Source organism: Prionailurus viverrinus, chromosome D1 (assembly GCF_022837055.1).
Source record: "Prionailurus viverrinus isolate Anna chromosome D1, UM_Priviv_1.0, whole genome shotgun sequence".
Taxonomy (NCBI): Eukaryota; Metazoa; Chordata; class Mammalia; order Carnivora; family Felidae; genus Prionailurus; species Prionailurus viverrinus.
Window position 1 is genome coordinate 59,705,351 of NC_062570.1, and position 512,030 is coordinate 60,217,380.

The 512,030-nt window shown below is 44.4% G+C and overlaps 19 protein-coding genes, 1 long non-coding RNA gene, 1 other non-coding gene and 2 pseudogenes across 72 annotated transcripts; 9 read left to right on the forward strand and 14 right to left on the reverse strand.

Moving 5' to 3' along the window:
* The first annotated feature begins 6,227 nt into the window (after nucleotides 1-6,227).
* PHOX2A (paired like homeobox 2A) lies at nucleotides 6,228-10,165 on the forward strand. Its single transcript, XM_047823837.1, has 3 exons — nucleotides 6,228-6,444; nucleotides 8,615-8,802; nucleotides 9,716-10,165. Exons 1-3 carry the CDS (start codon nucleotides 6,228-6,230, stop codon nucleotides 10,163-10,165), a joined length of 855 nt encoding a protein of 284 aa, XP_047679793.1.
* A 632-nt stretch (nucleotides 10,166-10,797) lies between these two features.
* INPPL1 (inositol polyphosphate phosphatase like 1) lies at nucleotides 10,798-26,107 on the reverse strand. Of its 2 annotated transcripts, XM_047879118.1 has the most exons (29): nucleotides 26,008-26,107; nucleotides 24,733-25,150; nucleotides 21,860-21,923; nucleotides 21,628-21,778; nucleotides 21,274-21,394; nucleotides 20,881-21,021; nucleotides 20,545-20,638; nucleotides 20,348-20,437; nucleotides 20,067-20,165; nucleotides 19,803-19,953; nucleotides 19,609-19,715; nucleotides 19,209-19,311; nucleotides 18,928-19,124; nucleotides 18,489-18,606; nucleotides 17,550-17,646; nucleotides 17,125-17,263; nucleotides 16,905-17,004; nucleotides 16,716-16,804; nucleotides 16,336-16,417; nucleotides 16,122-16,211; nucleotides 15,455-15,568; nucleotides 15,228-15,316; nucleotides 14,658-14,745; nucleotides 14,403-14,558; nucleotides 14,097-14,175; nucleotides 13,864-14,004; nucleotides 12,104-12,776; nucleotides 11,724-11,857; nucleotides 10,798-11,619 (listed from the first exon to the last, which is right to left on the reverse strand). In XM_047879118.1, exons 2-29 carry the CDS (start codon nucleotides 24,927-24,929, stop codon nucleotides 11,529-11,531), a joined length of 3,795 nt encoding a protein of 1,264 aa, XP_047735074.1. In that variant the 5' UTR covers nucleotides 24,930-25,150; nucleotides 26,008-26,107; the 3' UTR covers nucleotides 10,798-11,528. The 2 variants fall into 2 exon arrangements, with proteins under 2 accessions (XP_047735074.1, XP_047735075.1); XM_047879119.1 differs by lacking the exons at nucleotides 11,724-11,857; nucleotides 26,008-26,107.
* A 342-nt stretch (nucleotides 26,108-26,449) lies between these two features.
* On the forward strand, nucleotides 26,450-75,449 carry LOC125177098 (uncharacterized). 3 transcript variants are annotated; one of them, XR_007156506.1, is made up of 6 exons: nucleotides 26,450-26,535; nucleotides 30,501-30,653; nucleotides 34,726-34,853; nucleotides 58,933-59,036; nucleotides 64,833-64,999; nucleotides 74,647-75,449. It is a non-coding gene; the product is annotated as an uncharacterized LOC125177098 (long non-coding RNA). The 3 variants fall into 3 exon arrangements; XR_007156507.1 differs by lacking the exon at nucleotides 26,450-26,535 and adding an exon at nucleotides 26,542-27,070; XR_007156505.1 differs by lacking the exon at nucleotides 26,450-26,535 and having other exon boundaries at nucleotides 30,255-30,653.
* Nucleotides 27,826-33,093, reverse strand: FOLR2 (folate receptor beta). The gene is made up of 5 exons (XM_047879140.1): nucleotides 32,941-33,093; nucleotides 31,380-31,544; nucleotides 28,872-29,060; nucleotides 28,618-28,753; nucleotides 27,826-28,481 (listed from the first exon to the last, which is right to left on the reverse strand). Exons 2-5 carry the CDS (start codon nucleotides 31,530-31,532, stop codon nucleotides 28,195-28,197), a joined length of 765 nt encoding a protein of 254 aa, XP_047735096.1. The 5' UTR covers nucleotides 31,533-31,544; nucleotides 32,941-33,093; the 3' UTR covers nucleotides 27,826-28,194.
* LOC125177091 (protein FAM133B-like) lies at nucleotides 37,539-64,267 on the reverse strand (annotated as a pseudogene).
* LOC125177090 (folate receptor beta-like) lies at nucleotides 56,366-65,076 on the reverse strand. 3 transcript variants are annotated; one of them, XM_047879142.1, is made up of 6 exons: nucleotides 64,845-65,076; nucleotides 61,407-61,500; nucleotides 59,186-59,346; nucleotides 57,243-57,431; nucleotides 56,959-57,094; nucleotides 56,366-56,816 (listed from the first exon to the last, which is right to left on the reverse strand). In XM_047879142.1, the coding sequence occupies exons 3-6, from the start codon at nucleotides 59,336-59,338 to the stop codon at nucleotides 56,530-56,532; spliced, it is 765 nt and encodes a 254-aa protein (XP_047735098.1). In that variant the 5' UTR covers nucleotides 59,339-59,346; nucleotides 61,407-61,500; nucleotides 64,845-65,076; the 3' UTR covers nucleotides 56,366-56,529. The 3 variants fall into 3 exon arrangements, with proteins under 3 accessions (XP_047735098.1, XP_047735097.1, XP_047735099.1); XM_047879141.1 differs by lacking the exon at nucleotides 64,845-65,076 and having other exon boundaries at nucleotides 59,186-59,358; nucleotides 61,407-62,291; XM_047879143.1 differs by lacking the exons at nucleotides 61,407-61,500; nucleotides 64,845-65,076 and having other exon boundaries at nucleotides 57,243-57,351; nucleotides 59,186-59,235.
* LOC125177088 (folate receptor gamma-like) lies at nucleotides 66,305-71,009 on the reverse strand. The gene is made up of 5 exons (XM_047879139.1): nucleotides 70,884-71,009; nucleotides 70,480-70,653; nucleotides 67,815-68,003; nucleotides 67,561-67,696; nucleotides 66,305-67,424 (listed from the first exon to the last, which is right to left on the reverse strand). The coding sequence occupies exons 2-5, from the start codon at nucleotides 70,645-70,647 to the stop codon at nucleotides 67,138-67,140; spliced, it is 780 nt and encodes a 259-aa protein (XP_047735095.1). The 5' UTR covers nucleotides 70,648-70,653; nucleotides 70,884-71,009; the 3' UTR covers nucleotides 66,305-67,137.
* A 14,964-nt stretch (nucleotides 75,450-90,413) lies between the features above and the next one.
* Nucleotides 90,414-93,599, forward strand: ANAPC15 (anaphase promoting complex subunit 15). 5 transcript variants are annotated; one of them, XM_047879156.1, is made up of 5 exons: nucleotides 90,414-90,562; nucleotides 91,954-92,083; nucleotides 92,597-92,656; nucleotides 92,981-93,118; nucleotides 93,270-93,599. In XM_047879156.1, exons 1-5 carry the CDS (start codon nucleotides 90,471-90,473, stop codon nucleotides 93,315-93,317), a joined length of 468 nt encoding a protein of 155 aa, XP_047735112.1. In that variant the 5' UTR covers nucleotides 90,414-90,470; the 3' UTR covers nucleotides 93,318-93,599. The 5 variants fall into 5 exon arrangements, with proteins under 5 accessions (XP_047735112.1, XP_047735114.1, XP_047735111.1 ...); XM_047879158.1 differs by having other exon boundaries at nucleotides 90,448-90,562; nucleotides 91,959-92,083; XM_047879155.1 differs by lacking the exon at nucleotides 90,414-90,562 and adding an exon at nucleotides 90,826-91,099 and having other exon boundaries at nucleotides 91,959-92,083.
* Nucleotides 93,600-93,645: 46 nt separating this feature from the next.
* TOMT (transmembrane O-methyltransferase) lies at nucleotides 93,646-98,036 on the reverse strand. Of its 2 annotated transcripts, XM_047879138.1 has the most exons (4): nucleotides 97,351-98,036; nucleotides 96,316-96,590; nucleotides 95,027-95,223; nucleotides 93,646-94,572 (listed from the first exon to the last, which is right to left on the reverse strand). In XM_047879138.1, the coding sequence occupies exons 2-4, from the start codon at nucleotides 96,572-96,574 to the stop codon at nucleotides 94,252-94,254; spliced, it is 777 nt and encodes a 258-aa protein (XP_047735094.1). In that variant the 5' UTR covers nucleotides 96,575-96,590; nucleotides 97,351-98,036; the 3' UTR covers nucleotides 93,646-94,251. The 2 variants fall into 2 exon arrangements, with proteins under 2 accessions (XP_047735094.1, XP_047735093.1); XM_047879137.1 differs by lacking the exon at nucleotides 97,351-98,036 and having other exon boundaries at nucleotides 96,316-96,899.
* An 809-nt stretch (nucleotides 98,037-98,845) lies between these two features.
* On the forward strand, nucleotides 98,846-104,722 carry LAMTOR1 (late endosomal/lysosomal adaptor, MAPK and MTOR activator 1). The gene is made up of 5 exons (XM_047879154.1): nucleotides 98,846-99,029; nucleotides 102,787-102,932; nucleotides 103,183-103,260; nucleotides 103,618-103,744; nucleotides 104,094-104,722. Exons 1-5 carry the CDS (start codon nucleotides 98,988-98,990, stop codon nucleotides 104,184-104,186), a joined length of 486 nt encoding a protein of 161 aa, XP_047735110.1. The 5' UTR covers nucleotides 98,846-98,987; the 3' UTR covers nucleotides 104,187-104,722.
* Nucleotides 104,723-105,091: 369 nt separating this feature from the next.
* LRRC51 (leucine rich repeat containing 51) lies at nucleotides 105,092-119,729 on the reverse strand. Of its 7 annotated transcripts, none has more exons than XM_047879148.1 (7): nucleotides 119,518-119,626; nucleotides 112,666-112,748; nucleotides 111,868-112,005; nucleotides 107,039-107,244; nucleotides 105,954-106,102; nucleotides 105,513-105,686; nucleotides 105,092-105,273 (listed from the first exon to the last, which is right to left on the reverse strand). In XM_047879148.1, exons 3-6 carry the CDS (start codon nucleotides 111,947-111,949, stop codon nucleotides 105,545-105,547), a joined length of 579 nt encoding a protein of 192 aa, XP_047735104.1. In that variant the 5' UTR covers nucleotides 111,950-112,005; nucleotides 112,666-112,748; nucleotides 119,518-119,626; the 3' UTR covers nucleotides 105,092-105,273; nucleotides 105,513-105,544. The 7 variants fall into 7 exon arrangements, with proteins under 7 accessions (XP_047735104.1, XP_047735101.1, XP_047735106.1 ...); XM_047879145.1 differs by lacking the exon at nucleotides 105,092-105,273 and adding an exon at nucleotides 115,433-115,478 and having other exon boundaries at nucleotides 105,475-105,686; nucleotides 119,518-119,632; XM_047879150.1 differs by lacking the exon at nucleotides 105,092-105,273 and adding an exon at nucleotides 115,433-115,478 and having other exon boundaries at nucleotides 105,475-105,686; nucleotides 112,666-112,728; nucleotides 119,518-119,618.
* Nucleotides 119,730-119,857: 128 nt separating this feature from the next.
* NUMA1 (nuclear mitotic apparatus protein 1) lies at nucleotides 119,858-203,495 on the forward strand. Of its 9 annotated transcripts, none has more exons than XM_047879111.1 (26): nucleotides 119,858-119,959; nucleotides 158,071-158,144; nucleotides 164,571-164,656; nucleotides 170,408-170,487; nucleotides 171,581-171,663; nucleotides 172,230-172,310; nucleotides 174,329-174,416; nucleotides 175,982-176,102; nucleotides 176,629-176,786; nucleotides 177,074-177,191; nucleotides 177,296-177,413; nucleotides 177,762-177,902; nucleotides 179,379-179,501; nucleotides 179,653-183,051; nucleotides 183,472-183,513; nucleotides 184,991-185,059; nucleotides 186,432-186,542; nucleotides 186,648-186,866; nucleotides 186,982-187,139; nucleotides 188,504-188,750; nucleotides 189,602-189,830; nucleotides 190,367-190,503; nucleotides 190,863-191,039; nucleotides 191,219-191,332; nucleotides 191,422-191,643; nucleotides 191,990-192,709. In XM_047879111.1, the coding sequence occupies exons 2-26, from the start codon at nucleotides 158,103-158,105 to the stop codon at nucleotides 191,999-192,001; spliced, it is 6,375 nt and encodes a 2,124-aa protein (XP_047735067.1). In that variant the 5' UTR covers nucleotides 119,858-119,959; nucleotides 158,071-158,102; the 3' UTR covers nucleotides 192,002-192,709. The 9 variants fall into 9 exon arrangements, with proteins under 9 accessions (XP_047735067.1, XP_047735065.1, XP_047735068.1 ...); XM_047879109.1 differs by lacking the exon at nucleotides 119,858-119,959 and adding an exon at nucleotides 129,678-129,909; XM_047879112.1 differs by lacking the exon at nucleotides 119,858-119,959 and adding an exon at nucleotides 151,396-151,530.
* LOC125176327 (60S ribosomal protein L39-like) lies at nucleotides 158,626-160,020 on the reverse strand (annotated as a pseudogene).
* IL18BP (interleukin 18 binding protein) lies at nucleotides 192,994-197,141 on the reverse strand. 3 transcript variants are annotated; one of them, XM_047879153.1, is made up of 6 exons: nucleotides 196,823-197,141; nucleotides 195,024-195,117; nucleotides 194,495-194,692; nucleotides 193,723-193,846; nucleotides 193,485-193,632; nucleotides 192,994-193,278 (listed from the first exon to the last, which is right to left on the reverse strand). In XM_047879153.1, exons 2-6 carry the CDS (start codon nucleotides 195,043-195,045, stop codon nucleotides 193,195-193,197), a joined length of 576 nt encoding a protein of 191 aa, XP_047735109.1. In that variant the 5' UTR covers nucleotides 195,046-195,117; nucleotides 196,823-197,141; the 3' UTR covers nucleotides 192,994-193,194. The 3 variants fall into 3 exon arrangements, with proteins under 3 accessions (XP_047735109.1, XP_047735108.1, XP_047735107.1); XM_047879152.1 differs by having other exon boundaries at nucleotides 195,809-197,141; XM_047879151.1 differs by having other exon boundaries at nucleotides 195,463-197,141.
* On the reverse strand, nucleotides 197,296-279,384 carry RNF121 (ring finger protein 121). Of its 3 annotated transcripts, none has more exons than XM_047879135.1 (9): nucleotides 279,320-279,384; nucleotides 249,976-250,013; nucleotides 246,716-246,857; nucleotides 216,954-217,108; nucleotides 214,137-214,244; nucleotides 210,625-210,745; nucleotides 201,123-201,256; nucleotides 200,396-200,497; nucleotides 197,296-198,659 (listed from the first exon to the last, which is right to left on the reverse strand). In XM_047879135.1, the coding sequence occupies exons 2-9, from the start codon at nucleotides 250,005-250,007 to the stop codon at nucleotides 198,539-198,541; spliced, it is 915 nt and encodes a 304-aa protein (XP_047735091.1). In that variant the 5' UTR covers nucleotides 250,008-250,013; nucleotides 279,320-279,384; the 3' UTR covers nucleotides 197,296-198,538. The 3 variants fall into 3 exon arrangements, with proteins under 3 accessions (XP_047735091.1, XP_047735089.1, XP_047735090.1); XM_047879133.1 differs by lacking the exon at nucleotides 279,320-279,384 and adding an exon at nucleotides 278,756-278,844; XM_047879134.1 differs by lacking the exon at nucleotides 279,320-279,384 and adding an exon at nucleotides 278,756-278,833 and having other exon boundaries at nucleotides 197,296-198,679.
* On the forward strand, nucleotides 261,335-261,439 carry LOC125147264 (U6 spliceosomal RNA). Its single transcript, XR_007145095.1, has one exon. It is a non-coding gene; the product is annotated as a U6 spliceosomal RNA (small nuclear RNA).
* XNDC1N (XRCC1 N-terminal domain containing 1, N-terminal like) lies at nucleotides 279,172-317,546 on the forward strand. 5 transcript variants are annotated; one of them, XM_047879132.1, is made up of 25 exons: nucleotides 279,275-279,541; nucleotides 280,214-280,387; nucleotides 282,397-282,538; nucleotides 283,458-283,613; nucleotides 285,687-285,865; nucleotides 289,986-290,068; nucleotides 290,313-290,485; nucleotides 292,873-292,945; nucleotides 294,524-294,651; nucleotides 295,303-295,411; nucleotides 295,489-295,493; nucleotides 295,938-295,964; nucleotides 296,300-296,316; nucleotides 298,394-299,113; nucleotides 301,448-301,660; nucleotides 302,611-302,775; nucleotides 303,795-303,969; nucleotides 306,745-306,945; nucleotides 307,030-307,192; nucleotides 308,202-308,294; nucleotides 312,463-312,655; nucleotides 313,196-313,323; nucleotides 313,446-313,524; nucleotides 316,009-316,138; nucleotides 317,021-317,546. In XM_047879132.1, exons 2-25 carry the CDS (start codon nucleotides 280,343-280,345, stop codon nucleotides 317,398-317,400), a joined length of 3,777 nt encoding a protein of 1,258 aa, XP_047735088.1. In that variant the 5' UTR covers nucleotides 279,275-279,541; nucleotides 280,214-280,342; the 3' UTR covers nucleotides 317,401-317,546. The 5 variants fall into 5 exon arrangements, with proteins under 5 accessions (XP_047735084.1, XP_047735088.1, XP_047735085.1 ...); XM_047879128.1 differs by lacking the exons at nucleotides 298,394-299,113; nucleotides 301,448-301,660; nucleotides 302,611-302,775; ... (7 more) ...; nucleotides 316,009-316,138; nucleotides 317,021-317,546 and adding an exon at nucleotides 279,172-279,256 and having other exon boundaries at nucleotides 279,397-279,541; nucleotides 295,303-297,340; XM_047879129.1 differs by lacking the exons at nucleotides 298,394-299,113; nucleotides 301,448-301,660; nucleotides 302,611-302,775; ... (7 more) ...; nucleotides 316,009-316,138; nucleotides 317,021-317,546 and having other exon boundaries at nucleotides 279,275-279,555; nucleotides 295,303-297,340.
* Nucleotides 316,009-335,078, forward strand: ART1 (ADP-ribosyltransferase 1). Of its 2 annotated transcripts, XR_007156504.1 has the most exons (6): nucleotides 316,009-316,138; nucleotides 329,652-329,769; nucleotides 330,059-330,839; nucleotides 331,958-331,999; nucleotides 333,575-333,763; nucleotides 335,051-335,078. XR_007156504.1 is itself a non-coding variant. In XM_047879136.1 (5 exons), exons 2-5 carry the CDS (start codon nucleotides 329,707-329,709, stop codon nucleotides 333,652-333,654), a joined length of 966 nt encoding a protein of 321 aa, XP_047735092.1. In that variant the 5' UTR covers nucleotides 316,009-316,138; nucleotides 329,652-329,706; the 3' UTR covers nucleotides 333,655-334,272. The 2 variants fall into 2 exon arrangements, 1 of the variants encoding a protein (XP_047735092.1); XM_047879136.1 differs by lacking the exon at nucleotides 335,051-335,078 and having other exon boundaries at nucleotides 333,575-334,272.
* Nucleotides 318,171-329,775, reverse strand: ART5 (ADP-ribosyltransferase 5). Of its 5 annotated transcripts, none has more exons than XM_047879125.1 (6): nucleotides 329,700-329,775; nucleotides 324,686-324,784; nucleotides 320,982-321,177; nucleotides 319,292-320,021; nucleotides 318,655-318,687; nucleotides 318,171-318,570 (listed from the first exon to the last, which is right to left on the reverse strand). In XM_047879125.1, the coding sequence occupies exons 2-6, from the start codon at nucleotides 324,772-324,774 to the stop codon at nucleotides 318,461-318,463; spliced, it is 1,158 nt and encodes a 385-aa protein (XP_047735081.1). In that variant the 5' UTR covers nucleotides 324,775-324,784; nucleotides 329,700-329,775; the 3' UTR covers nucleotides 318,171-318,460. The 5 variants fall into 5 exon arrangements, with proteins under 5 accessions (XP_047735081.1, XP_047735078.1, XP_047735077.1 ...); XM_047879122.1 differs by having other exon boundaries at nucleotides 318,171-318,567; nucleotides 324,686-324,789; nucleotides 329,700-329,764; XM_047879121.1 differs by having other exon boundaries at nucleotides 324,686-324,789; nucleotides 329,700-329,764.
* On the reverse strand, nucleotides 335,046-340,019 carry CHRNA10 (cholinergic receptor nicotinic alpha 10 subunit). The gene is made up of 6 exons (XM_047879120.1): nucleotides 339,988-340,019; nucleotides 339,435-339,619; nucleotides 338,002-338,147; nucleotides 337,413-337,567; nucleotides 336,178-336,710; nucleotides 335,046-335,519 (listed from the first exon to the last, which is right to left on the reverse strand). The coding sequence occupies exons 1-6, from the start codon at nucleotides 340,011-340,013 to the stop codon at nucleotides 335,062-335,064; spliced, it is 1,503 nt and encodes a 500-aa protein (XP_047735076.1). The 5' UTR covers nucleotides 340,014-340,019; the 3' UTR covers nucleotides 335,046-335,061.
* An 8,580-nt stretch (nucleotides 340,020-348,599) lies between these two features.
* On the reverse strand, nucleotides 348,600-468,332 carry NUP98 (nucleoporin 98 and 96 precursor). 7 transcript variants are annotated; one of them, XM_047824239.1, is made up of 33 exons: nucleotides 467,978-468,332; nucleotides 453,310-453,413; nucleotides 448,847-448,948; nucleotides 448,559-448,735; nucleotides 446,856-446,995; nucleotides 445,452-445,559; nucleotides 443,902-443,962; nucleotides 442,137-442,300; nucleotides 438,692-438,829; nucleotides 437,127-437,265; nucleotides 431,059-431,151; nucleotides 425,012-425,152; nucleotides 418,529-418,662; nucleotides 415,624-415,811; nucleotides 404,085-404,201; nucleotides 402,547-402,845; nucleotides 399,334-399,447; nucleotides 398,374-398,512; nucleotides 391,603-391,780; nucleotides 390,564-390,728; nucleotides 383,541-383,723; nucleotides 382,718-382,874; nucleotides 380,922-381,351; nucleotides 378,932-379,158; nucleotides 376,662-376,928; nucleotides 371,680-371,837; nucleotides 370,612-370,755; nucleotides 368,317-368,459; nucleotides 362,603-362,824; nucleotides 360,166-360,407; nucleotides 354,920-355,074; nucleotides 350,067-350,178; nucleotides 348,600-349,975 (listed from the first exon to the last, which is right to left on the reverse strand). In XM_047824239.1, the coding sequence occupies exons 2-33, from the start codon at nucleotides 453,383-453,385 to the stop codon at nucleotides 349,758-349,760; spliced, it is 5,331 nt and encodes a 1,776-aa protein (XP_047680195.1). In that variant the 5' UTR covers nucleotides 453,386-453,413; nucleotides 467,978-468,332; the 3' UTR covers nucleotides 348,600-349,757. The 7 variants fall into 7 exon arrangements, with proteins under 7 accessions (XP_047680195.1, XP_047680194.1, XP_047680193.1 ...); XM_047824238.1 differs by having other exon boundaries at nucleotides 437,202-437,265; nucleotides 443,782-443,962; XM_047824237.1 differs by having other exon boundaries at nucleotides 437,178-437,265; nucleotides 443,782-443,962.
* A 104-nt stretch (nucleotides 468,333-468,436) lies between these two features.
* Nucleotides 468,437-490,117, forward strand: PGAP2 (post-GPI attachment to proteins 2). Of its 9 annotated transcripts, XM_047824245.1 has the most exons (8): nucleotides 468,437-468,581; nucleotides 477,612-477,632; nucleotides 480,519-480,693; nucleotides 484,672-484,840; nucleotides 488,476-488,728; nucleotides 488,871-488,977; nucleotides 489,594-489,702; nucleotides 489,909-490,117. In XM_047824245.1, exons 3-8 carry the CDS (start codon nucleotides 480,560-480,562, stop codon nucleotides 490,037-490,039), a joined length of 903 nt encoding a protein of 300 aa, XP_047680201.1. In that variant the 5' UTR covers nucleotides 468,437-468,581; nucleotides 477,612-477,632; nucleotides 480,519-480,559; the 3' UTR covers nucleotides 490,040-490,117. The 9 variants fall into 9 exon arrangements, 7 of the variants coding, with proteins under 7 accessions (XP_047680201.1, XP_047680202.1, XP_047680204.1 ...); XM_047824246.1 differs by lacking the exon at nucleotides 484,672-484,840 and having other exon boundaries at nucleotides 468,452-468,581; XM_047824248.1 differs by lacking the exon at nucleotides 484,672-484,840 and having other exon boundaries at nucleotides 468,452-468,581; nucleotides 488,871-488,965.
* Nucleotides 490,118-491,585: 1,468 nt separating this feature from the next.
* On the reverse strand, nucleotides 491,586-503,147 carry RHOG (ras homolog family member G). The gene is made up of 2 exons (XM_047823838.1): nucleotides 503,027-503,147; nucleotides 491,586-492,826 (listed from the first exon to the last, which is right to left on the reverse strand). Exon 2 carries the CDS (start codon nucleotides 492,756-492,758, stop codon nucleotides 492,183-492,185), a length of 576 nt encoding a protein of 191 aa, XP_047679794.1. The 5' UTR covers nucleotides 492,759-492,826; nucleotides 503,027-503,147; the 3' UTR covers nucleotides 491,586-492,182.
* Between the last annotated feature and the right edge of the window lie 8,883 nt (nucleotides 503,148-512,030).

Genomic DNA, 512,030 nt, shown 5'->3' on the forward strand with positions numbered 1-512,030 from the left:
CTGCCCCTCCCCCATTCATGCTCTGTCTCTCTCCCAAAAATAAATAAAAACGTTGAAAAAAATTAAAAAAAAAAAGAGTCCACTCACCTCACCATCTATGTACCATTCTCTTGTCCAGACAACTAAAACATTCTAAGGAGAACTTCCCCATAGATAAGAACCCATGTACCCCATCAGACTAGGAGATTCTTAAAGAAAGCATCCAGGGTTAATTTATTCTCATGTGTCTAGTACCCCATGAAATGCTATCATGGATCAGACCCTAAAAATATTTGTAGAATTGGGTTAAGATCTTTCCTCATTCTTCAGAGATCCTTGATGGTTGAACATTTGGGGACCTGGAAAGAAGAGGCCTAATGCTAGAAGCTAAAAACTAATGCTAAAAGCTAAATAGGTGGGGTGCCTGGGTGGCTCAGTCGGTTGAGTGTCTGACTTCGACTCAGGTCATGATCTTGCACTCTGTGAGTTCGAGCCCCGCGTTGGGCTCTGTGCTGACAGCTCGGAGCCTGGAGCCTGCTTCAGATTCTGTGTCTCCCTCTCTCTCTGTCCCTTCCCCACTCATGCTTTGTCTTTCTCTCTCTCTCTCTCTCTCTCAAAAATAAATAAACATTAAAATTAAAAAACAAAACAAAACAAAAAAGTAGAAATTGGTAGTATACTGGGTAGCCTAAGGTACTAGTGGGAAGAAAAGAATGGTCAACAAGGTTGTCCCCTTAATAGATGAACAAGAGACTATAGGTTCTAATAGACATGTTGGGAGGATACACAGTTAGTGTGTTTGCTTCCAACACTCCCTGGAGCAGAGAGTCACAGCAGGAGAGAATAGGGATTTGGAAAAAGGATGCTTGTGGATTTTGTTACCCAATACATTCTTCTTTATGTTTAATCTACTTCAAGTTGGATTTCTGTCACTTCCAAAGGATGCTTCATAGATAAATGGGTGGGGAGGAGTTCTAAGGTCCTCATGCAGGACCTGACAGTGTGTTAACTTTTCACTGATAGATAAACTCTCTTCCTTTTTAGAAGTTAGACATGGATGTCTGATCAAGCTTTGCTTCCAGTCATGATTGGACAATGATGACACTGAGGACGTTGCTTCAGAGGGCAAGAAGATAAATTTCCATGGTAGGGAAGAGCCACTGCTCCATGTTCTTTCCATAGGAGAGAAGGACTGGTGAGGGGTACCCTGGATTAATAAGTCAGCTTGGCAGCCACATTCTGAGCCTAGGCAAGCCTGACCTCAGAGGCTACTCATAGAAGTTGGAATAAGGTGGTGGTACCTGGGAATTCCCAGGCTATCATTCTCCAAGTGACCACAGGCAAAAAAAGTTCTCCAGAACATGGGTCCTTCCTCATCCATTTTCAGGGCTCTTCCGCTATCCAGGGTCACAGAGTAAGTTAGTTGTCAGAGCAGAAGAAAAAAAGTCTCTCCCTACATTCCTTTTTCATGCTGCTCCCTCTGTGGGGGATTCCTCCCATCCTGACACACTTCACTGTGTGGAAGTGACTCTACAAGACCACTCCTTGGACCTCTGTCTCTTCATCTGTAAAAATTAAGAGGTCAGTCTGGGTAACTGCTGAGCCCTGATTTCTTCTGAAATCTTAAGGATAGAGGTGATGCTATGGTGCAATGATAGGAGTTTTTGTCCAGATTATATACCCAGGTATGAGGTGTAACAAGCCAGAGAAGCCTGACCAGAGTGTGGTCTGGGTCTCTGAGTCACACAGGGCTGAATCAGTTGGTGAGAGGGAGAAGGAAGTGTGCATATGGACAGTGGTGGTGGCAACAGCAGCGGTGGTGGTAGCTAACTTACTTAATGTGTACTATGTGCTAGGTACTATTCAAACATTTTATATATTTTAATTCACCTAATCATTAAAATCAACCAGTTTATGCAGCCACTCTGGAAAACAGTGTGGAGGTTCCTCAAAAAATTAAAAATAGATCTACCTTATGACCCAGCAATAGCACTGCTAGGAATTTACCCAAGGGATACAGGAGTGCTGATGCAGAGGGGCACTTGTACCCCAATGTTTATAGCAGCACTTTCAACAATAGCCAAATTATGGAAAGAGCCTAAATGTCCATCAACTGATGAATGCATGAAGAAATTGTGGTTTATATACACAATGGAATACTACGTGGCAATGAGAATGAAATATGGCCTTTTGTAGCAACGTGGATGGAACTGGAGAGTGTTATGCTAAGTGAAATAAGTCAGGCAGAGAAAGACAGATACCATGTTTTCACTCTTATGTGGATCCTGAGAAACTTAACAGAAGACCATGGGGGAAGGGAAGGGAAAAAAAAGTTAGGGAGGGAGGCAAACCATAAGAGACTGTTAAAAACAGAATAAACTGAGGGTTGATGGGGGTGGGAGGGAGGGGAAAGTGGCTGATGGGCATTGAGGAGGGCACCTGTTGGGATGAGCACTGGGTGTTGTATGGAAATCAATTTGACAATAAATTTCATATTAAAAAAAATCAACCAGTTTACAGGTGAGAAAACTGAGGTATAGAGAGGTTGAATGACTTACCTTAAGTCATAAGCTTGTAAGTGGCAGAGCTAAAACCAGCTATCAGGCTCCAGAATCTGTCATTACTCATGGAAGTGAAGACATTATGCTCAGCAAGAAGGCATCACAGCAAGACTGCTGCAACACTATTTTGTGCTAGAGCATCTTTTTTATTCCCCCAGGAATGCATGCATATGTGGGAGGGAGTTTTAGTCAGGACAAGCTCCCCACATCAGCTCTCAACCACTAGCCTCTTGAGCGTGAGGTCTTTGCAGAGTCCAGCCCACTCTGTTTCTTTCTTCTTTTATGAAGAGTTCTCTGGAAGCCCCCTTTCCTGCCCCCATATCACTTACACACCACCACCACCACCACCACCACCACCACCACCACACCACGCAGCCTAGCCTCCAAAGTCCCCTTATTTCCACCATCTGGAAGACCTGAATCCAGTAGTCGACAGGATTCAAAGCATTTGCGGGGGCAGGGGGGGGGGGGGAGGCTATGTCTGTTTCTTTGCCAATCAGCAGGATGCAAATGGCTGCCTGCTGAGAAAAGAACCTCCAAGTCCACAGCCCTGAGTCATGGGAAGGTCAGCTTCTGCCCTGCTAACTGTGCAACATGCACATTACAATAAAATTTCTAATCACCACTGCGATATTTGATTACCTATAAAGGTGTCAAGCACTCAGAGATTATATTGGTCAGAACTTTTGACTGCAGGTATCAGAAGCCCAACTTAAAGTAGGTGTAGACAGAGAGGAGACTTTATTGGCTCAATGACCAAACCCAAGCTGTAGAAATGATAGGGATGGATCATGGTCTCTGAGAAAACTGGAACCAGAAGCTCTTTGCCTCTCCTCAGATCTCTATTTGTCCCTGCCTACAAGCTTCAATTGTTCCTTTGCTTCAGCTTTGTCATTGGAGAAGGGATCAGGCACCCTGCAAATTCCTCAGATGAGGGAGAACTTTCTTGCAGGCAGAAGGGTGGCTCAGCAGAAGGAAGTTTCCTGTCCCTGCGGAATGAGGGTATGAAAAGGGGAGGATGATCCCTTTCCAGTGAGTGGAGAGTAAGAATCAGGGGATGAGGATTCCTTCCCCAGAAATAAGGGCGGGATTCCCCAACACAAAGATTCCAGCTTAGCTTTCATTAACTCAACAGGCAGACATGAGAAGACCTGTGATGTACAGAATCATGAGCTCGACAGTGGTAGAACTGGGAGGTAACAGTTCTGTCCTGAGACGTTGCACTTTATTGTGAATATTGGTGACATGAGTAACCAAAAGAGAGGGAGGTACTATGGGACACTCAACATAGTCTAGGAGTATCACAGAGGGCTTCCAGGAAACAATAATGTCCAAGTTGAGACCAGATGGATAAACAAGAACCCACCAGGTTTGGGTGTTTTGGGGAGGTAAGGGGGAGTTGGATGGGGGAGGGGGTAGTGGAATGAACATTCCAGCTAGAGAGAACAGTATGAACTAAAAGATCAATGTGTGAGGGCTTCAAAGAAAGCCAAGGTGAGGTAGAGGTAGAGGTAGGCTGGAGCACTGGTACAGAGGACACTGTGACCAGAATGAGGGCTTGGATTTGATCATGAGGGCAATGGAGAGCCATAATAGGTCTAAGGAGAGCACCTCTGATTTCTCAATTCTGAGATCCCTTGGGCTTCCTGTGGAGGATGTGTCACAGGTGAGCAGTACGCTTCACACACCAGTGGGGAGGACTTTTGAAGCAATTTTGCTGCTAGTTTTAGAAGTTTATATCTAAAAACTAATTAGACAAAACACTTCAAAAAAAAAAAAAACAAAACCCTGTGGCATGGAGCAGTTACAAAAATTGGAGATAGGTGGTCCTTTGTGAAGCAAAGAACTGGTGGCCAGGGAAGTGGGTGACCTGAGGGTAGTCACGTTCCCCACTAAGTTGGTAAATTGGGAGAAGATATTCCCAGAGTCCTTCTCTCATCCTGCAAGGACTTTGGTAATAAGGTGCCAACCTCCCCTGGCCTTCTTCTGGGTCTTCAGTCCCCCATCTGTAGGACCTACCAAGATTTGGGTGGAGGAGGCTGAGGGCTGGGTGAGGAGGCTGTCCAATCCACCTCAGGTAAGCTGCCAAGGCAAAAAGCTTTTCTCTTCTGTTCTAGAAGGGAGTCTGTGTTGGTTTTCCCACAGTGTGAAGGTCTGTGTCTGAATCTGCTGAGGGCTAGGTCTGTGACCAGCTCCAGAAAGAGTCTAAGTGGTTTTCCTGGTGAAGAAAAGGGGGGGGGGGGTTAAGAGGCTTAGGGAAAGTGTGGGGGTCACTCAGTTACTCCTGATCCTGACATTCATCGCAAACACAGTCTGTGCGGAAGGTGCTGAGGACCAGTGAGTCACACTGTGTGGAGGCACACAGGGAAGACTGAGCTGGGGAACTAGAGGAGGGGAGAGGCAGGCTGGCCTGAAGGTACAGGGCACGGTTTTGTGGCCAAATCAGGATAGAGGGCTATCGGCTGCAGCAACCCTCCCCCTCAGCAGCCTCCTGTGGCCCCTCCACCGGAATCCTACCACCCCCTGGGTGATCCCGATGTGGGTCTCAGCTCTCCAAAGGCTCTTTCTCTCAGCCTCTGTTCCTCCTCTCCCTGTCTCTGGCCATGTCTCTCTGAGACTATCTCTCCGTGTGTGTGTTTCACTGTCCCTGCCCTGTTTTGTCTCCTCTCTCTCCTGATCTCCATCTCAATCCCTGATTCCGTCCACATCTCATGCGGGTGCCTTCTCTGTCTCCTCATTCTCTTTCTCCATTCCCTCTCTGTCTCTTTCTTATCTTTGTCTGTTCTGTTTCTGCCTCATCCACATCTCCATCCCTGCTTTTCTCTTGTATGCACTTCAGCTCTGTCTCCATCTCTGCCCCTGTGCACCTCCTTGGCCCCATCTCCAATCTCTTTCTGGTCCATGTCTCATCCTTGTCTCCATCTGTGTACTTGTATCGCTCTTGTCCCTTTCTCCATCACGTTTCTGTCCCTTTCTCTCCCTGGGTCCTCTCTTCATCCACGTCCCTATTCCAGGCTCCGTCTCTTCCTTGTCCGTGTCTCCATCCCCCTCCTGGGCTGCTTCCGTGGTCCCCGCCGGGATGGGGACCTCGCTGGGGGCGGGGCCGAGGGGCTGGATCAGAATAACTCGGTTATCGGGACGAATTAAATTAACTTCTTCACATGAGCGCCGCCAGGCCTATTTCCCCTCCCTTCTGCTGGGCCGCAGGTGGGGAGGCCGAGGAAAGGGGTTGGGACCCTCCAGCCTGGCACTATGCGTAGCGAGCGAAGGTCTGGTCCAGATTGGGGCCCGATGGGGACTCTAGGGATCGGTCCCCGCGCCACCCCTCCCTGCACCTCGGGAGCCCAAGGAGGGTGGCGGGGACCCTTTGGGGTGGGGGTCTGGTGTGGCTGGGGGTGGGGCCTGGGAGGCCCAGGCCCCGCCCCACAGAGCTCGCCCCGCCCCGCCCCCTCCGCGGGGTCCTGAGCGTTAAAAGGCGCGCGGGCCCGGTCTGGCTGCACTTGCATTGCACCCGGGCGGAGGGTGGCCGCGACGGGGCGGGCGGACTCGCGGGCGCTCAGAGCCGGCCTCGGGTCCTCGGCGCCAGGCGCTCGAACCCTTATCCCGACCCCCACCCGGCCCGGGACCCGGACCCCAACCCCAACCCGACCCGGCCCGGTCCGGACCCCGACCCCGACCCCCGGGCCGATGGACTACTCCTACCTCAATTCGTACGACTCGTGCGTGGCGGCCATGGAGGCGTCCGCCTACGGCGATTTCGGCGCCTGCAGCCAGCCCGGCGGCTTCCAGTACAGCCCCCTGCGACCCGCCTTCCCTGCGGCTGGTCCGCCCTGCCCCGCGCTCGGCTCTTCCAACTGCGCGCTTGGCGCTCTACGCGACCACCAGCCCGCGCCCTACTCGGCAGGTGAGCCCAGCCCCGGCCCAACCCTCCCTCCAAATCCTGCGGAAACCCCAGCCCCTGGTCTATGTGGCAGGTGACTGCGACTGTCCCCCACAGCTGCCACCATCCTTGTCCTCCAACACCCCGCGGGAACCCCAGCCTCCCTGTAAGATGGGGTTCCCCTAGACAGAGTTGAGCCCCACCCTCTCATCCTTCCCCTTCCTCTTTCTCACTGCCAGATCCCTATCCTGTGCTCTTTAGGTCAGGGAAATAGATCCCTGGTGCAGCCCCAGACCCCTCACCAGGTCCACTTGTCCCCATCTGCAAAGACTTACCACCAAACCTCTCCATCCCCGTATCCTTAGAAGATGCTCCCGGCTCAATCCAATCAGATCCCATCTTTATCCCCACCCCACTTCATGTCTGACCCCCAGCAAGGGCTCCTGCAGCAGCTGAGCTGCCCACATGGAAACCTTCCTAGAGCCCCAGCATCATCAAGCCCCTCCTGCTTGGTTTTGAACCCATCCTGCCTGTGCCCTGACCCTCTTGCACCACTGAATCCCATTCTGTTGCCGGAAGAAAAGAGTTAAGCCACTTTCGTTCCCCCTGGGGCCTCTCCCAGCTAGAGTCCTGCAGAACCCAGAGGCAGCCCCCACCACTTCCAAGCCTCTTGATTCAAGTGCCCATCTGAACCCTCAACCTCATGGAGCCTCTCAGCCATCCCCATCTCATGGTTAGAGTCCAAGCTGCCCCACCCAATGTCCTTATCTCCTTCCTTCCTGGGAACACCACTGGGACCCAAGTAGAAGATTGGGGCCTGAAGGGTGGGGAGGGATGGTGCGATAGGAACCTAGATTTGGAGAAATGAAAACCAGCAAGATGGAGGCAAACACTGGAACAAGGATGGGGAGATTGGGTAGTCTGGGCCAGATGAGGACGGGGATTGGGGAGATACAGTCAGGAAATGGGGATATGGGCCCCAGAGAGATGGAGTTCTGAGATGGGGAGATGAGGACAGATACAGAAAAGTGTGAGCAAAGATGGGAAGATTGGGGACCATGGGAGAAATGGGGACCCAGGGCTGGGGAGATAGAGATAAGAACTAGGTGATGGGGACAGGAATTATGGGAGATGGGGACCAAGGAAGACTGGCAACAGAGATGAGGAAGATGGGATAGGAATGGGGTGTTAGAGACAAGGATTAGGGGGGAGATAGAGAACTAGGGACATAGGACAAAGATGAAGGATATTAGGGACCCCTAAAGGATATGGACACCTAAGCAGGGCTTGGAGACAGGGATGAGGAGACAGTGTCAGCAACACTGGCTGTGGGGCAATGGGGATTGAGATGGGGTAAATGGGAGACAAGGATGGGAAGAGAATGAGGGAGGGGGATAGGGCTGGCTGTGGGGGAGTTGGGACACAGAGGTGCCTGGGAGGAATGAGAAGGGCAAGAAGAAGGTGAAGGAACCTGGGTGGGGAGAAATACGGACTCTTCTCCATGGCCACAAAGAGAAGAATGGTTCAGAAGGGGAAAGCTGAAGAGAGATGCGGATGGAGAGAGATGAGGAAGAGGAGAGGGGGACCAACATCTGGAGGAAAATGAGGCATGAGAGGGGGCTGAGAAAATGAAGCCTAGGAGAAGAGAAATGGCAGGGTAGAGGGGGCCAAGTCCCTACATGGCAGAAAGTACACAGGCAGGGCTGAAAGTAGACCCAGGCCAGGGAGTCTCAGTCGCCCAGCCAGGTCCAGAACTGGTACTGGGAAGACTCACGATACTGATAAGACGTGACAGCCAAGGTTAAGGTGGACATGGCACAGCCTGAAACCAAACGGGCAGACTGACCAAGGCAGAAACACCCAAGCGGAGGTCGGAGGAGCAAGTGGACTGGAGGGAGGTTAGGGAACAAGGCGGTGGGTGAGGACAGGTCAGCGGTCTTGACCTGAGGATCAGGTCCCGGTTCCTTTTCCTCTGCTCTTGGGCCCCATGTCTACCTGCGCCCTGTCCGCCTTCATTCCTGCCAGCTCCACTGAACGGTAGGGAAGACGCTCAATTGGAGACTGAAAGGAGGAAGCCGAGGGGCCAGGGAAGGGGCAGGGACCGCGAGCGATCTCAGGGGCAGGACACAGCCGGCTGAGCTCTGCCCCTCACACCTTCACCCTCTTTGCTCCCCCTTCCTGCACACACCCCTAGTGCCCTACAAGTTCTTCCCGGAGCCGTCGGGCCTGCATGAGAAGCGCAAGCAGCGGCGCATCCGCACCACGTTCACGAGCGCGCAGCTCAAAGAGCTGGAGCGCGTCTTCGCAGAAACTCACTACCCCGACATTTACACGCGCGAGGAGCTGGCGCTCAAGATCGACCTCACGGAGGCTCGCGTGCAGGTGCGTGTTTTGCGTGTGTAAACGGGAGTGTGCGCGTGTCAGGGGGTGGGAAGACAGTGCCCGACACCTGGGGGCCACGGGACAGAGTGGCAGGCAGGTGCAGCCTGGGGGCGGAGAGCTGGGACCAGGAGCTAGGGCGCGGTCTGGGGGTGGTTGGGAAGGAGAGGATGGGCAGCTGCGGTAGGCGAGGGGGCCAGGACTCGGCAGACCTGAGGCCCTAGGGAGATCTGACGTGTTCAGCCCCCCAGATTTCCCCCTCAGTCTCCCTAGCAGGGACAGGCGTGCGGAATCCTGGAAGGAGGCCGAGTGGGTAGAGCGGGAGCCCGGGGAGGCTTCAGTGCCAAGTGAGGCAGACGAATACGGGAAAGCCAGTGAGCGCCTCCACGTCCCCTCCCCAGGTCTGCAGCTGTGAAATCCCCGAGCCGGGAAATCCCGGGCTCTGGGCAGGCACAGGGCCCAGGAGAGCCAGGCCAGGGTAGATTCTGTTGTCTATCTCAGAAATCCAGTACAGAGGTTGAGCTGGTCCGCCCTTACTGGAGACCCTGAACAAAAGGTTTCCCCTGTGCCCCAACCCGTTCTCAACCGCCGTTGGACACCCCAGGTGGAAATTCCTGGAGCTTCGTGTAGGAAGGACTTCGGGGCAGGGCTTTGGGTGATGAGGGGAGCGAAGGCGGAGTCCCCGAGACCAAGAACACTGGGTCCGCGGGTGAGCAGATCCCAAGGGGGAAGACCTGGAAGGAAAGGGCAAGTGGAGGAGAAGAGGTGAACAGAGAGGTGAGGAGGGCAACGGGTCAAGTGGAGGGCCGAGGGGCCAACGCTCAGAAAGCTGGCAATAATCCTGATCCAGTCCCTTCTGGACTGAGGGCTCACCCGCGCCTTGCGGCCTCGGCCTGACCGGCCCCTGTGCCCGCAGGTCTGGTTCCAGAACCGCCGGGCCAAGTTCCGCAAACAGGAGCGTGCCGCCAGCGCCAAGGGTGCGGCGGGCGCGGGGGGCGCCAAAAAGGGCGAGGCGCGCTGCTCGTCCGAGGACGACGACTCCAAGGAGTCCACGTGCAGCCCTACGCCCGACAGCACCGCGTCGCTGCCGCCGCCGCCCGCCCCCGGCCTGGCCAGCCCGCGTCTGAGCCCCAGCCCGCTGCCTGCCGCCCTGGGCTCCGGGCCCGGCCCTGGCCCCGGGCCACAGCCGCTCAAGGGCCCCTTGTGGGCCGGCGTGGCGGGCGGCGGGGGCGGCGGGCCGGGCGCGGGCGCGGCGGAGCTGCTTAAGGCCTGGCAGCCGGCGGAACCCGGGCCGGGGCCCTTCTCGGGGGTTCTGTCCTCCTTCCACCGGAAGCCTGGGCCGGCCCTGAAGACCAATCTCTTCTAGCCGCCGGACTCTGGAGGCTCCGGGCCTGCCCCCCAGAGACGTCCTTGCCCCTCCAGGACCTGACAGAGTCCCTCCCCATTCGGGCACCCGCCTGAAGTGCCCATCCGTCCCTACCCCTACCATGTCTGACCCGTAGGTGTGCCCTCCCCAGCTTTGGAGAGAGATCAAGTCAGAGACACTCTCCTCCTCACCTACCCTACCCAGCAGAGCGGGGTACTTTTCACTGGGGCCGCCCCCCCTCCCCTCCCCACTTCCAGCTTGGTTTTCTTTGGAACCGGGATGAAATGACAGCGCTGGAATGTGAGGGTCCTCAAGTTCAGTAACAGCCTAGCTCTGCAGCTGGCTGGGTCACTTAGCCACCAGCCTGCTGCCCTAGCCCCTGGGCCAACCCACACTGACCCCACCCGTTCTGGTCGTCGTTGGGATAATGAGCCGCCTGAAGGGTCCCACTGCCAATTTGTCCCCTCCCATTCCCAGCCGGTCTGGCGCAGAGGTTAGGCCGGTTCAGAGCAGAGGGGCTGGCTGCCAGGGCATCGGGACAGAGGGGTTACCTCTTTCCTGATTTTTTTTTTTTTTTTTGGTTGTTGTTCTTTTCCTTTGAAAAACTTGTAATTTATTGAGGTGAGTTTTGCTCAATCCAAATAAAACTTAATTTATTGAGAACATCACGCTGGCAACCCTTCTGAGTACTCAGGATGGGGCTAGGCTGCCTGCAAGAGACGGCCCCCCTTGCAACCAGTGAGGAACCCACTGCTGCCACGCATCCGCACCCCATGGTGGTATAGACCAGGAGACAGTGAGAACTAAGCAAACTAGCACTTTATGGCCCCAGATTCTTCTCCCCACCCCCAACCGGCCCCAATAATATTAAAGTGCCTGCCCTCCCTAAACCCACGCAGAAAAGCTTAAATAAACCCCAGCCCGGTCCTTGGGCTATTCCTTCATTTCCGGACGGACACCCCCAGAGTTGGGGCTGGGAGAGGTCCTAGCTGAGAACCCCCCACTGTGGTTCAAGGCCAGATAGAGGGCAGCAGAAACCGCGGTGAAGTGGGGGCCCAGACGTACCCAAATGGACCCTACAGGCACCCCCGGGACTGGGAGTAGGGGTCCAGAAAGGGAGGTCAGCACCAGAATAACCGAAGTCCTTGGTAATTACGGCAACTGACTCTGCTGTAAAAGGTGAAGGGCAGGATGTCCTAATTAGGGCATTCCAACATGATTGGGCAGTGGGGAACGCAGATCCCCAATAAATAGGCAGAGAGGTACTGCCCCACCCCTCATAATTTACAACTTTGGGGCTAAGGCTGGGCCTTAGTAGGGGCGGGGAGGGGCGCTGAGTTCGCAGATTCGCAGTGCCACCGCTTCACTTGCTGAGCTGCAGGGTGTCCAGAAGGAGGCGCTTGTGAGCCGGGTCCTGCACCCCGGCCTCCTCCAGGTCCTCCTCGGTGATGTCGCTGTAGGGGTAAGATAGGCTGGGAGATCCGCGAAGTGGTCTTGAGGGCCCGTAGCTCCGCCCCAGGGGTCAGACCCACCCATCCGCCTCCAGCCCCGCCCCCACCTGAGAAACTCCAGGTCGTCCCAGCCATTGTGCACCAGGCCCTCCTCATAGCGCTCCAAACCGATGGCCCGCAGCCAGGCGCCCATGCCCGCCTCGCCCAGCCCGCTGGCCCGCCCGCCCTGCGGGCACGGAGCCTGAAGGAATAGGGCACGTCAGGGGGAGCACCGAGGGTACCCACACAGAGAAGCACCTGCAGACAGCCACTTTCTACCACGTGCTCTCGGGAAGGAGGCAAGAACTAGGGCTGATTCAAGTATTCCCCTCCCCTCCCCCAAACTCTCCAGTGCCCAGCTCAGGGCAGAGGGGACACTACTGAGTGCTGAATGGTGAAGAAGATACCACCTCAGGTACACACAGACAGCCACCCCTCGTCCACACACCTCCTCTGCCAAGTCCTCCTGGATGCTCTCTCTGATGCGAGGTGGAGGGAAGCTGAGAGGCCGACCATAGTCTGAGGGCAGTCCTCGGGGTGGCTGCAGCTCCAGGGGGCCTGGCAGAAGCACTGAGCGGCCAGGCCCAGCAGGAGCATAGTCCACCTCACTCAGCGTCTTGGCCATCTGCAGCACTGAGCAGGAACGATCGTCCCCACTGGCTACCTCCCCCAGGAAAGTGCTGGTAGGTGAGGGGCCTGGGGGTAGTGGGGGTCTTGGATGGGCCTTGGGAGGTGGTGGGCCACGGGCCTCACCCCCACTGCGGCCCCTGACCACTGGCCCTGTCAAAGGGTCCAGGCTGGGGGGCAGGAAGATGGCCGAGTCTGGCAGTGGTGGTGGTGGAAAGTCTGGAGGGGGCAGTGTGCCCCCAGACTCCTCATCTGATGAGCTCCCCTCTCCCACACGGGGGGGCCGGTGGCGCCCAAGCTGTGGAGCAGGCACTGTGATGGCCACTTTGTTCTTGGTGGCAGGTGGGACAGGGGTCCTGGCAGGCGAGGGTGGCTCCGGGGGCAGCAGCTGGTGTGGGACCCCTTCAAGGACGTAGTAGGCAGGGTTATTGAAGCTGTTCTTGGGTGGGGGGGCCGCCACCCCGTCCGGCTCTGGAGCCCCCTCTGCCTTCAACCTGCATTTGGGAGCAGGATAATTAAGTCAGGACCCAGAGACCAAAGTGAAGGCAATGGGTGCAGTGGAAGGAGAACTGGACTGGGAGTCAGGAGATAAGGGTCCCTGGTCCTAGAATTGCATGAGACCTTGAGCACATTGCTTTCCCTCTCTGGCCCTCTGGTCTTCATCTCTAAAATCGAGTAGACATGGCAGTTGAACAGATAATCCCTAAACTTCCTAGCCTTACTTGCTAAAATTCTCAGAGCGTAAATCAGTGAAAACAGGTGCCAGAAGTCAGGGCAATGAAGGCCAATGAATGATCAGCCAGAGTTTGAAAGCCTCTGGAGGCATCTGAGGCCAATCTACTGAGGAATCTTACCCAGGGATTCAGGTTAGTTTTACTCAAGCCTGAGGATAAAACCAAGGCGACTGATAACAGGTGAAGATGAGTGAAAAAGCACCAAAACGTACCTAACAGCTTTTATTGAAGTTCAATCGACAGTTGGATATAATTAGAAAGTAAGCCTCACTTTGCAAGAGTATGAGCCACAGAATACTAGTTCCCCAGGGTATTAATAGTTACTGTGTGGAAAAGAAGTTTCCTAGCACATTAAGTTTGGGAAACTATATTCAACAGAGTTGAAAAACAGTTTCCTTCCTGTCCACATGCTCAGAGCTTTTGCGAACACTAGTGTGCACTGGACTATCTAAGAAAAGAATCTAGCAAGAACCGTTTCCCAAACCCATTTCCAATAGGGCACCTTGTAGGACTGTGGTCCCATAGTATGCACCGAGGGAAATCCCAGACTGAAGCCAAACAGAAAGCTCAAGCTAAATCTGTTTACATGGAAGGAACTATTGCAAAAACAACTTCTAATTCTATTTTTTAAGGCAGAATGGGGAGGAAAGGCTCACTGTGCTCCTTTGGATTCAGAGAGCCACGCCGAAGAGGGGACTGGCTGGCCAGAGTGGCCACAGGTGTAGAGCCCCAGCACTCCCAGCCATGGGGCATCAGAACACTCAAGCAGCAAATGATCCCCAGGCTGGCTGTGAGAACCAAACATAGCAATAGTTAAAGTGGGGGGATAACAGGTTCCTTCTCTCACCTGGAGGTCAAGGGCTCCTCCCGGGGAGCGGCTCGAGGTGGGGCTGGGGGCCTCCCAGTTGGTGGTGGTTTCTCTGGTTCTTCGAATAACCTGGACAGTGGGCAGGAGGCCTCTGCAGGGGCTGGCTTGCGGTTCCCTGACCTGCCGGGGGTGTATAGGGAGGATATGCGGTAGAGGGTACCCAAAGCCCCCGGGTACCCCTTCACGGGACACCCAACACAACCCCAGCTCACCTGGGATCCTGGCTGCCTCGAGACACAGAGGGGGCTTTGCTCTTTGCTCCTGCCTCGTCCTTATCAATGCTGATCCACTCTGGGGGAGGAAGAGAAAAGAGACTCAGAGAGGACCTGGGGTCCTGGACCCTAGATACCCACTGGGCCTACCAGCCTCAGGGCAGGCCCACTCCCAACCATGGCTGCAGAACTTCCAAATATTCCAGGGATTCTAACATGCTCTCCCCACACCCCCAGTTCTCCTTTCCTAGACCTGCCCACACCACCCCATCTCATGCCCCATATCCCTCCCAGTGGAGCCCCCACCGTAGAGTCGCTCACGGGTGCCCAGGCGCTCTGTGGGCACCCGCACCTTCATGGAGCCACGGATGTTGCCTGTCTCCTCGCCACGGTGGGACAGGAAGGTCAGGAACTGCTGTGCTGTGCTGCCAATCATGGACTTGAGTGCAACCACACACTCCCCTGAAGGGCAGATGGGGTAGACCAGCAGATTGCCAAACCTTTCTAGGTCTCTGTTTGGCTTTCTGTGCCCCTTGGCACCCCTCACCCCTCACCCCTCACCATAGGATTCGTAGCCATCCATGGATTTGACAGTGAGCAGGAGGTGCTGGTCCTGCAGGTACTCGATGTCAGCCAGAATTGGCTTGAGCTAAGGAGCAGAGAGACCCAGTGAGGAACAAAGCCCCAACCATCCCCTCCTACCCGACACCACTCATCCCTACCCTTAGGCTCGTCCATGCTCACTCCCACTCATCTACTAGGGAAAAATCCCAAATCCTTAACACAGAGGACACAGCCCCACATGGGCCCTTCATAACATTTAACAGCATCGTAATTAATTTTCTGCATCCTCAATGGCTAACACAGGACCTGACATTTAGCAAAAACTCGAAAAGTTTTTGTGAACAAATAAATGAACCTATAACTTGGTCCCACACCCCTCAAATAAAGCAAATGCCCTCATCCTCATTCATGCCCAGCCCCCACCACACACATGCACATACACACGCATGCACGCACACACATGTGCACGCACACCCATGTGCACGCACATGGACGTACATGGACATGCTCCACTGCACCTCTCCCTGTGCCCTCACCTACAAGCCCAGGCCCTGACAAAAGCCTCACCGTGGGCAGCTGGCGTGAAGACCACTGCACCTTGAGGAAGTTGATGTTGTCACTGCTCTGGGCATCATTCTCAAAGCTCTTCTTGTACTCTGGGGTGAGGGTGGGGAATACCAGACTGAGTGCCACCTCCCGGCTTCCCTTCCCCCTATCCAAGGGGGCTGACTGTCTGGGCACCTCTGGCTCCCCATCCCTCTCAGGCCACACCCAGCCCGGGGCCCCCCTCTGACCCTCCAGGCAGGTGGAATAGAATTCAATGAAGAACTTGGTGCGGCTGGCTGTCTTCACAATGGCCTCAATGCTCTCAAACTCAATGTAGGCCTGGTCTGAAGTCTTTGAGAGACCTGAGGGGTAAAGGGAAGAAGGCAGTCAGGAGGGCTGAGAGGGTGACAGGAGGAACAGGACAGAGACTGAGCCCTGGAAAGAAATCAGGGGTCATGGCAGAGCACTAAGGGAGGCCCCAGGAAGGAAGGCCAGGAGGGGCCTCCCCAATCCCCAGCAACCAATGGGGAAACCCCAAAGCCCAGACCACGGACCAGGGCAAACAGACAACCCAAGGATGAGAGACCATCTAAGAAAGGGCTGGAGGATGAGAATGGCTGCAGGGATGGCCTGCCAACAATCCCCCACACTACCAGGCACACTAAGCGGTACACATGTGGTTCCAGGCAAATACAGATACACATGCACGTTTACACTCACACACATACACACATTCATGGACATGTACTTCTCATGATGCCCCAGGCACAGACACCCTCACACAGCACACGTTCAGAAACATTACCGCATGTCCGTGTATACACCCAAACACACGCACAGATATATTCAAACCTATGCACATCCCCAGGCCACCACCGGTGCCTATCCACCCACAAGCACATCCAGAATAGTCACCTTTCTTAGAGATGAACTGAGAGGTAACTCCAACCTCAAATGTCCCAAACACAGGGGAGTGGTCGCTGGTGACGATGTCATCAGTGCAACCTGGGATAGGAATGGGAGCTCAGGGGCAAGCTCTTTATTCTCCGTTCCCACTTTCCAAAGCTAGGGCAGTGTCAGGATAGTGACCACCCAGGACTGCCCATCACCCTGTCCAGGAAACTCTGACCATAGGAATTGCAGATGATGTGGGTCTCAGGGTAGGATTTCCAGAGAATCCGGTCACACCATGAAGGCACATTGGTCCGGACCTGGGACAGGAGATGGCAGCATGGTCAGGTTCAATAGCTGGGGTTGCTCAGCATGAGCCCCACCCAGAGCTGCAGAGCTGATGAGGCCCTATACTCCCACCACACCAGGCCCCCGTGCCTACCTCCCTTCTTGGGTCCTTGTAACACTCAGGATCACCCCTAAGGCCTCAGAGGAACCACAGAAGCTGGAATAGTAACTGCCCAGACCCTTGACCAGACATGTACCCTTGATTCACTGCAGGCCAGGGGAGTCTCCCAAGCACTCCGCCCCCAAACCTGCCTCGTTCCCTTCACTCACCCCAGTTGGCTTCTGCTTGTGCCAGGCATATGTGTCCCGGGAACCCCGCTCATAGCGGTAGGTGGGTGGGAAGGAGATCTCCTCCTCACCTAGGAAAGGCAGGGAACAAGTATGGGTCAGGGCCCTGAAGACCCAGAAGTATCGTAAAGGCCCCATCCCTTAGAGACCTCCTGACAGGCCCACACTCACTGAATCGAAGAAAGACCTTGTGTTTCTCACGCTCCAAGTTGAGCTGGTCCACTCTGAGCAGGGGCTCAAACTCCTTCCTGCTGATGTAGTTCAGGATCTCCTGTGGTGAGGATACAAAGACTGAAAACTCCCTCTTGAGCCACAGCCAGAGTCAGAGGTAGGATCCCAACTGGCCCCCCAGCCCAGCTCCCCTAGCAGTCACCACTGGCCCTGTTTGCACCTGGATATCCATGTCCAGGCGGTAGTTGAGGTCCCCAAACCAGAAGAGGTGAGTGAAACGCAGAGAGATGTCAAAGGCACTGAGCTGTCGGTCACCTAGTGAGAGCAGCCGCAGGATGTCCAGGTAGTTCTGGTTCCGCCTATGGTGGGGGTGGGGGGAGGCCTCCAGGGTCACGAGCCAGGGACTGGCAGAAAGGTAAGTCTCTGGGGTCAGGTACGGGGTAGGGCTCAGGGTGCCTGGGGACAGAGGATATAGCTGGGAACAAGATCAAGGTCAGGAACAGACAGCAGTCTCGGGTTTGGACAAGGGAGAAGGGGCTCTCTGGGGACAGGGAGGTAGGGGTCATGGACTGGGATATGGGAAAGGGAATAGGTCTCAGGTGAATAGGGAATGAGGGTAAAGACTTGGGGAGGTGCCCCCCTCACCGGGCAGTTTTCTCATTTCCCGAGGTAAGGTGGCAATTCACAAAGCCAAATGAGGTGCCATTAAACATGAAGGAGACACCCACAGCCCCCTTGTTTCCTGTCAGGGCAAGCAAGAAAAGAAGGCCTGTGTCACATCTAGAGGGCTCCCAAGTCTCCCCTCTGCCCCTCGAAGCAGCAGTGGGAAGGTTCTCCCAACTCCCCCCCACAGAGGCTTATGAGGCAGGCAGGCCCCTGAACACATCCCCTCCTTCCCTGGAGGTGCCACACAGATCACACGCGGTCCATCTGGATGGCTCGAGTTTCTCTGCATGTGTGAACAAGGCCCCTGGAGATCACAGGGGATCCCAAAGGTGACGCTGAAAGGACTTGCAGATTCTGAGCAGACTCTATGCTGAGGGACCACTGGACCACAAACTAAGAGACCTGGGCACTCTGCCAGCTCCTCCACGTACTAGTCGTGTGACCTTGGACAGGTCACTCAGCGACTCTGGGCCTGAGTGTTTTTTGGGTCTTTTTGAGTTTTATCATCTATGAAATAGAGAGATAAATACCTCTATTATCCTGGCCCTGCCTTCCTAGTGATGCTGGAAGAGATTTAGAATATGAATATGCTTTACAAAGGGCTCTCTATAGGGGTGCCGGGTGGCTCAGTGGGTTGAGCCTCTGACTCTTGATTTCAGCTCAGGTCATGATCTCACATTTCATGAGTTTGAGCCCCACATCAGGCTCCATGCTGACAGCACAGAGCCTGCTTGGGGTTCTCTCTCTGCCCTGCCCCCTTCCCTCCTGCTAACTGTCTCTCTCAAAATAAACACACTTTAAAAAAAATGGGGGGAGGGCTCTCTATATAAGAAAGCTGGGAACAACCAAAAGGAGGAGACTGTGAGCTGGAGAGGAAGCAGGAGGCATGGACAGAGGGACCCTGCCCACCCTGCTCACCCAGGGTGTTGGCGATGCCAGTCTTCACGCTGGATGTACTGACGTGGCTGATTCGGTTCTCGTGCTCTGGCTTGACCAGCACAGCCACCTTGATGTTCCACAGTGACTGCATGGCAATCTGGGTAGAGGGTTTGGGGTCACTCCGGCCCTGGACCGGGGCCACTGTCCGCATTCCCCTCCCACCCCCACCTACACTACAGACTGTTCCGTCAGTCATAGGATAGGAAGGTCTCCACTACCCCTTTTTCCTGAGGTGCCAGAGAGAAACACAGCACGTTCCCATAGCATGAAGGACTCGGGTTAGACCTCCTAAAGGATATGCCCAGGGACCAAGGGAAAAAGCCAGTCAAGTTGTACTCCCCAGGGTCACCCATGAGGTGAAGCAGGATAGTTTGGGGTGGTGTGTGAGGAGGGGGACTGGACAAGATGACCCCCTCACCGGGCGGTAATCCAGATCTGTGAGCTCCTTGAGGCCCCCGCGTAGTAGGTCCAGCCATTCGCGGTCGCCCACCGAGTTCTCCTGGGTCCCAAAGACATAGATGTCATGGGGTATGGTCACTGTGACTTCATCCAGGGTTTTCCCTAGACCCTTCGATGTGAACCAAGATGTCACGTTTTTCGGAGGTGGTACGCTTCCTGGAGGCGAAGGGGATGGGGGTGGTCAGGCCCTTGACCTGGGGCTATTCCTCTCTCCCATCCCAGCCCCAACCTGGGCCTGACCCATATTCCAGGTGCCTATGAAGACAGAGATCATGTCGGGCTCATCTTGCTTCGAGTGCTTGTTCTTCATGAGCTGCAGCAGCTGGCAGAAGGCCTCCCGCTTCTGGGGGGACAGCAACTAGTTAGGGGAGGTCCCTGGTAGGTGGTAGGTCCCATGAGGTCATGCCTGTGAGTCCACTGCATATCCACTACTCAAGTAGACAACAGGTGCTCAATAAACGCTCACTGAATGACCATTTGACTCTGCCCTCAGGCCACCCATTTTCAGTACACATACTCTCTACCCTGTCAGACCCACTCCTGCCAAGAGGGATGACCGGCCTACATCACGTGTTCCCTCTCTTCCCATCCCACAGGGGACCCCTGCAGCCCCCAGGGCCTAGCCCAACATGCCACTCACCCGGGCACTGACAAAGATGAAGTCCTTGCGCTGCGTCCGATCCTTCTCCTTCTCAAACACAACTCCCAGCTTGTTCTGGACACGCTGGGACTTAATGAGCTGGCGGACTAGGGGATGGAGGATGGTTACACTGGCCTGTGCACCAAGGCCTGGAGGCCACCCTGCCCACCACCCCAGGTTGCGCCCTGGCTCACTGCGGTCGTGTGTGAAGGTCGTCCAGTCCTCCTGTGAGTCCCGCTGTCTCCGCAGCAGCACCAGCCTCCCACCCTCCACATCCACGCTCAGCGTGAACTTCTGTGACTTCCCAATCTTGGTCAGGTCACCCAGGGTCACATCCAGCTTCACCTGCAGGTCAGGAGGTGTGTAGGCTGCTGAAAAGACCTCAGGGCAGGTGACACCCCCTTCATCTCCAGCTGCTCTTTGGCCCATGAGGCCCCACCTGTCACCCCTCCATGTACCTCAAAGGCCTGCACGGGGATGGTCTTGGCCTTACGTATGGATGGCTGCAGCGGCGCCGGCGGGGCTGTGGAGCTCATGTCCTGCAGGGCCTTCAGGGCCTGGAGTGGGGAAGGGCAGGGAAGGGCGGGCAAGGTCAGGGGACATGCTGAAAGCTGGGGCCAGGGGGGACACAGTTGATGTGGGATCAATGCTAAACTGTAGATTCAGGGTTGAGATCAGTTAGGCCAACGCAAATACTCAGAGACTGCTAGGTCAGGTCAGAGGTCAAGGTTAAGGCTACCTTTTTCTGGATGCCTGACAGAAAATCCTTTAACACGGACAGCTTCAGCACCAGGCTCTCTAGTTCCTGCTCCCCAGTCTGTGGTGGATTCTGCACAGAGAAAGAATAAGGTTTGTAACATGCGGCCACCGTGCAGGAGGTCCCCCACCCAACCCGGAACATGAACCCCTTCCCCACAGGTCTCCTCACAATCCCACCTGCTGCTGCAAAAGGCGGGTCACCATGGGAGAGCTCTGCTGGTCAAACACCTTGGACAGGATCTCCAGGCCCGACAGGACCTTGTCCACCTCACTAGGGGAGACAGTAGGTCAGAACTCCCTACCCCGACCCAAGTATGGGGAAGGGGGGCTGAGTGTGCAGCTTCAGCCTCTACGATGAGGATACGAGGGTTCAGGTGAGGACAAGTCAGGAGGCAACAGCTGGCTCCCTGTTCAGGGCCAGAGATCAGAGGTCAGAGCATTTGTGCAGCAAGGGGGCAGGCAAGGACAGGTCAGAGGAGAGGCTGCATGCATGGTGTTGGGTGTCCCAGGTACCTGTGCAGCCTCCGGCAGGAGGTGGCCAGGGTGCGGGTAAGATGGGGCAGGTTGCTGGCTCCACCTCGCACAGCCTCCAGGTCCAGTCCATAGCTACCCTTCAGGTACTCATGCGAGACAGTACTCAGCCCATTGGGAGCACTTCAGGGAGGGGTTAAAAAGTCAGTGAAGAATCTGCTGACCCTGTCCCAGCACTGCCACCCTATCCCTAGAGGAGATAGTACTGGTAGCAATTGGAGCACCATGGATCAGGGAGTCTACCTCTGGGGCTGAGATGGGATGAAGGTCCCTGGGGGAGGAGTGGGGGCTGGGAAGGTCTCTCTACCTTTGATGAGGACAAGTTCTCAGAGGAGAAAGGGAATTCCTGTTCGGCGTAGGGGGTTGCGGTCTTACCTCTCAGCAGCTGGAGTTGTGGGAGTCTCAGGGGCTGCTGGGGGGCTGCCAGGCCCCATGGGGGCAGAAATACTGGTGGAGCCAGAGCGCGGGGGCAGCGGGGGCTTCTCATCCTCCCCATCTGTGGACAGGAGTCAGTGGGGTAGCTGTTTGGGCCTCCCCATTCTCATTGAAGTATGGGGGGATGCTGTGGCTATCAGAGACTTCCACGGAGGTGGGGTAAAGGGCTCTGGCATCATGGTTAGGGGCAGGGGGCTTTAGGGCAGGCAGGTTGAGAAGATGCGATGGGAAGAAGCAGGTGGTATCTGGGGAAGGGACAGAGAAGACATATGCACATGGCACAGCAGGCAGCACCTGAGGCATCACGGTCGTCCGGTGGGTCTGGCTCTCGCTCCCGCTCCACAGGGAGCAGCAGGGCACACACAAGGCCCTGGTTGGGCTGGGCATACAGGCCGATGAGCTCACCCAGGGTCTGGAAGCGGCGCACGGGCACGCCCTGCGAGGTCTGCGAGCAAGCAAGGGTGGGAGAAAAATCAGCCAGTCACAGGCTGGAATCAAGGTCAGGGGTCGGGGTCCAAGCTCCTACCTGCACGGCCAGGAAGTCTTCCCCATCAGGTAGAATTCTGTATGTATGCACATGCTTCTGATACCTGATGACAAAGCAGGGGTCAGAATCTGTCACCCCCAAGCTGGGGTCTAAGCCCCAAGGTACCCTCTCCTCCTGCCACCAGGCTCAGCCCCCAGCCCACTCAGGTTAGTTTTCCTAAAATCCTTTACTCAGTCCACACAGGGTTAATGATGAGGCCAGTCTACTTCTAGCCTGCTAGTGTTGCCAACAAGAGCAGGAACGACCAGCAGCATACCCCCCGACCACCCCAGCCAGACCTACATAGGCTCCACACCCACCACAGGGCCCGGGAAGCAACAGGCAGCTCTTTTGTGGCCTCCACAGCTGTCTAAACAGCCCCTCGGGCTGTGGTACCAGCTCTGGCCCCCCGCCAGAGTAAGAGTCCTCAGAAGCTTGGTAACCTCTGTTTGCATGCATAGGCGATGTGCTAACACACGTGTGTCCCTGCTGTCTGTGTTTACGTTGGTGTCTGTCTCTACTGGAGCTGGCTGTGTCAGGGGCCATTTTTGCTAGGGAGTATGTGGGTATCCCAGCTTCTGTCCCCCTTCCCCAGATACCAGGAAATTGGGATGACCCAAGGGGTCCCCTGTGGCAGACCCAGGCTTGTAAGAGCCCCAAACTGAGGAGGGGCAAGAGGGGTACTGACAGGTGGCAGCAACAGCTGAGCAGGTGACAGCTGAGCCAGGCCTGGGCAGCACAGGCCACACTCAATGGGGGCAAAGACTCTCTCTTGCAGCCATACCTCAGGTAGGCTTGCTCAACGGTGCCAGCCGGGTCCATGTGTGTGCTGGGCAGGAGGGGAGCACTGGCACCAGAGGACCGAATGCCTGTTTGAGGAGACCCTACACCTTGGCCACAGTCCATCCCCCACCTCAAGTAAGCCCCCTTTGGGCACTCTCCTGGATGCTGACGGGGCAACATTCTGTGCGGGTGTCTTTGTGCACTGGTTTGTGGACTGTGGGTCTGTATTTATAACATTAGCATCCCATGAACTGAGCCCTGTCTGCATGACAGGCTGGGTACTCAACACCCCACAGATGTGATCTCATTTAATCCTCACATTTTGGTACAGATATGAGCACCAACCCCATTCTCCAGAAGAGGAAATAGGCTCAAAGAGGAAAAGTGATTTGCCTCGCTTTTAAGTAAAAGGCAGAGCTGGGACTTAAAGCCAGGGCAGAGCCCAGTGCCTTGTATCCCGACCTGCCGGTCAGATTGCCTGTGCCTGTTGGAGCAGGGGTGTGTCCGGAAATGTTACCCACCTACAGGTAAGCAAGTATGTTTCTCATCACCTACCCCCAGGCTTCTATCCCATTTCTGACCCCTCCCCCCATCCCCAGGCTGTAGAGATGCAAGGAGGAGCCAGAGTCAGCTGGCAAAGCCAAAGCCCCTGACACAGATAGACCCTCACTCCACCCATCTCCTCCCCTGGCAGTGGAGTCTGGGCTCTCCCCTCCTGGGACAATAATGTTCCTCCCCTAGACACAGGCCCAGCTGTCCCCCTCCCACTCAACAGCTGACCCAGCACCTGCCTCCCTCCCCTCTCTAATTAGGGGATATGCCTCAGAGGGGGTTGGGAGGCAGGACTCCATGATATTTATCTGCGGAAGCTGTCCCTTGTTAGTCTCTCCTACTGGATGTCAGACTTGGTGCATAAGCTGAGATTTAGGGGACCCCCTCCTCTTCGTCTTCAGGTCCACTGCCCAGGCCGGGGTTTCTCAACGCCAACACTACTAAAATTTTGGACTGCATAGTTCTTTGTTGTGAGGGACTATCCTGTGCATTTTAGGATGTGTGGTGGCATCACTGGCTTTTACCCACTAGATGCCAGTAGCACTATATCCCACTTGTGACGACCAAAAATGTCTCCAAACATCGCCAAGTGTCCCTGAGGGGTAAAATCAACCCCAACTGAGAACCATTGGCCTATGCCCATGTACCCCCAAAGAAGTGAGGAGAACAGAGGGGTAAGGGACAGAACGACAGGGGGTTGGGAGGGTTCACGAGGCTGAGGAATATTACCAGATCCTAACAAGGCCCACAGGAGCCCACCTAGTATCAGACCACGGGGCGCAGGAGACAGCTCAGGGAGAAGGCTCCAAACATACCAAACGCACCCGGCACCACTGCCACATACAGCTGATGGGTACAGGCACAGGATGAGATCCGTTCGGGGAGCTGCCAAGTCTGGCTCCACATTCAGCACCCATAGCTCAGGGCTAGGGCAGCCAGGATGCCCAGGACTGGGGCCCAGAGCCAGGGCACATGAACGCGCCCATTGATTCATGAAATAATGACACGGCCCCATACAGCCTCACATCCCCTTTTCTCAACACCACTCTGCTCCACCAGCCCCAGACATCTACCGCCAGGCAGGTCCCAATTTCAGTCCTGGCAGCACAGGAAGCTGCTGGGCATCCTCACATATCCATCAGTCTCTCTGGCCCCAACTCCCTCTATGCCTACAGCTCTTAACACCCAATCCCTGTATAAACAGAACTGCATATAACACCGGAACACACATCCACACATCCTCACTCCCGCCCCTCCTGCCTGGAGGGTGCCTGAGGGGGTCTGCCAGAGACTCCCTGCATTTTCCCCTATTACAGCCACCCTGTTTAACAGGACCCCACATACTCTGCCCTCCCTGCCCCAGAAAGTGTCCCCAGACACAGCAGGAAGGAAGTGCCCCCTGCATCCTTCCTCAGTCCCGGCTTAAAGCCAAAGCTCCCACTGTGGAGGGCGCAGACGTCCCACTGTCCCAGGCCCTCCGCGCACATGCAAGGAACCTGGGCCGTGCCCCCGCCCGCCAGGAGCCCCAGCCCACTCACAGGACACAGAGCGCGAAAGCTCCCGCCACGCTCTCGCTGTCTCGGACCAGGAAGCTGCCATCGCGGCCTGCCCGGGCCAGCAGCTCCTCGGCGGCAGCTCGGCTCAGGTCGCGGTGGTACCAGGCGGGGGCCGGGCTGCCCAGCGCGCCCCCGGGCCCCGCACCCCCCGGGCCCGGCGCCCCGCAAGCCGAAGCCATGGCGCGTGCAGGGCTCAGCGCCTCCCGCGCCCACCGCCCCGCGCCATCCGCCCCAGGACGCTCGGGGCTGAGGCTGGGGGCGGGCCCGGGCCCGGGCCCGGGCCCTGAGGATCCGCGGACCGGACCGGGCTGGATGTCTGGGGCTCCGCGCTCTGCCGCGCAGGCCGCCTTGTTCGCCGCGCCGCCGCCGCCGCCGCCGCCGCCTGCAGCGCCGGCCTCAACTTGAAGAGAAAGAAAAGTTTGTTCAGAGGCGGCGGGGGAGGGGCAGGAGCGCAGCGCTGAGCCGGCGGCCGGCCCCCTCCCCCTCCGCTCGGCCCACGGCCCGGCCCGCCCCTACCCCCACCATCTTCCCCGCGGGGATGATGGCCCCCACATTCCCGCAGGATTCCCCAAACCCACAATGATCCTGCCCTGCCATCACCACCCCTTAGAGATCCAGCCCCCAACCCTCCCCCCAACGAAGGTCAAGTTCCCCCACCCTGCTTCTGGACACTTTGGATCCCGGCCCCCTCTCCGGAAAATAAGCCGTCTCTAGTAATCGCAATGATATGACCCCCAATTCCCATAATCGTCTAATTCCACCCCAAATCCTTTCCATTCAGCTCCCCTTGCAGCCTCAAAGGGTCGAGTTCCCAAAACCCGCGAGGGATCCAAGATGAACCTCTTCCCATCCTTATCCTCGTTATCCGAGCGGCCTGGACCTTCAACTCCCATGAAATCTAGGCCCCTCTTAGACCTGAACCCTCAAACTCCACTGGGGCCAGCCCCCGACAAACCCCGCGGGCGTAAATCCCCCCTCCCCCCATTGAGACCTGGTCTCCCATACACCCTCAGACAAGGTCCAGTGTCCTCGAATCCCCGGGCACAGTCCCTGGCAGCCCCTCGCAGCCGGGGCAGAGCCCTTCCCCCCTCCCTGCCAAGTTCCCTGGCACCATCCCCCATACACGCAGGCCGGGGCCTTGAGGGGTTCAGCAGTCCGAGATCAGCACCCCCAACTGCCCTCTGGAAGAAAGTTCCCTCAAACCCCTGGTCTCCCGACTTCTCCCCAGAACCGCAGCCGCCGCGCGCAGACCCCCACCTCCTGGGCCGCTCCGATGCCCCCTTCCCGGGGGAAGCGGCCCTTGACTCTCAACGGCCACTTAAGATGGCCATCCTCAGCCGCCGCACCCCCCCTCGCCTTCCGCCCCGCCCGCCGCTCCGCCCCCGCGGCTCTCCGCGGAGCCGGGGGTAGCACCCGCGCCCCGCCTACCCCGGCCCCCCGATCCTGGAGCCGCTGACCCGCCGAGTGACCTCGGGCCAGTCACGGCACCTCTCCGCGCCTCGCCTTCCCGCTCTGCAAAGTGGGGGCAATGTTATTTGGCCGACTCAATGGGACTGCTTGTAAAGCTCTCGGCACGGGGCCTGGCATCCAGTAGGCGCTCCAGAACAGCGGCTATTTTTATTATTAATTAAGGAGTAACGAAGGTGACAGCTGTGTAAACTGTAAAGCGCTGCGCCTGAACGAACGGGTATTATTAGCACCCGCCCCCGCCCCAACTACTCCCTCCAAGACAACAAACTTGAGCCTTTGTGGGCGGGACGCCGAACCGGGAGCTCCCCTTATCGGGTACGTTCAGACAGCCCCGCTCAGACGCCCGCCCTTGGCGGGAGGGTGGGGGGAACACGGTCGCCGGAAAGGGGGCGGGGCCCATGGAGGGTCTGGCCCGCCCCTTCCCCCCAAAAAAGACCTAGCCGGTGGCAGCGTCTCCCGGGAGTCCGCTTCCTGCCCCGCCCCTCCGCCCCTTGGCTCCTTAAAGGCGCAGGCCTCCATCCTGGCTCCCACTGCTGCCAACTCCTGAGCCACCGTCGGCCGATCCCCTTTAACCTGGGAGAGAACTTTCACTTTGCTCAATTGAACCTGTGCCTGGGTCAGTCCCTACAAGCTCCTTCCTCTATTTCCAATAAGCATTGGTTTAACCCAGCTGGACCAAAGCTTGGGATACGGAATGGGCTCTGTGGGGGCTTTCCCGACTAGGTAAATATAGTGACTAAGAGACACCCCCCCACACCCAACAGTGTCTCTAGACCCCTCCAGGAACCCCATAAGTCATCCTCCAAACTGCCCGACTTCTCCCGTCACTCAGCTCTAGAAATGAGGGAAGGTGAGTCTGCCATGAAGGGGACACCCTGGTGCGGTGGGGAGGGAAGAGACCTGGACTAGGAAACTTCATACCTGGGTTCTAGTCCTAACTTGATCACCCACCTGCCTGGTGTCTCAGAGAGGTACCTGTGCCTTTTTGGAGATGACTGTGAGGGGGATGTAGAGACAAAGACTTCCCCAGGGGAAAAAGGCAAGAGGGAGACCCAGAGATCTACTCAGGCCTAGTTCCTGGGGGATGTGTAGAGACAGAACAGGCGTATCTAGCAATCGCCAGAGGAGAGGCCAGGCTTCTGCCCCTGGGAAGCCCCAAGACTTTCCAACCTTTTCCCATCCTCCTGGCTGCAGCAGGGCTAAACCAATTCTAGACTCTTGAACATTTCATCTTTCAGGAACCTCCCACACTGCCCTCCCCATTCTTCTGTCTTCCTCCTCTGAGGGTTCCTAGTCTCAACTCTGTCCCTTCAATCCACATCACGTGAGAATTTTTTTCACCCCCACTGGGAATCCAGAGCCTTCCCTGGACTTCCATCCCCAGCAGAGCTGACCACAAAGCCAGGCAGACAGGACCTGAGAGGAAGTGGGGATATTTGGGGACCAATACAAGTAACACAGTCCTGGACCTGTCTCTCATTTTTGGCTACAAGAGAACAGAATCCCCGAGGACTATTAAGGGCGCAGACGCTGGGCTCACATGCTTTCTGGCAACATCTCCTTTGTACTTCACAACTCTGAGGGAAAGAAGGATTATTATGCCCATTTTACTGAGGAAAAAACTAAGCTTTAATGTAGACAAGCAACTGCTTCACTTTCCATAGTCAGTAGCAGAGCTAGGATTCAAACCCAAGTCTCATTTCTCTCATCTGAAGGAATACAAAAGCTATGGAAGCTGTCCTCTACTTACTGAAACCAAAACCATTCATCAGACACGGATAGGTCTGTCTCTTTGTTTGAACTGACTGTCAGAGAAAGCCCAAGGCCCATCATGGAAGCAGGAACCGGATGGTAGAAGGATGGATAATGAGTGGAGGCATGCTTAGCACTCCCTCATTTGTGAGAGCTATGCTGAGCCAAGCTTGGTCATCAAAACTGGGGACATGCAGGGAACATGCCTGAGGAGGGCTGGACTCAGCTGAGGAGCCAGAGGTGCAGCATAGGGACCAGGCTGAGCAGGAGAAGCCCAATCCCATGAGACATGGCCCCCGCACTCATGGCCAAGGCATAGAACCTGGCCACCTCCTCGTTGGGGTTGCCCTGGGCCGGGTCGAACCACATCTGGATGCAGCGGCCGCTCCCTCGGTTGTAGTTGCTGAGCTTGTAGGAGTGGCTCCAGATGCCCTCACACAGGGCTGCGGGCGTGGGAAAGTAGGTCTCAAATGTGCGGCAGGCGGCTCCGGCCGGACACTTGTTCGATCCTGCATGGGGAGAGAGGGTGGACACAGACATTCAGCCCCTGGGCCCAGAGCCCATTTCTGGCCACCCCCCTGGAGATCCGCACCCAACCCCAGATCCTCGGACCCCGCCTCCATCTCCGCACCCCCAGGCCCTCACCTGAGCTCCAGTCCCAGCCCTTGTGCCAGTTGTTCTTGCAGGTGTAGGAGGTGCGGCAGTCCTCCCACCATTGCTGACAGTCCTCCTTGCACAGGGGCACGTCCAGGAAGCGTTCCTTGCGCCAGCTCTGGTTCACCTGGGGGAGGGGGGCGGGAGGGCTCCTCTCAGCCAGGGGTGCTGGCAGCCACCGCCTTGACCACCTTGACCGAGCAGGATGGCAGCCCGCTGGGCTGGGGTGAGGGAGAGGCCCGTACCTCCTGGATCCAGGGCCCCAGATTGGGTGAGCACTCGTACAGACAGTTGTCCTGAATGAAGTGGCGCTTGCAGGCAGGCTCTATCTTGCCGCAGTGGTCCAGGTTAAAGTTATACAAGAGGGAGGGGTCCTTGTGCAGCTCCTGGCTGGTGTTGTGTGAGCAGCAGGCGTTCTTCCTCCAGGGAGTGCACTGGGTGGAGAAGACACTGGAACACATGCCTCCCCCACCAAAACCTTCAGCCTCTCCCTATTTGGTGCTTGGTCTCCTGCCTCAGGTGGGTTGTCCTAGGAAAGTTTACTGTGAAGACCCCTCTGTCCTTGGCCTCCAGGAGCTCCCATCTTGGGGGAGACTTAGTTACAACAGTGTAATCAGGGGTTGTGGGAGCCGGAGAGAAACCCTGTCTTGGGAGGACAATAGCTATCGTTTAAGCAGCCCTTCATATTTTATAGGGAGTTCTTTGATTTATTTATTCATTAAAAAATAATTACTGAGTACCTATTTCTATGCCAGTTACTGTTCTAGATGCTGAGAATATGGTAGAAAGCAAAACAGAAATATGTGTTCATGGAACTTACATCCTGATCAATGGACACAGACAGTAAGAAACTAAAAGAGAAAAAATATAGTGTCAGGATATGATCAATTACATGGAGAAAATTACAGCAGGGAATAGGGATGTGGAGTATGGGGTGATTGTTGAAATTTTAAAGAAGGTGGTTGTGAAAAGCCTCACTGGAAAGTGGCATTTTGAGCAAAGGAGGAAGGGAATGACCTATGCAGTAATGTATGTTGAATAACTTTCTTCTTTGTCAGTATTAAGTTCTGTGTCCCCAGCGGCGAGGCCAGTGCCAGACATGTGGCAGGCCCGTAAAAATATTTGCTGAAAAAAATAAATGAAAGACCTATTTATGATTTCCTAAATCTAAACTCCATCTTACATATAGATGCATCATATTTTAGTAAGCTTTAATAGAGACTGGCTTTTTCAGGACTGTAAGTACTATGAAAAGGAAGGCCGTGCTATGTGTTTTGTTTTACTGGAATTATTCACTATTTTAGAAAATTATGTCATCAATGGCAACACTGCATAGAGTATCTTATAGCATTTGAGTTGTCAACAGAATATACCTGTATCCATCTTCATTTGTAGCGGCCCCATTCCTAGTGATTTGGTGAATAAAAGCAAACATTGGGGCACCTGGGTGGCTCAGTTGGCTAAGCTCCCAACTTGGGTTCAGGTCATGATCTCACAGTTCATGAGTTTGAGCCCACGTCGGGCTCTGTGCTGACAGCTCAAAGCCTGGAGCCTGCTTCAGATTCCGTGTCTCCCTCTCTCTCTCTGCGCCTTCCCCTCTTGCATTCTCTCTCTCTCTCTCTCTCTCTCTCTCTCTCTCTCTCTCTCTCTCTCAAAAATAAAGATTAAAGAAAATAAAGCAGTAACTTAAAAAGCAAACATGCCATTTGATAGTGATTTCTAACATAGTCATATCAGAGAATTGACGTATGGAAATATATTTTATTATAAATTGCTTTCTTTGTGCTTCTCTTTTGTATTACAGATAGAGTCATGTTGATATTTTTTAAGTTAAATGTACAAATAGGTCCTATTGGCTTTGAATTTTATTTCAGAAAAAAAGGAGACATGGAGTCTCAATAGAGTTGAAACCAACTGGCATCCGCTTGTATAGAGTGAGTGAATGTGCAGCATTCGTGCCCCTGGGTCACAGCCGTAAGAGCCCTTGTCCTCTACTCTGACGCTTCATGGACTGGCACGTGATGAAGGTAGTGAGAACCATCCTCCCCGACAGTCTCTTACCCTCTGACATGCTGGGAGTGCCCACCCTCTGACATGCTGGGAGTGTCCTACCCCCACACCACAGGGGCTTCTTATGTCCAGATCTTCTGTGTGTCCTCTGCTTCTCCGGGCCCATTTCCTCATTTGGGTTCTATGGGGGGGAACATGATCTCCTACATTGAACGGCTACTGGGAATGTGAAATCACGTGCAGAAAACTCAACGCGCTGGGGCGCCTGGGTGGCGCAGTCGGTTAAGCGTCAGACTTCAGCCAGGTCACAATCTCGCGGTCCGTGAGTTCGAGCCCCGCGTAGGGCTCTGGGCTGATGGCTCAGAGCCTGGAGCCTGTTTCCGATTCTGTGTCTCCCTCTTTCTCTCTGCCCCTCCCCCGTTCATGCTCTGTCTCTCTCTGTCCCAAAAATAAATAAACGTTGGAAAAAAAAAAAAAATTAAAAAAAAAAAAAGAAAACTCAACGCGTAGTAAGTGCTCAACAAGTGATCATATCATATCACTGCTGACATTATCCTCTGAGGAGGCCACCCCTAAATCACCTCAACCAATACCCCCCACCCCACCCTACCTTCATCTTCTCCCACAGCAGTAACTCAGGATGTGGGGCTATCTGATCAGTCCGCCCTTCCCCCACCACCCTGACTTCCTCTTCCCCAATAGAACCAACCCCCTCCCCAACTCGAGCCATACTGCGGCCATACCTGGTCATGCAACTTGTCCTCGGGGCCTGGCTTTGTCTTGTGGTGCTTGGCATCCATGCAGACGTTGAGCAGGTCTACCCTGTTCCGGGCACTGCACATGGAGGCTGTCCAGGCCAGCAGCAGCAGCAGAAGTGGTGTCAGTCTCCAGGCCATGTCTTTGTGTCCCTGTAGATGGAGCTGTGGTTAGGGAGGCTGAGGCCTGAAGGGAGAGAGCCTCATGCGGCGTCCCCCTTGACCCCCTGCATCAGTCTCCCCATCTCCACAGTGGAGGATGGGGTCAGATCCTGTTCCTTTAGTGCTGGGGTCCTGAGGCTCCCTGAAGCTGAAGTAGAGAAGGTTGGCAAAGGGGGCTCCCCATTCCAGGCTTGGCGGGCTCAGAGGAGATCTGGGGTTAGTGGACTGGCTCTGGGGGAGTCTTCCTAAATTGGAGGAGATGTTTTTGTGCCCTCATCTTCTCTCAACTTTACCCAAGAAAAGTAATTAAATAGTTCAGGTCCATGCCCTCCTGCCCTGAAAGGGGCCAGGGACACCCATTGCCCTTATGCTGTGTCCAGCAAGTGCTCCAGCTGGGTTCCCGTGCCAGCTTAGGGACCCTGTTAGCCTGGGGAAGGCAGTGGCCCAGCTCTGCTGAGTTCTCCCGATCACCATGAGGGTCAAGGGATGTAGCACATGGGGTGGTATTTGGTTAAATAATACAGAAATAGAAAGAGCGGTGGTTTCTAACTTTTGCTTCCTCAGACTTTTTCCTTCCTTGTTTTCTGAAAACCATTTCCTCCCTCCACCCCATCATGACTTTGGCCTCCTCAGCTCTTGCTAGGCTAATGCACTTACCCCTGCAGATCCCCCTTCCTTACCCTTCAGAAAACAAGTGCAGAGACCCCTGGGCCCGAGGGACAACATAAAAGTACCTCATGTTGGAACAGCCAAATAGACGAGCACTTAGAGTCATAGGAGTCACCCAGCAAAAGTGACAGCCCGCTTCTCTGTTCCTGACTGACCCTCACCCCCCACTCCCATCTATTAAAGATCTATTCCTGGGGCGCCTGGGCGGCTCAGTCGGTTAAACTTCCGACTCTTGGTTTTGGCTCGGGTCATGGTCTCACGGTTGGAAGGTTCAAGTCCTGCATCAGGCTCTGTACTGACAGCCTGCTTGCAATTCTCTTTCTTCTCTCTCTCTCTCTGCACCGCCCTCCCATGTCTTTCTCACTCTCAAAATAAATAAATAAACTTAAGGGGGAAAAAAAGATCTGTTCTTTGGGCTCTGTCACTGAAGTACCGGAAGGGATAATGGAGACTCCTTCCTCTCTCTCACCATCCCTACATGCAGCTCATCATCACAAAGCCCTGGTCAAGGGTCCTTCCAAAGATCTTTCTGGAATTCACTTCCCTTGGCTCTACGTTTGGGGTCAGGTCTTCCCTCCTCCAATTTCTTCCCCTTAAAGTCACCTTCCCCGCAGGAGCCCGAGTGATCTTTCTAAAGAAAGATCTGCCCCTCCCCTACACAGAAACCCGCCAAGTCTCCCCAGTGTCCCTGTCACCCTTCCCTCTTAGGGCATCTTGCCTGAGCCTCCTCTGCGGCTGGGAGCACACACAGCTGTGTCTGAATTGGCCTCTTCTCAGGCTGGCAATGGCTCCAGGCCCTTTGACTTTCACCAGTGGTCTCTGACCTCGGTGCAAGACAGACTGTAAGAACTCTGGTTAGCACAGTGTAATTTCCTCATTCGGCTCTTCTGGTCTTTCCTCTCTTCCAGGCCCCACCCATTCAAGGCTCCATTAGTCTCTCAGTGTATTCATTCCTGTTTCCATTCAACTCTTTGTTAATTTATTCATCACAGGATTCACACATCCAAGATTCATCAAAACCTAGAGAAGCTCATCTCTAAGGGGGATCTGAACTTTTGAGGTAACCCACGTGGTTGTTAGGATGAAGCGGGTTTGTTGGGTGTGAGGTGCAGTAGGGAAAAACCCAGGCCTTAGGGTCAGGCCATGGGTCCCAATGGTAGCACCGTACCTCACACAACCTTGGAAAATATCACTGAGCCTTTCTGAGCTTTCGTTTACTCTCCAGGAAATTGGTGAGAATTATATATGGAAAAGCCTGGCACAAAATGAGTGGGCTTAAATGATAGCTCTCAGGTTACTTTTTGAGTAGGTAGCCAGGTAGACATAGGTAGAGGTTGAAGTATAGAAGTCAAGGGTCACAAAGAAAAATGGTCTCAAATCTGGTAAATGATCATATCTCACCACCTAGCATTTCTATGAACATAATTGAACATGGGGTGCCTGGGTGGCTCAGTCAGTTAAGTGTCTGACTTCAGCTCAGGTCACGATTTCATGGTCCATGAGTTTGAGCCCCGCGTCGGGCTCTGTGCTGACAGCTCAGAGCCTGGAGCCTGCTTTGGAGTCTATGTCTCCTTCTCTCTCTGACCCTCCCCCCATTCATGCTGTCTCTCTGTCTCAAAAATAAATAAACATTAAACAAAATTTTTAAAAAAATAATTAAACATTTTTTGATAGCCTTAAAAAAATGTGGTAGGGGCACCTGGGTGGCTCAGTAGGTTAAGTGTCCAACTCTAGATTCAGCTCAGGTCATGATCTCATGGTTCATAGTTCGAGCTCCACATCGGGCTCTGCACTGGCAGTGTGGAGCCTGCTCGGAATTCTCTCTCTCCCTTTCTGTGCCCCTCTCTAGCCTGCGCTTGCTCTCTTTCTTTCAAAGTAAATAAACTTTTTTAAAAAATGTGGTAAACATTATGTAAAACTTAACATCTTAATTATTTTTAAGTGTACAGTTCAGTAATTTTAAGTGTATTTATGTTGTGCAATCAATCTCCAGAAACTTTGCGTCTTGTAAAACTGAAACCCTATTCTCATTAAGCAACAATATCCCATTTCCTCCTCTCCCCAGTCCCTGGTAGCCATCATTCAACTTTCTGTTTTTATGAATTGACTACTTTAGATATTTCATATAAATGGGAATCATATAGTATTTGTCTTTTTGTCACTGGCTTATTTCTCATAGCATAATGTCCTCAAGGTTAATCCATATGTCAAAATTTCATTTCTTTTTTTTTCTTTTTTTTTTTTAACGTTTTGTTTATTTTTGAGACAGAGGGAGATAGAGCATGAACAGGGGAGGGTCAGCGAGAGGGAGACACAGAATCCGAAACAGGCTCCAGGCCCGATGCGGGGCTCGAACTCACGGACCGCGAGATCATGACCTGAGCCGAAGTCGGCCGCTTAACCGACCGAGCCACCCAGGCGCCCCTCATTTCTTTTTAATAACTGAATAGTAATTCATTATATGTATATGCTACATTTTGTTTCTCCATTCATCCCTTTATAGATCCTGGGATTCGTCCACCTCTTGGTATTATGAAGAATGCTATTACGAACATGGATGCACAAATATCTTTTGAGGCCCTTGCTTTCAATTCTTTCATATATCCAGATATGGACGAGCTGGATCATATGGTAATTCTACCTTTAATTTTTAAGGAACTGCCATAATATTTGCTGTAATAGTTGCACAGTTTTCCATTCCTACCAACAGTGTACAGGGTTCTAATTCCACCACATCCTCACCAACACTTGTTACTTCCTGTTGGCTTTTTGTTTTTTTAATAAAAGCCATCCTAGTGGGCGTGTGAGGTGGTATCTCATTGTGGTTTGGATTTGCATTTCCCTGGTGATGAGTGATGTTGAGCATCTTTTCATAGGCTTATTGATCATTTGTATATCTCCTTTGGAAGATATACAAATGTCTGTCCAAGTTGTTTGCCCACTTTTAAATTGTATTCTATGTCTTCAAAAAATTTTTTTTAACGTGGGGCGTCTGGGTGGCTCAGTCGGTTAAGCATTTGACTTCAGCTCAGGTTATTATCTCAAGGTTCATGAGATCGAGCCCCTCATTGGGCTCTGTGCTGATGGCTCAGAGCCTGGAGCCTGTTTCAGATTCTGTGTCTCCCTCTCTCTGCCCCTCCCCTGCTCATGCCCTGTCTGTCTCTCTCTCAAAAATAAACATTAAAAATTTTTAAAAAAAATTTTTATTAAAAAAAAATTTTTTAATGTTTATTTTTGACAGAGAGAGAGACCTAGCATGAGCGGGGGAGGGGCAGAGAGAGAGGGAGAACAGAATCTGAAGCAGGCTCCAGACTCTAAGCCGTCAGCACAGTGCCCGGATGCAGGGCTTGAACTCACAAGCCGTGAGATCATGACCTGAGCTGAAGTCAGACATTTAATCGACTGAGCCACCCAGATACCCCATTTGTATTACATGTCTTTTTATTGTTGTAGGAGTTCTCTATATATTCTGGACTGACCCTTTGTCAGATATATGATTTGCAAATCTTTTCTCCCATTCTGTAGGTTGCCTTTTCATTCTGTTAACTCTCCTTGGATGCCTGGTTTCCCATTTTGATGCAGTCTAATTTATCTGTTTTTTTCTTTTATTGCCTGTGCTTTTGCTGTCATATCCAAGAAATCATTGCCTAATGCAATGCCGTGAAGCTCTTCCCCTGTTTTGTTTTGTTTTTTTAAAGGAGTTCTATAATTTTTAAAGGACACCTGGGTGGCTTAGTCTGTTAAGTGTCCGACTTTGGCTCAAGTCATGATCTCGTGGTTTGTGACTTTGAGCCCCACATCGGGCTCTGCACTGGTGATGTGGAGCCTGCTTGGGATTCTCTCTCTTCCTCTCTTTCTCTGCCCCTTCCCCAATTGTGCTCTCTCTCTCTCTCTCTCAAAATAAAGAAATAAACTCTAAAAAATTAAAAAAAAATAAACAAGTTCTATAGTTTTAGCTTTTACATTTAGGTCTATGATCCATTGTGAGTTTAATTTTTATATAAGGTATAAAATGAGAGTGTCCAACTTTATTATTTTGCATGTGAATATCCAGTTGTATCCCAGCACCACGTATTGAAAAGGCTATTCTTTCCCCCACTGAATTGTCTTGGCACAATTCAAGTTGTCAAAAATGTGGACTCTCAGTTCTGTTTCATTGACCTACATATCTATATTTATGCTACTATCACATTGTCTTTATTATTATAGCTTTGTAGGAGGTTTTGTACTCAAAAAGTGTGAGTCCTCTAATTTTGTTCATTTTCACGAGTGTTTTGGCTGTTATGGGTTTCTTCTATGTCCATAGGGATTTTAGGATTAGATTGTCAATTTCTCCAAAAAAGCCAGCTGGCATTTAGAGAAGGATTGAATTGAACCTGTAGATCAGTTTGGGGACTAATGCCCTCTTAACAATAGTAAGTCTCCTGATTGAACGTGGGCTTTCTTTCCATTTATTTAGGTTTTACATTTCTTTCAACAATGTTTTATAGTTTTCAGTATATAAGCCTTTTACTCTGTTAAGTTCACTTCTATGTATTTTATTCTTTTTTATGCTATTGTGAATGGAATGAATGGAATGATATTCTTTTTTTTTTTTAATTTTATTTATTTAAACAACCTCTTCACCCATTGTGGGGCTAAGAACTCATGACCCCAAGATTAAGAGTCACATGCTTTTCCAGGGTGCCTGCGTGACTCAGTTGGTTAAGCATCCTACTCTTGATTTCAGCTCAGGTCATGATCTCATGGTTGGTGAGATGGAACCCTGCACTGGGCTCTGTGCTGGAAGTGAATAGCCAGCTTGGGGTTCTCTCTCTGCCCCTCCCCCACTGGCTCAAGCTCCGCCCCCCCTTCTCTCAATATAAATAAACATTTAAAAAAAGAAAAAGAGTCACATGCTTTTCCAACTGAGCCAGCCAGGTGCCCCTGGAATTATAGTCTTTTTTTTAAAGTTTATTTATTTATTTTGAGAGAGACCAAGCAGGAGAGGGGCAGAGAGAGGAAGAGAGAGAATCCCAAGCAGGCTCCTCGCTGTCAGAGTGAAGCCCAACATGCGACTCAAACTGACAAACCATGAGACCATGACCTCAGCTAAAACCAAGGGTCAGACGCTCAACTGACTGAGCCATTTAGGCGCCCTTTTTTGCTTTGTTTTGTTTTTAATGTTTATTTATTTTGAAAGAGAGAGCAAACAGGAGCAGGGGAGGGGTAGAGAGAGGGAGAGACAGAATCCCAAGCAGGCTCTGTGCTGTCAGCACAGAGCTGGACTTGGGGCTCAAACTCAGGAACTGTGAGATATGACCTGAGCTAAGATTAAGAGTCAGATGCTTAACTGACTGAACCACCCAGGCCCCCTCTCCCCCTGGAATTATTTTCTTAAATTTATTTCTTTTTAATAAATTCTTTATTTAAAAAAAAATGTTTAGATTTATTTTTGAGAGAGACAGCGCAAGCCTGCTTGGAATTCCCTCTCTGCCCCTCCCCCCCCCCCCATAAGTAAATAAACATTTTATTTTATTTTTTTTTTCAACGTTTATTTATTTTTGGGACAGAGAGAGACAGAGCATGAATGGGGGAGAGGCAGAGAGAGAGGGAGACACAGAATCGGAAACAGGGTCCAGGCTCCGAGCCATCAGCCCAGAGCCTGACGCGGGGCTCGAACTCACGGACCGTGAGATCGTGACCTGGCTGAAGTCGGACGCTTAACCGACTGCGCCACCCAGGCACCCAGAAAATAAACATTTTAAAAAAGAAAAGAGTCCTATGCTTTTCCAGCTGAGCCAGCCAGATGCCCCTGGAATTATACTCTTTTTTTTCTTTTAAGTTTGTTTATTTATTTTGAAAGAGAGAGCAAGCAGGGGAGGGGCAGAGAGAGAAGGGGAGAGAGAGAGAATCCCAAGCTGATTAGTATAGAGACTGATGGTCTCTATACCAATATAGAAACTGACTGGTATAGAGACTGATGTGGGGCTCGAATCCACAAACTGTGAGATCATGACCTAAGTTGAAGTTGGACACTTACCTAGCTGAGCCACCCAGGTGCTCCTTAAGTTCATTTTTATATTTTCATTGCAGGTATCTAGAAATACAATTGATTTTTGTGTTTTTATCTGCTATCCTACAAACTTTCTAGACTCGCTTATTAGTAATAATATTTTGTGGATTCCTTAGGATTTTCTATGTACAATGACATCTGTGAATAGAAAGTTTTACTTCTTCCTAGAGAAACATTTCCTAGATGGCATCCCTTTTATGCCCAGGCTTGTACTTGAGTTTCTCCCTGCAGCCTCTAGGCAGCTTTTTAAGCTGTGGACCAAATGGAAATGATAAAGCTTTTTGCAGCAAAAAAAGGAAGGAAGGAAGGAAGGAAGGAAGGAAGGAAGGAAGGAAGGAAGGAGAAATAGTTTTGCTTCTTGCTTTCAAATCTGTATGCCTTTATTCCTTTTTATTGACTAACAGGCTTAGCTACAACTTTTTTTTTATTAATCTCTACACCAAAGTGGGGTTCAAACTCACCACCCCAAGATCAAGAGTCGTGTGCTCCACTGACTAAGCCAGCTAAGTACCCATAGCTACAACTTTTGTACAAGTTGAATAGACATGATGAGCATGGATATACTTCCTTATTCCTGATATTAGTGGGAAAGCCTTTTGATGTTGACTGTGATGTTATCTGTGCCTTTTTCATAGATGACCTTTGTCAGGTTGTGTGAATTCTCTTCTATTCCTAGTTTGTTCAGTATTGGGTTTTGTTTTGTTTTAAATCATGAAAGTATTTTGGATTCTGCCAAATTATATTTCGACTGAGATGATCATGTGGGTTTTGTCTTCTATTCTAGTAATATGATATTTTGAATCAATTAATTTTTGGATGTTAAACCAACTTGCATTCTGGGATTAATCCTATTTGGTCATGATGTGTAATCCTTTTTATATGTGGCAGGATTCAGTTCTGGGTTGTTTTTGGTTTTTTGTATATATATATATATATATTTTTTTTTTTTTTGAGAGACCACGCAAACAGGGGAGAGGGGCAGAAGAGAGAGAGAATCTTAAGCAGGCTCCATGCTGAGCATGGAGCTCAATCTCATACCCTGCGATCATGACCTGAGCCAAAATCAAGGATCAGATACTTGGGGCGCCTGGATGGCTCAGTTGGTTAAGTGTTGACTTTGACTCAGGTCATGATCTTGGGTTCAAGAGTTTGAGCCCCACATGGGGCTCTCTGCTGTCAGCACAGAGCCCCCTTCGGATCTTCTATCCTGTCCCCCGGCCCCAGTCTCTCTGCCCCTCCCCCGCTAATGCTCACTCTCTCACTCTCTCAAAAATAAAATAAACATTAAACGAAAAAAAAATTTTTTTAAAGTCAGATTCTTAACTGGCTGAGCCATCCAGGCTCCCCTGGCTGGATTCAGTTTGCTAGTATTTCATTGAGAATATTTATGTCTTTATCCATAGTGAATATTGGTCTGTAGTTTTCTTGCAATGTCTTTGTGTGATTTTGTATCAGAGTAATATTGATCTCACAGAATGAGTTGAGATGTATTACCTCTTCTTTTTTGAAAGAATTTCTTTTTTTGTTAAAGTTTATTTATTTTAGTAATGTCTACACCCAACGTAGGGCTTGAACCCCAAGATCAAGAGTCACATTCTATTCCAACTAAGCCAGTCGGTGCCTCCAAAGAGTTTCTGAAGGATTGGTAGTAATTATTCTTTAAACATTTGGTAGAGTGCACCACTGAGGTGTGTGAGCCTGAACTTTTATTTGTGGGAGGTTTTAAAATTATGAATTCGATCCCTTTCCTTGTTATAGGTATATTTAGATGTTTTACTTCTTCTTATGTCATCTTTGGTAGTTTGTATCTTTCTAGGAATTTGGCCATTTCATTTATGGTATCTAATTTATTGGCATACAATTGTTCATAGTATTCTTTTACAATGCTTTTTATTTCTGTATTAGTGTCGTCTCCTCTTTTATTCCTGATATTAGTAATTTGACTCTTCTTTCCTTTTTTTCTTGATCAGTCTAAATAAAGGTTTTTGTTGATATTCTCAAAGAAACAACTTTTGGGGGCACCTGACTGGCTCAGTCAGTAGAGCATGTGACTCTTAATCTTGGGGTCATGAGTTTGAGCCCCATGTTAAGTGTAGAGCTTACTTAAAAATTAATTAATTAATTAATTTAAAAAAACAAAACAAAGAACCAACTTTCATTTTCATGGTTTTTCTCTATTGTTTTTCTATGCTCTATTCCATTTATTTTTGCTTTACTCTTAATTTTTTTCCTTCTCACTTTGAGTATATTTTGCTCTTTTTCTATTTTTTAAGGTATAAGGTTAGGTTTTGATTTAAAATCTTTCTTTTTGGTGTGCCTTTGTGGCTCAGTCAGTGGAGTGTCTGATTCTTGGTTTTGGCTCATGTCATGATCTCACGGTTCATGGGATTGAGTCCCATGTCAGGCTGCATATTGATACCATGGAGCCTGCTTGGGATTCTGTCTCCCTCTCTCTCTGCCCCCTCCCGTGTGTGCACACATGTGTGTCTGTCTCTCTCTCAAAATGAATAAACTTTAAAAGATAAATTAAAATGCCTTTCTTTGCCTCTTAACAATTTTTGTCTTAAATTCTATTTGTCTGATACTATTATAGCCACTCTAGATATCCTTTAGTTATTTTTTGCATAATGTATCTTTTTCCATCCTTTTAGGTTCAGCCTTTTTTGTGTCTATGAATCTGAAGCGTGAGTCATGCAAAGAGTGGATAGTTGGGGTGCCTGGGTGGCTCAGTCCACTAAGTGTCCGACTTTAGGTCAGGTCATGATCTCACAGTTTGTGAGTTCAAGCTGTCTGCTGTCAGCACAGAGCCTGCTTTGGATTCTCTCTCTCTCTCTCTCTCTCTCTCTCTGCCCCTCTCATGAGCTCTTTCTCTCTCAAAAATAAATAAACGTTAAAAAAAAGAGTGTATAGTTGTACAATGATTTTTTTATCTGCCAATCTTTGCATTTTTATTGGAGAATTCAATCTATTTATATATAATGTAATTACTAATAACAGGTTTTACACCTGCAATTTTGTTTTATATATGTATTTTGGTTTTTTTGTTCCTCTATTTCTCCTTTACTCCCTTCTTCTGTGTTTAATAGATATTTTTAAATGTACCCTTTTAATTACTTTGTTGTTTCTTTTATTATATTTTTATAATTTTTTTCTTAATAGTTGCTCTGGGGTTGCAATTAACATCATAATTTATAACAATCTAGTTTAGATTAATACTGAGTTTCAATAATGTTCAAAATTTTACTCCAATATAGTTTCATTCCTTCTCATACTCCTTTGCTGTATTATTATATAAATTACATTTTTATACACTATGACCATATCAGTACCATTTTAGGGGCACCTGGATGACTCAGTTGGTTGAGCATCAGACTTCAGCTCAAGTCATGATCTCATGGTTTGTGAGTTTGAGTCCCACATCTGGCTGTCAGCGCAGAGCCCACTTCAGATCCTCTGTCCCCGTCTTTCTCTGCCTCTCCCCTGCTTGTGCGCTCTCTCGCTCTCTCTCTCAATAAAAAAAATATATGTATATACCATTTTATAGTTATTGCTTCATGAAGCTATCTTTTCCCATTAGATAGGATAAGAAAAGAGTTACAACATAAAAACATTTATACCGTATTTTCTATTTCTTTATGTAGTAACTTTTACTGGTGCTCTTTATTTCTTCATGTGGATTCAACTCACTGTCTGGTGTTCTTTCATTTCAGCCTAAAGGGCAATCATTAGTATTTCTTGTAGGGAAAGTCTGCTAGTGACAAATTCTCTCAACTTTGGTGTATTTGGGTATGTCTTCATTTCTCCTTTGAAGAATAATTTTTTTGGTTATAAAATTCTGGGCTGACAGTCTTTTTCTTTCATTACTTTGAATATTTCATCCCATTGCCTCCTGGACTTCATAGTTTCTAAATGAGACATTAACAGTTGATCTTATTGAGGATCCTTTATAAATGATGAGTCGCTTTTCTATTGTTGCTTTCAAGATTCTCTCTTTATAGTCCAATAGTTTGACTCTGATGTGTTCAAGTGTGAATTTCTTTGAGTTTCTCTTACTTGGAGGTCACTGAACTTAGACGTGTAGATTAATTTTTTTATTTAAAATCTGAGTGGTTTTGGTCTTGATTTCTCCAATTCTTTATGCTCTTATTCTCTTTCTACTCCTTCTAGGACTCCCATTGTGCATATTCTGGTATGCTTGATGGTATTCCCACATGTCCCTGTGTTCTGTTCATTTTTCTTCATCCTGTTTGTTTTTAAGAATGGGCAATTTCTGGGGCGCCTGGGTACCTCAGTCCATTAAGTGTCTGACTCTTGATTTTGGTTCAGGTCATGATCTCACTGTTCGTGGGTTCAAGCCCCACATCAGGCTCTGCGCTGACAGTATGGAACCTGCTTAGGATTCTCTCCCTCCCTCTCTCTCTGTCCTTCCCCCACTCATGTGCTCATGCATGCTCTCTCTCTCTCTCTCTCTGTGTCTCAAAATAAATAAGTAAACTTAAAAAAAATGGACAATTTCTATTTCCAAGTCTGTAGATTCTTTCTTCTACCCCTTCAAATCTACTGCTGAGTACCTACAGTAAGAAACTGTTTTAAATTCAGACTTTACTTTTCCTTAAAAAAGGAGCTTATGGTTCACAACAAAATCAAGGAGAAGGTATAGGGATCTCCCATATACCCCCTGCCTCCAGGCATGCATATCTTCCTCCATTATAACATCCCCAACCAGAATAGTACGTTCGTTACAACTGATAAACCTACATTAATGCATCTTAATTACCTGAAGTGCATAGTTTAGATTACAGTACCCTTTTGGTGTTGTACATTCTTTGGGTTTGGACAAATATATCATAGCACGTGTCATTATTATACAGATTATTTTCATTGCCCTAAAAATACCCTCTTCTCTGGGGCACCTGGCTGACTCAGTAGAGCATGTGACTTTTGGGATTGTAAATTTGAGCCCCACGTCAGATGTACAGATTACTTCAAAAAAATAAAGTCTTAAAAAAAAAACAAACCTCTCTGCTCTGCCTATTTATCCCTCCTTCTCCCCAGCCCCCAACAACCACTGATCTTTATAATGTCTCCTAGTTTGCACCTTTTCCAGAATGTCATGTAGTTGGAATTATATAGTCTGTAGCCTTTTCATGTTGGCTTCTTTCACTTAGTAATATGCATTCAAGGTTCCTCCATGTCTTTTCATGGCTTGATTATTCATTTCTTTTTAGTGCTGAATAATATTCCGTTGTCTGGATGTACCACAGTTCATTTATCCACTCACCTACTGAAGGACATCTTGGTTGCTTCAACATTTGGCAATTATGAATAAAGCTGCTATAAAAATCTATGTACAGATTTCTATGTGGACATAAGTTTTCAACTCCTTTGGGGAAATGCTGGATTATATGATAAGAATACGTGTAATTTTGTTAAGAAACCACCAGTCTTTCAAGGTGGCTGTATCATTTTGCACTTTCACCAGCAACGAATGAGAGTTCCTATTGCTCCACATCCTCACCAGCATTTGGTGTTGTCAGTGTTTCAGATTATGGCCATTCTGTTAGGTGTATAGTGGTATTTCACTGTTGTTCTTGCTTTAATTTTTTTTTAATGTTGAGTTATTTTTGAGAGAGACAGAGAGTAGAGGAAGGATAGAGAGAGGGAGACACAGAATCTGAAGCAGGCTCCAGGCTCTGAACTGTCAGCACAGAGCCCGATGCAGGGCTTAAACGCACGAGGGGCGAGATCATGACCTGAGCCGAAGTCGGAGGCTTAACCAATTGAGCCACCCAGGCGCCCCTCACTATTGTTTTAATTTGCATTTCCCTGAAGATATATATGTGGAGCATCTTTGCATATGTTTATTTGCCATCTGTGTATCTTCTTTGCTGAGGTGTCGGCTAATTAAGGTATTCGGCTTATTTTTAATCAGGTTGTTTATTTTCTTATTGTAGAGCTTTAAGAGTTCTTTCTATTTTAGAAAACAGTCCTTTATTAGGTATGTGTTTTGCAAATATTTTGTCCCAGTCTGTGGCTTGTCTTCTCATTCTCTTAGTATCTTTTACGTATCAGAAAATTTTAAAAATTTTGATGCTTATTTATTTTTGAGAGAGAAAGAGAGAGAGTATGCACACACACACGTGAGCAAGCAGGGGAGGGGCAGAAAGAGAGGGAGACGCAGAATCTGAAGCAGGCTGTCAGCTGTCAGCACAGAGCCTGATGCAGGGCTCGAACCACAAGATCATGACCTGAACTGAAGTTGGAGGCATAAGGGACTGAGACACCCCGGCACCCCAGAAAATTTTAATTTTAATTAAGACTAGCTTGTCAGTTCTTTCTTCCATGGATCATGCCTTTGGTTGTGTATCTTTTTTTTTTTTTAATGTTTATTTTTGAGAGAGAGAAAGAGTGAGCGGGGGAGGGGCAAAGGGAGAGGGACAGAGGATCCAAAGTGAACTCTGTGCTGACAGCAATGAGCTCCCCCTCGGCTGGAGCTCACAAACTATGAGGTCATGACCTGAGCCGAAGTCCTATGCTCAACTGATGGATCTACCCAGACTCTCCTGATTTTGTATCTTACAAGTCATCACCAGGGGCACCTGGGTGGCTCAGCTGGTTAAGCATCCACCTCTTGATCTCAGCTCCGATCTTGATCTCAGGGTCATGAGTTCAAGCCCCGCGTCAGGCTCTGTGCTGACAGCTCAGAACGTGGAGCCTGCTTCGGATTCTGTGTCTCCCCCTCTCTCTGCCCCTCCCCCACTTGTGCTCTGACTCTCTCTCAAAAAATAAAATGAAATAAACATTAAAAAAAAAGTCATCAGAAAACCCAGGTCACCTAGATTTTCTTATACATCATCTCCTAGGAGTTTTATAGTTTTGTATCTGTGATCTATTCAAGTCTGTGATCCATTTTCAATTACTTTTTGTGCCTTCACAAAAAGTGTGACGTGTATCCAGATTTATCATTTTGTATGTGATGTCCAGTTGTCCTGGCAACATTTGTTGAAAAGATTCTCTTTGCTCCATTTTATTGCCACTGTCCCTTTGTCAAAGAGCAGTTGATTATACTTATGTGAGTGTATCTGTGGACTCTCTGTGTCATTAATCCGTTTGTTTATTCTTTTGCCAATACCACATTGTCTTTTTTGTGTGTGTTTATTTTCTGAGAGAGAGAGAGAAAGCTAGTGAGGGAGGGTCAGAGAGAGAGGGAGACAGTGGATCCAAAGCATCCTCCTCAATGATAGCAGAGAGCCCGATGCAGGGCTCAACTCATGAGCCCTGAGATCACAACCTGGACTGAAGTGGGATGCTTGCCGCTTAACCGACTGAGCCACCCAGGTGCCGCCCACATTGTCTCGATTACTGTAGCTTTGCAGTTAAGTTTTGAAGTCAGGTATTGTCATTTATCCAACTTTGTTCTTCTCAATATTGTGCTGGCTGTTCTGGGTCTTTTGCATCTCCACATAATCTGTAGGCTCAGTTTGTCAATATCTACCAAGTAACTTGCTGGGATTTTGATTGGGATGACATTGGATCTATAGATCAAGTTGGGAACAACTGACATCTTGACGATATTGAGTCTTCCTTACATGAAATATCTCTCCTTTATTTAATTCCTTGATTTCATTCATCAATTTCATAGTTTCCTCACATAGATTTTATACATAGTTTGTTAGATTTATACCTATGTATTTCATTTTTTTCCAGATGCTATTATGAATGATATATATTTTTTAATTTCAAATTCCACTTGTTCATTGCTAGTATGTGGGAAGGCAGTTGACCTCCACATATTAACTTTATATCCTTCAATCTTGCTATAATCACTTATTAGTGCCAGAAATTTTTTGTCATTTCTTCAGATTTTCTTTTTTCTTTTAATTTTTTTAAATGTCTATTTATTTTTGAGAGACAGAGAGAGACAGAGGGTAAGTGGGGAAGGAACAGAGAGAGAGGGAGACACAGAATCCAAAGCAGCCTCCAGGCTCTGAGCTGTCAGCACAGAGCCTGATGTGGGGCTTCAACTCACAAACCATGAGATCATGGCCCGAGCAGAAGTCAGATGTTTGACCAGCTGAGTCACCCAAGTGCCCCAGATTTTCTTTATAGATGAATATGTCATCTATGAACAAGGACACTTTATTTCTTCCTTTCCAATCTGTACCTTTTATTTCCTTTCTCATCCTGATCATCCTGATGCATTAGCTAGAACTTTCAGTACAATGCTGAGAAGTGAAAGGGACCTCCTTACCTTGTACCTGATCTTAATAGGAAAGCTTCAAGTTTCTCACCATTGAGTATGTTAGCTCTACCTCCAACTCTTGATTGGGTTGGGTTGGGGAACCAAGGGTTCCTAGCATCGTGGGATCAAACCCCATATTGGGCTCTGTGCTGAGCACGGAGCCTGTTTAAATTCTCTCTCTCCCTCTCTCTCTCTCTCTCTCCCCCTTGCCTATCTCCCCCACTTGTGCTCGCACTCTCTCTCAAAAAAAAAGTATGTTAGCTCTAGGTTTTTTGGTAGATATTCCTTATCAAGTTGAGCAGTTTCTAGTAAATATTTCATTTCAGTTATTGTACTGTTCTACCCTAATTTCTATTTCAGTTTTTAAATAATTTTTATTTCTTTTTTTAATTTATTTTTATTTTTTAAGTAGGCTCCATGCCCAGTGTGGGGCTTGAACACATGATCCTGAGATCAAGAGTCACATGCTTTACTGACTGGAGCCGGCCAGGCATCCCAATAATTTTTATTTCTTTATTGACGTTCTCTATTTAGTGAGACATCATTTTCATATTTCCTTGAATTCTTTAGACATAGTTTCCTCTTTTTTTAAAAAAAAAAAAGTAGGCTCTACACTCAACACGAGGCTTGAACTCATGATCCTGAGGTTAAGAGTGTCACACTTTGCCTACTGAGCCAGCCAGCCACCCTACTTCTTGCTTATAATAGCTGGTTTAAAGTCTTCGTCTAATAAGTCCAGTGTCTGGGTTTCCTCAGGGACCGTTTCTTCTGAGTGCTTTTTCCCCCCTGTGTATGACTCACACTTTCCTGTTTCTTTGCATGTCTCATATTTTTTGTTGAAAATTGGGTAATTTTTAAAAAAGATTTTATTTTTAATCTCTACATTCCATGTGGGGCTTGAACTCACAACCCCAAGATCAAGAATTGCACACTCCACCAACTGAGCCAACTAAGTCCTCAAACATTGGGTGTTTTAATTAATGTAAGATGGCAACTCTGGAAATCAGATCTCCCCAACCATGGCTTGAGTTGTTGCTGCTTATTTGTTTATCAACTTTCATGGGCTAATTCTGTAGAGTCTTATTTTCTTTGTCATATGCGGTCGCTGAAGTTTCTGCCTGGTTTGCTTAGTGGTCAGTTAATGATTGGACAGAAATTTCATTAAATTCCTTGAAGCAGTACGTTCCCTACTTTTTACCAAGGGTTCAGGCAAGCCTTCAACACTCTGGCAGTTTACTCTGCCTTATTCCTCACTTCCTGCATGAGCAGGACCTCAAGCTCACCAGAGTTGATGGAGAGATTGGAACTTCCTCAGGTATTTCCTGGATGTGCTCACAGTTCTGTAAACATTTGCAGATTTCTAGATCCCGAGGTAATCAGAGATTTCATAGCCCTCCATCAACATTTCATTCCCCAATATTCCTCTTAAGTTTTTTAGCCAGCCTCTTGTTTGCTTCAGCTGGTGTTTCTGCCTCCGGCAGCTGGGACCTCAGACAATTTGCTGCTAATTGTTTAGACAAACAAAATAGAGTTTCTTGCTGTGAGAGTTCTGAATCAGGTCAAATAAAGACTAGTGCTATGAATGGGACTCTTCAAGGGAGCTTACAGATAGATCAAACGGTGACAGTTCTCTAGGGATGGGGCTGTTTGGGGAGTTCCACACCCATGCTGCCCCCTCTAGTGGCTGCTAGGCCAGTGTTTTTCAAAGCTAGTGTAGTTGTGAGGCTGCGGATTTGTGGAGCTCCTGTGGAGTTGGGGAGAGGAAGATGGGGAAGAAGCCGGTCAAAATTCACTGTTCCTACTGACATTCGACCATTTTTCTTAAACAAATTCTCCTTCGGTTTTTGAAAGCCTTGGTTTCCAGACTCCTAAAAACTTGATTTTGACAATTTTTACCAGTGTTATTGCTTTTATGGAGAAGCAGGTTTTCAGATGTCCTTACTCTGCCATTCCAGAAGTGCTTCTTCAGACCACTTGTACTTTAAGAAGTATCAATGTTTAGATGCTATGGTCACTCATAAGAAAAATGGTCTTTGAGGGGCACCTGTGTGGCTCAGTCGGGTTAAGTGTCTGACTCTTGATCTCAGCTCAGGTTTTGATCTCTGGATAGTAAGTTCAAGCCCCATGTTGGGCTCCACACTGGGAGTGGAGCCTACTTAAAAAAAAGAAAAAGCAAAATGGTCTTTGAGTATACAGTCTATACTTAACATGAGGAAATAAAAGTTATTTTGGTGTGTTTTCTCCTTATAGGACAGCTTAAGTCCTTGCATAATGTGAAAGTGAACTTTCACTTCTTAGAAAGCATGTTAAGTTTTCACGACTCACATTATCCATCCCCTTGGGTCAAGATAGAACAGAAAACATTAGGATTCCTCGCTTCTGGAGAAGTTAACATTTTTAATGTTCTAAAATATAAAATTATAAAATATAATTTTCTTATTAATAACACGACCGAGGCTGAGGTTATTTCCTGACAACACTTTTTTTTTCTGTTTCCCTTATGCACGATCAGCCCCTAAATTCAGAATAACAAAATTATCAAGGCATCTTTTACACCAAAATCATCTTGATGCTTCCCTGGAAGCTGTTAGAATACACAAAAAATTTGCTTTCTCACTGCCTGGCACTCAGAAGGAAAGGCTACAAGGAGGGATGCTAAAAATAATTCGGTATGGTCGGTATGCTCCATGTTTTTAAAATTAGCTATCAGTATTCTAAAGAGCTGCCTTGGGGCACCTGGGTGACTCAGTCAGTTGAGCACCACCTCTTACTTTCCACTCCGGTCATGATCTCACGGTTTGTACGATTGAGCCCCCACTTGGGGCTCTGTGCTGACAGCGTGGAGCCTGCTTGGGATTTTCTCTCTCCCTCTTTCTCTCTGCCCCTCTCTGCTCACATGCTCACTCGCTCTCTCCCTCTCAAAACAAACAAACAAACAAACAAACAAACAAACAAACAAAATCTGCCTTGTTTATCATGTCCATAATGTAGAGAAAGATGTCAAAGCCAAGAGAGGAGCTCATCCTTTCCAGATGACTTTTCCACAGGGTGAAGTTTGTGGCTGTGAATGGTCAGTGACTGCGAACTTTCCCAAATTGGTAAAAACATACTCATGTTCACATGCAAGGGCTTGCATGATGCCTATCAACAAATTTATTTCCAAGATCATTTTATGCCTTTGTTTAAAATAACTTTTTATTATCGATAGTAAGTTTGGTGTACATCTTACACAATAGACTGTAAGGCCCTCAAGATTTCTAAATATATCCACTGCCCATATCACCCAGAGCTCAAGGCAAGTAAGGAAGGACAAATAGAATCATCAAAAATAAGTTGGTTGCAAAGGTAACTCTCCTTCCCCAGATCCTAATATTTCCTCTTCAGAGTAGCCATCAACTGAGACTTCATGAAATGCAGCAGTCACCAGTAGCTTCATGCTCTGTTGTCTTTCTCCTCGATGAAGCTTCTCTCTTTCACTCTGATATTGGACATCAGTAGGTCTCTAGATCATTCGGTCCTGCCAACAAGGAGGTTCTGTTCTCTCCTTTTGTTTTCCCAAAGATTCTGCCATACTTGACAGGAGAACAGACTCATGGGTCTGACATCACCACCATAGCTGACCCTTGGACAGTGCAACCCATTGGAGCTGTGAGGCTTGAGGTTTCCAGAAAAATTTCGGTCCTAAAACAGAAGACTTCTATGGAGGGAGAAGCTAACCCACAGACGAGAAGCAGGAATATTTTTAAAGGAATTAGTGAAATTGAGAAGGCAAGATGGTTGTGGCTATTGTGTTGGTATTTTTGGTAATGTGCTTCATGATCTTTTTTTTCATTAGTCATATGATGTAGCCTTTTTTCTCTCCTGGCTCTGGTTTCTAACCCTCAATTTAATAGACCATACTTGTGCCAACTGGAATAAACCCTTTCTCTAAAAAAAACCCTTGGTCAATGGGCCACACTCCTAAATATCTCTACTGGTACCGTCCATACCACACCAAGCACAGAGTCCCTCCTTGATTGCTGCATTTTCCCAACCAGTCTCTCAAAGTTTTGTTGTTTTTTATTTTAAAGAGCAGGTGGGGCTTCTGGGTGGCTCAGTCGGTTAAGCGTCTGACTTCGGCTCAGGTCATGATCTCACAGCTCATGAATTCCAGCCCTGCATTGGGCTCTGTGCTGACAGCTCAGAGCCTAGAGCCTGCTTCGTATTCTGTGTCTCCCTCTCTCTCTGCCCCTCACCTGCTCGTGCTCTCTCTCTCTCTCTCAAAAATAAATAAACATTAAAAATTTTTAAATAAAAATAAAGAGCACATGAATGGGGGAGAGGGGCAGAGGGAGAGAGAGAGAATCTAACGTGGGGCTCCATCCCACAACCCTGTGATCATGACCTGAGCCCAAATCAAGAATCAGACACACAACCAACTGAGCCACTGAAGCACCTCATCTCTCAAAGTTTATGATGGGATCGAGTTTGGCTCAGATGATAGATTTTTGTGGAGCCAGATTCTGAATTCTTCAGAATCTGTCACCTCATGAACACACCCCACAGAAATTTAGAATCATTTAAGATTCTCTATATGCTACCATTGCAGGGGAGAGTATCATATAGGTAATCATTCACTCTTTTACAGATCATAAAATTTACTTATTTAAAGTTTACAAATATTTTTCCAGGTGGTACAACCTCACCATAAATGGGTTTTAGAAAATTTTCATGCCCCCTCATGTCCATTTAGAATTAATCTTGGTTCCCAAATCCCAGCCCTAGGCAACCACTAATCTACTTTGTCTCTATAAATTTGCCTTTTCTGGAATTTTCATACAAATGGAGTTTCACTTAACATAGTGTTTTTAAGGTTCATCCATGACATTAGCATGTGTCAGTAGTTTGTTACTTTTTATTGCTGAATAATATTCCATTGTATGGGTAAAATATATTTTGTCTATACATTGGTTGATAGACATTTAGGTTATTTTAAGTCTTGACCTATTCTGAATAATGCTTCTTTTTTTTAATGCTTATTTATTTATTTTGAGAGAGATAGAGCATGAGCAGGGGAGGGGCAGAGAGAAAGGGACACAGAGAATCCCAAGCAGGCTCCACACTATCAGCACAGAGCGTAATGCAGGGCCCAAACACATAAACTGTGAGATCATGACCCTGCCCAGATCAAGAGTCGGACGCTGGACTGACTGAGCCACCCAGGCACTCCGCTGAATAATGCTTCTATGAACATTCACATACAAGTGTTTATGTGGTTGTATATTTTCATTTCTCTTGGGTAGATGCTTCGAAGTGGAATTGCTGAGTTGTAAGGCAGTCTTACATGTAACTGTTTTTGAAACTGCCACACAGTTCTCCAAAAGACAGCACCATTTTACCTCTCTTTCAACAATGTATCAGAGTTCCAATTTCTCCACATCCTTGCCAACATTTGTTATTGCCTTTTTTACTATAAACATTCTAGTGGGTATGAAATGGTATCTTATTGTGGTTTTAATTTGCATTTTTCTAATGACTAATGAATGGTATCAAGCATCTTTTCCCTTTTCACTTTTCTTATTAGCCATTTGTGTAACTTCTTTAATGAAATGTCTGTTCATTCTATTGCCCATTATTTGATTGAGTTGTTTGTTTTCTAACTATTGAGTGGTAAGCATTATTTATATATTATGGATACAAATCCTTTATCAGATATGTGTTTTCCAGATATTTCCTCCAGTCTGTAACTTGTCTTTTAATTTTCTTGAAAAAATTGTTAATGTTTATTTATTCTTGAGAGACAGAGAGAGACAGAGCATGAGTGGGGGAGGGGCAGAGAGACGGAGACACAGAATCCGAAGCAGGTTCCAGGCTCTGAGCTGTCAGCACAGAGCCCAATGTGGGGCTCAAACTCACAAGCCGTGAGATCATGACTCTCAACTGACTGAGCCACCCAGGAGCCCCAGTTTTCTAAATGATATATTTTGAAGTGCAGAGGTCTTGGAATTTTGATGATATCCAGTTTATCAGTTTTTTCAGTCATACAGTTTTTTTCAGTCATAGACTGCTTTTGGTCCAAAAGAACACAGTCCATCTTAAAAAGAAAGAAAGATGGGAATGCAAGCTGGTGCAGCCACTCTGGAAAACAATATGGAGGTTCCTCAAAAAACTAAAAATAGAACTACCCTACAACCCAGCAATTGCACTACTAGGTATTTATCCAAGGGGTACAGGAGTGCTGTTTTGAAGGGGCACATGCACCCCAATGTTTACAGCAGCACTATCAACAATAGACAAAGTATGGAAAGAGCCCAAATGTCCATCGATGGATGAATGGATAAAGAAGATGTGGTGTGTGTGTGTGTGTGTGTGTGTGTGTGTATGTATATATATATATATATACACACATATACATACATATATATATATATATATATATATATATACACACATACATACACACACACACACACACACACACACACACACACACACAATGGAGTATTACTCAGCAATCCAAAAGAATGAAATCTTGCCATTTGCAACTACGTGGATGGAACTGGAGGGTATTATGCTAAGTGAAATTAGTCAGTCAGAGAAAGACACAAATCATATGACTTCACTCCTAAGAGGACTTTAAGAGACAAAACAGATGAACATAAGGGAAGGGAAACACAAATAATATAAAAACAGAGAGGGGGACAAAACATAAGAGACTCTGAAACATGGAGAACAAACTGAGGGTTACTGGAGGGGTTGTGGGAGAGGGGATGGGCTAAATGGGTAAGGGGCATTAAGGAATCTACTCCTGAAATCATTGTTGCACTATATGCTAACTAATTTGGATGTAAATTTAAAAAAATAAAAAATAAAACAAGTTAAAATAAAAAGAAAGAAAGAAAGAAAGGAAGAAATACACTGTCCATCTTAGAATAGGTAGAAGCTTTTTTTTTTAAGATTTTTTTTCTTTAAGTAGTCTCTACACCCAACGTAGGGCCAGAACTGATGACCCTGAGATCAAGAGTTGCATGCTCCACTGACTGAGCCAGCCAGGCGGCCCAGTAGAAGTTTGGTTTTTTTTTCAATGTTTTATTTTTGAGACAGAGAGAGACAGAGCATGAGCAGGGGAGGGGCAGAGAGAGAGGGAGACACAGAATCCGAAGCAGGGTCCAGGCTCCGAGCTGTCAGCACAGAGCCCGATGCGGGGCTCGAACTCACGGAGTGTGAGATCATGACCTGAGCTGAAGTCGGACACTCAACCAACTGAGCCACCCAGGCACCCCTAGAAGTTTTAATCTAAGAAATCTTTGCCTAACGCAACGTCTGTTAACTATTCTCTTGTTTTCTTCTAGAAATTTTGTTTTAGCTGTCACACTTAAAAAGACTTTTTTTTTAACATTGATTTATTTTTGAGAGACAGAGAGAGAGTGCAAGTGAGGGAGGGGCAGACAGAGAGGGAGACAGAATCTGAAGCAGGCTCCTGGCTCTAAACTGTCAGCCCAGAGCCCAACATGGAGCTCTGACTCATGAAGGGCAAGATCATAACCTGAGCTGAAGTTGCACACTTAACCACTAAGCCACCCAGGTGCCCCTTGGCTGTCACATTTAAGTCTATGATCTTTTTGAGTTAATTTTCTGTATATGGTATGACTTGAAGGTCATACCATAAGTTCACCTTTTTGTGTGTGGATAATCAGTTGTCCCAACACATTTGTTGAACAGACTATCCTTTCCCCCCAATGAATTGCCTTAGCACCTTTGTCAAATATCAGTTAAATATAAATATAAGGATTTATTTCTGGACTCTCAGTTCTGATCCATTAATCTCTATGTCAATCCTTATGCCAGTACCACTGCTGAGGAGATCTTAATATGGAAAATTATTAATACATTCTGCAAGCTAATGACTCCTCAGAACTTGAGAATGGCAACTCCAGAAAGTGGGACTCAGACAAGTATTCTTATACATGGTTCAGAAACAGCACAATAAGCTTTTAATAAGGCATGTTGGCTTGAGGTGATATTTCACTCATTCTTTTTTTTTTTTTAAGATTTATTTATTTTTAAGAGAGAGCTCAAGCAGGAAAGGGACAGAGAGAGAGGGGGACAGAAGAGCTGAAACAGTCTCCACACTAACACCAGTGAGCCCAATGCGGGGCTTGAACTCATGAGTGGTGAGATCACAACCTGAGCCTAAGTCAGATGCTCAACCAACTGAGCCACCCAGGTGCCCCAAATTTCACTCATTCTAACACATCTATAAGTAAGTTGCATTTGTAAATAGTATCATTGGTTCCATATTAAATGTAATACATCAGTTGGCCTTGTTTGCAAGACTATCTAGGATGGTGGCCAGTGGAACGCTCCATTTTTCATGTTGATGTAGTTCTTTGCATAGGGTTCAAAGGGCTGGTTCTCTTTCTTACCTGAATCAAGCTGAAAAATTAAATTTGTAACCACAACCATGCCAGAAACATAAACTGACCATAACATTACAAGTTGGTAGGTCTTTTGACAAACATTCTGCTCCCCTTCTCCTTCCAAGAACTTGTTAGCATTGTATTTTCCTCACCTCCTGGAAGTTAGTCATGGCAATGACTTGATGTGGCCATCAAAATTAGTGATGGGTGGAAGTTTTGTAAGCCTGTAGAGAATTCACCAAGCTTCCTATTCCTGTCTCATGGAAGTGTATGATGAGATGGAGCCTCCCTCAACCTTGGGAATCCCTGAGTGCCATGCAGAAATCCCCCCCACCCCAACCCTGCTTAACCCACATTAAACTCTGTGGCTTGAATAAGAAATGTTAGTTGTGCCAGGGAGATATTTGAGATGTTACTGTAACATAGCCTAGCTTATTATTTTTTTAACCTAGCTTATTATAACTGCTACAAGCTATGCTTAATGTGAAAACACTGCCTAAAAGTCTGTCAAATTGTTGGTTTGGAACCTCATCTAGGAGCTAGGTTTGGGTTCCATTCCTGGCTCTGCTAGACCAGCTCAAGCGCACAAGTCTGGTTAAGCATGAGGTCCATTATCCCTTCAAGATACACATATTTACCCAGTCTGCAGGGGAAAGAATTTATTCTCAAGAATCAGATTGCCTGAGTTGGAATCTCAGCTTTTATGCAGGGGACAGTTTTAGCCATATTTCTTACTTTATGTGGCCATTTCCACATATGTACAAGGCACACAACAGTCTATATACCCTATAGGAATAAATGTAAAGCATTTAGGATAGTGCCTGGTAGATAGTGCTTTGTGGGTGTTAGCTGTTGGTGAGGAATGGCTCTTGCTGAACCTCTTCATCTCTACCCAGCCATACATCCAGAACATGCCAGGCACACCCATTCCTCTCTCTTCTATTGGAGAGCTGAGCTCGGAGCAGAATAGTCAACCTGGGGCAGGGGGGGGGGGGGGGGGCGGGATATAGGTCCAATTCAAATTCTAAAATTCTGAGCCTTGGGGCACCTGGGTGGCTCAGTCGGCTGAGCGTCCTACTTTGGCTCAGGTCATGATCTCGAGGTGCATGAGTTCGAGCCCCGCGTTGGGCTCTGTGCTGACGGCTCAGAGCCTGGAGCCTGCTTCAGATTCTGTGTCTCCCTATCTCTGCCCCTCCCCCACCCATGCGCGCGCTCTCTCTGTGAAAAATAAATAAACTTTAAAAAATAAAATAAAAATAAAATAAAATAAAATTCTGGGCCTGGCTCTAGATGAGAGCTGTAACAAAAAATGAAATTGAGAGCTATGAATATGTCCTAGGTTATAAGCGCAGTTAAACATCTAGAAAGTTCATAGTAAGTTTCAGAACGTGGAACTGACCAAGTCTAACTGGCTTCAATCAGCGGGAACCTGAAAGCAAAAGTCACATTCCCATTTCACACCCAAAGAATTCACTTAATACATGTTGGGTGTCTGGTTTATTCAAACGTGGGGCAGAGCCCCGCCCCCATCCAAGGAACAGGAAGTGAATAGCTGGGAGCTATGGGGCTGAACAGGGCAGGGCTGTGCAGATATCACAAGGTAAAAGGAGCTCAGCTGAGCAACCAGAGTTGCAGCATGGGGACCAGGCTGAGCAGGAGAAGCCCAATCCCATGGGGCATGGCTCCCGCACTCATGGCCAAGGCATAGAACCTGGCCACCTCCTCGTTGGGGTTGCCCTGGGCCGGGTCGAACCACATCTGGATGCAGCGGCCGCTCCCTCGGCTGTAGTTGCTGAGTTTGTAGGAGTGGCTCCAGATGCCCTCACACAGGGCTGCGGGCGTGGGGAAATAGAAATGGAAGTGGTGGCAGGCAGCTCCCACTGGGCACCGGTTATGCCCTGTAGGGGAGATGGAAGACCTTCAGCCACTGGGCCCAGAACTAACTTTGTTTCCACCAATCTCACAGCCCCAATATGCCAGCTCCACACCCCACACCTCTGCCTCCAGATCTCTCCCTCCCTGACCTGCCCAGGCCCTCACCTGAGCTCCAGTTCCAGCCCTTGTGCCAGTTGCTCTTGCAGGTGTAGGACGTGCGACAGTCCTCCCACCATTGCTGACAGTCCTCCTTGCACAGGGGCACGTTCAGGATGCGTTCTTTGCGCCAGCTCTGGTTCACCTGGGAGAGGTGAGTGGAGAAAAAGGGCTGAGGTTCAAGATTCTGGGCAGCTCTGCCCTGAAGAGAGAGCTGGAGAGGCAGCCCGAGGAGTTGTCTGGGAGGCTTAGCTCCTCTGCAAAGTTGGGGGTCCAGGGGAGGACACTCATACCTGCTGGATCCAGGGCCCCAGGTTGGGGGAGCACTCATAGAGGCAGGTGTCCTGGATGAAGTGCTGTTTGCAGGCGGGTGCCATCTGTCCACAGTGGTCCCAGTTGAATCTGTACAGGTAGGAAATGTCCTTATGGGCTTCCCGGCTGGTGTTGGCAAAGCAGCAGGAATTCTTCTTCCAGGGGCTGCACTGGGTGGGGGAGACACAGGCACTAACTCCCATGCCTGGCACAGCCACAGTATTCCCATGCGGAACCTCTCCCCCTTTAGTCTTTTTTAAATTATTTATTTATTTATTTATTTATTTATTTATTTATTTATTTAATGTTTAGTTATTTACTTGGGGGTGGGAGAGCGAAAGAGAGAGAGAGAAAATCCCAAGCAGGCTCTGTGCTGTCAGTACAGAGACTGACATTGGGCTTGATCCCATGAACTATGAGATCATAACCTGAGCTGAAATCAAGAGTCCCACACTTGACTCACTGAGCTACCAAGACTCCTCCCTCTTTTATCCCCTAACACAGTCAGTCTTTCAGAGAAATACTTGCCACTGGGGGACCCTCTTTGGGGGAAGTGCAGCCATTATAAAATTCAATAATCCAAATCTCTATTGAGCTCCTACTTACTCTAACCCAGAAGGTAGAGGTACAGACATAACAATGAAAACTCATCGACTGCTTTGGAAAGAGATTAGGCAGGGGAGAGGGATGGGGAAGGGCAGTTTTCTAGACTTGTCAGACAAGCCTCATTTAGAAGGTGGCAAAGACCCAGAGGTGAGGAGGCAAGCTAAATAAATTGGAACCTCAGAATAGATCTAATTACATAAATACTCAAAACAGTGAATGAATGAAAACCCATAGTTTAGAATTCAGTTTAAAAGCAAAATATTAAAATGTGCTCTTCAGGGGCGCCTGGGTGGTTTAGTTGCTTAAGTGACTGACTGACTTTGGCTCAGGTCAGGATCTCACGGTTTGTGAGTTCGAGCCCTGCATGGGGCTCTGTGCTGGCAGCACAGAACCTGCTTTGGATTCTGTGTCTCCCCCTCTCTCTGCCCCTCCTCTGCTCATGCTCTATCTCTGTCTCTCTCAAAAATAAATAAGATAAACATTGTTTTAAAAAGCTTAAAAAACCACAATAAAAACAAAAAAACGTGCACTTTAAAAGAAGTTAAAATCAAGGCTGCTCAAAGTATGCAAGTTACACCGTCACTTAGCTGCAGGCTCAGTGATTCTGAGCAAGCACTAACTGGGGACTATGATCATTATCTGCTACTGAGGTCAAAATGAACATTTACATATTGGAATGCATTTTACAAGTGACTTCCCTCTTGTGTTTTCTTTACAGTTATGCATCATATTGCTTTTTTTAATGCTTAGATAGGTCCAGGATATTAAAGGGGTTGTGACAAAATAATTTTCATAGAAAAGAGACCTCTGGTCCAACAAAAAGGTCAAGTGCCCCAGTGGAAATGATTGCTAGATGCATGAATCAATGTGCCTCACACCCAGCCTCAAGACTGTGAGAAATCTACTTTTCTCGAGCTGTTTGGGGCTGGAGGGAAAGAAACCACAATGTGTTGTGTGCATTTGCTGCTCTCAGATTCTTGGGTCAGTTTCCGTCTAAACTCTGAAATCAAAATCAGCCCCATGGGTCTGATGTGCCTGACGGTTCTCTCCTGTGTCATTTCCCAGGCTCCTCTCTGGACGTGCTTCCTGATCTGTGTAACGCGGAAACCCAACAACCAAGGAGCTGAGGTGCTGGCATTGTACTGGCGACACTGGGCACACAGTATGTGGTAAGCCAGTAGTTGCCCGCATTAGTGCAAACTCAAAGTCTCTCAGGTGGCCTTCCTGCCTCCACCATGGAAAGGGTTTGATGCTTCTATCTCTCGCTGCCCTCTTCCTGAGTCAGCACCTCCCCACCTCGGATCGACCCTCCGCCCACCTGCTCATGCAGCTCGTCTTCTGGGCTTGGCTTTTCCTTGTGGTGCTTGGCATCCATACAGACATTGAGAAGCTCAGTCCTGGGCCGGGCTGCCCACACTGCGGCCACCCCCGCCAGAAGGAGCAGCAACTCTGTTGTCACCAGCTGGGCCATGTCAGTGTCTGAAGGAAGACCTGTGGTCAGTGGCACCAAGGAAAGCAGAGGTGGGGCCTCCAGGTGTGTGGGAATAGCCCCAGGTGGGTGGAGCCTCCAAGAAGCCTGGGCCCCGTCATGCCCCACCCCTACCCCTATCTTCATAGACTCAGGGAGAGGAGGGATCAGACACCGCCCTCTGGGACAGTCCTTGCTAGTGTCATTAGTGATTTCTCCAGGTGGACAGGAGGATCAAATGATGAAACTAAGGGATGGAGTTTGGGCAAAATGAAGAAATAGCCGGGAGATTGCCATAGGTCCACAGTCTTGTTTGAAATCCTTGGAGGCAAGTGTTTCAGAATTTCAAGTATTTAGGATTTTGTAAGAGGTAATACAATCCACCTGCACGCAACAGTCAAGCATACATTCTGTGCTGAAATAGCTACACTGGTGGGAGAAATAAAAACTATAATAACCTCACATTAATTTTCAGGTCAGATTTTGACACCAAATGACTTCGTGCAAACTTTGACAATAACCTCAGTTTTGGAGCTCCAGATAAGCCGCAGACCTAAGTTTAAAACAAGACAACAAAACCCAGCCCCAGTTCCAGCCCTTCCCAGCCTCATCATTTGGCCTCTCCCGGAGATACTGCGCCTCGGGGAATGTCCCAGGGCAGAGAGGGCTGTGGGCAGCCAGCTGGACAGCCTCCGGGGCCTTGGGGAGGTTCCTGCCCCCGACCACAGAGCTGGCCTCCCTTTGGCCTTCATAGCACCTGAATCCTCTGAATTCAGACACTGAACCTTGGGAGGGAACTGACCGTTCCTTCACCCCACCGGTCACCAGGCGCCTGGGCTCTCCTAAAGTTTGGCATTCGTTTCCCATGGCTCCCAAAGCGCACACGCCCCTCTGCTCAAAGTTGCCTTGTCTCCACACTGCCTTGCCCTCCCCGCCCTGTCCTGTGGAGCTCAGGCAGCTTCCTTGGCCTCCTGGAAGGGACCTGAGCTGGGTGGCCTCCAGGCTGACTGCCTGGCAGGGCTTGGGAAACCTGGAATTGAATTCCCACCTCCCCTCTCCTCCTCACCCCTCACCTTCCCACAATCCAATATTCTGCTGCTCTATTTACTCCAGTGTTTATTCATTCTCTCACTTGGTAATTCATTCATTCCAGGACCCAATCATCCTTCTAATGACCCAGTCACTCACTGATTGGGTCACAAGACAAATCAGTACTCTCGGGAGCACCAGGTGACTCTTTGGATCAGGTTCTTTGGGGAAACACGGTCTAGCAGTTTAGAGCACAGTTCTCAGCCCTAACACACCACCTCTGGCTTGACCTTGGGGGAAAATAACTCAAATTATCTTGAGCTTTAGCGTCCTCATCTGAGCACTAAATGTAGGGGAGAAAACCCTAACAAATGAGAGTCAGCTGGGCACGGATTGTGTCATCAGTTGGCTCAGGCTGAGGGATGTGCCTCACCTACCATAATAGAGACCCCCCAAGATTGATACAGGCCCCTCGATTCCAGAGCTCTTTCAGCTTTGTCCCTTGCACCTTCGCTGTGCTGAGGCTTTCATGGGGGCCGCTGATGGGGAGTACTAGGGAGGCCTGGGTGGAGGCTGAGAAGGCCCTTCCCCAGGCTTGGTGGGCCCCACCTGGTCGGTCAGTAGTTTTTCTTGCTGTGGTGGTTGCTCTCTAGAGTCAGAGCTCTCTTCTCCCTGCAACCTATGCACTCTGCAAGTTGCTCTCCACATTCCTAGTCTCAGCTTCAGATACTGGTGCAGCTATGCCCCCACCAACCACCACCACCCTGAACACACACAACCCAGGGCCCCAGACGTGAAGCGCCGCTAAGCACCCAGCACTGTGCTGAAAGGTAAAAGTCCGCTGGTTCTAGTTCGGTGGTGGACACCAGCTTGCGGTTTTAACCTTGGGCAGAACCTGCTCTGCTCTGGGCCCTTAGCTTCCACTTCTGGATTCTCTAGGATTTAGGCAAAGTGGATCCTCTCGGTGCAGCAAATTCTTTAGCACATGCTGAGAGCACAGCGGGGTGTGTTGCCTCTACTAAAGGGGTGGGGAGTGGCATACCTGGGAGAGGAAGTGGTTCTGGTCTGGCTCAGGCCTCTGCTCCTCTCTACAGTCCCCCTTGCCTTACTCCGGGGCACAGCCGCGGTTTAGTGGCCTAGGAGACGGGCAGTAGGTCAGGCAGCAGGGAATGTGGCCCAGGAGTGGAGCCGGGATCGGGCGAAGGCCACTCAGCAGTTAATTCTTTTTTTTTTTTTTTTTTTTTAAGTAAAATAGCTATTTATTCAGCCTCTTGTCATGCCAAAATGTTTTGTGCATATACCACTCTAATTAGCACACCCTCTGTTACAGGCAAAATTGTACATCAAATTATATGTCATGTTACCTGATTATATAAAAATGTAAAGTGAAAATGATTTTTCAATTCCTTTTAACGTTACTAGTAAACAATTCAGCAGTAGATATGAGGCACAAACTCTTAGTAAAATATGACACAGGAAGAGCAATAATGTAATTCTCACTTAACTTGTCACAATTTGTTATGAATATACAAAGACAAGTTTCTAAAGTGTTATATTTACTAAGATTCTGGCAATAGCTTTATGTAACAAGACACAGCATACCAGGCCTGCCACTCAACTTGTTTATGGTAAGACTCAGCTTCAGTATGAAGCTGTTAAAAAAAAGAAAAAATTAGAAGTCTGCTTTTTTGTTTTACATGCTAAGTATCTTGGCAAGTATGCCATTAACCACAGTATGGAATTTAAGAGCAGGAATAAGGGGTTAATAAAAGCTAAACACGGCAGCCTAAACAAAATTCATACAAAAATAAAATAACTATCATGGGTCACATAAAATTTTCCTGACTGGTTAAAACTAACAGTGTAAAACATGCGTTTTAGAATCTTTAGCTATCAAGTTCAAAAAGTACCAGTGGCTATTTGAAATGATTCCTCTCCAGAGCCAAAGTGTAGTCAAAGTTAATTCAAATGTTATAACACATTCTAATGCTAAAAAACATTCAGTATTATTGAAGTGGAGGTAAATCCCAGAACTTTTGGGGCTTTGTTGTGCTGCAAAAGGCTGTTACTCTGGTTCACTTAAAGCAGCAAATGACAAGAGTCTAAGGATGTCTAAGGGCAAGACTGCTGTACCAGCTCTGACCTCCCCATGAAGCATGGCTACTGTGTCCACAAAAACAGGATATGTGAGGATAAAAGGCACGCTATTCTTCTAGCTAAAGAGATAGCAAACCACCCCCCCGCCAAACCTAAAAGCTCCTTCCCCAGGTAAATAAAAGTATATAAGGGGAAAAATTAAAATACACTTATCTACTGAATAAGAATTTTGAAATATCAGTGTAATCCCTATTTCCAAAATGTTAACTAGAGTCATCTGGTCATTTCTAATTACATCTTAAATGATATATCCAGATTTGATTTCTGTTGATGTATCATTAGACACTTCGAGTCAAAAATAGTAATTTTATCCCCAAATCTTAACCACTAGCACAACTGCAATGTATTATCTCCCAGAGTTGTTAAGCACTGGAAGAGAAAAAACTGATGTTCAAGCAGCAGGCAGCAATTATGGCCCTTTCACACGGAGGCATCCGAGTGGCTACTGAATAGTCCAGTAATAATTCTAAAAACAAGAAAATTCATGCATGTTAGTAATTATGTCATAATTTTCGCCGTTGAAATTTCCTTAGACATTGCACTTTCTTTATAAAGGAATCCTGATTTTTCTTAATATTATGACAAGTCGGGACTTGAACTAGCAGCCTTCTTTTTCTTCTTTTTACTGTGTTTCTCATGCTTCTTTTTCTTTTTTGTTTTTTCTTTTCCTCGTTCTTCACTGCTTTTCTTCTTTTTTGCTCATACTTCTTCAACATAATCTGATTCTGATAAGGACTCAGACGATAAAGGTTTATCTTCAGGACGCATCTTTCTTTTTTGCTGAGTCCTTTAATGCCCTTGTCTTTCTCAGTTGCCTCCTTTGACTTCTTTTTCTTTTTTTAAACTATCCTTACTGTCCCATTCAGTTTCTGACATGGAGCTTTCAGAAGATTTATGCGAACGATTCTTCTTTCTCTTTTTTCTTTTTCCTTGTTTTTTATCCTCATCTTCAGAATCCAAAGAACTGCTGGAAGAAGCAGAGCTTGATGAAGAAGATGAATACCTACCAGATTTCTTTTTTTTTTTTCTTTCTCTGTTTTTTTTGGATGAGCTCTCACTTCCACTTACTAATTTCTCCCTGTGTTTTTCCAGTTCTTTCTTCCAATTCTCATTTTCTCTTCAAATTCAGCCAATGCCTTGGAGCCTTTCTTTTTCTTCTCTGGTTGTTCTTTCACTTCTTCCCAGGTAGGCCTTGGTCGATTCAGATAATTTTGGATCATTGGGCCTGAAGACTGGATTGGACCCCTGGATCTGGCCATTGCTATTGGGTTCATAGAGGCCACTCGATTTTCCTGCTGCCCCATGGTGCGGGACTAAGCACACAGTCAGGCACAGAGGAAGATCAAGCCAGAGAGGTGGCCGAGGTGGGCCCACCGCAGGTCCTTCGGCCTACTCAGCAGTTAATTCTTGCACGTCAATTATTGTGGACACTAGCCAGCTTCCACAGGAGGTGGGTGGATTAATAGTGCCGGCCTAGGGCCAGTCCCCAGCCCCACTGACCCCATTTTCTCCCCCAGACTCAGGTCTGATAAAACCTTGCAGCCTGAGTTGCCGAGTCCTTTAAAACAATCTGATCCACTTGCAGCCCCCTGTCCTTGTGATACAGAAGAGAATGAGACCCAGAGAATCAGGATAGAACCAACTGCAGGGCAAGGGCTGGAGTGCAAGCTTCCAAGCTCCCAGCCAGCTGTAGAGAGCACAGAACTCTCCAGTCCCCAACTTATAGATCCAGCAACTCCTCCAAACTCATCAGCCTCAGGCATTGCTCATCTCCAGCTGCACAATCAGATGTTCAGATGCCCAGAACCCCAGGCCCCAGCCCTCCTCTCTCCACTCCCCTGCCCCCCACATCTACCCATACAGGTGCCCCATCTATGGCATCATCAGAGTCTGGTCTCATGTAGACCCCTCCCACCTCTCTCACCCTAGCCAAGGACACAAGCCTTCCTTTTATCATGGTGGTACCACTTTTGGGGAAAGGGAAGAGTAGAGGAGCAAATTTGGGCACGAGAAAATACCAAGCTTTGTTTTGTCACAGTGCCTGTGTGCGACCCAGGGAGAAGTAGTTACAGAGACGAAAGCCTAGAGGAAGGGTCTAGGTTGGATGCAGATGTGGGAGCCATCAACCTATGGATGGCAATAGAAGTTTAAGGAAGATGGAGCCTCAATACCCTGGGGAAGGCCATAGGTCTGGGCCCATGGAACAGGGAGGGGGTGGGATTGCTGGGGGAGCAGCCAAGCCCTAAAGGGTCTGCAAAGAAATGGACTCCCAGGAGACCCCAGCTCATGCCCTGCTTTCCCTCTCCCTCAGAGTGATCCTTACTTGAATCCTGTGACAAGCAGGGAGGGTTCAGCCCTCTGAAGACCTTGGCAGATAAGGCACCATTGGACCCTTCAGACCTCTCTTCTGGCTTTATAGGACCAGACTGCCTTCTCCTGATTGGGGAAGAATGACCAGAGATCTAGGAATGTCTTAAGGTGGGAGCTCTTTCAGATTGGACTTGTCCCTGCCCGCACCCTCCACCCCTGCCCTGGGGGCTGATCATTAACTGGGCTTTGTGGCCCCTCCACCAGGAGAGTAAGGCCCTGGGCCCTGATGGCTTCAGAAGTAACCAGCCACTGGGAGGTGATTTGGGGGTGGGGTTATGACCTGTGGGGAGTCCCTGCCCTTGTTGAGCCTCAAGTCTGGTTCTGAATCTGAGATCTGGGTGCTGGGGCGGGGGGTGAAGCAGCCACCTAGGAGCAGATCCTGAGAGAGTTATCTGCCTGGACCGGAAGCTTAATATCAGCAAGGTGAGCTATCCGCATCCTTGTAGAACCCAATCTGTAGGCTGCCCTGTGACCAGACAAAGATAACAGGAAGGTGTTTGGCCTACAAAGGGAGAGGCCCTGGGCTGCAGGGAGTGGGGGTAGGAGAAACTGGAGCTTTACCTGAGTGCCAGCCCATCAGCTGTGGAAACTCTGGTTCCCAGGCAGCAAGGTGAGGCTAGGATTCAGATCTGAGTCCCATTCCAAACCAGATCCTTTCACAAAGAATGAAAGAGAAGCTTTGTGAGAGGCACTCAGGGCATCAGCCTAAGGCTTGCAAATCCAATGTTTCTCCTCTGGCCTCAATTCCTGCCCTTGCTGTCTTAACTTCTATTTCAGCCATCTAGAAATTTTTGCTTGTGCTTTGGTCCCACCAAGTTTTTGTACTTGCTGAACCATAACCATGGAATACTGGTCCGCCCTCCGTTTTCTGCTTGGCAAACATTACTCCTCTGGAAGCCTCCTCTAACCTCCCTGGGCTTCCATAGGCTACTTGTGAGGGCTTGTGTTGTCAGGGACAGCAGATGATAAACACAGTAGGTAGGTGTTTGTACAAAGGGACTGGAGCGATGTGATAAGAAAGTGCCTGGATGACTTCTTTTGGTTGAGTGGTCAGAAGTCCTGTTAGTGGGGAATTGTAGGTTGAAATCTGAGAGGCTATTAGGAGCCAGCCCACAGAGGACAAAGGAACGTTCCAGGAACACAGAAAGAGAATTGCCTGAGGAAGGCCCAAAGCGAAAAGTGTGAATGGTATGGAAGGGGAATAGTTTGACAGAGTGAGCTCTAAGTTGGGGCGGATGGCAGGGCTTTCTATGCCATTGAAGCTTAGTTTTTCCAACAGATACCATGGAAAAGCCTTAAAGCTCTGGTAAGGGGCTGTCATGTAGTAAGATATTTTTTGTGTTTGTTTTACTTTTTTTCCTTTTTTTTTAAATCTTTATTTATGGGAGAGAGAGAGACAGATTGCAACCTGGGGAGGGGCAGAGAGAGGAGAAGCAAGCTCTAGGCTCTGAGCTGTCAGCACAGACCCTGACGGTGTGACTTGAACCCATGAACTGTGGGATCAAGACCTGAGCCAAGTCAGACGCTTAACTGCCTGAGCCACCCAAGCACCCGAATGCATATGCTTCTTGACCCAGCAATCCCTTTTCTGAAATTCAAGTATAGCATTCTACCATGCATAAGATGATTCAGTGTAGCATTATTTGTCCTTTTAAGAAAGGGAAGCAATGCCATTGCTCTTCATTGGCATTCCCTACCCACTACCACCACCAATAGCTCCACCCTAGTCCACATCTAGAAAGGGAAGGAAGGGGCAAGAAACTTTTATTTCCCACCAGGAGCCTGATGACTCATCTGCCAGTCTCTGCCCACCTCTTCCACCAATGCCCTCATCATGCCCTGTGATGTAGGAGTGATGAACTTGGGGGAGGGAACTTGAGGGGGAAGCCTGGTGTAGAAGTAAGAACCTCAGACCTAGGGGTCAGCTTCCACCCCTACTTACTGGTGAACTTCAAGCCAGTCCCAGTCCCTCTTTGGGCCTCTCAATAGGAATGATAAAGCAATGAGGCATGTTGCCCCCCAAACGACTCATCTCCAAATTATTATCGAGACACAAGATATACCTGGATCTGTCTATTAAAATAGGCTGTCAGAGGAACCCCATATGACCCATCCTGGATCAAGAAGCATAATTACTAGGGCATTGGGAGGCCCCTTTATCTGAGATTGCTGAGCTGGGCTGAGGCTGGGTCACCTAGGCTGGGTGCAGTCAAGGAAGATGTCCAGATGTCAGCAGTGGGAGGGACTCAGCTGAGGAGCCAGAGGTGCAGCATAGGGACCAGGCTGAGCAGGAGAAGCCCAATCTCATGGGACATGGCCCCCGCACTCATGGCCAAGGCATAGAACCTGGCCACCTCCTCGTTGGGGTTGCCCTGGGCCGGGTCGAACCACATCTGGATGCAGCGGCCGCTCCCTCGGTTGTAGTTGCTGAGCTTGTAGGAGTGGCTCCAGATGCCCTCACACAGGGCTGCGGGCGTGGGAAAGTAGGTCTCAAATGTGCAGCAGGCGGCTCCGGCCGGACACTTGTTCGATCCTGCATGGGGAGAGAGGGTGGACACAGACATTCAGCCCCTGGGCCCAGAGCCCATTTCTGGCCACCCCCCTGGAGATCCGCACCCAACCCCAGATCCTCGGACCCCGCCTCCATCTCCGCACCCCCAGGCCCTCACCTGAGCTCCAGTCCCAGCCCTTGTGCCAGTTGTTCTTGCAGGTGTAGGAGGTGCGGCAGTCCTCCCACCATTGCTGACAGTCCTCCTTGCACAGGGGCACGTCCAGGAAGCGTTCCTTGCGCCAGCTCTGGTTCACCTGGGGGAGGGGGGCGGGAGGGCTCCTCTCAGCCAGGGGTGCTGGCAGCCACCGCCTTGACCACCTTGACCGAGCAGGATGGCAGCCCGCTGGGCTGGGGTGAGGGAGAGGCCCGTACCTCCTGGATCCAGGGCCCCAGATTGGGTGAGCACTCGTACAGACAGTTGTCCTGAATGAAGTGGCGCTTGCAGGCAGGCTCTATCTTGCCGCAGTGGTCCAGGTTAAAGTTATACAAGAGGGAGGGGTCCTTGTGCAGCTCCTGGCTGGTGTTGTGTGAGCAGCAGGCGTTCTTCCTCCAGGGAGTGCACTGGGTGGAGAAGACACTGGAACACATGCCTCCCCCACCACAGCTGTCTCCTCCATATTCTGGCTCCTTGGCCCCAGGTAGGGCATCCAGAGGAATACTTGCTGGGGAGGGTGCCTCTATGCCTGGCCCTTGGGGTAGTTATAACAGAACTTTTAACAGAGAGTAAAACAGAGGATGTGGGAGGTATGGGAACCACTGTCTGGGGGAGCAATTATTTTTACAGCTCTAAACAGTTTACAAAGTTATTTCACATGATTCAGGTTATTTATATTACTCATTCCACATCCAGCCCATATTAACTGAATGCTTACCTTCAATCAGGCGTTGTGCTAGGTGCTGAGAATATAGCAGTGAACAAAACAGATCAAATCTCTACCTTTATGGAGCTTATAGTTTTAGTCCCGGGCAGAGGGAAGATACAGATCATTGTAGGCACAGAAAACAACAAGTGCAAAGTCCCTGAGGCTTTGGCACTTTATGCCTTCAACGGTCTAGTGAAAACATCATTACTTCAACTTTGACAGAGTTTACCCTGGGAAATGGTAGGATCAAGATTTTAACTCAGGACAGGGGTGGGGTTGAAAAGCCTGGCTCCAAGCTGTGGTAAGGGTGGAGATGACGGGGGATGATCTGCTGTCATCTGGTCTGGAATCCCAGTCTAGTGGACTTCAGATAGGTCCAGAAAGCAGTGGGGAACAGAGGGGCAATGTCTTGCACATGAACCCCAGTGTGGACCTGACTCAACGCGGGAGGCAATCCCAGAGAGGTAAATTCAAGACAGCTAAGATAGAGGAAGTGGTGAAGGTGTCTGAAGAAATCGTTCTAAGCTGGTCCTCCAGAGCTGAGTGATTATGAGCCGATTGCTTAAAATCTCTGAGATGACCTCTAGCACCCAGGGCCAAGTGACAGGGGAGATGTGACAGGTCTGGGCACTCAGGAGAAACTCAGGAAAACCCATGAGGGTAGAACCAAACCTACCCTTCTCCAGCAACCCAGCCCACCCCCAGCACGGCTGACACAGAACATGCTTCCAGGCCTCCCTAACTTCATGCACACTCCTCCTCTGATGCCCCAACTCATGGGTTGCCCTGCAAGAACCCATGCACCTCATCCCTGACCTGCCCACCACAGTCAGTGGTTTCTGCCTCCACAAGATTAATTATATAATGAAAATCACTTGCTGGCCTACAGCAGGGGCTCAACATAGATAAGCACTCTCAGTGCAGCCCCTGTCTCTCAGAATTACAGAATCATCTGTCTCCCACAAAAGTCTGTGTGCCATTTCTTGGAGAAGAAGAAGTGCTCCAGAGGGTTCTTCAAAGCACCCTCTAGAACTTAAAAGGTTCTGAAAATGAAGTGGTGGATACAGACTTCCAGTTTTGGAAGATAAAAAGCTCTGGAGATGGGTGGCGGTGATGGTCCCAAGACAATGTGCATGGATTTAATACCCCTGAACTGGATACTTAGACATGCTTAAAATGGCATATTTTATGTTACTCATATTTTAGCGCATGCACACATGCACAAAGCAAATGATACATCGGAAATGACTCAGAAGTCATGGGGCTCTGGGCTTCCCGCCCTTCACTTCCAGCCCCTGGGTCAGTCTATGCCTTCTTTCCCTGGAAACATCCCCGGCCCTCTAGCAACGTGAGATTTTGTGGGGAACAGAGGAGGAGACCAGGAAGAGTGAAATACTGACATCTCTCACGATCCTGGAGTTCAACCTCAGGCTCGGGTTCCCTGAGTGGCTTCAGGGGCTTTACCTATAAAAGGAGGGCCCTCACCTCCCCTTCTCTGTGGGCAGCAGCATCCTTGGCTCTTGCCTCACTACACTTGCCACGGCTTGTGCTGTAACCCTGCCACCCGTGTACATGCTGTTCTCTGCTAGGCTGCCCTTTCCTGCTTTGTCTTCCTGGAAATCTCTTACTCATCCTCCAAGGCCAAGGCTGATGGCACCTTTCCTGGGAAGTGTTCCCAGCGTTATCTGATTTGTCACTGTCTCTTCAGGACTTAATAGGGGTGGAGGACCTGGACTGTTCATATGTGTTTGCCGCATTGTGACCTTAAGGGACCTGTCTCCCCTGTACCTCGTCTTTGAGCTGCGTAGGCTGGCACATAGTTAATGCTGGGAAGGGCACTGCCCGACTCTGTCCTAAGCCCTGCTAAAGACTAGCCTCTCAATTCCCACATGTACCTGTGCCCTCTCTGGGCCTCATTTCCCATTTCCTTATCTGAATGAGTAGAGACCATCCACCTACCAATTAGGCCCTTTGGGCATATTCACTGACAAGGTGTGAGGAAAGCACTTGGCCCATAGTGGGTGCCAGAAAATGGTCCCCTCACTACAGTAAATCTGGTGGCCTCCTGGGGATCGCCTCAGCTACCCTCTTGACTCCATTGCTCCCCAAAACTGATCTTCCCATTTCCCAACTTCTTCCATTCTCCCCAACCCTTGACCCCACTCCATCCTCACCTGGTCATGCAGCTTGTCCTCAGGGCCCGGCTTTGTCTTGTGCTGCTTGGCATCCATGCAGACACTGAGCAGGTCTCTCCTGGCCCCTGGAGTCCTGGACTGGGCACCCCACGCAGTAGCCACCGAAACCAGAAGCAGCAACTGTGTCATCTGCCAGGCCATGTTCATCCATTCCTGCCAGAAAGCCACAGTCAGAGGTGGACACAGCCTGAGAGAGAGGCAGCAGCCATGAGACTCTCCACCGAGTTTCTTGTCTGCCTGCCAAGCCCAGATCTCTGCCCTCCTCACCCAGCTTATCCCCTAGGGCACCTGAGTCAAACAACAAGGCAGATGTAGAGGTCTAGGCCAGAAGGCAAGACCCAAGGGCATTCTTCCAAGGGCCCTCCAATGCTAGCTTGCTCTACCTTGGTGGCAGCCACCACCCTTCTCTGGATATATCCTTCTGTATTTCACTGGTGGTGTTTCATCCACAGTCTGAGAGTCCTGCCAGCTCGGCAAGTCTTCTCAGATCTGTACAACGGGAACCACAGGAAGTGGTCTGCTGATGAGGGTGGGGAGTGAGAGGAAGAAGTACCTGTCAGCTTCAGCCCATCCCCCACCAGTCCAAGGTAGCCTAGTTTCAGGCCCCCGGAGACTGCCAGTGGGCAGACAGGGATGCTGACCTAGGGCCAGCTGAAGGCCACTGAGCCATTCAGTTACCGCTTATGGTCCTGGACCCGGTGACACGGGAGTTGGGAGATGCTAGGGGTGCAATGTGGAGAGCCAAAGAGGGTGCAGGCCCGGAGAGTCAGAGCCCGGTTTCTCACACCTCAGCAACCCCTCCCCACCACACAAGGGTCTTGGGAAGTTACCCTGGTGGAGCCAGGCGTAGAACCAGGGGAAGGCCAAGAGTAAGGCACTTGAAGGAGGGAACGGAGCCAGAGCAGTGGGTGGTGGGAGTTACCAGAGGAAAATTCAGCAGACACACGAGACCCCAGGAGAACTGGGAAAGCCTTCACCTTTCCTCCCCTCTCCCTCCCCACTTTCCCTCAAAGCCTGAACTTGCCTCTGCCCTCAGCCCACCTGGGAGGTACAGTGTCTCCCTCCTCCTCTCCACTCCCTCTTATAAACCTACCTGGACTGCTTCTCCAGTGTCTCAGGCGGGGTGGTCAGGCTCTGTCTAGGAAACAGCTCAACTGTTTTTCAGTGAGAGGCCAGGTAAATAAATTATGGTCCACCCAATGGGATCTAACCTGGTATAAAAGATTGAGAAATCTTGGTGTACAAATATGGGAAAACCTCCAAGTATATTGTTAAGTGAAAGAAGGAGGGTGCAGAAAGGTGTTGGTAGAATGCAATCTTTTGTGTAAACAAGGAAGAGGGAGAATGTATGTGCTTGAGTAAGAAAATTCTGGAAATGTAGAAGAAAAATTTTTAAATAGTTGCTTGGTGGGATGACACAGGATTAGGAATGAGACTTTCTTCTATTTTTTTAAAAATTTTTAAAGTTTATTAATTTTTTAGTAATCTCTACCCAACAGGGGGTCAAACTCCCAACCCCAAGATCAAGAGTCGCATGCTCTTCTGACCAAGCCAGCCAGGTGCACTGAGACTTTCTTCTATAAATCTTTCTATGCTGTTTTGATTCTTTGAACCATATGAGTATATACCTTATTTAAATATAACATATATGTTTGTATGTATATGAATATAAATATATAAAATATTGAATGGAAAGATAAAATACAGAATGATGCATCTGATTTGATACCATTATGTACATTTCAGTAAGAAGGATATTTATAGAATAATGCTATGTATTAGTTATGGATACTATAGATATGTTTGCAGAAATGTGAACATGAGGCTACCATTAGTCCTAGGTCCTTGGGTATACTACCATAGAAATTCTGTGCGTTTATGCCATGTGCAGTTGACCCCTTGAACAACATGGATTTGAACTGCACAGGTCTACTTAGACACAGATTTTCTTTGGATAAACAGTACAGTACTATAAATGCATTTTCTTAATGACATTTTTTCTCTAGCTTACTTTATTGTATGAATATGGCATACAATACACATAACATACAAAGTATGTGTTAATTGTTTATGTTACTGGTAAGGCTTCCAGTCAACAGTAGGCTATTACTAGTTAGGTTCTGGGGGAGTCAAAAGTCACATGCAGATTTCTTTTTTCTTTCTTTCTTTCTTTCTTTCTTTCTTTCTTCTTTCTTCTTTCTTCTTTCTTTTTTTTAATTTTAATGTTTATTTTTGAAAGAGAGCATGAGCGGGGAAGGGAGAGAAAGAGAGGGAGACACAGAATCTGAAGCAGGCTCCAGGCTCCGAGCTGTCAGCACAGAGCCTGATGCGGGGCTCGAACTCACTGACCGTGAGATCATGACCTGAGCCGAAGTCGGAAGCTCAAGGACTGAGAGCCACCCAGGCGCCCCTGGAGCACGTGACTCTTGATCCTGGTGTTGTAAGTTCAAGCCCCACGCTGGGTGTAGAGATTACTCAAAAATAAAATCTTTAAAAAACAAAAAGTAAAGGAAGAAAAGTTCATTTTTTCAAGTCAGAGATGCTTGTCCCTTAGTCTATTTCTCAAACATTATTTCAGATAGTAAAATTGCTGCTAGCAAGAAGATAGATGGTATTGCCCCTGTTTTTTTCTTTTTTTTTTAATAACGTATATTGATGTTTTCCCATTATGATTTTGGGAAAACCTCCAAATCTTGTCCTCACGTACCCAACTAGTGGAATACCTCTCCTGGGGCAAGGTCTGTGGTTTCAGTCTGTTCTCAGCACATGGTCCTGCCGTGGGTATGTCTGGGATGACAAGGTCAGAGTCTGGTTATGAGATGCTCACCTTGCCCCATGTGCCCACTCCGGGCGCCATCACTGCTGAGTACCAGACCATGGTCAGCAGCACTATTGAACCAGCCTGCAAACCAGCCTGCGATCTTCACTGTGCTGCTGGTCTTGGTACCTTCATTCCCTAAACTGGGACATGTATCTGTTTTCCTTCTCTTAGGAGAGGTTTGAAGGTGTAAATGAAACTAAACATGTGTTACATAATCACATCAGTCATCATACATTGAGAACTACTCTACCCCAGTTAGAATAATGGATGCTTTACTTACCTTGTTGTGCCTGTAACTCCCACAACCCACTGCAATATTAACTCTATTACTCCCAACATACAGATGAGGAAACTCAGGCCTTGGGAGTTAGGTGACTTCCCAGACAGCTAAAGAGTAGAAGAGTCAGGATAACCCAAGCTGATTTAGCTACAAAGCCCATGCTTTTTTCACTGTAATGCTATCTCCAGATACATGGTCTCATTTTGTTGCCTTGTCTCTAGGAAATTTAGCTGAGAAACCACATTCTATGTTTACTTTTGAGAACAGCCTTCAGAGCTTCTCTCCCTAGAAACCTCTTTGTACAATATTTTTTCCAGTTCTACAAAGTTTTGTCAATGTAAATAAAAGAAATATAATATTTTAGAAAGAAGAGTATCATGTTACCCCATTCCAACTAGAGGTAAGTTTAGATTTTTCATTAGAAGTTCTTCCTAGCCATGTTATCAAGCAGGTATACAAATCACAAACGATGCAGAAAGGGAAAACGTAAGATTTCCGTTGCTTTTTTGAAAAAAGCTAAGCAAAGACATAAATAAATATATAAAGGCGGTCATGCCTGGACCAATGCTGTGGTCCAAGAAACAAAGGTTATGATTAATCTAATCCTGTGCAATGGAGGGGAAAAAGCCCTTTCCCATGAGGAGGGGTTAGAGAAGAGTACAAATTCTTTGACTGTTGACAAGTGAGGTCTGTGACCCTTCCCCTCGAACGTGGACAGGCTCTGTGACCGCTCTGACCACTAAAATGTGATAAAGCTGATGTTTTGCCAGTTTCTAGCCCCAGGCCTTAGGGATTATTAAGGACTGAATGTTTGTGTCTCTCCCACAGTCGTATGTTGATCCCTTACCTGCCCCCCACTATGTGATGATATTGGGAGGCAGGACCTCTGGGAAGTGATTAGGCTTAGATGGGATTAGTGCCCTTATAAGAGTTATTTAGAGAGCTTGCTTTTTCTTTCTGCTCTCTACCCTGTTTGTGGTATTCTGTTACAGCAGCCCAAACCGATCGAGGCAGGGACTAGCAGCTTCTATTTCCTATCTCTTAGATCCCTGAGCCACCGTGTGAGGAGACTGACTACCTACTGGAGGGGCCACACTGAGAAGCCCCTGGACTACATGGAAAAGAGGGGTCTAGGAAGGATGGCCTTCCAGCAACCCCTGCCCAAGGGCCAAGCACATGAGTAAAACCATCTTGGATGTTCAAGACCAGCTCAGACATAAGCTGAACACTACCAAGTGACCCTAGCCACTGCCACGTGGAGCAGAAGGGTTATCCATCTGAGTCTTGCCCAAATTCCTGACTCATAAAAATCTTGAAATTTAATAAGATAGCTATTAAGTCACTACATCCATTTGATTTTTTAACTTCGCATTTTGGAATAATCTTTGACTTACAAAAAAATTGCAAAAGTAGTAAAGAGAGTTCCCATATACTTTTCATCCATGTTCCCTGAATGTTGGCCTCTTACATAACCAAACACATTTTGGCCAGAAAATCAGAGGAGCATTGGCCCTTTCTGAGTGTATCATATCAAGGGGTATGTGATGTGCAATATGTCCTATTGCTAGCAATAGTTTGGTTAAGGTGGTTTCTCTCCATATAGTTATTAGTTTTCCCTTTGTGAGTAATCAGTATTTTGTGGGAAAATACTTTGACACTATGCTTATATCCTCATCACACTGTCCTCCCATCCCATCTTGCCTGCAACAATAAGCCACAAAGCTAGGAGATGGGTGCAGCAATAGAAAACTGATAATACTGTGACAGTTAGTGTTGCCTTTTCCAGGCTCTGAGAAATAATTTGGGTTATCGTCTTTTTTTCTGTTTATTTATTTTTGAGAGAGAGACAGACAGACAGAGCATGAGTGGGGGAGGGGCAGAGAGAGACACACAGAATCTGAAACAGACTCCAGGCTCTGAGCTGTCAGCACAGAGCCTGACATGGGGCTCGAACTCTGGAATGGTGAGATCATGATCTAGGCCACGGTCGGATGCTTAACCGACTGAGCCACCCAGGCGCCCCTGGCTTATCATCTTAATACAGCCAAATAACAGTTAATTCTACAGAATTAGCAAACTATTTCCACAGGCTTCCTCATCACTGCAAGGGATGATCAGATTATTTAATTATTGAAGAGTTTTAATCCGAGGAGTGACACGATTCAATCGGCAGTTTTGAAAGATCTCCTTGCTGAGGTGGGCAGAAGAGATTGGGTGTGGGCAGGTGGGTGTATCAGATAGACCTCAGGAGTCCAGGCCTGGGATGATGGTGCCTTGGACCAGCAAGGTGGCAGTAGGGCACCTGGGTGGCTCAGTTGGCTAAGTGTCCGGCTCTTGATTTTGGCTCAGGTCATGATCTCACAGGTCATGAGTTCAAGCCCTGAATTGGGCTGTGTGCTGACAGTACAGAGCCTGCTTGGGATTCTCTCTCTCCCTCTCTCTGCCCCTCCCCTGCTCTCTCTCTTTCTCTCAAAATAAATAAACATTAAAAAAGTTAATCAGTTCAAGATTCACTGAGTGTCTACTATGTGCTAGGCTGCTCTAGGTGCTAGGGCTACAGCAGTGAACAAGACAAAGTCCTTGCTGTCATGGAGCTAACATTCCAGTGAGGGAGGGGAGATGAGAGAAAACAAATGAAGAGATACATGGTGATGGTGCTCTGGAGAAATAAAGCAGGGTAAGGGAATAGAGAATGATAGAAGGGGCTGTTTTATTTTATTAAAGTTTATTTATTTTGAACCGTTAGATTATGACCTGAGCTGAAGTCAAAAGTCGGCTGCTTAACTGACTGAGCCACCCAGGTGCCCAGCAGGGGTTATTTTATATAGGAAAGATCTACAAGGTGATATCTGGGCAGAGGCCATAGTGAAGTAAGGAAAGTTTCTGTATGGATATGGAGGAGTATCTTGTACCAGTCCCAGCTTATCAAGAAGCAATGTTGTGGTTGGACTGGCCTTGACCCTTGTGCTTCCTGTTATGAATGTAAGATGCCTTTCAGCAATAACCATCAGGAAACTTTGAAAAAAATGAAGATTTATTACTCACAGAACCTGGAAATTACACAGCATACCTGCGGCCACACAACGAGGTCGTGGGTAGAGACAGCACACAGGCCTGGGGTTCCACTTTTATTGGAGTCATGGGTGGGGGCCTAGGGTCTCACGGTTTCACTCTTTATTGGTGAACTTAAAACATGAAAGCAGGGGGCACCTGCTGGCTCGGTCAGTAGAGCATGTGACTCTTAATCTCAGGCTTGTGGGTTCAAGCCCCATGTTGGGCATGGAGCCTACTTGAAATAAATAAATTAAATAAATAAGAGTGAGAATTTATAGTGTGAGAAGAGAAAAAACAAGATCTCCAAAACAAAAGAGCATCTGTTAGCGGGGAGGTGACCTGGCTCTTTAGCCCATGTGGCTGGCAATGTGTTTATTGAAGAAGACTGTCCTTGATATGGATGTCTCAGTAGTCAAAGCTTAAGTCAGGCATTTGGGCTGCAAAAAAGAACAACCCACTGTCAAGGTTTACATTATAATCTTCCCTGTGATGCTGAGGTATCAGAGGCAATGGTGAAGAGATTAATGGTGGCGGGGTAGCCCACATGCTAAAAGTCAGGGGTAGGGCACCTTGTAACCCAGAAATTGCACATAAATAGGATTATAATAGTAAATGCTATAATAATTATACAGACAATATTCTGAAATCCAGTCCACAGCCGTCGTCTCAAACTTGAAAGGTCCAGCCATGAAAACAGGTTAGTGATCGCAAGAGTTTAGCCATCTGTTCAAAGATTTGGGTGATGTTGTAGAATATTTTTTTTATTAATATTTATTTTGAGAGAGAGAGAGAGAGCACAAGCAGGGGAGGGACAGAGAGAGAGAGGGAGAGAGAGATCCCAAGCAGGCTCCATGCTGTAGGCACAGAGCCCAACTCAGGACTCCATCTTATGACTGTGAGATCATGACCTGAGCCAAAATCGAGTTGGATGCTTAACCCACTGAGCCACCCAGGAGCGCCCATATGTAATTAATTCTTGATCTTGATGTTTCGTTACAGTCTTATGAATCCAGCTTTTCATAAGAGTTCTGTAAATTCTTACTGAGTTCAATGGTATGATCTGAAAGTTATCAGAAAGCTGTACTTGTCAGAGTCCTTTCCATGAATCTCCTTGAAGATGAAGCACTTTTGCAAGAGACTCAGAGTAAAACAGTAACTTCCTGTAAATGAAAAAAGACTTAAAATGCCCATAGTTAAGGGGTGTCTGGGTGGCTCAGTAGGTTACGTGTTCAACTTCAGCTCAGGTCATGATCTCTCAGTTTGTGAGTTTGAGCCCCGCATCAGGCTCTGCTGTCAGCTCAGAGACCACTTCATATCCTCTGCCCCCTCTCTCTCTGCCCTTTTCCCACTCACACTCTTTCTCTCCCTCTCTCTCTCTTCTAAAAATAAACATTAAAAAATGCCCATAGTTAAAAGTCTGATGAGAGTTCTGTTTAGTGAAATTGATGAGGAAATTTGGTTATTTCTGTGATATGCAAACATGTTAAGATGGTAACTGGAATTATGACTGATAATGTTACATATTGGACTTTTAGGAATTTCATATAATTTCTGGAACACTAATATTAGTAACATATATCCATACAAGGATATCCATGAAGAAAGTTTAGCATTATTTCTTACTTGACATGTTTCCATGTAATTTAACACATCAAATAAGCCCAATTTGCTTAATGTCTTTTTCTATTTTTTTTAAGTTTATTTATTTTAAGACAGAGAGAGAGAGAGAGAGAGAGAGAGAAAACAAACATAAGTGGGGGAGGGGCAGGGAGAGGGAGAGACAGAATCCCAAGCAGACTCCTCACCATCAGTGCAGAGCCCGAGATGGGGCTCGAACTCATGAACCATGAGATCATGACCTGAGCTGAGATCAAGAGTCAGACACTTAACCAACTGAGCTACCCAGACTCCCCTATTTTTTTTATTTGTTTGTTTTTTTATTTTTTATTTACTTATTTTTTTTTTTTTTTGAGAGAGAGAGAGAGCACAAGCAGAGGAAAGGGGCAGAGGGAGAGAGAGAATCTTAAGCAGACTCTACGCTCAGCACAGAGCCCAAAGCAGGGCTTGGCTCTACCTCACGACCCTGAGATAATGACCTGAGCCAAAATCAAGAGTGAGACAATCTACTGAGCCATCCAGGCACCCCTCTTTTTTTTTTATGTTTGTTTTTTTAATGTTTATTTATTTATTTTGAGAGAGAGAACACACACACGTGCACATGCACACTCACATGAGTGGGGAAAAGGGCAGAGAATCTCAAGCAGCCTTCACACTGTAGGGCAGAGCCCAATGCAGGGCTCAAACCCATGAACCATGACACTATGATCTAAACCAAGATCAAGAGTCAGACGCTTAAACAACTGAGCTACCCTCGTGTCCCTTAATGTCATTTTTTATACAGAGAGAGAACAAATCTTTTGAGATGTTCCAGGTGCCCTTTAGAAAATCCCAAATGTATTTCCAAATTAAAAAAAAAAAAACAGAACTTCATTTAGAATTTGATTTGGGAGGCACCTGGGTGGCTCAGTTGGTTAAGCATCCAACTCTTTTTTTTTTTTTTTTTTTTTTTTAAATTTTTTTTCGACGTTTTTATTTATTTTTGGGACAGAGAGAGACAGAGCATGAACGGGGGAGGGGCAGAGAGAGAGGGAGACACAGAATCGGAAACAGGCTCCAGGCTCCGAGCCATCAGCCCAGAGCCCGATGCGGGGCTCGAACTCACGGACCGCGAGATCGTGACCTGGCTGAAGTCGGACGCTTAACCGACTGCGCCACCCAGGCGCCCCTAAGCATCCAACTCTTGATCTTGGCTTAGGTCATGATCTCACAGATCGTGAGACTGAGCCCTGTATACAGCTCTGCGCTGACAATGTGGAGTCTGCTTGAGATTCTCTCTCTCCCCCTCTCTCTCTCTTTCTCTGCCCCGCCCCTGCTTATGCTCTCTCTCTCTTAAAATAAATAAATAAAACTTAAAAAAATGATTTGGGAAAGTTTGATTTTTGTCATTTATTTTCCTCTTTCCCATTATGAAATAACCAGTTTTTTTTTTTTTTTTTTAGGGCAAATTTTTCTTTTTCCTTAACAAAAATGCATCTTCATACTTCATACCTTCTCTTAGCCAAAAACATATCCTACTTTCCTTGCATACAGAGTTGTTTCCTTTATTAGTTCTAGTAGCTTTAATTACATATATTAATTAGAATTCTTAACCCTTAGAAACCTTAATTTCTAGTAACAACTAAAAGGCAAGGAGTTGTGAACTTTTACATCAGCATTCATTAGATTGGCAAATTTATGAATATATTTAACAATTTCTAGTAACACACATTTCCCCATAATACAATTTTTCCATGTGACCCAAGACATGTTTACTAACAGACCCAGATGTCTTTAAGTTCTTCTATACTGAAAGTTCAAAAGCAGGTAAATTTAGACTTGTTTAACAATTAATGTTTCTGGGTGGCTCAGTTGGTTAAGCGCTGGACTCTTGATTTCAGTTCAGGTCATGATCTCATGGTTCATGAGTTCAAGCCCCATATCATGTTCTGTGCTGACAGTGCAGAGCCTGCTTGGGATTCTATCTCTCCCTTTCTCTGCCCCTCCCCTGCTTACACTCTCTAAATAAATAAATAAATAAATAAATCTAAATAAATAAATAAATAATAAACAAACAAATAAACAAACAAAACTTAAAAAAATAATTGTTTCAGTATTTCATCTTGTTTAGAAATAATATAGACATTCAATGAGTTCCCATCATTTAATTTAACTTAGCAAAAAAAAATTTTTTTTTTTTAGTTTATTTACTTATTTTGAGAGAGAAAGAGCGAAAGCACACATGCACACGAGCTGGGGAGGGGCAAAGAGAGAGAATCCCAAGCAGGCTCCTAGCTGTCTGCGCAGGGCCCAATGTGGGACTTGAACTCACAAACCTTGAGATCATGACCTGAACCGAAATCAAGAGTTGGATACTTAACCAACTGACCCAGTCAGGCACCCCTCTTTTTTTTTTTTTTTTTAACTTAGCAAAATTATAACAATGAAAGTTACCAAAGATTTGGGAAACTGTTTGGTTTTTTTTTTAAGATTTTATTTTTTTAAAGTAATCTCCACACCCAACATGGGGCTCAAACCCACAACCCTGAGATCAAGAGTTGCATGCTTGGGGCGCCTGGGTGGCTCAGTCAGTTAAGCATCTGACTTCAGCTCAGGTCATGATCTCGTGGTTCGTGAGTTGGAGCCCCATGTCAGGCTCTGTGCTGACAGCTCAGAACCTGGAGCCTGCTTTGGATTCTGTGTCTCCCTCTCTCTGTGCCCCTCCCCAGCTTACTCTCTCTCTCAAAAATAAGACATTAAAAAAAAATGAAGAGTTGCATGCTCCATTGACTGAACCAGCCAGGTGCCTCATGAAACTGGACATGCTATAAGATATAATTACTGATGAAAGTTTCACCTAAAAACTCTTGCCCCACTTACATCTATCTAAATCACTGCTCCTAACAATTATGTTTAGGATACCCAAAAACACTTCATTAGACACTAGACAAAGTCAGCCATCATCCCAAGCTACTGTTCTTCCTGACAAAATTTATATTAGAGATAACATGAATTTGACTAATAAACCCAGGTAGAATAAAAGTTGTATGTCTGCATTATAGTTAATGTTGATAACTCTGAAGACATACCAATTTCAATTAAATTTAAACTAAATTTATTTACCAAAGATTATCCCAGATCATGTGAACTTAAAAAACATTTGGGTTAGTTTCTGTATCTCTGAGTTTTAGGAATATTTAATTCATAAGTGCTCATTTTTAAAAAAAAAATTTAACATTTACTCATCTTTGAGAGACAGAGAGAAAGCATGAGTGGGGAAGGGGCAGAGGGAGGGAGACACAGAATCCAAAGCAGGCCTCTGGCTCTGAGCTGTCAGCACAAAGCCTGATGTGGGGTTCGAACTCACCAACTGCGAGATCATGACCTGAGCCGAAGTTGGACGCTCAACCCACTGAGCCACCCAGGCGCCCCTTTAAGTGCTCATTTTTAAGCCAATTAAATGGAACTCTTATCAATTAATTTTGGCAATACCATCTGGAGGTAGAGAGAGAGAAAAAAAAAACCCACATGTACAGAACATATATCCACAGACATACATAAACATACAGAAATACACAGAGACACTATTGCAAAATTTTAGCCATGAATCAAGCACATAATATAAAAGTCACTAGTTTATAAAAAAGTTGAATCCCAGTTGGCAGATGGAACAAGTTAAGGTGTTTTGCTCCAATGGCTAAAGCTTTTTACTAATAGTTGTGAAGGCTTTTAAGATTTGTACTTGTCCTTGACAAGTAGACTTAAGTTACATCCTGGGGTGTTTACACTTCAAAGACACGGTGAGATTTACATTTTCAAGGGACCAAGAAAGAATGTAAGTTTTCTCCTTGGGGTTTTAGTGCCTTTTTGATGGTTTTGCTGGTACCTGGAAAATATAGTGGCACTGACCTTTAATTAGAGGAGCACCCCGTAAAAATTATTCTGTGGACTTGAGGTCAAATTGGGCCTATTCAGAAATGGAAATGAAGAGGGAGTCATTTGGGTCATTGTAGTCATGAAAAGGATAAACCCATTGGACCATGCTCATTTTGTGCAGCAGGAGATGGGCTTCACCTTAGTCTTTCCATTCACTGTGAGCCTTAGCAGTGATCACTGTGATGGAAAGATGGCATGGAGCTAGGCAGTAAATATCCAAGGGAGGAGAGAAGTATGAGTATGAGGGGACTCTAGGGGCCTTTGCCCCATTTCCCTCTTCCTCTTTCTTGGAGGCCTTGATAACCATATCAGCTTTCCCTTTGGTGGCAGGGATGCCTCCAGAAGTGTGCTTCTAGTTCTGCCCCATTCAGGGGAAAGCTGAGGGGTTCAGGATCTGTGATATCTTAGAGGAAACAAGCACATAGCCTGGATGGATCTTTTAAAAAGTTATGGATTTTACGGTCTTCAGAGATACTGGCCAGTTGGTGCATTTTGGCAGCCATGAGTAACAATTCAGAGCCCATTCCAAACCAACAAGAAAACTTGCAATAGCCTGTTTGTTCCTCTCTTTCCTTCCTGCTGCATAAAATCTCTAAGAAATGTTTGAATTACAGTTAAGGTACGGTTGTGGTCTCAGTTTCTACTTTTTGTTTTTATCCTGTTACCTTAATCTTAGGTGTTGTTACCAAAAATTTTGGATGACATCACTGTAAGCCCTCTTGCTAGGTGGCTGCTTTCCTTTCCAGAGTGTACCAAAAGACCTCTCTGGATTGGGGTCTGCCTCCACTAGCGCAATATACATAGGATCTTTGGGAAAAGCTCCTAGGCCTCTGAGTGTAATACCAGAGTCTTGCATTTTGGTTTACATGGCATTGACTAACACCCAGGAAGTGTCCGTGGGGTTTTGCATATATCAAGGAGATGGTGTACCTCCTCAGGGTTCTCAAGAGGCTCTGGCACCAGATGTTCAGGACATGTATATCTGTCCATCATTTTTTTTAGTAACATCTGACCAGGGATCGGTACTATCCTATTGGGTCAGGGGATGAAGAGTGGAAGTAGTGAGTGAAGTGGTGTCACAGAGACTGTAGGCCTCTGTTGTATTTTCCCTCTGGTGGTGCCATTGGTTTCCACTTGCAAAGCTATTTCAGTCTTCTGGATTAGGACATGTAGTCCAAGCATAACTCACTGACTCAGTGGTTGCAGGTGGAAGTCTCCTGTCCTCTTTTCCTTGTGTCTTTAGCCCAGAGCCTCTCCTTGGGCAGTGACAATACCCTTGTCATCCAGTCTACCTTCCTTAGCTCTTCTTGGCCATGAGGAATGGAGGACCCTCTCACACAGTAATAGTCAATTAAGGCCTTTATAATTAGGAGTCTGATTATCTCATTAGACCCTGTGGGCTTGATCACGATGCTCTGGGGAGATCATTGGATTGTTATGATAGCTGTGACTCTTTGGGTTACACGCCACAGACAACATACCACAGGGCCAGTATGTGAAAGCACATAGCAGTGTGACAGACCCCCAGCAAGTGGTGCTTCTTTCTGAGATGATGTTACCCATCTGAGTTAGGTGGTTAATAAGCAAGTTACAGGTAAAAAAAAGCATTCCCTCCCCCCCCTAAGGTAACTGCAAGGACCATCATGCAGTCCTGCCAGCCACACTGATGTGGAAACAAAGGCAAACGAAAAATTAAATTTCCTTACTGCCTACAGCTCACTGACAAGTCCTTGGGACAAGCAGAGTGACATTCCTCTAGGAGCTCAGCTGCTTCGATGATGACACTTTGCTAAGGGCAAAAGGCAACCTTAGCTTAACATTATCCCAACCTCTAGGATCCTGTAAGTCTACCTGAACATATAAAAATTGCTTTGGAAACTTCCTTTACCCCCTCCCCCCCCCCCAAAGATATATGTTGGCAATCATCCTCCAAGCATAGGGCCCACTGAAATACATCTGAAGAGTCTCATGATAAAGGTTTTACTAGGCAGTAATAAATGCCTTTTCCTAACAACAGCTGGCCCCTTCAAGGTCCTGGAAACCTTGCTTCCGAAATTCCTTAGAAGACCTATGCTATCCCTAACCACCTCCCAACCTGAGGGTGTATAATCAATCACCTGTCACGACCCCAGGGCAGCTCTTTCTGCCCATGGGTCCTGCCCCATGCTTTAATAAAATCACCTTTTTGCACCAAAGATGTCTCAAGAATTCTTTCTTGGCCAATGGTTCTGGATGCACCCCCTGCCCCCCCCCCCCCCCCCCCCGCCCCAACTCTAAAACCGCATCAACACCAATTGTTCTGTGTTGGTCTCAGCCTACTGGTAAGCAGTGCTGTGGTTGGACTGGCCCTTGTGATTCTTTTTTTAAGATGCCCTTGAGCAGTAATCATCAGGAAACTTTGGAGGAAAGGTTTATTACTTACAGAACCTGGAAATTACACAGCATACTTGTGGCCACACAGCAAGGTCACCACAGAAAGAGCATATGGGCCTGGGGTTCTGGGGTTTTGCTTTTATTGGGGTCGATGGTTGGGGCCTTGGGTTTTGAGGGCTCAGTTTTTTTTGTTTTTTGGGTTTTTTTGAGGGAGAGAGACAGAGCCCGAGTGGGGAAGGGGTAGAAAGAAAAGGAGACACAGAATCTGAAGCAGGTTCCAGGCTCTGAGCTGTCAGCACAGACCCCGACTCGGGGCTTGCACTCATGAACCGCGAGATCATGACCTGAGCTGAAGTCAGATGCTTAACTTACTGAGCCACTTAATTGCCCCTGAGGGCCCAGTCTTTTTGGGGAATTTAAAACTCAAGAGTGAGAATTTAAAGTGGGGGAAGAGAACAAACAAGTGGCCCAAAGTGGTCAGTTATCAAAGTCAGCAAAATCCCTAAAACAAAGCAGCCTTGGTGGAGGAGAGGTGGCCTGTTTATTAGAAATGGCTGTCAGTTGGACCAAAGCTTAAGTCAGGCACTTGTATTACAAAAAACAAAAGAAACCAACTGTCAGAGGTTACATTGCAAGAGGGATGTGTTCCAGACAGAGGGAACAGTAAGCCCAAAGGCTCTGAAGCAAAAATGCACTCTAAACATTTCAGGAACAAATAGGAGGGAGATATTGTATTCACATCACTCAGCTCTTGCCCTTCCTGGATCCTGGAGAATTCTCTGCACAGAGCCATGGATTTTCCACTCTAGCCTATGGGCTTTGGACTTATTTCTGACTCTTGAGAAATCCCTATCCTACCTCCTACTTTCAGCCCAGGGCTGGCTTGAATAAAACACAATGAAGGAGCAAGTAGTATCTCAGGACAGAAGGGCCAGGGCCAGGAAGTATCTTCTAGGGACTCACATAGATCTGGAGACATGTTTGGGATATTATGTTAGAGAAAACAGAAGCTGGGATATGAAGTGGAATCTGCCTGGGTCCCCAGCAAGTCACAATTGGGTCAAGGTAAGGCCCAGGATTCCTGGCTCCCATTCTGTCCACTCAATCTCAGGGCCATCAAAGCCTTTCCCATCTGAGTTCCCCTAACATTCTTTCTCATCTCTCTTTCTCTATCCTCAGATACCTGGTTCTGCCCAAAGGGATTTTCACTGTTCTTTAAACACATCATCATCTCCTTTCAACTCCATACCCTTAAAGGTAATAATGCCTCTTTGTACAGCTCCTTCTCTCACTTGTCTACCAGGTAAACTCCTATTCATCCCTCAAGGCCCTCTCAAATGTTTCCTTCCCTGGAACAAAAGTCTAAACTCAGTTTCTCCAGAACCCATTCATCTCTCCTTTCTCTGTACTCTCATAACACTCCTGCATACATTGATTTTAACATTTACTATGCTCTCCTATAATTGTCTATAGTTGACTTAGTCCTCACTGCACTATATTTTTCTCTACGAGAGGGATTATTTCTGCTTCATTGCTCTATCCATAGGGCCTAGCATGGTGTCTGGCTTTTGCATGGTACTCAATAAATGTTGACCAAACAGTGGAACAAAGGAAGGAATATGAAGCAAATTTCTTAACCTCTCAGAGTCTTAGTTTTATTATCTTTGAAATGAAAGCAAGTTAAGCACCTGGCAAGGTTAAATGATGGATAATGAATGTAAAACAAATGTCACCATCATTGACTGAGTTACCCAAGCCAAAAATAGGGAATCACACAAATTTTCCATTTCTCCCACTCCCTCTTCCTCTACCTGGAACTAACCAGTCACCATGGCTTGTTGAACCTGGCTAAAGACCTTGGTAAGAAACTCTAGCTTACAGGGGAATTTCCACTAGGCCAGAGCTGTCAGGAACCATGAGAGGCAAAAGGTGCTGGCAGTAGGGATCCTGTAAGGAAAAGAAGCAGGAGGAGAGACTCATGGGGATATAGGCCACAGGAAAAGCAGAGAAAGGATCGAGGAGATGGGAGACGTCAGGCTTTGTCCTGGGGACATAGAAACCACTTAAGTCTGTGCTCTCAGGAGTTCCTGGTCTGCTTGGGAAACAACTAGAAACACAATTTGTACAGAACTAGGTTGTAGTAGATGTGAGAAGGGAGATGATTATTATTTTCAGAAATACCAAACAAAAGCTGTGCTGTCTAGCAATAGGTTTACAACTTATTGGAAATATGTACAAACTGCCTCCTGCCCCCGCCTCACCCCAAACACACACAATGGAGTCCCAAAGCCTTAGATACTTCATTTCCTCGTTCTTCTTCCCCTCTCTGTTTTGCAGGCTTATTTTCCTGGGCTTTGCAATGAGCATGTGCCAAAGAACAAAGGGAGGAGAGACTGAAAGTCTCTGCATCACTTTAGGGAATGTACATTTGTTCCAATCAGATTACCTTTTGCCTTACATGGGCATAGGTAATGCCCGGGTAAGACTGTAACCTCTGTAGTACTTAGCCAGTGAGGAACCAGGGGAGGGACTTGTGTGCTAGGAAACAAATTGTCTGCGGTAAATGCCCAGAGCATGCCTGTTTGTCAGACACCCACTTGCAAGAACATTGATTAAAACCTCGTTTCACGGGGAACCCTCTTGCACTGTTGGTGGGAATGCAAATTGGTGCAGCCACTCTGGAAAGCAGTGTGGAGGTTCCTCAGAAAATTAAAAATAGACCTACCCTATGACCCAGCAATAGCACTGCTAGGAATTTACCCAAGGGATACAGGAGTACTGATGCATAGGGGCACTTGCACCCCAATGTTTATAGCAGCACTCTCAACAATAGCCAAATTGTGGAAAGAGCCTAAATGTCCATCAACTGATGAATGGATAAAGAAATTGTGGTTTATCTACACAATGGAATACTACGTGGCAATGAGAAAGAATGAAATATGGCCTTTTGTAGGAACGTGGATGGAACTGGAGAGTGTGATGCTAAGTGAAATAAGCCATACAGAGAAAGACAGATACCATATGGTTTCACTCTTATGTGGATCTTGAGAAACTTAACAGAAACCCATGGGGGAGGGGAAGGAAAAAAAAAAAGAGGTTAGAGTGGGAGAGAGACAAAGCATAAGAGACTGTTAAAAACTGAGAACAAACTGAGGGTTGATGGGGGGTGGGAGGGAGGGGAGGGTGGGTGATGGGTATTAAGGAGGGCACCTTTTGGGATGAGCACTGGGTGTTGTATGGAAACCAATTTGACAATAAATTTCATATATTAAACAAAGAAACAAACAAACAACCTCATTTCACTGTGCTCTGAGTCTCTGCATCCCTCCTTTGGTTGGGTTGATGGGCTTATTTCTAAAGGTGGAGCATGACCTCCTTCCTGATACCCCTTCTTTACTTGACTTACAGGATATCTCCCAGCTTGCCTGCCTGCCTTCTTCTTCTTCTTCTTCTTCTTCTTCTTATTATTATTATTATTTTGGCCCTCCTTCTCAGTCTGGTTTGCGGCTTCTCCTAGTTTCCTCAAATCCTGAATGTTGAAGGAAAGTATTTTCCATCTACAGTCACTCCTTTGATGATCTTATTTAGTCTCATGGCTTTAGATGCCATCTGTGTGCTGTTAACTCCCAAATTGATATATCCAGTCTAGATGTCTCCCCTGACCCTCAGACCTCCTGTCCCTTCCTCCTTCTGGCCTCTCACCATCTGTACATTAATGGGCATTTCAAACTCCACACACCCAAAAATGAACTCCAGATAGTTGCCTCCCCAAAACAGCACCTCCTTTGTCTTTCGCATCTCAAGAAATGGCAACACTGGTCTTCCAGTTGTTTAGTCCAAACATCTTGGCTCCTTTCTGCCTCTGATATTCTACATCCAATCTCTCAGCAAGCTCTCTTGTCCCTACCCTCTAAATATATTCATATTTCAACCACTTCTCATCCCCCACCTCTGGATTATTATAATTGGCTCCCAATTGGTCTCCCTGCATCTACCACTCTCCCTCCTAAATCTATTCTTCATAGAACAGCCAGAGTAACTCTGTTAAAATGTAAATCAGATCATGTGGATCTTCTGCTCAAAACCCTTCACAGGATTCTCAAGATGGAGTAAAAGCTAAAATCGTTACTGTGACTTGCAAGGCTGTACTATCTGGCTCCTGCTACTTCTCTGGCCTCATCTCCTGCTCTCACCATAGTACACTATGCTCCAGCAATTCTCCACCCTTTGTACTTGATCTCTCTGAAATGTTCTTTCCTAAACATCATATCAATGCCCTCCCCCTTCTTTTTCTTCAGACCTTTATTCAAAAGTCATCTTCCTAATAAGGTCTTCCTTGGCCTCCCTACTTAAAATAAAAAAAACTTCCCTCCCCGCTTCTCTGATTTTTCTCCTAGGCATTTACTGCTATCTTAAAACTATATATTTTATTTAACTTCTTTGTTGTTTATCTCTCCCATTAGAATGGAAGCTGCATGAAGAGATGTGGGGGGGGGGGGTCTGTTTTGTTCACTATTATATACCCACTATTTAGACTAGTGACAGGAATACAGTAAGGCACTCAGTAGGTATTTGAATGGATGAAAAAGGTGGACAGTTCCAAGAGGCAAAATTTACTCTTTAATGAAAACTTTGTAACAACTAGAGCTGCTTGGAAACATAATCATGTTAACGTACACAGTACACTACGACTTAAACATGTAGTCTCGTCAAATCCTCACATCAGTCCAGGATAGGAGGAAGGCTCTATAGTTTCCAAAGCTGGTTGAAGACAAAACTAAATCCAGGTGGGGAAAACGACTTGTTAAACTTCACACATCTGGTGTGGTCAGGAGTAGAACTGTGGATGAATGCTAGCTCTAGAAGAGGCTGGTGGGTGATGGAGCTTAATGGGGGTTGGGTTTGAAGGACTGCCGTTGTCAGAAGGCATGATCTCTGAAGCGGAGGCTGAGTCAGAGGTTACTGGAACAGAAGCATCAGGGAAGGAGTGGGAGAGATGACGAGGCTGACCACTAATGTATTTAGCCCAGGCCTGGAGAGGGCAGCTGAATTCCCCAAAAGCAGTGCCTGAAGCTGACTAGTCACTCAAACCCATTCAAACCCATACGTGATTTCAAATGCAGAACTGGAACTGGACGGGCGATCTTAAACCTGTGAGTCCCCTGCGGGTCTGCAGAGTCTGGCTTCTCCACTGGAGTGTGAGGTCTACTGGGGGCAGGGACCATGTTCCTAGATTTTCCCCAGCTTCTAGCAGAGTCTGGAATATAGTATGGACTCAACTATTTTTTTAAGTTTATGTATTTTGAGAGAGAGAGTGCACGCAAACACATACACGCCCACACACTCACGCCCACACCCCCACCCCCCACACACGAGTGGGGGAGGGGCAGAGAAAGAGGGTAAGAGAGGGACTCCTAAGCAGGCTCCGCACTGCCAGCACAGAGCCGGTCCCGCAGCTCCAACCCTCCAAGTGAGATCATAACCCGAGCCAAAGTTGGATGCTCAACCAGCTGAGCCACCCACGTGCCCCAGGACTCAACTATTTCTGTTGAAGTCGTACATAAATAAAGCATGCGCCCCAACAAGAAACTTAGGGTGAGAATGGGAAGGCAGATGAGGTGTAATGTCACTCAGCAATTCTGGGGTAAAAGTGGACAAATTTTCCTAGGGCGCCACAGGACGAACATTCCTACTACTAAAACAGATTGCTGCTAGTTTTCAGTAGGCGTTCGCAAGCACAGCCAGGCTAAACACGGAGGGGCGGGGCCAGACTGGAGAGGCCCCTCCGCGGAGGCTCGAGGAGGGGCCAAAGAGTAGGCAAATTTCCAACCTTAACGACGTGACTAAGGTGTAGAGCGTCACATCCGGTGTGGAGGGCGGGAACCAGAAACAAAAGGAGAGCGAAGGCGCATGCGTTGGTGCTTCCCTGGTTCTGGTGGGCCCTTCCGCTCAGGCAGAGAGAAGTGCTTCCGGGTCGCTGCCGGCTGCCGCCTCCCGGCGCGGTAAGTACGGAAGCCAGGCTGAGGCTGCTGTCTCTTTGCCCCTTCTCTTCTTCCTCCCTCGGAGAAACCCCGTCGCCCTGACCCGGCTCTTCAGGAGTTCCGTGCCCACACTCTTAACAGTAAAGAGCTCCAGCTCATTGGCCGCTTCCTCGAGGCTAAGCTCCACCCCGTCGCACAAGATCCGTCACTCATTGGTGTCACTTTCTGTCACCCAGCAGTTCTTCCAGTTAATTGGCCCTATTCAGGCCCCGCTGCTTTTGCGATTAGCAACCCTATAAAGGGGAAATGCCTGTTCGAATCCCGCCCCTGCATTCTTCTTGTTGGGCCACCCCGCGGTCATTTTCATAATAAGCGAAGAATGGGCGGTGGCTTTGCCGCGAGGGGTGGGCTTTCGGAGCCTCGGTCTCTCGCCTCGTACTTACTGGCCGTTGAGGATGGGTGTTGTGTCAGTGACACGGGCCGGGAAGCTGAGGTTTACTAAAGGACAGCGGCTGGCGCAGATCAGTCAAATGAATCAGGGCAAAAGTAGAACTAGACGTAGGTCCTTTTCTCCTGCTCATCTCTTCTAGTGCCTGGCCTCGATTTCTTCCCCGTAGGAATTCTATGCCCCACCTCACTGTGTGACCTAGAGACAGTGTTGCTTGTCCCAGGGCCTCGATTTTCCTGTGAACTGAAAGGTTTTAATTCAGATTCTCTGGGACCTTTCTGGTCCGCTCCCTCAGCTACTTAATCTGTGCTGAATTTACGTATTCTCTCACGTTAGTTCATTCAGCCTAACATTTACTAATGTATGCATTTACTCATGCCTTTAGAATGCCTTTCTGAACCATATTGCACGTGGTAGCCCATCCCCACCCCAGTTTGGTTGTGGTTCATAGAGAGGTGGTTAGTGTCCTAAATTTCTGAGGTGGAGTAAGAATGGAATGGATTCTCATAAAAGGGCAAAAAGTAGGTCTTCATGTTTGGAGGAGGTAAAGATAGTGTCAGTGGAGCCCTACTACCTCTAATTTTGTTTAATTTTGTAATGCCAGTCTGCATTCTGGATTCATAGCTCTACATGTTGGCTTCCATTTTCCACTCCTTGAATACCTTGCAAACAGCTTTACTTCTCCACAAAGTAAATTAATTATCAGAATAATTATGAGGGTGGGTATAACTGTTATCCCCCATTTTACAGATGAGGAAACTGAGGCTCAGAGAGGTTAAGTGACTTGGCCGAGGTCAAACAGCTAGTAAGTGGTGGAGCCAGGACTCAAACCCAGGTCTGTCTGATTCCCACAAGGAAGAGCTATTTCCCCCTACCTTCTACTCCACCCCATCCCCAAATCAGACTAACCAAATAACTGAAATCAAATACTTCTGATCTGGATTCACCTGGCCCTTTACCTCAGTCTAGGAGCCATGTCCACCTTGTTTCCCTCACTCTTCCCCCGTGTGACTGAGACACTGTGGTTTAATCTGGATCGACCCTGTGTGGAGGAGACGGAGCTGCAGCAGCAAGAGCAACAGCATCAGGCCTGGGTGAGTAAGGACCTAGCACAGTGGTGGAGCCTTAGTCAGGGACCTCCCCTGCCTTTCACAGACCATGATCCTGGAGGAGCTTTTTGCCCTGAGCTGGGAACAATCAAACTGGGAGGTAGGAGGCCTAGGGTCCAGTCTTTATGCTACTGATTTACGGTGGGACCATGGGATTTCTGGGCCAGGTTGGAGCCCAGGCTCTTTTCTCTAACTCATAGGAAATAGTAATTTTGACTGTATTGAGGATGTAGCAGATGCCATATTCTCTATCAGTCTCTCACTTTACCCTCACTGTAATCTCATAGGGCAACCATGGCCCAGAGAATTTAGTTGGATCCAGTTTATAAGTAAGTAGCAGATGACAAGAAACAAAGGGATTGACTCTTTCTAGAAACTGAAAGGAAGCTTCTCCATACTTGGGAGCAGGGGTATCTTCTTAGGGGCTGAGTAGGCCAGTCCCATGCCCCTGACATGCCCTGCTTGGGCCCTGACCCTCCTCTCCCCCTTTGGCCACAGCTCCAGAGCATCGCAGAGAAAGACAACAATCTGGTACCCATTGGCAAGCCGGCCTCGGAGGTGAGTGGTTCCAATAGGTAGGGCTTTGTGGGGCTCAGGTGGACTAAAGCTTTGCTCTAATTCTGAAGGTCCTACCTCTGACTCCAGAGCAATTGTGGTCCTCAGCTCTAGGCAGAGGCCATAAAGGGGATCTAGAGTGGGTGGCCATTGGACCTAGCACCAAAGTCCTGCAAAACATGCACCAGTCTGCTAGACTCAAGGTGGGGGGCAAGTCTGGGGAATGGAGGGTCACTCACTGCCCCTGAGAAAGGCTCCAAGTGGACCAGCCCTTGAAGTGGTCCAGGCAAGCCTTTAGAGCCTATAGGCTCTCCCCTGCCTCGCCAGCACTATGATGACGAGGAAGAGGAGGATGAAGATGATGACGAGGATAGTGAAGAGGACTCAGAGGATGATGAGGACATGCAGGACATGGATGAGATGAATGATTACAATGAGTCACCTGATGACGGAGAGGTCAATGAGGTAGGCAGGGGTGTGGGGGTGGGCCCCTGCCTGTGACCTAACTGGTGGCCAAGGATTCAGAGACTCTGGATCCAACCAGGGGCAGGATCTGGGACTACGGCCGGCTGGGTGGCTGAGGCCCCTCCCCACCCACACCTAGCCTTCTCTCCAGGTGGACATGGAAGGCAACGAACAGGATCAGGACCAGTGGATGATCTAGGTAGACAAGGCAGGGTGGCCTCAGGCAAATTCCAGGCCATCCCAACTTACCCTGCACCCCCTGCAGAACCAGCTGATTGCCCCAGTGCCTGAAAGCTCACCCTTGGGTATCTCTTCAGCTGCTGCCAAGAACTGGTCTCCTTGGCTCCTCCTAGGCCATCACTTTGCCCTTGAGTCTCCAGGGCCTGAGCCCACCCCACCTTTGTGCCCATTACCTCACCCCTTGGTTGCCAGGTATAGTCTCTTTCTAACTCCCTTTAATAAAGACACAGGAATGATTTTATTTTTTTCCCCGTGTCTATTCCCTAATTGTTGGTCGGGCCCAGAGGAATCCAGCATCTTCTCTTGAGCTTCAGGGAGAGGGCATACAAGGGACTTCAGGCAAGCCTACTGGATCATGTTGTCCAGGGCTAGAGGTGGCCTTGGCCCTGGGCCCAGGCTCCATTACCATTTTCTCTGGTTCAGCTTGTACCCATTCCTTCAGAGCCTCTAACTCAATGTTTACTGTTTCCTCTGATCCTAACTGGAATTGCATGGGCTGAGGAGGGAAGGCTTCTGAGGCCTAGAGCTAGGAGGCCCCTGGAGATTTTCCAGCTAGCTTCCTTGGTGTTAAGAGAGATTAAATCTTCAGGCAGCACAGGGACTCCCTTGGAGTCACCCAGAAAATCAGTGATAGAGTTGGGTTGGGAGCCCAGGTCTCTTGCCTGTCAATCCATGGCTCTCTGGAAGGAGGGGGGCAATGGAACCAAGCATCCTGATAGAACTTGATGTCTCAGGTCAGTGTAGAACTGGAGTGGGGTAGAGGTTGGAGGACAGCCTCCCCAGCCCTGAGTCCAGCATGTGTCAGGCCACAAGCAGGGAGAAGAATGGATGTTCTGAGGTCCTTGCTTCGGTGGGGGTGGAGAGGCAGCAGAAAGTGCCCCTGGGCCTGGACCTCAGCCAGGCCCTACATAGGTGAGCTGGGCTATGCCGTCCTTGATGGCAGGGAAGTCTGGGAGGCCAGTGTGGTGGAGGCGGCAGCGGTAGCGGCCACAGCTCTTGGCATACTGCAGGAAGCGGGGTGCACCAGGGAACAGCGCGTGGTCAGCCAGTACAGTGGCACCAGCTGGCAGCAGGGCATGGGCCTCCAAAAGCTGCAGGTCTCGCAGGTAACGTCGGGGCCGGTGTGCCAGGAGCACCAAGTCTACCTGACTCAGCTGGTACTGGGTTCGTAGGTGTGGAATCACCTCCTCTGAGCTACTCACGATGAGCTCCACCTGTGGGGATGGGAGGAGTTGAAGGTGAGGGTGGGAGGGTCTGTTCTCTCATACCAGACTTCACCAGGATCTGGCTTACTTTATGCCATTTCCTCTGTCCTCAGAACCCAAGAAGTCAGGATCAGTATTGTGATTTCCATTCTGCCAGTGAGGAAGCTGAGATTCAGAGGATAAGTCCTTTGCCCAAGGTCATAACAGCTCACAAGAGGTAGACTTAAGGTTTGGACCCATATTTGCTGATCTCCAAAGACCTTCCTTTTAACTGCTCCTTTGTCATCCAGCAGCAAATATGAGCAAATGACTTGGAACAGACAGGAGTTCACACATCACCCAGGGTCACAGTCTCCTACTGTGCTGCCTTCTCCTAGGGGGGATTCCCTTACTGGGGAGGCCTGGCTAGGGCAAGGCTGGGGGTGGAAGGGAAGATACTAGGGTCAGGGAGGCAGGGGCTGACCGTGCGCTCGTCGAAGCCAGCCAGGCGGATGAGTTTTTCAGCCACTGCTGCGGTGCGTGGGTTCCACTCCACAGTGAGAAGGCGGCCCCCAGGGGGCAGGGCACGGGCAATAAGCAACGTGGAGTACCCACAGTGGGTGCCCAGCTCCAGCACGCAAGCAGGAGCCTTCTCCTCCACCAGCCTCATCAGGATCTGACCTGGGGGGGAAGATGGCTTATTGCAGCAGACATGGGAGATGGATTCAGGGCCCCTGATAGAAAGGGATCTCAAATGTCCACCTGTCTCACTGTAGCCCTCAACCAGCTGGGGTCTCCTCCTTGGACTACAGCTCCAGCTGCCTCGCTCGTCCTCTGACCCTCCAGGCTTTCGTCCTTCAGTCTCATCTTCGTACCAGCCACTAGCTATCTTTCCAACAAACAAATGTGACCCTGTTGCTCCTTGGTTCCTATGATTCTAAAGGCCTTTGGGATTGAACTTGGGATCCTCAGCCTGACATTCAGGACCTTCTTGGACCTGATCCTATCCAACCTTTCCAGCTCTTCCCATCTGTAGACTGTACCACAGTCCTCCCAAACAACTGTGCCCAGAGTCAACCAAGTCATCACTGGCTCATTCCTTCATGGTGCATTAGTATATGTGACTGGCTTTGCCCCTTCCTACCCCTGTCCTTATCTGCTTGGCCAAATTGAAAACAATCCTTATAGGCTCCATTTAAGTGTTGCTTCCTCCAGGAAGGCTAAGGCAGAAACAGGCACCAGGCTCCTGAGAGACCTTGGCTAGAACTTCCAGTTTCATTCCTCTTTGTTTTGTTCACTGGGTATCTTTCTAACCTGGGAATTGGAAAAATTTCTTCAGACTCTAAAAGCACTTGTGCCAGGAGCTGGGACTGAGACAAAGCCAGGTAGCTATCCTGAATGGGATGTGGGAGCCTCCACGGTGAGGGGAGAATGAATCAGCACAGATAATTACAAAGTTATGGGTTATGTGCTGAGATGTTATCCCCTTTGTATTATGCCCCCTCTGAGGCTAGCATTTATGGCTGATTCATCTGTGTGGCCTCTACCTCCTTTTCCAACCTAGCACCTCGTACATGCCTAGTACAAATGGGATGGCAGTAAGTGTTTGCTATATGAATGAATAACTTTGCCCAGCCCCCTCATTTGCAGAGGAGAAAAAAGAGACTCAGGATGAAGAACCTGCCCAATGCGCCCAGTAGGCACTGGCAGATCTCAGACCTCCCTTACCATCTTGGGGGTATTTCCTGGAGCAGAAGGCTAGGGAACACTGACCTTTGACAGGCCCCATGTGGCCCAGGTACTCGCAGTGGCTGCTCCAATGGTCCAGGGTGGTGAGGATATGACTGGGGTCTCCAGGCAGGGCATGAGTGAGCACATAGCTGAAGGCCCGTTCCTCAATCTGCAGCCCTGACAGGCAGTCTCGGAGGCTCCGCAGCAAGACCATACGCACCAGCAGTCGGAAGTAGTGACGGTACCGCACCAGCAATGTCACCACCAGTGGCAGGAAGGCCAGTGCGATGGCGGGGGACATAGTCCCTACCAGGGCTCTGGGGTGAAGGAAGGCAGACAGGGAAACCCACACCCACCATTGCTTGTCATTTGTATTATCCCTATATTTTACAAACCATATTTTACAAACTTCAGAAAGGCTAAGTCTTTTGTGCAGAGTCACACAACAGAACCAGGATTTGAATCTGAATTGGTCCAATTCCAAGCTCATGTACTTTCAAGGAATTCATGCTAGTCTACGTTCTACACCCAACCTCAAACCACCTCTGCCCCCTGATTCTGTCTTCACCTTACTTCTCCCACCCATTTCGCCTCATCTCTGTCGTCACCCCTTCAGGACCACTTTCCACAGTCTTCGGAAATATCCTACCCCCCCCCCCCCCAACCGCCTGCATCTCCTGATGAGATTTCTTCCCACCCCTCCATCTGCTCTTCCCTGTGGGTGGGAGGAGTCCTTGATTCTATATTTCTTCTCCAGTTGTCTCCCCTCCCCTGCATTCACCTTTTCTGTTCTCTCTCAGAATTCCTTGTAAAAGCATGTACACACACAGCACATGCTTCCCCCCTACTCGAGCCTCTTCTCCCAAGCCCTATCCCTAATGGGGGGGTAAGTGCCTTCTCCTCTCCCATACCTTGAACCATCCATCCACCCCTTCCTCCAGATCTGACCCTCGTGAGCTCCTGGTGATGGTGGGGACTAAAATTGAAGGTAAGAGTGTATAAATGGATGTGAGTAGGTGAGTGATAGTGAGTTTGAACTCGTGTGCTTGGGGACCCACACTCAAGAGCCCTGCTTACCTGTGCTGGAGACTTCTGCTTGGGGAAGATCAGAGCCTAGAACAGGAGGGGGAGGCCTCAGGGCCAGAGAACTCTGAGGCCGGCTGGACTTGCTCTCAATTATTGATGCAGAAGCTGCTGCTGTTACCTGAGACATGTGGTTCAAGTTACTAGCTGCAGGAACAAGGTGGGGCTGACTCCTACCCTTCATGAGCCCTAAATTTACAGAACCCCAAGGTCTTGATTTGAGGGGTGATGACAGCTACTGGGTTTGGTGACCTCTCCTCCAACTCCTTGTATCAGGATATGGGGGCATGGTGTGAGCCAAGGAAATGGGAGGCTGTAATTTACTCAATTCAAAATTCAAGTTTTGTTTAAGCAATTGCCAGGGTGTGGGTCACAGGAGTCAGATCTTGTCTCATTCCTCCAGGAACTCCAAATTTTGCGGAAGAGACTGATCCAGAAACAGAATAAAGCGTAATGCAATTCTTCACGGATATGGGGACTTTAGGCTGTTCTGTGAACTTCTGTGTATCTAGACAGAGCAGTGTGTGGCACATCACAGACAGTAATTACTTGATTTGATAAATGAATGGAGCTACGTGGAATAGGGATTAAGCACAGGGAGTTGGGGATGCCCAAAGAATGGGGTCAGAAATGGCAATCAGGAGGATATTGTTTGTATTCAGGCCTGAAGGCAGACCTCGTGGGGAGGCGGTGTGCCAACATGTGGAAAGTCCAGGAGGTCAATCAGGAAACTGCAAATAAATATTTACAACCCCTGCACCACCACCACCATTACCATTAACCCCCACGACCCCAGTGCTGAAAAGGGAGGCAGGTATCAGGCGCTGCAAGATGTTGAATAACAGACTTGTTGAATGACCAGTGTTCAGGATCCAAGGGAAGATATGGGATGGTTCTAAGAAAAGCACTGATAGCTTTGTGAATTAGGATTACTAGAGTTGATGTAAAAAGGCAAGCAAGATTGCAGAGAAATGCCTGAGGGCAAAGACTGCCAGGTGGCCTCTCTTCCAGGATTGAGCTCTGCTCCTCTTTGGCTTGTGAAGGAATAAGAGCTCTTCTTCCAGTAAGTCTCCCATCCCCAGTACAGGTTGAGAACTCCGTTGGGGGCTACAGTTTTTATGTGTCTTCCAACTTGGTGCTGGGCATCTGGGTCCAGTGTTTGTACACGGAGACTGTGTGCTCGAGGAGCGGAGGGCCTGAGTCCCACTCTCCCTTCGCATGGCATTTATGGGAGCATTTGGTATAAGTTCGCTCACTGACCCTGAAAGGTAGCCTGGCAGCCACGCGACCACACAGTACACATCAGGAGGGCCTCTTTAAGTCGGCGGAAGACTCCAGCCCCAAGACTGAGAAGACGCTGAAGTCATGTGACCTGCCCCTCCCTTTCATCGCATCACGTGCCTCGCGTCTTGTCAAGCGAGGTGAGCCCTCCCATTGGTTGGCGATGATCATGCGGTGGAGGCGGGGCCGGAAGCCAGGATTGCGGCGGTAGCTGCGGGGCTCTGGGAAGGGATAGGCAGGGCGGCGGGTGGCTGCTCGCTGGATGCAGCCACGGGTCATGTGACCGGAAGGGCTCCCGACGGACGCCGTCCCTCCTCGGCGCGGCCTGAGCGCCCGGCCCGACCCCGGCCATGGGGTGCTGCTACAGCAGCGAGAACGAGGACTCGGACCAGGTGCGGCCGCGGCGGGCGAGGCTCGGGAATGAGGGTTGAGAGGCTAGGGCGTGGGGCCCAGAAAAAAGCCTGCAGAAGAACGGGACTGTGGGCCTCACTTAGTACGGAGGCCGGGAGGGGACAGATTACGGAGGGGACGCTCGGCCGGGCTCCTACCCCTGTTAAAGCCCCAGCTTTCTCTACACAGTCTCCGCTTTGGGTGTGCAGGCAGCCCCCTGTCCCGCTCGCTCCCACCCCTTTCATGTTATCCTATCTTTAAACCTTTATAGCCTTCAGAATCCTCAGCCTCGGTTCTTGGGAAACACTGTCTTCCAAGCTTCCTGTGCTTTTTCTGTGCTTGTATGAGCGGGCTTTGTGAATCCATTCTAGAGATGGGTAAGCTGAGGCTCAGAGTTAGCTTTTCCTAACATGAATCAGGAATCTATGTATCTTCTCAGTCCTTCGAGTTGGAGAAGGAAGGTCACTGCGGTTTGGGGTCAGAGAAGGCCTCTGGAAGTAGGTGGCATTTGAGTTGACCAGTAAAGAATTTAATAGAGACCATGACATCAAGACGTTTTGGGGAAGCAACAAAGCGGGTTTCACTTTGGCTGTATTGGATTAGAGAGGTGGGATGAGAGCTCAGTTTGACCTGCCTCGGTGCAGTTTTTGCTTGGGGCCTGCGGGTTCCTTTAGCTAGAGGGGTGCTTGCCCTGGGAATTTGACTGTAGACCTGATCCCTTTGCAGAAAGGATTAGGCTGGGAAGATTGTGCAGTTTTAAGTTCTTCCTCTTCCCCTTGGTGCATTCTCACTTCTCCCTACATCTTAATCTCTGACCTGCCTGCCTGATTTCCTTTTAGGAGTGGGGAGACCTTCCCAAGGATGAAGTCTCAAGCTCTTGCCTCTAAGCTTGGGTCCAACATGTGTTGGGTTTCAACACATTCTAGACACATAGACAACAGAAGGATTTCAGCAAGTAGTTCACAGTCTGGTGGAGAGATGGTCACAGAAGTGGATTATATTATTGGTATTTGGGAAGTCGGTCTTTCCCCAGTGACTCACATGAAACTATTTTGGGTTAAGAACTTAAGGTTAGGAAAATGCCCTTTGTTTGAGAGGCATGGGTGTCTCCTGGGCCTCATTAATTCTCCAAACCCCCAATGAACACATATTCCTATTTCCTGTGCCTTACACCTTAGGCATACATCATGTCCGCTATCCCTCACTTCACCCCAGCCTCTTAGAGGAGACAGTATTCCTGCCTACTGGGAAAACTGTGGCCTACTGGAAAATTGTCTCCTAAAGGATAACACGAACTCTTGCAGGGAATGAGTTAAGAAGGGTTAGGGCCTTCTCAGAAAGGATACCAGCTTCTAGCTGGGAGAGCTGGGTTTGTTGATCTCCTGAACTTTCATCTTCTTGACAGGCTCTCACTTCTGTTTCTAACCCCCAGAGAGGTGCTCAGTCAGTGCTGGCTGATTTGAGCCTTCATGTGGCAAAGGTCTACAAGCCATTCGCTATCCCAAAATCCCTTTCTTAGCTCTTGGGCAGGCCCCTCCCCCACTTTAATCTCTGCTCCTTTGTTACAATAAAAAGAAATAAATGACACATTTTCAAAGACTTTTTATAGTTCTCTCATTTGACGTTTGCCAAACGTTTGTCGTATAGGTGTAGGTTATGTACTTAAAGGTAAGGGAAAAGTTCAGAGAGGCTAAGATATTTAGCCAAAGATACAAAGCTGAGTAATGCTGTAGTCAACGTATCTTGATACCAAGCCATGTGCTTTATCCATTGGGCCAAGATATTCTTTTCAGCTATGCCCATACACCAGGTGACTACTCATGGACAGACCATGTATATGTGTCTGTGCTGGAGTAGACAGTGAAAGCCTGACTCCTGGGTTGACACTGACTCAGGGACACACCTTGGTGTGAAACACTTCCTCCATGCTTCACTTGCCCTTGGGGATGGGGTGATGTTATTTGTTCACTCTGATTGGGGGTAGCCTGGCCTCTTCTGGGAGTCTAGGTCTCAGGAAAACATCGTTCTTGAAGAATCCGCTTAGACATGGGGGACAGGGGAGACTGCCCTGTCCTATAGGAAGATCTGTCTGAAGTAGGGCTGGGAGAAGGACAGCACACAGGAAGCAAATTCAGGGTTCATTATGGAGCCAGCTTTCCTTTGAGATAGTTTGATCTTTAGCAAGCATTTTGTCCTTCTAGCCCTTGAATACTTAGTCTGTGTTTTGAGGAGGAGGAAGGTATGTCTAGGAGTTGGGAGGTGATAGGACAGAGTCCCACAGCTTTTGTCTCATGCTGTTGGGAACTGAAGACGCTTGGCAACCTAGACTTGAGAAGGAAGAGTATTGTGAAAAGGCTCGGCCTGCCTAGGGTGGGGCAGGCGAGCAGGAGGAAGTGGCCCTCTGTGAGGAGAGTTGTGGAGTTGGGGGCAGGGGAACTGGGAGCCCACAGTGGGAAGGTCTATATGGTAGGAACTGAGATCTGCCTGGAGTGGAGCACTGGTGGTCTGGTACTAAGGGTTGGTGAGTCAGCATTAGGCAGGATGGGCCCCCTTGTCTTTGGCTTTGTCCTGGGCACCCTTGCTCTTTATGGCTTGGATAGATACCCAGCAGGCCTGCTTATCCAATTTGTGGCTGACATAAAGCCAGCAGGGATTTGCAGCTGATAGGCTCAAGGCAGGGTCATATTCAGAGAGACTGCAGTAGATTAGAATAAGGGGCTGGAATAGGACCAGGGAGACTTGGTTTGGCCCCATGTTAGTTCTGGGGGTTGTGATTATTGGCTTAAGCTAGCAGTAACAGGACTACTGAAAATTAAGAAACCACAAGAATAGAAGTGTGGTGACTTGGCAAGGGAGGGAACAGCTGCACTGTTCGGGTCAGGTTTCACCAGGTGCACCAAGTTTGGTTCTGGGAGTCCTATACAAAGAAAGCATTAGAGAAGAGTGAACACCTGAGAGTAGAAGGGACCTGTCCTCTAGGAAGGGGGCACACTTGGACTGTGTGACCCAGAGGCTGGGACTCTTGCCCTGAGATTACATGAGGAATATAATTGTCTGGCCTCACGGGGCCTCCATCCTGGGAGCAGACAGCCTTTCTGGGAAGGGCCTGGTCTGGGGGATCAGGAGGGCCATTCTTGGGCTCCTGACTCCCATCAGTTTCTAGACCTTACTCCTCTGGCTTCCAGCTTCCAGTATTCTTTCTCATCAGGTGGTAGACTGTTTGCTGAAGCTCCAGAGTGGTTATTAAGTACATGCTTTGTGTCTCTGTCCATCTTTTCAGGGTCTCTAGGGCTGCTTGGATTTACTTTAATTCATCCTAGACCCACAACTCAGCTGAGCTCCGAAGGGCAGGCAGGACTGAGCCTTATCTGACATTCCATACACTTCAGCACTTGGGATATTTTTTGGTGCTTAAAAGTCATAGCTGGGCTGAAAGGAGAGCCCAAGAAAGGCAGGTTGGACTAAAGGCTCCAGGGTTGGGGTGACTGGGTGGCTCTGTCGGTTGAGTGTCTGACTCTTGATTTTGGTTCCAGTCATGGTCCTAGGGTTGTGAAATCCAGCCCCACATCAGCTCCAGCCCCAAATTGGGCTCCGTGCTGAGTGTTGAGCCTGCTTAAGATCCTCTGTCTCTCTCTCTCTCTGCCCCTCTCCCTTGCTAGCATGTGTGCTCTCTCTCAAATAAGTAAGTAAGTAAGTAAATAAATAAGTAAATCTAACTAAAGGCTCCGGGCCTGACTTCTCCTCCATGGCCTTTCCCAGGACCGAGAGGAGCGGAAACTGCTGCTGGACCCTAGCAGCCCCCCTACCAAAGCCCTCAATGGAGCTGAGCCCAACTACCACAGCCTGCCTTCCACTCGCACAGATGAGCAGGCCCTGCTCTCCTCCATTCTTGCTAAGACAGCCAGGTGAGCACTGCAGGACCAAGCCTGGGCAGAGCTTTCTCCATCCATGTTAAAAGCTGGGATAGGGGGACTGGGCCCAGGACATGGGGGATGGGACAAGGTCAGTGGTGAGAGGTACTTCTAGGCCTGGGCTTGCTCCAGTGGGGAGGCAGGGACATGGTGTCAGATAGCTCTGGAATTGGGACTTGGCAGTGAGTCCTGTGTATCCCTCTTAAAGCACCTGTCATGTTCCCTCTGCCTCCTCTCCCCAAAGCAACATCATTGACGTGTCTGCTGCGGACTCCCAGGGCATGGAGCAGCATGAGTACATGGACCGGGCAAGGCAGTACAGGTGAGACCTGGCCAGCTTGCATCCCTCCCTCAGGCTACTTGGGTCCCTCCCTGCCCCTCGATCCCTTATCCACCTTTGGAGTCCGAGCCCCAGTCCAGGCTCCTTGTTTGGGTGTGGCCCAGGAGACTGACAACAAATCTCTCTGGTACCTCAGCAGATGTGCATGTCGGCCCTGTTTGCCCCATGGCCTTCAAGGGTGCGGAGGCCAAGGGAGGTGGGCCTGGAGTGAGTTTGTGGTGAGCAGAGGCCACCGTCACCCTGCTTCTCTGGTCTGAGGGAGTGAGACTTCCCCGAGCCGGGCTGGACTGGGCAGAGCAGACTGGCCTGACTGCCCACCCCATCCTCCCTCTTGGCCAGCACCCGCTTGGCTGTGCTGAGCAGCAGCCTGACCCACTGGAAGAAGTTGCCACCGCTGCCATCTCTCACCAGCCAGCCCCACCAAGTGCTGGCCAGCGAGCCCATCCCCTTCTCCGACTTACAGCAGGTGAGCCACCCCTTGGCCCGCCCCTGCCCATCCTTCCTGCACTGCCCAGGCTGTGGCAGAGGGTTCGCCCTCTCCATTTCAGAGGCAGTAGGGAAGTGGAGTTAGAGAGCCTGGTAGCTCAAGTACCTTGCTCACTCTCACCTCTCTTACTTTGTGTCTTCTCCTCTCCACCTTTGTTCTCTTTCTCCCCTTTGTTCTTTTCCATCTTTCCCATCCCTGCCTTTCTCTTTGGCTTCCTATCCCCCATCATCCCCTCCTCTCTCGCCACCCAATCCACCTCCCTGGCTTTTTGGATCTCCCTTCTCACTGCCTCTCTCTGTTCCTCTCCTCCCTGGTCCCTCTGTCTCAGGTCTCCAGGATAGCTGCTTATGCCTACAGTGCACTTTCTCAGATCCGAGTGGATGCAAAAGAGGAGCTGGTTGTACAGTTTGGGATCCCATGAAGAGAGGGATCCTTGGGACAGCTCTTCTCCTCTCTTCACCCGTCTCCACCCTGCCTCTCCTGGCCCCCAGCCTCACTGCGGCTCATACAGTACCCTAACCTGCTACTAATCACAGAGAAGAGTGTGGAGGAGGAGAAGAAGCTGGAAGGCTGGAAGCCTGAGCAAGTGAGGATGGAGCAAGGGAGGGTAGAACCATTTGGGACTGGCGTTCAAAGCCCTGGCCAGGGATGGGGTGGGGGTCAAAAGATTAGGGCGTAGTAGGTCTTCACTGTCACTGGGAAGGTGGAGGTACCACTGTGAGAGAGTGATCCTTAGGGGGCCTGTGGGGGCCCCCTTCCCATCCTTTCTCTTAGCCTCACTCCTGCCCCCCTCTCCCTGACTTGGTGCTCACATGCACCTCAGTAGGGTTTGTGACCAGGGTCTGGACGAGCTTGAATCTGAATGAATTGAGTTTGTATATCTAGCACCCTGGGTTTTTACATGTTTGGGGTTTTGTTTTGGTTTGTCACCCTCGATAAAGGAAGTGTATTCATCTGTGTGCTGGCTGCAGCCCGTCTGTCCTGCCCACCACCCTGATACTACTTCTGGTCTGTGAGCAGTGAGATGGATGCGGGGGGGGGGGGGGGGGGGGGATGTCTTCTAGGGGCATTAAGAGGAATCCAGGCGATAAGGGTTCAGGGTTCCCCGGTCTTAGCCAGAACTTGGCCTGGGCTAACGTCAGATTGGATAAGACCATGCTTGTCCTTTCTTGGTGATGGGAACACTGTCAAAACTGAACAGACTTGAATCTGAGGCAGCTCTTGCTGTTGGGGCCCTGCCTCAAATTCAGTGGAATTACCAACAAGCCCAGGGTTGGGGGATAAAGGCAGACCAAGAATACTTGATATGGAACCAGCAAGCCAATGTTTTCAAGCAGAAGATTCCCTTTATCAAATGAAATCTCAAGCAGAATCCCAACATGTAAGACAGAGCAGAAATACCCTGATCTGATCGAAATGGGGGGTTCAAAGATCACAGCCTGTCGTCTTCTCTGAGGGATCTCCACAGAAACTTGGCACTCTGTGAAACAGCTCTAACCCCAGCATGTCTGAATTGAAGAGTAAAGAAAGGGCTCAGAGAGGTAAGTCTCCCAAGGACATACCAGTAAACCCAGGTCCCCCGTGTCCCAGGTGTTGCAACAGGCCTTTTCCTTCACTGCCTCCCTCTTTCAGCCAAATAACACTGGAGCTACTGACAAGTGCCTGAGTTGGAGGACGTTTTTACATGACACAGGTGACTTCGCACCTGCTCAACTGCTCAAATCGTTTATTGTTAAACCAAACTGACCATCCTCTCAGGACTGCTGGGGCCTGAGAACCTCAGAGTGCATTCTTCTTGATCCGGAACTTCTTGGGCTTGATGTTCATGCGCTTCCACACTTCAGCTGTGGTGCGGTCTGCCTTGGTGACCCCGCTGAAGTCGAATGTGGTGATACGGGGCAGGGTGCACAGCACATATTGCCTGTGGGGAAGACTCAGGCTGGGGGCCAACCCTGCACCAGAACCTCCTTCCCCCTCCACCAGTTGCCACTATCTCCCCTAATTGCAAGGAATGGAGGAACTTAAGTATAATTTGGGGGATGACAGAGTTTCTCCTGATTGGCAAGAAATGCCTAAAGGTCTCTACTCCCTTCCCTGTCCCAGCATGGCAGAATAATGGTGTTGGACTTCTTATCTTCCCACCTCCTTTCCCCCTCAGGGGAGCCCAGCCCAGGGGCAGGGCGCTCACCTATACCCCTTCTCTTCCTCTATGGGGTTCCCATGGAGTGTCAGGCTCCGGAGTCGAGGGAGGACAGCCAGCTTGTTCACTTCTCCCAGGCGCTGGATGCTGTTGCCATGGAGATAGAGGACACTGAGGTTGAAGAAAGTTGTCAGGACCTGTTGAGGGAAGGAAACCGAAAGCCAGAATGGACAGGGTTCTGGATCTGTGCTCAGGACTGGCTTGTGGGCAAAGAAGGAAGAGTTTGAGAAACAACTTGATTTCCAGTCTATGCCATTCCGCTGCAGCCACTGCAGATGACTCCAACCTACTTTTCATTTAGCTTTGAAGGGCTAACACACATTGACACAGAGCTATGATCTAAGGTGCAGGAGATATGATCCTGGTTCCTAGCATAGCCACTGACTTGCCAGGTGCCTGGGCTCTCCTGCCTCTCCTTGAGCCTTAGCTGGCCCTACACTGAAGGCCTTTTCATCTTTAGTGATTTAAGATTCTTTCACAACAGGGGACGGGGTACAGAACATCATGCTAGGTACAAAAGAGAAGCTTTCAAATAGTAGTTAAATTGGGATCTCTACACCTGCGGAATAGTTACCAAGTCATTCTCTAGCTGCTTTCCCTCTGATAGGGATCCTGGACAAGAAAGGGCCAGTTCTGTTTATTTCTTAAAATTTGAGTGTGAGTTCATGGAAGATCAGTGCTGCAGTCTAGCTATCTCTTCCACAAAAGAACTCAGCACAAGGCACAGGGGGTGCCAGATAACAAGAGCTGTGGTTTTAGTGCAGCCTGCTATGTTCCAGTTGTTTTTCATAATTCTCATTTAATCCTTACAAAACCTTTATGATGCTGGCATATGCTCTCCATTTTTTCAGACAGGGATGCTGACATTTTGAAAGGTTGGGTGTCTTGCTCAAAGTCACACGGTAAGATCTAGGATTTGAACCTACATCTCTCTGAGCCCACAGCCATGTACTTTGTACCGTACCACACTGCCTCATTACTTCTTTGATAATATGCGGGAAGTAGAGAGTCTGGGAGCTAGAAAAGGTGGGATCAGGCCCATCCTGACTGGACTCTCAGGGCTGGGTACTCACAGGGTCAATTGAAGACAGGTCGTTGAAGGATAGGTCGATCCAGGCCAAGTTCTCTGGATGCTCCAGAAGCAGTGAAACCACATGGCTGAAATCTTTCAGGTCATTGAGGACATTGTTGTTCAGCCACAGGGACTGGGTCAGTGACTTCCCTGACTTTGAGTGCCTTAGTGGTCGTAGCCCTGTTCTTGGCTCCTCGCTTGTCAGATCTGTGGGGACAAAGTAAGACTTGGGTTATCATTTTTGCTTTTCTGTCTTAGCATTGGGAAGGGACAGAGCTGGGTGGATTTATAGCCTAAGCTATAGCTGGAGGGGCTGGCAGGACCATAGCTCCATGCTTGAGTCTAGTATGACTCTACCAATGGTCAGTCCAGGACCCTGTCCCATAGGCCCCAGGAATCCAAATAAGCTTGGATTGAGGGTCAAAGACTTCCCATCCCAAACTCTTGGTTTGGGTCACATGGTCCCCTCATCTCTATCATATCATTGGGTCCTTTGTGTACCTGTTTGAGGGGTTGAGGGAGGCAAAATCACTCTTAATTTTATGGAAGTTAAGAACCCAGAGTTGTCAGGCTTGAACCGAGATGATAGCACAAAATCTAGACTTATCCGCTGGTGGAGCCCATAGCATTCACTAAAGTACAACACATTCTGATGTCCTCTCTCTCGCGTTAATATTGAGCAACTGTGTATGTGCCAGATACTGGATATATAGCAGTAAACAAAATGAGAGATGGTCTATGCCAAACTCTGTATGAGTAACAGGGCAGGGATGAAGCAGTTGTTTGTGCCTTGGAGGAGCTCATACCAGCAAGATGAAAACAGACTGGCAATGTAACAGCAACAGAACTATGAAGTGGGGCTCCTAACATAGTCTGGGAACTTAGGGAAGTTGAAACCTGCAATGGAACTCAGTGGATCAGGAGACATTAACCAAGTAAAGGGTGGAAAGGGTGAGAACAGCATGACAGGAGAAGAGGCATGAGGTGTGGAACAGTGTGTATATATGGGCATGTGCTGCACAAGGTGGGCAAGGAGGAAAAAGACAAGGAGCTTTGAATGCCAGGCTGAGTGTTTTGGACTTTATCCTGTGGGCAATGGGAAGCCAGTGGAGGGTTTAAGCAAATGAGGTGATTCAAATCTTTCAATGTAGAAGATCTTTTTTTTTTAAGTTTATTTATTTTTGAGAGAGAGTGAACACATGCAAATGGGGAGGGGCAGAGAGAGAGAGAGAGAGAGAGAGAGAGAGGGAGAGAGAATCCCAAGGAGGCTCCACACTGTCAGTGGGAAGCCCAATGCAGGGCTTGAACCCAGGAACCATAGACAATGACCTGAGCCAAAGTTGGATGCTTTACCAACTGAGCCACCCAGGAGCCCCTCATTCTTTTTTTTTTTTTTTTAATTTATTTTGAGAGAGAGATACTACGTGAGATACTACTAAAGAGAGGGAGGGGGAGAGTGAGAATCCCAAGCAGACTCTGCATTGTCAGTGCACAGTCGGATGTGGGGCTTGAACTCATGAACTGTGAGATAGGGATCCTAGATAAGAAATTTTATTTCTTAAAATTTGAGCCTGAGTTCATGAAAAATCAGTGCTGTAGTTTACGTACCTCTTCCACAAAAGAACTCAGTACAAGGCACAGTTGGTGCCTGATAATAAGAGCTATGATTTTACTGAGCCGAAGTCAAGAGTCGGACGCTTAACTGAGCCACCCAGGTGCCCTACAGAAAGATCATTCTGAAGCTTTAGTGTGGAGTATGGATTAAAGGGAGAGGATGGGACTGAGGACCGATGTGGCTCTTTCAGTCATCCAGACAAGAGATGAAGTGGAACAGAAAATCAGCATGACTTGATGATTGATTGGATGTTAAGAGAAGAAGAATAATCAAGGGTAGTGCCCAGTTTCTTGTTTGTGTGAATGATAAGGAATTAGAAAGATAGAAACTGGGGTTGGAAGGCTTGGCCTTGGTGTGTGTCTGAGGTTCCTGTAGCACAAAAAGGTGGAGAAGCCAAGTAAGCAGCTAAATATAAAAGTCTGATGCTCAGGAAAGAGATGAGAATCATTAGCATAGAAGGTGTACAAGTTAGAGAAATAGATGAGATTCCACACGAATGAGGGTAGAGAGAAGGGACAAGGAGGAAGGGGAGTCTATTAAATAGTAATGAATAATCGGAGGGAGAACCTCGAGAAGATAATTTTACAGATGCTTGGGGAATCCATAGTTTATAAGCGGGAGTTTCAGGAGATAAGGTCTGAAAACTAATTTCGGCGACTCAGAAGCTCCTTGTGACCTTGGTGAGGACTATTTCAATGAAATGACGAGGGCCTGGGGACAGAAGCTAGATTGGACTGAGTTCAAGGGTGAAGGGACGGTTCAGGAAATCTAAGCAGGTAGTGTAAACAACACCCTCAGAAAGTTTGGTTAAGGAGGAGAGAGAATAGGGAACACAGTAATTTTACAATCCATCTGTATAGGCCCCCACTCACGTTTTGACAAAGGAGGTCAAAGAAAGGACAGGCCCTGCCCAAATTCATGGTGGCAGAGCCAGAACCAGATACCAGCTATGGCTGAGGTGACTACATTTTTCCTGTTCTCCCTAAGCCCTTCATTACTTGTCAAAACTTGCCTCAGGGGAAGTAAGTATTTAGGGTTTGCTGAGCCTGGCCAGGTGTTGTCACTCCCTCAACTCTCACTGGACATGCTTCCTCCCTTCCCATCCCCTCCTCCCAGTGTTAACTTCCTCTCCTCCTCTGCTGCACATCCAGCAGCATCCACCAGATGGCTCTCTGCCTTAATGCTGGAGTGAGCAGGAAGTTGGGGGGAGGTGGCAGAAGGGCACTGGAGCTGAGTGCTCCAGCTCATGAATAAACTCCTTATCCTGTCCCCTCCCCACCACCATATCCCAAGAACCCCCAATGAAATGACACAGCTGAATAAAAGGGTTAAAATAAACCCATATGGATTAGCATCCAGTCTGATGAGGCAGCAGCTTGAGGAATGCCACCAAGCATGGGCTGATCTCTAGCTCAGAATTAGCCACTAGCAGGACTGTGCTGCCTAAAACTTGAGGCTCCTATTGGGACTGCTGGTATCAAGGGTGGAATGGGGTATCCCGCTGCTACATACTTCTGTTCCCTTAGACTCCACCAGGGTAGTGCACTGCTTGAGGATCTGTTGAAGCTGCCTTGTGCAGAGTAGGCCAAGGCAGGTCTGGAAAACAGACCACAAATATCAGTGCTCAAAGAACTGTGGAGTGTTCAGCCCCAGGAAGACTGGGAAAAATGTGATCCTGTCTTCATATCTCTGAAAGATTGCTGTACAACTTTTCCACGTGTCTCTAGAGGGTGGGAGCTAGTTTGATGATAACTTCTTTGCATCATTCCTCACCTCATAATGGGAGGGGTTGGTAAGTGGGTGTCATAGGGGACTCCCTTACCCCTGTAGGTTCACGAGCGAACAGAAGTTAGAGGACTTTGGTTTGGATGTGGTCTAAAGTCCCTGCCATTTCAGAGTCTATAATCCATCTATCGATTACTTCAAGCAAATAGTTTATCAAGTACTCCTGAACTCTTTCCACAAGTTCTGTGGAACCAGAGGGCCTTTGGGGCTTGGATGCACCTGTCTTTTTCTCCTCCTTACAACACACAGCAAGGAGCACAATGCCTGGCATCTGTGTATACCCATGTGCTTACTAAATAGGTGCTCAGTAAATATTAGTGATTCAATGAAAGGGCATCTGTACAGATCATGGTTTGTGCTGTGTGGTTATTCTTGGTTGTAGTAGATTGTCCCCTTATTCTGAGGGTTCCATAGAGGACAAAGCTATTCCCCACTCAGCTATTCCCTTATTTGTCACCTCAGCTATCTTGTACATGATCATTACAGCTCAAACCCTTGTGAAACACAGAGTATATCAATTAAGAGTGATGCAGTGCCCAATAAAGATCATGGTAGGTGAGTGTATGTCCATGACAGAACATGAGTTACCACTGTGGCTGGTGGGAGCCCAGTAGTGCCCTAAACACAAGCCAAGGGTAGTACCTCCTGGATAACTATTTGCCTTTTTTCTGAGCTTAAAATTAGTCACCAATTGCCTATGTGAGAAAACCAAAGCCAGATACTGGGGCTAGGATATGTGGGTGCCAGCATGTATTCTGTGAGGGCAGATGGCAAAGTCTAGGGACAGCAGAATTCCCTTGGGAAGAAGCATATTCTCCTGAGAATATGATTCTCTCTCTCTCTCTCTCTCTCTCTCTCTCTTTCTGTCCCTTCCTGAAGAGTATGAGCCACCTATTTACAAGGACATTGAATAACAAAATGGGAATGAGCATGGGCAGTGCTGAAACCTGAAATAAGTGTGGGTGATGATGGAATAAACTTGGATATGACTGGAATGAATATAAGATATTTGTCAATAAATATTTAAACTGGAAACATGCCCATTGTTAATAACGAGACCTTGCATGTTTTACCAGTGATCAGAATAGGCTTGTGTCCTTAGAGGAGAGAGGGTTCTGCTTGTGTTTTCATTAGTTTTTTCGTCTCTTCAGGTAAAAACAGGAGAATAAAACCATTGGCTGATAGACTGGTTTCCCAATTTTCTTCCACCTGACTTTACTGTTGTAGGCTGGCTTCTTTCAAAGAGGATCAATTATCCCTCCCACTCCTACCACCTCTTCCTACCACCTCCCTACCCCTACTCCTCCCCAAAACAACAAAATTGCAAGCATACAGGAATTTAGGCTTTTAAGTAGAAGACTGGTTTCTCCCTGGGGACCATACCCAGCCTGTTGCTATGGTGAGTGGAGTGCCGTACTCTGTGGGCTGACCTTGGATCACATGGATGCTTCGGAAGGAGTAGTCAAGAGGGGGCTCTTGCACTGAAGTGTTCATATAGTCCTCTTTGCTCATAGCTCAGGCCATCGTTTGTCAGGTGTAAGCACTGGCCCTGGGAGTCCGGGTTCAGCCTGGGAGGACAGAGAAGGACTGGTGTCGCAGGTACAAGGGGCATAGGCCTTCTGGTATCCCCATAGCCTTCCACCCTTCCTTTCTATCCTCTACCACTCAAGGCTTGCCTGGCTGCATTTCTATTTTAAGATATTAAGCATGGTTCCTTGCATTTGTAGGGCACCTTCCTACTTCTCAGAGAACTTTTACATCCCTTAGAGCTCATTGATAATTGTAACACCCATTTCTCTTTCTACACAAAGAAACTGAGACCCCAGGATGAAAGCACTTGCCGAAAGTTAAGCCAATGAGTCAGTGTGGACTGCAATCATAGCCTCCTGCATCCTACTCTGAGCCCCGCTTTGTGCTACTCCATAGTAGTTACCATGGAGGCTGTCTTGGTACCTACACTCTGGTGACATCAAGTGGGCTATGCTATTGCTTAACAAACTCCTGAGCACCTGCATTGGATCAGGTGTCTGACAGCCCTTTGCAATCTGACCAGCTGGGGACTTGTTACCTCTGCTCAGCTTGTCTGTCAGCCCCATTTCCTTTCCATAGACCCTATGTCTGTCAGCCCCATTTCCTTTCAATAGACTCTATTTTCAGCCACATCCCGAATACAGTAATATGTATATAAACACATACACATAAAACCAGAGTCTACTTCAGTCACTCACCTGTCACTGATGCCTGAAACTCCACCATTAGGGATTCATTCCTTTGGGTTCAGGGATTGTTCCCTGTTAAAATGGAAATACCCCTTGAGAGGGGTGAACACAGTGTTACCAGTCATTTACAATGTGGTGTGAATTGTTTTATTAGATCCTTTCCAATTCCAATGAACTCAAACAGAGAAATTTTCAAGAGACTGGAGAGAGCCATGAGAATACTACTCACCTGGGAAGAAGAGAGCTGAACACACTTTACACCAAGGGGTTTTGAATGTGACACATACAAACAAAAGACAAATAGACCAACAAGTGCACATCCCAGTCAGCCTCCCCTTCCTCATTGCTTCCACTGCCATCATCACCTTTGCAGTTACTATACTTCATCTGCTTTCCAGAAGGATTTGAGGTAGTTTACAACAACAATACATGCATAAAACGGGATGCTTTACGGAACAGAGCTGTTCAACTGAAATATAACGAACACTGCAAATGCAGGCCACATAATTTTTTTCAAGTATATAGTTTAAAATTTTCTAGTAGCCATGAAAAGTCAAGAGAAACAGATGAAGCTTAATCTATTTAACCCAATATATTCAAAATATTCAACATATAATTGATATTAATAATTGAGACATTTTACACTTAACATAGCACGTCCTGGTGTGGACATGCTACCTGTCAAGTGCTCAACAGCCACGGATGACTATTGGCAAATGGAAACATGGAAGAGAAAGGTTAGAAGGCAAATTAAAGAAGAAAGGAGAGAGATGTATCTAACAATTAGGAAACAGCCTATGTTATCTCTGAAATTCCTGGCAGCCAAAGTAAAAAGGGAAACCTTAGGATATGGAGTTCTCATCATTTGATTCAAAGAAGCAAACAGGTTGTACGCAGAAAATGAAATCCGTGCATTCTCTTAAAATGAAATTTCCCTTGGGGCGCCTGGGTGGCGCAGTCGGTTAAGCGTCCGACTTCAGCCAGGTCACGATCTCGCGGTCCGTGAGTTCGAGCCCCGCGTCAGGCTCTGGGCTGATGGCTTGGAGCCTGGAGCCTGTTTCTGATTCTGTGTCTCCCTCTCTCTCTGCCCCTCCCCCGTTCGTGCTCTGTCTCTTTCTGTCCCAAAATTAAATAAATAAACGTTGAAAAAATAATTTAAAAAAAATGAAATTTCCCTTAAAAACCATGGACTTGATAGCTTATAATTCAACTTAATACAGTTCAAGTAAATTCCTTTTTTTGGTGATTTCACATGTGTAGAAGAATGGAGACTGAATGATGTCTTCCTCTCAAAAAGCAGCAGTCTCAACTGAGCTTCGTGGAAGTGCCACCTTGAGTCACTTCACAGCTGAATTCTCTTGTTAAATTGGAACTGGTGGGTTGATTAGGGAGACCAGAATCTTTTAGGTATCAAATCAACAGACAGACAACAAAGAACACGTGTTTTTCCAGACACAGGAACCTGGCTTGTGTTCTCACTGAGACAGAGAAGCCCATTCCACTTGAGCACCTACAACAGGTTCGATGCCTTTGAGAGATTGGATAATTTTCTCAAAGTCCTGGGTTGGGACCCCAGAGTTCTGCACTACTGGACGTGGATTTTAGCTTAGAATATTTAAGGGCAGAATTTTGTCATTAGTTTCCTTGACCATCGAGAACCTCACTCAGAATTTTGTGTTGCACCAGCTCCTGATGCATTTTTCTGGATGCGTTAGTATTAAACGTGGGGCCCCAGGTAGTTACGTAAATTGCCAGGTGGAGAGGGTTATTACTCTTCTCCATTTAAATAGTAGCCCAGGCTGTGAGCTGGCACTAAATATTGTTCATCATCTGACACAGAACCTGGCTTACAACAGGCGCTCGAGAAATATTCGTGGGAGGAATGAATGAGAAACTGCCAAATACAAGGATTTCTGTTTTGGGAGTGTTGATGCTAAGCTGTTCTTTCTAACAATTGGCTCCCAGGTTCAGCTATTTCAGTCCACACCTCGTTCACAGTAAGAAACTCGATTCAATTCTGCAAACATTTGTGGAGTGGCTGCTGCCCTGTACCTGACCAGAAGGAATGAAGCCAAGATAGTAAATAACAGAACCCTGTCTGTCATGGGCACAGAAAAGCCTGCTAGGATTCCATTGATTGTGGCAAACCAGCCCACATCAAGTTCTAAGAAATAGCTGCCTATTTAGTGAATGTTAATCATGTTTCAGTTCCCAAGCCTAGTGTACCCTGTGATGAAGCCTGTCTTTCCAGAAAAAAATTGATCAATGTGTCCTATAGATTGATTCCCTTGATTGTTCCTATTCATGGTCTTCCTTGTATCTGTCCTTTTTGCCCTATAACTCTGTAGTTCTATCCACTTTCATGCTGGGCTCAGCCATATGACTTGCCTTGACCAATGGGATGTTGGTAAATATGAAACTAACAGAAGCTTAAAGAGAGGGCATGCCCTCTTGCTCTTTACCTGTGCCAAGAGAAAATGGCTAGCCTACTGGTGGGATGTGAGAAACGTGCAGGTGAGATACATGCAGAGAGCTAGTGTTCCCACCTGAGGCCATCCTAGACTAGCCAATAGCCAGCTTATACCAAGTCAAGTTCAGGATAGTCACACAACCCACAGGTGCCTGCAGACACATTAATGAGCTGAACCAAGACCAGAAGAAACATAGCTGACTGAAAGACTTGGAAGCAATAATAAATGTGTATTGTTTTAAGCTATATGTTTTAAAGTATGGTTTTGGATAGTTTGCTATACAGCAATAGCTAACTGATACATACCTGTATTATACTTTGAACAAAATTTTATCGCAGCCTGTTTCCTCATCTGTAAAATGGAGACAAACCTATTTTGAGTGCTGTTCTATGTCCTGCAACAGGTGCTTAATACATTGAAGCAGTTGTATTCTCTGTACATTTCTTTATAAACTACTTCCTATTCCTTCCTTGTAAGCTCAAGGGCAGGGACAGAAATCAGACTTCTTTCTCTCTTCCCACCATTACTCTGCACTGAGCCTAGCAAAGAATGGGTATTCACTAAAGGCTTGATGAACAAATGGATAATGGAAAAATGAAGGAAGAAATGAATTGCGTCTTCAGGTGTCACATGGTAAATCTGGCTGCTGGGTAGGTATACCCAAACTGACAAAAACCTGAGGCTGCCTTGCTCACTTCAGTGGCTGCGTTTTTGGAGTCTGTCTTTCCCAGCTGCTATTCTGCCTCATAACCAGTCAGATCACAGTGCCTTCCTAATTTATCCAGGTTAACTTGACAAATGACAGTTTTAGAGGAATACTTGTCTTGTTTTGGAATTTTTCTCTTCCAAACTAGAAATATCTTTTACTTTATCTTTAATTTTAAAAGTTAACATGATAGCTGAATAAAGTCAAACAACATAGAGAAGTACATCAAGTAGAAACTAAAAGTCTGTGATTTGATGCATACTGATTTGATGCATACTGATTTGATACTGAAATATGGTTGTCCTTGTAATGTTAGCTAACAATGTATTTTTTTCTCTTTAAATTATTGTAGACTCTATGGGTGCCTGGGTGGCTCAGTCTGTTAAGCATCTGACTCTTGGTTGCAGCTCAAGTCATGATCTCATGGTTCATGAAATCGAGTCCTGCATTGGGCTCTGCACTGACAGCGTGGAGCCTACTTGGGATATTCTCTCTCTCTCTCTCTCTCTCTCTCTGTCTCTCCCCCACTCTCTCTCTTTCAAAATAAATAAACTTAAAAAAATGTTGTAGACTCTCACCCTTTTAATAACTATAGAGTATTTCACAGAATTTGTGTGTATCCTACTTTATTTACTTAATTTAACTTTAACCAATCCTAGGTTGATGGAAATTTGTTTTCATTTTCTGGAAATTACAACAATTGGAGTTTGATTTGTTGATAGCCTATTCCTTCCCTCTCAGGTAAGTAGCAACACAATGGCATAAGAAGCTTTGGGAATAATCAGATGAGATCTGATAAGAGACTAAATGGCCTGGCCTAGAGAGGGTTTCTGGTCAGGGACTACAGGTGGAAGAAAAGTCAAAGAATGGCATGAAAAGTCTACCACATACTCTAGTGGGAGGTTATACTTCCAGGTGCCATAGGGAAGTCCAAGATTCAACCTAGCTCCTGCCTACCTCTCTACTGCCATCGCTTCTCCTCATCTCTAATTCTGCAGCCCAGCTAATACACCTACTTGAATTAAGTTCCTTGCACCTGCCACTGGGTTGCCACACATCTACCTTCCTCTGCTTGGAATACAGTTTCTCTCTCCTTTTGCCTTGCTACTTCTTTTATGGCTCAGTTCAGGTATCACCTTTTGAGCCTATATATACGCCCCAATCTGGATGTGGAACTTCTCTTCTGGACTCGTATACTTACTGCCATGGTAGCACTCCTAAGATTATCTGTTTACCATCTGTATGTCCATAAACTCCACCAGGGCAGGAACCATGTTTTTCTCATATGCCAAAGTGGTGGCAAGTAGTAGGTGCTTAATCAGTACGTAAAAATCATAACAACGATGGGTCGCCTGGGTGGCTTAGTCGTTTAAGCATCTGGCTCTTGATTTTGGCTCAGGACATGATCTCACAGTTCATGGGTTTGCACCCCTCATAGGGCTCTGCACTGATAGCATGAAGCCTGCTTGGAATTCTTTCTCTCCCTCTCTCTCTCTCTCTGTCCCTCCCCTGTGCACGGATGTGCGCTCTCTCTAAATAATAAACACTTAAAAAAATTGCAGGGCACCTGGGTGGCTCAGTTGGTTAAGCATCTGACTTCATCTCAGGTCATGATCTCATGGTCTGTTAGTTTGAGCTTCACATCGGGCTCTCTGCTGTCAGCACAGAGCCCATTTCAGATCCTCTGTTTCTTCCCTTCTCTGCCCCTCCTTCACTCATTCTCTCTCCTCTCAAAAACAAGCATTTAAAAAATTTTAAAAAATGCAACAGTAATAATACTATAACGGAGAGGGACATGAGCTTGTATAATTGAAGGATTTGACCCTGGTCTGAGCAGTCAGAGAAGACCTCCCAAAGAAGTGATTGAGAAAACTGAAGGATAAGTATAAATTATAGCAGGGAGAAAAGATGAACATTCCAGGCAGAAAAAACAGCATGTGCAAAAGCTCTATGGTGAAAGATTACCTGGAAATCAACGTTGAAGACCTCAAAGAAGGCTATATAACTAGAGAGGAGAAAGGGAAGGATATATATTAGACTGGGGGCTGGAGAGGTAGACAGGAGCCTGGCTGAGATGTTGCTTGATGCTAAGACCAATAGGAAGGCACAGGTATATTTTTAAATGGGGCTGGGGGTAGTGAACAAAATCACATTTGTGGTTTGAAGGATTACTCTGGCTGCAGCATGCAAAATGGCTGGGAAGGAAGGCAGGAAGGATGTGATGGTAGCTAGGACCAGAGAGAAGTCCTATTTAAGAAGTAAAGCTGACAGAACTTTGAGATGGATGTGAAATAGAAGTTGTATTAAGGATAGCTCTTGGGTTTTTGGCTTCCATAATGTTGGACAGAGGTGAGAACATGGTAAGAAATCCAGGCTTGGAGTACATAGAGATGATCCGTTGCAGATGTGTTGAGTTTGGATTGTCTGTGAGATACACGAAGATGTTGGAAGAAGCAATTGGCTAGATAGACCTGGAGCTTAGAGATGAGTGCTGGGCTGGGGACACATACTTGTGTACATCTGTGTACAGGTGGTGAATGAGGTGGATTAGAATACCAAAGAGAATACGGAGGTGTGAAGTGGGCCTAGAACCAAGCCTGGAGGGACTGTAAGATAGTAAGTGGACCAGCCACCTAGAAGCCAGCCAGAAGCCAGCTATTCATGGCAGCATCAGATGTGGATGTTGCATTAGCCAGATAATTTCCTGTTTAGTTTTGTTAAATCTGTTTGATTCCCATTGTCTTCAGTCTTTCTAGTTCCTTTTCCCCATTTAAGCTCTCAAGGAAGATTTGGACTCATTCTGCCTGAAGTGTAAATACCCCAATGTAGGCCATAAAGGCTTCTTTTCTCTGAGGCAGTTCAATCTACTCCAGCTGGAAGTTGGAGAACTGGGGATCTATCTAGTCTTAGCTGTCACTGACTTGTGTGGCCTCAGGCAAGTTACTGCTCCTCTTTGGGTTTCAGTTTTCCAATCTGTAAAATGGGAATAAATATCCTTGACTCACAAAATTCAAGAGACTGGATGTGAAAGTGCTGGTAAGTTGCCAAAGGTAATCCATCATGAAGACTGTAAAAGGAATGAAACTCTAACAGTAGAGCTCCGAGAAACAGACCATAGTGGAGGTAAAGAGAGAAGAGATAATTTAGGGACAGGGCCCCCCCCCGCCCCCCCAATGACTCTGTGTGGGAAGATGCTGCTGACTCAGAAGGAGGCTGAGGAGGCTGTATTCTAGGATTTTCCTGCTTGTAAGGAAAGAGACACTTCAAGCCTCATACAACTCCAGTATTAGGGCCTGTAGTTTACTCATGTCCTGAAGAGGTCTCAGTTCATCAAAGGAAAAATCAACCCATTTTCTGAGGGCGTTTCAGATCTCCCAGTGTCAGGGATTTGAAGCATTCGTATTGGGGAGCGGGGACCTAGGTTTGTGATGGGGGATGTTCTTAAGCGCCCCCAAATCTGTAAATCTGTATGGGTATGTATCTCGGCGCCCTTTCCTCCCCTCCCCGCTCCGGTCTATTCCATATGGACGCTGTGTCTTGTTTGTTGTTAAAGGGGTAAAGGGTGTGTGCGGGGGTATCTCAGGTCCCCGAGAAAGGAAATTCCTTAATCTTTCTGTGTGTTCCTCTCCTCTCTATAGAGAGCGAATTGTTCGAGTGAATTTCCTGTTTTCCCGCCCGACTCACCCGCCGTTGCTTTCCCTCCAGCTCGGCGTCCCACTACCCCTTGCTTCCTCAGCCCAACTCCATAGTAACCACCTTCGCCACCGCGACTCGGCTAAGCGCCGAAAGTGCTGCCTGATGCCTACCGGGAGTTGTAGTTCGCCGGGGGGCGGGCCTCCGAGGCCGCGGGAGGTGCTGGGATTTGTGGTTTTCTTTGCTTTCAAGTCGAGGCCGGCTTCCGGAAGTAGTGACACCGCTTCTCTCTTCCCAGTGGTCTTCACACTTCCTTTTCCCGGGTCCTGAAGCGTGCCCTTGCGTGAAACTCCAGCCGACAGGGGCCAATCAGAGGGTGGTGCGAGGGGGCGGGGCCATAGTTTAAACTAATTGTGCGCTCGGAGCGCTGGCGCGAGTCCGCAACGAAGACGATCCCGGGGGAGCGTGAGGCGCTGCGGGAGCGCGCGGCCAGGTAACCGGCGCGGGCCCGCGGCTGCTGTTCGGTCTGGGCGCCCGCAGGGATGCGGTGCTGGAGGGGGTGCTGGAGAGGCGGGTGCGAGCCGAGAGCCTCCTTCGTAACCTACTCTGGGGAGATTTATCGGGGGTGAGGTGTGTGAGGAGGGGCGCCTGTTCCGAGGGGAGGTGCCGGCGTGCATAGTGGGAGGGTCTGTTTGGGGGTGTGTCCGTGGAATTTTGTCTGAGGACGACCGGGGTGCGGGGTAGTCCCTGTTCCTGAAAGGCTTGTGAGCGAGAGGTCCCAGGAAAGTCTCCGCCTATTATTGTTAACAATAGCAGTAGTAATATTGGTAGTAAACGTTTTCAGAGCACCAACTACGTTTCAGACACTGTGCCACACCCTTTATATGGATCATCTTTTTAATATTCCTAGTTTTCCTGTTATACTTTATTAGAGATAGGGAACCGGCGGTATTTTATAACGTTTTCTTGGCCAGGATTACATAGCTAGTGCGTGGTTGGCTGTACTGGGGTGTTTGAGGGTTGGCTTGAGGGGGGGAGGGGGAGGGGCCGTGTGGGGGCTGTGTGTGAGTTGTTCTTAGGGTCAAATCAGGTAGGTTGTTTCATGGAAACATCTTAGAAAGTACAAGTTTATGACTAAATGTGTGAAGGTTGTGGGTGGGAAAGAACCTAACTGGCTTGATGCACCCTCCTCTGGGTGCGCCGTCTTCATTACCTCTGGAAGACTACTTCTCATCTTGCATTGGAAGAGTGTCTGCACGTTTATCCTTCTGGGTGGAGACAGTGTCTTTTGTCCCTTTATCCTGATGCCTAGACAGCTATGAGTGAGACATGTCATGGCCATTAATGTATGCTTTGAAATGAATGAGCTTTCATGGACTGAAAGGAAATAGGAGCCTGGCTTTCCCATCTTCATTTAGTGGCTTTTGAACTGCTGTATTCTTTTTGTGGGGAATGGGGCTGCCTTCTAAAAATGTGATACTTGCTTTGATCCGTGTTTTCCTCTGTCTGGTGTCTGTTGCCTGGTCCTGTCTTTCCAAAGTTCTGGACCATCATGTGTGTTACTTTGTGGTGGGCAGAAACCTTGTGGGGAAGGGAATTGGGGCTACCTTGTGGAGATCTTTACTGCTGTGAATATACGGGAACCTGGAGGGAACATTCAGATCAAGCAAGGTAGCTTTCAGTCAGCAGGGATTAGTGTATGTACTCCTTCCCTCTCTGTTCCTGTATGGTATTTCCTCGTTAGAGGAAGAAGCACGTACTTGTCTGTAAAAGCCCCTAAAGTACTCTTTTCTTGGCCCAAGTTTAAGCAAATGATGACTAATTGTAATTCCTTAATCTTAATCAAAAGCCAAAGCTGTACTTCCCCAAAGCTAGAAGATATTACTTGAAAGCTCATATAAGAAACATTTCTACCTAGAGTGTTCTTCTTTACTTATGGAATATGGGAGCGAGAAGAATGCTTTGAACTAATACTTGAATTCTAGAACTGTTAGGATAGGGGCAAGCCCTGCCACAGGTGGCTACGCAGAACTGATCAGGGAATGTTTTGACAGCTGTGTCTAATTGATAACACCCTGTGGTCAGTAGCTATATTGGGGGTCATTTATTTAAGCCTCTTCTCCAGTGTATACCAAACTTCTCAAAAGGTGTTGTCTGAACCCAAAAATGATCACTTCCAAGAATGAGACAACTCCCAAAGGCAGTCTATTTCAATATTGAACAATTCTAAGTGATAATAATTGTTACTGTATTGTAATAGCATTATGTTAAATTTTTTTTAATGTTTATTTTATTTTTGAGAGAGAGAGAAAGAGGGGCGGGGGAGGTGCAGAGAGAGAAGACACAGTATCCAAAGCAGGCTTCAGGCTCTGACCTGTTAGCACAGAGCCAGATGTGGGGCTTGAACTCATGAACCATGAGATCATGACCTGAGCCGAAGTAGTGCTTAACCAGTTCAGCCACCTAGGTGCCCCAACAGTATTATGTTTTGTGCTGCAGTGAGTTTTTCATTTTACCCTTATATGTTTACTATTTGTTTTGTCACAATTCTTTCTTGCACTTTGTTCCATTTTTGTTAAAGAGATGAATGTATCTTTCAGATGTTTTCTTCAGTGAGGGTCAGTTAGTGGTAAACATTATTCTGGGAAACATCTTTATTTACTTTTTTTTTTTTTTAAACGCTTATTTATTTTTGAGACAGAGAGACAGAGCATGAATGGGGGAGGGTCACAGAGAGAGGGAGACAGAGAATCTGAAACAGGCTCCAGGCTCCGAGCCATCAGCACAGAGCCCAACACGGAGCTTGAACCCACGGACCGTGAGATCATGACCTGAGCCAAAGTCGGACGCTTAACCGACCGAGCCACCCAGGCGCCCCTATTTACTCTTTAGTCTTGATAGTTTAGCTGGGTACTAGGCTTCCAAATATTTTCTCTCAGCATGTTGAAAATGTTATTTTACTGAAATTCTGGCTTTTTTTGTTACTTTTGAGAATGTGTTCACAATTTAACTATCATTTTTTTTAGGTAACCTGCATTTTTCTCTGTTTTAAAGATCTTCCCATGTTGTTTGTGTTCTACAGTTTCATTACATGGTGTGGATTTAGTTTTATCCTACTGGGGGTTTATAGTGATTCCTCAGTCTGGGATTTCATATCTTGCATAAGTTTTATAAAAAAATTTGCGGTCATGGGACAGCTGGGTGGCTCAGTTGGTTGAGTGTCACGATCTCATGGTGAGTTCGATCCAGTGTCGGGCTCTGCTGACAGCTCAGAGCCTGGAGCCAGCTTCAGATTTCCGCTCTGCCCCTCCCCCACTGTGCTCTGTCCCTCAGTCTAAGTCAACTTTGCTTATGGATAATTTATGTACAGTAAACTTTATTTGTAGTGAAAAGTTTTGAAAGATGTATATACACTTAATCAAAAGCTGCCACAATCAAATTATAGAGCAGTACCATCACTCCCCAAAATTTCTGTGTGCTTCTTTACAGTCCATGTTTCCCTTCACCTTGGCTCAGGAACTATTGTAGATTAATTTGTGTTTCCTAGAATTTTATATAAGTTAAATCATACAGGGGCGCCTGGGTGGCGCAGTCGGTTAAGCATCCGACTTCAGCCAGGTCACGATCTCGCGGTCCGGGAGTTCGAGCCCCGCGTCAGGCTCTGGGCTGATGGCTCGGAGCCTGGAGCCTGCTTCCGATTCTGTGTCTCCCTCTCTCTCTGCCCCTCCCCCGTTCATGCTCTGTCTCTCTCTGTCCCAAAATAAATAAACATTGAAAAAAAAATTTAAGTTAAATCATACAGTTGTATTTTTGGGCTTAGTTCCTTCCACATAACATAATGCATGTGAGATTTATCCATTTAGTTGCATATACCAGTAATTTGTTAGTAGTATTCTGTTATATGGTTGTATCAGGTAATTTTGCTTATTCACTGTGCATGGACATTTGAGTTGTTTCCAGGTTTTGGATGTTATAAATGAAATTGCTATGCGCATTCATGTATAAATCTTTGAGTGTTTGTATACTTTCCTTTTCAGAGTGGAATGGCTGGGTTGTATGGCGGTATATGTTTAGTTTTTTAAGAAATTACCAGCTTTCTGTGGGGCGCCTGGGTGGCTCAGTCGGTTAAGCGTCCGACTTCGGCTCAGGTCATGATCTCACGGTCCGTGAGTTCAAGCCCCGCGTCGGGCTCTGTGCTGCCAGCTCGGAGCCTGGAGCCTGTTTCAGATTCTGTGTCTCCCTCTCTCTGTGACCCTCCCCCGTTCATGCTCTGTCTCTCCCTGTCTCAAAAATAAAATAAACGTTAAAAAAAAAAATTAAAAAAAAAAAAAGAAATTACCAGTTTTCTGAAGTGGTGACACCATTTAAGCAGTATGTGAGAGCTCTGTTTGCTTCATATTCTTACGAATACTTGGTATTGTTGGCTTTTTTTTTTTTTAAGTTTATTTTATTTGAGACAGTGCAAGTAGGGGAGGGGTGGAGAGAGAGAGGATCCCAAGCAGGCTCTATGCCGTTAGCCTGGAACCTGACATGGGGCCCAGTTCCACCTGCCGTGAGATCATGACCTGAGGGGGAGTCAAGAATTGGATGCTTAACTGACTGAGCCATTCAGGCACCCTGGTATGGTCGGCCTTTTTAATTTTAGCCATTCTGATGGAGGTGTAGTAGTATCTCACTGTGGTTTTAATTTGCGTTTTCCTAATGACTGATGATGTTGAACATCTTTTCACATATTTATTGGCCATTCATATATCTTCTGGAGCAACTTTGTGGTTGCTTCTGTTGGGCACTCATGGCTAGTCCCAATCTGGGACCAAAATGTATGTAATTTTTCTCTACTTGTAGATTTTCAGGCCATGAGCTTAGGCCGCAAAACGACTATGGTTTTGAATTCCTAGGAGGGTTTTTTCCTCCCACTTCACTAGGTGAGCAAGACAATCTTCCTTATTTCCCTGTGGACAGATTTTTTTCCCCTGGTCTGTCTTTATTGAATGTCTTAGCCTTTGTATAGGGATCTCAGCTGCTCTTTGTAGGCTCAGAATCTGTCTCCTGGACAAAGAGGTGGTTATAAATTCTTTACACTGCTAGGATAGCTATGCTGTCAGGTCGCTTTTCCTGGGACTTCCTTACTTTCTTGTGAGCTCAGTTTATCTATGTATCAGGATCCAGTCAGGAAAATAGAAACCACACATAGCTATTTTAAAAGTGAACTCAGTAAAGGGAATTAGTTTAAAGCCTTGCTGGAGGGCTGGACAAGCAAAAAGGGTATCTTTGATGTAATAACTGCATTAAGCAGCTACTTCATCTAGGGCCGAAAAACAAAGGGAAGAAAGGCTGGAGTTCTCAGATCCTGTAAATCTGAAGGGATCTGGAGGAACTACGCCCTGATTCTCTGAGGAGAGGGCGTCTCCTGGTGCTGCTGGTTTCTCAGGTGTTTGCAGGAAGGGCCTGGAGGAGCCAGGTTTGGTTGAGTTCTGCCCAGCTGGTGCTGGTGCCTCTGAGGGGGGCGCATTGAGGCTGGTTCTGGGAGTTTAGTAAGAAGTGGGAAGGAACCAACTGCCGTTGTCAAGAAACAGCAGGCCATACGAAGGAGGAAGTTCTTGCCTTCCATTTTCCCTTTAGCACCTCCTACAGAGCGTAACAGGGAGCCAGCTGGCAAAGGTGTGATAGGGTTGGCAGAGTCCAAGCCCCAGTGTCACAGAGCAGAGTGTAACAGGGTAGGCGTGGAGCTGAGAGATAGTAACTTAATTGGCATACTCTAAAAGGATGTTTATTATATTTTTCTAAGCATTTCCAGGTGTATTTAGTGGGAAGATTCTCAGGTTATCTCATTTATTATATCAACAGTCATAGCAATAGTTAACATTGTTTTTTTCTTCAGGATATACTGTGAGCAGGCTCTGTTCTAAGTGCTTTACGTGAACTGCTTCCCAAAGTTCTATGAGGTAAATGCTGTCATTATTACTATTCCCTTTAACAGGCAAGGAAACTGAGACACAAATAAATTAAGTAGTCTATTCAAAGCCATACAGTGTAAGTGGAGTTGGTGTTCTAATCCAAGCATTCTGGGTTCCATAACCCACATTCTTAACTTTCTTACTATGCTGAAAGTTTTTCCCTATGTCAAACCGAACTCTATCTTTCTGTAATTTCTACTCACTAGTTCTGGTTTTGTCTTCCTGCAGAACACATACATTTTTCTCTTCACCTGCATGACAAGTGTGCATATATTTGAACACATTTTCGTGTTCTCCCTCACTAAACATCTGTAGTTCTTCCCTCACATTTGCTACGATACATAACTTTTAGACTTTTCACCACAGTTGTTTCATTCTTTAGCTGCGTGGACTCTGACTTTGCTTTTTAAAAGTGGGGCACAGAGTTGTCTTCTAACACAACCCAAGCCTGCGCTGGTGTTTTGGGCAGCTGTGTTACATTCATGGTTCACTGAGAGTGTGACATCCTCTCTTCTGCTTCCCACCATATGCAGCCTGCTCCCTCCCCTACCCCAAGGGCCCAAAGGCAGCCTTTTTAATATAAACTGCTGTACCAAGTCTCTGCCATCTTGTATTAGTTTAGTGAATGCAAACCTTCATATTTAATCATGTTAAATTGTATCTTGTTACTTTTGGTAGCATAAGAACTGTTGAGAGCTTTTTTGCCAGATCACATCTAAAAGCATTGTATTTTCTCTCCTTCATAGTTTATAATGCCAAAGCTTGACAAGCGGGCTTTATATGTTTTCATTCTGTCTTTGGTAAAAACGCTAAAAATGGTAGGTTTGAGAAATAAGCTGTGTGTAATACTACTATAGGTCTTACTTCAGTTGACGGAGGTTTGAGGGGGAATAGTTTTGGCTGTTCTTTCTGCTAAATTGGAGGAGGAGCTATCTGGAATGATATCTTGGCTGTCAGTGAGGGGAGGAGAGAATCAAGGTTAAGGGTTGGCCATTGGGCAATCAGTCATCCTAATAAGGGACCACTTGGCAGAAGTAAAATGATCTGGTGGCTGTAGAAGGGGAAGAGGGCATATTGCACAGCATGCTCCTGGGTTGAGGCCTCAGTAGACAGCTGTGTCAGCTGCCCTTTTCTGTCCTATTTAAGGGCTGATTTCTTTGACGCCAGTGCAGGAAATGCCAGTGATTGAGCCTGGCAGATTTCTTCTGCCTTATTGCAATTGAGGACAGGTTTTATATGGTGAGGAGTAAAGACTGTATATTTCAGGCTTATTTATTTGACCACTTGAGTGCCTTCCTGTGACTGGTCAAACATACTTCTTTTGCAGGCTATCAAGTTTTTGGTACCCGATGACAAGGTGGATGCAATGTGACCCTGGATCTTGGTCCTTCGTGTGGGTAGCAACTGTTTTGCCCTGTAAGTGGGCATTTGTCAAGTGTCTCACTTCTGGATGGCTTCAGTGAGGGGCGAGATAACAATAGCTTTGATTACCTACTTTTCTTTTTTTTTTTTTTTAAACATTTATTTATTTTTGAGACAGAGAGAGACAGAGCATGAGCAGGGGAGGGTCAGAGAGAGAGGGAGACACAGAATCCGAAACAGGCTCCAGGCTCTGAACTGTCAGCACAGAGCCTGACGCGGGGCTCAAACTCACAGACCGCGAGATCATGACCTGAGCTGAAGTCGGCCACTTAACCGACTGAGCCACCCAGGTGCCCCGATTACCTACTTTTCTATCTTCCATGTGGTGTGATGGTGTGAGTTTGAGGGAAACCTCTTGTTCCTTAGGAGTAGCAAACTCCTAAGCAACTGTACCCCTCATGAATTGCTGCAAAGTGGACTCTGTCTGGTTGCTGACCTCCAAAGCCCAGTTTCCTTAGGCAGTGAGCAAATAAACAATGAGTGCCTGTTTTATCTCTCAGAGAGCTGAGTATATAAAGAAATGTACAATACAGGATTTCCCTCCTCACCAACTGTTCAAACCTGTAGATTCTTTATAGGAATCATAAATATTTATATACTCTTGTGTGTGTTCAAATCTATCGATACTTTATAAGAAAAATATAACAAACTCTTTGCCTACATTTGCCAGTTGTTAACATTTTGCTGCATTTGCTCTCCGTTCTTCATATTCTGAACCTTTGGACTATTAGATGCAAACATCATGTTACTTCATCCTAAATATAATTCAGCAGTGTTTTCTAAAAACAAGAGTATCTGCCTATATAATAACAATACAGCTAGGTCTCAGGAAATTTAGGATTGATTCAGTACATCCAGTGTATAATACTTGTTCAGACATCTCACATTTTCCCAGTAATGTCTTTTATAGATTTTTTTTTCAAATCAGCCTTCAGTGAAGGGTCATTCATGCATTTAGTTGTGATAATTTTGTCACGCCCCTTGAGCAATTCCCTAATCTCTCAATCTTGAATGCTTTTTTATCTGTCGCAACATTGACATTCTTTGAGAGGTTAGGTAGATTTTTGCAGAATTTTTTTAAGTGTATTTATTTATTTTGAGAGAGAGTGTGATTGGGGGGAGGGACAGAGAGTGAGAGGGAGAGAGAGAATCCCAAGCAGGCTCCATGCTGTCAGTGTGGACCCCGACATGGGGCTCTATCTCACGAATTGTGAGATTGTGACCTGAGTCAAAACCAAGATTTGGATGCTCAACCAACTGAGCCACCTGGGCACCCCTAGAATATTTCTTAATTTGGATTTGTATGATTATCTCCTCTTCATTAGATTCAGGTTAAACATTTTTAGTGGAACTAGATAGGTTAATACAGTAGTTTGATTAGTGAAGCTAGAAAACACATGGACTCACTATTCAGCTTTGCATGACTGTATATAATTTAGCACTCGACTGTGTTGTCTAGTCTGTAAGCTCTATAGGAATTGAGAGAAGAGGGAACTCAGTAGGGCCTGGAATAACTAGGAGAGACTTTGGCAGGAACATGAATAGAATTTGAGATAGTTGGAGTATATGGTTAGATAAGCTGCTCTTTGGGTTTTACATCCCACTATTTAAAAAAAAAATTGTTTTTTACATTTATCTATTTTTTGAGAGACAGAGACACAGAGCACAAGTTGGGAGGGGCAGAGAGAGAAGGAGACACAGAATCCGAAGCAGGCTCCAGGCTCTGAGCTGTCAGCACAGAGCCCGATGTGGGGCTTGAACTCACAAACCGTGAGATCATGACCTGAGCCAAAGTTGGACGCCCAACTGACTGAGCCACCCAGGCGCCCCTCCATCCTACTAATAAAGTTGCATGTATATCATGAAAAATGAATTTCCTCTTCAGATTTAGAGTGCTGTATCTTCTATGGTGTTTGTACTACTGGGAAGCGTTTAGAGCTCTTGCTTTGGCTTCAGAGGTGATGCCCAGGATTTTGCCAGCTGCCTAACCTTGGAAAAGTTCACTTGCAAGTTAGAAAGACTATTAATAACTATTTAATAAGTTATTGTGATGCTCAAAGTGAAGAACTGCATAAATACTTGAATCAAAATATTTGAATGCCTTGGGGCGCCTGGGTGGCTCGGTAGGTTAAGCATCCAGCTTTGGCTGAGGTCATGATCTCCCAGTTCGTGAGTTCGAGCCCCTCATTGGGCTCTCTACTGTCCGCACAGAGCCCACACATCTTCTGTCTTCCTCTTTCTCTGTCCCTCCCTCTCTTTCTCAGTCTCTCTCAAAAATAAATAAACATTAAAAAAATAAAATAATTAAAAAAATAATAAAATATTTGAATGCCTTTAGGTGGGGACAACACTCCATAGTTCTGCCATATGCTCCACTGGAGAATCCATTTCTTTTACCTGCCTGACTCAGGTATTTGAATTTACCACTGCTGGATAACTCAAGGCATGGGAATGAGAAATAGAGTCTTATGCAGAGAGAAGTGGGAAGACTGGCTTGATTAGTTCAGAGTGTATGCTGTGGAATAGTGGGAAGTAAGGTTGAATAAATGACTTGAGGCCATATAATGGAGGGCTTTGAAAATGAAGCCAAATAATTTAGATATAATGCTTTAGACAGAAGAAAGCCATGGAAGGTTTTTGAGGAGAAACACACTTGGAAATTAGTGATATGGAGCCTCCTGAGGAAGGACTTCTCTTGGTTTGGAGACCAGAATCCTAATAGGGCCTTCCCAGTGCTGACCAAGGCGTGGGGGTGGGGGTAGGGGTGTGGTGTGGTTTGGCAATCTTGCCACAGGAGGCCAGAATTTCTGCCCCAGTGACTCTTCCTGCTCTGCCACTGACTCACCCCATTGACCTAGGCTGCGTGGCTTCCCTTCCGTTTGCTGTCTGATCTACAGAATGTTGGGGCTGCCCAAGATGATATGAAGCTGAGCTGACCAACAGTGGGTGGGATGGGAGAATGAACAAGCATTCCTGCCCCTTTGCCCCTTCCCTGGGTAGAGGCTAATTCTAAGCCAGTCTGCCAGGGATCTTGTCCAGGCCTGGGGAAGCTGTCCACCAGGAGGTAAGTTCAAGATGGTTTCTGTCCTTTCTCTGCTTTTTCGTAGATCAGCCTTTTCCTGAACAGAAGCTTTATTATTTTCTTTTTCTCTGATTCATGTTCTTCATAGTGACCTTTCAATTACTTGAAGCACATGGGTTACTGCAGGAGGTAGGAAGAGAGTTTTTTGTTTGTTTGTTTAAGTATTTTGGGGAGAGCGCAAGTGGAGGAGGGGCAAAGAGGGGAATGGAGGATCTGAAGCGGGCTCTGCACTGACAGGCTGACACCAGGGAGCCCGATGTGGGGCTCAGACTCACTAACCTTGAGATCATGACCTGAGCTAAAGTCGGATGCTCAACCTACTGAGCCACCCAGGGAGAGAGGTTTAATAAACATATATTCTTGCTTTGGGGGGGAAGTGATCATAGGTTTCCCTTTATCCAGAACTCTTGTGAACTACATACTAAACAATGACTTATACCTGTAGGGGCGATTATAGAGAGATAACTGGTGTTAAGCTGATCTTTCTCAGCTACTGAGTTTCAGAACCATTCTGGTGTGCTTTAGTGTCTCAAGTTATTTCCTTTCCCTTTGAAAGACAGCAGTGAGGAACACGGAAATGGGAGGAATATGGATTAGGATATGTTTGTGGATTATGCTAGAAGTCAGAGTGACTGGGTTGCTAGTCCTGACTGTTGCTGACCAGGTGTGTGACCAGGGACAAATTACGTAACCTCTGGACTGAAGTTTTTTCATATGTAAACATAAACAGTTTGGATTATATGATACGGAAGATTTCTTCCAGGGCCAAAATTTATGACTACGTAATGTGTGATTGTAAAGTAACATAGGGTGGCATAGTTGGTTAAGCATCTGACTTCAGCTCAGGTCATGATCTCGTGGTTTGTGGGTTCAAGCCCCGTGTTGGGCTCTGTGCTGACTGCTCAGAGCCTGGAGTCTGTTTAGGATTCTGTCTCTCGCTCTCTCTGCCCCTCCCCCATTTGTGCACGTGCGTGCGCTCTCTCTCAAAAATAAATAAACAGTAGGGACACCTGGGTGGCTCTGTCGGTTAAGCATCCGACTCTTGGTTTAGGTTCAGGTCATGATCTCACGATTTCATGAGTTTGAGCCACGCACTGGGCTCTGTGCTGGCAGTGCAGAGCCTGCTTGGGATTCTCTCTCCCGCATTCTGTGCCCCTCCCCCACTCACGCTGTCTCTGTCTCTCTCAAAATAAATAACCTAAAAAAATAAACAGTAAAGTAATGTAATAGCTTAACACGTGACATATATTGCACATATCTTCTTTGTTGTAGTTGTAGGACACTTAACAGTATTTGTAAGTTTGTCCTCTTCAAAGTAATTGTGTTCTCAGACTTTATATTTATTCTGGTGATGCTGCCAATGCTCAGAATATTTTTGGCTTCTAAGCCAATCTTTTGAATGTCCTCAGAAGTAGCAAATCTTCACTGAACCTTGCTTGGTGGGTTCACAGCCAAAAGATACTATAAGCCAAAGAGTCAAGCAAGGCAGTACATTTTTTGGTGAAAAATGAGGTATGACTGCAAAACAGTAAGATTTAATTTTTGTGTGTCTCACAGAGTAGACTTTAAAGTCAGTTTCCAAAAGAGTGTTTCATATATATTTTGAGCAATGATTATATTGTTAGAATAAGTAAATAACTTCCTACAGAGACTATTTTGACTGCAGTTTTCATTTGATTTAATAAGATTGGAAATTTTGTTTAAAAAGGTGTCACTTAATTTTTTTTTTTATTTTTGTTAATTTTTATTTATTTATTTATTTTGAGAGTGCGAGCTTGAGCCAGGGAGGGGTAGAGAGAGGGGAAGAGAAAGAATCCCAAGCAAGCTCTGTGTTGTTAGAGCGGAGCCTGATGTGGGGCTTGAACTTACGAGCCCTGAGATCATGACCTGAGCAGAAATTAAGAGTTAGGTGCTTAACCCACTGAGCCACACAGGTGCCCTGTCGTTTTTTTTTTTTTTTTTTTTAATGAAAAAAAAATTTTTTTTAAATGTTTACTCTTGAGAGGGCCAGACGGAGAGAGGGAGACACAGAATCTGAAGCAGGCTCCAGACTCTGAGCTGAAGCACAGAGCCCAACGTGGGGCTCAAACTCAAAAACGCAAGATCATGACCTGACCTAAAGTGAGACACTTAACTGACTGAGCCACCTAGGCGCCCTTTCTTTTTTTTTTTTTTTTAAGTTTTAATCATTTATTTTTTTTTATTTTTTATTTAAAAAAAAATTTTTTTTTCAACTTTTTTTTATTTATTTTTGGGACAGAGAGAGACAGAACATGAGCAGGGGAGGGACAGAGAGAGAGGGAGACACAGAATCGGAAACAGGCTCCAGGCTCTGAGCCATCAGCCCAGAGCCTGATGCGGGGCTCGAACTCCCAGACCGTGAGATCGTGACCTGGCCGAAGTCGGACGCTCAACCGACTGTGCCACCCAGGCGCCCCTTTAATCATTTATTTTTGAGAGAGAGAGAGAAAGTGAGCTCAAGCACAGGAGGGGCAGAGAGAGAGAGAGAGAGAGAGAGAAAGAATCCCAAACAGGCTCCATGCTGTCAGTGCAGAGCCTGATGCGGGGCTTGAGCTCACAACTGCAAGATCATGTCCTGAGCCGAAATCAAGAGTCAGACACTTAACCGACTGAGCCACCCAGGTGTCCCTGTCACTTCCTTTATACTCACTGTGCATATATGCTTGCTTCTAGGTCAAGGTGACTAGATAGTGTGAGAAAATTAGCCTTTCTCGTGTAATTCTCCCAAATCACAAATGTATTGGGGGCCAGAAAGGATTGGAACATGCCGCTGTAGGACACTGTAGCTGAGGAGCCATTGCAGTCCCATCTCCAGAATCAGTCACAAGTTCTTCAGACTGTAGCACCCTCTGCTCACCAGTATGTCAGAATCCATCAGGTGGTGTGGTAGAGTGGAAGCAGATAGTATTTTTCTAGGAAAAATGATAGATCAGGCTACTCCATTGATCTTTATTTTTTATTTTTTTGGTCAGCATTTGGGTTTGAGAAAGGGTGAGGATAGGCAGGGGGATGGGAAGAGGGAAAGCAGCCTATCTTGAACTGATTTCAATTAGGCTGATTGATTGAAGGCCTGGAATCTTGTTGGTGGTTTTGTTGATAACCAGTCAGTAAATTAAGGTGTTAGGCAGCGGGGTCAACAAAACATTCTGTCGCTGTATGATCATTTGCAATTCTCTTTCTTTTTAATGTATGTATATGTTTTTATTTTTTTAATTTTTTATTAAAAAAATTTTTTTTAATGTTTTCATTTTTGAGAGACAGAGACTGGGCGTGAGTGGGAGAGGGGCAGAGAGGGAGACACAGAATTGGAAGCAGGCTCCAGGCTTTGAGCTGTCAGCACGGAGCCCGATGTGGGACTCAAACCCATGAACCGTGAGATCATGACCTGAGCCAAAGGCAGATGTTCAACCGACTATGTCACCCAGGCACCCCTATATTTTTTTATTTTGAAAGAGAGAGAGACAGAGAGACAGAACAGGTGGGGGAGGGACAGAGAGAGAGGGAACAGAGAATCCAAAGCAGTCTCTGTGCTGATAGCAGAGAGCCCAGTGCACGGCTCAAACTCATGGAACCGTGAGATTGTGACCTGAGCCGAAGTCGAACACTCAACTGACTGAGCCACCCAGGTGCCCCTGTAATTCTTTTTTACTCTAGGCCTTGTTTTCCTCATTTTGATATTGAAAAATATACACGCTAAGAGTTCTAGATCTGAAAACAGGTAAGCCTAAGGAAATTTGAGCTGGGAAAGTATCTACTTGTTCTAAGTTGCTTGACTTTTGGATTAGGGGTAGGAGTGGAATTCCTTTTTAGCCCCTAAGTTACAGTGATTTTACTCTCTACCTGCAGTCATAGCTGAGTGATCAAACATCAAGTAGCTGTTTAATGGGAAGCAGGCACTAGGAGCTTTCTCCTGAAAAACAATCACAGGACACGCTGGTCTGGGAGAAGTCATTGCCTGGTAGGACCTATTGTTTGAAAGAGGTGGGGGTGAATTTCATCAAAATGGACAGTGTGGATGTCGTGATTTAGGAGATTTAGAGACTTTGTTCCCTGCTGTGGTTAATTTCAAGCCTATCTTTAAAGGGATTCTCTTAATGATTGGTGCAATGGGATTCATTTAGAGAAGAAGCCCCAGGTAACCACAATTAGAGTTGAATGGCCAAGAGTAGAGCCATTTGCTGGACAGAAAGTGCCCTAATCAGTTGCTTTTTGACACTGACATCCTATAGAGACCCCAAGGAGAGAATAGGCTGTTTGGTGAGCTCACTAGGCACTAGGCTGGGAGATTTGGGCTCTAAACAGAGGAGGAGGTGACCTGAAGAATCCACACTTCTTAATCTCCCTATTTCTCTTCTTTCCTTTAGTGCCCTTTAGTTTTAATTAAGATTGTGTAAACACAGTCAGCTTGCCAGTCCCCTTAAAGTGGCAGGCCCATGACATTTTTGGCTGTTCACTCACGCAAGGTATGTGACTTTAAATTGGAGAGATTGTCCTCTTTGACAGTTTGGCTTCACTGGCCTGCTTCACTGAAAGAATCCATTAGATTAGGGCCAGTAGGCTGTCATTCAGTCAGGCAACATTATTTGGCACCTACTGTGTGCAAGCATTGTGCTGAAATGGAGCTGGATGAGATGATTTCTGCTCTCTAGAAACTTAGTCAAGTGAAACATATTTGCAGCTAGTGTAGACCCAAAGAGGAATGGAATAAAATGTGCAGAAGAACAAGAAATATTGGGATATATGGAGGAAAGAACAGTTGTTTTTGAATTGGGGGAACAAGGAGAGCATCTGAAGAGAGAAGGCATTTGAACCAGCTTATAAAAGATGAACTTGGACTTCAGTAGGTTTGGAAGAAAGCATTTTGAAGGAGGTTACACATGGGCAAAGGCACAGAGCTTGGAAAATGCCTGGCATGTTTGGGAAATGTGTTCTTGAGATAGAAGATATTTTAATTAATTATTTTTAGTAGTCTCTATATCCAATGTGGGGCTCAATGTCATGACCCCACGATCAGGAGTCACATGCTGTTCCAACTGAGCCAGGCAGTCACCCCCTGAATGTTTATGATGTGAGGAAGAACACAATCCAATCCATGTTATTTAGGTCTTGGTCTGTTTTCTTTAAGTGTAAGGTCTTAGATCTTAGGGTTGAGAAGGTGATGGTTCTGGGTCTAGAGTATAAATAAGGTTTGTAGGCATCTCAATATTACTCGATTTCCCAGTTACATTTACTAAGGCAGCTCCAGAAGCAAGAAGGCAGGAAATGGTAAGCAATGTACCTTTATTTATTTTTTTAAAGTGTATTTATTTATTTTTAGAGAGAGCGTGAACGAGCAGGGGAGGGGCAGAGAGAGAGAGGGAGAGAGGATCCCAAGCGTGCTCCATGCTGTCAGTGCAGAGCCTGACATGGGGCTCAATCCCATGCACCGTGAGATCATGACCTGAGCCAAAATCAATAGACACTTAACCTACTGAGCCCCGCAGGCATCCCAGCAGTGTGCCTTTAGACTGAGCTTCTCCACACCCCCAGATGGTTTTCTTAGGCATGTACATTATGCAGTCTTCCTACTAGTGAGTTGCTTACTTCGTTGTTGTTGTTGTTGTTGTTGTTGTTGTTTTGGGGGGAGGGGAGTTCCTTACTTCTGCTAATCCTGAGCTTTTGATTCTACAGCAGAAACCAAAAACATTTATTGAATCTGATTGAAAAGTAGTGTATATTCATTATAGGAAACAGGAAAAATACAGGTAAGTATAAAGAAGAAACCTAATGTATAGTTTTATTTAGTATTTCCTTTCAATGTTTTGTACCTATGCATATTTCTGTTTTGCATAGTCCAGTGTCATATACTACCTATAATTTTGTATTCTGCTTTTTTCCCAGTTACCATTATTTTCATTGTGTAAATTCATATGAATTTAAAATGCGGCTGAAACTATAAATATTCCTAATGACTGTATAGTAGTCTATCATACAGGATTTGTATAGTGCTTTCAGTTTTTTCTATTTTAAACAGTATTGTAATACTTTTTTTAAATAAAATTTTTAAGCATTTATCTTGAGAGAGGCAGTGTGAGCTGGGGAGGGGCAGAGAGAGAGGGAGGGAGGGAGGGAGGGAGAGAGAGAGGAGGAGAGAATCCCAAGCAGGCTCTGCAGGGCCAGTGCTTGAACCCACAAACTGTGAGATCATGATCTGAGCCAAAACCAAGAGTCTGATGCTCAAGCAACTGAGCCACCCAGGTTCCCCTGAATATGAACATCTTTTAGGCTTTTAACATATATTGCCAAATTCCTTTCTAGAGAATCACTTAAAGCTCACTTGCATGAGGAAAATATAATATTCTTTCTTTGATAATTTTCCACTCAAAGTACTAGGTTAAGTTAACTTCCCTGAAGGGTATGATAATTTCTTTGCCATTATTATATAAAACCAAAATTTGGGAGAGGATGGAAGGAGAAAGCATGTGTGTGTGTTGGGGGGTGGTCACTGTTATGAAGCCCTATTTGCTGACGTGACTTCTAGAAATGGAAAAGGAGACAAGTTACTCTTAATTCTCCATTTATAAAATTGGGGTGATAGCACCTTCCCCTTCTGTACTACAGAAATTGGATGACCTAAAATTTCTCATAGAAATGCTTTAATTTCATGCCTCAGATCTTCAGAAGGGTAGACTCTGAAGGAGAGAATTGGTCTTCCTTTCCCACAAAGGTCATGACCCTAGCTCTTAACGGTTGGCTAGACATTCTAGAAATGCTTAGCTGCTTCATAGTGAATCTTCTGCAAGCAAAAGAGAAGGACAGACACCTGTGTCGTGTTGTGTTGGAGGGACTTTGTTGGGGATATTCAGCAGAGATGAGGGAGCTTACTTTAATTTCATACTATTATTGTAGTGTGTGAGTGAGAGCTGCATTGCTCATCAGGATCACTGAAGGACGTTAGGAACCCGGTCTGTTTCCCATTAGTTGAAATCAAAGAGAAAAAGAAGATGAAGAATAGCACATTGGAAACTCATTAGAGTCATACTCAACCCAGAAGTAGGGGGATGTCTTTTGACCTCATTTGAGCGTTCTGTTTTATTTTTTAATATATGTATATTTTTAATTTTAGAGGGCACATGTGAGCTGGGAAGAGGGGCAGAGGGAGAGAGAACCTCAAGCAGGCTCCAGGTTCAGCGCAGAGGCCAGGGCGGGGCTCGATCCCACAACCCTAGGATCATGACCTGAGCTGAAATCAAGACTCGGATACTCAACTGACTGAGCCACCCACGTGTCCTTTGAGTGTTTTAGACTTGTTTCTTCAATATTACATACCAGACCTATTTTTGCATATAAATTTCATTTAAAATCAGTCTAACGTAGCCATACTCTGGTCAGTTGGATAAGAATTAAATCCATTAAGAAACTGCTCTTTAGATGTTAAATGTGAATTATTTTATTTAGGCCCAGGTAGTAAATATTTCAGGCTTTGCAGGCTGTGTAGTTGCAACTACAGTTGACCCTTGAAAAACATGGGTTTGAATTGCATGGGTCCCCTTTTATGTGGATTTTTTCAATAAATACGGTACAGTACTGTAAATGTGTTATCTCTCCCTTATGATTTTTCTCAGTAACGTTTTCTTTTTTCTAGCTTTATTGTTCGATTACAGTATTAATACTTACAACTTGAAAGAGACGTGTTAATCATTTGTTTATGTTATTAGTAAGGCTTCCAGTCAACAGTAGGCTATTAGTAGTTGAGTTTTTGGGATGTCAGAAGTTATACGTGGATTTTCAACCGCATGGGGTGGTGGGGGTGGGGTGGTGGGGGTGGAGCGGTTTGGTGCCCCAACCTTTACATTGTTCAAGGGTCTGCTCTACTTACCTCTGCAGATCATAGTTTGTTGACCTTTGGGTAGTGGGAAATATATAAGAAGGCCTAGCCATCCAAAAACTGTAGCATTTTTCTCAAGCTTTTAAAGGTGTGAGGAAATAGGGGCACCTGGGTGGCTCAGTCGAGCATCTGACTTTGCCTCAGGTCACAATCTTCCAGATTGTGGGTTCGAGCCCCATGTAGGGCTCTGTGCTGACAGCTCACAGCTTGGATCCTGCTTCGGATTCTGTGTCTCCCTCTCTCTCTGCCCCTCTCACACTTGCGCATGCACTCTCTCTCTCTCTCTCTCTCTCTCAGAAGTAAACATGAAAAAGTATGAGGAGTCCATTATATATTAAAATGGAAACATGTCAGATTTTTAATTGAAAAAGGAAAGTTGCAGAACAAATTATAACAGTATGATCACAGGTATGTAGATCAAACACATTCACACTCTTTGTTTTTTTATTTACATATATGTACATGTACATATACACATATGTCTTTATACATACACACGTGTACAGAAAAGTCTGAAAGGTTACAACAGATTTGTAACAGTGGTCACTCCAAGGAGGGAAGTGCCATTGGTAAATGTGGGTTAAGGTTTGGTGAATGGGGAGTTTTACATTTTACTCCGTATACTTCCATATTACAATATTTCATAGTCGATAATGTGTTCTTTCTCCTTCCTACTTGTTTGAATAGCTGGTGGGCCTATCTCCACTGGCCAGGGTCAGGAGTGTGACAGACTAGGACTAATTTCCCAGCTCTGCCACGTCAGTTGAGTGGGAAGCAGCTGCTGAGACTAGAACAAGGAGCACATGTATGGGGGTGGGGGGGGCAGAATGTGCAGGTGGCTGGGAGAGGCAGCCAAGACAGGCCAATTCTAATTTACCAACAGTAAGTATCACATGTCATGTCTTGACATTCTCCAAGTTGCTTTGCCTTCCTTTATCACACTGGGCCCTGAGGAAAATTCTATGAGCAAGTAAGGCAGGGATGATGATAGGAAAGGAAGCAATCAAAACATTGGACAACAAGGAAGTGGGGATAGAAAAATTTTTCTTTTTGTAAAAGAATGTAAAGAATTAAAGAATATTTTTAAAGAATTTAGAAAGAAATATGTACAAGGATATGCATTATGGCATTGTTTAACATGGTAACAGATTGAAAATAGTCATGTCTATCAATTGAAAAATATGTGAACATGTTATGTTATATCCTTTATACGGACTGTTATTATACAGCTTTTTGAAAGTGTGAGTTGAAATTTTATTTATTCACATGGGTGGGGGGATGTTCCTGATAAGTTATTAAGTGAGAAAAACAAGTTGCAGAGCAATGTTAAAGTATAAACCTAGTTTTTTAAAAATAGAGAAAAATAAAAAAATCCTCTTAAATATAAAAATATATTTGTGCTTATGTGTTTCAGGGCATGGAAAAATCTGTTAACATTTCTTATGGGAGGGCCTGGAGGGGAACAAAAAGGGGCTGAGAGATTATGGATTTGTGGGTTTTGGTTTTTTTTGTTTTGTTTTGCTTTTTGAGAGAGCACAAGTGGGGAGAAGGGCAGAGGGAGAGAGAGAGAAAGAATCTTGAGCAGAAATAGGGGCGCCTGGGTGGCTTAGTCAGTTAAGCCTACGACGTCAGCTCAGGTCAGAGCCTGGAGCCTGCTTCGGATTCTGTGTCTCCCTCTCTCTCTGCCCCTCCCCTGCTTGTGCTCTGTCTTTCTTTCTCTGTCTCAAAAATAAATAAGCATTAAAAAAAAAATTTTTTTTTAAAAAAGCAGAAATAAAAGAAGCAGAGAAGAGGGAGCATCTCTTAAGAATTCTTAAGAGAATCTGGGCACTTGGGTGGCTCAGTTGGTTGTCTGACTTTGGCTCAGGTCATGATCTCACAGTTTGCGGGTTTGAGCCTCACATAGGGCTCTCTGCTGTCAGTATGGAGCCTGCTTTGGATCCACTGCCCCCTGCCCCGCCCCCCCCACCCCTCTTTCATGCACCACTTGTTCTCTCTCTCTCTCTCTCTCTCTCTGTCTCTCAAAATAAATAAACTTTTTTTTAAAAAGTGTCTTTGTGGGGCGCCTGGGTGGCTCAGTTGGTTAGGTGTCCGACTTCGGCTCAGGTCATGATCTCGCGGTCTGTGAGTTCGAGCCCCACGTCAGGCTCTGTGTTGACTGCTCAGAGCCTGGAGCCTGTTTCAGATTCTGTGTCTCCCTCTCTCTCTGACCCTCCCCCGTTCATGCTCTGTCTCTCTCTGTCTCAAAAATAAATAAACGTTAAAAAAAAAAAGTGTCTTTGCAGAGCAGAAGTTTAAATAAAACAACAACAAAGAATTAAGGGAATCCACACTGGGCATGGAGTCCAGTGCAGGGCATGATCTCACAATGGTGCGATCATGACCTGAGCCAAAATCAAGAGTTGGCAACTCAACTGACTAAGCCACCAGGCACCCCTGTATTTTATTTATTTTTAAATGCTTTGCTGCTGTTTTTACATTTTAACACCCTGAAATTAGAATGCATTTATAATTGGTGACATCTTTCAATTGTTGGCTATTTTTTTCACATTTTCATTTTCTCTGAAATTGAGATATCTTACTATTGATAGTATAGTTCCACTTTCCTTTTAAAAAAAATTTTTTTTAATGTTTATTTTTGAGAGAGAGGGAGGGAGAGAAAACAGTAGGGGAGGGGCAGAGAGAAAGAGAGGGAGGCACAGAGTCTGAAGCAGGCTCCAAGTTCTGAGCTATCAGCACAGAGCCTGACTTGGGGCTTGAATTCATGAACCAAGAGATTATGACCTGAGCCGAAGTTGGACGCTTAACCAACTGAGCCAGCCATCCAGGTGCCCCTGATGGTTCCACTTTTCAATGCCAATTTTTTTTTTTTTTTTTTTTTTTTCCCGTTAACTGTAATCTTGGCCCCTTTCTGGGCTTCTCTTGCTCCTAACCTCATCAGAATCACATCACCTAGACATTATGGGTGGTAGGGACAAGTGAGTGAACATATTATTTGAGTGTGCAAGGATTTTGTGCATCCTTACTTAACTGATACATGTCCTACACGTACCTGCTGCTTGAGAAGCCAGGTAAATATATATGTAGCCCTGAGGCATCCAACTTAGTGCTCCTGATTTTGATTAGTCTGTCTTAATTTTGCTTAATGGTTTAAAAAAAAATTTTTTTTTAATATTTATTTTTTGAGAGAGTGTGAGTGGGGAAGGGGATACAGAATCTGAAGCAGGCTCCAGGCTGTCAGCACAGAGCCTGACGCAGGGCTCAAACCCACCAGCTGTGAGATCATGACCTGAGCTGAAGTCAGACGCCCAACCCACTGAGCCACCCAGGTGTCCCCTGTCTGTTGTTTTTTTAATTAAAGTGTAACATACATACAGAAAAATGCATAAAGTAATGTAGCTCATGAGTTTTCACAAAGTGAACACGTAACTAGTGTTGTTTTAAGAAACATTACCAGCATCCCATTAGCCCTTTCTAGTTACCATCTGTTTTCTTCTTAAATGCAATGAAAGTGTACATAGGGATGGTGACACTCTGTTGGTTCACAGGTGGGTGTGTGGCTCATGGTTATCTTGGGGTCGAATCTGCTGGAAAGAGCTTCAGGTTTGGAGCCAGAAGATCAGAGTTGCATTGTGGTCCTGTTATTTTGTAGTTGTGTGACCTTAGGCAAAGTACTGTTCTGAACTTCATTCCTCTTTGATAAAATGAAAACGGTGTTTACTTTGCAGAGCTGTTGTGAGGATCATGTGAAATACTTTATAGATGGGACACACTGTCAGTGTTAAAAAGCCGTATACAAATGCTAGTCATTTTTTAGTAAGGGAGGTAGAATCCCAAGCAGGAGATGATGTGAACCTAATGTAAGGAGAGAAAATGAAGAAGTTTGATCACAAAATCCATTCTCTTAACCACCTGTATTGCCTTCCTTTTAAATTGATATTGGTGTGGTCCTTGACTTTCTGTTAAAATTTCCTCAAATGAAAATAATATAAAGGGTCTAAAAGGAATCCCCAGAGATTTGGAATTTCACCCAGTCTGTCACTTGCTGTCAATGTGGGTGCCCCCAGAGCTGTGCAAGGCAGAGACTTTGGCAGAAGATTAATACGTTACAGTAGCAAATGTATGCATTACCTCTTTACAGGCCTAATAAGCAAGCCCTCTTCTGATTATGTCACACTGTTCTAAAGGTGACCCAAATCTGTATCTCTAGCCCCAAATCATATTTTTCACCAGCTACTGTATTTTCCTAATCGTATGTCCAGTAGATACCTCATGTCTAAATCCAAATTTTCAAGTCACCTGCCAGATAGCATGATGGTTTAGATTATGAACTTTGGAGTGAAATAGACCTGGGTTTGAATTTTTTTTTTAAGTTTATTTATTTTTGAGAGAGAGTGTGTGCAAAAAGGGGAGGGACAGAGAGAGAGGTAGACAGGATCTGAAGGGGGCTCTGTGCTGACAACAGAGATCCCAGTGTGGGGCTCAACCTTACAGCCCCTGAGATCATGACCTGAACCCTGAACCAAACTGACTCAGTTGGCTTAACCAACTGAGCCACCCAAGCGCCTGACCTGGGTTTGAATCTTAATTCTGCTACTCGTTAGCATCATGATCTTGGACAGGTTGTTTAACATCTTGAAACTTCTTGAAAGAGAAAAACATCTTGAAACATCTTGAAAGAGAGTATTAATAGCACTTGCCTGATAGGGTTGATACTAGTGCTCAATTAATGAAGTTACTGCTTTTGCATTCTTTTTGTTTTTGGCACACATGCTGATCTGCTCATTCAAGCTAGGAAATCAGAGGTGCTTCTAGAATTTTCCTTTTTCTTTGCTTTGCTTACAGTTGATTATCGGGGCCTGTCAAGTAGTTCTCAAACTGTTGCTTTTTTAAAATTTATTTTTATTTATTTTTAATTTTTTAAATTATTTTGAGTGAGAGAGACCACCCACAGGTGGGGGAGGGGCAGAGAGAGAGGGAGAGAGAATCCCAAGCAGGTGCCACACTGTCAGCACAGAGCCCGACTTGGGGCTCATTCCACGAACTGCAAGGTCATGACCTGAGCAGAAATCAAGAGTCGGGCACTTAACCAACTGAGCCACCCAGGTGCCCGTGCTTCCTCTTTTTTTTAATCACTGCTTTACTTCAGACATGTATCCCTACTTGCTTGGAACAAGCAGTGGTTTTGCTCTGCATTGTGCAAAGCTTAATAGAATTACAGAACAACAAAAAGAAAAAAAAGAATTACAGAACAGACTCAGGAACCAGGTGGAAGCAAAGGGGACAGGGCTCCAAACATCCTTTACTTCAAACCAACTACTTTTATCTGTATCTTGGGTTTTTTTTTTTTTTTTTTAAGTTTATTTTCGAGAGAGAAAGAGAGCAAGCAGAAGCAAGGGAGGAGCTGAGAGAGAGAGAGAGAGAGAGAATTTCAAGCAGACCCTGACTGTTAGCACAGAGTCTGACTCGGGGCTTGAACTCACCCAGGTATCCCTCTGTGTCTTGCGTTCTATATGAAGATTGAGTCTGGAGGCTTCACTTTTAAAATATATTTTGAAACCTTTCATTCATTTAAGAAATGCTTATCAAGTATGTTCTATGTGCCAGGCATTGTGCTGAGTTCTAAGAATTCAGTGGCAAGCACACCATCTGTGATTTCATGGAACATATGATGATAGGAGAAAGGAATTAATGAAATGCAAAAAGGCATAATTAGAAACTGAGTGCTGTGAAGGAAAGTACTATGGTGCTATGCATAGTAGGAACTTGACCTGGTATGGAACTGGGAACTAGGAACTAGGTGGTTAGGGAGAATTTACATGAGGGAAGTAACATTTGAGCTGAAATACGAAGGATAAGTTAGAATTAACTAGATGAAGAGGCAGGAAAAGAAAGCTTTGGGTAGAAGGAAGAGTGTGGACAACGCTAAACCATATGCAGATAGAACTTTCTAGTAATGGATTTTCAGACTCTAATAGCAGCTAGCATTCTCTGTGCTAGGTGTTGTGCTAAGCGCTTTACAAGTATTGTCTTAATTCCTTACAATGACCCTCTAAGAAAGTACTATCACTATTCCTATTTTACAGATGGGGAAACGGGACACAGAGAGGTTAAATAACCTGCCTAAGGTTGCACAGCTAATAAGCTCTGGAGCCAGGATTTTAATTAGGCAGTCTAACTCTAGACCCCATGCTCTTAGCTACTGTGCTATGTTGCCTTCCTCTTGTTTCTTACAATTCTAGCTTGTATGTCATACAGAGTGAAACATAGATCTGATCTGTTACTCCCATTTACTCTGTCTCTTTACAAACCTTGATCGTTTCCTATCACCTACAGGATAAAATCTGAATTCCTTAGTATGATGTAAGTGCCTCACAGTTTAGTACCACTTATCCTCATCTGCTACACCTTCCTAAAACCGCATGCCATTGCTCAAATGTAATAAGCTCTGTCTTTGCACATGCTGTTCTCTCTGCCTAGAATGCTCTTTTTTTCTTCTCTTTGGGTGAAACCCTACTCATCCTACTCATACTTTAAGTACTGGGCTTAAATGTTACTTCCTTGGTAAAACTTTTCTAATCATCCATCCCGAGTCGGGCCGTCACATGTCCTCTAAAACAGTAACTTCTGTGTTCCTGTTCTGATACCTTTTCAGTGAAACAGGAATCCTAGGTCTTTTCCTTCCCACACCTGTGTTCCTAAGAGCTCTGGGTCTACCCTTACAGTGCCCTTCAAGTAACACCATTCTTTTTCATTCCTGCTGCCCCTGCCCTGGCAGCAGCACTTTTATCTCTGCTGCTGCAATTGCTACCTCACTGTTCTGCCCCTGGACTCAATGTTATGCCAGATTCATCTTTTGAAAACGTGCACACAAGTAAGCCTTCTGCTCAGGACACTGCCTTTCTGGTGTGTCCCCTAGAAGTCTAGACTTCCCAGTGTTCTCTCACCTTCCTGTTGGTACTGTCCAAGTCTGTGTCCTTTCACCTTGTATTAAGGTGAGTTATAGGTATGTTTCTTTCTCCACAGGATTGTAAACCTGTCTAGTTCATGTTTGAGTCTCCAACACAGTATTTACAGGTGTTTATTTCATGGTTATGGTTGAATGTCCCTGATTAAATTTCATTAGTCCCAAATAAGGAGTAACCCATCTTATATATTTTGAAGAATTTGTATTGCAAATAGTATTTTTTTGTTTTGTTGTTTTTGTTTGTTTTAAAAATTTGGTCATAAAGTGGAGGGAGGATTTCAGTTTTAGGAAAATTGCTGGTGAGGAACTCTCATCCTTCACAATGATGCCAGATTGATGGGGATGTTGTTTTATCTAATGATGTTCAAGTTACTTAGCATCTTTAAAAATGGAGAAAATGACACCTAAGACTTGCCCATACCATGAGTTAGTTGTAGCAGAAACCATTTGATCAAGGAATGTGTAAGTGCTTTGTACACCTTAAGGATTATACTGATAAGAAAAGTATAAGTTGTAGTTGAGGTGTGCTGGAGAGAGCCCTGGTTTTAGAAGACTTGAGTTCTGGCTCTGCAACCTTGCAGGTTGACGTTGAAGCAGGTATTTTCTTCTATTCTCTAAAATTGGAATCAACCTGTTTGTTTCTTAGGGTTTTTCAGGGGCGGATTAATTAAGATGTGAGACATAGCCTTCCTTACATTTTTAAAGTCTGTTAAAATGTTAGGTTTGTTGTTGTTGTTGTTTTTAAATCATGGCCACGTTAGACACCATTCCCGTTTATTTTACTTACTAGGAGCATATTAACAAGTTTGGTTTTTGAGGCAATCTAGCATCCTATTTAGAAATCCAGCCCTTACTAATATTTGTGTTTGTTCATTTCTTTGGATATTAAAGGCATCCTGGTGTGATAGGAGAAGTAGATTTGGAACCAGAGAGACGGGATTCAGTGCTGTGTAGGAGGTGGAGACATGGAAGATAAAGCAGAGGGGGTGGGAGGAGAGGGGGAGGAGGGGAGAAGAGAGAGGTGTCATCTGAGTTTTTTAGTTACTTAAAGCCTATTTTAAACCAGATCCTGGGCAGAATCCTTATTCTCCAGCTGAAATCATAAGTTGTGTCAAATCAGCAGACCTTGCTCAGACATACAAATAGGTTGTAAAATTTCTGTCTCAGGCAGGAGATAGCAAATCTTCAGCAGAGTTGTCACATGTATTCCACTATGAATGTAGGTTGGGACTAGATGACCTTTAAGGTCTGTCAACTTTGAGATTCTGTGATTTGTTGACCAAGTATAGAAAGCTGTTTTTATTTAGGCGTTCTAGACCAATGTAATTATAAATTGCACTTTTGTCTGTGACTTTTATTTACAAAACCTTGTAAATACCTTGAGTATAGCTCCAATCAGCTTGTGCCCCATGCAAAATTGGTGCTACCAGTTTCCAAGGACCACCTTCTGTCATCTGAATTAGTAAAGCACCCACATGTGCCTTCCTTTGGAGTGGGACCCAGTAGGGTAAAAAACAAAATGCTTGTTTCTGGGGGATTTGCTTTTTTTTTTTTTTTTTTTTTTGCAAAGGAAGCCCTAACTGGTGAAGTTTTGAGCAGATTCTGAGATTAGTTCTGTTACAAAGATTTTTGTTGTTGTTCTTGTTGAGAATGGTGTCCTGCAGAAAGTATCATGGGAAATTTTTAGAGTGCTTTAGATATGATCTATCTAATACCAATAACCTTCTTTTATTGAGACCCAAGCTAGGGCAGTGACTGTCCTAAAGTCATAAATTTAGTAGGTAGTCTATTGGGAACTTAACCTCCAGGGGCTTCCAATACCAAATCTAGTGTGTTTTTACCACTGGTGTGGCTGTTTCCAGGAGTAGTTGCAAGTCTTTACGTTGAAACTGTTCCTCCTTCCGTTTCTCTTAGCTTTCTCATCATCAGTTCTGTGTTTGTGCACAAACATTGTGCTAGATATGTTGCCTGTAGGGACAGATCCGTTTACTTCTCTGTGACAATGAAACAGGGTGAACAGGTTCTTAGGTGTTTTGTAGAAAAGCCCTTCTTCAGGGAGAACCAAATAGGGCCTCTTGGATGTTATAATGAATCCTCTCCGGGTTTTGATTTGCCCTCTGCTTTTCTCTGGAAGTTACAGGCTTACCAACACTGCTTCATTACTCAGCACTACCCTCTGGAGAGGGAGGGTGAGGCTTGGTAAATAAGCTCGAGGTCAGGGTTCTGAAACAGCAGTCCTTCCCTCCAGCCAACGGTGCTTCCTCCAGCCTTCTTTCTCCGTGGTTTCTCACCCTAGAGATATGTCCAACATCCCTCCCAATAGAAAATTCTTCTGTTCTTGCCTCTTCAGAGTAGTTTTGGTCCTTTAATGTTTGTAAAGCTCTTGTATCTTCAGAAAAAAGCTCTTTAGTGGTTACTTTTAAGATTAGAACTGCTTTGAGGGGTGCCTGGGTGGCTCAGTCAGTTAAGTGTCCGACTTTGGCTCAGGTCATGATCTTGTGGTCTGTGAGTTTGAGCTCTGCGTTCGGCTCTGTGCTGGCAGAGAGGAGCCTGGAGCCTGCTTCGGATTCTGTGTCTCTCTCACTCTGCCCCTCCCTCCCACATGAGTGTGTGTGCACATGAGTGTGTGTGCACACGCGTGTGCACGCTCTCAAAAATAAAAACATTAAAAAATACTAAAGTTAGAAGTTTGATTGTTTTGATCAAAGAGTTGATTTTTATGAGGAGTTATAGAGGCACAAGGCTTCTTGGAGCCTCTGAGAATGTGCTATGTACTAGCTTTTATTTATTCATTCAATGATTGTTTATTTAAGAGCATTGGAGAATAATGTAGAGACCACAGAGACAATTTGCTACTTATGTGACTAAGTCACTTAATTCCTGAGACTCAGATTTCTTCATCTTTAAGATAGAAATAAAACCTACCTTATAGATTGTTGAGAGAACTAGATGAGATGACCATGTAAGAGGACGGGCTCTGGAGAAACCCATTTGGACTCAAATTTTGGCTCCGACACCTACCAACTGTGTGACCTTAGGCAAGTTATTTAATCTTTCTCAGTTTACTTTTCTGTAAAATAGAGATGGGTAATCATAGTATTTGTTATTGTGTCATTGGGTTATTGTGAGGATTAAGCAAAATAAAGCAGGGAAGTGTTTAGCATTGTGCCTGGTGCATACTAAGTGCTCATTAAGTGTTAGCTATTAATTACAACAGTAACAGCAAAAACAATAATGATAGTCTTTAGGTATTTATTATGCTAGGACATCAAGTGGCAGAGGAAAGACTAGAAGGCATTACATAGGGCAGTGGATCTATAAGAGCATTTGCCCTTGCCAACTTTCCTAGTGAGAGGGCCTGAAGGGACTGAGAGGCTCTCATTGGACCCTGGCCTATGGCTTCCTACAGTGAAGGCTTCTCTTCCAGGCTAGAAGGTTGAGATAGGAGGTTCAGAGGGACTTCAGAGGACAGTGAGAAGACCAGTCTGGCAGCGTGGAGCGTTTGGGTAAGGGCATAAGTAACTCTAGTAGAAGGTAAAACTGGGTCCAGGTCATGGAGGGCCATGGATGTCAGGTGAATTGTTTGTATTAGAGCCACCCTACCCTGGGTCATCTCAGGGGAATTGCTCTCTTGCGGTCTTTCCTTTAAGCTTTTTAAAATGGTAATATACATTAAAAACTGTAACGTTTACATTTTAAACAAAAATAATAAAACACCAATGCACCTGCCACCCAGCTCAGGAGATGTGATATTACTGGACCCTTTGAAACATCCTGTGTGCTCCATACCCATCACCAACCTCTACCTGAATGCTCTCCTGAATCTTGTGTTAGCCATGTATCATTTTTCTTCCTTCCTCTCTCCTTTCTTTTAAAAATGGTTTTACCATTTCTATCTTGGTCTTTTGAAGACACTGAACAGGGGCTGTGGAATCAGGCAGGAGCCATATGGCCTGCCTGTCGCCTGGCTAGGCCAGGAGGAGGGTGGGGACACAGGAGGGGAGTGGCAGCACTGTGGTGGGGGAGGGAGAGGCTGGAGAAACTGGCCCAGCTCCTTGGGCTGTCCTGAAGAGCAGGCCCGGAAGCTTGGCAATTTTGGTGGAGAGGTTCCAGAGGAGAGTTCAGCCCTCTGAGGCTGCACAGCTGGAAGCTGTTGCCTGGAGTTTAGAGCTGTGGAGTGGGAGGGGGGGTGAGAATCTCTTGTATTCTTTTGAGACACAGTATCAACTCTTCAGTGTGCTAGGGAGCTTCGGGTTAGCACAGTGCCACATGTGGCCAGGACAGTTTTAGCAGGCCTGCCTCCTATTTTCACCTCATACATATTCTGGAGTGTTGATTGTGCCAGTTATTAAATTATGTTTGCCACTTGGCTTTTCTATAAAAGCTTTGGATTTTGCTTTGGTTTGGCTTTCCTGGTCCTTCTTTGAATAAGAACTTTCCTTTCTACCAATAGCAATTGCCAACCACAGACTGCGAGCGATCCTGTGGGAATAAGTTACAGGGCTGGGAGAAGCAGGGTGATGGGAGTCTCTGCATCAGTGGGCCTTGGTCTGACCCCCACCACTCACCACAGTCATTCTCTGGTGCTGAGAAGGTTAAATTTGGAAAGCTATCATCCAGATGTATTTCAGTGGGATAGATAACATGGACCCCTAGTGTGCTAGATACTGTGGGGGATCATAGAGAGATGGAACTAGTTACGCTCTTGAGGAGTTTACATTCTAGATGTGAGGATAAGACTTCCATGCGTCTACGGTTAAGGCAGTACAAGTACCAAATGCAGAAGGTAGACACGTTTTTCTGATTACCAATGGAATACATGTTTATTAAAAATAAGTTCAAATATGAAAGAAACATACAGTGTAGAAAGTTCCTCATAGTCTGACTCCTCCTTAAGATAATCACTGATACCTGTTAAGGAATATTTGAGGTGTTGACATTTGAGCTGGACCTTAAAGTAAAATCCAGAGAGGCAGACTGATGGAAGGAAAGCAAGCATCCTAAGGATCCATGCTCCCACTCCAGGGAGGAGCACCCTTACTAGCTTCCCTGACAAAGAGCCAACTTCTGCATGGCCATCTTGGTTACAAGGTGCCAAAGTGCCCAGCTGGAATTAACCTTTGTTATGCACCACCTTGTGCCTTATGTGCTAGCCAGTGTGTGGGGCATCTTATAGATGTTATTGAATTAATTCTCATTATAACCTTTGTAAAGTAGATTTTTTTTCATGTATATTTTTGTTGTAAAATAGGTATCTTTATTTTTGTTTTATAAATAGGGATATGGAGGCTCAGAGGTTACCTGCCAGGGTCCTACAGCAGCAAGCGGTATAGAGTTCTGCTATTCGCTAGGCATGTGATCTTGGGCCAATTATTTCATCTCTGTGGCTCAGTCTCATCTGTAGAGTTGAGTGGTAACAGTATCTGCTTCACCAGGAGTTTTCAGATGAATGAGTTAATACACATTAGGCCAGTGGAACAGTGGGTGTGTGGCACATAGTATGCACTCAGTAAGCAGTAGCTATTTACTATACCTTGTTTTCTCTCTTCTTACATGATTTGTGTCATCTCCCCCACTTAAATCTATAGATGGCCTTGCTGTCCTCCCAGTCATCCCTCACACTTTTCTCTCCTTTACAGTTTCTCTCTCTGCTTCCAACCGTTGCCTTGTCTTCATCCTGTCTCTGCAGTGTCTCATTCCTCTTCTTTCCATTTTCCCTCATTTTACCCTCTTTTGTGGCCTTATCACCTGTCTCCTGTTGTGGTAGCCTCTGACCTGCCTCCCTGCTGTTAGCTTCATTCTTTTATATACCAGAATCATTTCTGAAAGTTCAGTTCTCATCGTATCACATCTCTGTGTTAAAAATAAACATTCACATCTTTATTCAGTTTCTTGGTTTCAAGTTCAAGATTCTTTAATTCTGACCCCACCTCACCCTTTAAGTCTGTTCCCAGACTACTTCCACAAGTCCTCTCTGCTCTTCCTTCCCCCCACCCTCCTCTATCTACTTCTGTCTGGGGAAATTTTACCTACCTGTTACAAGATCCAAATTGAAATATCACTTCGTTTTCTTAGTCTTTTTACCTACTCTTTTTAGAATTTTTATATTCTTTTGTGGGAGTTAGCACATACTGTCTTGAAATATAATTTTCAAGGCACATTCTTATTTTCTGTGTAATTATAACCTAGATCAGTGTAGAGGCTGGGTTTAATTCATATTTGTATACGCCCTCGATGTCCTATAGCAGTGCCTTGCACATAGTAGGTGCTTAATATTTTTGGTCTAAATAAAAGATGGGGGGGCGGTGTCCTCATAACTGCCTGGTGAGTTTCTCTTGGAGTCTTGGTGAGAGTCACTGTTCAGTGGGTGGAAATGCTGTGGTTTTGTTTTCTAAGAGTCCGACATCTTTTCTTACCCGCCATGGAGGAGAGGCAGAGCCTGTAGGCTCTGCCCATGGGTCCCAGTGCCTGTAACTGTGAAGGGGCTCCAGCCAGTGCCTGCCGTACTAGGTCCCGTGCCTTGGCCCCTCGGCCCCTCCCCACAAATGCTCAGCGGAACAGGGGATTAGGTTCTGGCAGCACAGCTGGGATTTTGGCGGCCATTCCACAGTCGACAATAGCACGCAGCCACCCGGACAGGACCGCGCAGGCCTGCACTCCAAGGCCACAATCTGCCTGGGCTTCTTGTTTGGGTGGCCGAGGGGGAGGAGCGGGCAGAGAGCGGAGTCCTGGCCTTGCCACGCAGAAGGTACGGGCTGGAGAGATTCCCTCTGGGAATGGGCTTGGGGGGGTGGCCTTGTCCCAGGGCAGGCGGCGCTCGCGAAAGGAGGCCGGCGCTTTGTGTGTGAGCGGCATGTGTGTGCTTAAAGACACAGCTGCCCCGCCCTGGAGCCGGCAGGAAGCAGCCCCGCGTGAAAGGGCCTGTGTCCTGCTCCCCCTCCAAAGCCTCTGTTCCCGGCTCTTCCTCCCTGCCCCGCGCGCCGCCAGGCAGGGGCTGAGCTAATCATCAGGGCAGTCCGTCGCTGGCCAGAGAGATGGACAGGCTGTCACTGCTGTGTTAAGAGAGCGAAGGGGGAGTGTCCGGGTGATACCAGGTTTGTCAGGCAGGCCACTGTGAGATGTGTTTTGTGTATTTATGCCACAGTTTGCCTTGGCTCTTGCCACTGTTGCCGTTCAGGATTTTTTTGTCTGCTGGCTCCTGCACCCCCCCTCCCCCCTCCCGTGCGTCCTAGTCTTTCGTTCGTGGGCCTAGCCTTCGCGGCCCCTCCTCTCCAGTGCGCCCCTCCTCTCCTTGCCCCCGACTGGCGCCCCTCCCCCCCCCTTCCCGAGAGTTCCCTGCTTTCGCTGTACTCCCAGATCACGGAAGCTTGCTGTGCCTTTAAAGAAAGCAGACTCCTGGCTGTGACGCACTTCTGGCTGTCAGCCAGGAAGATCGCTCCTGCCAGGCTGACTGAGAAGAAAACCAACAACTTTTCTTTTGTGTGTGGGGTTACTTTCCACTAGCCCCCCCTTCCTCCTCTCCTTTCAAGATTTAAATGCTAATGGCGGATTAAAACCTGTAGATACGTTTGGCTTTGGGAGTCTGGTAAGGCCCCCCCCTCCCCCTCCCCTGCACTGAGACTTTTTCTCCCTCCCTCTTTCTCTGGGTTTTTGTTCAAACATGGACGAGGGGGTGCGGTGGAGTCCCCCCCCCCCCCCCCTCCGCTTTCCTGCGCCATCCTTAAAGGGGAGGGAGAGGAGAGGGAGCGCAAGTAAACACTCAGAAACAGGCGCTGGGAGCAGAGCTTGCCAACATCCGGGAGTTGGCGCCTTTGAGAGCAAAGGGTTGCTTTCTTTCCCCCTCGCGTAGATAGATGTCAGCGTGTTTTTGTTAAGAGGGAGAAAGCGTGCGCCTGCACATTGAGCTGTAGAGACAGCTCAAGAGAGCTTCTCCGTTCCTGAGTGAGGCCTGGGTGTGTACGCAGTGGTGGGGAGTGAAAAAGGTTCATTTTGGCCGCGGGTAGCGACCAGGGTGTGTGAATACAGCAGTGGGGGCAGGTGCTGATGAACTGCTGAAGGGGGCTTGGGTTTGTATGTGCAGTATATGGCTATAGGCCCCAGGTCTGCTTCGTGATGGCAACCCTTTTGCCCACATCCTTCTGATCTGGACGTTGCAGAGCATGGGGGGGGGGGGGGGAGGGGCAGATATCAGTAAGCCACTTTTGAAGAAACCAGGGAAATCTTGGTTTCCCTTGCATTCCTTCTCTTGTTCCTCACCAGAGCTCTGGGCCAAATTCTAGGCTACATAGAAGGGTTGGTCTGTGTGAAGAGGGGGAGGCCTGAGTCCAGAGTGAGTCCCTTTTAGGGGACCCAGGAAATATACCCAGCAAGCTGGTTTGCCCTGATCTCAGGAATGCAGAGAAACCCTGTGGAGTTAGACAGGACAGCCTATCCTGGACACCACAGGAGTTGAAAAGGATTGTATTTTTTCCACCTGGGCTGCTCTTGGAGCCACTAGTCCTTAAGCCTTTTATGTCCTCCAGGCCAAGAGATGCACCAGCAAGATATTTCCTATTCTGTTCTTTATGATGAATTAGTTGATAGTGACATAGCTTGGCCTTTGCTGGCCCTCTCTGGGGTAACCTACCAGGTGAGGTCTGGGTGCTTGCTTGCCGGTGCCTCCTGACCTATTCCTCCCAGAGTTAGAGGAGGAGGACCTCCCTCAAGATCAGGGTGTTTACTCTTTGGATGTGGGGGTTATTCGATGGTGGGATATCTCTTAGAAAGGTGTACAGAGCATGGAATTTTTATGGCTGCAGGCAGGCAGGCTGTCAGAGTAAGTAGTGGCAAATCTTGCCATTGAACATGGGCTTATAGATAGGACAGGCATTTTGTTTTGTTTTAAATAAATGTTTATTATTTTTGAGAAAGAGAGCAGGGGGTGGGGGGCGGGGTGGTGGGAAGGGCAGAGATAGAGAATTCCAGGCAGGCTCCCCACCGTCACTCAGCTCTGAGCCCCATGTGGGGCTCAAACTCACAAACCTTGAGATTATGACCTGAGCTGGAATGAAGAGCCTAACCAGTTGAGCTACCCAGGTGTCCTTATTTTTTTTTAAATAGGCTCCACACATAGTGTGGATCCCAGTGCAGGACTTGAACTCAAGACCCTGAGATCAAGGACCTGAGCTGAGACCAAGAGTTGGATGCTTAACCGACTGAGCCACCCACGTGCACTCAGACATTTCCCTTGTGAGCTCTGAGCCTGTGAGCCTTTGGAAATAAGGGATAGAGAGGGGGTGGGGCTTGGGAAAGGATGCCTTGAGGTGGGAGTTTGTGTGGGATTTGGGCCAGGAAATTCTGGGAGTGGGAGCTATCACCTAAGAGAATGAGCTTTCAGTGGAGGCAAGGGCTTGTGATCAGTACAATTTTGTAGTTTTCTGGGACCAAATTTCACTTTGGTGTTATCTTGAGGTAGGGCTGGTGTTCTGGCAGGCAGTAAGTGAGTTAAAGATGGTCTCAAAAGGAGCTGGGGGGGGGGTTGGGGTAAGGAGAGCAGTGCTGCCACAACACAACTCAGACCCTCTGGCATTTGACCTATCACTTGGTTAAACCCTTGGAACTGAAACTTTTCTTGAACAGACCCCAAAGCTTAGCAACCTGACCCTCTGGTCTTGGTCCTTGCATCTGAGCAGGTGGTTTGCATTAGCTTCAGTCCTGGTAGGAAACTATGGCTAGGTTTTAACTCTTTAAGACCCAGAGAGGGTACAGGCCAGGTGGCTATGCGTCTTTGAGTGTCCTTTTCCTTGTCCTGATATATCTTTTCTAGAAACAGGGATTCCTGTAAATGTGGGGCTTGGTCCTGATGTAGGAATTTACATTATATCGGTTTTGAAAATGTAAAGAGGATGCAAGGCCATAAGTTTATAAGGTAGCTTCTTCTGTGTCTTGTGTCGTGGTTCCTTCTTGAACTCAGGGAAGAGAGGGCACCTTATCAGGTCTGTGAAGTCTCTGTTTGAGATTCTGAGGGTACTTCTTTTCACATAAATGGGTAGGTGGGAACTCTGAAGGTGCCTTGAGAAGCCTTGGTTTGTTTGTTATTTGGGGATTGTGGGTGGGTCGTACCTGATCACATTGGGTGGATCTCAGATCCTTTTGTGAAATGGTTTTGAGCTACAATGCGGGGATCTGTTTTTCCATCACCATGACCATCACCCAGTCTTCTGGGTGGGGCTTGCCTCAGATTTCAGGGGGAGGGTGGGGAGGATGGTGCTTTGGCTGGGAGCCCTCGGGTTCTAAGCCAAGGCCTGCTTAAAGCTATAGTCCCAATCCGAAGACTAGCCATGCCACTGGCTTCAGTCATTCGTTAACCAGAGAAATGAGTGGCTGTCTGTCCTAACAGCTCCCACCTCAGTGTCCTGTCTCTGGAAAAGTGCTTCTTTATGGGCTTTGAGGTGACAAAGTCATTCTGGAGTGCCTCATGTTGAGTATTGGATTCTTCCTGTTTCCTTGCCTGGGGAGCCCAGAAGAAGGCATTTGGCCTTGACACCAGTTTTCCTGAGCAGTGGAACTAGTTTTAGACAGGCTCCCCCAAGGAGGACATAAGGGTTGTATGTTTTGCCTCTAAGATGAAGGGAAGAGGTTGGTTAAACCTCAGGTCATTTTTAGCAGCACAGCTGTGGAATCTCTCAGAGGGGGCAAGATATACCTCCGGTTGCAAATAAAATTTCTGACCGAAATTTTGGACTTCTCCAGACAGCAGGTCTAGAGGCAACAGTGGGGATGAGGGGGAGGTGATCTGGGCCTCATTTCCCTTGTTCCTAAATAGCTTAGACTTTTTTTTTTTTTTTTTTTTAAGAAGCCCCAATAGAACATGGCCATTGCTGCCTTCACCAGGACCAAGCATGGTCCCTCTAACTTTAGGCTGGCCAAGCACTAGAAGAGTCTTTTTGTGGTGCAATAGTTGAGACCATCTGTCTTCATCCTTGCTTTGCCCCAGGGTGCTAGGCATTCAGTGCTGATGGATAGGCCATGCTGGATGAAAATCAAGCAAGACTGAAGAACATTTAGGCCCTTTAGCTTCTTTGCCCTCCTGAGAGTTCCCTTTACCACTTCACTTGGGTCTTACCAAAGCCCAGGTGAATTGGCTCATTTCCAAGTCTGTGATGTTGGTATTACAGGTGGGTATTATTGGCTTTTGTGGGGTCAGGAAGCACTTAATTATAATTAACAGTTATATTTAGCATTTAATTATTTTCAATATTTTAATGCTTCGTGTATGTTTAATATCATTCCTCATCCTGTTGTAAGCTCCTCAGAGGTAGGGGCCATGTCATTGTCTCCCATTTCCCATGTGTCTTCCAGCACAGGATGAACATATGTATGGAGCAAGAAAATAACCTTTTTGCTTGTTTGATAAGCACTATACACTTGCACAGGAAGGAATAAGAAATGATAGGGAGTGGATTACCATCAGATTTATGTATATCTTTCCCCTGCTAGACAGTGGGCACCTTATGGACAAGAATGGAGTCCCAACACATTGAACACAGAAGGTGCCTAGCAAATGTTGTTTCCAAAGAACCCACACCTTAGGGGATACTAATATGTGGGGAAAGTTACAGGTGATGTGACTCTTAACCACTCTTGTTCTTCTTGGAATAGTGACAGACTGAGTACCTGTGACAGGAGATGGGTGGTGGGACTGATTGCCCCCATGATTTGTGGGAATTCTGGGAGCTCCTGGGAGATGTTGAGGAATATTTAGTCACCAGGTATGTGGTCTCTTGGGCAGGTTGGCAGGCAGTTGGCTGATTCTCAATGGGAAGGGAAATTGGAAGCAGGAATGCCAGGACAGGTACCTAATCCTTCATTAAATGTCCCGTGAGATCTCTGCCAGAATTGGATGTGGCATCATCCAGTCCCTCATTTGAACCATGTCTTTGACATTTCTGTGGGAGATATACAAATCCAGAATTTGGAGAGTTTTCCCTTTAAGGACTTGTTAGGTAGAATTTGGATACCTGCAGAATGAGCCAGAAATCAGCCTTTCTGCTTAAGATTAGTGATTGTGTATTGTATACCTACCATATACCAGGCACTATGCTATTTGCGTTATCTGCTTAGTCTTGAAGCATCACAGTAACCCAGGGAAGTGTTTGTGATTCCCGTTTTGTAGAGAGGAAACTGAGACCGAAAGAACTTACGCTACTTGTCCAAGGTCACAAGACCAAGGTCACATGGGATCACCATTCAGACCCATGCCTGTCTGAAAAGCCATGTTTGTTGTATGTTTTATTTTTTTATTTTTTAAATGTTTATTTTTGAGAGAGAGAGAGCTCGAGGATAGGAGGGGCAGAGAGAGAGGGATAGAATCCGAAGCAGGCTCCAAGGCTGTGAGCTGTCAGTACAGAACCCAGTGCAGAGCTCAAACTCATGAGCTGTGAGATCATGACCTGAAGTCGGATGCTTAACTGACTGAGCCACTCAGGCACCCATGTTCTATGTTTTAAGGGCACCATGTCCCAAAGAGGAGGGTTGAAGAAAAGCCTTGAATGTTATATTTTCTGTGGAACAGAAAGATTGCATGTAGAGCTTGTGGACATTGAATTAAATGCAGGATTCTTTACTGTTACAAGTTTTACAGTAATTTTATTTTATTAAAAAATTTTTTTTGATGTTTGTTTATTTTTGAGAGAGAGACAGAGCATGGGTGGGGGAGGGGCAGAGAGAGAGGGAGACACAGAATCTGAAGCAGGCTCCAGGCTCGGAGCTGTCAGTACAGAGCCCGATGTGGTGCTCGAACCCACAAACCATGAGATCATGACCTGAGCCAAAGTTGGATACCTAACTGACTGAGCCACCCAGGCGCCCGAAGTTTTATAGTTATGTTATGTTATGTTATTTTATTTTATTATTTTTAAAAATTTTTTTAATGTTTATTTATTTTTGAGAGAGAAAGCACGAGTGGGAGAGGGGCAGAGAGAAAGGGAGACACAGAATCCAAAGCAGGCTCCAGGCTCTGAGCTGTCGGCACAGAGCCTGACATGGGGCTCAAACCCATGAGCTGTGAGACCATGACCTGAGCTGAAGTCGGACGCTCAACTGACTGAGCCACCCAGGCGCCCCTATAGTAATTTTAATGTGTACTTTGAGCTTCTTTCTCAAAATTCCCATGGTGCCTTGGTAGATTTAAGTGCTGTGTGAAGAGAGATTTATTTAAATATTAAGAGCCAGTAAATTGAACCACTTCCCCCTTCATCGTTCATCATGGATATCTGATATAATTAACTGCTCTTCTTTTGGTTTTCAGGTGCATTGGGGTGACTGTTTGGTGTCACCAAGATGACACTCCATGCCACCCGGGCAGCGGCACTTCTCTCTTGGGTGAGTAGTCTTCCTCTCTTTTTGTTGAGAATTTTCCCAGAAAGTTTGGAGGGGTGCGAGAGGGAACCAGGGCTGTGTAACGTCTTCTCATCTCCAGATTAATAACAGTTTTCCTTTGCCTTTCTCCTTAGTTTTTAACTTTTATTATCCCTGGTGATGTTGCTGCTGACAATGGTCCATAACTCTGCTTGTGTGGCTTAGAAGAGTATTATCTTCTAAGCTTCTGTATACCTCTTAGGAGAAGTATAAATTTCTTTTCTCATGGGACGGTTGGCTGCAGCACGGCATAGAGACCCATCTTCATTTGCTTCCTGTGCGTTTTCCTAACTAGAAGCGTTTATGCTGAACTTCAGTAACATGCAGGGACTTTGGTCTTGAAAGGCCTTTTATTGTAGGGCAAGGTTCTCCTTGCTTTCTTTACCATGCTTCTGTCTGTTTCCACTGTTTTCCTGTTGCCTTCTTGATTACTTAAATCCTTGTGCTAGATCTTTTCATACATTTGTCCAAGACAAACAATGGCAAATGAAGGAGTAATACCGAGCACTGGGAACATAAAGGTACAGAGAACAGAGGAGGCCACAGAGTGTAGTGATGACAAGCATGGACCTTGGAGTCAGACAGCCTGATAGAATCAGCACTCTCACCTGTGTGCATGACCCAGGGCAAGTTACTTAGCCTCTCAGCACCATATTTTTTAAATTGAAATAAAAATACATCATAGAGTTATTATGAGGACAGTGAAATAATGTTTGTAAAAAGCATTAAGCACAGTATCTGAATAAATAATAATTCTTGATACTTAAAATATTGCCAGGGCATGCTATATGGTACAGGGTTTTTTAGTAGTCACCCTGACTACTGATCAATTAGGGCCAAGTGAAAAAGCCAATCAGAAAAATTACAGAATAGTTTGAAGGACATGAATTTTTAATTTCCAAGTAGGGTGGGCTTAATAAGACATTGTCTTTAATTGCTGTAAATCTCTAGTCAAGAAATGTGTTTTTTTTTTTTTTTAATTTTTTTTTTCAACGTTTTTTATTTATTTTTGGGACAGAGAGAGACAGAGCATGAACAGGGGAGGGGCAGAGAGAGAGGGAGACACAGAATCGGAAACAGGCTCCAGGCTCTGAGCCATCAGCCCAGAGCCCGACGCGGGGCTCGAACTCACGGACCGCGAGATCGTGACCTGGCTGAAGTCGGACGCTTAACCGACTGCGCCACCCAGGCGCCCCTCAAGAAATGTGTTTAATATACAGGATGTACAAGGGTGCCTGGGTGGCTTAGTCGGTTAGTGTCTGACTCTTGATGTCTGCTCAGGTCTTGATCTAGGGTCATGAGTTCAAGCCCCATGTTGGGCTCTGCGCTGGGTGTGAAGCCTACTTTAAAAAGAAAAAAAAAATAACAAAACGTACATTCTTAGTCTTCAGTTTCTGAAGTAAATGTGAATTTTAGTTGTACAGTTTAAAATGGGTATTTTTATATTTATAGTTTACTTATTTTCTATTTCCGTTACATTTCAGTTTATTTTTCAATCAAAAGGTCTCATGTTTATTACTGAACCAACCTACTGGTGCAGAAGCATAATGACAGAGAAAAGTCATTTCCTTGATAAAACAGATCTGCTGTTCAGGTAGTGGGGAGGTGATGGAGTAGGATGTAATGGAATAGGAACATACGACTTTGAGGCGGCATAAGTGTGTGCCATCTCATGTATGATCCCTTGTAGACCCAGCGTCGTTCTTCTCCAGAGCTGCCTCTTGGAGTTGTATCAGATTTTATTACCAGTTTTTATCCGAATCCACTGGAGAATGGGACGATTCTGCTTTTGTTTCTTGGCCAGGAATCGCTTGATCCTGGAAGTCTTGTGAGAAGACATAGTGAGAAACCGCACCACACGGCACAATGGCGGTAGCGGAGAAGAGAAGAGCTCAGTGTTTTATATCTATGTTAGAAACATTGTCTCTTCCTTTTCCGCCCCTCATCCCTAGGAAGGGGCTGGTTGTGAGCTATGTCTCTAGTTCAGCAGATAAACTGAATATTGGGGGATCCTTCAGCCACATTCTTTTATTTTTTTATTTTTATTTTTTTTTAATGTTTATTTTTGAGAGAGAGAGAGGCAGAAGGTGAACAGGGGAGGGACAGAAAGAGAGGGAGACAGAATCTGAAGCAGGCTCTAGGCTCCAAGCTGTCAGCACAGTGCCTGACATGAGGCTTGAACCCACCAACCGTGAGGTCATGACCTGAGCCAAAATCCGATGCTTAACCAAGAGCCACCCAGATGCCCCTAGCCACATTGTTTTAAGTTCATCAGTTTATTTATTTAGGTCCTATGTTTGGTTTTATGGTGAGTACTATCATTACAGAGAACAGACATAGGGTTGGTCTTATTTAACAGCAGATACTTGCGTACTTTTTTCGAGTCAGAATGAACATGCATTAAAATTATTAATATATAGTTACATAGAAATTTTCAATTTAAACAAAAGATTGGGGCATCTTGGTGGGTCATTTTGTTAAGCATCTGACTTTGGCTCAGGTCGTGATATCCTGGTTCTTGAGCCCAAGCCCTACTTTGGGTGAACACAAAACACCACCTTAGGTGAGCCCCTCTTCTCTCTCTCAACAACCCCCTCCCCCCACTCCTCCCGGGATTCATTCATTCTCTCTCTCTCTCTCTCTCTCTCAAAAATAAATAAATAAATAAATATAAAAATACATATATATGCACACACACATACATACACACACAAAAGGCAGCTAAAGTGGATTTTATGATACTGTAGCAGCATCAAATAATACTTGTTACATTAGGGGGAAGAGTGGCATAGAACACACACATGTGACAATTATAGTTGTGGTTTAGCAAAAAACAACGTAGGAAAAAAGACTAGAAGGAAATACTTCAAAACACTAAAAATGCATGGATTAAAATACTAGAATGAGTGGGTTCCCTCCCCGCCAGGGTTTCAGTAATTTATTTTATTGTGTCAAAATGAATTTATAGTTTGCTTGAAGTGTATCTTGAAATTGTTCCCTACCCAGAAGTTACCATGAATAAACTGTTATAGGGAATAGGGAACTTTTTAAGATTCAACAACCTTAAGTAACTCTGAAAACCTTACAGGCAGCTCTTGGGTTGTTTATTGTTTAGTGAGCTCGGCCCTCACTCTTGTGTTTTGAACCAGACTAGTGAGCTTCTTCACTTCCTCAGCTTTCCAACAATTTCTCATTTGAGAGCAAAATAATGCACAGGAAGAAAATACATTTTTATATCCATGAAAGAAACTGTTGCTGGATTCTTACTTAATTGGTGTGGGATGAATCCAGATTCCTTAAGTGACTTTAAATCCGCTAACTGGTGTGATTTTTCAGTCTTGTTAGTGACACAGTCCTTGAATGTTTTTCTTAGATTACAGGTATTAAAAGGAGGCTGTTTTGGGTGCTTAAGTCTTGGCACTCTCTTCATTTTCAGCTGATGGAAAAGGACCTTGGCCTGGTCCTTCAAATCTTCTTCAAAATCTTCGAAAATTTACACTCGCCTTTCCTGACTAATTAGATCAAGCGTGACAAGATGGTATAAATGTATTGTCTTTAAGGCTTCAAAGAGAGGTCATATTTTATGTTCTACTCTTTTTTTCCCCCCTTAACTTTTAGCCTATTTTAATTTAGATCCATCTAGAAGTTGTTTTTTAAAACTTTTTTTTATATTTATTTTTGAGAGAGAGACAGAGCATGAGCAGGGGAGGGGCAGAGAGAGAGGGAGATACCACATCTGAAGCAAGCTCCAGACTCTGAGCTGTCAACACAGAACCCGATGTGGGGCTCAAACTCATAAACTATGAGGTCATGATTTGATCTGAAGTCGGATGCTTAACTGACTGAGCCACCTAGGAGCCCCTAGAAGTTGTTTATATTTTTAAGTTTATTTATTTTGAGAGAGAGTGGGGAAGGGGCAGAGAGAGAATTCCAAGCAGGTTCTGCATTGTCAGCACAGTACCTGATGCGGGACTCAAACTCACAAAGTGCAAGTTCATGACCTGAGCCAAAACCAAGAGTTGGACACTTAGCTGACTGAGCCACCCAGGTGCCCCCCTGCCTTTTATTTTTAAACATACATTTAAAAAAATTTTTTAATGTTTATTTTTGAGAGAGAGAGACAGAGCATGAGCGGGGGAGGGGCAGAGAGAGGGAGACACAGATGCTGAAGCAGGCTACAGGCTCTGAGCTCTCAGCACAGAGCTTGACTCGGGGCTGGAACCCATGAACCGTGAGATCATGACCTGAGCCAAAGTCAGACACTTCACCGACTGAGCCACCCTGGTGCCCCTAAAAGTTGTTTTTAACATAAAAATATTTAACTGAATAAATAGTATCATTTCTGTGGCTGAGTTACTGTTTCTTTTTATTTAATACTCTTGATTCTCTAGTGCAGTCAGCCTGTTTAACTACTGAGAAGTAAAAGTTTTGCTACATCTACTTCATTATTTTAATATTATTAATAATAATAGTGCTTTGCATTTAGCACTTGTATTTTGTTACATATTTTTGCACCCATAATTCCATTTGAACGCACACCAGTCCTCTAAAGTAAACAGCAAACAGTGTAGGAATTCCATCCATTGGGCAAGTGAGAAAGTAGGTACGGAGAGATAAGTTGATAACAAAGGTTCCTGGCAAGTTCGTGGAAGACCTGCACCCAAAATCTTTATCTGGGAGCTCTCATCCCAGTACCAGTTCATTCATTTCTTCATTTATCTACCTTTCTTTCTGTCAGATTATCTAGTAATCTCTACACCCATTGTGGGGCTCGAACTCACGACCCTGAGATCAAGAGTAGCATGTGCTTCCGATGGAGCCAGCCAGGCGCCCCATAGCCCAGTACCTTTTAAAGAGCACACTTGTAAACAGAAACTACTCATTGCACATAATAACCACTGTGCTGAAGTTCTTAAAAATACCTTGTTAATAAGCAGCCTAAGTTCCCTTCTTACCTCAATCTTGCATGTGTGATTGACTGACTTAGCAAACAAACCCTTTGTTCCTCTGGTAGTAACAAAGGTGAAGTTCAGCCCAGGCTTCTTCTGAACTTGATGCCTTTGGAATTTCTGAGGTTTTCCTGGAGAAGTTGACTGTATATGCTTGTTGAATAACCTGTGTACCTGACTCATTCGCAGGTGACTGACTGCTGGTGAGTTTTCTGGTTGTAAAGACTGATTTAGGTGGATGCCCGCCTAAAGGCAAAGAAGAGAAAAAGGCAGTTGAATCAGGATTGCCAAGTTTCTCTCTGGGGTTCCCAGCTCTTCTTTTCCTCCCTTATTTTTTCTTTGTTATCTTGTTCTCTCATCATTTCTCCCTGTGTCAGCCAAAGGTTTATGTCTGGGAAGGATTTTTAAAATGTGTAAATAACAGGGGTACCTGGGTGGCTCAGTCGGTTAAGCATCTGACTTCAGCTCAGGTCATGATCTCACGGTTCCTGAGTTCGAGCCCCGCATCGGGCTTGGTGCTGACAGCTCAGAGCCTGGAGCCTGCTTCGGATTCTGTGTCTGTCTGTCTCTCTCTGCCTCCAACCACCCCCCCCCCCCGCCCCCAAATAAATAAACATTAAATAAATTTTATTATTAAAAAAAAATTTTTAACATTTATTCATTTTTGAGAGACAGAGTATGAATGGGGGGGAGGGGCAGGGAGAGAGGGAGACACAGAATCCGAAGCAGGCTCTAGGCTCTGAGCTGTCGCACAGAGCCCGATGCAGGGCTCGAACTCACAAACCACGAGATCATGACCTGAGCTGAAGTCGGACACTTAATCGACTGAGCCACCCAGGTGCCCCAATGTTAAATTTTTAAAAAATGCATTAGCAAAATTTTGTATCTGCGTGATAGTATATAAAACATACGTAGTATTTAATGTAAGTTTTGAATAGATATTTCAAAGTCCACGAGATAGAAAGGGCTATAATGTGAAAATTTGAGGTATGGAGGGTTATAATGTAAATATTCAAGAGATACAAAGAGCAATAATACAAAAAACTTTTCTTTTAACCCGCTTCTGACTCCCCTGTCCCTAGAGGCAGTGGTAGTACAGGACAGTTTCTTGTGTGTTTTTCCAGAGCCATTTTATGCCTAGTTATAGTTAAATTATATCCCTAGTGCTGGAGCATCTTCAGAGAATTTTGGCTCTCATTTAGTTGAAGCCAGAGGAAGGGGGTCTGAGGCGGCATGCAGGTGGCTGTTACTGGGCACGTGGCTGCAGCAGCTTCTCTCCGCTGAAGTGCAAGCTCCGAGGACCAGCTGTTCTTCGCGCCTGCGGCCTGCAGCTGTGGGCACCCACTGTGAGCAGACTCATTGTCGGCATCTGGGGAGCACGGCCAACGCAGTGCTCCTCACACTCGCAGTGGGTCACCAGGCTCTCCCCTTTGTTTCACAGGTGAACAGTCTGCATGTAGCCAGCCCCGTGGAGGCCGTGCTGCAGCTCCAGGACTGCAGTGTCTTCCTCAAGATCATTGACGGCATGTGAGTATACACCACACCCCTCTCCAGCCTCCCACGTGAGGCTGAATGTTGGGCTGGGGACCACATTTACTCCCTTTCCTTGCCGACAGCTGTGACCAGAAAGCATGGGCAGGATTGCCAGCGTGGGGCCCCAAGGCAGGAGCACACTGAGCTCATTGCCTAGTCACTCTCTCTCTCTATGGGAAGAGGTTTCGCTCTGGTCCCATCCCATGGCTTCCTCACTCTTGCACAGGAGAGCCTGCAGGTCTCTGTGCTTTCACAGGATTTCAAGAGTCTGCTCTGGGCCTCCCTGTCCTCTTGTCTCAGTGAGAGTCTTCCATACCTTCTCGTGGCTCTGGCCTGTCCTTACCTCACAAGCCCTCCTGGCAACCTGTAAGGCCAGGAGGAAGAAAGGGGAAGCTCTTGCACTTAAGGGAAATAAGTAGCACCTAGAAATCTTATCTCTAACTTGTTAGTGTGCCACAGATCTGCCCCTTTCTAAACCATTAGAGCTTTTCTGGGGGTTTTGCCTGCCTCATTAACTTGCTTTGTGAGGTCGATTAGCATTTGATAAGCTGCTTGTTGTCCCCTAGCCAGGATTCTAGTGAGCTTTTTTTTTTTAACCTCTGTCTTTGAACGTCTCAGTTATCTGGGAAATCAGCGGAGTGGGCCTCCCCCTTATATCTTCCCTCTCTGGAACCAAGCAAAGATGTAACCTACAAGTTACAAGGGTCAAGCTGTAACCTACGGTCATTTTTTAAGGCTCATATAGTTCATTCTTTTTCGTCTGTCATCAAGCCTTCAGAAATTAGGGCAAAACTGACCTTTTTTCACATCTTTGTGCTGTGGGCAGAAGTAGAGGTCAGCCATAATGTAGAGAATTGAGGGGACAGAGAGGACCATCCCTTTTCAAAGGAAAGCACCGTAGACAGCCCCCAGGTCAGGGATAGTCTGAAGTGTTGACTGAGAGTGTTCTTGTTCCACACGTAGCAGGTAAGAACTGGGGTGGGGGCTTCAGTATCTCTGTGAAGCAGTTTGGCTACCCCTTCATAGGGAAAGGAGGCAGAACTGAGCTTGTCAGAGGCAGGGGCTGGATCTGATTCACCTTGAGTTCCTCTGTGCCTAGCTTGGGACAGTACATTGATTCGGTTTTGATTAATGTTTGTTGAGTAAGTGAACAAAAATGTAGTTGATACTGTTCATCACCGAAGTCTAGTGGGGCTGAGTAGCCTAGAACAGATGGATTCAGCAAGAATGGTTTTTGGTTTTAATTTTTTGAGTGTGTTTTTTGAAGTGTATGTTGGTGGTGGGATGTCTTATAAGGTTTTTTTAAAGTCCCTGTGGCTCTAACTAGCACCTGCTTTAGTGCCTCTGAAAGAGGTCACTATTTTCTTACTTTGATACAGACAGTACCATTTTCTTTCCCAGTTACCCAGTCAGGACCTTTCAACATCATCTTGAATTCCTCCCTCTCTTTGGCAGTGATTCTACTAGGTCATCTTCCTCTCATTTTGTCCTTTAGAAGACTTCTCACATCTCTGCCTCTGCCTCACTCTGGATACCTGGCCCTCGTGGCTTGGTTCTGCTCTAATCTGTGCGTATTCCCAGGGCATTCCTGTTCATGTGACCTCAGGAACCTTCTTCCTCCAGTCCTTCTCTCATGGTGGTGCCCCACAGCTGGTGGACCTCAGGGATGGACTCTTTATTGCCAGAAGGTTGAAATCTAAAATCTCCAGCCTTGGCATTGAAGAACTTTGATCAGGGACTCATCTCCTCCCACCAGTCTTGTTTCCTACTCATTTCTAACTCCATACCTACCCTATTTTTTTTCTTCCCGGATCCTGTAGAATTTCCTAAGTTCTGGATTTTATTTTATTTTTTATTAAAAAAATTAAAAATTTTTAATGCTTATTATTTTTGAGAGAGAGAGAAAATTAGCGGGGGAGGCCCAGAGACAGGGAGACACAAAATCTGAAGCAGGCTCTAGGCTCTGAGCTATCAACACAGAGCCTGACACAGGACTCGAGCTCATGAACTGTAAGATCATGACCTGAGCTGAAGTCGGACACTTAACTGACTGAGCCACCCAGGCACCCCTAAAAAAATTTTTTTAATGTTTATTTTTGAGGGAGGGAGAGAGCGAGCGAGCAGGGGAGGGGAGGGAGGGAGGGAGACAGAGAAACCAAAGCAGGCTCCAGGCTCTGAGCTGTCAGCACAGAGCCCGATGTGGGGTTCGAACCCACAAACCACAATCCTGGCCTGAGACGAAGTCGGACACTTAACCAGTTGAGCCACCCAGGCATCCCTTGATTTTATTAATTGTATCATGGTACTGCTCAACTTGTTCTCCCCGCCGTCGCTCCCCTCCCCCACCCCTGCCACCTCCACCCCCAACCCAACCTTGTTGCCTGTAAACTGGTAATTAGATCCAAGCTTGATTAGCTGAAGGGTTTTTTGTTGTTGTTTTCTTGTTTTTGCACAAATTCTTCATAGGAGAATTATGTACCACCTATAAGTTAGCATTTTGCAATTCTTTTTTTTTTAATTTAAATTTTATTTTTTTTAATTTACATCCAAATTAGTTAGCATATAGTGCAACAATGATTTTAGGAGTAGATTCCTTAGTGCCCCTTACCTATTTATCCCATTCCCCCTCCCACAACCCCTCCAGTAACCCTGTTTGTTCTCCATGAGTCTCTTCTGTTTTGTCTCCCTCTCTGTTTTTATATTATTTTTGTTTCCCTTCCCTTATGTTCTTCTGTTTTGTCTCTTAAAGTCCTCATATGAGTGAAGTCATATGATATTTGCCTTTCTCTGACTAATTTCACTTAGCATAATACCTTCCGGTTCCATCCACGTAGTTGCACATGGCAAGATTTCATTCTTTTTGATTGCCGAGTAATATAGCCTTTTGCAGTTCTTAGTGAAAGGAATTATCTTTCAAACCCTAATGAAGTGGTAGATCTACACAGTTAACATCAGTGGCTGGTAAAATCATTAGGCTGACGATACCTAAGCCTACTATTTAATTTTAATCTCATGAAAATATGGGCAGCCAGGTGTGATGCTCTTTGTGTTGTAAAAGTACAGTAGGGTGTAGCATGGTTTTTGGTATGTGTGTTTGTTTTTGTTTTTGTTTTTGTTTTTGACTTAAGAATAGATCAAGGTGAGATGCTTGGTTGGCTCAGTCATTGGAACATGCAACTCTTGATTTCGGGGTCATGAGTTTGAGTCCCACTTTGGGGGTAGAGATTACTTAAAAAAATAAAATCTTGGGGAAAAAATAGATCAAGGAGCATTTGTTTTTGAGGAGATCAATTTCCTTGGCTTAATGACAAGAGCAGTAGAAATGTCCAAGAGGTAAGCATGTGTATCCTTGGTTTAGCAACTGTAGCTTGGTAACCTGGTGGGAAATTTTCACTGGGAGGGTTATAAATTCAAGATGCACATTTTCCAAGTTGTCTTCTAATGCACTGCCTGAGCCTTAGACTAGGAGAAGTGAAGGTGTAGGGAGGGTAAGAGAGGAGGGAGAGAGAACACAAATACATGTGCGTGCATGTGTGCGCGCGTGCGCGGTGGAGGGGAGGGGCTGTTGAAATTCCACGTTAACCCTAATCTCCATCTCGGATCCAGGCCAGTGCAAATCAGCTTCCTTTGGGAAGACAGATGTGTTCTTGGTGAATGTGTTCTGGCTTTTTCATTGTGGATGATGCTACTGTTGCTAACCTAAATCAGATGCTGGTTCTCCAGGGAAGGCCGTGGAGGATGGCAGGGTTGGTGGCAGATAGCAGCTGTGGGGCTTGAACAGGTCTTGTTCTTTGGCCACTTGGCCTTCTCTCTGGGAAAATACATTGACATCAGCCCCTCTATCAAGTTTCCCTTTCTGTTCTGTGTGAGAATAGCCTGAAGCAAAAAGGCTGTCCCATCTCTGATACCTGTGAGACTTGACTAGCAAAGTGTAGTAGAGTCATTTTGCCAGAAAACCTAAAGCTCTGACATTTGTGTTACTGACCTTGACCTCTCCTCTTCCTGTTATAAAGCATCCTTCATCTGTTAGTCAACCCATATGTACAGAGTACCTCCTGTACCCTAGCTTTCAGGTCACACAGTTAGAGGGGTCATTTGTAAGTGATGCTGTTGTATCAATCAGTGCTGCAGAAAGTCCTGAGGGGGAGGAAGGAGTCATGACTGGTAGTGGTTGTGGATAAGACTTGGACTCACTTTTTTAAAAAAATTTTTCTAATGTTTACTTTTGAGAGAGAGAGCATGCAAGTGAGGGTCAGAGAGAGAGGGAGACCTAGGATCTGAAGCAGGCTCCAGGCTCTGAGCTGTCAGCAGAGAGCCCAAAGCAGGACTCAAACCCACAAACCACGGGATCATAACCTGAGCTGAAGTTGGACGCTTAACTGACTGAGCCACCCAGGCGCCCCTGAACTCACTTTTAAAGGATGGGCTGGATTGTTCCAGGTCCAGCATGTTTAAAGCATATTCCATGTAACTTTACTTATCCTAGGGGCTTAGTGGGGGGAAAAAGAGGTTTTGTGGTCAGACAGGTTTAGGAAATAATTCACGTTATATCCTTTTCTTTAGAAAATGCTCGGTTTGGTTTAACCCAGCGTTTCTCAAACATTTAACCTGAGAACCCTCTTTGTTTTTTATCTAATGGAGTACACTTAGGGAAATTACTGCTCTGTGCTGAGGCAAGGAGTCACAATGTTCCAGATTGTGGGTAGGTAGGGAAGATGGCTCTTTTAGGAGCCTGGGAGGAGATTGGCATCTCCTGATGGCTTTGTAGGAGTCCCTAATCACACCAGCTATCCAGAAAATGGCTTGTGGGGGGTTCACTTGGAAGAATCCTTTGTAATCACATGGGAGAGGGAGGGAGGTACATTCGTGGTCTTGGCTTGGGTGCTGCTTACGCTTTGCAGGATGTCCGGCACTGCTAAGTTCTCTGGTTCTCAGGCCCTCCCTGCCCTCCAGAAAGTTGACTGAAAGCTGGAACATTCAGTAGAATCTGGAGGTTGAGGAACAAGAGGCCCCTTTAATTAGTATCTCCAGCCATAGAAGCCCAAGGAGAAAAGTCTGCTTTCTGACTTCTAGTGAAGCTATTCCCCAGTGAGATTGACAGGGCAGTTAGCCTGAGCACCAGGGGCCCGGGCTGTGTGAGGGCTCCCCCTGCTGCCTCCCTCTCCCCATAGCTCTCTCAGCATGTAGCCTGCCCTTCCAGTTAAACAGACCAGCGCAGCCATACCCAGCCACTTGAGTGTTGTCCCTTGGCCTTAGCCATCTCAGCCTTTGATCTGTTGTGTTGAACTTTGCCCTGTCCCTTCAGAGCCTTGGGAATTCCCTCCTGTTCTTTCAGTTCTTTGACTTGTTTTTCCCTTTCCATCATTTGTCTTACTCTCACTGTGTTTCCTAGGCTTTCTGACCTTTTACAGTTAAGCCATTCCAGACTACTGAACCTAGCTTCCCCTTCGTCTCTGTCATCTTCGTCCTCTCCCCTCGGCCCCCTTCCCACAGAGCCTTTCATATTCATGAAGAGGGTGTCAGAGTTTTTTCCAGAAGGACCTCCTGCCTCAAGTTCCCACTTCTCACCCACCACACAGTTCCTTCTGACCAAATGGTGTCTTGGTATCTTCTCCCCTGCCACCAGCATCTCTCCCAGATCCAATGCAGACCAAACCTGAAGGAAGGGGCAGGTGGCATGGAATGGAGTAGTGAGGGGGGAAGGATTGCTAAGTACTCTGGTCCTGATACTTGTTCTTTTTCTAGCCACGGCACTGATGAGGGGCAGCAAATCCTGCAACAGCCGGTACCAGAGAGACTGGACTTTGTGTGCAGTTTTTTGCAAAGTAAGCACCTTTCTTATCTAGCTGAGAAGGAGCTGCTTCCTCAACTCCCAGGACTTTGGGAGTCCAGAGGAACCAGCTCACAGGTGTCTGGAGGTGCAGAGGCTCAAGGCTGCTGACTCTGTACCACAGAGATGAATATAACTGTTTCCCTGGGTCTGGTGATGCTTATGCCGTCAGGGAAGAAGAGTGTCCCTTCAGTCCCAGAGCCCATCTCTAAGATCCAGGTAGAGCCAGAGAGTCAGTTTTTAGGACTCATCACCTTGGGCTCCCCTCCCCCCGCCCCATGCAAGGAGTTGGAGGAGAGGGATGGATCCATGTTGTCCTCTTTCCCTTGTAAGAAAAACATTCCCCTGGATGATTTTGAATTAATTACCTAGGCAATAGATGGGGCAGAGGCAGATTTAGGTTGAGGTCTTGGCTCTTCTACTCACAGCTTGTATGGCCTTTCTGGACGTAGGTTTTTTTGTCTATAAGATGGAATAATTGCTCTTAAGGTTGATAGGTAGTAAGAACAGATGTAAAGTTAGCACAGTGTCAGTTCCCCTCCCTTGTACAGTCATGGACACAGAGTCCTCCTCTTTGACACAGGAGCTGTCAGCCATCACCCCCTCAGGAGAGTTATGGGAAAGGTGATAATAGATTTAGATAAAGCAAAGGTTAATTGATAGTTGGCATAACAGCAGAAGAACCAGGTGTCCCTAGTCCTCCTGATCTAACTCAGCTTCAGGCTTCCTCTACGACCTTACTTGGAATAAGACCCTAGAGTGACCTGGAATCTCTGGTTCCTTCTCTGTGGTGCTGAGCAGGAGTTGATGCATTGGGTGGTTGAGTGCAACGTCATGTCCCAGTGCTGCTGTGAATTCCTAGCCTGCTTTTTTCTTGAACTATCCCTGTAGTCCTTGGGCTGACCTAGGATAGAACTAACTTCAGGTGGAAATGTGTATGTTGGGGGAGAGAGGACATAGGAGCAAGGAGACTTATGTCTCCTAGCCCCACCAGAGACGGTGATTTTGTTCTACTTTGAGGTATTCTTATGATCTCAGGAATTGTGTCCAGGAAGTTCACCCTGTTTTCTACATTGTCATCTTTACAGAAAACCGAAAACATCCCTCTTCTCCAGAATGCCTGGTGTCTGTGCAGAAGGTGATGGAAGGGTCAGAGCTGGAATTGGCCAAGGTATCTATGGGATATCGGATGTGGGGGTGGGAGGGTGGCACCAATTGGACCTGCCAGGCCTTCTCTTGGTGATGAGTACTTTATTTCTGGGGCTCATGGAGGTTAGAGGTCAGCCATCTGGCTGAGGCAGAGGCTGATTTAGCCCAAGGAGTCTCAGAGCCCATGCCCTATGACAGAGATTACTAGACTATTACTGTGAGCCTCAATGAAGATGTGGCAGGAATTGGGCCTCACCCAGGTGTCATAGTCTTCTTTTTAGCTCAGTCTCTTTCATTCCCTCCACTTCCTGTTTCTGGGTGCTGGCCCATAGAGGGCAGTTTAAGCGTTGTAGTTAGGTTCCATGAGTCCAGGAATTCAGTTGTACACCAGGCTTTTTGTACAGTGGGCAGTAAGTCCTCAATCAGGTGTTTCCTGGTGCAGTTAAGGGCAGGGACCTGGGGCTACTGAGTTCTAGGAGCTTTGGAAGAGCCTCTGGAATAGTTCAGAGTCCCCAGAACATTCCAGAGAGGGGAGCACTGAGAAGAGAGACAGTCCTGCTCAGTGACTGTCTTCTGTTTGGCTTCTAGATGACCATGCTGCTGTTATACCACTCCACCATGAGCTCCAAAAGTCCCAGGGACTGGGAACAATTTGAATATAAGATTCAGGTAAGCCCTGTGTCTCCACCACACCTGGTGGGCCTAGCTCGTGCTTCACCCTACTCCATTGGTTTTCTTTCAACAACGTATATTGTTCTTTTAAAAAATTAGGTTGTAGCAATTCCAGCCATTCTTTATAGGATGTCTGGAAAATATTGAAAAGCGCAAAAGAGGGAAATAACAATTGCTTCTAATCTCATTTCCAGAGACAACTAACTGCTAACTTTTAAGGGATATACTTCCAAGTCCTTTTGTGTGTGTGTGTGTGTGTGTGTGTGTGTATTTTTTTAATGTTTATTTATTTTGAGAGAGCAAGAGTATGAGTAGTGGAGGGGCAGAGAGTGAGAGGGAGAGAGAGAATCCCAAGCAGGCTCTGTGCTATCAGATTTGAACTTCTTTTTTTTTTTAAAAATTTTTTTTAACGTTTATTTATTTTTGAGACAGAGACAGAGCATGAACAGGGGAGGGTCAGAGAGAGAGGGAGACACAGAATCTGAAACAGGCTCCAGGCTCTGAGCGGTCAGCACAGCCCGACGCGGGGCTCGAACTCACAGACCGCGAGATCATGACCTGAGCCGAAGTCTGATGTTTAACCGACTGACTGAGCCACCCAGGCGCCCCATGAACTTCTAAACCATGAGATCATGACCTGAGCCGAAGCTCAGAGTCAGATGCTTAACCCACTGAGCCACCCAGGTGCCCCATTCATGTTCATATATTTAACTGTGGTTGTAAACTCTAGTGGTAACTCTCCTGTGTTGGGATAATATGTAGAAATTGTGAGTGTATATTTTTACACAAACTGTCATTCCATGTGTCTCCTCCTTTCCTCTAATGGGAGGGATTAGTGAGAGAGAATATCTTTGTCCATCATGACCGTCTAGCTCAGAGCTGTTACCTTCTCTCCCCTCCTCTACTTGGTCCCTAAGTGCATTTGCTTCACTATAGAGGGAATGACCTGGTTTCCAGGAACTACCTGCCTGGAAGGGTCTGATGTTGGCTTTGCTTCCTGTATGAGCAGCTGTCCTTTATTTCCCAGAGCAGGAGGAGCTGGGATGCCACAGTGGGTAATATAGGTGACTGGGGCAGGGGGGGGGTGGGGGGGGTGGGAGGGTGGGCATGGGCAGTGCCTAGAGAGCTGTGGCCTTTCACATAGTGGTAAAAATGTTGAATCATCTCATTTTATACTCATTTAGCTCATGGCTCTCCTCTGAGGTTGAGGTTGTTGTGGCATGGGAAGGATGGGTGTCTCCTTCGTTTAACCTTTTCTCTGCTGCAAGCTGGCCACAGACCTGGTAGAAACAAATTCTTTTTTGTTTGTTTTTAAAGTCCATTTATTTATTTTGGGAGAGAGTGTGTATAAGCAGGGGAGGGGGCCGAGAGAGGGGGGAGAGAGAATCCCAAGCAGGCTCTGTGCTGTCAACGCAGAGCCCAGCACGGGGCTTGATTCCACGAACTGTGAGGTCATAACCTGAGCCAAAATCAGGAGTCAGACCCTTAACGGACTGAGCCACCCAGATGCCCCAGAAACAGAAATTCTAAAAGATAAGGAACTATATAGCAGGCTGGCCAGAAAAGTCCAATCAACTCTGTAGCTTTGGAACTCAGACAGAGATGGGCAGATTTTACAGCTGAGCTGGTGGGTAAACTTTGGATGAGCCCTGGAGGTGTTCTCACTCAGAGAACAATAGTGAGGGTCATTTGGAAGAGGGCAACATAGTTACATATAAAAGCTTTCTGTCTGCACTACTGTCTTTGCCCATTTCCTTTTTTGTGGTCAGGAGTGAAGTCAGGTGGGAACTCTTTCTGACCCTGGGTCATCTTCAGGGGAACTGAGAGGGCGGGAGCCAGCAGGGCAATGTGTCTCTAGTAGAATATTCTCAGCTGGACTGGGGGGGCTTTAGGCTTTGAGAGGAAGACTGGGCTCCAGCAGCAACTGGGGCTGACACTGCTGGTGTGGTGCCCTCCATCTCTTCAAACCTCCCTAGCACCTAAAGTGATGCTCTTCTTCTCTCTCTGTGGTCCAGGCTGAGTTAGCAGTCATTCTCAAATTTGTGCTGGACCATGAGGATGGGCTAAACCTGAATGAGGACCTAGAGAACTTCTTGCAGAAAGGTAAGTAGGGCCCATTCCTGAGGATGCCCTGTCTGAGCTAGGCACTGCTAGGATCCCAAATTGTTGAGAAACGCCGTGGGGGTTTGTTTCAGGTCCCAACCAGGCAGAGTTTGTGCTCAGGAAAAGTGTGTGTAATTGGAATAGGTTGATTTCTGGGCCACACTGCCACCATCCCAGTTCCTACCGAGCTTCTCCTGCTGCCTGGTGGTGCCTGAGCAGGACGTTACATGTGATCTCGTCTCTGTTAGGTTGTCCTTGAGCACTTCACACATACCTTTTTTTTTATTAAAACAATTTTTTTTAATGTTTATTTTTGAGAGAGAGAGAGAGAGAGAGAGAGAGAGAGAGAGAGAGCGCGCGCGCATGCGCAAGGGGCAGAGAGAGAGGGAGACACAGAATCCGAAGCAGGCTCCAGGGTCTGAGCTGTCAGCACAGAGCCTGATGCGGGGCTCAAACCCACGAATTGTGAGACTATGACCTGAGCCAAAGTCGGACACTCAACCCACTGGAGCCACCCAGGCATCCCTGTTTTTTATTTTTTAAGCAGTTGCTACTCTAGGCTTAGAAGCTGGGAGTAATGCCTAAAAAAAATAGCTTTTCCCCCTATGAAGTTCCTGTTCTAGGTGGGAAGGCAGATGCATAAATCAGTAAGTATGATGAAGAGTGAGTGCTAGAACAGAGAGGTACGTGATCTACCAAATGCCTTCTGGAAGTACGGTAGAAAGGGTGAGAGCTCCCCCTGTCTTCTGGTGAAGAGGGTATCTAATGACAATGGGATGCAAGAAGTGGGTCGAGGCAGGTTCTCTTTCCAGCCACTGAATTTGATGTTCCTCATATTCACGTTCCTCTTCAGCCCTTCAGATGGAGATGTTGGAAGTATGAGTCTAGAATGTAGGTGAGGGTTCTGGGCCAGGTTATGGGTGTACAGGTCAGTGTGTGGATGACCATTGAAGCCATGGGCACTGTGGGCAGCACAGGGAGGCGTCATCAGAACTCTGGGAGCTTAGATTGTGGGTATAGGAGGGAGGGGCAGATAGGGAGACTAGGAATGGGTGTTTAGGGGTAGGAGAGCCATGTGAAGGTAGTCGTGGGAGCCATGGGAGGGGAGGAGGTTTTGAGAAAGGGGTTTTGTTGGCAGGACAAGATTTTAGAGTGGAGGAGTTGAGAAAGGCCATCGGCTCTCATCTGAGAGGGTTGGTGGGCTGAGAAGAGGAGAGAGATCCTGCTCAAGGCTCCCAAGCTGCTTCTGCAGTGTTGGATGGGGGGGACAGCATGAGCACTTGGTCCAGTCGATAAGGAGGGAGGACGCCCTCACTCTCCTGTGCTCTCCTTGAGCACTTGCTGAGCTGTGGAAACGAAAGCCACTTGCTTGACTAGGCTTAGGGACACTGACCTCTGGCTAACCCAGATGCCAGGTTTCAGATTCTGCCTGGTGGCCTCCTTCTATAGCTTACATATAATTGTCTGTGGATCCACTTCCACTAAGGCAAGTTCTCAACTTGTATAAAGATGCAAATCTTTTCCCTCTATTAATCTCTATATGGTTGGTTTGCTCCTTGCCCTAGCTCCTGTCCCTTCCACCTGCTCCAGCACCATCTCCGAAGAGCTGTCCCCACCCAGCCACCAGGCCAAAAGGGAGATTCGCTTCCTAGAGCTACAGAAGGTTGCCTCTTCCAGTGGGAACAAGTATGTGCTGGGCCTCCTCTCCTGGGGTGGGGCCTCAACATCCAGTCTTCAAATCCCTGCATTCTAGAAGCTAACGCTGTTCACCAACCTGTTACGTCATCAGACAGCACTTAGAGTATGCTGTAGATGTTCTCACCTGCCCCAGTATTAATTAGGGGAATTGGTTGGCATCCATTTTTAGCAGAAGGCCTCAAAGGCTGTGTTCCCTGTTTATGGAATGCCTTTCTTCCTTGGAGACGATGCTAAAGTCCCTTTTCTCAGTGCAGCTCTGCAGAGGTGAGGGTAATTCTTTTTTTTTTTTTTTTTTTTTTTGGACAAGGAAATTGAAATTGAGGCTAGGAGAAGGGAGAAGAAAAGCTTTCTCGAGGTCCGTCATGAGGCATGAGATAGCGCTATCAACACAGTAGAGGTGCTTAGCTTCCCAGCCAGTGCTCACATCCCTAGAGCCCTGCTTGCCCATCCCTGCCTGTTGCTGTTCTCTTCAGCCTCACACTTCAGGCTCTGACCATGGCGTCTCCTTCTTCAGCTTCCTCTCAGGTTCTCCAGCCTCCCCTATGGGCGACATTCTGCAAACCCCACAATTCCAGATGAGACGGCTGAAGAAGCAGCTCGCCGATGAGAGAAATAATAGAGATGAGCTGGAGCTGGAGCTGGCTGAGAACCGCAAGCTCCTTACTGAGAAGGGTAGGCGCCTGGCACGCTGGCAGGTGGTGTGTGAATGGGCAGCATTGGGGATTTTCATCCGGGGAAGTGCTGGGCTTGTGTGAGGAACGGCCCCTCTGTTCTCTGTTTGTTCTGCTGGCTCTGGAGCTTAGGGCTCAGCCATGGGCCAGTCAGGCTGACCTGGAATCTGGTGCTGCCCTTGGCCCCATCCTCCCCTTCCCTTAGATTGGATGCCACCTCCTCCTTCTCTCTTCCCCTTAGTTCTTTGCTGACTCTCCACTCTCCTCCTTTCCCCTCCTCGGGAGCAGATGCGCAGATAGCTGTGATGCAACAGCGCATTGACCGCCTGGCTCTGCTCAACGAGAAGCAGGCGGCCAGCCCATCGGAGCCCAGGGAGCTTGAGGAGCTCCGTGGCAAGAATGAGAGGTATAATTCTGCCTGCTTCCTTCCCAGCTCCACACCCCACTCTGTACCCATGGGGTGGCAGTGAGGGTGCTACCGTCTTTTCTAACTGCCCCACTCCCTCACAGCCTCACTGTGCGTCTCCATGAGACTCTGAAGCAGTGTCAGGACCTGAAGACAGAGAAGAGCCAGATGGATCGCAAAATTAACCAGCTTTCTGAGGAGAATGGGGACCTTTCCTTTAAGGTGAGGGTTGGGGGGTGTAGTCCCCACTTGACGGTCCGTGGGGCTGAGTTAGTCTCGAGGATTTTCGAAGAGAGGGTTGAGAAGAATGTCCTGGCATCTGTCCTGTGCTCCAGTCTCTGCAGAGACCTGCATACTTTGGCCCTTTCCTTGTCCCATAATTGGCTGCTGCCAGGGACAGGGTTGTGGCCCTAAATTTTGAGTCTTGAGTTAAAGATATGGTTGGTTGTAATTGGTTTGAGCAGGGTTAGATAGTCGGACACCTACAGCCCCTGGAGTTTGGGAAACAAACAGCAGTGGTGGTACTAGTTTTGACCTTGGGTGATGGGGACTCCCACTTGTCTGTCCCAGCTGCGGGAGTTTGCCAGTCACCTGCAGCAACTACAGGGTGCCCTCAATGAGCTGACAGAAGAGCACAGCAAAGCCACTCGAGAGTGGGTGGAGAAACAGGCCCACCTTGAGAAGGAGCTCAGCACTGCCCTGCAGGACAAGGTAACCTTCTGCTTTGGGGTGTCAGGGCCACAGTCTTGGCTACCTGTTCAAAGTTCCATTTACCACTCTATTCTTTGGGGCCTTTGGGAATTAAGCTGTCTCCTCTTGAAGGTTAATAGTGCGCCGTATTGGGAAGATGTGAGCTTAAGTCCAATGTACCACCTTTGAGTCTTATCTTTGCTGTTTACAAGGTGTGGTTCTTGGACAAGTTATTTGATCTCTTTTCTCTCTAAGCATGCTTTGTGTAAAATGGGAAGGATAACAAGTAGCTGCCTCATCAACCATTGTAAGATACTGCATTTATTGTGTGATGAGAAGTAAGTTACCAGTGAATTAGTTACTATTTTTTTTTAATTTTATTTTTAAGTAATCTCTACACCCAGTGTGGGGCTTGAACTGACAACCCTAATGTCAAGAGTTGCATGCTCTACCAACTGAGCCAGCCAGGTGCCCCACTATTATTTTTACTGCTATTTTTAAGAACCCAAATCTACCATTTATTAACCTGTAGCCCTAGGGGAAGGCACTTAATATCTGAGCTTCAGATCTTGATCTGCAAAAGAGGGACAGCAATAGCTACCTCCCATCTCTGTCAGGTGGATTATGAATTCAGAGAGGACCCAGCATAGTCCTGGCGGCTGCTTAGTGAGCAGTGGGAGGAAGAGGGGCTGAGGGTGGGAGGTGCTATGGTTGCTGCTGTTCATGCCCAGGAAGGCTGGGGATATTTTTAAGCTGGTGAGTGTCTGGATAATCTGGGAGCCCAGACTTGTCTAAGGAAGGGTATATAGTAAGGAAAAAAAGAATTTTTTTTTTAAAGTAAGGAAATGTGAAGTGAACTCAGTGGCCTGGCAGAAGAAACTATTAGCAAGTCACATGATTTAATTCAGCCCTGAAATTAGGGTTAGAAAATCAGGTCCCTCATGATCCCAGGTCCATGGTTTCTGAGTTTTTTCCTAGGTCAGGGGAACAGGAGTTTTTTGTTTTCAGTGTTTATTTTTGAGAGAGACAGCACACATGTGGGGGAAGGACAGAGAGAGAAGGAGACATAGAATTCTAAGCAGGCTCCAGGCTGTCAGTGCAGAGCTCAATGGGGGGGAGTGAACTCATGAGATGTGAGATCACGACCGAGCTGAAGTCAGACGCTCAACTGACTGAGCCACCCAGGTGTCCTGGGAGAATTTTTTTTTTTTTTAATGTTTGTTTATTTTTGAGAGAGAGCAAGAGCACAAGTAGGGGAGGGGCAGAGAGAGAGGGGGGATAGAGGATTCCAAGCAGGCTCTGAGCTGTCCGCGCAGACCCCAACGTGCTCAAACCCACAAACAAGATCACCACCTGAGCCGAAGTCATACACTTAATCGACTGAGCCACCCAGGTGCCCTAAGAGATCTTGATAACAGGGTGATAGGGCTCCATATTTTGTTGGTAACATGGTGCCTGTCCCACCTCTGTTCACATGAGGCTCTTGTTTACTGTCAGAAATGCCTTGAAGAAAAGAATGAAATCCTTCAGGGAAAACTTTCACAGCTGGAAGAACATTTGGCCCAGCTGCGGGAGAACCCACCCCGGGAGAAGGGCGAAGTGCTGGGTGACGTCTTGCAGGTAGGAACGCACAGGAGCAGCAGTAGGACCTGTGTGCCAGGGCTCGTGTGGACCCGTGCTTGGTACATTCAGGTTCCTGTTCCTTAGTTCTCACGGGGGCCACGGTGATTGAGGAGTCGTGTTCATCCTCTTGGTCTCTTTATCTCACCAGCTGGAAACCCTGAAGCAGGAGGCGGCCTCTCTCGCTGCGGACAACACCCAGCTCCGAGCCAGGGTGGAGGCTCTAGAGACTGAGCAGGGCCAACGGGAAGCCAAGCTGCTTGCTGAGCGGGGCCACTTTGAAGAAGAAAAGCAGCAGCTGGCTGGCCTGATTGCCGAGCTGCAGGGCTCCCTGTCCAACCTCAGCCAGGCCAAAGAAGACATGGAGCAGGCCTCTCAGGCTCAGGAGGCTCGGTTGTCTGCCCGGGTGACCACGCTGACTGCTGAGCTCACCACCCTCAAAGCCACTCTCCAGCAGCAGGATCAAGAACTGGCTGGCCTGAAGCAGCAGGCCAAAAAGGAGCAGGCCCAGCTAGCGCAGAGCCTCCAGCAACAAGAACAGGCCTCTCAGGGCCTCCGCCAGCAGGTGGAGCAGCTGAGCAGCAGCCTGAAGCAAAAGGAGAAGCTGTTAGAGGAAGCTGCCCAGGAGCAGGAGGCAACCAGGCAAGACCATGCCCAGCGACTGGCCGCTGCAGCTGAGGAGCGGCAGGCCTCTTTAAGGGAGAGGGATTTGGCCCTCCAGCAGCTGGAAGTATTGGAGAGGGAGAAGACTGCCAAGCTAGAGGTCCTGCAACAGCAACTTCAGGCTGCTAAGGAAGCCCGGGACAGTGCCCAGTCCTCAGTGACTCAGGCCCAGCAGGAGAAGGCAGAGCTGAGCCAAAAAGTGGAGGAACTCCATGCCTGTGTTGAGGCAGCCCGCCAGGAGCAGAGTGAGACCCAGGCCCAGGTGGTAGAGCTAAAGGCCCAATTAAGGTCTGAGCAACAAAAAGCAGCTGAGCGAGAAAGGGTGGCCCAGGAGAAGGGCCAGTTCCAGGAGCAGGTCCGGGCTCTTGAGGAGTCCTTGAAGATCACCAAGGGCAGCCTGGAAGAGGAGAAGCGCAGGGCTGCAGACGCCCTGGAGGAGCAGCAGCGTCACATCTCCAAGCTGGAGGTGGAGACCCGGTGCCTGGTGGAACAGCATAAGCAGGAGCGGAAGGAGCTAGAAGAAGAGCGGGCTGGGCGCAAGGGGCTGGAGGCCCGATTACGGCAGCTTGGGGAGGCCCATCAGGCCGAGGCGGAAGCCCTGCGGCAGGAACTGGCAGAGGCCATAGCCTCCCAGCGCGAAGCTGAGGGGGAGTGTGAACAGCTTGCCAAGGAGGTGGCCACCTGGCGCGAGCGGTACGAGGACAGCCAGCAGGAGGAGGCACAGTACGGTGCCATGTTCCAGGAGCAGCTGATGACCCTGAAGGAGGAATGTGAGAAGGCCCGCCAGGAACTACAGGAGGCCAAGGAGAAGGTGGCAGGGATAGAGGCCCACAGTGAGCTCCAGATAAGCCGGCAGCAGAGTGAAGTAGCTCAGCTCCATGCCAACCTGGCCAGGGCTCTCCAGCAGGTCCAGGAGAAGGAGGTCAGGGCCCAGAAGCTTGCAGACGACCTCTCCGCTCTGCAAGAGAAGATGGCCGCCACCAGCAAGGAGGTAGCCCGCCTGGAGGCCTTAGTGCGCAAGACAGGGGAGCAGCAGGAATCAGCCTCCCGCGAGGTACTCAAGGAGCCCCTGAGGGCAGGAGACAGAGAGTCAGAGTGGCCGGAAGAGCGGCAGGGACGCCCGTTCTGCAGCACGCAGGCTGCACTGCAGGCCATGGAGCGGGAGGCAGAGCAGATGGGCAGTGAACTGGAGAGACTGCGGGCTGCGCTGATGGAGAGCCAGGGCCAGCAGCAGGAGGAGCGTGGGCAGCAGGAGAGGGAGGTGGCCCGTCTGACCCAGGAGCGGGGCCGGGCCCAAGCCGATCTGGCCCTGGAGAAGGCCGCCAAGGCGGAGCTGGAGATGCGGCTGCAGAATGCCCTCAATGAACAGCGTGTGGAGTTTGCTACCCTGCAGGAAGCCCTGGCCCACGCCCTGATGGAAAAGGAAGGAAAGGATCAGGAGCTGGCCAAGCTTCGTGGGCAGGAGGCAGCCCAGAGAACAGAGCTCGGGGAGCTTCAGCAGACTGTGGAGCGACTGAAGGAACAGCTGGCTAAGAAAGAGGAGGAGCGCCAACAGTCTTTAGGGATGGCCAGCGGAAAAGACCCTTCTGGGTCAGGAGCACAGTCTGAGGCTACTGGAGAGAGCAAGCGAAAAGGTCCTGAGCTGCAGGTTCTGCAGGCAGAGGTGAGCAAGCTGGAACAGCAGTGCCGGGAGCACCAGGAGAAGGCCTCTGGCCTGGAGCGCAGCCTGGAGCGTGAGCGCACCTCCCGCGCTGAGCAGGCCGGTGCTCTGGAGGCCTTGCAGGGCCGGTTAGAGGAGAAGGCCCAGGAGCTGGGGCGCAGTCAGGACACCTTAGCTGCAGCCCAAAGGGAGCTGGCCACCCTCCGCGCCAAGGCCCAAGACCACAGCAAGGCTGAGGATGAGTGGAAGACCCAAGTGACCCGGGGCCAGCAGGAGGCGGAGAGGAAAAACAGCCTCATCAGCAGCTTGGAAGAGGAGGTCTCTATCCTGAACCGCCAGGTCCTGGAGAAAGAGGGTGAGAGCAAGGAGTTGAAGCGTCTGGTCATAGCTGAGTCTGAGAAGAGCCAGAAGCTAGAGGAGAGGCTGCGTCTGCTCCAGGCAGAGACGGCCAGCAACAGCGCCAGGGCCGCCGAACGCAGCTCTGCTCTGCGGGAGGAGGTCCAGACCCTCCGGGAGGAGGCAGAGAAACAGCGGGTGGCTTCAGAGAGCCTGCGGCAGGAGCTGGCCTCACAGGCAGAGCGAGCGGAGGAGCTGGGCCAAGAATTAAAGGCATGGCAGGAGAAGTTCTTCCAGAAGGAGCAGGCCCTTTCTGCCCTACAGCTTGAGCACACCAGCACTCAGGCTCTGGTGAGCGAGCTGCTGCCCGCCAAGCACCTGTGCCAGCAGCTGCAGGCTGAGCAGGCAGCCGCTGAGAAACGCCATCGTGAGGAGCTGGAGCAAAGCAAGCAGGCGGCCGGCGGGCTGCGGGCAGAGCTGATGCGAGCCCAGCGGGAGCTCGGGGAGCTGGTGCCCCTGCGGCAGAAGTTGGCGGAGCAAGAGCGAGCAGCTCAGCAGCTGCGGGCTGAGAAGGCCAGCTATGCAGAGCAGCTGAGCATGCTGAAGAAGGCTCATGGCCTGCTGGCAGAGGAGAACCGGGGGCTGGGCGAGCGGGCCAGCCTTGGCCGGCAATTTCTGGAAGTGGAGCTGGACCAGGCCAGGGAGAAGCATGGCCAAGAGCTGGCAGCCGTGCGTGCTGATGCCGAGACCCGTCTGGCTGAGATGCAGCGGGAAGCACAAAACACGGCCCGGGAGCTGGAGGTGATGACTGCCAAGTATGAGAGTGCCAAGGTCAAGGTCCTGGAGGAGAGGCAGCGGTTCCAGGATGAGAGGCAGAAACTCACTGCCCAGGTAAGATACCCAGCTCAAACTTGCCTGAGAAGATTGGACCTGAGAGAGGGAACAATGTTCCCTCTGGTCTCCCCTCCCTTACCGGGTGGCTGGCAGAGTTGAAGTATGTTGCCCCCTACCGTCCTAAAGAAGACATCAATAGCTTCCCCTTCCTTGAAGGCTCCGTCCTTTGAGAGTCCAGCTGTGAAGGCCATCAGCCCGTTCTAGAGGCACACTATGCTAGGTAGGCGTACCTGCAGTGGAGGATCCAGGAGCCACTGGGAACTAGAATGAGACAAACTGGCATTTAAAAACGATTACTAGAAATCTAATTCCTTGAAGGAAAGTATCAGAGCCACAGCGAGGTCAGCCTGGCAGCAGGGCTAGTGTCTTTTTGGCCCCCATCTCACTCTGTCTTCGTTGCTCCTCCCCCATGCACAGGTGGAACAGCTAGAGGTATTTCAGAGAGAGCAAACTAAGCAGGTAATGCCTGGGGTCCCCGCTAAATGCTGGCTGCTTAAGCGGTGACCCATCTCAGTGCATGACCCCGGCTGCAGCTTGCCTCCGCCTGCTCCTGTTGTGAACTGTTTGTGAAGGGGGCAGGGTCAAGCCATGGAGTCCAGGCCCGGGCTGCCCAGGAGTGTGGTGTGCTGGGCCCTCTCTTGGGCCTCATTCCACCCATCCCAGGTCGGCCTCTCCATCCTTCTCCTGTCCTTTTCTCTCATCTGTCTGTCAGGGATGAGGGGTAGGGTAGGCTTCATCTTTCCCATGTCCAAACTGGTGACCGGCAGTCCTTGGGATTCCCAAATCTCCAAGTCCTGTTCCCAGTTTGGATGCCGAACTAAGAGTAACAGCAGAGTGACTGTGGGCCTTGCTTAACACACAGCCCCCTTCTTTCCTGCAGAAGCGTAAAGGTGACATGAAAGCAGCCCTCACAGGTTAGGGAGGGTTGTGAGCTCAGGACACCTGCCCATCACCCTCTGGGGCTTTAACCTGGAGCATGAAATAGAGCTGCCTGGGAGCAGGAAGGCCAAGCTTGACGAGAGACAGGAGGTGGCATGGTCTGGCTGCCTGGCCCTCACAAGGATCTCCCTGTGCTGCCCTAGACGTCAAGGCTGTCACACTGGTTTCTCCACCATCCCTCCTACTCCTGTCACCTCAGGCCTGCTGAGGAATCGGGCCCTCCTCTCCTTCCATTGCCCGCCTCCTCCAGGGAGCCTGAGATGATGGGGACAGTCAGACCGAATAGCAAACAGTCAGCAATGGAGCTCCTGCCTCTTGTCTTTGCTGTTCATGCTTGAGCTCCTGGAATGCCTGGAGGAGCCAGCAGAGCTTGGGCTGTTCTGCTCCCTCTCCACCCCACTCCCTTTTCTCTTCTTCTCTGTGGGAGTGGGGTGGGCTTTGGGTCTGAGGGCTGCCCCTGTCTGCTTCCCAGTGCTAACCACAGCAGCTACATTGCTAGCACCAGCCCTCACAGCCTGTGGATATTGGGAAGAGGTCTGAGCATCTGTGCGCCTTGGCACTTTTGGGGAGGAGTGTTGGGTATTCATCCTTGTCTGCTAGTTATAGACTTGGTCCCTTGTTCCTGTCCCCAGCCTGGGAAGCTTGGGGCTGTGAATGGTGGCAGTAAGTAGTAGGGTGGTAGTGAGGTGTCAGTTCCCCAGAGTCAATTCTGTTGAATCTGGAGGCTGTGGGGCTCCGGCAGGCCTGTCTCTGCAGGCCGGGGGTGGAGGTGAGCATGGGCAGTGGCTCTGGCAGCACCTGTGTGTTGGGTCACCTCCCTTAGGTCCTGCCAACCAGCCTGCACCACAGGGATAAATCCCTAAATGGAGGCCAGAGAAAGGACCAGAGTTTCTTCTTCTAGGAACACTGGGGATTTATCTGGGGAAAACCTCTAATTTCTCTGAATATCGAGGGGAAGGCCTCCTGAGTTTTCTCTTCTCTTCCTCCCCTGTTCCAGGTGGAAGAACTGAGTAAGAAGTTAGCTGACCATGACCAAGCCAGTAAGGTGCAGCAACAGAAGTTGAAGGTGGGACAGTGGGGGATGGGCCATCTTGTCAGCCTCAGAGCGAGAATCGGGGAGGGAAGGGGCTCTGTGAGCCCTTGGGCTGTAGTGGGTATGGGGGCAGAGGCGGGCCTGGCATGGCAGCTTTACACCTGCCTGTGGCTCAGGAGCCCCTGTATGTGCCTTCTTAGAGCTTTCAAGGGAAGACTGGGGTGGCTCCCATCGCTCAGGCCTTCACTGTCCACTAGTTGCCCCTAGTCATGTGTGGTTATTTAAACTAAATTAAAAATTGAGTTCCTCAGTCACGCTAGCCACATTTCCCTTGCTTAGTAGCTACGTACGGCTAGTGGCTACTGTATCGGACAGGGCAGATACAGAACATTTCCATTCTTGTAGAAAGTTCTTTGGATAGTGCTGCTCTAGACAGCCTAGCTTTGAGGATTGTCAACAATGTTTAATACTGCACTGTAACTAATATTTGTCATGGTTTCAACAGCATCACCTTTTTGGTTTAATACCTGCTTTTCTGCAGTTCAGTCTTCACAGCTTTTACTTAGGGGCAGAGGAATTAGGCACCTGTGGCACTAAAGCCCCGTGGTGGGTCACAGGAGCTGGGAGCAGAACTTCATTTCCATGCCATAATCGTGTGATAAACAGATGCTGCTTCTCCATTTCAGGGCCTTCTCGGTGCTAGGAGATGTAGGAGAGAGAAGGCCGGGTAGTCCATTGTCTTCTACAAGCTAAATGCTCTGCTCACTGGCATCACAGGGGGGACCGAGAACTGGACATGGCCCTTGCTCCCAAGGAGTCTGTGGTCTGCATAGGAGGCAGTGCAGCATCATAAAAGCCCACACAGCCTTTGAAGTTGGGTGGAACAAGGTTCAGATCTTACTCTGCTATGACCCCGGTCAATTTGTTTAAATCTCTGAGCTCAGTTTCTTCACCTCTGAAACAGATGAAGTTACTTCCCGGAGCAGTTGTGAGGAGAACAAGAGTTCCTGTGTCCTCTGAGAGCTCATGTGCCAAGTGCCTAGCTTTGCACCCAAGTGTTCCCTGAGGATCAGCCCCCTTCCTCCTTGGGGAGACTACTCATGGAGAGAGAATGAGACAGTTTGTTCCTGGGTGCAAAGAAGGCAAAGATAGGGCTGTCAGAACTCTGCCAGAAATGGCATTAGCCAGACAGGGAAAGCTTCTGCAGAATGTGGACCTTGAAGGGTGTGTGGTATGCCAGTAGAGTAGGTGCTAGGGGCGGGGGTAAAAGGATTTTTTGTGCGAGTCCTGAGAGGGTCTGCAGGAGTCTGAAAACACCATGGAACCCAGGAGGTTAGGGCAGGTCTGTGGATTTGGGTGCACTAGCCAGACCAGCCACCCTGATCAGCGTTGTCATGCGTTCCAGGCCCAGGGAGGGGAGAGCCAGCAAGAGGCTCAACGCCTCCAGGCCCAGCTGAACGAGCTGCAGGCCCAGCTGAACCAGAAGGAGCAGGCAGCTGAGCACTATAAGCTGCAGGTGAGGCGCCCCCAGCCCTGGCCCACTGCTTCCTCGCCCTGCTGCCCTCCAGTCCCTGCCTCCCCCTCACCCCCACTGCCCCACTCGGTCTGTGTGCCCGCGTAGATGGAGAAAGCTAAGACCCACTATGATGCCAAGAAGCAGCAGAACCAAGAGCTGCAGGAGCAGCTACGGGGCCTGGAGCAGCTACAGAAGGAGAACAAGGAGCTGCGGGCTGAAGCTGAACGGCTGGGTCGGGAGCTGCAGCAGGCTGGGCTGAAGACCAAGGAGGCTGAGCAGACCTGCCGCCACCTTACTGCCCAGGTGCGCAGCCTGGAGGCACAGGTGCGTATCGGGTCAGATGGACTCCACCCTGTCATGTCGGACCCCTGTGCCCTCCTCTCCCAGGCTGCCCCTGCCCGAGGCTTCTCTTCACTCTCCCTGTCCCTCTTCTCCTCAGGTTGCCCACGCTGACCAGCAGCTTCGAGACCTGGGCAAGTTCCAGGTGGCAACTGATGCCCTGAAGAGCCGGGAGCCCCAGGCGAAGCCTCAGCTGGACTTGAGCATTGACAGCTTGGATTTGAGCTGCGAGGAGGGGACTCCCCTTACCATCACCAGGTGAGGAGGTGCCCTGTTTCTGTCTTGTTCACTGAGTGCCCACCGTGTGTCAGGCTGTGTCTTGGGCACTGGGGCTAGTGAGATTGAGAAGATGTCTCTTTGCCCTCTGGGAGCTTTTTCTTAGAGGAGAAGACTAAGGAAACTGTCCAAGGTGTTCGGCCAGTTGTTTGTGTAGGGCACACTGGGAGTAAAAAGAAATGAGTGCTCAGAGAGGGCTTCATGGAGGCTGTCACTCCTGCTGAGTCTGCAGAGGAGCTGAAGGTGTGTGTGCTCCGTGAACAGAGGAGAGCAAAGGCTGAGAAAGAGCCTGGCTGGGCTGGCAAGTGAGGTTGGGTGGGGCTGGCTAGACTCCTCATTGAAGTTTAGATTTGATCCTGAAGGCACTGAGGGATCTTGGAAAGGCTTGAAATTAAGGTAGATGTGGTCCAGTTTGATTTTTTTTTTTTTTTTTTTTTAATTTCTGTTTTAGAGAGGGCACGAGCGAGGGAGACAGATAGAGGGAGAGAGAAAATCTCCAGCACACTCAGGATGGAGCCTGATGCCGGGCTTGATCCCATGAATCTGGGGTCATGACCTGAGCTGAAATCAAGAGTCGGGCCACCCAACTGATTGAGCCTCCCAGGTGCCCCTAGAAAGTTTTTCCGATAACCAATGTAGAAGCTGAGATGTGCCCATACTGTTACAAAAACACTTAAAAAGTAGTAATGCATTTATTTACCCTTCAGCATCCTCTGAGGTAGGTTCTGTGATTATCTCCTTTAACAGATGAAACTGGGGCATAGAGGGGCAGTCCTTTGCCCAGGGTCCCACAGTGGCAGAGGCAGGCTTGAGCCCGGGCAGCCTGGTTTGAGTCCTTGCTTGTCACCAGGCTGGCACCTCCCCTCAGGTACCATTAAATCTAGGTGAGAGGAGAGGAGGCAGACCGTGGAAGGACATGCAAATGGAGTGGCGTGTGGTTAAGTGAGCTCCTGGACTTGTCCATTGCATTGGGCTGGAGGGAAGAGGTAGGATTGAGCTCATGTTCATGGCTAGGGGACCCAGGTGGAGGCTGCTCCCATTTCCTGAGGCAGGAGATCCAGATGGATGGACTTCATTTGGACATGCTCACCATGGAGCTGAGAGTTACCAGTGTTAAGGAGCTCAGATGGCCATGGAGATAGATGGGCTGACCAGAAATGGAGAATGAAGGGAGGACCCAGGTCAAGCAAGGGCTCTCCTTGATGCCTTTCAAAAATCAGAGAATGGGGTGCTTGACCTGGTCTGCTTGTAATAAATGTAGGAATTGGGTCATTTTGGAGCAAAGGGATGAACAAAATTGCCTTTTAGCCCCAGGCATGGCACCTCAGCAAGTCTCTTTCCTACAGCAAGCTGCCTCGAACCCAGCCAGATGGCACCAGCATCCCTGGAGAGCCAGCTTCCCCCATCTCCCAGCGCCTGCCCCCCAAGGTAGAATCCCTTGAGAGTCTCTACTTCACCCCCATCCCTGCTCGGGGTCAGGCCCCACTGGAGAGCAGCTTGGACTCCCTGGGGGACGTCTTCCTGGATTCAGGCCGGAAGACCCGCTCCGCCCGTCGGCGCACCACTCAGATCATCAACATCACCATGACCAAGGTCAGGCTGCTGGGAGTGGGCCTGTAGGACCCAAGTGATGCTCACTTGCTCTTAAGAGCATCTTTCCCATCGGGTGCCTCTGGAGGGAGGCAGGGCTGACTAGTTCATGTGTTACAAAGAAGCACAGCCTCTTGTGTAGAAAGGGGCAGGGCTGGAATTGGATGCCTAAAGGATCTAAGGCTGGTTTCTTTGCATGTGTGGTACTGACTCCGTGCAGACCGAAAGGAGAGAAGATGGAGAAGTTGCAGCCCAGCCCTGTGCCTGCAGCATACCTCCTGGGTGGCTGAGATGCATTGTGGCTGCCCAGAGGGCTGCCTGCTAGGTTGGGGGCCCTGGTTGGCCCTTGTTTTCCATATTCTGAGGAGGATGGGGAGTGGGGAAGGTTTGTTTGGTGTGGGCTGCCTTTGGCTACCAAGAAGCTGCAGAAGTTCTAAAAGATGGGCAGGGCCCTGGCAAGCTTGGGCTGAGGGTCAGTGGAGGCTGTGGGATGAGCCTATGATTAGCTCAGGAGACTGGTATTCTAGCCCCAGCTCTGCCACTCCCTAGCTGTTACCTGTGGGTTGGTCACTTTACTTTTTTGCACCTTGATTCTAAAATTGTCTGATAACACACTCTCTTTCCTCTTTCAAAGCATTGTTAACAGACTCAAATGAAAATGGGATAGCCTTGGCACCTTGTGCAGGATTCTTAGCAACAGGGCCCATTCCTTGTAGATGTGCAGCTAAGGATTCCTGCAAAGCAGTGGGAATACATGCTGCTGTGGGATCCGAGGCCCTATTCAGGAAAGTGAACAGGAGGCACCTTTATGGATTGTTAGGGCCCCATTCCACCAGATCCATTCTCTCTTCCAGAAGCTAGACGTGGAAGAGCCGGACAGTGCCAATTCATCCTTCTATAGCACACAGTCGGCCCCTGCTTCCCAGGCTGGCCCACGAGCCACCTCTTCCACCCAGTCTCTAGCCCGCCTGGGCTCTCCTGACGATGGCAACTCTGCTCTGCTCAGCCTGCCTGGCTACCGGCCCACCACTCGCAGCTCTGCTCGCCGCTCCCAGGCTGGGGTATCCAGCGGGGCCCCTCCAGGTGAGGGGGCCACAGGGACACAACACACACAAAGAAAACCCCAGGTTGACTATCTTTCGGCACCTCACCGACCCCTCCTCCCTGCAATCTCAGGGCTGTGCTGGGCAATCAGGCTCATGTTCATCTCAGCCAGGGTGAATGGGAAATGGTCACACGAGGGAGCCTGGGACTCCCAGTGAAACAGTGATGCTCAGCTGCTGCCTGGAGTCCTCCATTACTGTCTCAGGTGGTAAGGGGTGCCAGAAGGGCGCCTCAGGGACCTTTGGTCATCAATTCCTGGTCCTCAGTTTCTCTAGGGTGTCACAGCCTCCGCATACGGTATATGACTTCTTTTGACCTCCCCAGGGAGAGCATGCGGAGCAGAGCAGGATTCTGGGTTACTGGGCTTGAAGTCCACGGGACAGGTGGACAGGAGTGGTGGCCACAAAAGTTGGCAAGAGGCCAGGACCTGTGGGAGACCTGCTGCCTCTACCCTCACTCTTCCTGGCCTTCCTGCTTCCTAGCCCCACCTGCTTCAGTTTCCCTGCCCTCCACAGGAAGGAATAGCTTCTACATGGGCACCTGCCAGGATGAGCCTGAGCAGCTGGATGACTGGAATCGCATTGCAGAGCTGCAGCAGCGCAATCGAGTATGCCCCCCACACTTGAAGACCTGCTATCCCCTGGAGTCCCGGGTGAGCTCCGGGGTCACCTGCACGGGACCCACACTGGCTCTTCTCCTCCTCCCTCAGCGCTCCATGCTGACCGAGCCCTAGTGCCCTGCCTGGCTCTTTGGCCTGCGGCAGAGTGACCTTATGCTTCTGGTGGAATAGCTGGCAGAGAGGGGTTCGGGGTGAAATCACTGTGGGTGGGCCTGAGTCTGTGGAGGTCTGCTTGGGACTACTCTGCTCTGACCATGCAGGGCCTGAGTAGAGAAGACAATGGGAAGGGAGACCTTCCGCAACAGGAAGGCTTTAGCTGCTGCACACGCCGGGCCCGTGAAGAGTTCTAGGGTGGTCCTGCTGCACTGACCCCCTCCTTCCATCCCATCCAGCCTTCCCTGAGCCTGGCTACCATCACGGATGAGGAGATGAAAACTGGTGACCCCCAGGAGACCCTGCGCCGAGCCAGCATGCAGCCAGCCCAGATAGCCGAGGGCATGGGGATCACTACCCGGCAGCAGCGCAAACGGGTCTCCTCAGAGCCCCACCAGGGCCCTGGTACCCCTGAGGTAGGTGACCCTGATTGCTGTTTTGTTCCATCTAGCAGGTTTCTCTCTCCAAGAGTTTGATGCAGGGACAGGGACTGTTGGGAAGGGAGGTTTCCGGAGGGAAGTGGTGTTGACTTACAAGGTCCACTTGGCTCTGAGACACACAACTGGTTTTGAATGTGAACTCTTCTTCCCCGTAGTCTAAGAAGGCCACCAGCTGTTTCCCACGCCCCATGACTCCCCGGGACCGACACGAAGGGCGCAAACAGAGCACTAATGAGGCCCCGAAGAGAGCAGCTCCGGCTGTTAAACAGGTCAGTGGGGGCTGAAGGGAGATCCTAGAGGGACCTTGCTGGCAGGGCCCAAGTGCAGCCCAGTTTGACAGCCCTCCCCTCTCTGACAGGCTGACCGCCGCCAGTCGATGGCTTTTAACATCCTCAATACACCCAAGAAGCTCGGGAATAGCCTGTTGCGGAGGGGAGCCTCCAAGAAAGCCCCATCCAAGGCCTCTCCCAACACCCGCAGCGGGACCCGCCGCTCTCCTCGCATCGCCACCACTGCAGCCAGCGCCGCCACTGCTGCTGCCATAGCTGCCGCCACTGCCACCCCTCGGGCCAAGGGCAAGGTGGAAGCACTGACGGGGAAAGGAAGGGGGTGGATGGACTCTTAGAGTGGGTGGAAGCAGGGTACTCCCTCAGGCCACCCCTTGGGAGGCTTCCACTGTGTGGCCCAGCTAGGCCACTGGGGGTGGGCTAAGAGAAGGTGCTGTCTTACTAGCTGCTCCCTGAGGACAGGAGACACAGGGCAACTCAGCACAGCCAGCAACTGATAACCTGGAGCTAGATGTGTCCAGGTCACACCAAGGAAGGGATCCTAGTCAGAGGGGTTTGGAGCTAAAAGAGGCCTCAAGGCCAGCTGTATCTGCTGGCATCACAAGTCTCCCGCCAAGTGACTGTCTCTCTCTCTTTCAGGCAAAGCACTGAAGGGCCAGGACCAGTGAGAGGCCCCACCTGTGTCCTCAGTGCCGACCTCGCCTGGTCCTTTTCCTTCTACTGTCCCTTTCAGTGCCTTCTCTCAGCTCCCAGGCCAGCAGTGGCCAAACCCCTACAGACAGTGATGCCTGCCCACATCCCCGGCCTGGTACCTGGATCTTCACAGGAGCCTTCGCTAGGTGAACTGAGGTGTTCTCAGAGTTGTCCCCAGAGGCCTGGAGTGTCTGGGTCTTCTCCCTACCTTGCCTCCTGACGTTTTCTTAGAACAAAGTCACTTCTCCATCACAACCAGACTTGAGGCTGGCTTTGAGTGGCTGGGCCCAAGAGCCTCGTCCTCCTCAGCCTCTGAATCCAGAAGGGACCATTGGAGGAGCAGGCCCTGGTCCCTGCGCCTAGCAGGGCCCTTGCTTTTGAAGTCCAGGACTGGACACTGACCTAGCGGGTGCACCTAGAGATGCTCCCATCCACCCAAGGGCTCAGCTGCCCAGAAGATGCTCTTTTCCAGAACAGATAGGCCCCATGCCTGGGGATGGCAGTGGGGAGTGGGAGGGGAGCAGTCTTCAGCTGCACCTCATCTCCCCTTCCCCAGACGTAAAAGTGGGGTGGGATTTTGGAGTGATGGGAAGGTTTTTAAGGGCCAGGGATGGATCTTTTTCTAAATGTTATTACTTGTAAATAAAGTCTATTTTTCTCCCTTAAGTGCTGAGCTGTCTTGATTTGTGTGGGAAAAGGGAAGTTTAGGTTCATTAGGGTATTTATATCTTTGTCCCTGCCGAGTGTCCCAGACTACCTGCCTTCTCTCAAATCCCTTCTCCTGGCCTTTCTGGGGCCACAGGATCTTCCCACACTTTGAGGGCCTGTGTTCCCGGACTTTAGTTTTGTCTTTAGCTTCTGAGTGATAGTCCCCCTCTTCCCACACTCCCTCCTGGGATGGGCCAAGTTCTGTAAGTGGAATGAGGACTTAAATGACAGAGCAGATGTCATCATGCCTCCACTGAAAAATCATTTATGAGTACCCATTGTGGACCCAGGCAGCTGTGGATCAGAAACAGCATCTACCCCCACCCTTCCCTGGGACAGTCCATTAAAGGGAAAAAAGAAAGACTACAATATTAAGTTGATGCAGAAGAAGGCCTGAGCTGCAAGGACGGCTCAGGTAATGATGTTCATCCAGGTTCTGGAGTTCACCTGTCTTGATGGTGAGGCAGAGGGGACCCGCTGGAGGATGAGGTTTCTTGAGTGCAGGGCGCAACTGTCCTCAGCCCAGCCTGGGGAAGCGAAGGCAGACAAGGCTCAGGGCCAAGGGTGGGGACATCTCTCGTAACCTTTCTTCAGGCCATGCCTCCCCTGCCTGCATCCTAAGTTCCGCTTGGGAGCACAGTGGACGCTAATGGAGGCCACTCCGGGCAGAGCCCACCCTATCCTCCCCATACTACTCCTCCTGTCCGTGGAAACCTCCACTCAGGTTTCTCACCCAGAGCTGGGCCACGATGATGTGACGCTGGGCAGTCTGCTCAGGATCGGCAAAAACACAGGAGAAGTTGGTATTGCGCAGGGTGGGGCTCAGCTCCTCTAGCATGAGGGTCGTCTGCAGCTGGGTGCGTGGGCCCCGGCGCTCCCGACTGAAGCAGAGGAGGAAAGGCCATGAGAAGACCATAGGAGGAACCCCAACCACCCCCCCTGCCTGCCAGCCTTGCCACTGCACCCCTCACCTGATGCTGCCCTCCCTCAGCCGACCTGGGAGGTGTTCGATGAAAGAACCATTGCCCAGCCAGTACAGGATGCTAAAGTGGGGGAAGCGGCTACAGGCGGTACAGGACAAGGTCAGCATTCCATCTAGGGACACATGTGGCTGTTAGCCCTTCTGGAGAGCACACCCTCCCCTCCACCATGCTGCCCTCCCCCCTGGCTCCCACAATTCAGGAACTGGATTACTGCTGTACACACCACCCAGGTGGGAAAGTCTGTTAATGGGGAAGTGTGGTTGTCTACAAGGCAGGCCTGGGGCTGAACAAGAGGAATATGGATGGGTACGGGTCCTTGGTTCAGATGACGACTCCTGACCCTGTTTCTTCAAGATGGCCTTTTCCAATGCTCAGCTTTGGGGACTCTAGGACCCCTGGTCAAGGAGGCAGTAGGCCACTGCTCCTCTAAGATGGCCAGAGGGCAAGTGGTCTTGGGTGGGGCGCAGGCTGGGCCTCGGAGCATATTGCAGTCAAGGCTCTGGGAGTCCTCTGACCATCCTTATGTCTGAATTCTCTCCATCCCATCTTGGGAGCTGGGCCCTGCACCCACACTCATGATGCTGGGTGGGAAAGGGGATGCCGAGTGCTCTGGCAAGCTGCCCTGGCTGGTGGGGCTACATGGCAGAAGGCAGTGGAAGGGGGCAGCTCAGGAGTCAATCCCACCTTTGGGCCCTCTGTGCCCACAGCTCACCCCCTGACCACCGTGCCCTTTTAGGCTCCCATCAGAATCGCTCCTTACTCAGTGGGACTTCCAGTTCCGGCCAGGTCACCTCCATTGCTGGGCACTGCTTAGCTGTTGGGAGCCCGGAGGGGCAGGGGTCCTTTGTGATCCCAGATGAGCCAGTGAAAGCGGTGGTGGCCTGAGGTAGAGGTGTGGCTCCAGCCAGGTGAGAGACTATGTGGGCACATAGGAGCAGGACAGGCAAAGGCCTGGGATCTGAGGGCAGGACAGTCACAGAGGTCAACTGCTGTCTGCCTGGAAATGCTCAACATCCTGGCTTGGATCTTGGCTGGAGAGGCAGCTGCCTGGATGCAGCTCTGGCCGAGATTCCTGGGCTCTGCCCAGGGAATCAGAGGGGCAGAAGGACTCCTCGGGCCCCACCTCTTGGCCCTTTCTGAATGGAGAGAGGCTGGACAGAGGCTGAAAGGGAGAGCACAACAGCAGGGTGGAGCTCCCCTGGCAGAGGGGGGTGTGTGTGTGTGCCTGCTCCACTCCCTTCTGTTCTCAGGCCCTACCCCACCCGCCCTTGCCAGCCCCTAGGTCCTACCTGGTGTCCGGTTCTGTCTCATGGTCTTGACGGATGTGTAAGGAGCTGGCGTGCCTGGCTCTATTTAACTGTGACAACTTCCTCCTCTCTGGGGCTGGTGGGGGAGGAGAATGGGAGTAAACTACTTCTCTCACATCTTCTCAGTGGCTTGTCTGGATCCCAGCCATTTGTATGGGCCTGTCCTTCCTGTAGACTCCACAGCTGTCCCTCGGTCTGAACTGAGTGGGTTGCCAGGCAATGCTATTTATTTACTCCAGGCATCCCATCCAGCACAGGCTGGAGCTCTTTCAGAATGTAGCAACAAAGCTGAAGATCATCTAGTAACCGTCTTTCCCCACTCTAGCTCTTATTACCATTAACATTATGTGGTTATGTGTCCACTCTAACCCCTTCATTATAAGGATGGAGAAACAGACCCAAAGAGGGGCCAAGGACTTACCCCGTCACAAAGAGAGGCAAAGCTCTCTTCACTGGAGCTGGTTCCGGGAAGGACAGGATTAGTGAAATCCTTCTGGGAAAACATTCTCCACTCCCCTCTATTTCACTTTCACTTTTGTTCTAACCATGGAATCCAGAGTAGGCTCTGAGTTATTAACAGAGGGCACACACATAATGCCAGTCTGGGTCCAGTCTGTACACAGCACCTCTTCTGGGAGCCGAAGTTCATGATGGCCCAGAACCTTCCTGCTAACTCACAGACCACCCCCCTACTCTCCAAGTGGCATCAGACTGGATCTTTCGTCCCTGCTCAGCTTCACCCTCCCAGGGGCACATACGGTACGAACTTATGAGTCTCCCGCAGATGGATTCTTCTGTCCCAGTCAAGGGTTAGGACTCTGGCATCCACCTTTGCTCTTCGGAACCAGCCTTTGCTTCTACACGAGCAGACTTCATGCTTCTTTCACATTCACACTGATATTCAAGGGGTCAGCTCTCCTTGGCACTGGGGGCCCCATATTGGATCGCTTTGACCACTCCAGGCTCAATGTCACACCAGCCTGTCATCCTGGCCTTTCTCAGGCTCTCCACTCCCTCCAACCACCAACCCCACCCCCACCCACCACCCCACAAACTATATGGCCAGAACTATAGGTCTAGGTTTACTAGGAAGTCTAAATTTCCCCCTACCTGGCTCCCAAGAAGCCCCAAAGAGCCCTCTTTTTCAGAATCCGCCCCTTCAAAGCTCAACACTCAGTCCAGCTGTGTCCAGACCCACATGAGCCATGACACAGGAACTATGCTGACAGCACTCTCCAGCCTTGTGTGCAGGAACCTCTCAGAGTCAAGCTGAGGACTTGGAACATAAACTGGAGCTTTGGCCCTAAAAAGGAGAGGGCGCCTCCCAGGGAAGTAGGGGAGCAAGCAGCCCAGTGCTGGCTTCAGCAACAACAGAGCTATATGAATGCACCAGTCTGGTGGCTGATGGGACAAATGGAGCTGGGGCAGGGCCAGGACTACGGTGAGGTTAAGTGAGGCACCCGGGATGCAAAACTGGAGTAAGCATTCACTATCAGGGTCTCGCCAGTGTCTGCAGAGGCAGAAAGACCAGGACTGGTGATTAAGCATGAAGGACAAGACCCAAGTGTCTGAGGTTTGTGGTCTGTGTGTTCTCTGTGATGGGATGCCCAGAACAGAACCAGGGAAGCCAGGAGATGGAACTAGGTTTGGAGTTCATGAAACTCCTCCCTGGGAGTGCCCCTATCTCTAGCCATCAGGTCAGGAGGCAAGGCTGCCTGGGGCTTCTGAGACAGTCCTTTGGGGGTGGGGTGGGGATGGAGGAAGAGGAGACAGGACTCTACCTTAGAGTGGAACCAAGACAAGAGTTGGGCCACCGGGAGGTCATGGGACTCAGGCTTGCTGAAGTATGAAAAGAGAGCCTTGGACAACCTGGTCTTGGCTTCTCACATGAGCCTGAAGTATAGGGGGAACAAAAGTGAAAGAATGATCCCTGGACCCTTCAACTAGGTGCACCAGCATGAGCAGTGGGGGACTATGGGAAAACACAGCTGGGTGAGAGAAGCCAAAGTTGAGAGTGGCTCATGAGAAGAGGTGCTGGCAACAGGGCACTGACCTCAGGAGGTGAGGAAGAGAGTCACCCAGTGATGCCCCAGGGCCCTTCTGCCACAGGACAGGAGCCTGGCATCACACTATTCCCAGGGATAAGGGGTGGGGCCAACTACCCCTAGGATCCAGCTCTCAAATGGGAATAGCAAAAGGCAGCAAAGACAAGGTACTCCCAGGGACCCCAGGGAAGAATAAAGCAAGATGGATGTTCAGCTTTCCAACCCAGCTCACGGAGCTTTATTCAGAATGGAGTGACAAGATCCTGCTTGGCTCTTGCTGTGCTTGAAGATGCAAGCCCAGCTGGGCCATATTCCCTAGGAACCCAGTGCTGAGGGCCCACGTTTACCCTCCCACTTCCTTCAGAACTCCTAGGGCCAGAGCTGGGGCCTACCTTAGATCCCTTGCCTGGGCCTTGCCTGCTTCTCTTCCCACCCACCACCACTCCTGTTGCCAGGCCCGGGTAGGCCCCATGAACGTGGAAGCTGACAGAGGGACATTCCCTGGGCTGGGAATCCCCTGGCTGCTTCAAGGGAACACTGTCTGACGACAGGGAGGAGTCTTAACTGTCATAGTCCTTCTGCTACACACAAACAGACGCACATACTCTCTCTCAGGCTTTCAGGGAAGGAAGTGAGTGATGTGGCAGGGTAGCCTTTGGCACGTGTCACCACTTCCGGGCTAAAGGTTCTGTTCACATAAGGGGCCTTCAATCACTGCCACCCATAGCAGTCCCCATGGCCCAACTACATATGGATAGACTCTGTTCTTGGCTGAGTACAGCCCAGCTTGGGGGCAGGTTACCCAAGCTGCTGCTGTTTCTGGTTGCCCCCAAACACATCCTCAATGGATTACGAGGTTCCAGGGCTTCTCTCACTAGAAAAGTCACAAGGTTCCACTTGCCTCAACCAGTCTATGGGACCTGGACAAGGGAAGACAGAGTCAGACACAATACCGATCCCAGGCCCAGACAGGGAGGAGGGAAGATACCTCACCCCTCAGTGCACATCTGTGGCACCAGGCAGAGCCCATTGGCTCTCCCACACTGAGCGAACCAGACTGGAGCCCCACAGAAGGAAGGAAAGATGGGGGTGGGATTGGCTGAGGCTCTCAGCCAGAGATGAGAAGGCTCCTTTAAACCAAAAATGTTGTGTCTCTGCTCCCACCCTGCTCAAGCAAGGAGGGTAAGGCCTGGAGGAGTTGGGGCAATTCCTATGCTCCACAATAAAAAAGGTTTTTAAATATATTCATCAAAATAGTATTCTTTTAAAAAGCCCCCACTGCTGACAGCCCCACTGGCTGGCTCTCCATCGTCTCCCTCCCCAGCCCGGACACAGCCGGAGGGGTCCTGAGTGGCCCAAGTGCCCCTCTGAGTCTTTCCCACCCAGGAGGTCTTGGAGGGCAGGGAGGAGAGTGCCCTGAGGTCCATAGTGGGTGGATGCTCTTCTTCCTGACTATTCCAGGCCCAGGATGTAGTTGATGCCTTGCACCAGGCCAATGATGACAGGCTGCCAGGCTACCAAGTATCGAAGCCAATCCAGCAGTTGCCCGTACATGACGTGAGGCCTCTCCCAGCTGTCAGTGTGTTAAAGAGGCTATGTGTAAGAGCTGCTAAGGTTGGACTAGGGGATGGGTGAGAGGGTCTGCCCACACTTTCAGCTGCTCCACAGAAATGAGCCTACAAGGAGAGGAAGCCCCAGCCAGCCTCTCCATGTCAGAAGGAAGGGCTAAACCCAGAGAATGGGGGAAGGAGAGAACAGGGAACCAATGCAGAAGACAGGACAGACATGGGAGAAGGGTAGAAAGGTGAAACTAAACTAAGACCAACATGCAGAAGAGGGCCTCCCATGTAACACCTTCTCGAAGATGGACCCATTGGTCTTAAGTAAGAATACACAGTCTGGGACTGCTGTAAGTGCATCTGTGCCAATGGCTGCAGGGAGGTGGACAATGAGATAAAGTAACCCCAAAGGTTCTTGTAATGTCCACAATGAAGGCTTTCTAGGTCAAGGAAGGGGCTGAGTCTAGGGACCGAGTTGGAAGAGAGCAGGGAACAAGTTAGTCATGGGATAACCCTGGGCAGAGGCTCTAAGGAATCCCCACCCACCACTAAACACCAGGCCCTACTGAGGCCAAGAGGCCCCAGAGATCAGTTCCGTTCCTTTAACTTTGTAACTAAATGCTGGGCCAGACATCTAGAGAGGAAGTCTGGGAATCCAGCTCTGGGGAAAGCAGAAAAGGAACATCACGACACTGTGAGGGAACCCCTCCAATAGCATTAGAAAGAGCAGCCTGGCCCAATCCCTGGGAACTAAGGGAAGCCCCAAGTCTCAGCTCTACCATGGAGTTACTTAACTGTTCCTGAACTAGACCCTGGAATAACCAAACAAGAAACCTTATGGGGACAGGCCAGAGCCTCCTGTTCAGGGGCTGTGGGAATGTGCTAGGTGGGAATGCAGTGGCCCCTGCCCAGCCCAGCCAGTGACCAGGGGATAGGGAGCCCTGGTATGGAAGGAAAGGGAGAGAGGGGGGAAAAAGGGGAGAGAGGGAGAGAGGGAGGAGAGAGAGAGAAGAGCGAGAGGGAGGAGAGAGGGGAAGGACAGAGCAAGTGAGCGAGCAGCCAGGGTAGGGAGAAGGGAGAAACCTGGGCCCCTGGATCCCAGGGGAAGTGAAGTGGGGGGAAGGGCAGGGGCAGAGTAGTGACTGGGAAATTTCCAACAGACAGGCAGAGAGGAGGAAGAGGAAGGTGAGGGCAAAGTGGGGAAGGCCAAGAGGGTACAGGACATAGCTCAGAGGAGCAGTGGTCCCGGGCTGAAAGTGGATGGGAACAAGGAGTCCCTCAGCCATCCTTGCATCTTGCAGGCCCCGCAGAGGCACAGAGCCTGTCTCTAGCCTCACATGTCACAGGTAAGGTATTACTCATTAGCTATATAACCTTGAGCAGGTTATTCAACCTCCAAACCATTTCATTTGTAAAATGAGGAAGGTCACCAAGTTGCCAGAGAATCAAATGAGATAATGTGAGCAGAGCACTTTGTTGAAGTGCCAACCACACAGTGAGCAAACAGTAAGTTGGGCTGCTACTGCCATCAATTTACTGTTGGGAGATCTAGAACTATGATGAGAATCTGAGCTGCTGGTCCTGTCCCATGTTCCACCCCCTACTTTCTTAGATCACGAGCCAAATGGAATGGTGGGTATGTACCAGGTTGGGGGCAGGAGGAAAGGTCACAGAAGGACACAAATGCAGAGGGCTGGCCAGGACTTTCTTCCCACTGCCCATTCCCAGCAAGAACCCAAACAAAGGATACGGATTGCTGAACATCCTCTTGAGATCCACCTTCTCTTTGCAGTAAGGACATGTCTGCTTCTTTCCCACAATGCACCAGCCGCGGATGCAGAACTCGTGGAATCTGAGTACCACTGGTCAAGGGAAATGGTAGGCAGCCGGAATGGCAATGGAGCCCCATGCCCATGCACTAGCCCTGGAGAAAGGTTCAAATCCTGGCTTCACCTCTTATTAGCTGTATAACCATGGACACATCCTTTCTCTCTGACTGTTTCCTCTCATGTGAAGACAGGAAAATGATCTCTATCTTACAGCGTTGTAGTGGGGCAAAATGGAGAGAATACATGGCACAGAATGGGCGCTGAGTAAGTACATGATAAATACTGGAAGTGTCATTCAGGGAGACTAGATTCTGATACTGAGCGATCCAGCTAGAGGATGCTCCTCTCTGTGACTGAGCCAACCTCAAGGCAGCTAGTGCAGCCTCAGGCTCCTTTCTGATCCAGCCAGGCTATAAACACTGTACATAGGTGGCCCCCAGCTGTGGAAAAGAGTGAGGGAGGCTGCAATTTCCACTCCTGGGCGTCAGTTTCTCTAGCAAAGAACACCACCCACATGTCTGCCCTTTTGTGACTCTCTCGCACTTCAAGGTTTGGACAATATGCCAGGGTCATGACCACCCCCTCCTCTCCCTGACTAGAATGCCATGCGGCAGGAGAGATGTGGCCCAGGGGCTCCAGACAGGATACACATGATTGCAAGACAGCCTATATGTGTTCTCGATGATGCCCTCTTCACTGACATCCACAAAGATCTGCTGCCCACACACAGCACACACACTGTCCGAGAGGTGTTTGGTAGGCATGCCCGACTCGCTGTAGAACTGGGAGAGAAGAACAAGAGGAAAAGACAGGAAAGGTGTGAGAATCAGCCCAAGTAGGAAGGTACCACAGAGGACTTAGGTCTTCTGAAGAGGAGGCAAAGTGCCAGGGGGAGGTCCCACAGCTAGAGAACATCTTTTATATGCCAAACTCATCTCATCTTTGCGAGGTCGATGGGGAGAAAGGGACACCAGAGATGGGTTGGGAAGTCAGACCCAGTAGGACCTGAACACTGGTCTAGTCAGCATCAGGGACAAGGAAATCAGAGGTAGGAGGACTCAGGGCTGGCGATCCAGAGCTGTGTCAGGTAAGCCACTCTGTGGCCAGACTATACTTCCACTAGAGATGGACAACATCTCTTCTCTAAGATTAAAAACAGTCAAATATCTTTGGTGCAATGTTGGTATGGTGATGAGGGCATTCCCAGACACTTGTGGCAGCAGCAAAAGAGGCTTACTCCTTTTGGACAGCATTCGGACAGCATCTCAAACTGCCATGCCCTTTAGCCCACTGATGTCACTTCAAGTAAGGTAAAGAAGTAAAAATATCAAAAAAGCCTCATGTATACAGATATTCATTTAAGCATTATTTATAATTAAAGAAGCAAAGAGTTTTGCAATTCTGTAAAAAGTTAAATAGAATTACCATATGACACAGCAAGTCCATTCTTACATGTACCCACCCCCCAAAAATGAAAACAAAAACTAAACACACATTTGTAAGCCAATACTCAAGGCAGCATTATTCACAATATCCAAAAGGTGGAAACCACTCAAGTGTCCATCAAAAGATGAATGGATAAAACCAAATGTGGTATACGTGTACAGTGGAATATGATTCAGTCATAAAAATAATGAAGTTCTGATCCATGCTACAACAGGCATGAACACTGAAAACATCCTAAGTGAAATGTCAGACACCACAGGTCAAATATTATGATTCCATTTATATGATAAAATATCTAGAATAGGCAAATTCACAAAGACACAATGTAGGTTAGAGGTAGCCAAGGGCTGGGGGAAGGGAATGGGGCGTTATTGCTTAATGGGCACTGAATTTCTGTTTGGGGTGATGAAAAGTTTTGGAAATAGTGGTGATAGTTGCACAACACTGTGAATGTAATTAATGCACTGAACTGTACACTTAAAAATAGCTAAAATAGTGAAGTTTTAAGTTACATATACTTTACCACCGTAAAAAATACCATAAAATAATAAAAACAAGCAAAGAAATGGAAATAACCATGCATGACTCAGAATAGGAGAATGCCTAAATAAGTTTGGTACACACTCAAGGGACTGAACAGGCAGCGAGTCAACAGGAAGCCTGAGGTGTAACAGTAAGTGTCAAAAATTGATGGCACAGTATGATTGGTACCATATGTAAAGACAAGCCCAAATCTATACAAAGAGAAAAGATCAGAAGGAAATATGTCACAATGCTCACACCAGTGATGGTTTGGTAGTAGCATCATAGGTGGTACTTTTCTTTTTTTTTTTTTTTTTAATTTTTTTAAATGTTTATTTTTGAGAAAGAGAAAAAGGGTGAGTGGGGGAGGGGCAGAGAGCGAGAGGGAGATACAGAATCCAAAGCAGGCTCCAGGCTCTGAGCTGTCAGCACAGAGCCTGACGTGGGACTCAAATTCACGAACTGTGAGATCATGACCTGAGCCAAAGTTGGATGCTTAACCAATTGAACCACTCAAGCGCCCCTCCATAGGTGGTATTTTTCTTTTGTCTACTTTTCTGTACTCAAATTTTCCTTAATGAACATACATTACTTTTAGATTAAAGATTATTTATTACCATGGTGAATTACAATAACCAATTCCATGCTCCAAAAACAAACTCCAAATTTTGTATACTTTCCATGTGGTTTATTCCTTCTTTCTTTTCTTTCTTTTTTTTTTTTTAAGGTTTATTTTTGAGACAGAGAGACAGGGAGCACAAGTGGGGGAGGGGCAGAGAGAAGAGGGAGCATCCACAGCGGGCTCCATGCTGACAAGCGGAGAGCCCAATGCGGGGCTCGAACTCAGGAACCCTGAGATCATGAAGTTGGATGCTCAACTGATTGAACCACCCAGGTGCCCCTATTCTTAAATAGCTAAATAGCATTTCCCCCTGACCCCAAAGAGAAAAGACTTGAAATTTATTTTTTGACATTTTCTAAGATGTATTGTTTTTTTCCTTTCCTTTGCCTTAAAAACTGTGGTAAAAACCACATAATATAGAATACACATCTTAACTACTTCTAAATGTAAGTTGATCAGTGTTCAGTCTATTCACACTGTGCAACTAATCTCCAGAACTTTTAAACATTTTGCTAGACTCTATAATGGACTGTGAAAAAGACTTTGGGGTTTGTTATTACAATTCATCTGGACCTGTAAGATAGTTTACTATACCTATGTCCTTAAACTTGAGTTTGCTCTCTCTTTTCTTCTGTTTGCAAACAAATGTCTTCTGAAAAAGCAAAGCCCTGAGGCTGGGTGAGAGAGGAGACGGCACCCAGGTGCTGGGACAGGGAGTATGAGAGGGTGACACCAGGTGCCTGCCAGAACTTCTGCTCGACATGGAAGCTTCCCTTGCTCCAAGCTGTCCTCCTGAAGAACAGCCTCTGTCAGACATCAGAACTGCTATCCAAACCCAAGACTCCTCCAGGATAGAAGGCAGAGATAACACACTGCCCCCAAGAGTCCATGAATATAGAGCTTCCTGCCTTCACTCCCACCTCCCTCCCTTGTAAAACTCTCTGAAGTAGCTCAAGGTGAGTGCTACTTATCACAGAATACTAGAGCAGCCCTAACACTGGGGAAACCAAAGCGCAGAAGAGGAAATAAACAAGAGGGTACTAGAACCCAGACCCTCTGATTCCTACCCAAGTTCCCATCCAAGTAACATCTGCAGAATGATCACCTACTTAACTTGCCGAAGGCCAGTTATCCAAATAATTACAATTTGTTTATCCAGAGTACAAAAGGCAGTGGAAAAGGATAAGCTAGAGTCAGAACGCAGGGTCAAACCTGTGGGAGTCTATGAACTGTGCAACTCTCAAAAGCTGGAATCTCATAATGTTAGTGTTGGGGGGCACCTCTGAGAAACACTTCCCCAAAGCTTGACAGGCTGATGGCTCTGAAATGTGTTCTGGCTTAGAATTTCTAGGCACATCAACTAAACAGAGAGGGGAGACCAAGAGGTCTGGGTTCAGCTTGGCACTGAGTCCTTGTACAATCACGTGGCATAGGAATATGGCCACTCGCTCTGGCCCACAACATTGGCAATAAGAGAACTAAGAATGCTACAACTCAGGAGATGGTTTAGAGCTCTGAGGAAGAGCTTAACCTCAAATCACCCCAGAGTTCTGCCCCCAGAGCACCGGGGCAAAGGGTGCAAGATCAGGGTGCCTGGGTGGCTCAGTCGGTTAAGCATCCGACTTACTCTTGGTTTTAGCTAAGGTCGTGATCTCACAGTTTTGTGGGTTCGAGCCCACATTAGACTCTGCTGGCAGCACGGAGCCTGCTAGGGATTCTCTTTCCCTCTCTGTCTACTCCTTCTCTGCTTGCGCTGTCTCTGTCTCAATCTCAAAAAAGAAAAAAAATAAAGGATGAAGGATCAAAAAGAGAACTTGGATGAGGTGAAGACAGAAAGAAGAAAGGTCACAAAAGTATCTGTCTTAGGCCCCTCATTTCTGGAGTTCTTCCCACAAGGCTAATGTGGAAACAGGCAGGCAGAGTCAAATAATACAGTGTTTGAACAAAGCCCTCAGGTAAGCTGTCAAACCAGGAAGGCCCAACACCACCATGGCTCACAGAGACCACACAGGAGACTGTATCAGGAGGCACTGAAGTGGGGTTGGGTAAAATACAGAAAGGCAGATTTCAGTTTAACCTTAAGAGCCTGATCCCTTGCTAGAATAGACTCAGGGGGACCAATGGTTTATTAGGATTAGACAGACCTAAGTACAGTCTTCTGTCACTTACCACCTTGATGAACTTGAGCAAGCCTTCCAAACCCTTCCCTCTTCCATCAAAATATATTGGGTACCTACTGAAGTACCAGCCACTGGACCATTATATCCTGGGGATATAATGCTAGAAGAGCATAAACCTGACCTCTAACCTCATGGAACCTACAGCTACAAGAGAATGACATTAAAAAAATAAATACTGGGGCGACTGGTTGGTTCAGTCAGTTAAGTGTCAGACTTGATTTCAGCTCAAGTCATGGCCTCGAGATTTATGGGTTCAAGCCTTGCATTGGGCTTCACACTGACAGGGCAGAGCCTGCTTTAGATTCTTTCTCTCCCTCTTTCTCTGCCTCACCCTGCTTGCTATCTCTCTCAAAATAAACAAACTTAAAAAAATTTTTAAATACTTATAGAAAATAAGAACTACTAAGTAGGCTAAAATAAGAATTAAAAAGGCAGTACAGGGGTAAGAAAGAGGTTCCTAACTAGGCCTAGGTCACGTGAGGAGGTTTCCTTGAGAGAGTGACAAGAAGTTTCTTGAGGCTGAGAGGTAATGGGTGGTGGGCATTAGGAGAGGAAGAAAGGCAGAAGAGGGAAGAGGCCTTGAGGTGGAAAGGAGCCCGGTGCACTTGAGAAACTAAAACGAACCCAATGTGGCTAGAGTTGTGAGAAAGAGGAAAACTGTGACACCTTCTCAGCCACGTGAAGAATTCTGGACTTGAAATGGAAAGTCATCTAAGGCATTTGATCAGACACGAATTTTTAAGATTACTCTGTCTCCTGCGTGGAAAATGGAGTGGAGAGGAGGCCAACATGAATTCAGAGGCCAGCTAAGGGACAATTCTTTAAAAGCAAGAGATGCTGGAGACCTGCGCTAAGGGGACGTCTGGGCTAATTTGATGGCAGTAAAAACTGAGAGTGGACAGACTGGTGATGACAAATAGAAAACAGAAGACTAAAGATATAGTACTGAAAAAAGTGCTGGGTTAGAGGTCCAGAAAGTTGAGAAAAAGAAAAGGGGAATGCCTAGGTGAAGTGCATTGAAGATGCCTTAGGTATGAGCTCAGGGAATAGTGACATTCCAGGGAGGACAAGCTACAGAAGACAGCGAAGGAAAAGCAGGATAGAGATGCATCACAAAAGCCAAGGAGGAAAGACCCTTTTAAGAAGTATAGAGTGGCTGAGTCAATTCTATAGTTGGCTGAGCAACTGATGGCTGCTGAGGTCAGAATTAGTGACACAGTCACTGGTGACCTGAATAAAAAGGTCATTTCAGAGGAAGGGTTTAAGCTGAGGCCAGATTAGAATGAACTAAGGAGTATGTGGAAAGCAATCAAAAGGAGACAGGAACTTTCTCTAAATTTAGCTGTGAAGGACAGGAAATGGGTCAGTTGTTAGAGGAGAAAGTAGGTCAAAGAAAGGATGTTTTTTGAAAAAGAATGCTTCAAAAGTTAATGGGAAGAGCCTAGCAGAGAAGGAGAAGTTGAAGTCATGAGTGAGAAAGGAAGTTGATAGCACAATGGGTCCCTGAGAAGGGAAGAGGGTATGGAATCCACAGTGTAGGCATGGCTGGCTTGTGATGGGAGAAAGGACATTTTCTCCGCTGTAACTAGAGGTAAGGAGGAAAGATGGGTGCAAATCTGTGAGTAGAAAACCCAACACAGGCGCTTGTGCACATCAGGGGCTCAGGAAACAAAGAGGAGTTGCATGCCACACCAGTGAAGAATGTATACACCATGAAAGCCCTGTGAGCTCACCCAGTCTGACCGCTTCTCGACAGGTGAGGAGACTGATGCCCAAGGAGGAGGGCCTCGTCTGAAGTCAGAGACAGCTGGTGGCAAAGCTGAGCTGGTGCCTGGTCAGTTGAAACTTGGTGAAACACTGAATAAAATATCCATTTCTCAGGGTTATAGAAGAGATTCCATGTGACAGAATGGTCTGAGAGGACTTCAGACAATAGATGGCATCCAAGAGACAACTGGCATATGCTCATGATTTAGGATTGGTCTGTTCTGTGTCTTGATCTGTGTGTTGGGTAATGAAGATACAAAGACAAATTCTACAGGGTCTCTCTGCTCCAGGTGATCACATATACAAAACAGGTAGCTTTCCAGCAAGCACTAGTGTATGCTAGGTACACTGGACAAATGACAGCTACCATCATCATCCTCTACTACGTGCCATGGGCCAAGCTACTCTGCAAAATGCTGTGCATTAACCTGTTTGTTCCTTACAATTCTTTATGTCTGGTAATATTATTACATCTGAGAAAACAAGATCGGAGAGGTAAAGTAACCTGCTCAAGAATACATAGCTAATTAAAAGTGGATTAGAATTTGAAATGAGGTCTGACTCTAACCCCCTAGCTCTTTCCACTACTTCAGACAGATGAATGGACAGCCAGTCCTGTCCTAATGTTGTCTGGGGCACAGAAACTTGTTGAGAAGAAAGCATGAGGCAGGACTCATGGCCTAATGGAGCAGAAATAATGTGCCACTACCCTGCCTGCCCAACAGTTCTCTCTTTTGAGCCCCAGAAAAACAGGCTTGCCTATTTCACAATCCTCTGTCCCCCTACCCCCACCCAACATGACTTTTGGGTATGAATGGAAACTATATGACTGATTATCACAAGCTCATGACCTCACAGTGACCAGCTGGGGAAAAAAACAAAACAAAAAAACACCATCCAAGGTTCCCTTGACACAAGAGTTACTTTAGTTCATACTACAATTACTCCATGTGAGGCAAAACAGCTATTCTGCACTAAACAAGAGTAGTGCAGAATAGTAAAAAGGAATTGAGAATGCATGTTAATACAATTGTAAACCTTATGGTTTCATTTCTAGCATGCCTTAAGTTAATTAATCACAGATCTTTGTAGGTCAAACCACTCTCAAGGGGGACCAAAAGACGAGTCAGCATAGTTCCGGACCTGGTAGATGGAACAGCTTCAAAATCAACTATGACTCTCTGGGATTAGAGCTGTGATCACAGAATGTACAAAAGACTATGAAAACAACTGGGACTGAGATGTGGCATAGGCACACAATGGAATTTTATTATCTCAGCGGCTACACACACACGTTTATTTATTTAGTCTTTTAAAAATTGAGGTACACAATGGAATACTATTCAGCCTGAAAAGGGGAGAAAATTCTGACACACATGCAACAACATGGGTGAGCCTTGAAGACATTATGCTAAGTGAAATAAGCCATCACAAAGGACAAATATTGCATGGGTCCATTTACATGAGGTACACCTAGAGTGGTCAAATTTATAGAAGCAGAAACTAAAATGGTTGTTGCCAGGGCTTGTGGGGAAGATGGACTGTGGAGTTATTATTTAAGGGGTTCAGAGCTTCAATTTTGCAAAATGAAGAGTTCTATGGATGGATATAGTAATGGCTGCAAAACAATGTAAATGTAGTTAATGCCACCGCAAACTTAACACTGGCTAAGATGGTAAATTTTATGTGTACTTTACCACAATTTAAAAAAATGACTCGGTCTGCTACTTGGAAGTGAGCAGTGGTGGTGCTAGTAAAGGTTGCAGTTGGTCATACCTGGCACACTATAAATGGTTGACAAATAACTGTTTCTTGAATAAATGAAAGAATGAGTTGGCTAACAAATGCATGGAAGGCTGGAATTTCCTAGCTTTCTTAAACTGCCTTCCCCAAACCATTCATCAGGTTCTGGCTTCAAGGCCAGGGATATTCTTGAAATTCAGGTTGCTGTGGCTCAGGGGCCCACGTGTTCCTAAGCAGACCACAGCCCATTTGACTAAAGACTGGGGCAGATATAGGAAAATCCTGGAATTCTCAGGGTGAAAAGAACTGTAAAGGTAGGGCAGTCTATCCCTTTATCCCAAGTTGGAGTTAGAGTCCCTTCTCCCATATCGCTGCCTAGTCTCATCTGTTGGCATCCTGAGCCCTAGCAATTAACCTGCCACTAAGTCTCCGCAACATTTGCTGTGGGGAAACTATGAATGAATGAACTCCTGGTGACTCACCCAGTACTGTCACAAGCCATGTTAGTCTTCCTATGACCCGCTCCCTGCCCCCAGAGATGGGGCCTGGGGAAACAGCAAACTGTTATTATTGTTGAGGTCAGCAAGGTCACATTCTGTTGGACAAGAGCTAGGCAGAGTAGCTCCCCTGAAAGGGATAGGCATTCTCAGTGTCAATTACCTAGGGAAGATGTGGATCATCATAGAAGAAACCAGGATGCAGACGGCTGGCCTGAGGTATAGGCATATTTTTTGTCAGACATGGGCTCTGGGTCTAGACACTTGGAGGATAGTTGTCTAGATGTGGATTCTAGGTGGTGGGTGCTAAGATGGCACCTGATACACAGAGATAGGCCGAGAGTTGGATGGGGCAGGGTCTGAAAGTCTGGAAAAGGAGATACCCTGCTTCGTCAGACTAACCTTATTCAAACTCAAATCTATTTTCCTGCTATCAACCCCAACCTTTTAATAAAGTTCAATGTCACTGTTTGATCCTTATGTTCTTGTGCTATTAAGAGGTATTGAAAGACATGTGGGTTTAAGAGGGGTCAAGAGCTGGGGCTTGAGGCACTCCCCACCCTAGTGAGAAATTCTCCCACTAGGTCTCTTGGTGAAGCTGCCACTCACATCACTTCCCACTTCATCTAGTTAACTCCTATGCATCAGCTCAATAGTCCCTTCTTCAGGGAGGCCATCTCGGAGTCCCGAGACTAGGTCAAATGTCACTATTGCATTTGTTCACACCATTATGAACCTTTCCTTCATAGTATTTATTGAGGTTATAATTTTATATTTACTTGTGTATTTATTACTTTAATACCCATCTCTGTCACTAGGGCGTAAACTCCTTTTGGACAAGGACCACGTACACCTTTGTAATTCCAGCATAAGTCCAGTGCCCTGGCACGTAGGGACCATTAAATAAATATCTATTAAATGAATGTTAACTTCCTGAATGGTAAAGTGGTTCTTTCCTACAATGGCTCTAAAGTTAAAAATTCCAAGGTACAACTGAGATCTGGCTTTCCAAATTTTAAGGAAGGAATCTCCATACCATACTACTTATATCTTGAAAGATTTTTTTTTTTTTTTTATGGTTTATCTCTTCCATCAAACAAGCGTTGCTATCCTGAACTGTCTGGAGATGTCAGGAGGCAGTTAAAAGCCCGTGTGGGGACACGTGGGTGGCTCAGTCGGTTAAGATCTGACTCTTGATTTCAGCTCAGGTCATGATCTCATGGTTTGTGAGATGGAGCCCCATATCAGGGTCTGCAATAACAGTGCAGGACCTGCTTGGGATTCTCTCTCCCTCTCTCTCTGCCCCTCCCCAACTTGTGTGTGTGTGTGTACATGCTCTAAAAAAAGAAAAAACAAAGCCCATGTGAACTTACCCCTATGGTAGACGCCATATAGTCTGCACACATTTCTGCAAAGTCTCGCTCAAGAACTCCATAGTAGAGGCCATAGAAGAGGAGAGAAATGCCAAAGTCCATAGCATCTTCTGGTTTGATCCTGTAAGGGAAGCAGCATGGCCTGTAAGGCCTACCCTAAGATGCAACTGCTTTGGATTACTACTGTGGGACACATAAGGCAGCAACTAAAGTGGTAGGCTTTAAGGGTTAAAGCAAGCGTTGGCACACTAAGAACAAATCCAGCCTGCTGTTTTTATATGGCTTGTTGGCACCATCTGAACAGGCTAGCACTGTGAGCTACAAAGACCAAGCCAAGGTATTCCCTAGTGCCCCTCTTCCCCACTCTGTTCCCAGTGCCTGTCTCCTCCAACTGGCAACCATGCCTTACAGCTGCCTAGGGCCCACTCTGGTTGGCACCTACATGTTGGGGACTCCACTGCTGGCAATCACTGGACACCAACCAGTGGAATTTCAGTCAGGAAGTTGGCAACTCACCAAATTGCCTCACCTCCAGCCAGCTGCCTAAGTTGAAATGACTGAGCAAGGGCACACCAGGACCTGGGTTGTCACTGGAACAGAGAGTGAAAATGATCCCAGTGGTCACACACCCCCTTGTAAGGCCCCTCCTTCTGAGAATGTCTCATCTGATGGCAAGTGGGCACAAAGCATGCCCACCATCTGAGACAGCCCATCCCTCAAACAAGGTAGGGCAAGGGAAGAGTTTCCCCTCTTGTTATACTACATATTATCCTAGACTTTGCCTTTTGTCCATAAAGTCTAAAATATGATTTGGCCCTTTACAGAAAAAGCTTGCCATCCACAGCTTTAGAAATAAAGATAAAGTCAGTCAGTTAGTAAATACGTACATACCAGTTACCATAAAATTTTAGGTTGTATCTATACATATTCTGTATCATGTCATCAAAGTTAAATTTTGGTCCAAGTCTACTTCCTAAGAAGGACAAAGATCTTATCTGTATATTAAGAGGCTTGTTTTAATAATTCCAAGGACTAATAATTTGCAACCTTCAGTCTTTAAATGTTTATTATAGAAAACAACCTTTTTAAAAATATTTGTACCAGGAACTGTATGTGTTCACTTAAAGTCGTAAATTATATTTATCTTAAAAAGTTGAGTTTACTCATGAATCATGTAATATTTAACCTAGTAACTAGACATCAGGATCTTATACCAATTAACTCGATTAGTAGCATAAAAATGGTCAAGCCTCTCAATTCTGTTTTCTTCCTGGTATAATTTATGCAAATAAAAAAGAACTGTAATTAAAAGAACAGCCGGGGCGCCTGGGTGGCTCAGTAGGTTAAGTGTCCGACGTAGGCTCAGGTCATGATCTCACAGTCCGTGGGTTGGAGCCCCGCATCGGGCTCTGTGCTGTCAGTTCAGAGCCTAGAGCCTCCTTCAGATTCTGTGTCTCCCTCTCTTTCTGCCCCTCCCCCACTCACTCTCTGTCTCTCAAAAAAATGAATAAACGTTAAAAAATTTTTTTTTTTAAAGAACAGCCATCTTGGGGAGCCTGGGTGGCTCAGTCGGTTAAGCATCCGACTTCAGCCTCAGGTCATGATCTCGTGGTTTGTGAGTTCGAGCCCCACATCAGGCTCTGTGTTCACAGCTCAGACCCTGGAGCCTGCTTCAGGCAGAGCCCTCTCTCTCTGCCCTTCTACCCGCTCACACGTGCTCTCTAAAATAAACAAACATTTAAAAAAATTTTTTTAAGAATAGCCATCTTTAGTACAATGCAGAATCTTGATTTTTGTTTTTTTAACCACACAGGTTAGGAAGATATCTGGAAATATCTTGGTTTTCTTTGATAGGACATGTTAGACTCTATTCCAATGAGTTCCTATAAATCCTTGTGGAGCCTGTTATTGCTTGCAGCCTGTACTACCCGTGGAAGAAAGAATTCCACAGTATCCTCTCACTATATAAAGTAGGGCTTATTCCTTTCAGTTTCAAAAAGGCTCCTGGAGCACCGGGATGGCTCAGTCGGTTAGGCGTCTGACACTGGATTTTGGCTCTGGTTGTGATCTCACAGTGCGTGGGTTTGAGCCCTGCTTGGGATCCTCTCTCTTTCTCCTTCTCTCTGCTCTCTGCCCCTCTCCAGCTCTCTAAGTAGATAAACTTAAAAAAAAAAAAAAAAGGCTCCTGCCTACAGTGTGCCAAATTTGGGAAAGAGTCCAGTGGTGCTGACTTTAAATCTGAATCCTAAATCTGTAACTTCAAGTGCACTGTCCTAGGCTTAGGATTCCTCATGATCCACAGCCCACAGTCCCATCACCTCAGCCATGAGACCACATTTCCACTCTCTTCTGCCTTTACTTACTGTACCCTACAGTCTCAGAGTCCAGGATTTCTTGGCTTCTGCCTCAACTGGGAGTGAGGGGGCTTGTACGCTGACACGAATCTTTTTGAAATCTTATGACAATATGGAGTAACAGCCAGAATTTGACTCCTGGTAATATATCCTTAGGAAGCAACAAAACAATGTTATCTGAAACTGAAAAACACCCTAAGTGCCCAACAATGGAGCGGGAGTTAAATGCCCACAGGTTAACTTTCTAAAAAAGTGTGTCCTTAAAATCTGTGGAATGTCAGCTACGTTACAAGGCAGCAATTTTATTAGTATACTGCATCTAAATTGGGAGATTCTTAAAACTGGCGAGGGAAAGCTTTTGAGGTAGGGTGTTTCCCACAGCCATCTGGGTGGTCTCATTCCCTCACATCCCAGCCCTGGAACTACTGTAAGGACTGTTATGGCCACCGCTCTGCTGTTTCCCGCCCTGTATACTTCTGGGTGAACCTACTGCCAGGTTCCAACTGTGTCACATGTTTGTCTAGGGGTTGACAAAAAACGTTTTGTGTAAAGGACTAGATAGTATTTAAGGTTTGTGACCTAAATAGTATTTGCCACAAATATTAAACTCTGCTGCTATAGTTTTATTGCAAAAACAGCCATAGACAATGCATAAACAAATGAGTATTGCTGTGTTACAATAAAAACTTTCTTTACCTTAGAAAAAAACAGGAGGTAGACCAATTTGGCCCACAGGACAGTTTGCCAACTCCTAGTCTCCCTGAACATAAGACCACTCAGGTAGAGTGGACGCTGCAATAGATAGTACAAACATGGACAAGGAAAATGGCTCTGTTACAGTGATGAATGGAGTAATGGTAACTGGCTATAATCATTATTATGCTTACTTTTTTTTAATACTTTTTCATTACAATATAGATTCTTGGAAAATATCACCAATGATTTGGGACTCTAACTCTGTATGTCCAGACACTCCTTTCTCTTGGCCAGTGCAAATCAGGGAGGGCTCACCCTCCCCTATTCCCCAAAGCCCAAGTGTCCTATCCTTGGTGCCATGTCCCCCTTGTTAATATCTAGGACTTGCTCCAGGAAGAAAGGTACACCATACTGGCCCCTCCTCCCCAAACACAAGCAAAAACAAAAGCAAAGGATACTTACTTGAATAATAAATTGAGACCAAAGAGGGTAAACATGACAGCCATGTAGCCAACAATGCCTGTGGCATAGCTGATTTTATAGATCAACAGGAACCACTTATAAACCAACCTAGAGAAAGGAAAGAATATTAGCACAGCTGACACAGAAACTCTGGTCTAGGGGCCTCTGGATTACCAGAACCTCTTATTCACACATCAATGGAGAGAGCAGGTTCTTTGGTTAGGACTTACTGAGCAACTTTAGTTACTGTAATGGAGCTGGTCACTCCCTTAATGGTAGAAACACCTCCACATACCAGGGAGCTAGTGCTATTTTCCTGGTCCCAGACCAAGCAAAGAAAAGAAAGCCTTAAAAGGAGGTTTTGGCCTCAAAGAGCACAGCTGACCTCAGACAGCTATGTCATCTCAAATTCAGATTAGTTGGATAAGGAAGTGAAAACTACTAACTACAGCTATGCTCAGAAGGGAATAGGTGGGGAAGGCTAGTTGTTCTCGTCAGAAAAGAGAATTCAAGGGAAGATGAATAAGTAGAATCAGCTATAGGCTTTTCCAGTTGGGCATGGTTAACCTGAATACTGCTTTGCTCCTTTCCAGAGGCCAATAATGAAATGGTGTCTAATGGATTTGCTTCTGAAATGATTTTCTGGAGAAGAAGGGATAAGGAAGGAGGCACTCAAAGAATACCTTTGAATTGGATGTGTGTGGTGGGGGGGGGGGGCGGGGTGGAGTGGGGCTGTACAATGCTCGTGAAGGAGGAGGAGCAGTGCTCTCTAGAACCCTACAAAAAGGAGTGTGAAATCTGGTTGGCTGACCCCAGCCAGGTTCAGAGAGGAAAGATGGTTCCCTGAACGTAGCAGGGCCTTTTTAAATGCTATGGAGGCAGGTCCCTGATATCAGGAGCAACTACTCTATCTGTGGTGGGAGCAAAGGAACAATTTGCTTGAATAAACAACTCAAGCTTGCCTGGCTACTGAGGCCAAGTTACTGCCAACTGTGCTCCGCCTCAGGGAAGAAACTCAAGGTCCCTGCCTATGCCTCCCTGCTACAGCTAAGCAAGTGGTGATCAGTTCTCAAGAAAGGGAAAGGCCCCAAACATTTTACACAAAGCAAAACCCACACAGAGCTCCATTACCCAGGGTTTGCACTGATCAGATGGGAGTGAGATAGTGGAAAGGATGTGGAATTTTAGGTGGAATCTGGATAAAGTAAGTATTATTAGCTGGGTAATTCCAGGTAAGTCAAATCACCACTCTAAGACAAGTTTATTTTTTGTATTACAGGGGAAAACCATGATGCCTTCCTCAATGGATTGTACAGAACCCATTTCCTGGTGTATATAATACACGCTCAATAACTGCTACATGAATAAACGTGAATGTTTATGAAAGTGCTCTGAAATTATAAAGCACTATCAGATGTTAGTTATCGTGATAAAAAACTTCCCATGTTATAGACACATTTTCAGTCATTTTATCTACAAGTTGATACTGTTTGTTATTTAGTGATTCTTAAAGTGCTTTTTCACATTTTGTCTTCATATCACCCTATATGAGGTAGCAATTATCATCACATTTGTAAGGATAAAAAATTCAAGGCTCAGAAAGGTGAAGCCAAACAAGTCATATAATTAACAATTCGCAGGGCTGGGGTTTCCCATCCACATCCATCTGGCTCCAGAGCCTCTATCTTTTCTAACAGTCCTTAATGTAAACTACCATAGCCAGAGAGGAGCTTCTCAATCACCAACTTCACCTTGAAGATCAATTTTACCATATAAAATGATACTCAGAAGGCCAAAGGAAGACCTATAGTAAAGCAGAACATAAAATGCATGGGGAAAAGAGCAACTTGAAATTTGGAAGACTTTGGTTCAGGTAGTTACAACTTTGAGGCTGGCTATTTCCTCCGCTAGGCTCTCCTGGATCCGTACATACATCTCTCACAGCACTTACCAACTGCACTGAAACAGCTGCTTTCTTGTCCATCTCCTCCATTAAACCGAGCATTCCTTGAGGGCAGGGACCATGTCTTATCCAGTTCTGTATCCCCAGCGCTCAGCACAGGGCCTGACACATAGCAGGTGCTTGTTGAATGAATGAATGAATGAGAAAATCTCTCTCTCTGTCAAGTACAGATATTAAATGACCTCACAAGCTGGTTGGGAGGATCAAACTAGAAACGCATTTGGATAAAATGCAAAGAATAATACAGGCAGGGGCTGCTTTGTGACCCAAAAAGGAAGTATTATTTGTTGAAAAATTGCACATTTGCTGAGATTCATTCATTCAACAAAAATTTACAGAGTAGGCTCCTATGTGCCAGGCCCTGTGGTAGGGCCTGGATACACAGTGACAACCAAAATACATGTGGTTCCTGATCTCACAATTATAGTTTAGTGGGGGAGATAGACACTCAATATTTTGTGATAAGTTCTATGTTGGAAAACTACAGGGCCTATAAAAGAATACAATAGAAAATCTAATTTAGAGATTAGAGAAGGGTTCACACACACACACACAAAAACATTTAAAATGAGACAATGATCACCAGAATTTGCTTACTTATTTTGGTTGCTTTTAATATAAATAAACCTTGATATAAACTCTAAGGTAAGCTACAGGGAAATATTTTATGATTTTTAATCTGTGAAGGGGGGATAGTTCTCCCAATCAGCTTGTTTTGGTGGAACCCCATGCCAAGTAATCTTGGCAAATAAAAGTTACAATTTTTTCAGTCTAAACCCATTCCAACCCCAGTGCATTCCAACCCATTAGCTTCAGGAAACCTAGCTCTTCTTCCCCACTACCTAATCTCTCACCTTGGGGTTGTCTGTACTAGAGGTTTTCGGGTGGCTCGGAAGGTGACAAAAGCTGTGACAGCAGAGAACAAGATCCAGATCACTAGGAACCTCCACCAGTGCAGCTTCACTGTGAAATAGAGGGGAACAACCCACATCTGAAAGAGGGTCACCATCTGAAACACAAACACAAGCACTTCAGCTCTAGCCAGCTCCCTCTGTAGCTCTATCCACAAGTCCATTTCAGCCTGATCCTCTCCTAGATTTCCAAATTTGGACAGAGGCACCTCTTAGTGATCCAACTTAGAAACCTAGGACCATGCCTGACACCTCCCTTTCATCCCTCACCTAACTGTTGTATATATTCTTTCCTTTCCAGGTGAGCCCTTGCCAGCTCTTGCCAGCCCTTGCCTGCCCTTGCCTGGCTCACTGCAATGACCTCTTTATTCAATCTCCCTGCATTCAGTGTCTCCCTCTCCAATCTACCGTTTCCAGGAGTCTGGAATGGTAATTCTAACATACAGTCTTTCTTTTCTTTTCTTCTCTTTCCTTTTCTTTCTCTCTCTTCTTCCTTCCTCCCTCCCTCCCTTTCTTTCTTTTTCTCTCCCTCCCACTCTCTCTTTCTTTCTTTTTTAAGTACGCTTCACACCCAGTGCATGGCCCAACGTGGGGCCTGAACTCACGACTCTGAGATCAAGACCTGAGCTGAGATCAAGAGTCAGATGCTTAAGTGACTGAGCCACCCAAGTGTCTCTCTAATATATAGTCTTGAACATGTCATTCCCTTGCTTACAACCCTCTAATGGTCCCCTACATACAGGGTAACACCCAACATCCTTAGGCAGTCAAATCCCCACTACCCTACTATTCTGGATTGAACAAAGGCATAATCAGGAATAAGTCTAGGCATCAGTGTAAAAGAAATGAAAAAATATTGCCTTGCTTTGTAACTCTTAGGCTTAAAGCTATAAGGGTGTAAAGCTACTCATCTCACATCATGAACGAAAGAGAGAAAGGAAAAAGGAAAGAAAAGGAAGAAGGAAGAAACAGAGAGAGGGAGCAATTTAGGGACAGGGTTAGGCCCTTTAAACCAGATGGCCCAGAAGAACCCCAAAAGACCTAGATTCTAATTCTGTCTGCCTCCAACTCACTGGGTCACCCAGGAAGGTTCTTCCTCCTTGAGGGAAAGGCTTGACTTGATTTTTCAAACCCCTTCAAGTTCTAACATGCTAAGGTTCTTCTGTTAAGCAGCCTTGTATCTCAGATTTCCTGGGAGAGCGAAGGAAGCGTTCAGTAAGTACATCAAGAATTTAGTTTGCATTTAATGGAAAGAGAAATGCAGAAATAAACATGACCCTTAGTCCCTGTTCTCAAGGAGCTAATAGTCTAGCAGCAAGAGAAAAATATAAATCAAACCTTTGATTAATGATTCTATTAATCTTTAGATGCTTTTTAGAAGTTCAAATAGAGGGGTGCCTGGGTGGCTCAGTCGGTTGATCGTCCAATTTCAGCTCAGGTCATGATCTTATAGCTCGTGAATTCGAGCCCTGCATTGGGCTCTGTACTGACAGCTGGAAGCCTGGAGCCTGCTTCAAATTCTGTCTCTCCCTGGGGCGCCTGGGTGGCGCAGTCGGTTAAGCGTCCGACTTCAGCCAGGTCACGATCTCGCGGTCCGTGAGTTCGAGCCCCGCGTCGGGCTCTGGGCTGATGGCTCAGAGCCTGGAGCCTGTTTCCGATTCTGTGTCTCCCTCTCTCTCTGCCCCTCCCCCGTTCATGCTCTGTCTCTCTCTGTCCCAAAAATAAATAAACGTTGAAAAAAAAAATTTTTTTTTAAATAAACATTAAAAAATTTAAAAAAATTTAAAAAAAAAAAAAAAAAAAAAAAAAAAAAAGAACGAGGGGTGCCCAGGTGGTTCAGTTGGTTAAGTGTCCGACTTTGGCTCAGGTCATGATCTCATGGTTCGTGAGTTTGAGCCCTGCGATGGGCTCTGTGCTGACAGCTCAGAGCCTGGACCCTGCTTCAGATTCTGTGTCTCTTCTCTCTCTGCAACCCTCCCCTGCTCATGGTTTGTCTGTCTCTCTCTCTCTCTTAAAAATAAATAAACATTAAAAAAAAACTTAAAAAAATAAAAAATAAATAAAAAAGAATGAAAAACAAGGTAGAATAATACACTGAAATGACCAGAGATTTTAGAATTAAAGAGGTCTAGATATGAATCTCAATACAGCTATTTACTGTATTACCTTAGGCAAGTCACTTAACCCTGATAAGTCTCAGTTTTCTGAACTGTAAAATGGGATTAACAGCATCTACTCTCAAAAGATTGTATAGGTTAAGTGAATTAATTCATGGAAAGTTCTTGGAACAAGGCCCAACAAAGTAAGCATTTAATATAGGTAATGTAATAAATACAATGTAAGTATTCAATATATAATAGCTCTTATATAAAAAAAACAAGTAGAGCGCATAATTCATAGTAAGCATTCAGTAAATGAGAGCTCTTATTATGGCTTCACATTATCAAAACTGCATAAAGTCAACTGTCATAAGGGAGCAAAGACTGCAGTTGGCAACCAAAATAATCAACATATTGAAAGTGGTGGGGTTATAATGAGAAAGAGACAAAAGAAACAAACAAACAATAGAAAAGATCAATGAAACAAGAGCTGGTTGTTTGAATAAACCTTTAGCCAGAAACATCAAGAAAAAAAAAAGGACCCAAATAAAATCAGAAACAAGAAATAACAACTGACACCACAGAAATACAAAGAACTTAAGAGACCACTACAAAAAAATTATATACCAAAAAAACTGGACAACCTAGAAAAACTGAATAAACTCCTAGAAACATACAATCATCCCATATTGAACCTGGCACAAACAGAAAATCTGAGACCAATTACTAGTAATGAAATTGAATCAGTAATCAAAAACCTACCATAAAATAAAAACCAAGGACCAGATGGCTTCACAGGTAAATTCTACCATTTAAAGACAAGTTAATACCTATCTTCCTCAAACTATTTGAAAGATAAGAAAAGGAAAGAAAGCTTCTCTATGAGGCCAGCATTACCTTGATACCAAAACCATACAAAGATGCTACAAAAACCAACCAACCAACCAAACAAACAAACAAAAAAACCTCCACCAAACAAACAAAAAAAAACCCACCTATAGGCCAATATCCTGAATGCACACGGATGTAAAAACTCAACAAAATATTAGCAACCACATTCAACGACCAAAGGACAGTGCACCATGATCTGGTGGGACTTATTCTGGGGATACAAGGATGATTAAATATTCACAAATCATATTCGACATTAACAAAATAAAGGATAAAAATCATAGGATCATCTCAATAGATGCAGAAAAAGCATGTGACAAAATTCAATATCTATTCATGATAAAAACTCAACAAAGTAGGGATACAGAAAACATACCTCAACATAGTAAAGGCCATATATGACAAACCCACAGCCAACATCATACTCAATGGTGAAAAAACAAAAGCTTTTTCTCTAAGATCAGGAACACGACAAGAATATCCACTCTTGCCACTTTTATTCAACATAGTACTTGAAGTCCTAGCCATAGCTATCAGACAAGAAAAAGAAATAGAAGGCATCTAGATTGGTAAGGAAGAAGTTAAACCAACACTATTTGTAGATGACATGATAGTATACATAAAAAACTGTTAGAAGTAATATATGAATTCAGTAAAGTCAGGATAAAAATTAAATATACAGAAATCTGTTGCCTTTCTATATACTAGTAATGAAGAAGAAAGAGAAAATAAGAAAAAATTCCACTTACAATTGCACCAAAAGAATAAAATACCTAGGAATAAATTTAATTAAGGAGGTGAAATACCTGTACTATGAAAACTATAAGACACTGATGAAACAAACTGAAGACAACACAAATGGAAAAATATTCCATGCTCATAGATTGGAAGAATATTGTTAAAATGTCCATACCAACCAAAGCAATCTACAGATTCAACATAATCTGTACCAAAACACCAATAGCATTTTTCACAAAACTAGAATGCAAAGACACCAAACAGCCAAAATAAAATTTGTATGGAATTGCAAAGACACCAAATAGCCAAAGCAATTTTGAGAAAGAAAAACAAAGCTGGAGGCTTCACAATCCCAGGTTTCAAGATATACTATAAAGCTACATTAATCAAAACAGTATGGTAGTGGCACAAAAACAAACATACAAATTGTTCCAATTTCAGTATATGTGCTCCTGAAGCAAGCACAGCAGACACATAAATCAACAGAACAAAAGAAAGAGTACAGAAATAAACCCATGCTTGTATAGTCAATTAATCTATGACAAAGAAGGCAAGAATATTCAATGGGGTGAAGATAGTCTTTTCAATATTTGGTGCTGGGTATCCAAAGGATACAGGTGTGCTGTTTTGAAGGGGCACATGCACCCCAATGTTTATAGCAGCACTATTGACAATAGCCAAAGTATGGAAAGAGCCCAAATGCCAATCGACAGATGAATGGATAAAGAAAATGTGGTATATATATACAATGGAGTACTACTCAGCAATCAAAAAGAATGAAATCTTGCCATTTGCAACAACATGGATGGAACTAGAGTGTATTATACTAAGTGAAATTAGAGAAAGACAAATATCATGTAACTTCACTCATGTGTGGAATTTAAGATAGAAAACAGATGAACATAAGGGAAGCAAAAATAATATAAAAACAGGGAGGGGGACAAAACATAAGAGATTCTTATAGAGAACAAACAGGTTGTGGGGTGGGGGATGGGCAAGGGTCATTAAGGAGCGCACTTGTTGGGATGAGCACTCGGTGTTACACATAGGGGATGAATCACTGGATTCTACTCCTGAAATCATTATTGCACTATATGCTAACTAACTTGGATGTAAATTAAAAAAAAAAAAAAAAAAAAAAGCTTGGGGGAGGTGCCTGGGTGGCTCAGTTGGTTAAGCATCAGACTTCGGCTCAGGTCATGATCTCACAGTTTGTGAGTTCAAGCCCCGTGTCAGGCTCTGTGCTGACAGCTCAGAGCCTAGAGCTTGCCTCAGATTCTGTGCCTCCCTCTCTCTCTGCCCTCCCCTGCTCACACTCTGTCTCTGTCTCTCTCAGAAATAAACATTAAAAAAATTTTTTTAGGGGCGCCTGGGTGGCGCAGTCGGTTAAGCGTCCGACTTCAGCCAGGTCACGATCTCGCGGTCCGTGAGTTCGAGCTCCGCGTCGGGCTCTGGGCTGATGGCTCAGAACCTGGAGCCTGTTTCTGATTCTGTGTCTCCCTCTCTCTCTGCCCCTCCCCCGTTCATGCTCTGTCTCTCTCTGTCCCAAAAATAAATAAACGTTGAAAAAAAAAATTTTTTTTTAAAAATTTTTTTTAAATAAAGAAATATGAAAAAAATTGGTGCTGGGAAAACTGGACAGCTTACATGCAAAAGAATGAATGAAATTGGACCATTTTCTTATACCATACACAAAAATAAACTCAAAACGGATTAAAGACCTACATGTGAGAATTGAAACCATAAACCTCCTAACAGAAAACACAGACAGTAACTTCTCTGACATCAACCTCAGAAATGTGTTTCTACAAATGTCTCGTCAGCCAAGAGAAACAAAAGCAAAATTAAACTATTTAGACTACATCAAAATAGAAAACTTCTGTACAGCAAACAAAACCATCAATAAAATGAAAAGGCAACCTACTGAAAGGGAGAGGGAATTTGCAAATGATATATCTGATAAGGGGCTAATATTCAAAATATACAAAGCACTTTACAACTCAACAGCAAAAAAACAATCTGATTAGAAATGGACAGAAGGGGCACCTGGGTGGCTCAGTCAGTTAAGCATCAGACTCTTGGTTTTGGCTCAGGTCATGATCTCACAGTTTGTGAGTTTGAGCCCTGCTTCATGCTCTGCGCTGACAGCACAGCACAGAGCCTGCTTGGGACTAACTCTCTCACTCTCTCTCTCTCTGTCTCTCACTCTCTCTGCCCCTCCCCCTCTCTCAAAATAAATAAATAAATAAACATTTAAATAAATTAAAGAAAGAGAGAAAGAAAGAAGAGGAGGCGCCTGGGTAGCTCAGTCGGTTAAGCATCTGACTTTGGCTCAGGTCATGATCCCATGGTTCGTGAGTTTGAGTCACGCATCGGGTGAGCTTGAGCCCCGCTTCGGGTAAGCCCCACCCCTCTCTCTCTCTCCCTCTCTGCCCCTCACTCACTTGCGCCCCCCCCCCCAAAAAAAATAGAAAAGAAAAGGAAAAGGAACCCTCTTACACTGTTGGTGGAATATAAATTGGTGCAGCCACTGTTAAAAACAGGATGGAGGTTCCTCAAAAAATTCAAAATAGAAATACCAGTAATTCCACTCCTAGATATTTACCCAAAAAAACCCAAAACACTAATTTGAAAAGATATCTGCACCCCTATGTTTAGTGCAGGAGTACTTACAGTAGCCAAGATATGGAAGTAACCCAAGTGTTCACTGGTAGAAGAATGGATAAAGAAGATGTGGTGTATATATATCTTTATATCTATATCTATATCTATATCTATATCTATATCTATATCTATATCTATATCTATATCTATATAGATATGTGTGTGTGTGTATATATATATACATATACATACATATACATAATGGAATATTATTCAGCCATAAAAAGGGAGATCTTGGGGCACCTGGGTGGCTCAGGTGGTTAAGCTTCTGACTCTTGATTTTGGCTCAGATCATAATCTCAGAGTCTTGCGACTGAGCCCTGAGTCGGCCTGTGAGCTGGGCATGGAGCCTGCTTAAGATTCTATCTCCCTCTACTGCTCGTGCTGTCTCTCTCAAAAAAAACAAAGAAACAAAAAACAAAAAAAATGGGGGAGGGGGGATCTTGCCATTTTTGACAACATGGATACACCTAGAGGGTATTATGCTAAGCGAACTCAAACACAGAAAGACAAATACCATATGATTTCACTTATATATAGAATAAAAAAAAAAACCCAACAAAACAAATGAACAAACAAAAAGCAGAAACTGACTCAAACAGAGAGAACCAACTGAAGACTGCCAGGGGGGAAGGAGATAGGGGGATGGGCAAATGGATGAAGGCGAGTAGGAGATACAGAATTCCAATTATGGAATGAGTAAGTCACAGGGATAAAAGGTACACCATATGGAATATAGTCAATGGTATTGTAATAGTGTTGTATGGTGATAGATGGATACTACGCTCACACTTGTAGTGAGCATAGCGTAACATATAGACTTGTGGAATCACTATGTTGTAAACCTGAAACTGATGTAAAGTATGTGTCAATTTATATACTGCAATAAACAATATTTTAAAAATCACCAAAACCTCCAGGGGGAAAACAAGTGGTAGGGTCATAGCAATTTCTTTATAATTCTTAATTTTCCTTTCCAGGAAAAATAAATTATCTAAAAACATAAACCAAGGATTTGAGGCTACTTTCAGGTACCTGGACACTCTCTGGGAAGCCTGAAAAGCCAGATTCTGTTCAGGGCCTAGACAGCAGTACCTGATAAGCGGCAAAGCAAAGCAGCTGAGTAAACAGAATAGCCTCCCATGACAAAACTGTTAGGTTACAATTTTGCCTAGTTGATTTCTACTATAGTATTTATTAGCATTTTGCTTAATTTAATAAGTAAACTGAAGCTTCTTCATTAAGGAAAGCATTTTTAGTGGCAGCTTGGCAATATGTAAATGATGGAGTTACCCAAGATTTTCAGAACACTGTCAGGGACTCTGGTGCCACCTGCTGGCAATACTTTACACAGACACATTAGGTTAAATCATTTGTTCAAGTGCACGAAGTAATGGAAAGCTTTTGCCCCTAATTTCTCTTCCAGGATTTGGGATGAGACAAATACATGAATTGAGCAGCCATCAAGCACAATCAGCAAAGCATCAATTACTAACATGAGACTTCAGAGGAAAGATGTAGCACTGTGGGCAAGAGCCATTAGGAAGACTGCCTGGAAGAGGCAGAGCTCTTGTCTAGTTCTGAAGGGGCTTGGATTTGACCAGCTGGAGGGGAAAACTGAAAGCCATTTACTTTTCTTTCCCTGAGTCTACAAATACAAAACTGAAGTGAAGACTAACCTGAAACCTATTCATTGATCCATTCTGCAAACATTTACTGAGGGACAATCCCAGCTTCTCCAATCTGGAAAATAAGAATAGCTCTATCTCACCTATCTCTCCACAAGTTTATACAGTTGAAATGCTGATGTTAGATGCTAACAATAAGAGCTAGATGATATTTTGGGAAGGCAAGCTGGTGCAGCCACTCTAGAAAACAATATGGAGGTTCCTCAAAAAACTAAAAACAGAACAACTACCCTACGATCCAGCAATTGCACTACTAGGCATTTATCCAAGGGATACAGGTGTGCTGTTTCGAAGCGGCACATGCACCCCCATGTTTACAGCAGCGCTATTAACAATAGCCCAAGTATGGAAAAAGCCCAAATGTCCACTGATGGATGAATGGATAAAGAAAATGTGGTGTGTGTACACACACACACACACACACACACACACACACACACACGAGTATTACTCGGCAATCCAAAAGAATGAAATCTTGCCATTTGCAACTACGTGCATGGAACTGGAGGGTATTATGCTAAGTGAAATTAGTCAGAGAAAGACAAAAATCATATGACTTCACTCATATGAGGACTTGAAGAGACAAAACAGATGAACATAAGGGAAGGGAAACAAAAATAATATAAAAACAGGGAGGGGGACAAAACAGAAGAGACTCATAAATATGGAGAACAAACAGAGGGTTACAGGAGGGGGTGCGGGAGGGGGGAATGGGCTAAATGAGTAAGGGGCACGAAGGAATTTACTCCTGAAATCATTGTTGCACTATATGCTAACTAATTTGGATGTAAATTAAAAAAAAAAAAAAGAACTAGATGATATTTAAATGGACTTTTAGATTTTTTTCACCTCAGAAGCTATAATTCATGAAAGATCAGAAAAGAGCTCCCAGATCAATCCTCCCCTGGGCACCAGCTGCCTTTCCAGTCTTCTCATGAGTGGTGCCTTTGGCTTTCGGGATTCTTATCACGTCTGTATTTCCTTATGTTGTGGGGGTAGTGATTACCTACCATGCTTGGCTGAAAAGGAATATAAAGGATGAATTGAAAACTACATAGCCAGCTAGTAGAGCAAAGCACGAGACTCACAGCTAACAGAACAATCAGCTTGAAAAAAATGCTGATAAATGGAGAGAGGTCAACCGGAAGAAGGTGTCTGGGATATGCTTCACAGCTCTGATCAATAATTTCATGAATGATTTGGATGAAAATGCAGAGGACCTGCTTACCAAACTGTGGACAGCATAATGTTTAAGAGCTGGGAAGAACAAGATAGTGAACATGGAAGAAACAAGCAAGGTCCAAAATGAATAAAGCTTGTTTCTAGAGTTCTTCTAGCTCTAAGATTCTAAGGGCTAATAAGTCAAAATGAAGAACAAAAACCATATAATGAAACCAAACCAACTACCAAGTATAGGATGGAAAAGGAATGGCTTAATAGCAGTTCATGTGGAACAGATCTAGGGGTTTCAGCTGACCACAAATTGCCAGGGAATATATGCCAAAAGGGCTGCTGCCAAAAAAGCCAAGGCAACCTTACGCTTTTTAACTAGGAGTATGTCCAGAATGAATGAGGCAGCAAGCAACTCTACTGTTCTCTGCTCTGTCAAAGCATCCTTAGGGCCCTGGGATTAGGTCTTGAGACCACAATGTACAAAGAATACGACAAAGAAAAGTGGCCATAAGGGAGCAGCCAGGATTTGGTCTAGAAACCAAATTACATAAAGACCAGCTGAAAGCCTACAATAACAGGCCTGGGGAACTACAGGAAGGCACAGCTATTACTTTCAGTTATCTGAAGACTGTCCAGAGGCCCAGTAAGCTCAAATATTCAGTGTAGTTCTGTGATCAATTATGACTCCACACATTGCTGGAATACTCTACAGGGCAGAAACTTAGTTGGCAATTGCCTCCTACCACAGCCCTGGCACAGTCAACCTTACCACATGAGGCAGACCATTCCATTGCTAATAGATGTGCTAGATAGTTCTTCCCTGATGCCAACCTGAAAAATCTGCCTCTGTGTACCTTCTGCCTCTGGGTCCAACTCTTGTCCTTTAGAGTGCCACGCAGTACATTTACTTCCTGTTTCTTTCTTTTTTTTTTAAGTAGGTTTCACAAACAGGGCAGAGTCCAACACAGGGCCTGAACTCATAACCCTGAGATCAAGACCTGAGCTAAGATCAACGCCTAACCAACTGAGCCACCCAGGCGCCCGCCCTACTTCCTATTTCCTACAACTACTCTTCTAATAACTAAAATTTCATCTTTTCCCCCAAGTCGTCTTCTCTCCCACCAAGAGTCAGTCAAGCAGTAATTTAACACTTACTGAGCACTTACTGTACACCATGCTAAGTAAGGACTGCAGAATCCAGAGATAAAAAACAAAACTTCCTCAAGAACTTAAATCTACTGAGGAGAGAAAACCAATTATAATGCAGTATGATAAGTGCTATAATGCATTAAGCCCTGGTGGCCAAGAAAGTAGAGGAGAAGCTTTCACTCAACATGGGGGAACCAAGGAAGTCTTCCTGAAGAAAGCAACCTTGGATCTCTGTCCTAATGGCCTAGTAGGTGTAAGTAGAGAAAGGCATCATGATGAGTGTTCCAAGACAAGGAAACGTGGTATATTTGAGAAAATACAACTAATGTTTGAGGGAGGTGTGAGAAATGAGCCTAAAGAGTAGGCAAGGCTCAGAGAAAGCTGATGTATGCATCACACTTAGGAAGTTTTTATTACAGTCGGAGAAGGAAAGTTTTTCCTTCTCATAGAAAGCAGATTAGCACCACCCTTCCCCATCTTAGTCCACATTCTCTAGCCACATTGTATTCACCCTCTTAATGTGTTGGTCTGATAAAAATCTATAGTACTTTAAAAAAAATTTTAACATTTACTTTTGAGAGACAGAGAGAGGCAGAGTATGAGCAGGGGAGGGACAGAAAGAGAGGGAGACAAAATTCGAAGCAGGCTGCAGGCTCCGAGCTGTCAGCACAGAGCCTGACGTGTGGCCCGAACTCACAAACCTGATCATGACCTGAGCAAGATCATGACCTGAGCCGAAGTTGGATGCTCAACGGGCTGAGCTACCCAGGTGCCCCAAATCTATAGTACTTTAAAGATTTCTACGTAGGAGATTTTGCCACTCCTCCATCCCAGGTGGGAATAGCAGTTCAGGGGATAGGAGTTTGAAAAGATACTGTGTTTAGTAATAGAGATGATGAAAGCTTCTCCTTGGAGATCTTTAAAAATAGGATAGATACTTTTCCAGGCATAAACTTACTCCTTCCCCTGACCTCCCTGAGGGAGCTAAGGACTAAGTGATATTAGACTCTGAACAGATGATGAAAACTGAGCTAGAGAGAAGCCAAAAAGCAAGCTGGGCCTGGGCTAGGTTTCCAGTCCCGATCTTCTGTCTCCCAAGTCCTGCCTCCCTGGTACCATTCACTTCTGAGTTTGTGATAAAACGCTGGAAAGGCTGAGGAGGCAATATGATGTAGCCAGTAAAGGGGATGGGGAAGGATGGATTTGGGCAAAAGGGAAAAATCAAGGAAAAATCAAGGGAGTTAAAAACAGAAATGACCATGGCAGAAACTGACAATTTGCTGAAGTTTTTGAGAAACTTCAAAAATTGGCTGAGTGCTCTCATGAAAAGAGTGCTTAACCAAGAATAAGATTTTGGTTTTATATCCAGCTCCCCAATTTAATGGTTATGTGCTCCTGGCAAATCTCTTCAGGATTTTACCCTCTGGTTTACTAATCTGAAAAAGGGAGATATATCCCTGTCCTCACTATCATATAAAGCTGTCATGAGGTTCCAATGAGATATCAGATGAGAAAAGTATTTTTTAAAATACCAACAAATTGGGGCGCCTGGGTGGCGCAGTCGGTTGGGCCTCCGACTTCAGCCAGGTCGCGATCTCGCGGTCCGTGAGTTCGAGCCCCGCGTCGGGCTCTGGGCTGATGGCTCAGAGCCTGGAGCCTGTTTCCGATTCTGTGTCTCCCTCTCTCTCTGCCCCTCCCCCGTTCATGCTCTGTCTCTCTCTGTCCCAAAAATAAATAAACGTTGAAAAAAAAAATTAAAAAAAATAAAATAAAATACCAACAAATTGAAACTATACGCAGCTTAAGGTAGTATTACTACTGCTGCTGTTCTAGAAAAGAACAGTACTCTGACATTGAAATACAGAGAACAGTAGGACCTTTTGTTCCCAAATAGCAGGTAATTTTGACGAGGTTTTTCTTCTTTTAACTTAAAGGATGGACTTGAACTCCTAAATTACAAGGAGATGTTTGATACTTTTCACAGTGAAACCAGTCGATTGGCATACTTGCTCATAATCAGCCTAATGACTGGCAACATCCATGCTGCTCTAGGACAGCGCTTCTCATAAGGGGTGAATTTCCTCCCCAGGTGACATTTGGCAAAGTCTGGAGACATTTTTGGTTGTCATTACTGGGGGAGAAAATGCCAGTGGCATCTAGTAGGTAGAGGCCAGGCATGCTGCTAAACATCCTACAATGCACATGACAGTCCCCCACAAAATAAAGAATCATCTGGCCCAAAATGTGAATAATTTCCCTATTGAGAGACCTGGTCTAGGAGAACAGAGCTAGTGTTTTTCCACTCCATGGTCATGTGTGCCCACTGAAAGGGTGGGCTGCCAACTAGCACCAGTGAAGAACAGAATATTTCATTCATTTGAGAGAAACAGAGACTTATCAATTAATTCCATCATTCCTCAACATGCCATAAGAACCATTTTTTTTTTTTTTTTTTAAAGCTCTGACAGCTAAGCTCAAACAGTTCATGTTTCTACGTCCCTCTCCTTTACACAACATTCTCTGGGGAGTTGTTTTGATTCTTTTTTATTCCCATTCTTCGTCCCACAAACATTCTAATATGTTTAACATGTATATTTTTTTGTTCTTACAAACTATTTTTTGTGCATGTCTTTTGATTTATTAGTTGGCACTAATAAATTTGTTTCTGTTTGTTACATTTTCCACTCAGTACTCTGCTTTTAAGATCCACAAACCCTTATGGGTAAATCTTATGTGCTGCAAGGCAGCATCATGATTTGGATCCACCACATTTTACCTTTTTATTCAGACACATATACCCAGATTGCCTTCAACTCTTCAATTAACTGCCATAATTAACATTTAAATGAACCCCTTCTCACGTGTCCCTTGAGGCTATGCCACAGGTAGGTATATATTCCAGCTGACTGAATAGTGCCACAGTGCTCTCCATGATGCCTGCCCTAGTCTTCAGACCTATAAAGAACACACAAAAGTTCCTAAAGTCTCTGATACCTGCCAATAGTTGGACATATCCAGCTTTCTAGTTTTTAGCCAATCTAATAGGTGTACAGTGATATCTCACTGCTGTTTTAACAAGTGTTTTTCTAATTACTAAGGACCTAAATGTGAGACCTGAAAGCCATAATACTCCTAAAAAAAAAAAAAACAAAACCAAAAATAAAACATAGATAGTAATCTCTTAGACATCAGCTTTAGCAACATTTTTCTAGATATGTCTCCTCAGGCAAGGAAGCAAGAGCAAAAATAAACTATTTGGGCTACAACAAAATAAAAAGGTTTTACACAGCAAAGGAAACCATCAACAAAATGAAAAGGCAACTTATTATATGGGAGAAGATATTTGCAAATGATATATCTGATAAGGGGTTAATACCCAAGATATATAAAGAACGTATACAGCTCAACACAGAGGAGGAGGAGGAGGGGGAGGGGGAGGGGGAGAATAAAGTAATCTGATTAAAAATGGGCAGAAGAGGGGCGCCTGGGTGGCTCAGTCGGTTAAGCATCCGACTTCAGCTCAGGTCACGATCTCGCAGTCCGTGGGTTCGAGCCCTGCGTCGGGCTCTGGGCTGATGGCTCAGAGCCTGGAGCCTGCTTCCGATTCTGTGTCTCCCTCTCTCTCTGCCCCTCCCCCGTTCATGCTCTGTCTCTCTCTGTCCCAAAAATAAATAAACGTTGAAAAAAAAATTAAAAAAAAAAATGGGCAGAAGACCCAAACAGACATTTTTCCCAAGAAGACACACAGATGGCCAACAAGTACATGAAAAGATGTTCAACATCACTAGTCATCAGGGAAATGCAAATCAAAACCAAAGTGAGATATCACCTCACACAGTCAGAATGGCTAGTATCAAAAAGAAATAACAAGGAATGTGAAAAAAAAAAAAAAAAAAAAGGGAAGCCTAGCGCACTGTAACTAGGTGCAGCCACTGTGGAAAACAGTGTGGAGGGTCCTAAAATAATTTAAAATAGAAATACCACATGATCCAGTGATTCCACTATTGGTTTCTCACCCACCCACCCCCTAAAAAAGAAACCAGTAATTTGAAAAGATATGTGCAACATCTAAGTTTATTGCAGCATTATTCACAGCAGTTAAGATATGGAAGCAACTTAAGTGTCCAGTGATAGACAAATGAATAAAGGAGATGCACTGTGTGGTGTGTGTTTAATATTATGCAGCCATTCAAAAATAATGAACCCTTATCATTTGTGACAACATGGATGGACCTTGAGGGTATCATGCTTAGTGAAATAAGTCAGACAGAGAAAGACAAATACCATATAATTTCACTTACATGTGGAATCTAAAAAACAAACAAAACAAATGAACAAACAAAAAAGAAAGAGACTCATAAATAATAAATACAGAGAATAAACTGGTGGTTGCCAGAGGAAAGAAGAATGGGGGGGATGGGTAAAATAGATGAAGGGGATTAACAGGTACAAACTTTCAGTTATAAAATAAATAAATCAGGAGATTGAAAAGTAGAACAGGGGCACCTGGGTGGCCAGTCATTTAATGGGGCAACTCGCGATTTTGCTAAGGTCATGATCTCACAGTTCCTGGGACTGAGCTCCATGTCAGGCTCTCTGATGACAACACGGAGCCTGGTTAGGATTCTCATTCTCTCATTCTCTCATTCTCTCTCTCTCTCTCTCTCTCTCTCTCTGCTCCTCCCCATCTTGCACACATGCTCTCTCTTTCTCTCTCTCAAAATATATAAATAAACTTAGAGGCACCTGGGTAGCTCAGTCAGTTAAGCGACTGACTCCTGCTTTCGGCTAGGGTCGTGATTTCACAGTTTGTGAAATCAAGCCCCACATCAGGCTCTGTGCTGACAGTGTGGAGCCTCCTTGGGATTCACTGTCTCCCTCTCTCTGCCCCTCCCCCACTTGCATTCTCTCTCTCTCTCTCTCTCTCTCTCTCTCTCTCAAAATAAACATTTATAAATAAATAAATAAAAGTACAACACAGGGAATACAGTTAATAAGATTGTAATAATGTTGTATGGTGACACTTACTAAATATACTTATCATGATAAGCACTGTGTAATGTATGCAACTGTCGAATGACTATGTTGAACACCTGAAAATAATATAACATTCTGTATCAACCATACTTCAATAAAAATTTTAAGGTAATTGAAATATCAAATATAAAAACTAGTCAATAATATGAACAATTGATAGAAGAAACCAAATGACTAGTAAGAAAAAAACACTCAACCTCACTAATAAAGAAATGATTAATTATTTTTACCCTATTAGATTGACAAAGATTATTAAAAATACTGATGATTCCCTATATTCTCTTTAATACTGGGTAACAGCACCATTAACTTCTGTTGGTGGGACTGTAAATTGCTATAACTTTTTGGGAAGGCAATCCGACAAGATCCATTAATAATTAAAATGTGTCTATCTTTTGACTAGGCAATTCCATTTCTAGGAATTCATTTTCAGAAATGCTTACACAGCTATGCATATTATATGTGTAAAAAGTTTATCATGTATATTGTTATATACGTAAAATACATATGTAAGATTATATATGTAAGATAAAATGTGTATGTAATAAGTGAACTGTTGTAACTGTGATAAACTTAATTAAAAGGTGTCTATCAGCAGAGGTAGGTTAAAATTTTTTTAAAAATCTATTTAAAAGAGGGCTACCTGGGTGGTTCAGTCGGTTGAGCTCCAGACTTTGGCTCAGGTCATGATCTCACAGTTTGTGAGTTCACGCCCCACATCGGGCTCACTACTGTCAGTGCATAGACCACTTCAGATTCTCTGTTCCCCTCTCTCTCTGCCCCTCCTCCACTTGCGCTCCCTCTCTCAAAAATAAATAAACATTAAAAAAAATCTATTTAAAAGAATACTATCAGCCTGGGTAGCTCAGTTGGTTGAGTGCCCGACTTTGGCTCAGGTCATTATCTCGTGGCTCACAAGTTGAAGCCCCACATTGGGCTCTGTGCTGACAGCTCAGAGCCTGGAGCCTGCTTCAGATTCTCTGTCTTTGTCTCTCTCTGCTCCTCCCCTGCTCACGCTGTCTTTCTCGCTCTCTCAAAAATAAACATAAAAAAAATTTTTTTTAATTGCCTGTCTTTAAAAAAAAAAGAATACCATGCATTACTAATTTAAGTGGATGACATGCTAATATAGATAGGTATTTGAGAGACAGTATTAGGTGAAAATATTGTAGAACCTAATGGATGTCATAAACATTATATGCATAGAAAAAATCTATAAACATAACAAAGTGTTAATAGCAGTTCTCTCTGGACACTTTCGATTTCTATGTCACATATATATTGTTTGGATTTTTTATAACAAGTATAACATTTATAATCAGAACAAAACCAAAATAAAAACAGAACAAAACCTCACCCTGCCTCTAGACAGCTTGGTTTTATCCTCTAAGAACAAAACAAGCCTTCATCTTTTTTGATAATTAGATAGGGAGATCTCTATCTCTTATCATCCTATGAGGCCCCTTATTATTTAGATAATTATCAAATTAGATATCTAATTTGATAACTAGATAGCTGAGAGGGAAAACTTAAAAGAAGCCCAGTCAGCTACTCCATAAAAAGAAAAATAAAATCACAAAAATCCCTTACTCAACATCCCTGACAGGAAGTTGTCTAAACCCTCCCAAAACATAGCCTGTGGGACACCTGGGAGGCTTAGTTGGTTGAGCATACAACTCTTGATTTCAGCTCAGATCACAATCCTAGGGTTGTGGGATTGAGTCCCACGTAGGGCTCAGCATGGCGCTTAAGATTTTCTCTCTCGGGGCACCTGGGTGGCTCAGTCAATTAAGCAGCCGACTTCGGCTCAGGTCATGATCTCAAAGTTCGTGGGTTCAAGCCCCGCATCGGGCTCTGTGCTGACAGCTCAGAGCCTGGAACCTGCTTCGGATTCTGTGTCTCCCTCTCTGCCCCTCCCCTGCTTGCACTCTGTCTCTCAAAAATGAGTTAAAAAAAAAAAAGTTTGGGGCACCTGGGTGGCTCAGTTGGTTAAGCAGCCGATTTCGGCTCAGGTCATGATCTCAAGGTCCATTAGTTCGAGCCCCACATCGGGCTCTGTGCTGCCAGCTCAGAGCCTGGAGCCTGTTTCAGATTCTGTGTCTCCCTCTCTCTGACCCTCCCCTGTTCATGCTCTGTCTCTCCCTGTCTCAAAAATAAATAAAACGTTAAAAAAAAAAAAAAAAAGAAAATTAAAAAAAGTTTAAAAAAATTAAAAAAAAAAAAAAGATTTTCTCTCCCTCTACCCCTCTCCCAACTCGCGTGCACTCTTACCACCTTCTAAAAAAAATTAAAAAAACAAAAAAACAAAACAAAACAACAAAAAAAGCCCATACAGCTGCTTGTGGTAGGAAAATCATTCCTAAGACAGTTGTTCATTTTACTGTGGAACAGCTCCCACTGCTGGAAAAAAAAAATTTTTTTTAAGTAGGCTCCACACCCAAAGTGGAGCCTAATACAGAACTTGAATTCATGACCCTGAGATCAAGACCTGAACTAATAAGAGTCAGACCCTTAACCAACTGAGCCACCCAGGTGCACTGAAAAATTTTAAATAATATTTAGCTGATATCTACATTCCTAAAAACTCATTACATAGCTTTAATCTGGGCCTTTGGAATTACATAAAATAACAGAAAAATACGTTAAAGCTTGAAAAGACTTTAGCAATCATGTACTCTTAACTACTCACTTTAAAGATGAAACACGGGCATGAGGAAACAGAGGCTTAGAGTAATGTGCCCATGGTCCAGTGCTAATTAACAACAGCATTAGAAATAGATCTTATATCACCTGAATCCCACTTCAAGGCATTTTAAACTACACCAAAATTCTATTGTTCAAAAAGCAAAAGAAGGTAACACTTCCTAACTCATCCTATGAGGCCAGCATTACCTTGATATCAAAGGAAGACAAACACATGAAGGGACACACACATGACAATAAAACTACAAACTAACATCCCTCATGAAGATAGAGATAACAATTCTTAACAAAATAACTAGCAAACTGAATGCTGCAGCATATGAAAAGGATTATACACCATGACCAAGTGGGATTTATACCAAGAATGCACCACATGATCCTCTCAACTGATGTAGAAAAAGGATCTGAGAAATCCAACACTCATTCATGATAAAAACACTCAACAAACTAGAAACAGAAGGGAACTTACTCATTATGATAAAGGGCACTTACGAAATACCCACAGCTCACACATTTAAAGATTAAGGACTAAAAGCTTTCCCTCTGAAGGGCACCTGGGTGGCTCAGTTAAGTATCCAACTCTTGACTTTGGTTCAGGTCATGATCTCATGGTTCACTACGCCTGACAGGGTGAAGCCTGTTTGGGATTCTCTCTCTCACTCTCTATGCCCCTCCCCTGTTCATGCACACATGCTTTCTCTTTCTCTCTCTCAAAATAAATAAATAAACATTAATTAAAAAAAAAAAACAACTTTCCCTCTAAGATCAGGAAAAAGAGAAAGATGCCCATTTCACCACTGCTATTCAACATTGTACTGGAGTTCTATCCAGAGCAATTAAGCAAGATAAGAAAAAAAAAAATCCAACTGGAAAAGAAGTCATATATAGAAAATCCTAACAAATCCACAAAAAAAACTATTAAAATTAATAAACAAATTCAGCCAAGTTGCAAGACACAAAATCAACACACAACAGCCAGCTATATTTCCATATATTAACAATGAATACAAAAAGAAAATTAAGAAAACAATTCCAATCACAATAGTATCCAAAACAAAATATTAGGAATACATTTAACAAAGGAGGTACAAAACTTATATGTTGGAAACCACAAAACAATGAAATTAAGGAGGATCTAAATACATAAAAAGACAATTCATAGTCACAAATGGCAATACTCCCCAAAGTAATCTACAGATTCAGTTGCAATCCTTATCAAAATCACAACTCCCTTTTTGCAGAAATGGCAAAACTCATCTTAAAAATTAATAAGAAATTTCAAGGGACACAATAATCAAAACAATCTGGAAAAAGAACAAATTAAGAGGACTCACACTTCCCAATTTCAGAACTTACCAGGTTGCTATAGTAATCAAAAGTGTGGTGCTGAGACTTCCAGGGAAGATGGAATAGAAAGATCCCAAGCTCACCTCATCCTACAGATACAACTACATAAAACCCTTATCAGTGTAAATAACCCAGAATGATCCAAAGACTGGCAGAATGGACTCTCCAGAGCTACATGTAGAGAAAGAGGCCACACTGAACAGGGTAGCAAGGGTGGAGACAAGGTAGGGAGCTAAATGGACCTATGGGATTATCCATTGGGATGAACAGACACAGGGAGCCCAGAGCGGGGAGAGAAACAGATCCTCACACCAAGCACCGCAGGCATGGAGAACCTGCACAGGGAAGATGAATTGCTGTAACATTTGGTTTTGAAAATCAGAGGGTCCTACTCTCGTGAGTTCTTACAACCAGCCAGGCTTAACACCTGGAACTTTAAAAATGAGAGGGCTCAGCAGAGCCAGGAGGGTGATAGGAAACTGAGTCCCTGCCCTTAAAGAGACAGCACAACAAACAGCCCTGCAGAAATATAGCACAGAAGTAGCAATTTGAAAAACACCTGTGGTATACAGGAAGGAGATTTATTTATTAATCTCAGAGTACTTGCTGGAGGGCAGGGATCTTTAGGAGACTTCTTCAGGAACAAAGGAGCTTGCTGGCACCATTTCTCTCCTCCACCCTCTAGCCTAGACACATAGATACCTGCAGGAACCAGCACAGTGGCCAAAACTCACTCAACTTGCTAATAGCGGCCTCTGTCCTGTGCTCTCTTGTGGACATGCGCCTTCCAGCCAGGTCTCAGGTCTAGGTCCCCTCCCACAGCAAAACTATGTGGGCCTTGCTGGCATCTTGTACTTCACCTCATGTTCTCCTGAGGAAATGCCCCCATCCAGTACTTCCCTGGCTGGATCCCATCCAAAGTAGTGCTATAAGCTCAGCAGTGTACAAGCAGGCCCAACAAGTGTGAGCACCACTCCAAAGTGATTCCTGCCTCAGAGAGAGGGGAAGATAACTATATGTACCAGTCCAACTGCAACTCAAACAGTGGGCTGAGAGCAGACATTTGGTTTGACTGCAGGTCCCGCTTATCAACGAAAGCTTCTCCGGGGACAGCACAGAGAAAGCACCCTGCAGTTTGGTGCTACTACATCTCCGGCAAATGCTTCGTCTGACTCACCTCAAACCAAAGGCAGCCCCAGACTGGCCCACTAACACAGAGACCAAACCCTGCCCCAAACAGGCCAAGAGACCCATTGCAGATGACTGGACTAAAGACAAATGTGGCCTAGCCACAACAGTGCGGTGCATGCAACATACACTGGAGACACTCCTGAAGCAACAGGTTCTGGTGAACAGGGTACACTGCACTGCAGGGTACTCTAGAACCTCTTCATCATGAAGCCACTATTTGATCTCTTCAAGATCAAGAGATATAGCTGACTTTTCTAACACACAGAAACAGACACAGAGAGTTAGACAAAATGAGGAGGAGACCAAAGAATATGTCTCAAATGAAAGAAAAAGACAAAATCACAGCAAAAGAGCTAAATGCAGTGGAGATAAGTAATATGTCTGATAATTTACAGTAATGGTCATAAAGATACTCACTGGACTTGAGAAAGAGTGGAGAGGTCAGTGAGACCCTTAACAAAAAAATAGAAAACATAAAAAAAACTATTAGAGATGAAGAACTCAATAACTGATACTAAAATATACTAGATGGAGTAAATAGTAGACTAGAGGAAACAGAAGAATGTATTAGCAACCTGGAGGAGAGAGTGTTGGAAAGCAATCAAGCTGAGCAGGAGAGTAGGAAAAAAAAAAAAAAAAATGAAGAGATTTAAGAAATTCAGCAACACCTTCAAGTATAATAACATTTTCACTCTAGGGATCCCACAGGGAGAAGAGACAGAAAAGGGGACAGAAAATTTATTTCAGCTATTTAATAATAGCTGAAAATTTCCCATACCTGGGGAAGGAACAGAAATCCAGATACAGGAGGCACAGACATCCCCCAACAAAACAAAGCAAAGAAGGTCCACAACCAAGACACATAGCAATTAAGAGAGCAAAAAGTAGTGATAAAGAGAGAATTTTAAAAGCACCAAGAGAAAATAGTTACATACAAGGGAAACCCATAAGGCTATCAGCTGATTTTTCAGCACACACTTTGTAGGCCAGGAAGGAATGGCATGATATATTCATAGTACTGGAAGAAAGAAAGGAAAAAAAAAAACACAAAACCTTGCAAATGAGAATATCTAGCGAGGCTATCATTCAGAATAAAATGAGAGATAAAGACTTTCCTACACAAACAAAAGTTAAAGAAATTCATCACCGCTAAACCAGCCCTACAACAAAAGTTAAAGAGGATTCTTTGAGTAGAAAAGAAAGACCATAAGAAAAAATAAGAAAAGTAGGAAACACAAAAGTAATAAAATTAATACATCTATAAAAATCAGTCAGTGGATTCACAAAAGGATATACAGTATGACACCATATACCTAAAATGTGGGGGGGAGGAGGAATAAAGAATGGGTTGAAACTTAAGCGACCATCAACTTAACTTAGACTGCTATATGCATAAGATGTTATATATAAACCTAATGGTACCACAAATCAAAAACCAATAATAGATATGCAAAAAATTAAGAGAAAGGAATCCAAGAATATCACTAAAGAAAGCCAACAAGTCATAAGAGAAAAGAACAAGAAAAGAAAGGAACAGAGAGGAAGTACAAAAACAACCATAAAACAAGTAATAAGTGTTGATGAGAATGTGGAGAAAAAGGAACCCTTGCACACTGTTGGTGGGAAGGCAAACTGGTGTAGCCACTGTGGAAAACAATATGGAAGTTTCTCAAAAAGTTAAAAATAGGGGCGCCTGGGTGGCGCAGTCGGTTAAGCGTCCGACTTCAGCCAGGTCACGATCTCGCGGTCCATGAGTTCGAGCCCCGCGTCGGGCTCTGGGCTGATGGCTCAGAGCCTGGAGCCTGTTTCCGATTCTGTGTCTCCCTCTCTCTCTGCCCCTCCCCCGTTCATGCTCTGTCTCTCTCTGTCCCAAAAATAAATAAACGTTGAAAAAAAAAAATTAAAAAAAAAAAAAAAGTTAAAAATAGAATTACTATATGATCCAGTAATTCCACCCCTGAGTATTTACCCAAAGAATACAAAACACTAATTTAAAAAGATATACCCAGGGGTGCCTGGTTGGCTCAGTTAAGTGTCTGACTCCGGGTTTTGGATCAGGTCACGGTCTCACGATTCATGGGATCAAACCCTGTGTCAGGCTCCGCACTGACAACATGAGGCCTGCTTAGGATTCTCTCTCTCCCTCTCTGCTCCTCTTCTGCTTGTGCATGTTCTCATTCTCTCTCAAAATAAATAAACTTTAAAAAAAATGGTATATGCACCACTATGTTTATTGCAGCATTATTTACAATAGCCACATTGTGGAAGCAGCTCTAGTGTTGATCAAAAGATGAAAAAAGAAGATGTGGTGTATACACACACACACACACACACACACACACACACACACACACACAGGAATATTACTCAACCATAAAAAAAGAATGGGACCCTGCCATTTGCAACAACATGGATGGATCTAGAGAGTATAATGCTAAGTGAAATAAGTCAGTTTTAGAATGATAAATATCGTATGATTTCCTGGATATCCATATGCAAAAACATGAAGTTAGACCCTTACCCCATACTATTTACAAAAACTCAAAAGAGACCAAAGACCTAAAAGTAAGAGCTAAAAGTATAAAACTCTTCAAAAAGCACATAAAGATAAAAGCTTACTTAGTAATCTTGGATTTGGCAATGGATTCTTAGATATAACACTAAAAGCACAAGCAACAAAATAAAAAAATAGGTTTAATGGAGCACCTACTGGCCAGTCGGTTAAGCATCCAACTTTGGCTCAAGTCATGATCTCATGGTTTGTGAGTTCAAACCCTATATTGGGCTCTATGCTGACGGCTCAGAGCCTGGAGCCTGCATCAGATTCTGTGTCTCCCCCTTTCTCTCTGCCCCTCCCCTGCTTGCACTCTGTCTCTCTTAAAAATAAACAAAAAAATAGACTTAAGGGTGCAAACTTGGAACAAGCAGTAAAAAAACCACAGAGATCTAATGCAAAGTATAATGCATATGGATAACAATGTTGTAATATAATCATCAAACCTGCTAAGAGACTCAACCTTATTTCAACCACTAAAAACAAGGATAATTACATGATGTGATAGAGATGCTAAATGTTGTTATAATAGGAATCATATTACAATAGATAAATGTATCAATTAACATGTTGAACACCTTAAATGTAACCAATATTACATGTCAAATATATTCATTCAAAAAGGAAAAATAAATAAATTGGACATCAAACTTTAAAATGTTTATGCATCAAAGGGCACTATCAAAACAGTAAAAATGCAACCCACAGAATGGGAGAAAATATTTATAAATCACATATCTAATAACGGTCTAGTATACAAACTATATAAAAAACTCTTACAACTCAATAATAAAAAGACAAAAAGGAAAAACAAAAACCCAGTTAAAAATAGGCAAAGAGATTTCTCCATGGCAGATGTACATGTGGCCAATAAATACATCAAACTGTCCTCAACATCATTTGTCATTAGGGAAACACAAATCAAACCACAATGAGATACTACTTCATGCCCACTGGGGTGACTATAATAAAAACGAAAAAAGAAAAGAAAAGAAAAAAGAACAAGTGTTGTGAGAATGTGGAGAAACTGGTTGGCTCAGTCGGTTAAGCACTTGACTCTTGATAACTGCTCAGATCCTGATCTCACAGTTTGTGGGATTCAGCCCTGTACTGGACTCTGTGGAGTCTGCTTGGGATTCTCTCCCCCTCTCTGCTCCTCCCCCACTCAAAATAAATAAATACACTTAAAAAAAAAAAAAAGAAAAGAATGTGGAAGAATTGGAACCCAATGCACTGTGGGTTAGAATGTTAAATGGTATAGCTGCTATGGAAAAATGTTTGGCAGTTCTCAAAAAGTTAAATAGTTCTACTCCAGGGTATACCCTGCACTTCTACTCCAGCAATTCTACTGCAGGGGCATACCCAAGAATTCAATACAGGTGTTCAAATAAAAGTTTATAATGAATGCTTGTAGCAACACTATTCACAATAGCCAAAGGGTAGAAAGAACCCAAATGTCTATCAAATGATGAACGGATAAACAAAATGTGGCATGCCCATACAATAGAATATTATTCGGCCATAAAAAGGAATAAAGTACTGATACTAGAACATTGTTGAACCTTGAAACTATTATGCTATATGAAAGGAACCAGACAAAAGGCTACATATTGTATAATTCCATTTGTATGAATATCCAGAATAGGCAAATACATAGAAAACAGATTAATGGTTGCCAGGGCCTGGTGGGAGGGGGAAATAGGAAGTGATTGCTTAATGGATATGGGGTTTCCTTTTGGGGTAATGCAAATGCTCTAGAATAGCAGCAATGGCTGCCCAACACTGTGGATGTACTAAAAACCACTGAATTATATACTTTAAAATGGTTAGAACAGTGAATTTTGTTATATGAAATTATTCTCAACAAATATACAATTCTATCCCTCTTCTATATGAAATAGTATCTGAAAACATTTTTATGTCTTGAGCTCTTCTCTTAGGAGTGGAACCAACAATAGCCACTAACAACATTAGCTTTAGAGTTTACAAAACACTTTACCATACAATTTTATATAACTTTCACAACCCATGAGGTAGCTATCACTCCAACTTATACAGGCTCAGAGAGATAGAAAATCATAGAGCTAAGAAGTGAGAGAGCTGAAATGAAATGAAATGAAATGAAATGAAATAAAATAAAATAAAATAAAATAAAATAAAATAAAATAAAATAAAATAAAGAAGTGAGAGAGCTGACTACTCAAGTCAGACTGAGATGGCTCCATTTTATTAACTGCCTCCATGGCAGACAGCTCCAACTTCTGATAAGCTTGAAAAAGGACAGGAGATGTCACTGTGTACAACGTTCTTGGGCAATTTTCTTCTTCCAAAGTTAGTATTTTTTTTTTTTTTTTTACTATTTTTTTAAGTTTATTTATTTTGAGAGAGAGAGAGAGTGGATGCGAGCTGGGAAGGGACAGAGAGGGAAAGAGATTCCCAAGCAGGCTCTGCACTGTCAGCACACAGCTAAATGTGGGGCTCGAACCCACGAACCATGAGATCATGACCTGAGCTGAAATAAAAAGTCAGACCCTTAACCAAAGGAGCCACCCAGGAACCCCCAAAGTTACTATTTTATTTTATTTTTTATTTTTTATTTTTTTTAATTTTTTTTTCCAACATTTATTTATTTTGGGGACAGAGAGAGACAGAGCATGAACGGGGGAGGGGCAGAGAGAGAGGGAGACACAGGATCAGAAACAGGCTCCAGGCTCCGAGCCATCAGCCCTGAGCCTGACTCGGGGCTTGAACTCACGGACCGCGAGATCGTGACCTGGCTGAAGTCGGACGCTTAACCGACTGCGCCACCCAGGCGCCCCAAAGTTACTATTTTAATTAAAGCGCAAGAATATCCACTGTACACAAGTTAATAAAAGTTTTTTAAAAAACAATCTAGATTACTGTGTAACAGCAGCATAAAGCAGGACATTGCAGATTTCCTTTTCTAATTTTTGAAAAATAAGAATTTAAGTTTCTCAGTTCAAGATATTTTATTTTTTTTAATTTTTTCAATGTTTTTATTATTTTTATTTTTGAGAGAGACAGAGTGCGAGCAGGGAAGGGGCACAGAGGGAGGAAGACACAGAATCGGAAGCAGGCTCCAGGCTCTGAGCTGTCAGCACAGAGCCTGATGCAGGGCTTGAACTCACAAACTGCGAGATCATGACCTGAGCCAAAATCAGATGCTTAACTGACTGAGCCACCCAGGCACCCCCAAGATGTTTTATAATGTTAGCATGTCGCTCACCAGTGAAGTTCAGTTTACAAGGTATGGCAGTAATGAGATAACTGTGCATGTTCCTTATACAAATGACTTCTTTAAATTAGTCACATTTCCTTTAAGGATTAACTAATGAATGACATCAGTGGTTTTCTAACACTGGTGAGTCCTATGTTTGTTCCTGAGAAGCAGAGGGTTACCCAACCCTATATCAAGCAGAGCAGCCTCTTAATTGTTTTCCATACTGGGTTGTTCCTTAAGATATTATTTGAAGACAGGATTCCACAGCTTAAAAAAAAAGTACTTACTGAAAACCACTATAGTACATACATGTATTCTCACTTCCCTTAGAGGTTTTTAAAAATCTCTGCAGATTAGCCAGCATTACATAATTAAGATTATCTTTAAATACCAGCATAGAAATACCAAGGGGGTTTTCATTCTACACTTAGTTTATGAGTGGTCTTATTTTTCCCGGCTCATTTCAACCATCTTGGTAATCCCCATTTTATAGAGAAGGCACTATAATCATACACTGACAAACAAGTGACTTGTCTCAGGTATCAGGGCAAAGTATGACCAGTGTCCAGACATGGAGCCACACCTAGGTGGCTTAGCCTGCTGGATGGTCTCCAGTTCACAAAGCCTTGGTGTCATGTGGTCATTTAATGCACTGTGACCTGAAGGTACAGATGTCTCTATTTGTGGTACATGTAACACTTGAGCTGGCTATAGGCTAGTAAGGTTCAGAACCTGTGTCTGTTCAAGGGCAAAGATTAGCCTCTCTTCCTCCTATGCTCTAGGTGACCCCTCAGTTCCCTGGTTGCTTTTTGCTTCAAGCAACCTATAGTACAGCAGAAATTATGAAACAGGAAATAAAAGACCTGGATTCAAATCCTGGCTCTATTAGTATTCCCTTCATGCCTCAATTCTCTGGGCCTCAGTTTGTTCATGGTACTTACCTCATGGGCTATTAGGAGGATTAAATGAGATAGAGCAGATCATATCATGTGAGCTACAGACCCCTGGGCATGTCTGGCCATAATACCAGAGGTATGAAAAAGCATATAATTGAGCAAAAGAACCACTAGGTATTAAGATTAAAAACCCTGGAGTAAAATTGTTTGGGTTCAAATAATGGTTTTATCACTAGAGCAAGTTACTTAGCCTTTGTCTCAGTTCCTCATTTGTAAATGGAGAAAAAATTATCTTACTGGATTATTATGGGGATTAGCTAAATCTATGCACCTAAAATACTTAGAATGTGGCTGGCATAGTAAGAATTCAATAAATACTAGCTATTGTTACTATTATATATGTGATTGTATATTCTTTACAAAGTATTATCGTGTGGGTGTTTGCCAAGTTTTTATGTTAAAAAAGGGTTGCCCATGAAAAGATTACAAACTTCTAAGAAAAAATCCAGTACAGGGGCGCCTGGGTGGTGCAGTCGGTTAAGCGTCCGACTTCAGCCAGGTCACGATCTCGCGGTCCGTGAGTTCGAGCCCCGCATCGGGCTCTGGGCGGATGGCTCGGAGCCTGGAGCCTGTTTCCGATTCTGTGTCTCCCTCTCTCTCTGCCCCTCCCCTGTTCATGCTCTGTCTCTCTCTGTCCCAAAAATAAATAAAAAACATTGAAAAAAAAAAAAGAAAGAAAAAATCCAGTACACTACACCTGCCATGTCCTAATCCACAGTAGTTAAATCTATGATTTTAATCTTTTCAAACCTATTGAGACTTGTTTTGTGGCCTAACATCTGTCCTATCCTGTAGTACAGTCAATGCGCCCTTGAAAAGAGTATGTATTCTGCTGTTGTTGGTTAGAGTGTGCCCTTTGGGTCTGTTAGGTCTAATTAGTTTTTAATGCTGCTCAAGTCCACTATTAAGTATTGATATTCTATTTGGTTGCTCTTTCCATTACCAAAAGTAAGGTACTGAACTCTTCAACAATTATTGTACAACTGTCCATCTCTCCCTTCAATTCTGTCAATTTTTGCTTCACATATGTTGGGGCTCCTTTGTTAGGTATGTATGTGTTTATAATTATTGTATCTTCTTGTTGGATTGAACCTTTTATCGATATATAATGTCTTCTATGTCTTGTAAATTTTTTTGATTTAAAGTCTGTTGGTCTGATATTTAATAGCCACCCCAGCTCTCTTTTGATTATCATGTGCATGGAATATCTTTCTCCATCCCTTTATGTTTAATATCTGTGTCTTATGAGTCTCTCATGGTTGGTTTTTTTTTTTAATGTTAATTTATTTATTTTTTGAGAAAGAGAAAGAGAGAGGGAGGGAGGGAGGGAGGGGAAGAGAAAACACAAGCGGGGGAGGGGCAGAGAGAGAGGAAGACACAGAATCTGAAGCAGGCTCCAGGTTCTCAGTTGTCAGTGCAGAGCCTGACCCGGGGTTCAAACTCACAAACTGTGAGATCATGACCTGAGCCGAAGTTGGACACTTAACTGACCAAGCCACCCAGGCACCCAGGTTTTGTTTTGTTTTTAAGTTTATTTATTTATTTTGAGAGAGAGATAGCATGCACATATGAGCAGGGGAGGGGCAGAGGGAGAGGGAGAGAATCCTAAGCAGGCTCTGCACTGTAAGCACAGAGCCTGATGTAGAGCTCAATCTCACAATGAGATCATGACCTGAGCCAAAATCAAATGTCGGACACATAATTGACTCTTATTATACCACCCAGGCACCCCTCTCATGGGGTTTTTTAAACCAGTCTGACAATCTCTGCCTTTTAATAGAAGAATTTAAACCATTTAAAGTAATTACCAATAAGGGAGGGTTTCCTTCTGTCATTCAGCTATACATTTTCTATATGTTTTATATGTTTTGTTCTTCATTTCCTCAATTATTACTTTTTTTTTTTTTTTTAAATCTAAATCCTACCTGTAGTATTTACTCGGAGGCTTGGTCTTCCCAATAAAGCGATCACCTCTTCCTCTATTTGAATAGTTTCTGATGAACACCTCCTCATGAATCTGTCCCAAAATGTTTACAAGGGAAGACCTACCTTTTCTGGCCATGGAAGTAGCCTTAGGTTCTATCCCTATTTTCACAATCTGGATTACTTGCCTCTTCAACACACATTTGCCATACACTCTTCACCATTCATATATAAAGTTTATTACTATTGTCCATTCCCCACCTATATGTGGCCTGGGTTAGGCTGGACCCCAGAATACTAAGGGTCTTTTGATGAATGGCATACAAAGAAGTGAGAGGCAAAGTAGCTTACATTGTAGGAGCGGGGGTGCCTCTGTTTCCACTGTACCAGGAGCAGCTGGGCCACCACCAAAGTAGCGATGAGGATGAGGACCATTTCAGCGTGCATGGCTTCATGGCCACGGTGCTTGGCATGCATGCGTGCGTGCTCAACCCTGAAAGCCAAACAGATGAGGTAAGGCAGGTCAGGGATGGTGTGATGGTAAAACAGCAATGCTTTCCAGGGATATCCCACCATCCCATAGCTCAGAACATATTCTTGTGCTTTGCAGCTGCAAGGTACTGTACAAATTAGAGGATAGAAAAATACACATCTTAGAGAACAGGCATTGGGGGATAGAACCAGAGCTCTGTGGGCCCAGTCAAAAACTCAGCTACTGGAGTTAAAGGTGGGTTGTCTGCTGACCACCTGCAAGAGCAGAAACAGCTGACACCTTTCCTGTAGGAAAGAGGTCCCAGGTGAAGTCTGTAGTCACTGCCCATTTCAGTCCTATTTCAACCTGTCACTGGAAGGAGAAAGTAACCCAGAGAAAAGTTTATAGCTATAAAGTCTCATAATGCTACTCAGTGATATTATGACACCAATTAAGAAGTAATACTGCAGATGTGTACTAATTCCAGGGTTAAAGTCTTGCTTTATTTGTCCTACCCTCTCTGTCAGGACCAGGGATTCTGAAAGCTAGTTAATGCCTGAAAAATCTGGACTGCTTCAACTTTATACTAATTCAACAGTGACTACACCATCAGTGTCCACAGGTAAATAGCCTCCTCAAGGGCTCAAGGAAGAGTACAACCGAAAACTCATATAATCTAAGGCAGGCATTCTCTGGTCCAGAGGACTGGCAACAAGTGATTCCCTTGGCCAATATAGGCAGAGAGCTTCCTCTAAGAATGCAAAAGAGTCAATCCTACCATTCTGGGTCAGAGTCAGCCAACACAGAGAAATAAGGAAGGAGTTAGAAAACTAAATATAAATACAGCCTGTAGTCAGGAGCTTTTATGCAAATTCTCCATGCATGGGGATATTAGGGAGAGAGGGATAGGACAACATAAATGGTATCTTCATAGAGTTCCCAGGAGCAATGAGAGACTATGCAAGAAGAACCCAATGGGATGAATTACATAAGAGATAAATGATAAAGCAAAAAGTTAATTGTACAATCTAGATGGTGGGTATAAAGGTGTTTACTGTGTAATTATTTCAATTTTTCTGAGATTTTTCATAATAAAATGTTAGGGAAGAAACATGGTAGGGGAGTGGGCAGCCAAATGTCAGCAGCCAGCCACAGCACCTAAGGGTTTATCCTAGGTGGGAGAATCTGACAAAAAGAAAATATGGTGTATAAGTCAGAAAAACTTAGGTTCAGACATCCATGTGGCCTTGGCCAAGAAAATTCACATCTCTACATCACAATTTCTTCATTTGTCAAAAGGAGTCCCTATCTTTGCTGCTTCCCTCATAGGGTTGTTGTGAGGATAAGCTAAACTAAAAGGGCAAAGGGCATTTTAAAAACCTAAAGACTGTGGGGAGTTATAAAGATAACAAGACATAAATTTCTTATTCGCAGACAGTATATGACTGAATGGATGTACACAACAAAAAAATCAAAGAAATATCTAGAAAATACCGGAGAAGATCTAGTTCAGGTTCCCACCCAATGCAAACATTATCTTTATAATATTTGTTTGAATACTTCCACTGGCTGAGAACATGTCTCTTAAAGTAGTTAGGGAACTATGTGTCTGGCACATTGTAGGTGTTCACATGTGTTATGAAGAAATAAAATTCCAATGTTTTAAGGGCAGAAGTTCACTATACCACAATTATTAAAGCTGTATTGGGGCGCCTGGGTGGCTCAGTCGGTTAAAGCAACCGACTTCAGCTCAGGTCATGATGTCGCGGTCCGTGAGTTCGAGCCCTGCGTCGGGCTCTGGGCTGATGGCTCAGAGCCTGGAGCCTGCTTCCGATTCTGTGTCGCCCTCTCTCTCTGCCCCTGCCCCGTTCATGCTCTGTCTCTCTCTGTCTCAAAAATAAATAAAACGTTAAAAAAAAAAAATTTAAAAAAAAAAAAGCTGTCTCTGATAACGAGACAAAATATCTATCTATAGCTTCAATCCGTTGGACCTAATCTTATACTCTGGAACAACAAAGGATATTTTCACTCTTCTTACCCAGCGCTGCTCTTTCAAAGATTTGTCATGATCTTATTTAAAAACAAAAACAAAAACTATCCTCTTCCTACTATCACTTTTCTGTGCCCTTTTAGGCTAACGGTTCAACACTATTCATATAATATAATGTGAAAACCATTAAACCTGGTTGTCTTCTTCTAGACATTATCTAGCTAAAGATCTTCTTAATATACAGTGTTTACAACAAAATCAATGTGGACTCAGTGAAGCAGAGCACAGTGGAACTATCACTACCCTAAAGCAGATAATATATTTTTAGAAACATCTTCCAAATTTTGGAATGTTTTGATAGCTGAGGTACAAAACTAGTACATATTAAGCTTACAGTCACCTAAAATCTTGCTGGGTTTGTCATATAAGTTGATATCTTTGCAATTCTCCATTTTTATAATCTAAATGAAGGGGGGTTTTGCACTATTAATAAAGTCTACATGGTTGATTTCAGCTCATTGGTCAGCTACCTTGTGAAGTTTGTGGGGTAAGCACTCTGAAAGTTCTTTACTGATGAGTAATCATGACAATATTTGTTGACTCACTCTGGTTACAAAACATGTTAGTAGCAGAGTTGAGATCAGAAGACACATCTCTCATTTTTCAGCCAGAGCTCTCTGCCCTGTTCATGGATAATGATATTAATGACGATAATCAACTGGAAAGCAGGTGAACACTTACTGGAAGCTTACCACATGCCACGCATTGTTCTAAGATTTTCACATATATTAATCCCCACAACTACTCTATGCAGTATAGGTACTGTCATAATCTTCATTGTGCAAACTGGTAAAATTAAGGTAGTAAGAAACTAAGTAACTTGCCGAAGATCGCACAGCTAGGAAATGGCAGAACTAGTAGTATTCAAACCCAAATAAATGGTTTGGTGCAATTACCTATTTACTCCCCAGGACTGAAGGAGCTACTCAGGAGTGACCCAAGTACTGGGAAAGATCCCAAATGACCTGTCTTACTGGTCAAGAGTCACTGCCTCCCCACAGCCAAGTTACCAAAATGGAAGATATACAACTCTATTAGTAGGATTAATTTATAGTTTCCAGCCTAAGGGGCCCACACTGTCACACTTACCTCCATTGCTCCTCTGGGGAGAGGTCCGACATATCAACCTGTAGAAAGACACCACAAGAAAAATCCATTACTGTCTGAGAACTATCCCTGCCCAACATAAGGTGCTCATACATTCATCATTATCTTCAAGGAATTACAAGAAGCTTTCAAGTGTCGTAATCTGTATGGAACCTTCCCCAATACTCTATTTCCCACTGATCTCTCCCTTCTCTAACCACTTACTTTGTCTCATGTCTATGACTGACAGTATATTGTATGTATATGCAAGGTAATGAGGATAGGAGAGTAACTCTAACCCCTAAGATGTTCACAGCCTTGTCAGGAAGTCACACATATATACAGAAAATTTCTTTATTATATGCTGAGGACTAGAGAAGAATAAAGAAATGGCTTCTGATCCAATCTGGGGTGTTATAGATTGGCAAGACTTCCCAGAGGAGATGTGAAATATCATCCAGATGAAAAAATAAGAGAAATAAATGTTCCAGGCAAAGGGACTAACATAAACATGAAGGAATAAAGTTGCACAGCATACAAATAAATGAGTATGGCTAGAGCAAAAAGTATGAATCAGAATTAGTGGGAGATGAAGCTAAATAAAATATTTTGTCATATAATGCTGTTTGAGTCTAACTGGCTTTATGGCATCAGGCAAAACATTAGACTAGGGTGAACTAAGCTTCAGTCTCTGCTCTGTTATTAACTAGTAGTATGGCCTTCCAACTTCAAAGTTCTGGTTCTATTTGTTAGTCTTGTCCTTTTAGAACAGGGTTTCTCAACCTTGACATTAGGGATATTTGAGACTGGTTCATTTTTTTGGTGGGGTGGGGAGTTCTCTGTACACTGTAGGATGTTTTAGCAGCATCCCTGGCCTCCACCCTCTAGATGCCAATAGCATCTCCACAGAAGCAACAATGTCTACAGACATTGTAAAATGTCCCCTGTGGAAAGAAAACTGCCTCCAGTTGAAAACCACTGCCCAAAAATAAACTCTTTGAGTTCAGGACTCAAGTCTTCTGCTTCCTTGCAGCCACACAAAAGCATACCCAAGTGTCAGTACATAAGTCAAAAACATTACTTTCGTACATTCTTTTACTGACCTGAGCTGAAAATGTTTCTTGATGTCGAGAGGAGAGACAATTCTCAAATGTATCAATCAACAAATATTCTTTTAGTACCTATGATGTTCAAGGCCCAATTTCCCACTGTTCCTATGATAATTTCAGAAAAGTACTTTACATGGAATGTTTGATTTAAAATGGGCAGAACTCTCCTACTGAGTCAAATCAGCACATATTTACCAGGCATCCTTTTATGTGTGTGTATTATGTACTCCCATCACTCTTTAGGGAGGGCTTTCTGATTTCTACATGTCCCAGCTAAGTTAAAACAAAACAAAACAAAAACAACAACAACATCTCAAGGCTTCACCCAGCCAATCAGGATAATGAAGTCAACCACCTCCTCTCTTTTCCTAATTCACACAATGCCTCACAGAATACATTCAGGTGTCCTGACTCAGGCTTTCATCTCCCCCAGAAAAAAAGAGGCCCCAGAGTATCCCAGAAGGACAAGTGGATATAAGAAATGGAAATGCCCGGGGTGCCTGGGTGGCTCAGTCAGTTAAGTGTCTGACTTTGGCTCAGGTCATGATCTCACGGTTCATGAGTTCGAGTTCCACATCGGGCTCTGTGCTGACAGCTCAGAGCCTGGAGCCTGCTTCTGATTCTGTGTTTCCCTCTCTCTCTGCTCCTGCCCTGCTCACACTCTGTCTCTGTCTCTCAAAAAGTGAATAAACATTTTAAAAAATTAAAAAAAAAAAAGAAATGGAAATACTCATTTGGGCAATACCTGAGCAGACAATTAAGGACCATATTTCTAAAGAAACAATCCATATGGTTTCACACTACGTATCAAAACTCTTTTCCTTTTTTCCAACTTGAACCTGCATCTTTCCAAACCAGTCTGTTCATTGTCCCAAAACACATGGGTCTCATTCCTGTCTCTAGCCTTTGCATATCCTTCCTTTTGATTGCCATGTCTCCCTCTCTTTTTTCCCATCCAAGTCCAACCTGTCCTTTGAGGAACCAGCTGCAATTTCACCTTCTCTGGAGAAGCCTTCCCTGATCCTCTAGCTTAGTGAATTTGGCCCTCTGGTTTTCTCAGCATGGATTTTTCTCCTTCTCACTCAAAGTGTGGTACAAAGGCTAGTGTCAACTTTATCTGGGTGCTTGTTAGAAATGCAGAATCTCAGGCATCACTCCAGACCCACTGAATCAGAATTCTTAAAAAAAAAAAAAAAAAAAAAAGTTTATTATAAGCGTGAGTGCATGAGCATGGGGAGAGGCAAAGAGAGTAGAGAGAGAGAGAACCCAAAGCAGGCTCTGTGCTGTCAGTGCAGAGCCTGACATAGGGCTTGATCCCACAAACCATGAAATCATGACCTGAGCCGAATGAAGAGTTGGATGCTTAACTGACTGAGCCACCCAGGCACCCCCAGAATCCTCCTTTTAATAAGATCTCCAGATGATATGTATGCACATTAAATTTTAGAAGCACTGTTCCATGCCATTCATTCATAGTCTTATGTTATCTTAGACATGATTGCCAAGTGATCTGCTTCTTAAGGCAGAACCAGCATTACGGTTGGGGTAAGCAAGGGACCTAGGGCTCAAAATTTAAGGAGGCACTCACTGTCAGGTACTAATCCTCCACTTACATGACCTTGAAAGTGAGTGTCTCCTTAAAGTTTGCACCCTAAGTGCCTCGTTTGCTTCACTCTATTCCTAGCCTGCTTTTGTGTAACTTGCTCCCATCCCATAAACCTGGAAGATCCCACAGCGCCAAGGAGAATACACAGCTTTGTGTCTTTCAAGGAGAACAGAACAGAGCTGAGCATATATTAAGCACTCAGTGAGTACTAAAGGAATTGAACACAATTCTCTACAATATGATAATAAGTATGCTGACAAACCAGCACCTTACCTGGAGATGCTTAAATGGGAGTATAAACAAACACTTGAAAAGTACTTAATAAGCATCTGGGAAAGAAGTATTCATTTGACACCAGGAAGCACCCAGAAAATCATGTTTAAAAAACTCTATGTCAAAACAAAACAAGACAAGACAAAACCAAGACAACATAACTACATGTTCAAAGAAGCCAGACAAGTCTATTGAAGGAAAAACTAAGGAAGATCCAAAGAACTAGGCCAGACACAGGGGTGCCTCTCCATGAGATAGTGGTCAAGCATGCTACTGTCCATATAGTCTATACTGTCTCTCCATCTGGAAAATAAAGAATAAGACTTCTGATTTCATTGTGGGGCTGTGAACGTAAGAACATTCCAGATCACCATGCGATTTCATTGCCTTTCCTCCTGGGAGAGTGGAAGTACTTTATAAAGTAACAAGAGAGGCTGGGGAACAAAATGCTGGTGAAGCACAGAACAGTAATGCTTTCAGAACCTCAGAGAAAACAGCTCAGAAAGGCAAACACTAAGGCTGAGATTGGACTTGGACTTACAGGACCATTTAGCACTTCATGGAGTACTGTGAATCTTAAGAGTAAAGATATGATTTGGCTTTAATATTTGCCTCCTGAACCAAGCGATTATTCACATTACATACAAACTGGTCTTCAAGTGCAAGTGGAAAGACAAGGAAAGCTCTAAACTACAACTATAAGTAACCTGTACCATCTGGAAATACAGCTTTATTTGCTCCCTCATTAATGAGTTTATTCATCTGGGTCCAAGAAGACAGTCTTGATTGTGCCCTGTCCAGAGCTCAGGTTAGCTAACTAGGGAGGCTCTCTAGGCATGGTTACTGATTGATGGGCTCACATCCAACTCCCAAGACCCACATACAGAATGTTTTCTTGCCAACCAATCACCCCCCTCCTAGAAGCTCACAAGGCACCTAGTTATGCCAATCTACCTAAGTCCAGATTTGAAAGAATAAACCAAAATGTCAGGCAGAGGGCAAGAGAAAATTTCATAAAAATGGAAAATGCTCAGGTGTAAAAGACTCAGGGACCCACCCATGTAACCCCACAAATAGGCCTCCTGTCCCACCCCCTCAAGTATCAGATTCCCTCTGGTCTCTGAGTCTTTACACAGGCTAGTTACTTTTGTCCATTAATGCCCTCTGTTCCACCAAACCAATTCTGTCTTGGTACAAAATGCTGGCCAAATCCTCCTGGCTCCAGGAAGGCTCTTTAGACTGACCCCATTCAATGAAGAAACAAATATCCTCCACTGCCTTGCTAAGCATGGGGCATAGTCCAGCAGCATCAGCACTGTGAGAGGTTATTAAGAAACAGAATCTCAAGACTCCATCCCAGACCTCCTGAATCAGAATCTACACTTAATAAGATAGCCAGATAATTCATACGCCCATTAAAGCATTGCTACTGCTGCTATTGCATCCCAACACTCACATTCCACAATGTGTCCAAAGACATATACTTCTATGCACCTGATTATTCTAATAACAACTTTTCTGAGATCTAATTCACATACCATAAATTCATCCACAGTCCTTTTCAGTATATTCACAGAGTTGTGCCACCATCACCATTGTGTAAGTTGGAAACATTTTACCACCACAAGAAGAAACCACATACCAGTTAGCAGTCACTCTCCATCCTCCCCCAGCCCAAGAAGACACTCATTTACTTTCTGTCTCTATCTATAGATTGCCTATTCTAGACATTTCATAAAAATGGGATCATACAGTATGTGGTCTTTTGAGATTGGCTTCTTTCACTTAGCATGTTTTCAATGTTCATCAGGTTGTAGCATGTATTGTAGTTAATTCCTTTTTATTGCCAAATAACACTGCACTGTATGGATATACTACATTATATCTATCCACTCAACAGTTAATGGACATTTGGCTATTAAAATAATGCTGTTATGACATTCATTTACAAGCTTTTGTGTAGACATGTTTTCATTTCTCTTGAGGATATATACCTAGGAGTGAAACTGTTAGGTCATATGGTAACTCTATGCTTAACCTTTTGAAGAACTGCCAAACTGTTTTCCACAGCAGCTGCACCATTTTACATTCCCACCAGCACTGCGTGAACGTTCCAATTTCTCCACATCCTCAACAATACTTGTTATTCTCTTTTTCATAAACGCATCCAAGTGGGTGGGAAATGGTTTCGCTATGTGATTTCAATTTTGCATTTCCCTAATGGAGAATGACGCTGTGCATCTTTTCATATGTTTATTGGCCATTTATATATCTTAACTTTGGAGAAAAGTTTATTCAGACCTTTGTCCATTTTTTAAAAATAGACTTTTTTGGAGGATTTTTAGGCTCACAGCAAAACTGAACAAAAAATACAGAGTATGCCATATATCCCCTCCACCCAAATACACAAAGCCTCCCCCATTATCAACATCCCCCACCAGAGTAGTATATTTGTCCCAACTGATGAATCTACAGACACATCATTTCACCCAAAGTTCAGTTTACCTTAACAAACATATAACCTATAAGCACATGTACACAACATTCAAGTATACAGAGTAGTTTCACTGTCCTAAAAATTCTGTGTTCTGCTTATTTATCATTCCATCCTCCCCTAATCCCTAGCAAATACGTATCTTTTTACTGTCTCTATGGTTTTGCCTTTTCTAGAGTGTCATATAGTTAAAATCATATGTAGCCTTTTTACATTTGCTTCTTTCACTTAGTAATATGCATTTAAGACTCCTCTGTTTTTTCATGGTTTGATTGTTCATTTCTTCTTAATGAATAATATTCCATTGTCTGGATGTACCACAGTTTATTTATCCACTCACCTACTGAAGGATATCTTGGTTACTTCTAACATTTGGCAACTACGAATAAAGCTGCTATAAACGACTGTGTGGACATAATAGTGTGTTTAATTTTGTTCTTCTCCTTTAATACTGTATTGGCTATTCTGGGTCTTTTGCCTCTCCATAGAAAGTTTAGAATCAGTTTGTCAATATCCACAAGGTAACTTGCTGGGATTCTGACAGGCATTGCACTAAATCTGTAAATCAAGCTGGGAAGAACTGACATCTTGACAACACTGAATCTTCCTATACCTAAATGTGGAATATCACTCCATTTAAATAGTTCTTCTTTAATATTTTGATCAGAGCTTCATAGTTTTTCTCATATAGATCCTATAAACATTTTGCTAGATTTATACTAGTATTTATGCTAGGATGTCATTTTCATGGAGCTAAAGTAAATGGTATTGTTTGTTCTTTTTTTTTTTAAATTTTAACGTTTATTTATTTCTGAGAGACAGAGAGAGACAGAGCATGAGAGAGGGAGACAGCGAATCTGAAGAAGGCTCCAGGCTCTGAGCCATCAGCACAGAGCCCGACACGGGCCTCGAACTCACGAACCCGTGAGATCATGACCTGAGCTGAAGTCGGCCTCCCAACCAACTGAGCCACTCAGACGCGCCGGTATTGTGTTTTTAATTTCAAATTCCACTTGTTCATTGCTGATATATATATATAGGAAAGCAATTGGCTCTGTTTATATTAACCTTGCTAGATTTATATCATCCTGAAACCTTGCTATAATAGTTCCAGCATTTTTTTTTTTTTTGGACATTTTTTTTGACATTTTTGGATTTTCTACATAGACAGTTATGTCATCTGTGAACAAAGATGGTTTTATTTCTTCCCTCCAAATCTGTATACATTTCACTCCCTTGTCTTACTGTATTAGCTAGGCCTTCCATACAGTATGATGTTGAAAAGCATGGTGAGAGGAGACACCATTTACGTTGCTCTTAACCTTACTGGGAAAGCTTCAAGTTTCTCACCATCAAGTATGATGTTAGCTGCAAATTTTTTTTGTAGATATTCTTCATCAATTTGATGAAGTTACTCTCTATTTTTAGTTTTCTGAGAATTTTTATCTTTTTTTCTGTAGATGCAGATTTCTAATTTTTTAAAATTTACATCCAAATTAGTTAGCATATACTGCAACAATGATTTCAGGAGTAGATTCCTTAGTGCCCCTTAACCATTTAGACCATCTCCTACTCCCACAACCACTCCAGTAACCCTCAATTTGTTCTCCATATTTATGAGTCTCTTCTGTTTTGTCCCCCTCCCTGTTTTTATATCTTTGTTTCCCTTCCCTTATGTTCATCTGTTGATTTTTGTCTTTCTCTGCCTAATTTCACTTAGCATAACACCCTCCAGTTCCATCCACGTAGTTGCAAATGGCAAGATTTCATTCTTTTGGATTGCCGAGTAATACTCCATTGTATATATATACCACATCTTCTTTATCCATTCAGCCATCGATGGACATTTGGGCTCTTTCCACACTTTGGCTCTTGTTGATAGTGCTGCTATAAACATGGGGGTGCATGTGTCCCTTCAAAACAGCACACCTGTATCCCTTGGATAAATGTCTAGTAGTGCAACTGCTGGGTCACAAGGTAGTTCTATTTTTAGTTTTTTTGAGGAACCTCCATACTGTTTTCCAGAGTGGCTGCACCAGCTTGCATTGCCACCAACAATGCAAAAGAGATCCTCTTTCTCCACATTCTCGCCAACATCTGTTGCAGCCTGAGTTGTTAATGTTAGTCATTCTGACAGGTGTGAGGTGGTATCTCATTGTGATTTTGATTTGTATTTCCCTGATGATGAGTGATGTTGAGCATTTTTTCATGTGTTGGTTGGCCATCCGGATGTCTTCCTTGAAGAAGTGTCTATTCATGTCTTTCACCCATTTCTTCACTGGATTGTTTTTGGGTGTTGAGTTTGATAAATTCTTTATAGATTTTGGATACTAACCCTTTATCTGATATGTCATTTGCAAATATCTTCTCCCATTCTGTCGGTTGCCTTTTAGTTTTGCTGATTGTTTCCTTTGCTGTGCAGAAGCTTTTTATTTTGATGAGGTCCCAGTAGTTCATTTTTGCTTTTGTTTCCCTTGCCTTTAGAGACGTGTTGAGTAAGAAGTTGCTGCAGGCAAGATCCTGCTTTCTCCTTGAGGATTTTGGTGGCTTCCTGTCTTACATTGAGGTCTTTCATCCATTTTGAGTTTATTTTTGTGTATGGTGTAAGAAAGTGGTCCAGGTTCATTCTTCTGAATGTCGCTGTCCAGTTTTCCCAGCACCACTTGCTGAAGAGACTGTCTTTATTCCACTGGATATTCTTTCCTGCTTTGTCAAAGATTAGCTGGCCATATGTTTGTGGGTCCATTTCTGGGTTCTCTATTCTCTTCCATTGATCTGAGTGTCTCTTCTTGTGCCACTGAGAATTTTTATCTTAAATGGGTATGGGATTTTGTCAAGAGCTTTTTCTGTATCTATTCATATATTTATGTAATTCTTCTTCTTTAGCCTATCAATGTGATGGATTACATTAAATGATTCTCAAACGCTGAATCAACTTGCACACGTGGGATAAATCCCACTCGGTCATGGTGTATGATTCTTTTTATACACTGTCAGATTTGTTAATATTTTATTGATGGTTTTTAAATTGATGTTTGTAAGAGACATTGGTCTGTACTTTCTTGAATTGTCCCCTCATTCATTTCTAATACTAGTAACTTGTGTCCTCTTTTTTTCATAGTTAGCCTGGTTACAGACCTACCAGTTGTATCAATTTTTTCAAAGAATCAGATTTTGATTTTGTTGATCTTCTCTACTGATTTCCTATTTTCAATCCATTGATTTCTACCCTGTTTTTCATTATTTCTTTTCTCCTGCTTACTTTGGTTTTAATTAGCACTTTTTTCTAGGTTCCAAAGATGAATCCATAGGTGACTGATTCTAGATCTTTCTTTCCTCTAAGCCTGCTTTTACTGCATCCCACAAATTTTGGTAAGTTGAGTTTCCATTTTCATTTAGTTCAAATATACTTAAATTTCTCCTGAGATTTCTTCTTCGATCCATGTGTTATTTAGAAGTGTGTTGTGTGATCTTCAAATATTTGTGGATTTTTTTTTAATGTTTATTTTTTGAGAGAGAGAAAGCACAAGAGAGGGAGGGGTAGAGAGAGGGAGGGAAATGCAGAATCTGGAGCAGGTTCCAGGCTCCAAGCTGTCAGCACAGAGACTGATGCAGGGCTCGAACTCATAAACTGTGAGATCATGACCTGAGCTGAAGTCAGATGGTTAACTGAGCCAGCCAGGCACCCCAAGTATTTGTGGATTTTCTTTCTCTTCTTGAATTCTAGCTGAATTCCACTGTGCTCTGACAATGTGTTCCTATTCTTTTAAATTTGTTGTGTTTTATAGAAACTTTGTGGTCTACCTTGGTGAATGTTTCATGAAAACTTGAGAAGGTCAATCTATTCTGCTGTTGTTAAATGAAGCAGTCTACAGATGTCCATTATATCCAGTTGATTGATAGTGTTAACTGAATTTAGCTATGTACTTACAGACTTTCTGATGGCTGAATCTGTCCATTTCTGACAGAGGAATGCTAAGCCCTGTAACTATAATCTGGATTTGTCTACTTCCGGTTGCAGTTCTATCAGCTTTCACTTCACATGTTTTGACACGCTGCTGTTAGGTATATACACATTGAGGACTGTTACGTCTTCTTGGAGGATGGACTTTTATCACTACATAATGCCCCTCTTGATCCCCAATAACTTTCCTTGCTCTGAGGTCTGCTCTGTCTGAAATTAATATAGCTAGTCTTACCTTCTTTTGATTAGTATTAGTATGCTATATCTCTCTTTATTCACTTAATTTTATATGTATCCTTTTACTTAAAAAGGGGCTTCTTGTAGGCAATATATAGCAGATCTTTTTTTTCATCCACTATGACAATCTTTCAGTTGGTGCATTTTTTTAAGCTTATTTGAGAGAGAGTGCGCACATGTGAGCAGGAGAGGGGCAGAGAGAGGGAGAGAGAACCCCAAGCAGGCTCCATGACATCAGCACAGAACCCGACTCAGGGCTCGAACCCATGAACCTTGAGATCATGACCTGAGCTAAAATCAAGAGTCAGACATGTAACCAACTGAGCCACCCAGGCACCCCAGAATTATGTGTGTGTGTGTGCGCGCGTGCATGTGTTCATATACACGTATATGTTTAAGTTTATTTATTTTGAGAGAGAGAGTATGGGAGGAACAGAGAGAGAGAATTCCAAGCAGGGTCCACACTGTCAGCATAGAGCCCGATGCGAAGCCTGAACTCACGAACCGTGATACCATGACCTAAGCTGAAACCAAGAATTGGATGCTCAACCAACTAAGCTATCCAGGAGCCCCTGAATTATTTATATTTTTATTGTTGGGCTGTAAAAGTTCTTTACATATTTTCTGGATACTTATCTGATATATGACTTATAAGTCAGAGAAGTCTCTTATCTGATATATGACTTCCAAATATTGTCTCCCATTCTGTGGTGTGTCTTTTTACTTTCTTGATAGCATCCTTTGCAACACAAAAGTTTCTCACTTTGGTAAGTCCAAGTTATTTACTTTTTCTTTAACTGCTTATGCTTTTGGTATCATATCTAAGAAGATTTCATGATTTGGTCATGATTTATGACTATGTTTTCTTCTAAAATTTTTATAGTTTTATTTATATTTAGGTCACTGGTCCATTTTGAGTTAATTTTTTTATATGGTATGAGATAGGAGTCAACTTCATTCTTTTACATGTGGCTAGCTAACTGTCTCAGCACCATTTGTTGAAAAGACAATTCATTCCCAATGTGCACCTAATTCTTCACACTGGCTCTTAATTCTGGAAGATGGTGCAACACGCTTGTTTTCCACATCATTTTCTCAAGTGTCCCCACAGCTCTATAAACTTTGCTGACAGAACCTCAGAAAAGTCCAAAAGATAGCTGAAGAACTGTATATAATACCATAAATAAATAAGTAAAAAAATAAGCAAACAAATAAGGCCTCAAAGCTATCTGTGAGATCTGAGACATTTATTCATTTATTCAATTCTCATTTGAGGTACTCCTGTTCTAAATGTGCAGGTCCAGGGCTAGGCATGGGGATGTACAGACGAACCAGACTTTTTTCTTGCCGTTGAGAAGACAGATAAAAAATAAAATAATTAGGCTGTTTTAAAAGTATGAATTTACTTAGCCCAGGGAGCACAATTGTTTCCACTCTACAGAAGGCACAGATAAGATATAAAGGAGAGTAATGACTCACTGAATATCATAGTTGCCAAGAGTGATGGGGAAAGGGTCACAGAGCTTATGGGAGAAATCAGAGACAGAGCTTAGGGCCTCAAATGACCAAATCAATGACTAGTCACAAAGTCCTCCTACGGTCACATTATGATTGTCATGGGCCCCAAGTACTTCTGCCTTTGTGGGCTCCTTCCTCCATTAAAAAAAAAATATTTAAAAATGCTCACTTCAGCAGCACATATACTGAAACTGGAACACAGAAAAGAGTAGCATGGCCCCTGCACAAGAAAAATATATTTCATGACTGCATTACTATAAAGATGTATAATCCAAGCTGGACTGTATTCATTTTTTTCTTATTATTAAAGTAAATTAAGACATTTTTGTGGGTCCCTGGGCACTGTCCCTAATGGATAAGTCAGTTGTGGGTCCTGCTGTAACCCCATAGCTATGGACCAAGTGTTTTCTCCCCAGCTACCAAGTCTTTGCTCTACTGCTTGTAAGATTTTCTCCTCTATTGAGCCTATCTGATCAATCAGCCTGAGTTTGAAGTTCACACTAAATCTTACACACTGCCTAAATCCACAATAAAAGGTAACCTCACTCCACTGGTATGAGCACTACAAAGTCACTGAAAAATCACTTGACAATAATGTGTATTCTGTGTTCAAAAAAGGTTCAGATACATTCATGAATGATCATACCCCAAAAAAGAAAGACATGTCATTGACCTGCAAACACCAAAGTCATGGGAAGCACATAGCTGGCATCTTGAAAGTAGCCAATAAATGTTTATTCATTCATTCAATCAAAAGACAAGCATAAAACAAAGTCTACTCCTTTATAAAACTTACCTTCTAATAAGAAGACAGATAATAAACACATATAAGCATATACACACACACACACACATATGTATACATACATATGTACATATATGTGAATATATATATATATATATATAAAATAAATTCTGGTAGTGTTATGAAGGAAAATAAAGCAGGAAAAGAGAAGAAAGTGAAAAAGGAGACTGTTTTGTTGACTACATTGTAGATACTCGCTTCCCCCAAAAGGTTTCCAACAAGAGAACATGCTGGGTGAGACAGCTGTTATACTTAGCCCATGTGGTAGGTCTTATTTCCTTGGGTTTTATCTCATTCCCACTTTTTACCCCACGAAATGGCTTTAGGGCAACAACTACCTTTCTCAGTGAAGAGAAAAACATTTGTAGGTCCTACTAATCCACCACAGGTGGATATGTCACCACAGGTGCTATATGTCAATGAATAGGAAACTTCCTCAGTGACTCAATTTCCCCATATATACAATGAGGGGGTTGGCTTAGGTGATTTTTGAGGTCCTTTAAAGCTAAAATGCTGTAATAATTCTACCAAATCTAACTCCAAAGCTTCAGAGTCAGCTCTAATATTTTGACTTTCCAAACTGCCACAGTTTCCTTTAGTTACCATACAACTAAAAACAAAATGCCTTCAGTGTGGTGAGCTGTAATTTAACAGGATGCTACCAAATTACATCAATGAAACTTTAACAAATGATTACCACAGGCATGCATCAGGAATATCCATCACCAGGGGATGGTTTCTTGTCCTTGCTTCAAGTACCTGCTAACTGTAAAGGGTCCTAACCTCTGGAACCCCATCCACCAGGACAAACTTGGTATTTCAGAGGTCTCAGTTGATCCTTTCAAGTTAGAGACGGATTAACCATGCAGCTAAAGACTTCATTCTTTCGCAAAAACTAGAGACGAATAAGCCCAACCTTTGCCCTTGAGGTATTCAGTCGGGGGGGGGGGGGGGGGGGGAGAGAGACAGGACACGACAGACTATTAAACATAACATAGTATGATAAGGACAACCACTGACATTTAAACAAAGTGCTACTTAAGTGCAGAGAAAAGAGATATTAGCTAGCTCCTGAACCTGATATGAATACAACATACCAGGAGGGCTGCCTCTTCTATCTTGTAGGGACAGATGCTCTGGTCTGCTGGGTGATTAGGACAAGTGAAATACCAAGGTTCACACAGGCTCTCCATATTTGTAGCTCTCCATTCTCCTCTCATTCACAATCTTCTTAAACTCCATAGCCTTGTCAAGAATTCAAGGCCAATAAATCAAAGTGCAACTACCTCACTTTTAAAACAGACCTCATAAATCAGCTGGAAATCATGCAGACATTGGATCTACTTAGGCAAACTGTAAGGCCTGATATAGACAGCACACTTTGAGCAAGAAAGTGGAAGTAGGTGTTGGTTGTAACAACTGCTATGGCTGCTATCTGCTCATCACCCCCACCCCTCCTACCATCACCAGAAAGTATATCTTGCAGGCCAGCTGAGTTGGGAAGCTTTTTCAGTGAAACTTTTCAAATATATATAAAAGTAGAAGGAATAGTTTAATGACCTCTTTCTCATTCAACAATTATCAAACTTGGGGGCACCTATCATTCTTTGGTTCTTAAATTCCTTTCCCATCAAATTCATACTTCTCAGACTAGCCTCCTCCCTCTCTCACTCTTTCCTACACGCATTCCAGCCTCCTACATACTCTAAACCTTTCTACCCATTCTTTTAAAACCCAATCCATATGCCACCTCTTCCAGAAACCCTTCCAGAGCAGAACTATCCTTCCTACAAACTCCTTAAAGCCTTTACTTGCTAGCCACATCTACCCACCTATGGAATCTCCCTTGAATTTTTCATTGCCACACCTCCTAAAGTTCAGACTTTATCCCTTGCTCTTTCCTAGGATATTGTAGTGACCTCCAAGATCATCTCCCTGACCCTAATCTTGCCAGAACAGATTCATAACATAAGAGCAGCCACAGTGATCTTTATTAGACACACAACTGAGCATATCAGCCCCCTACTTAAAGAGACCTTAATGACTTTCTATTGTCTTTGGATTAAAGCCCAAACTCCTTTGTATGACATATAAGGTACTTCATAATCTGGTCCAACCAGCTATTTATCTCACCAGTCTCCCCCAAATGGCTTGTACTCCAGCCACAATCCAGGAATGAACCACCTACCATTCTAACATGCTCTTCCCTTTTATACCTTGGTGCTTTGGCCAGTGCCATCTTCTCTCCTTAGAATTCTTTCCTCATCTTCACTGTCCATCTCTATTCACTCTCAAAGATGCAGTTCAAGTATTACCTCCTTCAAAAGATATTCTCCAACTTTATACATTCACACTGCACTCAACAACTGTTAGGTGAGCATATGTTGAACTCTAGACTGGAAATAACAATAATAAATAACAGCTCTCACTCTCAAGATACTTAAGAGTCTAATAGATTTCCTCAGGTGAAGTGTTCCTCTTCTGCAGAAATTTGCAATTTGTACATTATCTCCAAGGTCACATTTATTACTTTTTATACTTGTTTCTGAGTCTGTTTCCATAACTAAACTCTAATCATCTTCAGGCCAAGGATCTTTTCTTTTTTTAAAAGCTTTATTGAGGAACAGCATCCATTTTAGGTGGACAATTGAAGGACTGTTCGTATATTTACAGGGTTGTGCAACCATCTTTTTTAATCTATTTTTTAATTTTAACTTTAGTTTTATTTTGAGAGAGAGACAGAGAGCAAATGGGGGGAGGGGCTAAGAGAGAGGGAAAGAGAGAATCCCAATAGGCTGCACTGTGTCAGCACAGAGCCTGATGTGGGGCTTGAACCTACGAATTGTGAGATCAAAACCTGATCTGAAACCAAGAGTCAGACACTTAACCAACTGAGCCACCCAGGTACCCCCGTGCAACCATCTTATTTTAAATCATTTCTATCACTTTAAAAACAAACCTCATGTTCATCTCATCTGCAACACCCCCAGACCTAATCAACCACTAATCTACTTTATTTCTCTATAGATTTGCCTCTTTTGGACCTTTCATATAAATGAAATCATACAAAATGCAGTTCTGACTGGCTTCTTTCAGACACCATAATGTTTTAAGGATCATCCATGTTCTAGCATGTATCAGTAGCTCACTCCTTTTTCTCGCCAAGTAATATTTCACCATGTGGATATACATTTTATTCATCCATTCAGCAATTGAGGGACATTTTGGTTGTTTCTACTTTTGGGCTATTATGAAAATATTGCTAAGAACATTTGTGTACAAGCTTTTGTGTGGACACATGTTTTTATTTCTAAAGTATATATCTTAGGAGAGGAATTGCTGGGTCATATGGTACTTCTATGCTTAACCTTTTGAGGAACCATGAAACTGTTTTCCACAGCTGTTGCACCCCTTTACATTTCTACTAGCAGTGCATGAAGGTGCCAGTACCTCCACCTCCTTGACAACACTTGTTATTATGTCTTTTTTCATGATAGTATCACGGTGAGTATGAAGTGGTATCTCATTGTGTTTTTTAAAAAAAATTTTTTTTTAATGTTTATTTATTATTGAGAGACAGAGAGAGACAGAGCATGAGCATGGGAGGGGCAGACAGACAGGGAGACACAGAATCTGAAGCAGGCTCCAGGCTCCAAGCTGTCAGCACAGAGTCTGATGCAGGGCTCAAACTCACAAACCACGAGATCATGGCCTGAGCTGAAGTTGGACGCTCAACTGACTGAGCCATCCAGGCGCCCCTCATTGTGGTTTTGATTTGCATTTCTCTGATGACTAATGATATTTAACTTCTTTTCAGGCACTTATTGGCCATTTGTATACTTTCTTTGGAGAAAAGTCAATTCAGATCATTTGTCCATTTCTTATTGGGTTATTTATCTCTCTCTTGTTGAGTTGTGAGAGGTCTTTATATATCCTGAATGTAAGTTCTTCATCAGATATACTATTTGCAAATATTTTCTCCTATTTAGCAATCTTACTGGATGTGAACTGGGTGTGAGCATCACTTGAATCTTACTTTCCTTTGTTTCAAAGAACTAGCCTGTAATCTGGTACAATGTATGTGTTCAATAAATGTTAGATGGATGTTATGCCTTACTCGTTCAGCATCCCCCTCTTACTTCACACCTAGCACTAGACACAAACAAAGCACATGCTTCGGAAATAAACAGAGACTGAGTAACAGTCTCGAACAAACAGTGGGGATGATGTCAAATAAAATAGCCAAACAGAATTTTTCACATTTCTTCTCCCCCACCTAAGACTTCCCCTTTGGTCCTTCCTATTTCAATACATATACCATCAACCATGGCGTTGCCAATTACTTAAAGCAAAACAAATCCCAAAACCTGGAAGTCAAGCTTATTTTCCTTCCCTTCTATCTGATATCCAATCCACCAGCAAGTCCTGTAGACTCTACTTCAAAACATATTCTAAATTCATCCACTTCTCCCCATCATCTGTGCTACCGCACCCCCAACACTATCAGGTCTCACCTAAACTACTGCAAATCTCCTAACAGCTCTTCTTGAATGCCCCTTACAATGCATTCTCCTTAAAGCAGCCAGAAAGATTGTTTTAAAAATGCAAACCAGGGGCGCCTGGGTGGCTCAGTCGGTTGAGTGACCGACTTCGGCTCAGGTCATGATCTCATGGTTTGTGAGTTCGAGCCCCACATCGGGCTCTGTGCTGCCAGCTCAGAGCCTGGAGCCTGCTTCTGATTCTGTGTCTCCCTCTCTCTCTGACCCTCCCCCACTCATGCTCTGTCTCTCTCTGCCTCAGAAATAAACATTAAAAAAAAAAATTTAAAAAAAAATGCAAACCAGCTCACCTCACTCCTATCTTTCAAACCATCCAAAATCTTTTCATTGTACTCTCAGGAAAATTCAACAAGTTTAGCAGCATCGATGAGGCCTTACAGATCTGACTGTGCCAAACTCCCTGACCTGACTGGTATTATTTTTTCCTTGCTCACTATGATTCACACACACTGGCTTTCTCTTTGGTCCCAAGACATGCCTAACTCATTCCCACTGATTTATACTTCTCCCTCCACTTGACACATGTCTGCCTCCAATTGCCTCCAATCTTCCAATTGCCAGATCTTCTTCACTCAGGTGTTGGTTCAAATATCACCTCATAGGCTGTTCATAACCTTTCCTAGTTGTTCTCTATCACATCACCCTACACTCCTCAGAGCACTTGTCACCATTTGAAGTTATCCTGTTTGCTACTTGTTACCTGCATGCCCCCATTAGAAAGTAAACTTCACAAGAGCAAGGACCTTCGTTGTCTTGTTCATTGCTGAGTTACTGGGACCTAGGAAAATGCATGACATATTGAAGGTACAAGTACTGAGGAAGGAAAGATTGAATTAACAATCCAGATTACATATTTAATAAATGCTTCATGAATGCGTGAGTGAATGAATTAGGGGGAGGAATGAAAAGCACACAAAAATAAGTGGAAGCACTGTTACTTGATATTTTTATAGCTGCTCACTTTTCTCCACCTTTACTGCCTTTGCTTCTGCTCAGATCCTCATTATCTCTTAGCTACCAAAGTACTCCCAGCTAATTTCTTCTTTCCCCAACTGGATCCCTCCAAAATAATTTCTACACTTCTATCAGACTTGATCACTCTGAGACATAGATCCGAACATGTTTTAAACCCAAGCTTCTTAGCATATTGTTAAAAAGGTCTCTCCAACCTTACTGCTCATTGTTATCCCCTTACATTTAGCCTGTACTCAGTTTTACAGAAATTCTTAAAGTTCCCAGGATCTGCCTCCAAACCTTTGCAGATCTTTTCACTGTGCTGGACCACTCTTCCCTACCTCATAGACTATCTATTGAACTCAAGTTTAATCCTTAAGAACAAACGCAAGCTTCTTCTCTGTTAAGTCTTTAATGATCCCCCTAAGCAGAGTTAATCACTCCTTCCTTTGTGTCACCACGGTATATAACACACAACTTACACTATACCACAATTATTTGTTTCCATGTCTGTCTTCCCCTATATGACTATTAATCCCCTGAGAATAGGAGCCAGGCGTTCATCTTTGTGTCCTCCTTGCATAGTATTTGGCATATATAAGCACTCAATAACTGATGACTGAGTTAAAACATACCTTAACTCCTCAGCCTGGCATTCAAAATCAACCTTGTATGGGCCCCAACTTATATTTCTAGATTTAGCACTTAGTCCTCAGCTACTTGATGATCTCCACAAATACATCCTTCTTTTTCACATTTACTTGGGGCCTTTATTCCTGATGCTCTCTAGTGAAATTTAGAACATCCATTAAGGTCCAGGTCAGAAGGCTCCTTCTCAAAGAAGACTTCCTTAACCCTATCAATGAGAAGGGATTTACTTCCCCCATAGTATTTTGTTTTTTCTACTGATAAGGTAATTAGGACCTTTTTTTTTTTAAGTATATATATTTATTTTTGAGAGAGAGAGAGAGAGCACAAGTGAGGGAGGGAGACACAGAATCCGAAGCAGGCTCCAGGCTCTGAGCTGTCAGCACAGAGCCCAACACAGGGCTTAAACCCACAAACCATGAGATCATGACTGAAGACAAAGTCAGACGCTTAACTGACTGAGCCACCCAGGTGCCCCACTGGACCTTTTAATTATAGCCACTGCATTTCCAACTGGACTACATGTCCCATTTTCTAACAGAACTATAAGCTCCTTGAAACATGAATTAGCATCTTCTCTCTCAACCCAAGTGCCTAACATAGCCCCTTGTACAAAAAGCAATCATCAACAAATATTTTATTAATGAAGAATAATATGCTTAAGGATTAGAGATTTCATGCTTCCATTCCTTCACATGGTAAACTTTTACCCCTCAAGAATCAGCCCAATGATGGGGCATGTGGATGGCTCATCGGTTGAGGGTCCAGCTCTTGATTTTGGCTCTGGTCATGATCTCAAGGTTCAAGAGTTTGAGCCCCTTGTTGGGCTCTGTGATGGGGGTTCAGAGCCTGCTTGGGACTCTCTCTCTCTGTTTGTCCCATCCCTGGTTCTGGCTCTCTCTCTCTCTCAAAACAAATAAACTCATAAAAAAAAAAAAAAAGAATCAATCCAATGTCCTATCCTCTCTGAAATCTTCCCTAACACTCCCAAATACAATTATGCACTCCATCCATGTACCTGTGGTACCTTGTGCATAACTCTACTCATAATACTTTATGTCATTATCACTTCCTCTCCCTACTAGACTGTGACCTCTTTTGGAGCAGAGATAGTCTCATTATCCATTTAGGAGTTCCCAAGACCAAAAAAGTATCTGGTATAATTAAATGTTCAATAAAAATGTGGTGAATTTTGAAAACAGTGAGTCCGTGTTATAGAGTACACCAGCAACAGAGATCATGGAATCCTATCACCAAGTTCAAATCCCACCTCCACTTACAACCTATGCAATCTTGAATAAATTAAAATTACTTAGCTGTGTCTTGGTTTTTCTCACGTAGAAATTGAAAATAATAGTATTAAAATAGAATTAATAGAGCTAATGTTATGTAAAATGCTTACTACAGTGCCAGGTACACAGTATGCACTAAAAAATTAGCTATTGTTACCATAAGAATAGAGGGAGAAAAAACTGTTTCTGGAGGGTGCTGACAGACTCAAGAAGAGGTTAAGCAATGGGCAATGGAGAGTAAAATGTCACTAGAGTCCTCTTAAGTAACAGGCACATTGGGGTGCTTCGGTGGCTCAGTCAGTTGAGTGTCCAACTCTTGATCTCAGTTCAGGTCGTGATCTCATGCTTCATGGGATTTGACCCCTGAGTCGGGCTCTGCACTGACAGGGCAAAGCCTGCTTGGGATTCCCTCTCTCCCTCTTTCTGTCCTTCCCCCGTTCTCTTTCTCTCTTTCAAAATAAATAAATATTAAAAAAAAAAAAAAGTAACAGACACATTAAGTTATTGAGAACACCCTACTGGGAAACGGGAAGGAGAACAGAGGGACCACAAACCTTGGTTTATGGCTTATGCTTATGCTCTCTGCCTCCAGTTCCCTGCTTCTTCTTTCCCCAAAGTTTCTCCCTAGTTGCCCAGGGCCAAAAGCCCCATGGCCACAACTCAGCATCCCCTTGGGAAAGCTGCACTTTAGAGAGAACTAATGAGTTTACATTTACCTACCAGATTTTCCTCTGAGAAGCAAAGAGATAACAAAGGACTTCAAGAAGGAAAAACACAAAGAAATAAAGTGGAGATAAGGAATGACATCAGATGGATTACAGTGGGTTGGCTTTCAGGACAAATAGTCCCCGGTGAATTGAGCCTACACTCCTCAGAGGCATCCTCTGGCAGTGCCAGTGCTTGCATGTGCTTCCATGGTCAAAGATGCAAAGAAAGCATCTGCATCCTGCAAAAGCAGGATCTGGAAAAAGGAACAAGGACTAAAAAGATGAAGCTACAGAGGCACCTGGGTGGCTCAGTCAGTTAAGCGTCCAACTTTGGCTCAGGTCACGATCTCACAGTTCGTGAGTTCATGCCCCACATGGGGCTCTCTGCTGTCAGCACAGAGCCTGGAGCCTGCTTCTAATTCTGTGTCTCCCTCTCTCTGCCCCTTCCCCACTCATGCTTTGTCTCTCTTCCTCTCTCAAAAATAAATAAACATTTAAAAAAAAATTTTTTAAGCTGAAACTACAGAAATAAAAATTCTAGCCCAATTTGAAGAATACTGCAACAGAGGTATTCAAAGAGGTAATAGGATGACCCAAAAGATAGCTCCCTACCATTAGAGGGGTTTAAACACAGACTGGGAGTGATCACTTACTGGGGATGTTCAACATCCCTTTAAGATTCAAGTTCAAGGGGCGCCTGGATGGCTCAGTCGGTTGAGCATCCGACTTCAGCTCAGGTCATGATCTCACAGTTGACGAGTTCGAGCCCCACGTCAGGCTCTGTGCTGACAGCTCAGAGCCTGGAGCCTGCTTCTGATTCTGTGTCTCCCTCCCTCTCTGCCTCTCCCCTGCTTGTGCTCTGTCTCTCTCTGTCTCAAAAATAAAGATAAACATTTAAAAAAAAAAAAAAGATTCAAGTTCAATAAACATTTGAATTTCTACACTAGCCATTGTGAGAGATTAGGTGCTAGGAACACAGAGATAAAAAATGATACGGTTGTCCCCTCCCAGAGTTCACCACCTAATCAGGGGGGCAATACAACATGGTAAGTGCTGACAGAAATCCATATAAGGTACCATGGGGCAGAGAGCAAATCCTCAGATTGTGTGCCTATGACTCACTGGTAAGGTGCAATATGGCATTAATTAAAAATGGAAATGCTTCAAAAGCAGTTTATAAGCAAATGCTGTCAGGTGATATTGTGTTATTTCCAGAACAGATAGTTAAGTGTGTCAGCTAACCTTTGCTATTAGGTCAACATTCCTTTCATCCTGAGCCGAACCCACAATATACTGATGTCTGCTACATGCCAAGTACCAGGCAAAGCACTGAAGAATGTATAGAGATGAGAAAGACAGTCCCAGCATTCAAGGAGTTAGAACATAGAGGAGTTTTCCTCCTCTCTCTCTCCTATCCCCCTTTATTGACCAGATAACACCTTAAATTCCTTCTGGAAGTAGAAGAGTTATTAAGACATAAGCTTAATTGGAGGCACCTGGCTGGCTCAGTTGGTGGAGCATGCAACTCTTGATCTTGGGGTTGTGAGTGTGACCTCCACATTGGATGTAGAGATTACTTAAAATCTTAAACAAACAAACAAACAAACAAACAAACAAAAACAAGACATAAGCTTAATAAAAAAGTGACTTGCAAAAAACAAGAGTGAGCTGGGGATGGGAGGTATAAAGGTATGATGAGAAACCAAATGGGAAAGATTCTCTGCAGACAGGCTATCTGCCAAAGTATGAAACTGACTGTATAAAAAGTCAAGGTTATATGTAGGCCTTTTTGTCTATAACTTCTCTATCACCATTTTTTTCTTCTCTCAACTTAATGTTATTAGCACGGGTTATTAACAATTATTATACATTCACTCACTCATTCACTAGTATTTACCTGATAGAAAACAGTACCTAAGTACCTGACAGGAACTGTATGAAATACAGGCAGAGTAAAATACTGGGATCCAGGACTTTCAAAGCTGCAAGAGACCTTTAGAACGTCATCTAGTCCAAACCTATCAATTCACAGATGAAGAAGTGAGGTTCAGAGAGATTGAAATCTTTCATGAATTCACACTTTCATTCATTTATTGAATCATACTCTTTGCCAGACACCAGGGACACAAGGCTTTCAAGGAGAGCTTAATCTCATGGGAGACCAACAGCATGATTCCAGTCAAATTACCTCTATAAATGAAGTCATATACTTACATAGTAGAAATGTCCATTGTAGGACAGTATTAGAAGTATACAGTACTCACACTGCCCAAAATAGTTAAAAGCACAGGTGCTGGAGTCATCTTGGATTTGAACTCCAGCTCTGTCACTTAGCTATATAACATTGGGCAAATTACATAAATTCTCTACATCTCAGTTTCCACATCTATAGAATGGGGATAACCATAATAGTACCTACCTTGTAAGATTTGGGTATTAAATTAGAAAATGCATATGAAACACTTGGCACAGAGTAAGTACTCTATCTTATTTCACCTTCAGCACTCTGCCTCAGCATTCTCCTCCTGAGCCCAGGCCTCAGAATCTCAACACAGCCTTTTTTTTTTTTTTTTTTTTTTTTAATTTTTTTTTTCAACGTTTATTTATTTTTTGGGACAGAGAGAGACAGAGCATGAACGGGGGAGGGGCAGAGAGAGAGGGAGACACAGAATGGGAAGCAGGCTCCGGGCTCCGAGCCATCAGCCCAGAGCCCGACGCGGGGCTCGAACTCACGGACCGCGAGATCGTGACCTGGCTGAAGTCAGACGCTTAACCGACTGCGCCACCCAGGCGCCCCTCAACACAGCCTTTTAAGCATCTATTATCATTTGACTCTCTCTGAGATAAAACAAATCTGCTATTCCTAGTCTAGAACCCAGGAGTACTTTTTACTACTCTGTTTTTTTCCCACTACACTATGCTATTACTCAGTTTACATACCTTAAAAATAATCCATAGAGGCATCTGGGTAGCTTAGTCGGTTAAGCATCTGACTTTGGCCCAGGTCATGATCTCACACTTCATGGGTTCGAGCCCCGTGTTGGGCTCTGAGCTGACAGCTCAGAGTCCGGGGCCTGCTTCAGATTCTGTGTCTCCCTCTCTCTCTGCCCCTCCCCCACTCACACTCTGTCTCTCGCTCTCTAAAAAATAAACATTTAAAAAACCAAAAAAAAAAAAAAAAAAAAATCCAAAGGTAAATAGTTAAATATCCAAGATTAAACTTCAATCACACATACTTCAATCCCCCAGTAAAATCTTGGCTTTGACCAAGAGTCTCTAGAGAAGAAACTCCTGGAAACAAGAGACATTTATCAAATGTCTATCAGGAGAGACCCACAGGAAAAGGGGGGGGGAGGAGGAAAGGCAGTGATTACTCCCTTGAAGAAGCAAGGGATTTCTATACCCTGCCTGTTAGAGCTTTACCAGTCTAGCAGAGAAGAGGAGATAAGACATGAAATGCCACTTCCTCTTTGATATACCCATCCCACCTACTCCCTAGCACAGCACCTGTGACATGTTTTTGTACTTATTTATCAGTGTTTCTCTTCTCATGTTAGTCTGTGAACTCCCTGAAGGCAATTATCACACCTTCTCCACCTTGGTATTACCAAGAATAGCACAGTGCCTGGCACATAGAAGGTGCTTCAGAAATTTGATGAATTGATAAATGAACACAGAGAAAACTATCAAAGGCAGGGAAAGAAGACATCAGTGTAGATCAGAATAGTTCCAGAAGTCAAGACAGCCTTGGGCTAGAACCTTAAAATACAGGTGGGATTTGAAACATACAGACAGGACAGCATCAACAAAGACCTGGCAGTAACCAGAAACATGATGCACCATATGTTAGAACCAGAAAGTTTTAAACACGATTTAGTCCAACAGTCCAATTTTTATAGGGATGTTGTAAACATTCCATTAAAAAGCATGTACTACTAAGCAGAGGAGCTGGCATATCACAAACATTCACTAACTGGTAGCTATTATTACTATTACTCAAAAATAATAATTATCAAACACTTAGCAGGTACCTGCTGTATGCTAAGCAGCATGCTGAGGGAAGGGACTATAACAACGAGCAAGACAGACTTGAATTCTGCTCTCTAATGTAGCTAAGAGTCTAGTGGGGAAGACAGACAAAATAATCTTTGGTAGACCTGGGCTAGGAGGAAGTACATGAGGGGCTGAAAGAAGAAAGAGTAGGGTCATCCAATCAATGGGCAGTAAGAGAGAAATGTGTGTGTCTCAAAGTGTGTCTTGAGACACATCAGGGGTTCTGAGTCCCCTTAAGTACCCCCAAAGTTTCAAAGTGAGATTTTGTTTAAATAAAGGCTTTTGTGGCTAAATAAAGATTTAAAAACCACCAATCTAGTCCAATTTCCTCTTTTAATAAGAATAAAACAGGGCAGTGGCTCAGTTGGTTAAGTGTCCAGCTTCGGCTCAGGTCATGATTTCACAGTTCATGAGTTCAAGCCCTGCACTGAATTCTATGTCTGTCTATGCTGACAGCTCAGAGCTTGGAGCCTACTTTGGATTCTGTGCCTCCCTCTCTCTGCCCCTCCCCTGTTCTCTCTCTCTCTTTCTCTCTCTCTCTCTCTCTCTCAAAAATAAACATTAAAAAGAAAAAAGAATAAAACAGGGTCCAGATGAGGTAAATTACATACTTGAGGCAATAATACCTCAAGTTAGTTGTAGACTGGGATACTTGCTTTGAACTTGAGCTGGAAACTACCCACTGATCTGTATGTCACATCATTCTGGCAGATGAACAAGCACTGGGAGTAGATGCATCCAGAATTCACAGGCACTGGCCAAGCAGGCAGTCTGGCCCTGATTGGATGTTGATGCGCTTTTCTACTTTAGGTCTCAAGCTGGGTCTCTGTGTCAAAATGATGCCTCCAATTCCTCTCTATGGTTGACCAGCTACACCTTCCAGGAGGAACTCACTGGCTCCAAGAGTAGGTCTGTTTCTGGGCCACCTATCTGGTACCCATACTTTATACTACTAATATCCTCAAGCACCATGTAGTTTGGCAAGTTGAGAGCAAGAACTGAGTTTAACCAGTTATCACAGCCTGTTTAATACCTACCCTGAGCTGGCTAGACCCATCTCTCATCTTCCTAACTACCACTAAGCTAATCACTCCTCCCAACCAGGGGTTTAGCAGAATCAGGTTATCAGTAAATTAAAGGACCTATATGGAAAAACCAATATTCCTCTGGTTAACCCCTACTTAACACCTCTCAAGAATGAAATACTGCTTCATAATTTGGAGATTAAACTTTTGTATATATAGAAAGGGGTAGTTTACTTTGGTAAGATGAGCCTGCAGTTTAGGTCTTTAAACTGAGGGAAAACAAATGCTTTAGAATCTGGAAAAAAAAAAAAAAATGGGTTTAAATCTTAGTGATACCACTTACTAGTTGCAATATCCTCGGCATTCTCAAATACTCTGAACCTCAACTCGACAATAAATAGGGAATACTAATAAAATTACCATCACGAACGTGAGACTCAAAATGCTCTTTTGAATCACAGTCACTTATCAAATGTACCATATCAATTTTCACATGAGATCATTAAAACCATACAGTTTTAAATTACCTATCCCTATAGCACAAATAATGGAGAAATGGAACCAAGGTGCTCAGTACAGCATGGGCTGAGTTCAGGATAGCGTAGGCAGACCTGGGTTGGAATCTGCACACAGCCCCTGCCACCGCCCCCTCCCTCACAAACTGGAATCCTAGAAAAGTTACTCAACCTCTCTAGCCTCAGTCTCCTCAAGTACAAAGTGCAGCTAATCTAACAGGGCTGCTATTAGTAATGAATGAGATAATGCAAGTAAAGGGCTTTAAACAGGAGCTGGTTTACGGTAAGGACTCAATAAATAGTAAGTTTTTCTATCGGTAGCTCATTTCCTAAACCCTATTTTCTCTACACCTCTCCAAAACTAGACAAGCACTTAGCAAAGCCTAAATTACTTCAACAAATAATGAAAAGACAAAAGAAGAGGAAAGGAATGATGGCTGCTATTCCAGACCACTTATCATGCTAATGGCATCTGATATTGGAAAACATATCCTGAAGAACAAAACCACAGCATACGCAATCTTTCCAAAAAAGTGGCAAAGAGCACCACTTGTGTCTTAGTTAGGCTATCCACTACCCTTTTATAATTTGGGCCCTACTAGTTTACCAAGCAGAAAGAGCTACAGGAAGGCAACTCTGATGCCACATGCAAATCACTACTTCTTTGTAAACCCAACCTTTATTTTTTCAGCTCAAGCTCATCTCTATTATAAGGATTTCACTGACTCCTCCTAGCAGACTCAACCACTTGCCCCACTGAATTTTTTACACACTTCCGATATAACAATTACCTAATAGAGTAGAGCTATTTGCATGCCTCTTCCCTACACTCTAAGTTGGTAAAGATCCCGTCTTACATTGCCAGTGCTTAACACACAGACCTCCATAATTGCAAATTACAAGGATGGATTTCACCTTCTTTTTCACTAACTAAGGCTGCTAAGAGACAGCTGGGTAGACTTTAGTAGAAACTCACATAAACTAAGTCTACCAGACCAGACCCCTGGTTTTTGTTTGTGTGTTTGTTTGTCTGGGAGAAGGGAGCTTGAAGGGATTACTAGCTGTTCCAGCTTCTCAGAGTTATTTTCTCAAACACACAAAAGATAGAACCAGTCCATACAGAATTTCCAGACCACAGATTATATCTTTCTACATACATAAAACAAGTAACAGAAGTTTCTGGGATGGATGCTAGTGGTTACATATAAAGTTGACCTCTAGGCACGACACTCTAATAAGTCTGTAGTATAAGCATATTATACAACTAGAAGCTCTCAAGTTCTTAAAACAATAAGGGAAGAAAAGCGAAGAAGCAAAAATAAAAACTGTCTTACATCAAAACTTTAAGTTCTTTTCCCCTCTGCCAATTCTTTTTTGCTCTTTATCTCAATGAACCCTGATATATGTAATTGAAATCAGGCTCCCTCAAAGGAGGGCTCATGACTAACAAACCATACGTAATAACTTCAATACTGTATTTATTTTTTCCAGGGCACTTTCAACTATATCTCACTGAACCACAGTCAACCGTAATCACAGAAACTTAAAACTGGATGGGGCCTTGGAGGTCATTTCCACAACCACCCCATATCACCAACCAAGTGGTATCCAAACAACCAAGTGGTTGAGAGGTATGGGTCTAAAATGTTTCCTTAAAAATCTCCCCCTGCTCTAACCACCTGTCAGTTTCTCAGTCTCTTCCTGCCACATTAATAACCCCAATCAAGTAAACCAAATCCACCAAGTCATCCTACCACCAAGCAACAGTCTTAGCTTCTCAAGTACACTTCTACTCCCTTTCTCTGAGCCTCACCCCCAATTGTCCCCAGTCACCCACCTCCAATACACAGCCAGAGCCTCTTAGATTCTGATCCCTCAGAGATCCCACTGGTGGTGGGTGGACCCCTGACAATCAACCCCCTTCCTCCTATCCCTCTGAGTTGTCCATATGCTGTCCTATGCAAGGCTATAAGCAACCCTTGCTATGAATGTACCTTTGGCCTCACAATAATCTCCCTTTCCTTTCTTACCTTCTATTTACTTCTCAGCGTTATCCCTTCATTCCCTTTAAACTCAATGTCTCTTTCCTCCTAGTGATTCAAGGACCACCGGTAATTCAACACATCAGTTGTTAAATGTCCATTAGACAGGTAAAGGGGACATACACCCTCAAGGAGCTCACCCTCAAAGAGCTCAGAGGTCTAGAAAGAGCCAGAAATAGAGAATCATTTACCCCATTAGACTCAGCTCCTCTGGGAAGCCTTCCCTAGCTCAAATTGAACTGGCCCCCTCTTCTCAGTGCCACCACTATACCTCTGATGCTACGACTAGTTTTCCTTCTGTGTCTCCCACCACTAGGCTGTGGGCTCTTCTATGGAAGGGCCCCTATGTCTCTAGCACTTAACCCAGGACTCAGCACAAACATATGTAATGTTTGTTAAGTGAGTGAAACGATGAATTCCGGTATACAATCATTCATTCTTCCATTAGGTGCACAAAACTTTATGACACATTATGTACCAAGTCCTAGAGTGTAATGATAAATAAAACAGTTCTTACATAAAAATAACTCTCAACACTGTAATACTAGATTAGCACTCTTCCCTGGTGTGCGTCCCCAACCCCCACCTCAAACCAAGCCGGTCTTCTCCTACAGCGAAAGTCCGGCCTTCCCACGCAGAAGTCCACGCCCCTCCAACTCAAGCTACCCCTCAGCCCTTCAGTCCTACCCCTACGACCCCCAGTTAATAATCTCAAATCTAACGCCCTCACTTCTTTGGCTTCTCTCCCTGTCCTCAATCTCCACCCTTGAGGTTACTGCAAGTCTTCTATCCCCATGACCGCCTTTCAGTGCCGGAGTGCAGGTTACCTCTGATTTCCCTCTCCGCGCACCCGCCCCCCCAGTTGGCTCCTTCCTTCTCAGGGTCCCGCCTCCCCTAGGACCCCACTCCCGATAACCTCTCCTCCCCCTCCCTTCAGGTTTAGGCTGAGCCTCTTCTCTCCTTGACTCTCAACATTTCTTACCTCATCTAGCTCCCGTTCCCCGGCAGCACCTCCTCCAACCTCCACCTCTACCACTGCCGCCATCTTCACAGCTCTCCCCCTCCCTCCGGTCCCCGCGCGAGCCAGCTGCTTCCGCCGCTCAAGTGCTCCTAGCCAATCGGCGGCGCAGGCTCCGGCAGGGGGCGGGGCAACAAGTCAGGCCGCGTCTTGAGCGGTACTAAGAGACTATCTACCTGCTGCTCACTTAAAGGTCAAGGAGGGACGGTTTCCATGCGCTTCTAAGGTTCCCTGGGGGAGGATTCTTGGAAAATGAGAAATTTGGCTTGGATTCTTTCAGTGCAAATATTTCACCAATTCTCCCCTTGGGAGCGCCAAAAAGAAGGGTCCCTACATCGTCAACTTTTGCGACGCTCCCTCACTCTAAGCTCCAACGGGAGAAGCCTGGAGGCTAAGGACTACATTTCCCAGAATACATTGACTCTGACCCGGAAGTTTAGGTTCCGCGCTGTGGACAGATTTATAGTGAGTGGAAATTTGCATAAAATATAACTAAAAATATACCTTTAAAATAGATATAAAACATACATAGATGCACACGAATGCATTTTACTGGCCATATCACATGTCTTCTTGCCTCGGTGGGAATCATTTTTCAAAAACAGCGGCTTCTTGAGGCCCCAGGACAAATTCCCGGAATTCCGGAGGCGGAGAGTAGTGCTACGAATCAGAAGTCGGAGGTCAGAGGGCCAAATTGGCGGGAGAAAGGATTTTGTGGTCCGCGATCTGAGGCTGCGATGGCTCTTCCAGGTCCGTTGTTCCGGGTGAGGGGCTTTGAGGGTTGTTGATGGGGGGGGGGGGGGGGCGGGGGGGGGCAGTTGCAGAGAATGGGTAGCGGTCAAGGAATGTACAGAACAGCGCGTTCCAAGAGGGGGAAGTGCCTGCACGGTTTAGTCTCCCGAAGCTGAGAGCTGAAGAGTCTCGCACCTAGTAGGTGCTTTGAGGGGCCAAGCTGAATTAATATTTACTAAGTACCCACCATGTAAAAAGGGTTTTGCGTGCATCAGGAAAACATTGATGATTCCTAATAGAGGAGTAACAACGAGAAACAAATTTAAGAAGATTGATTTGAGAGGGGAGAACAAATCAAAGAGACTTGTATATTTAATTGAACATTTGTTGCGTCTTTACTACGTGGTGGGCTCTAGCGGTATAAAGGTGAATGATTTAAGGCACCACTCATGCCCTGGGGAGCATCCAACGTTCCCGTACTAACCTATTTTGTACTTGCTGCTCCGTTGCCCTGTGGTTGCATTATAGTTGTTTCACGTGTTTGTTGGAATCTCACCACCTGGTCCAGATCCGTTCCCTGCCCACTGCCCCACAAGCCCATCAAGGGCATCAGAAACAGTCTGACTTCCTGCAAAGATTTCCAGAGAACCAGCCATGGCTAGTTTTTTTTTCTTTTGTTCTCTCCTTCAGGAGTAGCATGAGGATTCTTTCTCTTCTGGAAGCTGACAGGACCAAAAAAGGCAGTGCCAAAGTGGTGACAGAAGAGATCTTAGGAGAAAGTATTTTTGCCTTGTACTTGGGATAGCTGCTGGGCCCACAATGGCTCCTGTAAAGATTAGCCACATCGTATCATTTTCCTCTCAGGTATGTTAATTAGCAGTTGTGGTTTTTTTCTTGGCAACTGAAAGAAGTGACAAAAGTAGGAGACTTGGCTGCACTTTCAGGAAACTCCCAGTTTAATAGAAGAGACATTGTCCCTTCTTTGGGAATCCAAAGTCAAAGGAGGACACACAGCTCTTGCCCTCAGGTTGTTCCCAGAGCAACGCAGGGTGCATAAAAGAAGTGTTCCTGGGAATTGAAGGTAGAGAGGAAACAACTTCAGGATTCCACCCTTAGTTTGAAGGAAACTGGCAAACCCATAGGCCCAAAGTCTGTACCAGGGTTCCTAGAAGGGCAGTTTAGTTACTCTGTCATTGAGAGCACACCGGGACATTCAAGGTCATTCCTGACCTGTGAGGACATCACCCCCACCATCAAAAGTGATCTCAACCTCCTCCCTAAAAGTTCACTTTTGAGAAATTCCAATTATCCAGATTAGATCTAGATGCTGAGGCCTAAGCCCAGGATTTATACCATGTGGTGATTCTTAAGAACTTCCCACCCTTTCCTTTGCTGTCATTTTTTTCCATACCTTTTCTCCCCACTCTTCTTCACCTTCTGTTGCCCTAGTCTTTCTCAAAGGATGCCATTGGCATTTTGGGTGGGATAAATCTGCATTTATAGCAGTATCATTTACCTGATGAGGTATTTAGCATCCATGGCCTTCAGACCCTAATGACAGTAATGCTCCCTGGTCATGATGACAGTCAAAAACATCCCCACTCATTTCAGAAAGACTCTTAGAGAGCCTTTTGGAACTAATATATCAACTCCTAAGTGAAAGAAAATAAAAATTGCCCATATCCTTCTTACCTACATAGTCAGCCTAAATGGTTTTCTTCAAAGATTGAGCCTTATAAAATGCTAGAGAATGTTACTTATCATCTAACACTGAGGTTTTCAAACTGTTCTATGGGCACCCACTTCTAATTGAAGTGAGGTGGTACATGTATGTCTCTAGACCCCCCAACCTGTGTTTTAACCAGAGCTCTGGTTTTTTTTGCTGAAAATACACACACACACACACACACACACACACACACACACACATTTTAGTGTAAGATTTCAGCTAAAAGGAAGGATTTTATTGCTAAAACAAAAAACAAGATTGAAAACCATGAGTATAGACTCCCTCCCCTTTACTTATGGATGAAAGAATTTAGATCCAGAGAGAGAAAGTAGTTTGCTCAGGGCCTTGCCACCAAAAAATATCTAACTGTGGGTTAGAACCAAGAATTTCTCTCTTGGTGGGTGCCTGGGTGGCTTAGTCGGTTGTGCATCTGACTTTGGCTCATGTCATGATCTCACAGTTGATGAGTTCGAGTCCCACACTGGGCTTGCTGCTGTCAACACAGAGCCCACTCCAGATCCTCTGTCTCCTCCTCTGCCCCTCCCCTGCTTGTGCTCTTTCTCTCTCTCTCTGTCTCAAAAATAGTTTTTAAAAATTTTTCTCTCTCGGTATTGCTATTGTTGCCTTGGAACAAATCACTTTATTCCTACCCATTAGTTGTAAACTCAGAATAAAAATCCTTGCCTTTCTTTTCTCATAGGGCTACTTTGAAGATAAAAAAATGTCTGTGAAAGTACCTTGTAAATGAAGTGAAATAGCATAGTGTGGCAGTTAAAAGCCTGGATTCAGAAAGCTAGATGTTCTGATTTTGGTTGGTTATTTGGCTTTGTGGCCTTGGGTAAGTTTCTGAACCTAAGCTTCAATGTATTGATCTGTTAAGTAAGAAGCAATAATAGCAACTAAACTAAATAGTAAAGTGTTAGGAGGATTAAATGAGGTGGTTTGGTAAATGAAGGAGAGGTAAATGGTCTGTAAATCCCTAGCACATGATAGCTGTACTTTTATGGACTCCCATCTAGTGGTTCTTCTATCATGGTAAAATGCCTGGAAAGGTTTGGGAATATAGGAATCCCTCATTCATGGGCATCCTTTTTACCTTTCAGTTCAGTGAGGTTCCTGATTACTCCTTCTCTCTCTGACTTAGGATCCCAAGTATCCTGTGGAGAACTTGCTGAATCCAGACTGTCAGAAGGGACCTTGGCTCAGCTGCCCTCAGGACAAGAGTGGGCAGCTGAAAGTGGAACTCCAGCTGGAGAGGGCAGTGCCCATTGGCTACATTGACGTAGGTTCGTGAGTTCTCTGAGGTCTAGGAATCTGTGCGGGAGATGCAGGAGTCACATTCCCCTCCAAGTGCTCCATAATGTCTCAACTTGGTCTAGCTGAGCACTTTTCATGGAATAAGCCCTTCCTGGTCTGAAGGTGAGATGTGGCCCAGGTGCCCTTCTCAGGTGTATGGTGTTGGCAAACTCTGAGGTTTCCGTTCAGATAGAATGCAATGGGAGGGGCACCTGGCTGGTTTTAGTGGGTAGAGCATGTGACTCTTGATCTTCGGGTTGTAGGTTCGAGCCCCACATTGGGTGGAGAGATTACTTAAAAATAAAATTTGAAAAAAAAAAGTAGTGGGAATGGTATTCCCTGAATTATTTAACGTACGTGCCCTGCTTTGATCTGAATAGTCTGGGTGAAGCCTTAGGATGCTGACATAATTACAAATGCCAACAAATAGAACCTGTAAGCACCTATAAATATCATTGTCAAGAGGATGCTGGGGGATGGGCTCTGCAGACTAATCTGGGAAGTCTCCATAGGAATTTGTGGGTTGAGAAGGTTGGCCTTAGCATTCTCTGGAGTAGAGAACTAACAAAGACCATTGGCCTCAGCTCTGTAGGGCTCCCTAGCAGGGGTCTAATAGAGACAGAGATTAGCACTGCCTGCCAGAGCCAGAGGACAGGGAAGCAGCAAGTCTATTGAGTCAGGGAAGGTTTCTAGCTGGGAGGAGCACTGTGAACCTTCATACTGTCATTTTGTGGACTGAGGTCTTATCCACTTCAGTTGCCAGTTCACTGTGTTCCTTGACCTTTCTGGGCTTCCAACCAGCTCTAGAATGGAAGAATGTCCTTTTCCCACCCGATACCTTGTGTGCAATCAGGAGAGCATCTGTCTTCCCATCACCCTTAAATCCTTCTCTCAACCTTTTGTCCTCAGGTAACTGTGGCTGTGCTTTCCTGCAAATTGATGTGGGCCGTTCTTCCTGGTCCCTGGACAGACCTTTTGTCACCTTGCTCCCTGCAACCATGCTTATGTCCCTGGCTGATTCAAAGCAGGGGAAAAACCGCTCAGGGGTCCGCATGTTTAAAGATGGTAAGGAAGGCAAAAACAGAAATGGGAAATGGACAGCGAGAGAGACTATAAGAGATGCAGTCATGCTAAGCTAGACAACCCACTAGAGAGGGCCATGGAGCTGTTAGGTGGAATGGTGGGAGGGGCCTGTGAAGGGGCTTGGTCGTATCTGTGGGGGTATGGGGTAGGTGGTGAGTGAACAACTACTGGTATGTTTGTGTGAGTTCTCTGTGATGACAGTATATGGGAACCGAGAACATTTATGCACTATGATTTATATTTACACATGATTCGGTGGAGCCTGATGTAGAGCCCGTATTTGTGAGTAGTGTTTTTATTTGTATAAATGTACATTGGTGTGAGTACGGTAGTCGCCCTTTATCCACGGTTTCACTTTCCATGGTTTCAGTTACCTACAGTCCACCACAGCCAAAAGCAGATGATATTCCTTCTAACATATTATTAGAAGGTCAATAGTAGTAGCCTCCCTGTGTCACAATGCCTATGTCATTCACCTCACTTCATCTCATCACGTAGGCATTTTATCATCTCACGTCACCCCAAGAAGAAAGGTGAGCAGGGTACAGTAAGATATTTTGAGAGAGAGCAAGAGAGAGAGAGACCACATTCACGTAACTTTTATTATAGCCTGTTGTTATAATTGCTCTGTTTTATTATTGTTATTAATCTCTTCCTGTGCCTAACGCATAAATTAAGCTTTATCATAGGTGTGCACGTATAGGAAAAAACATAGTATATACGAGGTTCGGTGCTATCTGTGGTTTCGGGCATCCACTGGGGGCTTTGAACATATCCCCCACAGATGAGGAGGGACAACTGTATAGTGTTAGTGTAGAATAAATGTTTATATAAGTGATGGAAGGCTACAGGATGGATACGGTGAGATAGTATATAGTGCTTCCTGAGTTCCAATCCATGCAAATTTCTGTGTTCACTAGGCACTGCAGAACAGACATAAGATCTGATTCCTGGACTTTGGGGACTTACAGTCTAATAAGGATTTGTCTGTGTTGGAGCTGAGGTGTTTGTAATGTTGTGAAGGAACCATGATATGGGAGGGGCATACGAGGTACAGGGGATGAGGTGCTACCACAGAGTGCTGGGAAGTAAAGGTGAGAAGGGTTTGCAGTATTGCCATGTCACACAGTGACTATGGAGACCATGGAGTGTTGTGAGGGAGGTGGAGGTCTCATGGTCCAGGAAGAGCAGATGTAGCTCATCTGATCCATTGGGCGAGTGGTCACCTCAGACCCCAACACTACAGGTACCTCCTGTTTAAAATGAGACATTGGGGGCACTTGGGTGGCTCAGTCAGTTAAGTGTCTGACTCAATCTCAGCTCAAGTCATGATCTTACAGTTTGTGAGTTCAGGTTCTGCATTGGATTCTGCACTGACAGTGTGAAGCCTGCTTGGGATTCTGTCTCTCTCCCTCTTTCTCAGTCCCTCCCTCACTTGTGCGCTCGCTCTCTCTCTCTCTCTCTCTCTCTCTCTCTCTGTCAAAATAAATAAATAAACCGGGGCGCCTGGGTGGCTCAGTCAGTTAAGCGTCCAACTTTGACTCAGGTCATGATCTCATAGCTTGTGGGTTCGAGCCTCACATCAGGCTCTGTGCTGACAGCTCAGAGCCTAGAGCCTGCTTCAGATTCTGTGTCTTTCCCTCTGCCCCTCCCCGGGTCATGCTCTGTCTCTCTCTCTCCTTCAAAAATAAATAAACATTAAAAAATAAAATAAAGTTTAAAAAAAAACTTTCATAAGTAAATTGACACATTGGCAAGGTTCCTAGAGAGGTATAGAATGAGGATGTGCTGGGAACAGTGTGGAACCATGACAGAGGAGCAATGGTGGGAAGGCAAGGCACCAGGTCTGAGTGCACCTTAACTGGCCTGCTTAGCACTGCCAAACCCTGAGCACCAAAGCCTAAGGGGACAGTTACTGATGGCCTCCATTCCTTTTGTTGGAGTTTAATCTGTATAGTCCCTGTCTTTCGTCTCCTCTGTATTGACCTTCTCTTTCTTTGTCCCTCCCATTCACACATTTCCTCTGCCTCTCATTTTCTTTCTTTTTGCCTTCAGAAGATTTCCTGGCTGCGGCCTCAGGTGAGCCCTGGGATCGACTTCGCCTGACCTGCTCCCAACCCTTCACACGTCAGCAGTCTTTTGGTCTGGCCTTCCTCCGGGTGTGTTCCTCCCTGGACTCCTCAGATGACCCTGTGGGGGATCTCTCTGCTCCTGGGAGCACTAGGCTAAGCCAGGTATGTACAATGGTGGAACAAGGACTTCATATTTTCCTACTTTTCTCAGTTTCAGGTTAGAAGACTGGGGCTTGATTGAGGGATAAACACAGAAACCCACCTTCCCCCCCACCACACACACACATTCAAGTAAAAACAGAAATGGGCTTGCTACCTTTCCTTACAGCTAAGAGTGAATGCCTCTCCATCCCTTTTGCCCTTGGGAGATTCAAGGCAGTGAACCTTCAGTGCAGTGTACACAAAGCTGTAGGGCCATTGGTTCTTTAGCAAGAATGAAATTTCTTTTTGGATTCAGACTTAATCCACTTTACGTTTAGGTTCCCGTGGGCTACAGCTTTCATCAGACTTTTCCTTCTAGCACCTGAAAGTCCCAGGGCTCACTTACTATCTCTCTGTCATTGTTGTTGCCTGACAGGCAACAGGATGCCTGTCCACCTGCCAGGAAAGCCAGTTATAATGTTAGATATGTGTCCTGCAATTTCATTTGTTTTCCTGCTTTCTCTCCCTGTACAACACACACATGCTGCTAAGAGAAGATGGATAGGTATCTGGTCAGTTTGCCTCCCCTCTTCTCAGCCAGTTTTCTAGTTATTTTTTATTCCTCAGCCTATTCTGAATCCTCCTGCTTTCTTGTCACTGTGTCTTCATTTTTCTTTCCAGTACCCTCTACCATAATTCACTCACAAACAAATACAAAGATGGAATCACACAAAGCAAGAGTTGTACAATTCTAGAGGTCAAAAATACTTAGAGATTATCAAGCCCCAGCCACCTCATTTTGTGTGTCAGCTAGGGACACTTGCATATTCAGATTCACATGGTGAACCAGAGCAGAAGACGGACTAGAAATCAGGTCATCTGTCATTATACCACAGTGCTTCCTATGCATGTAATACACCTCTAGAAGCTCCAAACATCCGGGGCACCTAGTGGCTCAGTCGTTTAGGTGTCTAACTCCTGGTTTCGGCTCAGGTCGTGATCTCATGGTTTGTGGGATTGAGCCCCACGTTGGGCTCTGTGCTGATGGCTTAGAGCCTGCTTGGGATTCTCTGTCTCCCTCTCTCTCTCTCTCTTCTCTCTTTCTCTCAAAATAAATAAATAACTGTAAAAAAAATGAAGTTCCAAACATCTGACATAACCAAAAGAAGTTCAGTTCCAGGAGTGAACATTACAAGTGTCACTCTTGTTGAGGTTACTGAGAAAAACAGACCGAGCATCAGAAGACAAAATGGAGGAGGAAGAGGAGATGCTTCTGTAGTACAGCCTCGGGAGAGACCCAGAGAACGGAGACCAAGTAAAGCCTGGTCTGAGATTTACTCCTCCTTCATGGGAAGGGCTAAAAAATGCAGCAGGACCAGTGGAAGCCGCTCCATGTGCTCTGCCAGGTTCCAGTATTGTGGTGCCAGGGGGCTGACACGAATGGAGCTACAGCCCTGTGGGCCTGGCCTCAATAAAATGGAAGCTTTGTGAGATTAGGGACCTGTTTGTCTTGTTCCATACTGAGTCCTGGCAGCTGGAACAGTGCCTAGAACAAAGTAGGCTTTTAGAATAACTTACCTTTCAGGGGCAAGCTGTAGATAGGATCACCACCATAAAGTTTACCATCCAAACTGAGACATTTGGAGAGGAAAAAGAGTGCTATTAATTACATGGAGACAACAATATTGTCCCAGGCAAACCAGGACATACGGTCTCCCTAATTATAGGCTAAATAAGGGCTTCTTTTGGCCATCTAAATTACTCTGCACCTTTAAGACCAAGGAGGGAGTCAGCAACTCCAGAGCCATAATGTTAGAAGGACCTTGAACATCAACAGCAGAGTGAAACATATTGCACATACCTCAGTGAAACCACAGGGAAAGAAATTCTAAAATGTGTCTACAAGAGAGGGTTGATGCATGGAAACAGATTGATGGCACTCAATTTTATAATTTAAAATGTCTAAAATTTAAGGTGTATTGTTCTAATGGTATATTATAGTGAAAGCAAAACATACGGGCTTTTAACCCCGTGACATAGGGTCTTTTATGGCACTGGTTTTCCAGTTAGGAAACCGAAGCACAAAGAACTTTAGTGAGATGTTCCAGGTCACACTGCTAAATAAGTCTTAGAGTGGATTTGAATCCAGCCACTGACTCCATGTAACCTGTGCTTGGAAGCTCAGTTCCTAATGATTAATCTCACTTAGAATTAAATAAACCATAAATTCTTCATACTCATCTAGTTACCCTTTCTAGTGGTATTTGCTCTAAAGTATATGAGACAAGGTAAAGAAAAAATAGAAGCCCAGGAAAATTAAAATATTTCTAAATTAATGCTGCATCCAAGATGAGATTGTAATGGCAATTAAAAAGTATTAAACAGTAGGGGCACCTGGGTGGCTCAGTCGGTTGAGCATCCGACTTCGGCTCAGGTCATAATCTTGCAGCTCTTGAGTCCAAGCCCCACATCGGGCTCTGTGCTGACAGCTCAGAACCTGCATTCTGCTTCAGATTCTGTCTTCCTCTCTCTTTGCCTCTCCCCTACTCATGCTCTGTCTCTGTCTCTGTCTCTCTCTCTCTCAAAATAAATAAACATTAAATAAAAAATTTTTTAAAAATATTAAACGGTAAATGTGATTACATACATACGTAAACAAGCTGTGAATGTGAGTAAAAATACTACTTCTCATGTTTGCAGAATGAGGCCAAAATCATGCTTTACAAGAAAGATGTTTACCTTTAAAAGAATCTCTGAGGGGCGCCTGGGTGGCTCAGTCGGTTGGGTGTCCGACTTCGGCTCAGGTCATGATCTCGCGGTCTGTGAGTTCCAGCCCCGCATCAGGCTCTGGGCTGACAGCTCAGAGCCTGGAGCCTGTTTCGGATTCTGTGTCTCCCTCTCTCTCTGACCCTCCCCTGCTCATGCTGTGTCTCTCTCTGTCTCAAAAATAAATAAATGTTAAAAAAAAAATTTTTTTTTTAAATAAAAGAATTTCTGATAGGGGCGCCTGGGTTGCTCAGTTGGTTAAACGATTGACATCTGCTCAGGTCATGATCTCACGGTTTGTGAGTTCAAGCCCCGCGTCAGGCTCTGTGATGACAGCTCAGATCCTGGAGCGTGCTTCAGATTCTGTGTCTCCCCCTCTCTCTGCCCATCCCCTGTTCATGCTGTCTCTATCAAAAATAAATACATATTTTAAAAATAAAAGAATCTCCAATAGAAGAATCAACTGTAAATTAAAGACAAAGTTTTTTCATTTTTTTAAATTCAAGGGAAAAAGGAAATTTGGAAAAATAAAAAAGGAAATAGGTGCAGGTGAATTGACAGATAAATTGAATAGACAAAATAGAAACTGTAGCACATACCACATAAATAAAATCTAGGTAGAAATGATCTCTTGCATGATTATCGCACGTAGAAATTTTTGGAGTTAGAAGTAGAGAGGTTTATAAAATGCCTGTGATAGTTACATGGAGAGGCTAATGGTAGAAAAGAGACTTGAGATATCCATACATACATACACACATACACATCTCTTTCTATAAATGGCTAGAAATGGTGGCTTAAATTGGTAGGTTTTTAGTTGTAGGTGAACAAAATTTTTACAAAATAAGTCATACTGGAAATTAAATAATATTATTAATATTTAGAAGATAAAAATGATAAAAATGTCCCCAAAGAGTTCAGAATAGAACTATTCTTAACTACGGAGAAATATATGGGTATGATTTGTTTCTTTCATGTAGGTGTATAAAGAGATAAGTGATTGGAGTTTTGTACCTACATGAGTGAATTTTATATATGTACAGATTTAAACTACAGCGTATATGCTTTCAAAAGTTCGCACATGATTATTAGTCCCATGACCCCGTTTTTCCCAACAGCATATAATTGATTCTGGGGACTTTCAGGATCATGACAAAACCCTTAGCATTGAGGAACTAACTATACAACATTACTGAATCTCGTATCTTAGAGCTGGAAGAGAGTGTGCACACAAGCAAAGGTACTGTGTAAAGTTATAGAAAACATGCTTAGTCATTAAGCTGAAGTCCTCAGGTTTGGGAATAGCCCTGGTACAGGTGGCAGCGTCCCCTGGTGGTGAATGTCTGTAGTTCATATTGTTCCATTTTCTTCTCAGGGTTCTGATGTTCAGGAGTCTGGTCCAAGCCCCTGGCTGGCTAATCCTTCCATTCGGAGGACGTTCTTCCCAGATCCCCAAACGTATGTAGCTACCAGAACGGAGGTCCTTGTCCACTTCTCAGTTCTTTCTCCCGAAAAGAGAAAGGCTACCAAGTCACTCACAGGCACACAAGCCCTGCCTGGTTTCCCCCCACTTAATCACAACCTCGGGACCTAACCCTATCTGTATATCAAACTGGCTTTCTTGGTTAGAGGTCACTGACTTAGGTAAGAGGAATGGAGTCTCTTTTCTGAGTGAAACCGAGTGCTCTCTGTTTCCCTGCAGGAGCACCAAGGAAATTTCAGAGCTTAGGAATATCCTAAAGCAGCTACAGCCAGGGGCTTTGGGACGTTCAGCCTGCATGGTACTTTCAGCTGCCCGCAGGGTGCCCCCCGTGAGTATGGCAAGCACAAAAAACATCCAGGCAGAACCAGGTCCCAGTCATCCAGCCAGCACAGGTGAGTCCCCATGACCTACCTTTGGCTCCTTGCTCTCCCTGGCACCATCCTTCCTCCCTGAATCCACTGCTGCTATAGAAGGGTGGCTTACAAATGGGACTTCCTGTGGGAGAAAAGACCATTGTCAGTGTCTTGTTACCAGAGGAGAAGTCAAATACTGTATAGTAATTGAAATCAGGAATCCTTATTTCTTCGAGCCTCAATTCCCCCATATTCACAATGAAGGAATTAAACCAAATAGTATTTCGGCCTTTTGCAGTATTAATGTTTTGTGATCACTTCAGAAAGACAGTTAAGTCAGGGTGATGGTGTATGGAGCTTGTTGGGGAAATAAAGTAGGGGAATAGCATGGTTTTATCACAGAGGAAGAAAAGATTCAGCATTTTGGAGCTCCTACTTAGCTCTAGACATTGCTAACACACTTCTACTAACTTAACTATTTAATGTTCATAACAAATTGTGAAGTAAATACTGTTATACTCATTTTACAAAAGAATCTGAGGTATTTCTGAATCACACAGCTAATAAATGGCAAAACCAGGATTTGAACGCCAGAGTTCTTGTTCTTTTTACTGTTCTAGATAGCAAAAGAGAAAACAAGTAGAGTTCTCACTGAAAACGTTTGGTTTCACTCATTGCTTCACTGGGAAAATTTTTAAAAAGGAAACAGGTGATTTGTCATTTCAAAGAACTGACCAAAATTACTGAAATAGTAAGGATATTATCTCATGGCAGAAATAGGGTACATTGTTTGTCTACTGTTGCACGATGAATTACCCCAAAACTTGGTAGCTTATGATAGTATTTATCATTTCAGTTACTCATGGTTAAGAATCCGGGCATGACTTAACAGCATCTTCGAGCTCCAGATCTGACACAAAGCTATAGTCCTTTCAAGGCTCCACTGGAAATGATCTGCTCCCGAACTCAGTCACATGGTTGTTAGTAGGATTTAGTTCCTCGTGGGTGGTGGTGGGACTAAGGCTTCCCTCAATTCCTTTGCCATGAGAGCCTCTCCCAGGAGCATCTCACAATGTGGAAGCTTGCTTCATCAGAGTGAACAAGCTAGAGGGCAAGAGAGAGCATGCTAGTAAGAAAGAAGTCAGTCCGGGGCGCCTGGCTGGCTCAGAAGAGCATGTGACTCTTGATCTTGGGGTCAAGAGTTCAAGCCCTATGTTGGGTATAGAGATTACTAAAAATAAATAAACTAACTAAAAAAAGAAACAAGTCGGTCTTTTATAACCTGATCCCAGGAGTGGCATCCCATCACTTTTGCCATATTTTATTCATTAGAAGCAAATTACTAGGTTCTGCCTAAATTCAAGGGGAGGCATGACTACCAGGAGGCAGGAATCAATAGGAGTCCTTTCAGAAGCTGACTACCACATAAGGAAGGATGTAGTTTATTATTTTAAGAGACAGAAAATGGGAAGGAGCTAACCTTTTGGGGGCACCCAGTCAGCTGGACACTGGAGCTATGAAAGTACCTACAAACTTTCTATATAACTCCTATATATAACTCCTAACTCCTATATAAAGTGTTTCATAAGTTCTGAATAGCTAGACAAATGGTTGTTGCTGGATTTTGTTGCCACTCATTTGACAGATATCTGAACATCTCTGTGTTCAAGGCTCCATGCTAGGTGTCAGGGATTCCACAGCACAGAAAATAGCAGTTCTCCTACCCTAATGGAGAGGCATCTCCATGTAATATAAGTAAGTCTACAACTGCAAACTGTGATGAGTACTTCAAAGGCAAAGCATAATAGGATGATCGGATTTAGATTAGAGAATTCAGGGAAAGTGCCTCACAGGAATTAATATTTCATGTGAGACTTGAAGAGTGAGAAAGAATTAACCAGGAAAAATGGATAGAAAGACTATTCTTAAAAGAAAGAACATCATGGGGCACCTGGGTGGCTCACTGCATTAAGCATCCAATTCTTGGTCAGCTCAGGTCATGATCTCACATTTCATGGGTTCCAGCCCTGAGTCTGACTTCTTGCTGACAGTGCGAGGCCTCCTTGGGATTCTCTCTCTCTCCCTCTCTCTCTATCCCTCCTGTATGCATGTGTGCTCTTTCTCAAAAATAAATAAACGTTAAAAAAGGAAAAAGGGGCACCTGGGTGGCTCATTCAGTTGAGCATCTGTGAGTTTGAGCCCCGTGTCTGGCTCTGTGCTGACAGCTCAGAGCCTGGAGCCTGCTTCAGATTCTGTATCTCCCTCTCTCTCTGCCCCTCCCCCTCTGTCTCTCTCTTTTTCTCTCTCTTTCTCTCTCTCTCTCAAAAATAAACATTTAAAAGCAACAAAAAGAGAAAAAAGAAGGAACATCATATGTGAAGGGCTTTTTGTTAATGAGCTAGATTTAATGAGTATTTCTAACACAGAGCTCAGACCAGAAGAGCAAAACTCAGAGAATAATGTGGGCAGGACGAAGAGACGGAAAGTGCAAGCTCACAGGTGAGTAGATCAACCTGAAAGAGCCAAATCACCTCCCCAAACCTTATTGTCCACCTACACCTGTCCTTCCCCCACTTGTGTCTTAGTTAGATCACCGAGTACCATTGTGTCTTGATCTCATGGTCTAGACCCAGAGGGTAGTAGAGAAAAGATGTCCTTGTCCACATGTTGTCAACTAAGCAAGGAGGTAGCTCTGTAGTAAATCAGAATCTGAAGATGGGTACTCTGTATCTCATGGACTTCATTAAAATTGAAATCTTTTTCTGCTTTAAAGAACACTACCAAGAAAATAAAAAGACAAGTGACAGAATATGTGAGAAGATATTTGCATATCATATATCCAATAAGGGACTTGTTTCTAGAATAATAGAGAAAGCTTACAGCTCAACAATAAAAAATAACCTAATTTTTTAATGGACAAAAGATCTGAATAAACTTTCCTCCAAAGAAGGTAAACAAATGGCCAATTAGCACATGAAAAAATGCTTAATATCTTTAGCCATTAGAGAAGAGCAAATCAAAACCACAGTGATCACACCCACTAGGATAGCTGTAATCAAAACGACAATAGCAGGGGTGCCTGGCTGGCTCAGTCTGTGGAGTATGCAACTCTTGGTCTCAAGGCTTTGAGTTCAAGCCCTACACTGAGTGTAGAATTTACTTTAAAAATACATGACAAAAAAGAAGAAGAAGAAGAAGAAGACAATAACATGTTGGCAAAGATGTGGAGAAACTGGAACTTTCATACATTGCTGGTGAAAATGTAAAATGGTGCAGCCACCTTCATAAACAATTCTTCAAAAACCTGAATATAGAGTTACCATAGGACCCGACAATTCCGCTCCTAGGAATAGACCCCAAAGAACTGGTAGCAGGTGTCCACACAAAAACGTATAGTCAAATGTTCACAGCGGCATTATTCATAATAGCCAAAAAGTGGAAACAACCCAAATGTCCATCAACTGATGAATAGATAAGCCAAATGTGGTGTATTTATACAATAGAATATTGTTCAACCATTAAAAAAGAATGAAGTACCAACACACAATATGGATAAACCTTAAAACATGCTAAGTGAAAGTAGTCAGAAAAGACCACACATTATATGATTGCATTTACGTGAAATGTCCAGAATAGACAAATCCATACAGATAGAAAGTAGATGAGTGGTTGCCAGGGTCCTGGTGAGGGTGGGTGTGGGAGTGACTACTAATGGGTTTAGGGGTTCTTTTGGGGGTGATAAAAATGTTCTGGAATCCGATAGTCGTGGTGGTGACACAACCCTGTGAATATCCTAAAAATGTTGAATAGTATAATAGGATGAATTTTATGGGCTGTGCATTATATCTGAATAAGAAAAAATAATTTTAAAAACCTGAGAGAAATAATAGAACTTCTGTTCTCAGATGGTCAAGGTTAAGTGACCTCCCTCAAGTTGGGTACATCAAGTGGGAAAACCAGGACTCCAACCAGGGCTTTGGCTCCACATCAATGAATCCACACTCTTCTGTCCTAACTGGAGGCTCCTTTAGCCTTTGTGGCCTATTATTAATAGCTGGTCTTTATTCTCTGTCACAGGCCTTTATCCAGCTCGAACTCTCAGCCAAACCGGAGGGGGATAGCAAAGGCAGGGCAGAGAGAACACCAGCGACCCCAGGCCCAAAGCAGTGGGGTCCAGGATAGTGCGCTGTGCCCCATCTGCTCAGGTGAGCTGCTGGGGCATAGGGGTTATTGTGGGACTGCTAGGTATCCCTTGAGGCAGGACTAGGAGACCTGGGAATGCTGCCAGGGAACATTCGAGCTGGGACTCCTGCTCTTCTCCACACACATACAAGTCTATATTGAGGACATGCTCACACTGTGTTGGCCCAGCTGAGGCAGGGACACAGGCCCTGTCCCCAGGAGAAACATGAAACAAAACAATATAAAATACTAGCAGAGAGGGCCTAGCATTTCCTTCACAGCTTTTTTTCTCCATGTCCCAGTTTTCTAAGTCCCTGTTCAAATGGTACTTATTTGCCAAGTCTTGTCTCATCTTAGATAATCTGTCCCAACCTGCAACCCTGCAGCATTCTCTGATTCCCCAGTGCTTAGCACTTCTCCCTTCTGCTTTGTGTCACAGTTGCTTGTGGCCTTAGCTTATCTTTACCCTTGACCTCTACAGTCCAGAAGGACAGGCCTGGGTTTACACCCCTCAGCTCCTGGCACAGTGTAAGGCATACAGTAAACCCTTGATAAATGTTTGGTGGATTCATGAGCGGATAATGTCAGGAGTAGACTATCCAGCCAGAGTAAACTTCCTGCAAAAACAGCCCGCACTGGGAGCAGGTTTGCTAACCTCCTTCTCTCCCCCTTAGGCTCCTTCAGCATCAAGGTTCTTCCCTGGCATGCTGCGACTTGTGGAGAGACCTCCCCACCTCACCCAGCCTCTCCCTCCTCATCACCATCTTCATCGCAGTCTGTACTGTGGGTGTCCTCCCCGGACAGCTCACCACCCACTTCCTGGGTCCAGTGCCCTTTATGCCAGTTGGACTTCTCAGCAGGAGAAGTAGAAGAACATGCCAGCATGTGTGGGGAGTTCCCTCAGGCATGAGCCATGAGGTCCTGTGGTTTTGGCCCCCCTTTCCTCAGTGACTAAAACTGGGGAGTGGATCTCTTGACCGAGGAGAAGAGCTAATAAGGCCAGTCTGCCCTCTCTCCTTCTCTCCACTCATTCCCCCAGGACTCTGCCTCAGGGTACCTCTGGGCCCAGCCTGCTCTCCACTCCCAGTTGTCAAGGCTTCTGTCACCATGGCACCCTGTTCTCCCAAAGACAGTTCCATCCTTTTCCCCTTTGGAACTTCTGGGATAGAATTGATGATCTCTCTGGGGCTTTGGGGCATAATCCAGAACATCTTCCTCTCAGTGAGTGATGAGCATCCTCATGCCCATTTTCCTGAAAGGAAAACTGGACCCAATGAAAACAGATGGGACCCTGTGGTATACTGGGAAGTTGAGTGCTTTTTGAGCTTAACTCCCAGTATCCTTGGTGGGTTCCCTCCCTACATACAATCAAGTAACAGTGTTGCTGTATGACCTTAAGCAACTTGAGTTCTTCATCTTGGACTCAATTAAGCATCCTGCTTGCAGAGCAATTCCAGAGATCAGATGGGTTAATGACTAAGGAATAGTTCTAGGCTTGGCTATGGAACCTTGGACAAAACCCAGTCCCCACCTGTACAATGAGGCAGTTGGACCAGAGGGTCTCTAAGGTCCCCTCCACCTATAACATTCTAAATTCTATTCCCACACCTTCCTTGAGCAACTGTGTCCTCTCCCCTTTCCCAGAAGTTTTCACTGTGTGGTATTCATCAGTTCCTCTGGTCTCCAGGGTACAGGGCAAAGGGGGAGCAGCTGGTCCTGGCAAAGGGAGGGCCAAGGGCGGGGTTTTGAACTCAAGTGTAGGAAAGAGGAAGCTGGGCACAGTCAGGGGAGTAGCCAGAGCAGTTCAGTCCTTCGGTCCCTGCCAGCCTAGGTGGGTGCAGCCATGGACCTCCTCACGGTAAGAGGCCTGTTCTCCTACCATCCCTCATCCTGGTCCCATTTCTGACCATGATTAAAACAGTAGATTGAGCCACAGGGACAGTAAGGATATCCTAGCTGCCATGGAGGTGATGAACATTGCCATGTTGGTGGAGGAGAGCCCTTGGAGTCCCGAGCCTGGGCCCAGAGAGGAGCCCTGGGGGTGGGCTAGGCCTGGTACAAGAGAAGGACAAGACAGCACTGAGGGAGAAATGCTACCGAAAGCAGGATTGGGCAACGCCAAGGTAGGTTGGTGGGGAAGGAGCATTGGGATGTTCTAGGAGGCCAGGACAGAGCTGAGGGGCTTGGAGAAAGCCCAGTTCAAAGACCCTCCTGTGTGGACATGTCTGGACCTGTCCTTCGGAGGCTCTGGGACTCTCAGAGGGATGAGCAGCTGGAAGATGAAGTCAACAAGATGGGAGCTGGGTCCTGGGCAGATCCTGTGGTAGATTCCGAGCATGGCCCCGTCCACCTGCTTTAACCTACCCTTTTTCAGGGTGCCCATGCTAACCCAATGTGTGCAGGTTCCTGTGAGGGTAGAAGTTGTGCTGGGGAAGGGATCCCCAGCCAGACCCAGGCTTGGCACTGCCTTTAAGGATCTACACAATAAAGTGGTGACTAAGAAAATGTTGGTAATCTTCAGTGCTGCTGGCCTTTAAGATGGAGGCAGGTAGCCGTAAACTAAGGAATGAAGGGAACATAGCTCTAGAAACTGGAATGGGATTTTCCCTTACAGCCACCCTCTCCTGCCAATACCTGGACTTTTTAGCCCAATGATACCAATTTCTGAATTCTGACCTCTAGAACTGTAAGAATAAATGTGTATAGTTTTAAGCTAATGGTTTTTAAAAAGAGAAAGATGCTTTTTTCAAGCAAGACCAATTTTCTTTTTTTTTTTTTTTAATTTTTTTTTTCAACGTTTATTTATTTTTGGGACAGAGAGAGACAGAGCATGAACGGGGGAGGGGCAGAGAGAGAGGGAGACACAGAATCGGAAACAGGTTCCAGGCTCTGAGCCATCAGCCCAGAGCCTGACGCGGGGCTCGAACTCACGGACCGCAAGATCGTGACCTGGCTGAAGTCGGACACTTAACCGACTGCGCCACCCAGGCGCCCCAAGACCAATTTTCTTAATATCAGTATTTCAGTAAATGAGATTATTTACTAAAAGCTTACAAAATCTATACAAGAAACTACTATGGTATGAAAAGGTATTTCCAAAATGATTGATTCCCAAAAAAACATGGCAATGAAATTTATCCCCTACACAGACATAATTTTGGGGGGACATTCATGTCATTATATAAGATGATTACATTGGATAAAACATATATACTAAAGTGTAGGATGTACATTTGATATAGAGTTTAATTTCAGATAAAGGTGGTAGCATTGTCAATTTCCTGCTTAAAAGAAGAAAGTGGAATCATTTATTTGTATTATTACATCCCACATTTTCGATGTTTCAAATAAGTAAAGATTCCAGAAGTCTAAAACTAGTAACAATAATTCCTATTTGAGTTGAGAAGTATCATAAAAGTAGTTAAGAACACTAACTCCTAAGCCAGACTACCTGGGTCCGTATCTCATCAAAGTGGCTTAGCATGTCTGTATGTCAGTTTCCTCTCCTGTTGAAGGGGGTGTGATCACTCCTACCTTACAGGGTTATTGTCAGGATAGTTACTGTACTTGTGAAGTGCTCAGATAATGAGCATATATAGGCACTACACTAAATGTCCTTTGAAAGCAACACTGTTAGTATGTGTTTGGGCTAAAGCAAAATAGAACAGTGGCTGGGTTGAGGACTTAAAGATGGAAGGGTGAGGGAGGCCTCAGAGCAAAGGGGGTTGGAGACTGGGGATCCCACCCTCTCCATCCTTTATCCAGCCACAGCCCAACTGGACGGAGATTGTCAACAAAAAGCTAAAGTTCCCACCTCCGCTCCTGACTGCCATCCAGGAGGGCCGCCTGGGCCTAGTGCAGCACCTGCTGGAGTCCGGGGTGGAGGCTTCAGGCAGCGGGCCAGGCGGGCCCCTGAGGAACGTGGAGGAGGCCGAGGACCGCTCCTGGAGGGAAGCTCTCAATCTGGCCATCCGGCTGGGCCACGAGGCCATCACCGATGTGCTGTTGGCCAATGTCAAGTTTGACTTCCGGCAGATCCATGAGGCACTGCTAGTGGCAGTGGACACAAACCAGCCAGCAGCGGTGCGTCGCCTGCTGGCCCGGCTGGAACGGGAGAAGGGCCGCAAAGTGGACACTAGGTCTTTCTCACTGGCTTTCTTTGACTCCTCAATTGATGGCTCACGCTTTGCCCCTGGTGTCACTCCACTCACCCTGGCCTGCCAGAAGGATCTGTATGAGATCGCACAGTTGCTCATGGACCAGGGCCACACCATTGCCCGGCCCCACCCGGTCTCCTGTGCCTGCCTCGAGTGCAGCAATGCCCGCCGCTACGACCTGCTGAAGTTCTCCCTGTCCCGCATCAACACCTACCGCGGCATTGCCAGCAGGGCCCACCTCTCGCTGGCCAGTGAGGATGCCATGCTGGCTGCCTTCCAGCTCAGCCGGGAGCTCAGGCGCCTTGCACGCAAGGAACCTGAGTTTAAGGTTGGTTTCTCATACTTTCTCCTGCCCTTGGCCCCCTGCATCTGTCCTTCCACATGGTCAGGGGTAGGCTCGTGGTGGGTGTTCCAGGAAGTGGAAAACAACAGAAAGATAATGAGACCTAGTTCTGTTCTCAGTAAATCTCCATTTATATGGGAAGAGAGCCATCACTCTAGGGCCACCTAGATTTATGGGGCAGCACAAACCCCACCCTAGGGATGCCCTGGGTCTGTCTGAGGAAGGAGGGAGAGCACAGATAGAAAAGCAGCTAGAGGGGCGCCTGGGTGGCGCAGTCGGTTAAGCGTCCGACTTCAGCCAGGTCACGATCTCGCGGTCCGTGAGTTCGAGCCCCGCGTCGGGCTCTGGGCTGATGGCTCAGAGCCTGGAGCCTGTTTCTGATTCTGTGTCTCCCTCTCTCTCTGCCCCTCCCCCGTTCATGCTCTGTCTTTCTCTGTCTCAAAAATAAATAAATGTTAAAAAAAAAAAAAAAAAATTTAGAAAAGCAGCTAGAGGGGCGCCTGGGTGGCGCAGTCGGTTAAGCGTCCGACTTCAGCCAGGTCACGATCTCACGGTCCGTGAGTTCGAGCCCCGCGTCAGGCTCTGGGCTGATGGCTCAGAGCCTGGAGCCTGTTTCCGATTCTGTGTCTCCCTCTCTCTGCCCCCTCCCCCATTCATGCTCTGTCTCTCTCTGTCCCAAAAATAAATAAAAACGTTGAAAAAAAAATTAAAAAAAAAAAAGAGAGAAAAGCAGCTAGACAGACTTAGAGATGACATTCAGTGGGACCCGTCCCTTCTTTTAAAATTTTTTTTTAATGTTTATTTTTGAGACAGAGAGAGCATGAGTGGGGGAGGGGCAGAGAGAGAGAGAGAGAGACAGAATCTGAAGCAGGCTTCAGGCTCTGAGCTGTCAGCACACAGTGCAACGCTGGGCTCGAACTCATAAACTGAGAGATCATGACCTGAGCCAAAGTCAGATGCTTAACTGACTGAGTCACCCAGGCGCCCCTGGGACCCATCCTTTCTGAAAACCTACTGTGCAGCCCCATATTGAGCATTGTGAGTTGGAGCCTCGAGCTTGTGATCGGCAAGAGTGAGGTGGACAAGCCACTCCTAGGATGCTCAGCTTCATTGGAGTGCCTCTGTGGAGGGTGCTCCATGGTTTCCAAAACCTAGAAAAGGGAGGTCAGGAAGCTACAGCTGTTGTGTTCCATGCAGACTCCTTCAAAGAAGCAAAATTAATCTTGGCTGCACAGCCAGGAGGTTTAATAACAAGTGAGGAGGAGGAGGAGTAGGGAGGATATTTGCAGTAGGGGGTGCAATCCAAGCAAGGCTGTTGGGTAGGAAAAGTACACATGGTGATGAGTACAAGGGGCTGCTCGGGACAGAGAAGGAGTGAAGGGGAGCGGGGGAGGCCTGGAAGCGGGGACTGGTCAGGAGCCTTAAATACCACCAGCCCAGTCCTGTCCCTCACTCATCCACCAGCACCCCCTCTGTGCCAGGCACACTTGGTCCCCAGGCTCGAGATTACCATTAGGTGGAGAAACAGAGTTCTGAGGCAGGATGTGGCCCATGCCAGGTGCACTGGGGAAACAGCATGCTGTTTCACCAGAGTTATGGAGGGATCAGAGCCCCCACCTCACAGATAGCAGGAAAGAGCCGTTCCTCTGAAGGACTTTCCCTCCGTGCTCACAGTGGCCCACTGAAGGAGGCAGCACTGATTGTCATCCCCACCCTCCAAGCCAGGGAGCTAAGGCCTGCATAGGGGAAGCACCTGGCCCAATGTAATACCACCTGAGGGACAGTGCTGGGTGCAGGTCTAGCCTCCCCAAATTCTTGCCTGCATTCTCTCTGGGATTGGGGCCCTGAGTAAAAGCGAGAATAGATTGGGTAAAGTGGAGCGAGAACTGCCTTACTCATGTCTGCTTCTAACATTGCTGGCACAGATTCTCATGTAAGGTAGGTCCTCAAAAAACTCAATGAAATGAACACAAGAAAGGCATAAAGAAGAGGATGAGAAGTGGAACAGGAAACAGGGACCAGGAAAGGAGGTACAAGGGACTGGCAAAGGTGGTAGAGGGGTTTGGGTTGCAGTGACTTAGTGATGAGGTCGATGGAGCACCAGAGAAGCAAAGTTGACACAAGAGGCCCCTAATTATAACAAGGAGGAGAGCTGAGGTGGCAGAGAAGGAACGGAGGACTCAGGGTGACATCATATGTGGGGAGGTGATGGCCTGAGGCAGCACAGAGGTAGCCAGGCCCACTGTTGGGAGGGTGGAGCTGACTTACCAGAGCTGTGTCTGCAGGGCGGTGGGCATACACAGATCTGCTTCCCTGCAGCCTGAGTACATTGCCCTGGAGTCGCTGAGCCAGGACTATGGCTTTGAATTGCTGGGCATGTGCCGGAACCAGAGTGAGGTCACCGCAGTACTCAATGACCTGGGTCAAGACAACGAGACTGAACCCGAGGCTGAGGGCCTGGGCCAGGCCTTTGAGGAAGGCATCCCCAACCTGGCGAGGCTGAGACTGGCCGTCAACTACAACCAGAAGCGGGTCAGCTGGGCCCTACCTACCTCCCCCACCCCTGCCCTAATCCCTGCCTTGCCCCATGGCTAGGTATTCCCTAGTCCAGCCTAAATAAGTCCTCCCCCTGCCCTCTGAGACCTGATCCTGAGCACCCTTCTAGCTAGCCCCTGGTCCTGTGGGCCTCCCCAACCCCCTTCTTACCTTCAGTCTAAGCCCCTAACCTCTCCCCAGGCCTTGGAAGTCCCATTACCCACCAGGACTCTACCTTCAGACCAGACATCTGGCTTTTATTCAGCTCTGCCTCTGGCCTATTGAGTTAGTTTGGTCCAGTCTTCTGTTGTTAAACTTCGGTATCTCTCTGTGTTCAACAAGAGTAAACTAGATCTCACAGGGCTTACATACCAAGTGATTCCATTATTCCTTACCTTATTAGATGCCTGCCCCCATAAGCTGAAGACATGCTTCCTTTCTAGCCTCTCCCACCCCTTACTCCTCCATCTCACCCATCTTCAGATATCCTATCTCACCAGTAGCTTAACCAAAAACTTTCCTTCATAATGGCTCCCCTGGCCCTGCCTCCCAAAACATCAAATCCTACTCTCCCTGTTCCTCCCCTCCTCAAGACTGGTGCCCCACATCTCTAAGAAGGCAGAAAACCCTGTGGGTTCTGGGACTCTGGTACCTAGTTCCACCCACCACTACCTGGCTTAGACTCAAGAAAGAAAGAGGAATCCAGAGAGTCCAGAAAAGTCTTTTGAGTTAAGCTTCTCCCTCACAGATTAGGAAACCAAGGCCTAAGGGTGGGGTCTGCCCAAGGTCACATGGCAAATGAGTTGCCTCTCTTCTGAGCTGGCTGGCCTGAGAAGAAATATGGTTCGTCTCTGGGGCAGGGAAGGCAGGACTGTGCACACAATTGGCTCCCCCTCCCTTCCCTGCCTGGTAACCACCCACGCTGCTCATGCGCCATCTCTGCTTAGTTTGTAGCACACCCCATCTGCCAGCAAGTCCTGTCTTCCATCTGGTGTGGGAACCTGGCTGGCTGGCGTGGAAGCACCACCATCTGGAAGCTCTTTGTCGCCTTCCTCATCTTCCTCACCATGCCCTTCCTCTGCCTCGGCTACTGGCTGGCACCCAAGTCCCGGGTACTAAGAAAAAAGTTAATGATAACTGTCACTTATTGCGCACTTTGCTAATGTTCCCATGAAGTCACTTGAAGTGGCCCTGGAAAGTAGGTAATACACTTTCATTTTATAGAGGAGGCATGGGGAACAGAAGTGCTCTTTTTGTCCAGGGGACGCAGTAAATAGCCCAGTCCCGATTTAAACTGAGGTCTCTCTGCCTCCAAAGCCTGAATCTTATGTACGACCCAAAATCTCCTAAAGAGACCCCCGCCCCAACCTACAAATTATTTGAGAGCCTGTATGGACCTAGCTATCTTTATTCCTTCATTTCAACAAGCATTTCCTTGAAACCCTGCTGTGAGCTGGGTGTTATGCCTGATCCGGGGGATATAATGTTAACCAGGTGAGAAACAGGGAGAGTGGTGTCCCAGGGAGCAGAAGCAGCTTGTCTGCAGGCCGAGGGGAGGGAGAACATAAAGTATCAGTGAGACGGAAAGAATTTCTGGTTGCTGAAGCATACGTACAAATAGTGAGTGATGGGGAGCAGGCAGGGGCCAGGTCTAGCAGTGCTTTATAAGCAGTGATAGAAGCCATTGTAGGATTTTAATGGAGTGAGTGATCCCTTTAGTTATGTGCTTTAGAAAGTTCTCTCTACTAGAGGCATGAGGATGGGTTGGGGAGAGGGTAGGAGTTAGGGAGATGGTCGTTGTCTGAGATGGGGACACAGGAGGAGGAAGAGAAGGAACCAGTTTAGGATGGAAGATGATGAATTTATTTTTTAATTGGGTTGAGACTGAAGAGCTGTGGGACCTCCAAGGATAAGTTGTTTTACTCTGTGATCCTCAATTCCTTAGCTGAAACACATGGGAATAGTACTACTCACCTCACACAGCTGTGAAGGAAATAGATGTGAAATAGAGCACATTCTCAATAAATGTCTGGATAAGTGTGCAAGTCAAAGGAGGGGTCTGGAAGCTCTCCAAGGAAGGGGTGGTGTGACAGGCCTCTGAGAGCCATGCTTTCCTCCCTCTCCCTGCAAGCTGGGCCGTCTGCTGAAGATCCCAGTGCTGAAGTTCTTGCTGCACTCCGCCTCCTATCTGTGGTTCCTCATCTTCCTGCTGGGTGAGTCCCTGGCCATGGAGACACAGCTGAGCACCTTCCGTGGCCGCAGCCAGAGCGTCTGGGAGACTTCCCTACACATGGTTTGGGTCACAGGTACGTGTGTGGGGCCCTTTATTTGTAGTGGTCCCCCTTGTGGGCTCCCTCACTGTTCTTCAAAGTAAGTACTCCAGTAGAGGCGGGGGTGGGGGGGACCCTCTGCCTGTAGATGCCCGCAAACATAGAACCAAACCCCTCTAGGCTCCAGCACTCCAAGGGACCGTTTCTATTCACCCCTAGTTAGAGGATCTAGCCCTGTGATAAGACTCCCTGAGCAGGGGCCCCATTGTTACCCCACTCCAGAGGTTCCTATCCTTTCACAAATAAGACACTGGTCCATAGCTTCAGGTGGGAAATGACCCTGGCGTAATGGTAACCTGCCAGGACACCAGGCAGTCTATCCCGAAAGTCATGGAACAGAAAGGCTCACAGACCAAACTGAGATGCTTTAATCATACAGTTTACTAAATCCATAAATGGTGATGCTGTTATGAGAACCAGAGTTGAAGTTTAAGCAGGGGCTGCGAGAGCCAGAAGTTGCCTCGCCCCAACACTTGGTCTATAGGAGAGACATGGGGGCAAGTAAGTCTGGCCACAGCTGAAGCTTGCTAATCATCCTGATGAGCAGCTAGGAATTTCCTTCGCAATTCTTTTTTTTTTTTTTAATGTTTACTTATTTTATTATTTATTTTTTTAATGTTTATTTATTTTTGAGAGACAGAGAGGGAGAGAGCGCCAGTGGGGGAAGGGCAGAGAGGGAGAGGGAGACAGAGAATCGGAAGCAGACTCCAGGCTCTGAGCTGTCAGCACAGAGCCCGACGCAGGGCTCAAATTCATGAACCGTAAGATCATGGCCTGATCCGAAGTCTAATGCTTAACTGACTGAGCCACCCAGGTGCCCCAATTTATTTATTTTTGAGAGAGAGCACTCAAGCAGCGAAGGGGCAGAGAGAGAGGGAGACACAGAATCTGAAGCAGGATCCAGGCTCTGAGCTGTCAGCACAGAACCCAACATGGGGCTTGAACTCACAAGCCATGAGATCATGACCTGAACTGAAGTCTAACGCTTAACCAACTGAGCCACCCAGGCACTCCAAGCAATTCTTGTGCAAAAGACACATAGGGCCAGAAAGGGTATCAACAGTGGGTAGCTGACTTAAGAGCTGATGAATCCTGAGGGCTTCAGCTGCCTCATGTATATTCAGTATATTATGAATACTTAATCCCTTTCTATGTATTCACACACAAATGATCCACTCGTTTTATTTGTTCAACATGCCACCCAAATAACTAACTTATCTATGCTCAACATGTAAGTTTCATGCATTCCATTGGTTTTCTTCTATAGCAGAAATCAAGTGTTCTTGAACAATTCAGCAAAGGCAATTACAAGAACCCCCCAGAGCTCTATCTAGCCTCTGGCTGGGCAGCTCAGCGGGTTGGGCCATAGGCCCCCTTCCTCAGCTGCCCTCCCCTCAGCCCTAGCTTAGTCAGCAAACTCCTAATAAATGCTTGTTGTTCACTGTGAGTGAAGCCCTGATAATGCACGGATAAATTAAATATGGTTCCATCCATCCATCCATGCAACAACATATAGGACTGAACATCCATCCCAGGTTCACAAGATAGTCTGCTGCTGTCAGAATTGATTCAGTTCCTGACCACACCATGTTCCCACTTGTCCCAGGCCTATGCTCATTCTCTTTCTCCAGTCCTGTCCCCTTCCCACATGACGCCATCACCTGGCTGGCTCCCCTTCTTCCTTCAAATCTCAGCTTAAATGTCACTTTCTTTGAGAAGCTTTCCCTGGCCCCCAAATCAGGGTGAGGGTCCCTTCCTAAATACTCCCAAAACAACCTGTTTCCCTGCTCCTCAATCTTTGCATTCACCATACTGAATTGTAACCACTTGGCTACTTGCCCATCTCCCTCACTAGAATCCTGGAAGGCCGGGGACCATATTTGTGCCAGGGTCCCGCTGGCATATGGTGGTAGCTTAATAAATGTTAGTTTAATAGTGACTACTCGGCCTTGTTCTGGGCACTGGGGACAAGGAGATGAATCAGACATGGTCCCTGCCCTTAAGGAGTTCAGAGTTTAGGGGCGGTGAGGGGAGACAGACCCAGGAAGAGATACCCCATAGGGCCCCGTGGTTGATGGCATCACAGAGATCTGAATGGAGTTGTGAGAGCAGAGTTCAGGGAGCAACTCACTGCACCTGCTCAGGGAAGGTTTTGCAGACAAGGCAGTATTTGACCTGGGCCATATAGGCGAGCCTGGCTTCAAATGGGTGTGGAAGGGCATTCTAGGCAGACAGAAAAAGCACACACGTGTATCCAGGGAATGCAGAAGGGTACAATGCGGCAGGGTTACATGGCTAATGGGGTCCAAGACCCAACGCCCCCATCCCTAGGTCTGGCACTTTTCCCCACTGAGACATGGGCACTCAGAGCAGGCAAATAGTTTGGAGCCCCTTCAAGTCAATATTCTAGAAATATTTGTCCAGCATTTATTCAGTGGAGGGCAGGGAGAAACAGATTTAAACCATTCCCTCCCAGTACCAACCTCTCCCAGGTGTTAGTTTATGCATATAAGCCAACTGGGATCATCGGTGCAGGCCCCACGGTAGAGGAGTCCACATCAGCTGGTAGTCTTTTTTATTTTCACAGATCACTTTGTAGTTACGTAGATTGCATGGTTATGTTTAATCACCTTCGTCCCTGTGATGTTTTAGCTCCCCCGCCCCACGGATAGGTGCCCCCACACCATAACCTAGCTCTGACCTGGAAGCAGGACAGTTCTGCCTTGTCCTGTCCCTGCCTCCTACCTTCAGGCTTTCTGTGGTTTGAGTGCAAGGAAGTGTGGATTGAGGGCCTGCGCAGTTACCTCCTGGACTGGTGGAACTTCTTGGATGTGGTCATCCTGTCCCTGTACCTGGCGGCCTTTGCGCTGCGCCTCCTTCTGGCTGGGCTTGCCCACGTGCACTGCCGGGATGCCCCCAACGGGGCTGCCTGCCACTATTTCACCACGGCTGGTGAGTGCCCCCCAACTCAGTTGGGGTCCCCCAGGCCCTTCTCTCCTTTGGATGTCAGCCTCAGCCTCATTCCACCCTGCACAGAGCGAAGTGAGTGGCACACTGAGGACCCCCAGTTCCTGGCGGAGGTGTTGTTTGCCGTCACCAGCATGCTCAGTTTCACCCGCCTGGCCTACATCCTGCCGGCCCATGAGTCCCTGGGCACTCTACAGATTTCTATTGGCAGGATGATTGACGACATGATCCGGTGAGTACTGTACCTGCTCAGAGCATCCTCCACTGTGATAGACTCCACTTGACCTCCTTGTAAAAGTCGTCACCTCTAGTTGGCACAGGGGTTCTTAACCTCGCTTCCTTGCAGAGGCTCCAGAGACCTCTGAGGTCCTGAAATTACAGACAAAACTAGGGATGTAGACGTAAATGCACATTTCTCTGCAGCAAGGGTCTATAACTTTCATCTAATTCTCAAAGAGGCCCATGACCCCTGAAAAGATTAGGAACCACTGAGAGCAGGACTAGCCCTTGGATGGGAGTTCCAGCCCCAGTTCTGTTGCTCCTCATGACCCTCTCAGGGCCTCAGCTTTCCCATCTTTGTGGTAAGGGCACTGGAGTCAGGGGTCCCTTTGGATCGTTCCCACTCTGCAACAGCTCTTTGAACTCGTGGCATTATCTGGTATTCTTGGTGCTTATCACCTAATAATTAGCAGCCAAACCTGGACTCTCCCGCTAAGCAGAGCCCATAGTTAGTGCCTGCTGCCCAGGGAATCCCCTGCCTGAAGCCCTGGTTACATCTACGAACATCTTCAGCTCAGCTCAGCTTGAGAATCTCCCACCCCACCCCTGAGACTCTTCTACCCGCATGCCCCCCACCCAGCCCCTGTTGCAGGCTGACCCATTCTCACAGGTAGCTTTACCACTGCTGCTGATAAATCCTGTCCAGTAGGACTGTCTGCCTCACTCTTCCTTGAACCACCTCTTAGCATTTCAGTCCCTCCCTGGGAGACTGGCCCACCCCCAGCTTGGATCACTTCAACTAAGTATCCTTTATTCTCAAGGAAGAGCTCCTGCTTTGGCACCATTTTAAATGACTTCTCCTTTCCCATCTTTACTTTCTCTGTTCTTAATAATCACCAAATTTGAATACTTGTCAAGAGATGCTGAGTCTTGGAGGCCATCGCCTAATCCCTCTTCCCAGAACCTGACTTCTCCCAACATAGAAACCTTCTCTGACCTTTCCCCATCCCACCCCCTGCCAGGTTTATGTTCATCCTCATGATCATCCTGACTGCCTTCCTCTGTGGCCTCAACAACATCTACGTGCCCTACCAGGAGACAGAGCGTCTGGGCAAGTATGCTGGGGTGGAGGCAGGGTGGGTAGGTGGGAGTCTAGGGCTGATCGGTCTGGAACTTAGTGATCACCACTGCCTTCCCTCTCCTTTCTCATCTCTTCATTCATAATTAATCTCTTGTTTGAGCAATAATTCACTCTCTCATTGATTCCTACTCATTCATTTGTTCATTAACTCATTTACTCATTCACTTTTCCCCCAAACTTTTTATTTTGAAAAATGTCAATCCTATGAAAAAGTTAAAAGCACAGTGGTTGCCCATATACCCTTCACCTAGCTTCATCAGTTGTTAATGTTTTACCACACTTTGCTCTATCTATTGCTCTCCTTATTTTATTTTCCTTGAAACATTTAAAAGTACGTTGCGAACATCATGACACTTTATCCCTAAATATTTCAGGAGATTTCCTAAGAGCATAACCACAAAACGATTATCACACTAAAAAAATTTATTCCTTCTTCCTTTTCTTTTTTTTTAAAATGTTTATTTAATTTTTGAGAGAGAGAGAGAGAGAGAGAGCATGCACAAGGGGCAGAGAGAGAGGGAGACAGAGAATCCAAAGCAGGCTCTAACCCATGAATCATGAGATCATGACCTGAGATGAAGTTGGATGCTTTTTCTTTTTTCTTTTCTTAAGTAAGCTCTATGCCCAATGTGGGGCTTGAACTCATGACTCCAAGATCAAGAGTCACATGCTCTACTGACTGAGCCAGCCAGGCACTCCCAGCCTCAAAAAATTTAATATCAAGGGGCACCTGGCTAGGTCAGTCAGTAGAGCATGTGTCTCTTGATCCGGGGGTTGTGAGTTCAAGCCCCATATTGAATGTAGAGCTTACTTTAAAAATTGTTTAATTAATTAATTAATATTGAACCCAAATTATTATTTTCTGTATAGTTCTTATTCAAGTTTCTCCAGTTGACCCCCCCCCCCAAAAGTCTTTCTACCCTTTTAAAACTCTGAGAGCCAATCTGGGGTCATGTGTTTCATTTTGTTATCATATCTCTTTAGTCTCCTTTATTAAAAAAATTTTTTTTAATGTTTATTTATTTTTGACAGAGAGAGAGAGAGAGAGAGAGAGAGAGACAGAGCATGAGCAGGGGAGGGGCAGAGAGAGAAGGAGACACAGAATCCAAAGCATGCTCCAGGCTCTGAGCTGTCAGCACAGAGCCCAACGCGAGGCTCAAACTCACAGACAGCAAGATCATGACTTAAGCCGAAGTCGGATGCCAACTGACTGAGCCACCCAGGGGCCCCTCTCTTTAGTCTCCTTTAATCTGCAACATGCCCTCTACCTTTTCTTTGTCTTTCATAACAAATGAACTTTTTTGAAGAGTACAGATCAAAGTATACTGTAGAGTATTCTACAGTTGGGATTTATCTGACTAGTTCCTCATGATAAGATTAAAGTTAAGCAGTTTTGTCAAGAACACAACGTAGTTGATGATGTGTATTTTCCACTGCATCACATCAGGAGACAGAAGATGTCAATGTAGCCCATTGGGAGGCCCAATGGTCTAGCAAACCTCTTCACTGTAAAGGTACTAAGGATGCTCTTTAGTAATATAAAGATATGCTGAGACCATGTGACTAACCTGTTCCCCTTGCCACCTTTCACTGGCTTTAGCATCCATAGATGAATCAGTTATTATAATAGTGGCTTCAAGATGGTGATCTTCTACTACTGCCATTCTTTCTATATATATTTTTTTAATTTTTTAACATTTTATTTATTTATTTATTTACTTACTTACTTATTTTTGAGAGACAGAGAAAGAGACAGAGCATGAGCAGGGGAGAGGCAGAGAGAGAGAGAGAGAGAGAGAGAGAGAGAGAGAGGGAGAGAGAAGCACAGAATCTAAAGCAGGCTCCAGACTCTGAGCTGTCAGTACAGAGCCCGATGCAGGACTTGAACCCATGAATGTGAGATCATGACCTGAGCCGAAGTCAGACGCTCAACTGACTGAGCCACCAAGGTGCCTCTCTTTCTATATATTATTTGCTGGCATTCTTCTCTAAAGAAGTGCTGTCTTATTTTTTAAAAATCACTATGGGATTCAAAGATTTTTTAAAATGTAAGAATCCATTATAGTCATTATTTCTTTTTGATGCTCAATTCTTCCAAAACATGGCCAATAATTCTTGTGTCTGTTTATTCACTCACTCATTCATTGTCCATTCATTCATTTGCCCACTTTTTAAGTTTATTCACTTCATCATTCAGTTGTGGTGGGCTTTTTATAATTGTTTTCGGGCCCACACCCATTTACTGATACCTTTGCAGTAAGTCCTATCCCTGGCACTGGAAGCACAGATAGAGGAAATGAACCGAACCAGGCTCAGTCTCATGAAGAAGATACCCAGTGCACAAATAAGCTCAATTTGTGGTGATAAGTGCTGTGAGGAAGGAGGGCTTCTGTTGAGGAGACCCACAGGGGAAAGCTCCTTCTGGGGGAAACCACTAGGGGTGGCAACCATTCATTCCAGCCAGCTTGGGTAATCAGGAAAGACTTCACCAGGAAGGGATTATCTGGACTCCACCTACAAGGATTATGGACTTCAGAGAAGGTGCAGGGCATCCTGGGCAGAAAGGGAACATGTACCAAAGCAGGGAGGTATGGCTGTAGAATAGCAAGATGTCTTCCATGGTTGGCATGTAGAGGGAGTTCTGAGAGAAGAGCTGGAGAGGGTAGAGAAGCCAGGTCATGGAGCCCACGAATGTCCTCCTAAGAAGCTTGGGCTGTTTCCAGCATGCCAGGGAGCTCCGGGTGGCCTTCCAAGCAATGATTCTGTTATAAATTCTTCATGAGTGCAACTACATGGTTTTATCAATGATGCTGAAGGAGCTACACTTGGGCCTGTGGATATTGGTCAAGGCTTTGTCATTGGTTCCAGTATAAATGGAGGCTTTATTCCAGTATAAATGGAGACCAATCCTCTTACTAAGAACTTTTGTTCACATCCAACCTTCAGGATGTTAACTTAAAGGAACTGAGCTTAGACAGCTGTAACCGTGAACTGTAGCACCAGAGGCAGCAACCATTCATTCCAGCTTGCTTCATAGGTCTTGGTGGTATCAGTCACTCCACAGTGGCACAGGCAGCCTGAGCCCTCCTGTGCTGTTCGTTCACAGATGACACCTTATTAAGTAAAAAAAAATATTTCTGCTAACAATCTCAGGTAGGTTGCATGGTAGGCATATGAACTGAGAGTGATTAGGAGCATTTAAGGTTTGACAAACCTCAAATCAGCAATTAAAAAGAACACCTAGATGGGGCAGGGGAGGGGGGAGTGCCTGGGTGGCTCAGTTGGTTGAGCCAACTCAGGTAGTGATCCCAGGGTTGTGAGATTGAGCCCAGTATTGGGCTCCATGCTGAACGTGAAGCCTGCTTAAGATTCTCTCTCTCTCTCTCTCTCTCTCTCTCTCTCTCTCCCTCTCTCTCTCTCTCTTTCCCCCTCCCTGCCCCATTCACTCTCTCTTTCTAAAAGAAAGAAAGAAAGAAAGAAAGAAAGAAAGAAAGAAAGAAAGGAGGGAGGAAGGGAGGGAGGGAGGGAGGGAGGGAGGGAGGAAGGACACCTTGGATGCAATGTAGAGGACAGAATAACAAGAGACTGAAGCCAGAGACCAGATGCAGGGGCTGTTGCAGTAATCTAGACCTGAACTGGCACTGAGATGGAGGGAGTAAGATGGATTCACAGATAATGTGATCAGGTCTGTGAGTGACTAACAGACAAGCACATTCTGCTGGGGGTCGAGAAGGGAGTTCAGGAAGGGCTTCCCGGAAGAGGTGGCACTGGCTTTGCTATCAGAGTGGTCCAAATCACCATCCTGTCTCACCCAGACCATGACAAGTTTCTTAACTGGTCTTCATGCCCCTACTCTCTCTCTCATAGCTGTATCCTTAGTACATTTGGCTCATAGTAACATGCTCTATAAATATTGGCTTACTGAAAGAATAAAAGTGAGAGCTCAGAAATGACAAGAGTAGGTATGGGTCATTGTGGTCCAAAGGGCTTCATAGAAGCAGATCGCCCTTAGCTGGGTCCTGGAGGGTGAGGAGGAGTGTGTCTGGCTGGGTCCCGGAGGGTGAGGAGGAGTGTGTCCGGGTGGTGCTGAGGCTCTTCTCCCACCCCTCACATCCTATCCTTTGCTTGGCCCGGCACACCAGTTTCAACGAGACATTCCAGTTTCTGTTCTGGACCATGTTTGGCATGGAGGAGCACAGCGTTGTAGACATGCCTCAGTTTCTGGTGCCTGAATTCGTGGGCCGGGCCCTCTACGGCATCTTTACCATCGTCATGGTCATTGTGCTGCTCAACATGCTCATTGCCATGATTACCAACTCCTTCCAGAAGATTGAGGTGTGTGGACTGAGGCCACCTGTGGCCAGGGAAAAGAAGGGACACAGAGATGGAGAGGAAATGGATGCAAGGAGTCCAGACACTTGGGTTCCTCCTCTGGCTCCCCTCCTGTTTTGTTTTGTGGCTTGGGGCAAGTTTTCCTTACCAGGCCTCATTTTCTTCATCTCCAAAATGAGGCTCTTTAATAATGCTATTCGTTTCTCCAGACACAAGACGCTTCATGGTGGGGAGGAAGGGTGTGTTGTGGAAATGTAGATGGGAACATGGGACGGGAGAGGGAAGATGGATGGGGTCAGGTTTGTGGCTGGAGAACAGCCTGGGCAGGAATTGGATGTCAGAGGATGAAAGACAGTGGTGAGGAAGAAAGGAAGGGGGGAGCCAGGTGGGGGAAATGTGAGTGATAAATGGGAATGGGGAGAAGGCGGCGCTTGGCACACTGCAGGAGAGACATGGAGACCAGGGGAAGCATGAGGCAGACTGCGCGGGCAGGAGGGCGAGGGGCCAAAGCAGTCCTTGCACAGCCTCTGCCTCCGGCCTCAGGACGACGCCGATGTGGAGTGGAAGTTTGCTCGCTCCAAGCTCTACCTGTCCTACTTCCGGGAAGGCCTGACGCTGCCTGTGCCCTTCAACATCCTGCCCTCCCCCAAGGCCCTCTTCTACCTTCTCAGGTAATGACCTGAGAGCTTTCGCTCCCAACCCCCCAAGCACCCAGCACCCCTAGCCCAGCTCCTGCCCAATTCCCTACACCCTGTCCCCTGATCAACTGCTGTGGGTCCTCTGAATCTCTCAGGAGAATATTCCGCTTCATCTGCTGTTGCTGTTCCTGCTCTAAAACCAAGAAGCCAGACTACCCGCCAATCCCCACTTTTGTGAGTACCTCATTTGCTTGTCCGTGGTCTTCGTCACAACAGGCCTTCAATGGTATTATCTATACCACCTGTTTGCACACCCTTGTCTGTCTTTCTGGACATGTTCTCCAGAAGGCCAGCTCCTAGGTCCTCCTCTAGCATATGACTGCCTTTCCTTCTTCCTGACTCTGGCCATTTTCTAGATTTCCAACCATGGGTCACCCAGCTTAAACAGAAATCCATGCCACCTTGCTCCCAAGCCACTGACACCCTGTTCAGCTCAGGCACATCCTATAGCCTTAAGTGGCCACCGGAGCCTCTGCTGAGCCACAGAAGGATCAAGAAACCCCTACTCCCCCAATAATCCTTTTCAGTATTGTATTTTTATTACTATTTTTACATAATCTTTTTGCCATCAGAAAGAAAAAAAAAAAGCTCCCAGCCTTCAGACAAACCTCTTGGCCCTAAACTGAGCCAAGACACAGATGAACATTTAAAAAAAAAAAAAAAAAAAGTTAAGAAACCAAGGGACAAATGCCCCACAAACTAGGAAATTAAATGGCTGATAGAGGCCTGAGAGAGGAGGCTGAGCCTCCAAGGGGCTCCCTTATCTCTTGTTATCTGTTCCCTAACCCAGGCATGGGCACCATATCCTAATTCAGACCAGCGTTACTGCCAGGTCTGTAGGGGGTTCTATCTGTTCCCTTTAAAACTTGTTACCTGAGGATCTCTCCAGGCCAGGGTCGCCAGGCCAGATCCCCAGGTGAAGAAGGCTCTTCCTGATTGGTCAATAGTTTGTTCAACAAGTACTTACCAAAGCATACCTATTCTGGAAATAAAGATATGCAGAATGGTGGTCCCTCAAGGTCTAGAGTAGGAAGGAGATGGACTGTAATTGCACAGCACAGCCAGCCTATGGTAGAAAGAAGCACAGAGGACAGGCCCCAGACCCAGGAATCCGGGAGTTTCCCAGAGTCTTGAGGGCAGAACAGTATCCTGAAGGGTAAACAGGAGGTTGATGGGCAGATACAGTGGACATGGGAGCTCTAGGCACAGTAAACTGCATGTGTTCAGCATGGGGAAAACAGGATGCTTACAAGAAATTAAACACCCAGGGTTCCCTGTTCCCACCACTTCCTGGCTCCAGGAATTCCTGTGTAGACACCTCCTTTACCTTAATGGACTTTTGACTCCAAATTCTGGAATTATCACCCTATTCCCCCTGCCACTTCCTGTTCCTGTCCAGGCTGCCTGATGTGTATTTGCAGACCATGTGTCAAGACTCCTCCACCCTAGGATGAGACTCTGCCTCTTTGCCTGGGCTTGAACCCCATTCTCTGGGCATGTGCCAGTCCTGAATGGGCATAAGCAGTGTGTCCTGCTGGACCACCCCCCCACACTAGCCAGCTGGGATCACCCCAGTCCTCCAGTGCACCCCCATGGGAATCCCACCCTTCTCCCAGCTGCCCCCACCTCACTTATTCTTTGATGATCCAATCAGATGTCCTTTTCCCACCTATCCCACATCCTTAGGAAATGGCCTCCCTAAGTCTTTACTGATTATTTAATAAGAAAAATGCTTTACATAACTCTGTAGCTGTAAAGGACCTATCATTCTCTCTCATGCTTCTGCCTGCCTATCTTGGTCAATCCCGTCTTTTCCCTGAAAATATTTAAAAAATGTTTTGCTTTTGTTATATTATAAAAGTACATGTGCTAACTCTAAAATATCTAGAGAAAAGATAAAACTAGATAAAAACAATTATTTCCTAAGCATGTAGAGAGCCCTTACTCTATGTCCCAGTGAAGTACTAACCTGGGAAGTAGACATTGTTACCATTTCTGTCTTAAATTTGGAGACACTCAGGCCTGAAGAAATTGAGTAGCTTGCCTGAGGCACAAAGTTGCTAAATGACGGAGCTGGGATTTGAACCTAAGTCATCCCAGTCTAGCGCTTTGCCTACTACACCTCTGTTCTCTCTCCACTGTCTGCTCCATCCATATGCCCTGCTTGCCCTTCTGATACTGTCCTGAGGCCTATAACTGGGCCCCAAACCAATCATTCTAATTGGCATGATGATATCCATCTCATAAGCATGAGCAGGTACCTGTGGGTGCCTCCCCCCAGCCCCTAGTCTCCCCCTGTGCAGAATTTGGAAGGCAGAGTTAGCCTGGACTAACTCAAGAAAACCAAGATGGGGTTGGTGGCAGGAGAGAGAACTCAACTGTGCCCGGCTCAACATTTTTGTCTTTGCCCTGCCCCACCCACCCCCTGCACCCCTACCGACCCCTCGCCCCCCTACCCTGGTTCTCTTACCCTTGGCCATTCCTCAGCGTCTGCCTCCTGTCTTCCAGGACTGCATCAGGGTCTAACTATGTGGCCTTCAGGGGCAGCAAAGTCTGCACAGACTTGGCCTCCAACCTTTATCATCTGGGGGAGGGCACAAGAATTAGAGAATGGCTTGGGGTGGGGGTCTCTCTCACCCTCTGGTGTTCCCATCGCAGGCCAATCCTGGGGCAGGGGCAGGGCCTGGGGAGGGAGAACGTGGATCCTACCGCCTCCGAGTCATCAAGGCCCTGGTACAGCGCTACATAGAGACAGCCCGGCGGGAGTTTGAGGAGACCCGTCGGAAAGGTTAGTGGCTTGCCCCCAAACCTTCCCCATTGCCAGTCCTTGCTCATATAAATACCACACACCCAAACACACCCTGCAGTGTGGCCTTTCTACTCAATGACTCTCTGAGCCATTCAGACATTTATTCCATTCATTTCATTTAATCCTTCATGTGTTTGTTGATTCATTCACTCTCTTACCCATTCACTCACTCATTTAACTCATTATTCACTCATTCACTTATTCACTCACTCAACCACCATTCACCACTACATTCCGTTTGTTCCAGCCTCATCTTGGGGGGAGGGGGTACTATGTCAAGCAGAGACACAGGGGAAACTTTCAGTCTGGTGAGAAAGAGAAACCATCTTTGTAGGCAGATAGTGCTTAGCTAGGAGAGACCCAAATTGCCATGGGAGCCCAGGGGAGAGAGAGAGAGAGAGAGAGAGAGAGAGAGAGAGAGACAGCACCTATTATTTTGACAGGCTATTGGGAAGGTAGAAGAATAGAGGACCAGAAATGGGAGAAAGCAGAGGTGTAATTGAAACTGGGCCCTGAGGATGGTTAGATGGGAACAGGGCTGACAGGGGCAGAGGCACAAATCTCTACCCATTAAAACTTTCCCATCCCTGTGATTCCTGACCCCTTCTCTGGGGAGAGGATCCCTTTCCTTCTTTGTATCTTCTAAACTCATGGCCACCTCAGCCCCACTCAGATTCATCTGCCCCAGACTCTGCCTGCTCCTGATCCCCTGCCCACGAGCCAGTCTCTCACTTTCTCCAGTTTTCCTCCCTCAGGACCCACAGGCATATGTCCCCTGAGATTCTGTTGAGGGTAGAAGTGGTTCAGGGCACGCTCATCTTCTGAGATGATCCCCATCAATACCTTCCCCCACACCCCCAGACCTGGGCAACAGACTGACAGAGCTGACCAAGACTGTGTCTCGACTGCAAAGTGAGGTGGCTGGTGTGCGGCGGACTCTGGAAGAGGGAGGGACACCCCGACCACCAGGAGGTGCCAGCGTCCTCAGTCGCTACATCACCCGAGTGCGCAACAGCTTCCAGAATCTGGGCCCCCCCATCCCTGAAACCCCAGAGCTGACAGTGCCAGGGCTTGTGGGGACCCAGGTATCTTCGGAAACTGGGCTTCAGGATGCTGGAGGGGCTAGGACTCCAGCTTCTGGAGAGTCTGGCCCTTCCTCCCCAGCTCACGTGTTAGTGCACAGGGAGCAAGAATCAGAGGCGGCTGGGGACCTGCCCCAGGAGGAAGATTTGGGAATCTAAGGGGGGTCCTGATGCAGTGGGAGGGTCCCTTCTTCTGTTACTAGGTATAGAGGCCTAGATAAGTGAGGGTAGGGGTCACTTAGTAGAAGCCTGTGCTGCTTTACTTGCCTCAATAAAGTTTCTGTTCTGGATGTCAGATGCCTCCAGAGAGTGTAAGGATCTCTGTCTCTTCACGTTTTGAGATCCCTTTCCCTTGTCCCTGAAATGGACTCTTGTGGGAGCAGGACAGACAAATGTCTTGCTATGGGGTCCCAGGTATCTTGGGTTTAGGCTCCTACTTGAGTTCCTTCACATCATTAGTGGAAAGGATTCTGGACTGGGAGGCAGGGAGCCTGGTTTTAATACTAACTCTTTGATCTTGAGCAAGTTGCTTCTTTCCTTAGCTTTGCATTCCTCATCTGACAAATGGGCGATGAATCCATCTCCCTTCCTTCCTTTCCTTCTCTCCTCTTTCCTTCCCTCCCCTCCCTTTCCTTCCTTCCTTCCTTCCTTCCTTCCTCCCTCCCTCTCTCCCTCCCTCCCTCCCTCCCTCCCTTTCTCCCTTTCTGCCTTCCTTTCTGGAGGTTGTGGGGAATCTCTGACTCTTAAAAGTTTCTGCTTTGCAAGTTGTGGTATGTGACAGGGGTCTGCATAGGAGACCATGTCTAGGAGGGATCAAGAAGTCATCCTTTTAGTCCCTCAGTTTCTGAGTCTGGCAAGGCTAGAGCAGAGTAGATGGTCTGGTCTCATGGAATAAACCAATCATGAAATTTGATGTCACCACACTGCAATACTGTTTAATTGAGTGATCGTCATAGTACTACCCGTGCTTGTCCCAGGGAGTCCCTACCACCACACAGCAGGGCTCCCTCCACCCTGCCGTGGCCTCAGATCCCCCCACATCCTGGTTGGGAGGGGAGATGGCTGGATAGAGAGATGGCTGGGTGGGTCCCCATCCCTGGGGAAGTGGCTGCTAGGGCTGTGTCCGAAACCACTTTCTCGCTTCGAGGCTGTTCGAAGCTCCCTTCTTCATATGAAGGTCACCAGTTCCCAGAACTCCTAAGTGGCAGATATTGAACTTTCAGGGCCCAACTCCTGAGATCTGGAAGCCCCTAGGTGCCAAGAACAGGGTCTTCCAGGAGAGTAGAGAGAAGTCCTGGGCGATGGAGGTGGAGTCTGGCTGTCCTCCTGCTGAAGAGAGAAGAAAAGAAGGTGAAGGGTCAGTAGGGCCAGGGGGAGTTGAAGCAGCTGAGGGAGGGGGCAAAGAGTACTCACTTTGTGCAGATACACAGCCCCGCCTCTTCTCCCCTGCAACAGATAGCACCATGAGAGGCCTCCATGTAGATACAGACCCTCATACCCCAAGCTTCCCTTCCTACCAGGTCCTCGCGTGGGCCATTCCCCCTTCTCAATCCAGCTTTCCCTTCTCCAAAATGCTGACTTCTGACTTTCTTTCCTCTTTCTTCCCCTGGAAAATCTTTCCAGCTTGCTTATCCGTCCCTGCTCCCACCCTGGCCCCAGCCACTCCTCCATGCTGTCCTTGCCTCAGTACTTAGGAACAGCATCATATATGTGTCCTGTCAAACCCATTAAGCCCAGGGCCTCTTGAGATCTGAAGAAGCACCCGTCGCTTTCCTCTGCTTATCAATCTCCTTAACCAGATTCTATTGGTCAGACTATACAGCAGATAGAACCTTTTGAGAATATTTACAGAATCACCTGAGAATGTTCATAGATCCAGAAAACACTTAAAAGACCTTTTAAGAGCTGGCAGAACCCAAGTCACAGAGAATAGTAATTACAGCTGACTTCTGGCCCTCAGCTTTCCCATTAACCAAGTGGGTCTCCTGAAAGGGCATCCTGGTTTGTTTCACCCATCCCACCAGTCCTGCTTCCCTCGTGCATGGCTTACCACCCAGATAGGCACAGTTAAAGTGGCTGCAGGTCTGATTATAGCTCCAGAGAGTCACCAGGCTCTGGGCTCCTTCCTGGGAGAACCTGGTGACCAAGAAGACTTCATGTGGGGGGATCAGCACCTCGCGCTCCTCAGGAAAGACAGATAAGGCCTGGATAGGGGCCCCAAAGCAAGTCCTTAGAGAGAAGAAGGTGGCATTACCAAATCTGCGGGCCACTGCCTCATCCAGGGAGCTGGAAGCAAACTGGCCCAAGCGGACAGAGTCCCCCAGCTTCTTGGGTTCAAAGTGAAGTGTGCCCACGCCTCGGAACACCACCTTCCCAGGTCCCCTGCTGCAGCCCCCACTGCCCTGCAGCAGCTGCAGGGCCCGGGTCAAGTAGAAATGCAGGGCCTTGAAGGGGAAGTACTTCATGTAGAATTCCCGGGAGCCACCGCCTGTTCGCACAGCTTGGTTCAGCTCCCAGTATAAAGTGTTAGATGAGTTGGTATAGACCATGACGGCCATTCCGTGCTGGGCTTTGAAGCCAGGGGGCAGGGTGAGCCCTCGACGCCTGTGCTCCCAGGCCTCCCGTGCTGCCTCCCAGGACTCCCGCAGCAGGGCGTGGCCAGCCATCTCCTCCTTCAGCAGAGGGGCTGCCTTTTCTTCCATCTCCTCTGCGCAGCCCACGTAAGCATCATCAAAGGTGTCTGGAGCCAGGCCCAGGGGCAGGATGGGAACAGCCCGGGCCTATGGATGTAGGAAAGAGAGGAGCCACATAGGAAAGGATAGAAGTTCAGAGCACTGGACGGGGGCCCTTGGTGGCAGATCAATTCAGAAACACAGTATCTCATTTCTATGACCAGATATATAGTATATGCAATTTGGCAAGAGCTCAAGGGCTTAAATAGCACAGCCACTGCAGTCGACAGACATGGGTTCAAATGCAGACTTCCCCATTTACTAGCTGTGGGATCTTGTGTATGTCTCTTTAACTTTTATGGGCTCTCCGCGTATAAACTGAGGATACTTTCTACCTCACAGGGATATTGTGAGGACAGCATATAGATCTTCACTTCTGTACAACATGATGGGGTCATTTTGTCATTAGAGAAGTTCTTGTACCTGGTAGGAAGTGGGGCTAGATGACTTCCAAGCACTGTTCTGGCTCTAAGATCAGTATTCAGGTGATATACAAATATACAGCCAATGTCCAGTGACCTGACCCTGCCTCCATCCTTAGATTCTCTTCCCCCCTCATGCCACAACACCAAGACACTGTCAGCTCTGAGACTCCTGAGTCTTCTCCTGCTTTAGAAGCCCATTTTTCCAAACATGGGGTGGGGTGTGTGGAGGAGGTCAAGCCCTGGTCTAGGAGGAGCTGCAGGAGGGCAGCGCACAGGTAGCGCAAGCCGCTTTGCCTGGGCTGCGCCTGTGGTGGCAGACAGGAAGTGGGGAGGAATGATATGAAGGAAGGAGGATCCTAGGAGGACCAGTGGGTGGAGGTGAGGATTCAGGGAGAGAGAATGGGAACTTGGGGCTGCCTGCAGGGATGGAGGTTCCTGAGAAGAAGAAGATTAAGAGGACTGGGATCCTAGACAAGAGTCCCTGGGAGAGATTTTTGAAGAGTCAGCCCCCCAGTCCACCTCTTTTTGGTCTGCCCCTGAACTGTTTGTTCCCCTAGTGGTGGGAGAAGCTTCCCCCAGTTACCTGCCAGAGGGCATGGAGAGCCATCAGCAGAGCCACCAGCATCGTTTTGGGGGGAGACTCAGGAAAGCGAGGTCCAGATGTCGAGGGCACCATTGGCGATGGGCTGGGGGACAAAGACCTGGGTCCTTTCCTCGGGTGTGAAGTGCCCCCGTTCAGGATACAGTCCAGGAGGGCGTGGGCGGGGCTAAGGGCGGGCCTAAGGGAGTGGGCGGGGCTTTAGATTTAATTGTCCTCCGCAAAACCCCAGGGCTCCGCTCCCCAAGTTCCCAGTCGCCCCCAAGCTCAGCGTCTTCTGCTCGGGGACCTTCTTGCGATGGTAAAGGTGGAGCCGTTATTTGGCTTCGCCCGGACAAGGGAGGGGGAGGCAGGCCGGGAAACCCACCTGGAAGTTGCAGGGGCGAGAGCGGGAAGGGGCCCTGATAGCTCGGGCAGGAGGCAGGGGGCTCAAGTCCGGGCGGGCGCTGCGCTGTCCCGGGAGTCCAGCCGATCAACAAAGTCCCGCGGCTAACTATAGCCCCCGCGGCGGTAACCTGACACCTCTCTTCTCCAACAACGGACACGGGGTGGGGGCAGCGGGTGTGGCGCGGGAAGGGGCCGAGGGGCGTACCTCCCTACCCCTAGGACTGCGAGGTCTTTCTCCAGAATCCACTTTGGCTCCGAGCGAGGCCAGGGATGAGGGAGGGACTTGTGAGACTTGTGAGACTTGTGAGACTTGCCTCTTCCTCAGGTGGGCCCTGACCTGGCTGGGCCCCACCTCCCAGACCACTACGCCGGGGAGGCCCACGAGGGTCCCGCCCACCAGAAAGTCTCCGCTGGTGCATTTGCTGATTTGCATGATATTTGCATATGGCCCAAACGTTGGAGCGTTTGTGGTCGGACCTCTGAGCGGCACTCATCGTTCCCCTTCCCTTTAGTGGGGTGGGACCAGATGCAGAGCTATCTCACAGCCTCAGGGGCCAGTACCACTTCTCCCCAGACCCTCCCTCTCTGGACCTCTTAGACTCAGGTGACCCCATGTTTATAAACACTAGCCTTTCCCCTCCCCTGCTGCGGGCCTGTCTATAAATAACCTGGCTCTGAGTTTTGGATGCCAAATCATAGGTAATGGGAGAAGTGGCCAGCTGAGGAAATCAGTAAGCAGCTCTGGGGACGGCTTTCTGGCAGCCTGAGCCGCTGGGGGTGGGAGGGTTACTCTCACAGTGGCCATGGGAATTGGTGGGGGGGGGGGGGGGGGTCTCAAATGTCAGGATTTAAAGAGATGCTTCCTGCTGCTTGCGGGGGCGAAAGTGGGCCTACAAGGTTAGACTTAACCACAGGGCCTCCATCCTGGTCTGGCTCACTCACTTAGCCCCATCCCTGCTGCCCGATCCCCTCAGGCTGCCTGCCAAATAAAGAATTTCCTTCATCAAGAATCCTGCTTTCTCCCAAACTCCTTCCTATAGCCCCAAATAGACAAACTGTGTATACAGGCTTGGAGAGATGTGGGGAGGTAGATGGAAGGAGTGGCATCCCAAAAAACTAGAACACTTGTCAGGCAAACACAGCTGCCAGACAACTACTCTTGGGGCACCTGGGTGGCTCAGTCAGTTAAGCATCTGACTCTTTTTCAGCTCAGGTCATGATCTCACCATTCACCAGTTCAAGCCCTGTGTTGGGCTCTGCGCTGACAGCATGGAGCCTGCTTGGGATTCTCTCTCTCCCTTTCTCTCTGCCCATCCCCCGCCGCTGCTTGTGCACATTCTCTCTCTCAAAATAAATAAACTTAAAAAAAAAAAAAAAAAGGACAAGTACTCTTGTCCCCTTCCAATGAGACCGACTATCCCAAAGCTCAACTAGATTAGAAAATCAGGAGTTTCTCTATTGTCTACCATGACTATGAAAAACAGCATCTTGCCTGTGTATCCTGGCTGCCTCTGTCCCTGGAGGACCCTCAGCATTTGCTGTTGGAACAGAAGATACTGTCTGGGGTGGGTAGGCTTGCTGAAACAAGTCCTTGGTATCAGATCTAGTGGATCAGAGTTTTGTCCTCTCTGATGCAAGTGCTTCCCCCATCCCCAAATATGGAAATCCAAGAAAGGCCCCAAGAGATGGAATCAAATCTAGTCACTAAGCAGAGGCCCTGAGGCAGAAGCAGAAAGTCCTTTAAGATCACCTAGCAAATCAGTGCTGGCCAGACCCAGCCACCTTAATCTGGGAATCTCTCCTGGCATGTTAGGTGAGTCTCCATGCTCACATAAAAGGAATAAAATGCAAATGTAAAAGATACCAAGGACAGGGGTGCTGTGCACAGGACCAAACCCAATGGGGAGACAGTCATTCCAGCCTGGATCCTCGATGCCTCAGCCCACCTTCTCTCTGGCTTCAGGGGTTCCCTTTCACATGGGAGGAGCACAGGCCCAGGGCAGACTGGGCAGAGGCTAGTGTTCCCAAGCCTTGAGGAGACATCCAGAAATAGATGGGGGAGTGTCACATTTCTGAGCAGCTGTGTGGGGACAGGGGGTGAGGGACTGACAGTATAAAGGAGAAACCTGCCTTCCCTCTCCCCTGGTGGCCATCGCAGAAGACCAACACCAGCTTCCCTGGAGAAGGCCTAGGTAAGGGGCACACCGCCCTCCTCCTGGGCACAGGGCAGGGAAAGACTCTTTTAAAGGGGAAATTTGGGGTATTGGTGGTGGAGTTTCAGGAGTTAGGAACAGTTTCAGGGAAACTTTTAGTCTGTTCAGGTTGCTATAAAATATCCCAGACTGCATAACTTATAAACAAACATTTCTCATAGTTATGGAGGCTGAAAGTCTGAGGGTGCCAGCATGGTCGGGTGAAGACACTCTTTCTGGCTCATAACTGGCACCTTCTTAGTATGTCTTCATATGGTAAAAGGGGCTAGGGAGCTCTGTGGGGTCTCTTTGATAAAGAACATTAATCCCATTCATGAGGGCTCCGCCCTCATGAACTTATTACATCCTAAAAGATCCACCTTCTAAAGCCATCACAGCAGGTATTAGGATTTCAACATATGAATTTGGGGGGAACACAGATATTCAGACCGTAGCCCCTTTTATGGAGAGGTTTAGGATACCTAGGGAGGCTTGGGGCATTGAGAAACTTAGGGGTTCCTGGGAAGGGACTTAAGAGTCACATCCCCAAAAGGAAATGTTCAGTGAGGATCTGGATAAGGAGAAATGACAAGTACCCTGAACAAGATGAGAGGAAAAACAGAAGGGCAGGTGTGATATAAGGGGTTGCCCAGTGCCTCCACTTCCTTGCCTCCCATGACCTCCCCATCATTCTGGCCCCACCCCATTCCCCCAAACACTGCTCACCAAAGTCATCAAACTACTGTTCTGCAGTGGTCTACACTGTTAGCTGCACCCAGAAAGCCTCTCAGATTCTCAGCAAACATTCCAGGTGGCCTCATCTGTGGCTGCCTTGGGCTAAGCTCTGGGGACACAGAACAGGTCATAGCTGGTCCCTGCCTTCAAGAAACTCACAGGCCAGGAGGGGAAAGACACATAAGGGCAACACAGTACGATTAGGACGGTGACAGAGGGAAGCACAGGGTGATTTAAGAGCACAGAGTCATCAGAAGACTCCCTGGTGAAGGGGACCCCTGAGTTAAGCCTTGAAAGGTGGGTAGCAGGAGAAGGGCATCCCCAGCAGATGGCAATGTGTGCAGAGCCACGGGGAGGGAAGAAGTGGAGCCTCACCTGGAACTTTGTTCTGTACTGGAGAAGGCAAGCACAAGGCTGAAGAGGTCACGGAGGGCTAGGTCACAGAGCACCTCAAATGCCAGCATGAGGAGGATTCTGTCCTGAGGGTAAGGAAGGAAGTTGTGTTTTGTTGCTTTTTTTTTCTTTCTAGATGTGTTCTCATGTATTCCCTCATAATTTTCATCTCTGCATTTTTACTCTGTATTTTGAAATATTTCTTCCAGTTAGGTTTGGCACACAAGGTTTTAAGCAGGTAAGCAACCTGACCAGCTGTGCTTTAGAAACATTGTTCTCCCTGCTCTGTGGAGGGTGGATTAGCAGGGGTGACAGCTGAGGCAGGGAGATCAGGGAGGAGGCAGGGGCAGACCTCAGCCATGGCAAGGGATGTGGGGGTGGGAAAAGAAAAGGAGTTTCTAGGATGGATCCATATGGTGATTAGATGGCAACTAATTTAGTGTTTGATGAATGAAGTGACCATTTTGGGTGACTGGGTGAATAACAGAGATGGTAGGTATATTATATGAGACTCTTTCAATGGCAAGCTAGATAAAACCTAAAGAGGAAATTATTGGGGTGCCAGGGTGGCTCAGTCAGTTGAGCGTCCGACTTCAGCTCAGGTTATGATTTCATGGCTCATGAGTTCAAGCCCCGCATCCGTCTCTGTGCTGACGGCTCGGAACCTGGAGCCTGCTTCTGATTCTGTGTCTCCCTCTCTCTCTGCCTGCCTCTCTCTCTCTCTCTCTCTCTCTCTCTCTCAAAAATAAATAAACATTAATAAAAATTAAAAAAAAATTTAAAGAGGAAATTATCACAAGAATACCAGGGTACTTCATGAGACCCAAGTGAAGAGCCTCTAGAAACCCAAGATGTTTTGGTCTGCCTGTGCTTTGGCTTCAGGCAGCTTTTTCTTTGCTTCTCAGCCCTCTTTTTCCTTTCCCTGGGGATCTTATGTCTTCTCTGACTTCAATACACCCATGACTCTCAAATGTCTCATCTTATTGTCCATTCTTCTATCCCTTGGACATTTGCCCCTTGAGAGTCCACACATGCCAAACTGAACTCACCATTTTTCCTCTAAACCTGATTATTCATTCATTTTGTATTGAGCACCTATCATGTGCTGGGATGGGCAAAATGAGCTTTTAAAGTGTCTCTGCTCCTCCTCTGTTAGCAGACTGGAGTGTGGAATCTGTATGTCATCCTTGATTTTTCCCTCTGTTGCACCCCCTATATCCCATCAGACACCATGTCTAGTAAATTATACCTAATGACTCTGGGTCCATCCTCACTGCTAGTATCTTAGGCCACATGATTCAAGGTCCTCACTCTCACTTCAGAACTCAGACTTCCCTATCCCAAGCCTATGAACTCTCTCTTTTCTTGCCTTGTCTCTGCAGGGTAGAGATGAGGATAGAAACAAGGGCAGCAGAGAGATGGCAAGAGATAGAGTTGGCCTAGTGAGGTTTCGCTGCATAACCATTTTGCTCTGTACCATAAAATCTCGTGGCACGCAAAGGTTTATTCACATGTTCACAGGTTTTTGGGCTGACTATAGATTGTCTAATCTAAAGTGAGTTTGCTTAGGCTGCTCTGCTTCAAGCTGCCAGTCTGCCTCAGCTTTTTGCTGGCTGGGCTCAGGTCTGCTGCTTATATGATCATTCTAGGGTCCAAGCTAATAGAACAGTTCTGGGCCACATTCTGATGATTTGTGACCCCAAAAGACCCCCTCTCTTGGTTTAGAGTCTCCCAAAAGCCAATCCAGAGACAAGGACTTGGGTGTAGTGAGCTTATTTGTAAGTTGATCCCAGAAAGTACAAGTTTAAAAGTGGCAAAGTGGATGGGGCACATGTACCCCAATGTTTATAGCAGCGCTTTCAACAATAGCCAAATTATGGAAAGAGCCTAAATGTCAATCAACTGATGAATGGATAAAGTATTACGCTAAGTGAAATAAGTCAGTCAGAGAAAGACAGATATCATGTTTTCACTCATATGTGGATCTTGAGAAACTTAACAGAAGACCATGGGGGAAGGGAAGGGGGGAAAATAGTTACAAACAGAGAGGGAGGAAGGCAAACCATAAGAGACTCTTAAGTACAGAGAACAAACTAAGGGTTGATGGGGGGTGGGGGAGAGGGGAAAGTGGGTGATGGGCATTGAGGAGGGCACTTGTTGGGATGAGCACTGGGTGTTGTAAGCCAATTTGACAATAAATTACATTAAATAAAATTTAAAAAGTGGCAAAGTGGGATGGAGAAGAGAAAAGCACCCCCTCCCCAAAAAAAGTGCGTTAATGAGCACACTGTGACCACTGTGGTCAACTGGGGCTTAATCCCACTGGGTACCCTCTGTGGGAAAGGGAATCTGACTACCATTCTTCCTTGGTTAAGGGTTGTCCCTGGGAACATTAAATCCCCTGCACTTTTGGGTTGCCCTGAGCAAGTTTACAGGGTGATGGAGAAAGTCTTGGGCACAAAAATAACATGGAAAACTAGAGGTGGGAAGCTCAGCATAAGCTGAGGTATCAGCATGCATGAGAACTATCCACTGCCCCTGTGTGTGGACTTGTGGGTGGGCTGAACCATCAAAGTTTAGCCTCCTCCCACCCAGCAGATTATAGAACAGGGATGCTTAACCTGAATGAGACTGGGGGCAGAGACATAACCACCTGAAATTTATGTAACATTGGGTGAGGGTACATACATCCATTTGCTTTTTTAAAAGTTTAATGTTTATTTTTGAGAGAGAGAGAGAGAGACAGAGACAGAGCATGAGTAGGGGAAGGGCAGAGAGAGGGGGAGACACAGAATATGAAGCAGGCTCCAGGCTCTGAGCTGTCAGTACAGAGCCTGGTGCAGGGCTTGAACCCATGAGCTGTGAGATCATGACCTGAGCAGAAGTTGGACACTTAACCGACTGAGCCACCCAGATGCCCCTCCATTTTCTGAGGAGACGTTTCACCTTTCATCAGATTCTCAGAGAACCACTAACTGTTTTACCATTTGTGTATAAGAAGGAAAATAGAAATATCTTTGAATTTGCTTATATGTGCATAGAGTATCTTTAGAAGGATACACAGAAAATGGGAATGTTGGTTGCCTCTGGGGAGATGGAGTGAGAAATTAGCAAGAGAAAGATATTTTATTGTGTGCCTTTTGGACTATTTAAATTCTGAACAATGAAAATGTATTACTTTAAAAAAAAATTAAACCTTTAGAGGCACCTGGGTGGCTCAGTCAGTTAAGCGTCTGGCTCTTTATCTTGGCTCAGGTCATGATCTCACAGTTCGTAAGGTTGAGCCCCACATCAGGCTCCATGCTTGGGATTCTCTCTCTCCCTCTCTGCCCCTCCCCCGGCTTGCCCTCTCTCTCTCTCTCTCTCTCTCTTTCTCTATCTCTCTTAAATATTTTTTAAAAAGATTTAAAAAACTTAAACCTTTAAAACATTAAACATTAAAGTCAAGATTGATCCTGTTAGTAAGCAGAAATGTGAATTAGAAAATAGATATCCTCAGTCAGCTGAGAGGCTGACTCTTGATTTCGGCTCAGGTCATGAACCCAGGGTCGTGGGATCAAGACCCTGTTGGGATCTGCACTGAGCATGGAGTGCTCTTGGGATTCTTGCTCTCAAAAAAAAAAAAGAAAGAAAAAAAAAAAAGAGAGAAATCATAATAACTAGAACTGGCAAAGACATAGAGAAAAGGCCACTCTCATTCACTGTTGCAGAAGGGCAAACTAGTACCTCTGGGTGGTAATTTAGCAGTGCCAAATAAACAATAATTCATATCCTTTCAACATTATATCACTTCTTGATCTTTCCTATAAAAATATGCCCATAAGTAGATAAGGATTTACATGCATGGATGTTCATAAAGTATTATGTGTAATGTCAAAAATGTCAAAAAGTTACAAACAAAATGTGTGCCCAGAAGAAAATAGTTGAATAAACTATCGTTTAGCTATATTATGAAATCCCATGCTGCCATTATAATGAATAAGGTAGATATGAATGTATGATGTGGAAGGAAATCCTTGATACATTGTTTCCTGGAAAAAAGGTTACAGGAGATGTATGTGAAACATGAAAAGGCATGTTCCTTTTCCTTTTTGAAAAAAAAGAAAATAAAAACCAAAAGCAGCCTGTGTACAGAAAACTAGGTGTGTATGCATATTTAAATATTAAATTACTTGCATGTGCACAGAAAAAGGTCCGAAAGGATACTACTGTCACAGTAACAGCAAGCACAGTTAAGAGTGAGAGAGGACACGGAGAGACTGTCTGCTCCAATCCTTACCCCAAGCCGGACTCTGCCTTCTTGGAGCCTCACTCCCCATCTCATCCTCTCCCCAACTCCCAGCCCCTCTCCTTTACCACCTGGGGGGTCTACATCTGTCCCTGCCCTGGAAGCAATCGAGGGCTTAGGGGAGGAGGGCTCAGTTGGCACCAGGACTGCAGGAGGGGAGGATGGCTGGATCTTATACCTGGAGTACTGCCATGGTCCCACCAGGTGACCAGTCCTGGATCTGCCCTGTTCCAGCCTCACATCCCCCACTGGGTGAAGCCCAGACCTCTTACTGTGGTAGTCAGGACCTTTCACGAACGGCCCCAACATTCCCACACTGCAAGCTGTGCCGTGCTGGATAAAATGTCTTTCACTTTTTACATTCAACACCTTTGCTCTTCTCATTTCTGCTACCCACGACTCCTTTCCCACCCCAAATGCCAATCTTCCTATCCCAGTCTCCACTGATTGAAGCCTTATTCTCCTATTTATCTGAAAGACCTTGTTCAGGTAACACCTCCTCCAGGAAGTCTCCCATATTCCTATGTTCCAGCAAGAAGGGTCTACTCTCTCTCGAGCCTTCATTTCTATGTTGTGACTCTGTGCCAAGCACTGGGAGTGGCACAGATTAGGTTTCAATTAATGTTTATGAAATTACATATTAACATTCTCATTTTCTAGATGAAGAAACTGAGACCCAAAGAGAGATAGTAACTTGTCTAGGGCTACCTCCAACATGCAGCCTCCTGCCATGGTGTCTCTGCTGCTTGTGTCCATGGGCCTCATGGAAGCACTTCAGGTATGGTTATCCTCCACCGTCCCCATGTCAGCAGGGAGTTGTCGGCTGAGTTGTCAGCTTCCTGTGAGGAGCCATGGGAGGAGAGAATGACTGATGCTTCCTTTGGGGCTTGCCCAGCCCGAGGGGACAGTCCCAGACCCTGGTCTCTGCAGCTAGTCGTTCCCAATCCCCTTCCCCTCCAGGTGCGTTTGGGGCTCTCAGCGTCATCATCTAAGTGGAGAAATTTGGTGACAGGCTCCCATTCTCCTGAGGCTCATCCTCTCAGTCCTTACTGCTCCCTCTCCCTCAGGCCCAGAGCCACCCCATCACTCAACGAGACCTCTTCTCTCAAGAAATGCCCCTGGATATGGCCCCAGCCTCCTTTGATGACCAGTATGCTGGCTGTGCAGCAGCCATGACAGCTGCCCTCCCGGATCTCAACCAAACAGAGTTCCAGGCCAACAAAGTGTATGCTGACGGCTGGGCACTGGCAAGCAGCCAGTGGCAGGAGCGCCAGGCCTGGGGACCAGAGTGGGGCCCCAGCCCTACCCGGCTGCCCCTGCCACCCCCTGGCTTCCGCGATGAGCATGGGGTGGCCCTCCTGGCCTACACAGCCAACAGCCCCTTGCACAAGCAGTTCAACGCAGCCGTGCGGGAGGCGGGCCGCTCCCGAGCCTCCTACCTCCACCACTTCTCCTTCAAGACACTCCATTTCCTGCTGACCGAGGCCCTGCAGCTGCTGGGTAGGGGCCAGCGTTCACCCCAGTGCCGCCAGGTGTTCCGAGGGGTGCATGGCCTGCGCTTCCGGCCAGCAGCACCTGGAGCCACCGTAAGGCTGGGAGGATTTGCCTCCGCCTCCCTACAGAATGTTGCAGCCCAGCAGTTTGGGGAGGACACCTTCTTTGGCATCTGGACCTGCCTTGGGGCACCTATCAAGGGCTACTCCTTCTTCCCTGGGGAGGATGAGGTGCTGATCCCCCCCTTTGAGACCTTCCAGGTAATCAATGCCAGCAGACCAGCCCAGGGCCCTGCCCGCATTTACCTCCGGGCCCTGGGCAAGCGCAGCACATACAACTGTGAGTACATTAAAGGTGAGCAGGGGATGCACTGATCAGCATCTATGCAGAAGATGGGCCTCCCCTTCTGTTTTCAGGGGATACATACACAAATATTACAAATAAATTAATAGTAAGGGGGACCCAGTCCTGTCCCTCTGCCCCTCCACCCCCTTGCCTCTAAGGGGAGACAAGCTTCTGAGGTAGTAGGACGCTTGTCCCTGGAGGTGCTTAAGCCAGAGCTGGCCACTTGCCTGCTGGGAGGTTGAAGAGGGTTTTCTGACCAAGACAGGTGTCTATGGACATTTGAGAGCCAAACAGAACTGGTCAGGCTTTTCTCCCAGCTGGAAGCTGGAAGGCAATTAATTTCTGGCCATAGCACTGACACCCAGACCATTGATGCCGGGTCTGATTAAGAGCCCCAACCTCAGCTTCCAAGAGGAGCACATGCATTCGGCTGAATGGAAATCCTGTGCTGTCGTGTGCGCTGGGTAGGGGTGCAGGTGGGTGGTGAGATAGCCGTTAGGGGCTGTGCCCCAAAGTTCCAGCTCAGGCTGTGGCAGGTCTTGGATACTCTTCCTGTCTATCCTCCAGGACTGGCCAGAGATGGAATCATGAGGCCAGCCTCAGGTTCTTAATATCTGAAGGGGTTGGGGGTTACTGGTCCTGGCCGAATGATGCCCAGGGGCTTGTGAGGCCTAATTTGCATAATTAGAAGCAGGTTGTTGCCTGGAACTGTGGACCACATCTAAGATAGGAGAAAGTCCAGTATGGCTACCATTCTCACCTTGGACAGCACCATGAGCTTGCATGAGTTAATGGAAGATGAAAAAGACACGCAAAATACATAAACTAGTGCCTCCTTGGCTGGGACAAGGCATGGGAGAGGGAGAGGTGAGGCAAAGCTACAGGCCAAGGAAGCAGGAGGGTACCCAGAATAGACCCTGGCTTTGAGGGATGGCTCCCTTCTGGCTCTGCTGCTCATGGGTCAAGTCAAATGTAGGCAAAGGAGGTCCCACCATAAGGAAGCAGAGTTAGAAGAAAATGTATCAGCTTCTCCTTGAATGAGTTGGGGATGGACCACAGGGTTTGGGCGTTCTTTCCTGACCTGAGAGCTATTGAGACTTTGATTATTTACTGTTTCTTCCCTACAGATAAGCAGTGCAAGTCTGGGCCCTGCCGTCTGGATAACTCAGGTAAGAGCTGCAAGCCTATGTGGGCCTCAGCTCAAGGATGAGCAGGGTGCCCTGGGGTTGGACTCCCCTCCTGAATTCATGTCACTCTTGAAAGGAAAACAACCCTCTTTTAATCAAAACAAGTAAACTCTCTTAAGTAGACACCTGTGGGGGTTGCTAACCTCTCTTAGAGGACATAGATGTGTGTATGGGGCAGTAGTCATGCAAGCTGATACACCTGCCCCCAAGTATGGGGCCCTCTCCTTCACAGAAGGTCAATGATCATGCACCGGAGAGATCCAGGTTGCAGTGGGGGGATGAAGGGAAGGGACCACTCCCAAAGTCCTCTCTGGGCCTTCTCCTTCAGCTGCAGAACCCACTGTCTCTATTACTAACCTCAGGGCTCCTGTAGACCACCTTCCAAGGTTGAGGTCAGGTCTTGGGTGCTGGAGACCTGGGATCTTATCTGAGCTCTGCCCTTTCTCTGTGATCACTCACTCTCTCTGGGACTCAGTTTTCCTATCTGTATAATAAGCATATTAGACTAGATGATCCCCAGGTCCCTTTCAGTTGTGACTCTTCTTCCCTTGAATACCCACTATTCCAGGGCCTGCCTAAGCCACCACTTCTCTAGGTGGGAAGGGGCTTTTCCAGGGGAACCAACTGGCATAGGCCCTTCCCAAGAAAGAAACTCTAGCCACTTATCCCCCTCAGGTCCCTCTTCCCTCCTCCAGGGCTCTGTGAACAGTGTGAAGGAGGGGGCCCTAGCATCTACTTTATTCCCACCATTCTCCACTACACAGTCCCATACCATGCTCCAGGCACACCACGCCATGAATCCTCACCATGACCCAGTGGGGTAGGTACTATCATCACCCTTGTTCTACAGATGAGGGAACTAAGTCCCAGAGAAGTGAAGCAACCAGTCCTACACACACAGCTAATAAGGGGTGGGGTCCAGAGAGCCCAGCTCTAGAGCCACACTCTGAACCACCACACTACCTGGTCCCCATTTCTCTCCAGACACCATCTTATTTTATCCTTACTGTACAATAAACTATTGGAAGGAGGAAGAACAGGGAGTATTACCTTCATTATATAGTAAAGGAGACCCAGAGACAGAAATGACTTGCCCAAGGTGACAGAAGGAGTCAGTGGCAGAGCCAGGGTCAGAAGCCATATCTCCAGGCTCCAACCAACTTGAGTTCTGGTAATGTCATTTCAAGCACTGGACAAGTTAAGGATTCCCCCTGGTCCATCAGTACTTCTATCAGGGGTTCGCAGAGGGGCAAAGATGAGCATCACTAGAGCTCTCATCATATCTCTTCCCCTTGTTCAACCCACTCTGTGATGCCTCATTTGTCTCAGTAGGGGGCAGGGGCATAGACCAACCTAGTGACCTCTGGAAGGGGAACTGGGGCTCTTTCATCTGCCTACCCTCCTCCCTGAATCCATGGTCTGCATATCTGCATCTCTGGCTCCCATCACACTTTGTGTGTCTGTGTTTTCAGCTCACTCTGCTCGCTCCTCTTCGTCTTATTTATGTACCTCATTTTACCCTGAAAACTTCTCTCTCTGCCTCTGTTTTTCCCACAGCCATGAGTCAAGGCCCCATTTCTGCAGTCTGGTCCCTCCTACTGCCACTCTGGCTCCTTGTCAGAGGAACCTTTCCATAGACTCCAGGCCTCCCATCATCCTTCCAACACTGAACAGCTCTGCCTGCTGCCTCTACCCAACATGGGGATGTTGGCCACATGTGTGCTTTAAAGGCAGCCAGGATCCATGGTAACTCCATCTGCTGGGAACTCTGGGACGTTGGTAGCTGCCAGGCCTGCTGATGGAGAAATAAGGGAATCTGAGGACTGAGCCTTAGCCAAGGCTCTAAGAATGAGACACTGAATAGACACGGGGGTCTCTACAACAGGCAACAACTCACTTGGAGGTTAAACTAGTTTGGGGGGGAATGGGGAGGAAAGCACTTGGCCAGAGCATTTGCTGGTATTACTCAAATGCCTCACATGTGCACCTGGAAAGCTCCTATTCACTCTCCCAAGAAGCCTTCTCTGACTTCTCCCACCTGGCTGGGCTAGGGGTCCTGCCTCTCTGCTCCCACAGGTCCTTAGATGCTTCTCTACACCACGTGTTCATGTTTGCCTCCTGTATCAGATGGTGAGCTTCCTGAAGGCAGGGACTGGGTCTAAAGCACAGAGGTAGTACTAGAAAACGTGTAAATCAAAAAGGAACAAACATCTTGCGAATGGCTCATCTCTGCAGTGCCCTGCTCTGGACATTTTCAAGCTCTCTGAATGTCAGTGTGTAGGAATGATGTGGACTGGCTCTAGCTCCAGACAGTAGAGAGCAGGAGAAATAGCAGAGACAGCATTAGGTTCTCTGCCAGGGTCTCAACTGAATGCGCAATTGAATTCTTGTCAGCAAAGACATATAATTTCTGCTCTGATCTATGTGTCCTAAGGTTCCCGTCTCTAGAGAGACAATCCTGGATCCCCAACTTCCACTACCACGGGTCCCAAGGGTTAAGACAGGACACTGAAGAGGTGCTAGGCACACACTTACTTTATTATGAGTTGGGGCTTTGGGGCCAAAATTCTGGTGTGGCCTCCTGCTCTGGAAACTAGAATCCTGAATCCTTTACCCTGAGTCCTAGGCAGGGACTGGCAAGACCAAGTTCCTAAAATAATAGCCACCAAGGAAATAAGAGAAGACAAAGAAACATGGTAGTTCTGTTTCTCATATAACCTGCACCCTTGCCACTCTAACATTTCTAACACTCAGCATCAAAGTTCAATTCTGTTCCTCCAGGACTGCATTTTGATTTTGACCCTTCTTAGAGTTTCTCTTCCATAGGGATTAAGGGAGTGGCAAACTCTGGATTTCCCTTAGTGGTTAAGGTATGTAGACAAGCGATCCCTGTGGTTTGTGAAATCGGCAGTGCTGATCCTGAAGAAAGGGTGTCCCAGGCTGTTAGGCACAGTGGGGAGAGACTGGGTGGCCTGAGAACCAACAACCACCTGGCCTTTCCATCTCTGTCTGGGGGTGCTGTGGCTGCATCAGACCCCTGGGACTCACAGGGCCTGCACCAGCACCAGGAGGCTCATGACCAGGGCCATGGAGAAGAAGATCCCCAGGAAGAAGCGATCCATCACACGGGCCAGCCGCTTCCAGTCCTCATGGCGGCGCTGGGCAGCCCGGTGGCTGTGGAAGGTGTTAGCAATGGTAGCTACGTGATGCAGCAAGGCTTCTTGATGGCACAGACACCGTGGCTCATGGCAAGGAACTGCTGGAGGGTGAACCCCTTCATCAGAAGGCTGGGGACTGGGGGGTGACTCAGGTGGTCTAGACTGCCCACAGGGCTCCCCTCGTTCCCGCACGCACAAGCCCCGTGCCAGGCGTCCCAGGAGGAGGGCCCGAGCCCAGGCTGGCACTGGTCGGGCACTGGGACCACAGTAATGCAGGTTCATGATAAGGATGGTGAGCGCTGTGGAGAATGTGACCATGGTCATGGTGGCCATGTAGTACTTCCCTGAAAGAGAGAGAGTGAGCTGGGGCCCAAAACAAGAACTCAGGGTGCCTGAGTCTGCCCACTGCCTCAACACAAATAGGCACCAGCTCATCCACCATGAGGCTCTCAGGACCCTCCAATCCCAATGGATGGAGCCAGGAAGGACATAAGAGCCAAGGTCTCCTCATCCCCTGTTCCTACAAGTGAGTTCTCACAAGCCACGTGCTCCCTAGTTGTTCTCCTCACTGCTGGACTCTGCACTCCCTCACAATCCATGAAAGCCACGCTCTCAAATGTAGAAGCACCATCTGGGGCAAGTTATTGATTCTTTTGGTACAACTGGGATAACAACAGAACTTACCTCACAGGTCTGTGGTGAGGGCTCCCTGAGTTAATAAATGACAAGCCCTTAGGAGAGGACCTGGCACACAGCCAGCACTCAATGCAAACTGCCTGTTACGACGGGTGAGGGGGAGGATGTCTTCCTGGAAGGGGCCTACCCTCTCCCCTCAATCTCAGAATGAGGCATGCTCCCGGAACACCCCCACCCTCACCCCCAACTCCCACACCGAATTGGGCCGGCACGGCTGGGCTGGGGATGGGCGGGGGCCGGTCTCACGGAGGAGACGGCTCACTCCCCGCCCCCTCACCACCCTCGACCCGCGCCCTCGTGGCTCACCGATGAGCGGCACGCTCTCGGCCGGTGGCATGCTCTCGGCCAGGAGCAGCTGGAAGACGGTGAGCGCCAGCAGCACGGTGACGCCGAGCGACACCTTCTCGCCCGAGTCGGCGGGCAGGTGGAAGGCGAGCGGCGCGAGCAGCGAGATGAGCACGCAGGGCAGCAGCAGGTTGCACACGTAGGCGGCGGCGCGGCGGCGCAGCAGCAGCGTGAAGGTCACGTCTGGGTAGGGCTCTGAGCAGCAGCCGTAGGTGAGCACGCGCCGCCGTGCCGGCATGCCCAGCACGTGCCACTCCACGTTCTCCACGAAGTCGGCCAGGCTGGCGGCGGTACCGCGTGGCCGCACGTCCAACTGGTGCCCGCCGTGCGTCCACGAGCCGAACGTCAGGCCGCAGCGCTGCGCGTCGAACGGGAAGGCCGACACGTCCACGCGGCATGAGCTGCGCGTGATGGCCGGCGCGTCCCAGCGCACGGCGCCGTCGTGCCGCAGAACCACGTTGGTGCTGGCCGAGGCCGGCGGCTGTGCATCAGCCCTGTGGGCGGGCGGGGTTGGGCTACCTGAGGAGGCTGCTGGGCGGCAGACTCCTGCAGCAGCTCTGTGACCCCCGGGGCCCTGTGGGTTACCAGGGACCGCCTGGAGGGTGGAGGGGGTGGCAGAGAGGGCCCTGCGTGCCTTTGGAGGCTCAGAAGGGGTGGCGCCTGCAGACTCTAGAGGAGACACGGATCTAGGCCAGGGCAGGGTGAAAACACATCTGTAAAAGATGGCACCTGGCTGCATTGTGTTATCTGCAAATCTCCTAGGGGGCCCCTGGGGGAAAATATGCAGAGCCATGTGTTGTCTGGGAAACACAACTGGTTTAGGTGGCATAAAGGAATGCTCCAGAGTGTTAGGCCCTAGAGGAAGTCCCTAGGTAGGCCGTCGGGGAGTCCTGGGAGACTTGGAGCAGGCCTGGAAGGGTGGAGTATGCCATCAGGAGGCACTTGTACCCCAGAACCCTCTCTGTGAGAGACACAGAAATGGCCCCTAGACCACACAGTGGGTTCCCAGGAGACATTCAGCCTGGGTTGGCTTGGGAGAGTCTAAAGTGGGGCATATCATGGAGGGGCTGGCAGCTTAGAAGAGTCCTGGGGGAAAAGCTTCCAGGAACCAAGTTAGGTTGTGGGGATGGGGAATCAGTGCAAACCTAGAGCCAAGGGCAACAGATGGAAGGGGGAGGGTCCCAGGCAGGCAGTACTTGTTATAGAGTACGATGTCTGGACGCCACACGAGACTGCTGGGGATGCGGATAGCATCCAGGCCACCATAGGCATCGGGGTCCCATCGTAGGTAGGCATCTGTCCACTCCTGTCGAATCCACAGGTACAGGGTCAGCACCTGGTTCCGCTCATCCTAGTGGGTGGCAGGGAGTAGGCACAGGTGTGGGCACACATATATGCACACCCTCCCCTGTGTGTACACACTCACCTACAGAGTTCTGGACAGCACCCACAAACGCAGCTGGCTCACAGTCCAGTTCCTACCCAGGCCTGACCTTGCTATGTGACCTTGACAGTTTTCCACTCTTCTTTAGGTCTCAGTTTCCTCAGTAGTTACATGGGTGATAATCCCTGCTGGGCAGGAATCCAAGTGTGCAAGTAGTGGACACACTGTGGGCACCCAGCAGTTAGTATCCAACAGTTAGTAGCTGTTATTATTGTTAATATTAATGTTTATAGATAAGAATTATTTGGAGAATAATCCCATTCTCTCACTCCCTCCCCCCCACCCCCCTCCAATTCCTTGACACTGCCACAGGCATGCTCCAAGGTTGCACCACAACACACCATATCAATGATCTGGGACAATGTCACCTCCAGGGTCACGTTCAGAGCCTGGTCTGTGTCTGCCACAGGTCTCAGGGCACTTGTGTAGTTGGCGAAGAGGTCACGGAACAGCTTGTGAGCCAGTCTGCCCTCAGCTCCCAAGCATTCTGGGGGACCAGGAAACAGGGTTGTGCATCTGAGACCTTTGTCCAGGGCCCTCTGCTCACACCCTCTATCCCCACAAGGCTGGCACCTGTCACCTGCTGTGCTATCTCCTGGCCATCTGACTGGTTCTCCTGATGTCTTCTCTGTCCATCTAGCTGTGGTTCTAGTTCCTCCCTGGACTGCTTCCAGGGATGAGTGAGGTGAAGGCTGAGGACTAAATTGCTAAATTGGTACTGTCTTCTGGAGCACGCTGTTTTTTTCCCCCACCCTTTCCCTTCCTAAGGACCTGGATTCTGCTTGCCCTACTGCAAATGCAACAGGGGCCTAAACAGATGATAGGAGTCTCATCTCTCACCCAGGTGTTGTTGTTAATCCCATTGCTGCCCCCCCCTCCCGCTCCAGTCTCTCAAACCTGTCTCCACTTATCCAGCTGCACCTCTGTGGATTTCTTCGAAGTTTCTGATGCTGTGGGCTATCCCTCCTTCTGAAAATCCTCTCTTCTCTAGACTTCTGTGACATACCACATTGTCTTCAGCCTCTGACTCAAGTATTGTTCCCCAGAATCCTGTCCTTGGCCTTTTTTTTTTCAGCCCAGATTTTTCTCCTGAGCTCCAGACCCATAAATACAATTCATTCCCGAATGTCCTATTGGTACCTTTAAGGCTGTAGGTCCAAAATATGAACTCATTTCCTCCTCCCATGCTCTGAAACCTATTCCTTATTCTGTGTTCCCCATCTCAGCAAACAGCACTGATCCCCCAGTGATTTCAGCCAGAAATCTGGGAATTATCCCTCCTTTCTGCCCCCCCCCCTGCAATCCTACCAGTACCCGAGTCCTGCCAGCCATGCTACTGGGCATCTTTTGAATGTCTACTCACCTCTGAAGCTGAGAGGACTTCTCACTGCCCCTGCTGCAAGTTTAGTCTCTCTAACCAACCTTCACATTTCTGAGATCAGGTTTTTAAGCACTCAAGTTTGACCAGGCCAGTAGCTGCTTAAAAGTGTTCAGTATCTCTCTCTGTTGCCTGCTAATAAAGTCTAAACTCAGCTTGGCATTCAAGGCCCTTCATGATCTGGCCCCCTCACCCTGGCTTTTCCATCACTGCTCCCACCCCGGCCAGGCAGGTCTTCTCTTGTCCCCTTCAGCACCTTTGTCCTCCATGATACCCAGATAGAACACTTGTTCCCCACACAGTAGTGAAGAGAAATAGGGTGTGGAGAGAGATTTGGGGAGGAAGGCAACAGCAGCAGTGCCCAGAGAAGCAGGGCTGGTTTACTGAGCTTCACACCTGGAAGCAGCGAGAGCAGGAGCAGAAAGCCCAGGCCGGAGACAGAGAAGCTTAGGCTGAGATGGTGGCTCCGGGGCCCCATGGCCCTGCCACAGCAAGAGGTGGGGCAGGTCTCTGGGTGTGAGCCTCTTGGCCCCACTGAGGGCAGCATCAGGCTCTGCTGGCAGGGATGGTGTGGACGATACCTGCAAGTCAGAAGTAAGACTGAAATCTCTGCTGGGTCCAGCTACCCTCTGGGGAGCCCTGCGGCTCTTCCAGTTCTCTCACCCTCCTATTTGTACCTGCCCTTGGATTTAAGTACTTGGATCTTGGCATCTGCTCTTTCTCCTCTGTTAGTCCTTTCCTCTTCTGGCCTCTGCCCCTGCACTTGTCTCTGCCCCCCCACCCCCCTTTACCTCTCTCACTCAGCATCTCCGTCTCCACTTCCTTTTGTCTTTTCTTCTGTAACTCTTTCTTGGCCTCTGCCTCTTTGACTTTGGTCTTCCTCCTTCCACTCATTCCTCCTGTCTCCTTCTATTTCAGCCCCCTAACTTCCTTTCTCTGTTCTCCATACCTGGACTCCGGATGAGCCTGGCACATTCTCAGCAGAACGGGGCAGGGACTCCATCAGCTCTGAGCCCTCTGAGGCATAGGGCTGCAGGCCCCTCCCCCTTTGCCGTTTTCATTAGCTTAATTATAGGGTTGGGACACCTGTGCCCATGGGAACAGAGTAATTGAAACTGACACCTTAGGTTACCGGGCCCTGAATTATTCAAATTCTGTAAGTCAGCACCCAGGCTCAGCTGAAGCCCAGCCTGGGGTATTGGAGGGCACAGAGATCCTAGGATCAGGGGTGTGAGGAAGCAGGACCCATGGATGATGCTGTCCTCCGAGTTCTACCACCATTACTGAATTCTTGAAGCCTCCTTTAAACTGTCAGCTCTGCCTCCAGTGAGAGATCGAACACATCTGTCCAGGCTAGGTAGGCACTTTGTGCCAATCAAGCTCTCCCCTCCTGGTGGGAATGGGAACTGAGCCTCAGGCTCCTCCAGGTGGCCCCACAGAGCAGGGGATGCAGCTCACATCCTCACCTCCAGCTCCCTACAGCCATCCCAATCGGAGCCTCAGTGTTTTCCCCATGCCCAAACACCATAGGTGATATGGGGTAGCAGGGAAAACACAGGCTTTAGAGTCACTTTCAGCTCTGTCTTATGAGTTGTCTGACATGGGCAAGCTACTGAAACTCTCTGGGTTTAGGTTTTCTCATACAGGATAATGGGATTAACAGTCCTCACTTTGAAAGGATTAAATGAGACAAGCAATAATGCAAGGCAAAAGTGCCCAGCATATTGTCTGATGCACAGTAGTCAACCAACTATAATCTCAGTGATATCTTCAGGAACACACACTTAGATTCACAAGTCTCCAGCCCCTGGCAACCACAGTTCTAAACTTTCTATCTCCATAATTTTGACTTAAGTACCTCATGTAAGTGGAGTCACACAGTAGTTGTCTTTTTGAGATCAGTTGATTCACTTTGCATAATATCCTCAAGATTGATCCATTTTGTTACATATGTCAGAACTTTCTTATTTTAGGGCTATATATATTCTATTGTATGCATATGCTACATTTTGCTTATCTATTCATTCCTTGAGGAATACTTGGCTTGCTTACACATTTTGGGTAGTATGAATAATCCTGCTGAATATGAAAATAGAAATATCTCTTCAAGACTTTGTTTTCAGTTCTTTTGGATATATACCAAGAAATGGAATTGCCAGGTCATATGGTAATTCAATTTTTTTTTTTTTTGAGAAATCGCCATACTACTTTCTATAATAGCCATAACATTTTACATCCCCACCAAACAGGGTACAAGGGTTCCAATTTCTCCACATCCTCATCAACACTTATTATTTTTTCTTTTTTTTAAATAGTAGCCATCGTAATGGGTATAAGTTGGTATCTCACTATAGTTTTGATTTGCATTTCCCTAATGATTAGTGATGTTGAACATGGTTTCATGTGCTTATTGGCCATTTATATGTCTTCTTTGAAGAAGTGTCTATTTGAGCCTTTTGTCCATTTTTAAATTGTTTTTTTGTTGTTGTTGTGTTCTAGGAGTTCTCTCTATATTCTGGATATTAAGCCCTTATAGGGTATATAATTTGTAAATATTTTCTTCCATTCTATGGGCTGTTTTAGTCAGTTGATATATTCTTTTGGTGAACAATATTTTAAATATTTTATGAAGTCCCGTTTGTATTATTTTTTTGCCTGCACTTTGAAGTCATATCCAATAAATCATTGCCAAATCCAATGTTGTGAAGCTTTTGCCCTGTATTTTCTTCTAAGAGTTTTATAGTTTTAGTTCCTATATTTAAGTATTTGATCCATTTAAAAATTTTAGGTATGGTGTTTAGATAAAGGTACAACTTTATCTCTTTGCATGTGGATATCCAGTTACCCCAGCACCATTTGTTGAAAAGACAAATTCTTCCATTGAATGGTCTTGGCTCCCTCATCAAAAATCATTTGACCCTCATGTGAGGGTTTATTCCTGGCTCTCTATTTTAACCCATTAGTCTAGATGTCTGTTTTTATGCCCATACCACACTGTTTTGATTACAGTACCTATGTAATAAGTTTTGAAACCAGGAAGCGTGAGTCCCCCAGCTCTGTTCTTTTCCAAGATTGTGTTGGTTATTCAGAGTCCCTTGAGATTCCATATGAATTTTAGGATGGATTTTCTTATTTCTGAAAAAAAAATGCCACTGGGATTTTGGTAGGAATTGCACTAAATCTGTAGATTGCTTTGGTTAGTATGGATATTTTAAATCTTCCATTCCATGAATATGATGTCTTTCCATTTGTCTTTAGTTTCTTTAAGCAATATTTTAGTTTTCAGTGTACATGACTTTTGCCACCTTGACTATGTTCATTCCTATTTTCTTTTTGATGCTATTGAAAATGGAATTAATTTTGTAATTTCCTTTTTGGATTGTTCATTGTTAGTGTATAGAATGCAATGGATTTTTGCATTTTGATTTTGTATACTGCTTTGAATTAATCTATTCAGCTATTCTAACAGTGCTGCTGTTGAACCCTGTCATCATCATCATTGTTATTTGGTGTAATCTTTAGGGTTTTCTACATAAAAGATCATATCATCTGCAAACAGGTTTTACTTCTTCTTTTCCAATTTGGATGTCTCTTATTTGTCTTTCTTGCCTACTTGTTCTGGCTAGATCTTCCAGTATTATGTTGAATAGAAGTGGTGAAAGAAGATGTCCTTGCCATGTTCCTGATCTTAGAGGAAAAGGTTTCACTCTTTTACCATTGAGTACAATGTTTGTTGAGGGTTTTTCATATATGGCTTAGTTTGTAAGAGTGTTGGGTGTTTATCGTCCTACTTTGTTGAGTGTCTACCATGAAAGAGTATTGAATTCTGTCAAATGCTTTTTCTGTATCCGTTGAGATGATCATGTTCTTCTCCCCACCCCCATTCTGTTAGTGTGATGTATACATTGATTTTCACATGTTGAACCATCCTTGCATTTCAGAAATAAATCCCACCTGGGGCGCCTGGGTGTCTCAGTCAGTTAAGCGTCCGACTTTGGCTCAGGTCATGGTCTCACAGTCTGTGAGTTTCAGCCCTGCATTGGGCTCTGTGCTGACAGCTTAAAGCCTGAAGCCTACTTCAGATTCTGTCTCCCTCTCTGCCACTCCCCTGCTTACACTCTGTCTGTCTCTCTCTCTAAAATAAACATTTTAAGAAATTAAAAAAAAAAAAAAAAAAAAGAAAGAAAGAAATACCACTTGGTCCTGGTGTGTAATCCTTCTGATTTGCTGAATTCAATTTGCTGATATTCTGTTGAAGATTTTTGTATCAATGTTCATAAAAGAATTGGGCTGTAATTTTCTTTTAGTGTCTTTGTCTAGCTTTGGTATAAGAGTAATTGTATACATTAAATGGGCAACTGTAGGTAGGGGTGCCTGGCTGGCTAAGTTGGTAGAGCACATGACTCTTGATCTTGGGGTTGTAAGTTTGCCCTCATGCTGGGAGTAGAGATTACTTAAAAATAAAATCTTTTTTTTAATTAAAAAATTAAAAAAAATTTTAATGTTTACTTTTGAGAGAGAGAAACGAGCAGGGGAGGGGCAGAGAGAAAGGGAGACACAGAATCTGGAGCAGGCTCCAGGCTCCGAGCTGTCAGCACAGAGCCCGACGCAGGGCTTGAACTCCCAAACTGCGAGATCTTGACCTGAGCCAGAGTCAGATCCTCAAATGACTGAGCCACCCAGGTGCCCCCAAAATAAAATCTTTAAATAGGTAAGTGTAAAGTATGTGAATTATATCTCAATAAAGCTGTTACCAAAAATCTCATAAACAATCATGAATGAGAGCTGAAACAAGAAAATAATCACAGAAACAAGAAAGTTCACAGGTATTGGACATATTAAATAATAATATTTGAGTAATGTATTCTGGGTATTGCTTTAAGCACCATAATATGTATTAATTCATAATTCTTACAATACCCTATAAGGTAAATACTATTATTGTTTCCATTTTATAAATGAGGTAACTGAGGCACAGGAATAACTTAGTCAAGATTCCATAACATATACCAAATGAACTCGGGATTTGAAAGTAAGATATTAGGAGTAGGGAATCCATGCCTTTCTATGCTGCAACTATATGGCCCCTTTTAAAAACAAAATAGATATATACATAATATGATTTAAATAAAAAGGATTGGAAATTTATTAACAAAATAAGAGTACTCTCAAAAATGAGGAGGTAGGTTTAAAAAGTAACCACATAGGGGCTCCTCGGTGGCTCAGCTGGTTGAGCAGCCAACTTCAGCTTGGGTCATGATCTCACAGCTTGTAGGTTTGAGCCCCGTGTTGGGTTCTCTACTGACTGCTCAGAGCCTAGAGCTTCGTTCGGATTCTCTGTCTCCTTTCTCTCTCTTTCCCTCCCCCACATTTGCATGTTCCCTCCCTCTCTCTCTCTCTCAGAAATAAACATTAAAAAAATTTTTTTAGCAATCCCTATCAAAATAACACCACCATACAAACAATCCTAAAATTTGTATGGAACCACAAAAGACCCCAAATAGCCAAAGCAATCTTGAAAAAGAAAACCAAAGCAGGAAGCATCAGAATCCCAGACCGCAAGCTGTATTACAAAGCTTGAATCATCAAGACAGTATGGTACTGGCACAAAAACAGACACTCACATCAATGGAAAAGAATAGAGAACCCAGAAATGGACCCACAAATGTATGGCCAACTAATCTTTGACAAAGCAGGAAAGAATAACCAATGGAATAAAAATAGTCTCTTCAGCAAGTGGTGCTGGGAAAACTGGACAGCGACATGCAGAAAATGAACCTCAACCCTTTCTTTACACCATATACAAAAATAAACTCAAAATGGATGAAAGACCTCAATGTAAGACAGGAAGCCATCAAAATCCTCGAGGAGAAAGCAGGCAAAAACCTCTTTGACCTTGGCCACAGAAACTTCTTACTCAACATGTCTCCCAAAGCAAGGGAAACAAAGTCAAAAATGAACTATTGGGACCAAAATAAAAAGCTTCTGCACAGCAAAGTAAACAATCAGCAAAACTAAAAGGCAACCAACAGAATAGGAGAAGATATTTGCAAACGACATATCAGATAGAGGGTTAGTATCCAAAATCTATAAAGAACTTATCAAACTCAACACCCAAAAAACAAATAATCCAGTGAAGAAATGGGCAAAAGACATGAACAGACACTTCTCCAAAGATGATATCCAGATGCCAACCAACACATGAAAAAATACTCAAATCACTCATCATCAGGGAAATACAAATCAAAACCACACTGAGATACCACCTCACACCTGTCAGAATGGCTAACATTAACAACTCAGGCAACAACAGATGTTGGCGAGGATGTGGAGAAAGAGGATCTCTTTTGAACTGCTAATGGGAATGCAAACTGGTGCAGCCACTCTGGAAAACAGTATGGAGGTTCCTCAAAAAATTAAAAATAGAAATACCTTATGACCCAGCAATTGCACTACTAGGTATTTATCCAAGGGATACAGGTGTGCTGTTTCGAAGGGCACATGCACCCCAATGTTTACAGCAGCACCATCAACAATAGCCAAAGTATGGAAAGAGCCCAAATGTCCACTGATGGATGAATGGATAAAGATGTTGTATATATGTGCAATGGAGTATTACTCGGCAATCAAAAAGAATGAAATCCTGTCATTTGCAACTACGTGGATGGAACTAGAGGGTATTATGCTAAGTGAAATTAGACGGAGAAAAATATCATATGACTTCACTCCTATGAGGACTTTAAGATACAAAACAGATGAACATAAGGGAAGGGAAGCAAAAATAATATAAAAACAGGGAGGGGCACCAAACATAAGAGATTCTTAAATATGGAGGACAATCAGAGGGTTACTGGAGGGGCTGCGGGAGGGGGGATGGTCTAAATGGGTAAGGGGCATTAAGATATCTACTCCTGAAATCACTGTTGCACAATATGCTAACTTGGATGTAAATTAAAAAAATAAATAATATAAATCATGGAAACAACAAAAAAAACCCTAATGGACAAATGATCCACCTACTTCAACAAATAAAGGACATTAAAAAAAAAAAAAAAAGAGGGGGAAGAAAGTTGATAATATGATACTTGAGATTTATCAACCAAATGCAAAGTATGGACCCTATTGAGATCCTAATTCAAACAATTCAACAGTAAAACTTGACCTTTGAGACAGCTGGGAAAATTTGAAAATGCAGTGGATGTCAGTTCCTATCTAGGAATTATTAATTTTGTTAGGTGTGACAAAGGTGTTGTGATTATGTTTATAAAAATTTACTTGTTATAAATTCTTAGGTATTGAGGAAATGATGATCTACCTTAGAAATACCATTGTGGGATGGGCAGAATATAATGGAGGTAAAGAGGAAAGGATTTTGACAAATGTTGCATGTAGATTCATGACAGCATCTTACTCTTGCATAGGTGAAAATCTCTACAGTAATAGGTTAATAAAAAACCCTCAGGAAAACATAAGAAATGAAGGTTTAAAGCAGAAATCAATATACAGTAAAACCTTGGTTTGCGAGCATAATTCATTCCGGAAACATGCTTGTAATCCAAAGCACTTGTATATCAAAGCGAATTCCCCCATAAGAAATAATGGAAACTCAGATGATTTGTTCCACAACCCAAAAATATTCATATAAAATGATAACAATACTGTAATATAAGAAAATACAAAAAAAAAAAAACCCAAACCCACCTGTACTTACCTTTGAAAACCTTTGTGGCTGGTGTGAGGGAGATGAGAGGACGATTGTTAGGATGACTTTCACTAGCACTAACAGAATCACTACTACCTATTGGGTTAATGGCATCTTTTTCTGTACCATTGCCATTGTATACATTCTCGCGGATATTAACTACAGTACAGTGTTAACAAACTCCTGTCTACTGTATTTAACATAACTGGCAATAAGGCAGCAGAGGCAAGGGTCTCTATCTGCAGGCAACCTGACCTAGAATGAAGCGAAGCATTCCTAAGCTTACTCTTGTATGGAAAAGCAAAGCAGTGTCCATAGGTGCTTTGCAGTGACAAAAAATACACTAATGCCAGTTGTGGGCACCTTACAACGTTCTGAAAAATTACTGATTTCTGCCAAACACCATGGCCTGAGACTGAGCATCCAAGCATGGGGGGTGATCACCCACAATCCCACTGAGAGAGGAGAAAGAAAACCATTGGCTCAGTTGTGATGTGACGTTCAGCATCACATACTACTCATATTGCAAGACGTCACTCGTTTATCCAGTTAAAATTTATTAGAAATGTTTGTCTTGTGGGACACTCGCAGAACAAGTTACTTGTAATCCAAGGTTTTACTGTATTACAATACAGAACTTTGGTAAAATTGATAAGTTGAAGAGCTGGTTTTTTGAAAAACAAAAAATCTCAAGTAATTTTCAGTTAATACAAAGTAGCAGCTGAGTCTACTACTGCATCTGAAAAGAGCAGCTCCTGCAGGCCTTGGTTTGGCTAATCCAACATTTAATCTCCAGACCTTTCCTGACTTTGACTTCAGCATTCTGCCAAGGAAATACACTTATTTTAGGTATTATATGAGGTTGCAGATTCCATAACTCTTTGTTAAGTGTTTTGAGAAAACGGATTCCCGTTTTTATGTTTTTGAGAAACTTAACATGGAGTTTTGAAATGTAGAAGAGCTTCATCTTATCATTCACTTTGAACTGTAAGTCTGTTGTCTGTGATGTAACATAGCTGCTATGATAAACATCTGACATACAGCCTTCAAAAAATACATGGATATGAAATACTTGTCCTAAGAGGAAACACTGCACATATTCACAATTCTTTAACACTTCTAAAGGCTAACCATTTCTAAGGCACATATACTTTTCACACAACACCTCTCTCACAAGGAAACCAGAACAGGAATTCTTTGCTAGAAGCCCAGTAATGCTCTGTGACTCAGGTTCACAGTCAGTAACGGAGATTCCCAGCTGAGTTACCCTTGTCCTTGCGGGTCTAAATTAAAGGGAAGCCCCAGACCTACTCTGCTTTAGCTCCAAATTCCGAATTCCTCCATGTCCCAGTGTCTTTGGCCTAATCCTAATTGGAATTTGCTGACACCTTCAGTTTAACAGACCAAAAAACAAACAAACGACCTCCACCCCACCACAAATAGTACTCATCAGACCCATTTGCTCCCTCTGCAAAACAGGTCTGTTTAGCAGCAATATAAAAGATCATTAACCCCATTACACAATGGAACATGAGTATGATCCAAGTTTTAAAAACAAACAAAACCTCCAGAGCAGAAAAGCCAGGAGGCTTTGAACCCTAAAGGCAATGAGACGCTTCCCTGATCCCTCACTGGGAATCCAAGCACATAAAAAAATGCTTATAAATATTTTTATATAAACAGGATTAATAATCTCAACCCACTCACCCCTAAATTTGCTCATAAATTTAGCCTTTGATTGTTCTTTCTTTAACCCATGCCCCATCTCCGTTTAGATTGCAGATCAACTGAGGCTACTATAAAGCTCCTTGGGGTAAGAAGGCTCAAAAAACACAAAGGGAAAAGGCCAATAGCAGGAATGCTATAAACATTTCATTTTATTTATTTTTTTTAAGAAAAGTAGCTTCAGAAAAAGAAGAAAATAATCTAGATCATTTATTTATATATATATATATATACTTTTTAATAAAAACCTTTACATAATCTTCATGCATAAAGACCTAGAGGTGGCCATGTTGTCTGTGACAGACCTAATACCAGCTGTCACAGGTCTTTACCTGGGACTCCCCATAGCTGGCAGCAGTGTAGCAAAGGCCCTCCACTAAAGCCCCTAAAGCCAAGCTCCTTGCCTGCCTCAGTAATGGTTTTATGTTCTAGGACTGTAGACAATGGGTAGGAAATGCTTTGGGCTAGAAGAGAAAGGATGAGGAGGGTTACCCAACCTGCCATGTTTTATCCAAACTCTTCAGGGAAATCCAGAATGGAGGCCTAGCAAGATGACTGAAAACCAGGGATCAAACTGAGTTCTGGAGCTTCCCAGAGACATGGTGTCTGTGACTAAGAGTTCCTGCACATGGTAGCAGGAAAGGTTTGGTGTTCATGCAACATTCAAGGCAGAACAAACAAGCCTTGAAGATTCATCCCTCCACGGCAGGCACTGACTTCTACCCTAAATGAGTCAGAAAGACCCTGTTACTGCTTCCTAACTCAGTCCAACCCTCTTTGGACTCTAAAACAGTGTTAAGTCATCAACCTACTTAAGAGATTCTCCTTCCTTGTGTGGATAGTTCATCTGTTAAGGAAGGACAGTCTTTGATTAACACATTTGTCCTAGTATAAAAGGGCTGAGGTAGGAGTAGGGTAGCAGGCTGGCATGGAGGGCCACAAGATCCAGAATGGCTGAGAGTGGAAAAAGATTCCCTGGTTCTCTGGGGGGGGGATTCTGCCAAAGGTGTTTTATTGATCATTTTTCAAAAGGAAAAAAAAAAAAAGAACGATTTTTTAAGGATGGTAAAAAGAGGCTTGACTCCTTTTTGGGTTCCAAAAGCCCTTACGTTTTGTTCAGTATTAAGAAAAGCCCTGAACAAATGGAGGCTGCTGCTTGGGGCAGCAGGAAAACAGGATGGATTCCACAGCTAACCAAGAGAATGGCAAACAGTGCCAATCAACTCAATGCAAAGGATCTTTGTGTGGTGAGTGTGAATGAGCATGTGAGTGTGTTGGGAGGAACTTGGGGTTCACTGGCTTCCAACAGTCAATTCTCGAAGGTAGGACTGTGTGAGACCACGCAGTTCCTCCAAGGCATAGTCCTCAGGCATGGGGAGTCGGCCAACGTGGGGAGCCAAGAGACGCAAAGGGACTCGCTGAGGGTCTGGTGTTGAGTCGGAGGTTGCATCAGGGGCATGCCGAAGGCTCCATACCACCCGCAGCAGGTTGGCTACACGTTTGGCCATGTCTGGAGAGAAAAAAAATGGAGTGGGGACCAAGGATGAGGGGTGGGAAGGGAGGGCATCAGGGCAGGAAGCAGGGAAAGGACGGAGGCTTACCTGACTGGGCCAGGCGATCCTTGGCATTGTAACACTGGATCTGCTGTATGCGGTTGCACAGTGAGGTCACTTTGGTGTGTAACTGCTCCATCTCATAAACCGAGCAATCCATCTACAAAGAAGCAGAGAAACCAGTTAGGCCAAGAGGAGGTCCCCTCACCCAATTCTATCCATAGACTGACTATGCAATGCTCTGAAACAACAGAGAAAACCCGAGGGACAAGGCGCAACCTCAGCAGTAATCCACCAGAGGAAAGTAACATATAGTACATAGAGCCCCAGATTGGGCAAGTATGGAGATTAGCATTCATGAACCATTTTAACTAGCAAGCTTTAACATGGCACCAAAAATACAGATAAATCTGGGCTCAGAGAAATTGTATGACTTCTTAAGAATGCACAGTAAGTAAAAAGTGGAGCCCAAACTAGTATTTAATTTAGGTATCCTAACTCCACGTTCACAACCCTCTCTAAAATACCACAGGGCCCTCTTCTCACTGTATGCCCTCTATGTGTCGCGATCCATTCCTATGGCTTCAATTATGATTAATGTGCTGATGATTACTAAATCTTTAGCTTAATATTCCAATTTTCCACTCCCCTTTCCAGGCCCACTTACCCTAGCTGAGGTTATCATTACTTAAAACCTTGATCACTATCTTCAGTGTCATCCCCATTACATCCTTTTCCCTACCATCTATCTGGTTAGCCAGAGTGACCTTTCTAAAAAGCAAGTCTGTATTTTTACTCTTTTTATTTTTGTTAATGTTTATTTATTTTTGAGAGACGGAAAGAGACAGAGCGTGAGCAGGGGAGGGGAAGACAGAGAGGGAGATTCAGAGTCTGAAGCAGGCTCCAGGCTCTGAGCTGTCAGCAGAGAGCCCAATGTGGGGCTTGAACCCACGAACCGGGTGATCACGACCTGGGCCGAAGTCAATTGCTTAACCAACTGAGCCACTCAGGAACCCCTGTATTTTTATTCTTTAAAAAAAAAATTTTTTTTTAGTTCATTTATTTAAGTAATCTCTACCCCCAGTGTGGGGCTCCAACTCATGACCCAAGAGTTGCATGCTCTTCCAACTCAGCCAGCCAGGAACCCTGTATTTTTTATTCTTTATTATGTTCTGAATACTTTCCAGCAGCATCTTATTCCTGTTTGTCTCACATGTGACTCTTGGTTAGCCCTCTTCTCTCAAACTCTTACATTAACTATACTAATACCTCCTCCTTCACCAAATGCTCCTTCAACCCTTCCACGAAGTATCTCTCTCATTGAATCTATTTTTGGGCTTTGCAGAATCTACCATTTAACACCTCTACAAGTACTTTTTTATCCAAAATAATCCAGTCTTCAACTGGACTTTTAAAGGTGGTAAATAAAATGAGGTCTTTGCTCTCAAGAAATTCATAGAAAATAAAGAAACCGTTGGAAATAAATCTTAAAGAATCATAAGCTATGCAGATGATTCAAAGAGGGTAATGTGGTAGAAAAAACTAGATGGCTACTTCAGATTGGGGGATCAGGAAAGGCTTCATTGAGGAAGGTCATATCTAACTAGAGACCTTGATAACAAGAGGGTCAAGCTTTCTAGGCCAAGAGAACAGCTAAAACTACAAGATGGGAATGCAAAGAATGGTAAAATGCAGTTAAAAAAAAATTTTTTTTAATGTCTATTTTTGAGAAAGACAGCAAGTGGGGGGAGGGGCAGAAAGAGGGAGACACAGAATCCGAAGCAAGTTCCAGGTTCCTAGCTGCCAGCACAGAGCCTAACACAGGGCTCGAACTCATGAACTGCGAGATTATGCCCTGAGCTGAAGTCAGACGCTCAACCAACTGAGCACTATCCAGGTACCTGGGTGCAGAGTTTAAAAGCAGTTTAAAATGCAGAGTTTAAAGAGGAGAATAGAAAAAGATAAAACTGGAGAGGTTTTATATACCAGTGGATCATAACTGGGGTCCTTAGAATTTTGAAAGTCTGTGAACTTGGACTGGGAAAAATTTTTACTAAAATTTTTTTTTACTAAAAATTAGCATTTAATTATTAATGTGGATGTCAAGCAATAACTGTGACTTTGTCATCAGCAGAAATCACAGCTATTTTCATATTACATTACAGTTGTTAGTGATTTTTAAATGTAGTATTTCAAAATTAGAGTAGTTAGAAGATCCACTGCTGAGCTTGTTATTTAAGATCTTAATAAAGCACTTATTACTTACTATAAGTTCTTAATATTTTGGTAACTATATTTTAACATAAGTGGTTTATTTTGTAATCCCATGTATTCAAATTTTTGCAACAAAACACATTAGACAGCCATCCATGGGCTTTACCAGACTGTCAAGGAGGTCCATGGCATGAAAAAGGTAAGAATTATTCATGCAGAGCTTTTAAGACTTCCTAAGGAGCACTTTATTTTAAGTGAAATGACAAGCCCCTGGAATGATTTTAGAGTGAGATTATATGATTTGTATATTAGATCACTCTGGGGCACCTGGGTGGCTTAGCCAGTTAAGCATCTGACTCTTGATTTCAGTTCAGATCATGATCTCCTGGTCAGGAGATCGAGCCCTGCATTGGGCTTTGTGCTGACAGCACTGAGGCCTGCTTGGGATTCTCTTTCTCTGTGCCTCCTCCACTCATTCACTCTCTCAAAATAAATAAACGTTAAAATAAAAATTAAAAAAAAAAAAAAGAGGATCACTTTGGTTGCTGTGTGGAAATAAATTGTAAAGGAACAAGTGTAGAAGCAGGGAGGCCAATTAGGTGTCTACTACAGCAGTCCAGGTGAGAGATTTTGTGATTTTACTACACCTACACGGTTTCCCTTTCCACTCCACACACCAATACTTACTCTTATTAAAAGTTCACTGGAAGCACTACAATCTCTCTGATCTCTAGACTCATACTTACGCTATTCTCTCTGCTAAAGCATTCTGTCCCACCCATCCTTCTTTTTCATCTGAAAGAAATGAGACTCACTTCTAGAAAGCTTTACTATAACCCTCAGACTGGGTTAGGTACTCAATTTATGTGTTGCTGTAAGATACTCTGTGCTTAATCCTTACACGTATCATTCTACAGTAACTGTTGGTTTACCTGGAAATATCTTCCTCAACAAAATTATTACTTTGGTAAGGGTAAAACATACACTACTGCTTACCTTCATATACCCCAAATCCACCAGTGCTTGGGACATAGTAAGTTCTCAACAACTAAATTGTGTTAAAGTATTAATGTTCAACTAGAAAAGAGTTTTCTTCAGTGATAATTTAGGGATGATGCTCTTAATCCATCTTAAACATGTAGCAAATAAGTTATGCATATTATGTGCCAGGCACTATGCTAGTAGTGGGGATTCTGATAAAGGTAACAGATAATAATTACTAAGCACTTAGTATATATAAAGTAGTCTGCTAAAACACAGTGTATTTTGTTTAAGCTTTGTGACAACTGTCAGATATCTATGATAATCTGTGCCATTAACTTATTTGCTTAAGGTCACATAGCTAATGAGTGAGAGAACCATTAATTGAATCTAACAGTTTGGCTCTAGAACTCGATTCTTAATCTCTATGTTCTATTACCTTTAATCTTAAAGAAGATCTCCCCAAAAGGTGCTCATGATAACTGCAAGACAGATGTAGATAAGTAACTAAAATAAAGTTAGTAGACTAATGTACCAAGTGCTTTGGTAGTAAAAAATAAAGTGCAATAAACATTTCTTGGGGAAAACGAGAACAAAGTAGAGCTTACAGCAATGTAGATTTTTTTTTTTTAAGGTTATTTTGAGAGAGAGGGGGCTATGGGCATAGAGGTAGAGGGAGACAGAAAATCCCAAGCAGGCTCTGTGCCGTGACCACACAGCCCCATGTAGGGAGGGCTCCATCCCAGGAACCAGGAAATCATGACCTGAGCAGAAACTAAGAGTCAGATGCTTAACTGACTGAGCCACCCAGGTGCCCCCAGCAATGCAGATCTTAAAGGATGAATGTATGTGTGCTCAAGAGTGAAATAAAACAAATTCTGCTGGAAAATCTATGAGTAATTTAGTGTGATTAGAGAAGGTGGCATCTGGAATGTGGGGGTAACACTAGTAGGAATAAGCAGGAGTGAAAGGTAAAAGCCTTTATATGGGCTTTAATTCTATATTCCAGAGTTTGGTCTTTGTGCTATAAGCAATGGAGGTCTCTCTTATGATCTTATCAAGACTGACCCCAATACATTTTAATGAAGACTAAAAAAATTGTTAATATTTGCAATTAAAAATTTTTTTTTTCAACGTTTATTTATTTTTGGGACAGAGAGAGACAGAGCATGAATGGGGGAGGGGCAGAGAGAAAGGGAGACACAGAATTGGAAGCAGCTCCAGGCTCTGAGCCATCAGCCCAGAGCCTGACGCGGGGCTCGAACTCACGGACCGCAAGATCGTGACCTGGCTGAAGTCGGACGCTTAACCGACTGCGCCACCCAGGCGCCCCAATATTTGCAATTTTAAACATGCCAAATGATGTATGAAACTACCTTCACCAAATCTCTGACCTTCCTATCTCTCTCATCCCTGAGTTGTTCACTCAAACTAGGGCTAGACAAGGGGAGACTATGGACAAGCCTCGGGCATGTCTACTGTACGTACCACTGGTAATAAGTACAAAACAGAAGTTTTTTTTTAAGTTTTGATACAGCTGTCATAATGATTACAGCAAATTAGTCTCATCAAAACATCCCTTTTGCACTGACCATTCTATCTTTGCCATTAAGTTTTTCAAGTGGTCGCTCAGGCTTTTTGAGGTCTCTGTGGCTTTAATGGCCAGGGAAAAGGAAAACCAAGCAGTAGTTCAAAGACTCAGGTACCTGCTGTATCTGGTGAAGCATCTCCATGACCTGAATATAGTCCAAGTAAACAAGTCCTGATGTTTCCCAGTCCTGGATTAGGCTGCTGCGCTCTGGAGGTGCCAGGTCTTCCAAGAACCCCTTCAGGTAGTCATAGTTCTCATTAATGATGGCATCTGAAGAAACAAAATATTAAGCACTATGTCTGCACAAGTATAGGTTCTCAAAAGTACACAGATGACATGACAGAAATCCAAAACAGGAAGGAAGGGGAAATAATGTTGGGTCAAACTAGAGAATTGCATAGATATTTCAAGTAGATATCCTGAAATTCTCCAAAGAAAAATGTGTAAAAGTTCTTGCTTCAGTTCCCCAGAGACATCTGGGTGTTTTTTTGTTTTCTTTTTCTTCTTTTTTTTTTTTCTTTAATTTATTATTTATTTTTGAGAAGAAGAGGGTATGAGCCAGGGAGGGGCAGAGAGGAAGGGAGAATCTCAAGCAGGCTCTGCACTGTCAGTGCAGAGTCTGACATGGGGCTAGAACTCATGAAACTGTGAGATCATGACCTGAGCTGAAATCAAGAGTCAGATGCTTAACCAACTGAGCCACCCAGGCACCCCTCTGTTTTCTTTCTTGAGACATAATTGACCTATAACATTATGTTAGTTTCAGATACACAACATAACAATTCAATACTTGCATATATCGCAAAATGATCAACCACAATGTCTGGTTATGTTACCATACAGAATTATTTTTTTCTTCTGATGAGAACTTTTAAGATTTACTCTATTAGCAACTTTCTTTTTTTTAAAGATTTCTAAGTAACCTCTACACCCATCATGGGGCTTGAACTCACAACCCCAAGACCAAGAGTTGCATGCTCCACTGACTGAGTCAGCCTGGCTCCCCCTCTATTATTAGCAAGTTGCAAACATGCAACACAGTATTATTAACTATGGTTGCCATGCTGTGTATTTCATCCTCATGACTTATTTATTTTGTAATTGGAAGTTTGTACCTTTTGACTCCCTTATTCATTTTGCCCACTTCCACCTCCCACCTCTCTGGCAACCACCAATCTGTTCTCTGTATCTATAAGCCTTTTTATTTTTTTCTTATTTTAAAGATTCCCCATATAATGTGACATCATGCAGTATTTGTCTTTCTCTGACTTAGCATAATGCCTTGAGGTCCATCCATATTGTTGCAAATACTAAGATTTCATTCTTATTTATGGCTGAATAATAATCCATTGCCTATATATACAATACACACACACACACACACACACACACACACACACACACACAGTTTTCGTTATCCATCCACTGATAGACACTTAGGTTGTTTCCCTATCTTGGCTACTGTAAATAATGCTGCAATGAATATGGAGTTTCATGTATCTTTTCGAGTTGTGTTTTCATTTTTTCTTTTGGATAGCTACCTGGAAATGGAATGACTGAATCATATGGTAGGTAGTTCTATTTTTAACTTTCTTTTCTTTTTTCTTTTTTAATGTTTATTTACTTTTTTATTTAAAAAATTGTTTTTACATTTATTTATTTTTGAGAGACAGAGAGAGACCGAGCACAAGTGGGGGAGGGGCAGAGAGAGGAGGAGACAGAATCCGAAGCAGGCTTCCAGGCTCTGAGCTGTCAGCACAGAGCCTGACGTGGACCCGAACTCATAAATCGTGAGATCCTGACCCGAGCCGAAGTCGAATGCTTAACCGACTCGGCCACCCAGGCACCCCAATGTTTATTTTATTTACTTTTTGAGAGAGCAAGAGACACAGTGTAAGTGGGGAGAGGCAGAGAGAGGGGGAGACACAGAATCTGAAGTAAGCTCCAAGGCCCTGGACTGTCAGCACAGAGCCTGATGTGGGGCTTGAACTCACAAACCACGAGATCATGACCTGAGCCAAAGTTGAATGCTTAACAGACTGAGGGGCCCAGGTGCCCCTATTCTTAATTTTCTGAGGAACCTCTATATTGTTTTTCATAGCGGCTGCACCAATTTACATGTCCGCTAACAGTGCACAAGGGTTCTTTTCTCCACATCCTCACCAGCCTTATTTAATTTTTTTTGACAACAGCAATTTTAACAGGGATGAGGTGGTATCTCACTGTGGTTTTGATATGCATTTCTGATTAGTGGCACACATCATTTCATGTAACTGTGAGCCATCTATATATATCTTATTTAGGAAAATGTCTACTCGATACTCTGCCTATTTTTTTTTTAATTTTTTAATCTTTACTTATTTTTGAGAGAGAGAGAGAGAGAGAGAGAGAACAAGCGAGCAGGGGAGAAACAGAGAGAGAGGGAGACACAGAATCCAAAGCAGGTTCTAGGCTCCGAGCTGTCAGCACAGAGCCTGACGTGGGGCTCGAACTCACGAACCGTGAGATCATGACCTGAGCTGTAGTCAGATGCTCAACCGACTGAGCCACCCAGGCATTTTCCTCTGCCTATTTTTCAATCAGGTTTTTTTTGGTTATTTTTAGGAGTTCTTTAAATTTTTTTTTAAACATTTATTTATTTTTGAGAGACAGAGCGTTAGCAGGGGAGGGGCAGAGAGAGAGAGGGAGACACAGAATCTGAAGTAGGCTCCAGGCTCTGAGCTGTCAGCACACAGCACACAGCCTGAAGCAGGGCTCGAACTCACAAACCACGAGATCATGACCTGAGCTGAAGTCAGACACCCAACTGACTGAGCCACTCAGGTGCTGCTTTTAGCTTGATGTAGTCCCATTTATTTCTGCTTTTGTTGCCTTTGCTTTTGGTGTCACATCCAAAAAAAAAAAAAAAAAAAAAAAATCATCATCAAGATGGATGTCAAGGAGCTTACTACCTATGTTTTCTTCTAGTTTTATGCCTTCAGGTCTTACAGTTCAAGTCTTTATCCATTTTGAGTTAACTTTTGTATATGGTGTAAGACGATGGTCCAGTTTCATTATTTTGCATATGGCTGTCCAGTCTTCCCAATGCCATTTATTGAAGACTGTATATTCTTGGCTCTTTTGTCATAAATTAATTGACCACATACGTGTGGGTTTATTTCTGGGCTTTCTACTCTTGATTTTAAAGTTTATTTTTTAGATTTAAGACACAGAGAGCACAAGCAGAGAGGGGAGGGGCGGGGAAGAGAATCCTAAGCAGAGCCCAACATGGGGCTTGAACTCATGAATGTGGGATCATGACCTGAGTTGAAATCAGGAGCGGACACTTAATCGACTGAGCCACCCAGGCACCCCCTTGGTCTCTCTACTCTGTTCCAATGATCTATGTGTCTGTTTTCAGGCCTATACCATACTGTTTTAGTTTCTTACAGCTTTGTAACTGAATTTGAAATCAGGGCGTGTGATGTCTCCAGCTTTGTTCTTCGTTCTCAAGATCACTTTGGCTACTGGAGGTCTTTTGTGGTTCCACGCATATTTTAGAGTTGTTTGTTCTACTTTTGTGAAAAATGCCACTGGAATTTTGGCAGAAATTGCACTGAATCTGTAGACTGTTTTAGTAGATTGATATTTTAACAATATCAATTCTTACAATCCACAAGCATGGAATATCTTTCCATTTTTTTGGGTCTTTAATTTCCTTTAATCACTGTCATAGTTTTTAGGGTATAGGTCTTTGATCTCTTTGGTTAAATTTATTCCTAGGTATTTTATTCTTTTAGATGCAATTGAAAATAGGATTGTTTTCTTAATTTCTCTGATAGTTCATTATTAGTATATGGAATTGCAACAGATTTCTATATTTTGATTTTGTATCCTGCAATTTACTGAATTCATTTATTCCAAGAGTTTTTTTGGTGGAGTCTTCAGGGTTTTCTATATATAATCATCATGTCATCTGCAAACAATACAGTTTTATTTCTTCCTTTCCAGTTTGGATGCCTCTTATTTATTTTTCTTGACTAACTGCTCTGACAAGGACTTCTAATATTATGTTGAACAAATGTGGTGAAAGTGGGCATCCTTGTCTTCTTCCTGATCTTAGAGGAAAAGCTGAAAGCTTTTCACCATTGAATATGATGTTAGCTGTGGGTTTGTCATATATGGCCTTTATTATTGAGGTATGCTCCTTCTATGCCAACTAGTTTTTATCATAAATGGATGCTGAATTTGTCAAATACTTTTCCTGCATCTCTTGAGACGATCATAGGGTTTTTATCTTTCATTTTATTAATATGGTGTATCACACTGTTTGGTTAAACCATCGCTGTTATAAATCCCTTTTGATCATGGTGTATAATCCTTTTAATGTATTGCTGAATTCGGTTTGCTAATAATATGCTGAGAATTTTTACATCTATGTTCATCAGGAATATTGGTCTGTACCAATATGGTTTTTCTTATGATATCCTTGTCTGGTTTGATATTAGGATAATGCTGATCTTATAAAATGAGTTTGGAAGTATTCTCCCCTCTTCTATTTTTTGGAAGAGTTTGAGAAGGATTGGTATTAATTCTATGTTAGGTAGAATTCACTAGTGAAGCCATCTGGTCCAGGACTTTTATTTGTAGGGAGTTTTTTGTTTTTTTTTTTAATTTTTTTAACATTTATTTATTTTTTAGACAGAGACAACAGAGCATGAACAGGGGAGGGGCAGAGAGAGGGGGAGACACAGAATCTGAAAAAGGCTCCAGGCTCTGAGCTGTCAGCACAGAGCCTGACGCGGGGCTCGAACTCACAGACCGTGAGATCATGACCTGAGCCGAAGTCGGACGCTTAACCGACCAAGCCACCCAGGCACCCCAAGGGAGTTTTCTGATTACCAATTTAATCTGTTTTACTAGTAACTGGTCTGTTCAGATTTTCTATTTCTTCATGATTCAGTCTTAGAAGGCTATATGTTTCTAGGAATTTATCCAATTCTTCAAGATTGTCCAATTTGTTGGTATGTACCTGTTCACAGTAGTCTCTAATGATCCTTTGTATTTCTATGGTATCAGTTATAATATCTCTTTTTTAATTTTGGTGAATAAAATTCCCTAAGTACACGAAGAGTTTAACATAATTCATGCATATCAAGCATATCCTTGGCAAATGGTGACGTAACAATATTGCTGTCGACCTGTCCCTCTAGCCCCTCCAGGCCACGTTTCCTCTGCACAGAGAACTCTTGCAAAGTGTAATCTGATGCAAGACCTCAAAGTCCCATAGAGAATATCATCTCTGGCCAGACTAATCATGGCATTCAGAGACTGGAAGAATTTGGGGTAATTTCAGGAGACACGGGCCCTAGAAGGACTCACCAGAAGCTAAGTGCCTGATGATGAGTTTGTGGCAGCGGTTCCAGTGTCCAGCTTTAAACAAATAGAGGGCCTCCAAATGCTTGTCAGATTCCATGTGTGCTCTCACTGCTTTGGCCTCATTAATCCACTCAGCAGGCACACAAAGCTTTTGGGTCAGGAAAGTCTCCTTAGCCCAAGACTCAGGGGTCTCCAATAGTTGGCAGTGCCGGGTAAGCAGCTCTCGAACAGCATTCTCACGCACGCTGCAAGAAGAAAGACAATGCTGAATAAATTCTATCTTCATTGATGGAGAAGACTGCCTCAGACAACGCAGAGTGATCCATGGGATAGTCTCTCAAACTGCAAGTCTTAACCCTTACTGGACTTCAAACTTCACTTAAAAAAAAAAAAGTCACCATATCTACATTTATTTTTTAAATGAAATAGTATCTAAGCACGTTATATTTTCATGATCAAAAAAGCCTGAAAACTAATACTCTAGGAAAGGTTGTCTAGGGCTAAGAAAAGGCTTTCCCTTTCTTTTTCTTATTTTCTTTCTTGTAACAGGAGATCAAGGACTAGGATAGGAGAATGCTATTCTGCACAGAGCAGTTGTTTGCAGTTCATTCCCAACCTTCTTCCTTCCTTTTCTCCCATATGGTCAGTACAAGTAAACGAAGTAGTTTTTAAAGGTAAGGCCTCTTCCAGGTCCTTGTTTGCTTTTTTTTCCCCTTCAAAACTACCAACTTTCCTAATTCATTTCTCTCTACCTCTAGATTTAGGCTACCCTCATTCTTTCTGATCTCAAGTCCCCTTAGAGTCCTTATCTATCTGGGCCAAAGGACCAGCCATTTAAATTTCAAATCAAAACAAGTATTCTCATTTTAGATTCTTTTCTGAACACCTTTCAAGGCTTTTCGAGGACCCCCCAATCTCATCTTAACTGTTTCTTTTAAAAATTCTTTATCGGGGCACCTGGCTGGCTCAGTAGGGGGTGGTGAGTTTGAGCCCCATATTGGATACAGAGATAACTTGAATAAATTAAATAAACAAACAGAAATAGGATCTGCTTGAGCCTACTCTGAATCATCAGTTTTATTAGCCAGACTTTTAACCTCTGAAATTCCCCATGAATTTATTTAAATAAACTCAAAGGAAAAGTATGAAATAATTTTGCTTCCTGGTAAGGGAGAAGAGGGAAATTCCTTTAAGGGAAGGCTGTGCTAGATGCTTTATACTTCTACTCTCTTTCTGTAAAAAAAGAAAAAAAAAATTGAATTAAGCAATCTCAATGCCCATCATAGGGCTCAAACTCATGACCCAAATGAAGATCAAGAGTCACACACTTGGCTAAGTCAGCCAGGTGCCCTAACTTTTCCTCCTTTAATCCCACAACCACCTTTGATTAGATACAGATTAATATTATGATTTTATAGATAAAGAGTAAGCTTTACTCCAGGTCAAAGTGAGTACATGATGGATCTAGAACTGAGGCAAGTCTGACTACAAAACTCAACTCCTTTTCACACTGTATCACATGACAGTTAATGCAGCATAATGATTAAGAGCACGGACTCTGGATGTCTTGAGTTGGAAGACTGCCATTTACTAGCTATGTGACCTTGAGCAAAAGTTACTCTCTCCCTGCCTTGGGCTGCTCATCTGTAAAACAGAGATTGTAAGAGTGTTACCTTATAAAGTCATTATGAACACTAATTTTGATATAAAGTATTTACAACAGAGTGTATATCCATATAAAAGTACTATGCAACAAAGTACTATATAAATGTTTTTGTTACTAGTGTAATGCCATGCTACTACCATTAACAGAAAAAAAATCTCCATCAATTTATCTCATTCACACCATGGGGAAAAGGCGATTTCAGGATAGAGAACCAAATCCTAACACACCTAAGTAAGGATATATTGGTAAATATGATGCTACCAAACTTGAGGGGTAGGCGTGGGTGGATGGCAAGGGAAGGCCAGAGAGGGAGAAAGGCAACAGAGAGAAAAAGTCAGGGGCGCTCCCTGCCAACTCATTATATCACTTCACAGATCCACTGAGGCAGCTCAGCAAGTATTATTTCTGCATACCTAAACATGCCACATTCAACTGAATCTATGTCTGTGTTAATGGGTTGCCCCATGTGGATATACCCTTCCTCTTCTACTTAATTATTTCCTGTTCTTGTCTAAAGTTTTCCATGATCACTGCAGTTCACAGAGATCTCTCCTGAGAAACAGCATTATTTGGCACTAAACTCAAGACAGTCTCACTTCTAACTTGTTCACGTGAATACAGAGACAGCTGTGGACTGAACGGTCTTAAGGTTTATCACAAGGCTGGACCGAAAATACATTCTAGACGCTTACTTAATGAATTAAACCCTAAGAGACTGATTCTTTGCCCCTGTAGCCCTAGGTGTACCTCGTGGGTTCATGACATCTCACTCACCTTGTGTTGTCAATATGCAGGAAGACAAAGATGGCCCACTCCCAGAGGCCCTCACTTTCCAGTTGGCCAGCAAAACTGGCCTGCAGCACACCCTCACACTGGTCTGAGAGATGAGTATAGTTAAGAGCCCGCAGCACCTCCCACAAGTGCCAGCTTAGGCGGTAATCCAAAGGATCTGCTGTTACGCTTCGAGGCTCCAACAGCTGGTTGAGATCATAATGTCTGCAAAGGAGAATGTGCGGAGTGTTACCACATCAAGGCAGCAGACCACCTGCACTGAACAAATCAACTGTTCTGGCTATGGCTTAGGAGATAATAAAGGCAGGTACCCTAGAACAGAAGCGTTATAGACCACATGGTCTCCTTCTGAGATTGTGCTGTATCAATCTACTTCTAGGTTCAGCCAGATTACAGAGCCTACCAAAAATGAAGGCAGCTCCTCTTCTGTGGCTGTGGGATCTGACAGGCATGCTGGTATTTGTTTGGCCTAGATATTTATTGTCCTGGTACACAGAGTCTTCATAACTCTTACTCTTCATTCCTTTGCTTTAGTGTTGATACCTTTCTTAACCATTTAAAACACATAGTTATCTTAGGATCTTTCAAACTTCTCTATTATATGGAGCTGTCGGAGTGCTAACTCTCCAACAGCTAACTAGTCTTCATGATGGTTATTTCCTTCTATGGTTTATAATTTTTGCCTCTGATTTTGTCTACAGTGGGGAGTATTTTTTATATAAGGACATTCAGGTGTCCTGGGTTTTTAAAGTGTCCCTATACAGACTTTTACCTTTTCTTCTGCTGGGAGCCCAAAGATTTCAATGGTCCTGGACTAGTTAATGTGTAAAGTTCTTAGCTTGCAATTCCAGATCGTAAGAATAGTAGAAAGTAAAATCTCATGCTTCTAAGTTTTAGAGCTTAGACTACCAATCAATAATTTTCCTTTTCACCTAAGATCCAGACATTTTATAACTTTTTAACACTTCTCAGGTAATGAACAGAATTTTTCTAGACCAGTGTTGTCAAACTGAACTTTGTGGGATGATGGAAATGCTCTGTAATCTGTCCTGATCAATGATAGCCAATAGTCAATACAGGTGCCTATCAGACACTTGAAATGTGGATACTATAAATAACTTAATTTTAAGTTTTACTTAAATATTCATATGTGAATAGCAGCTATTATATTGGACAGTGTAGTTTAGACTATTTGTGAAGGACAGAGTGTGGCTTTTATGTAAGGTCTTAGTCCACAGCAATTCTATCTTTCCTGAGAACAAGGTTTACTATCTCCTTCTGGCGCTGGTTTCTCTATTTCTGGCACCTTGAGATATCCTTCTTTTTCTTTTTTTCACATAAAAAAAAACCTGACATACAGTAAACATAACATATTTAAAATGCACAATTTTCATTAAGTTTCAATATATGCACACACTGCGAATTTACCACCAAGGTCAAGATAACAAACACACTCATCACCTCCAAAAATTTCTTTATGCCCCTTTGTAATCCCTCTCTTCCTGCCTCTCCTTACACCCTCTCTTCCTGGGCAACCAGCTTTCTGTGATTAATCAGTTTGCATTTTCCAGAATTTTATATAGATTAGAATCATAGAGTAGGTATGCTTCCAGGTACTTTTTTGTCTCACCTCTTTCAAAACCAAGTAAAATTATCCTGCGATTCACTATGCTAATTATGTGTATCAATTGCTGAGTAGCATTCCATTACATAAGTATACCACATCTTGTTTACCTATTCAGCTGTTGGTGGAAATTTGGCTTGTTTCCAGGTCTGGACCATTATAAACAAAACTGCTATAAACATCTGTATACAACCATGTTTTTATTACTTTTGGGTTAATACCTAGGAGTGGCATGACTGGACCATATGCATGCAGGTATGTCTAACTTTTTAAGCCAAATTGTTTACCACAGTGCCAATGTCATTTTACATTTTTACCAGCAGTGTATGAGAATTCCAGTTGCTCCACATCTATGACAACATTGGGTAGTGTACGTCTTTTTAATTTCCAGTCATTCTAATAGGTGGGTAGTGGTATCCCATGATGGTTTTAACTTGCGTTTCCCTGTTAGCTACTGATGCTGAACATTTTTTCGTGTGCTTGACATCCAGGTCTTCTTTGGTAAAGGAACTGTTTAAATATTTTGCCTATTTTTAAAATTGGGTTGTTTTAAAATTGGGTTATTATTGAGGTTCTTATTGTTTTATTTATTTATTTGCTTATTTATTTGAGAGAGAGAGAGAGAGAGAGAGAGAGAGAGAGAGAGAGTCTGAGAGAATCAATCCCAAGCAGGCTCCACACCCAGTGCGGAGCCTGATGTGGGGCTTGATCCCGTGACCCTGGGATCATGACCTGAGCCAAAATCAAGAGTCAGATGCTTAACTGACTGAGCCATCCAGGCATCCCTACTATTACAGGGTTTTAAGAGTTCTTTATATGATCTGGATACAAGTTCTTTATCAGATATATGAATTGCAAGTATCTTCCTCCAATCTGTGGCTTGTCTTTTCATTCTCTTATGAAAATGAACACTAGCAGTTTTTTTAAAAAGTTTATTTATTTTATGTTTGAGAGAGACAAAGGGAGAAAATGTGTGTGCGTGCGCATAAGCAGGAAGGGGGGAGTAAAGAGAGAGAGAGAGAGAGAGAGAGACAGAAAATATCCCAAGCAGACTCTGCACTGCCAGCACAGAACCCAACACGGGGCTCAATCTCATGAACCGTGAGATCATGACCTGAGCCAAAACCAACAGCTGGACGCTCAATGGACTGAGCCGCCCAGGCGCCCCCAGTGACTAGCAGTTTTTAATTTTGCTGAAGTCCAGTTTACCATTTTTTTGCTCTACAGATTGTATATTTAGTGTCAAAAAAATCTTTGCCTAACTCACAGTTGTAAAGATTTTCTGGTTTGTTTTCTGCTTTAAGTTTGAAATTTAGGTTTCTGATTCATTTTGAACTGGACACATAATAGAAATAAGCAGTAAAACCAAAAGCTAGTAGACTATCAAGAAAAAAAAAGAGAAAAGACACATATTACCAATATCAAGCAGGAGAGAGACACAGATCATACATACAGTTTAAAAGGTTAGTTAATAAGGAAAAATGTTATGAATAACTTTATGCCAATAAACTTGGTGACTTTAATGAAACAAATTCCTTAGAAGAAGCAAATGATCAAAACTGACTCAAGAATAAGCAGAAAGCCTCAACAGCCTAGTAAAGAAGTTGATTTCATAGTTTAAAATTTTTTTAGTGTTTATTTTATTTTTTAATTTTTTAATGTTTATTTCTGAGACAGAGAGAGACAGAGCATGAGCGGGGGAGGGGCAGACAGAGAGGGAGACACAGAATCCGAAGCAGGCTCCAGGCTCCCGCACAGAGCCCGATGCGGGGCTCGAACCCACAGACCATGAGATCATGACCTGAGCCGAAGTCAGTTGCTCAACCAGCTGAGCCACCCAGGCGCCTGTTTATTTTTTGAGAGACAGAGCACTGAGTGGGGGAGGGTCAGAGAGAGAGGGAGACACAGAATCTGAAGCAGATTTTGAGTTGTCAGCACACAGCCCGATGCGGGGCTCGAATCCACGAGTTGTGCAATCATAGTCTGAGCCGAAGTTGGACGCTTAACCAACTGAGCCACCCAGGCACCCTTATTTTATAGTTTAAAAACTTTAATTAAACTTAATAAAAATGGAAAACTTCTGCTCTTCATTTTATTAAGAAAATGAGGGGCGCAGAGTGGCTCAGTCGGTTAAGTGTCTGACTTTTGATTTTGGCTCAGGTCATGATCTCATGGTTTGTGAGATCGAGCTCCGTATTGCGCTCTGTGCTGACAGTGCAGAGCCTGCTTGGCATTCTCTCTCCATCTCTCTCTCTCCCCCACCCCTGCTCATGTAGGTACATGTGTGTGCACACTCTCTCTCTCAAAATAAAGAAAAAGAAAATGAAAAAACAAGCCTTTATATTAGGATGATTAAAAAAAATTAATGATAAAGGACTAATATCCAGACTATATAAAGAAATATTGCAATACAGGAACTCTTTTAAAAAACAGGCAAAAAAAAAAATGTGAAGAGATACTTTAGCAATAAAATATATAGACGGTAAATAAGCACATGAAAAAATGCTCAAAATCATTAGTCACTAGGGAAATGCAAATTAAAGCACTACTTCAGTTATTTCTATTTTACCACAATATAAACCTATATGATCCTCTAATTAACACAGTTACTCACCTAATACCTAAAAGTATTTAATGAATTGAAATGAGATATGAGTGATTAGTTGTGATGGAAAAAAAATCCTGTAGTATTTCTGAGCATGTGTGCCAAGATAGGTCTGCTGAGAGAGTTTTAATTAACTGATTATCTATAATAATAGCAAGTGTTTATATACTGCTGGAGGATAAATAAACTACTGTTTCTTGTTTAAAAACAACACTGGGGCACCTGCACGGCTCAGCTGGTTAAAGCATCCAAGCCTTGATTTTGGCTCAGGTCATAATTTCACAATGGTGAGATGGAGCCCTGCATCAGGGTCAGGGTCAGGCTCCAGAGCTGGGTTTGGAGACTGCTTAAGATTCTCTCTCCCCTCTCCCACTTCCACTTTCTCTCAAAAACAAAACAAAAACAAACATCAATAACAACACACACATAATGAGATGCCACTATATACCCACCAAAATGGCAAAATTAAAAAAAATAACAATACCAGGGGTGCTTGGGTTGCTCAGTCAGTTAAGCATCTGACTCTTTATTTCAATTCAGGTCCATTCATGGATTGGGCCTTGTGGGCCCTGCATCAGGTTTCATGCTGAGGGTGCAAAGCTTGGGATTCTCTTTCTGCCCCTCTGTGTCACCCCATTCTCTCTCATAAAAACAAACAAACAAAAAAAAAAACTTTAAAAAACTCACACACACAAAAAATTTTAAGTTTATTTATTTATTCTGAGAGAGAGAGAGAGAGAGAGACGCAGAGCCTGATGTGGGGCTTGATCTCACGAACTGCGAGATCATGACCTCAGCCCAAATCACAAGTTGGAACACTTAACCCACTGGGCCACCCAGGTGCCTTGACAATACCAAATTTTGAAGAGGATATGGAGCACCCAGAGATCTTAGTGGGAATGTAAAATTATGTGAACACTTATGGATACAAATGTTCATGGCATCTTTATTCATAATAACCCAAATCAAGAAAAACTATCCATCCACAAATAAATAAATTATGCAACAAAAATCCTTCTGACACACATATTAACATAGATAAATCTCAAAACCATTATATGAGTGAAAAGATAACAGAATGATCCCAATTATATAAAATTCTAGAAGAGTAAAATTTATCGTAACAAAAACTCAGTTCGTTGTCTGGATGTTGGGGATTGATTGCAAAGGGGCATGAGGGAACTTTTTGGGGTTAATGTAATTATTATCTTGATTGTGATGACAGTTACATTATGTTAAAATGAACACTTCATTATTTGTAAATTGTATCTTCTTAAAGTTGATTAATTTTTAGATTTCTAATTCTAGTTCCAGTGTTTTTTGCATTCAACTACTATAAATTATACTTTGTTAATTTATACAAACTTAGGCAATTTGGCCTCACATCAAAAGGAAAAGACTCAGGATAGAACTTCCTAGGGCTGATTAAGCCCTCAAGTGACTATCATGAGTGGCTCTCTGACTTACCTGTCACTGTAGAGTTTTAGAAGGTGAAAGCAGACATCTTGAAGTGGTCTCTGTGAGTTTTTCTCCTCCTCTATCACACAGCCAGAGCCTTCTAGGTATGAAGGAAGTGGGGAGCAGGCATAACTCTCAGCCTCAGAAGAATTCTGAAGGGAAGAATTTGATACAACAGTACATCAGCTGCTACTGTGTTTCATTAGATGTGATCCTGTCTCAATTATACTACTTACACACATGTATTAAGAATGATGACACCCTGGGACGCCTGGGTGGCTCAGTCGGTTAAGCGTCTGACTTTTGGCTCAGGTTATGATCTCGCAGTTCATGAGTTTGAACCCCAAGTTAGGCTCTGTGCTGACAGCTCAGAGCCTAGAGCCTGCTCTGGATTATGTGTCTCCCTCTCTCTCTGCCTCACCCCCGCTTGTGCTCTCTCTCAAAAATGAATACACATTAAGAAAAAAAAAATTTAAGGATAGTAACACCCTAATGGAATGTGTCAAGGATCTTAAACTTAATTTTGAGTGGTGACACAGCCCACCTGTCTTCAAGGGACTATCAAAGACTTTGGATAGCTCTCACTAATCCTCCTACCTTTCTTGTCACAATTCTTATTACATTCAGTTTCTTTAGTGTTCTCTTTCTCCTGACATGTTTATCAAAGACAATAAACATGGACAGTAAGAAAAAAAGCTGAAGAAATTATGGCTTTAAAAACATTAATAATGGGGTGCCTGCCTGAGTGGTGCAGTCAGTTAAGAGTCTGACTCTTGGTTTTGGCTCAGGTCATGATCTCACGGTTCATGGGTTCAAGTCTCAAGTAGAGCTCTGCATTGACAGTGTGGAGGCTGCTTGGGATTCTCTCTCCCCTTCTCTCTGCCCCACTCCTGTTCGCGTGTTCCCTCTCAAAATAAGTAAATAAACATGAAAAAAATATATAAAAACATTAATAATATTTTAACTCCAACACTGTCAAGGCATATGAAATATGATGATATTCAGAGGCAAATTTTTCAGGCCTGGTGATTTAGGACTATACCAACTTGAGGTTGGGCTGTATCTCAAGGAATTCCCAAAGGAATAAGACAGCATTAGGAATAAAGAAAAACCCTCTCTCATCTGGGGGCAGGAAAACAGCTTTAAGAAAGTCAACTGTGGATGGGAATGCAAGCTGGTGCAGCCACTCCAGAAAACAGTATGGAGGTTCCTCACAAAATTAAAAATAGAACTACCCTACGACCCAGCAATTGCACTACTAGGTATTTGTCCAAGGGATACACGTATGCTGTGTTGAAGGGGCACATGCACCCCAACGTTTATAGCAGCGCTATTGACAATAGCCAAAGTATGGAAAGAGCCCAAATGTCCACTGGTGGATGAATGGATAAAGATGTGGTATATATATATATACACACAATGGAGTACTACTTGGCAATCAAAAAGAATGAACTCTTGCCATTTGCAACTATGTGGATGGAACTGGAGGGTATTATGCTAAGTGAAATTAGTCAGAGAAAGACAAATATCATATGACTTCACTCACGTGAGGACTTTAAGATACAAAACAGTTGAACATAAGGGAAGAGTAGTAAAAATAATATAAAAACAGAGAGGGGGACAAAGTATAAGAGACTCATGGAGAACAGACAGAGTTACTGGAGGAGGTGTGGGAGTGGAGATGGGCTAAATGGTAAGGGGCATTAAGGAATCTACTGAAATCGTTGCACTATACACTAATTTGCATGTAAATTAAAAAAAACAAAATTAAAATTATAAAAAAAAAGAAAGAAAAGAAAGAGTCAACTGTGGAAACATCATACTAAATAAAGTAGAAGCAGACACTTGGAGAAGTTTAAAAGTAACCCTGTCTAGAGGCAGGAGAAAAGGAAAGTTTCCCATCAGATTTCCTGGGTCCATTTCAATTTTAGAGTCCTTTCAAAAAAGGAGTTAAGGGGCGCCTGGGTGGCGCAGTCGGTTAAGCGTCCGACTTCAGCCAGGTCACGATCTCGCGGTCCGTGAGTTCGAGCCCCGCGTCGGGCTCTGGGCTGATGGCTCGGAGCCTGGAGCCTGTTTCCGATTCTGTGTCTCCCTCTCTCTCTGCCCTTCCCCCGTTCATGCTCTGTCTCTCTCTGTCCCAAAAATAAATAAATGTTAAAAAAAAAAAAAGCTTTAAAAAAAAAAAAAGGAGTTAAGAAAAAGTATTATGAAGTGTAACTTGATGGATTTTTTCTCTGCAGTACTTTTCTGGCAAAATGAGAATGCCCCCCATGACACTTGGTTGGCTCTACTGGACACAAATACCTGAAATGCTTCTTCGTACATGCTGAGTGCCCTGGAAATGGAGGCTGTCGGTGGAAGCAAATACCAAAGATGGACAGCGAGGGAGCGTTTCCAGTCCAACTGTGAGCACACATTGATTTGCCTCTCCTCGGAGACCTGCCATACCTGCAGGAAACAAAATCATCATCATAGCTGTAAGTTATACATCATCTTGTTACTCAGATCTGCAAGTCACTCACTTATTCCAGTAACACTTTATTTTTTAAGTAATCTCCATGACCAATGTGGGGCTCAAACTCACCACCCCAAGATCAAGAGTTACATGCTTTACCAACTGGACCAGCCAGGCACCCCTATTTAAGTAACATTTTAAATGAACTAGATTAGCAGTGTTAATGATCCAAATATAAAATACACAGTTCTTTGGGGGCAGGGTGGATTTAGACAACAGGTGCTCTGAGATGAAAACCAGAGAGTGAAGAGGAGGTCTTCTCACTGCCCACAGCTGATGTCTTATAAAACTTTAAGATGTGCATAAATTCTGACCACTATTTCATTTTTGGAAAGTGATTATCAAGATGTCAACCAGGCAGGCAGCAAATGGAGAACTGGCTTAAAATAATTATGGTATATCATCCACAAAATGAACAGAAGTGGCTTTTAAAAAGAGTGATGCTACACAACATGGAAAAATGTCCATATACATAAGTGTACTGCTATGTATAATTGATTTTATTTGAATGTACACACATGTGTAAATACACACATATATACACACATATATGTTGATATAGAGTTAAAATATGTCTGGAAAGACAGACTACAAATTATTTACCTTGTTTACCACTATGATAAGGGATAAGGTGAATTTTAATGTTTTAATTTCAATATAACCAGTTTTTGGTTTTGTACATGTTGTACATGTTGTACCTTTGTACTCTGAAAATACTTCACTAAAATTTAAAAACAAGTTGCTTAGTTATATGTGTAACAGTGTAAAATTTACAAAGATAGCTCTTTCCCTTAACCTCAAGCCATCTTGAATTTATGAGAAAATTTATGCAAATGTACGAGAAAAGAGGAAAGTACCGGTTTTCCAGCCAACAAGGCAAAGATCCGCAGTCTCTCGTCCTGGATGAAAGAGTTAGCCTGGAGCTGATGCCAATCCACCAGCTGCATGGTAAGCAGCTCCCGGATCGACTGGCTGCCCACCAACTGGGATAAAAGAAGGGCAAGACGATGATCACCTACAAGAGAAACAGAACTCTAGTGATCACTGAGGATTTACAGACTTGGGGAAACACTAGGTATTATCTTATTTCTTCTAGCCCTCAGGAGGGAGAACTTGACACAGTGACTGCTTTCTGCAGTAGTAACAAAATACTGACCACCACCATACCATTTTCTGCCTGGGCAGAAAATATTCAGAGTACTTTAACCTAAATTACATAGACTGTACAGTATACAGAGTTCAATTATAGATCTACTATTACTTCTGTGACCCTTCATCTGTAAAATGGAGGAAAGTATCATCTGATTCAAAGGCTTACAGTGAAAACTGAGATGTCATAATTGAAAACATGCCCAACTAGAATGGCACTGAGGAATGGCCAACCGAAAGCTAGAGGAAAAGCATATGTGTGTGGTATAAAAAGAATCGCTGAGTCTTTCACTCTCATAGGTCCAATAATCTTTTTTACTAAAAATTAAGTACAAAGGGCTGAGGCAATAAAACGATTCTAATTAACCAGAATGTGAGGGGACAGAAATTCCAGTTTATGAAAACTTCCAGTTAAGATGTGAGTTAAGAGAAAAATGCTTTGTTTCACCCCTTCTGACAAACCTGGTAAAGTCAACAATCTTTCTCCTTTCGTTTGTACATATGGGTCAGTGCTTACATGTCTATGTAAACTACCATTCTATCAGAAACTGAGGCTCTCATCTCAAAAGAGTTTCCTTCACAAACGAGAGGGGCCTGAAGGAAAAAAAATCATGCATCAGGAATACATTTGGAAACGTGCCAGGCCAAGTGGTCTCTCTGTATATAGGTAATCAAGGCATGACTGGACTATGATTCAGGCAGTAAGTGCTGTAGCTCACTTGACCATGAGCTGCTAGTATTCTAGGTGAAAAATACTAAAAGGAAAAAAGAAAAGATTATTTCTGTGTATCTACAGAATCCCAAAGAGAGGATTTACTGGCCAGGATTTATAAATATTCTGGGTCACCAGAGATGGTCAAGTTCAAAGCTTGATATAATCCATTCATTTAGATCCTCTCTTTGCTTCCATCACACAACCAACCAATCAGCTTCTGCCCATCCCTGACTTTTCACATAGATTTTCCCATTGATGAGGACATATACGAAGCACGTAGCAGGATCCTAGGGTACTTCCTCAAGTCAATTTTAGTGTATGGTGCAAGGTAAGAATACAAATTAATCTTTTGCATGTGAATATCCAACTATCACAGCATTATCTATTGAAAAGACCATACTTTCCACATTTAAATCATCTTGGCACCTTTGTCAAAAATCAACTGAATCTAAGTGGAAGGGTTTTATATTCAAGTCTCACTTCTATTCTACTCTGTTGTTCTTTTTTTTTTTTTTTAAATTTTTTTTTTCAACGTTTATTTATTTTTGGGACAGAGAGAGACAGAGCATGAACGGGGGAGGGGCAGAGAGAGGCAGAGAGAGAGGGAGACACAGAATCGGAAACAGGCTCCAGGCTCTGAGCCATCAGCCCAGAGCCTGACGCGGGGCTCGAACTCACGGACCGCGAGATCGTGACCTGGCTGAAGTCGGACGCTTAACCGACTGCGCCACCCAGGCGCCCCTCTACTCTGTTGTTCTATGTTCATTCTTTTTTTTTTTTTTTTTTTTTTTAATTTTTTTTTTTTTTCCAACGTTTATTTATTTTTGGGACAGAGATAGACAGAGCATGAACGGGGGAGGGGCAGAGAGAGAGGGAGACACAGAATCGGAAACAGGCTCCAGGCTCCGAGCCATCAGCCCAGAGCCCGACGCGGGGCTCGAACTCACGGACCGCGAGATCGTGACCTGGCTGAAGTCGGACGCTTAACCGACTGCGCCACCCAGGCGCCCCTGTTCTATGTTCATTCTTATACCAGTACCACATTGTCCTGACTGCTGCAGCTTTATAGAAGTTTTGAAATTAGGAAAGTGTTGAGTTCTCTGATTTTGTTCTTCTTTTCAAAAACTGTTTAGGTCTTTTACATTTCCAAATAAGAATCAGCCTGTAATTTTTGCAAAAATGCCAGTTGTGGATTTTGATAGAAAATGCACTGAATGTACAAGTTAATTTGCGGATAACAGACATCTTAGCAACACTGAGGTTCCCAATCTACCAGTGGTTCTCAATCTGAGTGGTTCTGCTCTCCAGGGAACACTTGGCAATGTCTAGAGATATTTTTAGTTGTCACAACCAAGGGTAAAGTACTCTTATGGGTAGAGGGCAGGGATGCTGTTAAGTATCTTGAAATGCCCGACAGCCTCCACAACAAAAAATTACCAGCCAAAAATGACAAGAGTGCTGAACTGAGATGTATTCCATAAATGCAGAATGTGTTTCCCCATTTATTTAGATCTTTATTTCCTCAGCAATGTTTTATAATTATAGTACAAGTCTCATTTTTGTTACATTTATTCCTTAAGTATTTTATTCTTTCTGATATTATTGTGAATGCAACTGTTTTTCTCACTTCATTTTTGGATTGCCTGTTGCTAATACATAGAAATAAACTGTATTTTGTATACTAATCTTGAATCCTGAGGTCATGCTGAACTAGTTTATTTAGTCCCATTACCTTTTCTGTGGATCACTTAGGACTGAACTATATACATACAGAATCATGCCATCTTTTAATAAAGTTTCATCCCTCCCTTCCTCATATGTATGGCTTTTTTGCTTCTTTTCCTTATGTGATTACACTGGCTACAATATTCACTACAATGTTGTACAGAAATGGTGTTCCCGATCTTAGGGTGAAATTGTTCAGTCTTTCAACATTAAGTATGATGTTAGCTATAGTTTTTTGGTACGTGTGCTTTGACATCTGGGTAATAATGTCATCATGGAATGAGTTGGAAAGTGCTCCCCTCTATTTGCTGAAAAGAGTTACAGAGGATTGATATGACTTCTTCTTCAAACACATGATAGTGTTCACCAGTGAAGACATCTGGATTAGCTTTTCTGAGTGAAGATTTTTAATTACTAATTCAACTTCTTTATTTGTTACAGATATATTTAGATTTTCTACTTTTTCTTGAATTAGTTTTGGTAATTTATATCTTCCTCGGAATTTGTCAATGTCACCTAAGTTGTTTAATTTGTTGACACAGAATTTCTCATAGTATTCCCTTTTCTGTAGGGTTAGTAGCATTTTTGTTTGTTTTTTATTTTCATTCCTATTTGTTGGTAATTTGTCTCCCTCCCCGCCCTCCCCATGATCAGTGTAGTTAAAGGTTTGTAAACTTTCTTAATCTTCTCAAAGAATAATTTTTGATGTTACTGATTACTGTTTTTTTCTTTTTATGTTGCCATTTTCATTGATTTCTGTTCTAATCTAGTATTTCCTCTCTTCTTCTACCTTTTGGTTTATTTCTTATTTTGCTGATTTCTTAAGGTAGAAGCTTAGGTTATTGATTTGAGGTCTTCTTGTTGGGTATATATCAGATAACATTGATAATGTTCACAAATTTTATGTTCTTGATATTGTTTAATTGTTCTATCAATTATTAAAAGTGGAGGTAGTAAAGCGAAAGTTTTTAGTAAGCTGAAAGGTACTGCCTTGTCAAAAGTTTAACCTTAAAGTAAGAAAAAAAAAAGGAGGAAGAAGTAGAGTTTATGAACAAATAAATCTAAGGACCTGACTTCTGGCAGTCCTTAAGATCCTCTTCTGCTATACACGTATGCATTGGTAAGCATAACTTTGTCTCTTTAATGATTCATAATCTTTTTAGCTTTATAGAAGGCCAATCCTAAAGACAAATTCTCTCTGTACAAAAATATATGAAGACCACAAAGGCACTGAGCTAAACATGTAGTGACAGTGGAATGCAACTGGCCATGTATATAAGTTCTTGATTCTAGCTTTTCCTATGATTTATTCCTTATAATCCCCAAACTGGCCAAGTCCCCCCCCAGAATACATCCAGTTGATGGCTCCAATTAGTTGGTTTCACGTAAGATAGGTTTCAGTAACAAAGTCTGATCAGAGATCTACTTATATTAAATTGAACTATGCCATCCTTTATTTTTACCAAGATTTGTGTCTGAAGTACTTGCTGAATGCCTCTCATTAGTGCAAGAGGAAAAGCAGAAATATATAATGGGAAGACCTTAAAAAAAAAAAAAAAAAACAAAAAAAAACAATAACCCAGAAATTAAATTTAATATTTACCTGAATGAAATAAAGTGAATTAATCCAAAATGCGTATGTTTCAAAAGTTCAGAGTACTGCTGCTTATTGTGGGGAAGAAAAGCCTAAATGTCAAAAAAAGGAGTTCCCTAACATCCATACATAAATGAATGCTGAGAAGCATTTGACTATAATGCCTATATTATAAGAGATGAAAAGAACACAGTGTGTGTATGTGTATGTGTGTGTGTGTGTGTGTGTGTGTGTGTGTGTGTGTGTATGTAGCGGGGTACCACCTTTGAAAAGTTTACATTCATATATGCTTTGTGTACACAAATTCTAATATACCTAATATATTACAAAGTAAATAGTCCAAGTACAAGCTGTATACTGAAATGTGTACTAAATGCTAAAGGATGCAGGTGATTTGTATTTATTGCTTTTTGCTTATCTGCATCTGTAAATCCATTTGTAGCATACAAAATTAAAATAACTTTAATTTCGTAAACTTAATGTTTAAGGTTCTATGAAAAAAACTAGAAAACACAATCCCTATTCTTGAGGAACGAGCAATATTCCTGGGAAGTTTATTATTAATTCAGGTTAGAAGACAAAGGCAAATCTACAATTAAGGGGTAGGGACAGTGAGTAGCACAGACAGGGGTGCAGAGAGGGACCATATGCCCTACCTGACTGCTGGGCCAGAGAGCAGGCCTCACTGATCCTCTTGCCTGTGAGGTAGCTGAAGACAGCCTCCACAGGCTTGTCTTTTCGGGTTAAGGAGACTTCCTCCTCAATTTGAGGTGCGGCAGTATAGGATAGCCAGCGAGAGAAAGTTCTTCTTCGCTCCAGAATCTGAATGTATTCATTGGGTTCATCCAGCTGGCTGTCAGTCTCCTTCAGGTGGCCCCATAAGGCTTCACATAATGTCCATGCTAGGCTCCAGTGCTTCACAACTAAAGATGGGACAGGAAAATAATAATATGACATAAAGTCAAAGTAACTACAGAGAGGACATCACTCTAATGGTGGCATAAAAACACATAAATTAATAAATACCCCAAACAACCACTCAAGCTGATTTCCCTGAATCTCTTTCTGGCTCACTCTGCTGTGTTTTACAAGTCCCAGAGGTCTGTAGTGTAACTGCTTGTTCACTCCATGTTCCTGTGGTACTTGTTATAACATATGTAACTCTTTGCTCTTTTAAACCAGTTCCTCTAGCTCAATTATGGCTAATATAATCTCAAATGACAGAGAAAAGTCCTGTAACTTCATTAAATTCTGTTTACAAAATGCTTTAAGAAATAAGAAGTGCTGGGGTGCCTGGGTGGCTCAGTCAGTTCAGTGTCCAACTCTTGATTTTGGCTCTGGGCTGACCGTGGAGCCTACTTGAGATATTCTTTCTCTCTCGCTTTCTCCTTCTCTCCCTCCCTCACTCTGTCCCTCTCCCCTCTCCTCTGTCACTTGTGCTCTCTAAAATAAAGAAAAAAAAAATTTTTTTTTTTAATTTTTAACATTTATTTATTTTTGAGAGACAGAGAGAGCACAAGCAGGGGAGGACAGAGAGAGAGAGAGGGAGACACAGAATCCAAAGCAGGCTCCAGGCTCTGAGCTGTCAGCACAGAGCCCGACGCGAACTCAAACTCACAGACTATGAGATCATGACCTGAACTGAAGTCAGCCACTTAACCAACTGCGCTGCCCAGGCACCCCAAGAAAAGAAATTTTTTATTAAAAAATATGAAGTGCTCTAAAAACTTGTGAGAGAGTATTCTCTCCTGTAAGAGGCACAGCCTAACATTTACAGAGCCTAAAATGACACTATTTGAAAACACTTAAGAGTAAAGCCAACTCTGAACTTCACTATCCACAGTGGTTATCATCTTCATTTTACAGATGAGGAAATTGAAGTAACTTGCTCAAAGTTATAGGCAAAATGTAGTAGAGCCAAGATTTGAACCCAAGTAATAAATCCAGCTCTATACTCTTAACTACTATTCATATTCCTCCTCAAGAAGGAAAACAAGACGGAAGCACTGTTTACCACTAAGCCAAATAGAAGTATGCACTGGGAAGATGTCTCACATGTTTGAAATGATGAGACAACTGAAGCAAACACAAAGAAATTAACATACACAATTCTCAGAATTTGTGGCATATGACAGTCTAAAATAGTTGCCATTTTTCAACATTTTTACATGTTGAAATGTTATCAAACATGTAATTAAGTATAATTTTTCTACTATTTGAAATAGTAGGTTCCCAAATTAGAAAAGCCTGTTATCAAAGTATTGGTTTAGAAAACCATGGTCACAATAGTTATAGAAAAGAGAGGTTAAGAGGGAATTTATGAACACTAAAATTGTTGGGAAGAACAAAAGGGACTTAAGCTGGACATGGAAGAATGGGTAGGATTTAGAAAAGCAAGAAGGAAGGGCACCTGGGTGGCTCAGTTAAACGTCTGACTCTTGACTTTGGCTCAGGTCATGATCTTGTGGTTTGTGGGGTCAATCCCCACGTCAGGCTCTGTGCTGGCAGCGCAGAGCCTGCTTGGGATTCTTTCTTTGACCCTCCCCTGCTGGCATGCACTGTGCTCTCTCTCTCTCAAAATAAACAAATACACTTAAAAAAAAAAAAGAAAGAAAGAAAGAAGGAATGGCTTTCTCTCCCTATGTTCTCAGAATGGAGAAAGGAATGGAATTTCAAAAATCCAAAGAATTTGGCTGCAGTTCCTGTGAACAAGGACTCATATATTAAAAAGCAGAAGAGTAACTGTAAAAAATGTTATCATTTCTTCTTCCTTGGAATTTTGCTCTTTGCAACTCAACTACACACAAGTGTGAGCTCAGGCATCCGCCCACTACATTGGCGTAAGGAAATCTGTCCTCCTATGAACGCATGCTTCTACTCCAGTTCCTAAAACATCAAAGGTTAGATAGACATAGTCCATACTCACTTTGTGCTTCCAAAAAGTCTCCAGATGCTTTCTTAACCCAATTTGCATAGTCATGAATGACAGCAACTCCTGGATTAGGGACAATGAGAGGACACAGCTCATCTACATGGACAGTGCTGTGCTTTAATTTGAGCTCCAGAGGTATTTGGTATAACTGCAGGTCTTCATCTGGCTTTTGTCTCAAACTGAGTTTTTCCAAACGAACTTTGAATGGAGACTCTGTTAGGCTACAAGAGCAAATGACAAGACAGAAAATGAAGATAAGACAGATGCTAGAATTTTCCTACAAATAAACTTTTATTTTTATGATTCAAAGAGAATGCAAAACATTCACCTGTGATTTTAAAGTAACTGTGTTCCCTAATGTCAAACTATAATGAACTTATCTGCTGCAGAATGAGTAAACAAATTATCTGGCCCATGCATTCAGAATCCAAAGGCTTCTTAAGGCCAGGTTGTAACAAGCATGGGAATCAATGCAGTTAGACTTTGAGCTGGCTTCAACATGTATCTACATATTATGAAATCCAAGGACCATTGTTGGGACACTGATTTCTCAAATTATACATAGTGAGGGATCAAAAGTTGTGAGGCTAAGGTTATAGATACTGTGAAACTGACTCTAAATTAAGATGAGCATATAATCAATCTCACCTTGATCCAATTTTAAGATTGATATTAATAACCTTCAAAACATGACATCATGTATAACCTAGATTAGGATCAACATTACTAATTGTGAGGTTCAAGAGAGCTATTGTTTTGTATTTCTTCAAAGTTAACTTTAAATACCAAGCATTATAGGTGATCACAGTCATTTAATCTGTAGTAAAGACAGCACAATTTGTTATAAAGAGTAAACAGGAAAATGTTATATATTTTGCACAAAACAACTGTATGCATATTGGTTAATAACTACCAGAATTGTGTATGCATATGTATGTATGTGTGTGTATAGATTATATATGTGTGTGTGCACGTATGTATGTGTATAGATTATATATGTGTATATGTATACTCAACACATATATAAAGTATACAGAACTAGAAGTACACACACATAAATGTTAATAGTGGGGATTATGTAGTAATAACATAGCATACATAGCTATCAGATGTCTTTTTTTAAGTAAGCTCTATGCCCAATGTGGGGCTTCAACTAATGAAGCCGAGATCAAGAGTTGTATGCTCTACTGACTGAGCCAGCCAGATGCCTCTATCAGATGTCATCTTATTTCCAGATACTTATGTATGAATTATACCCAGTTTATACATTCACCTTACCAGGTCCAAGATATGGGAAACGTGCTTAGTTGAGAAAATACCCCATACATATATATATTATATGTATATGTATATTATATGTATATGTTACATATATTATATATAATATATATACATATATTACATATGTGTATATATATAAATCACAAATATCTAAGTGAGAAAATAGGAAAAAATGACTAATGCAATAAAAAGAATAAAACCCAAGGAATGCTGCAGCATCAGCTTTGGGTCTGTTAAATTTCCAATTAAAGTTTAACCACTAAGTATTATACTTTTCATACCTTGATGTTACAAATGGAGTTATCTTATTAATCGGTTTGGTTTTTAATTATACAAAGATCTTCTGCTATCTAAAACTGTACTAAGAACAGGGGTACCTGGGTGGCTCAGTCAGTCGAGCATCCAACTTTGGCTCAGGTCATGATCTCACGGTTTGTGAGTTTGAGCCCCACACTGGGCTTACTGCTGTCAGCCCAAAGCCCACTTTGGATCTTTTGTCCCCTTTCTCTCTGCTCCCTGCCCTCCATGTGCTCTCTCAAAAATAAACAAACATTAAAAAAAAATAAATTAAAAAAAAACTGTACTAAGAGCATATCGAGAAAGATCACCAAGGTCTAGAGACTTTGGGTCTTCTGATAATGAAAAATTTTTTCTCACCTACCAAGTTGCTTTTCTCAAAAACCATAAAGAAAATGTGACTCACGATTTAACAGCTACTGGATTAGGCAGGAATCCATATTCCATAGAATCGGCATTTTGATGATTTTCCAGTTCATGACAGCCACTCAGCTGTTCTCCACTATTAGCAAGAGTCCAGTTGGGGCCCCAACCAACTCGAAATGAGCGTCCCATAAACAGAGCCATATCCATCAAGAGTTTCCCCTTGCCATAGGTGACAGACTTTTCAAGAGGGACTAGGCCTGGTTGTCTACGTGTACCCACGGTTTTCAACTGAACTTCAGGGGCTGGGCTGGGCACCGTAAACACAGAGGTGAGGGGTGGAGGGACAGACCAAGGGCATGTGGATGGAATATTCATCAAAGACGATGCTCTGGGGGTGCGACATTCTTGTACAGAGGCACTTGGTGAAAGAAAAGCTCCACTAGTAAACTTTGATTGTAGTAACCCACCAACTGAAATAGGGGGAAAAAAAAAACTATTAGAAAATACAGTCTCTATTGCTTCTTGAACAGCAATCATCAGTGAGGCTGAAATTACAGTTTTTCCAAACCAATTAAATCAGATATAGATGACAAGAGGCAAGTCATAATCTGTGGAATACTGTTTCACCAGGAAACCAAGGCAGGAATTTGTGATGATGATGCCACAACAATATTAACATTAATAACAAACACTATCACTACTACTTAAAAAAAAAAATTAACACTTATTTTGTGAAAGACTCTGTATAAGTCATTTGTATACACAGTTTCATTTCACCCTTCAATAACTTCATACAAACAACACTATTATCCCATTTTATAGGTAGGAAAACTGGGCTTTGAAAAGTGATTAGTCCAAATCCACAAAGCTACTAATGGCAGGATTGAGAGATAAGCCAGGTCTGACATCAATGGTCATGCCCTTTTCAGAATGCCAAATGTAAACATTTCTCAGTCCAAAGAAAAAGCTTAATAAGATAAAAATACAAATTGCTACCACTCCAATGCTCATGCTAGACTCCATGAAACAAAAACCCATGGAGGTACCTTGTGCCTTTCAGAAGGACAGTTCTTATTACTATTATATTGCCTGTTTTCTAAGAGGTAGAGGTAGTTATTGAAGTACAAGTGTCCATTAGAGAAAAGGTTGTTATGTTTAATTGCTTTATTAGTTAACATTTTTAAAACGGGTTATCAAGGGCACTTGAAAGAAGTGAAAAATAAAGTTTTTAAGGCAATATAAACAAATCTCTTCCTAGTAGTTCCTCTGGCTTTTAAAACATTTTGAGATTACATGTGCTTATGTCCTTTGTTCATATTGATACTCTACTTCCAATCCCACAAGAAGGAAAAAAGGGAAAGCTTTAAAATCAAGTATCACTTTCCTAGGAATTTGGCAAGGTTTAGGAAAAAGTAGAAATCTGACGAGTTTTATGCATTGTAAGAAGCAACATTTGCCCCCAGGAGGCAATAAAATAAGGACAGTATGAGGACTGCACAAAATTGTACAGTGCAGGACAACTTGCTCATTCCTCTAAGATGTGATAAAAATTAGGAAATCTGATCTCGTCCACATTCATAAGCAAATAAAAACATAACCTAAACAAAACACAAATGCTTTGTTCTCCATACAACTTCTACATCTGCAACAATAAAGCACATTACAGTTTTTAAAAACTGGCCCCACCTAACGTATTTAGAGTACATTTCCTCTTGGCATCCTTATGTCATATGCCTTTAGGGGGATATTTGCTAGAAAAGTTGACTCAGCTTAGAAGAAGATATGTGAAAAGCAGGACTTTACAGTTTTCTTGTAAAACAGCATCACTTACAGTACCTAAAGAACGGGATTTTGACGAGTGGGATGCTGAAATGGGGAGTCTGGGAGAACAGATTTCTTGAGAAGTATCTGTTTTAGAAGGAAGGTGACTGAAGCGTTGATCCATGACCGTATCTACATCTTCTTCATCAGCAAGCAATGATGCTTTCATGATCTAAAAAGGCAATATCTATAGAATGAATGTGTTCCCTGGAATCCAAAGGCCATAAAAGAAAAATGCAGTTTACAACAACCAGTAAATTGCTCTGCCTGAAGGCTGTGTCCAGAGCTACTATAATATCGGTGTGGCTGCATGTGCCTGAGGAATTTAAGTTATAGAACATTCCTCTTATATCTAGAGTCCCACCAAAGTCTGGCACACAGCAATTGCTCACCTGTTTACAGGATGATTAACTTTGAAAATAAGACAAAGGCTAAACTTATAACATGCCAAAAGGCATAGGCAAAAGAAATTGAGACAGAGTTTAAAGAAACCTGTTATCTACTAGGCTATTAAAACTTTTATGGAGCACTTTTGAGAGCCTCAAAACCACCCTACAGAGAAAAATCTGTGCTCACAGATGTTAAATGACTCGCCTAAAGTCACACAGTAATAGTTATAGAACTCGGATTAGAATCCACGTGTTCTGAATCTCAATATAGCTTTCCCTCCCAGAACGGAAAAATGAGGCCCAAATATGGACCATATTCTGGTTTTTCTTCATTCCAATGACCACTCAATGCTCTTCAGTAAATAATCAAGGAAGAGGCCTGATTAGATGCAAGGGAGGTAAACATTAGTTTGGCTTCCTGTTGTAGTAAGGGTGGGTTAGGACTTCACCTGTAAGACATGTGGATTAATTCCCAGTGAAGATGCAATGTGTGTTGAGGCAGACACAGGTTCCTGATCCTCAGGCACGCACTCTTCTAACATGGAATCCAAAACTGGCTCCTGGGTGATATCTACCATGTCACTGTCCAGTTCCACAACCCTCCCTAACTGCTCCACCTCTGGGCTCTGGCTCTGTAGACAGCAGAAAGATCAGGGAAGCAGCATTAAATTATACCAAATAGACACAGAGCTTCTATAGTTATTCAGAATATGATATTGTAATACTAGATTCTGTCCATTCTAAGACAGTGTGAGGTAACATATTTGCTAAAAAGGATTTAGGAATAATTACCCCAAATCCCCCTATATGTACTTGAGATCTAAATATGGATACATGAAATCACCCTTTTGTAATATGTTAAGGTCTGGTGTCTGGAACGTAAGCCCCATACTGAACAAATCGTGGTCTTCAGACAAAGATTATGCCTTACCTGATACAGCTAGCAAATATAATTTTCTGATATACACAGGGTGACCCTGCCCTCACATTGCCTTGTAGCCAGAAGCCATTGGGAAAAGAGAATAAAAGGTACAAATATCAAAGTCTCAAGTAATTTTCCATTTTTTTATCTTTTCTATGACTAAATCCTAAAGGTTAGCTGGAATCTACATATGCAGTACCATGTAACATATGAGGAATGCCTACCCTAATTCCCAAAAGGAAAAAACAAAGTAATATTAGAAACTTTTTTTTTTTTTTTTTTAAAGTAGGCTCCACACCAGGGCGCCTGGGTGGCTCAGTTGGTTAAGTGTCTGACTTCAGCTCAGGTCATGATCTCATAGTTTGTGAGTTAGAGCCCTGCAATGGGCTCTGTGCTGACAGCTCAGAGCCTGGAGTTTGCTTCAGATTCTGTATCTCCCTCTCTCTCTGCCTCTCCCTTGTTTGCACTGTGTCTCGGACTATTTCTCAAAAATAAACAAACATTAAAAAAAATTTTCTTTAGGGGCGCCTGGGTGGCGCAGTCGGTTAAGCGTCCGACTTCAGCCAGGTCACGATCTCGCTGTCCGTGAGTTCGAGCCCCGCGTCGGGCTCTGGGCTGATGGCTCAGAGCCTGGAGCCTGTTTCCGATTCTGTGTCTCCCTCTCTCTCTGCCCCTCCCCCGTTCATGCTCTGTCTCTCTCTGTCCCAAAAATAAATAAACGTTGAAAAAAATAAAAAAAATTAAAAAAATTAAAAAAAAATTTTTTTTTTCTTTAAATAAAGTAGGTTCCACACCCAACGTGGGGCTTGAACTCACAACCGGGAGATCAAAAGTTCCACACTCTACCAACTGAGCCAGCCAGGTAGCCTCTTAGAAACAATTTTAATTTAGGAATAATTCCTTTATGTTCAAGTTCCAAGAGTTATATTTACATTTATTAAGGAGTTTTCAAGATATACCCATGACTACCAGTTTATGATTTGAAAAGGTAAATAACTCATCAACCTGAAGCCCACTGTAAAATAACCATTTCAGTACAAATTAAGTATGTCCTAAACCTGCATATTACCTGGTAAAACGGTGACAAGTGGCTAAGCCAACTTATGAAACATTCTCAAAATCAAAAAGTTTTACCACTTATTTTTCTTATCATGGTATCATTTATAGATTATTAATCTTCCAAAATTTTTGGTTTATCTTCCTAAGTGGCCTATTTCATGCTAACCCTCAAATAGATGCTAATGTGTAAAAGGTAGTTTAAAAAAATAATTTCATGGGGCACTTGGGTCAATTGTGTGTCTGATTCTTGATTTCGGCTTGGGTCATGGTCTCACAGTTTGTGGGACTGAGCCCCATGTCAGGCTCTGTGCTAGGAGCACAGAGCCTGCTTGGGATTCTGTCTCTCTGCCCCTTCCCTGCTCATGCTCTCTCTCAAAATAAATCAATAGACATTAAAAGTAAATAAATAATTTCTTGATTACTTTGAACAAAGAAACAATCGTTAGTGTAACTTTTTCAACTTTATTTTTAATGGTCTATTAGCTATTCCCTTGCATTCCTTTAACACTTACCCTTACTGAAAGAATGACTGCTCTCATTTATAAGTGTAGAAAAACTGAAATGTTGGATGCATAGGGAATTGCAACTGAAGATATGAACATTCCCAAAGGACAGCTCTAACAAAACTAGATAATGATGAAAGGCAAAAATGATACTTTTTTACCTACTGTAGAGGCTAAAGGCAAGTGCGACTACCTTTATGCTCTACAATTCTGGAAAAAAATAAAATAAAAAGTAGCCCTGGTCACAATGCTCCCATTTTATTTACAAGAATTATGGGAACACTGTAACTCCAAAGCGTCCCTAGTATATTAGAGTTTTTAACCAATTCACTTTAGGAAGCTATTAAACTACTCCATATCCTATGTGTCAACCTATCAGTTAGAATACCCTCCCACTGTTGGGTTCCCATTACATTCTGTCTAAACCTATTTTTTATGATCTATCATGATATACTATAAATTCTTGCATATGTGATGTCTGTCCCACCATATTGTCAAGGCTTGAAAACAGAGATTACGGCCTACTGTTTTCTGTATCTATCACAAGCACATTTTAAATTCAACATTCACCATTTTGTCAAATCTACTGCCTAGTGTAGTGCCTGGCATACAGCAGAAAGGGCAGTTAATAACCATGAAAGAACAAGGAGTGAGGATGCGTGGGAGAAAAGGAAAAAAGGAGAGAATGGTTTCAACTTACACTACTCAACGAAGAAATAACAGCAGCAAGAGATGTTCACTTAGAACACTTTAAGGCAAAACGAAGGTATTTCAAGTAACTCGAATGGAGACCTAAGGGACCCAGCATATTTTTCAGAAGTATGCTAAGTAAGGATCAAGGTTTTATTTGCTCCACTCTCATGCATAGACTTTAAAGCTCTGAGGTATTGTGTAATAAGTAAGGGAGAAGTGAATTACTAGAAACTATGAGGAGCTGGGAAGCTCTTAGAACCATTAGTGAATGTTGTTAAAGTGTATCTAAGCAACTGCGGTAAACTTCCCCAAAAGATGCCTGTGTACTTATTTTCTGATCGATCTTGGGAGATCAGGTGCTTCTTCAAAACCAGTCCTGGAAAGAAAAGTAGACTAATAATAATTATAATAATAATAATAATAAAGATGGCTCAGAAGGAATTGAGGAAGTTAAAAAAAAATAGGGAGTCCTTGTGAGATCTATGGAAAAGAAAGGCAAATACTGGGAAAAGCAGCTAAATGGAATATTCCTTTCATATACTGTAATCTCTTGAAAGTAGATCTTATTTATGTCTAAATACCAGCACAATACATTGTAAATCCTAAGTACACAGATAATTTCTATAAAATAACTGTCTTTTTAGATACATGGAAGGTGAGATTTCATCACTGAAACCTTCAGGGATTTTAGAAACCTCCACTTTCCACCTCAAGAGAATCTTTCTCATACAAACAAAGCTGCCAATACCCTAAAGATAAAACATGTCTTAATCCAGTAGATAAAGTAATTCAAGTAGGTAAAGTAAATCATGACACCTTTTATTCAACAAAGGGTAAACAACCAATCCATGGTCAAACAGGTATTTAAATAATTCATACTGTCCTCGCCAAATAGTTTAATATAGTATACCTATTACCATTGCCAGCTTCCAAAATAGCTTTTATTTTTTTAAATGTCTTTTTAATTTATTTTTGAGAGAGAGAGAGACAGAGAGAATGGGAGACACAGAATCTGAAGTAGGCTCCAGGCTCTGAACTGTCAGCACAGAGCCCAACATGGGGCTCAAACCCATGAACAGTGAGATCATGGCCTGAGCCAAAGTCAAATGTTTAACCAACTGAGCCACCCAGGCGCCCCCAGAATAACTTGTTTTCTAACTGCAAAGAATGTTTTATATTCATTTGGCTGGAAAATCAGCCTTGTCACCATTATTGTGTTCTCAGGAAAGATTCCATGTCGTGGTTTCAAGGGCCCACCAAAATAAGTGTGTATGTTTCTACACGTACATTCAGAGATATTACAATTAAGTATAAGACATGACAATACTAATATCTGAAGCAAAAAGACTTCTGGTATACAATTATTTCATATATATATATATCATATATTACATAAAAATATAAAATGGATAATCACATATACATTTACTTAGTGGATAAATATAGACAGCTGCCACTTTACTTTTAAAAAGTATACACAAGAAAGGGGCACCTGGGTGGTTTAGTGGGTTAAGCGTCTGACTCTTGATTTCAGTTCAGGTCATGATCTCACAGTTGTGAGATCAAGCCCTGCGTCGGGCTCTGTGCTGAGCGTGGAGCCTGGTTAAGATTCTCTCCATCCCTCTCCCTTTGCCTCTCCCCTACTTGGCATGTGGGTGCTCTCTCTCCCAAAATAAAATTGACTAATTTTAAAAAGTATACACAAGATGAAATGTTAATTTTCTTCTAAATCCTAATCACTTTTTCCCTTGAAAAAAATTCCTAACTCATTTGAAGGTACTCACTGAATGAACAACGCTAAGTTTCTGAGCAAGTCAACTACTCAGTGTTGATACTGAACACAAGTTACAGTTCAGTATGATGTGGAGGTAAAAAGCTATAGGTAAAATCTCTCTCCCTGAGTGCTATCTGAGGTCTTTAAACAAATGGTTCTGAAGCCTCGATGCATATTTCAATTACCTGGGGGAAAGCATTTAAAATATAAATATGCCTGAGCCTCATGCCTATCTATGGAATCAAAGGTCACCAAAGGAGTGATCCAGTCAGCTGAAAACTAAATCTCAGATCAGCATTTTGGAAATAATGTTCTAACTACCAAATGTTTCTGCAACTGCCCTAATTTATCTGTGTGATGAAGGTTTTTATGCCAACACTTTCTGTAACTTCAAAGGCACAGAAGAGACTACATGAAGATTTAGTTACCTTAATGTTTTCTGGTTGCTTTGATTTACCTATTTAGAAGCAAATCAAAGCTTTAAGAACAAACTACAAAGACACGAATGATATTATACACGAGGCAGTGGGATAAAGTGACCATTAAACAAAAATGTGAATCTTCCTAATACCTAAAAAACCCCTAGCCCCCAATTCTGAGAACCTGAAATTGTACACAGGAAGAAAAAAAAAACTGCTATGGCAGACTGGAGGTGGAGGAACACCATGTCCCTGAAATCAAGCTGCCCAGGGGGCCAGGTGACAGTGTGTAGAGAATCATCTTGACACTAGGATGAAAAGACAGTGCAGTCTGTTCCCAGTTCGTCCAGATGGCTCAAGTGTTTTCCTCGTGCCCAGTAAGATGTAGGTCTTGGTGCAAATTACTAAAAGCTATGCAACCACTACCATTTCCTACCTATCTCACTGGGCAATACGAAGGAAGTCCTTCATTACTGTTCCAATACGTTAGCCTAATATCTAAACAGCTCTACCCACTATTCCCATTTCTGTTTTTGCCATCCAAAGACCACCCACTTCTCTTCAATCAAAGGAGATATCTGAAACAGATCCCATTCACTGTATTCTCTTTGCCCATTTTGATCCTTACGAAGTCTCTTTTTCCTACAACCTGGTTCTTGTGAAATTATATGGTACTCAGTTTCTTAAAAATTCTCACCTATGAAAGTGTCATCATAGAAATGTATAGTTTTCCCTTACTATTTGTATTCTGGAAATTAAACAGCCTAAAAATCACTGGTTGTCAAGACACATTACGTAAATTTGCTCTATCCACGGATGAAGTTTTTTTTTTTCTCAGCTGCATCTTTAGGATCTTAACAATTACTTTTATTAGCAGAAAAGAAGGCTACCTGACTCTTATTCTAGAAATACATATAATGTAAGATGAAAAAACACTTTGGAATGAAAGAGATTATACAAAGCATATGATTCAGAAAAAATGAACATGGAAAACTGGAAAACCAAGTCCATTTACAGCATTTCTTTAGTTCAGAAGAGATTTCTTAGGGGTTTTATGCTACAAAGATTATAAATATAAGAGTCAATATATTTCCCATTTCCCACTTTTATCATACCCTCCCCCTCACCTTGTACGCGCAAATATGAACATACATACACAACAATCTCCAGAAAATGCCTCCCAAGAAATTATTTAATAAATCATAAAAATCGCACATTTCAGCAGCCATAAGAATTGTAGCACAAAAAATTCCAAAGGCCCTGCTTTTAGCAGCTGAGAGGTAGAGGATGCTTTACAAAGAAATTCTATATTAAGTTCTCTTTTTTGAGGGAGTATGGCAGCAAAGAAAAAAATTTTTTTGTAACTTGATTGAATATAAATGACATCCAAAGGAAAGTAAAACTCTTCATGAGCTGGCAAAGAAACTACCTGATATTTAAATTACAAACCTTTCCCTAGATGGACAAAAGGTTTATACTGGCTTAACAATACTGAAAAGGAGTATGATACAAGTAATTGCAATAAACAATGTAGCCCCTACTCTCCCCACGCCAAATAATTCATTTATATTCTAAAACTTGATCTATATTCAGAAAGATTATGTATTGTTAAAATACAAATATTAAGAGGTTACCTGAAGTATAAGCAAACAACTTGAGAAAAATGGAGTTAAAAAACCCTTGCAGAAAGCGAATTGAACTTTTAAAAAACCACAGAGGTAAAGAACAAGATTAAACTGCACATCAGATAGTCAACAAAAGTAGAATTTACTTTGTATCAACCCACACAAGCAAAATGCTATCTTAAGTTGATCACTGAGCAGAGAATTCAGCAAGTCCAAATGAAAGAGAGGGAGGTGTTTAAGAATGATAATCTGTAGAAGGAATGATCCAAACAGCATGAGAATTCCTTAAATCTCTCAATTTAAAAAAAGATGTCAGGACCACACCATGCCCTCCCTTGTACTTGTCTCAACGTGACTGCCAATACATTTGTACTCTTCAAAGTTCCAGGGGTCATAAAACAGCTTTGTACTAGCTGAATGACTTGCTTTCAACTTCTGTATCACGGATTCCATTCAAATTCACTGTCCTGTCTCTACCTGGGGTGGAGGTGCTGGCTTGCCATTAAGAGCCATCTGGAATGGGGTGGCCTGGCCTGCAGGAGGCAAAGGGGCAGTCTTCAACTTCTTTGTACTAGTTTTGGATGGCCGTTCCTCCTCTTCTTCATCAGAATCCTGAAGGCCATACTTAGAGAAATGGGAGACCTAAGGAAGAGAAGAATCCAACAAAATCAAAAAAATGTTTTAAAGATTTTATTTTTAAGTAATTTCTACACCCAGTGTGGGGCTCAAACTTACAACCCCAAGATCAAGAGCCACATGCTCCACTGACTGAGCCAGCCAAGCGCCTCAGAATCAACAAAATCAATTTTAACACTTATATTCCTAAGAGCTTCCACAATACTTGTCCTTACAATCTTGCAGAATTAGCTTTAAAAAAAAAAAGAGAGAGAGATCATAATATTTAAGGCACAATGTCATCTATCATACTTTACTGTTGTCCCTAGATTTAGATGATTAGTACATGTACTAGTTGCTCATGTACAATTACTAAATTATTAATACAGGAAACCGAATCCAGAAACACTGCTACTGTTTTCATTTCTATATGCTGCCTAGTTGTTCACTACCTACACAAGGACCTTCAACTAGTTAAATAATCCAACTGGCCTAGAAGAAAAGAAACCACTGGGTTAAACTATCAAGGAAGGGAGGAAGTCAATGTCTTCATCCCCAAAAATCTTTAAATGAATGACAATTTAGGAAGAGTTGGTATCAAGAGACAAAAATTCTGCCTCATGTCTCTAAGGATGTCACACATTAGAAAAACCACTCCTTAGAAGTGTATCTACATGCTCACAGGATGGGGTAGAGGATGTGAATCATCAGCATAAAAGTTTTTTATAGCTCCTTATTATTCTGGTGTTTAACTAACATATGTAATTTAGAGCAAATCATAATGTACCTCTACATCTGTTTCCTAATTTGTAAAAATGAAAAGAATTTAAGAGAGACTCTTCTAACACATTTTGTCAGTGTTACTACAGTTTACAAGAACTAGGTTAAGTTGACTATATACCTTAAACACCCAAGAACCTGTTTCGGGACGGTACTCTTTGAATTGAGCTCCCTGTTTCCTTGAAACTGCTTCCAATCTGCCCTCATAGTTCATATCAGCAAGTCGATCTGGGCTCTTTATTAAACAGCGAGATGTTTTATCTGTTGGCCAAACTCCATCCAGTGTAACTTCGGCCTTCCTGTAATGTACAACCAAGTGAAGTGTAAATGTTCCATACTTAAGACCAGAAAGCCAAGTAACATCTATATAAAGGTACCTGTGTTACTTTGGAATTACTCTGCAGGTGTTACATAAACTTGTGTCCTGCCTCTTAGGGTAGATAAGCTTAAAAGCAAGGAATCACCCCCACATCACCTAACTCAATATCTGGTTGAAGAGTCAAACTCCATTTACTTTAAACTACCATGACACATCAATTATTTCCAATAAAATTTTGACACTTAAGCTATGCATCCTTGATCAAATTCAGTGCTAAAAGTCCAGATCTAGGACTTAACTCTTGGTGAAGGTCTTAAAGTGGTGTTGTACTTAACAACATTAATAATAGCAGCAACTACCACTAACAAATGCTTCCAGAATGAGCTAACAGGAATACCATAATATTAACCATTAAATATTGAGTGGGAAGATGACTATAACTGCAGTAAGGTACACCTTCTAATATCAATATGTGAGATCAAGGAGTGTGTTCTATTCATTCTGTATGACTACTTACACCTAGTACAGTCACTAGTACATAATAATAGATGACTTAAAAAAAACCTTTTGTTAAGTAATCTCTATGCCCAATGTGGGGGCTTGAACCTACAACCCCGAGATCAAGAGTCACATGGTTCCACCAACTAAGCCAGCCAAGTGCCCCCAGATAGAACACAATTAAATCACAATATTTAATAGGTGACTTTTTAAAACATTATTCTTTTTAGTGTGATAAAAGATATAACACAAAATTTACATCTTAAGATTTACCACCTTAACCCTTTCCTTTTTATACCATTCAGTAGTGGTAAGTATGTCCACACTGTTGTGCAACCAATTTCCAAAACTTACCTTTCCTAAGTAAAACTCTATCCTTAGAAAACAATTCCCCTACCTCTACCCACTGGCAACCACTATTCTATTGTTTGTTTCTATGAATCTGTCTCTTTAGATGGCCTTAAATAAGTGGAATCATACAGTATTCTATGTTTTATGACCAGTTTATTTATGTCCTCAAGGTTCATCCGTGTTTTAGCATGTGTCAGAACTTCCTTCCTTTTTAAGGCTATATAGTATTCCATTGTGTGTAAAAAGATTTTGTTTATCCATTCATCTGTCAATGAATATTTGGGTTGCTTCTAGTTCTTTGCTATTATGAACACTGTTATGAACATGGGTGTGTAATCACTCATGGTTGTGAGATCCTGCTGCCAATCCATCTGGATATATCTCCAGGATATATATCTATATATACATCTATATATCTATATCTATATGCACATCTACATATCTATATCTATACTCATATATAGATATACGTATATATCTAGATACATACACACACACATATATACACATATATGTGTATATTGCTTCCAATTCTTTAGAAACTGATGGGTCATTTTTAATTTTCTGAGGAATCACCATACTCTTTTCCATAGTAACTGAACGATTTTACATTCCCACCAAGATATACAAAGGTTCCAATTTCTCCATATTCTTGCCAAAACTTTTTTAAACTTAGTAACGATCCTGATGGTATGATAGCTCACTGTGGTTTTGATTTGCATTTCTCTAATTATTAGCAATGTTGAGTACCTTTTCATATGTTTGCTGGCCATCTGTATCTCTGGAGACATGTGTACTGAAGTCCTTTGTCCATTTTTTTTTTTTTTTTTTTTTTGGTATTTTTGTTGTTGTTGAGATATAGTTCTTCATATTAACCACTTACCAGAAATATGATTTGTAAATGTTTGCTCCCATTCTGCAGGTTGGCTTTTCATTCTGTTGCACGTGTTCTTAGATGTACAGGGTTCTTATATTTTAATGTAGTCTAATTTGTTCATTTTTACTATTGTTGCCTATGCTTTTAGTGTTGTATTCAGTAAATCCTTGTCAAAATATAATGACATGGTAAAAAGAAGGCCTTGGGGCACCTGGGTGGCTCAGTTGGTTAACTGTCCCAACTCTTGATTTCCATCAGCTCAGATCATGATCTCATGGTTAGTGAGTTTGAACCACACATCAGGCTCTGTGCTGGAAACAAGGAGTCTGCTTGGGATTTTCCGTCTCCCGTTCTTTCTGCCCTTCCCCCTATTCCCTCTCTCTTAAAAATAAACAACCATTTAAAAAAAGAACGTCTCTTCAAAAAATGGTGTTGGGAAAACTGGACAGTAACATGCTAAAGAATAAAACTGGACCACTTTCTTACACCATACACAAAAATAAATTCAAAATGGATTAAAGACTTAATGTGAGACCTGAAACCATAAAAATCTTAGTAGAGAACACAGGCAGTTAACTTCTTTAACAGTGGCCACAGCAACTTCTTTCTAGGTATGTCTCCAGAGGCAAGGGAAACAAAATAAAAAATAAACTATTGGGACTATACTAAAATAACAAACTTCTACACAATGAAGGAATCAATCAACAAAACCAAAAGGCAACCTAAGAAATGGGAGACGGTATTTGCAAATGACATATCTGATAAAGGGCTAGTATCCACAATACACAAAGAACTTATAACACTCAATACCCAAAAAATGAATAATCCAATTAAAAATGGACAGAAGACATGAATAGACAGTTTTCCAAAGAAGACGTACAGATGGCCAAAACACATGAAAAGATGCTCAGTATCACTTATCAACAGGGAAATGCAAATCAAAACTACAATGAGATATCACTCACACCTGTCAGAATAGCTAAAATCAACAACACAGGAAACAACAACAGGTATTGGCGAGGATGCAGAGAAAAAGGAACCTGTTTGCACTGTTGGTGGGAATGCAAACTGGTGCAGCCACTGTGGGAAATAGTATGGAGATTCCTCAAAAAGTTAAAAATAGAACTACTCTGGGGTGCCTGGGTGGCTCAGTCGGTTGAGCGTCTGACTTCAGCTCAGGTCATGATCTCACAGTTCATGAGTTCGAGCCCCGTGTCTGGCTCTGTGCTGACAGCTTGAAGCCTGGAGACTGCTTTGGATTCTGTGTCTCCCTCTCTCTCTGTCCCTCCCCCACTCGTGCTCTCTCTCTCTCTCTCTCTCTCTCTCTCAAAAATAAACAAACATTAAAAAAAAAATTAAAAAAAAAACAGAACTACTCTGTGATGCAGCAATTGAACTACGAGGTGTTTACCCAAAGAACACAAAAATACTAATTCAAAGGGATACATGCATCCCAATGTTTACAGTATTATAATTATAATAGCCAAATTATGGAAACAGTTCAAGTGTCCATCAATTGATGAATGGATAAAGAAATATACACACACCACACACCCCATTAAATATTATTCAGCCTTAAAAAAGAATGAAATGGGCGCCTGGGTGGCGCAGTCGGTTAAGCGTCCGACTTCAGCCAGGTCACGATCTCGCGGTCCGTGAGTTCGAGCCCCGCGTCGGGCTCTGGGCTGATGGCTCAGAGCCTGGAGCCTGTTTCCGATTCTCTGTCTCCCTCTCTCTCTGCCCCTCGCCCGTTCATGCTCTGTCTCTCTCTGTCCCCAAAATAAATATAAAACGTTGAAAAAAAATTAAAAAAAAAAAAAAAGAATGAAATGTTGCCATTTGCAACAACATGGACGGAGCTAGAGAGTATTATGTTAAACAAAATTACTCTGAGAAAGATAAATACTGTATGATTTCACTCATATCTGGAATTCAAAAAACAAATAAGCAAAGGAGGGAAAAAAGAGTGAGAGGCAAACCAAAAAACAGACTCTTGACCACAGAGAACAAAATGATGGTTACCAGAGGGGTTGGGGGGGGGGGGGTTGGGTTAAATGGATAATGGGGATTAAGGAGTGGACTTGTGATGAGCACTGGGTGATGTATGGAAGTGTTGAATACTGTACTCCTGAAACTAATACACTGTATGTAAACTAAAAACTTAAAAAAAAATATATATATATACATACACACACACACACACACACACACACATATATGTAAACTTCCCCTATGTTTTACTCTAAGAGTGTTGTAAGTTTTAGGTCTTATGTTGAGGCTTTAGTCCATTTTGAGGTTTTTTTTTTTTTTTTTTAATATAGTATAAAAGTACAACTTCATACTTCTGCATACAGGTTTCCCAGAATCATTTGGTAAAGAGATTGTTCTTTCCCCTACTGAATGGTTTTGGCAGTCTTGTCAAAGATAACTTAACTACATATGTGAGGTACAATGCTGCTAGTATCTTCATAGGGATTACATTAAATCTGTAGATTGCTTTGGGTAGTATAGACATCTTAATAATTTAGTCTTCCAATCCATAAACATGAGATAATTACCATTTGTTTGTCTTCTTTCAGCTTTTGCTTCCCTGGTTAATCTTATTCTTAAATATTTTATTCTTTTTGATAGAATTGCTTTCCTTTTTGGACTGTTCATTATTAGTATATAGAAACTTAACTGATTTTTGCGAGTTAATTTTGTATCCTGCTACCTTGCTGAATTTATAACTGTTTTATGGAATCTTTAGGTTTCCCACATAAGATCATGTCATCTCTCAACAGAGATATTTTACTTCCTCCTTTCCAATCTGGGTGATGCCTTTTTTCTTTTGAGACAGATGGTGGGAACACACAGGGGAGGTGCAGAGAGAGAGAGAGAGAGAGAGAGAGAGAGAGAGAGAGAGAGGGAGGGAGACAGACAGAGAGACAGAGAGAGACACAGAATATCTTAAGCAGGCTCCATGACCTGCACAGAGCCCAACGCAGGGCTCAATCTCACAACTGTGAGATCATAACCCGAACTGTAATCAAGAGTCGGATGCTTAACTAAGCCACCCAGGGCCCCCAGGATGATACCTTGTATTTCTGTTCCTTGCATAACTGCCCTGGCAGTTATATTGAATAAAAGTGGCGAGGAAAAGCTTTCACTCTTCCACCACTGAGCATATTTTCTGTGGATGTTGAAAACATGGCCTCCATTAAGCTGAGATAGTTTTCCTCTATCTCTAGTTTGTTGCGTGGCTTTCTCATAAAAGGGTATTGTATTTTGTCAAAATGCTTTTTCTCATCAGTTGAGATTATCATGTGATTTTCTTCACTCATTTTACAAACATGATGTATTACAAGATCAATTTTTCTATGTTGAACCTTCCTTGTGTTCCAGGAATAAATCCTACTTGGTCATGGTGTAAAATCCTCCCGATGTACTACTGAAATCCATTTGCTAATACAACTGGTGACAGAACAATGCTGGGGTTGGGTACCAACCCCCTGTGCAGTTGAAAATCTGTGTATCTGACTCCCACAAAACTTTACTACTAATAGCCTAGTTGACTAGAAGCCTTACTGATAACATAAACCACTGACTAACACATATTTCATATGTTATGTGATTATATACTGTATTATAATAAAGTAAACTAGAAAAAATAAAATGTTAAGAAAATCGTAAGGAAAATGCAGTTACAGTACTGTACTATTAAAAAAACCCATGTATGTGGGCTCACACAGTTCAAGGGTCAAATGTATATTTTGTTGAAGATATTTACTTCGGTATTCATCAAGGATATTGATCTGTAGTCTGAAGTCATGTGGTTGAAGGCTTTTGGGGGCATGGGGGGGGGCTGTATTTTTTGATTACTGATTCAATTTCCTTATTATGGTTGGTAGGGTCCCCTAAGGGGAGAGAGAGAGAGAGAAAAAAAAAAAAACCCTCAAGGCAGCCTGGCTATATGTGTATGTGACAACATCCCTCATGACCTTGTAACATGAGACCACTTAATCAGACTACATGTTTGTGTGTTACCATATAAGAGAGACAAAGAAATAGAAAATGTATTAAAAACTATACCAGGCGGCATTTGGGGCTCAGTTCTTCGTGTACGAACCCAACTGAGCCGTGCCGGCACAAATAAAGTTGCTTCCTGGAAAGGAAAGCTTCAGGGTCACGACTCCCTGTATGAGAATACTGCTACAATAGGAAATATCTAAAAATTATTATACTTATAGGGCTATTCTGAATTTCCACTTCTTCACACTTGGTAGGTTGTGAACATAAATTATTTTACCTGTGGCTCTTTCATGTGTCTGAACAGGTATCCGAAGATAGTTTCTCCAATTACAATAAAGAGAGTTAAAAATGATCATAGCAGACACAAGAAAAAAAAGTACTATTAAAAAGTGTTTTGGGAAAGTAACAGTTGGTCCTGATGATATTAGGGAAAAGGAGTCAAAAAAAAGTCATAGTGTAGCATTTCTTTACCATTTTTACTTTTAAATTAAAGAAACAATCAGACTGTACAGTAAGTCAAAAAAGCAAGTTGCAGGAAAATGTATATAATATAAAAAAATGTGATTTAGTGGATTATTTTTTCTTTTTTTTCCTTAAAATTTTTTTTCAATGTTTATTTATTTTGAGAGAAAGAGAATGCGAATGGAGGAAGGAGGGAGAGACACACACAAAATCCAAAGCAGGCTCCAGGCTCTGAGCTGTCAGCACAGAGCTCAACACAGGGCCTGAACCCACGAACTGTGAGATCATGACCTGAGCCAAAGTCAGACGCTTAACTGACTGAGCCACCTATGCACCCCAAGCAGATTTTTCTAAATACATAAATAAATTCATACCTATTTAGCCCTTCACCCACAGGTGGTTTTTGGTTATCATCTAAGTAGACAATCACTTCTTTCCTTCGAATATGCACAATATCATCCAAATTTAGATTTGTCAAATTCACATCTCCTTCAAAATAGATTGAACCATAACCTACAAGTCAAAGCAAATAGTTAAAAACTCATCCTGTATAGAAGGCAAATAATCTATTTTATACTCCCAGTGACTAAATAATCAGAGGAAGCAAGCAGCTTTAAACATTAATCAGGATTTTATTTAATTTTCTTAACAATTTTAAATCATCTCTACATTCAACATGGGGCTCAAACTCACAACCCAGAGAACAAGAGTCACATGCTCTGTCGACTGAGCCAGCCAGATGTCGCTAAACATGAACATTTTAAATCATCTGGTAAGTACTTTCATTGTGTTATTTCATCCATAGTATGTATTAGAGGGTGACATCAAACACAGTTATCTAGTTTAACATCTACATTTCTATAGCACTTATCCTCAAAACAGCCTTCTTAGATCTCTTCTAAGTATCTGTACTACTGCTACATTTGAAACAACCCTTACTTAGTACCTAGCTTTCAGTGTACCTGACAGCCCTTTTGAAAATACAATACAGCAAGATGAGATTCCCCCCCCCAAAAAGTTATCTGTATTAACTTAGTATGAAGTTAAACCTAAATACTACTCCATCTTTTATTACTAAATTTTCTCTTAGTATTTTCTTGCTCACTTTCTTTAATTGTAGAAAACTCCAATGAGCCAAACAGTTACCAAAGAATGTTACACGATTATAAGCTTATTTTGTTACTTGTCAAAGTGTTTACCATGAAGGTCAAGGTGGGTCCAAGTATAGGGAAAAAAGAAATGGATTCAGCTATCAAGAGCTTCTTTTACTTAATTACAAAAATAAGGTGAAGATCTTTGGCTTAAACACTACAAACTTCTACGTTCACACTCACCTTTACGACCAATAGTGAAGTCAGAGACAATGCATTCTCCTTTTTCATTGGTAATTTTGGCAAGGTCATCCATACATGGAATAGTGTAGTAACCAACCTTAGTGAGAACAATGCCTATGACAAAAGAAACAGCAAATATAGTATTAATTGTAATTGTCCTTAGGTAGAGGAATTTTTATATTTCACTTTTTCCTTTTTGAAAAATAATAATCTAAAAGCTAATATAATCTGAAACAATCAGTAACTAAATAAATTATTAAATAAAGAGAAAACATACAGGAATAAAGCATTTTTCCAAACTGATTTTCTAAGGAACACTATGTGCCTAAGAGAAACCGTGTGGTTTTTTTTGTTTAAAGATTCCTGGTCAAGTAAGTTTGGGAAACATGCACATGATAGTATGTTACAGGCTCTGAGAACTTGTCAAATAATTAAGTCTATTTAACTTCACTTAATCCAGTGTTTCTCACGCTAATTAACCAGAGAAACTTCATACGGCCTCCATTAACATACTATACTATGAAACATAATCCACAAAATGAGTTCTGAGAAAGGGTTACTTAAGATACTTTTCTTTTATTCTACGGATGAAAATTCCAAAACCCAATGTGTAAAGAACCTGCCTTGATTACAAAGTAATTCGGCGGTATAGGCAGAGCTATAACTCCAAAGTCAATACGTGTTACTTTACAGCCTGTCTTCCATAAACCCCTTTTATCTTTCAAATTTACATCCCTAAGTAAAGAGCTAAAATCAAGATGAAAAATCTGACACGAGGGGCACATGTGTGGCTTAGTCAGTTAAGTGTCTGACTCTTAGTTTAGGCTCAGGTCATGATCTCACAGTTTATGGGCTCGAGCCCCGTACTGGGCTCCATGTTAGCGGTGCTGGGCTCCATGCTGGCAGTGCAGAGCCTGCTTAGGATTCTCTCTCTCCGCCCCTCCCCTGCTCTCTGTCTCTCTCTCAAAATAAATTAAAAAAGAAAAGAAAAGAAAAAAAAGAAAAAGAAAAATCCTACATAAGAAAGTCCCAAGGACAAATGGAAACTTAAAACATCTAAATTAGTGTTATTTAAAAATAAAAACAAAAAAAGGTCTAAATTAGTGTTATTTTTAAAAGTATTAACTAAGTAGATTTCTGAAGAATTCAAGGAAACAGAACACTGGTATGCTTGTTGTAATCACCCCTTGTCCCATTTATAGGTACAAATTAGGCTAACTTGCTTTGTGAGAGAATTTAAGGCTAATATCAGATCAAACTTCATCCTCCTGCAATGCCCACTCGTATACTTAATGTGTTTCTCTACTGGCAATGTTTAGAGAGTTGTTATAGTGTCCCTGGGGATGGAACTTTAAAATGAGAGGTGACAAATAAGGTCAATGAGAAAACAAAGAGCAATTAAAAAAAAAAATCTAGACTGGGTATTTGAAAAACCGATGTAGTATCATAATGAATTCATGCAGATACACACACAAATAAAATATAAAGTTGTTTTCACAGGGCACCAAGTGACCAGAAAATATATGTGAAGGCAGTAAAATGATTAGGTACAGAAAAATGTTACAGACACTGCAAGATGAACTATAAAGCAACTCAAATGTTCACTAACAGAGAATGGATAAACCAAATGTGGCATATTTATAGTAATGGATTACTACTCAACAATAAAAAAAGAATGAACTGTTGACATATTGTGGATTAAATCTGATAAAAATTATAGAGTCAAAAAGAATATATATAGTATTAGTCCAAGAATAGGCAAAACTAATCTATGTGACAGAAACCAGACTGTGGTCAACTTCTGGGGACGGGGACATAAAAACTTTCCAGTTTCCATTATATATATTCAGTATATATATGTCAAAATCAACACTTAATATCTGTGCACTTCACTATATGTAAATTGTACCTGTTAAAAAAAAAAAAGGGAATGTGATTACATTAATCAAAACCCAAATGAGGGGTGCCTGTGTGACTCAGTCAGTTAAGCGTCTCTCAATTTTGGCTCAGGTCATGATCTTGTGTTTGTAGGTTTGAGCCCCGTGTCAAGCTCTGTGCTGACAGCATGAAGTCTGTTTGGGATTCTCCCTTTCCCTCTCTCTCTGCCCCTCCCCTGCCCACACTCTCTCTCAAAAATAAATAAACATTAAAAAACAACAACAACAGGGGCGCCTGAGTGGCTCAGTCATTTAAGTGTCAGACTTCGGCTCAGGTCATGATCTCATGGTTCATGAGTTTGAGCCCCGTGTCGGCTCTGGGCTAACTGCTCAGAGCCTGGAGCCCGTTTCAGATTCTGTGTCTCCCTCCGTCTGCCCCTCCACTGCTTGCACTCTGTCTCTTGCATTGTCTCAAAAATAAATAAACATTAAAAAAAAATTAAAACAACAACAACAACAACGAGATATTAGGTCAACAAAGAAAAAAAGGCAAGCTTTAAGTAAACAATTAAGACACTATAATCTTGTAGTTTACATTCTTTGTTTCATAGATCAGTTGGGAAAAACTAATCCGTTCATTGTTGGGGGAAACGAAAGAAAAGCACAGAACTGAGGTGATAATAAATAACCATAACAACGTATACCATTTGAATCCCTACACATTTCAGTCACTATGGTTTATATACTATGCTAATTCATATCTCAAACCCTTATATGATAATAATTATCACTATTTTAATTAAAAAACTAGTAAGCAATCTGAGTTTATAAAGCTAGAAAAAGTAGGATAGTCTCTGTGGCTATAAAACTTGGGATCTGTAAACTATGCCAGGATAATTAATGACATGAATTTACTCCAAAAATACAGAAAGTATGTGAATTAAGAATCAACCAAAGCAGGGGCACCTGGGTGGCTCAGTCAGTTAAGTGTCCGACTTTCAATTTCGGCTCAGGTCATGATCTCACAGTCCTGAGATCAAGACCCGTGTCGGGCTCCACATTGAATCTGAAGCCTGCCTGGGATTCTCTCCCTCTCCCTCTGCCCCTCCCCTGCTCATGTGAGTGCACTTTCTCTTTCAAAATAAATAAACATTAAAAAAAAGAAAAAATCAACCAAAGAGTATGTGAAAAGGGTTTAAAATGTTAACTTCTAGAAAATGCAATAAAAACATTAAAAAGTTCAGATACCTGACTTCCACTAAGTTGAAAATCTGTGACAAGTAAGAGGTCTTAAATGACTAGTAAAAGATTACTCATGTACCAATCTAAATCTGACCTGCTGGATGCATATGGTAAGCATTATTTTCTATTTCTTCTCTGTCATCCTGCAGTGACTCCTCATGAAAAGAGGTCTCTTCACTGCTTCCTTCCAGCCCATTTCGCAAGGCAGCACGCATGTTTAGTGCAACAATGGTATCATCCACACTGCTACTGCTGTTGTGTTTATTTCCAGCACTCTCTGGGGTTTGAGGAATGGGTTTGGCAATAGGGTTAGTATAAAAACGTGACACAAGAGAATCATCATCTCCATCCTGCTGATGGTTCTCATCAACAGGTTTGCTCAGGAAACTGAACCTGAAAAGGTAGAAAACAAATAATATCTTAGCTCTTTGTAACAATGGTAATAGCCAACCTTCACTGAGCTTTTACTAATAAGTGCCCGGGACTACTCTAGGTAATTCCATATATTAAAATTTTATTTAATACTTGTAGTAACCCTCTGTAATAGGTTCCTATCATTCTCTTTTACAGGAAAGAAAACTGACAGAGAATAAGAAAGTAACTTGCCCAAATTAAAAAAGTTCTAAGTGCTAGAGCTGGGATTTTAACCCAGGAAAACTGGCTGTAGATTCCATGCCTTTAACTCCTATATTTTCATGAATGAGTGATCTGAGCATCCCAATTTTCCCAATTTTTAGTTAAAAAAAAAAAAAAAGGCACTCTACTATGTAAGGTCAAATAAGAGTGGTGAATTTCAAACTAAAAAAATTGAAAAATTTTAGGTTTTCAATATTATTATCAGCAAGGTATTAGAAAATGCTTCGTTCATGAAAAATCAAACTAGAATTTTATCCCGAGAGACAAAAACAAAAAACAAAAACAGGAGTGCAAAGATGTAAATAGAATTTTTCACTGAGGCATTACTCTGAATATAGGAATATCAAAATAATCTAAATGTCTTCTAATGGGGAACTAATTATCACATATTCACAATAATGGCTACCAAGTAATTAAAAAAGAGGCATATATATATTCATATTGATACAGAAAGGTATTTATAATAAAATAAATAAAAATAAGCAAGCTATAAAACATTGCATCATTCATGCCTATCTCTACAATATCTATATAAACAAATTTCAAAATTTTAAGAAAAGACATCAAACTATTAAGGGTTATAAGGGTGACTATTTCCACTTCCTCCTTTATACACTTGTATACTTATTACTTATTTTTTTGGTTTGGTTACAGTGACCATGTATCACTTTGATAATGATCACAAACAAGATATAGCTCATTTTAAAGGTGGTGAAGGGTGTCAAATGTGTGAGAACCCTGGTTCAAAACGACATGCACGGATACCAAAATAGTTATGCAAAACTGAATCAGAAGAACTCCAATAATTTTAAGGTCTAAAGTACTCAAAAAACAAGAACAGGACTTAATTTCTAGATGCTCATATGCTGTAATACTATGCAACATTCACCAAACTTCATACATTTTCATAGAATGAGTAAATTCTAAGCTTAGAATCTCTTCAGAATGAGAACAGGGCTCTCTTCCAGGAACAACCCAAAACAAAATCTGGCTTACCTCTCCCCATTTTCTGGATAATCAGATGGTGAAGCGAGATCTTCGGAGTCACGATTAACAGGAGAAAAGAGATTGCTGTTGTTAAGGTTTTTCAAAACCAACTTCTTAATGCTCTTCCTATAAACAGAGACCAAAAGAAAAAAAAAAAAGAACTCAGATGCACATAATCACATCACTGGCATTACCTTAAAAACCAGAGTCAAAAAGAGCACCCTCGTTCAGCTCTTAAATAACAATGGCCAAAGAGGTTCAATTCACAGTCTTTAATATATAACCAGGACTTAAGGTCTCAAATATATTATACTCTGCTGTTTAGAAGAATATGCTAAGCACATTCAAAACAAAGTGGGGAATCCCCTTTGAAAACAGTCATCCTTCACTGAATCCTGAACACTTTATCCAGACACTTAGATAACCCATCATAGTATGTCTCATGTTTTGAGTAACTCTCTACATGTCTTCTCTCTTTAAACATTTTCTTCCTTTTTTGACAGTCAGGATTTATGACTGTCTCTTCATAGAACTTGGCATGCTGTCTTGAAGAAATAGAAAGGAGGTATTTGCTGACTAAATAAGATTTCTTTTAAAGATGACAAGAAATAGGAGTAAAAACCCCTGATATTCAAATAATCGCAAAATTTCAAATTTGCGTACAGAAGGTTTACTTAAGGCAAGAACGTCTGTGGTATATAAGCTTCAAACAAAGAACCATATGAAGAGATATTAATCAATCTTCACTTAAAAACTCACTGGATTAACTAATATGCTACACTCCCTCTTAAAAATAACAAACTGCAGGGGCGCCTGGTGGTTCAGTTGGTTAAGCTCTAGACTTTTGATTTCAGCTCAGGTCATGATCTCACAGTTTGTGAGTTCCAGCCCCACGTCAGTCTCTGCGCTGACAGCGTGGAGCCTTCTTGGGACTCACTCTCTCCTTCTCTCTCTGGCCCTCTTCCACACTCTCTCTCAAATAAATAAACTGAAAAAAATAAAAATAAAAATACAAGTTGCAAGCAGGATATAAATAACACTCATCTATTTATTTCTAATCTCAACAACTGAGTTATATGGGAACAATTGTCAGCAGCATTTGTTCTAAATGTGTGTATGCTATAGTCCTTATTATAATGGTGTCATTAAATATGTATTAAATAAGCCAATGAAATAGGCACTTGACAATAAAGAATTGTTATTTCCATGAAAATTAAAACTTGCCTTCCTATTAATGGGTAACACAAACCAATCCTCCTAGAGAAACAATCAGAAAAGCTAGAGCTCTTTACAGGCATGGAAAGGTAACAAGATAGTAAAAAAGGACTGAACCAGCACCTGGAGGGACACTGGCACAGAGAGGTGTTATTATAATGGTGTCTGTTATTTACGATTGCTTTTCTCCTGGAGACTTTTCTTCTCTAAAATTTTGTTTTTTGATTTTAAGAGATTTCTACACCCCACGTGGGGCTCAAACTCACAACCCTGAGATTAAGAGTTACATGCTCTTCCAACTGAGCCAGCCAGGAGCCCCTCCTTGGGACTTCTCTGATTCCAAGGGGAAGGTTAAGAGGTTGATGGTGTGCCTGACAGTCTTGAGGGACTAGAGAGATAGAGACTGGAGTCTGGAGCCACCAGGAGGTTAGGGGCACTAGTGAATGCCACTAATTCTGTGTTGGGACCTGGAAAGTCTTTACCTCTGGAGTTAAGAGAGAACTAAAAGTAAAAAGTATAAATCACAAGTTCAGTTCTGACTCATCTCAATAAGCACTTGTCATAAAAAAGCAAAAATTCTCTGTAAGTCAGTATCATTATCTTTTAACTCTAATTATTGCCTTAAGCAGTTGTGAAAATGACAGACATAAAATAATTTTTAAAAAAGACACAAAAGGAGACAAGATATTTCTTCAAAGAAGATGAATGGCCAATAAGCAAGTAAGATGTTCAACATTACTAGTTATAAAGGAAATGCAAATTATAAGCACAAAATACCACTTCACACCCAGTAGAATGGCTATTATACACACACAAACAGAAAATACTAAGTGCTGACAAGCAAATGGAGAACATGAAAACATGCATTGCTGCTGAGAATGTAAAATGGTGTAGGTGCTGTAGAAAACAGTTTGACAGTTCCTCAAAAGGTTAAATACAGAATGACCAAACAATTCCAATCCTAGATATATACCCCAAATAACTGAAAACAGATACTTGTACACCAATGTTCATAACAGCACTATTCACATAGCTAAAGTGTGGAATAACCCAAACATCGAACAACAGATGAATGGATAAACAAAATGTGGCATATCCATACAACAGAATATTCAGCCTTAAAGCTTCAATGAAGCTTTGATACATGCTACAATATTATGAATATTAAAAACATTAAGCCAAGTAAAATAATCCAGACATGAAAAAGAATACTGTAGGAATCCCCTTATATAAGTATCTAAAATAGGCTAATTCATACAGACAGAAAGTAATACAGAGGTTAAAAGGGACTGAAAGGAGGAGGAAATACAGAATTATTGCATAACAGGTGCATTTTTCCTGTTTGGGATGATGAAAAAGTTCTAGAAATGGTTGTGATGGTTACACAATACTGTGAATGTACTTAATGCCACTGAATTGTACACTTAACATAAAATTTATCATTTTAACCATTTTTATTTATACTTTACAACAAGAATTATTAAGTAAAAAAAATAAGTAAAACACAAGTGATTCAGACGTACATTTGTAAACCCTGTTAAGTATTAAAATGGATAAATTTAGGGAACTGTAGATGTGTTCATTTTTTGTGATATTGGAAGTTAAGGAAATAAAGTAACCAAACTAAAAAAAAAAGGAAAAAAGGAAAAATCAGTATGAATATTGAAGACCCAAATGATTAGCAAGCCTAGCCTAATTTAAGACCATACCCCAACAAATATCTTTTCTTTTTATTTTTTAAGTTTATTTATTTATTTATTTTGAGAGAGATTGTGTGTGTGTGGGAGGGGCAGAGAGAGAGAGACAGAGAGAGAAAATCCCAAGTAGACCCCACACTGTCAGCACAAAGCCCGATGCAAGGCTCAAACGCATGAACCATGAGACAATGACCCGAGGTGAAATCAAGAATCAGACGCTTAACCAACTGAACCACCCAGATGCTCCTATAGTTTTATCAAATACACGTGGAATATTAAAAAAACTAGCCATATGTTGGGATCATAAAAGCAAGCCACATGACACAAAAACAGACACATAGACCAATGGAATAGAATAGAAACCCCAGAACTAGACCCACAAACGTAGGGCCAACTAATCTTTGACAAAGCAGGAAAGAACATCCAATGGAAAAAAGACAGTCTCTTTAACAAATGGTGCTGGGAGAAATGGACAGCAACATGCAGAAGGTTGAAACTAGACCACTTTCTCACACCATTCACAAAAGTAAACTCAAAATGGATAAAGGACCTGAATGTGAGACAGGAAACCATCAAAACCTTAGAGGAGAAAGCAGGAAAGACCTCTCTGACCTCAGCCATAGCAATCTCTTACTCGACACATCCCCAAAGGCAAGGGAATTAAAAGCAAAAGTGAATTACTGGGACCTTATGAAGATAAAAAGCTTCTGCACAGCAAGGGAAACAACCAACAAAACTAAAAGGCAACCAACGGAATGGGAAAAGATATTTGCAAATGACATATCGGACAAAGGGCTAGTATCCAAAATCTATAAAGAGCTCACCAAACTCCACACCCGAAAAACAAATAACCCAGTGAAGAAATGGGCAGAAAACATGAATAGACACTTCTCTAAAGAAGACATCCGGATGGCCAACAGGCACATGAAAAGATGTTCAACATCGCTCCTTATCAGGGAAATACAAATCAAAACCACACTCAGATATCACCTCACGCCAGTCAGAGTGGCCAAAATGAACAAATCAGGAGACTATAGATGCTGGAGAGGATGTGGAGAAACGGGAACCCTCTTGCACTGTTGGTGGGAATGCAAATTGGTGCAGCTGCTCTGGAAAGCAGTGTGGAGGTCCCTCAGAAAATTAAAAATAGACCTACCCTATGACCCAGCAATAGCACTGCTAGGGATTTATCCAAGGGATACAGGAGTACTGATGCATAGGGGCACTTGTACCCCAATGTTTATAGCAGCACTCTCAACAATAGCCAAAGTATGGAAAGAGCCTAAATATCCATCAACTGATGAATGGATAAAGAAATTGTGGTTTATATACACAATGGAATACTACGTGGCAATGAGAAAAAATGAAATACGGCCTTTTGTAGCAACGTGGATGGAACTGGAGAGTGTGATGCTAAGTGAAGTAAGCCATACAGAGAAAGACAGATACCATATGGTTTCACTCTTATGTGGATCCTGAGAAACTCAACAGAAACCCATGGGGGAGGGGAAGGAAAAAAAAAAAAAAGAGGTTAGAGTGGGAGAGAGCCAAAGCATAAGAGACTGTTAAAAACTGAGAACAAACTGAGGGTTGATGGGGGGTGGGAGGGAGGGAGGGGAGGGTGGGTGATGGGTATTGAGGAGGGCACATTTGGGGATGAGCACTGGGTGTTGTATGGAAACCAATTTGACAATAAATTTCATATATTAAAAATAAATAAATAAATAAATAAATAAATAAATAAATAGCAAGCCAGCCACAAATTTCAGAGAATCAAAATCACCTGGAGTACCTTTTTTGAACATAAACTAGAAATCACTAACAAAACAATCGCTTAAAAGTCTCCATGTTAAGAATTCATACTCATATAATCCAAGGCTCAAAATACCTCCCCCATGAAAATTAGAAGCATTTGATTCATATGTAATTACCTGGATGATAAAGAGTACTCCATATCAAAACTTAGAGAACACAAATATAGCTGAACTAAAAGGAAATTTATATCTTTAAATACATGTATTTGGAAAGAAGAAAAGCTGAAAATCAGAAAACTAAGCGTCTATTTGTAAAAAGGACAGGAAATTAAATACCCAAAAAAAGGGGGGGAGGAAGAAAGGAAGAAACTGAAGACAAAATAAAAATAAACATTAGTGAAAATATAAATAAAAGTTTATAAAATAGAAAACAATCACAGAATCGGAAGCATCAATAAAAGTCAGTAGTTCTTTGAAATCAGTAAAACTGGTAGATCCATGACCAGACTGAGAACACACACACACACACACACACACACACACACACACACATCTTTGTCAGAAATGAAAATGGTGATATCCCCATAGATTCTACTGAAATGAAGAAGATAGTAAGGATACTTTTTAACAACTTTATGCCAATGAATTTGACATTTTAGTTGAAATGAACAAACGTTATAAAAACATAACTTGCCAAAGGTGACTCAAAAAATAAAAAAGCTCAATACCCTATTAACTTTTATATAAGTTAATAATTAAGAAAAAAACCAAAACCAAGCCTTACTACAAAAAAAACTTCAGGCCCATATACCTTCACTAGTACTCTATATTTAATATAAACAAACCCCAAAAAGGTCTATCTTACATAAACTTGTCCAGACAATAGAAGGAGGAAATAGTCCCCAATTTGTTTAAAAGGTCAGCAAAAACTTTATACTAAAATTAGGTAAGAGGGGCACCCGGGTGGCTCAGTCAGTTAAGCATCTGACTTTGGCTCAGGTCATGATCTCCTGGTTCGCGTTAGGCTCTGTGCTGAGAGGCTGGAGCCTGCTTTGGATTCGGTTTCTCCCTCTCTCTCTGCCCCTCCCCTACTTGTTCGTTCTCTATCTCTCTCTCTCTCTCTCTCTCTCTCTCTCTCTCTCTCTCTCTCAGAAATAAATAAAAACATTTGAAAAAAAAAAAAAACATGTAGGAAAGGAAAATTCAAGCCTATCTAAGTCATTAACACAGATGGCAAGAAATCCTGGACAAAATTTTACACAGTGAATCCTAATAAGCAAAGAAATTATCAAACACTATCAGAGCCTATGTGCAAAGAATTTCTCCTGAACACCCCGCTTTTGCCGGCCAAGATGGGACAACTTGACAATCATAAAAAAACACCAGCTACAACAGACTGAAACACAGCAACCAGGGTGGGGAGACTGATTAAATATTTCACATGAAGAACATACTTTCAACTAGAAGATAAGGAACCAAACATAAAACATAAAAACAGTGCCAGGCAAAAGTGAAGAGGACTGAGACCAGAAATATGAAGTTAGGTACAAAGAACAGAGTGTAGCAAAACTAATTTGGGAAAGCAAAACTATGTGACTTCAAAGACTAAGTTTATTTCAACAATGAAATACTTCATAAGTAAAAACAAATGACAGATTCATGTATATTCTGCCATAGTTAAGTCACTGCTCTCAACTGGCTTATAGGAATATAGATAGAAAGGTATGTAGTAATAAAATTGATTTTTTTTTAAGGTTTATGTTTTTAATTAAAAAAATTTTTTTTTAACATTTATCCATTTTTGAGAGAGAGGGAGAGACAGAGAGAGAGAGGCACAAATGGGGCATGGGCAGAGACAGAGGGAGACACAGAATCAGAAGCACGTTCCAGGCTCTGAGCTGTCAGCACAGAGCCCAATGCAGGGGCTTGAACCCATGAACCTTGAGTTCACAAGCTGAGCTGAAATTAGACGCTCAACCAACGGAGCCACCCAAGCATTCCTTTCTTTTTTTTTCTTTTTTTTTTTTGAGAGAGAGTGCACACATGCACAAGCTGGTGAGGGGCACAGAGAGGAGGACAGAGGGTCTGAACCGGGCTCCATGCTGGCAGCAGAGAGCCATATGTGGAGCTCAAACTCCACATACTAAATTGTACAATTTGATAAGTTTTGACATCTGTGTACACCAGTGAAACCATTACCATAATCCAGAAAAACAAAGTCATCATACCCAAAAGTTTCTTTGTACTCCTTGTAATCTCTCCTTCCTACCATCGCCATAACGACGACTCGCATCTTCTAGTATTTTATGTAAATGGAGGGGGGAAAAAAACCCTGATTTGGCAAATACAGGATAGAATACCATGAATTCAAGTAAGTTATGTTTAAAACAAATATTCAAAATAATACTGGAAAATAAAACTCTTAACTAGGGGTGCCTGGGTGTCTCAATCGGTTAAGCGTCCAACTTCGGTTCAGGTCATGATCTTACAGTTAGTGGGTTCGAGTCCCACGTTGGGCTCTGTGCTGACAGCTTGGAGCCTGGAGCCTGCTTCAGATTCTGTGTCTCCCTCTCTCTTTGCCCATCCCCCACTTGCGCTTTCTCTCTCAAAATAATAAACATTAAAAAAAATTAAGCAAACCTGTTACTTGAAAAAAAAAAAAACATAGGCATATTTAAACCAGAAACACAGTAAAATATTCCCTCTGACAGTCCTCCCTAACCCTCTTCAGTTTATTTATTTTTAACGTAATCTCTATGCCCAACATGGGGCTCGAACTCACAACCTGGAGATCAAAAGTTCTATGCTCCACCAAGTCAGCCAGGTGCCCCTCCATCCTCAATTTAAATAACACATCTTCAGAGCAGCTTTCTTTCATCATGCTATTAGTCTCTCCTACAGTGGCAATCTCTGCTTCTTTCTGTCATTTGTCTCACTTGTGATTACTGTCAACATCTCTCTCCCCTCACAGATTATGAATTGGGTGACAGAGGAATGAATTTTGTTCTTAGTTGCATTCCCAGTGCCCATCACACTTGGCATTTAGTAGTTACTTGATATATGTTTGTTGAATGAAGGAACATACACATGAATTAAAGAATATTTTCAGGGTGCCTGGATGGCTCAGTCAGTTAAGTGTCTGACTTCGTCTCAGGTCATGATCTCGCGGTTCATGGGTTTGAGCCCTGCATCAGACTCTGTGCTGACAGCTCAGAGCCTGGAGCCTGCTTTGGATTCTGTGTCTCCCTCTCTCTCTGCCCCTCCCCAGCTCGCGCGCATGTGCGCTCTCTCTCTCTGAAAAATAAACATTAAAAAAAAAAATTTTTTTTTAAACAGTATTTTCAAATTTTTGTCACTCAGAATAAATATAATTACTGGCTTGCTCTATAGTAAATTCCTCTGACTAGAATGAAAAGGCAAAAGGAAAAAGATGTGGCACTGAAAAGGTTCTCACACCGTTAATCTATCAAATTCATCTTTCAGAGCAGAGTGCTGTTCTAGTGGCGGCCATACTTATAAAGTCCTTCATTAATCTTTTACCATCTGTGGTATTATATGGCAACTGTTTACAGAGTTATAAAGTGGTAGCCCAAGGTTTGGTTTAGGAAGTGAACAGTAGCATCTGCCATTTCCTTTAGATAGTTAAATACAGTTAACACTACATTCTAGATTCTAACAACTCAATCATGGAAAGCTGACAGCATAAACTAGAAAGACCTTTATGATCTCCATCCCCTTATTCCTTGGCTTAGAATATTTCCACCTCTAAGACCCTTCCCCATAACTGGCATAAGAGTGAAGTTGTGGGATTCTATGATATTATTTAGCTCCCTTTATGCCTAAGATGCATTCAGATGTTCAACATTCATTGATTACTTACTAAGTAACAAGAACTATTTCATGCACTTTAAATGACAGAACAAAACAAGGGTACCTACCTATATAGAACTCATGTTCTAGAGCGAGAGAACAGAAAGAAAACTAAAAATAAATTACATATTAGAAGGTATGAGAAAGAAAGAAAAAGAAGGATGAGAAGAATGTGGGGGGAATGCTGACAAGAGAAAAGATGAGTGCGATTTTCAATAGACTGGTCCAAGTAATCTTCATTGAGGGGACATGTGACTAAACACTGAGGGTTAACTATAAGGATTTATCGGAAGAAGTGTTTCAGTGCAAAAAGAACAAGCAGGGCAAAGATTGAAAGGCAACACATGGCTTTTCTGTCCTAACAGTGGCAAGGAGGCACTAAAATTAGAGTGGAGTAGACAATGGAGAGTAGTAGTAGTCACATTCATACAGGTAATGGAAGGTCAGATCTTACAGTACCTTACACACCATTGCACAGAATTTGGCTTTTACTCTGAGTAAAAAACCAATCACCACACAGTTTTGAAGAGAAGAGTGACATGATATGACTTAACACTTCAAATAGATCTCTAGCTACATTCAGAATAGAATGCAGAAGGGTAAGGGTAAAAGCTGAAAGATCAGGAGAATATTGTAATAATTCAGTGAAGAGATGATGATGGCTTGGATCAGGGTAGTAGAGTGGTTAATAATTGGTCAGATGCTGGGTAATCTTTGTAGGTACAACAAAGAAGATTTGCTGATGGTTTAGATGTGGGACATATGAAAGAAGTAAAGGATTCCAAAGTTTCTGGCCTGAGCAGCTAGAATGACAGAAATGCAATTATCTGATAGAAGTTTGGATGTAACAGGTTTGAGGTGGAAGATGAGGAGTTCAGTGTTGTAAACGTTAATTTTGAAATAAATATCTTTTAGACATCCAAGTGGAGATGTTGAGTAGGGCTGGATATAAAAATCCGGAGTTTGGGAGAGAGGTCGGGAGTGGAGATAGAAGTTTGGGAATCATCAGACTATAGATGACATACAAAGCTATGAAACTAAATTAAATCACTCTGAGACAGTAAAGAAAATGTGATCAATAACTGAGCTCAGGGGCATCCAATTTTAAGAGGTTGAGTAGAGGAGGAACCAGCCAAGGAGACAGAGGGCAACCAGTATAGTAGGAAGAAAACTAGGCAAGTGTGGGGTTCCTGGAAGTCAATTAAAGAATCAAGGAAGGAGGGTCCCTGGGTGGCTCAGTCAGTTAGGCACCTGACTTCAGCTCAGGTCATGATCTCATGGTTTGTGAGCACGAGCCCCACATGGGGGGAGCACCAGCCTCGCCTCTCTCTCTGTCTCTCTCTGCCCCTCACTCACTTGCGCCCTCTCTCTCTCAAAAAAAAAAAAAAGGAAGGAGAGATGAATCGTGTAAAATATTTCTAATACATTAAGACAGTTGAGAGCAGTAACACAGAAGTGGAAGCCAAGAAGGGGATATGGGTGGTATTACCAGCAAAATGTGTACCTTCCCACCCTAATCTTTTCTGTGCCAAACAAATTGCTAAATGCTGACACATAAACATGAATCATACACAGTCCCTGCTTCAAAATAACCCAATGATATGCTAAGAACTGTATGAAAATGGACTTTCCATCTTTTCTGAAGCAGTAGCCCACCATATTTTTAAGTAAAGAGTAATTTTTTTTAACTTAGTAACATTCATAAATAAAGAGCTGCACGTGATGAATTTCCACTTTTTCTCCACAGCTTTAAAAAAAAAAAAAAGAAAAAAAAAAAAAGGCCAAAACCACACTCTTCTGATTAAAGTACTTGCTGTTAAAAAAGCATCTGAAGGGGCACCTGGGTGGCTCAGCCAGTTAAACAGCTGACTTGAGATCTCGAAGTTCGTGGGATCAAGCCCTATGTGGGGCTCTGCACTGGCAGCATAGAGCCTGCTTGGGATTCTCTCTCTCTGCCCCTCCTCTGTCTCTCTCTAAATAAATAAACTTAAAAAACAAAAACAAAAAACAAAACAAAACCTGTGTAGAAGCACCTGGCTGGCTCTGTCAGAGAAACATGCCACTCTTGAACTCGGGGTCATGAGTTAAGTCCCATGTGGGGTGTAGATATTACTTTAAAAAAAAAAAAAAAAAAAAAAAAAAGCCAGAGTATCATCTGTTTGTCCAACTATGTATCTAGAAAAATAATGCAGAAATGAAATGCTCTGAAATTACATTTCCAAATGTTAACTACTGGTAACAATTTGCTATGTATTTTTCATTTTATTTCCATGTTCATGTTAGCACTCTAGGGCATATTTGCTCTACTGCATAATTTAAATTTAATTTTAAATGTTTACCAACAGCTCTTCTACATACTTTGTGTGTTTTTTCCTATGTAATTATTATTGGTTCAATACCTGTATGTATGGAAATATAAAAATATGTAGAGAGCTTCTTCTTAATTGGTTTGGCCAATTTAAGTTTTAAGAAAAAAGTACCTTCTGATTAAAAATAAAATTATGCAGGGGCGCCTGGGTGGCTTGGTCGGTTAAGCGTCCGACTTCAGCTCAGGTCATGATCTCACGGTCCGTGAGTTCGAGCCCCGTGTCGGGCTCTGTGCTGACAGCTCAGAGCCTGGAGCCTGTTTCAGATTCTGTGTCTCCCTCTCTCTGACCCTCCCCTGTTCATGCTCTGTCTCTCTCTGTCTCAAAAATAAATAAACGTTAAAAAAAAATTTTTTTTTTAAATAAAAAAAATAAAATTATGCAAGGACTAAATTCTCAAAATAAAACAAAAAACATGCATATGTAAAACTAGAAGCATATTAATCTAAATATTTTTATGTTAACCATGGTCACCCTTAGGAATGATCAGGTCACTTTTATTATCTGTAATGTTCTCTATTTTTCAAGTTAAAAACAAAAACCTAAACACAACATTTCTATTACATTCAGGTAAATAATTATATATTATTTTGTACTTAGTTTAAATTAATATTCACACTTAATTTATGCTGACAAGTAAACTCACTTAGGCATGAATGCTCCATTGGCTAAGGATGGCTCATCATCATCCAGCCCATCAAACAGATGGGACTTCGCTGTGCCTGTTGTCTGTAAAGCCTTTGGTCGAACTCTGGTGGCAGGACGGGGTGTTAGTTTATAATGAGTGGGTGTAGTGAGAGCCTTCTGGGCTGCTGGATTTGTTGGTTTCAATCTCTGAAAAACAAAACCATCAAGGACAGTTCTAGTTTAATTCAAAGGCATTGTTTTGGCCTTAAAAAACTTGTAAGAATAGAGTTCAAATCTCCTATCTGCCAGTCACCCAACTAGAGACCTCTGTTTATTTTTCAACTAAACCAAAAATGTCACACTTCAAAATAAACTGAGATGTGCCCATGAATTGCTATTCAACTTCCACGCAATCCAAATCACTCTGAAAAAATAATAGCTTTCATTTATTCATCATTTAGTAAACACTGCTAATTGCCATGAGTCAAACACTAAGCACTCACAATAAAAATATAAAATCACTTCCCCTGATTTTTGAGGAAATTACAAGTTAGTGGAAGAGACACAACTAAATTAAGACTTCACGGATGCCTGGGTGGCTCAATCGGTTAAGCGTCTGACCTCAGCTCAGGGCATAAGCTCGAAGTGAGTCTGAGCCCTGTGCTGAGCCTGTAGCCTGCTTCAGATTCTGTGTCTCCAGCTCTCTCTCTGCCCCTCCCCAGCTTGTGCGCGCACACTCTTTCAAAAACTAGATAAACATTAAATTAAACAAACAAAAAAACCCACTTCAAGTTGATTTTGATGGCACCTTTATTATGCTTCTATAGCATCTTCGGGATGTTTTATATTTGTTTTCCTAAACATTATACATGGGATTATACAACCACTTGAAACAACAATGTCTAACATATAAAACCTGTCACAGTTCATTGTTCTTGTCACAGTGTAAATTGTTTGCACCAGTGTGAAACTGTCTGCAACAGTGAACCTTCCTAGATATTTTTTGTGATATTTCACAATTGTGTGCCTTTGCTTGGAATGTCTTGACTTAGACCTACCAACTTCTACATACATACTCAAAAAAAGTTAAATGTGGGGCGCCTGGGTGGCGCAGTCGGTTAAGCGTCCGACTTCAGCCAGGTCACGATCTCGCGGTCCGTGAGTTCGAGCCCCGCGTCGGGCTCTGGGCTGATGGCTCAGAGCCTGGAGCCTGTTTCCGATCCTGTGTCTCCCTCTCTCTCTGCCCCTCCCCCGTTTGTGCTCTGTCTCTCTCTGTCCCAAAAATAAATAAACGTTGAAAAAAAAAAAAATTAAAAAAAAAAAAAAAGTTAAATGTGACCTCTTTTGCAAAGCCTTATCAAACTTTAAATACTCTTCTTTAACATGAAATTTACCATTTTAATGCATACAATCCAGTGGGTTTTAGTATATTTAATAAGTTGTGCAAGAACCACCAATATCTAAGTCCAAAACATTCCCCTCACCCCAAAAAGAAATGCTGTGCCTCCCGATTCCAGCCCTTAAAACTCAGCAAACATGAATCTATTCTGTCTGTATAAATTTGCCTATTCTAGGCATTTTATATATGGAATCATGTGGCCTCTTGTGTCTGGTTTATTTCACCTAGCATGTTTTCAAGGTCCATCCATGTCATACATAGTATGTATCAGTACTTCATTCCTTTTTATGACTGAATGATATTCATCATATAGATCTACAACATTTTGTTTATCCATTCATCAGCTGACTGTATATACTATACTATACTATATTGAGCTTGAGTAAATTTAAACACCTTAACAGATCTGATCTTCCTCACTAAATAGCAAGTTCTCAGAGAATAAGTTCTTGCTTTCATTTTGTATCCTCAGTACTGAACACAGTGACCAGCACATGTTTAGGCCTAAAATTATGCTGCGCCACTAACACACAATGTTCATCTAAGCACAACTTACATTTACACAGCGTGTTAAAAAGCACTTTAAGTTCCTATCTTCTCATTGTATCTAGTTACAAGGTTAATTCAAGGGGCGCCTGGGTGGCTCAGTTGGTTGAGTGTCCAACTTCAGCTCAGGTCATGATCTCACAGTCCCTGAGTTCGAGCCCTGTGTCAGGGTCTGTGCTGATGGCTCAGAGCCTGGAGCCTGCTTCAGATTCTGTCTCCCTCTCTCTCTGCCCCTAACCCACTCGTGCTCTCTCTCTGTCCCCAAAATAAATAAAAACATTAAAAAATAAAGATAAAAAAAAAAACCCCAAGGTTAATTCAATAGCCAGCTGAGGGAGAAATAAGATGACAGAAATGATTGAAGAGCTATAGACTGATGAACTTACTATAAGCCAGGTATGCATCATCTCATTTAATTCTGAACACTAAACAGTATTACCATTCCCATTTTACAGATGAGGAAACACATTCAGAGGCAAAATAACATGCTCAAGGTCTCATCAGTTGTACATGGTAACACAATGATCAAACAGACCAAAGACTACTTTTAACACCACACCACAGTGAGCAAAAGATTATTACTTTGACACTAGAGCATAAAAGATTAAGACAAAGTTAACTGCAGAAACCAGGAGAAAAGATATTGATGTGCCACTTAACAGCATTATTTTAGGAAAATCAGCCTCTCTGAGCCTTAGGTTTGCTCAACTATAAAATGGGAATAATAATACATGCCTTAGTTCAGAGCTATTGAAAGTCTCAGCCCTCATCTCCAGTCCAGTGTTCATTTCACTGCCATGCTGCCCTCCAGATAATAATAATTCCAAACGTAATTTTTTGCCCAGAAAAAAGCATAATGTGTCTTAAAAACTTAACTACACCTAGCTTTGCTTAGGCTATATATGTAAGAAATTACATTCTACACAGCTAGTTTCTCCTAACCTGAGAATAAACTTTATAAAAGCATCCTTAAATTTACCTCTTCTTTCTTTTTAGGGTCTGACATGGGATTCCGGAAGAGAGGAGAATCTCCAAAAGGTGAGTACGTTAGACTATTGATATGCTGCTGGAGAACAGCTTGCTGGGCAGCAGAAGCATTGGGATCTGTCAAAGCTTTTTTAAAAAAAGAAAAGAAAAAGCAAGATTATCAGTCCAAGGATCCAATGCATTTATAGCAAGAGAACACAACTGTTTTGGAAACACCTTCAAAACATTCAGACTCACTCAACAGCATTATTGGTGGGAAGCAGAGGAGCAAACTGTGAAGAAAACCAACAATCAAATAAACTAATGGGTGAAAGATATGAAGAGACATTTCATAAGAGATAACACACAAAAACTTTTACTTAAGTGGTTCACTGTCAATAATCAATGAAATAAAATTTAAAACAACCCTGAAAAAATATATTATACCTACGTCATTATCTATCAGTGCCACAGCTGTATAGAAAGAGTTACAGTCTTTGACTTCTAGAAACATTACAAATTGGTTTACTCTGTCTAAAAGAAACGGTATGACAGTACATAAAACAAGTACTGTTTTTATGTTTTTTAACCTACTTGTTTCCATCATGGAAATTTAACCCAAGGACTTCATTAAACTAGAAACAAAATAAAGAAATGTTTGTAAGTGATGAATATTATCTGTTATAGTTAAGACTTGGGAACAACCTATGTCCAACATTAACAGCTGTAAAAATCATGACACATCAACATGGTGGGTTAAGTAGTTATTAAAAATAATGACAATGTGTTTCACTGTGGAAATAAGGAAACATCTTTGATTTAATAAGTAAAAACTGCAGAATAACTAAGACTAGAGGAAGAAAGTGGCATATAAAAAATGAAGATAGTTGCTAAGGTGTCCTTATATGTTTATTATTTACATTTAATATTCCTATTACATTCAAGTAAATTGAAAGAAAAAGTATCACTCCAATTAATCTAATTTTCTAAGTGTAAAAACATGTCATTAGTCACAGAGAATTCAGGGAACAGACAAGGAATGATAATCTATAATCATACACAGTAAAAACAAAACAAACCCCACAACTATCGGTACTATATCTTGATTGATGAAGAAACTGCTTTACAAAATTAGTATTTTCAAAAATACTGATAAAAAGTCAAATCATACTTAAGTCATCTTAGAGATAAAAATACTTTTTTCCTTTATAAATGTTTAAAATACGGCTAACACCAAAATATATTAGGTAATCCACATTAAAGAAGTGCCACAAACAAAACATTTGGAGAATTTTAGTACTCATAATAGAGGAAAAAACCACAGCAGCAGCAGCAACAACAAATCCAGGACAGCTAAAGCTAAATTAATGAAAAAGGGGTAGATCCACCTTAGTCAAATTAAGCTTTTTTAAAATCAGATTTATCAATTAAATACTAAAACACTGTATACTAATATATCAGCAGAGAATGCAAGTTTGCTCAAGATTGTGAAACCCAGAGGAGATGTCCATTTTAAGAGCATATAATAAATCATCTGTACTGGAAAGTTCCTAAATCCAATTTAAGACCATCAGCAGGGAAAAGATTTAGAAAAGCAGTTTTGGTACACAGTACCACACAATAACAGCACAGTGTTATTCTGTGGACTATTCAAGGAAATTCAAGAAAACCTGGATGTTTTTAAAAGAACTCTAGGGGCACCTGGGTGGCTCAGTCGGTTAAGCGTCCGACTTCAGCTCAGGTCATGATCTCGAGTTTCGTGAGTTCAAGCCCCGTGTCGGGCTCTGTGCTGACAGCTCAGAGCCTGGAGCCTGTTTCAGATTCTGTGTGTGTGTCTCTCTCTCTCTGACCCTCCCCTGTTCATGCTCTGTCTCTCTCTGTCTCAAAAATAAATAGGGGTGCCTGGGTGGCTCAGTCGGTTAAGCGTCTGACTTCAGCTCAGGTCATGATCTCACGGTCCGTGAGTTCGAGCCCCGCATCGGGCTCTGTGCTGACCACTCAGAGCCTGGAGCCTGTTTCAGATTCTGTGTCTCCCTCTCTCTCTGACCCTTCCCCGTTCATGCTCTGTCTCTCCCTGTCTCAAAAATAAATAAATGTTGGGGCGCCTGGGTGGCGCAGTCGGTTGGGCGTCCGACTTCAGCCAGGTCACGATCTCGCGGTCCATGAGTTCGAGCCCCGCGTCAGGCTCTGGGCTGATGGCTCAGAGCCTGGAGCCTGCTTCCGATGCTGTTGTCTCCCTCTCTCTCTGCCCCTCCCCCGTTCATGCTCTGTCTCTCTCTGTCCCAAAAATAAATAAACGTTGAAAGAAAAAAAAAAAATTTAAAAATAAATAAATGTTAAAAAAAAAATTAAAATAAATAAATAAACGTTAAAAAAATTTAAAAGAACTCTAATATTCACTAGTCAAGTTTGGTATTTGACAGCCAATTATCCATTAAAAATAATGTTGACCTGCACCAGCTCATCCCATCATTAACAAGTATAATAGTTCACCCCACCTGGGCTTACTCAAAAGAGTAAGAACTCCTTTAACAAATCTAAACATAATTAGGAAAGTGTGTGAGGATATTTTTATTTTTGTAGGTTTAAATATGAAATCTTCTCTAAGTTAACTGTATGATTTACATATACAGACAAGAGAGCTAATATGTTACCAAAAATAAGAGAACTCGCAAGCATGTAAGCATTTGTTAAGCTACCATTTGTGTTATAAATATTCAATTCTGGTCACAATAATTTGACAACATACTGAGAAGACTCATCATGACCAAATGATTAAAGGGATAGGAAAAGGTATAAAATCAAAGTCTGAGAATAGAAAAAACTGATGATACTTTACCTTGAAGAAAGACAACAGGGTTACTGCAAGAAAAACTGTAACAAACTGGTTTGCTTAGCTTAGAACCACTGAGTGGAAGTTCTACGGAGGCATGTTTTGATTTTTAAACAACCTGAACAAAACAATGGACTAGACTGATTTGGAAAACTGTAACTGAGGGACTCCCACCGTTAAGAGTGGACTCAGACTCATATAAACCCTAAAGCACCTTACAGTTAGTGTCCTGTGATGCAAAGATGTACATTCTAAAAGTCAACATAACTGCTTTTAAGTTTGTGGTGACACTACTATATGTAACTATACTATTAAATGCTTGTGTTAGGACCTTTTAATTGATTTTAGAAGATGGATTATCAAAAACCATTCAAAACACAGTACTATCCAAGTAAAAATGGCAGGTTACAAATATGTATGGTACCCTTTCTAGTGAAAACAACTAAAACTAAGGAAAAGAAACAAAACTGAAAATATCACTTTTAATGATAAAGCTGATTTTTTTTTTTAAGAGAGAAAGAAGAGTGCCTGCACACACAAGTGGGGGAGGGGCAGAGGGAGAAGGAGAATCTTAAGCAGGCTCCACACCCAGCACAGAGCATGACATTGGGATCTCACAACTGTGAAATCACAACCTGAGCTGAAATCAAGAGTCAGATGCTTAACCAAAAGAGGCATCCAGGCGCCCTATTTTATTTTTTTAAAGTTTGTATTTATTTAGTTTTGAGAGAGCAAGTACACGTGCATGCATGGGGGAGGGACAGAGGGAAGAGAAGGAGAGAATACCAAGCAGACTCCCTGCTGCCAGTGCAAAGCCCGATGCGGGTCTCAAACCTATGAACTGTGAGATCATGGCCTGAGCCGAAGCAGAGTCAGATGCTTAACTGACTGAGCCACCCAGGCACCTGGAGGTCAACTGGAATTCTAATTCACCTCCACTCCTTCCAAAGATCTAAGTAAAATCTATGTTTAAAACAAATTAAAATGTATCTATATAACCCACACCGACAAAGAATGGGAAGTAACAAATGAGCATTTGATAAAATATAACAAATTTCTAGGGGAAAGAAGTGGACAGAGGAGTGACAAAGCAGGATACAGCGAACTACGTTTAGAGTACATTCATAGGGGATGACAGCCCAACGTAGAGCTTATCTGCCCTGGAGAATCCCAGAAAGATTAGGGATTCAATGGCACCAAGTTTGATGAAGTGAGACTGAAAGCAGGAGAGATAAATCAATGTAAAGTACATGTACAAAACACCTATACCTTCATCCTCCTAATCCCTGATGCTTAACAGATAAGCCAAACATCAGAGAGTGTGCCTCTGATGAAACAAAGTTAATACTTGGAAACAACAAGGGCAACTAGTTCCAGTACTTGCATCATCCCAGAGCTAAGAATGTGGCATTCTAATCATCAGGGGACCCTTGGACAATAGCTGGTTTCTGGACTACGCACCTTAAAGTGAAGCTTACTGGTAAACAAGCTCTACCCATATACATAAGTTGCCAATAAGCTTTTTATTATTTTATTCTTAAATGGTAAGGATCACGGAGCATTAAAGAATAAGACCAAAGCAAAAATAACCCTGAAGAGGTAAGGCACAGAAGAGTCCTAAAAAAATTTTAATGCCAATTAACAAATTCAAAGTTTCAAGAAATAACGGCATCTAAGAACAGGATACTTAAAGAAGTTTCGAAGAATGAGAAAGAATTCATGTAAGTTAAAAGTAAAAATTCAGGATGCCTGGGTGGCTCAGTCAGTTAAGTGTCTGACTCTTGACTTAGCTCAGGTCATTATCTCATGGTTATTGAGATCAAGCCCCCCATCGGGCTCTGCACTGGCAGCAGAGAGCCTGCTTGGCATTCTCTCTCTCTCTGCCCCTCACACTCTCTTTGTCTCTCTCAAAATAAATAAAATGATTTAGAAGACAGTAAAAAATCTAAAAAAATAGAAACACAGTTTAAAAATCAAGCATTAACGTAGAGGGGCGCCTGGGTGGTTAGGTAGATTGTGCATCTGACTCTTGATTTTGGCGGTCATGATTGGGCTCCTCACTGAGCATGGAGCCTGCTTAAGATTCTCTCTCTCTGCCCTTATAACCAGCTCGTGCGCTCTCTTTAAAAAAAAGAAAAAGAAAAAAATTAACAATTAAGATAGAAAAGGTATAAGCAATTCAGTGACATTTCCGAACAAAGAGACAATCCTAAGTCCTTGTGGGGAATGGAACAAGTCTCAAGAATCAGAAAAGCATTAGACTTCTCAACAAATAATGGTTAATGAAAGGAATATAGTCCAAGTTCTGAGGATAAACTATTTTCACAGAATTCCATAATATTAAAGCGTGAGGAACAAAAAAGGTTCTGTACTGTCAGAATTGTAAGTGATCAAAGTTTATCTTTCGTATGTAATTTACTTAAAAATACATTCCAGGAAATAAAGAGGAAAACCCTACATTCAGGACAGAACAGTTCTCACTGAGTAAACTTGAAGGGAGTATCAGGAGCAATGCTGAAGGCCCAGGGAATAATCAGAGTTCATACTTCTGCAGGAGAACAGAGGGATCAAGGAATGATGTATTCAGAGTAAAAAAGAATTCTGAAACCTTAAGAATTTGGACTGGTTCAGGAAGGTGATAAGGGCTGGTAATGCAAAGGGAAAAAAGAAGTTCTAGGAGAAAGAAAAAGCTGTATGAGAAAGGTGTACTTGGCTGGGCAGCAGTGTTTTCATAGTTGTAATAAAATGCTATGCTCACATTAAAACTTTTATTCTTTAATCTAAGAAAAAATTAATAACTATAGGACAGAATACATTATCAATGTTATCAATATGAAAATATAAACATGACAAAAGAAGAGGTAAAAGAAAGGTGAGAAAAGGCACTAATACTCTTGCTTGACCAAGAGAACTCAAGAAATACTGTCTCTCAGGTGACAGAATAAGAAAAACAATGTAGGGACACAGCTTAAATTTGCAAAAGCCTTATCAAAATGTGGTACACGGGTCATGATAGTACAGGAGATGAACTTAATGGTAAAGAGACTTACTTTCATTCTGTCTCATTCATTCACTCAGTTACCCTATGTATGCCAGGTGGTATGTTTATTTCCAACAGAACAGCTTTCTTTTAAAAAGCTATTTAAGCTAAAAAGTTCATTTTAAGTTAGAAAATAGTAATAATAAAGGTGGTAGGCAGAGGGGGCAAAAACTGGGTAAGGCTGTTCAAATGAGTAAGTATGAAAAACACTTCAGTAGACAAAACTAAACTTAGGGAATTTAGTAATACAGCTATGTTAGAAATGAATAAAGAACACAGAGGATAAGTGAGCTAAATTTCTCATCTACTATTAATAAGTTAAATTAAAACTTAATAAAGCAAAACATATCAACATAAGCACATCGTTTAGAGATATGAACTTAACTATACACCAGGAAACAAAGTGACTGTAACAAAGTGGTTTATTTGGGGGACTAAGCCTGGGAGTGGGGAAGTGGAGAAGGCCAAGATCCGTTACAAACCCTTCTGTACTACATGACTGTTTAAGTGTGTTTGTGTACTGCTTTGGTAGGGGGATGGAATGGGTGGAAAATGAGGTCAACAAGTTAAGTATTAGCAAGAAATACAACTGAGTAAAGCCTTCTAAAGTGACTGACACTTACCTACTGGGGCCTGGGGGGCTCCAAAGCCCAAAGTAGCTGTCGTAGTATTAAATCCAGGGGCCCCAAAGGCTCCTGTACCAAGAGGCCCTCCGATCTTAGGTTGGTTGTTCCCAAACAAAGATGCCTGTCCAGCACCAAGAGCTACGGAGACAAGAGGAAAGAAAAAGCGCCACAGGAGATCCTTTGAATGTTATACCAGAGGTCAGTTACTTAAAAATATAATACATTTGGAAACTTCATAATGACCACTCATTTCAACAAAAGAGCTAATACAGTCAATGCTAACTATATGCCAGGCACTGTGCTAAGAACATTATATACATCATAGGGAAAACACTTAACTTCTCTGTGCTTCGGATTCTTCAACTATAACATGAGATAATAATACATAGTTTAGATATTTATCCTAAGGTTAAAATGAATAAACACATACTAAGCATTTAAAAGAGGACTGGTAGATACTAATATTCATTAAATATTAGCTAGTACCTCACTTAATCTTCCTAAGCCTGAAACAGGACATATTATCTGCATTTTATAGATGAGAAAACTAAGTGTTTAGTAATTAGCTCAATTGTCACAAATGTTGTAGATGGTGAAACTGAGGTTCAAATCTTGGTGCATCTGAATACAACCAGGGTTCTTTACTACACTATAGTAATATGAAGTTTGAAAGAATTAAAAAATAATCAATTTTTAAATATCAATATTTGCAAATCAAAATATGCAGCTGAACCAATCACAATGTCATCTTTTTGACTAACATACAGGCTAAACTACAGAAAACCAAATCCAGTACATCTGTGAGGAGCAAAAAGCAGTACTTTCAAGTGTACTATCTCACGAAAACTACTTTACACCAAGACAAACGTTTTGTTTTATAAAAAGCTAAATGCTTTGTGATGAGGTTACTAAACAGTCTCAAGTTTCATCATAAATCAGACTAGAGGGAGTAGAACTTATTTTCACCAAGGGGAAACCACTGCAGAAACTTAGGTTTTAAAGTCTAATGAATCTTGCTTATGGATCTTGTTCTCAGCAGTGAAACTGGGGAGAATTTATTTAGAATGACTTATTGGCATTAAATTTTTTTAAAATTTCCATCTCCTCCTCCTCAAAAAGTTATTGGAAATTCGGAAGATCTAAAGTTCGTTTTAACGCCATCAATGCATCTTGAGAGAGAAAAAAACCACTTCAGAAATACAATACTTAGAGATCTAAAATACTGAATACAAATTGTTTTGAGATTGCAATCAAAAAAAGGCTAGGAAGCTTATACTCAGAGAATCCATACAAAATAAATTAGTGAGGGTACTATTGAATGGACAAAACATTCCCTGTCTAATTAGTAACAAGAAGACAATCCCTTTGCTACAGCTTTGGAATAGGGAATGGCTTCTTTTAAAATCCCAAACCATCAGAAATTGGTGAAAATTAACAGAAAACCTGAATTTACTTCCTTGAAAGACATACTTTACAGCACAAATTTCAGAATTCTTTATTTTTCCAGGTAGCAAATACCTCCTTACCAATGAACAAAAACCTAGAAGAAAAACGAATATATAAAATAGACAAAAATTTCTCATCTGGATGGGTATGCATTTCCTTCACCTTTGTAGGAGCCCTGGATGAAGAACCATGAAACAGTCTAAAAATCACTGTATTTCAATAACCAATAAAAGAATAAAAAAGGCACTGGGAGGTTCAGGTCACCTGGAAAGAAACTATCATAAATTGACCTGCCTGCATACTGCTGCAATTTGTCAATAGAAAAATAAATATTTTATCTAGATCTAGCTCATATTACGTAAATGGCTTTTTATGCTTAATAAAAAGGACTTCCTAAGAGTCCACAGGTTGAGGGACATTCTGGAAAATAATGTCAAGTTATGAAATGCACTATATTTACGATTAGTTGTAGGAGTCATAGAGCAGATATATGGGGGGCACCATGTTGTAATAGTGGCCCTAGAAACTCCAAGGATGCTCAAGAAAAAAAGTGAAAATGGTTATATTCTTTTTGAGATTAGAAGTTAATTTTATCTATGGTATCTATTAGCTTTGGGTAAATTTTTCTGTGTATACCTTAGCATTACAATAAACTTTACTAGATGCACCCTAAACTTACTACTTCATGGAAAATTTTAAGAACTAAAATCTCCTTTTTTTTTTGGAAATCTTTTAAAGTTTATTTATTTATTTTGAGAGAGAACGAGCAAGCAGGAGGGGCAGAAGAGAGGGACAGAATCCCAAGCAGGTCCACACCATCAGCATAGAGCCCTATGTGGAGCTCTAACTCATGAACCGTGAGATCATGACCTGGGGCCACAACCAAGAGTTGGGTGCTTAACCGACTGAGACACCCAGGCACCCCAAGAACTAAAATATCTTAATATTACTAACTACCAGGGCACCTGGGTGTCTCAGTCAGTTAAGAAGCATTTGAATTCAGCTCAGGTCATGGTCTCATGGTTCGTGGGTTCGAGCCCTGCATCAGGCTCTGTGCTGACAGCTCAGGGCCTGGAGCTGGCTTTGGAATCTGTGTCTCCCTCTCTCTGCCCCTCCCCAGCTCATGCTCTCTCTTTCTCAAAAATAAACATTTAAAAAAAAAAAAAAAAGATAGCAATATTACTAACTACCAAGAAAATGGCATATTATAGATAGTGACAATGATACTTTATATCACTGTCAAATCAGAAATGTATACACCCCTGATTTAATGAGGGTTCCTTGGTCTGAGCACATGGGAGGTGGGGAATATCAAATGTCAAGGAATAATACATTTTACAGGAAAATTTGTTACAGGACATTTTACTTCTGCTGAGACAGAAGTATTAATCTTCATTACTCCAAACAAAAGGTGCATAGGAATACCCACTTAGCTAATGCCCCAAAAAGACATCACCCAAAGCTACAGTGCTATTCTACTTGAAATGCAGAGTTCATGAACATGGATATTTATGTACAATCATCTCCAGACACACTGCTCTCAAAGCCTCAAGTCTGCTTTATCAGATGTGATTATCAAAGAATTCCAACAGCGTATGCTTGTTGGTTCTCAGAACTCTTATTTCCTACATGATCTAGTGCTGCTAAGGTTTGGGGGTGTAAAATTATTTACTGATTTTATTTGGGTTTTAGTTTATACAAAGCATGAATGGGGGATATATAATGGCAGTAAAAACAGGATCTGTTGTCTGTGATGTAGAACTGTTTAAGGATAACTGAACATATTCAAATAAATAAAAAGGCTGAGATATTACATTATCGTGGAAGAGAAGATGATAGCATCAGAAAAAGTTACATGATATTTTATAACTTGCACTATAGGAAAAGGCACTGGTGATAATAACCTGCAAGACCTAGAAGCCTCTTCGGCTCTTTGCCCACATAAAAATAAACTTGTATATGGTGATACCATAAAATTAAGCGGTAAACTTAAAGACTTATCTTTAAAGTCTTTATCTAACAGACATTAGGATAAGCATCTTACCTGGGTCTTAGGTTTATGGTTCACAAACTGTCTAGGGTCAAAACTACCTTTGAAAAGCTCTTAATTTGCCCACACCAAAGCTAATTTTTTTCTCCAGGATTACAAGAGAACACTGATGTCAGATGATATATTCTGCTTAAGTTTAGGGATTACACTGCACAAAATTTAGAACTTTTTAGTTTTTATTTCTTGCTAAATATAAGTGGTAGAATTTGGATAAGTTAAAAAGTTCAAATAAAAGACTCTACCGTACAACCCAAAAGAGTTAATATCCACAATATCTAAAACACTCTCAAAAACAGATTAAGAAGCAATGATCAAATATTGAGTAGGGAATTGAAAGATTCAAATGGCCAGTAAACATACATTAAGGATACCCTTCACCAGTAATTAGTGAAATGCACACTAGAATACACCAATTTCCACTAACACGGATGTAAAGATGAAAAAGTCCAACAATACGGAAAGGGTATGGGAAAAATGAGCACTTTCACACAATGAGAACAAAAATTCATACTGGCATTCTTTTTGGAAGGCAAATTAGCAAGACTGACCAAAATTCAAACTGTGTGTATACTGACACAATCCCAAGTATCAATCCCATAGTAACACTAACACACACAAAATTATGTAATGAAGATCTTCATTACTGCATTGCTAATAATATCAAAAAGCTCAAATGTCTACCAATAGGGGAAAGCTGAATTATGGTATTTGTATATGTTTATGTATATGTTTATGTATATATACAGACATCTACACACAATGGAATACTAACAGAAAAAATATATGCCCCAAATGCCATGGGAAATGAAAAAATGAAATAAAGAATTATCACATAAGGAATAATGAAGGTGCTTTCATTTTGAAACATTTTTGACCATTAACACACAATATAAAATACACAGAGACCCATAACACACACGTTAATAAAAATTAAACGATACTTGGGGCGCCTGGGTGGCTCAGTCAGTTAAGCTTCCGGCTTAGGCTCAGGTCATGATCTCACAGTCTGTGGGTTCGAGCCCTGTATCAGGCTCTGTGCTGACAGAGAGGAGCCTGGAGACTGCTTCAGATTCTGTGTCTCCCTCTCTCTCTGCACCCCCCCCCCCCAAAATAAACATTAAAAAAAGTTTTTTTTAATTAAATACTTAACCTTGCTTTGTACAATAATTTTTTCATTTTTTTTTTTCCTTAAATGCTGCTTGCAGTGCACTACATAAATACTACATCCAACTAACGTATCTTAGCCTTTGGTTTAAAAAAGACACTCTTGTAGGATGTGGTTTCTACTTAAGAATACAATAAAAATATATATATAAAGCACACACATGTATAACCATGTGTATGTGCACGTACATTTGAGAAAAATGTACAAAATGTACATAAAGGGGTCTGACAAAATCCCAAACTTTAAATAGCTGTTACTTCACAAACCGGAAGGTGTTAAGACACTTCTGTATTGTTGAGGGTTTTTTTTCACAAGTACTTACAGCTTTTATTTTAAAAAGAAATGGAAGGAAATAACTCAGAGTATAAAATTAAGTACTATTAAAAAGGAGATGGCAGATAAATGATCACAGCATACAAAGACAACAGATAACTGGATGATGGAAGCAGAGACCATGGAAATAAATAGTCTGCAACTAAATGACAGTCAGATGACTTGGGAAACAGGCAAAACTATATGCTCTAACAACCTTGTTGAACTGTACATGCTGAAGCGCTTATTCGTTTTATGACCACTACCACTTCTTATTGCTTAAAGCAGTTGGGCAGGCAGGAGGGTCAATGTCTGGGGTGCCAGGGTGGCTCAGTTGGTTAAGTGTTGATTCTTAATTTCAGCTCAGGTCATGATCTCAGAGTTGTGAGATCAAGGCCTCTGTCATGCTGCATGCTGAGTGTGGAGCCTGCTTAAGATTCTCTCACCCCTCTTCTCCCTTCCCCTCACTCACATTCTCTCTCTCTCTCTCTCTCTCTCTCCTCTTTCTAAAAAACTAAAACATAAATAAAAGAAGAAGGGTCAGTGTCTTCAAAGGCACTGAAAATTAATTATCAACAGTAGGAACAGAGACACAGGTGTGACATCTCAGCTTTACATCAAGATGGAAAGAACTGAGAAGTATGCACAGACTTTGTAAAAGAGCTTATGCTCTTACTGCTCTGTTTTCCTATTAGGGTAATTAAGCTTACTTGATAAACAGTTCAAAGTCTTAAATCCCTTTTACAAAGGTAGCACAAGGGAATGGGAAGCTAATAATGCCGTCATATTGACAAGTCTCACATTAAATACTAAAAATCCCAAATAGACCAGGACTATAGACATTTTGTAGAATGGGAGCATAAATAAGATATGTGTCCAAATGTCTAAGATAAATGTCTAAGATAAATGTCCAAATGTTCTAAAACCTGGTAAAGCATAACTGCTGAGAATGTTTTATAAGTCTGTTTGAGAAAATGCATATCTACACCCTATTTCCAGGCATAAGATCAAACAGAGTTGTCTTAAGTTCCAACAATTAGAAGGCCTAAATTTTGTGGTACAGTTCCTTACCTGTTCCAAATCCTGCACCAAGGCCAGTTCCCAGAGTCCCAGGTCCTGGTTTACTTCCAAAAATACTACTTCCACTGGTATTTGTGCCGAAACCTAGAAGGACAAAAGAGTGAGTGGACTGTACTTTTAATATAACTCTCAATTTCCTGTATAAGGGAATTTTTAAAAAGGCAGTCTGACCCTAAGCTTTGTATCCTGTCAGTTAATAATATTTAGAAATCCTAAATGGCAGGCTACTTTAACATTTTTAAAGTTTTTAAAATTTTGATGCCTGTAAACAGACCCCCATATCTTCCTATTTACTTAATTATGTTTCAGACTTGAAATATTAAAGCAAAGTGACTATGCTTGAGCATATACATTCCCTTTGTAAGACTCAAACCTATTTTTGATGTTTAATTAATGGAAGAAAAATGAATTCCCTCCAGCTTTCACTAAAAATAAGACAGTCCAGGGCACCTGGCTGGCTCAGTCAGTAGAAAATGTGGCTCTTGATGTTAGGGTTTTGAGTTCGAGCCTCATGTTGGGTCTACAAATTACTTAAGTAAACTTTAAAAAAAAATTTTTTTTTTTTAAAATAAGACAGACAACAAACACACTTTATTGAATCTAAAGGTTCCTGCTAACAGAAATTTACCTTTACAATTTTCTACAGTAGTAGCTCTGGTTTTGAACAGATAAACCCTGCATGGGCAGTAATGTGTGGCTGGCTGACCACACATGAGGAACTTTAATCCTCATCTTTCACCTTTATGAGGTGTCATAATCAAATCAGCCCACAGAAGCACTCAAGGACTCAGTTAGCTGATATTAAAAATAAGTATACATAACTTTTCTTGGGTTGAACTGTTTCATTATCAGAGATGGTGGATAGTTAAACCATCTTCCTTCACTATGACTGATCTTTTAGAGAAAATCCTATTAATTTCCCTTGAAAAACCACAGGTTTCCCCAGAAGAAACCTATACTGCATTACTGCTATTATTTACCTTTTGTTCAGATAGGTCCACAAAGTTTCTGTACTCCTTTTGGAGATGATATCAACAAAACAGCTAATGAACATAACATTCATCTCTTGCTTTTCTTCATAAAGATTTTATTGTTAAGTAATCTCTACACTCAACATGGGGCTCTACCTCACAACCCGGAGATCAAGAACTGTATGCTCCACCAACTGAGCCAGTGAGGTACCCCTATCATTAATCTCTTTTGATAAGAGGAAACAAAAATCAATCAAACCTTGTTCATGAAATACTTGAAGTCTTTTTAAAAGGTATCATGGAGGGGAACAGCTCTAAAAGATAACAGTCTTAGTAAAGAGTATCTTGGAATATATGACACTATCACCAGATAAGAATATTATACTTAGTCATGCCAATCTTTGGATTATTATCTCAATAGAAAAAGACCAAGAAAAAAGGCTGAAGAATTTAAATAGTTTGAAAATGTATTTTTAATGTCATTTAGAAATACATGTGATCAGGGGTGCCTGGTGGCTCAGTCGGTAAAGCATTCAACTCCTGATTTTGGCTCAAGTCATCATGATCTCATGATCAAGCCCTGTGTCAGGCTCTGCACAGAGCCTGGGATTCTCTCTCCCTCTCTTTCTGCTCCTCCCTTGCTCACGTGCTCTTTTTCTCAAAATAAAAAACTAAAAAAATGCATGTAATCTGACATAATCTATTTAATTCATATACTCATTAAATCTTTTCTTCAATTGTGCTAATAGCTATGCCACAAAACAGTACTGCTACTCAAACACAGTTTTTGGTTTTTTTTAAAGAAAACAAAAGAATTGGAAATATTCTTTTTTGAGTTAAAATTTAACCGGAAAGGGTCTTCCATTCCCATAAATAGCAGAAAATAAGATACTTGTGAACTACCTCAAACCCACACGAGGGAAGTAAGTCCCAACTTACACTGTTTATACCACACATTTCCTCAGATTCTTACTGACAAATGTTGATCAACTCTGTTATTTCAAAACAATTTTTAAAGTAAAATTAAAGATGATTAATTAATGGTTAATTAATTTACAACAAAGGAGCCAAGAATATACAAAGGAGGACAGTTTGTCCAATAAATGGTGCTAGGAAAACTGGACAGCAAAAGAATGAAACTGGACCACAATCTTACACCATACACAAAAATTAAAGACTTGAACTGCAAGACCTGAAAGTATAAAACCCCTAGAAGACAATATAGGCTGTGAGCTCCTATGTAACATCTGTTGGGGCAATGACTTTTTGGATGTGACACCAAAAGCAAAGGCAACTAAAGCAGAAATAAACAACTGGGACTATATCAAACTTAAAAGGCTTTTATACAACAAAGAAAACCATCAACAAAATGAAAAGACAAGCTACTGCAAGAGGGAAAATACCTGTAAATCACACATCTGATAAGAGGTTAATATCTATATAAAGAGCTCAACATGATAGCAAAAAATAATCTAATTTAAAAACGGGCAGAGGATCTGAATAGACATTTTTCCAAAGAAGACATACAGATGGACCAAAGACATATGAAAAGATGCTCAACATCATTAATCATCAGGGAAATGCAAATCAAAACCACAGTGAGGGCTGTCTGGGTGGCTCAGTTGGTTAAGCATCCGACTCTTGGTTTCAGCTCAAGTCATCTTAAAGTTTATGAGCGTGAGCGCTGTGTCTGGCTCTGTGCTGATAACACGAGGCTGCTTGGGATTCTCTCCCTCCCTCTCTCTCTCTCTGACCCTCTCCCACTTGTGTGTGCATTCTCTCTCTCTCTCTCAAAATAAATAAATGAACACAAATAATTTTTTACAGTAGCCAAAATACTGAAAACAGTATTTTGTATTTTAAGTATCCACTGATGGATAAATGGATAAAGATGTGGTATGTACATACAATGAATATTATTCAGCCATAAAGGAGAATGAAACATTGCCATCTGTGACAACATGGATGGAATTTGAAAGCATTATGCTAAGTGAAAAAAGCCATTCAGAGAAAGACAAAACTGCATGATCTCACTTATATGTGTAATCTCATAAAACAAAAGACGAGCTTATAGATACAGACAATAGATTGGTATTGGCCAGAGGCAAGGAATGGGAGATGGGCGAAATGGGTAAAAGGGGATCAAAGGTACAAACTTCCAGTTATAAAATAAATAAGTCATGGGGATATTATTTACAGTATGGTGACGACAGTTAATACTGTCTTGCATATGTGAAAGTTGCTAAACTAGTAGATCCTAAATGTTCTCATCATAAAAAAATGTGTAACTATGTATGGTGACAGATGTTAACTATTAACTAGACTTACTGCAGTGATCATTTCACAATATACACAAATAACAAATCCTTACACCTGAAACTAATGTTATATTTCAATTATATCTCAATTTAGAAAAATAAGCCTAAGGACTTAAGTATTCAAATAGCTCCTTAACTGCCCACTTAACCATACAGCATAGAAGAATCACTGATATATTGCCCAACATCATCTTATTATTACAAAAAGAATCGACCTTTTTAAACTGTTGCTCCCACGTATAGGCATTCTGTCTGTAATTCCTCTCCTGAAACAATTCTATTCCTCCATTCACTGAGAAATTCAGACACTAGGGGCACCTGGGTGGCTCAGTCGGTTAAGTGTCCGACTTCGGCTCAGGTCATAATCTTACGGTTCATGGGTTGAGCCCCACACAGGGCTCTGTGCTGACAGCTCAGAGCCTGGAGCCTGCTTCAGATTCTGTCTCCCTTGCTCTCTGCCCCGCCCCCACTCACGCTTTGTCTCTCTCAAAAATAAATAAACATTAAAAAAAATTAAAAAAAAAAAGAAATTCAGACACTTATCTTATACTCACTTAATCTTAAACTCGTTCCTGCCAGGAATATTTACTAAGAAAATGAGCTGATGACTCTAAAGAATGACTTAAGGATCTTGCAACACCAACTGTGGCAGCAGGTACTCCAACTTACTTTAGGTATCCCAACTTTTAACTCTGTGGATTAACCAGCATCAGAATGAAACAAAATCCCGTAATGGATAATGTGTGACCAACAATAACTTAGCAACACTCTGAATCTTTGTATAACCTTATTCCATTTCCAGATTTGTTATATGGCTTATTTCCAAATCGGAAGATTCTTCTGCCCACAAACTCAAAGTTGAAAGGTTCCCAAGACAACAAGAGAATCAAAGAAAGCCTTACCTAGCTCTGGATTCCTCAAGGGTGGTAACAGAAATTTAAATTCACCCAAGAGTAGAATAAAACTTGCCACCCTGCAACTCCCATCTGACTCAGAGGGAATCATTACTCTTAGGGCCCCATTTGTTCACCCTTTAAATCATTTAACCAAGTTTTAGTGAGCACCAATGCTATGCCAGGCACTAGGTCAACACTGGGGATTAAAAAAGAAAAAAAACTAGGACCATTCAGATTCATCACAAAAGCTAGTGAGGCATTTTAGATAAAAATGAAATCTTTCATTTTCAAACCATTGGACAGGAGTGTGTGTGTGTGTGTATATACATATCCAACAAAAAAAATCTCCAAACATATCAGAAATCTGCAACCATGGAAAAACATCAAGCCCAGCCCACTTCATCATTTTAGCCTATATAAGCAAATAAAAACAGTGTTTCTGAACATGAAGCATGCTACAAAAAAAGACATGTATTTTCAAAGGGAGGGAAAATTGGCTCTTGAGGGGTTAAATGAATCATAGATATACAATGGTTTATGGCCCTTGAAAGGGCCACAGTACATAAACAGACACACAGTACATATGTGATATTAAAATCTCATAGGATGAGAAGATAACTAAGAAACAACTGGTCTAGGGGTTCCTGGGTGGCTCAGTCAGTTAAGCATCCAACTCTTGATTTCAGCTCAGGTCATAATCTCACGGTTCATAGGTTCAAGCTCAAACTCGGACTCTGAGATCAAGAGTGGCATACTCTTCCAAATGAGCCAGTCAGGTGCTCCACTGACCATGTCTTTTCACTCATCTTCCACTAAGTATCCCCAGTGTGTAATGATGTATCTGGTATGTAAAATCCTTAACAGATATTTAAACTATTATTTCCCTTGATCATAAAATGAACTTTCCTTATCTAATGCAAATTATGTTAATAATTTGTTAAAAACTTGATTAAAAGCTTAATTAGGTAGTTACAGAAAACATAATGTTCTATTAAAGTTTAATTTTTTTAGCATTATCTCTGAAAACTAGTTTAGGGCTGTATTTTAATTATTATTCAATCTTATCTGTATTTTCTAAATTTTTTATAATGAACACATATTCAAAAATAAACTTTTGCAGCTGAAGGAAAGCTTCAACTTTTGATAAGAATCATGAAATCTCAAGAAAACAAAAATCAAAACAAAAATGACGACAAAAAACATTTAAAAAAAAATCATCAAATTTGTACACTACTTCCCTATTTGAAACCTGGCCTAAGAGAATGTGTTATCTCGGGGCTTCTGGGTGGCTCCGTTGGTTAAGTGTCCAACTCTTGGTTTCTTCATTCAGGTCGCGATCTCACAGTTTTGTGAGTTCGAGCCCCGCATCTGGTTCTGTGCTGGTAGCATGGAGCCTACTTGGGCTTCTTGCTTTCTCCCTCTCCTCTGCCCCTCCCCTGCTCGTGCTGGTCTCTGTCTCTCAAAATAAACAAATAAACTTAAAAAAAAAAAAAGTGTGCGTTATCTCAACTGCATGTGTTTCATTTATGGTTTCTCAACTATTGGTGAGGTAATCCAAAGGAAATGTATTTCCTTATTTTGAAAAACTTCTATCTCCATTAGAGAAGCAACTTTCTACAAGGTAATACTGCATGTGTTGAATGGCCCATTTTATCCAAAGCAGGGAGTTGGGAGCCTAATAATGAGGTAAGGCAATTTATATCTAAGTATGTCAACCCATGTCTATGATTTTAAACCTTTCCCTCTGGTACCTCACATCAAGCCACAGCTTACCTGAGAATTTTTTAATATTCCCAATCATATGAATCAGGAGAATGATGTGTGGTATAGTCAGTGTAACTTTAAGAGAGTCAAACCTGCTTTTTTATATGTACCAAAATTGGAAGTGTTTGTATTGGTTCCTAAAGTCAGGGTTGGTTTGTTACCAAAGAGCCCGCCACTGGTTGTACCAAATGAAGGAGCACTGGTTGTGCTGGTTCCAAATGTAGTAAGCTTGTTATTGCCAAACAGGGTCTAAAAAGAACAAAATACAGGAAAAATTTAAGTAGTATAAAGACACACTCCAAACAGTAAACAGAGGTTACACCTCAGGTATACTGGATTGGATGTGAGGGAAGTGAGAGAAGAATGTCATAACTTTATGAAAAAGTAGGAGGAGGATGAATAAAGACTATAAGAAAAATATACTAATCTGAGCAAGATGGGACTTTACAGAGCATGCTTCTAGCCTGAGAAGTTAATGGCAACCCTTCAGCAAACACAGTATTTCAGTACAGCAAAGAAAATAATAAGGTAATCAAATATTTTTTTTTTACCTGGTAACAGAAATGTTCATGTATTTAATTTGCCAGCAGAAACAGTTACAATAAAAAATTTAAACATGCTAGAACATGGATGAGCCTTTAAAACATTATGCTAAGTAAGGTGGTCACAAAAGACTACATATTATGTGATTCCATTTATATGAAATGTCCAGAATAGACAAATCTGTAGACAGCAGGCTTGAGGTTAATTGGGGGGAAATGAGAAATGACTACTAATAAGTATGAGGTTTCTTTTTATTAAGGTGATGAACATGTTCTCAAATTGACTATGGTAATAGTTCCACAATCAGTCGGTATACAAAAAACCACTCAATTATAAACTTTAAGAGGGTGAATTGTATGGCATATGGATTATAGCTCAATAAACTGGTTACTAAGAACTTTTTGAAGAATTATATAATTTTCTCAATTTCTCATCTCAATTAGCTGCCCAAAGAAAAGTTACGAAATAACAGATTGCTATTTCCCTGAAAATCACATTTTGGGATTTTTCTTTCTTTTTCATTTTCTTTTTTTAATTATCCACCAACAGCATGTTCAAAGCTTTTTTTTAACGGGTAAATAAGACAGATTGGCTGTTTTATATTGATTCTTATAGTTTAAGTGGTAATACAGAATTTACTATTATTTTTAGGGTCAAGCGCACTCCTAAATAGTTGTTTACTTAAATGACTGAACAGGGAACACAATTCAGTTAAGCCTCCAGCTGCAGGAAAACCATGAGATCACCAACTTTAACTTGGTAACTTGGAATTCTTAATTCTCAAATATCATACCAACGTATCACCCAAGAGAACAGAGTATAGGAACTAAAAATTACCTGACTTAATAATGAAAGCACTTCAATTTAGACTCAATAATTTAACCAATTGGAGTGATACTGTGCTATCATAAGTAAACTGTACATAAGCATTGCGGCAAAGAAGTTTAAAAAAGAACTTACTACTTGAAAATTAACCTACTAAAGTTACTTATTTTTGTACCAAATAGCTTTTAATTACTATCAGCATTGTCTAAGACCTAATAAAAACACTTGAAAAATAGTTAAATCTTTCTTAGAAATTCTTTAACAAATTTATACGTATCTTCAAATTAGATCAACTATAATAACCTACCGAACCGACAGCACCAAATCCAGTATTGGGCTGCCCAAAGAGACCTGTTCCTGTTCCAAATGCTGTCCCAGTGCTGGTGTTTGTAGCTGTCCCAAAAAGACCTCCAGGCTGTGAGGCTTGGGTTACTCCAAATAAACCCTGCAAAAGGTATCTACATTAAAAGATATCCTACAAGTCAGTTTTAAGAATCTTAAGATTAATAATAGCTGCCATTTTGGGTGAGCCTGGGTGGCTCAGTCGGTTGAGCATCCGACTTCGGCTGAGGTCACGATCTCACAGCTCATGAGTTCCAGCCCCGCATCGGGCTCTGTGCTGACAGCTCGGAGCCTGGAGCCTGCTTCGGATTCTGTGTCTCCCTCTCTCTCTGCTCCTAACCCACTCGCATTCTGTCTCTATCTCTCTCAAAAATAAAAAAAAAAACCATTAAAAAAAATGTTTTTAAAAAACACAGTTTATAAGATAGATATTATGCTAAATACATAAAGCATTATTTTTCTTCACAACAACGAGCAGGGCCATTTAAAAAAAACAAAAAACAAAACCCTCATATCTACATCTAAGCCCAATGAGTTCCAATGTCCTGGGCAGTGGTAAGACTTTATACTAAACTCTTATGCTCTAAGAGATAGCAGGATTGTAACACTGAAAACAAAATATGACAGAATGCTTCATTTTCAGAGAGTTATGCCAAAAGAACTAATCAATGCTGAGCCGGGCAATGGACTTTGAATCATACAACTGAAAACAATCAGCTGGCTGAAATTATCAATCTGGACACAGAGGCAGGAGTGTAATGTTAAGTCTTAATGACAAACTATACTAATTACAAATAAAGTTTATGTCAATCAGTGCTTAAGAAAATATTTTATTTATACATTAGTTAACTAAAGAAAAATATTGCGGGGTGCCTGGGTGGCTCAGTCGGTTAAGCGTCCGACTTCGGCTCAGGTCACGATCTCACTGTCCGTGGGTTCGAGCCCTGCGTCAGTTTCTGTGCTGACTGCTCAGAGCCTGGAGCCTGTTTCAGATTCTGTGTCTCCCTCTCTCTCTGACCCTCCCCCGCTCATGCTCTGTCTCAAAAATAAATAAATGTTAAAAAAAAAATAAAAAAAAAAAAAGAAAGAAAAATATTGCACTAATGAACTATTGCTGAAATGAGAATTCGACAGTGATTTCATTCTTTTTGATTGCCAAGTAACACTCCACTGTATATATATACACCACATCTTTATCCATTCATCTGTCGATGGACATTCAGGCTCTTTCCATACTCTGGCGATTGTCGATAGCACTGCTATAAACATTGGGGTGCATGTGTCCCTTCAAAACAGCATTCCTGTATCCCTTGGATAAATACCTAGTAGTGCAATTCGTGGGTCGTAGGGTAGTTCTATTTTTAATTTTGTGAGGAACCTCCATACTGTTTTCCAGGATGGCTACACCAGTTTGCATTCCCACCAGCAGTGCAAAAGAAATCCTTTCTCTGCATCCTCGCCTGAGTTATTGATGTTAGCCATTCTGACAGGTGTGAGGTGGTATCTCATTGTGGTTTTGATTTGTATTTCCCTGATAAGGAGTGATATTGAGCATTTTTTCATGTGTCTGTTCACCATCTGGATGTCTTCTTTGGAGAAGTGTCTATTCACGTCTTTTGCCTATTTCTTCACTGGATTATTTGTTTTTTGGGTGTCAAGTTTGATCAATTCTTCATAGATTTTGGATACTAACCCTTTATCTATTATGTCATTTGCAAATACCTTCTCCCATTCTGTTGGTTGCCTTTTAGTTTTGCTGATAGTTTCCTTCGCTGTTCAGAAGCTTTTTATTTTGATGAGATCCCAATAGTTCATTTTTGCTTTTGTTTCCCTTGATTCTAAAGACGTGTTAAGAAGTTGCTGCGGCCGAGGTCAAGGAGGTTTTTGCCTGCTTTCTCCTCGAGGATTTTGATGGCTTCCTGTCTTACATTTAGGTCTTTCATCCATTTTGAGTTTATTTTTGTGTATGGTGTAAGAAAGTGGTCCAGGTTCATTTTTTTTTGCATGTCACTGTCCAGTTTTCTCAGCACCATTTGTTGAAGCACCATTTGTCTTTATTCCATTGGATATTTTTTCCTGCTTTGTCAAAGATTAGTTGGCCTGGATTCCTTTCTTTGTTGAGTGTTTTTATCATGAAAGGGTGTCAAATGCTTTTTCTGCACCTACTGAAGTGATCATGTAGTTTTTGTTTATTATGTTTATTAATTTTCCTATGTTGAATCAACCTGCCAGGATGAATCCCACTTGGTCATGGTTATCATCTTTTTCACATGTTGGTGAATTTGGTTTGCCAAGTATTTGTAAGATTTTTGGGGTTTGAGGGGTGCCTGGGTAGCTCAATCGGTTAAGCGTCTGACTTTGGTTCAGGTCATAATCTCACAGTGTGTGAGTTCAAGCTCTGTGTAGAGCTCTGTGCTGACAACTCAGAATCCTTGGATTCTGTCTCCCTCTCTCTCTGCTTCTTCCCTGTTCATGCTCTGTCTCTGTCTCTGTCTCTCAAAAAAATGAATAAACATTAAAAAAATTTTCTTAAGATTTTTGGGATCTGGCTGTACTGGTTTTTTAATCAGATACAGTATCTCTAACTTAAAGGCCAGTTAAATTCTGAAAATTTTAATCAATAAATCATACTTCTCATTAATCTTAATTTTATTCTTCCCAAAAAGAGTCCTTAGAAATAAACTGGTAAAGGGGCACCTGGGTGGCTCAGCTGGTTATGTGTCTGACTTCTGATTTCAGCTCAGGTCATGATCTCACAGTTTGTGAGTTCAAGCCCCCAGTGTCAGGCTCCGTGTTCACAGTTCAGAGCCTGCTTTGGATTCTTTTTCTCCCTCTCTCTCTGCCTCTCCCCAGTGCACATGCGCTCTCAAAATAAAAAAATAAAGTTAAAAAAAAATACAGAAACTGGTAATGACTCTAAGGACTTTCTCTTTTGCTTTTTGCACAGAAATAGCAATTATCTAATATGGCTCTGAGTTTTAGTCCTCCCTTATTTATTTTAATGAACTACACATCTTTGCCTGACTCCGCTTAAGGAAAAAGCTGAAAGAATATGCTGAAATACAGCTAGTAATTTGTAAGTATTTTCTCCTATACTCCATAGAATGAGTAGAGCCAATGTCCTAAAGTATAACCTTTAGTGGCCAATTCTAGCACATGAAGCAGCTCCTGGTGATAAGGAAATATGCTTGGAAAGAATAAGTGACTTGCTCAACAGCCCCTCAGTGAGGAGGGAGTAAAATTTGGACTAGAATCTAGGATTTAATTATTTACATTTTGCATATTCCTTTCTATATACCGTCAACCCTTAAGAACTACTGTAGAGGTAGAACTTGCTACTTTGATATGATTAGAAGCCTCATTACTTAGTTCTCTGAATAAGACCTGGAGTTAAAGGTCTGTTTCCTTACCATGGTATTAGTACTTGGCTGTCCTAGTGTGCTGGTATTACCAAAGGAAAAGCCAGTGTTCTGGGTGGTTGTGGCCTGGCCAAATGGTTTACTGAAGAGGCTGGTAGTCTGCTGATTCTGTTGGCCAAAGAGACCACCCGGATTTGTTCCAAACCCAGTTGTACCTTTCAGAAAAAAAGAAATACAGTAAAAATAAATGGAGAAAAGAAAAACCCCCTCAAATCTCACATTATTCAGTTACTGCAACAACATTAATATTCTTGACTAAATGATGTAGGAAATCTACATATCTACATATCTAAATGATGTAGGAAAATTTCATTCACTACTCAAAATAGATAACCATTTCACTTCCCATCCTTTTTCACCTAACTCTGGATTTAGTTCAGACTTCAATCCCTATAATACTACTCTGACTCCAAGAACCCTGGCTGGGCTAAGTAATCTTTTTTGAGTCCCAAACTTTCTTCTATTTACAAAATACCACACCACACTCAGAATCTATATGTGTATTTTAACCTTGTTAGATTAAGTTTTTCTTGAGAACAGAGGCTTTCTATTTCACATAGGATACACTGTATTTGATAATGAGTATGTGGCTAAACTACATCACAGGATACCAAGTCTGAAATGAATGTTAAATGCCACTTAAATATGTATTTATCTGCATATTCGCAGGTGTGTATAAATCTCTGTAAAAGATCACAAAACAGTCCAACTTTTGCGTGTTTTATGGAGGAAAATAATAGCCAGGGGAAGCAAACAAGATACCTTTGGTTACAGACTTTTTTGTGTCTCGTGAACTTTTTATCATACATATATATTACCTGTACAAAAGTAGTGTTTTCATAAAGTAATTTAGTCATCATCATAGACTTCCCTCTTTCACATCCCACATAAAAGCAATCTATCAGCAAATCTCATCAGTTTTATATTCAAACTGGGTCTAGAATCTGACACGTTTACTACCTCAATCTCCTCAGTCAAGCCACTATCATCTCTCATGTGAATGAAGCAACAGCTTTTCTAATTTATTTGTCTTCACCCCTGCCCCCTTAACAATCTTTTTTTCTTGAGTCTTTGAAGTTGAAACACAATGTTATATTAGTTTCAGGTGTACAACCTAGCGATTGGACAAGTGTCTAGGTTATGCTATACTCACAAGTGTAGCTACCACAATCTAAATATAGCAGCGTTCAGATGATCCTTCACTCATAATCACATGACTTCTCTTTCTAAAACTTCTAATGGCTTCCTAACTCAAATAAAAATTCAAATCTTGACAATGACCCACAATGTCCTATAAAATATAGTCCTTATATCCCTTAATACTTCCCCTTGGTTCTCATTATCTTTGGAAAAAACTCAGGGTTTTTAGACTTACAGCTTCCTCTGGCTGGAATGTTGTTCCTCCAGAAATCTGTATAGCTTTATCCTTCACATTCTTCAGATAGGTCACCTTCCAAATGTCACCTTATCAGTGAGGCCCTTTTTAACCATCTCCATTTACTGTGTATCTCTCCATCCCCATCTACATATCAGACACTCTGTTCCTCTGACATTGCTGAATTATTTTATCAAAAAATGACAATTATGTTTTACTTTTAGTTGTCTGTCCCTCCTCAATATGATGCCAAATGCTTACTAGTTCCAAAGGCTGTTTTGTTCTGACCATATGCAAAGCCTGAGTTAGTGGTAGAGGAGCTGAAGAGTCCTGTTGCACTGGAGGTGGCTGGAGAAGACCCAAACAAGCCAGATGTGGTACCTGCTCCCACCTGGTTCTGCGGGCCTTTCCGGTTAGCCTGATAATCCTCTAAACGAAGTTCCTAGAGGAAGGGAAAGCGTATTTCCAATCTTAATATGCAGCCAAAAAAATTACTTAGGAAACTAAATACTTAAATTTAGAATTCAACGTTCATGTTCACATAGGAACCATGACTAAAAAACAGAGAAGTACAGAACATGAACTTACCACCATTACAGAAAAACACTTTCCACAGTGTAGAGTGGACACTAAAATCCATACCATAATTACTAAAACCACAGGCCAAAGGACCAATCATATCTTAATTTTAATTTTCTTTTATAAACAGCAATAGTTTCTTTTAGTACAAGGCTATATAATAATCCTATCTACTCCCACCCCAAATATAAAAATTAGCTAGAAATATCAAAGTTTCTGGGACGGAATGAGGGGTTTCAGAAAATTAGGTAAAAAAGGGATACAGTTTAAGAGTTCTATCTCACACGTCAGGGTGTTTCTGTACACTCCAATAAATCAAGTACAGTATGGGATGTAGAGGAAGCAACAGCTATAACTAGGGATGACACTCAAAATATACAACATACTATCATATTATAGTATGAACAAACTAACTTCATGCAACGCCATGGATAAATCTCACAGTGTGGAAAAGCAGACTTAGGTAATGTAAGATTCCATCTGTATAAAGTTCAAAATGGGCAAAACATGGGCACTCACAATAGTAGTTAGCTTAGGAAGAGGTGGCAGGGCGAGTGGGGGGATTGTGCCTAGGGAGACCGGGCACATGTGGGACATCAGGAATGCTGGTAATGCTCAGTGACTTGATCTGGATCCTGGTAACATGGGTCTGTTCACTTGGTGAAAACTTAGTATGTTGTACACTTATGACTTTGCATGCGTTTACTAAAATCATGTGCATGTCACATACACACACGTCGCCCAGTATAATGTGAACAACATACAATCACAATGGACTACTAACAGAACTATACCAGTACAAACAAGCTGAATATTGACCTTCCTAAAACAAGATATGTATAGATAATACATTAATTTTTTTTTTTTTAATTTTTTTTTTTCAACGTTTATTTATTTTTGGGACAGAGAGAGACAGAGCATGAACGGGCGAGGGGCAGAGAGAGAGGGAGACACAGAATTGGAAACAGGCTCCAGGCTCTGAGCCATCAGCCCAGAGCCCGACGTGGGGCTTGAACTCACAGACTGTGAGATCGTGACCTGGCTGAAGTCGGACGCTTAACCGACTGCGCCACCCAGGCGCCCCGATAATACATTAATTTTTAAAAATAATTTGCTTGTGGAGCACCTGGCTGGCTCAGTCAGTAGAGCATGTGGCTCTTGATCTTGGTCAGGGTTTTGACTTCAAGCCCCACACTGGGCACAGAGCTTACTTAAAAAAAATTTGGTTGTTAGTCTTTTACATAAACCCAGTGTGAACCACTGATCCTAAAAATAATCAAAAACATTTTTAAAAGTTGCTTTCTAATAGAATCAGAAGGTTAGGCTGATATTCTGTATTCCATTTTACTGACCTCTAGAGACTTGCTTTCATATTCTTTCATAGCAGTAATACACTGGTGCTTGGTACTGATGTTAGTGCTAACTCCAGCTTTAACCATAGTATCTGTACCAGTCGGAGGCTGTAAAGGAAGATAAAAGCAAATATGAAAGTCTAAAGCAAATGTCTAAGTCTAAACTTTAAATCCCTACTCTCCAGACACAATTCTTCAACCAGTGAACTCTACACTATCTAGTCCTGTAGGTCTTTTGCTAAATCAGAGTTTCAATGGCGCTTAATTAAATACATTAAGCATTTCTGATCTCTCTCCCCTACATTATCTAAATAAATCAATCGCAATAATAGTTATCACAGACATTGAGTCCATAAACAAGCCATCTAATTACATACTAGAATACACTTAATACTGTATGCATAAGGAAAACTTCATCCAATTTACCCAACATGTACATTTAAACCTGAATCTCTGAGTTCTATCTCCTACCCTGCTCTGAAGTATCTGAAAGAAAGAAAGAAAGAAATACATAAAATAAAGCAAAGTTCTGCTTTGTAACTGTTGTTGCATTTAAGAAACATGGAAGCCGGGTTTTTTTTTTCCCCTATAACCTTATGAGAAACAGGCACAATATATAACCAAAGTTTTCTACTAGTATTGCCAGTTTCCTCAATTATTACACTTTCCAGGAATTATTTTTCCCTATTATTTATAAAATTTAGGTTTCTAAATTCAGTATTATGACTTCACCACCTTGCCTGAGAAATTCTTCATTTCCTGGAGTAACTTTTAACAAGAAGTTCAGTCAAGACCTACTTTCCCCAGATTTTCTTTAAGCTAACTGCACCTCCAGCCTACCCTAAGTATCTCCCCAATCGCATCAAATGGTATCTTACATCAAGTAATATTCCATACATTTTCATAAACAAATCTTCCATTCTAACCCTCTGCCCAAGTCTTAAAAAAGCCAAAGAAAACATAAAACTCCATTGCCCCATTTTGCCATTTCATCAACAAGTTTTATTCTTCATTGGCACACAAAATATTTAGGAGTTATTCCATGTATCTCCTTAAAGAGGCCCTATTTTCAATAATGGTTGAGCATTCAACCATTCCTTTAGAGCCAAGTTATGAATGCAATAAATACAAGTTCAACATCATTACTACCTGTTGTAATCAACCTTGTGAATATAAATTTGACTGGGTTAAGCATAATTCAAATACACATAATCTAGATTTATGTTTCATGACTTTTCGTATTTACTATATAACTATTTACAGATTTTGTTCTTAACACATCTTAGAAGAGTGAGACTAAGCTGTGCAGAACTGGAAAAAGGAGAAATTTTATGATTCATCCTGCAAAGAAATATACAAATGGGAGAGTAATATATTCTACAAAGACTGGAAAGAAATACTTACATTAAACTTAATCGTAGTCCCAGTGGGAGCAGCTGTAAAACTACTCGGCCCAAAGAGGGAGCCAGATGTACTACCAAAAGGATTGGAGGTGGTATTTGTAGTACCAAAAAGTCCTCCACTGCTGGTACTTGTTCCAAAATCTGTAAATTACAAAGAAAAAGAAGATGGCAACAGTTTAAGAATCTGTAAGACATCTTGGAATTGGGCTGTGGCACTATAGATGCATTACTTTCACATACTCAAATTTTCTATCTTAAAAAATTTCCCTAGTATCTTCAAACAGGTATTTCATATAGACACAGATAAAATTCTAGGCTCAAAACTTTGAAGTGAAACAAAATCTAAATCCCTTTGTCAGCTAAATGTCTATAAAGTTCTTCTTGGGTAAATTTGGAAGAAAGTGAAAAAAAAATAGTGCTCTATTTCATCATAAATTTTATTTCATTTCTCCTTTCTTGTTAAAACTACATGCTGAATGAACCAGTCTTTCTGAAAACATCACAACAGACTTCAATAGGGTCACAGTGTATTTTATTTACATAATACATATTACATTAATACAAACACACACACATAACCAAAAAGTTCAAAACATATAAATGGTCCTATTAGGGAAACCAAACAGGTTAATATAAAATTCTGCCCAGAAAAATAATTTAGAAAAATTAGTAGGCATCTTGATTGTTTTATAGAATGAATCCTCTAATTACCTTACTTTTCCAAAAAGCTGAGTTTCAAAAAACTCCATAAAAGTGAATTTAACTGTTATCTAAGGAATATATTTTTCAAAGTAAGAGATATTATGTCTCAAGAAGTTATACAAAGGGTGCCAGAAATGTCAGTAAACAATAAAGTTATCTGCCAGTATTTCATAGTAAGTCAGATCCTAATTACCAATTTAAGAGGAATGTGATTTCTCACTGGCAAACTCTTTCTTTTCTAAAAACACGTCCCAATGTATGGTTTAAGGTCAACAGGCACATCTCTTTTGAATTAGCACTTTAAGATTGCATTTTACATTGTCATCATTAAGTATTTCAATACCCTACAAACTTTCCCTTTGTGAAATACTGATAGCTGGCTAACTTATTCATTCTGCTATACTTTTGTGCTAAGAATGCATCAACTCACAGAGCACACCTGTTCAACCAATAGTGGTTGCCTCAAAGTACTGTGTGGAGAAGTATCCCTAGGCCACATTTAGACTTAAAGAGAAAGAAACCATCAATTAAAATCATCTGCCATGGATAATGAATGGAAGAGTAACCAGGTCATCTCCAGTATTTGTCATTCCTGCTTTAGTCTCTTATAACAAATGTGAAACAGAGGCAAGGAGGTGCCTCTGCAGCACAATATGGATGACTATACACTCCTCCTTGAAATTCTCCTGTCTTAACAACTATGACATCACTCTGACTTGGCTTTCCATATACTATTTGGTCATTCTATATCAGGAGCCTTTTCCTCTGCATATTCCTTAAATAATAATGCTTCTTAGATTTCCACTCATGGGAAGATGTACCCAACCTCCTCATTTAAAGCCTATTAAACTTTTCAATACATTTTGAAGATTTCCTCTCCCCATGTTTTTGCCATCTGGTAGAGAAAGGAGGTAAATGAACACAGGCAAAAGAAGAAGAAAGAATATATTCAATAAGCAAATCAAATTGTTGGATGCAGAAGTCCAATGATATCCTACTTACTTCCAAAGCCAGTTGGTTTATTTTGTGCAAAGGCATTGTTTTGGGATGAGAAGAGACTAGTCCCTGTACTTGCAGTTCCAAACAAGCTATTTGATGTTCCTGTTGATGTGCCAAACCCAAAGCCAGTGCTTGTGGAAGTAGCTGGCTGACTAAATGAATTAGTACCAAATAATCCTCCTGGGGAGATGGAGAGGGGGAAAAAACAGTTAAATAGATGGACTGGAACCACTATATAAAGTCCTATATCAACTACGAATAAACCAACTGTATTCCAAGTAAAACCCCTACCTGGTTTGGTCTGTGAATTTCCAAAGAGGCCTCCAGTATTGTTGCTAGAACCAAATGCAGATGTTCCAAAAGCCCCTCCACTAGTAGTACCAAAACCAGTACCTGAAAAAGCAAAATCCAGGGTCAAAACAAAATCTTAATCAGGTGATCCAATGAAAAAGGATTTTAATATTTCTTAACATTCTGTGTTTCAATACGATCATTGGTCTTCTCTGAAAATAATTTTTTCAAAAGTCCATCATACTACAAATTACAGTCTTGAAATTAAGCATTGTATTCATTGCCTCAGGTTAAAAAAAAAAAGTGAAGAAGTGTGACTTTTCAATAAAGTTATAGATGTTGATGGATTAAAAAAAAAGTGCCAACTAAAACCAAAAGGAGTGCAAAGGTAGCTAGTGATTATAAGCTACAAACAAAAGTAAAACAATCAAAATTAAGGTGTTCAATTCTCTCCAGTCACCATACGTTCCATAGTCACTGGGATGGATGGTCCGTATTTAGGAGAGCACTTCAGAATGACCTGGGAAGGGTTTTCAAAATACACATGTTCAGGTTCCAACCTGAGAGTCTAATTCCATAGTTCTAGGACAGAAAATATGTTCTTTAACAAACAAACAAAACAAACAAACAAACAAACAAACAAACAAACAAACAAACAAACAGGGGTGCCTGGGTGGCTCAGTCGGTTAAGCGTCCAACTTCAGCTCAGGTCATGATCTTGCAGTTTGTGGCTTCCAGCCCTGCACTGGGCTCTGTGCTGACAGCTCAGAGCCTAGAACCTGCTTCAGATTCTGTGTCTCCCTCTCTCTGCCCCTCCCCTGCTTACTCTCTCTCAAAAATAAACATTAAAAAAAATTAAAAAAACAAAAAGCCAACAAAAACAACCCCCCAAAAGTGACTCTGACGGGCACTCTTTATTAAAAACCAAGGACCTGGAGCAACTGGGTATCTCAGTTGGTTAAGCATCCAACTTTGGCTCAGGTCATGATCTCACAGTTCACAAGTTCAAGCCCCGAGTAGGACTCTGTGCTGACAGCTAAAAGCCTGGAGCCTGCTTCGGATTCTGTGTCTCCCTCTCTCTCTGCCCCTCCCTCACTTGCTCTCTGTCGCTCTCTCTCTCTCTCTCAAAACTGAATAAACATTAAAAAAAATTTTTTGGGGGGGCGCCTGGGTGGCTCAGTCGGTTAAGCGTCCGACTTGAGCTCAGGTCACGATCTCGCAGTCCGTGAGTTCGAGCCCCGCATCGGGCTCTGGGCTGATGGCTCAGAGCCTGGAGCCTGCTTCCAATTCTGTGTCTCCCTCTCTCTCTGCCTCTCCCCCGTTCATGCTCTGTCTCTCTCTGTCTCAAAAATAAATAAACGTTAAAAAAAAAAATTAAAAAAAAATTTTTTTAATAATAAAAATAAAATAAAATAAAAACCAAGGACCTAACAGTGCCTCAGTCGGTTAAGCGTCCAAATCTTGGTTTCAGCTCAGGTCAAGATCTCACGGCTGGTGAGTCTGAGCCCCGCAGAGGATTCTGTGCTGACAGTGTGGAGCCTGCTTGGGATTCTCGCTCTCTCTCTTTCTCTCTCTCTCTCTCTCTGTCTGTCTGCCCCTTCCATGCTCTCTCTCAAAATAAGTAAATACACTTAAACAAGTGAACCATCAAAAGTCAAGGACCTATATGCACAGGGTATTTCAAGAAGAGGTCAGAAGAGTTGAAAAAATTTTCCTCTATTGTTACAACCCTCACCAGTTAAGAGAAAGCTTCTGAGGATTTGCATTAAAACATACTGTTCAAACACTCATCTCCCCTTAAAAAGAGAAAGATAAAAACAAGACTGGGGGGGGGGGGCACCTGGGTCACTCAGTCGGTTGAGTGTCCAAGCCTTGATTTCAGCTCAGGTCTTAATCCCAGGGTTGTGAGACTGAGCATGGAGACTGCTTAAGATTCTCTCGCACACCCTCTGCCCCTCTCCCCCATTCATGCATGGGCTCTCTCTTTAAAATAAAAATAAATACCATACAATAAAAAATAAACAAGACTAGTAAAATGCTGATTGATGAAGCTAGGAAATAACATGAAAGTTCATTATACCATTCTTTCTACTTGTGTAAGTATAAAATTTTTAATTTCAAGTTCAAAAGTGAGTAAGTGGTTGCTACAGGCAACTAGTATCATGTACAATACTGAGTGGAAGGGAAAGTGGATCATAGGAGGGCTGGTGGGGATTAGGGACTTTGATATTTTAACAGTTTTGTCACTGAATATTATTATTCACAGAGCAAATCTCAGAGCAGCTATTCAATAACTGCAATTTTTACTGCAATATAAATAGATTATTTCCTGGCTTAAAAATCTTCTAATACACTGTTAACTTTTTGCTACAAAAACCAATTAATAGGGGTGCCTGGGTGGCTCAGTCGGTTGAGTGACTGACTTTGGCTCAGGTCATGATCTCACAGCTTGTGAGTTCAAGCCCTGCGTCGGGCTCTGTGCTGACAGCTCGGAGCCTGGAGCCTGCTTCGGATTCTGCCCTAACCCACTCGCATTCTGTCTCTGTCTCTCTCAAAAATAAATAAACATTAAAAAAAAATTAAAAACAAAACAAAAACCAATTAAAAAAATATTTCAAGTATGGGGCGCCTGGCTGGCTCTTCAGTAAAGCATGTGACTCTTGGTCTCAAGGTCATGAGTTCAACCCCTATGCTGGGCCTGGAGCCTACATTTCAAGTACCTTTTTATTTTTTATTTTTGAGAGAGAGAGAAAGAGAGAAAGCGAGCGAGCAAGCAGGGGAGGGGTGAGAGAGAGACACAGAATCTGAAGCAGGCTTCAGGCTCTAAGCTGTCAACACAGAGCCCAACACAGGACTGGAACCCATGAACCATGAGATCATAACCTGAGCCAAAGTTGGACGCTCAACCGACTGAACCACCCAGGCGTCCCACAAGTACCTTCTACTAATGATCAAAGAACCACAGAAACTCAAAACTTATTTCTATTCTCTTAAAAAATTTTAACAAGATCTTATCATCCAATCATTTAAAAAAATTTTTTTTAAGTTTGAGAGTGAGAGAGAGAGTGAGCAAGCAGGGGAAGGGCAGAGAGAGTGGAAGAGAATATCCCAATATATTGGGGCTCAAACTCACAAACTGTAGATCATGACCTCAGTGGAAACCAAGAGTCTGATGCTCAACCAACTGAGCCACCCAGGCGCCCCTCAGTCTTTTTTAAAATAGAAGTAGTGATGGTGGGCATCTTTATTTGATTTCTTTTTTTTAATGTTTATTTATTTTTGAGAGAGAGTGTGCAGGGGAGGGGCAGAGAGAGAGGGAGACAGAGGATCCAAAGCAGGCTCTGTCCTAACAGCAGAGAGCCCAATGTGGGGCTTGAACCCACAAACTAGGAGATCATGACCCGAGCTGAAGTTGGACGCTTAACCGACTGAGCCACCCAGGCACCCCTATCTGGTCATTTTTCAAAGAAAATTTGTTATGAAAACCAAAGTATGAATAAAATTCCTGTCTAAAGCTATCAGAATGGGGGCGCCTGGGTGGCGCAGTCGGTTAAGCGTCCGACTTCAGCCAGGTCACGATCTCGCGGTCCGTGAGTTCGAGCCCCGCGTCGGGCTCTGGGCTGATGGCTCAGAGCCTGGAGCCTGTTTCCGATTCTGTGTCTCCCTCTCTCTCTGCTCCTTCCCCGTTCATGCTCTGTCTCTCTCTGTCCCAAAAATAAATAAACGTTGAAAAAAAAAAAATTAAAAAAAAAAAAAAAAAAAAAAAAAAAAAAATAAAGCTATCAGAATGGATTTGTTCTTTTAAAAAATGTATTTATTCACGTATAATTAACACACAGTGTTACCCTAGTTTCAGACTTTCATTTGTTTCAGACCCTGTATTTAATAGTCTGTTCTTTTGTCCCTTTTTCCTTTGTTCATTTATTTTGTTTCTTAAATTCCACGTATGAGTGAAATCATATGGTATTTGTCTCTCCCTGACTTATTTCACTTAGCATTATACCTCTAGGTCCATCCATGTTGTTACAAATGGCAAGATCTCATTCTTTATGACTAAATTTCCATTGTATATATACACCACATCTTCTTTATCCATTCATTTATTGATGGACACTGGGTTGTTTCTGTATCTTTGCTATCGTAAATAACACTGCAATAAACATAGGGGTACATATATCTTTTCAAATTGGTGTTTTGGTTTTCTTTGGGTGAACATCCAGCAGTGGAATTACTGGATCTTAAGGTAATTTTACTTGTAATTTTTTGAGGAACTTCTTACTGTTTTCCACAGTGGCTGCACCATTTTGCATTACCACCAACAGTGCACGAGGGTTCCTTTTACTCCATATCCTCGCCAACATTTGTTATATCTTGTGTTTTTTATTTCAGCCATCAGAATGGATTTGTTCTTAATAAGAATAGCTTAATATTTTCCCCCTCTTTTGTTCTTTTGTAAAACTTACTCTGCCCAAATGTTGAAGTTGTGCCAAAGCCACCAGTGCCACCCCCAAAGGGCGTTCCAAATGACTTATTAAACATCTTCAAAATGAGTCTTTGCTTCAGATAGCTGAAAGAAGAAAAAAATATTACTTTTTAAAGACCACAGAATTAATTCTTTCAAAAAATATGTCATTTTACAAGTTGAGGCCCATTTAAACTATAACATAATCTTTAATCTCATTCAATATCCTAAAACTCTATAATGATAAAAGATCTTCTAAAATTGAGCTGAATTATCAGTACCATAATGTGAGATTAAACTTCAGATCCCACCAATAATCAACCATCCCTTTAAAACCATGTTTTTTAACTTTTTTTTTTAAAGCTCCCTTTTAATGAAGGATTCAGGTCCACTATGCCAGATCTAGGAGGTTATGCACAATATCCATTAAAAATTACAATGATATTCTGCTATTACAATCACTTGAGAAATTAAATTTTTGTCAGGCTTTATTTTCTATAGTTTGCATTGCAAAAAGGTTTTTTGCCTTATCATTATTATTATTATTATTTTTTTTGGTATATAAAATGTTACAATATTAAATGTTCCTTAAACTATGCATACCCCTCCCCCCATCTCCAAATGCCAGAGAGTCTGGTGCTCTGACATTCTCTTTGAGTCTTACTTCTTAAGACAATTCTTTATGGTCCCCTACTTTTCTCTTTGGAAACATTACAGAAAATCTTTGGTGAAACCCTCCCCACCTCATATGAATGATTCCCCTGCAGTATCTAAACTATGTACTTAATGAGTTGGACCAAAGTGTTTCAACAAGTACAAAAGAGAAGTTTGCTCTCCCCTAGATTTGACCAAAAAACAAGTTAAAGGTATAGTTTATTCCTAAGTAAACACTGTCCCCCTCATAAATTTTCCTTAAACTTAAGATATCTGCTACCACTTACATATCAGCAGACAAGAAAATACTGAGTAAACTATGTACTTTTAATATAAAAACTCAAAAACAGCCAATCGTGCTTATCTGGATTCTGTGACAGGTAGGATGATTTTTCTATTATATACACATGATGGAACAGCTTTTTCTTCTAGTAAAATCATGCCTCATTCATATAATAGAATTAAATACAACATTTGGAAGCACTCCCCACAATGTTCCAGTGTCCCTTTAGTACTTCCAGCTATTCCAACAACCGAAACATTCTGTGCAACATTGGAAAAGATGAAGCTGTCCCTAAATACCTAATGGTTTTACAGAAATCAACATTCTGTCCCCTAAACTCTCCTACAAAAAAAAAATTCCAACACTTAATTCTTTATCCACATCCATGAATTTAATAGATCTAATTAAACAAAGCTCAGTGAACCAGTGGTTCAAGAGAGCCACATCAGAATTAGCTGACAAGCTTTTCAAAATAAAACCCCCCAGGCCCTATTCTAGAAATGAGGACCAAAATGTCCAGGGTTAGGATGTAGACATTTGTATTTTGAAAGGTTCAAGTGACTCTAATTCTAATGCATTCTCGTGGAACTAGAGACTATATTTCATGTAATCATCATTTCTCTTTCAGTAACGAGATCTGCTTGAAGTTTCCTCTCTTCTCAAATTTTTTTTAAAAAAATTTTTTTTTAACGTTTATTTATTTTTGGGACAGAGAGAGACAGAGCACGAACGGGGGAGGGGCAGAGAGAGAGGGAGACACAGAATCGGAAACAGGCTCCAGGCTCTGAGCCATCAGCCCAGAGCCTGACGCGGGGCTCGAACTCCCGGACCGCGAGATCGTGACCTGGCTGAAGTCGGACGCTTAACCGACTGCGCCACCCAGGCGCCCCTCCTCTCTTCTCAATTTAACAGATGTCACAAAGTGACAGACTGGGCCTTCAGCCTATTAACTGGTAACTCTCCTTTCCAGGGAAAATATTCTTGGAAGCTTAGCAGAAGTCTAGACCTGGCTATGGGTCTATCTATCTATACATTTGTTTTTCAACAGTGCATTCAGAATTGACAGTTGTGCTAGGGGTTAGATGTCTGGACAGTTCCCTTTTGACCACAATCCCTCTCATACTGCTGTCTTGAGTCAGAGCCCCTATACACTCACTTTACTGTATCTGTTGAATAAATTTTTTGACCCATCATCAGCACAGCAAAAAACTGTGAACTGTAATAAAGTTATTACGATAATTTTGCCATCCATTTTCTTATTCACCCCCACAATCAGAAATCTGTTGTTCATGTAAATCTGACATCTACAGAGCAGACATGTCCGGATTTAAAAGCCAAGTAATAGTTTTTCTCTGTGACATTCATCCTTATGTTGAAGATTTTAATGTTAATTTGGGTTTCATAGTACTGAATTCTACAGACCAAACCCACAGCTCCATAACAATCAAAATTTGTTTTTAATAATCTTATCCTAACAAAAACCTAACCTCACACATATATTTCACAAAGGGATTTTAAGTAGCAATAAAATACCCTGGAAAACACCTAACAGTATATAGGCTCTTATATATTATCTCAACAATCCTAATATGATGGTATTATGTATCACTACCTGTACTTTCAGGATGAAAAAAACAGGATCAAGTGTTTACCAAATTTCCCAAGGTCAAAGAAGTAGTAAGTGGAAAAACCTCAGTTTAACCTATCTTCTGACTCCCCATAGATACCCTCGATCCTAGGAGAGAACATACTAAGCAATAAACAATAACGTGTTCAGTGTTAAGGAAATTCATCTGTTCCAGACTCAAGAATGAGAGGCAATGCCGGTACCAAAATCTAATTTAGACTCCTAGAATAAAAGCTTCTCATTCAAGCTCAGCCTATCTTTTTGACTCAAGGATGAGAGACAATGCTGGAACCAAAATCCAATTTGGATTCCTAGAATAAAAGCTTCTCACTCAAGCTCAGCCTATCTTTTTGGTTCTGGGCACAATTAGCTTGGCTTAATCTCAAACCTGATCATACTGGGACTTAAATTGGTTTTTTTTTAATTATCACCATGGAAACAAACCAAGATTTTTGCAAATGACCTCATGATTTTCATTACAATTGGCAGAAACTGAATAATTTACCTCTCTGCCCTTCAAATAAATCATTTTCCTGCCTATGTTATGAAATCTCAGTGACTCAATGAAAGATGCCCCCTTCCTTACACTTACTCCTTCCAAACAACCTAATTCATTCTTCAAAACCTAGCTCAAATGTCATCTCTTCTATAAGCCTTTCCTAACTTCCTCTAACAATTAGTCATTCTGCTGAGCTTACACAGCTCATAATGATTTGTTTACAAGTATCCATGTTGACTCTGACTATAGCGGACACTGTTATAATACCAACTACACAGATCTCCGTTCAAGACTGAAGGATTTGTTGTCCCAGCTGCTGAGAAGTACTACCGAAAGATAACCCTCAGTTGTCAGTCCTGTTCAGAACTGCCTCTGCTGAAGAGCTACCTTACCGAATGTCATATCCTCTTCCTAGAACTAGCCCATATGCAAAATCAGGCCTCTTCACTCCAACTAAGGGTAACTTTAAAGGCTCTTCCTGGCTTCACATTCTCCACAGGATTGGTTGAGTCCTTCATTAAGATCGTATCACAACTCAATTTCCTCTTCTCTCCCAACGTGCTGATCCTAAGAGCACTGTCTAATAAAACTCATGCAGGACTACCTCCAGTTCAGAGTCTGCTGCCCAGGGAGCTCACCTTCTGACATCTCCAACTCTCCCCAATACACAATGAACTTGTCTGGGTAATGGACAGTATCATTTGTTTACTATCCCAGAACCTAACATAGGGTCTGAAACATACAGTTGACCTTTAAATAATGCAGGAGGTGTTCTAACTTTTGACTCCCCCAAAACTTAAGTACTTAATAACCCACTACTGACTGGAAGCCTTACCAATAACAAACAGTTGTTTAACACATATTTTGTATGTTATATGTATCATGTACTACATTCTTTTTTAAAAATATTTATTTGAGAGAGAGAGCTAAAGAGCACATGCACACACACAAAGGAGGGGCAGGGAAAGAGAGAATCCCAAGCAGGCTCTGTGCTGCCAATGCAGAGCCCGACTCAGGACTCAATCTTACGAACCAAACCGTGAGACCATGACCTGAGCCAAAATCAAGAGTCAGATGCTTAACCGACTCAGTCCCCCAGGCGCCCATACTTACTGCATCCTTACAGTAAAGTGAGCTAGGGAAAAGAAAATGTTAAAGTCATAAGAGAAAATACATTTACAGTACTCTCTCATATTTATTGAAATAATGCCACATGTAAGTGGACATGTGCAGTTAAAACGCTTGTTCAAGGGTAAACTGTACTCATTTTCTAAATTAATGACAATCACCACTTAAGTGTTTTTTATGTTGTGTTTTGTTTTTAAGAGAGAGAACACAAGAAGGGGAGGGGAAGAGAGAGGGAGATGAGGATCCAAAGCAGATTCTGTGCCAACAGACTGACAGTAGTGAGCTGGATGCAGAACTCGAACTCACGAACCATGAGATCATGACCTGAGCTGAAATCAGACTCTTAACCCACTGGGCCACCCAGGTGCCCCTAGTGTTTTTTAAGCACAGGCTGAATGATCAAGGTACTTTAGAAGTAACTTCTAACTTAAAATCATGTTTCATGAATTCTCACAACAAAAGAAAGCCATGGAAGGGAAGATTCTTGGTAGAATCTGTCATTTAATTAAGAGGTTGCAAAAAGGAAGCAATCACAAAAGGCTGGATACGACTGGCAGACAATTCTTTGTTTGACCTGTTATAAATATGGCATATTTCACATATACCTAAGTATGCATGTATATAGAAATGTTTGTGTGTGTATGTATACATTAGCTCAAACTAGCTGATAACATTTAAAACAGGGTTATGGCAGAAAAACAGATTTGGGGCCTCTCATAAAAAAACCTAATGATTAAGCAAACTAGAACTGTAATCAACCAATAATAGCCTGGAGTTTTAGTAGCAAATGTCCCCTTTGGTAAGAGCCATATAATCTTTAATCTCCAATGTGCCACAATACCTACCCAACATCACTTATTTCCATCAGCTGCCTGGCCTCAACAGATTTTGAGTTTGTAACTTCTGATATAACCTGAGAAAGGACCCACACATTTAAAACTGGAAGATCAGGTAAGTGCCAAGAAGCACAAGTCATCAAAATTAGGTCAGAATCTGAGCAGGAAATGTCAGGGAAAATTTGTGGGTATTTAGAATCTGAACTGGACCATAGGGAATTAGAAAGAGGGGAAATGAGCACCAGATAAATAAGGTACACAGGTTAAGAATGGGTATTTGTGTACCTATCTTATCTGGCCTTTTATTTTAATATCAAAGGCCAGCTTCCCTCACATGATAAGCATATAATATACTTATCAGCATAAACATATAATGTACTTATCAGTTCATTAGGTAGTGATGTAATTAACCTTAAGTTACCCAACTAAAGGAATAAACCAGAGCACTCCACTACATACATACCCAGAATATGGTATATCAAGAATAGGACACCACCAGAACATTTGGACAAAGTTACCCCTATGAGAGTTATTTCAAGGAAAAGATGCTTAATGAAAAAAGCAAACTGCAAAAAGATACACTTGGCAGCTTACGTACAATAGAAAAAACAATACACTGTTATTTATGGATATGTATATACATAGTCAAAGTAGAGGGAGACTAGAAAAAATACATTAAAGTGGTTGCCTCTAGAGAAAGGAAGGTAAATGAGACATGGGGCAGAGAATTTGGAGGACCCAAACTTTTCCATCATGTTTATTTCCTCTATTAAAGCAACAACAAAAGATCTAGATGACGTAGACAGATATCTGCACTAACTCTATTTTTCCATTAAAAAAATAAAAGTAAGGGGGTGCCCGGGTGGCTCATTGGTTAAGCGTCTGACTCTTGATTTCAGCTCATGTCATGATCCCAGGGTCGTGGGATTAAGCCTTGTGTTGGGCTCTGAGCTGAGCGTGGAGCCTCCCTAGAAATTTCTCTTTCTCTCCCTTTCTCCCCTGCTTGCACCCTCTCTCAAAAAATAAACAAACAAATAAATAACGAATTATCTCATAAACCTCCCAAGAATCCAAAGAGGTAGGTATTTTTATCCATATTTTACAGTGGTGAAATTGAGGCACAAGAAGTCACTTGCCAAGGACCACAAAGCTATTTTTGACTCCACAAAGCTACTTTTTTTATTTTGAGAGAGCATGTACACAAGGTGGGGGAGGGACTGAGGGGGGTGGGGGGAGAGAATCCCAAGCAGGCTCCGTGCTGCCATTGCAGAGCCCAACACAGGGCTCGATCTCACGGAACTGTGAGATCATGACCTGAGCAGGAACCAAGTGTCAGACGCTTAACCCACTAAGCCACCCAGGCGCCCCTCCACAAAGCTACTTTTAACTATTAGCTGTGCATACAGAGCCTAGAGCTCCTAGACAATGAACTAAAAGGAAAAATCACTTTGCATTCATTAAATAAGGAAGCTATAACCCCCAAATTTGGCAATTGTGATCTAGCACTATCAGGAGAAACAGACACTTCTCTGGCAAACGTGAGATTTCTGGTCATCAGAAAGGTAATCGCTCTTATGGATTGACAATTTATATCACCTAGATGAACTTTCCTCCAAAGATTAACTACTTCATGGATGGATTTATCTACACTCATTATAGGGTTTTTTTTGGATAAGACATATTTGGAAAGAAAAAATTAAAATGAAATAGTGCCATACAGAAAAAGACAATGCCCTTAAATTTACTTTGTTCTCTGTGTTACATCTTTTAATTAATAATTCACACTGTCAGATACAAGAAAGAGGCAGCTTTAATAACAGACATCAGTGTCCAGTATTCCCCCACTGTCCCAAATAAAGCTTAATAACCTGACATATCTCCAACTTTTATGAGCTTTGTGAACTCTGGGCATGACAAAACTTAGTCGTCTTTCAGAAAAGTGGTGGACAGACCCTAAAACATGGTTACAACCCAGCAATTGCCAACTTTGAGTGGCATCTGAATGACTAAGCAAGCTTGCTGCTCTCTGACAACAGAAAGTTACACAACTGGGAAGTAATTTTTCCTTTCCCCTTCACTGAGTTCCTTTGTACCAAACTCAGTAAAGAGCAAAAACAATAAATAATTGTTAGATGAATGAACTAGTAGTTCTCAGTTTATAAAGTACTTTCTCATTTATCCTCTCTTCTAATCTTCACAAAAATACTAGAATATTCTGGTGGGAATTATCATCCAGAGTTAAACTGAAAGGAAAATGTTCACTTTTGCCTTGAATGGGAGAGGAAGGATGGAGTCAGCTAGAATTCCAGAAGTTGACGTAGTCTTAATCACCTAATATCACATCCCAGCAAAACCATCTGCTATCTTCTTGTTTTACTGTATCCCTATGATCAATCCCAGATCAAGTCATTCCTTTTATTAGAACATTCGTTTTTCTCCCCTAAAAACTATGTCCCTTTTTTTTTCCCCCTAAAAATTGCTGTTCAGGGGTCCCTGGCTGGTTCAGTCAGTAGAGCATGTGACTCTTGATCTCGGAGTTGTAAGTTTGAGCCCCATGGTGGGTGTAGCAATTACTTAAAAAAAAGAAAATCTTAAAAAAATTTTTAAATAAAAATTGCCATTCAAGCCTCACCTACTTCACACTGTCCTAGATTAGACCCTTCAGACTCTTATCAGTATGAAAACATATCCCCACCCCTCTCCCTTTCCAAACCTGATTACATAATTACAAACTAATACCTCCCAGCTGCTTTTAGTTATGCAATATATTTGTTGTCATACCTGCCACTTGAGTGTATGAGTTGTTTGCCGCTCTAGTAAAAAGCATCTAGATTTTGCTCAATATCTTCCATTAGGCTGTAAATTAATTAAAAATAGCCTATATTATCTAATACAACTCCTTTCTTCACAGTGCTGAGCACCATTTTTCATCCTTTTAACATAACGTTCATTTTATAAAGTAGTGAAGAGTACATTAGCTTTGGAGTGAGACAAATCTGTATTTAAAACTCTCCGCCACCTACTATCTTTGCAATTTTCTGTAAATCTAAAATTAATTCAAAATTTAAAGTTAAAAAAGGAATTTAAACCACCCTGCCACTTGCTACTGTGTAACTGTATTTGTCATAATATTCAACCTCTTAGACCTCAATTTCTACAATTAAACAATAGGGATTATCTGGCCTACACTAAAGGACAAAAAGGTCTCAAACTAGAGTGCCTCAAAGGTAGGGTTTTTTTTTTTTTTTTAAGTAATCGCTACACCCAAAATGAGACTTGAACTTATAACCCCAAAAGAGACGTGCTCCAGTGACTGAACCAGCCAGAGGCCCCAAAAGCAGGTTTTTCTTTAGCTTTTCAAAATATATTTTACAATATTCTTAAAGTGTAAATTAATTTCCCCTCCCTCTAAGCCTTGACTGCTCAATGCCTCGTTAAAAAACCACACATAAAATGATTTCCCAATACTTCACTGTCACCTACTGACCATTTAATACAACCATAAAATATCACTGTAAACAACAAAAACAAACACCCCCTCCACACACAACACACACACACAGAGGTCACTCTGATCACTCACTCTCTTCCACTCAACTCACATCCTTATCCTTAGTCTTATTCCCAACAGGACACCTTTAATCTACAAATCCATTCACCTATTTCTTCCTAAGAAGCTTAATCCACCAACAAGGGTTAGGTGTGTAGATATCAGAAATCTGTGTCAAAGCAGCATGTGGAAGCAAGGTATGAAGCAATTACTAACTGCAAAATGCATTCATGGAGGATGAACTGTTCCCTTCCTGAAAAAGTTCTAATTCACTCAGTTCTTTCTTCCTTTGATTAGTGGCTTTTAAGTATTTTTAGCTATGGAACCCAGTACATAAAACAGACATAAGGAGAAGCTGCTCTAGCTGAAGTAAAGAATAGGTACAGTAGAACCCTACTAGCTGAGCCCTCTCAAAGAAGCTTAGGGCTGTAGGAACCAGTGTGAAAAATCATTGTCCTTTCTAGATTAGTGGTTCTTTTTTTTTTTTTTAATTTACATCCAAATTAGTTAGCATATATTGCAATAATGATTTCAGGAGTAGAATTCAGTGATTCATCCCCCATGTGTAACACCCAGTGCTCATCCCAACAAGTGCCCTCCTTAATGCCCCTTGCCCATTTAGCCCATCCCCCACCCCACAACCCCTCCAGCCACCCTCAGTTTGTTCTCTGTACTTTAGAGTCTGTTTTGTCCTCCTCCCTGTTTTTATATTAATTTTGCTTCCCTTCCCTTATGTTCATCTGTTTTGTATCTTAAATTCCATATATGAGTGAAGTCATATGATATTTGTCTTTCTCTAATTTCACTTAGCATAATATACTCTAGTTCCATCCATGTTGTTGCAAATGTAGATTAATGGTTCTGAAAGTGAGGTCTGAAGGCCCCTAAAAGTCTCTGAGACCTCTTCGAGGATGTCCACGAAGTCAAAACTATTTTCATAATAATACTAAAACATTAACTTTCTTTTTTTAAACTGTACTAACCTCAGCACTGAGTTGCAAAACCAATGATATATAAAACTGCTGGAACCGGGGCACCTGGGTGGCTCAGTCAGTTAAGCAGTTAAGCATCTCACTTCAGCTCAGGTCATGATCTTGTGGTTTGTGGTTTGAGCCCCGCGTCAGGCTCTGTGCTGACAGCTCAGAGCCTGGAGCCTGCTTCAGATTCTGTGGGTCTCCCTCTCTCTGTGCCCCTCCCCTGCTTGTGCTCTGTCTCTCTCTCTCCACTCCCCCCTCAAAAATAAGTAAACATTGAAAAAAATATTTAAAACAAACCTGCTATTTCGTGCTGGAACCTGAGCATGAATCAGGACAATGACCCAAGCTCTAAAATAGTCACTAAATTCTTCACTGCCACCCACTTACAGCACACAAAAAAAATCCACTTTCACTTGAATGCCTTTGATGAAGCAGTAAAAACTGATTGTATTAATTCTTGATATTTCGGCATACATCTTTTTAAAAAATGTTTATTTATTTTGAGAAAGAGTGTGGGAATGAGTGAGGGAGGGGTGGAGAGAGATGGAGAGACATAATCCAAGCAGGCTCCAGATCCCACAAATCTCAAATTCATGACATGAGCCGAAATCAAGAGTCGGATTTTTTTTTCTTTTTTTTAATGTTTATTTTTGAGAGAGAGACAGAGCACGAGCAGGGAAGAGGCAGAGAGAGACACAGAATCTGAAGGAGGCTCCAGGCTCCTCTGTCAGCACAGAGCCCGACTCGGGGTTGGAACTCATGGACCACAAGATCATGACCTAAAGATGAAGTCAGATGCTTAACCAACTGAGCCACCCAAGTGTCTCACATCTTTTTAATACTCCGTGATTATTCTTTGAGATGAAATGGGAAATACTCAAAAGCACTTCTTGTAAATGGAAACACAAGGGCTATCTCAAAGAAAAACACTTGTGTGATTACCTGAGTAGAAAGCTGAACCAGCTGATTTTTTCATGAAACACCATTTTTACTTCCGAGAATAAACGATAAACTATGGTTACTCAGACTTGAAACAAAAAATTAGAATTATGTCTACAACTATGAGCTTGCCAACTTCCCAATTCTTAAAAGACTTAGCTGATGAGATGGGTGGAAATGTTAACAACTGTGTAATTAAATTTGTCAACATTTGGAAGAGGTACATAACCCAGTGAACCAATAATTTCTAAATGATCAATGTATGAAGTCATAAAATCATGCATGGTAAACATTCAAAGTACAAGACAGACCAATGAATTTTAATGTAACACTGTACAAAAGTTCAATAATATGGTTTCAGATTCCATATTGCAACAAATCTTTAGAAACGTGTTAAGTATAGTGTCAAAGGAGAATACCTACAATTACTTGAAAAGGTTATTAAAACATTCCTCCCTTTCCCACCCTTTTCTGTATGAGGCAGGATTTTCTTAACATACTTCAACCAAAACAACTTATCAACTATCTAATGCAAAAGATCTGCAAATCCAGTGGTCATCTATTAAGCCTGACATGAAAGAGATTTACAAACATATAAAACCCCACTCTTGGGGTTCATTTTTTAAATGAAATTGTTAAAAAATGAGATTATTTCTTTAAGTCAATAAATCTTTAAAACTTTTAGTTTCTATGGGGTACCTGGGTAACTCAGTCGGTTATGCGTCCAACTTTGGCTCAGGTCATGATCTCACAGCTCGGGAGTTCAGGCCCAGTGTCAGGCTCTGTGCTGACAGCTCAGAGCCTGGAGCCTGCTTCGTATTCTGTGTCTCCCTCTCCCTCTGTCCCTTCCCCGCTCACCCTGTCTCTCTGTCTCTTTGTCTCTCTCTCTCAAAAATAAATAAATATTTAAAAAAAATTTTTTTTAATTTTAATTTTCTAGTACAGTAAATAAGAGTAGATATAACCCATATAAACAAAGGCTCTCTGGCGTAGTCAATAATTTTTAGAAGTATAAAGGAGTCCAAAGACCTCAAATTTTGAGAACTGCTGTACTAGAATATTCCTACAGCCTCCTTCTAATTCATTTGCCAGATTCCAGTTTGACATCTTCCAATTTACACTACTACTCACCAGCTTAAACTCACTCTTAGTATCAGACTTAGGTAATTAGAGCTATATTTTAAGAAATAATTTTCATTTCTCTACTACAAAACTGCATTACACTTTAAGTACAAACTCTTCAATATGACAATTCAGTGTCAGTACAAAAGAACAAGACTTCTGATCAATGCATATTCATATGACATCAAATGTTATCAGTAATATGAAAGATAATGGAATCCCACAGCATCACATTTAATCGCATCAATTCAACTACAAGCTCTTTTGCTCTCTTCCCCCAAAAGAGAACTAGATATTGCTTTATTTACCCAATGGCCTATCCCCTTTCAAAAAGACTTTGATTTCTATCCCAGAGAAAGGGAGGCTACCATGGAAATAAAGGAAACTAAAGAAAGTCACTCTAGGACTCTCAGCTTTTCAGCTGTCGGATACCAGATTTTGACAATTTAAGGGTTTTTCAAGGACAGTTTGACAAAATGTAAGCATCTGTACAGCTGACTTTACAAGCATACACCAGGTAAGATAAAGGTATGACTTTACTGAAATATTGGTAATGTATTCTCAAGAGCAGTGATCTCCCAATCCAGGCAATTTTGCTTCCCAGTGGACATCTAACAATGTTTAGAAACCTTCTTAATTGTTACAACTTGGGGAGGGGGTATTATGGATATCTAATGGGTAGAGGTGGGGAATGCTGCTAACTATCCACCAATACACAACACAGCTCCCAGACAAAAAGAATTATCTGGCCCAAAATTTCAACAGTGTTCAGGATGAAAAATCGTCTCTAGAGACATGTGATGCCAAATACTTAGGTTCAATTCCAAACCCAAAGAAATGCACTAAATTCTCAAAAACCGTTGTTTACATGCCTTGCCTCTAATATTTATATTGTTAAATTAATTTCTTTCTAACCTTTCAACAAATTGCATAATTACAATGCTCTATGTAATACAATGTGCTCTCTATTGGAAATTAAACATCAGAACTACTATCCCTTACTTCCTAGGTTTATTACTACAATAAAAATATCACAATATCACAAAAAAAAAACCCAATTTCTTCCAAGCCGTAAATTTAGTTCCCTAAAAGTTCTATTTGCTCTTAACTATCTATGAGCTAGTAGACATGAATGAAGTCAGATACCAAAGTACCATGTAACATACGAACAGTATGGGTCGTCTTATCTAGGCCCCATATTTCAGGAGCACACATATACTCAGTCTGTTTATAGACTATTTTTAGGTTTAACTGCTCCATATTTGTTTATCCCTTCAAGGAAAAACTACTTGGCCTACTATGTGCCAAGCAACTTGAATACAAAGACAAAAATATTTACCACAGTCTAAATAAGATAAACAGCTAAAATACAAAATGATTTGTGCTATAAATAGAAGTATCAAATAAGTGTTAGGGAAGCTTACAGGAGACAGAATGCCAGGAAAGGCTTCCCAGAAGAGGGTGACGCTTGAACTGAGAAAATGTCACAGAAAATACACGGTTCACATCTCAGTGTTTAAACTACTACTCCTCTGCTCTTATGCACTAGTTTTGTTTTTGCTTCGTCATCTAAACAAGAGCAAAGTGATGATCTGACCAATGTAAATAGACCAAAGTGGCAACTTTCAATTCAATTTCATCCAATCTTAATGAAGAGTCAAAAAATAATTCTATCAAAGTATTTCCCAGTACCTCCAATTTGTCCACGTTGTTTTTTTTTTTAATATGCTAACTTCTTCCTCCAAGTAAACATACCATCTGTCACCCAGTTAACCAGCACTTTTCTGAATTTATAAGACTGTCAGAGATCATGATCACTGCTCTTTTCTTTCTTCCAGTTAGTTTCCTCTTCCGAACACAGTTTCATTTTCTCATCTTACTCTACTACAATACTTTGAATTCTGTACCAGAAAGGAACCATGAGTTCCGAGGTACCAGAACTACAAAATAACTGCTGCCTCTCTTTCTAAGCCTTGTCTATATTTCTTGCTTTCTATTCCAATGCTTCTGTGAGTCATTAACTGGACTCTCTTCTGAGTCCCCAGCAGCTGATACAAATAAAAATTTCAGATTTGAAACAGGAAGCTAGCCAAAGACATGTATGTAGTCTTATCGATTCGTTTCCAATACGTTACATCATTGACATTCTTTAACCAACTTTTGAGTTCTCATAGTTTAGGTTAGGGTACCGCATATGAAGCTTCTGCCTTACTATGAACAGACCTGGTAGCAACCAGAACGGAAACGCTACTGAAGACTGCTGCCAACTACCGAATGCCCCCCCACCCCTGCCGCCAATAATGGGAGGCTGGAACACCCAAGGAGGGTGATACACGAGAATATTTTCTAGACTGAGTCAGATCTGGTATTCACTAATCCCGTCCCTTCTCTGGGCCTCAGTTTCTCCATCTATAAAACTTGCTAGTGACGTACCGTAGGAGGACTGGCTTAATTTCTAAGGTCCTTCCGGCTACAGTAATCCAGATATCCCATCTTTCTCATCTAGTTTTACAAAGAACACGTGGGAGGGCAAAAAAAATAACCTTTTACTCCACTAAACCGACCTTAATTCTCAGATATTGTTTTAAAAAGCTAACAAACTCCTGACCCACCCACCCTAAACCTCGGGCAAACCTTGGCAAGCCGTGAAGTAGCCAAGACAAATTGAAGCCCATCCCACACTACGGTCAAGAAAGTGCTGGGGAGACCCTAGTCAGGGAGTTAAGACGCGGCCCCCGCAAAGGGCCCGCCCACCTAATCACAGCCAGGCAAATGAATGAGTACCACCAGATACACGGACGCTCCTACAGCGCAGGCTGCAACTAGAGACCCCGGGGCCCATACTCCACCGATACCGATTCCCTCCCAGCGCCTGAGGAGCCCGGCCTTGGGGCCGCAGGGTCGCGGGCCCCGCCCCCTCCCTCAGGGCAGTAGGTGCGCGCCGGGGCGCGAGACTTCGGTGAGGAGGCCTGGGACGCCCCGCGCACCCGCCCGCCCTGAGGAGAGGAGGAGCCTGTCGGTCCCGGGCCGCCACCGCCCCGGCTCCCGACTTACCGCGGTGCGGTGGGGGAAGGGAGGTGTCAGGAGTGAAGGCCTAGACCCGTCCACCACCCGCCGCTCAGAGAGCAGCGCGCGGCCGCCACGAAACCGTCGCCGCCGCTACCACCACCGCCACCGACCGCCGCTTCGGGCGCAGCGCGCAGAGGGCCCGACTGCGTCACACGCCGCCCGCCGTCAGAGGCTCGCTCCCGACGCTCCGCCCTCGCTGTCTGAGCATTGGCAGAAGCCGCCGCCACTCTAGGCCCGCCCTGTTATTCATTGGGCAACGAGTCTTTTGAAACCGAACGTGAGGGCGGTCTTCGGGAGAAAAGGAGAGGGGGAAGAGGAGGGACAGAGGAGTTACGGGGAGGAGCGGGGAGGGGCGATGGGAGGGACATGGAGTCCCGCCCCTCTCTGCCGAGATTGGCTGGAGGAGTCGTGACGTCATACAGGGCCCCCCTCGAAGTGGGCTTGTGAGTGGCTGCGTGGGGGTGCATCGGGCGGGGTGTGGGAGAAGAGTGGTGACGCTATACAGAGGCTCCTCCCCCTTCCTTGGAGCCGAGACAGTCGGGCTGCTGAAGCTCGGGCCAATCAGAGGGGAGGCTCCAACGATGGCATGGTAACTATTCTACCCTTTCCTTGCCCCAGTCCGCGGGCGGTGATGGGAAGGCTTCCCCGTAGTCCTGCCCGCACTTCCTGGCCAGACCACGTGCGGAGCTGGAGGGCCCTCCTGGGAGGTCTGTCTCTCCGTGTAGCTTGCCTGCAGCTGCTACGAGGCCCCAAAACCTGGCCTCCTGGTCTCCCAACCCATGCCAGCCCCATCACAACCTTTCCTTCTTTGAATCTCTCTAATGTACGCTATGAGCATGCCGTGAGGGAATGGCTCAACATAGGATTTGTTACAAATGAGGGTTCTTGGAACTTCTTTCCCACCTGCACTTTAGGAACTCCTATTTATCTTAAAGGCCTGGTTCAAATGTTCCTGCCTTCTCTGGGATACATTCCCGGATCTCTCTGAGGGAGTTTGGCTAATGCTTGGGCAGGCCTCTGTTACAGCCTTGTCACTTTGTATCCTATTATTTTCCTGTCTTCTGTGCTCAGGCTCTTAGAAGTCAGAGCTGCTTTTTATTCATTGGCGTTTCTTTCTCCCGTGGCCTAGCCCAGGACAGACGCTTGATATTACAAGGGAGAAGGTTGAGCATGTTCTAGAAACTAGACCTAGTGACTGAGGGTCCCATGCAGAATAGCAGGGACTGTGCTCAGAAAGCAAAACCTATTCAGACTACCTCTCCACCACCACTTTTTCCTGGAACATCAACACAGAATTGAAGTGGGCTCTGCCCGAAAGTAGATAAATTTAAATCCCTCTGAGTGTTCAGTGGTAGCGAGGGATTACAAATAATTGACTAATCTGTCCAAAAGTGGAATGCTTGTAAAGATGAAATAAGATAACAGTAGAAATCTGGTACATTGTAGGTGCTCAGTAGATGCTCAGAGGAAGAAACAAATAAATATGTGGATGGTCAAATAGTAAAGCTAGTTTAAACATCTGACTCCCGCCACATTCCCCCCACTCCTGCATCCAAATATCCCTCTGCTTCATCCTCCCTTTCCTGTGTTCTACATTGGAAAGTCATTAGTTCTCCCTGGATAGTTTACTATAGCTTCCTCACTGACCTACAGAACATTTGATTTCTCACCCTCCAATCCTGAAACCCAAATATGATTAAACCTCTCCTCCACTTATTTATTCTGGTGTCCCTAAGCCCAGGCACAAAGTATAGGTGCACATTAAATGTTTGATGAATGGATGAATGACTTTCTTAAGTAGAATAGTAGTAGAAGTGTGAGACTTTTGAGTTAGGGAACCCTGAGTTTAAACCTGAGCCCAACCATTTATTAGCTATGTCAGCTTGGGCAAATTTTTAACCCCTAAGCCTCAGTTTCCTTGTCTGTAAAATGAGGGTAACAACTGTAATTGCCTTTAAGGTTATTGAGAGAATTAAATGAGATAAAGCATTTAGTATGGTACCCAGTATACAGTAAGCCCTCAATAAATGATAATTATTCCTATTCTTTAAAAATGTCAAGGAATTCCCATTCTAACTATTCTAAGACATTGATTCTGACACAAATGGCTCCCAGAAATATGTTTTAAGTGATTAATTAAGTAAATACATTCAGGTCAAAGTGCTGGCAGGTATTCAGGAGCTGAGATCCTTAAATAGGATCCCACATACTTGTGGGAAGACTGGAGGAAGAGACATTAGATGAGGAGTGTGGCAGGGAGCAATTTCCTATGACCATGGTCATTTCTAAATAGAAGGACCTCTTGTTAGATACTCTGGTAGGCATGTGGCCCACATGCTCATCATTCCCAGGTACTTCTGCCCTCGGAAGGACTTTGTGGACCACATAACTCTCACTCTGTCTAATTCTCATAACCCCCTTCTAGTCTCTTCATTCCTTCTTCACCTCTAAAGAGAAGAAGTTTGGTGCATGCTCACAAAAACTTGCTGAGCCAAACCCTCTCTTGGGCTTCAGGAGCCCAAGAAGTCCACAGCTTAACACTCTGCTCTGGCCCAGAGAGACAAAGCAAAGGAAAGTCCAGCTTTCCTGGGAAACCCCAGTCTCTCACATACATACTCTGAGAACTCACCCTATGCAGCTTTGAAGGATTGGTGCTCAGAGCGGAGACAGGACCCATAAGGATTGCAGAATCGGGGAAGGGCAAGAGACTTCCTTTTAGAGTGAGGGCCTAGATTTCTTTCTTTTTTTTTTAAATGTTTTTATTTTTTATTTTTTTTTTATTTATTTATTTATTTTTTTTTTTAAATTTTTTTTTCAACGTTTATTTATTTTTGGGACAGAGAGAGACAGGGCATGAACGGGGGAGGGGCAGAGAGAGAGGGAGACACAGAATCGGAAACAGGCTCCAGGCTCTGAGCCATCAGCCCAGAGCCTGACGCGGGGCTCGAACTCACGGACCGCGAGATCGTGACCTGAGCTGAAGTCAGACGCCCAACCGACTGCGCCACCCAGGCGCCCCTAAATGTTTTTAAATGTTGACTTATTTTTGAGAGAGAGAGCGAGAGAGCATGAGCAGGGGAGGGGCAGAGAGAGAGAGAGAGAGGGAGGGAGACACAGAATCCAAAGCAGGCTCCAGGCTGTGCTGACAGCTCAGATGTGGGACTCAAGCTCACGAACCAGGAGATTGTGACCTGAGCCGAAGTTCAAAGCTCAACCGACTGAGCCACCCAGGCGCCCCCTAAAGGTTTAGATTTCTTAGGTGGTGCGTAGGAAAGAGTGACAGAGTTGGAGTCAAACAGCTAAGTTTAAGTACCAGACTTCCTACTTTTTAGACCTTGCACAAATTATTTAACTGTTCTGTGACCCAGTTTTCTTGTCTATGAAAAGGCACAAAAATTCCCATGTTGTAAAGTGATTGTAAATGTCAAATAAGGGAATTTGCAATGGACTGGGCACATGTTTGACACACAGTAAGCACCCAGTAAATGTTGATTTCCTTCCTCTTTTTCTACAACTGAAGGGAGGAATGATGTTTATAAATAGCATATAATTAGATTTTTATAAATCTTATGTGAATACCTTTGACTTTAAACTAGAGCATTTAGTCTATTACACTTAATGAATTTATTGGTATATTCAGAATTTAATCTAACATTTTCTATTTGTCCTACTGTTCTGTTTCTGGGTTTTTCCTTAATTTGTTTTTCATTTTAGTTCTTTTGTAATAATAAACTCCATTTTTTGAGGTGCAGTCCTGCCAGATTGTTTTAATTGAGATATAATTCACATAATATAATATTTACCCATTTTAGGTATAGAATTCAGAGGGTTGTAGTAAAGTTGACCCTTTAACAACATGGGTTTGAAGTGTGCAGGTCCATTTATATGAGGATTTTTTTTCAATAAATACAGTACTGTAAATGTATTTTCTCTCCCTTATGAGTTTCTTAATAACATTATTTTCTCTAGCTTACTTTATTGTAAGACTACAGTACATAATACATACAACATACAAAATGTGTGTTAATTAACTGTTTATGTTATCAGTAAGGCTTCTGGTCAACAGTAGGCTCTTAGTAGTTAAGGTTTTGGGGAGTCAAAGTTATACATGGATTTTGGACTGTGTGGGTCTAGTGCCCCTAACCCCTGTGTTGTTCAAAGGTCAACTATATTCATGAAGTTGTGCAACTATCACTACTATCTAATTTCAGAAGATTTTCATAACCCCAAAAAGAAATCCCAGACAATTAGCAGTCATTCCCCATTTCCCCCTTCCCCCAGCTCCTAGCAACTACTAATCTACTTTCTGTCTTGATGAATTTGCCTATCTGAACATTTTCTATAGATGGAATCACACAACATGTGGCCTTTGTGTCTGACTTCTTTCACTTAACATGTTTTCAACGTTCATATGTGTTATAGCATGTATCAGAATTTTATTCCGTTTTATGATAGAATAATATTCCATTTTATGGATATGCCATATTTTGTTTATACATTCATAAGCTGATGGCATTTGAGTTTCTACCTTGTGGCTACCATGAATAATGCTGCTATGGACATTTGTGTATAAGTTTTTCATGGACATATGTTTTCAGTTCTCTTGTGTTTATACCTAGGAGTAGATTTATGGGGTCCTATGGTAACTCTATGTTTAACTTTTAGAGGAACTACCAGACTGTTTTCCAAAGTGGCTGTACTATTTTACATTCCTATTAGCAATAGATGAGGGTTCCAATTTCTCCTCATCCTTGCCAATACTTGCTATATTCCTTTTTTTTCAATTGTAGCCATCCTAAGGGCTATGAAGTGACATCTCATTGTGGTTTTCATGTACATTTCCCTAATGATTAATGATATTGACCATCTCTTCAAGTGCTTATTTTCCATTAAATTTCTGCTTAGAAAAAAAATATGTACATATGTATTTTTTTTTTAGAGAGAGCGCATGTGCGCACAAGTAGGGGAGAAGGGCAGAGGGAGAGAGAGAGAGAGAGAGAGAGAGAGAGAGAGAGAGAAGGAATCCCAGGCAGGCTCCATGCTCAGTGCTGAGCCCAACATGAGGCTCAATCCCACGACCCTGAGATCATGAACTGAGCTAAAATCAAGAGTCAGCCACTCAACTGACTGAGCCACCCAGACACCCCTAAATCTCTGCTTTCTTAACATTCTTTTGGATTATTTCATTTTTCCTCCTGTACCAGCTTGGAAATTAAATTCTCTTTTTATATTATTTTAGTGATCTCCCTAGAAGTTCCCATATGCATTCCTAAGTGTGCTATTAATCAATACCTTTATGGTACAGTTTGCCAAGATGGAGGGAAAAAAAAAACATCCTAGGTCGGAGGAACAGAGAGAAAAAAGATGTAGGACCAAGAAAGAGCTCAGTATATCCAGAGGTACAAACTAAGATTTCATCCTAGAAGTGATAGGGGAGCCAGAGAAAGTTGAACAATGAAGAACAAAATATACAATGAAGATTTAATTACTATTTGAGGCCGAATGGGCCTACAGCAAGATGGGTGTGCCTAGGGTGGATAGTTTAAAGTCATCCAAGGAGGATGCCTCTGCTGTGAAAAAGATCTCTAGGAAGAACAAAGAACAACCCTGGAAGACTTTCCTGAGGCTGCCCAGGAGGCAGGGTCAGAGTTTGGCCTGAAACCGGGTATCTTTAGCACTGCGTCCTTGCCTCTTTACCTATCCCTAGCCATGCTTATTCTGCCTCTACCCCTACAACAGTGGTCTTTCCTCAAAGGCTTTTCTTACAGTTCCTAAATCTCTTCTTGATACATCCAAATCCTGTCCATCCTTCAAAACCCAATTCAATTAAATCAACCCTTCAATCAAATATTTTCTGGGCTTCCTTTGTGTCTATCTCTGGCCTAAGCTGAGAGATTCAGAAATAAATGGAACAGGTGAGGGTTCCATCCTTAAATGGGTTTCCAGGAAGGAGAGGGGAACAGACGCTTAACAATAATTTCACTACATTGTGGTCAGTCCTAATAAAGGTGTGATGGACTTCTAATGCTTCCTGTGGAGTGGGGAGGTGGGTGAATCATGGTGCTTAGGGAGAGATAAGGAGGAAGTTGAGCAAAGCTCATGGAAAAAATGAGCGTAGCTAGAATGTAAAATATGTGTTTGCTAGAGTAGAGGATGGCCAGATAACGAAGGATGATGAATACCACACTAAGGAATTTGCTCTTGATCCTAAACGCCATAGGGAGTTGCTAAACAATTTGCAGCAAGAGAGGCACATGATCAGATCTGTATGGTTTTTTTATTTTTTATTTTTTTTTTCAATGTTTATTTATTTTTGGGACAGAGAGAGACAGAGCATGAACGGGGGAGGGGCAGAGAGAGAGGGAGACACAGAATCGGAAACTGGCTCCAGGCTCTGAGCCATCAGCCCAGAGCCTGACGCGGGGCTCGAACTCCCGGACCGGGAGATCGTGACCTGGCTGAAGTCGGACGCTTAACCGACTGCGCCACCCAGGCGCCCCTGTATGGTTTTTTTTAAATGTTTATTTATTTATTTTGAGAGAGAGAGAGGGGAGAGAGAGAGAGAGATAGCAAGCATCAGCTGGGGAGGGACAAAGAGAGAAGGAGAGAGAGAGAATCCCAAGTAGGCTCTGTGCTGTCAGCACAGAGCCCGATGCAGGGCTCGATCTCACGAACCATAAGATCATGACCTGAGCCAAAATCAAGGGTCAGACACTTAACCGACTGAGCTACCCAGGCACCCCCAGATCTGTGTTTTAAGAAGAGCCAATGTGGCTATAAATGGGGAGGATGATGAAGAGTTAGAAGAGCAAGGAAACCAGTGAAGCAGAGCCTCAGGAATCTTTCCTTAACAACTACATCCCACATTCACTTTTCTTCTGCTTCCCACCTCTGTACTGCCTCCATGCTACTGTGGGCTGGAGCATCCCTGTAAATAAATGCTCAGTCAGCTTGGGGAATCTAGTATGTGTGTGTGGACAGGGGGAGTGGAGCAGTGACTGTGGCCAAAGCTGGACAATATTGGTGCTATTTCAGGCACAGGCCTCTCTGAGGTATGTCCAGGCACAAGGCAAACCAACCAGGAGGACAGGAGACACTGGAAGGTTTCAACGGCAGCAGCAGCAACTACTTGGATTACAGACAAATGTCGATTCAGCAAACACTGACTGCCCACTGAATTGAAGGCAAGACTAGAAGCTTAGATGCTTGTTCAGCTTCTTTATCTGTAAAATATATTCCATCAAATTTACCTCACCAGATTATTAAGAGGATCGAATAAGAAAGTGTACATAAAGTTCCTTGCGCCTAGTAAGAACTCATTCTTCTACTTTTCCTCACATAAATCAAGGTGATAGGCTTTGGAACTGACAGAGGAAGAAATAGATTCAGAGAGGGTCAGTGATGGCTGAGGTCACACAGTTCAGAAAAGGCTCAGTCTTGGGGTGCCTGGGTGGCTCAGTCGGTTGAGCGTGTGACTTCAGCTCAGGTCATGATCTCGCGGTCCATGAGTTCGAGCCCCACGTTGGGCTCTGTGTGGATAGCTTGGAGCCTGGAGCCTGCTTTGGATTCTGTGTCTCCCTCTCTGCCCCTCCCCTGCTCATGCTCTGTCTGTCTCACTCTCAAAAATGAATAAATGTTAAAAAATAAATTAAAAAAAGAAAAGAAAAGGCTCAGTCAGGACAAGTTCAGACCATAGCTTCCACATCTCATCACAATAGCCAGGGTGTCTTGAGTATCTCCTGCATACCTGGCACACTGCTGTTTTACCTCACTTAATCCCCAGGACAACCTTGTGCTGTGGATATTCCTAAAACCATTTTACAGATGAGGAAACTGAGATTCAGGACTGTATGGTGAATTGCCCAAATCACCAAAGAATTAATGGCAACATTAATGCACCTCAAGTTTCAGGCATTGGGGGTAGTCTAGAGGCACAGAGAAGGGACCCAGCCTCAGGGAATGGTATTTAGGGCCAAAGGAACAGACAAGGAATAGGGTCAGGGAATAAAGACAGGGAATAAAGGCCAGGAGCAAGCATCTGTATGTTGGAGGTAGACAAAGAAGATGACACAAAGCCCTGAGGTAGAAAACCTACATCTAATCATTGAAACTAAAAGGAGGTGGTTCTTTTAGTACAGTTTTACTAATTGTTCATTTGCCCTGGGACCCTAAAGCACAGGGTGGAGAGGAGTTCAAAGTCACTAGAATAGGACATTGTCCCGCCAGACTTGGAGCCTCCAGGAGTGAGTTATCTCTGGGTCTGCCACCATTGCCCAGTCAGGGCCTGCCACAGAAAGGGCTAGGCTGAGTGAATGAACAAGAATGAATGCATGAAAAAGATCTCTGGTAAGTTAATCAAATTTGAGCCTCTGTATCCACCTGCAAAGTGGTGAGTGTAGCTACCTTGTGGGATTAACATTATACAGTTGACTCTTGAACAATGCAGGGGTTAGGGGTGCTGACCCCCCCCCCGCCCCCACACAGTAAAAACTCCATGTATAATTTTTGACTCCCCAAAACAACTATAAATACCCTACTGTTGACTGGAAGCTTTACCGATAAACTATTGATTAACACATGCTTTGTATATGTTTTATATGACATATTCTTACAATAAAGTAAGCTAGAGAAAAGAAAATGTTATTAAGAAAATCATAAGGAAGAGGGGGCACTTGGCTGGCTCGGTTGGTAGAGCATGTGACTCGATCTTGGGTTGTGAGTTGGAGCCCCACATTGGGTGTGGAGCCTACTTTAAAAAACAAAATAATTTTTTTTTCTTAAAACCATAAGGGAGAAAATATACATTTATAGTACTGTGCTGTATCAAAAAATCCACGTGTAAGTGGACACGTGCTGTTCAAACTCGGGTTGTTCCAGGGTCAACTATATAGGGAGGGATTAAGGGAATGACCTCAGGTGCGGGACTCCAATCCTGTTTCTGACATTTATAGCTGTGTGAATAGGTAACATACCTTTTCTAAAACAGGGATGTTAATAGTATCCATCTCATGGAGTTTTTATAAGGATCAAATGGGATAATGCATAAAAAATAGAAAAGTGCCTGGAAAACAGAGGGTGCTCAAAATGTGCTATTACTGTGGGGATATATGACTAGGAAAACTGTGGTGGTAACTACGTCTAGGTCAGAGGTCTTCACCCCCTGCAGGTGCTCTGACAACCCCAAGAATCTTCCTCGGGTTCCTTCAGGGGTCAGTCTGGGTGGGGAGGGAACCCTGTGGGCTGGGTTGGTTTCTGCGGATCAACCCTCTCGTGGTGGGGCAGACCCAGGACTGGGGAAAGGAGAGCCTTGCTCTGTTATGTCAGGACAGGGCGCCCTCTCCTGATCAAAGCCGGGAACAGCTCTGGCCCCAAGTTTTTGGGGTGGGCCTCCCTGATCTCTCTACCTATAATGTGCTCTTCCCTTTGCTGAATGCCGGGAATCGGCTATGGGGAGCAAAGTTAGGGGGAGGGGCGCTGAGGCTGGGGCAAAACTGTTTTAATGTTTCAGAAGGGCGAGGCCGGATAATTCGGCTAGAATGGGGACGTGGGCAGGAGACACCGAGACTAGAAAATTAGAGAATTCGGGGCTTGTTGAACCAATTTTATGTTCTTTCAACAGGTGATGGAACGCCGCTGAGAGGTAAGGTGACAAGGTGGCTTATCCAACGTGTCAAACCCAGGGGTCCAGGGCTCTTCCGGCTGCCCCCACGCAACAGGAATTAGTGGGGCAGACCAGAGCTAGAGAGGCATGGCACAAGGGGACACCGGATCAAGGCGGAGAGCCAAGGGTCCAGGTCCGCAGAAGTGGGGAGGGGCCAATGGAGGATCTGGGCGCAGTTTCCTCCCCTAGCGCGCTGGCCCCGCCCCCGCCGTTCCCGCTCCGGCCCGCCCCCGGCCGCTTGCCCCAGGCCGGGCCTGGGCTCCCTTCGGGTTCCCCCAGCGCCCGGCCTGCGCCGGCGCGGCCTCCTCGCCGCCACAACCTGGGTGAGTATGGGGATGGGTGTGACGGATCGCGGGGCAACCCCACTTGGGGGAGCTCCGCCACGAGGTCCAGCTTTCTCACCGCCCAGCCCCAAGGTGCTGGTGCTTGCCCAGGATCTGCTGCTGTCCCGACTTCTGAACTAACCCTTTACCCCTACTGCTCTTCCACATGGTGCTGGCTGTGCACTGGTTGAGCTCTGCTTCATTCTCCAGGGTCTGCTGATGGGGATTTCTCTTTAGGTGCCAGGGATGTAGGTGTTGGGCGTCTCTGGAACCCGATAGAGTAATTTCAAATTACACCTCTTCCATTTATTAGCCTGTGACCTTGGGCAAGTGTTTTTAACCTCCTTGAGCCTCAGTTTCCTGTTCTGTAAAATGAAAATACACAGGCTATATAGGGCCTGCCTCGTAGAATTATAGTGAGGATTAAAAGAAACAATGTATGTGGAGCACTAAGCAGGGTGCCTCATACTCAGAAGGTACCCAGTAAGTATGGATTCTGGCTGGAGGCTGAGAAGATCTCTGGGACCTTTGGAGATAAGTTAGGGGTACTCCTAAGAAAGCAGTTTCCAGCTAAGTAGTACGTATGAAGAAGTTAGAGCTGACTGGGACTGAAGAGCTGCCCTTCAGTTAGTGAGCTCCCTGTCCTGAGGCCTGGAGAAGTAAAATGACCATGTTGGATTGGCCATATTAGTAATCTAAACCACATGATCTTCATGTTGCACAACTGTGGAAAAAGACCCAGAGTGGTTAGATGACTTGCCCAAGGTCACACAGCTAAAAGAGGAGCCAGGCATACCTCCAAGCAGTGGAACAGATTGTTCCTCCAACTTCTTTATCCAACCCCTGCCTCAAGCAGTGCCTATTCATTCCCTGAGGATCTGTTCTTCAGTTTGGGCATCCCAGTGGTTCCCGAGGCTTCTAGAGCCACTGGCTTCAGAGAGGGGACTAGTGCTGCTACAAGCACCAAATCAGGGTTTGGGCTGGGTGGGGAAGTCCTTCCCCTTCTAGGGTCTCTAGGGACTTATAGTCCATTTGGGGATGATCCAAGAAATGTGTTCAATTTGGGAGGGGCACCAGCTCCAATTCCAATTCCTCTGGGAGATCCCTGGCTCCTGAAGGCAGAAAAGAAGTTGGGCAACTGGGGCAGGCTGACTAATCAGGCCTGGAAGAGAGGCGGGTGGGGGAAGATGGAGGAGAACACAGAGGCGTATTCACCTGGTTCTGGAATGCTAGGAGGTTAGCTTCAGGTTCTTCCTGAGGGCGGGGCCAGGAAGAGTTGGGACTTGATCTGGCAAGACCTTTGAGTCCATAAGGGCGGGTTCTTTATGAATCTGGAGCCAGCCCTAGTTTGCCACAAGAAGCCTAAGTTCCAAGGATGGCTTTCTGTCAGGCTCAGCATCTGGCTTTGAGGAAGGGCCTTTCTCTCTCTGCATCTTGGTTTCTCTGCCTTTGCAATGGGGACAGGATTCACTGACTCATCTATATAGGATCTGATTTACCTTTCTTTCTCTAATGACAGGTGCCCCTTCTCTCTCCCCTCCTAATCTGATCTAACCTGACCTTTCTACCCAGAGGTCTGTCCCAGAGACGAAGGGGTCAAAGAAGGCTGGGGCTGCAGTTTGTGACCCTGTGGGCCCTACATCTCCCCACTGCTGGCTCTCCCTTCTAGTTGTTGTGCGACCCTGAGCAGGTTCTTGTTCCTCTCTTAGCCTCAATTTCCCCTCTGTGCACTTAGGGAGGCTGGGCTAAGATTGCTGGTGTATACCTGGTTATTATAGTTCTTAACCTTAGTATCCTCATCTCAGCAGGGAGTCAACAGTTCTCAGGAGCTTTTACTTCATCTCTGGAGGGGGATGGACAGGCCCCATGGGTTCTGGGAAGCCTCCAGAAGCTGACCAGGCAGCTCTTTCCAGCAAACAGCAAGCCCAGGCTAGCACCAGGCCTGATTCTGCAAAGCCTTTCACCCTCAGAGCACATGAGGCAGCAGGTGGGGACGAGCAGGGGGTCAGGGTTCTATTGGCTTCCATGGAGCCCTTGCTGCTGTGCACTGTGGTGCAGACACACAGAGCCTGGGAAGGGACTGAAGGTACAGAAGGCCCTGGGCCAGTGGGTGAAGCAGGGAGAACTGAAGTCTAGAGGCTCAAAGGCCTGTGAAAGAAGGTGGACTATTCTGTTCACTGGGAGGTTTTAGGGTTCGTTCCTGAAACAAGAGAGACCAGTTAAACCAGCTCCTGTTGTCATAGACCTGTAAAGCCAGGTATAGGGGAGAAGAAACTCTCCCAATCTATTCAGGCTTCATTTTAGCACAGATTTGCTTCATTGTCTTTCCTCTGAAATTGAGGGTGAATGTCCTCTTGGGATTCTGAGTCAATCGTCCCCATCCAGGGCAGGAACTGTCCAAGTTTAGGGGCTAGATGGCTTTCTTCTCAGACCCTCCATCCCATGGCTCAGCTAAGCTGAGGACTCAGCACAAGGGCTGGCTTTACCACAGAGTCCCAGCCTTGCTGCCTTGGGCCTTGACAGCATACTACTCCATCCCCAGGTCTGACAAGATGTACCAGGTCCCACTGCCACTGGACCGGGATGGGACCCTGGTCCGCCTCCGCTTCACCCTGGTGGCCCTGGTCACAGTCTGCTGTCCACTTGTCGCCTTCCTCTTCTGCATCCTCTGGTCCCTGCTCTTCCACTTCAAGGAGACTACGGCCACACACTGTGGGGTAGGGCTTGCGAGGGGGGGGGGGGGGTCAAGGAATATCTCATATTCAGGTCCAATTGGATCGATTTTGGATCCTGATTCTGTTGTAACAGGATTAGTGAGCTCTCCAATGAGGTCCATCAGACAAACTGGGTTGCTGGGTACCTGCAAATTGAGGTCTCAGGAATTAGCCTTCTGCCACTTTCCATGGAGGTCATTAGGGCCTGGAGTCATTGAAATTGGGCAGCCCCAGAATTCAATCCTTACTTCATAGAGGGGCAGATTCAAGAGCCCCCGGGTTTCGTGGGGGATGGAGAGAGAACAGGACTGGGCTAGAGGGTGCTGGGGCCTCTTAGTGTGGCACTGTGGGCTGTGCCTGTCTCTGTGAGAATGTGATTATGTATGCGTCTGTGTGACTGTAAGGGACGTGACTGTATGTGTCTGGGAGAGACCATATCTGTGTGTGTCTGGATGGGGGCCTGATGATGTGTGTATATATGTGTTCATGGCCTATGTTCCCCAGGTAGGCATGTGCCCTCTGAGCAGGGATATGGTGTGCTGGGCCAGGAGGAAAGATGTGAGTTTTCTCTGTAATGTTTCGGGGTAAAGAGGGTCAGACCTGTGTTGACCTCTGTTACACTCCTAATTTCATCCACTGACTCTGTATTACCTGAGACACAGAGACTGAGCCTCAGCTTCCCATGTCTTAAAATGGGGTTGGCAATTCCCATCCTCCTTCTCAGGAGTAGTGTAGAGCTCCAGATAGGAGAAGGATAGGAAGGTGGTTTGGGAAGTGTGAAGGGTGAGGAGCAGAAGGAGTAGGAGGAAAAGAGATTGTAAGGTTGGAAGGCAGGGCAGGAGAGGAAGAGCCCATGGGCTCTAGGTGGAAAGGAAGCAGGGCCTGGACATGGACCCTTGGAAGAGCATCAGAGAGAGCTCTGAAGGCCCCCAATCAGCTCAGCTTCCTGCCTCCCTATAAAGAGCATTTGCTCCAGAAATAGGACTATGATTAGAAGTGGGGTCTGAATGGCAGTATGGAGTAGGGCCTACTTCTTTTGTTCTTATGACTGGAAGTTTTCTCTCTCCTTGCTTTGTCGATGGGTAGATGTTGGCCTTGAGCGGTAGGCAGCCAGTCTTATGAGACCCAAGGCTGGGAGCTATCAGAAAGAATAGGACTGGACAAAAAGGGGCTGACCAGGTGATCTTGAGGGGGAGGATCGAAAAGGATCCAAACAATGGCTTTTCTTGACCAAGTTTTCACCTTAGATAATGCATCAAATGTTTCTCTCACCTGGTCAACTCCTTTGTATCCTGCAAAACCCTTCTCAAATGTCTCCTCCTTTGAAAAACATTCCCTAGCCTCCTTGGGGAAGACTTAATCACTCTCTCCTCTGGGTGCCCACAGTTCCCTGTTTTATCTTTCATACAGTTCTATCATATCATATTTGTATCTCTGTTCCCCATCAGACCAGGAGCTTCTTCAAGGTGGGCACTACATCTGAATCAGGAAGAATTGGTTGAATAAATGAATAGGACCCCCTCCCCCCTGCATCAGCCCAGTGCCCTTTGAAAAGGAAGCCTGAGACCAAGTCTTAGTCCATGCAGAAAATTATATTTGTAAGGCATATGGAATTAAATGGAATAGGCTGTTTGCTTTGCCCCTCATGGCTGGCTCCTGAGGGCTAATGGGATCAGTAAGCCAGCATATCTGGCATACCTATAACCCATTCTTGACATACTAGTTAGGGATCCTAAGGCATAGGTAGTTGCAGGAGGGATACCTGACCACTCTGGGGCAGGACTGAGCTCAGGGACCCAGGTGGTATTTTGTCCCCACTCTCTGGGACTACCATGTTGGAGCCACCTTGGGGCAGCCCAGGTGGATGTATGCTCTGAATTTCTCACCTGGAGTATTCTAGAAATGGCCAACCCTAGGAATAAAAAAAGTAACCTTACTCTAACACATCTGTAATTTAGATGACTCTGTGTTTGCTTGCATATCTCCAGTGATGGGGAGCTTCCTTCCTCTCCAGGCAGCCTATTCTAAGGAAGCTTAGTAACTAACAATTAGCAAGCTCTTTCTTGTAGTGGACATGACATTCTCTTTTTGGTGAATCTTTGCCTTTGCACTGGCTCTGCTTTGGGAGCCTGAGAGCTACTCTCTCTCCTCCTGGCATCAAGCCAGCCCTACAGAGGTGGGATGGCAGTAATGGGGGTAGGGGTCCCTGAGTTTACTCTTATTAGGTAGCATATTTCCAGTTCTTTCAGGCAACCCTCACAGGACGTGCGCCCCTAGACTTGGCCCAGTCGGTCACTATTCTCTTCATATGAGGCCCTGATCTGGGCATAGGTCTTCATATGGCCTGGGTAGCACAGGGAAAAGTAGTACCGTTGCATTCCTATTACTGGCTGTTAGACCCCTGTTAAGGCATCTTGAGCTGAGTTAGCTGTTTCTGCACAGGTCCAGACTGGACACTGATAACCTCATATTTAGGCCCGTCCAGATCTGTCTTGGATCCTGAATGTATTGTTCTAAGATTAGCTAGCTCTCCAGTGAGGCCCAACAGACATACTCCTGCTTCAACAGAAAGGGGTGAAATCCTATTTTGCTTTCTCCCTTTTCTTTCCCTGAAAACTGCCTGGATCCCAGGATACAACTCTCAAAAGGGTCCCCACCCCCATCCCTGACAAGGAAGCTGTTGTGGGCTGACTTTAGCCACTATCACTCTTACCTTTGCAGAGTGTTCCAGGGTTTATGATATGGTCTTGTTGGTCCTGGGAGGGCTGTGTGCTTGGGCAGGCGTGGAGATCTGAGCTCTGTGGGCGGGAGGGCAGGCCCTGGAGAGCTAGGGGTGGGACCCTCCAGTCTTAGAATAGTTTCAGTCTGGCTAGAACTCTCAACCCAAGCCCCGGATCCTTCAGCACCCAGTGTGAGTGTTGCTCAGTTTGCGCCCCCTCCCCCATTTCCTTGATGCTGAGCTGGACTAGTGAACTAGGGCTCCCTTAATCGTGGGTGGTATGAGTCCCAAGGGAGGTTTGGTCCTAGGCGTTTGAATACAAAGCCTTTCTGTCTGCCCCCCAGAAGGGAACCCATCTCACAAGTCATGGTAGTTGGGGCAGTCAGGGGTGGGAAGAGGGACTTCTCTGCCTAGCAGGAGAAGGGAGTGGAAGAAGCTAGCTCCCTTGGTTTGGGTCTGTCCTTGCTGGGTCTGGCCCAGCACAATAGGCTCAAGCTGAGTGGAGAAGGTTCCCGTGACCCTCAGATTCCCATAAACTTTGGATTGGGTGACATGGTCTTCTTAGAGAGGAAGGAGAAGCCTCTGCAGGTACCCTGGTATCTTGAGATGATGGTACTGTTGACCTGAGGCTTGGATCATTCTGAGCCTGGGGGTGGGCTGGTTGGCAGCCTGTGGTCCCATTGAAATAGGTTCTGGGCACTCCCACTGTTCCTGGTTGAACTTGGGTGAAGAGGAGGAATGTGGTCAGACAGGGTCAGTGGGAGGGCTTGGACCAGTCTGAGCCAAGGGTCCTTTGTCTAGGTTTTGTGACCTGAAGAAAGCCTTGACTTGGGAGCTTTAATCTGTCAAGTGGCTAAAATCTTAGTCCTAATGTTCTATGGAACAGAAGTAATAACCTTTCTACCTCTGATCCTTCTGAGTTGGGTATGAGAGTCTTGAGATTGAAGTGGCCCATCAAACTCCCATGTCCAGGCCACTGGGAGCCTCTATTCTCCAGGTTCTTTAAGAGGTGGACCTATAGGACCATTGTGCCAAAGGGATTCCTAAGAGCTGACCCTGCCTGACTCAGCTGCTCCCGCCCCATCTCTCTCTGTACCTCCTTACCTTCTGCACTGCTTTCCATTTCCCTTTATGCTCTTTCTACTCTGGCTCTTCCCTATAGAGGGAGCCAGCTCTGGAAAAGGCTCCACTTCCCGAGGCCCAGGTGTCCCACCAGGCCCCAAGTTGTGTCCCTCGCCCTGCCTGGGCACCACTCCCTACAGGATGTTCTCTGCGGCCTCCCAGCCCTTGGACCCAGATGGGACTGTGTTCCGGCTCCGCTTCACGGCCATGATCTGGTGGGTCATCACTTTCCCCATGTTCGGCTTCTTCTTCTGCATCATCTGGTCCCTGGTGTTCCACTTTGAGTACACGGTGGCCACTGACTGTGGGGTGAGTGCCAGGCTCCCCCGCACCTGGGTCAGGGCCAGGTCAGGAGATGGCAGTAAGAGTGGAATCAGAGAGTAAGAGAGAAGGCGGAGGGTCAGAGAAAGGGGAAAGGGATAAAGGGATGGTGGGGGGCAAGTCAGAGTTGTGGGAATTTGTGGGGAGAGACTCAGGGAGAGTGGAGTCACAGTCTTCCGAGAGTAGAAGATTACAGAGAGTGCCAGGGAGCAGAGGGGAAAGGGGAAGGGAAGGGAGGGCAGTAGGCAAGAGAGGTCATGAGAGGGAGGAGGAAGCTGAAGAAAGACCAGACTGGAAAGGAAGCCAGGACTGGGGAGTTAGACTGGGCCAGGAGCCAGGAGAGGTCATAAGTGGCTTTAACCCAGACTGGGGACATGGCCTGAGAACACCCCCAGCCCTGCCCTGGAATATTCAGGCTTGGTTTCTCCCCTGGCAGCCTCGGGCCCCCTAACCTGTGTCCACTCAGGACTCTGCCAGCTAGAAACCCAGATGGACTCCCTGCCTCCAAGAGCAGTCCACCAGGCCTTTCCTGAGGGCCTAGGGGTAGAGGTTCTGTGTCAGAAGGATGGAACTGAACATGGACTTGCCCTTAGCCTCTCATCTTACATGACACAGTCCTAGACACAGACAGTCACAGCACAGTGAAATGGGACTCCTATTGTGATAAAAGGGAACATAAGGAATGAAGGGGAGCATAGGGATCACAGGGCCCAGAAGAAGCACTTAATCCAGCCTAGGTGTTGGGGAAGACTTCCTTCCTGGACCAGGGGGCATTTCTGCTATGGGGGTAAAGAAGGATCTTTGTGAATGCCAGGCTGACAACTTTTGATTTTATCCAGAGGGCAGTGGTGAGCTTTGGAAAGATTTTAAGCAGGAAAGGGACACGATCAGATTTATGCTTTAGAAGATCATTCTGGCTCCTGAGTGGAGAACAGATTTAAGGGCAGGGGGCAAGAGTAGGGAGATAAGTGAGGAGGCTAGTGCAAATAGATCATGTTACTGGGAAGACCAGAGCTAAAATAGGGACTATGAAAGTAGAGAGGCAGGGATGGAGTCCACAGAGAAGAGTAGCAGGTTGAATTGATAGGAATGGGAGGTCTTGTTCAGTTGGCAAGGGATGGGGGCAGTAGATAGCAAAGTCATCCGTAAGTTTGGGGGACTTTTATCAAAGGAATGAATCTCAATTGGTGAAATCTGAGGTGCTTTGATAGGGAATTTTTTGGACCTTCACCCTTTATACCATGTGACTTTCTGATCTACCGCCCTGCCACAGGTCCACTGAGCCACATCCTCTAGGATGTAGAGGGTTTCTGTTCTTGGGGAAAGGGGTTATGTTCCCACTTCAGTACCCTTAGCTCTGAGCTCATGGGGAGATTTGGGGTGAGCTGGGCACCTGGTCTCTGATAGCTCCTGATGTTGCTGGCATAGTTGGTGAGTGGAGAACTTGTGTGCTTGGGATGGGGGAACATAAATGAATATCTATACTGATGATGCATGTGTGTGCATGTGTGCATGTATATTTGTGTGTGTGGGTGGGGGTAAGAGGAAATCCCTGCTCTCAGCATCCTATCTCCACCCCTAATCTGAGAGGAGCTTATGAGGATGACACCAGTAGCCACAGGGCCCTAAATCTCCCTTCTTCCTGTGGTGTCCTCCCAGATTTTTGCCATCTCTACGATTTACCTGTTTCCCAGCATCAGTTAGGGCTCTGGGCTCTCCCAGCCAAGCTTTAGAAAGCTCATGCTGGAGGAAACAAACAAACAGACAAAAAGCTCATGCTGGTCCTGCTCTCCTTAAAGTAGCTGGGATGGGGACAGGAGTTTTCAGAATGAATATTCTAGGAAACAGAGGCAGCACTCCCACTAACCTTACTTAGGGGACCTGCCCAGAGGGGTAGAAAAGTAAGGAGGCTTGGAGGGCTCAGAAGTCTCTGATGAAGTTACAGTTCTCGCCTGTCACTCCCATGCAGGCTTCCCATTTTCAATAACCACATAGCTCACCAGCTATTTGCAGGCTTTTCAGGGAAGTTTGTCTTCTGAAAGCCATAACTTGTACCTGCTGTGTGCTAAACACTGCAGATGCTCTGCATACATCATATTTAATATTCACAATCATCCTGCAAGGTAGGTGGTAGTGTCGCTATTTTGCCAACAAGGAAATTAAAGCTCAGAGAGGTGAAGTGACCTTGAGTAGGTCAATAAAGGCAGAGATGGGATGCAGACCCGGGTTTGTGTGGCTCCAAAGCCTCCGTGCTGTCTCTTTACTGATTACTCAGAGTGAGTATCTGAGTCTGGTCTCAAGCTACATGGTATCTCAAGCCATGGCCTTGGGAGCGGCACCCTCTCAGAGAGCTCTACACTTAGCTTCCTTTGGTAGTGCTGAGGGGAATCTATCTCCTTTTCTGTGAAGGCTGCGAAGCCCCTGGCTGGCGTTACCCCAGGCCCACCTCTGCCCTGTGAGCTGCGTCCACCATTGCCTATGTTCCCAGCATTGATCCATCAGCATCACCATTAGGAGAAAGGAGGGGATCTTGTAGAACTCCATCTCTGAAGACTGGTCCTGCTATAGTCACAGCATGGTCATTCCTTCTCTGGGTCCCTGGGCTCTGGCACTGCTCTGGTTCTTGCTGACAGTCTAAAAAAGTCCACAGAAAGTGAGTGCCACGGACCGGTAGCTTCCAGTACTGGAATCCTTTAGAAATGCAGATTCTCAGATTCCAGACCCCCCAACATCTTCACACAATCCCTGGTTAGTTGTACGCACGTTAAAGGTAGAAGCACTGCTCCAGACCCTGGAGTCTGAGAGATCCTCCTCCTCTCCCTGGCTTTCCTGTCCCCATCTAGACTGTTCTTCCCTCACCTTCTCACCCTCTCACACGAGCAACACACCAGTCCTCGCAGCTGTGTGTTATCTCCTCCTCCTTCCTCAACCGTGAAGAATAGTGCTCCAGTTCCTGAAGGAATAAGGAATTCTAGGCTTTGAGAAAGATGAATGGGAGGGATGCACAAGAATAGGTCATTTTCTTAGACTACCCCAGGTTAGGAGCACCCACTTTCTTAAGCATGATCAGGGTGGGGGTATCCTCCTGACCCAGGTCCCCCAGGATCTCACAGTACCCTCTACCACCTTGGCACACCTGCCCAGAAGAGTTAGTAGAACTGAGAGCAGTCAAGAACAGCTCAGGTGGGCCGTGAATCCAGCACGGAAGTTCAGGTGGTCTGTGACTCATCCCTGTCCTCAGGACTGAATCTGGGGTCCTGGGCCATGGAATCTCCCATAGCTCTGTGCTATGGGCTCAGAGAGCATCTGAACCTGTCTACAGCTTCCCCAGCCATATGTAGGTTCCATGTATAGGGAGATGGAAAAGGTCCAACCAAGTCCCTGCACAAACCCCAGGCTGCCTGGGGAATGAGAACAAGCACATTGGGGGCTGGGACCTGGAAAGGGATGTCTCCCAGGAGAGCTCTCTCTCGCGGTGCCTGAAGGAGGACCTCTGGGAAAGGAAAGGGCTGGAGCGGAGCCTTCTGAGGGCCAGCGTGATTTTGATAGATGGAGAGAAGGATCTCCAGGTGGGTGGGTGGGGCTGGTGGAGGCCTGCCACCAGACTGGTCACAACTCTCTAGGTGCCCAACTACCTGCCTTCGGTGAGCTCGGCCATTGGTGGGGAGGTGCCCCAGCGCTACGTGTGGCGCTTCTGCATCGGCCTGCACTCAGCGCCCCGCTTCTTGGTGGCCTTCGCCTACTGGAACCACTACCTCAGCTGCGCGTCCCCGTGTCCTGGCTACCGCCCGCTTTGCCGCCTCAACTTTGGCCTCAACGTCGTCGAGAACCTCGCACTGCTAGTGCTCACTTACGTCTCCTCTTCCGAGGACTTCAGTGGGTGTCCACATGAGGGAAGGAGGAGCAGGGGAAGGGTTGGGAAGGGTCGCCCCTGCGCCCTCCCTCACTCAGACCTTCAGAGGGAGGGGTTAGGATGCTTCCTGTAGTGCCCGCTCCCAACCCTCCTCTCTCTCTCCAGCCATCCACGAAAATGCTTTTATTGTGTTCATCGCCTCTTCCCTCAGTCACATGCTCCTCACCTGCATTCTCTGGCGGCTGACCAAGAAGCACACAGTAAGTCAGGAGGTACGGTCTACCCCTAGTGGGGCTCTAAGCAGCCCAGGGGAAAATCAAGGACACCCGTCCTCAGGATGCTGGTAATGGTGAGATGGGAACCAGAGTTCTAATGGGAACCCGGGCTGAGGCTGGGGCTTGGGGATGAGTGGAGGGTGATGGATTGGTCAGAATCTAGGACTGTGTTCGGGTACTAATGGAGACTGGAAAATAGAAGAGATGGAGGCTCCAAATGGGGGTAGAATGAGGGACAGCACCCAGGCTGCAGTGGGTTAGGTAGGAACTGTGTCAGGGGTCTGTGGTCTGTAATAACTCCAGTGCCCCCCCCCCCCCAGATACCTTTCTTCTCCCCACAGTATGTGGAGGTGTCAGGTTGGGGGGTGACTCTGAGTAACTTTCATATTCCATCCTGCTGAAGTGGGAGGGGCAGGGACAGCACTGCTCCTTGGCTTCATTATACTCCCAAACGCAGGAATATGAACATGCCCATCATTCCTGCTGCCCTTGCTTGTGCCCCCTTCCAAAACCAAGGGAGGTAAGACGCAGCCCTCAGGAGTTGGGGCTAAGAGGGGAGGCTGCCCACACATATCCAACAGGCTGCAGAGTGATCAGACAGCCCATCCTCTAGGACCGCAAGTCCTACAACTGGAAACAGCGGCTTTTCGTCATCAACTTCATTTCCTTCTTCACGGCGCTGGCTGTCTACTTTCGGCACAACATGTATTGTGAGGCTGGAGGTGAGGCCAGGCTGGGATCCGTATGTGGTCACAGTGGCTATGGGACAGTTATGATGTTGTCTATACTGTGCGAGATGGCAGTGGCCTTGGGGGCTAACTGCCATTGTGTCTCTGTAGAGATGTGTAGTGGTGGCGTTTTATCAAGAGGCCCCTGGGGGGCAGGGACGGGAGTCTCACCATGCTCTGTTCTTGTGCCCTTGCAACAGTATACACCATCTTCGCCATCCTGGAGTACACCGTTGTCCTAACCAACATGGCGTTCCACATGACAGCCTGGTGGGACTTCGGAAACAAGGAGCTGCTCATTACCTCCCAGCCTGAGGAAAAGCGATTCTAAACCCTTTCTCTCCTACTAGAAAGGAGGAGGCGGTCCACTGCCCAGAAACTAGAAACAAGACACCACTCTGGCCTTCCCCACCCTGTGTCCTCTGTGGGCCGTGCTGAAGCTGGGGGAGGGGGAGGAAGGGCAGAAGGGCACAGGACAGGGTTTTAGGTAGCCCTGCTGGCTTCTCTTTTCCCTCACCCCACTTGAAGGCACAGGGACCTTCAAGCAGCATCACCCTTATCGGAGAGGCCCCAAGAAGCTGAGCTGTTAGGAGAGCTCCACCATCTGGTGCTAAAAAAAGTCCTGAGGTTTATAACCACCATCGGTTCTTGGCCTTTACATAGCCACCTCTTGCTGAGGTCAGGGACCACTGAGCAGTGGCTGCTACCTGAAAACCACAGCCATTTCTCTCCACGGGGTCATTCACTTGACTGGTATATGTGATTATCTCCTGCACATGCCCAGGCCTGTGCCACAGTCCCTTGCTAAGTTTGCCCAGGTGTTCTAGCTCTGACTTCACCTCCTGTTTAGTGTGTACCCCTTCCCCATCTAAGCCTTCGTATGTCCATGCAGGTGGTTGGGGGTAGGAGGGCTGTAGGATCTGTAAGGGCTCTGCCAGTGTGTGGTTCTGACACTACCTTGTGGAGGTAGTGTTCTGGACCTGAGGGATGTCCTGCTCCAGGAAAAGCACTGGCACAGCATTTGTTTTCCTTCCCTTCTGAAATCCATGGCTCACCGACTCTTCCTCCTTGGCAAAGGTGTAGGGTAGTTAGAGGCAGATTCCTGCCCCAAAATGGGCTCTCTGCTGTCTCCCTGTCCTCCCTGCTGCCCCATGCCCTGACCTCTTTTGGTTGTACATTTTATTTCAAAGGAAAATAAATTTTTTTTTTTTTTTTTTGCCAACAGTCTGGGCTAGCCTTACTTGTCTTGGGGCTTGGACTCGTCTTTCTTTAATTGGAACTGAGGTGAGGGACAGGCTCCAGGATGGAGGGAAAAAGTCCATGACAGGGTATGATTCCAAGTGGTATCCCCCTAACCCCGCTCTTCCCACCTTAGATCTGGAGTGTCTAAGCCACAATTCTGGTGAGGAGGAGTGACTGAGCTATCCCTGTAATGACTCCAGGCTTGGTAGCTGGGATAACTGGGGGAGTCTTGGGTTGAGGCACAGGCCTTAGTTCTAGCCCCAGCTCTGTCGGTGAGACCTGCCACCTTCGGGTGTAAGGCAACAGCTCTCAAGTGCAGGACTGTGAGCACCTGCCTGCAGGCTGATGGTTCTCAACTTTTCCCTTTCTGAGCCTCAGATCACAAAGTTTTTCTTAATGCTTTGCATCTCAGTCCACTATAGAATCTGTGGCTGGGCCCCAGAGCAAGACTGGCCCCTCCAAGGGAGCCCAGAGCTTTGTTAGGGAAATTGGGGGCTGGGGGGAACCACAATGAAGCCTATTGTCTCCTGTCCCCTTTTACAGGAAACAAAAGGCTCCCAGTCTCTGGGGAGCCCTAGCCCATGCCCATCCCCTGCCCAACCCCCAATGCCCAGCACACAGGGAGGAGCCAGGGCCACTGGAGACAGGAGGTTTTATTGATGCTGATGGGGGTAGAAAAGGCCCCCAGGAGCCCGGGGAGGGAGGGGGATGAGTCAGTCAGCAGATGCATAAGGCCTGGGCACATGGGGGTAGGTTAGGGCACATTCATCTTCTCAGGATTCTATGGCTCCTTCTTTGGGAAAGGGAGAGAGCATCTTGAGGGGGGGAGCAATTCGAAGAGCAGCCAGGGAAAGGTTAGGGACAGCTGAGAGCTCCTAACCTGAGAGAAGGCACCATAATAGGCAGCAACATCTGTGTGGAAAGCTGGATCAACTGGTCGGTAGGGAAAATGGGGGAGGGGCACTGGGTTGGCTTCTTGGGGAGGGGTCCAACCTTGGCCTGGGTGAGCTCTCAGGAATACCTGGTGTTCCCAAGCAGAGTGGGGCAGGGCCCAAAGCCCCTTTCTCCGTGGGCCTCCTTAAGGAGAAATAGGCATTCAGAGAAAAGGGCATTCAGGGAGCCCCCTGGCAAGGGGTGCCAGAATTAGTCCTTAAGGCACAGCTGGGGGCAGACAAGGCGCCAAGGCACAACTGGTGGGGGGGCAGGGGCAGCCTCCAAGCTGAGTGCCAGGGTCACAAGAGGACGCAGGACCGCCCACGCTTGATGGGCGTGGGGTTGAGCACAGCCCGGACAGCCTCAGCAAACACTTCCTTGACGCCGTCCTGCTGCAGGGCTGAGCACTCGAGGTAGCGCACAGCATGGATCTGCTTGGCCAAGGCCTGGCCCTGCTGCGGTGTGATGGGTGCCTGGCCCTGCTCCTTAAGGCGCCGTAGGGTGTCAGGCTGGGCTCTCAGGTCCTTCTTGGTGCCCACCAGGAGGATGGGCACGTCGGGGCAGTGGTGGCACACTTCCGGATGCCACTTGTGCCGCACATTCTCGTAGGAGGGCGGACTGGCAATGGAGAAACAGATGACAAAGACATTGGTCTGAGGGTAGGAGAGTGTGCGGAGTCGGTCATACTCCTCCTGGCCCGCTGTGTCCCACAGGTTCAGGTTCACTGTGCGCCCGTCAACCGCACTCTGGGCACTGTAATTGTCGAACACTGTGGGGATGTATTCCTTGGGGAAGGCATTAGTCGTGTAGCAGATGAGCAGGCACGTCTTGCCCACAGCCCCATCGCCCACCACCACACACTTGATGCTCTGCATCGTGGGTGCAGCTGCTACAGTGGAGGCAATGCCTCCTTCCCCTTCTGGGCCCCTCTGGATGCAGTGACCTATGGACAGATCAAAGGGACACTCATGGTTATGGAGGCCTCTACCCATTGGGAAGAAGAATGGGGACACACAGAAGGAAACCAGTTCCTGTTCTCTTAACCTGACACCATCCTGCAATCCCATCAAGACAGATGTTAGAGAGGCAGATACACAGTGAGAGAGAGGCCCTAAGACCAAGCAAAGATACTCAGGTGTAAGGAAGATGGCATTATGTATTATGTGAAGCACCTAAGTTCTGGTACCAAACTGAATAAGGTCAAGTCTTGGTTCTGCTACTTGTACATGTGTGACCCTGGACAAATTACTTAACCTCTCTATGTTTCAGTTTTCTTATCTGTAAAATGAGCATAAAATAATACCTACCTCATTGGGTTGTTGTAAGGATTATGTAAATTAATACATGTAAGGCATTTAGAACAGTGCCTTGGTCATACTAAGCATTAGCTACTTTTTTCCTTTTCCTCCAGGCAGTATAAACACAAAAAGACAGTATACAAGTGTAGGGATCTACCAGATCCTCTACCAGACAGGGACCCCTCCCACTGAGTAGACTAGAGAGGGGTTCTAGCACAGAGCAGCTGTCCCAGGTCACTCTGAGATGCAGTGTGGAGTCTCTATCAACTCAGGGCCTATTCTGCCCAGTGCACTATGTTTTAACTCTTAAGCCTGACACCTTGACTACTGTGTGCAAACCAAAAGGCACAATGAGAAACCTGCTGAGTAAGGAGCACACTTCTCTAGACGGCTGCCCTATCTCAATCCAGGGTGCCTGAGAGGTGAGGAAAAGGAGGGAGAGCTGACCCCATAATTCTGTAAGCACAACAAACCCTATCTGGCAACTCAGTGCAGGAGAATACTGGAGATTGTGCCAGGGCTGGAATTTGGTCTGGAATCTGGGTGTGTAATGATGATGAATGAGGCAGAGGCTGTGGCTCCCAGACATTAGCATCTTCTCTCAAGGCTCTTGGTGGGGTGAGGTAGATCCTCCAAGCCCAGACAAGAGGAATGGACGGAAGAGGAAAACATTTATTTCCTCTGTCCTTTTCCTAAGATCATGGCATGTGCCTCTGAAAAATTTCAGAAGCTTTTAAACTCGGGTAGAAAACATAGTGACATTAAAGCACTATCACTGAGAATATATGCTGGAGTCAGATTGGCCAGGGATTCTAATCTCAGTTCCACCAACCAGTCATGTTTGATCTTGGGCAACATATTTAAGTTTCCTGAGTCTCAATTTTCTCATCTGTAAAATAGGAACAATCTTGCCTATTGTGTTAGAATTGCCAAAAGTATGAAATGAGCTAATGTGAAGCAAGTGTTTGGCATGAGGTGTGGCACATAGGAAATGCCAAATAAACAGGCTGCTGTAATTGTTAGTGGGGTAAGTATGAGAGAAGTCCCAGCTCCAGCCAATACCCTGGTCTCCCCTGTAGTTCACAGGGCCTTGGGGAGAGGAACTTCTGAATTCTGGGACACAGCAGAGCTTCCGGAAGCCCTGTGATTATTTATACTGCTATGGCAAGATTCCTCCTCTCATTGGCTACTTCCTCTTGGCCATGGGGGACTTTTTTTCTGGCCAGTATGTGACTTCCTTTCCCTGACTCTCTCCCACAACCAGGTCTGTGCTCCCTGGAAGGGACAGCCCTGTTTTAGACTCACCCAGTCTCTAAGTATCCCTTGTTCTACCCAAGCACCATCACCACGAGCCCATTTTCCCCATTTCACTTCACACATACTATACCCTGGTCTGAGAACCCCTTACCCCTCAGGTTGACCTCTCAACCATTGGTTCAGAAGCCTCAAAAATCAAAAGGAATCCCTCCCTGGGAAGCAGAGAAGGAATTCTGGTCATATGGGAACTGCACAGGACCCAGGACTTGGTCCCAGCTTGGAGGGAAATGGTTTCACTCCCTGAGGTTGCCCCTCTGGGGATTAAAAATATTTCCATCTTATTTGAATGAATAAACATGCGTTCAACCTCAGGTGAGAGGATAGAGAACCTCAGGGAATGGCTCTGGGAAGGAAATAAGGGTCCCCTAAGGCAGTGGAGAGAACCTCAGACTGGGAGTCAAGAGACCTAACATAAATCCTAGTCCCAGCTCTGCTCTGCTGCTGACTCACTGCAACCCAGCATGAGGCACTTAGCTTCTCTGGGCCTCAGCTTCCCAATCCATGAAATGGGGAGAAAAATGCCTGTGACAAGGGTACTAGGTAGATGAAATGAGACATCAAAAACCCTGGGAGCAGGGGATAGGATGATGGGCATATGAAAGGCCCCCAGGAGCACAGGGTGGGGGTGGGAGGACTGAGTCAGCAAATGCATAACGCCTGGGCAACTGGGGCAAGTTAGGGCACATTCATTCTCAGAATTCTGTGATGCCTTCCCTGGGGAAAGAAACAACCAGTTTTTTTTGGGTGGGGGGAAAGGGCCATCACTTGTGTCCACAGGATTATCTGGGAGACCCTGGCATTTTGAGATCAGGCCTCTTGGGCTTGTAAATCTTCAGTCCCACACAGAGCAGAGGAGTGGGTGTGGTAGTGTGACTGGGAACTCTTCCCCTACAAGCCCACACTGGGCTGGCCCAGGCAGGAAGGCAAGGAGGGAACTCTGGCCGGCAGTCACAAGGCCCAAGAGACTAGAAGTATAGCTGGCTCCGGGCAGCTCTCTAGGGAGGGGTTATCAACCGGCAATCAGTAAATCAGCCCTCAAAGAAGCTGGGAGGGACAGAGTAGCTTCCGGGCTGGCAAGGGAACAGGGACTGACACCGGAAAAGGATCTTGAGTGAGGTAGTGTCCAGAAACAGGGCAAAGCAGAAGCAGTGTGGTACAGAAACAAGAGCACTGGATACCTGAATTTGACCTCTTGGATTCACCTGCTGACTCTGCCCCTTGGTCAAAAGCCTTCACATGGTACAACCTTTTATAGGTACATGATGTTATATTATTTGATCCTTATAACAACCCGCTGGTAATATTCCTAATTTACAGATTAGGAAACAAACTCAGGGCACTTAAAGGAACCCAACATCACACAGCTAGTTAGCATGCAAGCCAGGACACAAACCCCAGTTTTGTCATCCAAAGTCCCATGTTTTCTTCAAATGTGTCACATAGCCTCCAAGTTACCCCTTACCAGCTGTCTTAGAGACCTTAAGCAAGTAAGTCACTTCCCTCCCTGGAGCCTCTGTTTCTTTATCTGTACAACAGGAGTGATAATACTTGCTCTCCCTGCCTTCAAAGGGCAGCTGTGAGGATCCCTGAGCATGGGAATGAATGTGCTTTGTAAACTGGGAAGTGCTATGTGCACAAGAGGTAACAAAAGCAATGCCTTTTATCCCAAGAGGCAGGAAGCACCATGTATGCAGGCATCCAGTGGTGGCATCATCCCAATTCTCCCTGCTCAGGTGTAGCTCAGACCCTTATCCTCTCTCTATCAACTCTTTTCTCTGAAATCCTATGGCCTGAGCTGGGTCAAGTAAGTTCCCACAGATCATTTAAGGAGGGCACATACTAGAAGGCAGGGTCTAACCTGTGGCATATAAGAAGCATCAGTCAGTGCTACAGAGGCCAATCATGAGAGAGGCCTGGTCTGCCTGGGGTCAGGGATCATCTGTGACTTATTTACTAGGTGACTTTTTTTTTTTTTTTTTAAGGATTTTTAAAGGATTTTTTTTTAGGATTTTTTTTTTTAAAGGATTTTTGTTTAGTAAATAATAAATTAAGGTTTGCAAATATATATAGTATTATTCTGGCTTTATATCCCGAAATTAATTCAGATCATGCCTGGTCCCTCACCTTGGTGTTCAGAGTTCCTCATAATCTGGTAGAGGTTTTGGAGTCTGACAGACCTGGGTTTAAATCCTAGTTCTTCCCCTTATGAGCTAATAGCACCAAACCTATCAGGTTGTTATAAGGATTAAGTGCAATATTTGTGCTTTGTAAATGTGAGTTCCCAGCTCTCTGCTCCAGAGGGATTTCCACTGTCCTTTGTAAAGGATCCAGGTTCATTCTTGCCTCTGGACTTTTCCTCTTGCTCTTCCATATGCTGTTGTCCCTTTACCCCTCTCCCATCTTCCTGACTCAAGGCCTAGCCTCAGTCTCACAGTCCCATGAGTCCATAGCATGGCTACCCCTTTTAGTAGCCATGCTATGGCTTTGGCTCGGTATGATTCTCCTCTGATAGTCATATGTAAGTTTCCTAGCTTGTGAGTGCCCCCCAATACTGAAGCTTGAGCTTCTCTCCACTGCCCTCACAGAAAAGCTAAGTACAGGGCTGGGCACACAGGAGTGTGCAGCCACTGCCTTCTGATTGGTTTGCTTCTGCCCCATTACTGAAATGTGGATAGATGCCATAGAAGCCCAGAATTGGACAATAACCCCACAGCCAAAAGCTTTGACTTAGATAAGCAAAAGTATCTCCTCACACTACCAGCTTGATCTGGCTCCCACAAGGAGCAGTCCATGGGAGCACAACTCATAGGAGGCTAATGTGGTCCCTAGAGCCCAGCTTTCACCCAATGGGACCTGGTCTTGGGGTGTGGCCCAGGCAGGCCCAGAATGGGGGAGGGAAAGGAAGCAGCAGATTGATTGCCAGATCTGTGGCCGTTATAGTAGGGGAAGTGTCCCAACTAGGAGTGGGGGAGGGGAGGAATGGGCTGCAACAGATGGGGGAGTGTGGAGGCAATGGGAACTTACTGTAGCCTTCTAACCTGCCTCCCTGACCTGGGGATCCCCTCCTACAGCCCTCCTTGAAATTCATTCTAACTATAATCCATCTGTGGGCATTCTCTTCCCTGAGCTCTGGTCACATCATCCTGACCCTCTACAAGCAGCCTCCACATACTCTTCTTCAAAATACAGCAAGCAACAATATTGGCTGTCCCTGTGGGAATCCAGCATTTCTCCCCTATTTCCATCCATCAACCCCTCCCTACCCCCACCTCCAACATCCGTCCTCCAGAGCCAAGTACTCTTGCCACTTCCTCCAGGAAAGTTTTTGCAAATCACCCAAATCCCAAATGACTTATCCCATCCCAGGTCTGGTCCTTATTTTTCTCACAGGTACATTCTATCTTGTATCACATGGAGGCTGAACTGAATCTTATCTCTCATCACTGGACTGAGAGGGTCTAGAGGGCAAGGTCCTAGTTGATCTGTCTCCCTGGGCTGAGCACAGCACACAGTGGCTATTAGTAAATAACTGAATGAACTAAATCCATCCCTAATGTCTTTGCACAGAGGAGTTCCTCTTCTTGGAATTCTGCTTCCCTGCCTCAGAGTCTCCCAGTCCTTCAGGGCCCAGTTCTGTTCCCCAGCTTCTCGAGGACATCAAAGCAACCCCCTCTCCTGCCCTACCTTCCCCAGCACTGTCTCTACTATACATTGCACTCAACTGGATGCCTCATGAGGAGGAAAGTCTGTCCTGCTTACTTCCAGAAGCCCAGCAGAGGGCTGAGCAAAAGCTGAAGACTGATACACATCTCCTCCCCCATCAATCCAGACTCTGACTCTGGGAACAAGGAAGAGCCTCCATGCCCCGGAGACACGAGACAAGGGTAACCAACTTCCTCCTTCCTCTATGGAGTACAATTTAGAGTAATGAACACACAGGCTAGATTGCCCTATCCTCAGGTGGGAAGGTGGTGGTGGGGTGGGGGTGGGGGGGGGGGAGGCAGGATACAGGCATAGCTGGCCCAGAGGTGATGAGGAAGATGGGTAGGAAAAGTGATCCTGATAAGGATAAGGACTGGTAATATTGGAAGACCCTTGGTCAAGGATGAGGTGAGGATCAGGGTTGGTGTTGGAGATGGCTTTAGAAGCTCTGCAAATCTTTGTTTTGCAGGAGAGGTGGAGAGGTGATATGAAAAGGCTCAAAGGGGCTGCAGCTGGCTGCAGCTGGGCTGGGAGGAGGAAGCTGGGGGGAGACATGAGGTCAGTGTGGGGCTGGGATGAGGCCAAGGGCTGAGTCTCCCTCGTTCTTTCCCTTCTCCCCATCAGCAGGGACAGAACCCAAGAGAGCCTAGTTCCCAGCCTTAAAAAAAAAAAAAAAAGAATGTAGGCCGAAGAACTCTCTGCTTCTTGCTATTCTACACCCTTCAGCCCTGCAGAGGAGCCTGCATGGCAGCAGTAGGGTAAGAGGCAAAGAGAGCTGATTCTACCTACTAGGGACTAGAAGGAGGAGGAAATGAGATCCGAGATGGTTGTAGCTGGGAAGGCTGTGGGGGGCTGGGACCCTTTCACTAAGTCCCAGTTCCCTTCCTTCTCTCACCATCCCAGCACTTGGGGTGCTCCTCAAAGGGTGAACCCTAGGACCAGGGCAGCTCTGGCTGGGGGAGCTAAGGAGACTGACCCTCCCCCACCAGGCAGCACAGAGGAAGGCTCCAACACTTGCTTCCTCCTCTCTTCCTCCTCCCCACCTAACAGCAGCTCAGCAGTCCTGGGGGCCCCACGAAAGGCCTGTGAAGTGGCACTTCCTTTGCCTTTGCTCATTTCACACGATGCTATACAGAAATGCCATGCTTTACAGAAATGTCATCCTCCCAATCCTGCCCCCCCCCCCGAAAATACCCAGAGAGACCCAGGGCGCCCTATCCCTTGGGCCCCGCCCCAGGTCTGAGGGGGTTTCCACAAGGGAAAAACACATCAGGGAGGAAACTCCGGCATCTATTTTCCACTGTCAGTGGGGCAGAGCTGGAGCAGGGCACAGGGTACTCCCCCGTATTGCTGCCCCCTAGCAAAATCCCCAACGCTCTGCCTACTTCTCTTCTCTCAACCTGTAAGAATCCTTGTGCTTTGGGGGGAAGAAGCTGCAGGTCCTGTCCCTGAACAGATAGAGACTACTCAGGCCTCTGATCAAGGCTGGCATGAGACAGGAGGGCCCAGGGTTAGGGGCACTGCTATGAGGAGCTTCTTGGGGGAAGAAGAGTTAGAGTTTTCAGTATTCTCTATGCTCATCGGAGGTACTGACAGGCAACTCCTTAATGCTGGAGCTGAGCTACAAGAGACCAAGTTGACCTGGGTTATACAGAGTTGGGAGCAAATCCAGGACAAGGACCTGGGTCTCCTAACCTCCAGTCTGATGTCACTTCCACAAAGGAGAAGGTGAGGTCTGTTACTCTGGCTGGGAATAGGCCCATGTCTCTGGTCTCATTCAGGATGACCCTACAATGGTTTATTCCTTCCGGAAATGGGCCAAAGGGATCTGGTTGATGCCTGAGCCCTTTTTGCTTCCACATTCCCTTGACTCTCATGCCTAGACCATACTAGGCTATGATTCAGCATTGACATTACTGTATAGACAGCCATCCTACCCTGCCCCAATTGAGGAGCAACAACTCTAGGCTCTAGCTCCTGGGGAGATGCCCTCCGCCCATGACATGAGGACAAAAGAGGAAGCTAGACCCTAGACAGGAAAACCAATCTGTTCTGGGGAGGTGGCCCAGGCTTTGTCTTTGGTTTCCCTCCTCACATACCCCTACAAGCCTCACCACTAATGGGTTTACACTGTGCATGGAGAGAGAGGTCTTCACTCTGGGCCAGGGCCCCACCTTCTTCCTAGTTGCCCAGCTACCCTCATTGTAATATCTGTCTCACTATAGCTACAGCTTCTCCTATCTTGCTGTTTAAGACCTCCTAAGAGCTCACATCAGCCACCTCATCTGCCCAAACAAGCTGGCCAGAAACAACTCTCCATATCCTAGATTTCCAACCAGGATCTGTGACAATCTCACATTAGCCATTTCTTCCTAAAATAAGTACTGGTTTAAGCAGGTGGGGAGTCAGAACTCCTGAATGGTTTTTTAATGAGCCATGATGCTGAAAAAGGACCTTGTATGAACATCCTTCTCTGAACTGGAATTTTTTGCAGGTCCCTGGGATTTCCTCCTGGAGTGGAATACCCTATACCTCCCAGAAATAACAGGAGATATAGGTGGGTGGAAGAAGGGATGATTCATGGGAGAGGGACAACTGTGCAAAGGGAAGAGAACAGAATGAGGAACCAGATTAGCCCTTAAATCTAGCTGTGCTTGGGAATCCCAAAAAAGTTCCCCTCTACTTCTCTTTTTTTTCTAATGGTGAAAAATGAATACAGTAGACTTAAGGAGGTAGAGAGGCAGGATCTATCAGTATGCTTCCCAAAGACTTGAGGAAGGAGCTTTAGAATGGGGACAAGAGCTTATAAACCCAGACTGAGCTGAAGTTAGACTCAGGAGAAATTCTTGAAAGAGGGAGAGTAGGCTCCTGGGTGAGAGGGGGAATATTAAGGATGCCTGAAGTCAGAGGGGTCAGCAGAGGGCCTTCTGGTCACCAACACCTTGCTGTAGCCCAGGGCACGTGGATTCCCAGCCTGGGAAGGCCCCTGAAGGCAGTAGGGAAGAGGGGGCAGACACCTTTGCCTTACAACCCTCTTCTTTTCCTGAATTGGAACTAAAACAGTTAAGACTGAAGTTAGACCAGCCATAGTCTTTCCTCCAGAATCCTACCTTTGCCCTCTCCCTTTCCTTCCATCACACCTAGCTGACCTGGTCCCATTCTCCCTAACAGGTGGTGTTGCTACCAGTAAGCATTGGAGTCAGGGACCTTTGGGCTATCCCCCAGCCTCCAGACCTGGCCTCTTGGTTAAGCAACAAAGAGTCTGGGTGATTTTGATTTCCCATGGCCTCTCTTACCAGTCTTATTCCTGTGTCACTCTACCCTGACTGCTACTGACTGCTTCTTCCTGCCTAACCACAACCTCACCCACTGCAGGTTCCCTTCATTCTGCTGGCTTCCCCTACTCTGAGCCATTTCAAGGCTGAGGGCAGTTATTTTGTCTCCAAGAGATAAAGATATAGACACACTGACAATCCCATGCAAACACACATATAGAAAGGGTTACCAGCCCTTTAATTGGCTCTATCACTGTCTCTCTGAGGTAGGGAGATTTGAAAAGGCTTTCAAACTCAACCAAAGATCTAGACCCCAAAGCCGGAGATAAGTGACTGAAAGGGAAGGGGATAGAGAGAATGAGAGGAGCGAGGGATGGTGGAAGAAGCAAGAGGGTGGGTATGTGTTTGGGAGCCAGAAGTTGGGCAAGGAAGGAAGGAGGAAATCTGCAGGGAACAGAGATGGACACAGAGGCAGAGCAGGTGACAGGACAGGACATAGGCATGACTGTGTGTTTAGGTGAAAAGACTGAAAAGGATGCAAGAAGAGGACGATGGAGGGTTTGTGGATAGGTTCTGAAGTAGGAACAGAGGGAGAGAAATGAGAATGTATACAGTTCAGGGACTAGCGATGGGGTGGGGGGTAGTGGGAGATGCTCCGAATAATTTCCCAAGTCCAGAGCCCCTGCTGCCTCCCAGAAGCTCTAGTCTCTCTAGCTCCTCAAAGCTCCTCTCTAGCTCTCAGTCCTGCTTTCAGTGATGCCGTCTTGTTAGGGGCTATCAGCACCTCTAGGCACCGGACAAAACCAGGCCCTCTCCTTCCTCAGTTTACCCCCAAAAGAGCAAGGCCAGTCCCAGGTCAGCTAGGCACAGAGGATGTTTGCTTACTAAATACTTGTTGCTTGATTCCATGGATGGAGAAGATGGGCGTCAGAAAAACAGACATACAGACAGAGGGGGGCTGGCGGAGCTCCCCCGCCCTCCTCTGAGCGCACAGGACCTTGAACTGCAGCCTGTGAGTGTGGGTCCGGATTGGCACAGATCTTCCAGAGAGGGAGCTCTTTCTCTGCAGTCTAAGGCTTCACAGGCCACAGACACCGCCCCCCTCCAACCTCCCAAGTGTCACAACTGCCGGAGCAGAGGGAGCGCCTTCTCCAGCCCAGAAGGCCCGCTCCCTCACACACTTCGGAACCCCCCTCCCCAAACTTCTGAGGTCACCCCACCCCCGAGTCCCATGTCCCAGCTCTTCCACTTCAGAGACTTTTCTCTCAGAGCGGGAGACCCTCCCACCTCAGTGGTCCCTCGCGGCTCCCGGGAACCGGGGCAGCCTCCCTCGGTACAGAAAGCCACCCTCTCAGAGCCGCCGCCGGCTTGCAGTGGCCGACTCCCCGCCCCGCCCGGCCGGCCGCGCCCGCCCAACTTGCAGAGAGCCGAGAAGCTCCCGCCCGCGGCCTCCCGCAAGCAAACTTCCCGGGCCCGCGTCCACACGCAGTCCCCGCCGGCCGGGCTCCCCTCTCCCGGACCCCTAGCCCGCCGGACCGCGCCGGGCCTCACCTGGTGCCCTCCCCGCCGCGGGGGAGCTGGGGGCGGCGGCAGCGGCTCGGGGCTCGAGAAGGAAGTGAGAGCGGGAGGTTGGAGGAAGTGGGGGGGGCGGGCCGGCCGGCCGGGGCGGGGCGCGGGGGCGGGCCCGGGCGGGGCGGGGCCCGACCAGGAAGTGCGGCGGCCTGGGCCCCCAGCTCTGGTCTCACCCCCACCCCCACCGCCTGCCCTGCTCGCGGCAGGGTCCTGCCCCCACCACCCCCACCCCCGCCAGACCCCAGCCCTCTGCCTCGGAGGCCCCTAAGTCAGGCCTCCTAAGGTCAGTCCTCCTAAGGTCAGTCCTCCCAGTCTCCTCCTTGCCACCCCCACCCCAGTAGAGGCCCTAGCCTAGGCGCTAGGCTTTTGCCCCCCTCCCCGTATGTCGCCCCCCCCCCCCCGCCCCGCGGGAAGATGTTAAGAACAGGCACCCCTAGGCTGCGTGCCTTCAGTCAAGCCCAGGATCGATCGCTGACCGTGGCTGGGGGTTGGCCAGAATGGGTCCGGCTGGGGCAGTCCCCACCCCTGCCCCGAGCCCTGGGGGAGTGCGGAGTGGTGGTGATTCAGTTGTGGGAAGGCCCCAGACCCCTGGGGAGGGTGCACAGACTGGGGGAAGGGGAGCTGGCGTCAGCACCCGGGGAAAGACAAGATCAGCAGAGGCGCCTGAGGAGCCGCGGGCCCCAAAAACAGGATGTCGTGTCGTCGTTCCGCAACCGGCTGCTTCGTGCGCCCCGGCTCTGGGGAGGGGGCGGGGCGGATGCAGGACTCCGGGCTCCCCTAGCCCGCTCTTCTAGTCGCGGCGCTCAACTGCTGAGGGCGGCAGGGCCGCACCCAGGCCCGAGATCCTGCAGGCGCCCAGGGTACCGGTGGGTGGGCAGGCTCGTGGGCGCCCTCTGGTGCTTCTGCACCCAGGTCTTGCTCGGACTCGGAATGGATATCCTTCGCTCAACACTAAGTTTCTGAGCGCCTACCACGTGCAGAACTCCTTGCCGTGTACTGTGGAGGAAAACTGAGAGGCATTTAAAACAGGCTCCCTGTCTCCAAGAGGTTTTCCAGATAAAGGGGAAGAACAACTCCGAGAATAAATAGCTTAACCTTTCTGAGCCCCAGTTCTATCTTTGGTAAAATAGTATAACCTCTCCTTCATTCTGTACTTGTGGAGAGATAACATGAAAGTGGATGTACAAGATCTGCTGTCAATGCCTGACTCAAAGTAAACATTCAACAAATGCCTTAAAAAAAAATCACGCTGGGAGCGCCTGGGTGGCTCTGGCGGCGTCTGACTCAGGTCATGATCCCTGGGTCATGGGATCGAGCCCCACCTCCTGCTCTGTGCTGAACCTGGAATCTGCTTGAGATTCTCCCTCTTTGTCACTCTCTTTCCCCGCTGCCCCTCTCGACTGCTAGCTCTCTCTTTAAAAAAAAAAATAATAATAATAAAATAAAAAAATCATGCTATAAGAATTAGTTTCCTAAACACAACACGCCTACCCACATCTTTGGGTCTTTGCCTATTCTGTTCCCTCTGCCTGCCTTCTTTCCTGTATTGACTTCCAGGTGAAATCCACTCAGACTTTCACAATTTGGCATTAATGGACTACTCCCTCCCTGGCTGCCATTATCCTTCCTCTGACAAAACACGTGCACACACACATACACACATACACCCACCCCACTTCTGCCATGCACTCAATAGCCTTTCTCAGTGCTGTCTAGTGGAAATAATGTAAGACACATATGTAACTTAAAATTTTCTAGTGATTACATTTTTCAAAAAGTAAAAACAAACAGGTAAAATCAATTTTAATGATAGGTCTTACTTAGCCCAATATAGCCAAAATATTATCATTCAACATGTAACCAATATAAAAACTATTGACTATAAAAATGAATAGGGTATTTTATAGTATTTTTTTATACTAAGGCTTTGAAATATGGTATGTGTTTTACACTTAGACTGAATCTTGGCTAGACACATTTCAAGTGCTCTATAGTACATACAGCTAGCCGGTATGGTGTAGGGCAACAAAGTGGAGCCTCTGTCAGATTCAGACTGGTAGATGACTGAATAGATGAATTCAATTTCCATGAGCCTTCTGGCAAAGCTTGTCCTGATCTTCCTAAGTGTAGGCTGGGTCTCTCTCCTCCCTCTCCATAGCACTTGGGACAAAGTCCTCTCTGTGGAGAAGAGGAGAGCAGGAAAAACAAAAAGGAAATCTGATTCCCCTTGATATCCTACTGGGAGCACACAGTTGGTGCTTGGTGTTTGATAAATGAAGAAAGGATTGTGAGTTTTCATAAAAAACAGGATTTAGTGGAGGACTACATAACTAAAGCAGCTTCTATAAAGCCATTAAAAATTATGTCCCAGGACAAAGGTGTTTGAGTTGCATTCCTAGAGTTCCCTTCCCAGGACTTGAAGGCAGGAAAATGGTAGGGCTCTGGCCTCCCTTCCTTTCAAACCAGAGTTAATTTGCTTTTATCTGATTTATATACTAGTGTTCTGGATAAAGAGCTAATTTTTTAAAAGTTTCCTGCAAAAAATATTTGAAAATCAGTTTTAGAAGCATAGTAGTAAAAGTAGGGTGCACATTACATGCAGTAGGCCAAAAGTCAGACTGCATTTCCAGAGCCTTAGGTCTTGGGCATGCCTGGCCCTGGTTCAGCTTACTTTGGTGGGAGAACCTGACTTGGCCTGGAGGATTTCATGGTCTGGTGGGACATGGGACTGCAGCATATGAAGCTACCAGAAGAGGAAGAGCCCTGGGCTGCTGGGCTTCAGAAGACCTGAAGTCTAGTCTTGGCTCAGCCAGACCTGCTAGTGAGACTTTATGCTAGGCCTACCCTTCTCTGGGTCTCAGACTCCTCCACTGGAAAACAAGGGATTAAATTAGATGATACCCTTTAAGTTCTGACTTTCTATGATATACTCTTCAGAATAATAATTAAGTAATCAAGGTTTATGCATGCAGCATATTGCTCATCGCTCTTTAGTACCATTTAGGTCATCTTGCTTTGTGCTCTAGTTAATTGTATCTGTGCCTAATGTGTGTCTCCCCCACTGGCTGTAAAGCCTTTGAGGTTGTATCTGATTCATCTTTGTGTTCACCCACTGGGCCTGGCACAGGCAGGCCTGAGCACCCATTTGCTGTCAGTAGACATCTGTGGAATTAAGTTGCCATAATAAATGTGTAGAACCATCAGAGGTCAGGTGACTTAGAACCACATTTATGGCACAGATATAGGATAAGGCCAGAGGAGTGGGAGACAGGTACTGGGGTGGGGCTGTCTGCAAAGGCTTCTTGGAAAAGGAAGATGCTTAGCTGAAGAGTGTAGGAAGAGGGCACAAGCCCCAAAGGGCTGTTTTTTCTTCCTAGTCTCTTACTTGCTTTCCATGAATAGGTGAGTTCTTGGTAGGTGGTGTATGTTTGTGCTTACAAGCAGCTAAGAAACAAGGACACCCACTGGAACATTTAGAAGTGATGCCAAGGGGGGGCCCTGGGTGGCTCAGTCAGTTAAGTTCAGGTCATGATCTCCTGGTTTGTGAGTTGAAGCCCCACGTCTGGCTCTGTGCTGACAGCTCAGAGTCTGGAGCCTGCTTTGGATTCTGTGTCTCCCTCTCTCTCTGCCTCTCCCCTGCTCACACTCTGTCTCTCTGAAAGAAAAATAAACATTAAAAAAAAATTTAGATCCTCTGTCCCCCACTCTCTCTGCCTCTCCCTCCCTGCCCTCCCCTGCTCTCATGCATGCTCTCTCTCTCTCAAAAATAAACATTAAAAAAAAAGTGAGATGATATATGAGAGTATTTGGTAGAGGTAGAACAGAGAGATCACAGATAGCTTCTGGAGCCAGACAGTCCAGGATTCAATTCCTGGTTGTATCACTTACGTTGAGACCTTTGACAAGTCATATGAACTCTCTCATTCATTCTTTGAACACATTTTATTGAAAACTTTCTCTAGGCTAGGTATAATGTCACATGGCAATGACACAGAGGTGAAAACACAGATAAGTCCCTATCCTGATGTAACTAGCAAGGGAGATAGATCTTAAACAGGTAAATATACAAAAGTACAGAGTGCTGTAAGAGCATAGAACAGAGCAATTTAGTTTCATTTTAAAATGGGAATGACAATACTATGTGCTTTGTGGGATTATGAGATAATGCAAGTTGAGTGTTGAGCAGATTGCCCAGAGTACGACAAACATTTTCTATATGCCCATGACTTGGCTCCCCTAAAAAAGCAGGGCAGAGACAGAAAGGAGGAAGAAAAAAAGCCCTGAAATGATCTCACCTCTGCCCTGGTGTCTTCCGAACAGGTCTTCCCAGCTTAGTCTGCATGAGCTCCAGCCCCGATAGCTCATGCATGGCCCACACAGGTCTTCTGCTCAGCCCCAGTGGCAGCATCTTCAGATTAACCCTAATTCTGAGTTGTCCTTTCTCTGATGTGGCTTAGGGGACTCAGGCTTGGTGGGGCTCCTCTTGGTCCCCTGGTGTTCCCTCTCTCAGCCTGCCTTTTAAGGAGTCTCTCTTTCATTACTCCCCTTTATTGCTACCACCAAAGACAAGCCCGATGTTTCATTTCGTGACATGGGAAGATGATGAGCAAAACAGGAGATAGCAAAAAAGAACAAATAGGGGAAGTGACAAATGAAACAAAGTTCTAGAGTTGCGTCCTCTGATCCATTGTTCCTGAATCCCTCTGAGGAACTAACTAGATGGGGGAAGGAAGGACTAGGGGCTTGTCTGATCTAGTGGAGGGTCTCTCCTCCCAGGCAGGCAGAATAATAGTTGCCTTGTTTGCCTCCAGAACACCTTTGCATCTTTGTACCACCAAACTGGGTGGTACAGGTCATTTGGCATAATCCCCTCTGGGAATTCCTCCTTCTTCAGCTCTGGGGAGTTCCAGGAGTGATTCAGTTGGTGCAGAGTCACACAGCAGTGCCTGGATGTGAATCTAGGCAATCTAATTGCAGAACCCCTCCCCCTCACTCCATCTGTGTGTCTCTGCACAGCCTCACTGATTGCTTTAGGCAGTTACTTGTTCCTCCTCTGTGCTCCCTCACTTGCCCCTGTACCATTGCCTCTCAAGACATTATCAATAGGTGCTCAATAAGTGAATATTACTATTCATATACAAATTCCCCCCAAAACCAAACTCTTCGAGGATAGGAACTGGGTTGTTATGAACAGGTGTTCAGTATATGTTAAGTCAATTAATGAACATTGGTAGTAATATTCTAGACTTGGTTTTGGAAGAGGAGGTGATTTTCTTTGTGAAACTAGCATAGGAAGAATTGTTAGAAGCCAAGATGTCTCTCTTCCTAACCCAGCCAGACCCTGTACGGCTTCGCAGTAATAGCTGTACTTGCCATTTTTGGACACCAGGGAGCGCCACTAATAACACAGCCCAAACTCAGGGATTCTAAACTTTTGTGAACAGCTTTAGGACTCTGTTACACTTCTACTGGAGATACTATCACTTTCAAAATGAAAGCTATTGGTAACCAGAAACTCTGTGGTATAGAGGAATGACAGCCAGGGACAAGACAGCCGGTTCATAGAGAATACACATCATTCATTTATGCACTTTTATTGAGTACCAGCTATGTACTTCATGTTCCTGGGAGAATATGAAGATGAATGAAATTCAGTCCTTGATGAACTCAGAAGCTAATGGGGAAGACAGATACTAATGAGAGAATCATAATCCAGTTATATAAGTACTCTAAGATATAGCAGAAGACTGGAGACACAGGGCAAGTCAGACAAGGTGCCAAAGGAATGAAGGGGTGACTTTTGAGCTGGGTATTTAAAAAAATTTTTTTTGGACTAATAACTTTTGGTTCACGCTATGCTGTCATCATTGGTTAAAGCATGGGTGCTTTTCTTTCACTGGAGCTAAGACTTGAAGAATAGAGAGAAAATCCTAAGGGAGAGAGCTTGATGTGGTGGCCTCAGCCTCATTTTCTTAATCTATAATGAGTATAGCCTCTGTCTTATCTAGCAGAGCTCTTTTGAAGGAAGGATGAGGTAGTAGATGTGAAAACTCTTGCAAATAGTGACATAGAGGCATGACAATTGTTAATCCAATTTGATTTAACCAACATCTGCAGAAAATCAGGAGCAAGGCCCTAAGAGGAATTCAAGGGAGATACACCTGGTGTATGGTAAAGGCTTGGTATATAGGTTTAAAAAAGAGAGAGGGGCACCTGGGTTCTCAGGTGATTAAGCGTTTGATTCTTGACTTCAGCTTAGGTCATGATCTTGTGGTTTGTGGGCTCAGGCCCTGCATCCAGCTCTGCACTGATGGTGTGGAGCCTGCTTGGAATTCTCTGTCTCTCTCCCTCTCTGCCCCTCCCTGCTCATGTGCCCTCTCTCTCCAGATAAATAAAGAAACATTAAAAAAAAAAAAAAGAAAAGAAAAAGAGAGGTGGGAAAAAAAAAGCTCTTTGGTTCCTCCTGAGACTCATAATGTGATGAAGGGTTCTTGCAGAAGCTACACTGACATGAGGACCCAACATAGGGGCTATTGAGGTGAGAGTCACAGCTTCAGATCCAGGAAGATCTGTGAAGTATCAGGATTTTCCTGTTTTGTAGAATATCAAAGCCAAACTGGATTAATAATCTGGTACTTATCCATCCTATAGTTGGGGAGACTGAGATCCAGAGGGAACTGGCTTTTCTGATGTTACATCATGATGTTGCAGGCAGAAAGAGAGAAAACCAAAATGTTTCTCCTGTTATCCAGGCCAGGGCTTTGGTTCCCAGGTACCATCTATTTTTATTTTTAATTGTGGTAAATTACACATAACATAAAGTTTACCTTCTTTACCATTAAAAAAAGTTTGTTTATTTATTTATTTGGGGGGGGGGAGGAAAGAGAGAGAGGGAGAGAGAGAATCCCAAGCAGGCTCTGCACTGTCAGCATGAAGCCTGATGTGGGGCTTGAACCCACAAACTATGAGATCATGACCAGAACCAAAATCAAGAGTTGGATGCTCAACCGACTGAGCCACCCAGGTGCCCCAGCTTCTTCACCATTTCTAACTGTATGGTTCAGCCATGTAAGGTACATTCATATTGTTTGGCAGCCAGTCTCCAGAACACTTTTCATCTTGAAAAACTGAAACTGTATTCATTAAAAATTGCCTATCCTCTCCTGGCCACCACCATCCTACTTTCTGACCCTCTGAATTTCACTCTAGGTACCTCAAAGAAGTTGAATCATATAGTATTTGTCTTCTGTGACCAGCTTATTTTACTTAGCATAACGTCCTGAAGGTTCATCCATGATGTAGCATGTAGAATTTCCTTCCTTTTTAAGGGTGAATGATATTCCACTGTATGTATATACCACATTTTGTTTATTCATTTATCTGTCCATGGACACTCAGATTGCTTCTACATTTTGGCAATTGTGAATAGTGCTGCTATGAACATAGGTGTGCAAATATGTCTTTGAGGTACACCTGTGTGGCTCAGATAGTTAAGCATCCCACTTTAGATTTCAGCTGGAATCATGATCTCCCGGTTGTGAGATTGAGCCCCGCATTAGGGCTCTGCGCTGACAGCATTGAGTCTGCTTGGGATTCTCCCTCTCTCCCTCCCTCTCTGCCCCTCCCCATCATGTGCTCATGTGCACTCTCTTTCTCTCTCTCTCTCAAAATGAATAAACATTAAAAAAAAGTTTCAAATATCTCTTTGAAACCCTGCTTTCAATTTCTTGAGTATATATTCAGAAGTTGAATTGCTGGATTGTATGTTAATTCTACTTTTAGTTACCAGGCACCATTTTAGCCTCATAGGAAATGCAGCATGCTCTGAGAGGTTCACGTTCTTGATGTGAATTGGTAATAGACCCTCACTTCCTGCCTTCAAGACCTAGGCTTTTTGTATTAAATGGGTTATGCACCCATACTGCCAAAGAAATCGTGTGGTAGTTAAGAGAAATAATGCAGTCGAGTTTAAAGGAAGTTAAGCATGCTTTACTTTCTTTTTCTCTAGTGTGTTCTCTTAGACAAATGAGTGAACAGGCAGGTTGGTTTAGGTAGAAATGATAAACTAGCAATCTGAGTGATTAATTTATGCTACAAATGTGTTTTGTCTGGTCTGTACAGGGTTTTTTACTTAAATTAATTGCTAGAACTAAAAAAAAAAGGCATATGTCATATAAAAGTCCAGCTTTTAACCTTCTCTTAATGATCCAACAATTACAAGTCCACCTTCTTGCCTGCTCTCCAGTGTGCCACAGTCCCCACCACTCCCTATATCCCACCTACTTCCCTCAATTATATTATCTATCTGCCATTTGAGCTTAAGACTCCGGACTCAGAGCATATGTCTAACAGAACCTAGGTCAGGGGCTCATCTTCTGCTCTGTCCAATTTCCCAGCAGAGTTGTTATTCAAGAAATATTTTGGTGGTCAAATGAATTAACTCATGTCCACCAGCTTTTACTGAGCACTTATTATGTGCAGAGCCAGGGACTGGATCCTCCTTTCTCAGAAATGGATAAAGCACAGTTCCCTGACCTCTGAAAACTCAACCTTATGGGGTGGAGGGAGGCAGACATTAGTATGCTCCAGTTCTGGACTAGAGGCACTGGTCAGAAGTGGGAGCTTCTGAGGAGAAGACCTTGAACTGTATCTGGAAGAAGGAGAGGACAGCTATATGAGGAGCTAGAGGTAGGAGGGCAGAGAAGCCACAGCAGATACAAAGGCTGGATGGTGAAGGTTCAATGTGTTTGAGGAACTTGAAAGAAGGCCAGTGCGACTGGAGCTTAAGAAGAGAGTGGGGGAGAGTGGTAGTAGATGACGTTAGACGTGTATTTTTGTATCAACAGTCTAACCCTTAAGCCAGGCAGCTGTTAGGCAAATCCACGTTCTGGTCTTCTGAGGGCTCGCTCAGAACAGGTAGCTGGCTTAGCACGGTCAGTCAGAGGAGGACCTGGGCCTAATCCCTTCCCCTGACTCCAGTGCC

What these genes read in the sequence shown, in the direction of transcription:
- PHOX2A (XM_047823837.1), top strand. Translation starts at nt 6,228, where the DNA reads ATGGACTACTCCTACCTCAATTCGTACGACTCGTGCGTGGCGGCCATG. An exon ending in GCCCGCGCCCTACTCGGCAG is followed by an intron (nt 6,445 to 8,614) that starts GTGAGCCCAGCC and finishes ACACACCCCTAG; the next exon opens with TGCCCTACAAGTTCTTCCCG. An exon ending in TCACGGAGGCTCGCGTGCAG is followed by an intron (nt 8,803 to 9,715) that starts GTGCGTGTTTTG and finishes CTGTGCCCGCAG; the next exon opens with GTCTGGTTCCAGAACCGCCG.
- INPPL1 (XM_047879118.1), bottom strand. Translation starts at nt 24,929, where the DNA reads ATGGCTTCGGCTTGCGGGGCGCCGGGCCCGGGGGGTGCGGGGCCCGGG. An exon ending in ACAAGCAGAAGCCAACTGGG is followed by an intron (nt 16,418 to 16,715) that starts GTGAGTGAAGGG and finishes CTCCTGTCCCAG; the next exon opens with GTCCGGACCAATGTGCCTTC. An exon ending in CATCATCTGCAATTCCTATG is followed by an intron (nt 16,212 to 16,335) that starts GTCAGAGTTTCC and finishes TTCCTATCCCAG; the next exon opens with GTTGCACTGATGACATCGTC.
- FOLR2 (XM_047879140.1), bottom strand. Translation starts at nt 31,532, where the DNA reads ATGGCCTGGAGACTGACACCACTTCTGCTGCTGCTGCTGGCCTGGACA. An exon ending in AGGACAAGTTGCATGACCAG is followed by an intron (nt 29,061 to 31,379) that starts GTATGGCCGCAG and finishes TTCTCCACCCAG; the next exon opens with TGCACTCCCTGGAGGAAGAA. An exon ending in TGGGGCCCTGGATCCAGGAG is followed by an intron (nt 28,754 to 28,871) that starts GTACGGGCCTCT and finishes CCCCTCCCCCAG; the next exon opens with GTGAACCAGAGCTGGCGCAA.
- LOC125177090 (XM_047879142.1), bottom strand. Translation starts at nt 59,338, where the DNA reads ATGGCCCAGCTGGTGACAACAGAGTTGCTGCTCCTTCTGGCGGGGGTG. An exon ending in TGGGGCCCTGGATCCAGCAG is followed by an intron (nt 57,095 to 57,242) that starts GTATGAGTGTCC and finishes CACCTCTCCCAG; the next exon opens with GTGAACCAGAGCTGGCGCAA. An exon ending in GGGCTGGAACTGGAGCTCAG is followed by an intron (nt 56,817 to 56,958) that starts GTGAGGGCCTGG and finishes TCTCCCCTACAG; the next exon opens with GGCATAACCGGTGCCCAGTG.
- LOC125177088 (XM_047879139.1), bottom strand. Translation starts at nt 70,647, where the DNA reads ATGAACATGGCCTGGCAGATGACACAGTTGCTGCTTCTGGTTTCGGTG. An exon ending in AGGACAAGCTGCATGACCAG is followed by an intron (nt 68,004 to 70,479) that starts GTGAGGATGGAG and finishes TTCTCCACCCAG; the next exon opens with TGCACTCCCTGGAGGAAGAA. An exon ending in GGGCTGGGACTGGAGCTCAG is followed by an intron (nt 67,425 to 67,560) that starts GTGAGGGCCTGG and finishes CTCCCCATGCAG; the next exon opens with GATCGAACAAGTGTCCGGCC.
- ANAPC15 (XM_047879155.1), top strand. Translation starts at nt 90,997, where the DNA reads ATGGGTGTTGTGTCAGTGACACGGGCCGGGAAGCTGAGGTTTACTAAA. An exon ending in AGCAACAGCATCAGGCCTGG is followed by an intron (nt 92,084 to 92,596) that starts GTGAGTAAGGAC and finishes CTTTGGCCACAG; the next exon opens with CTCCAGAGCATCGCAGAGAA. An exon ending in TTGGCAAGCCGGCCTCGGAG is followed by an intron (nt 92,657 to 92,980) that starts GTGAGTGGTTCC and finishes CTGCCTCGCCAG; the next exon opens with CACTATGATGACGAGGAAGA.
- TOMT (XM_047879137.1), bottom strand. Translation starts at nt 96,763, where the DNA reads ATGAGCTTGGAATTGGACCAATTCAGATTCAAATCCTGGTTCTGTTGT. An exon ending in CCACATGGGGCCTGTCAAAG is followed by an intron (nt 95,224 to 96,315) that starts GTCAGTGTTCCC and finishes CTTCCCCCCCAG; the next exon opens with GTCAGATCCTGATGAGGCTG. An exon ending in CTGGCTTCGACGAGCGCACG is followed by an intron (nt 94,573 to 95,026) that starts GTCAGCCCCTGC and finishes CCATCCCCACAG; the next exon opens with GTGGAGCTCATCGTGAGTAG.
- LAMTOR1 (XM_047879154.1), top strand. Translation starts at nt 98,988, where the DNA reads ATGGGGTGCTGCTACAGCAGCGAGAACGAGGACTCGGACCAG. An exon ending in GACCGGGCAAGGCAGTACAG is followed by an intron (nt 103,261 to 103,617) that starts GTGAGACCTGGC and finishes CCTCTTGGCCAG; the next exon opens with CACCCGCTTGGCTGTGCTGA. An exon ending in CCTTCTCCGACTTACAGCAG is followed by an intron (nt 103,745 to 104,093) that starts GTGAGCCACCCC and finishes CCTCTGTCTCAG; the next exon opens with GTCTCCAGGATAGCTGCTTA.
- LRRC51 (XM_047879148.1), bottom strand. Translation starts at nt 111,949, where the DNA reads ATGAGCAAAGAGGACTATATGAACACTTCAGTGCAAGAGCCCCCTCTT. An exon ending in ACCTGTCTTCAATTGACCCT is followed by an intron (nt 106,103 to 107,038) that starts GTGAGTACCCAG and finishes TTCCCTCAACAG; the next exon opens with GTCCTGACAACTTTCTTCAA. An exon ending in GAGGAAGAGAAGGGGTATAG is followed by an intron (nt 105,687 to 105,953) that starts GTGAGCGCCCTG and finishes TCTTCCCCACAG; the next exon opens with GCAATATGTGCTGTGCACCC.
- NUMA1 (XM_047879111.1), top strand. Translation starts at nt 158,103, where the DNA reads ATGACACTCCATGCCACCCGGGCAGCGGCACTTCTCTCTTGG. An exon ending in CAGCGGCACTTCTCTCTTGG is followed by an intron (nt 158,145 to 164,570) that starts GTGAGTAGTCTT and finishes TTTGTTTCACAG; the next exon opens with GTGAACAGTCTGCATGTAGC. An exon ending in TGCAGCAACAGAAGTTGAAG is followed by an intron (nt 185,060 to 186,431) that starts GTGGGACAGTGG and finishes CATGCGTTCCAG; the next exon opens with GCCCAGGGAGGGGAGAGCCA.
- IL18BP (XM_047879153.1), bottom strand. Translation starts at nt 195,045, where the DNA reads ATGAGACAGAACCGGACACCAG. An exon ending in GGAACTGGAAGTCCCACTGA is followed by an intron (nt 193,847 to 194,494) that starts GTAAGGAGCGAT and finishes ATGTGTCCCTAG; the next exon opens with ATGGAATGCTGACCTTGTCC. An exon ending in CTGAGGGAGGGCAGCATCAG is followed by an intron (nt 193,633 to 193,722) that starts GTGAGGGGTGCA and finishes CCTCTGCTTCAG; the next exon opens with TCGGGAGCGCCGGGGCCCAC.
- RNF121 (XM_047879133.1), bottom strand. Translation starts at nt 278,818, where the DNA reads ATGGCGGCAGTGGTAGAGGTGGAGGTTGGAGGAGGTGCTGCCGGGGAA. An exon ending in GGTCTCAATTTATTATTCAA is followed by an intron (nt 210,746 to 214,136) that starts GTAAGTATCCTT and finishes CTTCCCTTACAG; the next exon opens with GATCAAACCAGAAGATGCTA. An exon ending in AAGAGGATGTTCAGCAATCC is followed by an intron (nt 198,660 to 200,395) that starts GTATCCTTTGTT and finishes ACACACTGACAG; the next exon opens with CTGGGAGAGGCCTCACGTCA.
- XNDC1N (XM_047879132.1), top strand. Translation starts at nt 280,343, where the DNA reads ATGGCTCCTGTAAAGATTAGCCACATCGTATCATTTTCCTCTCAG. An exon ending in GCTGTGCCCCATCTGCTCAG is followed by an intron (nt 294,652 to 295,302) that starts GTGAGCTGCTGG and finishes TCTCCCCCTTAG; the next exon opens with GCTCCTTCAGCATCAAGGTT. An exon ending in ATGATTGACGACATGATCCG is followed by an intron (nt 307,193 to 308,201) that starts GTGAGTACTGTA and finishes ACCCCCTGCCAG; the next exon opens with GTTTATGTTCATCCTCATGA.
- ART1 (XM_047879136.1), top strand. Translation starts at nt 329,707, where the DNA reads ATGCAGCCTCCTGCCATGGTGTCTCTGCTGCTTGTGTCCATGGGCCTC. An exon ending in CAACTGTGAGTACATTAAAG is followed by an intron (nt 330,840 to 331,957) that starts GTGAGCAGGGGA and finishes TCTTCCCTACAG; the next exon opens with ATAAGCAGTGCAAGTCTGGG. An exon ending in CTGCCGTCTGGATAACTCAG is followed by an intron (nt 332,000 to 333,574) that starts GTAAGAGCTGCA and finishes TTTTTCCCACAG; the next exon opens with CCATGAGTCAAGGCCCCATT.
- ART5 (XM_047879121.1), bottom strand. Translation starts at nt 329,756, where the DNA reads ATGAGGCCCATGGACACAAGCAGCAGAGACACCATGGCAGGAGGCTGC. An exon ending in AGTACAGAACAAAGTTCCAG is followed by an intron (nt 321,178 to 324,685) that starts GTGAGGCTCCAC and finishes CCACTCCCTTAG; the next exon opens with GCCCGCCCTTAGCCCCGCCC. An exon ending in GGGCTGTGTATCTGCACAAA is followed by an intron (nt 318,571 to 318,654) that starts GTGAGTACTCTT and finishes TTCTCTCTTCAG; the next exon opens with CAGGAGGACAGCCAGACTCC.
- CHRNA10 (XM_047879120.1), bottom strand. Translation starts at nt 340,013, where the DNA reads ATGTGCCAGGCTCATCCGGAGTCCAG. An exon ending in CCTGCTCTCGCTGCTTCCAG is followed by an intron (nt 338,148 to 339,434) that starts GTGTGAAGCTCA and finishes CTGGTCCCCCAG; the next exon opens with AATGCTTGGGAGCTGAGGGC. An exon ending in TGTCCCAGATCATTGATATG is followed by an intron (nt 337,568 to 338,001) that starts GTGTGTTGTGGT and finishes GCCACCCACTAG; the next exon opens with GATGAGCGGAACCAGGTGCT.
- NUP98 (XM_047824236.1), bottom strand. Translation starts at nt 453,385, where the DNA reads ATGTTTAATAAGTCATTTGGAACGCCCTTTGGGGGTGGCACTGGTGGC. An exon ending in TAAACCAACTGGCTTTGGAA is followed by an intron (nt 446,996 to 448,558) that starts GTAAGTAGGATA and finishes TGTAATTTACAG; the next exon opens with ATTTTGGAACAAGTACCAGC. An exon ending in AATCCAGTAGCTGTTAAATC is followed by an intron (nt 379,159 to 380,921) that starts GTGAGTCACATT and finishes TTGCTCTTGTAG; the next exon opens with CCTAACAGAGTCTCCATTCA.
- PGAP2 (XM_047824243.1), top strand. Translation starts at nt 477,811, where the DNA reads ATGGAGGATCTGGGCGCAGTTTCCTCCCCTAGCGCGCTGGCCCCGCCC. An exon ending in CTACGGCCACACACTGTGGG is followed by an intron (nt 480,694 to 484,671) that starts GTAGGGCTTGCG and finishes CACTCCCTACAG; the next exon opens with GATGTTCTCTGCGGCCTCCC. An exon ending in AGCACACAGTAAGTCAGGAG is followed by an intron (nt 488,978 to 489,593) that starts GTACGGTCTACC and finishes CCCATCCTCTAG; the next exon opens with GACCGCAAGTCCTACAACTG.
- RHOG (XM_047823838.1), bottom strand. Translation starts at nt 492,758, where the DNA reads ATGCAGAGCATCAAGTGTGTGGTGGTGGGCGATGGGGCTGTGGGCAAG.